Below are 576716 nucleotides of genomic sequence, written 5' to 3'. Positions count from 1 at the left end.
AGATTTATGTCATAGCATTCAGGGTTGCCAGATAATACCCAGGATACTCGGTTAAATTCAAACTCCAGATAAACAATGGATAATTTTTTTCATTGTATGTCTCCCCCTGCCTCGAACCCCCCACCCCTGAATTTTTTCCCTAAATCTGGCAGCCCTAACAGCAATGCTAACAACCTCGAATTGCACATTAAACATCCCTGGTCCTTGGCCTGCCCTCCACTGGGGATTTTTCATGGACCGTGGCCCCTCTGTCATCCCCAGTGCCCTGCATCTCATTGGCTCTCTGCTCCCGGTCTCCGGTTTCCCTTTGTTCCGCTTCCTCCTTTGTCCTAGTGCAGGTTAGCTTGCACATCTCGCATATCCAAAACCATCCTGGCTCTGAACACAACAAAAGGGACTTTCATTTACCCAGATCTACTCTCCTTCCAAGGTAGCTCCCTCTCTTACATACATATCATATGATAAGACTCTTAAAGCAGGCTGCCATGGTGACAGCAAGGCCTTGCCTTCTCCTCAGGATGGTCCTTGCAGGCTGCGATGTTCCCGGTAGAGGAGGTATGTGAGGCTGAACTATTCACACATTCAGTGCACAGTTATTGCCTCATATACTTAATAGACCCTGGGTATAAAATGATGAATACGATGAAGTGTGGGGCACCGAGTGGTGAGTGAGACCTCAGGGCAGAGAGCCACAAGATCCTGTAGTTGGTTCAGGGTGGAGGGATACTTAGTGAGCTACGAGATCCCAGAGGAGGGGTCAATCTCAGAGGACTTCTTGGAGGGGGTGTCATTTCAGCTAGTTCAGGATGGATAAAAGGTACTTTACAGGCCAAGAAAAGGGGACAGATATTCATTCTGAGCAGAGAAAATATAGGTACAGGGAATGATAGAGAAGTTGGCATGGGGAGAAATGTGCAGGAAAGGCCAGTAAGATGGGGGTGGTCCTGAGGGTTTGTGCTGAGGTTGGTGGGTTGGTGCACCTCTGTTTGTTGTATGCCCCTGCTTACAGCAGAAAGAGCTCACCTCCCTTTGTTCACACAGAAGTGACAGCAAGTGTATTTATTTCCTGTTGTCATGTAACAAATTAGCACAAACTCAGCACTTTAAAGCAACATGCATTTATTATCTCATATATTCTGAGAGTCGGAATCAGAACACAGCTTAGCTGGGTTCTCTGCTTCAGGGCTGCTTTCAAGGCTGCAGTCAAGATGTTGGTTAAGACTGGGCTCTCATCTGAGACTCGACTGTGGAAGAATCCACTTCCAAGCTCACTGATGTGGTTGCTAGTGGAATTCACTTCTTTGCAGGTTATTGGACAGAGGGCCAATGCTGTCTGTCAACTGGAGACCACTCTCAGTTCCTCGCACATGGAGCCCTCTGAAGTGGCACTTGCTTCATTGAAGGATGCAAGCCAAGAAGGCAATAGAGTCTTTTTGTAAGATTGAAATTATAATTCACGTAATCTAATTATGGAAATGACATCCTACCACCTTTGCAGTGTTCTTTTGGTTAAAAGCAAGTCATAGGTCCTGCCCACAGTCAAGAGAGAGACATACAAAGGGACCTACATGCCAGGAGGCAGGGGGCATTGAGAGCCATCTTAGAATCTGTCCACCACATTAAGCAGCCATGAGTTGTGTGAATATGTGATGGGGCATGGCTGGCAATGATCGGTCCCTTTGGGGAGGGAAGTACCATATTAGTGGGAGAGAGGGGCAGGGAGACCTACCCAGGACAGATTTGTACAAACTCACATGCTGGTCTCATTGGGTTAGGGAGAGCTGGCCTCCTTTTAGCCACCCCTGCACAGAGATGACATTCCCTCTCTGGAAGAAGGCCTGATGCCTCTGCGTTGGCTTCCTGTTACAACGGGCCATGATGAATGGGCATAGGCCCCCTTCATCCTAGTTTTACCCCTGGGGCCATGTACACCTTGCCAAGGAGGTTGACAGGACATGAATTAGGGTAGTGGCCATAGGGATGGGAAAGAAAGACTGAAAAAGGATTTAGAAAGTAATATTGGATGACTTATGACAGATTAGATGTGGAAGAAATGATGTGTAGGGAGAGGTGTGGGAATAAGTTTCCGCAGTGGGAAATTTGGTAGACAGTGATGTAATTAACCAACAGAAGAAAACATGGGTAGAAGGTCTGGTGTCTTTCATCATGCTGATTTCCAGAAGAAGATGCTGATAATTACCAGTATAGTTTCAGAGCTTAAGACCAGGAGACTGGCTAGGGATGGACAACTGGGAATCACAGTGAGGAGGTGATAACTGGAGCCTCCTCTGTGGGGTAAAGCACCCAAGCAAGCAAGAGTCAGCCAGGACAGATTCCTTGAGGAGCCTCCATCCAGAGAAAATTAGCAAAGCTGAAAAAGCTGGAGAAGGCTTAGAAGGAGTGGACAGAGAGGCGGGTGGCGAACCAGGACAGTGCAATGTCCTAGGAGCCAGGGGAGGAGCAGTTGGCAGCATCAAGTCTCGTACAGACAGGAGAATGGATGCCGCACATCACTGTGACTTTGTAGAGACACGTACAGGGAGCAGAGGGGACAAAGCCCTATTTCAGGGGGATGAAGAGTAAATGGGAGGCAATTTAAAGAAAGGGGACTAAGGCTTAGCAGGCAAAAAAATGAAATTGGAGCACTGGCTCCACAGGTTGCCAACTTAGCAGCCTCTAGGCAGGCCCCGGCCTCTTGGAAGAAGAGGGCACACAGCACCCCTCCTAGGGCTGTTGTGAGGTGTAATGAGGTTGTGCCTGTGACAGCACAGGAGCAGCAGCGCAGGAGGAGCAGCGCAGGAGCGGCAGCGCAGGAGGAGCAGCGCAGGAGTGGCAGCGCAGGAGTGGTAGCGCAGGAGGGGTAGCGCAGGAGCGGCAGGGCAGGAGGGGCAGCGCAGGAGAGGCAGCGCAGGAGAGGCAGCGCAGGAGGGGCAGCCCAGGAGGGGCAGCGCAGGAGGGGCAGCGCAGGAGGGGCAGCGCAGGAGGGGCAGCGCAGGAGGGGCAGCGCAGGAGGGGCAGCGCAGGAGAGGCAGCGCAGGAGGGGCAGCAGCGCAAGAGGAGCAGCGCAGGAGCGGCAGCGCAGGAGGAACAGCGCAGAGCTCATCTCTACTTCTACTCCTGCTTCCCGCCAGTGTCTTCTGCAAAAATGGTCTTTTAAAACTATTGCCCTCCCCAGCTTACACATACCCTTGTGTGGGATAACATTCACATTCCCTGCATGAGTTGGCCTCTACTCATCTCCCCATCCTCACACCCTCATTTCTGTCCTCCTTGAACATGTGAAGCTCTTTCAAACCTCAGAGCCCTTCCCTGTGGAGATTCCCCTGCCTGGGCCTGTCTTCTGACTTAGTTGTTGTCAGTTACCCTTCGGGGAAGTGATGGCTTAAATGTCATTTCCTAAATAATTTCTCTGACCCCTGACCTGGGTTAGGCTTCCTGGCATCTTCTCCAGCACCTGGCACAGTTCCAGGTGCATAGCAGGAATGCAAACAAATACTCATCCATGAATAAAGGAGAACTGACTGTGTGACCTTAGGCAAGTCACTTCACCTCTCTGTGTTTGAGTTTCCTCCTCTGTAGTAGAAAGGAGGACTATGTATCTCTAAGATCTGTTTTGGCTCTGGCAATCTTTGGCTTTTTAATGCTAGTGTCTGTGCAGGTTCCTCATAAGGCTTCACGGTATAATGCATGTGAGAGCCTTGTTGAATTGAAGGGGGAGGGGGAGGAGGCTAGGGAGCTTGGCAGAGGCAGCAGAGTACCCACAACGAGGCCCACTCACCCACTCATTTCCCCAGCCACCCATGGGGCCTGCAGTCCCCATGTGTAGCCTGATAGGAAGGGCCTAGGGGACAGTCAGAATCAACACCACAGCCTCCTGTTTCTAGTGTGTGGGGTTCAATTCAATGTGCTAGGGAGGAGGCTTCCGGAGAAAAAATATTCTGAAGGGTCACATACACCCAGACAGTGTGGACGCCTGCCACACACACATAATAATATGTGCATTTACAACTAATTACATACAAATAAAAGCACACACACAGAGGTGTACAAGCACATGGTCAATGTGCTGCAGAGCCCACCTGCAGCTCCCTGAGCCCAGGACAGCTGTGTTACCTTCTGAGTCTCTGGGTGTCTGGGTCTTTACCCTTGCCTTCTGGGTCTTCCCTGTCTCAACAGACCCTGAGGCTGGGCACCGAGGCCTAGGTGATTCAGTGCTTTCCCTGATAATGCTGAAAACAGGCAGGAAGGGAGGGTAACTTACAGCGCTCTCCAGATGTTACCGTATTTGCATTTCCATAGTCTATGTGTCTGAAAAAAACTGGGTTTAGTCTGGAAACTTGGTAGTACGCAGGTGTAGCTTTCAAGAGAACTGGGAAACAATGCTGTGTGGAGATGGCGACCACTTGTGAGCTGGGGCAGTTTCGCTATTTACTATTCAGGCTGGCCATGATCTCACTGAACTCTCAGAAGGGCCTTCTGCACAGGTGTTTATAGATGATGAAACTGAGACTTGGACATGTAAAGTAATTTGCCCAAGGCATGCAATTTGTAATTGGCAGATCTGGGACTCAGGGAGTGGGCTTCTGATTCCGAAGAGAAGGGCTCTTACCGCCCTACCAGCTCAGCCTCTTGCCTCCGGTGTGTGCCCCTGCCCTCTCCCGCCTCTGGGCTCCACATTCTGGCTGCTGACTCCCTCACACATGGCCTGGTGGAGCCCCTACCCATGCTGAGTGGGGCTGGGAAAATGGTGAATTTTCTAGAAACCTGTGAAAGCGCCGGCTAGGAGAATGGCTGCCTGGGACACTCCAGCTACAGCCCTGGGGCAGTGGCCTTTGGAAGGTGCAGAGTTTTCTGGAGATAAGCAAACATGAGTCAGGAGAAAGAGACAAACAGCTCACCCCTGCAGATTGGCTGCTGGGACATGAGATGATCATGCGATGTCAAACTAATAGCCTCAAATCTTTTTGAAATCGAGTGCCCAGTTGACAGTTAAATCAGTCTGGAGACAACTTCTCTCCCTCTCAAAACACATACACACACACACACACGTGCATGCGTGCGCACACACACACACGCTCTTGATGTGGATTGTAGGACCGGAGCATGCAGGACTTTACAGCTCTAAAGGACCTTCGAGCTCATTGAGTTCCTGACCACTTAGTGTCAAGAATCACCCATTTAAAAAACAAATTCCAACCTCAGCCCATTCCAGGTCTCCGGAATTCTAAGGGAATCTCTAAAAATCTTCTCAAGAAGCTGGATGTTTTACCAAGTTCCTGAAAGATTCTTATCACTTCAGAGTTGGCAGCAGGGCAAACGTGGATTCCCAGCACCGGGCCTCTCTGTCACACCACTCTTCTGACCGCATAGAGAAGGAAGGGTGGAAGGAAATCAGAGTTACTGAGCGCCTGCCATGGGTTGGGGTCTGCTGGACAATTCAGTAGTAAGAGCAAAAGGGAACTCCCTGGGTGCCAAGTGCTGTGCATGGTGCTTTTCCTGCTTTTGAAATTTAATACTTACAGTAGCTGTTGGCTGGGAATGGTTACCCTCCTCACGTGCAAGATGAGGAAATGGGCACATAGGGGCTGGGCACTTCTCAGGACCCAGAGGCCACAAGAGCTAGAAGCAGAATTTGAAGCTGGACCTCAGCTGGAACCTTGAGAGCCCAGGCTCTGCGGGCAAGGTGGTGGGTGCCTGTAGTCCCAGCTATGTGGGAGGCTGAGGCAGGAGAATGGCGTGAACCTGGAGGCACAGCTTGCAATGAGCCGAGATCGCACCACTGCAATCCAGCCTGGGCGACAGAGCGAGACTCCATCTCAAAAAAAAAAAAAAAAAAAAAAAAAAAGAGAGAGAGCCCAGGCGCTGAAGCACTGTGCTGCATCAGCTCTCAGAGAGGCACTTGATTCTGTGGCCGATTTCATCAAAAACTCACAGAAACCTTGTGACACAGGCGGCATTTCGTAGAGTTGAAGAAGCTAAAGCTCAGGGTATCAAGAAAACCTGCCTGAGATCATGCAGCCAGCAAACCATGAAGGCAGAATCTGCCCAGGTCTGTCTTGTGTCAAACCCACACACTCCTCACCACACGTGGTGGTTTCAGAGGCTTCTTTCCTGAGTCTCCAACTACAGACTACCTCTTCTGACAGTCTCACCCCCACTGTCCCAGCTCGAACCTTCACTCTCTTTGGACGGTCTGCATCTGGGGGCCCTCTCGCATCCAAGTGCTACTGTGTTTACACTTCTGTTTGTTCCTGAGTTCTCTTCTGACCCTCAACTGCTTTGAAGTTCTACAGCCATGCTCCACACAGTTTTTGAAAAGGGGAAGAGAGTAAATCTTGCAGGCTCTGGGGACCAGACCATCACTGTTGCAACCACTCAACTCTGCCCTTGCAGTGTGTTTAGTTCAGTCACAGACAATTCGTGAATGCGTGAGCATGGTTCAGTACAACTTTATTTCATGAGCTGTTGTTTACCCATTCCCCTGTTCTAGAAGAATGCTAAGGATTGCCTGTTTGAGCAGATTTTCATTTGATTCTGCTCTTTATGGGACAGAAGACACGTCTGTGTGGGAAGGCATGTGTTTGAAAAGAGCCTAAAGATGTCTGACCATTGAGACCCTAGTGCCTAAAAAGCTAGAAGAGACTGCTTAGATCTCAGGGAATGCTCCTTTCTTCCTTTATTCATTCATAGACTAGTTTGGAACACCTGCCATGTGACAGGCATCGTGTTGAGCCTTGGTGAGACAAACAGGCAAGTCCTTGCAGAGCTTATAGCTCAGTTACTGCTAGGGCTGCCACTGTGATGAGTGATAGGGAAGAGTGTAAAGAGGGACACCACTTCGTTGGGGGCCAGGGAAGACTTCCCAGAAGAAGCAATGGGTAAGCTGATTCCTTGACTGGGAATCCAAGTGAGGGCAGAGACAAGGCACAGTGTAATCAATGCAGGGAAAGAAACATCAGGTGACAGGCTTTTACATGCCATTTTCAGAGAATATGTGCACTGCTGTATTGACCCTTTGGGGAGGGTCTGATTCTTTTAGACAACAGGAACATACACTTTTCCCACTGGCAGATGAATCAGGCTGTTGATCCTGTTCTATGGTCCAAATAGCCCAGTCTCCATACCGGGAGATGGGGAAGGTATAGTTGATGTTTTGTGTGAGTTGGTGAATTGACAACACAGAAGTAATTGAAACAGATGCAAAATTTCCATCTGTTTCTTTGGATTTATCCCTGAGCTGAGTCTCTCAGATCATTAGGAAAAACAAAACAAAACAAAACAAAACAAAAACCAAAAAACACCCCAGATCACAGAGTCTAATAGATAGAATGTTGTGTTTAAGGCAATGCTTAAAACTCAGTGTTCGTAATGTAGTATTTATTTAAAACAAAATAGTTTTACTGGTTTTTTTTAAATGAAAAAAATCTTACCTAATTAGTTCCTTGTTCTTTTGACCCAAAAAACTCAATTTTACTTTGTTAAAGAAAATATAAGAAATACCAACTACATGAGAAAGTTAAACTGATATTTGATTCAAATACTACTTATTTTTATTTTTTAATTAAAAAATTTTTTTCACAAAATTATTCACTCATTTTAGAAACATTTTTGAGCTCATACCATGTGCCAGGCGTTGGGCTACAAAGATGAAAAAGACATCGATCTATTGTTATTTTTCAATATATTTCCCAGAACTTGTCATCTTAGGAGTGTCTGTGCCGCTGATTGGGCTCAGGGCACAGGTGCTGCTGGATGGTGTTTGGTGCTTTATGCGGTAACCTATTTCCCCAACAGGACATCATGGCTGCCTGGACGAAAGCGTATATCCATGGGCTGCATTGACCAGTGGCTTTGTGAATGTCTGGGGATGACTACAAGGATAATAGAGAGCGTTAGGGGGACATTAGTGATAGCACAGCACAAATGACGCCAGTGCGTGGCCTGTCTCCTCCTTGCACGGTGCTTCTGGCTCTCTGCTGGTAATACAAGATCCCCTGGATAGTGCTCTTGGCAAATGTCCCTCAGGCTGCTGGCTGTTCACATTGCCCTTGAACTCTGAAATATACCCCCTAGGGGTTGAAAACTGCTGGAGGCTTCATGTTCACTGGGGGAAGCTGAGCTGTACTGGTGAGAAGAATGGCTGAAAATAAGTCCCTGGAGTAGCTTGGTGTGGAGTTTCTAAACAATTTCACATCCAGCAGGTTCCAGGAAGGGCACGAGGCTACCCAACCAGGTCAATGAAAGGAGGCCATTTGTTGAGTGAGGACGGGAGGGGACGGGCACCAAGGAGGGGCCTGCTGTGTGTGTGTTTGAGGCGGTGGGGGATGCAGGGGGAGGAGGAGGTACACCAGCCTGCAGTCTTGCATGACAGGGACTTGGAGAAGGGCCTCAAGGTCCTGATGTGAAGAGGATTGAAACTGGCCTCAGCGGAAGCTAATCATGGCATGAACGAGACCCTGTGCTGGGGCCTCAGTGTGTATTGTGGTTCTGTGGGGGCAATTAGGGTTTCTGGGCTTCCTGAGCTGCAAAGTGTCCTGCTCTCAACACCAGTGCACCAGGTGTCCGACGTCAGTGAGGCAGGAAGGAAAGGGCCCTTCACCCTTCCAGGTGTCTGTTTTACCCCGTCATAGTTTCCAGAGCTCCAGGAGCTTTTTGCTTATACCTAGTTTGCTGAACTTAGTGCAGGAGGAGCCCATCCTGTGCATGCACCAACTACCAGGTTGGTAAATAGGTTTCATCCTGAGTGCCAGTTCTGGTCAATGCAGGAGCCTCCTGGAGGACTTTGCTGAGATGGAATTCTTAGGCCACCTCTGGCCCTGCAGGAAAGAGGCTGTGATCAATTATTGATGCCTGCCAGGGATATGCCACCAACTTACCATCTCTATAACTCAGTTGTATTTCCCTAGACCTACGTGTGTAGACCCACGTGCTACCTAGACCCACGTGTGTAGTCTTGTGGGCACTCCGTAAATACCTGTTGAATGACAAATTTAATCTACCTAAAATGCCTCTCCTCTTGAGTGTCCAGTAGATTGTGTACTTCCCCAGATGGCTTAGCAGGTGAAAAGGGGGAGTATCCTTTAGAGTTATCCTGGGAAACCTTACTGTTGGGTAGAGCAGGAAGGACGGGGTAGATGCCTTCATTCATTCTGCAGCTGTTTATTGAGTGTCCACTGTGGGCTGAGCCACGGGCTGGGTGCTGGGGATACACAGTGTGTGCTGGAGCTGGGGACAGACTTGAGCCCCCCTCTCTCTGCTGAGGTAGAGAGCAGCGAAGGCACCTCACTGCTCAAAGGAGTCAGAGAAGTCTATGCTTCTTGGTGGCTGAGGGGCTGGGGAGGAAGTCCTCTGCCAGAGCTCAGGAACCTCGGCCTCAGGCCTGACAGGTGGCCCTTTATACCACTGTGCTGCAGGCCTCCTGGGCTCCCTCTGGGGATGCTTGCAGCTTTCACTGAGCCAGTAAGCTCTTCTCTCACCTGTGCACACTGGCAGAGGACTTGAAGTGCTTCCCAAAAATAAGCTGGATGCCCCCAGTTCCAGAAGAAGCGGATAAAGAATGCAGAAGGTCCTTTGGCTTCCAGTCTACCAGGTTGTCTCCCCTCCCCTCAGCCAGCCCCTTCCAAAGCCCACTGGGCAGGTCTGGTTTCTCATCCTCAGTACATGCAATCCTTAGATAAGAATGTTCCAAGAACCTGACTAGCAAGCGTTTCATTACCACCCATTTGGGTAAGTCATGATGTGCCTGTCCTTGTGATCAGCTCCTAAAAGCTCAGAATTTGCCATTTCATGCACTTAAAATGGTTAAAGAAGTGTTTTTGAAAACGCAGATGTTAATACTACAAGTCACAAAATAACTTTACAACTATCTTGTAAATACAAGTAGGAGCATTTTTGGTTTCATTTTGTATTCCGTTTACTGAAAAATTAAATAAATTAAAATTTTACCTGTTACAACATGTATATGTGGATCTGTTCATGCACGTTTATACCCTCATGTGTATAAGAAGCCACCATCACATGTGCTTATGCAGATGTCCATGTGCAAGTGTGCAGTGTGGACACACACACACACGCACACATCTTCATGCCCACATGCTAACCTTTTGTTCTAGTTTCTGATCTTCTGCTGTGGTTAGTTTGTGAAGATGTGTATATCCCACAGCATGAGGCTTGAAGACATAAGTGTTAGCTGCTATATCTCCTTAACATATTTTTGTTTTCTCAATCTTCCTTTCATTACTCTAGATATTTGTCATACATTCAGTTACAAATTCATGGCCATCCAAAAGCTTCCCCATGTATGTGTCCTTCTTCCTGCTTCCGGAGGCAGAGTGGTGTGGCAGGATGAGCATGGCCGTTGAAGTCACTCACATCATTCACTGGACAGGAATGATAAGCTACATGACCTTGGGCAGAGACTTAATCACTGGAGTCTCAGTCTCCCAGTTAGTAAAACAGTGGTATGGCTGGGCGTGGTGGCTCATGCCTGTAATCCCAGCACTTTGGGAGGCTGAGGTGGGCGGATTATGAGGTCAAGAGATCAAGACCATCCTGGCCAACATGATGAAACCTCATCTCTACTAAAAATAAAAAAGTAAAAATAAAATTAGCTGGGTGTGGTGGCACACGCCTGTAGTCCCAGCTACTTGGGAGGCTGAGGCAGGGGAATCACTTGAACCTGGGAGGTGGAGGTTGCAGTGAGCTGAGATCATGCTACTGTACTCTAGGCTGGTAACAGAGCAAGACTCTGTCTCAAAAAAACAAAACAAAACAAAAAACAGTGGTATGATGATGCCTGTCCCATGAGGTTGTGGTTAGGATGAAAAGAAGTGACATACATGAAACCAATGCTTCCTACCTGCCACATGGGAGGGGCTAGCCTCTTTCCCTCTGTAACGAGTAGGGTAACTTCAATACTGTAAAGTAGAGGGGAGCCTTAAAGGTCATGGCCACCCCCACACCTGGCCTTCTCCAATCCTCTTAGTAACCCACACCTAGAATCAGCACCAAGTCCCAGCCAGTAGCAGGGTTGCAAAATCCTGTTAGACTGAACCTTCTGGATGTACAGCCCAGTCCTGACCAGTTCTAGGAATTAGGAAGGGAGTTACTTCTGCAGCAGGGAGCTCATTTCACTATCAGCTATGTTAGGTACTTGGAAAATACTTTCTGGAAACACTGGACAAGAAAAGCCCAGGAATGGGTCGGGAGGTGTAGGTGACTGTCTTTGGAGAGGGAGATGACCTGCAGAACCGCTGTTGGTGCCTATATTTGTTCCTGGGATCAAGAAGAGCACAAGATTCACCCACTGAGATTCTTTAGTTGCTGCTGCATGTTGCCAACAACTTTTTCGGCAATTACAAACTGAGAACATGTGGCATGGTCTGGACATTTGTCTTCTCCAAATCTCATGATGAAATGTGATTCCGAATGTTGGAGGTGGGGCCAGGTGGGAGGGGATTGGATCGTGGGGGTGGATCCATCATGAATGGTTTAGCACCATCCCTTTGGTGATGAGTAACTTCTCACTCAGGTAATTCACATCAAATCTGGTTGTTTAAAAATCTGGGACCTTCCCCTTCACTCTCTTGCTCCTGCTCTTGCCATGTGATGTGCCTGCTCCTGATTCACCTTCTGCCATGATTGTAAGCTTCTTGAGGCCTCACCAGAAGCTAAGCAGGTGTTGGTGACATGCTTCTACAGCCTGCAGAACCATGAGCTTTTGTTTATAAATTACCCAGTCTCAGGTATTTCTTTATAGCAATGCAAGAACAACCTAATACAGAAAATTGGTACAGAGGAGTGGAGTGCTATTATTAAGAGACCGGAAAATGCAGAAGCAGCTTTGGAACTGGGTAACAGGCAGAGGCCGGAAGAGTTTGGAAGGCTCAGAAGAAGACAGGAAAATGAAGGAAAGTGTAGAACTTCTCAGAGACTTGTTAAGTTGTGGTGGCCAAAATGCTGATAGAAAAATGGACAGTGAAAGTCAGACTGAGAAGGTCTCAGATGGAAATGAGGAATTGTTGGGAACGGAATTAAAGGTCACCCATGCTATGCCCTGGCAAAGAACTTGGCTGCATTGTATTCATGCCCCAGAGATCTGTGGAAATTTGGTATTAAGAGCTATAATATAAGGTGTCTTGCAGAAGAAATTTCTAAGCAGCAAAGCATTTGAGAGTAGCCTGGCTGCTTCTAACAACCTGTGATCAGATGCGGGAGCAACCAAATGCTTAAAGTTGAAACCTGTATTTAAAAAGGAAGCAGAGCATAAAAGTTTGGAAAATTTGCAGCTTAGTGGCAGAGAAATAAAAAGCCTTTTCAGAAGAGGAATCCAAGCAGGCTGTGGAACAACCACTTGCTAGAAATATTAGCATGACTAAAAGGAAGCAAAGTACTAATTTCCAAGACAATGGGAAAATGCCCTGAAGGCATTTCAGAAATCTCTGAGGCAGCCCTATGGTCAGTGGCTCAGAGGCCTAGGAGGGGAAGAATGGTTTTGTGGGCCAGACCCAGGGCCCTATTGCCCTGTGCAGCCTCAGGACACTGCTTCCTGCATCCTGGCTGCTCTGGCCCCAGCCTTGGCTCAAAGTGCCCCAGACACTCCTTGGGTGGCCACTTTGAGGAGTGCAAGCCACTGCTAGCCTTGGTGACTTTCACGTGGTGTTGAATCTGCAGGTGCCTGGAATGCAAGAGTGAAGGAGGCTTGGCAGCTTCCCCCTAGATTTCAGAGGATGTATGAGAAAGCCTAGATGTTGAGGCAGAAGCCTGCCACATGGGCAATGTGGAGGAGTAATGTGGGGTTAGAGCTCCCACAAAGACTCCCCACCCGGGCACTGCCTAATGGAGCTGTGGGAAGGGGGCCACTGCCCTCCAGATACAAGAATGGTGGATTCACCACCAGCTTGTAACTTCTTTCTGGAAGAGCTGCAAGTACTCAACTCCAACCTGTGATAGCAGCTACCATGGATTGTACCCTGCAAAACACAGTGGCAGGGCTGACAAACACCTTGGGAGCCCACCTCTCACACCAGGATGCAGGATATGGAATCAAGGATTATGTTAGAGCTTAAAGATTTAATGCCTTCTCTGCTGGGTTTCAGACTTTCATGGAGCCTATTACCCCTTTCTTTTGGCCAGCCTCTTCCTTTGGGAATGAGAATGTTTACCTAATACCTGTACCACTCCTGTATATTGAGAGTATAAATAATTTGTTTTTGATCCCACAGGCTCATAGGTGGAAGGAACTCATCTCATAGATGAGATAAGAACTCATCATCATAGGTAAGACTTTGTACTTTGGACTTGAGACTTTTGAGTTAATGCTGGAACAAGTTAAAACTTTGGGCGACTATTGCAAAGACATGATTGTATTTTGAAATGTGAGAAGGATATGAGATTTGCAGGGGGCTGGAGGTGGAATGATATGGTTTGAATGTTTGTGCCCTCTGAATCTCATGTTGAAATGTTATTTCCAGTGCTGGAGGTGAGGCCTAGTGAGAGGTGACTGGATCATGGGTAGATCCCTCATGAATGGTTTGGCATCATGCCCTTTGTAGTAAGTGATTTCTCCCCCAGTTAGTACACAAGAGATCTGGTTATTTAAAAGTCTGGGACCTCCCCACTCTTGTTCTCTTGTCCCCTTTCTTACCATGCGACATGCCTGCTCCTGCTTTACTTTCTGCTAATGATTATAAGCTCTCCTGAAGTTCTCACCAGAAGCTGAGCAGATGTTGGTGCCATTCTTGTACAGCCTGCAAAATCATGGGCCAATTAAACCTCTTTTCTTTATAAATTACTCAGTCTTGGGTATTCCTTTATGGCAATTCAAGAAAGGCCTAATACAACATGGAATGCATTTTCTTTTTCCTCTGATTATATTATCTGGGCACTACCATGGATCAAAGCCACAGTCATGACCTCATCATGTTGCTTCTGGGCGACAACTGAACAAATTTACATATGAATTGAAAGCACATACCTTTCTAGAAATCCAGTCAGAAGCCTTAAATATCAACTATTTATGTGAGTAGTCATCAAGTGTCTGGTTTGTGACGATTTTTGCACTATTTGTCACCATCTGATGGCTTACAGGAAACCTCCCCATTCTACGTGGTTGAAGAAAGAAGAAGTGACACCTTGATGTTTTTCTCAGAAACTGTGGTTGGGTACTTCCCCCTGAAAGCATGCAGATAATTAGTCATCTTGGAGACTCTATTTTAGCACAAGGTAGTCACAGGAAGGCCATGTGAGTATGGAAAGTTATGAGGCTTTGGTTGTAATCCCAGTGCACCTTCAAAATGTCTGTGGGATCTTAGGAAAATCACCCTCTCTGAGTCCTAGTTCTCTCAGATGTAATAAGAGAAGGTAGATAGAATGCTACCTAAGGGATTTTTTTTTTTTTGTCCTGACATTTTGTGATTTTTTTTCACACACAAATAGAGGATGATACTTTGCAATTTTAGTATAATTACAAAACTTACAGATCTGCAGAACTTTAGTCTATATCCTCATCACCTTCCTATAGAGCCATGAGGAGATTCTTCTAACAAGACTCAATGTCTCTTCCTAGGTCAGTCTTTTCCGGAGTGGGTCCTTGGGCCTTTCAATACCCGAGTGGTCCTTCTAAAAGATATAACTAATGCCTTTTTCGCTTTAAAAAAAAATCTTCATTGGGAATGATTTACCACTTTTCCTCTTAACTATGTGTGGCATTATTCTATTTCTTCACATGTCTAGTAATTTTTTTTTTTTTTTTTGAGACAGTCTTTCTCTGTCACTAGCTATGATCTTGGCTCACTGCAACCTCCACCTCCCAGGTTCAAGCGAATCTCCTACCTAGCCTCCTGAGTAGCTGGAACTACAGGCATGGGCTACCACGTCCATCTAATTTTTGTATTTTTAGTAGAGACAGGGTTTCACCATGTTGGCCAGGATGGTCTCGATCTCTTGACCTCGTGATCCGCCCACCTCAGCCTCCCAAAGTACTGAGATGACAGGTGTGGGCCACCATGCCTGGCCTGTCTAGTAATTTTTTATTGTGTGCTAGACTTTTGTGGATGATACTTTGTAGGAGCCTGGATTTACTTGTCTTCCTTTAAATGGTGGTGAGCTTTGTTCTAGCAGACAGTTAAAGTATTAGCACATCATTTTGGTCCTGTTAGGCTTGGTTTTATTCTCTGTTAGGGCAGGTCTATTTCTGTTTTAAGCTTAATCCTAGGGCATGCCTCTTACTCTAGAATGTGTTCCTTACTTTTAAACTATGGTCTTTCTAGTATCACCACTGAAAGACTGAGTTGCTCAGTGAGGTCTCTCCACTCTGCCTGGAACCCTAGAGTCTCCAATATTGCATCATCTGTAGAATTACTGTCCACTCTCAGCTCTGCAACAGGTAATCTTTGCTAAGCAATGGTCTTATCCAGTACATATATACTTTAACCCTGGATCAAGAATACTTATCCAGATTTCTGCCCCCATCCCCCAAAACACGTACACCATGTGCAGTTTCCTCTTCCTTCCGTCTTGTGGTAGAATAATCAAAATGAAATTTTAAAAAGTGAGAATGGCAAAAAGTATACTTGATAAAATTGTTTTTTAACCAAAAGATGTATAAAATAATAAAATATTCTAGACTATATTGATTTATATAAAATCTGACCCAGGAAAGTCAGTTGGTAGAATTAAAGGCCTATGTACATCTATCACCGTGAAAAAAGCTTTATTCAGTACAGTTTGGTGTGAACAAAACAGATCAACGAGTGAAACTGGTACTATACAATGCCAAAGGAAAGAAAAGAATAAATGGCAAAAATAATTCTGGTAACATAAAAGTGAAAGTCAAAAAAATAGGAAACTATTGAATTGCCTTGCATTAGAAAATTGATGAAGGAAATAAATGGGCTCAACAGAGTTTATGCTGGAAAATATTTTCTTAACAGGAAAATATCCCCAGGATGAAGTTGATGGGTTTGTAACACCCACTGTGTTCTTCCATTTCTCTGCATTTTTGTTTAAGGCCATCCTTTTGTCTAGAAGATGCTCTTCTGACTTGGCCTCCTCCCAACTTCTACTCACCCCTTGGTGAGTTCATGTCATCTCCTCTGTGAAGACTTGCAACCCAAGGCACTTCCTCTGCACCTTCTTTGCACTCCCACTGTCCCTTGTACATCTTTTATGTGACTTGACTGTGTTGTATTTTTTTTTTTTTTTTTTTTTTTTTTTTTTAGAGATACCATTTCACTCTGTAGCCGGGGCTGGAGTGCAGTGGTGCAATCATAGCTCACTGCAACCTCGAACCCCTGGGCTCAAGTGATCCTCCTGCCTCAGCCTCCAAAGTACTGGGATTACAGGTGTGAACCACTGTGCCTGGCTGATTATGTTGTATTAAACATGCATCTGTCTATGGGCTTGAACTCTTCCATGTATCTTGATGTATTTGGTTTTGGATCACCAGTATCCAGCAGATTTTTTGGTTCAATACGTATTTGTTCAATATAAGCATGTTTTGTATGAAGCCCTCACCTGAGCACTAGGAGGGAAGAAGAGGAGATGCACAAAGGTGACTAAGATGTAGCTCTTGTCCTCAAGAAGTATGTTATCTGGCAAGCAGATGGCCAAGGGAAGTTTTAAAAATGGCCACAGTAGGAGGCCATGAGAGGCCCTGTGCCCAGGGACAGTGAGCTCAGAGCTAGCTGAGGGAATCTAGGATTTCTTTCTTAAAAAATACAGTGAGAGGTTGGCCAGATGCAGTGACTTATGCCTATAATCCCAGCACTTTGGGAGACTGAGGTAGGAAGATCACTTGAGGCCAAGCATTTGAGACCAGTCTGGGCAACATAGTGACACCCCCCCCGCCCCCCGCATGTTTATGCTGAACATGGTAGTGTGTGTCTGAAGGCCCAACTATTTGGGGTCCTGGCAGATTGAGTCTGCAGTGAGCCATGATCACCACTGAACTCCAGTCTGGGCAACAGAGCAAGACCCTGTCTCAAAAAAAAAAAAAGAAAAAAGAAAGAAAAAGAAAAGAAAAAAAGTGGTATTTCCCTTGCATTATAACTTTTTAAAAATGAAAAATTGAGACAAAAGAGAAAATCACTCATATTTCTATTACATAATACAACTATTTTAATTTTTTAAACTTCTTTCTCTGTAAGTTTTGGGGATTGAAAAAAACTTTTTATTTTAAAATGATTATAAATTCACAGGAAGTTGCAAGAACAGTACAGAGATGTCCCGTGTACCCTTCACTCAATTTTCCCCAATGGTGACATCTGACACGTGTATAGTACAGCCTCAAAGCCAGGGAAATGACATTGGTCCAATCCCCAGATGTCATTCAGATTTCACCAGTTTTACATGATAGAGCTTTTTGCTAACAGAGTTACAATAGGCTTATATGTGTGGTCCATATCTTATTTCCTGAATTAACTTTATCTCATGCAGCTTTTTAAACATTATTGCATAAATCATTTATAAGGTCTACATAATGAACATTCACCCACGTCAAGTAACAGTTGGCTAAATTTTTCCCCCTTCTGAAATTTACATTACCTCCAGTTACACTGTTAGGAACAAGGCTTCTGTACTTTATATTCTTCTTATATACATACTTCTACATTTTATATTCTTTTTTCTTAGAATAAATTATCTAAAGAAGAAAGGAAGGAGATACAGGATGATAAATGCTTAAGGGGGATATGTAATACTTTTTTCTTAAGATAGGAAAGATTTAAACATATGCTGGTTTTGGGTCTGACCAAGTACAGAGGGAGCAGTGGAAGATACAGGGGAGAGGGCTTCTGACTGGAAAACACACAGGAGGGTTTGGGGACATGGGAGACTGAGAGCATTCACATCCTCAATTTTTTTACCCCTCCCTGTCTGCAAGCCCTTTGCCGTGTGACTTTGGAGTTCTTCCCATAAAAGCACAGTATTTATTTCCCTACTCTGTAGGGCTTGCTTTGGCATGTAGAATGAAGCAAAGGGTCAGTGTGCCAGTTCTGAGCCTAGGCCTCAAGGGGCATTGAGTGTTTCCAGGGCTGTCTCTTGAGCCTCTGTCATAGATATGAAAATGCACCCGAGCCAGCCTGCTGGAGGTGAGAGACCAGGGAGCAGTGCGGGATCTCCCCAGCTGCCTCTGCCAAGGGTGGCCTAGATCAGCCAACAGCCCTGAACCCCTCACACGTGATGTGTCCAGCCCAAATCAGCAAAGCTGCCTGACTAACTCGAAACACAGAAGCAGTAAAATTTATTATTTTATGTCATTGAGGTACTGATGACTTTTTACCTGGGAATTTTGCAGCAAAAGCTAAACTGCTTAAACACCTCCCGGGCTCAAGTAATTCTCCTGTCTCAGTCTCCCCAGTAGCTGGGACTTCAGGTGTGCACCACCACACCTGGCAATTTTTTGTATTTTTAGTAGAGATGGAGTTTCACCATATTGGTCAGGCTGGTCTCAAACTCCTGACCTCAGATGATCCACCTGCCTCAGCCTCCCAAAGTGCTGGGATTACAGGCATGAGCCACCACGCCTAGCTAGGAATTAAACTCTTAAAGGCGTTTAAGAGTTCCTGTGAGTCAGAGAGTCTCAGAAAGGGAAGGATCCGCGGAGTCATTCAGACCACCCTTTCATTTAACAAATGAGAAAAAAGAAGCCAGAGGGGGAAGGGACTGGCCCAGGGTCACGTAGCTCATAAACGCCGCAGCAGCAATGAGAACCAGAGATTTTTACTTCTCTTCCTTTGTTCTTTTTCTTCCATTCTCATCAAACCCAAAGAACAGGGATGCATGGTTGTTATAATACTGGACCAGGAGGAGAGGCTTTAAATCAGAGTCCAAGGCAAAGTCCCTTTCAGAAAGCTCTGCTGTCCTGAGTGCCTTCCTCAGTGCTTTGCCCACACGGCACTGTGCAACGCTGCCACAGCACTTCATGCCTCAGTGTGCTCTGGTTGTACCTCATGTCCCCCTGATCAAGAGAAATCTCCTGGAACAGTCAGAGGCTGGTCACACCCCAGGCTGAACGCCCTGGGCCCAGGGTTAGGATTCACAGAATTGCGTGCTGAAACCACCCGACAGTGAATGAACTCTGGGTTCTGACACATGAGTGGATCAGGACCAACTGAGTCCAGATTTCTAAAATGCCCTCTGAAATGCTGCTTTTCCAGCAGTGGCAGAGAGCAGGGTGAACAGTGGGGACAATATAGGGAGGGGAAGACTGTGCTCCCAGACACTAGCCCAAATATACACCAGAGCCTGGGCCTGGTGGGTTCTGGTCCTGCCCTGTGTAACTTGCTGTGCAGCTTTGGGAAGATCCCCTCCCCTATCTGGTCTATGGTCTCCCAATCTGTGACATGAAGGCGTGGACTGGATGGTCACTGAGGCCCCTCCTAGCTTGGCCATATGTCCAGCCTCGGACTATGTGTAGACTCAAAGCAATTAGCCAAGAAGAGGCGTCTCCAGACACTTCCTCTTGCTCCACCCTGCCTCTGTGTCTGGTTCCTCTCCTGGCATTTTCTATTTTCTGCTCTGTCTGGGCAGAAGGGCTTGCTTGGCTCTGTCTGTCTCCCAGCCTTCCCTAGGAAATTGTCTTTGCTTGGAGCACAATGACGCACAGGGGTGCCCCCTGCCGCTCAGCTCTGCGCCATGGGCTCCCAAGGGCCACAGAAAATGGGGTGGAAGGGGAGCCTTCGGGTCAAAGTCTTGGGCAGCTGCCAGGCAGAAGGGAATTGCAGAGGCTGGCTCTGGTGCAGGGTCCCAGGGCTTTCCCTTCTCTCTCTGCACTGTCTCCTTGGCCTGGGTGAGCAGAAGGTCCTGGATGCTGCAGCCACAGAGGCGGGAGGCAGAACAGCAGGGACCTGGGATGGGTAGGAGTAACTCTTAAAGGATGAGGTCTGGAGACCAGAGCAGGAAGCCCTCAGAATAGACAGAACATGGGCAAGGTGGTCAGCAGGCTGGTGGGCAGCGCCACTCAGATCCCTTCCCTAGAGGAGAATGGTCACAAAACCTGGGCACGGGGGCCTATTCTGGAGTGGCCTGGCCCAAACAGCAAATTGTTGTGAACCCCCATACTTTAACTTAAAAATCCAGTGCCTGTCACATGACGGACGCTCAGTAGATGTTTACTGAATTAATGTGAATCCTGCATTCTACCGCATCACCTGTGTAATTCCTGATTTTTGAGCTCTTGAGGGCTTCTCGTACCCCCAGCTTACTACCTTGTACCCTCTGAGAAGCAGGGCGTGGATGGAGAGAGCTCTGTGTGTGTTGTCAGGCACCCTGAGCCATCACTGGGCCAAGCCACTGCACCTGCCAGGGCCCTGGTTTTCCCATCTGTGAGACAGGTTAGAGAGGCAGGATCGCAGACCTCAGTCAGCTCAGGGATGGCAACTGCTGGCACTCCAGTGTCCAACAGTATGTCTGAGAGAGCTGGCGAACTGAGCACTGGGGCAAGGTTTGAAGGGAAACTGAACCTCACTAGGGTGAAGCTTGTGCCAAAGCAGCAGGAAAGAGTGTTCCATACTCTGTGCCACCTCTGATTGTGTCTTGAATATTCCATGCTTTTATGTTTCTGGGTATGACCAGAAGCTTGGAAAGTTTCCTTGCATTGTGACCCACATGTATATCTGTGTTAAAAAAATGCTGAAGTCTGCATTATACTTTTCAGATTTGTTAATTCATTTGATTATTCATTCGTTTATTCATTCATTCAAAAAACATTCATTGAACACCACAATGTGGCAGATGGTAGGGTCCCTCATTGGGAGGAGACACTCAGTGAAATAAACAGACAATTATCCTGCAATGTGTGAAGTGCTATAATGGTGGTATGAACAAAGCGTTTAGGATGGTTTGCAATGGCACTCACCTTTTCCTGTGGAGCAGAGTGTGTCCATATGCTCATCACCATCACTCTCTGAAGAGGGGACAGTGTCTATGGAGGAGGGCACTGAGGCTCAGAGAGGTTAAGTGATTCACACAAGATCACACAGTCCTTATCTTCTGATGCTAAATCCCATGCTCAAGGGATTACTTTGTATGTTCCCCCACAGCTATGGATATAATGTTATTACTCACCTCCCTTTGGGGTTCTTTTAGTGAATCACTATTGCTTTATTAAGTTTCTTTTGTCCTGTTAAAAAAAAACTAAACAAACAAACAAAAAACTAGTAGGCCAGGCGCGGTGGCTCACACCTGTAATCCCAGCATTTTGGGAGGCTGAGGTGGGCGGATCACGAGGTCAGGACTTTGAGACGATCCTGGCTAACACAGTGAAACCCCGTCTCTACTAAAAATACAAAAAATTAGCCGGACGTGATGGCGGGCACCTGTAGTCCCAGCTACTCGGGAGGCTGAGGCAGGAGAATGGTGTGAACCCGGGAGGCGGAGCTTGCAGTGAGCTGAGATCGTGCCACCGCACTCCAGCCTGGGCGACAGAGCGACACTCTGTCTCAAAACAAAACAAAACAAAACAAAAAACCCAAAAAACTAGTAAAACTATCTGCTTGACCACTTTTTTTTTTTTTTTTTTTTTAATAAAACTGGGCAGTCTGATGGGCTTGTGTTATCCTTTAAGAAAATGAAAATATTTTACGGTTTTCTTTTTTGGCCCTACCTTGGGCTGGACAGTCATTCTCATCCCTTCCCTCCACAGACAGCCATGGTCTTTAGACCATCCAGGAGAAACCTGTCCAGGTTTGTGAGCTGTTTGGATCATTGTTGCCACTGTGGGGTCCCTTCTCAGCCTCCCATGTATCAAACTGACTTTGCTTTCCTTTCAACCCTCCAGAAATTAGACCCACAAAGCACAGAGATGGGTCACATAAGTCAAAGCAGAGGGAGAGACTGGTCAAACCCTTTACCCTCTGACAACAGTGTTCTTCAGGATTCTTGAGAACAGGTGAACACATTTGAATTGAGCCCTGACTTTGCTCTGTGACTCTGTCCCTGTCCTTGAACCTCTCTCAGCTTCCATGACCTCTCTCATCTGTCATACAGATATATCAACAGTCACGCAGCTCACAAAAAGACGCCAGGGTTTACAGAGCAAGTTGTAAAAAGTGGCCTCCTTGACGAATGGAGGGTACCTAGCAGGCTTCTCTAGGGTGTGTGAGCAAGGCAGCAGGAATATTGGAAAGAAACTGGACTTTGGAGTTAGAAGATAAAGTTTCAGACTCTGAAGCTGCCTTTTACGAGCTGTGTGACTTCAAGCAAGTTTCCAACAGCCCTAAGAATCAGCAGCAAAACTAGGATGATGATGGCACCTTCCCCATCCACCTTACTGCCAAGTTGTTAAGAGAATGAAAGCAGCTGAAGCCCTGCTAACCAGGCAATCTGGGCTGCATGCTGGTCAGTGCCAGAAGCAGGGTTGAGTTTCTCCTTCAGCAACCGCAGTCCTCCCAGAGGATGGGAGTCTTGTGTGCTTCAGACAGTAAGATCCTGCCAAGACAAGAAAAGGAAGCTGACAATTTCTCACTTCTTTAAGCTATCTCCTGAGCTCCCTCCACAGGCCCACATCACCCCCACTAGACTTCTATACTCCCAAAACACTTTTCAAAAGGGCCTGGCATCACCAATACTCTCTCTAGTCCGGAGGTGGATTTGATGTTTCATACTCTAGAAAATGCGGGGCTGTTGAGTGGCAGTGGCACCCACCATGGGAGTCCCACTCTTTTACCCTACAAATCTCCTCTGGGCAGGTGCCAGGTTCCTAGGTTTGGGTTCGCTCCACTATGAGGGGCTCAGCCCAATTGGAGTCAAGAGGAAACAGCCCAGCTACCGACTTGTATAGGGGACCCTCTGGGAAGGTTTGCTGGTGGGAAGGCCGTCTCTGGCTGCTCCTCAAGTGTTGCTGGGGTGTACTCTGCTCTGCCTGCAGGCCTTCCCAGCCCAGGAGGACCCATTCCACCTGTTGGAGATTTGCCGGCTACCTCCAGGTGGCCAACGAGGGTGTGGCAACTTCACAAATAAGGAAAACCAGGATAAGAGGCAATGTTTGCCTCTGTGAAACAAGTTTGCGACAGTTTTGTGATAATTCTGATTAGGCTGTTCCAAAACCATTGTTTTGCCAACAGTAGCTCTCCTCCAGTTTTTTTTTTCTTCCTTTTTTTCTTTTTAGAAATCAAAGGCCAGGACTGTTCACCTTTCCTTTGAAGTGTTATGTCTATTTGCTTATTTGATTCAGATAGGTTGAGAACCATATGACGCTGCTTTTTAAGTAAAATTTTCCTTCTTTAAGCCACCGATCTGTAGGAAACAGACATCTGTAGAATAAGACAAAGTATACCATACAATGAATTTGACTAAATAGAAAATATGCATTCATATTTGAAGGCAAGACATGTAAGTTATATCAGTAATCATTGACCATATGCCGACTGTCAACATAACCTAAGGTGGTAAATGCTCTACCAGTGTTCAGGTTGTCTCTAGAAATTCCATCAGGTCTTCTAGGAGAATGACATTTTCTGTGTGGTATACCCATTCTTAAAAATATTTAACATAAGTACCCACATAATGTTTTTCTTACATATATTGCAAAAATAATTTTGGGAGAAAATCCATAAGCATGTCACATAATATTATACAGAATATAGTTGAGAAAAGTTGCCTAGAAGAGCAAAAGCAAAGGCAGATTTTGTGGGTTCCTGGTACCAGGGTACATACACATCTAGCCCAGCTTAAGACAGTGGAAGACAGTCAGGAATGTCCAGACCCCTCCCAGATTCTTGAAGACTTGAGCTCTGAGGTTCTGCCAACCTGTGGAAGATGTCCCCTTCCGCTGGAGGGCTTGACAAGGCCAAAGCAATCAGTTCAAGCAACTCCCCACACCCTCGGGTTTCTGCCTATAATTCAAACCATAGGAGAGGTACAGCTTAACTTTGTCTCCTCACTTTTGTTCTCATCTGAGAGGGCACTGAAACCCTTAGCCTTCCTTCAGTCAGTCCAGTACAGAGCTGGACCTGACCCAAAAGGCCATCAGTCTGTCTCGCACTCCAACACCAAGGACAGCCACTGACTGAATTCTTCAGTGACAAAGAACTCAGTGTTCTGGGCAACCATCTATTTTGTTTTCACATCACTCAAAATAGTTGGTCCTTATATTGAGCTAAAATTGGCCTCCCTGAAATTTTAGCCGTTGGTTCCAATTTCTTGCTGGGAAGCTGTGCAGAATACAGTGTATGCCTTCTTTCACATGACTGCCCTTACAAATAGATGAGGATAGGTCTCTGGCCAAAGCATCCAGTTCCTTCAACTTAGGGAAGAGTGTTTATTAGTGATTTGGGGGATTTGGGCCGCACTCCAGAATCCCATTAAAACTGTGGATCATCTCCCCAGAAAGATGCACACACATCTGCATACACCCCCGTTTGCAAACATCCTTCCCCTTCTGAGCCTACCCATGGATCTCTTCAAATGTCAATGGACCCTTGGTAGGCACCTTGCATTGGAACTCTAAAATCAGATGCCGGAGGTGGAAGGGTACTTAACGACCCAGTCTCCTCACTTCAGAGATAAGGAATCCATCTGTAGGCACTTTGCTCCTGGCTTGCTGGCCCCGGCATCAGGCCTTGGCTGCAATCGAATGGTAGTAGAGCCTTCAGTAGTGCAGGGTAACAAAAGAAGTTTGAGAGCTGTTTTCGTGTTTCCTCCCCGGGTGGGGAGGTCAATTAGTGCAACAACTCTGGCCTGTCTCCATCTCATCACCTGGGGCTTCCACAGGGAAGGGAGTGACTGAACTTGCTTGCTGAATTTGGGCAGAACAAATCCAGTTTGCTTAGTTGCTTTCCACCTGTCTCCTTGGGAGTGAGTTTCCCTCTAACCCCCATAGGCCACATGACTCCCCTCTTCCTCTTCATTTCTAAGTCTTAGCTAGGCGGGACCCTCTGACGGTGTTTTTGTCCATAAAAATGCTGATGCTCTAGCTCCCATCAGCTGCTCCTGGACTTTCCTTCTCAATGTTTTCTGAACTCGATCAGAAGAGAGGTGCCCTCCCCATCAGTCTCCTCTTAGAAATGTGGAATTGTTGCCAGGAGCGGTGGCTCATGCCTGTAATCCCAGCAATTTGGGAGACCAAGGCGGGTGGATCACCTGAGGTCAGGAGTTTGAGACCAGCCTGGCCAACATGGTGAAACCCCGTCTCTACTAAAAATACAAAAATTAGCCGGGCGTGGTGGCAGATGCCTGTCGTCCCAGCTACTCGGGAGGCTGAGGCAGGAGAATCACTTGAACCCAGGAGGCAGAGGTTGCTGTGAGCTGAGATCGTGCCACTGCACTTCAGCCTGAGCAACAGAGTGAGACTCTGTCTCAAAAAAGAAAAAAAAGAAAGAAACATGGAATTGTACAGGACAGACTGTTTTGTAAGCTGCCTCAGAAATATTTTTTGCTTAACAATATACTGTGATGCTTCTCCATGTCATTAAATATTCTGGATTTTGGAGGAGACTCTAGAGGCGGAGAGGGAGATAAAGAGACAGACACAGAGACACAGGAGACAGAGAGAAAAAGGAAGAATGTGAAGGAAGGAGGAGGAGGAGGAAGAACTGGAAAAGAAGAAAGATATAGAGACATAAGAGAGACAGACCGAAGTGAGGGAGGGAGAGAGGGAAGAATCTGGAGTCCGAGGGAAGCTGAATCATAAATAGGAGGGCTGGTGAGGCAAGGTCAGAACAGGATGGGGCTTTGGTCACTGGCTAACTCAGGGATCTTTTGCTGCCCCTTCAACACACTGACAATTACCACACTTGCTGCATTCCCCAAGGACCATCTTGAGGGGCCTCTCAGTCTCCGATAAGCCCAGAGGTGATGTGACTCCCTGGGGAGCAGTGTGCATGGAATGGCAAGTTGGCAGGGAAGTCAGATGCAGGCCAGCACTCCAGTGCCTCTCATGGGACACAGCTTCTTGACCCTCTAGTGTCCTGGTTGTCCTCCGGGGATGACAACTATTTTGGCAGTGACCTCATAGACTGTGATTTTTATCTTTAAGCGTGCATAGATTTTTCAACTTAAACTTTGTCATTTCTGCTTTACAAAAGTATTCTGCAAGTTATCCTGGCACCACTTCTTCTTGAGACGGCTCCCCTATCCTGGGCCTTGTAGCCCCAGCCTGGGGCAACTCTCTTCTTTGCCCTGTAGCACCCAGGCCCTTCTCTGTCACAGTTCTTATCACACTGCATTGAAATGATCTGAGAGCTCATTGCTGGCAGGGAGCAGGTGTTATTCATCTCTGTCTCCCTGGAGTCCAGCTGGCAAATTATCTGATCAGGTGATTCTCAAACTGGGCCCAGCAGAGTCCCTGCACTTCCACGGAGATGGTGGTATATAAGGCTCCCCAGCAAGGGGAGGTGGTTTAGGGCACTGTTGGGGGGACCCCAGGTCCCCGGTCCTCTATTTTTAACCAGAGCACCTGTGCTTTTTCTGGTTATGTATTGAATTTCCAAGTGAGGTTTCACTTTAAAAAGAGTTTTCTTTTCTTTAAAACAAAAGTTTCAAGAATCACCAATCTAGTCTGTTTCCATGGGTCATATGTATTTTACACATTCACAGGAATTGCAGAGGAAAATCTAATATCTGAGCACTAACCTGCCTTCTTCTTCCTTCTGTAGTCCCATTTTAGGGTTAACATTACTGCCTTCAACCCTCCCCTCTCAAGGGGAAAAGGATTGGAAGAGGATTGAATAACTGTTGTAGAATGAAAATGCTTGTCCTCTAAAGAATTACATCCGTGACAAGAGGGGGATGTTTCTAAGGAACAGGGAAACTTTATGGCCAAATTACTTTACCTTTATTCTTTCAAGTCAAAACCAAACTGATGAGTATGTGTAAATGCTTTAGGTGACACCAGGGTGCACACTGTATCGCCTGTCCTGGTACCTTTCAGTTAAGTTGGGAAGGTAAGACTTACTACCTGAACAACTGGGATTGTAAGTGTTTCTGAGGCAGGCTACAGCTGCAAAATTTCCCTGTACACTGTGCAAGTAAAAACAGAACTGTGTGGTGGAAAGAACAACTCTGGGTCCCAATGCCTGGATTCTGGTCTCTGGGTCCACTTTACAACTGTGTGTTCTCAGATACGTTGTTAACCCCTAGTCTCAGATTCATTCCCAAACAGTTCTTTATTCTGAGTATCAAATAAGATAGTGTATGTGAACTGAACATCTTTTATAAACTATAAAGAGTAGTTAGAAATGATTATTATTGGTGATAATGAACCTGAACCTGAAGGTGGGGGTGGGACGATGTTATCTTCCCAGCAGCAGAGGGCCCCTTATCCAGGAAAGAAGAGGCCTCAGGGATTTCAGAAATTTCCTTTGTCAGGTAGCTTTGGTCTTATTCTCCTCACTGAAAAGAAGTAGGTTCTCTTGTTTATAACTCCAGACCTGTGGAATCTCTGGTTTGATTAACCTATGTAGATTGCACATGCTGATAAGGAACGAAAATCCAAGTAAGCATGGACCAGCTTGGCCTCTTCCCAGTAAGGACCTGCCATGGATTGGTGCTTAGTTGCCCCTGGTGTCTATTATGGACTGGCTGGAGAGTGACCAATAGCTTAAATGGAGGAGTGTGCTGGGGGCTGGCACCAGCCAGGCACCTTGGGTGGAACTGTGAGGGCCAAAGCTATTTCCTGATTAGAACACCTTCTTGTCCCCCACCAGCCCCTGACCCTTCCAGCTCAGGGGAGCAGATAAACTGAGGTGCAAGGATGACAGGAAGGTTGCTAAGCAGTTTGCAGTTGAACTGTGGAAGCAGAAGCAGACGTGCAAAGGAAACCATGGCCCAGAGAAGTGAAGTGGCAGCTACAAAATGGCCAAACCAAAACTAGACCCCTTCCTTCTGGTTCTGCTTCCAGAATCCTTCCCATGGTGTCCTCTGCTTTCACCTCTCCAAAGGGGGACACGTATGTTTGCTCTTCACACCCCACCCTTCCTGCTCGTTCATTCCCTTCTCTAAATGCTGAGGAAGCTTTATCAAGGCTTCAGGGTGATCACATCTGTAATGTAAGTTACAAGAAAAAAATGCCCACAGGCCATCAGTGTTGACTTACGTTATTTTTATAATTAAATATATACATATATAAAACTAGATATAAATTCCTAAACCATATAGCTCTAAGACTAAAATAAATGTACAGATTAAATATCATCCAACGATCATAACAATAAAGTTAAAAGTGTCTCTAATCTAACTTAATGAAGGAGGTGGTTTTGCTGGAAGATGACTGCCTCTCATAAAATGGCGGCCATGGTTCAAGTTCTTCAGCATCCAGCTTGCCATGTACCATGTATTAGTCGGTTCCATTTTAATAACTGCAAAAGCGAGGTACAGTAATATCACGTGGCCTTCACGTGGAACAAACTCATTATTTCCATATTGCATCTGCCCCTGTGCTTTACTCAGTTGTTCATGCCAATGAAAGTACTGCTACTTATTGCCAAATGTGAAGGACAGGTTTGCAGTGCAGTCCTGAATTGTGAGAAGTCATCTGGATGATTCAGATAATGTTTATACTTTAACTTAGCACAGTAATGAGAACAATGAATATAAAGATTCTCCATGAAAAGCTCATGGATCCCTTAGCATATATTCACGGGTGGCTGTTTTGTCCTGGGACTTTGGAGGAGAAAAAGAAAAGCTCTTTGTGAGATGGCAGACGGGGATTTTGCTCCACACTGCTCCCTCATGGTGGCCTCCTCCTCAACCACACAGTCCCTAGTGTCTACCTACCCAGTGCAGTTCTAGAGGCCTGTCAGTCAGTGCCTAAGAGGGGAAGGGGAGAGAGCAACAGGGAATCTTCACATGTTGGCTGGGCTGAGCGTCTTGGGCAACAGGATGAGAATGTGGGTGGGGTAACCTAGGTCTTGGTTAAGTCTGAGTTCTTTATCTCACATGCTCCTCCTTCTTTGCCTCCCACAGCCACTTCTGCAGGTACCATGGCTATTGTTGAAAAGTGGCACAGTGTCTGTCCTTGAGGAAGAGTCTCAGACCCTGGGAGGGGGATGTAGTCCCTCTTAGAGTCAGTGGTTGGGACTCCCAAGGCAGAAGCAGCAAGTGGAGTAGGCCCACAGGAAATGGGCTGCCCCTGGGCTCCCGCCGAAGCTGGAGACAGGATGCCTGCCCCAGGAGCAGGGTTTGGACTGCAAGACCATCTGGAGAACTCAGGATTCTCCAGCCCCCATCTCTGCCCATGTTAAACTGTTGGCCTGGGCCCTGGTAACGTCACCAGCATTCACAGTGGTTTCAGGAGGCTTTTTTCAAACACTTAAGGGCTGGAATCACAGGCTCTTCACTACTATGTACCCTCTCAAGATATCAAAATCCTACCCTTTCATAAAGACCCTGCTAAAATGCTGTTTGGAATCACACAGACCAGCAATCAAATCCAAGTTCTACCACTTACTCACTGAGCCACGTTTCTTAATGCTTGTAGATCTCAGTGCTTTTACCTGTAAAGTGAGAGTAATAGTGCCTTCTGCTCAGACTTATGGTGAGAACTAAATAAGATAAGGTCTTTAAGATGCATAACCTGCTGGGTGTGGTGGCGGGCACCTGTAGTCCCAGCTCCTCTGGAGGCTGAGGCAGGAGAATGGCATGAACCCTGGAGGCGGAGCTTACTTGCAGTGAGCCGAGATTGCGCCACTGCACTCCAGCCTGGGCGACTGAGTGAGACTCTGTCTCAAAAAAAAAAGAAAAAAGAAAAAAGAAAAAAAAGATGCACAATCCAATGCCTGGCTCATGAGGCATTTGATGATTATAAGGCCCCGGTGTCCTCCTCAGGGCCATGGCAGGTCACATCCTTGTTGAGTCGAATACTTTTGAACCTCCTGGATGTTTACAGGCTTCCACTCTAGGGCTTTCCAGGGCTAACTGCAACTAGCTATGGCCACACTGCTGGCTCCATGACCTTGCCTACACCAGTCACCGTTTATTGGCCCTAGCACTAGATCCTCGGAAGATGCTGCCACTCTCCCCTGAACAAGAACAGTCCTAGGTTTTATTCTGTGATTTTCATTTTTTCATCCAGAGGACTTTCCCATGCCCCGAACTGCCTGTGTAAGCTGCGTATTTGGCCCCTCTCTGGTGTGTGTTATGTTCCAGTCTGGAGTTGTGGTGAAGCCAGGAGCTATTCTGAGATCTTTCCGCTATTTCAGGCTCTAGCTTAGACGTGGGGAGTGAATCCAGCACTCTCTGCCCATGTCTCAGCCACAACTTCCAAGACTGGTCCTTTTTATGTTTCTGACACCCTCAGATCCAAAATAGCCCTGACCTGGAGGTGGTCCCTGGGACCAGCTCAGATGTAGCAGGGATGTGCACGTGCCATCCAGCCTTCAGCTAGGCTAGAGAGAGTTCTGGAAGAGTTAGGTCTTGGGGAGGGGGGTGGGGAGAACTGAGCTCCAGAGAAGCAGCCCGGTTACACCCTCACCCCACAAACTGGCAGATATTTGGGGGCTGGGGGCCACTCCTTGTGGAACAGCAGCTGCTTCCAGTCCTGGCCAGATAAAGGAGGAGTGCATTTTCTGCCTGCCAACTTCTCAGGTTGTATACCTCTTCCTGGGCTAGCTAGCATTCATTCATTTATTCCATAGATATTACTGAGTGCAGACTATATGCCAGTCACTGTTTAGGCTCTGGGGTATAACTGTGGCCAAAACAGACAAAAATCCCTGCTCTTGTGGAGCTTACAAGTAACAAAAATCATAATAAATAAATTGCATTGGCCGATCTAGCTTGCAAAGCACTTTTCCATGCCATTTCTTGGTAGAACATCCAATTGAATACTCTGTGCTAAAACAATGCGTGTGGTTCTCCACTTGCCTGTCCTCAGTTCATCCTTCCAGCAATCCCCTGAGTTAGACACCACTCCATTTTACTGACAGGGGAACAAAGACTCCAGAAGAGGCAGTAAATTCTGTGAGGTCCACATAGCCAGGAAGTGAATCTTAACCCAAGTATGTCTGACTTGAGAGCCCAAGCAAGATCTCAACCACTGTGCACAGAGAAGCTGGTGGCACCCACTTGCAAATATAGAGGCTCAGTGAGATGCAGAGTTTGGAGAAGGCAAGTTGTTCTGTTGTTCTAAGGAATGATGAAACTTCACAGGTAGAAGGAAGTTAACTTGGAGGTTGCCAAAGACAGGCCTCCTTCTACCTTAGCCCGGGTGGATGAAGAACTGGACATTGCTGAAGCACTTTTGGGCTCTAGGGCACTTCCTGCATGTGGGGCAGTCCGTACCACGGCTGGACACTGTGATGACTTGATGGTCCTTCCTGTTTGGGGAGGAACTGTCTGCTCCAACCTGTCCACCTGGCAGGCTCCTTGGGGACTCCCGTCCTTCAAACAACCCTACGCAACTTGGCTCTGATTTGCTTCTTTCTCACCCCAGTAAACAGCATACCTCAGAGCGGGTGCGGCTGCCTCCTCTGCATTCTCACAGCTTGCAGCCGCACATCTGACGCAGTGCTTATCTCCCTGTGTGGGAACATCCCTGCCTCATGCCCGTCTGTGCCACTGCACAGCACTGTGCTGGCACATGCGAGGTGCTCAGCCCATGGTTTTATTGAGTGGCTGATGAAAGAATGGATAATATCTAGCCATTTTCAGTTGCCTGGAGAGACTGGGCCAGTTATTATTTGGCTGCAGCTACCTCACAAAAGAGAAATGGTCCTCTTTCATCGTTTCTACAGTCTGGGTCATGATATTAATGTGGCCTGTGGCTTTGAACAAATATTTGTGGCTTCAGAGTCTCCTTGTTTGAAGGCATTTCTGGAGGCTTTGGCTGGCACTATAATTCCTGAACTGACAGCTGATGTGAGATGACTGGGGGCTGAAGGAAGCTGGGATGTCGTGGTGTCTTAATCATAAACTGCCCAACCACCAAAGAAATGGATCGTTTCTCGGAGGTCTAGAAGGACACGCAATAAGATCCCTTAATGCCATGGAAGATGCCAGGACAATGCACATGTCCATGGCTCTGTGTGGGGTCCTTCTTCTCTGAAGCTGCTGCTGTCCCAGAAGATCAACCTGTGGCAGTCCACAGCCTGCCTGCCATTTGGATGGCCCTGCAATCAACTCTCCAGGAAGGTTCTCCCATGTTTTTCTAACTGCTTCTGTTGTTAAAAAATCTAGAGGGTCCCATAAGATTACTGTTCAAATGACTCTCCTGGGACCCTCCCTTAGCATGGACCTTCTTGCCACAAAGGGAAAATAACCCAGCAAAAAATACCTTTGGATTCCTCAACACCGGAGGTTGGTTGGGTAATCTTTCTTTAAATCGCTATTCCTTCCCAACCAAATAAAATCCTATATATATATATATATATATATATATATATATATATATATATTTTTTTTTTTTTTTTTTTTTTTTTTTTTTTTAGACGGAGTCTCACTCTGTTGCCCAGGCTGGAGTGCAGTGGCATGATCTCGGTTCACTGCAAGCTCCACCCCCCAGGTTCACACCATTCTCCTGCCTCAGTCTCCTGTGTACCTGGGACTACAGGTGCCCGCCACCATGCCCGGCTAATTTTTTTTTTTTTTTTTGTAGTTTTAGTAGAGACGGGGTTTCACCGTGTTAGCCAGGATGGTCTTGATCTCCTGACCTCGTGATCCCCCCGTCTCGACCTCCCAAAGTGCTGGGATTACAGGCGTGAGCCACTGTGCCCGGCCATAAAATCCTATTTTTATCTACAATGCCTGCTTTAGGTTAATCCCCATCTAACTTGTGGCCTGAGGGCTAAATAAGGCAAACAGATTTTTATTTTTATTTTTTTGGTTCAGAACAGGATTTTAAAAACACAATGTTTTAAGGCAGGGTATGTATTTTCCAATTGTCACAGTTGCTACCAGCCTCTGCCACATTGTACAGAGAGTATGAGAAGCACTGCAGTGATTGCTGGTGTGGTGTGAGGCCAGACTTCATGGGTCTGAGTTCAGGAAGCTCCCTCTTACTAGCTGTGCACCTTGACCTCTCTGTACTCCAGCTTCATCTATAAAATGGGCATCATCATTGTCATTATCATCATCATCGTCATGGTACCTGTCTCACGGGTTTGTTGGGAGGATTAATATGTCCAGGTATTTAGGGTATACAGTGAATATTTATTTGGACACCTGCTATAAGCCAGGCCATATTAGGGACAGCGGATACATGAGGGAACAAAACAGACAAATCTCTACCCTTATGGCACCTATAGCCTTGTGGAGGCATGGGAGAGACACATTATTTAGTAAGCACTGTGATAAATGCTACGGAAAAAGATGAAGTAGGAAAGCAAGGGGACAGTGCTTGGGTGCAGTTAAAATAGGGTGGTCAGGGAGACCTCACTGAAAAGATGACCCTCCAGAAAAGACTGGAGGGAGATGAAGAGTGAGCCACCTGGAGAACCCAGGGAGGAAGAGTGTTGAGCCAGATGGAACAGCAGCCATAGAAGTTTTGAGACAGCCCATCATGTTTGAGAAAATGTCATTATTGTGACCTGCCAGATCCCTAAGGGCATTTGAGTTTATGACAGTGCTATCAACTTTTGTTGAAAGTGGCTGTGGAAACTGATCCTGTGACTCTGGTCTTGATTGCCTAAAGGCTGAGGCGTAGAAAGAGGGAGCACAAGCAGTGCAAGAGAGACAGTTGAGAGTTGAGCATCTCCTCTTCTTGAAGGCAGAGACCTTGGCCCCCAGCCTGCGCTCGACTGATACCATCTATAACTGTTAGTGCGTGCATGTGTGTCTGCGTGAAAGCAGTCTTGTCCTGGCCTGTGGGGGCTGGAAGAGAGTAAAGAATAGTGATGGAGAGGGATGGGGTTGAAATAAATCAAAGCCATCAGGAGGCTTTGCTTTAGGGCCCCATGTTTCTAGTGGTGCTGATGATTCTAGGCCAGCAGTTGGTAGCTTTAAAGGGAGTTTTGTTTCCAGGTCACTAGAAACAGTCAGTCAGTTTAACTGCGAGGCCAGCTCCTAATTTGATGCACATCTAAGCAGATTGGAGACATTTTTGCCAGAGTTGCTATTTTAGCAGGCAACAATTTGTGTGCCCACCAGGAAACCAGGTTTGGTATGAAAATAGAGACTTCCCCTGGCATCTAACATTCAGGAATCAGCAGTAGCTGGCTTTCTAATCGTGCTGCTTCTTGTGTGGAAAACAAGGCTGAAAAATGGGTGGGGAGAGAATGGTGGCTGCCAAGGACATGTGCTATTTACAGACATGAGGAAGAATAACATTCTGGTTGAGCTCTCAAGTAAAATGAGGATAACAACACCTGCCTCACGTGGTTATGGTCAGGATTACATGGGATGGCCTACATAGAAGTGCCAGGCACATCACAGGTGCAGGGAAATATCAGTTCCTTTCTTTATCTGCTCTGGACCCCACAAGACAGCTTGCTGGAGACTGATCTCCTCCCTCCCACTAAATCAGGAGAGAGAAGAGGGTTTCCTCCTTGTGAGAGGTAAGCCCTGGGGGGTAAAGTATGGAGAGAAAAAATCCAGCAGGAGGCAACAGCAGGGTATGTGGGGTCCTTAGATAGGCAGGGCCAGGTAGCTGGATCCCATCCTGAGAATGAAACTGTCGTGGGAGCTGCAGGTGGACACAGCCGCCCCAGCCCTCCTAGGGGTGCTCTCTGCCCACTGCTTGTTGGCCCCGCCAAGTGTGGGCAGCACAGTGAAACCAGACACAGCACAGTCTCAAGTATGCAACTGCCAGGTACGACAATCACAAGTTACAGCTGGCAGGTGGATTGGTGTGACGGCTACTCATGTTTTCTGATCTCTCAATGTTGTTCTTGTTTTCAAAAAGTAACCCAGCACACTTAAGGTTCACACAACCTGTGTAACTTTGTAAATACCAAGACCTCACCTCAATAAGCAAAACAAGGAATTTATTCCTCTAAGAATCCTAAGACATGTAGAACAACCAAGTCTCGAGGATGTGGCTAGAACAAGAGACTCAAATGCCACCTATTGTTTTGTTCTGTTTATCTCTGCCTGTCACTTCGTCACTGCAATCCAGCTTTCTGGAAACATGACTGGCCATAGCTTCCCCTGTGAGAGGGAGTCTGACCTTGATTTCCTCAAGGCCCAGTTAAAAATTCCTGGGGAAGAAGTTCATTGGTTCAGCATGAGTCAGAGACCATCCCTGGGTCAGTTAGCTGAGGCCAGTGGGGTGGGGACATGCAAGAATCAGGACACTCTTGCCTTACTATGGGGCTGAGAGCAGACCAGGTAGACAGTTCTATGGATGTCCACAGCTTATATCTAACCTGGACATCAGATGTTTTGCAAGTGTTAGTAGCCACCTGGGGGCTGATGTCACTGTCACTTCTTCAGCAGGGGACAACCCACATCTTTAGATGGTTAGAAAAAGGTCCTGGGCTAGGAGGCTTGCCCGGTGAGAAGGGAGGTGTGGGACTCCCGGTGCACAGGCAGCCTCCCCTTCAGGTGTCTTTTTACTCCTGTCCCTCCCCGTGTCCCACTCACACACCCCACTCTGTTGTGCCAGGTGTCTCTGTGGGTCGTCCTTGCAGAGTGAGCAGCGGAGCATGGGTGTGTGCTCTCATTTCAGACGCTTTGGCTGGCAGAATTCTTTCCCTGCTATTCCATTCCCATGCCACCCTTCCTCCTCCACCGTAGGTCCTTCCTTGTGGAAAAGTAGCCCTTCGAGTAGTAGAAACTGATCCTGGCTCGAAGGGCAAAAGGGGCAGAAGGGAGTTTTACTGGAATGACTCTGGGGTATCTCACAACCCAAGGGGGCTGTGGGAAGGTCAGAGCAGGGCAGCTCTAGGACCTCTATGGTGGGAGTTCACGGACTCTGTGGTGCTGTTGATTACATGACTCAGCTCCCACTGAGTCAGGCCCATTGCTGCTCAGAGCCACCCTCCACCTTCCTGGGGAGGGAGTCAAGGGGCCCCAGTTTGGTCAGTTATGTGCCCTGGATCAGCCAGCTAGTGAGATGTCTGGCATATTAGATACCTGAAGTGAATAATTTTGTAACATCTCCCCAACAGTTATTTTCATCGGTAATCATGAAATATAGTTAACGTATGCATCAATATAACTGATGATGATGCCAGGAAAGAAATGCAGTGAAAAAACAATTTATTAAACTGTGTATATACAGTCATACTAATAAAATATAAATAAACAATATGATACAAAATAATTATTACAGTATAATAAAGGGCAAAGTAATGAAATAATACTTTTATTACATTAATTTTTTTGGAGAAAAGAAAAATTTAGACTTGCAGATTGGTCTGTCACAGCAATGAATGATAAAAATTTATCACAATTTTCATTTTCAGGTTGTAACTTTTGCAAACTTGTAAATAATTTTATCAAAATTAATCTTTGCATATTTATCCTCAATAGTCAGTATAATCAGGTATGTCACTCTATCTTTGTTCATACTTCTTATTAATTTTAATTTAAAAATTCATCTGAAGAAACATATAAATAAATAGAAAATATTTTAAGCAGAAAGATAAGTTTAGCAGAGACTCACAAAAATCTCATTTCACAAGAAGTTCTAGAAATTACAATGCCATCCATGTTTTCATGTCTTAGGGAATGAGTCTAGTAGCTTTCAAATGCTGACACAGTTGAAAAATTTCTAAAAAAATTAGAAAATTCATCATTTAAAAAATTGTAATATCTCTTTTATGTGTATCAAAACTCTTATTAAACAATGAGATCTGGGTTGCAAAAGAGGATTTATTTTTTGCACCTGTCTATAAGTGCTTGTTCACAAGTTAAACAGAAACGCAAGTGCAGTCATATTTTTTATTATTTTTAGTTAAAACTTCCAACATTTTTGTTCTACAAAAATTAGTTACAAACAACTTCACAGCAATCTCTCCCCCCACCAAATAATTCCATTAAAAATGGGCAAAAGACCCAAGTAGACATTTCTCAAAAGAAGACATACACATGGTCAACAGGTATTTGAAAAAATGTTCAACATCACTAATCATCAGGGAAATCCAAATCAAAACCACAATGAGACACCATCTCGCCTCAGAATGGCTGTTATAAAAAAAAGACAACAAACAACAAATACGGATGAGGATACAGAGAAAAGGGAATTCTTATACACTGGGTAGAAATGTAAATTAGTAAAGTCACTATGGAAAATGGTATGGAGTTTTCTCAAAAAACTAAAAATAGTACTACTATACAATCTAGCATTCCTACTGCTGGGTATTTATCCAAAAGAAAGTATATCAAAAGGATACCAGCACCCCACGTGTATTCTAGTACTATTTGCAAAAGCCAACATATGCAATCAACCTAGGTGTTTATTGATTAATGAAGGGGTAAAAGAAAATGTGGTATAGATACACCATGAAATGCTATTCAGCCATAAAAAGGAATGAAATCCTGTCATTTGCAGCTACATGGATGGAATGGGAGGTCAACATACTAAGTGAAATAAGTCAGGCACAGAAAGACAAATATTTCATGTTCTCACTCATCTGTGGAAGCTAAAAAAGTTGATCTCATGGAGGTAGAGAGTAGAATGATGGTCACCAGAAGTTGGGAAGGGATGTGCAGGGGGAATGAAGAAAGGTTGGTTGATGAGTACAAACATATAGTTAGATAGAAGGAATAAGTTCTAGTGTTCAATAGTTCTGTAGGGTAACTATAGTTAACACTAATTTATTGTATATTTTAAAGTAGCTAGAAGATGTGAAATAGTCCCAACCTAAAGAAATGATACATTTTTGAGGTAATGAATATCTTAAATACCCTAATTTGATCATTACATATTGTATGCATGTATCAAAATATCACATGTATGCAATAAATATGTATAGTTATGTTTCAATAAAAATATCAGCATTCATGTCTGAATATTAGCAAATACTAACATTATTCTGCCCATTGCTTTAGATCAGGTGCCCAGTTCTTGGTGATAATGACCAAGACATTTATACATTGCTCTTTTGATTTTTGCTGGCAGCATAAAACCAGCATCTTTTGTCATTTCTCCTGGCATTCACAGAATGATGGAATTAAAGTAACTCAAAATCTGTTTCTTCATTTCTGTAATCACTGTAATATTATTGCTTATTTTGAATCTACTGTTTAGATGCAAGAGTATGTGGCACCATGGGGTTGGGCATGTGAAGTAAGCTGGAATGATTTTCAAACTGTCAGGAACTTATTCAAAACAAACGTGTGTGGCTGAGTTTGTGTGTATTGGGGCATGACTGTATAACTGGGAGTTTGAATTAACTTCTAAGTAGAATGCAAGCTATAAAGGATAAGTAATAAAAAAGTGCTAATTTGAAGCTTACATGCATATTATTAAAACTCAGTAGTAACAAAACAATGGTTTAGAACTTAGACCCACAAAAGCTTTTTTTTAGGAAGCAGTACTGTATCACTGACATTGTTTGGAATTACCGGCACATGGCGATAATGAAAAGCAGACTGACTTCTAGTTGGCTTTATTATTGCTTTTAAACTCTCTACAGATATTTTTATTGCCTTCCCCCAGGCACACTGCTTCCCTTGCCCAACCTTTGGTACACCACTGCGTCCAGCTATTGTGGTGGTGGGAGCAGAGGGTGGGAGGTATCAGGATGCCACATAATACAGACAAAGGCTTCATGGGCTCATTCTGAGTTTCAGGGGCTGTACTCAGAGAAGAGGGCATCAGGCACCAGCTCCATGTGGTGACTATTACATTTTCCTTTTTAGCTGCTTAGCATTAAACACACACACACACACACACACACACACACACACACACACACACAAAATACACTTCATCCCATATGTCCCAAGATGCTCCTATTCAACATGACCTGATAACCACAAATGCAATGAGCTGCAATGCAAAGTAACACCAACTACTGAATCCAAGGTTACACCACAGAGCCATTTTTTTCTAAATCTAGATACCTAGATAATCTTCATTCCTTTTTTAGTTATATTGAAATCCCATCTGATATTCATCAGGAGATGGATTACTTAGTAAATGAAACCACTAATAACACACCCTATCCTCAAAATCTATGCCAACACAATATCCCCAGTCTTAATGATATTCCTTAGCTAGTCTCTGTGTATAACTTCTTTCTTCTCTGCATTGATTCTGTATAACCCCGTCCAGTCCATGAAGAGTTCAAATGTTGGTCATACAGTGGACATTGCTGAACAGTGGAGCCCAGTGGGCTGGATTGTTAGTTTCTTCTGGTTGGTAGGAATGGGGGTGCAATGTGGGAACATTTCAGAGAGGCTAGAAGGCTTAGTTTCCCCAGTTCCTCTGACTCCTCCCATATATCTCAGTTTCCATCACCAGGATTTTACTCTTTCCTGATCATGCTGTATCTACATATGAAACCTAGTTTATACATGCAAGTGGAGGTATAATTCAATACCTTAAAACATCAATTTCGAAATTTTTTTTTTTGTTATTTCAGGCTAGTAGCTAGTGGGATCATATGAAGACTTTGACTTTGATTTTACGCCTATAGGAGAGACTTATAGGACTAAGTGTGCTGTTCTCTTACATTAGGTTATCCTGATACACTCAAAACAACCATCTAACCTGTGGTATCAGCTTGTCTCATTTCTTTCAAATTCCTTATGGTGCCAGCTACTGGGTCCTCCAATACTTTCTTCCCAGTATCTAGTTGACCACAAGAAATTCATTTATTGCTGTTTTGCTACTTTTTAGCAAGCATTGCTAATTTCATATCTCCAAATACAGGGTAGAGCCTTACTGCCTTCCTTCACTCCCACTGCAATAAAATGAACCATTACATTTTTCTTGAAGGTCTAGAATTCACAGCATACTCTCTAGAAACAATTCATAAATTATTTATTTTTCTTCTTATTTGAAAACATTAGATACTGACTCTAATTGGTTTTGGCAAAAAAATCATGAGGGGAGGACATTTATTGGAAAAAAATAGGCTAGGCACAGTGGCTTACACCTGTAATCCCAGCACTTTGAGATGCCAAGGCAGGAGGATCAATTGAGGCCAGGAGTTTGGGACCAGCCTGGGTAACATAGAAAGACTCTGTCTCTACAAGAATAAAAATTAAAAAATTATCCAAGCGTGGCAGTGTGCACCTGTAGTTCCAGCTATGTGCTACTTGGGAGGCTGAGGCAGGAGTATCACTTGAGCCCAGGAGTTTGAGGTTATAGTGAGCTGTGATTACACCATTGCACTCCACCCTGTGTGACAGAGCAAGATGCTATCTCTAAAAAAAAGGAATACTAGGGCATCTATAGAGGGCAAATTATTGAATAAACAACCTGTAGGAAGGACAGAAACCAGGGCCATGCTAAAGGCCTTAGTAGGAATTTGTGACCCTTCTATCTGGAACCCTGCTAGAAATTTGAATCAGCCTCAATGAAAATCAGGTTTAGTATTTCTTAGGATAGAATTTGAAGTTGGCCCAGTTTAGAACTGTCGTCTGACTACGGACAGGACAGGATTATACAGTAGAGAAAGGGTCTGCTGGGGGATGGAGGTAGTGGTGCAGCCTGTGTATCAGAGGCTGTACCAAGAGAAGGGGCAGTTCTTGTGAGACAGGCAGATTCCCCAACAAGTATCCACTTCAGTTTGGGGGATGAAGGTTATTTTCTCTGCTTCTTTCATTACCTTTTGTCCTGCAATGTTTACCACTGTCTGTACTCACTAGGACTCACTAGATAGTGTTGACTGACTGATTAAAACATTCATTATCTAAAAATAGGAGATTATTAGACTAGGTTCAAGACCAACATGGCTTTTGGATAGGAAGATACTGGTGATTTGGTAAGGGAGAAAAGGGAACAAGGTGTTGATTCTAAAATCCAGAAGTGATAATTTAAAAAAATTATCAGTTTGTATGACTCTGAGGCTTTTCCTGGCATCCTTAGCTCCCAAAAAGCCCTCTGCTCTCTGAACTTCCATTCTTCTCACCCATATTGCTCATTTGACTCTGAGCATGGTTATCTGCTGTGCCCTGTACATCCCTGCATAGAAGTTCCATCTCCCAAACCACACTACAAGATCCCCAAGAACAGAATCCATGTCTTAAATTTTTTTTTTTTTTTGAGATTCTCAATATATTTTAGCATCAGTTAGAGCAAGTTTTGTATTCCCTGGCCTCTTGATTCTCCATTTGTACATGTTTATTTTCACAGGTGTGTCAGACTCTCTTTGTCATATTAGAATATTCTTACAGTTTTTGTATCTCCAGTACCAAGTTGTTATCCCCTCATACAATAAACAGGTAATTAATGTACTTTGCTGAGGACAATATGATAAGCCATACAGAGGGGTGTGTCATTGGCATAAATGGGAGAATTAAGTTTTTCTATTCACACATGTTAAATTTAAAAAATGTTAACTTGGCATAGCAATGACTGTGTAAAATTGGTATTCCATTTAGTACAAGATTTAAATCATTACACAGGTAGAATTTGTTCTGTTTTTTATTCACCATTAATAAAAACCAATTTCTGGTTTCCTTCCTCCCTCCCTCCTTCCCTTCCTTCCTTCCTTCCTCCCTCCCTCCCTCCCTCCCTCCCTTCCCTTCTCTTTTTCTCTTCTTTCTTCCTTCTTTCCTTCCTTGCTTTCTTGCTCTTTCTTGCTCTTTCTTTTCTTTCCTTCTTTCCTTCCTTCCTTCCTTTTTTCTTTCTTTCTTTCTTTCTTTCTTTCTTTCTTTCTTTCTTTCTTTCTTTCTTCTTCTTGCTTTCTTCTTTCTCTTTTCTCTTCTTTCTTCTTGCTTTCTTTCTTCTTTCTTTCTTTTCTTTCTTTCTTTTTCTTTCTTCTTTTTCTTTCTTTCTTTCCTTTCTTTTTCTTCCTTCCTTTTCTTTTTCCTTCTCCCTTCCCTTGTCCCTTCCCTTCTCCCTTCCCTTCCCTTTCCTTTCCTTTCTCAGAGTATTGCTCTGTTGCCCAGGCTGGAGTGGTGCAGTGATGCAATCTTAGCTCACTGCAACCTTCACCTCCTGGGTTCTAACAATTTTCTTGCCTCAGGCTCCCAAGTAGCTGGGACTATAGGCGTGTGCCACCACGCCTGGCTAATTTTTGTATTTTTAGAGACAGAGTTTCACCATGTTGGCCAGGCTAGTCTCAAACTCCTGGCCTCAAGTGATCAGACTGCCTTGTCCTCCCAATGTGTAGGGATTACAGGCATGAGCCACCATGCCCAGCCAATTTCTGGTTTTCTTTCAAGCTCATGCAGATAATACATTTCTAACTCTAAATGAGATAATGTCTATAAGAGATCTAGCAAGCTCCTTTGTACAGAGCAGGTACTCAGTAAATAGCAACTAAAATATAGTGATTATAAAAATAACTCACTTTGAATCATTTTTAGCCTTTCATTGAAGGCTCTTTGGAGCTCTTTAACACCTTGATTCCTGAAATCCTTTGTAAGAAACTTTTATTTAGCCTAGTGGGCTCAGAGGCTTGAGGCAGGGCTTGATCAGTAATCAGAACCCTCCTGGAGGTATTTTTTCTGATTCCTTTCCCCACCTCTTCCTTTCGCTCTTTTGAGAACCAACAGGAATTACGTTCTCTCTCAGGTGCTCCATGGTGGAAAAATATATTGAGATCACTTAGCCTTATCTTTTCTTTGTTTCTTTTTCTAAATGAGAAACACTTAAAACTATATGTTTGTGATTTACCTAAGGAAAGGCTGTCTTTTTTTTTTTTTTTTTTTTTTTTTTTTTTTTTTTTTTTTTGCCTCTTTCCTGCTGTCAGATAAAAGCAGAACTGGAGAGAAAAATTATGTTGCGGGCAACATAGTCAAAATAGTTCCAGAGTTGTATTGCTAACCCAGCTTAAAGTTTCTCTTTGCCCCAGACTTTTTTCTTGAGACTTGCTCTTCTTAGAATAGCACTGGCAGATGTAGAGCAGTGTACAGCCTGCCTTTTTATAAAGGCAGCCCATTTTCCAGAGAAGCAATAAGGAAGGAAGGGTCTGAAGGCAGTGTTTGGGCTCAGATTGTACATTCCTACTTCCTCCTAGCTGTATGATCTCTCTCGGCCTCAGTTTTCCATCTGTAAATGGAGATAATACTAACTCCTATTTTATAGCATTATTAAGAATTTAAAAGCACTTGGCACATAATAAATACTCAATATATATTAGTTTGCATTATTTTTACTTTTGTTTGAGTCAGGGTCCCGCTCTGTCACCTAGGCCAGCAGAGTGCAGTGGCACGATCATAGTTCACTGCAGCCTTGAACTCCTGGGCTCAAGCAATCCCCCTACCTCAGCCTTCCTAGTAGCTGGAATCACAGGCATGGGCCATCATGCTCAGCTAATTAAATTTTTTTTTTTTTTTTTTTTTTTTGGTAGAGACAGGGTCACACTATGTTGTCCAGGCTAGCTTCCAACTTCTGGGCTCAAGCAATCTTCCCATCTTTGCCTCCCAAAATGCTGGGATTACAGGCATAAGCCAACACACCCGGCTGCTCTCATTATTTGTAATGGACATCTAATTATTGAAAAATTGCTATGTGCCAGCCACTGTGTGTGTGTGTGTGTGTGCCCATAGTACATGTACAGATACCCACATACTATGTAATATTTATTTATTGTGAGTCTGCCCTAATCTTCATCAAGGAAGGTTCTTAGTCTGTTTTACTCACTACTGTATTCTTGTACCTGGAACAATGCCTGAGACATAGGAGGCATCCCAAAATATTATTTGAGTAAATGAATGTTTAGGGAAATCCCTAAACATATCATATACATATACGTGCATATACACACATTTATATTCACACACATACAATTATATATATACACACATATCTATATATACACCCATATGATTATACACATACACACACATAATTAAAAATACATGTTCTTGCCAGGAATCTTGATACTAGACTAAGAGTCCAATTAGCTAGCCAAGAGCAGATTATGAGAGATTTGGTTAGCACGATCCAATTTCAGGAAATATCTTAGTATATAAATCCTGAGGTTTCAAGAAGGTAGAGAAGAGGTTAACAGAGCAACTCTGACGGAATGGAAGAGGAGGGAGTGGGAAGTTGTTTCCAGTGAGGAGATGATGCTGAGGGAGGAAGAGAGACAGGGGAAGCTGCCAGGCCGGAACTGGGGAATCTGGGTTGTGAGAGCCTTGGTGCTGATTGGCTGGTGGTCACAACTACCCCGATTCCTCACCCCAGCGGGGTGGCTCTGGGCTTTCACAGGGTTTGTTCGGGAAGGGGGTGAAGGCAGGTTTGCACCCTTTGCTGGTCATTTCCAGGGCTTTCTATGGACGCTGCATCTAGTGAAGTAGTAGCTGCTTCTCTCTAGCCATCCAAAAGTTGCTTTTCTGTTTACGTCAGTTTGCTCTGTTTCCCAGAGCTCTGGGAATTGCTTTAAATGATAATTTCTGGACATTGTAAGTCCTTTGCTGAGTCACTGCTGAAGAACTTTCCGGCAAAGTAGTCTGAGACTCCACTGACTAAGGCGACAGGCTGCATCACTAGAGCCCTAGCAACAGGCCCAAACTAAACAGAAATGGATTTTGAGACTGCTAAGTGCTTAACATGGGGAAGAAAAATCCCAGGTATCCCTGACAGCTGAGCCACCCTCTCTCAATCTAGAACAACCTTCCTCCATGTCCTTTACTCCCAGGAGTCACAAGCTGCGGAGACCTCCAGCTGTAGGGCTCCCCTAATGCTCTCAGTTTCTCCTGGGACTTCCAGGAGAGCAGACCCCCCACTGGCCTGCCCATCCACTTCTCCCTCCTGGTGTCCCTGGAGACAGTCAAAGCGTAAGTGCTCAAACCAAAGAATGTGAGGGGCTGGCATGGATCACTTAATGTGCTATCTGCTCTTTGGAGAAACAGCAGAGATCCACATAAAATGTAGCTTAGCAATCACATACTAAGCCAGTAGATCTCTAATAATGTTAGTCCAGCTCATTTGGGAATTTCTGAGGCTTAGGAGTATTCAGCGTAATTCCATTCGTTTAGCAAATGGATGATGTAGAAAGAGAGCTCCGTATCCACTTAAACAGTAAACTACTCTGGCAGCAAGCTTTCATACAACAACACTTGTAAGTAAGTTACAAGTGATTTTATCTAGTTAGCAATGGTGGGCCTTCAAAATGAGCTCATTTATGTAAGCATTCATTCATTAAAAACACAGTGAGAGCTTGCTATGTGGAAAGCTGCTAGGCAAGTGGGGAAGACTGATCTCAATTAGGAGGAATGAATATTTACTTTGCTGCACATAATGTTGGGTGCTTTCCCAATCTTAGCATTTAATCTTTACAACAACTTTGTGAGGCAGGCATGGCAAAGACTGGTATTTGTTCCCCCATATTCATTCTTAGTTTTATTTTGGTAACAGAACCTTCCTACTCTGAGTTTTGGTAGTGTGTGTGGCTTCCCAGTGATTGCTGAATAGGATGACTGAAGAATCAGAGGCTCAGGATTGCTAAGGCTTTCTCAGCCTCCCTTGTAGCTAAGTGTGGTCATATCGTTCTAGTCAATAGGAATTGAACAAAAGTGACTGTGCAACTTTAGGGGTGAAGTCCTTATAAAAGGAGCTATTTTCTCTTTGCTTGCCTTCCTGGGAACTAGAAAGAGACATGGTTGTGGAGCTGATGAGTAAGCTTTAGTTTATCTGGACAATGGCAGAGCAATGAACAAAAAGAAGCTGGGGCCCTGGATGGCTTGGGAGAATAGAGTCTCCTACCTATCCTCATCTGTCTGTCCATTTCCTTGTCATTATGTGAAGGAACGAGGTATTTCTATCTTATCTGAGTCTTTCTCTTTAGGGGATCTCCTTGCTTTTTAAGCCTAATTTCTATAGTTCTAATATAGTAATAAGAAAGCTACCCTAATGATGAAAAATATAAAGAAGTTAGGCAAATATTCTGAAATTCTGAAATGTCTAAGGCACTACATGGCAGAGCCCAGACTCAGACTCAGGTCTGCTGTGTTCTGCTACATCATGTCACTTTCCTTAAAATAAGCAGACAGACACAACGTGAACCCCCTGGATTTCTCAAGAAAAGGAGTTCTGCTGTGGCTGCCATGAGATTTTAGTGGTTCATCTTTCAAAAAGTCTACCAGAAGGGGGAGACTCTCACCTTTATTGAATACCTGCTGTGTACCAGGAACTCCGTGGTACACTTTACGTGTGGCATTGCACTGAAGACACAAATGTACACAAATGCTGCTCTCAAACTATGCACAATGACATGTACTTAAATAGTTCCACATGAGAGACAGAGAGTGCTAAGTGAGTGCAGAAGAAGGAGAGGATGTACCTAGCTGTGTGGGATCGGGAACAGCTTCAAGAAGGAGGTGGCACTGGGTTTGAGTCTTGCAGAATAGGTAGTATCTGGGGGACAAGGCATTGCAAGTAGAGAAAACACCATGAGCAAAGGATGAGGAGCAGGAGAGCACTAGAAGCAGGCCCTTAGCATGTCCAGAATGTAAGCTCCCTGATGAGAGCAGGTAAGTGACAAGAACAGGTAGGCTGATATCAGATGAGGGAGGGCCTGGAGTGGCAGGCTGACAAGTTCAGACTTCATGTATGGGGTTGAGGGATGCCTGTAGAAGTCTGAATAAGATGTTGGAAAAATCAGAGCTTCAGAAATGATGAGCATTTCTAAGCCATGACTGTGTCCCAAGCGCCGGACAAAGATGAATCTACCAGTAATGGGGACAACAGAGTGGAGGAGGACAGACAGGAAACCAGAAGGCCAGCGAGGAGGCTAACTCAGGAAGCAGCAGCAGGAGAGAGGGGTGGGGTCGACAGAAGAGATGTCGCAAGGGCAGGACTGACAACACTTGGCAGCCTCCTGGGTGTGGGAGGTAAGGGAGCAAGAGGAACCCAAGATAACACAGAGGTTTGTTTTTGACTGGAAGCTTGATATTACTTAAAGATATTCTGGTTAGCTGTTTTCTTAATTAACACAGGGAATGGGAAGTTTTACAATAAGCTAAAAAGGCCTCCCTTTTCTAAGGAATAGTTTATAATTAGATATATAAAAGGTATGGTTAAAGCACATTCCCTTTCTCTTAAGATAAAAGCATTGGCAGAGATTTAGGATTAATGATCCTCTCTGGAGACTAAAGCAACTCCATCTTGGATGCTAACCTGCCAGGATGACTTTTGATTAACCCTAGTTCCAGAAATGCCTCTTAGATCTCCAGTTTATCTATTGTTCTTTGTGTAAGAGCACGTACTTACTGTAAAGCCTGCCCTTAGGACAAATCCCTACCCATTCCCTCTGAGGCAGGTGTGCCCCTCCCCTGTGGTATATAATCCCTGGGTCTGGTGGGTAATGGTATGGGGATCCACCATCTTGTCTTGTGACCAGACAAGACACAGACATGGCTTCTGTTCATAACGTCCCTACTAAATATTTCTTTCTAAGAAACTGGGTTTGTCAGACTCTTTCTTTGGCCTATCAACTAGAAGACCACAACAATGTTGTCAAGACCCTAGTGTGTGACTCTGGCTTATATATATAATTTTAACTGTCAGAAAACTTTTTAATTTGCAAATTTATTCAAAGTTTGAAAATACCTTGGAGAGCCTTAGAAATCTTAGAAATTAGTGATTGGGATATCTCTATATTCTTGGTATCTATAGGTTTCATATCCACTCAGGTTTCATATCCACTCAGAAGGCTTCTGAAAAAAGAGGTAATATGAGAAGTTCATAATTGTTACGTCTGGCTTCCTCTTTCTTTGCCTTTCTCTCTTATATCTTCAATCATCTTTTTTCACTGGACACGGATAACTCTTTGGGAAGTGCTAAACTCTCACAGTAAAGTCAAATCAGAGTTAAAGGCAAATGTTTAACCAATCATGTTCAAATACAAGCTAGCAGATGAAGAATTTTAGGCTCAAAGAGTCAAATACTCTGCATTCCTGAGAAATCTCAGTTTCTTATTCTGGGAAATGTTTTCACATTGCACTTTGCTGCCACAGCCAAATGGGTATACCTTTTTGAATTTTTATTACTAAAAGGTTTAAATTGGGATTTGAATTAGATTTAAATTAGGAAACTGAAAGAAAACATTTTGTATCCATGCATTAAAAAAAAAATCCAACCATAAAAAGGGAGCTAGGTGTCAGTTTCTGATGTAGGGGCAGTGTTCTCATGGAGGTAATGGAAGGCTAGGTCTGTCCACGTCATTTCTTGTTCTTTGACAGATTCTGTGGTGCCTCTGTTGCCTTGTTCAGGTTCAGAAAACTCACTCAGTGGTGTTGCAACATCCTCATAAAGCAGCTTGTCTTACAGCCAAGCATTGTCAATCAAACCCAAGATCGCCCATCTCTCTGTACCTAACTATCCATTCTCTGGAAGCCTTGATTTTTATCAGATGGGCACCTGGCTCATCACAGCACCCACTTCCACTGGGCCCATTTTGGTTGATTTTTGTCCCTTCTCATTCTTCCTCCACTGTCTTACATCTTGGCCCCTGTGTGAAAGCTATGGTGAGAGCAGAGCTGGGGCCCCATCTTTCCTTAGGAGGACCAGCAGAGCTATGAGCTCTCGTGTGGGTTGGGGTGCAGTGGGTGGCAGGAGTGGGAAGCAGTTGGCATCTTTTTGGGGTCTCATTATTCACCCAGCAGTAGTTATTTTATATCAACTGTTTAGTAAGCACTGCTCTTGGGGGCACGAAGATAAATTCAAAATAGACTTACCTTCAAAGATCTCATAGTCTGTGGAGGAGACAGAGAGAAACAGAAGATTACAATGCAGTGTGGAGGAACAGCAAGGGAGGCTGGCCCAGGTAATAAAGGGAACAGAGGCAAAGGGCAGCTGAGCCCTGACGGTAAATGGAAAAAGCCACCCTGACTCCTTCCAGATCACACCCAATGGTATTGTCAATATCTTCATTCTCCATGGTGTTTGACTCTTGATAAACCTCCATTTTTAATTAATTTTGTTTTCATTAAAATATTCAAATTGTAATGTATTTCAAGCATGCATCAAAATAGTGAAAATAATGTAAGAGATGGCACCTCAAGTGGTGGTTTTGTGTGACTGTTAAGAGCACAGACTCTAGAACTGAACTGCCTGGGTTCAAATTCCAACACTCCCTCCTACCACTGAGTGATGGTTGGACAGGTTATTGTCCCATCGTGCACCTCAGCTTCCTCCTCTGTCAAATAGGGATGGTAACACTCATCTGGGCGACGGAGCAGTGCTGGCACACAGTCAGCATGTAGAAGTGTTAGTTTTTATGCTTTCCAGCAGGCCGCATGTACAGTGTTGTAGTCAAGCTGCTGTCATGTAAGTCCTATTCAGTGCCACACCACCTGTGAACAGTATAATATTGAGTAAGTTATTTAAGCTTTCTGTGCTTTGATTCCCTTACCTATATGAGTCTAAATTATATTAGAATAACCTCATAGGATAGCTTTAAAGGATTGAGTGTGTTCATACCTGTAAAGCTTCCACAACAGTTCTGGCATACAGAAAGCTCCCAACAAATATTAGCTGTTATTATGAAATGGAAACTCTTTACCTTCACTGCGCTTTAACAGGTGAGAACATTTTGTCACATTTGCTTCAGATCTGTTTTTCAATGGAATAAAATTACAATTAACATGGAACTTCCATCTTCCCTCCCAATGCCCTCTGCTCATTGCCAGAGCTCTCTACTCTGACAGTGTGTTTCCTTCCTATCCACACTTTATTTCTTTCCCATTGTTTCTCTATATAATAAAGATGTATTGTATATTAATATGGATAGACGTACATCTGTAAACAATGCATAGACTATTTTTATGTTCTCAGCTTTTTGTAAGTGTTGTCATGCTGTATATATTCATCTGCAACTTGGCTTCTCCCTTTTATCCAACTTAGTTTCTGAGACTTATCTATGTTCATTCATCTTCACTACTGTGTTGCACTTCATTATATAAATAAACTAGAGTTAATTAATCCATTCTCACAAGATGGACAGTTACGTTGTTTCCGGTTGCTGCTGTCTGTATAGCAGACTATACTGCATCAAGCATCTTTGTGTGCGCATCCTCTTTGAAGCACTCTGATTCCAGGGCTCTCATGTTTTGTTTTGCTTTTAATTATTATGTTCATATTTGACTATTCTATGAGAGTCTGGTAAGTGTCTTTGGTCTTAGAATGTTGAGGATTGTGCCAGATAAATTATGTGCATTGTCTTAACTAATCCTCACTGTGATTCTCTAAAGTAGGTGGTAGAGTAGGATGATTAAAAGCAGGGATCCTGGGCCAAGTACCGGGATTCAAATTCTAGCTTCTCCATACACATAATGTAAGGTTTTGAGAAAATCCCTTAATATCTTGGGCCTCAGGTTTCCTTTCTATAAAATAGAGTGATAATTATATCTCTTCCTGGATTATGGGAAGAGTGAGTGAATTACTGCATATAAAACACTCAGAAAAATGAGTGGCACATAATGAATGCTATGTAGGTGTTATAATTAGTTTTAACTCTCTTTTCACAGAAGGGAAAACAGAAATGCAGAGAAGATAAGCCATGTTTCAAAAGAAATCCAGCTAAGTTAGCCCTACTGAGACATGGACTGGAAGGTAGGCACACCTGACATTGCAAGCTTCCAAACCCATGCCTTCCCACCACACAGTGGGAAGCTCCTCTCTCTATGGAACTTTGTGTTCATGAAATCTCTGTCTCCTCAGTACAAGACTCCGCCTAGGAGATTTGGAGGCAAGAGCCAGGTTTTCTTGTACACCACCCCTCTCTCTGAAGCTCCCGCTGGACCTCCAGTGGGATCAGGAACTTCTTGGTGGGCTATCACATGGGTGAGCTGACTGGCCCTGTCCTTCCACTCATGGCAGCCACAGTGATCTGGTAAAATGTAAGTCAGTTCCTATCACTTGTCTGTTTGAAACTCTCCACTGGTTTTCCATCACACTTATAAGGAAACCCAGATTCCAGACTCTGAGGTGCAAGGCCTTCAGGATGTGCTCCCCGGCTTTCCATTGACCTTATCTCTTCCCCTTACTTTAGCCACAAGGGCCTCTTTGTGTCCTTGAATTTGGCACTTGATTTTACTTGGGGTTCTTTTGCATCTGCTGTTCCTTCCGCCTAGATCTCTTTGCTTCAGATCTTCACATGTTACTCACTCCCTCATTTCACTCAGGTCTCTGCTCCAGTGTCACATTCTGCAAGAAATCTTCTCTGAACACCAAAAATGACCTCTTATTTTTGCTTCCCAACCAACCAGAGCTGACACTGCCCATAGCTCTAGAGCAGATCTTTTAGGTGCTGGATCTTTGGGAGGTTCTAGAGGCCTGGGAGAGAGTATAGTATGGCCACAGTGGGAGGCCGGGGGCAGGGGAAAGGGGAATGGAGGATGACTTGGGGTAGCAGCTATTTACCACCTGGTAGAGGTGACCTCAGTATTTTCATCAGTATGGCGACATCAGTACACACAACTGTATCACTAGGGCCTAGAGCTGTGCCAGACAAACAGCAGGCAGTCAACAAATATTTGTTTAATTAGTTAAGTAAAAGGGAAAAATGGACAGAGAAAGCAACATTTCAAGGTAAGGAAGTCCAAACAGGTAGTATGAGGCACAAGGAAGAAACGTAGAGAGGTGTTCCCGGCTATGGGGGTTGACGTTGGAAGCTGGGGGAGTGGAGAAGAACCAGTCTCCCTCTTCAGAGGTTGCTTCTTCTTATGCACCTCTGGGAAAAGAGGTTGCCCTTTGGAAGGTGCTCTTCTGGTCTGCTGTGGCTGCACTGACTCTGCTGAGATTGGTCTGCTCCTCCAGGAATCTGGTTCAGCTCCACGTAGGTGGTAAGCAGCAGATAGAAAATGTGAGGTGGGCTCCCTGCTCTGTTCCCCACTCCCCCCCAACAAGGCTGGCTTCACCAACATGCCACAGCAGTTATACAGGGCCCTGTGCTCAGAAGGGCCCCACATTTGGTTTAATGCTTTGCTGTTGCTGTCTTGAAATTCTTGATTTTTGCACAGGGGCCCCCTGCATTTCCCTTTTGCACTGGGCCCTGTGCATTATGTAGCTGTGCATTATGAGTGTGCCATTCCATAAGACAAGAAAACAGCCTGCCCAAGTTAACCCCCAGCCCACAGACAAACTAAGGTTTCTCATTATCAGGGAACCAGCCAAACCCTGGGCCTGCCTGTGTAGCAAAGTGAAGCCCATCACCCAGCCTTAGACCCTCTGGTGGCCACACAAAATTAGGCAGAAGTTTTGAAGAGCTGCTTTTCCATATCTCAGGTGGGCCTCCTCATTTTGTTCTCAGGGAGCATTGAAGCAGCAGGAGGATATAGAACTCTCCAGTATAACGAGCGACCCCGCAGAGGCCTAGGTGGGTGGAACGCATGTGGGGAGGGGACAGCCTGTGCGCAAGCACACACATGCATACACGCCTCAGGTTTTTGGTTTTGACTTCGTTTTTTTTAAAAATTTTTTGTTTGTCACTGATTGGCTAAAGATGTCCTGACAACTGAATTCTGGTCTCCCAGTTTGGGAAGCTCAAAGAGTTTCCTCATGGACATTGGACTTTGCCTCCCAAGACCTGGGGTAAGGTAGAAGAGAAAAGGATGACTGAGTTTAAGGCTGGGCTGAGCAGAGTTCCAATACCTGCAAGTTCTTGTGTTTTTCCTGGGACTATGAAGTCCCTGCAGACAAGGTCTATCTTGTAGTTGTCTCAATACACCTAATTACTTTTTAACCAGTTAATTAATCCACCAGCCCATTCAACAACTACTGCCAGAGTCCCGGCTATGTGATGGTCACGTTTTTAACCTGTGAGGATATATACCTGTGAGGAGCGCTTCTCTGGGTTTCAGCCTGTGCCTCCAGCTCTCTTCCTTGACCTCAAACGCAATACACTCAATGTGGGCTCATGTGCCGTGGCCCCTGCCTGGGTCCCACCCAGAGTTCCCCCAACTGAGTGAATAGCACCATTACGCAGAGAGGCCACTTAGAATGGTAGAGACCATGGGCGTCAAACTTGCTGTCTATGGTGAGGACTGGCCATGCCCCCCTACTCACTGTGCCTCAGTTTCCTCATAGGGTAGAATGATGCATACTATTATGACCAACTGTCCAGGTACTCGAGCCAGAAAATCGGGAGTCCTATTTGATTCCTCCTTCTGCTCCAACCCCGATCCCAAGTCTTGTTATATTACCTTCTAAATGGTCGAGGAATCCATTCAGTGCTCTCTTCTTTATTAAAGTCCTGGTCCAAGCCACCATCATCTGCCAACTGGACTATTACACTTGTCCACTATTTAGTCGTTCCGTTTCCACCCTTGTCTGTTCTGTTCTCCACGCTACAGCTAAACTGTCTTTCCAAAACATCGATCTCATCATGTCACCCTGCCAACAAGACCTTCAGGGTTTCCAGACTCTGCTCACACCATACTCTCCCCACTCCCTTCGCTCTCTGCTCTGCCAGCAGGGGCACCAGTGACATTTTGGGCCAGATAATTCTTCGTTGTGAGGGATTGTCCTCTGGGTTGTAGGATGTTTAGTAGCATCTCTAGCTTCTACCTACTAGATACCAATGGCAACCCTTCCCCTAAGTTGTGACAAAAATAAAATCTCCAAATGTGACTGAATGTCACCATTGTCAGATGTCCCCTGAGGTGAAATCACCCCTGTTAAGAACCTTTGCTGTAAATGCTGTCCTCCCTCCTGAAATAAGGAAACAGAGGCCTCCTTTTGACAAGAGCACTCTCCAGGCCCTGCCCCTCTTCCTAATTCACCCCTTCTTGGCCTCACTCCAATGTCCACTCCATCATCACTTCCTGAGGGAAGTTTCTCTAATACCTCTGCTTCTCTGCTCCCCCTATTATAAGCTCTCCTAGCATTGGGTACTTCTCCTGTGTTGTACTTATTAGCTGGCAATCAAAATAAATGATTACTAACATATTTGTAGTTTTGCTTGTACTTGTGTGATTATTTGATTAACATCTGCCTCAGCCAACAGCAGACTGTAAGCTCCATGAGGGCAGGGACTGCATCTGTTTTCCTCATAATTGGATCTCCAGGATACAATGTATCTAGCCTAGTACCTGACACACAGTAAGTCATCAATCAATATTTGTTGAACTAATAAATACATGAAGATACAGCCCCTGCCCTCATGTTGTTGCTTTCTAGGGGAAGAGATAGGTAAGGAAACAATCATAACACAAAATTTTGCGATGAAGTAATTATACACAGGGAGTCCATGGAGCACCTCACAGTTCTGGGGAGGTCTGAGATGCTCCTTGAGGAGATTGTATTCTAGTTTCTGGCAGGAGATCTGAAGAGTATTTAAGAATTAAGTGAATGGGGGTGGGAGTGAGAAGAGGAAACTGGAGAGAGTAGGGGGCTCCAGGTAGATGGATCAGCTTGCTCAGTGACTAAGAAGTGGGACTGCCTGGTCCTCAAATCCCTTCTTCTCTTACCCTTCTGCCTTCTTTCCAATTCCCGTTTGTCCCAGGCTAAGGCCTTGCTTAAGCGATCTCTGTCAGAAGGATGGAGTGAAAGCAGGGAGAGAGTCCCTTCTGGCTCACAAGCAGGGTGGCCAACTATCGCACTTTTTCTGGGACAGTCCTGGCTTTAGCATTGAAGGGTTCACGTCCTGGAAACCCCTTGGCCCCTGGATAAACACGAAAAGTTGGTCCCCCTGCTCAGAGGGTTTGTTCTGGCCACCCAAGCACCTGGAAGGAGCAACAGGGCATCTGAATGTCTTAGAAGGATCCCTGGACTGGGGCCAGGACACCTGGGTTTGAGTCCCAGCTCTGTCCTACACCAGCCTTGTAATTCTGAAGAAGCTGTGTCTCTAGCCTCCCTATATTGACAACATTTGCTTATTTTCTATATTCTGTATGTTCTGGAATTTGGGGTCTTGATCCTAGAGAGATTCCTAGGGCTAGCTAATCTCCAGAGTTAGCAAATGGCTCCCCGTGGAGCATGTCTTTGATATGTGAACCAGCCAATCCAGAGCCTGCACCCCCAACCCTCTCCTTTATCAAACTCTCATACACCAATGCAATATCTCCCCTGCCCTAAACCACCCCAGGGCCAGGTCCTGGACAACTAGGGATCAGCCCTATAGCCCAGAACCTACTGAAATTATCCAAACTACCCAAAGCTAAACTTACTCAGCATATTTGCAATACCTCGCCCATTCCTTCCCACAGGAAGCCCAGTAAAGGCTCTGAGTCATGCATGCTCTCCTCTCCCCACTTCTGCCTCCTGACTGACCCAGCGCTTCCTGGGGTGGCCTGCATGGCATGCCGTACCTCCTGTTCTAGGGTCCTGTGAGTATAAACTTTTTCCTCCCTGACAATCATTTCCATTTCTTACCATGCCTGATTAAAACAAACTCCAGGTCCATTTTATGACATGTCTCCCTGCCCTTATTGGCCCCGCTGCCTCACAGGGTTGTTGCAAGGGCCTAATAAGATAATGTTTATAAAAATGCTTTGTCATCTTTCAAGGGTGAGGTATTTTTATGATCATTCCTTTCTGGATTATTTAGGTTTGAAAATGCTGGAAATCCCCACAGGGCCCTGTTGAGGATGCAGGGAGACCGTGCTTAGGAGGATGGTCCAGGTCACCGCCCTGGGCCCCTCTCCACTGTGAACAATCCGTCTGCCAGGCAGCAGTGGCCAAGGCCCATTTGGACAGCAGCCTCCTGGACTCCTGGTCTGGCCACCTCTTCTCTAGCTTGCACCTCCTTTTCCTTTCACTGGGGGAACAAACACATTGAATGGAACCACTCCATGAAATGCTTGTCCTCGGGAGAAAAGCTTCCCATTCCTTTGGAGAGCATGCACGCCACAGAGCAGGGCTCCCCAAAGCGTTCCTCCAAGAAAAGCATATGGGAGCTGTTAAAGCCAAGAGGCCAGCACACTGGGTGGGACCTTCCTCATAAAAGCAGGAGCCTGCATCCTCTCTTCTAAATCTCTTCCTGGAAACAATCCTCTTCTCTTCCAGCTGAGGGCTGTTTACTCTGGTTTACCTCCCGGCTGCGTGGTTCACATCCACGCGGCCAACACAAAGGCAGTGTATGACCCGTGACTACCTCTCAGGCACCCAGGCTATGAAATAAAGTTTTGAGCAGGCTGTGGGCAGTTATGTGGTTCTGTGGCTTCAGTGAGTGCTAAGGGAGCACGACAGTAGCTCGAAGGGTCTTGGAATAGAGTTGCCAGAGAAAACACAGGATGCCTGAATATTGCACAGGACATACTTACACACAAAAGTATTTGCTATGTATCTGAAATTCAAATTTAACTGGGCTTCCTGCATTTTTATTTGCTGAATCTGGTAACCCTAATTTAGGAGCCCATTTCTGAATCTATTTTTTACTTCCCGTGTAGAACAGGCCCATGTCCTTCATTTCCTGTGGAGATTTCTGGGTCTAGTCTTTTGTTCCTGTCCCCTATTGCATGGGTCATAGACTCCCAGGCATCACCAGGTGGGCTCCAGAAGTAACTTGCTCTGAGGTCTATAACTAATTAGGTCTCTACTTAATGGGCAGGTGAGAGAGCTCAGTGTGGGATTGGAGGGTGATCAAATTGGCGAATCTTGCAAAGTCTTGAAGAGAACACTTGTACACACAGAAAACATGAGTGTGGGTGGGTTAAGTGATGTCCAGGGCCTTGGGCAGGCAGTGGTCTGCTGCTGTGATGCTGGAGGGGACAGGTTAGACACCAGCCCTTCTGCAACATCTCTTTGGCTTTGGGGTCTTGATGGCTGCTGTGTGAAGTCATCCTTAATTGTATCCAGGAATTTGCATGGACCCTGGAGAAAAGGTGTCGGGGTTACAATCTCTTTTTCTAGACTTTCACAGTCATAAAGGCTTATGTGAACTAGGTGGCCTTGGTGAAGGCCTGACAATAGAAAAGGCAGTGAGGGACCCCAAGAGGAAACACTGCACAAAGAGGGAGGTGGGAAGGAGCAAGGCTCATGAAGGAGAGTGCCTCTCCAAGGCGCAGTGTGCAGCTGATATGGGGGACCACATGGACCATGGCCCAGTTAGGGAATCCTGGGGGGTGAAGAGAAAAAGGTTACACGTGTGAACAAAAAGAGTCGTGCCATTATGACTTACACATGTAGGCCCCGAGGGGGTTTTCTGTTAGGCATCCTCCTTGCAGGCTGGCTTCTCTCCTTCCTTGAGGAGCACCAAGATCAGGTGGACAAATAAGCATAACTTATACAGGCAGTTGTGGGGACAGCAGGCTGGGCCCTGGGACCAGCTGGAGTGGCGGCTCAGTCAGTCCTTATCTCTGGAGATCGCCTAAGACCTTGGCACACGCTCAGCCATACCTGCAGGTTGGAAGCAGCTGAGATGGAGATGGGTAGTTCAGAGCGTGGTGGTCCTGAGGTCAACCCACTCTGTGAATCTGAGTCCCTTCTCTTCCAGTAGGTGGCAGCAGGAGAGCAAAAAGAAGGACTAAGGTTGGGAAAAGGGGCACAGATGGGGTGTAGGGTGAGGGGTGTTGCAGTGTGCATGTATGCATGCAATTTTTAGGGACATTTGAGGACAACCTGCACAAATGCTTGAGCTTCAATTTAGCAGATGGGGGCTCAGAGTTATTATAATTTGGTTATTAAAGGAAATGGGGCATTATTTTATAGTCAAAAGTTAGTGAGATCGAGACTTTTAGAAGACACGTATCTCCAAGGAGCTGTCCATTGGGATACAAGTTGACACCAGATTGGACTTCTTTTGATTAAACTTCTTTCAACACCACATTAAATTTTTTCCAAATGGAAAATCTCGCTCAATGTTGAAAGAGGAGTGGAGTCAGGAGCTACTTTTAAAAGGCACCCCTTTCCCTGCATGGGCACAGCTCTATCCCAGTTGTGAAGAGTGGAGTGCAAGCTAGATTCCAGCCCCTGTTGCCTTCCCAGCTGTGTGCCCCAGCACAACCCTACATTTTCAAAAAGAATGCTCTAGAGCATGGATGCCATCGTCCTATCATGGCATTGTTATAGTAACAGAATTGGTGAACACTTGCTATATACCAGGCACTAATCTAAGCACTTTACATATGTCTCATCTGGTCCTCAAAATAGCTCTTCAGAGATGAGGAGACAGTAACCAGTGAAGGTTAACACAGTAATGGTAGAGCTGAGTGTGTTGTCCTAACCACCTGCTGTCCTACTAGACATGGAAAGATTCGCAGCAGCAGAGCAGGGAAAACGGGTCAAATGGAGACCAAATATGAGAACTAAGAGATTTGTGAGAATATTCAAGCAAGACAAGGAGAAAATAAGAAGGAAAGTAAAGTACTGCAACAAGCAAAAGCGGTAACAAAATGCTTGATATGAAGTCCTATTTACCAGTGATAAGCCACATGGATAGTTAGTTATGAGCTTTTTTATAATCAACAGGAAGAAGAAAATCACAGTTTTCAAGATTCCCAGTGTCTCTAAGGTATAAAGCTCAAGTATCTGGAGAGAAGCAGTACTATTTGTGGAACTAAGATAAAAATGAATTGCCTCTAGTCAGTTTTTGAAGAGCCACTTGTCCAGGGTCTCACAGCTGCTCAGCCAGAATTTGAACCCCAACCACATAGTTCCAGAGCCCACATTCTCAGACATAGCCCCCATGCTGCCTCTGGGCTGCAGCTGGTGTTCTCGATAACTGTTTGTTGAGTGTATAAGTGAATCACCAGTGGAGTTGGAAAAGGAGTTTAGGAGTTTCTGGAGCAATGAGGCTGCTGCTAGATGCTATGACATTCACTCTTATCTAGGGGCTGTTTATAAATTACATATCAGGGACTACCCGTATTAACAATAACCTTACCACACTCCTAAACTCCAAAGAAAACTAATGTCTAAATGCATTCCCTTAAAGAAGCAGCACAAATGGCTATCATGTGTCACCCTTTTCTTCTGTAGAATCTGAAATTTGCTTGGAATCAACCTGATATGAATGGAATTTTTCACAGGAGTTCCACAAAGACTCAATCAGTCTCCCTCTCTCAACCTCTCTCTTTCCCTAAGACCTAGATGAAAACAAGGCTTGAAATCAGATATTGGGCTGCTCTTCCTGATGTAGAGAGGGAATATTATTATAAGTATAAAACTGCTTATAAAATTCTTACAGTAATTGGAAAGAAATTGGAAACATTAACAGCTAAATCCCAGTTCAACTCACACTTCATTAAATAAAACATCCTTCAAACGTGATAATCATTCGAAGAGGACCTGACTCAGCACAGTTGAGCAGAAGCAAACTGAAGGCCAGTGGGAAGGAAGCAGATGGCCTCAAATCCATCAAAGTCCCCAGAGCTCTATAATCGGGCTTCTATTTTCACCAAATGGTATCTAAAATCCGTGTAACACCTCTTAAACGGAGCGCCTGAAACAAATAGACATCGAGAGTCTGCTACAGTCTAGCAGCATTTTGTTTCTTTCACACACATTCTGTCCTTTGGGACCTACAACAACCCTGGGAGTCAGGTTGGCAGGTAGAATTATCCCTGTTTTATAGCTAAGAACACAGGCTTGGAGAGATAAAGGGACTTACTGGAGGTTATAAGTGAGTGGGGACCCTCTTGAGAACCAAAGGGATCCTGAACTCAAACCTGGACCTTCTGAGCTCTCATACTCCAACCTCCGATCTCCACTGAGATGTGCCCTCCAGCTGGTGAAGGCAAAAGGGATGTCAGGTACCACCTGAGCTCCTCTCCACAGCTTCCAGTAAACCTACTTTCCTGCTGCGAAGATAAGGAAAGTTAGAATATTACCATGTCAAGACTTGGCAACTTATGTCGCTTCCCAGGTCATGTGTTTTAGCACTTTTCTTCTCCTGCTGACATGGCATCGATGCACCCAGGAGGCCCCACTCTTATTCTGCAGACATGGAGGGGCTAAGAGGCAGCAGGCTGCTACCCAGGGGCATGTTCATGCTCTAAGAGGTTCTGCCTCCTGCTGCCTATGTGCTTGTGGAAGCTTCGCTAACTCTCCCGGGGTTAATATGTGGGTCTAAAAGAGAAAAAGTATAAAGAGTACCTAGTACCCTTTCTAGCATGAAAAGTTTTAGTGATTCTTTCCTTTTCATTCATTGATTCAGTCATCCATTCATTTAGCAATTTTTGTTGAGCATTCACTATGTGCTAAGCCTTGTTCCCAGTAGTAAAGATACAGCAGTGGCCGAAAAAGACAAAAATCCCTGCCTTTAAGGAGATTACATTCTGGGGCAGAAATAGATAATTTAAAATAAAAAATTAAATAAATCATGGCAGTGTGTAAGAATATAAGGAAGAAAAATTAGGTGGTATGATAGAGAATGGTTGATTCTGGACACCTCTCAGAAGAGGTGACATTTAAACTGAATCCTGGAGGACGACAGGGGACAACTATGCAACAAGCCTAGAAAAGAGCTGGCCAAGCATAGGGAAGTTCAAGTGCTGAGGCCTAAGGTGGTGAGGACCTTAGACTCTCTAGGAGCTGCCGAAAGGCCAGTGTGTCTGGAGTGGAGTGAGGAAGCGAGTGTCAGGAAACGAGGTTGGAGACCAAAGCAGAAGCCAGATGGTGCAAGCCTCAGAGGCCATGGTAAGGAGTTTGGGCAGCCTGAAGGAAGGGAGGGAGCCCCTATGTGGATAGCCCTGGAAAGGGTGGGCCAGAGGAGGGGCATCAAGTATGAGGTCCATGAGGGAGGGTGTGTGTGTGTGTGTGTGAGAGAGAGAGAAACACTGAAAAACGTACACTCAAAATGCAAAAATCAATAAGTACTCAAACTGCAGAGAGAGATAGATAAGCCAACAACTGTAAGTGAAGATTTTAACATATCCCTCTGAGAAAGTGATAGAATGAACAGATAAAAATTATAAAATATAGAGATATAGAAGATCTGATAAATATAATAAATAAGTATATATGCATTTTTTTAGTATACATACTGTTTTTGAGTACACATAAAACATTAAAAACTGTCCATGTACTAAGTAGTTAAGGAAGCCTCAACAAATAAAATGAATCAGTATTATTCAGACTATGTTCTCTAACATATGAAAGAAAATTAGAAATAGTAACAAAAGGATTTTATTTTTAAAAACCTACATGTCTGAAACTAAATATCATCACTTGGGTTAAAAAACTAACTCATGAAAGAAATGACAAAATAATTAGAACCAAATGTCAATGAAAACACAGTGGAATTTAGAGGAAAATGTGTACTTTAAAATACATTTATCAGGCTACAAGACAGATTGAAAACAAATAAGCTAAGCCACCAATTCAAAATTTAGAAAAGAAGCAATAGAGAAAAACTCAGAATAAGACAATAGGAAATAATAAAAACTAAGACAGAAATCAGTGAAATAGAGAGCTACAATTTTAATAACCAACAAGATTAATAAAACTAAAACCTGGTTCTTTCAAAAGATTAATAAGATAGGTCACTGTCAAGACAGTTCAAGAAATAAAGGCAATACACAAACACAATACAGAAAAGTAAATAAAGTTATCAAAGAAAATTCAAAGTGCATTATGAAGACATGGGTGAAATGGTGAGACATTGGATATCTCACCATCCAATGGAAGACAATGGATGAAAAATGGCAGCTAGGAGGCAGGACTAACTTGTAGCTCCCACTTGGACGAACAGACTAGTGTGTGGAGACTCACATCATCAACTTTTGCTCCAAGAACTACTGCAGGAATATACCAGGAAAGCTGAGAGAGTCCACAGACCCTTTGAAGAGAGTGGATTGCTGCTACAGCCCCCTGGAGACAGCCAAAAAACTGTGAATGCCCAAAGTGTGAAAGTGTGAAAGGGGGATCGTCCACCCCCAAATACACCCTCACTGGGGAACCTGAATGTCCAGCTCACAGGAGAAGGATTTGACCTTACCTGGAGCTGAGACAAATTTAGAGAGGTGAGCAAAACACTGGGCAAAAGAAGCAGTAGGAAGAGCCCTGTGGGAAATCTTGGTCCCCACGGCCGCCATTTCAGACTTTGTCTCACAAAGGTCCTTCAGGAGGGCTGCCAGAGGAACTGGGAAAAGACCACAGGGAGAAGGAAACTTCCAGCTGAGCTTTGTAACAATTTTGACCAAGCATGAAGTTTCCTGGCCAGAACCTGGGGGAGAGGGGCAAATTCGGGGTGCAGGCACAGTACAGAAGTTGCAGCAGGCAGTGAGGCACAGAACCTGACAGCCCTGCTTGCTTTCTCAGCTGGGAGGCTGGTAGCAACAGCTGGGGCAAGTTCGCAGTCATGCTCACTTACTGCTTGGAAATAAACTTGGTGCCGTTGTTGGGGTGGACACAGTGGAAGTGAGACCAGCGTTTTGGGCTGCATGGGAGCTGGGTGAGTGCTGCAACTGCTGGCTTCCCCTCACTTCCCTGGTGACCTGCATGATGCAGCAGAGGCTCCCATAATCCACCTGGGAACATAATTCCATTGGCCTGAGAACCACACCCCATTCCCCAGAGCAACCTTGGTAAGCCTTGCCCAAGGAGAATCTGAGCTCAGATACACCTAACCCTGCCCCCATGATATGGTTTGGCTGTGTCCCCATGCAAATCTCATCTCGAATTCCCACATGTTGTGGGAGGGACCCAGTGAAAGGTAATTGAATCATGGGACCAGGTCTTTCCTGTGCTGTTCTCATGTTAGTGAATACGTCTCATGAGATCTGATGGTTTTATAAGGGAGAGTTTCCCTGCACAAGCTCTCTCTTTGCCTGCTGCCATCCATCTAAGATATGACTTGCTCCTTCATGCCTCCTGCCATGATTGTGAGGGTTCCCCAGCCACAATGAACTGTGAATTCTCCACTAAACCTCTTTCCTTTGTAAATTGCCCAGTGCCAGGTATGTCTTTCTTAGCAGCATGAAAATGGACTAATACACCCCACCTGATGGTCTTTCTCTATCTTCTCTGTTAGCCAAAGACAAAGGACATAATCTCTTGGGAGCCCTATGGCCCCACCCAATGCCTGATTCTCCCTATACTATGGCAACTGATGCACTCTTTAAAGTGCCACCTCCTGGCTAGAGGCCAACCAACACAAAACTAACTCAATAAACAAAACTACAACCAAGGACCCTCACAGAGTCCACTTCATTCCACTGCCACGTCCACCACAGCAGGTGCTGGTATCCACAATTGAGAGACTGGAAGACAGTTCACATCACAGGACTCTTTGAAGGCACCCCTAGTACCAGCCTGGAGCCCAGTAGCTCCTCTAAGTGGCTAGATCCAGAAGAGAAATAACAACCACTGCAGCTTGGATCTCAGGAAGCCACTTCCCTAGGGGAAGGAAGCGAGCACCACATCAAAGGGGCACCTGGTGGGACAAAAGAATCTGAACAGCAGCCCTTGAGCCCCAGACTTTCCTCAGATATAGTCTATCCAAATACGAAGGAACCAGAAAAACAACTCTGGTAATATGACAAAACAATAATCTTTAACACCCCCAAAAGATTACACTAACAAGCTAACAAACAATGGATCCAAACCAAGAAGAATTCTCCGAATTGCCAGGAAAATAATTCAGAAGGCTGATTATTAAGTTAATCAAGGAGGCACCAGAGAAAGGTGAAGTCTAACGTAATGAAATAAAAAAAAATGATACGAGTTATATAGAAAAAAGTCTTCAGTGAAATAGGCAGTGTAAATAAAAAACAATCACAACTCCTGGAAAGGAAGGACACACTTAGAGGAATGAAAAATACACTGGAAAGTCTCAGCAATAGAACTGAACAAGTAGAAGAAAGAACTTCAGAGCTCACAGACAAGGCTTTTGAATTAACTCAGTCCAACGCAGACAAAGAGAAAAAGAATTTTAAAAAATAAAGCCTCCAGGAAGTTTGAGATTATGTTAAATGACCAAACCTAAAAACAATTGGTGTTCTCAAGGAAGAAATCTAAAAGCTTGGAAAACATATTTGAGGGAATAATTCAGGAAAACTGCCCCAGCCTTGCTAGAAATCTAGACATCCAAATACAAGAACTTCAAAAAATACCTGGAAAATTTATCTCAAAAAGATCATCACCTAGGCCCATAGTCATTAGGTTATCTACAGTCAGGAGGAAGGAAAGACTCTTAAGAGCTGTGAAGAAAAAGCATCAGGTAACCTATAAAGGAAAGCCTGTCAGATTAACAGTAGATATCTTAGCAGAAGCCCTACGAGTTGAAAGGGATTGGGGCCCTATATTTAGCCTCCTCAAGCAAAATAATTATCACCGAAGAATTTTGTATCCAGTAAAACTAAGCTTCCTAAATGAAGGAAAGATATAGTTTTTTTTTTCAGACAAATATGTGCTGACAGAATTCACCATTACCAAGTCAACACTACAAGAACTGCTAAAAGGAGCTCTAAATCGTGAAACAAATCCTGAAAACACATCAAAACAGAACCTCTTTAAAACATAAGTCTCACAGAACCGATAAAACAAAAATGCAATTTAACAAAACCAAGGTATACAGGTAACACATAGCATGATGAGTGGAATGGTACCTTACATCTCAATACTAATGTTGAATGTAAATGGCCTAAATGCTGCACTTAAAAGATACGGAATTGCAGAATGGAGAAGAATTCACCAACCAACTATCTGCTGCCTTCAAGAGACTCATCTAACACACATGGACTCACATAAACTTAAGGTAAAGGGGTAGAAAAAGACAGTCCATGCAGATGGACATCAAAAGTGAGCAGGAGTAGCTATTCTTATCTCAAACTAAATAAACTTTAAAGCAACAGCAGTTAAAAAAGACAAAAAGGGACATTATATAATGATAAAAGGCCTTGTGCAACAGGAAAATATCACAATGCTAAATATACATGCACCTAACACTGGAGCGCCCAAATTTATAAAACAATTACTACTAGACCTAAGAAATGAGATAGACAGCAACACAGTAACAGTGGAGGACTTCAATACTCCACTGATAGCACTAGACAGGTCATCATGACAGAAAGTCAACAAAGAAACTATGGATTTAAACTATACCCCAGAACAAATGGACTTAACAGATAATTACAGATCATTCTACCCAACAACCACAGAATATACATTCTATTAATGAGCACATGGAACTTTCTCCAAGATAGATCATATCATATGAGAGGCCACAAAACAAGTCTCAATAAATTTAAGAAAACTGAAATTATATCAAGTGCTTTCTCAGACAAGAGTGGAATAAAACTGAAAATCAACTTTAAAAGAAGCCTTTGACTGGGCGTGATGGCTCACACTTGTAATCCCAGCACTTTGGGAGGCTGAGGCAGGCGGATCACAAGGTCAGGATATCAAGACCATCCTGGCTAACACTGTGAAACCCCATCTTTATTAAAAATACAAAAAATTAGCTGGACACAATGGCGGGTGCCTGTGGTCCCAGCTACTTGGGAGGCTGAGGCAGGAGAATGGCGTGAACGCCGGAGGCGGAGCTTGCAGTGAGCCAAGATAGTGTCACTGCAGTCCAGCTTGGGCGAAAGAGTGAGACTCCATCTAAAAAAAGAAAAAAACCTTCAAAACCATGCAAATACCTAGAAATTAAATAACCTCCTCCTAAATGATCATTGTAAACCATGAAATCAAGATGGAAATGAAAAAATTATTTGAACTGAACAATTGTGATACAACCTATCAAAACCTCTGGGATACAGCAAAGGTGGTGCTAAGAAGAAAGTTCATAACCTTAAATGTCTACATCATTAAGTCTGAAAGAACACAAATAGACAATCTAAGGTCATACCTCAAGGAACTAGAGAAACAAGAACAAACCAAACCCAAGCCCAGCAGAAGAAAAGAAATAACAAATATCAGAGTAGAAATAAATGAAATTGAAACCAGAAAAAAACACAAAAGATAAATGAAACCAAAAGCTGGTTCTTTGAAAAGATAAAATTGATAGACCATTATTGAGATTAACCATGAAAAGAAGAGAGAAGATCCAAATAAGCTCAATTAGAAACAAAATGGGAGATACTACAACCAATACTACAGAAATACAAAATAGCATTCAAGGCTCTTATGAACACTTCTAGTTTATGTGCATAAACTAGAAAACCTAGAGGAGATGGATAAATTCCTAGAAATATTCAACCCTCCTAGATTAAACCAGGAAGAAATAGAAACTCTAAACAGACTAGTAACAAGCAGTTAGATGAATTAAAATCATAATGAAAAAATTGCCAACCAAAAAAAGTCCAGGACCAGACAGATTCATGGTTGAATTCTATCAGACATTCAAAGAAGAATTGCTACCAATCCTGTTGATGCTATTTCACAAGATTGAGAAAGAGGAAATCCTCCTTAAATTATTCAATGAAGCCAGTATCATCCTAATACCAAAACCAGGAAAGGACATAACCAAAAAGAACACTACAGATTGATATCCCTGATGAACATAGATGTAAAAATCCTTAACAAGATACTAACTAACCAAATGAAACAGCATACCAAAAAGACAATCCACCATGATCAAATGGGTTTCGTACCAGGGATTCAGGGATGGTTTAACATGTGCAAATCAATAAATGTGATACAAAAATCATACATTCATCTCAATAGATGCAGAAAGGCATTTGACAAAATCCAGCATCCCTTTATGATTAAAACCCTCAGTAAAATCAGCATAGAAAGGACATAGCTTAAAGTAATAAAAGCCATCTATGACAAACGCACAGCCAACATAATACTGAACTAGGAAAGCACTCCCCCTGAAAACTGGAACAAAACAAGGATGCCCATTCTCACCACATCTATTCAACATAGTACTGGAGGTCCTAGCCAGAGCAATGAGACAAGAGAAAGAAATAAAGGTCTTCCAAATCAGTAAAGGGGAAGTCAAACTGTTGCTGTTTGCTGATGATATGATCATATACCTAGAAAGTCCTACAGACTCCTCCAAAAAGCTCCTAGAACAGATAAATGAATTTAGCAAAGTTTCAATGTACATTCAAGATGAATGTACACAAATCAGTAGCTCTGCTATACACCAAAAGTGACTGAGCTGAGAAACAAATCAAGAACTCAGTCACTTTTACAAAAACTGCAAAACAAAAACAAAAAGAAAAACAAACAAACAAAAAAAACTTAGGAAAATATCTAATCAAAGAAGTGAAAGACTTCTACCAGGAAAACTACAAAACACTGCTGAAAGAAATCATAGATGACACAAACAAATGGCAACACGTCCCATGCTCATGGCTGGGTAGAATCAATATTGTGAAAATGACCATATTGCCAAAAGCAATCTACAAATTCAATGCAATTCCCATCAAAATACCACCATCATTCTTCACAGAACTAGAAAAAGCAATCCTAAAAGTCATATGGAACCGAAAAAGAGTCTGCATCACCAAAGCAAGACAAGGCAAAAAGAACAAATCTGGAGGCATGCCATTACCCAACTTCAAACTATACTATAGGGCCATAGTCACCAAAACAGCATGGTACTGGTATAAAAATAGGCACATAGACCAATGGAACAGAATAGAGAACTCAGAAATAAAGCCAAATACTTAGAGCCAACTGACCTTTAACAAAATAAACAAAAAAATAAGGTGGGGAAAAGACACCATATGCAACAAATGGTGCTGAGATCATTGGCAAACCACATGTAGAAGAATGAAACTAGATCATTATCTCTCACATTATACAAAAATCAACTCAAGATAGATCAAAGACTTAAGTCTAAGACCAGAAACCATAAAAATTCTGGAAGGTAACATTGGAAAACCTGTTCTAGACATTGGCTTAAGCAAAGACTTCATGACCAAGAACCCAAAAGCAAATGCAACAAAAACAAATGTGACTAAATTAAACTAAAAAGCTTCAGCACAGCAAAAGAAACAATCAGCAGAGGAAACAGACAACCCACAGAATGGGAGAAAATCTTCACAATCTGTATATACATCCAACAGAGGACTAATATCCATAATATACAAGGAACCCAAACAAATAAGCAAGGAAAAAACAAACAATCCCATCAAAAGGTGAGCTGAGGATAGACAATTCTCAAAAGAAGATATATAAATGGCCAACAAATGTATGAAAAAATGCTCAATATCGCTAATGATCGGAGAAATGCTAATCAAAACCATAATGTGATACCACCTTACTCCTGTAAGAATTGCCATAATCAAAAAATAAAAAATATATATGTTGGCATGGCTGTGGTGAACAGGGAACATTTCTACACTGCTGATGGGAATGTAAACTAGTACAACCACTACAGAAAACAGTGCAGAGACTCCTTAAAGAACTAAAAGTAGAACTACCATTTGATCCACCAATCCCACTAGTGGGTATCTACCCAGAGAAAAAGAAGTCATTATACAAAAAAGATACTTGCACACCCATATTTATAGCAGCACAATTTACAATTGCAAAAATATGGAACCAGCCCAAGTGACCATCAATCAACAAGTGGATAAAAACATTATGGTATATATATACCATAGAATACTACTCAGCCATAAAAAGGAACAAAATAATGGCATTCACAGCAATCTGGATGGAATCAGAGACCATTATTCTAAGTAAAATAACTCAAGAATGGAAAACCAAACATCCTATGTTCTCACTCATAAGTAGGAGCTAAGCTATGAGGATGCAAAGGCATAAGAATGATACAATGGACTTTGGGGACTCAGGGAGAGAGTGGGAGGGGGGTGAGGGACCAAAGACTACAAATTGGATACAGTGTACACTGCTTGGTTGATGGGTGCACCAAAATCTCAGAAATTACTGCTAAATAACTTATTCATGTAACCAAACACTACCTGTTCCCCAAAAATCTATTGAAATAAAAAAATTTTTTAAAAGTGCATTATGGAAACTTTATGATAATAAGCTTGAAAGCTTGCATGAAATGAAAACATTTCTAGAAAAATAAAAACACAAAAATTGATAGAAGGAGAAACCAAAATTTGAATAGACCAATAAACACTAAATAAAATGAAATGTAAACAAAGATCTCTCTTTCTAAAAATCCCTAGGCCTAGGTGATGGTTTTCTATATGAATTTTACTAAATTCCCAGAGGGCAGATAATTTCTCTCTTAGATGAGTTCCAGAATATAGAAAAAGAATAAAAAGTCTTCTACCATGAGGATTGTGTGTTCTTGTTTTCAAAACTGGATAAGAAAGTTCAGAAAAAAATATAGGGCTATTCCATTTTGAATATAGATGTATAAATCTAATTAAAATATTTTTGAAACAAATTCAATAATGTATTAGGAAAAAAAGTACATGATAATCATAAAATATGAGGAATGGAAGAATAGTTCAACGTTAGAAAACTCTTTCAATATAATTTTCCATATTATGAAAGGAGAAAATTACTTAATTATCTCAATGGTGTGGAAAAACACACTTGTTAAAACTCACCATTTTGTTGAAAACCCTTAAAGTATAATAGGAAGAGAATTTCCTCAACTTGACAGACATACCAAACCTTAATGTTATATATACCAAAATATATGATATAGTATATTTGTATAAAATGGTAACATTATACTTAATTGAGAAACTTCAACTGCATTTCCTCTGAGATCAGGAATAAGACAAGAGGCCAACTGTCAACCACTGTTTAAGATATAACTGGAGGCCCTTGCCAGCAATTCTAAGAAAGAAAAAGAAATAACGGATATAGAGTGGAAGGGAAGAAATGAAACTGCCACTCTGCAGATAATTCGATTTCCTACAGAGAAAAACTAACAAAATCAACAAATACTAAAACTTATATGACAGCAAGACTGTCAGATAAAAGATCACCTTGTAAAAATCAGTAGCATTTTTGATCATAAAAACAAAAAATAAATAACAAGGTAGCTTTGTGTTCCAGGAGCAGGGAAGTGTCTTGCTCAAACTGATAGTTATAGACTTAATGAGACATGAAAATTAGGATTAACTCTACCCTCTGATCCTGAGGTCAAACCATCCAACAGGCAAATAAATATGGCTGAAAAGGGGACAAGAAGAGAGTGCAAGCTGGAGGGAACTATTGGACCAAGGGAGAATTTTAAGATGGGAGAGATACAAGGGCATGTTATGCTGATAGGGATGATGTAGTAGAGAAGGAGAGATGAATGATGGGGAAGAAAGAGAAAGGATTAACTAAGGGCCAAGATGAGAAGGGATGGGATCCACAGCCCAAGTGGTAATGGTCTTTTGGCAGAAGAGACACATTTTCAATTCTAACAGAAAGGGGAGAAGGTGCTGGCACAAGAGTAGCAAAACCTTGATGGTGGAGACAGAAGGACAGAGCTCAGTTCTAGAGACTTCCATTTGTTCAATAAAATGTGAGGGGGAGTCGTCAGCTGAGAGTGGGTATGAGGAGACACTGGGAAGAAGGTGTGGGAGTTTTCAGGTCAGAAATTAAGGCATGAAATAGTCTTAGGTGATATGATACACAACTTAGACTGGCTTTGTGAACAGAGAGCCTCGTCCTAGCAAGTGCTCAGTAAGAGCTTGTTGAATGACTGACAGCCAAGGCTGGGCAGAGTGTTTATGGAGCTTGGGCTTGGAGGACAGAAGCAAAAGAGCACCAGATTTGGGGGCCAGAGACCTGGTTTATAGATCTGGTTCCACCATGTCTTTTCTGTGGGTTCCTGTGAACTTCTTGGCATGAAAGTTAACCATAAGAACTGGGTCATTTTTGTCATACCCAACTAAAACAGAGTTGAGATGCCAGTGGGGGTAAGCACTCAGGGTACAAAACATTGCTCCAACAAGGTAATTCTCCGCAAGCCTGACTGCAGAAACAGCTTTTTGTAACCTGAAACCAGCTTTATCTACAGCTTCTGAGACAGCCTGCTGCTATCTCAGATAGATAGGACTAATTTTGCCAATAGTTGTTGCTCACCAAGTGGAGCTAACCATCTCCCCAAACCCTTGCTCGTGCCAACGAACTTTCTCAAAGGGCAATACACAACATTTCTCCTTTCTATAAAACCTCTAACCTTCTCTTTGTTCTTTGGATATACCAAAGACAATCGAGGCTCGTGTATGCCCCAAATGGCAATTCTTTCTTCCCAAAAAAAAACCAGTATATTTAGAGATTCATCCCTACATTCTTATTTTGTAGACCCTGGGCTTCAGTTTTTCTCATCTGGAAAATGGGAATGATGGTGCCCACTGCCTTCACCTCACAGAGCTGATGTGAAGATTATGGGCTATTTTCTGCTTGTCACCCCCTCCAGATCCTTTCTCACCCTTTTCTGCGCTGCTCTGTGTCTCGCAGGGCTGATCTCCAAAGGCTGCAGTTTCTGGGTTACTTTGCCCTCTGGCTTCCCTTTGGGCTCTGCTGGTTGGAAGCCCCAGCAGCAGATGGGAGAGCAGACGAGGACACAGCAGGCAGAGCACTCAACACCGTCGTTCCTTCCGGCCTGGCTGCAGATCTGGCATTGCCATGTTCCTCTGCAGCCACGACTCTTGTTAGGCAGCCCCTTTTCCATGGCACTTGTTTTCATGGGCTCAGCTAACACTCTTGCTCATTCAAGCCTACGAGGTTAATAGCCTCTCCCACTGCTCTCGTCCCTGGGCATCTCCTTTGACCCTGCTCAGACTTCTGTGAATAGTCCCTTCATTAAACTCTCACCAGTCTCCTTTGAGGGTGCCATCTATTCCTGCCAGGCCTTGAATACAAGGACCAAGGACAGAAAGGTATTCCAGGTGCTGAGCAAGGTGAGATGCGTGGAGCCAGGGAGACAGAGAACACGCACAAGGGGAAGGGATCAGCTGTAAAATCTGGCATGCTCTGACTTGAGAAGGAAGATTCTGCTGCTTCCCCATGGCCTTGACCTCTCCTCACCATGAACTAGGGAGAATGTTCTGTTCTCTGGGGGCAGAGAAGGCCTGGATTCACTCTGAGGTATAAGGAGGTCGCAAAAACCAAGCCTCCATAGTTCCACTGTACAGAGAGCTTGGGGCACGGTAAATGGTAGGTCCTGCTCTTGGTCTCAAAGCGTTTTGAGAAGCCACTGACCTAGGCAAAGTTGCTCATTTTTCACAATAAAAAATGGGCTACATATTCTTGCCAAGGACAGAACAACAAACCAACCATTGATAAGCGTAAGAAAAATCATTGATGAGACTAACCACTCAATACATAAGTAGGTCTCCAGTTATAAGCCTCTCTATTTGATGCTCCCGGTTAGTAGCAATCCCTTCTGTTTATTCAGCATACCCTTTTAGGTTATGTCAATTTCAGGGTCCCAGCTCTGCCATGTGCCAGGCAAGTCCTCTTCACCTCTGCTCATCCCTGTTCCTTCCTTTACCAAGTGAGGAGCTTGAAGGCCATTTTGGTAACTCACCCTGCTTGCACTGGTTCTTTTCTCAGCATCCCCCAAATAAGCCCACTGGGCCGGTCACTGGGCCAGGCCTAACAGTGTCCGGGTTTATGGTCTCTTCTTTCTCACCCTTGTGTCTCCCACACTGATGCCCAGTGGGACCGGCAGACCCAGCACCCAGGGGCTCTGACATGAGCACTGCACCCCTTAGTCTTTCTGCCTCTCTTCCGTTGCAGCCAGCCAGACCCCCAAATTGGTCCCCCTAGAGCAAGGCTCATGTATTGGAATCAGGCAGACCTGACTTGTTCAAAGTTAACCCTTTGCCTCTGAGCCTCAGTTGCCTGAGCAGTCAAGTGTAGGGCATCATAGCCACCCCCAGGCTTGCTCTGGAGTGTCTAGCAAAATGTCTAGCATCCAGAAGGCAACTGATGAAGGAGAGGACCTCCTTCATGCTGGGGTCCTTCTGCTGCCTGGAAGCCTGAGTGCTAGGCCCCGCCCCCTGGATGAACATGCTGGTGAGCATAGCGATAGTGTCCTCACTGCATGATCTCTGGACCTCCCTGCCTCTCTCTCTCAGAGGATGACCACTGTACCTAGGTTAGGCTCATCCTCCACCCCAGCTCAAGCTTCCTTCCCCCTGTCCCTTCCTGTCTTCAGCCTAAGCATGTTGGAGTAACAATATCTTGGAGGCCCCAGATTCAACATTTCTTTCTTCACATGAGATAATGCAACTCTGCTTTGAGACCTACAAAATGAGTGCAAATATTTTGTAATCATTGATGGCACAGGGTGGGATGCCTGTAATTCTACAAAACTGTACATATGGCATGTAAAGATGCAGTTTAATTCTGCATACGTTTGACCTAGAGTTAATATACCAGTTATAATAATCTTCGAAGTCTAATAACAAATTATTTTATTAGACTCTTAGGAATATTAAAAGATGTTTGGACAGGATTTGGATGGCCCCGTTTTCTTTAAAGAGCTATCCAAGGATGTTTGACCTGTTTTCATTTGATAAAATTTCCTAGCAGTGAACAGAGACATTAGAAGTCATACCAGAGCATCGCATTAGAATTTGCTCCTGTGACTCCCTTTGAGGAGAGGATTTCAAACAGGGAGGGGCCAATGTGAGGAGCAGCGTTCCTATTTCACTTTCATTTTGTGCTGTTTACTTTATAAAAGGTAGTGTCTACAGAGTCTGGGAGTTTGTCCATGCTATTTTTGTTCTTTTCTTTGTTTCCTGTATTTTAAAACACTAGGAATGCTATGTATATTTAATAGTTGGTTGAGGTGTAATAATAAAACATACCTGTTTGATGAGTTTCAGCACATGAATACATCGCCAAAACCATCACCATAATCAAAATAATAAACGTATTCATCCCCCAGGTCCCCAATACCCCCAAATTTCCTTGTTTCCTTGGCAATACCTCCTTTTCAGCCACCCTGACCCTCACATTTCAAACAACCACTGATCTGCTTTCTGTCACTACGCGTTATTTTGCGTTTTCTAGAATTTTATGTGAATGGAAGCACACAGTATGTACCCTTTTCTGTCTGGCTTCTTTCAGTTAGCCTAATTATTTTAAAATTTTTCCCTGCTGTTGAATGTATCGCAATGGTTTGTTCCTTTTTATTGCCGAAGAGTATTTCATTTTAGGAATATACCAGATTTGTTTCCAATTTGGGGTTATTAAAGATTATTATAAATAAAGCTATGAACATCCACATATAAATCTTCATATAGACTTTCTCTAGGGTAAACACCTAGGAATGGAATGGGTAGATCATGTGGTCAGTGTATGTGTAACTCTCAAAAAGCCAAAATGTTTTCCAAAGTGACTGTACCATTTCACATTCCCACCAGCAATGTGTGAGAATTCCTGTTCCTCCATGTCTTCACCAACGCGTGGTATGGCCAGTCTTCTTAATTTTAAACATTTTGATAGGTACATAGTAGTGACTTATTGTGGTTTTAATTTGCTTTTCCCTCATGGTGTGCAATAAAGTATCTTTTTATGTGCTTATTTGCTATCCATTATCGTTTTTGATAAAAATACTTGTTCAAATCTTTTGCCTATTTTAAAAATTTTGTTTTCTTGTTATTGAGTTTTAGAGTTGCTTATATAACTGTGTACAAGTCCTTTCTTAGGTATGTGATTTTCAAATATTTTCTCCCAGTCTGTAGCTTTTTATTCTTTTAGTAGTGTCTTTTGAAGAGCAGAACTGACAGACTTTGACAAAGTCGTTTTACCAATTGGACTTCCTTTGTTGTTGTATCCAAGAAATCTGTGTCTAATCCAGTGTCACAAAGATTTTCTCCTAGATTTTCCTCTGGAAATTACATAGTTTTAGGTTTAGCTTTAGATATTTTGGATCATTTAAATTTAGATTGTTTGAATCTTTTTGTTATAGATTTATGTCCTTTAGACTTAGATCAACTGGATCTTGAGTTAATTTTTGAATTAATTCTGAATATAGTGTGAGGTGTGGATTGAAGTTATTTGTTGTTTTATGTAGATATCCAATTGCTTCAGCACCATTTGTTGAAGAGCTATTCTTTCTCCACTGAATTGTCTTTGCATTTTTTTGAAAATCAATTGACCATATGTATTTGGATGTATTTCTGGATTCTCCGTGGGATTCCTTTGATCTATTTGTATATCTTGATGTCCATACCACACTGTCTTGATGACTGTAGCTTTATAATAAATCTTGAATCAGGAATGTAACCCCTCCAACATTGTTCCCCTCTTCTCAAAATTGTTTTGGTTATCCTAGGTCATTTGTATTCTTATATAAAGTTTATAATAAGCTTGTTAATTTTTTACAAAAGAAAAGTCTAATGGGATTTTGATTGGGATTATGTTAAATCGATAGATCAATTTGCAGAGAATTGACATCTTAACAATATTGAATTTATTTAAAACACTTAAATAAATAGAGAGCTATACCAGGCTCTTTCAATCTAGGAGGCTGGTATATCTCTCCATTTATGTAGGTATTTTAAATGTCTCTTTTCAACATTTTGTAGTTTTCAGAGTACATATATTGTTAAATCAGTCCCTAAGTATTTCATATTTGTATGCTAGTGTTAATGGTATTGTTTTAAATTTCCCTTATCAATTGCTTATTTCTAAGACAAAGAAATGCCATTAATTTATGTATATTGGCATTATATTCTACAACCCTGCTAAGCTTATTTATTATTTACAGTAGCATTGTTGTAGATTACTTAAGATTTACAACATAGATGGTTATGTTGTCTGTTAATAAATCTAGCTTTACTTCTTTTTTTTTTTTTTCCTTTAAGACATGGTCTTGCTCTGTCACCCAGGCTGGAGCACAGCAGCACAATTACAGCTCACTGTAGCCTTGATCTCTTGAGCTCAAGGGATCCTCCTACCTCAGCCTCCCAGGTGACTGGGACCACCTGTGGATGCCACCATGCCTGGCTATTTTCTTTTGTAAATTTTTTGTAGAGAGAGTATCTCTGTATGTTGCTGGCTTTACTTATTCTTCTCCAATCTGTATGCCTTTTATTTCTTATCCTTGCCTCATTGCATTGGCTGGGACCTCCACTATCATGTTGAATAGAAGTGGTAGGAATGGACATCCCTGCGTTTTTCACTGTCTTAGGGAAAAAGTATTCAGTCTTTCTATAGTAAATATAAGCCATTGGGTTTTGGTTTTTCCATAGATACCCTTTATCAGGTTTAGTAAGTTCCTTTACATCTCTCAATTGCTGATAATATTTTTCCTGAATGGGTACTAATTTTTGTCTAATGTTTTTCCCATGTCTATCGAGATGATCACATGGTTTTCCTTTTACATTTAATTTAATAATACGGTTAGCTACCTTGATTGGTTTTTTAATGTTAAGCCAAGTTTGCATTCTTAGGATAAACTCCACTTGGTCACACTCCGTTATATTTTAACACAGTGTTAAATTTGATTTGCTTAAATTTTGTTTAGAAATTTTGCATTTATGAGGGATGTTGTTCTGCAGTTTTCTTGTTATATTCAGTTATTTTTAGGCAGGTTTAATAGAATCACTGTTTTCTCCATTCATTCTTTATGGATGAAGGCAAAGGGAAAGATTCTGAGTATCTGAGAGGTCTGAGTGTGTCCCTGATATCTGTAACATTTTAGAACCCCAGATGTTCATACCAATATTTTATATCATTTTTATACATAAAGTAGTAAAGAAAAACAGAAAGGACATTTCCCAAATTGTAATAGTAGTTTCTCCTGGGTAAATTAAGGATATCCAGACATTTGAGGACATCCTGCAATAGAAAAGAGAGTCATGAAAATAAACCAGGAAAATAGCTGGAGAAAAGAAAAACATTTATTTACTTATTGTTCTTTTTTTTAATCCTTTAAAATGGAATCCTTGTTGCAGAAAAAACTTTTTAAAACTTATCATTATTATTCTTCTAATGATTTGAGACATATCCCACAAACAAGGTCAGAATCAAATGAAAAAGAGACAATCATGGAACAGAAAAAGTTACGGAAAATAAAAATACAGTTATTATAATGCAAATAAATGATTCTAATCTTACAAAGGAGGTATATTAGTCTGCTAAGGCTACCATGACACAATACCACAAACAGGGTTGCTTAAAGAACAGAAATATATTTCCCACAGTTCTGGAGGCTGGAAGTCCAAGGTCAAGGTGTCTGCAGACTTGGTTTCTCCTGAGGCTGCTCTCCTTTTTTTGCACATGGCCCTCTTCATACTGTGTCCTTACATGACTTTTCTTTTGCACATGCACATTCTTGGTGTCTCTTCTTGTTCTTATAAGGACACCAGTCCTATTTTATTAGGTTCCCACCCTTATGACATTGTTTACCTCAATTACCTTTTTAAAGGCCCTATCTCCAAATACAGTCACATTGGGGATTAGGGTTTCAACATGTGTATTTTTGGAGGACACAATCTGTCTATAACAATGGAGAATTGAAAAATACTGTCATGGTGAATGGAAAAGAAATAAAGTCATGAATAGTTTATTTCATTCCTTTATTCAAGGAACTTAAAATACTGACAACTACATTGGTGGATCTAGATTGGCAAAGATGAAGCTAGAGACTTAAATCTCATCCAGGAGAGCAGAAAGTCAATGGTTATGATTCCAAATTGGTAAGTTAAGAAATAGTGGTAGAAGCAGATTATATAACCAGAATAAACAGTTAAAGAGTTAAACGTGGTTATCTCTAGGAAGCATCAATAAAGGTGGGCAGTGTGTTGCTTTTCATTATAAACCTCTCCTTACCATTCAGGCCATATTCATGTATTTGATTTAAAAATTAGCAAAAAGCACTATTACCAAAACAAAACAAAACAAAACTGTGGCTTCTCCATCTGTTCTGTTCTTTTTCTTCCAGTTAGGTCCTTCTTTGATATTTCCAACAGCAGAGGCCACTTTTGCAACCCAGGACCAGGAGTTACAAGCTCAACTCTCATTCAGGGTTTCTGCTTTCCTCTTTGTCTCTTTTTGGTTTTATTTTTGTGCAAATTTATTTCCACAACAGATTGTGGGTTCCTTCAAAGATTTATACATGGCTCACCTCCAATGTCTTGACAATAACCTGGCACATGTAGGGGCTCAGAGTATTTGCTTTTAAAACACAAGTCTTGTTAACCTTCTAGAGAGCAATTCTGCTCAGCATCACATCATCAGCTGTGTCCCAGCCCTTGGAACCAGTACAGAGAGAGCCTCATTAAAATCATTTTAAGGCAAAATGCTTAATTTTCTTTTATAAATTTAAGAATGTGATACCAGCAAATGCTATTGGGAATGACTGGGAGAACTCTTACCTACTTTACTAAAACATGAAGTTGTTAACCATAACTATATGTCTGTCTATATATCTTCTGCTTCACCACATTCATCCATTAGTTTGTCCTCAGTGGGCCCTGTCATCTGTAAAGCTTTGTGTCAGTGCATAATTTTGTAAACTGTGTTACTGTCCTCAAGATTACAAACTGTCCTCAAATGTGGAAGTCAATGTTGTTCCATAAATACAGAATTTAAACTAAAACAACTATAGAGAGTACACAGGTTCCTTTGCCTTGATAAAATTCATGGGTTTGCTTAGAACTAAATGAGAAGTTAATTTTTTTGTTAAATAAATCATATTGCCTCATTGCTTAAAACTGCTATCTCAAGAGATTTCTTTCCTGCATTTCTGATTTATGGTGACATGATGGCAGTACTTGGGATTCTAGTTCTAAGTTTCCTGCCAGCCCCTCCTCTCCTGCAATCTGTAAACAATGTCCTGATCATTCTTTTCAGAAAGGAATGCTCTGGGAGGCTGGAGAGCCTTTGGGAAGGAAAATGGTCATTCTCCGCACAGTCTGTTTGGTGTGAAAGGTACTGAAGCACCTGGCCTGGGACTTTGGAGCAGGCGATCCTCTGACTTCTCCCTCTGGGAGTGCTCCTACGCCTGGATTTTCAGCATCCACATGCTCAGATTCTCAGGCTATTTCCAGAGTGACACAGGAGCCAGATCAGGATGGTGGGAGAAAACAGTAGAGAGCAGATGATTTGCTCAGTATCGTGGGCTAAGTCTATGTACTTTATTATTCAAAAGATATTTACTGAGAACTTACACAGACCTTTTGGAGACTCCATAGCTGACCTTCTTTTCTGATTATTCCCCAGAACATGAGCTCGGCTGGTGAAAGTCTAGCTTCAGGCAGTCACATAAATATATACTTAGAATGCACTGTGTCCTGAGCAATAATCAGAGTAAGCATAAGATTCAGAAGCAGTGTATTAAAGAAATGAGAGATTCTATTTGTGGAGGCTGAGAAAAGCAGGGGAGATCAGTGTTGCCCAGGGTTTTAAAGGATAAATAGAAGCTCGTCAAATAGATAAGGTGGAAGAAAATTCTAGAAAGTGGGAACAGACTGTAAAAATGAATATGATTGTGACCACATGGAATTTTAAGAAATATCTATTATCTATTACCAGATCTATATACATTCCTGCATCTGCATTCATTTTATTTTATTTTTAATCTCCTTTTTTGATGTAAAGAAGACCTTTTATATAGATATTTGGAGTTATGAAGCATTTTTTTTGTAAAGATGAAAGAATTGCCCAGGGAACATTAAATTATGTATATAACTTTAAATGACTCCAGTATTTTCCTGTCCTTTAATCTTTGTATTTTTTATTTTTGTTTTTAAAATTTTTTATTTGCATAGTTTATTGGGGAACAGGTGGTATTTGCTTGCATCAGTAAGCTCTTTTGGGGTGATTTGTGAGATTTTGGTGCACCCATCACCTGAGCAGTATATGCTGAACACAATTAGTAGTCTATTATCCCTCACCTCCTTCCCACTTTTCCCCCCTAGTCTCCATAGTCCATTGTGTCATTCTTATGCCTTTGCATCCACATAGCTTAGCTCCCACTTATGGTGAGAATATACGATGTTTGGTTTTCTATTCCTGAGTGACTTCACTTAGAATAATTGTCTCCAATCTCATCCAGGTCGCTGCAAATGCCATTAATTCATTCCTTTTTATGGCTGAGTAGTATTCCATCATGTATATATAACCACAGTTTATCCACTCAATTGATGGGCATTTGGGTTGGTTCCATGTTTGTGCAATTGCCAATTGTGCTGCTATAAACATGCGAATTTGCTGCTATAAACATGCTATAAAAGAACATTGATTCGTTTTTGTATAATGACTTATTTTCCTCTGAGTAGATACCCACTATTGGGATTTCTGGATCAAATAGTAGTTCTACTTTTAGTTCTTTAAGGAATGCTCGCAATGTTTTCCATAGTGGTTGTACTAGTTTACATTCCCACCAGCAGTGTGAAAGTGTTTCCTGTTCACCACAGCCATGCCAACATCCATTAATTTTTGATTTTTTGATTATGGCCATTCTTGCAGGAGTAAGGTGGTATTACACTATGGTTTTGATTTGCATTTCCCTAATCATTAGTGTTGAGCATTTTTTCATGTTTGGCGGTCATTTGTATATCTTCTTTTGAGAATTGTCTACTTATGTCCTTAGCCTACTTTTTGATGGAATTGTTTTTCCTTGCTGATTTGTTTGAGTTCCTTGTAGATTCTGGATATTAGTCCTTTGTCAGATGTATAGATTGTGAAGAATTTCTGCCACTCTGTAGGCTGTGTGTCTGCTGACTGTTTTTTGCCATGCAAAAGCTCTTTAGTTTATTAAGTCCCAGCTATTTATCTTTGTTTTTGTTGCATTTGCTTTTGGGTTCTGGGTCATGAAATCCTTGCCTAAGCTGATGACTAGAAGAGTTTTTCCAATGTTATCTTCTAGAATGTTTATAGTTTCAGGTCTTAGATTTAAGTGTTTGGTCCATCTTGAGTTGATTTTTGTATAAAGTGAGAGATGAGGATTCAGTTTCATTCTCCTACATGTGGCTTGCCAATTGTCCCAACACTATTCGTTGAATAGGTTGTTTTTTCCCCACTTTATGTCTTGGCTTTCTTTGTCAAAGATCAGTTGGCTATATTTGGCTTCATTTCTGGGTTCTCTATTCTGTTCCATCAGTCTATGTGCCTATTTTATTCCAGGACCATGCTGTTTTGGTGACTATGGCGCTATAGTATAGTTTCAAATCAGGTATTGTGATGCCTCCAGATTTATTCTTTTTGCTTAGTCTTGCTTTGGCTATGCAGTCTCTTTTTTGGTTCCATATGAATTTTAGGATTTTTTTTTCTAATTCTGTGAAGAATGATGGTGGTATTTTGATGGGAATTGCATTGAATTTGTAGATTGCTTTGGACAGTATGGTCATTCTGACAATATTAATTCTACCATCCAAGAGCATGAGATGTATTTCTATTTGTTTGTGTAATCTATGATTTCTTTCAGCAGTGTTTTGTAGTTTTCCTAGTAGAGGTCTTTCACTTCTTTGGTTAGGTCTATTCCTAATTAGGTATGTATGTATATATGTATGTATGTATTGCAGCTATTGTAAAAGTGGTTGAATTCTTGATTTGATTTTCAGCTTGGTTGCCATTGCCAGAAGAGGTACTGATTTATGTACATTAATTTTGTATCCAGAAATTTTTCTGAATTCTTTTATCAGTTCTAGGAGCTTTCTGAAAGAGTCTTTAGGGTTTTCTAGGTAAACAATCATATCATCCGCAAACAGCAACAGTTTGACTTTCTCTTTACAGATTTGGATGCCCTTTATTTCTTTCTCTTGTCTGAATGCTCTGGCTAGGACTTTCAGTACTATGTAGATATGAAATACCATTCCATTCAGTACACATGCAGAATACAACTGGTGAGAGTGGGCATCTTTGTCTTGTTTCAGTTCTCAGAGGAACTGCTTTCAACATTTTCCCATTCAATATTATGTTGGCTGTGAGTCTGTCATAGATGGCTTTTGTTGCAGTGAGGTATACCCCATGTATCACAATTTTGCTGAGAATTTTAATTATTGACAAATGCTGGATTTTGTCAAATGCTTTTTCTGCATCTATTAAGATGATCATGTGATTTTTGCCTTTAATTCTGCTTATGTGGTGTATCATATTTATTGACTTGCGTGTGTTAAACCATCCCTGCATCCCTGGTATGAAACTCACTTGATCATGGTATATGATCTTTTTGATATGTTGTTGGATTTGGTCAGCTAATACTTTATTAAGGATTTCTGCATCTATGTTCACCAGGGATATTGGTTTGTAGTTTTCTTTTTTGGTTATGTCCTTTCCTAATTTTGGTATTAGGGTGATACTGGCTTCATAGAACAATTTAGGGAGGATTTCCTCCTTCTCTATCTTGTGGAATAGTGTCAATAAGATTGGTAACAATTCTTCTTTGAATGTCTGATAGAATTCTACGGTGAATTCCTCTGGTCCTGAAGTTTTTTTGTTGGTAATTTATTAGTTACCATTTCAATCTTGCTGCTTGTTATTAATCTGCTTGGGGTATCTAATTCTTCATGACTTAAGCTAGGAGGGCTATGTCTTCCCAGGAATTTATCGATTTTCTCTAGGTTTTCTAATTTAGGCACGTAGAGGTGTTCATAGTAGCTTTGAATGATCTTTTGTATTTCTCTGGTATCAGTTGTAATATCTCCCATTTTGTTTCTAATTGGGCTTATTTGGATTTTCTCTCTGCTTTTCTTGGTTAATTTTGCTAATGGTCTATCCATTTTATTTATATTTTCAAAGAACCAGCTTTCTGTTTCATTTAACTTTTGTATTTTTTTGGTTTCAATTTAACTTAGTTCTGCTCTGATCTTGGTTATTTCCTTTGGTCTTTTCTTGGTTATTTTCCTTCTTCTGGTTTTTGGGTTTGGCTTGTTCTTGTTTCTCTAGAACACCTTTAGGTATGACCTTAGATTGTCTGTTTGAGCTCTTTCAGACTTTTTCATGTAGGCATTTGGGGCTGTGAACTTTCCTCTTAGCACTGCCTTTGCTGTATCCCAGAGGTTTGATAGGTTCTGTCACTATTGTCATTTGATTTGAAGAATTTTTTTATTTCCATCTTGATTTCATTGTTGATCCATTGATCATTCAGCAGCAGGTTAATTTCCACGTATGTACATGATTTTGAAGGTTCCTTTTGAAGTTGATTTCCAGTTTTATTCCACTCTTGTCTGAGAGAGCACTTGATATAATCCAAATTTTCTTAAATTTATTGAGGCCCATTTTATGGCCTATTATGTGGTCTATCTTGGAGAAATTTCCATGTGCTGATGAATAGAATGCATATTCTGCAGTTATTGGGTAGAATGTTCTGTACATATCTGTTAAGTCCATTTGTTCTATGGTATAGTTTAAATCTATTGTTTCTTTGTTGACTTTCTGTCTTGATGACCTGTCTAGTGCTCTCAGTAGAGTATTGAAGTCCTCCACTGTCACTGTGTTGCTGTCTATCTCATTTCTTAGGTCTAGTAGAAATTGTTTTATAAATCTGGGGACTCCAACATTAGGTGCATATACATTTAGCATTGTGATATTTTCCTGTTGGACAAGGACTTTTATCATTATATAATGTCTGTCTTTGTCTTTTTTAAATGCTGTTGCTTTAAGATTTATTTTGTCTGATATAAGAACAGCTACTCCTGCTCGCTTTTGGTGTCCATTTGCATGGAATGTCTTTTTCCACCCCTTTACCTTAAGTTCATGTGAGTCCTTATGTGCTATACAGGTCTTGAGGCAGCAGATAGTTGGTTGGTGAATTCTTCTCCATTCTCCAATTCTGTATCTTTCAAGTGGAGCATTTAGGCCATTTACATTCAACATTAGTATTGAGATATGAAGTACCATTCCATTCATCGTGCTATGTGTTACCTGTTTACCTTGATTTTTTAAATTGTATTTTTGTTTTATAGGTCCTGAGAGATTTATGCTTTAAAGAGGTTCTGTTTTGATGTGTTTTCAGGATTTATTTCAAGATTTAGAGTTCCTTCTAGCAGTTCTTATAGTGCTGGCTTGGTAGTGGTGAATTCTCTCAGTATTTATTTGTGTGAAAAGACTGTAACCTTTTCTTCATTTATGAAGCTTAGTTTTACTGGATACAAAATTCTTGGCTGATAATTTTTTTATTTAAGGAGGCTGAAGATAGGGCCCTATTCCTTTCTAGACTGTAGGGTTTCTGCTGAGAAATCTCCTGTTAATCTGATAGGTATTCCTTTATAGGTTACCTGGTGCTTTTACCTCACAGCTCTTAAGATTCTTTCCTTTATCTTAACTTTAGGTAACCTGATGACAGTGTGCCTAGGCAGTGATCTTTTTCGTGATGAATTCCTCAGGTGTTCTTTGAGCTTCTTGTATTTGGATGTCTAGGTCTCTAGCAAGGCCAGTAAAATTTTCCTTGATTATTCCACAAAATATGTTTTCCAAACTTTTAGATTTCTCTTCTTTCTCAGAAATGCTGATTATTCTTAGATTTGTTCATGTAATATAACCCCAGACTTCTTGGCAGCTTTGTTCATATTTTCATGTTCTTTTTTCTTTGTCTTTGTTGAATTGGGCTAATTCAAAAACTTTGTCTTCACCCTCTGAAGTTCTGTCTTCTGCTGGTTTGATTCTATTGCTGAGACTTTTCAGAGTATTTTGCATTTCTGTAAGTACATCCATTGTTTCCTGAAGTTTTTATTGTTTTTTATTTTGCTATTTATTTCATTGAAAATTTCTCCCCTCATTTCTTGACTTCCTTAAATTGGGCTTTACCTCTCTCTGGTGCCTCCCTGATTAGCTTATTAACTAACTTTCTGAATTCTTTTTGAGGTATGTCAGGGATTTCTTCTTGGCATGAATTCATTGCTAGTGAGCTAGTGTGATTTTTTGAGGTTGTTAAAGAACTCTGTTTTGTCATATTATCAGGGTTGGTTTTCTAGTTCCTTCTCATTTGGGGCGCTATCAGAGGGAAGGTCTAGGGCTCAAGGCTATTGTTCAAATTCTTTTGTCCTACAGGGTGTTCCCTTGATGTAGTACTCTCCCACTTTTCCTATGGATGTGGTTTCCTGAGAACTGAGCTGTAGTGATCACTAACTCTCTTCTGGATCTAGCCACCCAGCAAGTCTACCAGGCTCCAGGCTGGTACTGGCAGTTGTCTGCACAGAGTCCTGTGATGTGAACTGTCTGTGGGTCTCTCAGTGGTGGATACCAGCACCTGCTCCAGTGGAAGTGGCAGGGGGGTGAAACAGACTCTGTGAGGGTCCTTAGTTTTGGTTTCTTAATGCACTATTTTTGTGCTGGTTGGCCTCCTGCTGGGAGATAGTGCTTTTAAGAGAGCATCAGCTGTGGTACTATGGGGAAGAACAGGTGGTGGGCAAGGCCCTAGAACTCCTAAGAGTATGTGTGCCCTTTGTCTTCAGCTACCAGGGTGGGTAGGGAAGGACCATTAGGTGGGGGCAGGGCTAGGCCTGTCTTAGCTCAGTCTCTCCTTGGGTGGGTCTTGCTGTGGCTGCTGTGGGGATGTGGGTGTAGTTCCCAGGTCAATGGAGTTCTGTTCCTAGGAGGATTATGGCTGCCTCTACTGTGTCATGCAGGTCGTCAGGTAAGTGGGGGAAAGCTGCAGTCACAGGACTTACTCAGCTCCCATGCAACTCAAAGGGCTGGCCTCTTCCCACGGTGCCCACCCCCAATAGCACCGAGTCTGTTTCCAGGCAGTGGGCAAGCAGGGCTGAGAACTTGCCCCAGGCTACCCACTTCCCAGCTGTGAAAGCAAGTAGGGCATTCGTGCTTCCCCTTCCTCTGGAGTCTGCACACCAGATTCACACCCTCTCCTGAGTTCTGGTCATGAGACTTCTTGATCAGTTCAAATTATTACAAAGTTCAGTTGGAGGTTTCCTTCTCTCTCACTGGCCTTTTCCCAATGCCTCTGCCAGCCCTCCCCAAGGACCCCCGTAAGGCAAGGCAGAAATAGCTTCCTAGGTGACCCAGCAAGTCCACAGGGCTTTTCTCACTGCTTCCTCTACTCCTGTATTTCACTCGGCTCTCTAAGTTCACTTAGCTCCAGGTAAGGTCAGAATCTTCTCCCGTGTTCTAGACCTTCAGGTTCCTGACTGAGGGTGTTTGTTTGGGGGTGGAAGATCCGTCCTTTCTCACCTCCACAGTTTGGGCACTCACAGTATTTGGGGGTGTTTCTTGGAGCCTGCAGGAGAAACCCACTTCCTTCAGAGGGTCTGTGCGTTCTCTTGGCTTTCCTGATTTATTCTTGAAGTTGTTCTGGAGCTAAAGTTCACAATGCAAGCCTCCACACACTACGCTGTCCATTTGAGTGGGAGCTGCAATCTCTTAATCTCCTTTTAAGGTGGAGCAAGTATGTCTTAAGGAAACTGATATATTTCAGGTATTGAGGTTTTCATCATTAACATAGTATTTCTATTCACTTATTTGGATCTTCTTTATTGCCTTTTAATAAATTTTTGTGGGATTTTTTTCCCACAAAAATCTTACACATGAACCTTCTGTTTTTTATTGTTGTTGTTGTTGCCATAATAGATATTAACTTTTAAAAATTATTATTTCTATTTGGATTGAGTAGACAAATACAATAGACTTTTGTATATCATTCTTATACCCAGCAAATTTGCTAAATTTTCTTATTCTGGTAATTAGCATATTACTCTCAATTTTACATGTAGACATTATGTCATCTGCAAATAATGACCAATTTGTTTCTTCTTTTAAAATTCTTATGCTTTTTATTTATTTTTCTTGTATTGTTTCACTGATTATGACCTCTAACATAATAGTGAACTAATGCAGCATTAGCAGGCATCTTTGTCTTATTCATTATTTTAAAGGCTCCCCATTTGATATGGTTTGGATCTGTATCCCTACCGAATCTCATGTTGAATTATAATCCCCAGTGTTGGAGGTGGGGCCTGGTGGGAGGTGATTGGATCATAGGGATGGATTTCTCATGAATGATTTGACACTCTCCCCCTTAGTACTGTTCTCACAATAGTCAGTGAGTTCTCATGAGATCTGGGTTTTTTTTTTTTTAAATATATATATATATATATATATTTTTTTTTGAGTTGGAGTCTTTCACTGTCACCCATGCTAGAGTACAGTGGCATGATCTCGGCTCACTGCAAGCTCCACCTCCCAGGTTCACACCATTCTTCTGCCTCAGCCTCCCAAGTAGCTGGGATTACAGGTGCCTGCCACCACGCCTGGCTAATTTTTTTGTATTTTTAGTAGAGATGGGGTTTCACCATATTAACCAGGATGGTCTTGATCCCCTGACCTCATGATCCACCTGCCTAGGCCTCCCAAAGTGCTGGGATTACAGGTGTGAGCACTGCGCTCAGTGAGATCTGGTTGTTTAAAAGTGTGTAGCATGTTCCCCCTACTTGCTCTTTCTCCCACCAGGTGAGATGCCTTGCTCTCCCTTTGCCTTTCACCACTATTTTAAGTTTCCTGAGGCCTCCCCAAAAACTGAGCAGATGCCAGCATCATGCTTCCTGTATAGCCTGCAGAACGTTGAGTCAAGTAAACCTCTTTTTTAAATTAATTACCCAGTCTCAGGTATTTCTGTGTAGCAGTGTGAGAATGGTCTAATACACCATTCATTTTCTCTCACCTCCACATCTTACTCCCCTGAAACTACTCTTGCAGACCAGATGTGGTGGCTCACACCTGTAATCACAGCACTTTGGGAGCCCAAGGAGAGTGGATCACGAGGTCAGGAGGTTGAGACCAGTCTGGCCAACATGGTGAAACCTCGTCTCTACTAGAAATACAAAAAATTAGCTGGACGTGGTGGCAGGCACCTGTAATCCCAGTTACTCAAGAGGCTGAGGCAGGAGAACCACTTGGACCCTGGAGGTGGAGGTTACAGTGAGCTGAGACTGTGCCATAGCACTCCAGCCTGGGCAACAGAGCAAGACTCCATCTCAAAAAGAAAAAAATAAAAACAAGAAAGAAAGAACTACTCTGTGGAGGTTGTCAATGACCTCTAGGTTGCTAAGTTCAACAGACACTTGAAAATGATAGTTTTGTTTGATCTCAGTTGCATTTGACATCATTGATCACCTCTATTCTTAAACATTCTCTTTTTGGCTTTCAGTACCAAACTCAGCTTCTATAGTCTCTGACTGCTTCTTCCCAGATTTTATTTGCTTAACATTTATCTGTCCCCTAAATGTTGAAGCTCCCTAGGGCTCCATCCTGGGTTTCTTCTTTTATACTACACCATTCTTAATTGAGATTATCCATTCCATGTCTCTATATGACATCAGTTTGATCATACACACACATATGCGTGTGCACACACACATACATACACATCTGCCAACTTCACATTTTGTTTACATATTTCATAGACATCTAAACTTAACATGGTCAAAATTTCTTCCTAAAATGGAATTCTTCTATTATCTTCCCATCTCAGTAAATGGAACCTTCAACCACTTAGTTACTTGTAAATCTGGGTATCATCTTATCTCCTTCCTCTCTTTCATCCCCCACATCCAATCTATTACCAAGTATTATTTATTAAAACATCAAGATGTATCTCATATGCACCTTCTTCTTCATGTCTGTTTAGTTTAAACCACCATTCTTTCTTGCCTACCCTACAGCCATAGCCTTCTAACCAGTGTCCTTTAACTTTTTATTTTCTCAAAATCCCTTTAACAAACCAGTTTAAAGGGATTGTTTAGGATTATAAACAAGATTATGTTGTTACTCGGTATAAGACTCTTCACTGATCTCTCACTGCCCTAGGAGTAAAATCCCAGACCTTAGCATGGCCTATGAGGACCTTCCTGCTATGACTTCTTCCTTCTCTGCCAGCTTTACCTGTGCCGCTCATCTCCTCACTCACTGTCCTCTAGTCACTTGGGCCTTCTTATAGTCCTCTGAGAGGTCCAGTTTTTCCTGACTAAAATCTTTGCACTTATAAACTGCAAGAGGGCAGGGACTGTATCTTCCTGTGCTCAGTTATATACCCATGTTCAAGCATGTGTAAGTGCTCAATAAATACATGCTACATAAATGAATGATGTTTTTTAAGTTTAGAATGTTCTTCCCCCACCTGGCTAAATCCTGTTTTTCTTTTAGGTCTCATGTTATTTAAAATGTCACGTCCTCAAAAAAGTCGTTTGCCTCCTCTCACCTCATCCTACCCTTCCTTCTTTAGGGAGCCACCATTCCCAGCTATGAGGATAGGAACTGATTTGGGGTGGGCCAACTTCAAGTATCCTATTCCTATGATTCATCTAATTTTTCTCTGATTTTCCTACCAGAAGATGAAAAGGAAGACGCTTTTGTTCTTGGACCAGAGAGCCATTCAGCTATGAAACATGTTCTCTGATGTGTGGAGAACATTTGCCTGGAGTAGGAGAGAATGAGGCCAACTCAGAGAGTCATGGAGGGGAGAAACAGGCAGAGAGAGAGAGTTCTGACAGTGTGCCTGCCTCTGAATCTTACCACCCATTTTCTCTCTCTCTTTTTTTTTTAATTTGAGACAGTCTGTCGCCTAGGCTGGAGTGCAGTGGTGCAATCTCTACTCACTGCAACCTCCGCCTTCCGGGTTCAAGCAATTTTCCTACCTCAGCCTCCCAAGTAGCTGGGATTACAGTAGTGCACCACCATACCTGGCTAATTTTTCTGTTTTTAGTGGAGACGAGATTTCACCACGTTGGCCAGACTGGTCTAGGCTCCTGACCTCAAGCTATCCACCCACCTTGACCTCCCAAAGTGTTGGGATTACAAGCGTGAGTCACTGCACCCGGCCTTATTATCCACTCTTGCGGCCTTGTCAAAGCTGAGATTGCCACCTCTTCCTTGCTTCTATGAACCACAGCAATATCTTTTCAATACGTTCTTTCTTTTTGCTTAAGCTTGTTCAGATTGAGTTTCTGTTATTTGTAATTGAAAGATTTCCCAACTAATATGCATTCCTTGACCTCCCAATATAAATCAGGTCCTCTTGTCATAGTTCTTAAAATGCTCTATGCTTTTCCTTCATAACACTTATCAGAACTTATGTTTGTGTATTTATTCATTTAGCACCTATCTTCTCATGGAGGGTAGACACCATGTGTATTTTGTTCACTACTCTTTATCTGGCTCACAGTGTTGCGCTTTACCCATGGCAAACACTCGATATATATTTGCTGAATTGATGAGTAAATAAATGACTCTGAGGGGGCAAAAAAGGGAGGAGGCTTAGGATGACTTCACATGTTTCTGGTTTTGCCAAGAAAAGCGGGGATGATATCATTGACCTGTATTGGGAACATATGCGGAGAAGCCAATGTTGGAGATAAAGCACATGAGTTAAGTTTTAGAGGTGAGTTTAGGGTGCTCATGTCATATAGAGTGTAGCTTTCCAGCAAATAGGGGGTCCATCTGTATCCAGCTTAGAAGAGAGGACTAGGATGGAGATCTGATTTGGGAGGCCTTAGATAATAGGAAGTGTTGGAAACCTTAGGGGCTTATGAGATCCTCCAGGGAGCATTAAATACGGGAAAGAACTGATGACTGAGGAGAGGGACCTGAGGGAAAAAAAAAAAAAACCCAGGCTGGTCTAGATGAAGAGCTGTCCAGTGGTCCTCAGAGTCTGCTTAATTCCTGTCTTCCAGTTGGGCCTGAAGAGCCACTGGCCAAAAAGGGTAGTCCTGATTTTGGAGGAGTCTGGAAGAAGTCAGTGTGAGGCTCAATCTAGCATCCTTGACTTTTGGGCAGACAAGTGCCCTCTTGGCCAGGGCAGAGGTTCCCACCTAGACACAGCCTCTGTCTATATTCTCAGAATCATGCATCCTCCACTTGGGGACTGTCTTAGGGTATCTAATATGTCAGGAACTTTAAAAACTTTTTCATATATGATCTCATTCTTTAACGTGGGTAAAAACTATTATGCCCATTTTACAGAAGAAGGATCAGAGACTTGGGAAGGTAAAAAACTTGCCCTGGATCCAACATCTGGGATGGGTCCTGGTTGGGACTCCAGCGCTGTGATCATTCCATTATAGGCTTTCTCTTTATCACAGGTTTGTGCCTTGTGGAGGGAGAATGGGTCCATCCCATGGGAGCTGTAAGAATAAAAGGCCCCAGAGGGCAAAGTCAGCAGCCTGAACACTAAACCATTGCTAAGTCTTGCCAAGCCCACTTCAAGGAGTGAAGTCTAGGTCTGCAAACCCACCTCATGCTGGATTCTCTCCTTAGCTGCTGCCAGCCAGAGCTACCATCATCTAGCTTGTTCAGGCTGGGGTCCTAATGAGGCCTACCTTCTCTGTGGCTTTCCAGGCTCCTTTTGTTTCCTGGATGAGCTGCTCCTCCATGGGTCTCCTTAGTTTCCCCTGGAAGATCATAGAAAACAGAGATCTAATACTCTGTACTGAACAGCACTTGGGTCCTAATTCTGGGAGTAGAATAATTCATTAGGAGAAGCAGTTTCTGGGAATTTAAAAGCAATAGAAAAAGAAAAAATCCTGTTAAAAGAAAAAAAAAAATTTTTGGAAAAATGAGCATGCCTTCAAGTACTTTTTGGATGCCATTGTTGATCTCAAGCCATTGTATTAGTTTAGAGCCACAGAACACATTATAACTCTGTTTGCTCCAAAAAGTTATCACATTTGGCATATTTGGAGACAAGCATGCCTGGGGAAGAAAAGGATAAAATACAGGAGAGAAAAGGGGATTCCTATATTTCCCCTTGAGTTTTCTAAGAAAACAGAAATTATTCTCAGAAAAAAAATCTTTCCAACTCCCAGATTCTTCCAATTCTTATTGTGACCAGAAAAGTATACTCACAAAAGCCACCACTCCTAGTCAATAGCTACCATATATTTCCACACTGGAGGGAATACTATATTATCCACATATGCCTCCACCCCAAGGCCAGGGCCCACCAGGCTGAGTGGGACCCCATTGTCTTGAGAAGCCACACCCAAACCAGTGCCCCTTCCAGAAGAGAAGAGGGTGTGAGTTCTGGGCAGGAGCCACAACCTAAGTTTCTAGCTAAGATACACAAACAGATAAGTGCCTAGGGGAAAATTCTTATTCCCATTTTATAGATTCACAATTCAACAAACATTTCTTGGGTTTCTTCTTTGCTAGGAGTAAAGCTAAGGAATGGAGTCACAAAAGTGAATATGCCACAGTGTTTTTCCTGAAGGATCTCAGAGAAACAAATAAGCAAGCAATCAGTTCTGGCACAGTGTGGTGAGTGCAATGATTGAGATATGTGCAGGAGGCTTCATGTGCGAGTGAACCTGGCTGGGGGTGGGGACAGAGACAGGGAAGAATTCCTGGAGAAAGGTCTGCCTGAGTTGTGTCCTGTTGGACCAGAAGGAATTAGTCAAGCACAGTGGGGAGGAAAACATTCCAGGTATAGGGAACAGCACGTGATAAAAGAAACATGTATGAGGAAGAGCATTTGGTACTTTTCTGGAACTATAAATAGATTAGTATGCCTCATACCATCAGAGTGAAGAAGGGAAGAGTAGAGATGAGGCTAGAGAGGAAGGCAGCCAACTTACGATGAAGGGATTAGATTGTTGGAGTCAACAAATGTTTTCGGTAAAGGAGCAAATAACACATATTTTAGGTTTCTTGAGTCATATCCTCTCTGTCGCAACTACCCAACTCTGCTACTATAGCACGAAAGTAACCATAGCCAGTATGTAAATCAGTGAGCATGTCTACATTCCAATACAACTTTATTTACAAAAACAGGTGTAGAGGTGGATTGGCCTGTGGGCTGTAGTCTGCAGACTCCTGCTGTAAATCACAATTATCCAGAAACAGGCTGACCAACTCATTCCATTTGGCCCAGGACTTCTTCAATTTTAGCACTGAAAGCCCCAAGTCCTGCAAAACACCTCAGTCCCAGGTAAACTGGGACAGTTGGTTGCCTAGGAAGGTTGTTAAAAATACGAATTCCTGAGCGGACTCCTGGCTCAATTAATCAAAATCCACTGGAGTTGGAAGAGCTACAGGTGATGGGGCGCCATCTATGGGCAAGAGAGTGATAAAATCAGATTTGTACCTCAAGTGGTTTGCTCTCAAGGCGAGAACACATTCCCCAATACCCCTACTCTTGATGGCAGGAGAAAATGGTCAATGTGGCTCTTTAAGAGGATAGAGTCAGCTGGCTAGCAGCAGCGGGGCTGAGACTGGGCATTAACTGGTTTGTGCAAATGGTTTTTCTCTAAGTAATCACTGCCCACTAAGGATAAAGGACAGTCCACAGAATCCAACGGTCAGGGCCCTTGGATAGACCATAGGAGGGGAGAAACCCGAAGAGCCTCTCCCTGTGTCCCCCTAGAGACCAGGGCTCATCATGCCAGTGGGAGCCTCACTGTTTGTCTAGAGCAGCTGCACCGAAACCAGTGCCCCTTCCAGAAGTGAAGAGGGGAATGAATCCTGGACGAGAGTTGCAAGCAACATTTCCAGCTAAGGCACATGGACAGATAAAGGAAAATAAACAGAGGGAAAGATAAACTTTTGGCCCTAGATGTCCATTTTTGGAAGGTTTTCATGGTCAACTCTTATCAGCAATAGCTCTAAAAAGCCAGGTCTGAAATTTTCCTTTCTGAAGCAACAGGTGTTTGACTTCTGTTCAGAAATGGCAACTGTTTGGCTTGGGCAAACAAAGAGTTTGCACTAAAAGGACTAATAGTACTCTCTTTACTTTCCTTAATCAGCCCCTTTTGAATTTAACTTCACAGCCATGGGGGAATTTTCCACTTTAATTACAAATAGTGCTTCCTATCTTCTGGACTGCTCATTTCTAAAACAGGTGGCTCTTATTTTAAGAACGTCGATATATGAAAGCCTATGCTCACATTGCAGATAATATGAATTACATACAAATTCTTAACATCTGAAATAGGTTCTCTCTTATACATTGCAGAGCTTGTTTGTGGACCATTAAGCCTATTAACAATTTGGCCAGCATTCTCTAGCTATTGCCAAATGAAGAACAATCAGAGATGAAGATAAAATATATTTTAAGTCAATGGAAAAACAAGGAGCTTTTTTGTGATACTAGGCAGCAGAGCTTGGTGGTTAAATGAAATGGCTCTTGAGTCAAACTGCCTCAGCTGGAATCCTTGATTTACTTCTCACTTGATGTGTGACTTTGGGCACGTTAATTCATCCTCCAATCTTAATTTTCCTCATCTGTGAAATAGGAATACTAATAATATTTCCCTATTGGGTTGTCAAGCAGATTAAATAAGGTAATATATGTAAAGTATGTAGCACAGAAAGCACATAATAAATGTTAGCTGTTAATATTACTCATATTAGGCAAATCATTTTAACTGTATGGGCTATGTTTCCTCATTAATGAAGTGACAGAGTTGACCTCTAAAACCTCTCTGTTAGTTACCAATTCTCCACTGCATGTAGTAAAATCAAAAAGAAGGTAGAGAAGAGCTATGTAGATACAGAAATATCACTCCCCAGGACAGCCCTATGAAAAGTGGCCTGGGGCAGGGGGTGGGGGTGGGGGGGCACCAACTGACACAGGGATAGAATATTTATTTGGTAATAAAGTGAGGCAAAAACAGAAGAGATGTTGTAGGGCTAGTCTATATGCTGCCTAGACAGAAGGAGGTCATAGATGATATTTTCCTGGTCTATACATGAAGCTAGCTCCGAAGCGAAGGCATTGGACATGATTGGGAAGTATGTGTTCTAAATTCTTTGCTGGGCATTTCATTCTGCTAAAAGGAGAGCATTTGATAAGTTTTCAACCTACTTCACTGGCATTTTTATTGTGTAGTATGTGAATGCATTAACAAAGTTGATAATACACTGGACTTCATTTTCACCGTCAAAGAGGAACAAGTTGGTGATGTAAAAATGGGAGGAGCATTGGGAGAAAATGACTATGTCATCTCCCAATTTATAAGCACAAGAGACAGAAATGATGTGCCTATCAGACAGTACTCTGAATAGTGGTGATTTTCAAAATGAAACTTTACAATCACAAATTATACCCATAAAGGAGAAAAAAGAAATAACTTTTTGGTGATACTAGTTTACTCCAGGTATTATTGTGCACTTACAACCTTCCAAGTTCTATGCTACAGGGGAAACACATTTCTTTTAAAAGGCCCTTGTCCTAAATAAGAGCTTACAGTGTATAATTTATGGGGATGACCATCAGGTATCCAATCTCAGTATAGTTTTATTACTGCTAAGAGAGAAGTGTGCACAGGCTGCCAATGAAACCTATGAGAGGCACCTAGTCAGATTAGGAAGAGTCACAGAAAGCTCCCCAGTGGAGGTGAGAGCTGAGTTGAGTTTTAAAGACTGCATAGAAATTACAAGGTAAGAAGGAGATTCCATTCCCAATAAATAGAATATCTAAAAGACATCATAGTGGAACCTTGAAACAAATTAACATTACTGTAAGACTGAGTTCAAATTAAGGAATAAAGGAAGATGAGCCTGGAGAGGTAGAGAGAGGGCCAGGTGATGGTGGGCCTTGTATAAAGAGAGCTTTGTCTGTAATCCCAGCACTTTGGGAGGCCAAGGTGAGTGGATCACGAGGTCAGGAGATCAAGACCATCCTGGCTAACACAGTGAAACCCTGTCTTTACAAAAAATGCAAAAAAATTAGCCAGGCGTGGTGGCGGGCACCTGTAGTCCCAGCCACTCGGGAGACTGAGGCAGTAGAATGGCATGAACCTGGGAGGCAGAGCTTGCAGTGAGCTGAGATGGTGTCATTGCACTCCAGCCCGGGCGACAGAGCAAGACTCCATCTCAAAAAAAAAAAAAAAAAAAAAAAAAAAAAAAAAAAAAAAGGAAGCTTTGTATAAAGGTCTTGCTACTAATGAGCTTGGATGTTATCCTGTACGCAGTGAACACCATGGAAAAGTTTAAACTGATGGAGTGCCATGGTCTGATTTATATCTTAGATCTGTGGCATCGTATGGGATGAATTTTATAGGGTCAAAACTGAAAGCAGAGAGACCAGTGCTGAAGGTGTGGCAGAAGTCTAAAAGAGGCCAGGCATAAATTAGGAAGTGGCAAGAGGATGAAGAAGAGGGATGGGTTGGGGTGATTTTAGGAGGTAGAATTGACATGATTTTGTTATGAATTGGATACAAGAGATAAGCAAAAAGGCCTGATGCTACTGCTGATGATAACACAAAAGATAATATTAATGACTGAAAGACATGGATGAGATGGCCCAGGGAGAGTGCTGGGATAAAATGAAAAGAAGATGGAGGGCTGGCTGGAGCTCAAACCAAGAAGAAAGTTGACAAGAAGCAGCCAAAGAAGGAGGAAAGAAACCAGCAGAGAGTTGGCATGAAAAATTAAGAAATGCAAGAGTTGTAAGTAAAAAGCCATCAGTGTTCAAGTATTGAACTTTGCAATACCAGGGCAGTTTCAATCCAGTCAAGAGCAGGTCAATGGAGTGGTGAGAACACAAGCCAGATTGCAGGGAGCTGAAGGGGAGCGGGAGAAGAGGAAGTGGAGACAGAACATGGTCTGGTCTCTCAAGACTCTTGGCTGTGAAGAAAGGACAGGTTTATAAAGAGGTTCCAATTGAGGGAGGAATTTTTTAAAGGACATTGAGAGACCTGAGCACATTTATGTGGAGAAGAGAAGAGCCATCAGAGGAGGAGGGGTTGAAGATAGAGGCCAACTGTAAGGGGGTCCACTCTGGCAATGGCCCATGCTGCCCCTCACAGGAATGAGCTCTCCATCACGAATGCTAGAGGAAGACTTCCTTGATCAGCCTAGCTCAATCCAGTAGCACCTTCTAACTCTAAGATTTTTCAACGTAACAGTGATTTATTGGAGCTTTCAGTATTTGCATTGCCTTACACTAACCCAGTGAAACACGCAGATAAATTGAAACCATAGCGCCGATGGAATCATCCAGTTCTGAAGCAAGAGCTGTTGACCACTTGGCCACCCCTAGGCCTCTCTGATGCAGAGATTACGACTACTGAACTCAGGAGTCCTTCAGAGGTGATGGTCAGGCCAGCCATCCCCTTAGTCACTTTCCCATGTCTCCTTTTGGGGGAAAGCCAGGAAAGGCCACTTCTTTCCAACTTCTAAAGCAATATTTGTCTTTGAACCCTATTATTATAATTCAATTCAACTTCATTAGCGAGTCAAACACTCTTTGAGTGCACTGTCCCCCTGGCTGCCTTGTGACAGGACACACAGCTCGTGCCTCCCAGAAACTCAGTCCTTCCCCAGGCATTTATCTCTTCTGGAAATGGAAGATAAATAGAAGAAGAACTGATACGACAACCAAGGTGGAGCTTAAAGAACATGTTTACAGAGCCCTCGGGTTCTAAGCGGGGCCTGCCCTAACCAACCAGGGGATGGAGGTAGGAGCAGTACAATCTCCAGGCTTTCCCACCCAGCTTCAAATCAAGTAGCTCTACTTTTATTCATTTTATATATTTGGGTTGTCATAAATTTTTGTTTGAACCAAGAAACCCTCAGCTAAGGGATGCTTAAAACCCCACCAAAGTAATATTTGCTGATCAAAATTAAGAAAAGCATAACTCAATACTGAGTTACCAAAAAAAGGAGCTCGAAAGTCATTGAATAAAGGGGTTAATTTGATCTTCTCAAGCTCTGTTCATGAACCTATTCATCTGGAAGACAAATACATAGCAGCAGGCCCTGTGCCAGTCCCATGTCGGGCACTGGGGAGACAGGCGTGAAGAAAACTTGGTGTCTGCTCTCCAGAACCTCGCAGGGAGACAGACAGGGGAATGATGGCTCTCTAGAGCGGTGTCCTGATCAAGGTGTGGATTAAAGACGGCGGGGAGACAGAGGTGACAAGGATTCACCCTGAGAAGCGGGGAGAGAGGCTTTGTCAGGGAGAGCTTCACCAGAGTCCTAAGGGACGCCTACGGTCAGCCGGAGAGGGAGGAGGAGGGGTGTACCCGATTCCCACGGCTGCAGAAGGGGGCGCGGAAAGGTAAATGCGTTTACTGGGCGAGGGAAGTCGCGGCTTACTCCTCAGGCCGAACCTGGGCATCTGTCTCAGAGGCTAAAGCGCTTCAGAGCCCTCGTGTCTGTCAGGGGCTGCCTCACCGTGTCTTTCTGAGTACTGCCACCTAGTGGCCACTCTCAATTCCCACATTTCCCTGGAGAGCCTGGAGTCATCTGTCTTCCCACTGATTTGAGGGTTGAGGAAACAGTGGGCACATACAGTGGAGAAGTGGCTTCTCCGGTAGCACACAGTTTGTGAGGCTGGGGCTAGAATAGAACCTAGCTCTTGTGATCCCAGGACTAGGTCTGGTATGGTCCAGTTTGCCACTGGCCACACTCTGGCTCTGGCAGGTTAAGGCTGAAGGTCAAGTCAATTGGTGACTACTCTGGAGTGCGCTTCAAATCCTCAACCCAGGCTTTAAAGGGGTAAGGACACTTTAAGAGAGAAGGAATGTGGGAATAAGTGGATGCGCTAGAGAGAAAAGAAGATATATATTGTTTTCCCCACCTCACTCTCACCGGTCCAGCCTTCAAACCTATCTCAGCAATGAGAAAATGGGGCTAATGATGTTCTGGAACTGGATAGAGACCATCATTTCAGGCATTAGGTAGCCACCATGTCGAGAAGAGAGGGGAGGGGGCTCTCAGCCATCTTTTTTTCTGAGGAATGGCTGGGGATGGGGGAGTCCCATGGCCACAGTCAAAGAATAATAGCAGGGTCCCAGGGACAGGGCTAGAAGTTTCTGAAACCACCTGTCGGTCGCTGACGGTAAAACAAACAAAAAACAAACCAAAAAAGGGACCATACCAGACCTAATCCTATTTGAATCATGTTTGAATATGATTCTCTGTTCAAGGTGACAATTTGCATGCAACATGTTTCAGACGCCCATCTGGGTGTTACAAAATCCACTGTGGTTTCAACCTGTCCTTTCAATCAACCATCCTGGTTGGATTATGAAGACTTTACATTAAAAATCATAGGGATAATAAGGATAATAGGATTGACACAGTAGAGAAAACAAAACGAGGAATTAGATAGTAAAGGAGGTGATAGACAAATCTATATATTGAACACCACAACTTTTGGCCAAGGAGGACTATAAAACTGAGCCTAATCTTTGGTCTTAGCATCCCATCAGCCTGAGAGAGAAAAGAATGCCCTGAATGAGCACTAGGCATCCTGTTCAGGTCCCATCAGGCAGTTATCTTCATCTTCATTTTGTAGAGGAGGAACCTAAACCTCATGGTGGTTATTTGGCTTTCCTGAGGTCATGCAGTTCTTACATGACAGAGGCACTCTGTGAAATGATAGATGCCTAACTTATTTCATTGGCAACCTGATCTGTTTACCTCCTGAACCCCAAGCTGTCTCTAATCCTACTTGCTTTTTTTTGTTGTTGTTGTTGTTTTTAAAGTATTCCCAGCATGAAGCCTTCTGTCACAAAGAAAAAAAGTTTCCTGGCTGGGTGTAGGGAGAGCTGGGATAGTTTGGTTCATGATGGGTGGGGGGCATGGCCAAGGTGAGCTTACATGGGAACTTCCCTTCTCTTCTCCCAAAAAAAAAAAAATCCCTGAGTTGTTTCTGAATGTCCCATGCTTGAGGCTGGGCAGTGTGGCTAGGGATCAAAGTGCTTGAGCCTTTCCTTGTATCCATCAAGCTGAATTCACAGAGGGAGAGAGAGAAGAAGGGAGGAGAGACTGGGGGCTGCTTCTGATTAGGCTGTCTTCTGCCAAAGTGAGATGTCCACTCTCTGTGGGCAATTAAATGGTTCTCACGAATCCACCATCTGGGCTCAGCAAAGTATGGTATAGCTGCTTTCTCTCTCCACCTGACCCCACCCCACCTCTGGCTCAGGAGCCAGGCCAATGAGATTCAGCAAATCTAGCCCTTCCCCCACCTCACTATCTCTCCCTTCCTGCAAGGGCTGCTGCAAACTGCTACAGAGGGCTACGCAGTTCTCCGGGGCTCCACCGTTCTCCGGGGCTCCACCTCTCAGCAGATAAAGCCAGCCCAGGGGCACGGAAAAGTTCTTGAAGAAAATTAAAAGTGCTATTCCAGTGAACACATAGATGATAAGAAAGTGGAACAGCCTTAATGCTGATGTAGAAAAAGTTTTAGTGTTCTGGATAGAAGATCAAACCAACCACAACATTTTCCTTAAGCCAAAGCTTAATCCAGAGCAAGAACCTAACTCTCTTCAATTCTGTGAAGGCTGAGAGAGGTAAGGAAGCTGCAGAAGAAAAGTCTGAAGCTAGCAGAGGTTGGTTAATGAGATTTAAGGAAAGAAGCCACCTCCATAACATAAAAGTGCAAGGCGAAGCAGTCAATGCTTATGTAGAAGCTACAGCAAGTGATCCAGAAGGTCTAGCTAGGATAATTAATGAAAGCAGCTATACCAAATAATAGATTTTCAATGTAGACAATACAGCCTTCCAACAGAATTGTAAGAAGATGCCATCTAGGATTTATATAACTAGAGAGGAGAAATCAATGCCTGGCTTCAAAGCTTTGAAGGACAGGCCAGCTCTCTTGTTAGGGCCTAATGCAGCTGGTGACTAAGTTGAAACCAATGCCCATTTGCCATTCTGAAAATCTGGTGATCATTGAGAATCATGCTAAATTTACCCTGCCTGTGCTGTATAAGTGGAACAACAAAGCCCAGATGATAGCACATCTGTTTATAGCATGGTTTATTTGATATTTTAAGCCCACTGTTGAGATCTACTACTCAGTAAAGAAGATTCACTTGTTATTGGTCTGTTCAGGTTTTTTAATTCTTCATGATTCAGTCTTGGTAGGTTGTATGTTTCCAGGAATTTATTCCTTTCTTTTGTGTTATCTAATTTGTTGATGTATAATTATTCATAGTAGTCTCTTATGATCTTTTGTATTACTTTAATGTTTCCTCTTTCATTTCTGATTTTATTTATTTTAGTTTCTTCATTTTTGTAGTCTGGTTAAAGGTTTACCAATTTTGTTTATCTTTTAAAACAACCAATTCTTAGTTTCATGATATTTTCTATATTTTCTCTTTATTTGATTTATTTCTGTCCTACTCTATTATTTCCTTTCTTCTGCTAACGTTGGGCTTAGTTTACTTTTCTTTTTCAAGTTCCTGGATGTATAAAGTTAGGTTGTTTATTTATGATCTTTAGTTTCTTCACATAGGCATTTATCACCACACACTTCCCTCTTAAAATTGCTTTTGCTGCATCCCATAAATTTTGGTATGTTGCGTTTTCATATTTGTTTGTCTTAATGTATTGTTTGATTTCCCTTTTGATTATTATTATTATTATTATTATACTTTAAGTTCTAGGGTACATGTGCATAACGTGCAGGTTTGTTACATATGTATACTTGTCCCATGTTGGTGTGCTGCACCCATCAACTCGTCAGCACCCATCAATTCGTCATTTATATCAGGTATAATTCCCAATGCAATCCCTCCCCCCTCCCCCCTCCCCATGATAGGCCCCAATGTGTGATGTTCCCTTTCCCGAGTCCAAGTGATGTCATCGTTCAGTTCCCACCTATGAGTGAGAACATGCGGTGTTTGGTTTTCTGTTCTTGTGATAATTTGCTAAGAATGATGGTTTCTAGCTGCATCCATGTCCCTACAAAGGACGCAAATTCATCCTTTTTTATGGCTGCATAATATTCCATGGTGTATATATGCCACATTTTCTTAATCCAGTCTGTCACAGATGGACATCTGGGTTGATTCCAAGTCTTTGCTATTGTGAATAGTGCCACAATAAACATACGTGTGCATGTGTCTTTATAGCAGCATGATTTATAATCCTTTGGGTATATACCCAGTAGTGGGATGGCTGGGTCATATGGTACATCTAGTTCTAGATCCTGGAGGAATTGCCATACTGTTTTCCATAATGGTTGAACTAGTTTACAATCCCACCAACAGTGGAAAAGTGTTCCTATTTCTCCACATCCTCTCCAGCACCTGTTGTTTCCTGACTTTTTAATGATTGCCATTCTAACTGGTGTGAGATGGTATCTCATTGTGGTTTTGATTTGCATCTCTCTGATGGCCAGTGATGATGAGCATTTTTTCATGTGTCTGTTGGCTGTATGAATGTCTTCTTTTGAGAAATGTCTATTCATATCCTTTGCCCACTTTTTGATGGGGTTGTTTGTTTTTTTCTTGTAAATTTGTTTGAGTTCTTTGTAGGTTCTGGATATTAGCCCTTTGTCAGATGAGTAGATTGCAAAAATTTTCTCCCATTCTGTAGGTTGCCTGTTCACTCTGATGGTAGTTTCTTTTGCTGTGCAGAAGCTCTTTACTTTAATTAGATCGCATTTGTCAATTTTTGATTTTGTTGCCCTTGCTTTTGGTGTTTTAGACATGAAGTCCTTGCCCATGCCTATGTCCTGAATGGTACTACCTAGGTTTTCTTCTAGGGTTTTTATGGTATTAGGTCTAACATTTAAGTCTCTAATCCATCTTGAATTAATCTTCGTATAAGGAGTAAGGAAAGGATCCAGTTTCAGCTTTCTACTTATGGCTAGCCAATTTTCCCAGCACCATTTATTAAATAGGGAATCCTTTCCCCATTTCTTGTTTCTCTCAGGTTTGTCAAAGATCAGATGGCTGTAGATGTGTGGTATTATTTCTGAGGACTCTGTTCTGTTCCATTGGTCTATATCTCTGTTTTGGTACCAGTACCATGCTGTTTTGGTTACTGTAGCCTTGTAGTATAGTTTGAAGTCAGGTAGCGTGATGCCTCCAGCTTTGTTCTTTTGACTTAGGATTGTCTTGGCAATGTGGGCTCTTTTTTAGTTCCATATGAACTTTAAAGCAGTTTTTTCCAATTCTGTGAAGAAACTCATTGGTAGCTTGATGGGGATGGCATTAAATCTATAAATAACCTTGGGCAGTACGGCCATTTTCACGATATTGATTCTTCCTATCCATGAGCATGGTATGTTCTTCCATTTGTTTGTGTCCTCTTTGATTTCACTGAGCAGTGGTTTGTAGTTCTCCTTGAAGAGGTCCTTTACGTCCCTTGTCAGTTGGATTCCTAGGTATTTTATTCTCTTTGAAGCAATTGTGAATGGAAGTTCATTCATGATTTGGCTCTCTGTTTGTCTGTTACTAGTGTCTAAGAATGCTTGTGATTTTTGCACATTAATTTTGTATCCTGAGACTTTGCTGAAGTTGCTTATCAGCTTAAGGAGATTTTGGGTTGAGACAATGGGGTTTTCTAAATATACAATCATGTCATCTGCAAACAGGGACAATTTGACTTCTTCTTTTCCTAACTGGATACCCTTGATTTCTTTCTCTTGCCTGATTGCCCTAGCCAGAACTTCCAACACTATGTTGAATAGGAGTGGTGAGAGAGGGCATCCCTGTCTTGTACCAGTTTTCAAAGGGAATGCTTCCAGTTTTTGCCCATTCAGTATGATATTAGCTGTGGGTTTGTCATAAATAGCTCTTATTATTTTGAGGTACGTTCCATCAATACCGAATTTATTGAGCGTTTTTAGCATGAAGGGCTGTTGAATTTTGTCAAAAGCCTTTTCTGCATCTATTGAGATAATCATGTGGTTCTTGTCTTTGGTTCTGTTTATATACTGGATTATGTTTATTGATTTGCGCATATTGAACCAGCCTTGCATCCCAGGGATGAAGCCCACTTGATCATGGTGGATAAGCTTTTTGATGTGCTGCTGAATCCGGTTTGCCAGTATTTTATTGAGGATTTTTGCATCAATGTTCATCAGGGATATTGGTCTAAAATTCTCTTTTTTTGTTGTGTCTCTGCCAGGCTTTGGTATCAGGATGATGTTGGCCTCATAAAATGAGTTAGGGAGGATTCCCTCTTTTTCTATTGATTGGAATAGTTTCAGAAGGAATGGTACCAGCTCCTCCTTGTACCTCTGGTAGAATTCAGCTGTGAATCCATCTGGTCCTGGACTTTTTTTGGTGGGTAGGCTATTAATTGTTGCCTCAATTTCAGAGCCTGCTATTGGTCTATTCAGGGATTCAACTTCTTCCTGGTTTAGTCTTGGGAGAGTGTACGTGGCCAGGAAATTATCCATTTCTTCTAGATTTTCTAGTTGATTTGCATAGAGGTGTTTATAGTATTCTCTGATGGTAGTTTGTATTTCTGTGGGGTCCGTGGTGATATCCCCTTTATCATTTTTTATTGCGTCTATTTGATTCCTCTCTCTTTTCTTCTTTATTAGTCTTGCTAGCGGTCTGTCAATTTTGTGGATCTTTTCAAAAAACCAACTCCTGGATTCATTGATTTTTTGGAGGGTTTTTTGTGTCTCTATCTCCTTCAGTTCTGCTCTGATCTTAGTTATTTCTTGCCTTCTGCTAGCTTTTGAATGTGTTTGCTCTTGCTTCTCTGGTTCTTTTAATTGTGATGTTAGAGTGTCAATTTTAGATCTTTCCTGCTTTCTCCTGTGGACATTTAGTGCTATAAATTTCCCTCTACACACTGCTTTAAATGTGTCCCAGAGATTCTGGTATGTTGTGACTTTGTTCCCATCGATTCTAAAGAACATGTTTATTTCTGCCTTCATTTTGTTATTTACCCAGTAGTCATTCAGGAGCAGGTTTTTCAGGAGCAGGTTGTTCAGTTTCCATGTAGTCGTATGGTTTTGAATGGGTTTCTTAATCCTGAGTTCTAATTTGATTGCACTGTGGTCTGAGAGACAGTTTGTTGTGATTTCTGTTCTTTTAAATTTGCTGAGGAGTGCTTTACTTCCAATTATGTGATCGGTTTTAGAATAAGGGCAATGTGGTGCTGAGAAGAATGTATATTCTGTTGATTTGGGGTGGAGAGTTCTGTAGATTTCTATTAGGTCTGTTTGGTGCAGAACTGAGTTCAAGTCCTGGATATCCTTGTTAACCTTCTGTCTCATTGATCTGTCTAATATTGACAGTGGGGTGTTAAAGTCCCCCATGGTTATTGTGTGGGAGTCTAAGTCTCTTTGTAGATCTCTAAGGACTTGGTTTATGAATCTGGGTGCTCTTGTGTTGGGTGCATATATATTTAGAATAGTTAGTTCTTCTTGTTGAATTGATCCCTTAACAATTATGTAATGGCCGTCTTTGTCTCTTTTGATCTCTGTTGGTTTAAAGTCTGTTTTATCAGAGACTAGGATTGCAACCCCCACTTTTATTTTTGCTTTCCATTTGGTTGGTAGATCTTCCTCCATCCTTTTATTTTGAGCCTATGTTTGTCTCTGCATGTGAGATGGGTCTCGTGAATACAGCACACTGATGGCTCTTGACTTTATCCAATTTGCCAGTCTGTGTCTTTTAATTGGGGCATTTAGCCCATTTACATTTAAGGTTAATGTTGTTATGTGTGAATTTGATCTTGTCATTATGATATTAGCTGGTTATTTTGCCCATTAATTGATGCAGTTTCTTCATAGTATCAATGGTCTTAACAATTTGGCGTGTTTTTGCAGTGACTGGTACCTATTGTTCCTCTCCATGTTTAGTGCTTCCTTCAGGAGCTCTTGTAAGGCAGGCCTGGTTGTGACAAAATCTCTCAGCATTCACTTGTCTGTAAAGGATTTTGTTTCTCCTTCACTTATGAAGCTTAGTTTGGCTGGATATGAAATTCTGGGTTGAAAATTCTTTTCTTTAAGAATGTTGAATATTGGCCCCCACTCTCTTCTGGCTTGTAGGTTTTCTACCAAGAGATCCGTTGTTAGTCTGAGGAGCTTCCCTTTGTGGGTAACACAACCTTTCTCTCTGGCTGCCCTTAACATTTTTTCCTTCATTTCAACTTTGGTGAATTTGACAATTACGTGTCTTGGAGTTGCCCTTCTCGTGGAGTATCTTTGTGGTGTTCTCTGTATTTCCTGATTTTGAATGTTGGCCTGCCTTGCTAAGCTGGGGAAGTTCTCCTGGATAATATCCTGAAGAATATTTTCCAACTTGGTTCCATTCTCCCTGTCACTTTCAGGTACACCAATCAATCGTAGATTTGGTCTTTTCACATAGTCCCATATTTCTTGGAGGCTTTGTTCATTTCTTTTTACTTTTTTTTCTCTAAACTTGCCTTCTCACTTTATTTCATTAATTTGATCTTCAGTCAATGATATCCTTTCTTCCACTTGATCGAATTGACTATTGAAGCTTGTTCATGTGTCCCGAAATTCTCATGCCATGGTTTTCAGCTCCATCAGGTCATCTAAGGTCTTCTCTACAGTGTTTATTCTAGTTAGCCATTCATCTAACCTTTTTTCAAGGTTTTTATCTTCCTTGTAGTGGGTTAGAACATGCTCCTTTAGCTCGGAGAAGTTTGTCATTACCAACCTTCTGAAGCCTACTTCTGTCAATTCATCAAAGTCATTCTGTGTCCAGCTTTGTTCCGTTGCTGGTGAGGAGCTGCAATTCTTTGGAGGAGAAGAGGTGTTCTGGTTTTTAGAATATTCATCTTTTCTGCTGTGGCTTCTCTTCATCTTTGTGGTTTTATCTACCTTTGGTCTTTGATGTTGGTGACCTACAGATGGGGTTTTGGTGTGGATGTCCTTTTTGTTGATGTTGATGCTATTCCTTTCTGTTTGTTAGTTTTCCTTCCAACAGTCAGGTCCCTCAGCTCCAGGTCTGTTGGAGTTTGCTGGAGGTCCACTCCAGACCCTGTTTGCCTGGGTATCACCAGCAGAGGCTGCAGAACAGCAAATATTGCAGAACAGCAAATATTGCTGCCTGACCCTTCCTCTGGAAGCTTCATCCCAAAGGGACACCCACCTGTATGAGGTGTCTGTTGGCCCCTACTGGGAGGTGTCTCCCAGTTATGCTACATGGGGTTAGGGACCCACTTGAGGAGGCAGCCTGTCTGTTCTCTGAGCTCAAATGCCATGCTGGGAGAACCACTGCTCTCTTCAGAGCTCTCAGACAGGGAAGTTTAAGTCTGCAGAAGTTTCTGCTGCCTTTTGTTCAGCTCTGCCCTGCGCACAGATGTGCAGTTTATAGAAGCAGTAGGCCTTGCTGAGCTGCAGTGGGCTCTGCCCAGTTCGAGCTTCCCAACCACTTTGTTTACTTACTCAAGCCTCAGCAATGGCAGATGCCCCTCCCTCCACCCGGTTGCAGCCTGGCAGGTTGATCTCAGGCTGCTGTACGAGCAGTGAGCCAGGCTCCATGGGCATGGGACCCACCTAGCCAGGCCCAGGAGAGAATCTCCTGGTCTGCTGGTTGTTAAGACTGTGGGAAAAGGGCAGTATTTGTGTGGGAGTGTCCCATTTTTCCAGGTACAGTCTGTCACAGCTTCCCTTGGCTAGGAAAGGAAAATCCCCTGACCCCTTGCACTTCCTGGGTGAGGCAACGCCCCACCCTGCTTTGTCTTGCCCTCCTTTGGCTGCACCCACTGTCCAATCAGTCCCAGTGAGGTGAACCAGGTACCTCAGTTGGAAATGCAGAAATCACCCGTCTTCTGTGTTGATCACACTGGGAGCGGCAGACTGGAGTGGTTTCTATTCAGCCATCTTGGAACGGAGTCCTACATCTTTTGAATGAAGAATTTAATCTACTCACTTTTAAAGTAATTATTATGCAAGGACTTACTATTGCCATTTTGTTAATTGTTTTCTGACTGTTTTGCAGTTCTTTTTTTCCTTTTTTTCATTATTGCTGTCTTCCTTTGAGATTTGATATGTACATGTAGTGGTGTGCTTTTTCTCTTGTTCCTTTGTGTATTGACTACAGATTTTTTTCCTTGTGATTACCATGAGACTCACATAAAACATCTCATAGTTACAATAGTATATTTTAACCTGATAACAACTTAATTTCAATTGAATACAAAAACTCTACATTTTTACTCCCCCCAAACATTTTATGTTATTGAAGTAACAGAGTCCATCTTATTATATTATGTGTTCATTAACAAATCATTTCAGATATAGTGATTTTGATACTTTTTTCATTTAACTTGTATACTGGAGGTAAAGGTGTACTACTATTACAATATTACAATATTCTGAATTTGACTGTATACTTCCCTTTACCAGTGAATTGTATACTTTCATGTTGATAGTATCCTTTCATTTAAACTTGAAGAACTCCCTTTAGGATTTCTTGTAAGACATGTCTGGTGGTGATTAATTTCCTCAGCTTTTGTTTGTCTGGGAAAGTCTTTATCTCTCATTTCTTAAGGATAACTTTGCTACATATGATATTCTTGACTGGCAGTATTTTTTCTTTCAACACTTATAATATATTATCCCAATATTTTCTGGCCTGCAAGGATTCTGCTGGGAAATATTCTGATAATTTTATGGTGATTCCCTTATGGTGGAGAAGTCATTTTCAGAATTAATTAGTCATTCCCTTCCTCCTTCCCTCCTTCCCTCTCTCCCTACCTCCCTCCCTCTCTCCCTCCCTTCCTTCCTTCCTTCCTTCCTTCCTTCCTTCCTTCCTTCCTTCCTTCCTTCCTTCCTTCCTTCCTTCCTTCCTTCTTCTTGTCTTTTGACAGTGTGATTACAATGTGGCTCAGTAAAGACCTCTTGATGTTCAATCTATTTGAGGCTCTCTAGGCATCATGCTCTGGATAATCATATCCCCAAACATGGATAGTTTTCTGTCATTATGTCTTTCTTCCACTTTCTCATTCTCTAATCCTTCTGGGACTCACATAATGTGTACATTGGTTTGCCTGATAGTGTACCATAGGTCATGTTGACATTCCTCACTCTTTTTCATTCTTTTTTCTTTTCATTCCTCTAACTGAATAATTCCAAATGACCTGTCTTTAAGGTGCTGATTCTTTTTTCTGCATGAGAGAGTCTACTGTTAAGCTTTCTAATGAATTTTTTAGTTCAGTCATTGTACTCTTCAGCTCCAGCATTTCTGTTGAGTTCTGTTTTATAGTTTCTATTTCTTTGTTAAGCTTCTAATTTTGCTCATGTTTTTCTTTTTTTATTTTTGTTTAGTCGTCTATCTGTGTTCTCTTGTAGTTCTTTCAGCTTCTTTAAGATTACTTTTAATTTTACTTTAAGATTAATTTTAATTTAAAAATTTTTTTAATATCATGGATCTCCATTTCTTTAGGGTTTATTACTGGCACTTTATTAGTTTCCTTTACTGCTCTCATGTTTGCCTAATTCATCACGATCTGTGTAGTATTGCATTGGTGTCTATGCATTTGGAGGAGAAGACACTTATTCCTGTCTTTATAAACTGATTTCAGTAGGTAAAGATTTTTTTCTTGCCATGTTCCTGGATGAACTACCTCCAGGATTGTGGTTAGGTGGGGCTAGAGCCAGGTCTCATGGCTGTTTCCAGATTCACTGTCAGATCTGTGGTTGGCAAGCCTGTTACCAGGAACATGTTGAGGTATGGCTTCTTTGAGTCTCTAAGTATGCTCCTTTTAGGTAGCTGGGCTGGTCTCTGGGTGATCAGGACTGCCTTTGAACTTCAGTAAAATAGAATTGAAGCCAGGTCATAGGACTGCTTCAGTAACCACAGTTGGATTCAATGTTGTCAGATCTGCTACTTGGTTGTTTTTTGGTGTGGCTTCCATTAGGTCCCTGGGCAGGTCCCTGGGTGGGCAAGACTGCCATGGACAATGATAGAATGGGGCTGAAGCCAGGTCATTTTATTGCTCCAGAGACCACAGTCAGGTCCAAGGTTGGTAGGCTTGTTATGGGGAGCATGAATGGATGTGACTTCTCCTAGGTCCCTTGGTGGAAGGGGCTGGTGTCAGGACCGTGAACAAGGGGTGCTGGAGCTGAGTTCATAGGGGAATGGAGCTCCTTCAGCCCACAGCTGGAACTCTGGCCAGTGAAACTGTCACCAATGTGTTGTCTTGCCTTCTCAAAGCAGCCCTCCCGAGTCTTGGGTGCCACCAGGGCTTTGCAACCTTCTACCCAGATCCCCAAACTCCTACAAAGACACTTTTCCATAAATAGCCGCCAAATATTTAAGAGGTTGTGTGTGTGTGTGTGTGTGTGTGTGTGTGTGTGTGTAGGGTATGTGTGTGGGTTGGGGACCTCTATTTTGTCATCTTGCTGGTATCATCTAGTATGTTTTTTAAGATTACTCTGACTACTATATGGAAAATAGATTGGGAGGCCAGTTTGGATGCTATTGTAAAATCAAGGCAAAAAGGACTTACCATCATGTTTATGAAGCTAATTTCCATGGCTCTTCACTAGCACAAAGCTTTTATATGGCCCTGAGAGAGAGCCCAACAATGAGTTCTTATGCTCAAATGTTTTTGCAGAATTTGTGAGAGTAAGGTAAAACTGCAGTTTCTTTCTACTCTAATTCAACCTCCGTCACACTTGCCCTCATGACAGATGGCAGTGGTATAACTGTGAGTATTTTGTGATCTAGCTAAGTGAAAGTTGAATTGGGGGAATCATTTAGTGTGCATTTGATGGGATATATTTTATGGTTCTATGAAGTCCTGCCAGCAAAGGTATAAGCAATAAGAGATCCCCTAAACATTCCTCTTTCCTGTTTTTACCTTCACTCTATACTTAATGAATACCCCACTGCCAATCAGTTTTGATCCAGGTTTCAGTCATACAAATATTCTCCCAGTCTTCCTTTTCCAGTCCTGGCCCCTTTCTACCCCTTCTCCACACTATCCCCAGAGAGGACTTTCTGAAAATATAGATTGGATATTATCATTTCCCTGATTAGAAACCTTGATGACAGCTGTTCATTACACACAGGATAAAGTTTAGCTTCTATAATCTATCTTTATTCTTTTTCCGTCTTTTCTTGGCTTATAGTGTTAAGAATTGCCCACTATTTCCTACTTAACAACTTGCAGTCTTACAAAATAATAGGTTACAAAAATTATAGCCAAAGGGCAATGCTGACTCCTCTTCAACTTATCCACTCCTGGGCCTGGCACTCTTGCTTCTCTGTGGCCACAACTCTGTTAAGTGTTTCTTCTACCCCTCACACCCCATTCACCTCTAGTTGTTTTGGTCAAGTAGTAGGGAGAAATGGTATTGACTTGTGAGGGCAGAAGTATAACAGATTGCTTTCAACTATCACTATGCTAGGTAGCAGTGCTGATTTATTGGTTTAACAGAGAATTATCACTGAAAGAGTCTGTGAAGGTTCTGCTAGCAAGGGTTTAAAACCTGTTTGAATTGCTATACCTGGATTTGGGCAAGGAGTAGAGGAATAGGTTGGGGCTGGCAGAGAAAGGGTAGGAAAGCATGGCCATAAAATAGTAGCCAACTTAGTCTGCTTGATACTTCAACATGTTCAAAGCTTTCTATTTGTCTGTTTAATATAATTGTTGATCCTCCCCATAGTACCAAAGTCTAAGAAACAAAACTACTCAACAAGAGTGATAAAATTCTGGCCAGACTCATCAGAATGTCTACTCACTGGAGCTGTTTCTGGGTACATATATCATTATTCTTTATTTATGATCTTCCCAGCCAGTTGTTGAGTCCATGTGACCACATTCTCATCCAAGGCAATTTGAGCTGGCCTTGGAGGAGAAATGGTGTGGCAGGGTGAGCAAAATTTTTTACCCAAGTTCCAAACCATTTACTAAAAATCTGGCCTCGCTCTGTTTTTCTCCTCTGCTGAGTTGCTTGAACTCACTTCTTTCCATAAATCTTCTGTGACGTTACCCTTTCCAGATGGTGATGGATTTTCACTGTTGACATCTGTTTTATTACTGTGACTATCTAATTTACTGGCCAGTAAATTCCACAATTAGCTTTCTTTTGCTTTCCTTTTCAAACATTAACACCATATTTATGGCATCTTCTTCCTCTCTAACCTTGATTTTCAACTTCCTTTTAAATTCTTCAGTAATTTTTCAAATGCTTTATACTTTCTCCCAGGGTGGTAATGCTCAAGGCCCCACCTTCTTGGTGGCAGATCCAAGCATCAACAAAGGTGCTGCTTAACCTAAAACTGGAGATGTTGTTGCTTAAATCCATGTCCCCAGTTACTTATCTAGCTTGCTTTTTTGTAATTTTTTAACCTCACTCAGATAAAAAGAAAAGGATAATTTTAATGATGATATTAATAGTAACTCTAGTTATCTAGAAGACATTTATGTAGTCACTCAGGTATCTAGAATATAGTAAAAAGCAAACAAAAAAACCCCAAATCCCTGCCACCACTCCCCAAAAATAGAAGTAAGCAGAAAAGCCATAGAGAGATCAGAAAAGACGCCATGTGTCATGAAGTCCACATATCACATGACATCAATCTTCCACATTGTCTGTGTTCCTGGTGTAATCTCAGTAGTTTCCTTGTGTCCTCCATGGAGAGTAAGATGAGGGTTATCTTTAGTTTTCTAAGCCATTGCCTCTAGTGGCACTCTGGTAACCAGGTAACTACTTTGGTGTTTATCAGGCCTGCCTAGCACAAGGACCATGTGATTATTAGCCAGAGGATAAATGTGGGGGCATATTCAGCCCAATCTACTCTAGCCCACATAGCTGGTAGCATTTAAAAACAAACAAACAAAAAACCAAACTCCTAGAATTCTCTTCTCGTCTCTACTTAATATATCTTATTTATCATCTGAAATCATTTGACTTTCAAATTACATCAGAACAAAAGAAGCAAATCAGAAGTAGGGTGGTGGTTGCTATTAGCAGTCACTCTGATAACCACAAAAAGTGATAGCTGCCAAGGAAAAGAGAGAAAACCTAAAAAGTAAACAAAACCCAAAGCCTCTGGAGGTTTAGCAGAACGGGAATTATTTAGTGTAGAAGCAAATAACTCTACATTATTGTAATATCCTTTGTTGGAATCACGCTATTTAGTAGCAAGACAATAATGTTTATAATGAAGACCTTGATTCAGAAAGAAAAGTTAGGTTTAGCAACTATATTTAAGGAAGGAAGGAAGTGTGTCATCAATTTTAAATTAATACATAATTGATGAGCATGATCCAAAATTCACAAATACATAGTGAGAAATCCATTTCCTCCCACCCTGATTCCCGAATCTCCCAGTTATCCTCCATGGATACAACTATAACCAATCTCTTTTGGAATTTTCCAGAGATATTTCAAGTGCTTTTAGAAAAGTGTGTTTCGTAAATCACTTACATATTTTTTTTAGATTCTAATAGGTAAGCCCCAGTGATCCGGAAAATTCAGTTAGGTAGAACTGCTTATTGCCCAGCAATTCAGGATGAATTAGGCATGACTTAGTGCTAGTTGAATTTCCTAATTTTTTAGATTTTTGGGACAGAGAGGCCCTCATAGACCTCAGAGAGACTGTAGAAGAGACCCTATCTTGTCATTTGCAGGAGTGGGAATGTTCTAATTGTTGCCCCTGATTGCTGTGAGGATTGTTTTCTCATCTCCATTCCCCAAGTTTTTCTTAATCCTACCATGTGCAAAGGCAGGGTGGTTGGAAGAAAACACAAGGGCTTTAGGGCTAAATGAGATATAAAGAAGAAGAAGATAGGATCCCTAGTACTTGGGGATCTAATTTTTTTTTTAAAGTTAAGGGGGAAAAAAGGGTAAGGTGTGTACGAATTGCTGTAATAAAAGGTATAATGTTTGCTCTAGGAGAATTTAGAAAGCTATGAGAAGAGATTATTTGGGACTGAAGGAATCCAGGAAAGTTTCATGAAAGAAGTAGCACTGGAGATAACTGCGGAACAAAAAGTAGGGATTCAACAGGAGAGAAGACAGAGAACATCCCAGGAAGAAGAAAAAGCATGAACAAAGATATGGAGCACTTTGGGCAAAACTGTTAATGGGATGATAATTTGCCATCCATTCAAGTCTTTTTCTGAAATACTTAAAGCTTGCTCCCAAGTCTGGTATTGGAGCTGGGACAGGACATTGGCCCACAGACCAAGGGGTGTCTTTGGGAAGGAGCCAAGGGGATCATGTCCAATAAGGCAGGGAGAATCAAACTGATTTGTTTGCAAGGAGAGCCAGCTGCCTCCTCCACCCTGACTCCAGCAAGTCTGCTCTTGGGGACAGATGCCTCTTTGCTGGCCCAGTGTGGCTAAGCCATGGGTCTAGGAACAATTCCTTGTTTTCCTGGAACTGTCTCTCATTTTTGTGGTAGTTCTTGGAGTAATATTCCTAGAATGTTTCCAGAATGCCAGGCCATCTGCTCACCCTAGTTTGGGTTGGCTCACAGCTGCCTCACTTTCCCGAAGCAGAGAGTCTCTAAAGCAGCATCTAGAGCCATGCTTCCCAAAATGCCAAAAGGTGAACTTTCCTGGAAATGGGTTTGCATTTTCTGACACAGTGTCTTCCACGCTTTCCTGAGAGTAAGCATGGCCTGAGAGAGAGCATGTGTTTGACATTTCCCTCTGGCAGAGGCCCACAAGAGCTCTCATGGGCAAGATGGATTTGATTAATGAGGGAGACAGGCAAATTCTTTCATTTTAAGCTGGAAGGGGGATTTTGTAGGTGTTGGGGTTCTTTTTCCTTCTGCACTCGGTCTACCAGTGTCAAGTTCCAGACAGGGAGGGCACAAAAGGAGTGTTTGTCTTATTAGAAGACAAAGGTGTTTTGTTTGTGTTTTTGTTTTTCTGGAATCATACATATATAGACCTTTAAAAGAGAACACTGGGGTCACCTAGTTCAAATCTCTACTCTGTGTGGAAATCCCCAGTATCCTGGACATGCTACTAATAATAGATCTCAAGACTCATGAGAATGGAGACCATATCTGATGTATTTATTGCTATATTCTCAGTGTCTAGTTGTCTGGTTCATGGTAGGTGTTTGGTGAATAAGGGTTGAATGAAGACAGTCCAGAGACTAAGGAATCAGTCCCTTTCAAGGCAGCCCATTCTATGTTTTCATACATTCTTTTTCATAGTGAACATATTTTGAAACTAATAAACTGTGTATTTGTCATTTTCAATCGTACCTAATCATGTTTCTTTGCAACAACCATTACGGCTCGAAGGAAAAAAACGAGGCCAAATGCTGTCTAGTGAAAGAGGATATTATGATGCAGTGTTCCTATTCTACAGAGGTAAAAATGAAAATGAAAGGAAAAACTAAAAACAACAACAAAACTTGTGATCCAAGTTAGGGGTGAGGTTGTGAAGGAGAAAATGTTGCATATCAATTTTTAATCAGTTTGTCAATTTCTACTAGTCCCTTTAGAATTTTGTTTGTGATGGTGTTGCATTTTATAAATCAGTCTGGGGAGAACTGACATCATAATATCGAGTCTTTCAATTCATGAGCATTGTATATCTCTTCATTTATTTATGTCTTTAATTTTGGTCAGCAATGATTCAAAGTTTTGAGTGTACAGATATGCACATCTTTTATCAAATTTATTTCTAAGTATTTCATATTTTGATGCTATTATAAATAGAATTTCATCTCAATTTCTGATCTTTGTCAATAGTATATGGAAATAAAACTATTTTTTGTAAAATAACCTTGTATCCTGAAAACTTGCTAACTCACTTATAGTTCCAGTAACTTTTTTTTTGTAGATTCTTTAGGATTTTAAACATGGATAATCATGTAATTTGTGAAGAAAGATAGCTTTACCTCTTTCTTTCCAACTCTATGCTTTTTAATTCTTTTTATTTTCTTATAAAACTAGCTAGCACTTCCACTATAATGTTGAAGAGAAGAGGTAAAAGTGGACTTTATTTTATTTTATTTTATTTGAGAAGGAGTATTGCTCTGTTACTCAGGCTGGAGTACAGTGGTGCAATCTGAGCTCACTGCAAACTCTGCCTCCCAGGTTCAAGTAATTCTTGTGCCTCAGCCTCCCAAGAAGCTGGGATTACAGGTGCATGCCACCACACCTGGCTAATTTTTGTATTTTTAGTAAAGACAGAGTTTTGCCATGTTGTCCAGGATGATCTCGAACACCTGGCCTCAAGTGATCTGCCCACCTCAGCCTCCCAAAGTGCTGGGATTACAGGTGTGAGCCACCACACCTGGCCAAGAATGGACATTTTAACCTTTTTCCTGAATTCAGGAGAGAAGCATTTAATCTTTCACCATTAAGTATGATGTTTTGTCGTATGATACTGTAGATACCCCTTATCAGGAGGAGAAAGTTCACTTTTATTTCTCGTTTGCTAGAGTTTTTATCATAGATGTATCTTAAATTTTCAAATCCATATTTCATATCTATTGAGATAAATGTATGAATTTTATTCTGTTAATGTAGTAAATTGTGTTGATTGACTTTTTAAATGCTACGCCAACCCTGCAATCCTGGGATAAATCCCACATGGTCATGTTATATTATCATTTCTCTATGCTGTTGCTAAAATTTTGTTAAGAATTTTCCATCTGTGTTTATGAGGGATTTCTGTATGTAGTTTCCTTATATTTTATTGGTTTTGTACCACGGTAATGCTGGCCTTATAACATGAGTTGGGACGTATGCCTTCCTTTTGTATTTTCTGGAAGAGTTTTCATAGAATTGTTATGATTTTTCCCTTCACTGTTTTATAGCATTCACCAATAGAGCCATCTGAGCCTGTAGTGTGTGTGTGTGTGTGTGTGTGTGTGTGTGTGTGTGTTTTCTAGCTATTTTTAATTTTTAATATTTTCTTTTTTGATTATACTTTAAGTTCTAGGGTACATGTGCACAACGTGTAGGTTTGTTACATGTGTATATACATGTGCCATGTTGGTGTGCTGCACCCATTAACTCATCATTTACAAATATTTTCTTTTTAACTTTTGATTACAGATGTTTGACTATGCAGTGTTTTAGGTATAGACTTATTTGTATTATGCTACTTAAAGTTCTACTAAGCTTTTTCATATCTGGGTGTTGATGAGTTTTATCAATTTTGGGAAATTCTCAGCTATTTTCTCTTCAAATATTTCTTCTGCCTTCTTATTGTTCTCTGTTTCTGTCTCTGAATCTGTCTTTTTCTTTCTCTTTTCTCTTACTATGACTTTATAGTTTTTTCTCTGTCCTTTTTAGTTTGGATGATTTACATTGACCTGTCTTTGGTTTCACTAAATCCCTTTCCTCCTTTTCCCAGCAAATGAATTCTTCATTTCAGACATTGTATATCTCAGTTTTACAATTTTCATTTGTTTCTTTTTGGGATTTCTATTTATCTCAATCAATCCGCCATTTTTTCATTCATTTTGTATATCTCTTGTTCTTTGTTTTAAATATACTTGTAAAAGTTATTTTAATGTCCATGCTTGATAATTCCAACATCTAGGTCATTTGTGCGTCTGGTTTATTTGACTTATTCTCTTGATTGTATGTCACATCTCATGATTCTTTGCTTGCCTGGTGACCTTTTTATTGCACGGCAGAAGTTATAAATATGAGAATGGTAGAGGCAGAATTAGATATTTACCCCCAGAAAAGCCTTGCCCTTTCCTCTTTCAGGTGGGTGGTATGTAAGGCTTACCTCTTCTATCTAGTCAAGAACTGATAGATTGGGTTGGGGTTAAACTTCACCCTTTAGTTCACCTCTTATTTTAAATGTCAGGGTTTGGAGGTATAAGTATCACAAAACTATGAAATCTTTCCTGTCTTTCATTTCTAGACCAGCCTCATCGCTGCTCACTCAACAGAAGTCTGGTGAGGAAAACTTGGTAACAAGACCTAGCTGTATGTTTGGGACTCCACCAGATTCCAAGCTACCATGCCAGCCCACGTGCACTGACAAGAGCTCAGCTAGCTTGTCCTTGACCTAACCAAGTATCTTCACCAATGGTAGTTCACTGCTTAGCCCACCTGTGCCCCCAGGTAGAGGTAATGCCCTCAGGGATGATAACAGCTGCCACCTCTGCTCATCTAGGAAAACTCCGTTTCTCTCTGGGATTTATTTGTACTTCTTTGTGTCCACAGCTCTTCAGTGGCTTTCAACAATGTACGGTTTTTTTTTCATGTAGCTGGTATTTTTCTCTAGTTACAGCAATAGTGATGCAACCATCTTCATTCCAACAATAAGTAAAACTCTGCTGTTGCATTTTTAATTTTCGTACATCTATTTTTTATTTTAACCAACTGTCTTCCAGTCTCCTCCTTCATTTAGCCTATTTTTCCTTTGGGTTTCTGGCTTTTAGTTCATAGAAGCCACATCCTCTTTTGTCTTTTGGAGGACTTTCAGGATTTTTTTTTTCTTGAGAAAAATTATCTTCCTCTGAGCTTTTGGCACTATGCTCTATTTTTCCTTATGATACAGTAATTTTTCGTAACACATATTTTGTTTTCCTCACTGTCTTCTTGGTAGCCTACAGCTTCCCTCTTTCCAATTTAAACCTGAAAGTGAGGTTGATGTTCTTCACGCCCAGTTTAGTTTGCACTGCTTAGCGATAATTCATCTAGTAAGGTCTGCAGAACTGAAGAGAGAGCTTCTCCAGCTCCCATTCTCTTAGTTTTGGGCTAGTGTCAGATGCAGTTTGCTGTTGGAAAGATTTTATAGAATGCATTGTTCAGTTCACAGCATATTTTTTCTAGTTACTAAGTGTGTCAAATGACGATTCAGTCTTTGCTTGTCTCTTTTCTTACGGCCAGGTTGTTTGCCAGGAGTAAGCGGAAGATAACACGGGTTGAAGGCTGAGTAGGAAAAAGAAGAATGCTTCCAACATGCTGACTATAATGTGAGGTGAACATGGGAATAGAGTTTACAGCCTGATGTGTCTCTTGTCAACTTCCTGTTGAAATACAACCATGAAGAAACATCCAAGGCAAAAACAATACATAAGCATTGTCAAAAATGACAATAAATGAACTACAGACTAAAGAAGACTGGATACAATGTCTGGGAAAGTTTCTTTTAGCCAAATTAACAATGGGAAAGAGATGAGAAGAATAAGGCCCAAAGAAGGTGGGGAAGATTCACCTTTGCCATATACAGCTAACTCATCTTCTATCTGGTTACTAGACTGAAACCACTCTTACAGACACTGACTACTTGCTCACCAACTTCAGAGGGCACTTTGAAATCCTTTTATTTGACATCCTAATGCTTTCAGATATTATTACCCACTCCCTCCTAGTTGAAATTCTCTTCTTTCTTGGCTTCTAGGACAAACACTCTGTGACCACTTCTTGCCAGTCTTACCATTGTGAGCTTTTCTCCCTCCAATAATCCTTACCAATATCTTTTCTTTCTTTTTACTGTTACTCTATACAGTCTCACTCTTACACATGCATAGATTATTTGTTATGTTCTGCTCCCCAAACTCATATCTCTAGACCCAACTGCTTTCTCAGATATCAGATGCAGATTTCCAGGTAACCATTGATTATGTCCATTGGGATTCTCACGGGTACTTCAAATTAGACATATCTCAAACTGAACTCATATTTTCTGCTCTTCCAAAGCAACGTCTCTATTTGCCCTCCTATTCTGGTGAATATCACCATCTACTTAGTTCAGCAAGCCATATCCTCCCTTGAATCTTCTTAAAACTCTCTCTCTTCATCGTCTCACAAATTCAACTGAGTCTGGTCAACATTTTCCAAATGTTTCTCAAATATATCCCTTCTCTTTATCCCCTTCTACTGATTTATTTTCAGTCCTGATAATCTCCTAATTGGCTTCTCTGTCTGAAAACTTTTCTCTCTCCATGCTATTCTCCCCACAACAATCAGAATACTTTTTAAAAAATACTACTTGGGGGCCGTGTGCGGTGGCTCACACCTGTAATCCTGGCACTTTGGGAGGCAGAGGTGGGTGGATCACGAAGTCAGGAGATTGAGACTATCCTGGCTAACACGGTGAAATCCCATCTCTACTAAAAATACAAAAAATTAGCTGGACGTGATGATGGGTGCCTGTAGTCCCAGCTACTCTGGAGGCTGAGTTGGGAAAATCACTTGAACCTGGGAGGCGGAGGTTGCAGTGAGCCAAGATCGCGCCACTGCACTCCAGCCTGGGCAACAGAGCAAGACTCCAAAAAAAAAAAAAAAAAAAGCTACTTGATCTCAGGGACCCATAGAAGAAAGTATACAGTCCTTGTACGATTTACAGAACCCCTTCATTACCTGACTTCTGCATTCCTTTCCAGCCTTTTCTTTTACTGCTTCCCCAATGATTCTGCTCCCAACCAGCACTGGAATCTGGCTATGCTGAATAGCTTGCAACTCTAAAATATGCCACACTGATTCTTTGCATACGATGAATAAAATTCTATTTGTTTCTTGTTTGGCTGGAGAATTCCTCCAAAATTTTTACATTGACCTAACTCACTGTACATGATCTTCACACCCCTTCCCACCAAATCCTTACCCCTCTGGTCTTATTTCCTATTAATCTTTCACTCACTCACTCTGTTTCAGCCACATTAGCTTTTTAAAAATATACCAGGCATGCTTCTGTCTCAGGGCCTTTGCACTTACTGTTCTCTTTGCCTAGAACATGTCCCTTCCTCAGATATTCAAGGGACTTGCTTCCTCACCTCCTTCAAGGCTTTGCTCTTTTTTTTTTTTTTTTTTTTTTTTTATTGCAGTGAAGCCTTCTCTGACCACCTTATCTAAAATTTGAACATACATATGTGCACACACATGCACATACAATATTCCCCATTGTACTTTCCCGTTTTCCTTTCCTCCTTATTACTCATCATCATCTAATATATTGTGTATTTTACTTATTTATCTTATTTATTGTCTATCTCTCACTACTGAAATGTAAGCTCCATGAGGGCAGATTGTAGAGTGAGGGACTGAAATATAGACATCACATAGTTATTTCAGTAACTGCTCAATAAAATTGTTTTCCATACATGGAAATGAATTGATTCCCTGCAGACTATTTTTATTGTGATAAAATACACATAACATAAAAGTTACCATTTGAACCATTTTTAAATGCACAGTTCAGTGGTGTTTGTCACATTGCTGTGAAACCATACCACCGTCCATCTCCAGAATTCCTTTTACTTTGCAAAACTGAAACGTACCCATTAATTAATAATTCTTTATTCTCCCCTCCAATCAGCCCCTGGAAACCACCAGTATACTTTCTGTCTCTGAATTCTACTACTTTAAGTACCTCATAGGTGGAGTTATACAGTATTTGTCCTTTTGTGTCTGGCTTATTTCACTTGGCATGCTGCCTTCAATGTTAATCCATGTTGTAGCATGTTTCAGAATTTCCATCATTTTAAAGGCTGAATAATATTGAATTGTATGTATATCTCACCTTTTATTAATCCATTCATTCATCAGTGAACACTTGGGTTTCTTCCATCTTTTGGCTATTGTGAATAATGGTGTTGTAAACATTAGTGTTTTTGTTTTTAAGTCCCTGCTTTCAATTCTTTTGGTTATATACCCACAAGTGGAATTGCCAGATTATATGGTAATTCTATGTTTAATTTTTTTTTGTTTTTTTGTTTTGTTTTTGTATTTTTTAGTAGAGACGGGGTTTCACCGTGTTAGCCAGGATGGGCTCGATCTCCTGATCTCGTGATCCACCCATCTCGGCCTCCCAAAGTGCTGGGATTACAGGCTTGAGCCACCGTGCCCGGTTTAATTTTTTGAGAAACCACCATACTATTTTCCACATAGCTGCACCATTTTTATATTCCATACATACCAGCAATGAACAAGGGCTTCAATTTCTCACATCCTCACCAACACTTGTTATTTTGTCTTTTTTACATAATAGCCATCCATCCTGATGAGTGCGAAGTGGTAGTTTATGGTGGTTTTGATTACCATTTCCTAAGTGACTAGAGATGTTGAGCATATTTTCATGTGTTATTTGGTCTACAGTATATCTTCTTTAGAGAAATATCTATTCGAGTCTGTGATGGTTAATTTTATACGCTGACTGAGCTAAAGGATGGCCCAGATATCTGGTAACACATCATTTCTGGGTGTGTCTGTGAGGGTGTTTCCAGGAGAGATTAGCATTTGAATTTGTAGACTGAGTACAGAAGATCACCCTCACCAATGTGGGTGAACATCATCCAATGTCTTGAGGGCCTTAATAGAACAAAAAGGTGAAGTAAGAGTGAATTTGCTCTCTCTTCTTGAGGTGGGACATCCGTCTTCTCCTGTCGTCAGACAACGGTGCTCCTGGTTGCTGGGCCTTTGGATTTCTACTGGGACTACATCAGTGGCTCCCCTGGGTCTCAGGCCTTCAAGTGTAGACTGGTACTACATCACTAGCTTTCCTGGGTCTCCAGCTTATAGATGGCAAAATATGGGATTTCTCAGCCTCCACAACTATATGAGCTTATAACAATAAATCTCTTTCTATACATCTATGTATATCCTACTGTTTCTGTTTCTCTGGAGAACCCCACTAATACAAAGTCCTTTGCCCATTTGTTAATTGGGTTTTTTGCTGTTGTACTGGTAGAGCAGTTCTTTATATATTTTGGATATTTATCCCTTATCAGATATATGATTTGCAAATATTTTCTTCTATTCTCTGAATTCCCTTCTCACTCTGTTGGTAGTTCTTTTAGTGTACAGAAGCTGTTAATTTTGATGAAGTTCAATTTATCTGTTTTTTTTTTTATTTTGTTGCCTGTGCTTTTGATGTTACATCCCATAAATCATTGCCAAATCCAATGTCACAAAAGTTTTTCCATATGTTTTCCTCTAAGAGTTTTATAATTTTAGTTCTTATATTTAGGTCTTCGAGGTATTTGGATGTAATTTTTGAATACGATGTAAGGTAAGGGTTCAACTTTATTATTTTGTATGTAGATATCCAGTTTTTTCAGCACCATTTGCTGAGACACTAAAATTTTATATTGCATTTTTTACTTCATTAGGAGCATAAGATACTTCATTAAGGGTACAATGTGTTTATATCATAGTTTGTGTCCTTTGTGTGTAAATTTGGCAAAACTACCAAATCTAAGAATTGTTCATTTCTGGGAATAGTAAATTTCATATTTTTCTACAAGATTAGCTTCATCTAGAAAAGACAAAGAACTATATAGGAATTCAAAATAATAAGGGATGAAGGCATTAGAAGAAAGATCTGATGGCGAAGATGTGGTCTGCTTGGTTTAAAGGTGCAGGGTCTGAATGGAAAGACAAGATATCATGAGCTTTAGGTGGACTTTGAATCAGGTCTGCAGGAACACTGGGTTAGAAGGGCCTGTCTGGAGGTGGGAAAATGCCAGTTCTGATTCACAGCTCTGGGACCCCTGGAGGTGGGAGGATGAGCCCCTCCCTAAAGGTTGTTGAGGAAGTTGGGAGTAGGACAGAGAACTATTAGAGGAGTGTCAAGAAGAGGTTTAAAATGATGGAAGAAAGTGTGAAAGAGTGTAATGGAAGGAATTCCTGCCATAGGAATGGAGGCCATAATGGCAGGAAGCCCAAAAAGAAGGAGTGAGAAGAATGAAGCTGAATGTAAATGGAGAATAGAGTTCCTGTATTAGTCCGTTTTCACACTAGTATAAAGAAATACCGGAAACTGGGTAATTCATGAAGAGAAGTGATTTAATTGGCTCACAATTCCACAGGCTGTACAGGAAGCACGACTGGGGAGGCCTCAGGAAACTTACAATCATGGCTGAAGGCAAAGGGGAAGAAGGCACATTTTACATGGATGGAGCAAGGGGAAGGAGGGGATGGTGCCACACACTTTTAAACAACCAAATCTCTTGAGTACTCGCTCACTATCACAAAAATAGGAAAGGGGAAATCTGCCCCCCATGATCCAATCACCTCCTACCAGACCCCTCTTCCAACATTGGGGATTACAATTCAACGTGAGATTTGGGCAGGGATGCAAAACCAAACCATATCAGGGCCCAAGGGAGATGTATTTGGTCAGCAACTAGAATGAGGAAAAGAGTAAAAGAGGGGACCAAAAGTATCAAGATGGAATTAACCATCTTTAGGATTCTGTAAATAACTTTAGTGTTTCTTAGGGTCCTGATGTCATAAAGGTGACAAGATGGGTACAGGAAAAAGTTACATAATAATAAAATAATTATTCATCCAATATAAGTTGATCCCTGCTCAAGTCAATGTGTTCTGTCGTTGTTCAACAAAAAAACTAAATGATAGGAAAACAACAGCAGAGTTCCATCTGCAGCTTGAGTGCTAACGAGGGCCTCTAGCACTTCAGGAATTGAGGGGTAAATGGAGCGCTCAAAAGTCCATCCATCTGGTGTTGTGTGCTTGCTGGCACATTCTTTATATCACTATGGGAAGCTGTAGTAGGGTGGCCACAGATGGCTCTAACAATCACACCCCTTTCTCCCTCTGGATGAGACAGATTTATGCACCTGGTCACTGACAGAGGCCTTGCTTTTAGGGACAAGACTTTTGCTACAGAGCTGAAGAGTGCATCACAGTGTTATCTTTTTGCCATGCTGCACATCTGAAGAGCGGTCTTAAAAGAGGCAGAATCATCCACACTCAAGATCATTTCTCAAATTCATCTACGACATAAGTCCATTCTCCTCCTTAGGGGAAAAGGCAGGAGTATGACCCTAATGGAAATCCCTCTGCATGAAAACTTGAGCAGTGGGAAACCAGTTTTCCTTCTCACAAGGACAAACCAGGAAAAGAAATGCCTTATAATGGAATAATAACTTTAGAAGTTCCCTAGGGACTAGTTATCTCCCAATTTAAACAGGTAAAGCAGAGCCTAGAAATCTAATAAAGGCATAGCAATGTGGAAGACAGTTGTTGCCCTGTAAGTGGCATTTACCAATCTGAGGTAAGAACGGTTACTGAAAGAGTCGAGAGAAAGCACAGAATTTAGAGAAAGAGGAGACAAAAACTGTCTGTTGTTGTGTCTCCAGCACTCAGTCTCCTGGGGCAATAGAGATGCATTAAGAGCTCAGCCCGCTTCTAGCTAAATTCCATGCTCATGAAGTAACTTTCTGATAATAATTTGGCTTTCCATGTAGACTTTCAAACAAAGGAGAGATGGTACTAACCAGCCAACATGGATATTCACATTTTCTCAGAGACTATATATATTGGGAGCTAGTTTCTTGTGAGTTGTTTGATATAATCAGTCCCCCTGAGCCCAGTCATTTCCGTGTAAGCTAAAACGCTTGAGTTGTGGGCCTTGCAAAGCTGAGGAGGAGACCTAGATTACGGTTCCCGAGGCAAGATGGTAGGTTTTCTTCGGGAAATTTTAGAGTCTTCGTTCTAAATTGAACTTCTCTATGTGTCCTTACCCAGAAAGGGACTCAATACTTGATGGGTTTGTGCCAAACTTTTGTATTAAATTGTGCTACGTCATAGTAAATTATAAAAGTTAATGACCTATAATTATATTTTCTATGGTGAGGCACCTGGAACCAAGTAATTGCCACATACAAGTGAAATAAAAGCCAGCAGCAGCTAGAATTTTCACCCAGTTCTTCTATATTTCTAGGCCTTTCTAAGCTCATAGCAGCAACTTCCCTCTCCCTTTCTCTAGTCTTCTTGCTTCTCTTCCATCTTCTTCTCGCTCAGCTACAGTGAACCCCTCCACAACATTAAATGCCTTTAAACTCTTCCACATGAGATTCGATTTGGCTCTGAAGCGTTAAACCAAAGTGCAAGTTATAAATGTCCTAAGTGTTCTTCCACAGGGAGTATCTTAGTTGATGTCTTCAAACATACCGCACTCAGAAAAGCAAATATTTCAAAGACAGAAGTGCAACTGCTGGCAATTGGCAATAATTGCCATGTGGCAAAAATTCTGCATGCAGTAGTAAGACAAATTTGTGAATAAAACTGCACATTTCTAATCATATAAACTTTTTAAAAAAATGTTTAATTGAGCATGTATTGAGAAACTTGCTTCAGAATCTGATTCCGGTTCAGGGGCTATCGCTTGTTCACATCAGTCTGTGAGAGGACTGCTTCACTCTCACCACCAGGCTGACTAGTGCTCTGTGGTCATGGTCCATTGTCCCAGCAGGGCTGGTGCATGGGAAAGCCTTTCTTGGCCTTATCAGAAGCTCAGCCTGGGAGGCTGGCCTGGGGGCTGACCAAGCACAAAATAGAAAACCACTAATAAGATCCAGCTGGAACAAATAACCTCTATTTATTTTAGGAAACTAATGATATGTCATCATGACACATATCTAACCTTAGTATCTCCGATTGGACAGGCCAGCTATGTGGGCTATAATTCAAGCTATGGTTACGGCTCTTCTGCTGGAAGACGGATTCATCTGGTTTTGTGGTCTTGCTCTTCAGGTATTCCTTGCAGTAAGTAATCATGTTATACAAAATTTTATGTCTCAAGTACTGAAAATTTAGGGGGGTGCTTATTTTACATTAAAAAAGATCGAATCAAGGAATTTTTAAGAAGTGACCAATGATTAGTTTAATGGCAACATTGTCTATTGACATTGTTCTGCTGTTATTTTAGAAACTGTAATCGTTATCAATCCTCAGGAGGGAGGAATCAGTGTTTCGGTAGAGAAGAATGAGGTACAACCTAGACAAGTGAGACATTTCTATGGCTTGGGTCTGAGAAAACATGACGGGAAAGAAAGAGAAGGGCTGCAAGGCCACGGGCTCCAAGTGGAGGCTGCTGAAGGACAAACGTGTTACAAAGTGTTATGAAATGAACTGACTTGCTAGGAAGGTACAATACCCAGCATTACAGAAGGACTGCTCCGCCCTAGCCACGTCCAGCTGAATAACTGGTCACTATGTGGCCCTCCACACCTCCAGGGTGGAGGCAGAGCTTGCAAGCTTGTGGCCTGCAGACCTAAAGTGGCCCAAAGATGTATTCTTTTTGAGCCCTGTCCCCACAAGTGATTTGAAAAATTAAGCCACACTAAAACAACAGGAGATTTCACACACACACACACACACACACACACACACACACACACAAATTGAGATTTCTAGCGTCTCTTAAAAGAAAACAAAGAAATAAGCACTTAAAACTGAACTCATATGCCACATGGCAGCACCAACTGGCTAAGATTCAGTGGCTGCTGCTCCTTTGTTTGTTTTCTGTTTTTTGTTGAGACGGAGTCTTGGTCTGTCGCCCAGGCTTGAGTGCAGTGGCATGGTCTTGGCTCACTGCAAGCTCTGCCTCCTGGTTTCATGCCATTCTCCCGCCTCAGCCTCCAGAGTAGCTAGAACTACAGGTGCCTGTCACTACGCCCAGCTAATTTTTTTGTATTTTTAGTAGAATGGGGTTTCACTGTGTTAGCCAGGATGGTCTTGATCTCCTGACCTCGTGATCCACCCGCCTTGGCCTCCCACAGTGCTGGGATTACAGGCGTGAGCCACTGCATCTGGCCTCTGCTGCTCCTTTACAGAGCAACAGCAATGCTTCTGTGCCAGTGTGTGACAGTGAAAGCAGGACCCTGGGGCCGGCCTGCCTAACTGCCCTCCAACTCCACCCCTTACTAGCTGTGGGAACTTGTTAACTGTTCTGTTCCTCCATTTACTCATAAGTAAAATGTGACTCATAATTGTGCTTATCTCATAGGTTGTTGTAAAGATTAAATAAATTAGCAAGTATACTGCGCTTCAACTAGTGCCATGTAAATATAGTAGTCAGTATTACAAAAGCCTTTGCTAGTATTATAATATAGTATTAATACCTTGTCTTCTCAATTATTTAGTTATGTTAATCCTCCTAACAATCCTATAAGGTAGGTGAAGAAACTGAGGCATGTAGAGGTTAGAAAACCTACCTAAACTTGTCACATGGTCACATTGCACATTACTAGTAAGCAGTGAAACCTCCTCAGGGGTCAGTGATCTAAACCACCAAGCTATAGAATGACATTCCTTTAGGTGGAACCTGCACTCTCCAGTTTTCCATAGTACTCACCATTTCCACAGCATATGCACATAAATGTGCACACTCCGTTTCTATCTTCCCACCCACTGCCCTGTCCTCCTTTGGGTTATCTCCCTGGCCTCTACATGCATTTGAGTTTGGAACCCCTAGTCTAGAAAAGTGGATATGCTGAATAGCTGACTGTGTCCTCCAGGTAGATTAGCTCTCCCAATAAAGCTTTTATGAAGAGCCAAAGAGAAGACAAATTGTGTCCAGTGAGGGTCTATTTTAGCATGGGTAGTCTGTGATAGCAGACAAGCAGCATCCCATCACCTGAAACATGTAAGCAATGAAAATTATCTGGCTCCCACTCCAGACCTACTGAATCTGAATATCAGGTATAGAGCCCAGAATTCTGCGGTTTACTAAGCCCTCCAGGTGATTCTGATGCAGGCTAAAATTTGGAAACCACTGCCTTAGAAGGTCAATTTTTTTTTTTTTTTTTTTTTTTTTTTTTTTTTTTTTTTTTTTTTGAGGCAAAGTTTCACTCTTGTTGCCCAGGCTGGAGTGCAATGGCACTATCTCAGATCACCAGAACCTCTGTCCTCAGGTTCAAGCGATTCTCCTGCCTCAGCCTCCCGAGTAGCTGGGATTACAAACATGCGCCACCACACCCAGCTAATTTTGTGTTTTTAGTAGAGACAGGGTTTCTCCATGTTGGTCAGGTTGGTCTTGAATTCCCAGCCTCAGGTGGCCCGCCTGCCTCAACCTCCCAAAGTGCTGGGCTTACAGGCATGAGCCACCTCGCCCGGCTAGAAGGTAATTTTTTTCAGGCAAATAATAATAAGACTTCCATGGGAAGGAATAGTTATCTGCTCCTACAGAGCTGGCCCAGTGGTATGCAGAATAAACCCAAAAACACTCTAATGGGAGGACTAGTTGGGAACAACCTAGCTTTACAGTGAAGCCATCAGGATAAAATAGCAAATTGTAATTTTTGCAATCTACTCATCTGACAAAGGGCTAATATCCAGAATCTACAAAGAACTCAAACAAATATACAAGAAAAAAACAAACAACCCCATCAAAAAGTGGGCAAAGGATATGAACAGACATTTCTCAAAAGAAGACATTCATACAGCCAACAGACACATGAAAAAATGCTCATCATCACTGGCCATCAGAGAGATGCAAATCAAAACCACAATGAGATACCATCTCACACCAGTTAGAATGGCAATCATTAAAAAGTCAGGAAACAACAGGTGTTGGAGAGGATGTGGAGAAATAGGAACACTTTTCCACTGTTGGTGGGATTGTAAACTAGTTCAACCATTATGGAAAACAGTATGGCAGTTCCTCCAGGATCTAGAACTAGATGTACCATATGACCCAGCCATCCCACTACTGGGTATATACCCAAAAGATTATAAATTATTCTACTACAAAGACACATGCACACGTATGTTTACTGCGGCACTATTCACAATAGCAAAGACTTGGAATCAACCCAAATGTCCATCTGTGACAGACTGGATTAAGAAAATGTGGCACATATACACCATGGAATACTATGCAGCCATAAAAAAGGATGAGTTTGCGTCCTTTGTAGGGACATGGATGCAGCTGGAAACCATCATTCTTAGGAAACTATCACAAGAAGAGAAAACCAAACACCGCATGTTCTCACTCATAGGTGGGAACTGAACAATGAGATCACTTGGACTCAGGAAAGGGAACATCACACACTGGGGCCTATCATGGGGAGTGGGGAGGGGAGAGGGATTGCATTGGGAGTTATACATGATATAAATGATGAATTGATGGGTGCTGACGAGTTGATGGGTGCAGCACACCAACATGGCACAAGTATACATATGTAACAAACCTGCACGTTATGCACATGTACCCTAGAACTTAAAGTATAATTTAAAAAAAAAATGTATTATCACACACAAAAAAAATAGCAAATTGTGTGCTTAGGTGATTGATTAAATTGCACTTCTCTTTGTTATCATGTAAATGACATGCTATTTATAGGATGACCAATTAACACTTGGAGACCAACTGCTCAAAATAATGATCTTAATTTTAAAATAGTTCTTATTTTTTGCAAAAGTTAGATAAATGGTTCAGTTGTCTGCAGAGGCCAGTATAAAAGAGAACACATTATCTATTAACTCTCTATGGCAGACAACCTACGTGGAGGTCATCCTACAGCTGCTTTGAATAACTACAGTTTGTCCGGACTGTGGTTGTAATTGACAGAAACACAACTCACTCTAGCCTAAGCAAAACAGGAAAAATGCTGGGTGTGGTGGCGCATGCTTGTAGTTCCAGCTACTCGGGATTTTGACCACATTTAGGTTCAGAAAATGAAGATGTTTTGGTATATGCAACAAGAAATAATTTTGTATGGGTTGAAACCTAGTCAGAAGAAAATTTGCAATTACTAAGTCTGACTTTCTCATGTTTGAGTTAATCCTAATTAGATCCCTACTGGCATGGCTGGATCTTAGAAGGAAATAAGCCAGTGAGAGATAAAATCTACTTGTGAGGTTACAGCCTTAGCAGAGAAGATCCAGGAAATACCTAGTTCGACTGAAGGACAGTAGAGACAGGAGGGGCTACATAATGCAAGTCTGTTATTAACCAGGCTCTCACTGTTTGGTGTAATAGACATGCTATTTGGATTATGCCCTGACTCAACTCCACTCCTCTTTCTCTCCTAACATGGACATTTGGGGATCTTGCTGTTGGTCCGTTGTCTAGGAGAAGCCATTAATACAGTATCTGCTGTTAGCCTAATTCATCTGGATGGAAGGAATGCCTAAACCTTGAAAGCATTCCATTAGGGAGTTTGGGTTTTATCCCAAGGACAGTAGAAAACATTGCATGGTCTTAAGAAGAAGAATGACACCATCAGACTTGAGTATCAGAAAAATGAACTCTGGCTGCCGTGTGGAGACTAGAATTATTGGAGTGTTCAAGGCAATAGTAGATAGTGGCTTGTAAACAGTCTTACATTCCAGGCATAACTTAGAGATATTGCAGGTTCCGTTCCAGACTACAGCTATAAAATGTATATTGCAATAACACAAGCAGTCAATTTTTTTGCTTCCCAGTGTATATAAAAGTTATACTGTTACTATACTGTATTCTATTAAGTGTACAATAGCCTTATGTTGAAAAAACTAAGGTACAATGTAATTTTAAAAATATTTTATTGCAAAAAAATGCTAACAATCATCAGAGCCTTCAGCTAGTTGTAATCTTGTAATCTTTTTGCTGGTGGAAGGTCTTGCACTGATGTTGATGGCTGTTCACTCACTGATCAGGGTGGTGGTTGCTGAAAGTTGGAGTGACTGAGGTAATTAAAAAAAAAAAAGATCATAATAAAGTTTGCCCCAACAGTTGACTTTCTTTCATGAAAGATTTCTCTGTAGCGTGCAATGCTGTTGGATAGCATTTTGCCCATGGTAGAACTTCTTTTACAATTAGAGTCCATCCTCTCAAACCCTGCTACTGCTTTACCAACTAAGTTTGTGTAATATTCTAAATCCTTGTCATTTCAACCACGTTCACAGCATCTTCACCCATCGATTCCACTCAAAAACCACTTTCTTTGCTCATCCATAAGAAGCAGCTCCTTATGCATTAAAGTTTTGTCACGAGGTTGCAGCAGTTCAGTCACATCTTCAGGCTCCACTTCTAAGTCAAGTTCTCTTGCTATTTCTATGACATCTGCAGTTAATTTCTCCACTGACGTCTTGAACCCCTCAAAGTCATCCATGAGGATTGGAATTCACATTCAAACTCCTGTTAATGTTGGCATTTTGACCTCTTCTCATGAATCACAAACATTCTTTTTGGCATCTAGAATGGTGAATTCTTTCCAGAAGGTTTTCAATGGACTTTGCCCAGTTTCATCAGAGGAATCACTATCTATGGAAGCTATAGCCTTACAAAATGCATTTCATAAATAGTAAGACTTGAAAGTCAAAATTACTCCTTGATCCATGGACTGTAGAATGGATGTTGTGTTAGCCAGCATGAAAACAACATTCATCCCCTTGTACATCTCCATCAGAGATCCTGGGTAACAGGTGCATTGCCAATAAGCAGTAATATTTTTAAGAGAATCTTTTCTTTCTGAGCAGCAGGTCTCAACAGTGGGCTTAAAATATTCAGTAAACCATGCTATAAACAGATGCACTGTCATCCAGTCTTTGTTCTTCCATTTATATAGCCAGTGGGTAGATTTAGCATAATTCTCAAGGGCCATAGGATTTTCAGAATGGTAAATGAGCATTGGCTTCAACTTAAAGCACCAGCTGCATTAGCCCCTAATAAGAGAGTCAGTCTGTCCTTTGAAAATTTAAGGCATTGACTTCTCTCTAGCTATGAAAGTCCTAAATGTCATCCTCTTCCAATAGAAGGCTGTATTATCTACACTGAAAATCTGTTGTTTAGTGTAGCCACCTTCATTATTTATCTTAACTAGATCTCCTGGATTACTTACTGCAGTTTCTACGTCAGCACTTAGTGCTTTACCTTGCACTTTTATGTTATGGAGGTGGCTTCTTTCCCTAAACCTCATGAACTAACCTCTACTGGCTTCAAATTTTTCTTCTGCAGCTTTCTCACTTCTCTCAGCCTTCACAATATTGAAGAGAGTTAGGGTCTTTCTCTGGATTAAGCTTTGGCTTAGGGAATGTTGACGTTGGTTTGATCTTCTATCCAGACCACCAAAACGTTTTCAATATCAGCAGTAAGGCTGTTTCACTTTCTTATCATTTGTGTGTTTCCTGGAGTAGCACATTTAATTTCCTTCAAGAACTCATGGGCATTTACAACTTGGTTAACTGTTTGCCTTTGGGTAAGAAGTCTAGCTTTTGGCCCATCTCAGCTTTTGACATGCTTTTCTCCCTAAACTTAATCATTTCTAGCTTTCGATTTAAAATAAGAGACATATGACTCTTCCTTTCACTTGAGCACTTAGAGGCCATTGTTGAGTTATTAACTGGCCTAATTTCAATATTGCTGTGTCTCAGGGATTAGGGAGGCCTGAAAAGAGGGAGAGAGATAGGGGAGCAGCTGGTTAGTGGAGCAGTCAGAACACACACAACATTTATCCATTAAGCTTGCCTTCTTATGTGGGTGCAGTTCGTGGCACCCTAAACACTGACAAAGCAACATCAAAGATCACTGATCACAGGTCACCGTAACACATATAATAATAATGAAAAAAGCTTAAGTATTGAAAGAATTACCAAAATGTGACACAGAGACACAAACTGAGCGCAATCTGTTGAAAAAATGATACCAGTAGACTTGCTCAACACAAGGTTGCTACAAACCTTCAATTTGTTTAAAAATTAAAAATAAAAGACCCAGCCGGGTGGGGTGACTCATGCCTGTAGTCTCAGCACTTTGGGAGGCCAAGGTGGGTGGATCACTAGAGGTCAGGAGTTCAGTACCAGCCTGGTCAACATACAGAAACCCCGTCTCTACCAAAAATACAAAAATTAGTTGGGTGTGGCAGTGCACCAGTAATCTCAGCTACTGGAAAGGCTGAGGTGGGAGAATCACTTGAACCTGGGAAGAGTTGGTTGCAGTGAGCTGATATTGTGCTACTGCACTCTAGCCTAGGCAACAGAATGGGACTCTGTCTTTAAAAAAAAACCAACAAACCATAATATCTGTAGGAACAATAAAGTGAAGTGCAGTAAAATGACATATGCCTGTATTCTTAGCAGATTCTGCTCCTCTTGTAAAATATCAGACTGATACACCAAGACCTATAATGTGTTAGAATAAATGTGCATGGAGCTTCACTGAAATACCCAAAAAGTTAATAATCTACAGTAGAAGATTGTCAATTTTTAAAAAGTGTGATAGATTATGGCCTTTGTTCCATAGAGGTGGATTCAAACTTGTGAGTTAACTAAATGAAATGATAAAAATCAGAGCTCATCAGTTAATACAAGCTTTGGATGGTGCTACTGGAAAAATACATTCTGATCATTTAATTTCATATTTTAATCAAGTAGCCTACATAAAGATATACTAATGGGTCAAGATAATGGCCTTAGAACTTTCGAGCTAAAAAAATCAGGCCTCTCGGGCATAGACTTATATCTGTATTTCAGGAACTCTTTCAACCAGAACTATGCCTTGGACTATGACCCTAAATGTATTCTCACTACTGCTTTACAAAACCAGGCCTGTGACCTTCTCCAAGTATCTATTATGCATAGGTATTTCAGAGGTAATAATTTTATGATAATATTTAAATTTCATCAGTCCTTGGGTCATGAAGGGGGAACATTCTACCTCATTCTCTTTTACTATTCAGCATGTCTTCTAGGTAGAGTTTTTTTTTTTTTTTTTTTTCCTTTGGCGTCCTAATGTTCTTGTCAAATCAGAGACTGAGGGATTAAGACACACACACCCAAGAATGGAACAGACAAGCTGGAACCAGTTTATCAATAGATCTTTTGTAAGAGGAAAAAGAAAATGACTCTCTTCTGAGGTCAGAGAAAGAAAATCAAATGATTAAGCAGTGAGGAAGACTATGGTTCACTCTACAAATATTGGAAATTATATTAAGATGGTATATGTATAGGCAACTTTTATGTCCTTAGAAATGTGAGTATTTTGCCTGTGACACCCAAGCCAGCTGCAGTGGTGGGCAAAGCAGCCTCACTACGTTCTTTGTATGTCAGATCCCTCTTGAGTTGAGGTCTTGGCCCCAATTAAATAAATTCCGAGCTTTTTATAAATCAAGTCCTTCATAAATCTTGCAGTAAAATTTCATTCTCTTTGCTCTCCTGCCTCTTAGTGAGGGTAGCTTCAGGCATTTCCAGATCTTCCTGTTCAGCTGAGCCCTCTTGAGGAGATGTGTACAATTCTTCCTTTTGTTTCCCTCTATTTATAAAAAAATCCTCGCTTCCTCCAGGACATCTGTGTACCATCTCTACCCGAGAGGAAACCCTTGTCCTCCACCCACACTCAGGGCTGCAAGGGAGAAGTTCACAGCAGGACAGCTGGTTGATTAGTCATGTAATTCAAAATTACTAGGTACTCAAATTAAACTTAGACCAGTGAAATACAAAATGTGCTCTCGTGTTTGGTGTTATATAAGCTTATATTATCATAGAATTTAGATTCTTGTAGAATGGCATAAGCCACAGAGAAGCAGGGGACTTAGAAATCAAAAGCCACTTGGCCTATTTGAAATGATCATGTGACACTAGTAAGGCCCACCAATGCGGAAAGGAGTAGCTGGCAGAGTTCTGCAGGGATGAGCTCGTGCAGAGTCTCACCTAGTGGCATCAAACGCTGCTCCTCACACAGATGCTAAACTAGATAGATGTTTATTTCAAAGCCAAGAGCCCTCAGATAGACCATCCACGTGGCAAGCCTGTGATTTCCTCTCCTGAAATATGAAGTGGCTTCTTTTCAAACGTTTATGAGCAACATAAAATTTTAGTTTGCTTTCTTAAGTGAATAATAATTACTCTGGATGGGACGGATTCATCCAGAGACAGAAAAACATCCCCAGTCACTATTAATTAAAAGAAATCTACTAAGACATATATCACTTTGGCTAGAAAGCAATAGCATTCCTTAGTCTAACTATATCACAGGACTTGCCAAGTCTCAGTGAAAAGGGGAATTAATTTGACCCAGAAAGGCTTAATCAGAGAGGCATCCACTAGTCCTGAGCTGTTGTCAGACTAACAAAAACAGTGTGAAGAACAAGAGTTAGGGTAAGAATGATCTAAGAGAGGTTTTCTGAAGCCAGCACTATCAGGTTGAAGACAGTGAGATTCATTCAACAAGAGAATTCAAGATTTTAGAAACTGGCACACTCAGAAGCCTAAGCAGTGACACAGTAATTAGGAAACAGGGGATGACCACAATATTTTGGTGCTAATTCATATAAAGGGTCCATTGGATGATATGTGCTATGTCTTATTGACAAAGATCAGGCTGGACTAAGGTCTAGAGCAAATATGTCCTTACTCAAACCTCTTCAGAAATAGAAACAAGGCTGGGTGCGGTGGCTCACGCCTGTAATCCCACCACTTTGGGAAGCTGAGGCGGTTGGATCGCCTGAGCTCAGGAGTTTGAGACCAGCCTGGGCAACATGGTGAAACACTGTGTCTACCCAAAATTAGCCAGGTGTGATGGCACAGACCTGTAGTCCCAGATGCTCAGGAGGCTGAGGTGGGAGGATTGCTTGAGCCTAGGAGGTCAAGGCTGAGGTCAAGTGAGCCATGTTTGCACCACTGCACTCCAACCTGGGCAACAGAGTGAGATCCTGTCTCAAAAAAAAAAAAAAAAAAAGAAAGAAAGTAGAAACACTCAAGTACCCAAGTGTCCATCAAGATAAATGAATAAACAAAATGTGGTGTGTACACACGATGGGACATTTTTCAGCTTTAATAAGGAAAAAAATTCTGGCATATGCTATGACATAGATGATCCTTGAAGACGTTACACTAAGTGAAATGAGCCAATCACAAAAAAAAAAATACTGCATAATTCTACTTATATGGGTTATATAGAGTAGTCAAATTCATAGAAACAGAGAGTAGAATGGAGGTCGCCAGAGTGTGGGGGAGAGGGAAATGAGGAGCTGCTCTATGGTGGATATAGAGTTTTAGTTTTGTAAGATGAAATTGTTCTGGAGATTGGTTGTACAGCAATGTAAATATACTTAACACTATTGAACTACACACTTAAAATTGTTAAGATGGTAAATTTTATGTTAGGTGCATTTTACCACACTTAAGAAATTTTTTAACTTATACAATTATACAATCTATATGTACAGTTTATTGTATGTCAGTTGTACCTCAATAAAACTATCTTTTTAAGATAAAACAAAACAAAACAAAAATCAACTCCAGGTGGCCCATATGAGGTCACAGGGATGAGCCTGTTTTTTCTGCATAGTCAGAAAAGGCTGCAGTGCCAATCCACCTGGGTTGCCTATGCTACCTGGGTGTAACTGGACTCATGGGGTTAACTCTGAAGTACTTAACACTAATCATTCTAATTTCCTGAGTTTAGTTCCTCATTTTTTCTTTACTATATGTTTTCAAGATCTTCCTAAATTGCTTCTGTAAGTACGCAAGCTAATGGATTTGGTGAATAGTGACCTCTGAATGAGTAGGTTCAGTAGGGGAGGTAAAATGTAGATTTTAAGACATAATCATCATCACTAAAATTTACTGAGCTGGTTTTACTTGTCTGTTTTCACTTAAACCTCACAAGAATCATATAAAATTATATACACGCACATTCTACAGGTTAAGTCAGAGGTCAGAGTAGTTAAGTAACTTATCAAATGTCCCTGACTATTGTGTCAGATAGAGTCTGTCTCAATCCATTTCACATTGCTATAAAATAATAACTGAGGCTGGGTAATTTTGAAAGAAAAGAGGTTTATTTGGCTGACATTTCTGGAGACTGTACAAGAAGCATAGTACCAGTATCTGCTTCCGGTGAGGGCCCCAGGAAGCTTCCACTCATGGAAGAAGGGGAAGGGGAGCTGGTATGTCTCATGGTAAGAGAGGGAGCAAGAGAGAGAAGGGGTAGACTCTTTTTGACAACCAAGTATCAAGGAAACGAATAGAGCAAGAACTCACTCATTACCACAGGAGGGCACCAAGCCATTCATGACGGATGAATGACCCAAAAACATCTCACCAGGTCCCACTTTCAATATTGGGGATCAAATTTCAACATGAGACTTGGAGGGACAAATATTCAAATTATATCAACATCTTAGCAGAAGGCAGATTTTTACTTAGATGTTCAAAGTAAATAAATATTAATGAATGGGCCACTTCCTGAGGTGTGTAAGTTGAAGGTGGGCAAGTTTAAGGAAACCAGGAAGGAATGTCAAAGCACCCAGAGTCTAATACAAATGAAAATCCATTACTAGCCCTCTATGTGAAGGGCAAATGGGAGGTCAAATTTGGATAGTTACAAAATTAACATACATGAGAATGTTTATAAACTGAGGAGAAGAAAATATTAGAAAGAGAGAAAATATTAGAAAGAGAGAAGTGGTGGCTCACGCCTGTAATCCCAGCAGTTTGGGTGGCTGAGGTGGGTGAATCACTCGAGGCCCAGAGTTAGAGACCAGCCTGGCCAACATGGCAAAACCCCATCTCTACTAAAAATACAAAAATTAGCTGGACGTGGTGGCACACATCTGTAATCTAGGCTACTCTGGAGACTGAGGTACAGGAATTGCTTGAGCCTAGGAGGCAGAGATTGCAGAGAGCCAAGATCAGTGCCACTGCACCACAGCCTGGGCAAAAAAAGTGAAACTCTGTTGAGAGAGAGAGAGAGAAAGAGAGAGAGAGAGGGTGGGGGGAAAAGAGAGAGAGGGGTTGGGGAGAAGAGAGAGAGAGATTAAAAAGGGAATAACTAAGAAGGCATAGGCTGGAGAAAACAAGAATGGGTGTTTGCATTGGAAAAGAGAAAGAATACATCCTCCCATGAGACAGGGAAGAAGATTGGGAAAAGAATGAAGGGAAAATTGTTACTTATAAAGCAGATGGTGAGACTTCGATCTGAGAGAAAGGAGCCTGGGGTGATGTAGGAAAGAGAAGAGCTGACCCAGAGCTGTTTTGGTAATTTGAGAGGAGCTCAACTGGGGGATAATTAGTGCGTAGTACTGTGGGCCACACAAATGTCCAAGTAACCCAAATTGGCAACATATTCAGTCAGCATTGTTACAAGCAAACACAACAGATCACCCATTTTTTAATCTCAATTTTTCTTTAAGAAAATAACAGAGTTGAAATGGTTAAGAAGCCATTTAAGTTATTTTTACTTCTGGAATTATGACTGCTAGTATTTCAAGATATCCTTTTATCTCAGAATAACTAGGTCCTGAATAGAATGCATATTTAGAGATATTGCTGATCTGTCAGGAAAGAATCTTCTATGGCCCTCTCCATTCATTGACAGAGAGAGAGAGAAAGAGAGAGACAGAAAGAATATGAACTATGGTACTTTGGCAGCCAGGTGGGGTGGGGTTGCCTTGAGGACAAATGACAGTAGCTGCACTTATCTCAAAATATTGAGCTTAGACTGATGCTAAAACAAAGGAAGCATATAAAACAATATATACAACAAACACTGATACAATTTAAAGACGGAATTGACAAATTTTTCATCAAATTAGGTTTTAACACATCTCTTTGAAACATTATAGGTTACACATGCCAAAAGAACATCATAGTAATATAGATGATTTAAGTAAATAAACTTGATCTAATATATAGATCACACATAGAACTCTGCTCCCTCAAACTGGAGAATTACCTTCTTCTCAACATTCACAAAAGTTGATCATAATCTTGTTAAGCAAGCTGCAACAAATTTAAAACTTGGTACGTAAAGACCACATTCTCTGACAAGAGTGCAATTTGGTGAAAGTCAATAACAAAATGATGAAAAATCCTCATACATTTGAAAATTTTAAAACACTCTTCTAAACAAATTGTGGGCCAAAGAACAAATTGTGTTGCATATTTAATTACTCAGATCAGCATAATAATGAAAATAATACGTATCAAAACATGACATGAAGCTAAAACAGAACTTGGAGAGTAATTTATAATCTTAAATGTTTATTTTGGAAAAGAAGAAGGCTTAAATGTAATGAGCTTAAGAAATTAGAAACAGAACAAGAGACTACACTGAAAGAAAAAAAAGAGATAATGAAGGTAAGTGTAGAAATCAATGAAATAGAAAACAAAGACACAACCAAGAGGATCAAGAAAGCCAGAACTTAAATCTTTGAAAAGGTTGATAAAATTGCTTAATGTCTGTCAATATTGGTAAGGAATAAAAAAGAAAATGCATAATTAAATAATATTAAACATAATTACATACAGCAGTGATTAGAAAGAAAAGCTATTATGAACAACTTTATGCCAATAAATTTGAAAACAGAGATATAAAATGGATAAATTCCTAGGACTTTAAAACTGACTCTAGAAAAAATAGAAAGCCTGAATTTTTCTATCCTTATACAATAAGTTGAAGCAGTATTTAAAACTTTTCTCATAAAGAAAGCAACATAGCCTATGGTTGTACAGGTGAAATTCTACCAAATTTTCAAGGGGCAGATCATTCCCGTTTTTATAGAAGCTCTTCTATAAAATATAAGGAAAAGGAATATTCCCCAATGTATTTTATGTGGCCAGAATAATGTCAATACCAAAATCAGAGAAATACAATACAAGAAGTAAAACTACAGAACAAAACCACTAATGAATGTACACACAAAAATTCTCAATAAAATATTAATGAAATAAATCTTTTATTAAAAAATAGAATACAAGGGGATTGACTGCAAAGAGGCATGAGGACATTTTTGGGGTGATGGAAATGATCCATGTGTTGATTGTAGTGGTGGTATATAACTGCATATATTTGTGAAAATTTATTGAACTGCACATCTAAAATGTGAATTTAATTTTTTGTAAATTATATCTCAGTAAACCTTTTTTTAAAAAAGAGATTTTTCTAGAATTCCACACCCATTCCATGATTCTTAGTAAATTATATGAATAAAAGAAAATATTATTATCCTAATAAGGACTATCTTGCAAAAATTTACATCAAATATTATTGTTAATGAGGGAAGCCAGAAGCATTAGAAAAAAAACAAGGATGTCCACCATTATGGCTTCTATTCAACATTGTACTAAAGATTCTAGCTGCATGACAAGACAACAAAAAGCAAATAGAAGCATAAGAATAGAAAAGAAACCAAAGTTGATAATTTCAGATAATAGATTTGTTTACACTGAAAATCCCAAACAGTAGAATTAGAAATAATAGAATTTAGCAAGGTGACCAACTTAAAAAGCAAAATAAAAGGTAAATGTATATATCTATGTGCCAGCAAGAAACAGAAGGATTTTTAGAAAGGAAATAATTTGTAAGAGCAATAAAAAATGAAGTACTTAAGAATAAATATAACAAAAGATGTACAAGAGTTGTAGTTAGAAATTTTAAAAATTAAACAGGAAGAAAGGAAACTTAAATGGAGATATTGTTTAGTTTTTAAATAGAAGGATTAATTGCCATAAATATGTTAAGTATCTCCAAACTGATTGATTCATGCAGCTTCAGTCGCACTTCTAACTGGTTTGGAACTCAACAGGCTGATTCTAAAACGTACACGTAAGAGGAAAGAGACAATGAAGAGGGAGTATATTGGAATCTTTGCCTTACCAGTTGTTAAGACTTATAAAGTTATGGATATAGACAAATAGATTACTAGATGAAAATAGAGAACCCAGAAAAAAGCCTACACATATATGGAACTTTGATAAATGATATAGATGATGCCACAAATTTGTTGGGGGAAGAAAGAACTGTTCAACGAATGGTGCGGGGACAATTGATTATTTATATAGAAAAATATTAAGTTGGTTCCCTAGAGTTCTTCACACATGAAATCAAATATAGATGTACTATAAAATAAAACATAAAAGATGAAACTTTAAAAATGCAAAGTGAAAAGTGGAGAATGTCTTTCTGACCTTGGGAAAAGAAACAATGTTTTAAGACAAAACACACTGGAAACAATTAACATTAAAAACTTCTCTTCATCCAAAAATACTACAAAGAAAGAGAAAATAAAAATCACACTGTAGGAGTGGAGAATGATACAAGCACTTTGAAAAGCAATTTGGTTATTCTTATTAGAGGAACATTTGTTTATCCTGTGATCTATCAATTCCACCTCTAGCTATGGATACTCTTGCTTTTGTGCACTAGGAGGCAAGGACAAGAACATTCAAGCAGCACTGTTGGTAAAAGCAAATAGCTGGCAACCTACTACCATAATAAGGATTAGACTTATTTAGAGTTGCTCCACAAAGCCTAACATGGTTTGGTAAAAGGAATCTTCAGGAAAGCAGATTTTCTTTCAGTGAAAAGAACTTTTTAACATTCAAAACCATCCAAAGGCTTAGTAGACTGCTTCCCACAGAAAGAGTTTCCCTAACCGGAAGTGATCAAGTAGTTCTGGGTGTTGCAGAGAGAATTCCACCAGTGGGTGGAAGGTTTTACTAAATCAATAGCAAGATTTTTACCAGCTGTTAAGGTTCAGGGATTCTACACATAATCCTTACAAAAACTCAGCCATGCTACTGAGCTGATATTAGAAATACATTATTTGTACATCAGTTGACTCCAGAAATTCATCTTAAAAGCTCAGTTGCTTCTGGGAGTGGTGGGCTTTAAGCAATTAATACATAACACTGACTAAATCTATCAAAGACTGGCAACATAGTGGACTTAAAAATCTGGAAAGAAAGAGAACAAAATAAAAACAATATTACTTTTATTAACAAAATATGACCATAATAACTGTAAAAGAATTTTTATGACAGGAAAAGTCACCCTCACCCCATTCTTAAAACTTTAACATAACCCTTTATTGCATTTTTTTCTCTGCCCACTGGGGCTTTTAAAAAGGAATGTAATGGTAATCAGAAATATTTTGACCAGGGAAGACTGGGGGAGTCAGTTTAGGGTCAGCAGTCTGGCTTAGAGTGTGGGTAGACTACTGATGAGGGATATTTGGGGAGAGTCCTAAAGCCTTGAAGTGAAAGGTGAGGAGGCTGTAGGAGGAGAGGGACTGGCTGGGTTAAAGCCCAGAACCTTGTAAAGCACCTGCTTTTGGGTGGTGGTTCTTTACCTCCTGGGTCCTGCCTTAATCAGATCAAATGGCTACTCTCTCCTTAGGCACCAACCGTATGCCTTCTGCCCACTCGCTGCCTCTGGTGGCCTTGTACCCTCTCTTCTGCTCTCCCTCCTGTTGTTCTTCCTGCAGGGAAATCCAGCCAAGTAAGCCTCTTTTTTTTTTTTGCAATATGACCAGTCATGCTTTCAGTTCCAGATGTTGCTGGCATCAGTTGAACAAACCTCCCAAAAGTCATAAAGCCAAGCACAAACCCCAGATTAACTGTTTTAGATGTTTTCTCTTTCTGAGAATTGGGGCAGGGCTCTCAATCTTCTTCGTGCCTCTCTCAGTTCAATCAATGTGGGGACAAGTAAAAGTCACAATTTTCAATCAGTTGTTAATCATAATTGTGTAAGAATAGTGTAGGGCCCAGTCGAATCTAGTGAACATTACCGAGGATCCAGACATAGTGTTGTAGGAACTGGATCATTGCCGTTCCATACAGTGAGATGGTGGTCTAATTTGCCAGGAGGCCACAGAGCCTCTAGAAAGGTGACAGATAGGAATTTTGAGGCTTGTTTTTTTTTACCTTAAGGACATAACCTTAAACATTAGCATGATATAGACAAATATCTCTCAGCTAATAGAAGGTCAAGTCAGGCCAGGGTTAGGAGGACCCACAGCCCAGGTCAGGAGCATTAGGAAGAGAAAAGAATGATTCCACAATGAAGGAACACCAGGAATGTACCTTCCCAGGCAGAGTCCGAGTTCTCATGGAAGGGCAGCTACCACTTGTGCTACTAGGTTTCTGGTAGGGCCTGAAGTCTTGGGCACCATAGGTACATCTGCATGTGCCACAAGTCAAGGAAGACAGAGACATACTTTTTTCCAACCCCATAACTCTCTCTTAAGCCTCTAGGCCAGTGTATATGTTGCTCCTCTGCCTACAACTCCTTCCCTGTCCTAGATCCTTTTTCCTGGCTCCTACTTGTCTTTTAAAATTCATCTTGATGTTACTTCTCCAGGAAGCTTTCCTAAACCATCACTTCCAAATCCAAGTTCCCACAGCACCCTGGGCTCTATGACTATGTTATGTGTTATTTTTGTCTCTCTCCTACCTAGCCTGAAGCCTCCTCTAAAGTCGAGACTATTTCTTGTTCACTCTGCCCACATAGGAGCTGCTCAACATGCTCTTTGAATAATTGAATAAATGAATGGCATTCTGGGATTACCTGAGGAGCATCAGCAATAGTAGCAGACACGTTCTAAAAATAGTATGTCATCAGAAAGGAGCAGTAAGCCTTCTCCCAGGGACTCCAAGACCAACAGTTTTCATCTAGGTCAAGGATGAGAAAGAGACTGGAGACGCACGATGGCTCAGAGACCATCATGATATTAAAATGAATATGCAGAGTGCTGTAGTAGTTCAGAGGCAACTTCCAGAGCAATGATGATGAAGAACATGTTTTAAGTTATGATCTGGCCTCCACACAGCACTGGGAGGGGACCCTTGAGACATCTGAGTACTACAGCGCCTCAGAGATGTTTCCAGAGCAAGACCAATAGGAGCCCCAGTTAATCTGTGTTCTGTTGCCAGATATGGGGCAGCATCCAACCAACCATGGGGATAGTCACGGTGGTGGTGGCAGTGGGGGGGGGGGGGGGGGGGGGGGGGCATGGGGCTGAAGTAAAGAAATGGGCAGAATCTGGCACTATTTTGAGCCTGTCAAGTTGCCATACATGAAGTAAAGCACATAATTCCTGGAAGTGTAAGTAATATATTATATCTCAATATATGACAGACTAGTCATAGTCATTATTATGTTATTAATATTATTATCAATTAATAATCCTCAAATTAATTAATTAATCCACAAATTAAAATGATCCTAACATTACATGGCCAATTATTTGTGGGTGGAGGGGTTGACTACTCATGACCCGAGTGGTTTTATTGTTAGATGAAAAGGATGCAGAGTGAGTGGAAGCCATGAACTCTATCCTGGGCGTGATCAGCAAAGGGCTGCAGGAACCTCTCATTTTACCAGTCAATATGTTCCCCTTTAGAGAAAAGCTACAGAGATTTGTATTAACGGATTCCTGATCAGCTTCCATTACATTTTTGTTTCTGTTCCTGTAACACCAAGAAGCTCTCGCTGAGCTGAGTGGTGAGAAAACTAAAGGGCTTTTGTCTAGGGAATTATTGCCCTGCTTCAACCAGCAGAAAAGAGCTCCACCCCTTGCTCTCTCTCCTGGAGCAGGAACACCCTCGTCACTATGGGGGGGGGGGGCACTGATCTGCTCTGTGGGTGCAAGAAAGGAATCATGTCTCCTTTTGTTACTGACCTCTCTGTTGTATGGCCCTCACAAATGTCTTTCAAAGGCTCAAGAAACTTCTGAAGTAAACACCCAAGAACCACTTCTGCATACCAGAACCATGGCAGCCTGGTCTGGGTCACAGCCAGAAAACTTCTTCTGGAAATAGCTGGAGAGTAAATATTTTATGCTTTTTGCAGACCATGAGGTTTCTATCATAGCTACTCAACTCTGGCTTGTAGCAGAAAAGCAGCCATAGACACTATGTGAATGAACGGATGTGACTGTGTTTCAATAAAAGTTTACTGGGCCATAGTTTGCTGATCCCTGAGTTAGATCAACAAAAGGCTATCTTTACTAGACGTTACTTCCATATTACAGCAGGTTACCAGAGTGTTCTGGGTTCCTATGTTGAGGATGGTTGACCTGGAAGGCAGTAGGTCAGCAGCAGGTCAACAGCCATACCCTGACTGCTGCTCTCAAGGCCACTCTGCTGCAGGGAGCAGAGAGAAGGGACTGATCAGGGTAGTGAGGGGGAGGGGGAAAGGAAAGTTAAAATGTATGGTAAGAAAAGGGACTCTGAGTTCCCTGGATCTGAGGGATTGGGACAGAGGAGGGAACTGGGGAGAAGTAGGGGAGGTAGGAGTAGGACAGGCTAGTGGGTGGGGACCTCTGCTTTAGCCAGCTCCCTTTCCCTGGGGCAGAAACTGTAAAAAACAAAATAAAAAAAAATTTATCTGTGACAGAGATGGTTACTCCCAGCAGCTCCTGGACAAAGCTTCTAGCAACTGCAACTGGACCAAACCTCAAATGATCCATGACCTTACAGATTAAAGACCTGGTCCATTATTTATGTTGCCTCATTTCTTGTATCACCCCAAAACTCACTACAGCAGATTTACTTTCAACCGCACTCAATCAAATAGATGGTGTGCTTAGAGGTATCATGGGGCAGATCCCCTTTGCAGCCTTGCCCTCACTTTCCACTTTTGTAGAGTTAATCTTTAGAAATACTGAGTCCCCAGGCTTGTCATGCTCTCCTGGTAGGGTGGGAGGAAATACTCAGTGATTGTTTCTCTCCTGTGCTTCTGCTTCTCTTTCTATGTGGAGAATTCTGTTCTGTTTGTTGCTGATAACTCCCAAATAATGAATGGTCAGGTCGTGGGATGACTTCAGAAATGGCAATCACTGAATGGCAAAGAAAGTCCTTCAAAGTGTGTTTGTATCATCCAGAGCCTACATCATGCCTATATAAGGACTTCAGGTAGAGGATGACACAGGGCATGCAGCTCCACAGTTAGGAATTCTGAGCAAATACTGCACCAGAAGGAAGCATATAGGTGGCTGAATTGTTTTCAGGAAGCTTTCTCTTCCCTTTTCTGGTTGCTATGGTCTAAATATTGGTGTCCCCCCAAAATTCATGTTGAAAACCTAATCACCAATGAGATGATATTAGGAGGTGGGGCCTTTGGAATGTGATTAGATCATGAGGGTACATTCCTTCTAAATGCAATTAGTGTCTTTAGAGACTTCAGAGAGCTGCCTTGCCCCTTTCACCATGTAAGGACACAATGAGAAGGAACCAAAAAAAATGGGCCCTCATCAGACACTGAATCTGCCAGCACCTTGATCTTGTACTTTCCAGCCCCCAGAACAGTGAGAACTAACTTTATGTTGTTTATAAGCTACTCAGTCTAAGGTATTTTGTTATTGTAGCCCAAATGGACTAAGACACTGGTCAAGGTGGTTTTTACACAGACATAGTGGAGAGTGGTAGTGTGTTTAAGAAGGTGTGCTCTAGAGTCTGATGACTTGGGTCCTAAATCACTGCCCTGACACATTCTAGCTGTCAATGACTTTGGGCAAATTACTGAACTCCTCTGATCTGTATCTGCCTCCTCTCTAAAGTGAGCAGACTAATAGTATCTAATTTAGAGGACTAATATGAGAATTAAATGGAAATCATCTGTGTGAATTGCTTAGGTTAGCTTCTTTTTCTTCTCCTTCCTATTATTATTACATGGACATGAATGAAAGGATGCAGAGAAAGTCCCATACAAACCCCAGACCTCCTCCTCTGAGCCTATTCTAGCTGTACAAATTCTGCCCTTGCAGATTTCTTTGGAATAAATGTAAATCTCTGGAGATAGAACAAGGTACATTATCAGCCATTTATATTTCAGGGAGCATACATATGCTTCTCTATATGCATTACTCTTCACTTTCACATGCGTTAACACATTCAGGACTTGGACAGGCCTGAAAAAGTAAGGCTCAAGAGGGATCTTCTCTTCATTTTACAAAGGGAAAAATATAAGTCACATAATCTAAGTCATTCTGTGGGAGCCTGGACAGAAACCAAGTGCTATTGCACTAGGGCAGTGTTTTTCAAAGTGTGGGCCAAGGTTGCCCTCTGCTCCAGAAGCCTTTGTTAGGGTTTGTGTCAGGATCAAGCCCCAGCTGAGGTCTGAGGGGAGTAGGTGGATTGGGGGCAGGGAGCTGGAAGAACTCTCACAAGACAGCAGGTAGATGAGACATGGCTTTATTCAGTAGCTCTTTCACAGTGTCAGTGTTACATTCATACACCTCACAAACAGTAGTGGCTGAGAGCCAGGTCATGAGCATCTCTATGTTATGTCTACATAGCTGTGATTATATAAGGCATGGGAATGGGCACCTGCACTCTAATCCTGCTGAGCCATGCAGGATGTTTACCTCGGCCTATGACTGCTTGGCTGCAGTGCAGCCGTGTTTCCTACGCTCCACCCACTAGGCCAAGGGGATCCTCTTAGTGGTCACCTGAGCACACAGGCAAGCCCCCTGGACTTATAGGCCGCAACAACAATACAGAGAGCAACAACCTACTACCGATATTCCTGCTATGCTATCTATGATTATGAGAGCCCAACTTAGACCGTAGCTCAGAGATGCCCACTGTCTCTGCCTGGGGTTGTCAGTAAGGTTCTCAATCACCTTAATCTCCTGTGACACCACTTGTAAAGCTGTCCTTATGTTCTGGTAGTTGTCAGGGATGAATGTACAACATTGTGTCCCTACAAGGGCACAGATGCTAGCTTAGGCAGCTGTAACTATGTCTAAGGCCATCTGGTTTTGCAGCACCACTTTCCTGATCTGATTAACTTCATCAGTTAGCAAAAGGAGGGCAATTCAGGTGTAATTTAGGGCCCAAGCTGCGTGCTCTACAAGGCTGTAACCTGCATTTCTACAGTGATGACACTTGCCCCAGGGATAGTTATTGCTAAGGGATAGAACCACCAAGGGGCCTACCACACTCGCAAAAAACGAAAATGCAGCACCTCCCAGTTATGCGGGTGACTAGGCAGTGTGGGAGCACAGTGGCAGGCATATTCGGTCACCCCCAGCTACAATGTCCAGTCCAGTTGGCTGGCAGATACGGCCATCCTGTGTCCCCATAGACTCATAAACTCCCAGGGGCTACAAAGTCCATGGGGGCCTAGTCTTGGCAAGGTGTGTGGCATGTGTTATGTTTGCACAGGCCTCAGCCAGCAGCATCCGCCTTGACTTTATCCCAGTGTTACTCGATCCATCATGGTACTTGCAATGGGGGCACCGTGCGTTCTCCCATTAGCCAGCCCTCATGGACGTTATGAGTCAGCCAGGGGGCAAGTTTGCCATGGGTTTTGTGATGTCCCCTATCCAAAGCCTACCATGTTGGATCCCACCCATTGTCCGTGGGACCCCAAGTCTTTAGTCATGTCCAGTTCTGCACAGAAGCTGGATGCACGTGCCAGGGCAAGCTGTCTGCAGCTGCTGTTGGAAGGGTGGTGCAGATCCAGCAGTTGGAGACATTGGTCACCTCGGTGTAGGTGTAGGCCCAGTCCATGATGCTGCTGGAGCATGCCAACCTACGGCCGAAATGACAAAGCCTACAGCGGTAAATAACATCACTCAGGCAAAATATAGGCCAACTTTTTATCTCTGGATAACAATGCAGCCACCAAGGGCTTCTGCCCTGGCTGATGATACCACACCTTCTTAGCTCCCACTGGTTCTTTTGGGTCTTATAGCCGTGCTAAAATCACAGGGGAGCTCATAATAGGCCACACAGACAGTACATATGTTTCCCAGAGGAGGGTCCCTTCCCTACTTTTCCCCTACCAATGGTCAATCACGAAGGCCACACATTAAATACCCAAGGAGTCACATGTAAGTCACTGCATGCCCTCCCTCAAGGGGGCTACAATAGCTAACCATCTGTAATGGGGGGCTTGGAGGGTCCATGGCCAACACCAGATTTTCTGTTCCCCTCCCTTCAGGGGCATCAGAGCAGGCAACAACAGATGACCATTTGTCCCCAAACCTGGTCAGAGGAGGTCATTCTTGGTGTGTATCTATAGCAGGATGGTGGGGCGGCGGGCTGCTGTAACAGTGCCTCTGCCAGGGCCGGGCTCCCTTTCTGTGGTCACTTATTCAAGATTTGAAGCACCAGGTCCAACCTGGAACTCTAGCCCCTAAAGACAGGGGAGTAACATGCAAACATAACCTGTTCTTTGGGAGTCCGTTATATTGCTCAATCATGCCGGTGGCTTGTGGGTTATAAGGAACGTGGAACTTCCATTGTATGTCCATCTGCTGTGCTCCCTGTTGTACTTGATGTCCAGTAAAATGTGTTCCCCTATCACTTTCAGTGGCCAGAGGAAGGCTGTATAACGCACATAAGTGTTGCAGGGCTCAAATGGTGTGCTGCTGGTTGTCCACCCTGCAATGGTAGGTGAACAACAAGCCTGTGGCTATGTCTACAGCCATCAGTGCATATGTGTAGCCCTGCAATTTTGGCAGTGGTTCAGTGTAATCTATTTGCCATCTGGTCAAAGGCATCTGCCCTACTCTCACTTGTTGTGTTACATTGGGCAGTTGTCTCTGTCTTGGGTATGCCTGAGCACATGCTGGGCACTTCTGGCAGGCCTCCAAAATGTCCTGTGAAGGCAAAGATAGGCGCCAGCACCTATTGACCTGTTGCATCAGTTAACCCCGCTTGTCCCAGTTTCCTGAGTAGTCACAAGGCTACATCTCATGTAGGTGCCAACTCTAACCACTGGACCTTGGCCAAGGCATCTGCCTCATCATTACGGGGGTGGCCAAAGACATATGGCCTGACACATGATAGTTACCTATTTCTGATGACCTGTTTCCCAGAGGTCTTGCCACATAGTTTGGCCCCAAATGGGCCGATGGCCTACAAGCCAATTCTGTGACTTCCAGGTAGTCAAACATAAGGTTAAACCTCGATAGACTGCCTAGCTATTGGTGCAAAGTACCATAGGTGACTCCTCTCTGAGAATCACCATCCACACCACTCTGAGTTCAGCCCATTGGCTGCTTTGTCCACACCCGGTATCAAACTATATGGTGTCAGTGCAGGCTGGGTTGCCACAGCAGTACAGGAAGCCATAATACCCTGGCTGGACCCATCTGTATATCATGCGCCATCAGGAATGGGAGGATACCCTTTCTTTAACAGTGATGGCTCAGGGTCTAGGGGTGTCTCAGGCCCCATGGCCTTATCTTCCATTAGGACTATAGATCCCAAGACTTCTTGTAACTCTGCTGCTAAGGGACTTGTACTCAGCATACTCTGCTGTTCCAAGTAGGCACACCACTTCGCTAAAGTGGATGTCTGTACTGTCCCAGTCTGAGGGTTCATTACTCAGGAATGTACTCACCCCACTATTGGGTAAGTCATCTGCATGATGATCGTAGCCCATCCTGTCACACTCTCATAAGCCTGAAGAACAGCATATGCAGCACCTAATTGCTTCTCTATTAATGAATATTGGAGCTCAGCTCTCTTCCACAGCTGGAACCAAAAACCTACTGGTGTTCTAAAGCACTCTATGTGCTGCCATAGGACCCAGCCAAAACCATTTCTGGTTACATGTACATCAAGTTCAAATGTGTGCCCCTGACCAATTACTTGTAAGACCTGTGTTTGCTGAATGGCCCACGTGGCAGCCAGAAAGGCTGTTTCAGCCTCATTATCCCAATCCCAGATAGCCCCTTTTTTGATAACCTGTACAATGGTTTTATCATTTGAGCCAGATGGGGCACAAATGGCCGTCAATTCAGGCTTACAAAAGTCTGCAGCTGCTTCACCATGGTGGATTGGGGGTATGCCTGGATTTTATCAATGATGGCCTCTGGTATGGCCTTTGTCTTACTCGACCAAATAACTCCCAAGAATTTGGCAGACAATCCAGGCCCTGGACCTTGGATTTGTTGATGGCCCAACCACATGCTGCTGCCAAATGTTGCCACAAGAGGGGTGCTGCCCCTTCTAAATCTGCAAGAGAATCAGAGGTTAACATAATATTATCAATGTAATGAAACAGGAGGACCCCTTTTGGACATTTCCAGGCAGCTAATTCCATAGCAACAAGACCATGACAAACGGTGGGGTTATGCACATAGCCCTGTGGCAGCATGGTAAAAGTCCATTGTCCATCCTTCCCATGTGAAGGCGAACTGTTCCTGGCTCTCTGGAGCAATGTCAATGAAGAAGAATGCATTAGCTAAGTTCACCACAAAGTGATACTGTCCTAGTTCCATTGTCAAGTGGTCCATCAAATCCATGATGGAGGGTACAGCTGCATGCAGAGGAGGTGTCACCTTATTCAGTTCCTGATCATCCACTGTCATCCACCAAGTTCCATCCAGCTTTCTGACTGGCCATACCAGGAAATTGTAGGGGCTATCAGTACTACACACTATTTACACCTCCTCTAACTTCTTAGTAGTCTCAGTTATCTCTGTATGTCCCCCTGGCAAATGGTATTGATGAGTGGAGGTAACCAGTCAGGGTTGTGGCAGAGCTCGGGACTGGTGATGTGTATGTCCATGCAGTACCAGCTTTACTATACAAACTTGGAGTCTGAATTCTGTGGCCGTGATGTGTAAATCAAGACGATGCAAAATGTCCACCCCCAGAAAATATTCACAGTATAGGAGAGACATAAACAGCATATAGGTGGGGATCCAAGTGGCCACTGCCAAGATGCAGAGACAGGTTTCACCTTCACTGATTGGTCCCCATAACTGTCAATGTATGCAGTTTTGCCCAGAAACTTACCTGGGTTCCCAAAAACTAGACTGCAGTCTGCACCATTATCTACCAGCGCCAAGACCCGCTATACATTAGTTGGGGAGCAGTGGATTGCCAGCTCCACATGTGCCCTCTGGTCATCCACCCCCCTCACCCCCACAAAGCCAGGCATCTTGGCCAGTTCCCTAGTCAAACAAGAAAGATTCCATATCTTCGCCTGTCTGCAAATAGCCCTTGAGCTGCAGCGTCTAGACAGGGTTAGGTTGAACAACAGTGTTTTGCCCCTTCTTGGGCATTTTCCAGAATTGTTGCTCTGGGGACAATTGCCTCCAGAGAGCCAACAGCATTTCACTGGGTTGCCTGTCAATTGTCTCTTGAGCAACCCTAGCTGAAAGTAAATCAGACCACATTTGCTTGTGGGTCACCCACTGGGCCCATTGTTATCTCCTGGGGTAGTTACTTGTGGAGGGGGCACCTTCCTCTTCTTTATGGCATGGACTCCCTGGTCCTGCCAATGGCCTTCTGCCTCCCCAAGGACTGCCATAGCAGTAGTCACTTCATGGATACAGTGCGCCACATATGGGGTGAGGACAGAGGCCAGAGAGCCAAGAGAGTTTGGGGGTGCTGAGATCAGCACAAGATCCCTTATGTGGGAGGTAAAGCATTCATCATCTGGTCCCCAGGTATTCAGATCAAACGCAGCCTGCTACATACCCATCTCCTAGAGTATCTGCACCAAATCAGTCTATGATTGCCATTTACTCACAGTTTCGGGTATTTCTCTGGCATCATTCCAAAGAGTCCATATGGCTGCCATTAGCCACTCAATTCAAGTGTGGTCATCTTGTCCCTATGCTGACCATTGGCACAGCTGCAGCCACTGATGAAGGGAGGGATGAGTTGTGACAGAAGCCAGCTTCTCTATCTCAGAGATGGAGCAGGGAATGTTGTCAGCTCCTTTGTCCCAAAGATGGAGTAACCAGGCAGGGAGGGGCTGCTGGCACTGTTTACCTAACTACCACAACTCAGTGGGGGTAGAAGCACTATAAGAGGTGTATTCCACCACTGTGGGGATTCCCTGGGCTCTCCCCTGGGGTTCCACTGGCTGCTCATGTTCTACCTTCTGATGGATCATGGGGCGAGCCAGCAGCAGAAGAGCCTCCTCCTCGGCATCAGACCAAATGAGAGTGTCCAGCTGGGAGGATGTGCTCACGCGCGCACTAACAGCTGTTGCTAACTCCTGTTCCAGGCTGCTTATTTGGGCCTCTAAGCACCCTGCTTGAGCCTGGAAGTCCTTCATCCCCAGGCTGTGCTCCAAGCTGTGGGTTTGGGCCCCCAGGCACTCAGTTTGTGCCTGAAGATCCCTTACCTGCACTGTGTCCTGCAAGGACTGAGTATGTACTTCACACAGTGCAGTCAGAAATGACCATCGACTCTGCCGGCAAAAGTGCATTCCTTCTTGGAGCTGTGTGCTTCCAGCTGCTCCAGTATCTTCTCCACACTCGTGGGAGATCCATCCACTGCCTTCTACATTTCCACTGGGGCCCATCCAAGCAGCACCTCTGCCACTGGGTACCACAACCCATGCTGTGGCCACAGAGCTGACCTGGGAGCCTCAGGGAATGAAGACCCACTCACCTCATCCTGCCGACTACGCCAGTTGTCAGGTTCAAGCCCCAGCTGAGGTCTGAGGGGAGTGGGTGGATTGGGGGTAGGGAGCTGGAAGAACACTTGAGAGACAGCAGGTGGATGAGACATGGCTTTATTTAGCAGCTCTTTCACAGTGTCAGTGTTACATTTATACACCTTACAAACAATAGTGGCTGAGAGCCAGGTCATGAGCTTCTCTACGTTATGTTTCAATATCTGTGATTATATAAGGCATAGGAATGTGCGCCTGTGCTCCAATCCTGCTGAGTCATGAAGGATGTTTATCTCAGTCTATGCCTGCTTGGCTGCAGTGCAGCCATCTTTCTTACAGCTTGCTAAAAATACGCATTCCTGGGTCACATCTATCTGAGACCTGCTGAATTAGACTCACTAGAGGTGGGGCTTGGTAATCTGTATTCTTAGCACCCTCTTCATGCAGTTTAGATATATGTAACAGTTTAAAAATCATTGCTCTTGGGTCAAGACCAGTGGCTCTCAATCCCTATTAAACATCTCAATTACCTGCAGAGGATTTACTTAACAAAAACACATTCAAGCATGCCTGGGTCCCGCTTCCCAGAATTCTGATATAGTAGGTTCAGAGTGAATCCCTGGCATCCTCAGTGATTCTGATTCCCAGCCAAAGTTGAAAGTTACTGATCTAAATCAGTGTTTTAAAATTTTGCTGCACATTAAAATGACCTGCACTGGCTGCACCATAAACCAATGAAATCAGAATCCCTGGGAACAGAACCCAGCCATCGATATTTTTAAAATGCCTCCCAGGAGTTCCTAAAGTGTAATCATGATTGAGAACAAGTGATCTAGATCAGATATCAGCAAACCTTTTGCTTAAAGGTCCAGAAAATAAATATTTCAGACTTTGTGGGCTATGTGGTCTCTGTCACAACTACTCAATGCTGCCATTATAGCATGGTAGCAATCATAGACCATATGTAAATAAGTGGCTGTGACTGTGTTTTAATAAGATTTTATTTGCAAAATTAAGTGGTGGGCCAGACTTGGCCTGTGTCTGCCATTTGTAGATAAGTGCTTCTCAAATTATTTGTGGTACAGAATCATTTTTTAAAAAGAATTTCCAATCTGTGGCAGACTGATTCTTATGTAAAATACAATAAAAATAAATTACTAGAAAAATGAAATGAAAAAGACAAAATGTGAGCCCACTGCTTATGCAGTTGGATGTTATAGCAATATTAAATTGCTATGATATTTCTAAATACTTACACTCAATTTCTTTACTTATCTTGCATGAACTGACAACAACCATCTCAGACTAGACTCATTCAAAAACTACACTTTGAGTAGCATGGGTATAATCAAATCAATCATCTTCCTATTTAAGGAAGAAATGTGAACAGTTGGGTAAAAGTAAAGTGGTATAAACTTCATAGAGAAAGAACCTTTGAATCCAACTTTGAAAAAGGAGATGGACCTCGACTAGTGAAGAAGCAATGACTAGCCATCGTAGCCCAATACTTACCACTCAATAAAGCGAGCTGAATTGAATCAGGCAGTGAAAAGCAAGGTTTATTTGTTAAGAAGATAGAGAGAAGTGTGTGTGCCACTGTAAATAGAGGAGTGCTGATGGACTCCCAAGAGAAAGCATGTTGAAGGGCTTTGAAATCAGAAAGGATTTGAAATCAGCTACTGGCATTGCCACTTAACAGCTAAGTTTGTGGCAATTATTGACTATTTCAAGCCTTGGTAACCTCATTTATAAAGTCAAGAATATTGTTAACTTCCCAGGATTGCTGAGGGAATTTGAGTTTTATAGTCAAAGTGCTCAGTATATGCTGCTCAATACAGACAATGATTATTGTTGGGGAGCCACAAGGGGCAGTGGAGAGAATGCCAGCCACTTCAGAGTCAGGCAGAGTTGGATGTGAATTCTGGCTCTACCACTTGTGTGACATTGGGCCATTTAACCTCAATGAATCTCAGTTTCTTCATCTATAAAACAGAGACATTCATACCTACCTTTCAAGTTAAACTAAGAATTTGAGATTATCAAAATGTGTAAAATACCTGGCACAAAAGAAGTGTCAAGAAATGGTAGCTATCATTTTCTCATATCATTTTTTTATTCATATATAATCCACACACCATAAAATTCATCCTTTAAAATGTATAATTTAGTAGTTTTTAGTATATTCACAAAGTTGTTCAACCACCACCACTATCTAATTTTAAAATAGCTATTGATTTTAAACTATTTAAATTCAATAACTCTAGGTTGGCATCTGTCCTTCCATATCCCAAAACCTTCACTGGAGCTTGATGGGGAGAAATCATATCATACAACACTGAGCAATAATTGTACGTAGTCTCTTTCTAAAGTCTCACATGTTATAGCAGCTGCTCAAACCTTTTCTCTTTCTTCCAGAACTCCAACTTGGGTGGCTCTCCTCATCCTTATCTCTTCTCTTGGAGCTTTTGTAAGTCTAGCTTCCCTATAGTTCCATGTCTTTTCTCACACCCAGTAATGTATCCTATTTCTTCAGTTTCTTTGGTTTTCCACTGCCAGACATCACTTCTCTGTGCTCTGAGGTCTGTGCTCCATTCTCATAATGAGAAGGTCTTGCAGAGGGCACTCTGGCCAGGAGCTACACTCTTTAACTCCCCTTTTGTCTGGGAAGAGCCACATGGACTAAGTAGAATAGTCCCCATCACAGGGAGGTGAGCAGAAATGATGAGTGTCACTTCCAGACCAAAGTGATTAAGAAGTGGGTATGTCTCCTCTACCTTCTCTCTTCTTGTCTTCCAGCTAAAAGCAAAGGACTCCAAGACTCAAGAAAATAGCTAACCCTCCAACCAGGAGGAGGTTGGGCCCATGGTCCACAACTTATCACATGAGAGGCCACCCATTGAGTACCTGATTGGGATTAACATGAGCAAGAAACAAATCTACTCTGTTTATGCTACTGAGAGTTGGAAGATTGTTATAGAAGCTAGTTTTGCCTTTACTGAGAGCAACAACTTGCGATGATGTCAGTGTCAAAATCAGTGGTAGCATTCCTCTGGCATTGTCCCAGGGAGGCCAAGGATTTGGTGAGACCTAAGAGCCAGAGGTCCTTGGATGCTATGGGGACTGTGGTTAAGAAAGACAAAGTCTTTGGCAGTGGCTGCTCTGTCTCCCAGCAGGACTAGGGTGGAGCCAATTGGCAAAGTATAAAAGCACAGTGAGAAGCAAATGCCAGAGTTCAGTTGGCTGCTCCAAGGCACTAGGGAGTGGGCTCTGACTGACTCCAGATAGGGACAACACCTCTCTCTCTGAAGGTGACTGAACAGTTCCAGTAGAATCCTTCCTTGGAGACAGGCACTGGGGCTAAATTTCAATATTTAGATCTGGCTCTCTCCCCTTTCCACTTCTTTTTCCCTCAGTTCAGTGGCCTTGGTCCAGCAGGGCAGGTAAAACATTGGTCAGACCTTCCCAGAGCTGCTCTGTCAGAGAAAACCCCATGGTATCACATGAGAGGAGGCCAGCACACCTTTCTCTAGTGTTACAGAATGAAACTGTTGTATGTGTGTTAGGTACATGGGTAATTCTCCTGCCACTAAGTGGGAACCTCTGGTAGAGATGCTAGGTATTCAGGCCGCTACTACTTCTCAGTTTTCTCCTCAGAAAGTAAATTGAGAGGACCATGTTTCCCATAGCCCCGTGGGAAGACAAAAACAGTTTGAAATACACCTAAGATCTAATCCTGGGGCAGCTCTGGGGCCAGGTAGCTCATGGGTTTGGGTCAAAGCTCACAACCACACAGGGAAGACATAGTGTTTCTTCCCTACAAAACGAAGAGAGATAGAATGGGAAGATGGGGTGGAGGAACAAAATCCCAACTCCATCCAGTCTCCCCAGATGGTCTTGCAAGCAGGCTTGAAGCACCTGGCTTGTTGCCCTGGCTGTTTCCAAACCCCTGAGGCAGGCTCTGTGGGAAGCAGCCTTTGTCCCCTACAACCTTAGGAAAGTTATTTTTCCCATCTCAACTGACCCTCTGAGTATGCTTTCAGCGTTTCCCTTAGTCTGTCCCCAGGACCAGTGATTGCAGAGCATGCTACCTAAGTGTTTGTGCCCCAGGGATTCAGCTATTCCCACAGGGAGCCAGCAAAAGCCTCACTGACCAGATGTCTGACACCAAACTCCTTTTTATCCTGCCTACACCTGGACAGATGGAGTTTTCAGGTGCCCAGTGGCAAAACAGTGGTCTCCCTGTGGCTAGTCCCTTCTGTGTGAGATGTTTCCTTTAGGGAACTCATTAAATGATGCTGCCGGGAAAGTAAATTGCCTAAGGTCACCATGATCCAGGAGTTGGCCCTCAGGTTTGCTGGGTTGGGAACTTAATTCCATAAGTTCCTCAGAGATAAGCAGGCTATGGGGAGCTGCTTCTCTAAATAAGAGCCTGATTGACAAATGAATACAAACTTATCAATGAGGGTACGAGGTAAGATCATAAGTGCCCAACCTTTTCTGAGAGTTCTTCTGAGGATAAATAATCTTACTTGGGATGCTGAAATATAAAGGAAATGTTCTTGATGTAGACAAAAGCAGAGCAAAGTTTCAAGAGTGTTCTTGTTTATAAGGCTATTTCATCATTCTAGAGTAGCTGAATTCACTGCCTCTCTGCACTCTGGAGACATTTCTGAATAAAAAGTACTGGTTCTCAGAATTTGAGGGCTCTCACCCTACACAGTGCTTGAGGACACCCACCAGTTTAGAGAGTATTCATGCAGACTATCTGCGATGCCAGATATAATAGGGCACAATTGGGTAGATGACAACTTTTATAAGCTAGGGCTTTCTAATTTTTTGTAAATAATGCACTCATGCAACTATATTCATATGAATTGACAGAAGGACTCTAGCCATCCCAGGTCCTGTTCTGCCACCCTGAGATCTACAGGAAGTAAAAATCCCCACACATCTCTGACTCATTGTTGCTCATCAGTTGGCCCTGACAGATCTGTTGGAAAACTCTGGCACATACCATGGTCTTCTTTACTAGATTTTGGAGCATTTAGCAGAGATGATAAATATTCTAGTCTTATCAGCAACACATTTTCTCTTAGGATCAGATTCTTTTGATATTGTGTCTTGGGGTTTTCTGTCTCTACTTTCAGCAGGTGAATTTTTCTGACCCTGCCCCCAACATCCCAAATCTGGAATGCCTTCTGTGGACAATACTCTCATATTATGTCCAGATCCCCACTTCAGGGCTGAGGCACCAGCCTCCAGTTGCTGATGGCTCACAGCTGTGTCCCTTCCTAGGCAATGACCTTGGCAGAGAACTATCTGGCTCCAGACTAAGGCCTCTCCCAGGGTTGGCTCAATAGCCAATTACTGTCTGATGCAGAGATACAACGGTTGGGCCCCTTGGCTTTAGTAGGAGACAATTTTGAAGGCTCATCTCAGCTCCAGCGCTCCCTGTAGCATTGGTAAGGCCTCAGTTACAACATATGAAGGGTCAATTTCTCCCTCTCACCAATCCTTGTAAATGTATCTCTGGAAACATACCCAATAAACCTTCTGCTTGCTAGTCTCTGTCACCAAGTCTGCTCTCAGGGAACCCAACCTAAGCCACACTCTCTTTGATGTCTCTTGAGCATTTTAGTGTCAATATACTTTCTACAATACAAAATGACCAGATTTACGTAAACACATGGAGTAAATTGTTAAAAGTTAATGGGCAAGTGAACAGCTAAAACATCTGGGAAAAATATAATTCAAGAGAAAAGTCTGAGTCTTCCTTTGGGAAGGGAGGGAGGATCCAGAGAGACCAAAAGGTGACCTGTTCTCCGTGTCTTCTAGGACAAGTCACCTTCTCTCTCTGGGCCTTTCTTTCTCCATCCATCATGTGATCAGGTGCATATCTAATTCCTCTATTTAGACTTTCTGTGGCTCCACATTTCTCTGTTTCTCTAACGCAGTGGTTCTCAAACTTGAGTGTATATCAAAACCACTTTAAAGGCATTTTAAAAAACAGATTTCTGGGCCCCACCTTCAGAGTTGATCATTCAGTAGATCAGGAATGCTGCCCTAGAATTTGTATTTCTAACAGGTGCCAGGAGACGCAGATGGCAGTGCTGTTAGTCTGGGGTCCACACTTCAAAAACCATAGTTTCAGTGGTATCTAAGAGCTGTTTGTTCTCTCTGATGGAAGAAGGACCATATCACAAGTTATAATAGCAGTGGTATTATTACTCAGGGACTTTAAAGAGTTAATTCAGCTTCTTTATTTGCTTAGTGAGAAACTCTCTGTTAAGAAAAATTTTTCCAGCCCAGTTGAAACCAAACTATCTAAAGCTAAATCTTATGTGAAAAAGAGGTCACTTTTTCCAGAGGAGGTAGCAAAGATTATAAACCACATAGATTTTGATTAATGACAAACTCTTCAAAGAAGAAAGGAGGGAGGGGGAAAAGTGTCTTTTGGAGAGTGTCTTTCTTGAAGACCCTTGCCACCCGAACATGATCTGGATGCTGACAGGGTCTGATATGAGCCTCGCTTGTGCAAAAGATCTCAGTCTCCAGCCCCTGGGGACTCTGGGAGCTATGCTATAGCCTTTAAGGCATGCTCATTGCCAGCAAAAGTCATCCACACAGGGCTGCACTGCTGGAAGCACTTTCCCTTCTCTGGCCCCAGGCCTCACCACCCAGTGTGTTTTTACTGGACATTGCTGAGGTCCTGAGAGCCCAGGCGTCAGGGCACTTCCCTCTTAGGAGTGTAGTGTCTGGGATGCTAAGCCCAGGCCTGCCAGTTCCCATGCTCGCCTCCAGGCATGACGTAGCCCTGCTGGCTAGAGGAAGGCAGGCTTTGCCTGTTCTCACCGAGTGTGTGGTTGGATAATGCCCTGGACTGTCCTTTGAAAGCACTTGGACACTGCATGGGATCAAGAAAATCTTTAAATAATTCTTCCCCTTTGTACCAAAAGCAGTTTACCCATCTTTAAAGCATCAGAGGATTTCAGGACTCAGAGGGATCTTGAGAGACCATCCAGTCCAGCTCTTTCTCTTTAATAATCATGAAGCCCTATTCTTCGTAATGATACTAACATTTCAAGTGTATGAAGTTTACAGAGTGCTTTCATATATATCACATTTTTCTTACGTGGTCCATTGAATCTGTTAGAAACTCCTGTTGACTTTTCCTAAAACATATGCCCTATAGATCTGTCCATTTCTCTTCATCCTTTCTGCTATATCCTAGCCACCATAATCTCTTGCCTGGACACAGCGCTGGCCTCCAGACATGTTTCTTCTCTTGTTCCCTGTCTCCCCCACTGTCTTAGTCCACTCAGGCTACTGTAACAAAACACCATCTACTGGGTGGCTTATAAACAGAAGAAATTTGTTTCTTGCAGTTCTGAAGGCTGGGAAGTCCAAGATCAAAATGCCAGCAGAAACAGTGCCCCATTTCCTGGTACACAGAGAGCACTTTCTGTCTATACCTTACATGGTGAAGGAGCAAGGCAAGCCGGACATGCTGGCCCACACCTGCGATCTCAGCACTTTGGGATGCTGATGTGGGAGGATCACTTGAATCCAGAAGGTCCAGACCAGTCTGGGTAATATGATGACACCTCATCTTTATTAAGAAAAGAAAGAAAGAAGAAATGAGAAAGGAAGGCAGTACTCTGGAGTTTCTTTTATAAGGGCACAAATTCCATTCATTAGGGTTCCTGACCTGATCACCTCCCAAAGGATCTCCATCCTAACACCATCACATTGGACATTAAGATTTTCATATGAACTTTGGGGGGACACAGACATTCAGACTATAGGACCACACCACTATCCCTTTTCCACATAGCAACCAGAAGGATGTTTTTAAAATATAAATCAGTGGCAGTTGCGCAACATTATGAATGCACTAAGTGTCACTGAAAATGTTTACTTCAAAATGGTTAATTTTATGTTATGTAAATTTCACTTCAATTTAAGATATCTATGTGTGATATGGTTTAGTTATTTGTCCTGCCTATAGCCTACATTACATGTTGAAATATAATCCCCAGTGTTGGAAGTGGGGCCTAGAGGGAGATAATTGGATCATGGGGGCAGATCCCTCCTGCCTTGGAGCTGTCCTCACAATAGTGAGTACTTGTGGGATTTGATTGTTTAAAAGTGTGTGTCACCTCCTCCCTGCCCCTTGCTCCTGCTTTTGCCATGTAATGTGTGGGTTTCCACTATGCCTTCTGCCATCAGTAAAAGCTCCCTGAAGCCTTCCCAGAAGCTGAGCAGAAACCAGCACCATGCTTCCTATAAAATGGAACTGTAAGCCAAACGAAACCTCTTTTCTTTATACATTACCCAATCTCAGGTTTGAGTGGTTGGTTGGTTGTTTTTGTTTTTTTAGTTAGAGTTCATTTTGACTTGCACCAATCTCAGGTATTTCTTTTCTTTTCTGTCTTGTTTTGTTTTGTTTTGTTTTGAGATGGAGTCTCACCCTGTCACCCAGGCTGGAGTGCAGGGGCGTGATCTCGACTCACTGCAATCTCCACCTTCTGGATTCAAGTGATTCTCCTGCCTCACCCTCCAGAGTAGCTGCGATTATGGGCATGTGCCACCACGCCCAGATACTTTCTGTATTTTTAGTAGAGATGAGGTTTCACTGCCAGGCTGGTCTCGAACTCCTGACCTCGGGTGACCGCCTGCCTTGGCCTCCCAAAGTGCTGGGATTTCAGGCATTAGCCATCCTGCCTAGCCACAGGTATTTCTTTATAGAAATGTAAGAACAGCCTAACACAGAACATTTGTACCAGGAGTGGAGTCTTGCTATAAAGAAAACTGATAACGTGGAAGCACCTTTGGAACTGGGTAATGGGCAGAGGTTTGGAAGAGTGAGGAGACTCAAAAGAAGACAGGAAGATGAGGGAAAGTTTGGAACATCTTTGAGACTGGTTAAATGGTTGTGACCAAATTGGTGATAGTGATATGGACAGTGAAGTTCAGGCTGACAAGGTCTCAGATGGAAATGAGGAACTTACTGAGAACTGGAGCAAAAGTCACCTTTGTTATGCCTTAGCAAATAACTCAGCTATACTGTGTTTATGCCCTGGGGATCTGTGGAAATTTGAACTTAAGATCAATGATTTAGGGTATCTGGTGAAAGAAATCTCTAAGCAGCAAAGCATTCAAGATGTCGTGTGGCTGCTTTTAACAGCCTAACTCAGATGCAGGAGCAAAGAAATGACCTAAAGTTGGAATTGATATTTAAAAGAGAAGCAGAGCATAAAAATTTGGAAAATTTGCAGCCTAGCCCATAGCAAAGAAAGAAAAGGCTTCTATAGGGGAAGAATCCAAGCAGATTGTGGAGTGACTACTTGTTAGAAAGATTTTCATGATTAAAAAGAGTCAGGACTGATAGTCAAGACAATGAGAAGAAGGCCTGGAAGACATTTCTGAGATCTTTGAAGCAGCCCTGCCCATCACAGGTCCAGAGGCCTAGGAGGAAAATATGGCTCCAGAAACCCACTGCCCTGTGCAGCCTCAGGACACTGCTCCCCACATCTTGGTCACTTTAGCTTCAGCCATGCCTCAAAAAGGCCCAAGCACAGCTTGGGACTCTGTGATGGAGGGCACAAGCCACAAGGCTTGGTGGTTTCTATGTGGTGGTAAGCCTGTAGGTGTGGAGAATGCAAGAGTAAAGAAGGCTTGCCAGCCTTTGCCTAGATTTTAGAGGATATATGAGTAAGCCTGGTTGTCCAGGTGGAAGCCTGCTGCATGGGTGGAGCCCTCACAGAGAACCTCAACTAGGGCAATGTGGAGGGGAAATTTGGGGTTGGAGATACCACACAATGTCCCCACTGGGGCACTGCCTAATGGAGCTGTGGGAAGGGGGCCATTATACCCCAGACTACAGAATTATAGGCTTATTAGCAGCTTGCACCTTGTACCTGGAGAAGCTACAGGCACTCAACTCCAACCCACAGAGGCTGTGGCTAAGGGAAACAGAGGGATGGAGCTGCCCAAGGTCTTGGAAGACCATCCCTCACACCAGTGTCCTGAATGTGGGGCATGGAGTCAGTGGAGATTATTTTGGAGCTTTATGATTTAATGACTGCCCCACTGGGTTCCAGACTTGCATGGAGTGTGCAGCTTCTTCCTTTTAGCCAATTACTACTATTTGAAATGAAAATGTTTACCCAAGGCCTATACCCCATTGTATCTTGGAAGTAAATAATTTGTTTTAATTTTACAGGTTTATAAGTGGAAGAAACTCATCTCCAAATGAGACTTTGGATTTGGACTTGGCACTTAGGACTTGTGAGTTGATGCTGAAATGAGTTAGGACTTAGGGGGACCATTAGGAAGCCATAATTGTATGACTCAATATGAGAAGGACATAAGATTTGGGGGACCAGGTGTGGAATGATATGATTTAGATATTCATCCCACCTAAATCTCATGTTAAAATGTAATCCTCGGTGTTGGAGGTGGGGCCTGGTGGGAGGTGATTGGATCATGGGGGCACATCCCTCATGGTTTGGTGCTGTCTTCACAATAGTGAGTGAGTACTCGCAAGACCTGGTTGTTTAAAAGTTTGTGGCACCTCCCCCTTCCTCTTGTTTTCACCATGTGATGTACAAGCTCCTGCTTTGCCTTCTGCCATGAGTAAAAGGTCCCTGAGGCCTCCACAGAAGCTGAGCAGATGCTGATCCCATACTTGTTCAGCCTGCAGAATCATGAGCCAATTAAACTTCTTTTCTGTACAAATTACCCAGTCTCAGGTAGTTCTTTATAATAATGCAGGAACAACTTAACACAATATCTGTCTATCTATCTCAGAGAGAGAAAAAGAGAGAAGACAGCATGGCACCAAATCCTTCAGTGGTTTCCAACTGCACTTAGAGTACAATGTAAATTCTTTACCACGAGAATACTAGGCCTACCTGATGTAGACCTTGCAACATTACCTCCCTCATCTCCTATCACACTTTCTCTCACCTGTGCTGTTCCCAGGCACACTGTCTTCCTCTCCGTTCAAGCACCTTGTACCTGGAGAAGCTGCAGGTACTCAAGCTGCAAGCTGTTGAACTTGTTCCTAAAAACCGTTACAATTTCCTGTCTTTAATATGCTTCATCCAGGCCCACTCAATCCAAAGAAGCTTCCCTACTCACTATTAGTACCTCATCTTATTTTATTCATGTCACTACCTGATATTGCCTTATTTGCTTATTTATTGTTTGACTCCCTCTCCACAAAAATATCTGTTCCCTGAGAGACCTTGTCTGATTCAGTGCATCCCTAGGGCCTAGAACAGTGCCTGACTCATAGTAAGTGTATTAGTCAAGGTTCTCCAGAGAAACAGAACCAATAGGAGTATAGCCTCCACTGTGTATGTGTGTGTGTGTATATAGGTATATGTATACATATAGGTATATGTATATATGTATATGTATATATGTGTATATAGTATGTATATGTGTATATATATGTATACACACACACATACACATACACAAACACACATACACACACACACACATATATATAGTCATCCCTCGGTATCCATGGGGGTTTGGCTCTAGAACCTCCCTTAGAAATGAAAATCTGCAGCTATTCAAATCCCTGACATCAAATGGCATAGTATTTGCATATAACCTATACATATTCTCCCATATACTTTGAATCACCTCTAGATATGGCATTACTTGTAATACCCAATACAATGGAAATACTATGTAAATAATTGTTATACTGTATTGTTTAGAAAATAATGACCAAGAAAGTCTCTACATGTTCAGTATAGATGCACTTTTTTTCAAATATTTTTGATCCATGGTTGAATTCACAGATGTGAAACCCATGAATATGGAGGGCTGAGCACATGGAAAGAAATGTGTGATAGGAATTGGTTCATGCAGTTATGGAGGATGGCAAGTCAAAAATCTGCCGCATGCTGGAGACCCAGGAGAGTGGCCAGGAGGCAGAGACCCAGAGAGCTGATGGCAGTCTGCTGATTGGATGAGACTCACCTACATCTGGAGGGCAATCTTCTTCCTCAGAGTTCACTGATTTAAACATTAATCTCATCCAAAAACACTCTCCAAGTTGACATAAAATGAACCATTACAGTGAGTATCCTATAAGTGTTTGTTCACTGAATTATCTAATTTGATCATTGGAAATCCCATGAGGTAGGAATTTCTAGCCCACTTTGCAGGTGTCTCTGGAGCAAGGCTGTGAGCTTATTTGTTTAAAAATACACACCTGAAAAGGCTATGTTGAGCCCACTCTCTCATCAAGTCCAGAACTTACTTTAACAACTGCAGTGCACTTTGTATGTACTTCATCTCATTTGCTATATCAAGTAGGACTGAATCCTGAGCAATCTGGCCTTTTGAGAGAAATAGTTTCTCAATTCTTCTCCGGAAGCTTTTCCTTACACCTATAAAACCTTCCTGCTAGGACAGTGGTGAAGAAGAGAAGTTAAGAGTCTGAGGAAATAATCATGGTGCTTTTCCCTAGTACTCTAAACTTTTTTGGGGTTTGTGTGACTTTTGTCCCGTACTCTCTTTGCAGCAACCAAGTCAATCAACAACACATGAAAGAAAAACAATTCTATTTCTCATTCTAGCCCACTATTTGTTAAGATAGCTACCATTTATCAGACATCTACTATATGTCAGATAACTCTAAAGAGCAGATATTATTAACTGTGTTTTGCATTTGAGAAAATTGAGGTTCAGACGATAAGTAACCTGCCAAGGTCAAAATTTGTAAGTAGCAAGACATATTCAAATCTAGTCTGGATCCAAAATTGTAGTCTTCTCACTTTACTACAGGTCTTCTTAATGGAAGTCAAATCTGCTGACTCTGTACTAATTCATTCCACCCAAAACCCGGCCCCATTTCTGTGTATTTCTTTGCCAAACTGAAGAAGCATGGCATAGTGGATAGACCAGACATCCTGGAGAGAGAAACCCTGGACCTTTCCAGGCTGTCTGAACAAGTCATTTAGTCTATTATTCTACAGTTTATTTATGTATAAAATGAGGAAAAGAAAAAAAGTATCAACATTCAGATTAAAAGAGATGATGTCTGTGATGCTGAGGACTTGATAGTACCGAATGTATTAGCTGATATTGTTATAATCCATATACATTGCTTCTTTCTAAATCTACAGTAAAAACTTGTAGGAATCCTTTTCTGATTAATACAAACCCATTTAATCACTTTTTTGTTTGCCTTGAGCATTAGCAAGTAATTATGAGCTTATTTTCAAATAAATTTGGTGTCTGCTTTGTTTTCTCAAATGGACTGTTCAGCAAGGCAGGGAATGAATTTTCTATTTCTTTTATATGCTTTTATCATGCCCAATGCAGGAATCTTCATTTAACAGGAGCTCAGTAAGTCCAGGTTGAAGAACTGACTCAAGAAGAAGAAATTGTAGGAAAAGTCAAGAAGTCGTTTTGTTCATGAGGTGTAAGACATTTGATGAAGACTGAGGTCTGGTGAATGCAGAAAGTATACGTTAAGTTGGAAAGGCAGCTGTATCCCTAAGTGGACTGGCAAGGATAAATGGGGACACTGAGAGGGGAAAAATCTTGAAATCTCAATGCTTACACGTTTTGAGAGGATGGGAATTGGTTCTTTCTGCTTTAGAGCTGGCATGGTGCATTGCAAAAAATTATTAAATTAGAAGTCAAAAATCCTGGGCTGTGTTCTAACATTTGTAAGTCATTTAACACCCTTAAGTCAATTTTAAAACTTGGAACATGATAGTGCTGAACTAGATTATTGTAAGGTTATTTCCAGCTAAAAAATGTTATAATACATCAGACAAGAGGCTAACTTTAATATATAAAGGACCTCCTACAAATCATCTATTAAAAAAGCCAGTAGTGCTTGCAATGAGCAGAGATCGTGCCACTGCACTCCAACCTGGGCAACAGAGTGAGACTCCATTACAAAAAAAAAAAAAAAAAAAAAAAAAGAGCCAGTAGTGCAACAGACAGGGTGAAGAATATAAGCAGACAGTTCACAGAAAAGAAAATATGACAACTCTTAAAAAGAGCAGTGTAAAAAATTAAGACTGCAAAGAAATTCAATGTTTTCAACTATCAGATTGGAAATGATCAAAGAGTTCTAGAATTCATTGTGTAGCTCAGAGTCTGAGGAAGCCAGCACTTAAAAAAATTATCCTCCAAGGCCGAGCGTGGTGTCTCAAGCCTATAATCCCAGCGCTTTGGGAGGCCAAGGTGGGCGGATCATTTGAGGCCAGGAGTTCAAGACCAGCCTGGCCAATATGGTGAAAATCCATTTTTACTAAAAATACAAAAATTAGCCTTGCTTGGTGGCAGGCGCCTGTAATCCTTACTACTTGGGAGACTGAGGCAGGAGAATTGCTTGAACCCGGGAAGCAGAGGCTTCAGTGAACTGAAATTGCACCACTGCACTCCAGCCTGGGCAACAGAGTGAGACACTGTCTCAAAAAAAAAAAAAAAAAAAAAAAAAAAAAAACCTTCCAGAGGCTGGTCCTTGCAAGGTGTGCTTCCTAGGCTTCTGTGTCAGCTGGCTTATAATATTCTCTAGAGAGGTTAATTTGGTGATTACTATTAAACTTAAAAGTTCACATACCCTTTCTTTCATGTGGCAGTTGAGCTTCTAGGTGTTGATCCTACAGATACACTCACACACATGAGAAATGACCTGTGTATGCAGGCATTCACTGCAGCACTGTCTGTAGTAGCCACAGATTTAAAACAATTTAAATGTCTGTTTTTAAAATAAGTTATGATATATCATATTCCCACACATGCAATGATATCAATCTTTAAAAAGAATGAGGCTATCTCTATATGTTCTAATGGACAGATCTTCAAGATAATATTGTTTAACGAGAAAAGCAAGGGCAGGACAGTGTGTACAGTTAGTACCATTTGAGTTACTAAACAAAAAAGTATATATATATATATATATTATTTAATGAACACATTACTGTTTACTTAGAAATACTTTAAAACTTACAAAAGTTGTACAAATAACACAATACAAAGAACACTTATATACCTGTTACCCAGAATCACTCATTATTGTCATTTTACCCCATTTGGCTTTATCATTTGAATATATAGTTTTGATATCCCTGGAAACTACCATAAGAAATTTGTAACAATGGTTGCCTCCAGAGAGAGAACTGAGTGGCTGGAGGTAGGGGGAAAATGATTACTTTTGACTCTATGCCCTTTTAAACATTTTGAATTTTGTATTGTTCACCAAAAAATTAAGTTAAAAATTACGTAAGCATCTCTGCAAAAATTCTGGGGTCTGTACCTTTAGAGAAAAGATTACTATTTTGGGAAAGGAAGTCAGGGTATAAAGGAAAAGCAAAAATAAAAGGGTAAAAATGCAAGTCAAGAGACAGTTAAGAGTGACCAAATAGTGATGAGGAATATCTTCTCTTTAAAGAATTGTTCCAGTTGATAAAGAAAGAATGATAAAATTAGTTTTTCAGCATTTGCAACTCCTAATGTATCTAGGCAAAAGTCAATACTAGCTATTAACATCAAAAAGGACGTTTATGTTTACATAGCCCCTGATGGAAGTACGTACTGCCTGTGAAGGACTTATGCCAAAATAACTGATCCTGAATTGGATCAGCTTCTAGACCTATTTATTTATGTATTTTTTTGAGACGGAGTCTCACTCTGTCACCCAGGCTGGAGTGCAGTGGCACCATCTCGGCTCACTGCAAGCTCCGCCTCCCAGGTTCACGCCATTCTCCTGCCTCAGCCTCCCCAGCAGCTGGGACCACAGGCGCCCACCACCATGCCCAGCTAATTTTCTTTTTTTTTTTGTATTTTCAGTAGAGGCGGGGTTTCACCATGTTAGCTAGGATGGTCTTGATCTCCTGACCTCGTGATCTGCCCACATCGGACTCCCAAAGTGCTCGGATTACAGGTGTGAGCCACCATGCCTGGCCTAGACCTATTTATTAATCAAAGAATGGACAAGGGTCAGAAGAATATGTAAAATAAAATTGTCTGGGGTGCGCCCAAGATGGCTGAATAGGAACAGCTCCAGCCTCCACCTCCCAGCGTGAGTGACACAGAAGATGGGTGATTTCTGCATTTTCAACTGAGGTATGCTTTCCCTTCCAATCAATTCTTGACAGAAATAATGTCAGAAAATATGTTCTGTGGATTCTGGAGCAAGATGGCCGAATAGGAACAGCTCCAGCCTCCAGCTCCCAGTGCAAGTGACACAGAAGATGGGTGATTTCTGCATTTTCAACTGAGGTACTGGGTTCATCTCACTGGGGAGTGCCAGACAATAGGTACTGGTCAGCTGGTGCAGCCCGACCAGCGAGAGCTGAAGCAGGGTGAGGCATTGCCTCATCTGGGAAGTACAAGGGGGAAGGGAATCCCTTTAGAAACTGAGACACACAACACCTGGAAAATCGGGTAACTCCCACCCTAATACTGTGCTTTACCAAGGGTCTTAGCAAACGACACACCAGGAGATTATATCCCATACCTGGCTGGGAGGGTACCACGCCCATGGAGCCCCCCTCATTGCTAGCACAGCAGTCTGAGATCTAACTGCAAGGCAGCAGTGAGGCTGGGGGAAGGGTGCCCATCATTGCTGGGCACACAAAGCCCCTGGGAAGCTCAAACTGGGTAGAGGCCACCGCAGCTCAAGGAGGCCTGCCTGTCTCTGTAGACTCCACCTCTGTGGACAGGGCATAGCTAAACAAAAAGCAGCAGAAACCTCTGCAGATGTTAATGACCCTGTCTGACAGCTTTGAAGAGAGCAGTGGATCTCCCAGCATGGAGGCTGAGATCTGAGAATGGACAGACTGCCTGCTCAAGTGGGTCCCTGACCCCTGAGTAGCCTAACTGGGGGACATGCCCCACTAGGTGCAGACCAACACCTCACACTTCACAGGGCCAGATACACCCCTGAGGCGAAGCTTCCAGAGCAAGAATTAGACAGCAGCACTCGTTTTTCAGCAATATTCTATCTTCTGCAGCCTCCGCGGCTGATACCCAGGCAAACAGGGTCTGGAGTGGACCTCAAGCAATCTCCAACAGACCTACAGCTGAGGGTCCTGACTGTTAGAAGGAAAACTAATAAACAGGAAGGACACCCACACCAAAACCCCATCAGTACGTCACCAGTATCAAAGACCAAAGGCAGATAAAGCCACAAAGATGGGGAAAAAGCAGGGCAGAAAAGCTGGAAATTCAAAAAATAAGAGCACATCTCCCCCTCCAAAGGAATGCAGCTCATCGCCAGCAACAGATCAAAGCTGGACGGAGAATGACTTTAACGAGTTGACAGAAGAAGGCTTCAGTCGATCAAACTTCTCAGAGCTAAAGGAGGAACTACGTACCCAGTGCAAATAAACTAAAAATCTTGAAAAAAGAATGGAAGAATGGATAACTAGAATAATCAATGCAGAGAAGGCCATAAACAAACTGACAGAGATAAAAACCATGACATGAGAAATACGTGACAAATGCACAAGCTTCAGTAACCGACTTGATCAACTGGAAGAAAGAGTATCAATGATTGAAGATTAAATGAATGAAATGAAGTGAGAAGAGAAGTCTAGAGAAAAAAAAGGAAAAAGAAATGAACAAAGCCTCCAAGAAATATGGGATTATGTGAAAAGACCAAATCTACATCTGATTGGTGTGCCTGAAAGTGAGAGGGAAAATGGAACCAAGTTGGAAAACACTCTTCAGGATATTATCCAGGAGAACTTCCCCAACCTAGTAAGGCAGGCCAACATTCAAATTCAAGAAATACAAAGAACGCCACAAAGATACTCCTCGAGAAGAGCAACTCCAAGACACATAATTGTTAGATTCACCAAAGTTGAAATGAAGGAAAAAATGTTAAGGGCAGCCAGAGAGAAAGGTCGGGTTACCCACAAAGGGAAGCCCATCAGACTAACAGCAGATCTCTTGGCAGAAACTCTCCAAGCCAGAAGAGAGTGGGGGCCAATATTCAACATTCTTAAAGAAAAGAATTTTCAACTCAGAATTTCATATCCAGCCAAACTAAGTTTCATAAGTAAAGGAGAAACAAAATCCTTTACAGACAAGCAAATGCTTAGAGATTTTGTCACCACCAGGCCTGCCCTACAAGAGCTCCTGAAGGAAGCACTAAACATGGAAAGGAACAACCGGTACCAGCCATTGCAAAAACATGCTAAAATGTAAAGACCATAGATGCTAGGAAGAAACTGCATCAACTAACGAGCAAAATAACCAGCTAATATCACAATGACAGGATCAAGTTCACACATAACAATATTAACCTTAAATGTAAATGGACTAAATGGCCCAATTAAAAGACACAGACTGGCAAATTGGATAAAGAGTCAAGACCCATCAGTTTGCTGTATTCAGGAGACCCATCTCACATGCAGAGACACACATAGGCTCAAAATAAAGGGATGGAGGAAGATCTACCAAGCAAATGGAGAACAAAAAAAAGCAGGGGTTGCAATCCTAGTCTCTGATAAAACAGACTTTAAATCATCAAAGATCAAAAGAGACAAAGAAGGTCATTACATAATGGTAAAGGGATCAATTCAACAGGAAGAGCTAACTATCCTAAATATATATGCGCCCAATACAGGAGCACCCAGATTCATAAAGCAAGTCCTTAGAGACTCACAAAGAGACTTAGACTCCCATACAATAATAATGGGAGACTTCAACACCCCACTGTCAACATTAGACAGATCAACAAGACAGAAAGTTAACAAGGATATCCAGGAATTGAACTCAACTCTGCAACAAGTGGACCTAATAGACATCTACAGAACTCTCCACCCCAAATCAACAGAATATACATTCTTCTCACGACCACGTCACACTTATTCGAAAATTGACTACATAGTTGGAAGTAAAGCACTCCTCAGCAAATGTAAAAGAACAGAAATTATAACAAACTGTCTCTCAGACCACAGTGCAATCAAACTAGAACTCAGGACTAAAAAACTCAATCAAAACTGCTCAACTACATGGAAACTGAACAACCTGCTCCTGAATGACTACTGGGTACATAACGAAATGAAGGCAGAAATAAAGATGTTCTTAAGAATCAATGAGAACAAAGTCATGACATACCAGAATCTCTAGGACACATTTAAAGCAGTGTGTAGAGGGAAATTTATAGCACTAAATGCCCACAAGAGAAAGCTGGAAAGATCTAAAATTGACACCCTAACATCACAATTAAAAGAACTAGAGAAGCAAGAGCAAACACATTTAAAAGCTAACAGAAGGCAAGAAATAACTAAGATCAGAGCAGAACTGAAGGAGATAGAGACACAAAAAACCCTCCAAAAAATCAATGAATCCAGGAGCTGGTTTTTTGAAAAGATCAACAAAATTGATAGACCTCTAGCAAGACTAATAAAGAAGAAAAGAGAGAAGAATCAAATAGATGCAATAAAAAATGATAAAGGGGATATCACCACCGACCCCACAGAATTACAAACTACCATCAGAGAATAATAGAAACACCTCTACGCAAATAAACTAGAAAATCTAAAAGAAATGGATAATTTCCTGGATACTTACACTCTCCCAAGACTAAACCAGGAAGTAGTCGAATCCCTGAATAGACCAATAGCAGGCTCTGAAATTGAGGCAATAATTAATAGCCTACCAGCCAGAAAACATCCAGGACCAAACGGATTCACAGCCGAATTCTACCACAGGTACATAAAGGAGCTGGTACCATTCCTTCTGAAACTATTCTAATCAATAGAAAAGGAGGGAATCCTCCCTGACTCATTTTATGAGGCCAACGTCATCCTGATACCAAAGCCTGGCAGAGACACAACAAAAAAAGAGAATTTTAGACCAATATCCCTGATGAACATAGATGCAAAAATCCTCAATAAAATACTGGCAAACCAAATCCAGCAGCACATCAAAAAGCTTATCCATCATGATCAAGTGGGCTTCATCCCTGGGTTGCAAGGCTAGTTCAACATATGCAAATCAATAAACATAATCCAGCATATAAACAGAACCAAAGACAAGAACCACATGATTATCTCAATAGATGCAGAAAAGGCCTTTGACAAAATTCAACAGACCTTCATGCTAAAAACGCTCAATAAATTCGGTATTGATGGAACGTATCTCAAAATAATAAGAGCTATTTATGACAAACCCACAGCCAATATCATACTGAATGGGCAAAAACTGGAAGCATTCCCTCTGAAAACTGGCACAAGACAGGGATGCCCTCTCTCACCACTCCTATTCAACATAGTGTTGGAAGTTCTGGCTAGGGCAATCAGGCAAGAGAAAGAAATAAAGGGTAATCAGTTAGGAAAAGAAGAAGTCAAATTGTGCCTGTTTGCAGATGACATGATTGTATATTTAGAAAACCCCATCATCTCAGCCCAAAATCTCCTTAAGCTGATAAGCAACTTCAGCAAAGTCTCAGGATACAAAATCAATGTGCAAAAATCACAAGCATTCTTATATACCAGTAACAGACAAACGGAGAGCCAAATCATGAATGAACTTCCATTCACAATTGCTTCAAAGAGAATAAAATACCTAGGAATCCAACTGACAAGGGATGTAAAGGACCTCTTCAAGGAGAACTACAAATCCACTGCTCAGTGAAATAAAAGAGGACACAAACAAATGGAAGAACATACCATGCTCATGGATAGGAAGAATCAATATCGTGAAAGTGGTCATACTGCCCAAGGTAATTTATAGATTCAATGCCATTCCCATCAAGCTACCCGTGACTTTCTTCACAGAATTGGAAAAAATTGCTTTAAAATTCATATGGAACCAAAAAAGACCCCGCATTGCCAAGACAATCCTAAGTCAAAAGAACAAAGCTGGAGGCATCATGCTACCTGACTTCAAACTGTACTACAAGGCTACAGTAACCAAAACAGCATGGTACTGGTACCAAAACAGAGATATAGACCAGTGGAGCAGAATGGAGCGCTCAGAAATGATACCACACATCTACAGCCATCTGATCTTTGACAAACCTGAGAAAAACAAGAAATGAGGAAAGGATTCCCTATTTAATAAATGGTGCTGGGAAAATTGGCTAGCCATAAGTAGAAAGCTGAAACTGGATCCTTTCCTTACTCCTTATACGAAAATTAATTCAAGATGGATTAGAGACTTAAATGTTAGACCTAATACCATAAAAACCCTAGAAGAAAACCTAGGTAATACCATTCAGGACATAGGCATAGGCAAGGACTTCATGTCTAAAACACCAAAAGCAACTAGCAACAAAAGCCAAAATTGACAAATGGGATCTAATTAAAGAGCTTCTGCACAGCAAAAGAAACTACCATCAGAGTGAACAGACAAGTACAGAATGGGAGAAAATGTTTGCAATCATCTGACAAAGGGCTAATATCCAGAACCTACAAAGAACTCAAACAAATTTACAAGAAAAAAACGAACAACCCCATCAAAAAGTGGGCAAAGGATATGAATAGACATTTCTCAAAAGAAGACGTGCATACAGCCAACAGGCACATGAAAAAATGCTCGTCATCACTGGCCATCAGAGAAATGCAAATCAAAACCACAATGAGATACCATTTCACACCAGTTAGAATGGCAATCATTAAAAAGTCAGGAAACAGCAGGTGCTGGAGAGGATGTGGAGAAATAGGAACACTTTTACACTGTTGGTGGGATTGTAAACTGGTTCAACCATTGTGGAAAACAGTATGGCGATTCCTCAAGGATCTAGAACTAGAAAATACCATATGACCCAGCCATCCCATTACTGGGTATATACCCAAAGGATTATAAATCATGCTGCTATAAAGACACATGGACACGTATGTTCATTGTGGCAGTATTCATAATAGCAAAGACTTGGAATCAACCCAAATGTCCATCAGTGACAGACTGGATTAAGAAAATGTGGCACGGCCGGGTGCGGTGGCTCAAGCCTGTAATCCCAGCACTTTGGGAGGCCGAGATGGGTGGATCATGAGGTCAGGAGATCAAGACCATCCTGGCTAACACGATGAAACCCCGTCTCTACTAAAAAATACAAAAATCTAGCCGGGCGAGGTGGCGGGCACCTGTAGTCCCAGCTACTCGGGAGACTGAGGCAGGAGAATGGCGTAAATCCGGGAGGCGGAGCTTGCAGTGAGCTGAGATCCAGCCACTGCGCTCCAGCCTGGGTGACAGAGCAAGACTCCGTCTCAAAAAAAAAGAAAAAGAAAATGATACATATACACCATGGAATACTATGCAGCCATAAAAAAGGATGAGTTTGTGTCCTTTGCAGCGACATGGATGCAGCTGGAAACCATTATTCTCAGCAAACTATTGCAAGAACAGAAAACCAAACACCTGCATGTTCTCACTTATAGGTGGGAACTGAACAATGAGATTACTTGGACTCTGGAAGGGGAATATCACACACCGGGGCCTATTATGGGGAGGGAGGAGGGATGGCATTGGGAGTTATACCTGATGTAAATGATGAGTTGATGGGTGCTGATGAGTTGATGGGTGCAGCACACCAACATGGCACAAGTATACATATGTAACAAACCTGCACGTTGTGCACATGTACCCTAGAACTTAGAGTATAATAAAAATAAATAAATAAATAAATAAATAAATAAATAAGAATAAAATTACCTTTCCCTAGGCAATTGTCACAAATGCAGAAAAATATTTAAGCTTATGCATATACAAAATTAGAATAAGAAAAATAAATTAACTATAGAGATTTTATATGATAAAATATAATTTTACACTAATAATTTAAAAACCTCAGTAAAATAGATGATTTTCTTGGAAAATAGAGATAACCAAAACTGACTGAAGAATTAGAAGAAAAACTGTTTACTAACCCCAGAGAAAGGGTCTGGGCTCAGATATGGTATTAGTCCTGGGCCTTCTGCCCCTAGATCACTCTGTAACCTTCTCCTTCTAGGCATTATCCTCCTGAGGCTGGCCCTTGCATGGCTTGCTTCCAAGGCTCCTGTGTCAGCTGGCTTCTGATATATTCAGGAATTGGGACATAACAGCAAGAGGCTGGAAACTAGGGGAGGGGATAAGCCAGGGTTTTGGGTTTTTGTTTGTTTGTTTGTTTGTTTTTGTCCCATTCTACTCTGCCTCTGGTGGAGACTCCCACACTGGTTACCTCCTTTCTTAGTTTCAGCTTCTTTTAGTCACATCAACATGGTTCCAGCTTCCACCTGATGACTTCAACCTTATATCACCTCCTCCTTTTGTTCCCTCCTGGTTAGAAATGGCAGGGCATCTGCTATTGCAAATTCCATTTGGTTGGCTTTTCAGCTCCTTCCATCAAGTGTATAATTAATTCCCTGCATTAAATTCCTTCTGTATTAGTCCATTTTCATACAGCTATAAAAAAACTGTTCAAGACTGGGTAGTTTATAAAAGAAAGAGGTTTAATTGACTCACAGTTCTGCATGGCTGGGGAGACCTCAGGAAACTTACAATCATGGCAGAAGATGAAGGGGAAGCAAGGCACCTTCTTCATAAGGCAGCAGGAAGGAGAAGTGTCAAGCGAAGGAGGAAAAGCCCCTTATTAAACCATCAGATCTCATGAGAACTCACTCACTGTCACAAGAACAGCATGGGGGACCTGTCCCCATGATTCAATTACCTCCACCTGGTCTCTCCCTTGACACACGGGGATTATGGGGATTACAATTCAAGATGAGATTTGGGTGGGGACACAAAGCCTAACCATATCACCTTTTTAAAAAATACTCCAGTGGTTTCTGTTTCCTTGATTGGACACTGACTAGATGAAGACAGCTTTAAGGTTAAGTATTTCATTTGTTTTTTACCTTATCCCCCATGTAGAACTAAGGGTTAAGGATTTTGAAATTTTAAAGAACATATAATTTCCAAAGTACAAATATTTCAGAGCATATAAAGGAGACCCTCTGGTCTCTACTTATTTTATGAGATCAGCACAATCTTTATATAAAACCTATAAACATGGCAAAGAAAAATTACAAATGAAGTATAAGAAATGGTTTTTATTTAGTCACTTGATTTGTGACAAGGATGCCACTGCAATTGAGTGCAAGAGAAGCCAGTCTTCTCACTGAACAGTATTGGGTCAATTGGAATCCATTAAAATAAAAAGAAGCATTAATCCTCTACTTCACATCATACCAAAATAAAAATTGTGATAGCTTACATATGAAAACTAAAGCTGTGAAACTTCTAGAAAAAAAATCTTCATGATTTTAGATAGGTTAAAACATTTTAAACAAGATATAAAAAGTGCTAAAGAGAAGAGCTTAATAAATTGGATTTCATTAAGAACTATTCAACAAAAGACAAGAGAATGAAATGGCAAGCCACAGACTGTGAGAAGATTTTTGGAAAATATGTAATACATATGACAAGGGATTTATAGTCAGAACTACAAATTTAAAGAATTCAATAAAAAGGGGGAAATACTGGAAACAGACACATAACAAAAGAGTGTTTTCAAATGACTGATAAGCATATGAAAAAGGAAGTTTATATCATTAGACATCAGAAAAATACAAATGAAAACCACATTGTGATACCACTACACTACCATCAAATGGTTAAAATTAAAGGCACTAATTAAGATCAATTTTTGGCAAAGATGTAGTAGACAACTAAAATTCTCACATATTGCTGATAGGAATTTAAAATAGTTCAACCACTTTGGAAAACTTCAGTCATTTTAAAAAAATTTTTAACAGCTTTCAGTATAATTCATATACAATCAATTGCACATTCTTTTTTTTTTTTGAAACAGAGTATTTCTCTGTCACCCAGGTTGGAGTGCAGTGGCGCGATCTCAGCTCACTGCAAGCTCCACCTCCTGGATTCATGCCATTCTCCTGCCTCAGCCTCCCGAGTAGCTGGGACTACAGGGGCCCACCACCACACCTGGCTATTTTTTTTTTTTTTTTTTTTTTTTTGTATTTTTAGTAGAGATGGGGTTTTACTGTGTTAGCCAGGATGGTCTTGATCTCCTGACCTTGTGATCTGCCCATCTCAGTCTCCCAAAGTGCTGGGATTACAGGCATGAGCCACCATGCCCGGCCCAACTACACATTCTTAACGTGTACAATTGGATACATTTTAATTGTAACATTATATATTTATATATGTATATATATACACACACACACACCCATGAATCCATTACCATGCCAAAAAAAAAAAAAAAAACATGAACATGTCCACATTCCCAGAAGTTTCCTCATGCCTTTTGCAATTCTTTTCTTTCTCTCTAATCAATCCTCACTATACCCAGGTAACCACTGATCTGCTTTCTAGCACTATGAATTAGCTTGTATTGTTTAGAATTTTATGTACATGAAATCACATAGTATGTACTCTTTGTGTCTAGCTTCTTTTACCCAAAACAATTATTTTGAGATTCACTCAATTGTGTATCAGTAGTTGTTTTGTTTGCTTGTTTTTTATTGAATGTTATTCTGTCGTATGGCTACACATCAATTTGTTTATCCATTCACCTGCTGGTGAACATTTGGGTTGTTTCTGGTTCTTTGCTGTTACAAATAAAGCTGCTATGAATATTAATTTGCAAGTCTTTGTGTGTGCGGATGTATGCTTTATTTTCTCTTGGGTAAATACCAGAAATGGAATGGCTGAGTCATAGTATGTGTATGTGTAAGTTTTAAGGAAATATACAGCAATTTTAAATAAAGCTAAAGATACATATTCTCTTTGATCAAGCAAATCCCAAGAGAACTCTATTTCTCTGTGTATATTCCTAAGAGAAACAAATGCATATGTCCACCCAAAGATATGTATAAAAATATTCATATAAGGTTTATTAATAATAGCTCAAAATTGGACATATGTCCAAATGTTCATCAATGGTAGCCAGGGATTCACTTCCCACTGTGGTGTCCTGAGTTGCCTCAGGCCAGCAGAGGTATTTTGCTGTTCATAAAATCTGTTATAATTACTGCATTACATACACTTTCAATTCCTTTGACTCTCTCTCTTTTCACTGTCCTTTTCTGTCTAACCCTAACACTCATAAACCCAGATTTTACATAGTCCCTGCCAACATCTGAATGTGACTGAAGAAAACTATGCAACTTTGTGATTAGTCTCTCTGTGATCCTCAACCAGGAAAGGTTCAGTTCCCTGGGAAGTGTTTGGAAGTGGGGAAGAGAACATTTTGATCAGCACAATGATTGAGGGGTACTACCAAGGGCCAGGGATGCTAAATGCCAAGGAACATGCCTGCCTGAAACACTGACAGCAACTCCACTGAAAAACATTGCTTGACCACAAACCTTAATGGTCATAGCTGTCCGAAATCATACTACGATTCTCTCATCAATTCCCTTTCCCACTCTCCTAGAAAAACTTGTATCTCTTCTCTCTTCAAACCTACAATGTCTTCTGCCTCCTCCTCATTTTTACCCGTAAACCATTTTTATCTGTAAACCATACTTCTTATTCAATAGAAAAATAGAAAAGTTCAGAAGAAAACTTCCACATACTCTTGATATCTGCCAGTCTACTTACATCTATACCCACACACTCAGTATCCCATCCTGTTACGATAGGTAAATTGTCTAGGCTAGTTTCTAAGTCCTCTATTTGTGTACTGGATTTTACCCCCTTTTACCTACTCGATAACTTCCCTCTTACAATCATTGCATCATTGATTTTCCCCTCTGCTCTATTATTTCCATCAGGACATAGGCAATCTATACTATTTCATGACCACCAAATACTCTCCCCTGACATCATATTTACCTCCACATTTTAGAAGGTGGTAATTTACAGAGAGTCAGGTGACCTAGCTCTGCCACCATCTCACCAATGACCTTGGGTGGCTGGCCTTTGCACATCTCAGTTTTCTCATGTTAAAATGAAGAGATGATGCTAGTTAATCTCTGAGGTCCCTTCCATGGTTAACATCTGACATCTATGACATATTGCTTCACAATGTGCATATGTGGCAAGAGACAGAGCCCATCTAGCCTGTGTTAGGAAGATGCCAGGCTAAGCACCATAGGGAGTGGAGGAACGGATAAGGCATGCTGTTCTCTGCCTGTGGAAACAAAGGGGGATCCAAGACAGGAACACAAGCAACTCTTCTACAAGGTTAAGGATAAGGGCCTAAAAATAGGGATCAAGTTCAGAGCAGAGCAGCAGAGGCAGATCAATGAGGTTAGAAGAACTGAGCAAAGCTTTATGGAGGGTAGTGCTTATGATGGGACTTAAAGGATATTCAAAGGAACAGTATGCATTCAAAGAGATGAAGAAGCTCTGGGTTAAATTCAGTCTAATTTGTTTTGAGGTAAAATTAAGCAAAGTAGAGGGGGAGGGCAAGATGGCGAACTAGACACAGCCAGGTGGAACCGTTCGCACCAAGGGACTGAGACGACTAGCGTGCTCCTAACAGACCTTCAGAGGGAAGACACTGGGAATGAAGGGAAGACATAGAAGCTGGACTGAAAGGGGAGAAAGCTGGAAACCTTACATGGGGATACAGCACACTTGGACTCATTCCTGATTCTCAGTGGCACTGGGGGAACGAATGAGTTGAACTGACAAGTAGCAACCCACTCTCACCATGGGCTTCTGGAACCCTGGCAGGAAGAGACCTCTCAACCACCATGGACACTCGAATTGGCAGAGAGAGCTGCTTAGAGAAGTGGTAGGGACAGCCAGCTGAAGTGGAGCCCAGAGGGTTTGGTGTGGGAGTGTCTGTAGCAGAGCACAGTCAGGGACAGCTATCCCCCTAGGCTTGACCTGTTCCTATAGGAGACTTTAGCCCTAGGGGAACTATCGGTCCCGAATTCTGCAGGGCAATCTTGCCCATCAGATGGGGCCAGTGTGACCTGAGCAACCCTTGGTCTGGTGGCCTCTCCTGGGGCCCCAGCCTGGCCACACCTGCTCACAGGACAGTCTCAGGTACCCTTAGGGCCCACACCATGGTTTTTGTGGTGGAAGACCATGCCTGACTGGCAGAGAGCTCCAACAGGGTGGCTCCTACTGCCACATACCAGTTCACATGCTTCCTCCCCATACTGCGGCTTCCCCCACAGGGCCCATGGCAATTCCGCAAATTGTATTGCTGGTGTGTGTTTGCATGAGTGGGTTTTGCTTTCATTGCCCTGCTAGCACATGAGAGTGCAGTCTGCCTCACCTCATTCTGCTGACTGCCATTGCAGATGGAGCCTTGGTGGGCACAAAGCCAGCCAGCCCCACCCCTTACAGTACCCCACCCTTGTGCTAACACTGTGCAGAGAACAGCAGATCCTCCCCCACCCTGAGCAACCACTCCTGCTTGCAGAGCACAGAGAAGGCACCTAGACCTGTGTCCACTAGTGTCCTGCTCCTGAGTCAACACCACCTCCAACATGACCATGCACACAGTTATCAGCAGGGGCCCCTCTGGCCGTCTTCCCCAACAGCTGCATTACCTCTACCACTATACAGGGAGGCAGGCACCCTGCTGCTGCTACCACTGCTGCTGACATGTGTGAATGAGGATGGACCCTGCTGTCACTGCAGTATAAAATGCTTTGGATGACACCACCCATTGAAGTGTAGTGACAAGCAGTCTGGGAGCACCTTGGCCACCCCCAGCACAGTTGATTTTTAACCTTAAGGAGCCAAACAAAGTCAAGGCCCCAATACAAGTTCCCCAGAGTTAGAGCACATAGGCCAGGAGGTGGGAGCTGAGCACTGACCCCCTAAAATCTTCCAGAATTGAAGTCAGTCAGCTGAATCCACCTTATATCACTATCACAATTTGATAACAATCAAGGTAATCAAATAGGATACCCATTCAAAGAAAATAAACCCATCCAAAGGTCAGCAACCTCAAAGACCGAAATAAGATACATCCACAAAAATAAGAAAGAATTAGTGCAAGAACGCTGACAACTCAAAAAACCAGAGTGCCTTATTTCTTTCAAATGATGATATCTCCTCTCCAGCAAGGGTGCTGAACCAAGCTGAGATAGCTGAAATGACAGAAATACAATTCAGAATATGGATAGGAACAAAGATCATTGAGTTACAGGAGTACATTAAAATCCAATCCAAGGAAGCTAAAAATCATAATAAAACAATGTAGTAACCAACAGACAAAATAGCCAGTATAGAAAAGAATGTAACCAACCTGATAGAGCTTAAAAACACTCTACAAGAATTTCATAATGGAATCACAAGTATTAATAGCAGAATAGACCAAGTGAGGAAAGAATCTCAAGAGCTTGAAGACTGGCTTCTCAAATAACACAGTCAGAAAAGAATGGAGAAAAAAGAATGAAAAGGAATAAACAAAACCTCTGAGAAATATGAAATTATATAAAGGGACCAAATCTATGACTCACTGGTGTTCCTGAAAGAGATGGGGAGAATTGAACCAACTTGGAAAACATTTTTCATGATATCTACCATGAGAACTTTCCTAATCTAGCTAGAGAGGCCAACATTCAAATTCAGGAAATGCAGAGAACCCCCAAAGTTACTTTGCAAGAAGATTATCCCCAAGACACATAATTAGCAGATTCTCCAAGGTCAAAATGAAAGAAAAAATATTAAAGGCAGGTAGAGAGAAAGGTCAGGTCACCTACAAAGGGATGCTCATCAGACTAACAGCAGACCTGTCAGTAGAAACCCTACAAGTCAGAACAGATTGGGGGCCAATATTCAACATTCTTATAGAAAAGAGATTCCGACCCAGAATTTCATATCCAGCCAAACTAAGCTTCATAAATAAAGGAGAAATAAGATACTTTTCAGACAAGCAAATACTTAGGAAATTTGTTACCACCTGATCTGTCTTACAAAAGCTTCTGAAAGAAGCACTAAATATGGAAAGGAAAGACCATTACCAGGCACTACAAAAACACACTGAAGTACACAGACCAGTGACACTACAAAGCAACCATATAAATAAGTCTGCAAAATAACCAGCTAACAGCATGATGACAGGATCAAATCCATACATATTAATACTAACCTTGAATGTAAATGATTTAAATGCATCAATTAAGAGACACAGAGTGTAGCAACCTGGATAAAGAAACAAGGTCCATTGGTATGCTGTCTTCAACAGTCCCACCTCACATGTAATGACATATATAGGCTCAAAACAAAGGGATGAAGAAAAATTTACCAAGCAAATGGAAAAGAGAAAAAATGCAGGTGTTGCAATTCTAGTTTCAAACAAAACAGTCTTTAAACCAACAAAGATTAAAAAAAGACAAGGAATCACATTAGTAATGGTAAGGGTTCAATTCATCAAGAAGATCTAACTATCCTAAATATAAATGTATGCAACACAAGAGCATCCAGATTCATAAAGCAAGTTCTTAGAGACCTTCAAAGAGACATAAAGTCTCCCACTATTATTGTGTGGGAGTCTAACACCCACTGACAATATTAGACAGATAATCAAGACAGAAAATTAACAAAGATATTCAGGACCCGAACTCAGGACTGGATCAAATGGACCTGATAGAAATCTACCGAATTCTCCATCCCCAAGAAACAGAATGTACATTCTTCTTATTGCCACATGGCATATATTTGAAAATTGATCACATAATCAGCAGTAAAACACTCCTCAGCATATGCAAAAGAAATGAAGTCATTACAAACAATCTCTTGGACGACAGCACAATCAAATTAGAAATCAACACAATGCAATTTCACTCAAAACCATACAAGTACATGGACATTGAATAATCTGCTTCTGAATGACTTTTGGGTAAATAATGAAATTAAGACAGAAATCAAAAAGTCCTGGCTGGGTGCGGTGGCTCACGCCTATAATCCCAACACTTCGGGAGGCTAAGGTGAGTGGATCACCTCAGCTCAGGAGTTTGAGACCAGCCTGGCCAACATGTTGAAACCCTGTCTCTACGAAAAATACAAAAATTAGCTGGATGTGGTGATGGGTGCCTGTAATCCCAGCTACTCAGGAGGCTGAGGCAAAAGAATCGCTTGAACCCTGGAGATGGAGGTTGCAGTGAGCCGAGATTGTGCCATTGCATTCCAGCCTGGGCCACAAGGGTGAAACTCCATCTCAAAAAGAAAGAAATCAAGAAGTCCTATGAAACTAGGGAGAACAATGATATAACATACCAGAATCTCTGGAACACAGCTAAGGCAGTGTTAAGAGGGAAATTTATGGCACTAAATGCCTACATCAAAAAAGTTAGAAAGATCTCAATTTAATAACCTAACATCACAACCAGAGAACCAAGAATAAACCAATCCCAAAACTAGCAAAAGACAATAAATAACCCAAATCAGAGCTGAACTGAAGGAGACTGAGGCACGAAAAACCATTCAAAAGATCAACAAATCCAGGAGCTGGTTTTCTGAAAAAAATTAATAAAACAGATAGACCACTAGCTAGATTAATAAAGAAGAAAAGAGAAAAGATTCAAATAAACACAATCAGAAACAAGGGGGATATTACCACTGACCCCACAGAAATACGAATAGCCATCACAGTATATTATGAACACTTTTACGCACATAAACTAGAAAATGTAGAAGAAATGGATAAATTCCTGGACACATACACCCTCCCAAGACTGAACCAGGGAGAAATTAAATCCTGAACATACCAATAACGAGCTCTGAAACTGCGTCAGTAATAAATAGCTTGTCAAACATAAAAAGCCCAGAACCAGATAGATTCACAGCTGAATTCTACAAAAGAAGAGCTAGTACCATTCCTGCTGAAACTATTCCAAAAAATTGAGTAGGAGGGACTCCTCCCTAACTCATTCTATGAGGCCAGCATTGTCCTGATATTAAAACCTGGCAGAGACACAACAAAAGAAGAAAACTTCAGGCTAATATCCTTTATGAACATCGATGTAAAAATCCTCAACAAAATACTGGCAGACTGAATCCAACAGCACATCAAAACAGTTTTTATCCTAAGAAATTGAAAAAGAGTCAGAGCCTATTGATTTACTCAGGAGAAAGTGCTTCGGGGACCATATAGTGGGAGCGCCTGAGGAAATTTTTATTAACAAAATTTTCTGTATAAAAGATGGAGAACAGTCATTTTCTAGTATGAAATACTTTCCTCACATCTGGAGCTAACATAGTAAAAATTCAATTCAGGAGTGACCACAGGAATACTTTTAGACATGTTAAAAATTCACTCAAGTTCAGCATCCTCCGGAAATACTCTGGAAAAATCTTTGCAAGGCCACGCCTCACTAGAATTTTGACCAAACAAAGGTATCCTATGTAGAATGATTACTACATAATCTCCCCGGAATAGCCTCAAATGCAATAAAGTTCTAGTCTCCTCAAATGCTCACTTGCAACTGTCATACCACACGTGCAAAATTTTAATTTGAAAACTTTTCTAACTATAAGACAAGAAAGTATAGTGCTATATTTCTGTCCATAGTTCACCCAGAATATTATGCACTTAGCAAAGGTCAGGACTAACAGTTCTCTGCAGGAATGTTTGTTTTCTTTTCTTTTTTTTTTTTTTTTTGAGACGGAGTCTCTCTCTGTTGCCCAGGCTGGAGTGCAGTGGCCGGATCTCAGCTCACTGCAAGCTCCGCCTCCCGGGTTCACGCCATTCTCCTGCCTCAGCCTCCCAAGTAGCTGGGACTACAGGCGCCCGCCACCTCGCCCGGCTAGTTTTTTTTGTATTTTTTAGTAGAGACGGGGTTTCACCGGGTTAGCCAGGATGGTCTCGATCTCCTGACCTCGTGATCCGCCCGTCTCGGCCTCCCAAAGTGCTGGGATTACAGGCTTGAGCCACCGCGCCCGGCCTGTTTTCAATACTTCATAGCAAAGTAAGATTCTTCAAATAAGACAGCAATAATCTGGTATGGAGATAGTCAAATCTTCTGGCTTTTATTCTGAACGCAGTATCTAAGTCTACTCCAAGTCATTTTATGACGTATCTACTTGAGGAATCTTGATGCTTTTGTCACTTCTTTCCTCCATCTCCCACCTCCGGATCAGTTGCCAAACCATGTTAACTCCAACAGGATATAATCATTGGCCAACACTCAGGACTTTCTGAACTGTTTCTGTGGCACTGTGTTCTTTTCAGGAATTTGCCTGGGCAAAGTCCTTGCATTTATTATATTAGATTTGGGCTGACAGAGGCCATTCCTCAAAGATATAATTCTGGCAATTTCTTAAAATATCTAGGGTGATGGGGTTGGTCTTGATTTGCAAAGGATGTGATGGTGATGATGACAATGAGACTTAGATAGTTGGATATAGTGCTTCATAGTTTACAATTTACCTGCAGCTGTATTTTGAGGGGATAAGAAGAGAACAAAGTCCACAGATAAAGGCTACATAAAAAACAAAAAACAAAAAACAAAACAAAACAAAAAAATGCTGAGAAGCTAGGGTCTTCTGATTTTAGAGCATGTATTCTTTCTGAAAGACTCAATCAAGGTAAATGCTATAAACAAGCAAACCAAGGAGTGGTAGCAGTAGAAGAAAAAATCTTCAAGCCCTGAAACACAGCACAATATGAAGGCATTCTTTCTAAAATGGGACAGACACTCTTTCATTCACCAAATAATAAATTTTTAGTGAAAATATATCCACCCTTTCAATCTTCTTCACAAATAACTCACTCAATACAAGAAATTATATTAACTCCTCCCCTTATATTTAAATATTTAGACAAGAGCAAGACATTGATTTTCTTGTCTTCTCTTCTTCCTACCTTCACCACATAATTGTAAGAGATGGCTTTATAATGCATGGCTTTTCATAAGAAAATTGATAACTTTCAATATTATATACCATATAAAGTCAAACAAAACATAAAAATGGGTGTGAAACAGTTAACCACCACTCGCATGTATACTGGCAATGAATAAGTCATTAAAAAAGTAATGTAGTAAAGGATTACATACTTATATACCATACAAGAAGTAACCATAAAAAGCAGGGCTTTCAATAAATGTGAGAATCCAAGGTGGTACTTAGTCCCATCAGCTAGTGAAAAAAAAAAAAAAAAAAAAAAAAGCCACATACTAAATGCCATATTCTGCTCAGCACTGGATAGTGTTTGAAACAGACACTGCATAGTTTGCCCTACTGAAGTTCACCATCTAGGTGGGAAGTTGCTGTCTTTCACCAAAACCCACGTAGAGGATTAATAAAACTCCTCTTATTACTGTAGCAATTCAAAGAAAATATTTTGTAGCATAACTCAATAACCTATTTGCAGATTTGGAGAAGACTGGCAAATCTAATGACTGCAAGGATTGCCTAAGTAGTAAATAGGTAGAGAAATAGCTGCAGTAATAGAAATACAGCTGCTAAGATTCTGTACTGTGAAGCCTGAAATTAGAGCGATTGTCAGAGTGACAACTGAAATTAGTTGCTACATTCACGAGAAGGTCACTGGTCTCCAGTGAACCAGAGGGATCCCACACCAGCTTGGATCACACAAGCAGCTGAATGATACAAACCAGCATGATGAAAGGGAGAGGATCTAAAAGAAAACGAGGCTTTCATAAATCATACATTAGCCTCTTGATTGTTGGAAGGGGGAGTGGTAAGCAGAGAAGGAATCATCATAAATACAAGTAGGAAGTTGGTGGCTCCTCTTCTGAGGATGAGAATCTGGTCGCAAAACAAGTTCAAAGGGCAGATGTTCATACAGGATTACAGAGTATAATATGGGAAGTTCTGTACAAGGATGATTTTCAGAATCATAGGAAAGGCTGTTTAAATGCACAGCAAGAGAGTCTAGAATCATGGTCGAGAGTTGATAAAGCAGAAAGTTTATATCACCATGCTGCATGTGGACCAATGACTCCATCTGCTTCCAAACATTGAAATATCAAACATAGGGAAGCCATACAGAATTAGACAAATACAAGGCATATAAGCTGTTACTATAAGATTTCAGTACCTTTTTCTGTTCAATACAGGATGTTGTGATGGTCATTTTCAACAGAGTGATGCAAGCAGCTGTGATCAGTTAGCGTTCAAAATAATCTTTCTGCAATACCTGGAGTAGGCTTTTTCTAGACCTCTCTTATGAGCGGGGAAAGATACATTAATATGTTGCCTATCAAGATTCTCACTGGATGGAGGACCAAATGAAGAGGAGCTCTCAGGTGGCTGATTATATTTTAGTGCAGATATGTGTAAGGTATTTAAAAAATTTAACATCACCATCAGGCTATAAGATACATAAAGCTAAGGACTAAGAAGTATTTTTGAGCAAACCTGCTATTTAGTTGGACACAGTAGCGTGGGTTCAGTTACTGACAGCTATAATTGATTCTCATTATTTGCAGTCATGTTTTATAAAGTCATCATAAACACTGAAGCAGTGAATACTGAAACACTGCTCCTAGGGGAAATACAGAGAGAAGTTCCTGTGAACCTCTGGTCACAACATTTTCATCAACTGGTTAATACATAATATTGTTTTATGTGTGTTTCTGTTTGAAGACATCTTATTTAACAAATATTGTTGATTCATTAACACTGAACTCAACAGCACTAAACTCATGCCTAAACAAAGCTTATCTAACATGTCTTTTCTCTGTAAAAGCACATCAAAGCACTTAGGAAGACCAGACAGCACTTCAGCACTATACTTGGGACCATTTTAAACAGCAAAATTACCAAAAAAGGAGCAAAAAACAAACAAACAAACAAACAAAAAACCCAAAAATCATGGCACTAAATAAACCATGCAAAGGAAACTTGATGATGAGAGCTGGAACAAGAGGGCAGAGCATCACCTTGTTCTTCCTGAGTTATTTTGCTATCCTGAGAAAGACAAAACAGAAACTTTGGTGCAATTAGGGGTAGAAATGGATCCAAAAAATAGTCTGTGGTGACTATCCACATGCTCAGCAGTTCCCCAAGAAAATGGGGCCTGATTAAGAGTTATTTTTATCTTTGTACGGCTACATAAAGAAGGACACATGAGGAAGATGATCATGGAACTAAATGAACACCGAAATGTAAAATGCCATGTTTAGCAGGTACTACTAGAACATTTACAAAGGCATATTTAGAACAAATAGATAAGTAAAAATAAAGAAGGGGTAGAACGGGCTAGAAATATGTTCAGAAGAAGTTCAGGGACAGTCACAGGTGGCTATTAAGAAAAGGCAGGAAGTATCAGATAACTTTTTAATAACATGCCACACTAAATTCTTTGAATTCTGCTAAGGTGAGGTGAAATGTATGTGTTTCTTCTTTGTTTCCTTGCCTAGGAAAGGAGACATGTTGATGATGGTGCCCAGGTTTGTGTAGGTGAGCTTTATCTATGGGTAGCTCCACAAGTAGATATTAAGCACCCATTGGTGCTCATTCTTTCTCTTGTGCGTGTGCAGAGGCCCAGCTGTCAGGAAGGACAGGAACAGCTCTGGCCAGTTAGGCTTAATGACTCATTTTAGCTATTTTGGGTGATTGACTCTCCACAATTACAGAAGGCGGCTCAAACTCCTTGGCAAGATTGCCTCATCATCGCCTCACAGCCTTACCATACGCCTCCATGCCTTGTAAGCTTAAAGTGTAAGCCAACTATCTCCCGGCCTAGTATCTGGTCATTAATGAGGCAATTAATGGGAAAAACAAAAGCTTTAAGGGTTCACACTGTGAAGCAAGGCTCCAAACTGAAGGAAAGACCATTTGATTGTCCCCAAAAAGATATCCTAACTTGTATGGCTTCCTTGCTCTTATGACTTACCCAGTGGTTTCCAAATCCTGATCGATCAAGTGGTTCTCTTGAGATATATATATATAGTGATAAATAGGTATGACATCTAAACTGGCATGGCACTGGCACTGGCACTGACCAATCAGAAGAGATGTTGGCCATAGTTTTGGAGTGGGGTCCTGGAAGGACATGAGGTATTAACTTTTTGATTGTTGGATTGTGGGGAGATCCATGGAATCTGGAGGAAGGGGGATGGGAAGCAAAGGGTACTTAGCTCAGGACAGCAGCTATTTATCAGCTTATATGTAAGGAAGTATTTCAGCATTTTTAACAATTGATGTGGCTGAATAGGAGCCTGGTGATAAGTGTCATGGAGAAAATGATGGCACAGAATGAACAAAATGTGAAGAGAATGACTTATCCCAGGGACAGTGAAAGAAAATACTTACGTTTTACAATGGAACTTTTTAGAGGAATGCAGTAAAATAAAGTTGGAAAGGGGGAGTAGGTGAGAGCAGTACTTCAATTTTTTCTAAGCAATATATTTTGGTTTTATACCATTCTGTGAAAACAAAACACCCTTAATCTTATTTACCTGGAGTGCATCATTATCTCAAGGTCCTGATGTAAATGATAAGGGTACGAAAACAACAGATGCTTTACAGGAGAACAAATATAAACCAATAACACCTGAACTTAGTAACATTTGAATATTGGTAACTTCCTCTCATTGATGTAACAGGACGCAATGGAGTAGAAAATAAAGCTGTAAGTCATGACAAGAAGCAGAAGCAGCAGGTCTATTCTGAGCAACATACTAGCTTCAGACTTGGTTGGCCTTTAGGCATCGAAGGGTGTATATTTCTCTAACAGCTCTATTTCTGAAGACAAAAAATTGCATGTTAGGCTTAACAGGCTTCTCGCTTTTCATTTTGAAGTAGTTTGGATCCAACAAAAGTCATTTTTAAGTATTAGTTTTTGAGAAAGTGACATTTAAGAGACTCAAGAGTTTTACTGTAATCCCAGCATTTTGGGAGGCCGAGGTGGCAGATCGTGAGGTCAGGAAATCGAGGCCATCCTGGCTAACACAGTGAAACCCCGTCTCTACTAAAAAAATACAAAAAATTAGCCGGGCATGGTGGCAGGCGCCTGTAGTCCCAGCTATTCAGAAGGCTGAGGCAGGAGAATGGCGTGAACCCGGAAGGCGGAGCTTGCAGTGAGCTGAGATCGCGCCACTGCACTCCAGCCTGGGCGACAGAGCGACTCTGTCTCAAAAAAAAAAAAAGAAAAAAAAAAAAAAAGAGACTCAAGAGTTTTAAAAGTAGGTCCAAGAGCTATGAGCAGACTATAGACAGAAAAAAAACATTTTAGGCCTTTTAGGCCTATGTAATGCCCTCAACATAAACACAGGAAAGAAACAAGACATCTAAAAATCCTGTTTCCATGCCTATGAAAAGAATTCTAATCAATGTTATTCAGAGTGTGGTGAATAGCATCTTCTTTCAATAGTCTGCCAAATCCTAAATGCAAAGTTTTTCAGTTTGAGATCTGATTTATCTGGAAGGATGATCCATAACTTTAAGATTTTTTCAAAGCCATCCCTAACCTAAGATTAAGAACCAATGGCATAAATTCATTCATTTATTCAACAAGTATTTATTCAGTGCCTACTATATGCCAGGTACTAGTCTGAGCATGGGGGTAATGCAGAGCAAGTCCAGTGAGGTCTCCATTCTCATGGAATTTCCATTCTATTAAGGAGGTTGGAAGAGTTTATGAGAGTTTGAGTCAAACGCATTTGGGCTTAGACACTGGTGTGGCAACCTGGAACAGGTTTTTTTTTTTGGCTCCCTGAACTTCCATTTCTTATTGTATAAAGTAGAAATAAAAAGACTAGAATTAAAATGATTCAAATATCTAGCATAGGGATAAAAATTCAGTAATTTAATTATTACTATTAAACTCCCTTCACCAGGAAAAAGTAGGTATGGGTTGGAGATATATCATTACTCCATTTTTATAGATGAAAAGGTTAAGCTCAAAGGGGTTGCATGAATTGTGTCAGGCAAGGGAGTGATTAATATAGCTGTGCTCTGGGCTAACTAGCTGATAGATTGGCTGGCTCTTGATTTCTCTCTTCCACAATGCTTTTCCCTAATTAGGGCTCTGCTGGATTCATAAGCTTTAAAGAACCATTGAATTATTTAAAACAGGGATTGGCAAACTATGACACCCTGCTTGTTTTTATATGGCCCTCAAGTTAAGTGTGGTTTCTACATTTTTAAGTGGTTGAACACAAAGAAAATAGTATTTTGTTTATACATGAAAATTATTAGAAATCTAAGTTCCAGTCTCCATAAATAAAGTCTTACTGGAACATTGCACAACCATTTGTTAATGTACTGTTCTATAATGGCTTTCATGCTACAACAGCATATTTGAGTAGTTGTGACAAGAGACCATATGGCCTGCAAAGCTTAAAATATTTACTATCTGTCCCTTTACTAAAAAAGTATGCCAACCCTGATTTAAAATGTCATTTTCTCTTGTAGGATAGACATACCAAATATACATCTTCTAAATGAGTAATGAATATACCTTAAAATTAAAAAATCAAGTGTATCTGATAAGTACGCAGTGTGAAACATTTTGATCACAGCAATTGGAATATTTAAATGAGACAATAAATATGTATGAGTATTTTAGAAGTATTAAGTCATCTGAGTTTCACAACAACTCTAAGAAGCAAGTACTTTTTACATCTGAGAGAAGCGAAACTCAACAAGGTTGGGAAATACATCAGAGGCCACAAAGCTATTAAATAGCTGGGCTGCAATTTGAATTGAAGCCTATACTTCTATCTACCAGACCAATATCACATAATGGATAGCCCAACAGTAAGAAGCTATGTATAGGCAGGTTTACCTAATCTCTGCCTTTTCAAAATCTATTCCCTGATGTTACCTTATAGCTAGTTTCATTACTTCTCTAAGATACTTTTTTCCTTCTGTAAAATGAGAAAAATACCTAACTTGAGAGATTTTTTCATTCATTTTTCGTTTTTCATTTTCATTTTTTTCATAATATTCAATATAATTGCCAGGTTACTGTAAAGACTTAATATATTTACAATGTCCTACATGTATCAATATATCACATGTACCCCCAAAATATGTGCAATTATTATGAATCAATCAAAAATGACCATATATTAGGTCACATAGAAACCTCAATAAACTAGTATGTGTGTGTATATATATATATATACACACATGCATATGTATATTACAATGCCTGGATACTATATTATATATATATATATTACAATGCAAAAAAATATATTTTACAATGCCTGGCATACTATAAATGATAGCTGCTACTATTTCATTACTATTGCATAGGAGATATTTTCTTAAGATACACATGCATAGCAAATCTGCTAAGCCAACTCTGGGGGCAGAGGGAGGTGGCATCTATAACAATTGCAAAGACAATTAAATATGTTCCTTAGTTCCTGAAAGAAGGCCTAGCAATCATTCCCAGGCTTTCAGTGCTTGTTAGACAGCTTCTCCTCCTGGAGGAGCAGTTTCTGCACCCACGGTAAAGTAAAGGAGTGACAAATACTGCTGAGGTTGGGATGAGGAGCTAGTAATTCATCCTAGGTCAGTTCTTCATAGTTGATGGATGGTGTTTGCCTATAAGAAAGTGTGTGCTCTACAGGAAGAATCAACATTAGCATGTGGAGAAGAAATAGCTATTATGTAGAAATAGGAGAGGCAGCAGTTGTGAGGAAAGGTAAGTACAGTAGTTGTAATTTTTACTTTAGAATTCTCTTCTTTGAAAAAGGAAACTAGAGAGACTGAGGCACTGAAACATGCTGTGACATTACTTTGAACCCCTAGTCGGGGAAATACCTGCTACAAGATTTCCTTAATCTCTAACTGGTAGCAGATACTTCCCCTGGTCACGAACCGAGGAGTTTATCTTCCATTGATGAACAAACAATAAATACCTTCCTAGTGTGGGCCAGGCACTGTTGCCAAGAACTGTGATCAGATCTCAACTGATTCTCACAACTACCCTGTGAAGTAGATGTTGATATCTACATTTTATAGACGTGAAAACAGACTTGGAAGGGGCAAGTGACGCTGAACCTGGCCCAACACTGCTTGTAAGAATCAGAGTTAGGACTGAATCAAGTCTTTTGACACCTATTCCACTGCGCTTTCAACTAATCCTTAGCTACCACTCATGGCTAGTGTTCTGTGTGGATATAATGCCCTATATGTATCAAAATATCACAGGTACCCCCATGTGTTAATTTGTTAGTTCACTCAACAAATACTTATGAGACACATCACGAAGCAAGTGTCTTAAAAGGGAGCACACACTGCAGTAAAATCCAGACATGGGAGGAAGCATGGAGGACAGTGGGAATAAGGAATGACTGCAAATGGGTATGGAGTTTTTTAGTATGTTGAAACTGTTCTAAAAGTAGATTGTGGTGATGGTTATACAACTCTTGGAGTTTACTACAAATGATTGGACTGTACACTTTAAATGGATATTTATAATATGTAAATTATATCTCAATAAATCTGCTAAAAAAGAAGAAAATAAAAATAAATATACCAAGAAAGGATATACGCCATAAGATTAGAATAGAAATAGGCATATGTCATATGAGTCTTTATATCAAAGAGGATACTGCACAGGATTATATTATAGTTTGATTTTGGTACATGCCACAATAAATGATTATAAACATAAGAACAAAACAAATAAATAAAAAATCCCAGGTACAGCCAGATGCAATGGCTCATGCCTGGAATCCCAATTGGGGAGGTAGGTGGGGGCAGGAGGATCACTTGAGCCCAGGAGTTTGAGGCCAGCCTGGGCGACACAGCGAGACTCTGTCTCTACAAAATAAAAAAATTAGCCAGGTGTGGTGAGGCATGCCTATAGTCCCAGCTACTCAGGAGGCTGGGGTGGGAGAATTGCTTCAGTTGCTTCAATCCGGGAGGTCGAAGCTGCAGCGAGCCATCATCACGCCACTGCACTCCAGCCTGGGTAACACAGTGAGACTCTGTCTCATAAAAAAAAAAAAAAAAAAAAGGAGGGATTCTTATTTCTTTCCTGTGTAACTCCCACAGGTGTTATGTTAGGCTCAAAATTAGGTTTGCTGCCCAGGTGTGGTGGCTCATGCTGTAATCCCAGCATTTTGGGAAGCTTAGGCAGAAGGATCGCTTGAGGCCTGGAGTTTGAGACTAGCCCAGGCAACATAGCGAGACCCAGACTCTACAAAATAAATAAATAGAAATTAAAAAAAAAATAGGTTTGCTAGGACACCTTTTTCCATTGCTAGGACACCTTATTTCCAATAAGATACATTTAATAAGAAAGCATTGAGCACCTCTTAGTTCCGGTCTTGTACTAAAAGCTTTACAAAGAAAACAACTTGAAGCATCTCATGCTTCCTTTCCAAACTTGAAGTTCATTTCTCTATGAATTGAGAAGCAGGGTCTGAATGCATAGGAATATATAACAATTTTGACATAGATGGGAACAGAAAGGAGTTCCCTATTAATATGAAAAGTTCCCACTGATTCATGATTCCAACCAATCAATGGTACAATTCACCAATTGAGGTTAAAGTTTGTACCTTATTCCTATTTGAACTCAAATGTAAATGGTGCTAGATTTGCTCCTTTCCTTGAGTAAAAGCTGTAAGAATTAAGGCCTTTCAATTTATTTTCTAGTTTTACAGAATTTGATGAGCCTAAAGTAAGCCATCCCATCACATCAGTAAACATACCATAATTAAACGGGAATTTTAACATTATAATTTACTTTTAGAAAAAGAGGCAAAAGCCAAGTAAGCTTATAGTAGGAACTTACTTTAAAGATGCTCTGGAAGTCCCAGACTGTGTTCTTAGGGCAGTACAGATTCTGCTCTATCTGATAACCTTCTACACTGACCACACAGGATGAAGTGAAACAGTATGAGAAGGATGAGCCCGAGACACTGAAAGACCTGGATGTGCTTTCCAAATCATTACATAAGACAAACATGAAACTTAATACATTATACTTACTAAACGACGCACAAAGATTACACTAAAACATATTTTCAAGAAAGTTGAAAACCAGGTTATCTTCTCTTTGCACAAAATTATTCTATATATAAATATCCATTTCACCCATTTCAGCTAATCTAGGGTTACAACATATTATGACTAAAGTCCATTAAGCACCCAGTGTCCTTCAAGGTTCGACAAATTAGTAGATTGTTTCTGTGTACATTTTTAAGTTTATAACTTGATAATTCATTGATTGAAGTTATGGCCATTTGTCTATATGAGGGCTTATTAGGACAAGCACTATTTGCTGACTTCGGAAACGTTTATTTTTCCTGTGCTTACTCATCTCTAAGGAACAAAGACTAAACCATATGAATAAAAATCCTCCCCAACATTTCAATAGACTAAAAACCCTTAATATGACATAAATAAGGGTAAGGGTTTAAAGAGGATGAGTTTGAATACTTAGAATTTGAAAGCTGTATCCCCTTACAGTTGTTTTTGAAAGTACTTAGCATGTGAAATAACCAGTGCTTACCAAGCAAGAGGTGTTATTTAACATTTGTGTACATCATCTCTAGAGAGATACCCCAGTATCCAATTACATGCACCCTGTCTGCCTGCACTCCACCCTCCGTTTTACAGTTGACAAAGTGGAGACAGAGATTATGCAATCTAACATCACACTGCTAGTAAATGTCAGAGCCAGGATTACAAGGACTCTTAAACCTTGATGTGAATGTAAATTGCCTGGGGCATCTTGATAAAATGGAACCTGATTCTGTAGTGCTGGGGTGGGGGCTGAGGGTCTATATTCCTAACATGTCAATGTTCCTGATCCACAGACCTTCCTTTGAGTAGTAAGATTATTACAAGATTCAGTAAAGAATGTCTAGATGCTCCTCCATCCCGTTTGTTTTAGAGTATTGGCATTTAGAGTATTGGCATACATCATCTTACTGTGCTTTGCTTTATTGTGCTTGGCAAAAATAATTTTTTTAATTGAAGGTTTGTGGCAACTCTGCACCAAGCACGTCTATCAGTGCCATTTTTTCTCAACAGCATGTGCTCAATTCATGTCTCTGTCACATTTTGCAAGACACGCAAGACATTGCAATACTGATGTGTCAATATTGCAAGACTATTTCAATTTTTTTCATTATTACTATACTAATATGGTGATCTTTGATGTTGCTATTGTAATCATTTCAGGGCCACAAACTGCACCCATATAAGATGGAAAACCTAATCAATGAATGTTTTGTGTTCTGACTGCTCCACTGACTGGCTGTTCCACTGTGTCTCGTCCTCTCTGGGCTTCCCTATTTCCTGAGACACAGCAATACTGAAATTAGGCCAACTAATAACCTTACAATACCTTCTAAGTATTCATCTGAAAGGAAGAGTCACATATTTGTCACTTCAAATCAAAAGCTAGAAATGATTAAGTTTAGGGAGAAAGGCATGTCAAAAGCCAAGACAGGCAGAAAGCTAGGTTTCTTGCTCCAAACAGCTAAGTTGTGAATGTGGAAAAAAAAAAAAAAAAAAGGTTCTTGAGGGAAATTAAAAGTGCACTCCAGTGAGCACAAAATGTGATGAAATTGAAACAGTCTTCTTACTGATAGGGACAAAGTTTTAGTGGTCTGAATATAAGATTAAACCAGCTATGACATTCCCTTAAGCCAAAGCTTAATCTACAGCAAGACCCTAACTCTCTTCAGTTCTATGAAGGCTGAGAGAAGTGAGAAAGCTGCAGTAGAAAAGTCTGACACTTGCAGAGGTTGGTTCATGAGGTTTAGGCAAAGAAGCCACCTCCATAACATAAAAATGCAAGGTAAAGCAGCAAGTATTGATATAGAAGCTGCAGCAAGTTATCCAGAAGATCTAGCTAACTGATGAAGGTAGTTACACTGAACAATAGATTTTCAAAGTAGACAATATAGACTTCTATTGGAAGAAGGTGCCTCTAGGACGTTCATAGCTAGAGATAAGTTAATACCTGGCTTCAAAGGTTCAAAGGAAAAGTCTGACTCTCTCATTAGGGGCTAATGCAGCTGGTGACTTCAAGCTGAAGCCAATGATCATTTGCCATTCCAGAAATTCTATGGCCCTTAAGAATTATGCTAAATATACTCTACCCGTGCTCTATAAATGGAACAACAAAGCCCAGATGACAGCCTGTTTACAGCATGGTTTACTAAATATTATTATTTTTTTGAGACATGGTCTCACTTTGTTGCCTAGGCTGAAGTACAGTGGTGCAATCTCGGCTCACTGCAACCTCTGCCCCCCAGGTTCAAGTAATTCTCCTGCCTCAGCCTCCAGAGTAGCTGCGACTACAGGTGTGTGCCACCACGCTTGGATAATTTTTGTATTTTTAGTAGAGACGGGGTTTCACCATGTTGGTTAGGCTGGTCTCGAACTCCTGACCTCATGATCCACCTGCCTCAGCCTCCCAAAAGTGCTGAGATTACAGGTGTGAACCACTGTGACCGGCCGGTTTACTGAATATTTTAAGCCATTGTTGAGATCTACCTCTTAGAAGAGTTCTTTTAAAATATTACTGCTCATTGCTAATTCACCTGGTCACCCAAAGTCTCTAATGGAGATTTACAAGATGAAATTTTCATGCTTGTTATACATCTATTCTGCAGCCCATGAATCAACGAGTGAATTCAACTTTCAAGTCTTATTACTTATGAAATACATTTTTTTCGTAAGGCAATAGCTGCAATAGATAGTAATTCCTCTGATGGATCTGGACAAAGTCAACTGAAAGCCTTCTGTGAAAGACTAACCATTCTAGATGCCATTGAGAACATTTGTGATTCATGGGAAGAGGTCAACATATCAATATTAATGGGAGTTTGGGAGTAGATCCCAACCCTTATGGATGACTTTGAGGAGTTCAATGCTTCCATGGAAAAACTAACTGCAGACGTGGTTGAAATAGCAAGAGAACTTGATTTAGAAGTGAAGCCTGAAGATGTGACTGAATTGCTGCAATCTCATGAGGAAACTTCAATGCATAAGGAGATGTTTCTTATGGATGAGCAAACAAAATGGGTTCTTGAGATGGAATATATTGAAGATGCTGTGAACATTGCTGGAATGACAACAAGGATTTAGAAAATTTCACAAACTTAGTTGGTAAAGCACTGGCAGAGTTTGAGAGGACTGATTCCAATTTTGAAAGAAGTTCTACTCTGAGTAAAATGCTATAGGACAGCATTGCAGCTTACAGAGAAATCGTTTGTGAAAGGAACAGTCAATGGATGTGGAAAACTTCATTGCTGTTTTATTTTAAGAAATTGCCACAGTCACTCCAACCTTTAGTAGCCACCACCTTGAGCAGTCAGCAGCCACCGACATCAAGTCAGGACCCTCCACCAGCAAAAAGATTACAACTCACTGAAGGCTCAGATGATCGTTAGCATTTTTTCACAATAAAGAATTTTTAAATTAAGGTATGTACATTGGCTTTTAAAAAACATGCTATTGCACACTTAATAAGCTAGAGTATAAACATAACTTTTATATGCACTGGGAAATTAAAAAATTCTGGTGACTTCCTTTATTGCAATATTCACTTTACTGCGGTTACCTGAAACGGAACACACGATACTTACAAGCTATTAGGCTGTATGTGAACATATGGTGATAGGAATTCATGAAACTAAGAGCTTCAGTTCAGTGTCCCAAGTTATGCCATGGGATTTTGTTTGAGGCAAAACTGTGATCATGAGTCATTTGACTTACTCTGTGAAATGACATTTGATACATTTCTAGTGAGGCATTTCTTTCACTATGTTGCAATTTATTTCCACTTAGCTGGAATATCTCTTTTATAATTTTGTTTCCAGCACCAACAGACAGCCCAAAAGTTTACTGCAGAAAGCTGAGCACCAAACTCTTATTCTCTTCCTCCTGGGCCCACAGACTGCATTTCCTAGCCTCCTAAACTTGCACTTAAGTGCAGCCAAGTGACTGAGTTCTACATAATGGCATTTGAACAGAAGTGGTATGTGCCACCTCCAGTTCTGACATATAAAAACTTTGTGGGCAGGTCCTCCATGCTGTTTTCCCATCTGCCAGCTTGAAGCAGAAAAGCACAAATCCTTTGGGAGCCACATGTTGAAGCTGGCAGGGCCCCAATATTGAAGATACTTAGGTCTCTGAATCGGGACTTGGAGAAGAGCTGCTTGCTCATCAGGAACATCTGTTTAGGCTACGTGAAAAATACATTTCTATTGTGGTAAGTCATTATGCATTTTCAGATTGTTATAGCAGCTAGCATTACTTCAACATATAGATCCTTAGTAATGATTTGCTGAATGAGTGGAGGAAGTATAGAGTTTCTCTGTATTGTGATCTTGCCCATTTCAGGCAGGAACAAGCTAGAATTTCCATGCTATCAAATTAATGTCAGAAAAATGTATTCCCAGGTAAGAATTCAGTTTCTCCTGTGACAGCCTCCATAATTTTATTATGAAGCTTATCTTGGCATTTGATAGGGTATCACTGCCAAAGTCTGCAGAGTTTTCTAGGTGGCGTAAGTTTATGATATTCAGATGAACATTTTCTTAGTGTTACTTGGTTGCCCAAGAGGTGGTTCTAAATGCTGCTTTTCTGTTTAACTTTGCTGAAAGGAGGAATTTCTATTTAAGGGATGAGACAGTAAATGAACATTTGTGTAAAAAAAAAAAAATCCCAAATGTTTAAATTTAACTTAACATTAAGCCCACCTCAAAATATTTTCACAGTCTCAGAATGATGATTGCTAACCTCTGCTGCTAGTTCCTGAACTCTGGTCCTCTCCTGGAACTTGGCTAAGCAAGTGTCATATAAACAAAAAATAAATAATGAATTTTTAACCCCCCCCTTCTTTAGAGGACATAAGAGGGAATGTTAAAATCTAACAGCCGTGCAAATGTAGTTATCAACCAAACAGCTCAAGCTATCAGTGGCAATGTCACCCTGACACTACCTATAATCTACATGATTTGGCTATTAGTCCAATCTGCTTTAACCAAAGCCAGAGCCTCCATTTCTTCATTTGTAAAATTAGAGGTTTCAGTGATTCTTAACTGTCTGAGAACCAGTATCCCCTTTCATAATACATTTTAACACCTAATTTACTATTAGAAATAAAATTGATAACCCACCTATTTAAAAAAATACATTTTATAATTTATATTATTTCAAAATGTAAATATCAGACACACTAGAACACATAAAGAAATAGTCAAATGCTTTACAAACCTACTAATAATAAGTTTGGATTTTAATGAAACAAAAGACTAGAGGCCATCCCATTCAATTAGTAAAGGAAGAGTTATATAAAAATGTCTTATTTGTGTTCAACAAGAGACAGAGGAACATAACTGAACTAGTTTACAATTCAAGTCAAATAACATTGTTGAAATGAAGAAAATTAGGAAGACTGGGCTGTATCTATAAATGTTATGCCAGAGCAATTTTTTCTTTTTTTGTTTGGAGACAGTCTCTCACTCTGTCATTCAGGCTGGAGTGCAGTGGCACGATCTTGGCTACTGCAACCTCTGCCTCCCAGGTTCAAGCGATTTTCCTGCCTCAGCCTCCTGAGTAGCTGGGACTACAGGTGTGTGCCACCATGCCCGGCTAATTTTTGTAGAGACAGGGTTTCACCATGTTGGCCAGGCTGGTCTCAAACTCCTGACCTCAGGTGATCCACCTGCCTCGGCCTTCAAAAATGCTGCGATTATTACAGGTGTGAGTCACCGTGCCCGGCCAAGCAATTTTCTTATGGTATTATATGTTGAGGCAGTGATGAAGTATTACAGAAAACATATGTTCTATCTTGATAACCCACACATATGGAGAGAAATTCATTCATTAAACTTGAAGACTCTGGAGATGTAGAAAAGCGGCTGCAATGGAAAATAATCAATAATTTCCACAACATAGATTATTATTATTGTGTTGTTATCTAGAATGGGATAAAGGGACACATTTTAAAAATAATCTTAATTAACAAAAATCAATAACAGCCTCATATTTCATGTTTCCACTATTTTAATAATTTGTGCAAATTTATGTTCTAGTAAGTAGAGAAAATTTTTAAATTTGGTACCTACCATCTTCATTAATAAATAATTACCAGAGTAGTTTCTTTTGCAACTCTCTCCTAGTACTTTCTCCCATTACCCAAACAGAGATAAAGCAAAACAAACAAAAATCCAGCCTACAGTATGTTTCTTCATTTTTACAGAACTGCAGACTTTACCTTAGAAAACTAAGAGAAGACTGACTAGAAACTAAAGTTTTGAAAGATGTTTTACATATGAACATTAAGATGTTTGCACACTATTTCACAAAACTGACATGGAATATCAGAATAATACTGATGGGGGGGAATGTTTCTTCTGCAAAAAAAGCTATATCGTAATTCAGGGAGAATCTCATGTTATTAGCTACTGATCATAAATATGCAAGAGAATAATAATGCTAAGTTGAGCCCAATGGTCCAAATATTCCTTTACTGTAGCACAATCTGGCATGACTGCCTTTAAATGAAATCTATGTTTCATGTCAATTTGAAATCAGCACATCATACAATTTTCACAAGGAAATTTAGTTATTTACCCCTCTACAGAATCACTAATGTGATAATAAATATTTTTGAGAAAATATAAGACAAAAACTTTCTAAATAAGCAATCTACATGGATATTCTATATTTAAATTATTTTTTATAAAAGCATGAGCTTTGGAGTCAGATCTGGATTTGAATCCTGCTTCTACCACTCAATATGTAATATATATAAAGAACTTAGCAACGTTCAAGGCACATAGTAAATCCTCAACAGTTAGCTGTTATTTCTAATCAAAGCAGTGGTGGCTATTTATAAACACGACTATGCAAGCTTTATGTACATTATTGCATTTGTTTCTCCTAATTATTCAATTAGTATTATCCCTGTTGAATACATGAAAACACTGGGGTTTGGAAAAAGTTGAGAAACAGGCCCAAGGTCTGAGTGTGTCAGAAGCCAAAGCGCCAATGCTACTGACTACTAAATTGTTGCTTCTTAAACGGGTCCATGAGAAATCCTTGTGGAGCATGTATGTGTTGGGTGTAGGAAAGTGCCCATGAACTTACTATGAGAATTAAGCATTATTCGTGTTGATGAAACATTTTAAAATAATATTCATGTTCTGAATTATTTGGATAATTGTATTAAAACCAAATACTGGCAGAACCATTTCAGTGCTTAGATTTGCATCTGTATTGACTTCCCTGTTAAGGCCCAGTTCTACATTAGTGGTGGAAGGTTTACGAAGAACAGAGGTTGTTTTAATAGGGGAATGATGCATTCAGGCTAGATGAGGACCAAATAACATCACTATGTGCTGAACAAATTAAAGTAACAGTCTGAATAGAAAAAAACAGGGTGAATTGGGTCATCACATAGCACACAGTACATGCCTGTTGAACTGAAAAGAGCCTGTACTGTAGCACTCAGTACCATAATCACATTACAAGTGATGATTTCGTTTTGTCAAAACATCACTATTTAATACTATTTTAAATTTTATTAGTTTTATAGTTTTGCTTGTATTAACCCATAAACTTGTTTTGGTTTTATACTTGTGCAAGACGTATGAACATAAAGCATTTATTCCTAGTTTTATGTTTATATATATTTAGATAACATTATAAGAAATATAAATTAAGCAAAAACTGAGCTAAGAGATTTTTTTCCTTATTAAAAAATGAAGTACATTATTCAAGTTTGAGAAAACTGGTCTACACAGTCGGTCCTGCTTGTGAGTGTCGTCTTCAGCAGGTAACTTCTATTATCACCAACCTCACAGGATTTGTAAAAGGATTAGAAGAGATGATGAGCTTTAGAGTGCCGGGACTACAGGAGGAATTACAATGATAGTTCTGTCTCCTTTCCTTGAAGGAGAAAATCTGCAAGCTAAATGCAATCTACGCTCCTTTACTCTAATTATGGTCTGGGGACCAGGAAAATTGATAACACCTAAGAGCTTGTTAGAAACTGATAATCCCAGAGGCCACTCCAGAACTACTGAATTGGAATCTCCATTTAATAATATAGTCAGCTGATTTGTTATACGCACATGAAAGTCTGGGAATCACTAGTCCAGGTCTCCACAGAGAATGCTGACTAACATTCACTGAGTTTTTAACTACTCTCCAGGTTAACTTTGGTAATTAGAGAAAGACCTGAGGTAAATGGTCAAAAAATAATGTCCCATCTTGGGGTTCAATATAAACACTATTATTTCACTATTGGTTCTTCATAAGCTATAACTGTATAAAGTGAGACCCTCTTTAAAAGGGATCTAACTTCTAATTCAGAATGAGCAAAAAAATTTTAAAACACAAAGTTTTCATAAAAGCTTTCTGAATTTTCAGTAAGCAAATTGTAAGATCTGCCAATTTAAGCATTTTTAGGTTTCCTTCGCCCAACAGCAATTAAACACATTTATATATATTAAGTTCTTAAATATTTAGCTCACAAGATCTGGTCTAACAAAGTCCTGTCTCAGTCTGTGATGACTGTGTGCTTACATTAACCAAACACATTACCAAAAAAAATGGTGACTGTATACAAAATGTATTAGCTTTACTGTCTCACAAAAGTATCAGGTGACATTCTGCAGTTGTGATTCTCTTAGTGTAATTCACCTAGAGAATACCTATGCTTTTCTTCCTGAACTCAGTGGTCCTATACCTTTAAGGCATACTGTACTTGAAAAGATTCAAAGATGCTCTTCTTGAAAGTGTAAAAAATAATAACTAATATACAAGAGAGTCACTAATATCTAAAATGATCTTGATACCATCTGTTTAAGGACTAGTTCAGTAAGACTCAAAGCTTGAACTAGGTTATTTATTGCTCTGTGTTCTTTACATATGGACCACAGAGTCAGGCTCAAACAATGTAAAGCAAGGCAGATTACGCATATATGTGTGTGTGCATGTATGTCTATGTATATATGGTTAGGCCTACCAGGCAATCCTTATCATCTCTGGGTTTATGATATGACCTAGATTATAGGTATGTTATGAACTGAATGCTTATGTTCTCCTTCTCGCCTGCAAATTCATATGTTGAAACTCTAACATACAAAATGATGGCATTTGGAGGTGGGGCCTCTGGGTGCTAATCATGTCATGAGGGTGGAGCCCTCACGAATGGGATTAGTAGCCTTACAAGAAGAGACAGGAAAGTAACGATGTCTCTCTCTCTCTCTGCCAAGTGAGAATATAGCAAGAAGCAGATCATCCACAAACCAGAAGAGGGCCTTCATCAGGAATTGCATTGGATGGCACCTTGATCTTGGGGTTTCTCAGCCTCCAACTGTGAGAAATGAATGTGTGTTGTTATGCCACCTAGTTTACAGTATTCACTCAAAATGACTAAGGTAAGGTAAAGCCCTCCTTCATTCTTCATGGTCTCAGGCAATTGCAAAACAAGAGTTAATTATATGCCGAGAAGTATTAGTGCCAGCACAGTGAAAACACTCTAGCACATGTTAATTATGATGATTACAACTTAAGAAAACTATAATCAGAAACCTGGCCAGGCATGGTGGCTTATGCCTGTAATCCGGCACTTTGGGAGGCCGAGGTGGGCAGATGAATTCGAGAGCAGCCTGGCCAACATGGTGAAACCCCGTCTCTATTAAAAATACAAAAATTAGCTGGGTGTGGTGGTACATGCCTGTAATCTCACTTACTGGGGAGGCTGAGACAGGAGAATTGCTTGAACCCAGGAGACAGAGATTACCGTGAACTGAGATCGTGCCATTGCACTACAGCCTGGGCGACAAAAAAAAAAAAAAAAAAAAAGGTATAGTAAGGCCCTTAAAAAAAAACAACAACAACCTAACTAACTCCAGTTTTCAAGGTGTTTTTATATTATCTTGTAGTTCTTTTGGTCCTTAATACAATCAATCCACTGCCACTAGAACCATATAACTCTCCTCTATCAAGTACTTCAAATTCTAATAATTTCTGTTCATATATTAAGCAATTTAAACTCTATATACATACATACAGTCAATGTAGCATAGGAAATACAAAGAGTGATCTTTAGTTTATGCTGAATACTTAATTTTATCACTTCTCCATTAACTGTTATAAAGACAAGACTAAACCTACAGTTTGAAACCATTAAACAACATCCAAGCAAACAGAAAAGAGGAAGAAAATAGGCAAGCCATATTTTTCTACTGGAGTGACCACACTTACCCCTCTTTAGAAAGAAGTGATATTTTCTTTTCAATTTCAGAAATTTGATAGAAACTCTACCTTTATTTTTCCTACCAAAAATACTCTAAAAATCCTCTGCTAATTACTCTCAAAATACTGCAGATGTATTCCTTTGGAAAAGGAAATATAGGATGGGGATGGTGGCTCATACTGGTAAACCCAACACTTTGGGAGGCCAAGGTGGGTGGATCACTTGAGGTCAGGAGTTTGAGACCAGTCTGGCCAACATGGTGAAACCCTGTCTCTACTGAAAAAAGAAATACAAAATTTAGCCAGGCATGGTGACACACACCTGTAGTCCCAGCTACTAGGGAGGCTGAGGCAGGAGAACTGCTTAAACCTGGGAGGTGGAGGCTGCAGTGAGCCAAGATCACACCATTGCACTCCAGCCTAGGTGACAGAGCCAGACTCTGTCTCCAAAAAAAAAAAAAAAAAAAAAAGAAAAAGAAAAAAGAAATATAAAGCATCCACCAATGATATATAATAAATATTAAAGGAAAAAAATCTTTAAAATATGTACCATTTGCCCTCACAGTTCTAATAAAGGCTGAACTTTTTTTAAGAGGTAATTTTCACTATCAAGAAACTTGGATATAGATGAATTAAGAACCCAAATACATATGGAAACAAGAAGTGTACTTGTTTTAAAAATCATATTAGGCCTTGCATGATTAATAAAAATTTTATAATTTGTGTCTTCAACAATTCAATTAGCATTTGGCATGACCAAAGTTTAATTAAATTAAAGACTTGGCGATGCTTTGAATTAACATCAGACGCTGGTGGTCATCTCCAGTCTCCCCTTTATCTTCCAATATGTCCTTGAAAATGGCATGTATTATTCAGGCTAAACCTTTTCACAAAGGCAGACTGGTATACCAAATGTTGCTTAATTATTTCAATGTCAAGGTCACTCTGTTTCTCCTCTAGGATTTGATACTTTGAAGCAACTTCATTCTATAACACTATAGACATTTGTAAAAGCATCAAATTTAGTTTCAGTGAGAAGAGTGGTCCTTATCTTTCTTTAGACATCATTGAATCATAAAACACAGTTGATATGTATATAGTTCTGTACCACCTTTAAACCCTAGGACATCAATTGTACTAAAATCTCAGAATATGTAGAATCCTGCTTGTGTTACTAAACATTAATATACTGGTATGAATACAGCAAAGGAACATCCTTTCAAAATTACTACTGCCTGTAAGAAATTGTTTATATAAATTTGCTTCCTTTCAAATTGGCAAAGTAGCTTATGGCCTCTATTATCTATACAGAAAATGGTTTGGGCCAGATTCTTGAGGTAGCCAAGTTCCCCTTTAATAAGGAAAAGTTGGCAGACTTTCATAGCTGCTCCTTGTGAAGAAGATACCTCAAATATGATCTCGCAATTGACTGTAGAAGATGAAGTTAAAGTTTCAGACTTTTAAGGTACAGGGCCAAAGGGGTTAAAAAAAAGTACTATTTGAGAGAAAGCTTAACATTTGACATCTGACTGGCTGCCTGGATGCGATGACCTAGGGGACATAAGAGAGGACCTTAACACAGATGTATATATAAGGATCGAGTAATTTTGAGGTCTGACACAAAGAAAATGTGTTCAATACATGTAAAAGATAAGAACCTTTATCTAAAAAATGTAAAGTCCCTTCTTGTTTATATGGGAAAATACAGGATGAATTTAATGCGACTATAGGGGGATTTCTCTATCATAAATGAAGAGAATATGTTTCTTTGATCTCCAATGAAGAATTAGTTTGGGCAGAAAAGAATGGGACCCCTGGAAGCACTGATCTGGAGCACATGATAGAACAGAAAGGTTGTTTCTTTTTTTTTCTCTGAACTGCCAATTTATGTGATAGGTTGAGGAAGATGGGGCCATTGGGAGGTGGCTGCAGGAATAAAAAAAAAGTAAAAAGCTACCCAGATGGTAATAATAATGGTTTGACCTTAATTCAAGAAGAAATGTTTAAAATGGTCAACAGATGCCTCTCATTGAAGTATAGCATCTGGGATGAGCAGGCCAGAAGAGATTCTGGACAAAAGAGGAAGGAGGTCATCAGGGTTGGAATTTTAGACTAACAGGTCTTGCCCCACAAAAAGAAAAATCACTCAAATGGTATCAAGGACAAGAGGAGTGCTGTGTAGCATTCCCTCATACATATTTATTCCCATTTAAAAACTAACTGAGGATACCCCACCACAACAAAGCCCTTTCTAAATGCTATCTTCATGATACCTCTGTGAGGTAGGCAGCATAATTATAATTCTTACTCATAAGCAAGCTAAGGCACAAATAGAGCCTGAGTGGTAAAAGTGGTCTTTTGCCAATTATCAGCTCCCTGGATTTGTTCACTGTGACACACTTCCTCCACACTGATGCAGGCAACTCAAAAGATGCTGCTATGAAATGTCCTTAGAGGTAGTAGACCTGATAGCTAAACAAAATCAATCATGACTCTGGAAGACAACACACTCTCTAAATGCTCACCGCTGGAGTCTTGGAAGATGTTCTTAGGAGTACAAATATGTGCAGTCCTTGTGAATAAGACCAAATCATCCATGATTATAGGAAAAAGGCTGAAGATACAGTCTTCTTGTTTCCCCACACTATTGAGATCAGAACTGTGGCAATCTTAACAAATCATGTAATCCAAGGAAACTTAGTCCTTAAACTTTAGTCTTAACTTGTGCATTAACATTCTAAGTCCTATATTTTGCTAATGATTTTGATGTTTTTTGTCAGATACATTTCTACATTCTTGGTCCCAGATAATTCTCTTTCAACATAGCCGAATTATCTTTATAAAATGTACATGGTATTAACACCATGGATCTGAAGCAAACAATGCATCTGGTTAGCATACATTGGTTCTGTGTATTTCGAGAATCACTTAAGTACACAAAGGAAGCGTGCAATGTTAGAGAGATGACGTGAACAGTCTTGGTGGTTTATCTAATGGAGAATTCAGTGTCCTTCAGGAAACTAAAGATACTCAAAAGTTGCTCCCCAATTTCTATTAACAATCTAAAAATGAACATTTCCATTTGATATAAATATACAAATTTAAAATGTGTGCAGTTCATAATGGCCTACCATTTTTAGATTGCTTATGTGCCAGAAAATATACAGTCAATAAAAAAATACCAGAGAGGTGGGGACAAAAGGCTCTCTGGATCTGTACAGCAAAAATGAGTATCACTTCAACAGGTAGCTATTCGTGGAGGAAGTGGCATCCTGGGAACCAAGAAGCACTGAAAGATGGCAGGTCACAAATCTGGTGATGGGGGATATGATGTATAGTAAGGCCCGTTTTCCTGTGGAAAGAAAAAGCACAAGAACATTTAAGTAACAGAACCAATTTAACTGGAAATGTGAAAAAAAGGGATGTACAGTCATTGAGGCAGTGATATAAAATGTCTAGCACATGTCTGGCACTAAGCAGGCCCTCACCCATTAGGTAGTTCAACTAGTATCACTCAGAGTATAAGGTAAGCAAAGGCAATAGGATCATAACGTTTTTTAAGAATAATACCACTTATTGAATATTTTATATGCCAGACAATTTATAGGTGCTTTTAGTCATCCCTTTATATCTTCACGTAATGCCATGAAGGAGGTAACATCCTCACTTTACAGAAGAGGAAAGTGAGGATCACATAAATTGCATAATTTACCTAAAGTTACCTAGTTGGTAACCAGCACAGCCTGAATTTAAATTCAAATCTATTCGAATCTAACATCCAGACTCTTTTTTGTTAGACTGTGTTGTCTTACTGCGTGCCAAATCTTAATTTAGAGTTATGAAAACAAAGAAGCTATCACAGAGGAATTTAATAGCTATAACTATTTTGGCAGAAGTGAGTCTTCATGACATGCCTGAGTGGCAAGGCTTGTAACCATTACAGTTCTCAGGAAATTTAGTTCAAGATCAAGATGGAGAATTAAATGCCAAACCTTTAATGTCAATGTAAAGGCAACAAATTAGTGTAAGGGGGGATTTTTTGGCCCTTATTTTGGCTAATCTCAATAAAAATCAAGACAGGTTTATGATAGAAGGATCTTCAACTAGATTTATGAGACTTAAGACTGGTTTCTCATTTTTAAGGAAAGTATTTCTTTGACAAATAATTTGTTTTTCAGCAAATCACAAACAGATAATGCTTAGTGCTAGTATAAGACAATAGTTTGAAATGAAGAGTAAGCAGAAGAAAATAGCATTTCTTCATGGTACATTTACATTATAGCTATTGTAGAGCATTAAACCTACCAGGTCTTGAACATAGTAGGCAGTGAAATTGTTTGAGACTAAATAAATCAGGTACTCTGCCATTCTTCAGCACAGATGCTTTGGAGCAAGACTTGATCTTGGGCCATAACCAGGATAACAAGACATCTAGGAAAACTTACCTTCCGATTATAAACCTAACCATGTATTAAACAAAATTAAAAAAAAATAGGTACAAATAAATCCTAGGATAGGCTACATTTCTAAAAACTTGAAAAACTTTAATAAAACCTTTTTTAAAATTGAAAAATCGGATCCAACTAAACTAAAGAGCTTCTGCACAGCAAATAAAATTATCATGAGTGAACAGACTACCTACAGAATGGGAGAAAATTTCTGCAATCTATCTATCTGACAAAGGGCTAATATCCAGAATCTACAAGGAACTTATGCAAATTTAGAAGAAAAAAAAAGTGGGCAAAAGATATGAACAGAAACTTCTCAAAAAAAGACATATATGTGGCCAACGAACATTTAAAAAAAAACAGCTCAACATCACTGATCATCAGAGAAATGCAAATCAAAACCACAATGAGATACCATCTTATGCCAGTCAGAATGGCGATTACTAAAAAGTCAAGAAACAACAAATGCTGGTGAGGCTGTGGAGAAATAGGAACACTTTTACACTGTTGGTGGGAATGTAAATTAGTTCAACCATTGTGGAGGACAGTGTGGTGATTCCTCAAAGATTTAGAACCAGAAATATCATTTCACCCAGCAATCCCATTACTGGGTATATACTCAAAGGAATATAAATCATCCTATTATAAAGATACATGCACGTGTATGTTTACTACAGTACTATTCCCAATAGCAAAGACATGGAATCAACCCAAATGCTCATCAATGATAGACTAGATAAAGAAAATGTGGTACATATACGCCATGGAATACTATGAAGCCATAAAAAGGAATGAGATCATGTCCTTTGCAGAGACATAGATGAAGCTGGAAGCCATTATTCTCAGCAAACTAACGTAGGAACAGAAACCCAAACACCACATGTTCTCACTTGTAAGTAGGAGCTGAACAATGAGAACACATGGACACAGGGAGCGGAACACTTACTGGGGCCTTTTGGGGGAGGGGGAGGGAGAGAGCATTAGGGAAACAAGCTAATGCATGCTGGGCTTAATACCCAGGTGACATGCCTGAGTGGTAAGGTTGATAGGCACAGCAAACCACCATGGCACATGCTTACCTATGTAACAAACCTGCACATCCTACACATGTACCTCAGAACTTAAAAAACTAAAAAAAAATAATTTTATACAAAAAAGAAATCCCTATAAAAATGTTTCATTAACCAAATCCTTTATCTTCAATTTGCATGGACGCTACACTTACAGAAACATGCCCTGAAGAGATGAATCTATTCTGAGTTTCATCTGAAAAGTTCACTGTCTTTAAGAGTTCTCTATTCCATTCTATTACCACTTTTTTTCTAAGTTTCTCACATCTACATTAAATTATGACAAACTAAGAAGAGCAAGTTCAATACTTAATGCCATGAAATAGAATTTCCATTATTAATTTCACACTGGGCAAGAGACTGCTGAGCAATCAAATATTTTTTCTATTTCTGGAAGCAATCATAGAAATGTAAAGAATTGTTGCCAGGAAAAACTGTATATTCTCTGCTGTGTGTTTTTTTTTAAGAATGCCAACTAACTCTCTTTCTGAAATGATCTCAGTATCACTGTTACCTAGATTAAACAATAGCTTCTGATTGCCTTCAAAGGTCCCTTTTAATCCTATAAAATTTATGTTGCTATTCCAAGTCACAGAAATCCCAGAAAAACAGAAGTCCACTGAAACGGGTTTCTATTTTTTTTTTTTTTTTTTAAACAGATACTAATCACTTCACTCCTTAACCAAATAAAGAACCTTCTATATGCAAGGCACAATTTGAACATGATAATGAAATTAACCAACTCCATACTCATTTCTTTTCTCTGATCATACTTTTAATTTTTCCTAACAAAGGAAAATGTTTCCTTACAAAGTAACATGCAGCTACCTACTGGTATCTCCATTTCAATGTCTGACGGGGCACCTCAAACCTATTATGTCACAAACTGAACACAGTACCTGTCCCGCCCCCCTAATCTTTCAATCCTTTTCCTCCAAATTGCTTCTCTGGTGGTAGCAACACTATCCACCAAGTCTCCCAAAGCAGAAACTTACTTTCTGCTTCACCCTTAGTGGCTACTCAGTCACCAAATGCTGTGAATTTTATTTCCTAAAATGTCTATTTCTAAATCTCTCTAAAATCTTCAAATCTCTGCCATTATCACTATCACTGCCCTAACAATATAGTCTCGTTTCTCCTCCAGGCTTTACTAATAGACCTCATCTTTTCCCCCATGGACTTACCCTTCCCCCTCTAGTCATTCTCTATACTGTTTCTATAGTCATTGTCTAAACAGCAATGCAATGGCAATTCTCCCTTACAGAACACTCTTCACGGACTACAAAGCCAAAGACCTGCAGCACTAATATGTAAAGTTACTGTATTCAGTGATGTGCTCTCTGCCTGCCCCTTCCACATCATCTCCTGATATCTTCTGCTATAGTTTGAATATCTGACCTTCCAAACCTCATGCTGAAATGTGATCTCCATGCGGGAGGTAGGGCCTAGTGGGAGGTGTTTGGGTCATGGGGCAGATCCCTCATAAATGTCTTGGTGTTGTCCTTGTGGTAGTAAGTTCTCACTCTATTAGTTCCTATGAAAGCTTGTTGTTAAAAAGGGACTGGCATGCCGCTTTCTTCTCTCTCTTGCTTTCTCTTTTGCCATGTGATCTCTACACCCACCGGCTCCCCTTACCCGTTGACCATGAGTGGGAGCAGCCTGAGTCCCTCACCTGAAGTAGATGCTGGTGTCATGCTTCTTGTACAGCCTGCAGAAATGTGAGCCAAATAAACCTCTTTTCTTTATAAATTACCCAGCCTCAGGTATTCCTTTATGGCAACATAAAAATGGATGAAAACAGAAAATTGGTACTGAGGGGTGGGGTGTTGCTATAAAGAGACCCGAAAATATGGAAGCAGCTTTGGAACCGGGTAATGGGCAGAGGCTGGAAGAGTTTGCAAGGATCAGAAGACAACAGAAAGACTGAGGTAAAGTTTGAAACTTCTTAGAGAGTGGTTAAGTTGTTGTGACCAAAATGCTGATAGAAATATAGTCAGTAAAGGCCATGCTGATAAGGTCTCAGATGGAAATGGGGAACTTAAGAATTAGAGCAAAGGTCATCCTTGTTACACCCTAGCAAAGAACTTGGCCGCACTGTGTCCATCCCCTAGACTTTTATGGAGGACAAACAATACTGGTACCCTATGGTATCTGATGGAAGAAATTTCTAAGCAGTAAAGCATTCAAGAAGTGGTGTGGCTGCTTTTAACAGCTTATAATCAGATATGAGAGCAAAGAAATGACATAAAGTTGGAATTTATAATTAAAAAGGATATAGAAGCCCAGGTGCGGTGGCTCAAGCCTGTAATCCTAGCACTTTGGGAGGCCGAGACGGGTGGATCACGAGGTCAGGAGATCGAGACCATCCTGGCTAACATGGTGAAACCCCGTCTCTACTAAAAAATACAAAAAAACTAGCCAGGCGAGGTGGTGGGCGCCTGTAGTCCCAGCTACTCGGGAGGCTGAGGCAGGAGAATGGCATAAACCTGGGAGGCGGAGCTTGCAGTGGGCTGAGATCCGGCCACTGGACTCCAGCCTGGGCAACATAGCGAGACTCCATTTCAAAAAAAAAAAAAAAAGATGCAGAACATAAAATTTTAAGGAAAGAATATTTTCAAGAGAGGAATGTAAGGATGCTGTGGAGCAAGCACTTCCTAGAGAGATTAGCAAGGATAAATCTTTGAGGTAGCTCCTCACATCACAGGCCCAGAGGACTAGGAAGACAGAATGGTTTGGGAGGGACAAGGCTTTAACACTTCAGGATGCTGCTCTCTGCATCCCAGCCCCTTCTGGTTCCAGCAATGGCTCAAAGGGTCCCACGTACTGCTTGGGCAACAGCTCTGGAGGGTGCAAGCTGTAAGCTTTGGTGGCTTCCATGTGGTGTTAAGTCTGCATGCAGCATGCAACAGTGGTGGAGGCTTGGCAGCTTGTAACTAGATTTCAGAGGATATATCAGAAAGCCTGGGTTCCCAGGCAGAAGTCTGCTTCAGTGGTGGAGCACCTCCAGGTAGTCCTCACTGGGGCACTGCCTAGTGGAGCAGAGGAGTTCTGTTGCTCCCATCTAGACCCCAGAATCATCCTGAAAAAACCTCTGGCATTCAGCTTTAACCTGTGAGAGAAGACATGTGGGTGCCAACTGGCAAAGCCATGGGGGTAGGGGTGCCCAAAGCCTTGGGAGCCCACCCTTTGTACCAGTGTGCCTGGTATGCAGAACATGAAGCCAAAAGAGATTATTTTGGAGATTTAAGATTTAATGTCTGCCCTGATAGGTTTTGGACTTACAAGGGGCCAGTTACCTGCTTCTTTTGGTCTGTTCCTCTTATTCCTCCCTTTTGGAATGGGAATGTTTACCCAATGCCTGTAGAATCATTATATCTTGGAAGCAAATAACTTGATTTTGATTTTACAGATTTACAGCTGTGAGGAACTTGCCTTGAGTCTCAGATGAGACTTCGGATTTCCGAGTTGGTGCTGGAACAAGTTAAGACTATTGGGGACTGCAGGGATGGAATGATTATATTTTGCATGTGTGAAGAACATGAGGTTTGGGTGGCTAGGGGCAAAATGCTACATTTTTGATATCTGAACCTCTAAACCTCATGTTAAAATTTGATCCCCAGTTTTGGAGGTGGGGTCTAATGCCAGGTGTTTGAGTCATGGTGTGGGGTGGATCTCTCATAAATGGCTTGGTGCTGACCTTGTGGTAATAAGTAAGTCCTTGCTCTATTAGTTCCTGTGAAAGCTGGTTGTTAAAAAGAGCCTAACACCTCCCTTCCCTCTCTCTTGTTTCCCTTCCCACCATGTGATCTCTGCGCACACTGGCTCCCCTTACACTTCTGCTATGAGTGGAAGCAGCCTGAGTCCCTCACCAGAAGCAGATGCTGGTGCCCTTCTTCTCATACAGCCTGCAGAACCATGAACCAAATACTTAGCCTCAGGTACTCCCTTATAGCAACAAAGAAATGGACTAAGAAACCCTCTTTTGTTTTTTCCCCATTTTTATGCCTCTCTTTGATCTAACATCTCAATTTTAGAAAGCTCTAGCATAGGGTACAGAGAGCAATCTAATGAGCCAAGTGTTAGATTGTAAGTTAGTCTACTTAATTTTGATTAATTATATTGTTATGCTTGTATTTATATAAAAATATAACAGCTAAAATACACAACCAAACAAAACAAAAAACAAAACCAAGCTTGAGTGAGGTGGAGCTATATTTAATATTTAATGAAAGTCTGCTTTATAGGCCCGTAAGTATATAGAAAATGCTTTGGCTTAAAATACAGTCCTTTAGGTTTTCTAATCAACACCCAACTTGTATGTTTCTATCCCAGAAAATAAATGATAAATCCAGATACTAGCTATGAATTGTCATTCAAAATTTTAAGTATAAAAATGTTTCTTAGTGTCTTTCACATTTTCTGCTATCCATTTTTTTAAGCATTAAGATGAGTGATGTAGAGTTCAAAGGAAAAACACTAAGATCATTTTCTACTCCAGCAATCTGCAGTAAATACAAACTAATGTACTCTTTTCTCTTCCCTATATTCAACAACTTTTGTATCTATGATCCAGCTGCTCCAATTACAAATCCTCTCTGTACAACAGTCAAACATGAAATTTTATTAGTCATTAGATCACATTATACACTTTACTCTGCACATAAGGGAAAAAAATTATAGCTAAAGTTAGAGAAATGTTAGAGAGAAATTGTGTTGCAGAATTTTTATTTTGCTGTATACACATTGCACAATAATTAGGGAAGAATAATTTATTTCAAACTGAATATAACTTTCAAATATATCCCCTGGTTCATGAATAAAGATATGCAATCAACAACAGTTAAACAATGAGCTTGATGAGCTTTTGGCCAAGTGTGTTACTTTTTTTTTTTTTCCCAAAAATTACTAAGGTGAAATCATGAATAAACACAATAGAATAAATGATGAAATTCACGAATAGTCCTTTGACTAGTGCTTATGTAACAGATTCATAAACGCATCTATAAATAATAACACTACCAGATGATGCTCTTAAAAACATTATACAAACTTTTAGAAAAATGAAACTTTTGGCAGGGCAAAGACTACTGAAATAGGCTACATGATTTACAATTAATTCTAAAAGTGATCACCAATAAATTCTTCTGGCTCTGTGTGGATGGAAAGCCATTCAATCTTAAGAAAATTAGGTAGAGGTATCTGTTTTAAATATGGTAGAAAACTTACAATACAAACGAAAATTGGTTCCGAATTCACAGCAGAGAGATCTCCCACTGAAACGTTTATATGGGGAAAATGTCTCTCTTGGGACAAACCCTTTTCCTAACGTTATCATAGGGAAAGGATGTTAAGTGATATTACCAAGTTTACTAAGATTTGCTAATTTACATTAATATCTGGTAATGATAGGATGTTGTGCTCATAAGTGCTGCTCTATAGAACAGTTAATATACCATACCAGGTGAGGGAGAACTTCTGGTACTTCTTACCCTGGCATCATATTCAAGGACAAAAGGAGGAAAGTCGATCTGTTCTGGTGATATGGCAGAAAACAGCTGGTGGAGGCTGTCCACATGGTGGATTTTGTCCTTCAGTCCTGAGACAGAAAAGGTGGTAAAAAACCATGTTGACACCTGATTAATAGAAGAGAAAAAATAATTTAAGCTAGTTGCCATAGTTAGAAACATAAACACAATTTGGAAAATTTATAGTAGATAAAAACTATATTTCAAAATCTTAAAATAACTAGTGTTTTTCAAAGTGCAATTTGAGTTGTGCAATCATCAGTTTAGTTGATTATTAATAACATTAAAAAGAAGAAACAAAGATAACACTGACTAGAGACTATAAGAAGAATGAGCTTTGTTTCATGAAGCTTTTGTTTCCATTACATGTATATAAGTTCCCATGTGTGCAGTGTATTAGTGCTGTACTACATGCTTTTTACTGTGGGTTGTAGTCAAAACCGTTGCATTATTTGGTAGAATAATTGGTGTTCCAGTCTTCTGAAAATGGTTAATATCTCCAAATCTCACACTGTGAATTTTTCAAATGAGACTGAAAAGAAAATCTGTGCCAATATTTGGGACTTATATATTTTCAGCTGATGCTTGGCATGAGTTTCTTTCTCGAAGTCCATCAAAGTGAATCACTTGTAGATGTGATGTCATCTTTGTTCATTTCACCTGACAACATGCAATCCCTCTCTAGAAGCTAGTCTACAAAATTTGTTGGTTCCCCAAAAAAGGATAAAAAATTCTTGATACCAAACAATACTGACATAAACTAGTAATGGCTTGAACTTAAAAATTACTGTTTATCTAAATTGGCAATCACAAATTAGTCCATGTTTATCAACATACTATACAATAGTCTTATGAGGCAGGTATGATATTGTTGCTATCCCCATTTTACTTACAGAAGAAGGTAATGTATGTAGGAAATAGTAAACTGTTTTGAAAAGGACCATTATAGTAAATAGTGGAGGCTTCTTATAATAACATTATCAGAAAATTGTTCACAAGGCATGCCTGAAGGCCCTTGGAGCAGTGCAATATTGGAGGCAGGACAACATGAAAATTAATTAGGAGGCTGCTGTGTCATTTCAAGTAAAAGCTGACAGTGGGATGAACTAATGTAGAGCCAGTGGGAATAAAGATACAGACATAAATTTGAGCAATTGTAAACACGCAGAACTGATGCAATGTGCTAGGAGATGAGGTAGAGAAAGTGCTCCAGAAAGGCTCTCTGGTTTCTGGCTTAGGCACTTGGGTAGGCAGTAGTCCCATTTACTAACACAGAGAACACAAACAGCAGTTCGGGAATAGGTGGAAGAGGAGTACATGAGGAGATCTGTTTAAAAATGTTGACCTTCAGGGTCCTATAAGACACCTAAGTAGAGATATCTAATCAGTAGTTCAATACCAAGGTCAAAGCCTAAGAAGGATAATGATGATGATGATGATGATGATAATAAAAATGATGATGATAGCTTACATTTACTGAGCACTTATTATACATCAGGTAATGTTTTAAGTATTTTACATGTATTAACTCATTTCATCTTTCAATAACCCTAAAAGATAGGCGCTATTATTAATCCCATTTTATAGGGGATAAAATTAAAGCATAGAGAAATTATACTACTTGCCTGAGATGACAAATTGGTAACTGGTAGAGCTGGGATTAGAACCCAGGTCATCTGAATCTTGAAACCATAGTTCTAAACATTAGGCTTTATTGCCTCCCCAGATATATGTTTGAAGATTGCATATATTTTGGAGGGTCACTGAAGAAATGGGAATAAAAAAGGTATAGAATTAAAGATGAGGGTGGAGAAACATGGAAACACTAACACTCAAAGGATGCAAGCAGGAAGCCAGGGGCAGTGGCTCATGCCAGTAATCCCAGCACTTTGGGAGGCCAAGGTGGGAGGATTACTTGAGGCCAAAAGTGTGAGCCCAGCCTTGGCAACACAGCAAGACCCCAACTCTACAAAACTACAAAATAAAAAAAAATTAGCCAGGCATGATGGTGCATGTCTGCAGTCCTAGCTACTCTGGAGGCCAATGTGGGAGGATCCCTTGACGCCAGGAGTGCTAGGTTACAGAGAGCTATAATCACACCACTGCACTCCAGTGTGGGTGACAGAGTGAGACCGTCTCTAAAAAGAGATGAGAAGAGAAAGAGAGGCCGACAAATGAGACTGAGAAGCAGCAGCTACAAGTAGCAGAGAAACCAGGCAAGGTAAATTTCAAAGAAGAAAAGACAAAGTGTGTCAAGGAAGAAGTGATCAACTGTGCTTAAGGCTGCAGGGAATGCAGGTAACATTGAGAGAGAAAAGTGTCTATTAGATTTAGTGACCCAGAAATTATGAATGATTTTGGTGTGAAAAGCTTCAGCTGGCACAGCAGGATAACCACACTGGAGTCATTTAAAAGGTACATGAGAAATGGAGATGGTGGGCATAGAACAAAGATTATACTAAACAATTTTGGTCGTAAAGTAGAGGAGAGAAAAATAGATCTTAGCATTTTTAAAAGTTGATAGATAATTTGGATCCAGCAAAGCGGGAGAGGAGAAAGACGCTAACCGTTGAAGAGAGTTTCCTAAGGAAATGGAAATACATTCTGTAGTTTACGGTCTGGGAAAAAATGCCTAGATTCAAATCTAGCCTTTGCTACTAACTGTTGGTTATCTTGGTTCCTTAATCTCTCTAAGCATCAACTTTCTTACCAGTATAGTGGGACAACTACTGCTAACTATTTCACAGGTATACTGCAAAGCTTAGGCAAGATAATTCACAGGAGGAACGGGCAGATAGCAAGTGCTCAGAAAACTTAAGCTAATGTCATTACTGCGGGATCCACAGCACAGGGAGAGGGACTGTCCTTCAGTAAGAAGGACATTAATGAAATGTGTTCATTAAGATGGAACACATTTTTCTGACAGAGAAAAAGGGGGCAATGATAAGAACAGTTAGCAAGTAGGTTTGGAGTGGGAAGGTAAAGATAAAGAGCTCCTTACTGATGACTTCTATGAGTGAAGAAAGCAGTACAATGGATTATTTCAAGTTTAGGTTTGATGGTCAGGTGTGATAAAAGGGTAAGAGGTCCTAGGTTAATTTAGGGTGATTGACAAGAGTGGATGAAGTGATGAAATGTCAGTTTTTAGCTTGATAGAGAAGAAAATAAAGGCAAGATGATATTTTCAGAAAGAGTAAAAAGACCGAGAGACTAGATGTCTTGATGAAGTCAAGATGTAGGCTTAGGTAGTGGGAATACAATTGTGAGCAAGACTGCTATATTCTAGCCCTCATGGATCTTGCTGGCTCATGTATAAGGAAGAAAATTAAACATGCAACTAAAATAAAAACATAACAATGATATAAGACTACAGAATCTAAAGGGGTTACAATGCAAGAACAGCTACTAGCTGCAGGATTGGTCAGGGAAGGATTTCTATAGAAAGTAGAGCTGAGACCTGAAGGTCAAGCAGGAGGTAGCCATGGGCAGGGGAGGTAAGTGTATTTTGTTAACAACAGCATAAACAAGGCCCAGATGAACAAAGAGCAAGAAAAGAGGCAGGGACTGATGGGCTAATGGCTTATAAGGGTTGCCCACAAAGGCGCTGGAGTCACATACAACCAAAACATCAGGACCACAACTCAAGATCACTTAGAAACCAGGAAATTAGCAGTCACAATGGTGACAGCAACAATTAAGTTGCTGAGCTATTATCTTAATACTCTGGGCATGTAGTACACATAAATTCTAGATTTAGCCAAAGAGAAAAATACTGTACCTTTGAACGAAATGTGGGATGAACAAAATAAACAGCCTTCAAATTCCTCTTGTACCTGATCCAAAAATAAAATGACAAAAAAAATTAGTATAAGTTCATGCCTATAACCAATTACTATCATAGACTATTAACTATTTGCCTAGCTATATAAACATAATCAGAGAAAAATAAAGGCAGCTATAATTTACAGATTGAATTTTAGGTGAGAGTCAAAAACAAACCAGAGAACATTTCATTTTTTAAAGTATCTGTTTTACAGGAGATATTAAGTGCTTGTCAGCTGAGCTAGAGCCACCTATAGGTAGGATAAAGTTAAGTAAATTTGCATTTAACAAATTTATTGTGTGTCATTTTTTAATATGATGCTAGAATCTCTGGGATCAGAGCTAAACAGCAGCGAAATCACTTAAAATTAGAGCAAAAATTTAAACTAAAAGTTTCAATGGTCATATTACAACAACTAGCAGAATCTGCTGTGTCCCAGAAATTGTAGAGGCCTTCTACTTAAATTCTCCTAACAATTCTACAAGCGCAGTACTATTACTGCAGATATTTTAGCCCTCCCAAAGTCACCCAGCCATCAAGTGGCAGAGCCAGGAACGGAACCCAGGCAATACCGCTCCAGAATCATACTCCTATCCACTATTCCATCTGGCCTCTCTACGTGTGCCTGAGACTTTTTTCAACAGTTCAATAATCAGCATCAGGTCATGTGAGGTTAATTGGAAAGGACTTCAGAGAAACAGTACAAACTATTTCACAGTTGAGGCCTGTTCCACGTTAAAGAACTGGTTAGTGGTAGAAGCAGAACTACAGTGGAGTGAAGCTTCCTTTCACATATACAACCCACATTCTGAGAAAGCTAAAAAGGTGTCTATTGGGTAATGAAAGCTTTAATATTCCTAAATAAGATGAGATTTAATGGGAGAAGTAGGATAGCTGGAAATTTACGGTAACTTGCCTTCTTTGTACCCTAACTGTAAAATGGGCTTCTCAATGTAATCCACACAGACATTGTGATGCTACAAATAACAAAACAGCTAACAGGAGGGTTGAGTGCCACTTTTTATTCAGAAAAAAATGTTAATAAGAAAAAATGTAAAACACTACATTTCATCTTTGCTACAGTGGGGTGTCATATATTTTCTGGTTAAAATTTCCATTATCGGCCAGGCATGGTGGCTCAAGCTTGTAATCCCAGCACTTTGGGAGGCCAAGACGGGTGGATCACGAGGTCAGGAGATCGAGACCATCCTGGCTAATGTGGTGAAATCCCGTCTCTACTAAAAAAATACAAAAAACTAGCCGGGCGTGGTGGCGGGCACCTGTAGTACTAGCTATTCGGGAGGCTGAGGCAGGAGAATGGCGTAAACCTGGGGGGCGGAGCTTGCAGTGACCTGAGATCCAGCCACTGCACTCCAGCCTGGGTGACAGAGTGACACTCCGTCTCCAAAAAAAAAAAAAAAAAAAAAAAAAAAAAAAAAAAAAATTTCCATTATCATTTCAAGGGAAATATGCTTTAATGAAAATAATTTTCTAGCTCCAAGTCAGTAACCTGGGTTCAAGTCCAAATTCTGCATTTACTGTTGTGAGACTTTGGGCACATATTTCACCTTGCAGAATGTCAATATCTTCCATTTTTCAAACACAGATAGTATCTCTCCTAACCAACTCCTGGGTTAAAGGATCAAAGTAAATAATGTTTATAAATGTATTTTGATAAGTATAATACATCATATAAATAGAAGGTAGTATTTTTGTTATTTTATACACAAAGATTGGTAATGTAAAAAGTTTACATATGAATTTACTTTAATGCAAAATAAGTTTCAGTTAGGGAAGGTCTCCTATGATTCAAATATCTAATCTATGTGTGATAAAAGTCTTTCTTACATGAAATATCCTTTCACAGAATACAAAGCAATGTTTGCCACTGCTTGATATCAGAAAAGAAAGAAACTATTTCCCATTCATAATTTGCAAAAATAACTAACTTGACATCAACAACATCATAGAGTTTCTTCAGGAAGTCAGAGTCCAGATGATTGTATTCGCTGGTCAGTGTGTGAAAATACACTAATACATACTCCTTCACAGCAATGTGATCCATCACATGAATGAAATATAAGAGAGCCTAAAAGAAAAAAGGGGGAATAAAGGTGAAGATCATTTTGAACAGTAGTCTATTTCACAGAGGCCAAGAAAAAAACAAAACAAAACAGAAGATTAACCTACTGTCTGCCCTAGTAATTACAGATGGATAAGTCAGAGTGATAAGTATCCATTCTCTTTAAAAAGATCTCCAGGAAAGTGAATTATACCAGTGTTTAATAATTCTCATAAGTGCTACAGTATAATTCCTTTCTGCCTTGTTTTAAGTGATAGAGGAGAACAATCAGTCTCTATCCTCTAAAACAACTCTTCATATACTGGAAAAAGTTCTTGGATCAACGGTCAGGTTTTCTCTTTCTAGGATAATGATATCAAAATCATTAGAAGTAGAATTTCTATACTTTTAATCATTTTTGAAGTTTCTGCTTAAATTCAATCAAAGTCTTTGCAGTCTGTACTCAGAAAGAGACTCATGGCCTGCACATAACCAAGAATTACTATAGAAAGATATAATGAGTGGTGCCTCACATGATTCATGTTGAGAGCTAGTATTTTTAGATCTTTAGTGTCAATCTGAAGGAGGACATTGAGAGCAGGTTGAATCAGTAGATGACAATAGGTTGGGAAGCATTTCTAGAGCTCTGAAAGATTCAAATTTAATGTGACCCAGATTGGTTATAGAAATATTCCATTACAAAAATGATGAATTTAAAAGAAACACTAAAAACAAAACAGAGATACAATATAGGCAGGGCCAGTATGACCCAGTGGTTTAGCTGTAAACACTCACATAGAAAAAGCTAAGAGGTAATAACTGAGGGATTACTATAAAACAAACTGTTTTCCAATTCTTCTTCAGGTGAGTCCTTGACATTAACATGGTTGGATTAACATGGACTAGGATCCAACTGCTACCAGCAGACAGAAGGGCATTAAGAAAACACAGTATCTTTCCATTCATTACCTGCTTTAGTAACAATTATTATTATCATCATCTATGTCAATATTTTACAGGAAATGATATATCATGAATATCCAGAACCCCAGGCAAGTGCACACCAAAATCAGATGCAAGGATTTATGGTTTTATTGGTATTAAACAAATTATTGACCATGAAAATGAATGTCACACTGATTATTAAGAACATAAATGATTACAGATAGAAACATACTAATGGTATAATTTTCATCAGTTTAGTTATTCCCTCCGCACGCGCACGTGTGTGTTGTTTGTTTGTTCGAGACAGGGTTGCTCTCTGTCACCTGGGCTGGAATGCAACGGCATGATCTTGGTTTTGGAGATCTTGCAACCTCTGCATCCTGGGCTCAAATGATCCTCCTGCCTCAGTCTCCCAAGTAGCTGGCACTACAGGCATTGCCCATCATGCCTAGCTAATTTTTGTATTTTTCGTACAGATAGGATTTCACCATGTGCCCAGGCTAGTCTCGAACTCCTGGACTCAAGCGATCTGCCTGCCTCAGCCTCCCAAAGTTTTGGGATTATAGGCATGAGCTACCACACCTGGCTGTGTGCATATTTTTATTATTCTTTATTATTCTTTTTTCTCCTCTTACCAGATTGCTGCTTAATCCTCTTTCTGTCCATTCTCCAACCCCCACCCCAGGACAATTAGGATACTCCTTTTTGGCTTTGAATTCAACTTCTTAAGTTTTTTTCACTATATAACCATATCACTGTATCACTATACATGATGAAAAAATGTGAAAGACAAATTCTCTCCCAAACCATGAAATCCCTTTCCTTGAGATATTTTCCTTGTTTTTGTGCTTAAAAACAAACAAATAAACAACCCAATGAAGGTCAATGTAGATACAAATTAATGTATCACTGTTTCTCCTATTAAATTATATTCTAAACACTTCTCTACAGTACTTGCCTCTATAACCATAATTTATAAGGGTCACAGAATATCCTATTTGAATGCACCGTAATTATCTGTGAGGAATTTAAGTTTTAACTTGTTGCTACAAATGACCCTGTGAATAATATGCCAGGTTCGGTGCTTTCACAGTTTTTTTACCCAAACAACAGTGACTGAGAGTCTGAGGACTTAGCCAGAAGTAATTATCAGCTTTTGTCCAACTGGTTTATCTGAAATTCTGTGTAATTCTGCATTTTTAAGTATACAATTTTTTTTTACTATGGTTAATAATTACTGATCAGTTCAAGTTATTATCCTTTGAAGTCAGTTCCTAACAAAACTGATATTCTAGGATTCTCTATATATTTATCTTGTGGGTTCAATTGTCCCTTGTATGAGTATTCTGATTTGAATAATGTCAGGGCCTATAGTTACTTCCATACTTTGGGCTATTTCCTTAGTATAAGTTTTCAGAAATGGAATTAATGGATCAATGGGTGTGATCACTTTTATAGTTTCATCTTTGATAACAATAATTAATTAAGAGTTAAGGTACCTCATTTTAGTTCACCTTTTTTTTTTTTCATTTTTTTATTATACTTTAAGTTCTAGGGTACATGTGCATAACGTGCAGGTTTGTTACATATGTATATTTGTGCCATGTTGGTGTGCTGCACCCATCAACTCGTCAGCACCCATCAATTCATCATTTATATCATGTATAACTCCCCAATGCAATCCCTCCCCCTCCCCCCTCCCCATGATAGGCCCCAGTGTGTGATGTTCCCCTTCCCAAGTCCAAGTGATCTCATTGTTCAGTTCCCACCTATGAGTGAGAACATGCGGTGTTTGGTTTTCTCTTCTTGTGATAGTTTGCTAAGAATGATGGTTTCCAGCTGCATCCATGTCCCTACAAAGGATGCAAACTCATCCTTTTTTATGGCTGCATAGTATTCCATGGTGTATATGTGCCACATTTTCTTAATCCAGTCTGTCACAGATGGACATTTGGGTTGATTCCAAGTCTTTGCTATTGTGAATAGTGCTGCAATAAACAAACGTGTGCATGTGTTTTTGTAGTAGAATAATTTATAATCCTTTGGGTATATACCCAGTAGTGGGATGGCTGGGTCATATGGTACATCCAGTTCTAGATCCTTGAGGAATTGCCATACTGTTTTCCATAATGGTTGAACTAGTTTACAATCCCACCAACAGTGTAAAAGTGTTCCTATTTCTCCACATCCTCTCCAACACCTGTTGCTTCCTGATTTTTTAATGATTGCCGTTCTAACTGGTGTGAGATGGTATCTCATTGTGGTTTTGATTTGCATTTCTCTGATGGCGAGTGATGATGAGCATTTTTTCATGTGTCTGTTGGCTGTATGAATGTCTTCTTTTGAGAAATGTCTGTTCATATCCTTTGCCCACTTTTTGATGGGGTTGTTTGTTTTTTTCTTGTATATTTGTTTGAGTTCTTTGTAGATTCTGGATATTAGCCCTTTGTCAGATGAGTAGATTGCAAAACTTTTCTCCCATTCTGTAGGTTGCCTGTTCACTCAGATGGTAGTTTCTTTTGCTGTGCAGAAGCTCTTTAGTTTAATTAGATCCCATTTGTCAATTTTGGCTTTTGCTGCCGTTGCTTTTGGTGTTTTAGACATGAAGTCCTTCCCCATGCCTATGTCCTGAATGGTACTACCTAGATTTTCTTCTAGGGTTTTTATGGTATTAGGTCTAACATTTAAGTCTCTAATCCATCTTGAATTAATCTTCGTATAAGGAGTAAGGAAAGGATCCAGTTTCAGCTTTCTACTTATGGCTAGCCAATTTTCCCAGCACCATTTATTAAATAGGGAATCCTTTCCCCATTTCTTGTTTCTCTCAGATTTGTCAAAGATCAGATGGCTGTAGATGTGTGGTATTATTTCTGAGGACTCTGTTCTGTTCCATTGGTCTATAGCTCTGTTTTGGTACCAGTACCATGCTGTTTTGGTTACTGTAGCCTTGTAGTATAGTTTGAAGTCAGGTAGCGTGACGCCTCCAGCTTTGTCCTTTTGACTTAGGATTGTCTTGGCAATGCGGGCTCTTTTTTGGTTCCATATGAACTTTAAAGCAGTTTTTTCCAATTCTGTGAAGAAACTCACTGGTAGCCTGATGGGGATGGCATTGAATGTATAAATAACCTTGGGCAGTATGGCCATTTTCACGATATTGATTCTTCCTATCCATGAGCATGGTATGTTCTTCCATTTGTTTGTGTCCTCTTTGATTTCACTGAGCAGTGGTTTGTGGTTCTCCTTGAAGAGGTCCTTGACATCCCTTGTAAGTTGGATTCCTAGGTATTTTATTCTCTTTGAAGCAATTGTGAATGGAAGTTCATTCCTGATTTGGCTCTCTGCTTGTCTGTTACTGGTGTATAAGAATGCTTGTGATTCTGGCACATTAATTTTGTATCCTGAGACTTTGCTGAAGTTGCTTATCAGCTTAAGGAGATTTTGGGCTGAGACGATGGGGTTTTCTAAATATACAATCATGTCATCTGCAAACAGGGACAATTTGACTTCTTCTTTTCCTAACTGAATATCCTTTATTTCTTTCTCTTGCCTGATTGCCCTAGCCAGAACTTCCAACACTATGTTGAATAGGAGTGGTGAGAGAGGGCATCCCTGTCTTGTACCAGTTTTCAAAGGGAATTTTTCCAGTTTTTGCCCATTCAGTATGATATTAGCTGTGGGTTTGTCACAAATAGCTCTTATTATTTTGAGGTACGTTCCATCAATACCGAATTTATTGAGCGTTTTTAGCATGAAGGGCTGTTGAATTTTGTCAAAAGCCTTTTCTGCATCTATTGAGATAATCATGTGGTTCTTGACTTTGGTTCTGTTTATATGCTGGATTATATTTATTGATTTGCGAATGTTGAACCAGCCTTGCATCCCAGGGATGAAGCCCACTTGATCATGCTGGATAAGCTTTTTGATGTGCTGCTGAATCTGGTTTGCCAGTATTTTATTGAGGATTTTTGCATCGATGTTCATCAGGGATATTGGTCTAAAATTCTCTTTTTTTGTTGTGTCTCTGCCAGGCTTTGGTATCAGGATGATGTTGGCCTCATAAAATGAGTTAGGGAGGATTCCCTCTTTTTCCATTGATTGGAATAGTTTCAGAAGGAATGGTACCAGCTCCTCCTTGTACCTGTGGTAGAATTCAGCTGTGAATCCATCTGGTCCTGGACTTTTTTTGGTGGGTAGGCTATTAATTGTTGCCTCAATTTCAGAGCCTGCTATTGGTCTATTCAGGGATTCAACTTCTTCCTGGTGTAGTCTTGGGAGAGTGTAAGTGTCCAGGAAATTATCCATTTCTTCTAGATTTTCTAGTTGATTTGCGTAGAGGTGTTTATAGTATTCTCTGATGGTAGTTCGTATTTCTGTGGGGTCGGTGGTGATATCCCCTTTATCATTTTTTATTGCATCTATTTGATTCCTCTCTCTTTTCTTCTTTATTAGTCTTGCTAGCGGTCTGTCAATTTTGTTGATCTTTTCAAAAAACCAACTCCTGGATTCATTGATTTTTTGGAGGGTTTTTTATGTCTCTATCTCCTTCAGTTCTGCTCTGATCTTAGTTATTTCTTGCCTTCTGCTAGCTTTTGAATGTGTTTGCTCTTGCCTCTCTAGTTCTTTTAATTGTGATGTTAGAGTGTCAATTTTAGATCTTTCCTGCTTTCTCTTGTGGGCATTTAGTGCTATAAATTTCCCTCTACACACTGCTTTAAATGTGTCCCAGAGATTCTGGTGTGTTGTATCTTTGTTCTCATTGGTTTCAAAGAACATCTTTATTTCTGCCTTCATTTCATTATGTACCCAGTAGTCATTCAGGAGCAGGTTGTTCAGTTTCCATGTAGTTGAGCGGTTTTGAGTGAGTTTCTTAGTCCTGAGTTCTAGTTTGATTGCACTGTGGTCTGAGAGACAGTTTGTTATAATTTCTGTTCTTTTACATTTGCTGAGGAGTGCTTTACTTCCAATTATGTGGTCAATTTTGGAATAAGTGCAATGTGGTGCTGAGAAGAATGTATATTCTGTTGATTTGGGGTGGAGAGTTCTATAGATGTCTATTAGGTCCGCTTGGTGCAGAGATGAGTTCAATTCCTGGATATCCTTATTAACTTTCTGTCTCGTTGATCTGTCTAATGTTGACAGTGGAGTGTTGAAGTCTCCCATTATTATTGTATGGGAGTCTAAGTCTCTTTGTAAGTCTCTAAGGACTTGCTTTATGAATCTGGGTGCTCCTGTATTGGGTGCATATATATTTAGGATAGTTAGCTCTTCCTGTTGAATTGATCCCTTTACCATTATGTAATGGCCTTCTTTGTCTCTTTTGATCTTTGATGGTTTAAAGTCTGTTTTATCAGAGACTAGGATTGCAACCCCTGCTTTTTTTTGTTCTCCATTTGCTTGGTAGATCTTCCTCCATCCCTTTATTTTGAGCCTATGTATGTCTCTGCATGTGAGATGGGTCTCCTGAATACAGCAGACTGATGGGTCTTGACTCTTTATCCAGTTTGCCAGTCTGTGTCTTTTAATTGGAGCATTTAGTTCATTAACATCTAAGGTTAATATTGTTATGTGTGAACTTGATCCTGCCATTATGATATTAACTGGTTATTTTGCTCATTAGTTGATGTAGTTTCTTCCTAGCCTCGATGCTCTTTACATTTTGGCATGTTTTTGCAATGGCTCGTACCGGTTGTTCCTTTCCATGTTTAGGGCTTCCTTCAGGGTCTCTTGTAAGGCAGGCCTTGTGGTGACAAAATCTCTAAGCATTTGCTTATCTGTAAAGGATTTTATTTCTCCCTCACTCATGAAACTTAGTTTGGCTGGATATGAAATTCTGGGTTGAAAATTCTTTTCTTTAAGAACGTTGAATATTGGCCCCCACTCTCTTTTGGCTTGTAGAGTTTCTGCTGAGAGATCTGCTGTTAGTCTGATGGGCTTCCCTTTGTGGGTAACCCGACCTTTCTCTCTGGCTGCCCTTAAGATTTTTTCCTTCATTTCAACTTTGGTGAATCTGGCAATTATGTGTCTTGGAGTTGCTCTTCTGGAGGAGTATCTTTGTGGTGTTCTCTGTATTTCCTGAATCTGAATGTTGGCCTGCCCTACTAGGTTGGGGAAGTTCTCCTGGATGATATCCTGAAGAGTGTTTTCCAACTTGGTTCCATTTTCCCCCTCACTTTCAGGCACCCCAATCAGACGTAGATTTGGTCTTTTTACATAATCCCATACTTCTTGTAGGCTTTGTGCATTTCTTTTTCTTCTTTTTTCTTTTGGTTTCTCTTCTCGCTTCATTTCATTCATTTGATCCTCAATCGCTGATACTCTTTCTTCCAGTTGATCGAGTCGGTTACTGAAACTTGTGCATTTGTCACGTATTTCTCGTGTCATGGTTTTCATCTCTGTCATTTCGTTTATGACCTTCTCTGCATTAATTAGTCTAGCTGTCAATTCTTCCACTCTTTTTTCAAGATTTTTAGTTTCTTTGCACTGGGTACGTAATTCCTCCTTTAGCTCTGAGAAGTTTGATGGACTGAAGCCTTCTTCTCTCATCTCGTCAAAGTCATTCTCTGACCAGCTTCGATCCGTTGCTGGCGATGGGCTGCGCTCCTTTGCAGGGGGAGATGTGCTCTTATTTTTTGAATTTCCAGCTTTTCTGCCCGCTTTTTCCCCATCTTTGTGGTTTTATCTGTCTCTGGTCTTTGATGATGGTGACGTACTGATGGGGATTTGGTATAGGTGTCCTTCCTGTTTGATAGTTTTCCTTCTGACAGTCAGGACCCTCAGCTATAGGTCTGTTGGAGATTGCTTGAGGTCCACTCCAGACCCTGTTTGCCTGGGTATCAGCAGCAGAGGTTGCAGAAGATAGAATATTGCTGAACAGCGAGTGTACCTGTCTGATTCTTACTTTGGAAGCTTCCTCTCAGGGGTGTACTCCACCCTGTGAGGTGTGGGGTGTCAGACTGCCCCTAGTGGGGGATGTCTCCCAGTTAGGCTACTCAGGGGTCAGGGACCCACTTGAGCAGGCAGTCTGTCCGTTCTCAGATCTCAACCTCCGTGTTGGGAGATCCACGGCTCTCTTCAAAGCTGTCAGACAGAGTCGTTCGCGTCTGCTCAGGCCTCTGCTGTTTCCCTTGTTGTTTTTTAGCTGACCCCTGCCCCCAGAGGTGGAGTCTATAAAGACAGGCAGGTTTCCTTGAGCTGCTGTGAGCTCCACCCAGTTCGAGCTTCCCAGCGGCTTTGTTTACCTACTTAAGCCTCAGCAATGGCGGGCGCCCCTCCCCCAGCCTCGCTGCTGCCTTGCGGTTAAATCGCCGCAGAGTGCTGTGTTAACAATGAGGGAGGCTCCGTGGGCGTGGGACCCTCCCGGCCAGGTGAGGGATATATTCTTCTGGTGTGCCCGTTGCTTAAAGCGCGGTATTGGGGTGGGAGTTACCCGATTTTCCAGGTGTTGTGTGTCTCAGTTCCCCTGGCTAGGAAAAGGGATTCCCTTCCCCCTTGCCTCGCCCTGCTTCAGCTCTCGCTGGTCAGGCTGCAGCAGCTGAGCAGCACCGATTGTCCAGCACTCCCTAGTGAGATGTCCCCAGTACTTCAGTTGAAAATGCAGAAATCACCGGTCTTCTGTGTCGCTCACGCTGGGAGTTGGAGACTGGAGCTGTTCCTATTCGGCCATCTTGCTCCGCGCCCCCCAATTCACCTTTTTTGGACTACTAATCACGCTGAATATTTTCTTATTTTTATCTACCAGTTCCATTTCTCTTTTATGAATCATCTATTTCTGTTCTTTGCCTCCAAATGAAGGGATTACAGAATGATGCTATCTTGGGTAAACTACATTTCTGTTTTTTTCTCTTCTAATAGATACTCAAAAATTAATTTTTCTTTTTTCAAAGAAGAATTTGATTACACAATTATAACACAGAATGATTCCAACCACTTACTAGTTACATCATACCCAAAACAAAGCAGCAGTGGTTTTGGAGATCATATTACGGTATTCCAGTATTTTTATTTCTTGGACAGAGAAAAATCAAACCCCTAATTGAACTGAAATGATGCAGGTCCACTCACAGAACCAGGTCTGCTCCTCTGTCAGTGATACACAATTCAGCCGTGATTCATATTGTAGGCCTTGATTCCAAATTCATATACAACTTATTTTTTCAATCAACATTATGTGTAAAACAGAGCCTTTTTATGGCTTACCTTGTCCATATCTATTAATGTTACAGGAATGTTTCTTCCAACTACCACCATCACTGTTCGACCACAGTTATCAACACCTATAAACAGGAAATGTAATCAGCACCCAGAAACTTCATTCCAAGAATATTATTTGTCTTAGGCTCTGACTTTATAAAATATTCTACGTGAATTTAAAAGATTGAAAACAAGGAAGTATAAGTTGCTCAAATTTCATCTTCCAATTTTTCTACTCTGCACATGACATCTTTTTTTTAAAGCTTCATGAGGGTTTTGACCACTGCCCTTTTAAGAGAAGACCTCTCAAAGATTTTAAATCAAGAACAGCCAAAGATCTTTTAAAATGTTTTATTATTTTCTAGAGATAGGATCTTGCTCTGTCCCTAGGCTGGAGTACAGTGGAGTGATCACAGTTTACTGCAGCCTCTATCTCCAACTCCTGGGCTCAAGCAATCCTCCCATCTCAGCCTCCAAAGCAGCTGGGACTACAGGCATGCACCACCATGCCTGGCTAATTTTTTCATTTTTTTGTAGAGATGGGGGTCTCCCTATGTTGCCCAGTCTGGTATTGAATTCCCAGTCTAAAATGATCCTCCTGTCTCCACCTCCCAAAGTGCTGCAATTACAGTCACCATGCCCAGCCTCCCAAAACCTTTTATCAACAGCTTTTTGCTTAAGCTCACCACAACTTTTAATAACATTAGTGATCCAGGAAAAACTAAATAGCACTCAAATCTGAAAATTACTAAAAAGTACTGTCTGTAAAAGAAATAGAATGGAGAAAGAGTGGGAATCTGGGAACTTTCACTCTCTCCATCACATATTTATGTAAGGTTTGAATTTTGTAGTAGCAAGTATATGGTACTTTTAAAAGCAGACACATTTTTTAAAAGAAAAGGGACACTGGCATGAAATAAAGTTGGCTAATGCAGAACTGTAAGTTGAAAATTTTATAGATTAGGATGTTATTGTTAAGATCTTGATGACAGGCAAAACTATCTTCATTAGTACAAAACCATTTTGTTCATAGATACAATAAATGAAATCACAGAAAAATGAATTTTCAAATAGCATGATTGGTAGGGCTCTAAATTAGTGAAAGAATAAGTTACCATATATTTCAGCTCACCTGTTTGGTATAAGGCTTTTAGAGAAGCAATATCAGACAGATCCTCAGATCTTGCTTGACATAACCAGCGATTATAACTAGGGAAATAAATGATATAATCATTATAATAAACCCTTGGAAATTAAATTTACAAATGGGACCAATTTTTGATACCTTTCCCTGACCCTAAAAATTTTCAAGTATATATTTCATTATAATAGGGAAGGAGTTAAAGAAGCATTAAACCATGTAGAATCTCTACTACATGTTATTGATAAACACAAATGAATTATTGAGAAAGGAAGGTGTTCATTATTTTTAAAATCCTTATGATTAAATGAAGATTGTACAGGTAAATAGCTAAGATACCAAGTATCCAAACTAACCTTGTTTTAAAATACTATTGTTTTCCTTTACTAAAAACATGCATAGAGAAAGTCTAAACCAATGGCAGAGCTCCAAAACAGATGCTCACTCACTCAACAAGGATTCGAGTGGTTACTCTATGATAGTTACTGAGAATGCTATCATGAAAGGACATGGTTGCCTCCCTCAAGAAGTTCACTTTTCAGGGGAAAAACAGGCAAATGCTGTACATGTTATGTGGGATCACAAAGGAGTTGGGTAAATTTATCTGGGAAGTTTATCTGCGAAGTTCTGGCATATTTAATCATCAGTTAAACAAACTAGTTGTAGTGATATCCCACAGACCAAATCATATGGACTGCAGTTTGGCTTTGGCTAAGAGGATGTTAAAGCTGGAAGAGACATTAAAGACCTTGCAGAGGGAAATGACATGCAAAAGATTAATGGTCAAGTTCATCTCAGACTTCCCAGCCTATTAAATGGTAGAGTTGAGTTTGAAGTTGCACTCAGGTCTCTAGATTTCCGGAAAGGTCAGTGCTTTTTTTACTGTATCATACTAATTTCTTGAAATTAAAAGTGCCACTTACTTGATTGTGAACAAGCTTTCAAGACACCTAAATGTATGAAAAAAAACTCTGAAGTGTCTAGATCACATATAGCAATATCCAGTAACAACAACATCAAAAAGCTTAACTAAGAGAGGGGAGATGTGGCTTCTAATCCTGCTGCTTTTGGTGAAAACTTACTGAAGTCATTTACCTTTATGGAATTCAGTTTCCTCACCTGCAAAATGGTGTTCATATGGGAGGGACACCTTTCAGCTATAAAGTACAATTGCATAACTAAAAATATTTAATGGGAAGTCTATCACATACAGACTGAAATCAACAAGTGACATGCCGAAAACACCTATGTTTATTGCAGTTCTCCCTAAATCATATGCATGATTCCCTATTTTCACACCATCATTTCCTATTTACACTAAATCAAAATTTTATTTCTTTACTTAAAAAATTTTCTTTGACAAATAATGCACATAATGTTTGATATATGGATACATTGTAAAATGGCTGAATTAAGCTAATTAACACATCCATTGCCTCACATATTTATCATTTTTTTCAGTGAGAATAGTTGAAATGTATTCTATTATCAATTTTTGGGTATATAACACATTCTTATTAACTACAGTCACCACACTGTATAATAAATCTCTTATTCCTCTTGTCTAACTGAAATTTTGTATTCTTTGACCAACATCTCCCCAATCCCACCCCAATACCACCAGCACACCTGATAACCACTGTATTCTCTGTTTTTCTGAGTTCAGTTTTTTTAGGTTCCACATATAAGTGAGATCACGCTGTATTTGTTTTCTGTGCTTGACTTATTTCACTTAACATACTGTCTTATATCATTAGTATGAAGGTTAAAAGACAAAACTATTAAAAATAATAGCAACAATAATTTGTTAAGAGACAAAAATAATATAAAAATGTAAATTATGACATCAAAAATGTGGGAGTGAAGAATAAAAGTATAGAGTTTATCATGTTTTTAAAAATCATTCTATTATATACTTTCCAATTGTTTATAATGAGACTAAACAGCAAAATATATATTACATCCTACGGGCACCACAGGTCCTAGCACAAAGCATAAAATAGGAATTCAATTAATACCTATTAACTTCTATACTCTGTTCATGTATCCACTGGCTCATTTTTCAAAGATTTATTGAATAAATGCAGGGGTTGCATCATAGTAGGTACTGAATTCTTTGCTAAATGAAACAATAAACATGAGTATCATGCAAGATATTTTGGGGCCTGAGATGAATAAAAAAAGGCTCTTGAGTTTAAAGTTGCATATGTGAGACAGACATATTACAGTACAAAGAAAACTAACTTTGTAATAAGAACAAAACACCGTAACCAGAAGTCTAAATACTCCATCAATCAAATATGTATGCTGAGAAGGGGACTGGTGGTGAGGTAGGAGGTGGGATGAGAAGGAGTAGAGTGGAGGCAAATTCTAGATATGTTGTAGAAACAAATGCTCCCTTCTTGGTATCCCCAAAGACTTCTACCATGTTCAGTGCAAGACTTTACACACTTATTGGAATGGCTATTTCTATTACATTAGACCACCAGATAGAGAATATGTCATATTTGTCTCTGTATTTCCAGCCAATCCCTAGGGTAGTTACTGATACTCAATCTCTGTCTCTCTATCTCTATTTATCTATATTCAATGAACTCTGAAAAAAAATTTTTTTAAACTAGAACTCAGGTGTACAAAATGGAATACATCATCCTTAATTGGTAACACTCACATAGCTGGTATATGCATGGTCCACTTAGAAGACTAGTTATATAATTATTCATCTTTAATGAAGTAATAAGCACCCTAAAATCTACCACCGTAACAAAAATTAGCACTTTCACAATAATCTTCAACTAATCATGTGCTACTTCCCACCGTTATCTGGAATTCCAGGTTAATCACTTATTGCTTTCCTTTTTATATCGTTTTAAATTCAATTACATGTAGTCAATGTAAGACATTTTTTGTTTGTTTTTATCTATTTAAAAAAGCTTATCATACTGTATATAATCTCTTGGGTCTTATGTTTTTGACTTATCATATTGCTAATATTCATCCATATCATTGGATTTCAATGTTGCTGACTGATTTGGACAATTACAAGTTGAACATCCCATATCCAAAAACACAAAATCTGAAATTCTCCAAAATCTAAAACTTTCTGACTGCCAACATGACAATTAAAAAAAAAAAATGCTCAATGGAACATTTCAGATTTTGGGGATTTGGGATGTTCAACTGCTAAGTATAATACAAATATTTCAAAATCCAAACAAATCAGAAATCTGAAATACTTCTGGTCCCAAGAATTTTGGATATGGCATACTTAATCTGTATGTATCATGTATTCATATTAGACAAAAACTATAGATGTTTTTCATTCACTCTCTCACTGATGGGCACTTGGGCCGTTTCCAGGGTTTTGCTATTGTGAAGACGGCTACGATCAACTTATTTTGCGTGTCTCCTGGTATACATGTGCATGATTTATCTTGAGTAGACACCAATGAGTGAAAGTGCTAGGTTACAGGGAATGTTTAATTTTAGGAGATAAGGACAAACCTCTTTTCCAAAGCATTGCACCAAATTATACTTCTATTAGCAGCATATGAGATTCTGTAAATCTCTGTCCTCGCCAATACTTGCTACTGTTAGATGTTTTAGTGTTTTCCAGTTGGACAGGTTAGAAATGGTAAAGCATTTCTCTAGTCAATAACGAGGCTGAGATTCTGGTCATGTTGACTTGATTCTTTCTATGAGATGCCTGTTCCTATCATTTTTCCATTTTTTATTGGGTTATTTGATTGTTTCTCACCAAGTTGTAGTTGTTTACACATTCTCGATGCTAATCATTTGTTGTGTGTTTTGTGAGTTTCTGCCCCCATTCTGTAACTTGCTTTTCACTTTGTTTAAGCTTGGCTCTACTTTCTAAAGTTCTTAATTTTAATATAGTCAAAATTATTTTTTCTTTGGTAGTCAATGCTTTTCATGTGCTTAAAAAAATCTTCCCTTTCTCTAAGGTTTGAAGGATACTAACTTCACTTCTTCCACAGGTTTCAAAAATTTTAAATATTTAAGTTCTTAATCATCTAAAGTTTGGGATTTGTCCATAGTGTGAACACAGAAATAGTATAAACTCTAAAATGTTTTAAACCTTGATTGATGATTAACAACTTGAGATCTAAAGATAGATTTTAGTTGACAAAATCTCTATGAACATATTTATGGGGAGAAGTTTATAGTTTACATCAGATTCTTTAAGGGTTCATGATTTCTAAAAGGTTAGAATCACTGCTGAGACACTGGTCGTGCTCTGGTTTCTAAGGACCATGCAACAACTCATGATTGCAATCTTCATCAGGTTTCTTCTTTATTCTAATTAAGTCTCTGCCATTCCCACTATAGGTTGTGTAAGTCTGATTATTTAGTCATAATTTTAAACAAATCAACAGTTGGGAAGAGTAAAAGCAAAAGATTGTTACTCTTCTCACTCAATGGACAGTACCCTCCTTTTTTTCTAAACTTCATTATTCAAAGAATATTTCATGTTTTCTATTACATTTCTTATAAACAGCACCTCACTTTTTGCTATAGTGTTTTGTTTTGTTTAAATAAAGACATGGAATCTTTTGTTCCAATCCAAAAATCAAAACAAAGCTAAAAGGAAAATATGAACTCAAAATAGTTTCTGCGTTTCCTACAGGATATTTCCCAAATATCCTATATAGAATATTTGCTTATTCCAAATAAACAAACTTCTATTATTTTATGGGTAAACATAATAATCATGGATAAATAAGAATACAGAATATGTCAAAATGGCAGAAAAAAGTAGCCACTAGAGTGCTCTAAAGGCAGAAATACTAATTAGTTTCTCAATGGGTTGCAACCAACTGAGGTTGGACACTGTTCTCACAAAGCTAATATAAGCCAATTATTTTCCAGTTAATAAATTACCATCCACCTGTACAGCCAACAGCTGAATGACAAAAAAATTTTAAACTATATCATTCTTAAAAGACTAATAACCAACCCATCTGTGTAAAATCATAGCCCAGGAAAAATTCTGTCTTTGGAATTAATACAGGCTTTCCCAGACCTTATACAACTGACCCATCCTAGATTTAGTTAAGATCCTTGTTGTATGCTCTTATTGACCCTGTACAGTAATTTAAACAATTATTCATATAACTAATTAGTTTAACATTTTTCTCCTCTGCAAGACCCTAAGCTCCATGCAGGAGGGTGCTATATCTATCTTGCTTGTCACTTTATTACTAGTAGTATCCAGCACAACATTTGGCACATTAGTAAAAGCCTATTAAGTATTTAATAATGAAGAAGATAATGATTTTGTTGAGAAAAATGACATAAGGGTCACAGGCAATTGAATCTTAAGCCAGTCAAGTAATACTAATAAAAAAGGAAATAAAATATTCCTGTAAAATAACGTGAAGAGTTTCAAAAGCAGTATTTTTGAAAAAGAAAATCTAGGTTGCTTCCTAATTTTGGTAAGTAAACAAATGTCTACCTTATGATACACCCAAATCAGAATCACAACTGGATGACAGACGTGGATTAGAAAACACGTCTAATTTTTCGCATGTTAAAAACAATTATTTTGAAGAGATACTGAGGTGGCAAGGCAGTGCTACGAAAGGAGTGACATAAAACTATTGCCAATCCATGTGACCTTTAGTTTCGTTACTGATGGAAGAACTGAAGGCTTTCGAAAAGATATTTACTAACTAAAAACCTACTTACTTTTACATTTGTTCAACCTAAGTAATTAACATAATCAACAGAAGCCAGACTCAATATGTGAAAATAAAAGCCTGATTCAGAAATATCAAGAGAAAGAAATTTTTAAAACTACAACCTACAACCTCAAATACGGCTGAGCATGCAAACAGATGACTTATAGCTTAGTTATATCATAAACTCCTCAACAAACAGCCATCAAAAACTTTTTGGTCTCAAGACCAAAATATATCTATACAAAACGCAGACATTTTTATGTTTTTATAAATTATTGAGGACCTTAAACATCTTTTGTTTGTGTCATTTATATCTACCAGTTTTCACATTAGAAATAAAAAGAGAAATTTTAAAAATAAACAATGAAAAACCTATTTTGTGAACATAACTTTTTTAAAAAGTTGTATTTAGAGAAAAGAGTTGTATTTTTTAACTTGCAAATCCCTTTAATTTCTGCTAGATTCTCATATGTGCGTTTGCATTTAAATTACTGCAATATCACATACTGAGTGGCCTCCAGAAAACTCCATTGAACACTGTGAGAGAATGTGAATGAAAAAGAAAAATAAGTCTCAGTAATGTTATGATTTTTTTCTTTCCTTTTCTTTTCTTCTTTTTTTTTTTTTTTGAGACAGGGTCTCTCTCTTTCACCCCGGCAGGAATACAGTGGTGTGATCACAGCTCACTGCAACCTCCACCACCTCCTAGGCTCCTCAGCCTTCTGCATAGTTGGGAACAGAGGCATGCGCCACCATGTCTGGCCATTCTTTTTTTTTCTTAAGAGACAGGGTTTCATGAACTAGACTCAAGCAATCTAACCCCCTTGGCCTCCCAATGTGCTGGAATTACAGGCATGAGCCACCATGCCTGGCCACATTATAAAAACAGTTTATCAGGTTCCCTGGATCACACTTCTGAGAAGAAAACAGAGTATCAGGTTCCTCCCTGGACCATACTTTTGAGAACTGGTTATCACTGTTAAAACAAAATAGCAAGAGGCCAATTAGCTTAGGGTAGTTTCTGTACCAGGAACCCTTACATAACTATATCACAACTTAACTTAGAAGAATCCCTTGTAACTGATTAATTTTAGAAACAAACAAACAAAAAGCAACTAAACTGAGTTTCAGCCAATCACAAATGGCAAACTAGCTGGATCATACCCAAATAAAGCAAATGCCTAGCTGTAGCCAATCAAGTAATTTCTTTACTTTGCTTCTGCAATCAGTCTATAAAAGTCTGCTGCTCATGCTGCTACAGTGAAGTTCTCTGAACTGCTTCTGGTTTTGAGTGCTGTCTGATTCATGAATACTACTTTGCTCAAATAAACTCCATTAAGTTTATTTTTTCTAAAGTTTTTAACATCACTCTGAAGTAGTCTGCTTTGTAGATACAAGAGAAGACTTCATTTTCAATCATCACAGACACTGAGCACATAAATGGGAAATCAGAAAAATCTTTTGGTCAGACATAGCTCCTTACTCAAGCAAATAGCTTTGGGAGCCATAGGTTATGCTCTTCTCCAAGCCTGCAACTATGTGTTGACTTCACACATACAACCTGACTACAGTTCTGAACTTCTGTCTCAATACCTCTGACATCTCAAGGTAGTGTGGCTCATTCATGGACTTCCAGAAGATGGGGAGTACTTTATCTCTGTGTACTTGCAACTAGAATATTTTCTTGTAGAATAGGTGTTCATTGTTTCCTAAACAAAATGGAAAAAGTCAACTGTGTTACAAATGTGACTCTCAAGATCAAGGTCCTCTACCAATACAAAGGATAATGCTTTACATGCTATAGGACTCCCTTCCAGAAAGTGTGGAATCAGTGAATATAAATTTATTTTAATACTGGCTTAAACTAAGTTACTAAGTAAAGCTAATCAACTCACTTAGAAAAACAACAACAACAACAACAACAACAAAACCAGCAACCAGTCCAAAGACAAACTTAAAAATTCCAGATATCTGTACCATTTCATGGAAAAATGAGTTAGGTATGTAGTAAGTTTGTGTGTATTTGTGTGTGTGTGTGAGCGAGAGAAAGAGGGAGGGAGAGAGAGAAAGAGAAAATGGACAGAAGAGAACAGGTTGACTGATTTCAGAAAGGTGATAATTATGTGGTTCTTTGTATGTGAATATAAAAAGTCTCTAGTCCTTTTCCAAATCCTCTGACATTGGCTTGTGGAAGTGGGTTGAAGGTGAGTAGAGAAGGGAGATACGCTACAGGGGCTACGTTGAAGGATCTTCCTTAAGTAGCTGTAACTGTGGGCAAGCCACTCCGTGGGATCAATTTACTTCATGTAACATAATGGAGTCACACTAGGTCAGTGATTTAGGGCCCAAAAGGATCATCTAAGAAACTTTAGAAAGAAGATTTCTGAGTCCTTTCCATGGAGGACAGGAAGTTTGATATAGGAAGTTTGGTGTGGGGCACAGATTTTTAACAAGCACTCTTAGTGATTCTAATGCTGATAGACTGTGGACCTCATTTTGGAAAACTATTACCAAATGATCACCAAAATTCCTTCTAACTATAAAGTACTGGTGAGAGATCACAGACCAGTGATTCTCAAAGTGTAGTCTGTAGACTCCTAAAGAGATCTTGACGTGCTTTTAGGAGGTTGTAAGATCAAAACTATTTTTGCAATAACATTGTTTGTGTTTTTCACTGCATGGACATTTACATTGATAGTGCAAAAGCAACTGATGGGTAAAAACAGCTGATAATAGCCTTACCACAAATCAAGGCAGTGGCACCAATAAACAAAAAAGTCCAGCTGCATTTAAGAATGTCTTCGATGGAGAAGTAAAGATTATTAATTTTATTAAATCAGTCCTTGAGACCTCATCTTTTTAAATTAATGCAAGACAAAATGGGAAGAACACATAAAGCACTTTTGCATATTGAAGTGTGAAGCTGCCTTGAAGAAAGTTGCTATGTGATTGAGTTGTGAGCTGGACTAGTTGCTTTTTTTCATGCAGCACCATTTTTACTTCAAAGAATGACTGGCAAACTATAGTTATTCAACATGAATATGTGGCAGGTGTTTTCCCAAAAATGAATAAAGTGACCCTGACATTTCAAGAAAAACAACCAACAGTATTTGTTGCCAACGATAAAACTTGAGCTTTAAATATATATATATTTGAAATATTTTTATTGTCATCAGAAGCTTGGCAGTTCCTAATATTAAATACTTTTCTGATGAGATTGGTGATACTGTACAATTGATACTAACAAATATAATTTTTTGATACTGTGTAATGAAATGTGTCAATATTTGGAGCTCTGAATAATTCAATGAATCGATACTTTCCAAAAAGCTAACGTACCATGTTATAAAGCCACGCTATACATTCCTATTATGAAATCTGTTCTAAGTACAGAACAACACATTTTAATATAATAGAATTCAAAAATTCATGGATACAGTTTGAGATTCTGCATTACAACTATATTTTAAAACACTACTATTTATCAAATTCCGGTACAGTATCAAAGAATATCCCACTTATTTTAAAAGGCTGTTAAAATACTCCTCTATTTTCCAATTATAATCTCAGTGAGGTCAGGGTTTTCTTCATATACATTAGTCAAAACAACTTACTGCAGCAGTTTGAATGCTGATATAAGAATCTGGCTGTCTTCGATTAAGTCAAACATTAAACAATTTGCAAGACTAAAAAAAAACACTATCTTTCTCATTAAATTAAAAAACAGTTATTTTAAAATACATAAATAATTTCTCATGTGATAAATATTGATAGATATAACCCATAAAAACAAAAGCTCTCTGGGGTCTTCAACAATTTTTGAGTGCAAAAGAGACTCGATACTAAAGAAGTCCCAGATCCCAGTAATGTGAGGAGACCAGGCACAGCATTTAATGAAAAATGTCCATCAGATGAATCTTAAACATACGGCCAAGTTTAGAAACCACTGAAAGTATCATTTGACTGTGACTACCTCACTTGGAAAAGCTGTTCCTTGGTGCCCCCTAGTGGCTCATATGCTTTTGTTTTTTAAATTAAAATCAGAATAAAGGAAGACCTGGGACTGAGGAGACACAAAATACTAATTCTGTAAGGGACTCGAGAGATCATGTAGTCCAACTCCCACTTTATCAGTGGAGACAGATAGCATGGAGACATCATTACAATACAGCGTGAAAAATGCTATGCTATGCTTTGGGTGAGAACAGGGTATGAAAAAAGCATACAGGACGTGGCCTCTATTCCAGACTTGGGAGGTAGGTCTCCAGAGGCAATTGCTTTTGAAATCTGGATAGAAATTGAAGGATGAGAGTAGCCCATTCAAAAGGAATGGCAAGTACCAAAGCTCAAAGATAAAACAAGCCATGATTTGCTCAGTACAACAGTGAACAATTTTAAGAGCTTGACAAGTACCAGGTTCTGTGCTAAAGCTCATTACATTACCTCATTTAATGCTCACAAAAACCCTATGAGGTGCTAACCCTCAATCAACCCTATAGTAATGGATAGTAGACATTTATAGTTTTTTTTTTTTTTAATTTTCTTTAGACTTGTTTTTTAAAAGCAGCTAGCTTTACAAAGACTGGATCTTTAGGAAAGCTTACCCAAAAGTACAAAGCTGCTTCTATGTTTTTAAAAGGATTTATTCAAAATTGCTTTAGAAGACATATGGAAGAAATGCAATGGTTTGGATGTCTTATAAGGTCCTTGGGATAAGTCAGGGAGAAATAAAGCTCTTTTAAATTTAATTAAACTGTAGATTATGCTTTAATTATAAACATAGTAGAGCTAAATAAAAGCTTTACAATTGCCTTTCCCTTTTCCTAATTTCTCCTTTTAGAATATAAACCTATATTATGATTATAGTAGACAGGGTAGGAGCTCTGAAATCAGACATATATCTGAACACTGGTTTCACCACATATTAACTGTGGCCACTGGTAACTTTCTTAACTTTGAGTTTTTGCACCTCCGAAGTGAGGACGATATCTTCCTCACTGATTGTCATGAAAAAGACATTGGAATGCATTATGTATACACGTAGCTCATGCATCAGATGTAAGGTCCCTTTCCTGCTTCTGATGTCCTTATGTATCTAACAGTCCTGAAGGGTTGTCTTACTTTCTTTGATGCTGCTTCTGCAGAGCTGCCTCTGATAATTGTCCCTGAAGGATCAGTTTTCTTTGCTTGTCAATATCTCCTTCCATTCGAGCAAAAGCATGAGAGCCAATGAAAGAGAGATCAACTCCCAAGCCTTCATCCTCCTCTTCTTGGTTATCTGTAACAAAAATGCTACTATCAATAGAGAGCTTATGCTAAAACTAGACAGTAAATGAAACAGATTGTGAATGCTGTAGTAAGGATGACAGTGAGGTAACTCAAAAAACTGAGGTCAAGGTTATTTTTGAGAATGAAACTGTGATCAGATTTAGGCATCTGTAAAACTGAAATAATGAAAGAAACTGCCTGTCCATGTGTGACAAAGGTTTAGCAATATGTGAAATCCAATCAGGGTGACCTGGGTGTAACCCGAGGAAGAAAAGAGTAGAATGTAATCACACACAAAAAGACAGAAGTAATTAGATTGTATCTGGGTTTAACGATGGCTCATTGCACAGCATCTGACAAAAAAGAAGTATAAAAAACAAGCATTTAGGAAGGTTTATACAGCACTGTTGAAAGAGGAAGCATTTGATTGCATAAACCTCAGCTGTTCTGTCAGGTAACATCCCAAGATGGATGTACCAGGATCACAGAGTATGATCCACATTCCTTAAGAAATATTTCAGTTATAATGTAGCATCCTGGTTTTCTACACTGTCACACAAACCTAGTTATTTTGATCCATAAGAGTTACAGTTCTCACTACAAATTAATAAATTAACTTTCTAATCTGTCCACACAACCACTGTGAGTTGGATGAGTAGAAATCAGTCTCTTGGGAACAGATTATCTCTTAGTGTGGTATTCACTGCCTTGGTAGATCTGTTACGCAAAAACAAAACAAAACAAAACAAACCTTGTACCATGGGGGAAATTCCCAAGGCAATGCCAGCACTTGAATTCCAAACTGGTGGACAATCAGCTGGAGTTTCCCCACGTCTACTTCACTGCTCCTCAAACTGACAGGCCAATAGATTGGAAGGGCCTGCTTTCATTAAAAACACCCCTCAAGTAAAGCTTGGTTATATATATTTTAACAGATTTAACATTCTACTTGAAATTATTTAAGAATGCTAAGGCGTACATCTATCACAAAAAGTATTTTCTGAGATATGAATGCAAAATCAAACACTCTGGGAATGGTGGATAGAAGAGAATCTTTTAGCAAATCAATGAGTCTTATCTACTGTCCAGCACTCAAAGTGGTTTTGCTGTTCACCACTCATTATCACACTAAATGCATTTTATGAAAGAAAAATTTTATGGTAGTCACAGGCATGAGGACTTCAAAACAACTCTTTGCATTATTTCAAGGATATACTATACTGGAGGCTCACCCAAAGTGCATGGGCACCCCTTCAGCAAAGCTTGGTTTCCAGACATTTCACGTTTTCTGATGCTAGACCACTTATAATTCCCTCCACTTGATGAAAGTCTATGTACTTGTGATAAAATCTTGAGTCGCTTCCTACCGATTTTGGCTTGGTGCTCATTTTTAAAAGAAATATTCACCCTACGAATTTCACAGTAATTCCCTAAACTGCTGGATTACAAGATTCAGTCCCAGCACTGAAGCATGTGAGGCATATCTCCACAGAAGGGACCTAAGACCTTAAACATGTACACATGAACATCACTACAAGATGTCACTCAGAGTAGATTCAGAAGGTCCCCATCCTAACACGTTCTACCTACTGCTCCAACCTACGACAGTACATAACCCGAAGAAACAAAATGAATGGTTATAATATTCTCGTCTTAGTATTTAATGTTAAGTATGATTTTTAGAGGATACTGAAAGCTGTTCAAAATGTTAGACAATAACGTACTTTACTATCTCAACAGTGTCCTGCATGAAACTATAACCTCCATCAGGGTGAGAATGTTGTTATAGCCAACTCTTAATCCCCACTGTCTAACACAGACTTGACATATATCTATCTATCTATAATTTTATTTGTAATTTCAAGAATAGAACTCGAAAACTTCTACACTGGTCTTGATAGTAGTGTCATGGTAACAGAGAGTTTTCCAAAGGTCAAGCTGAATTTCTTACTTCTTTGCTGATTGGTGCCTTATTTTTGCTCCTTAAGAGGGAGATTTAAAAAGACCTCTAGAGCTCACCTTCTGGAGCACCAGGTTTCTCGCTTATTCTAATCTGTCGTTCAGGTACCACAGGCTCCCCTTCTGCATTTCCAATATCTGCAGGTAGGTACGGCAATGATCGATTCTCCTCTTTTAACGACCTTGGGAAGTACAGAGGTAGCAGCTTTTGGTAAGTAGCCTGTGTCAGAAAAGCAAGACATTCTGTGAAAAATAGCACAAAACAAAGAAGACCTCAGCAGTACTTAGCTGAGCTGTTCATACACTGTGAAGACAACCTCCATCAAGAATAAAGACTTGACGACTTCTGAGCTCAGACTAGATACTGTCTGGAACCCTCAATCAGCTTTTGTGTTAAAGATAAGGATATTGTTATCTAGTCAAGTTAAATGTGATGCCTATCCTAACAATTCCAGGTCACTGAACCTGGAATGCATAAGTCCTGCCACTCCTGTCCCCATCTGTACCTTCACTTCCTAACGATACCAGTCTCTCAAGATTTGGCTCAGATGCTAGCTACTTCCTTAACCCTCAGTGTGCCATGAGGGTCTGTTCAACCAGGTTTAGCTTCTGAGTTGTTTGTGAAGGATTTCTCTTTCATGATGTTTATTATTTCTTAAAATTTTTTTCAAAGAACAAAGATGAACTTTACTTAAAAAAAGAAAAAACAGTAAAACTCATCTTATCTTGTAATTCCCATATTGATTGGTCCACTGGACTAATAAATCTGCAATACATTAAAGGCATGTATGCTCTTATTTGTCCTATATCTTGAAGCATTTTGCTTTTTCATCTTCCTAGGAATCGTTTTCTCATTACCTAGAATTACTCATCAATTATTACAATCTATACTAAAAAAGACAAAATAAAAAGAAAAAAATTATGGAATCACCTGGGACAATGAACTCATTCAAGAAATTATTATCTTTCAGTTTCATATTGTGTTGCCTGTAGTAAAAAACTGAGATAGAATTCACATACCATAAAATTCACCCTTTTAAAGTATACAAGTATACAATTCAGTGTTTGTTTTTGTTTTCTTTTTTGAGATGAGGTGTTGCTATGCTGCCCAGGTTGTTCTCAAACTTCTGGGCTCAAGCATTTTTCCCATCTCAACTTCCCAAGCAGCTGGGATTACAGGTGTACACCACCAAACCCAGTTTCAGCGGTTTTTTCATATACGGTATTCACAAAGGGGGTATAATCACCACCACTATTTAATTCCAGAACATTTTCATCACTCTAAAATCCATCAGCAATCATTCACCATTCCTTCCTCTCCCACCCCTGGCAATTACTAATCTTTCCGTCACTATGAATTTGCCTATTTTTGGACATTTCATAAAAATGGAATACAGGGCCAGGCACGGTGGCTCACACCTGTAATCCCAGCATCCTGGGAGGTCGAGGCAGGGGAATCACGAGGTCAGATCGATATCTACCTGACCAATATGGTGAAACCCCATCTCTACTAAAATACAAAAAATTAGCCGGGCATGGTGGCGCATGCCTGTAGTCTCAGCTACTTGAGAGGCTGAGGCAGGGGAATCACTGGAACTCAGGAGGCGGAGGTTGCAGTGAGCCGAGATTGCACCATTGCACTCCAGCCTGGTGACAGAGTGAGACTCTGTCTCAAAAAACAAAAGCCGGGCTCAGTGGCTCACGCCTGTAATCCCAGCACTTTGGGAGGCTGAGGTGGACAAGATCACGAAGTCAGGAGATGGAGACCATCCTGGCTAACACAGTGAAATCCCACCTCTACTAAAAAATACAAAAAATTAGCCAGGTGTGGTGGCATGCGCCTATAGTCCCAGCTACTTGGGAGGCTGAGGCAGGAGAATCACTTGAACCTGGGATTTGGAGGTTGTAGTGAGCTGAGATCGTGCCACTGCACTCCAGCCTGGGCGACAGGGCAAGACTCTGTCTCAAAAAATAATAATAATAATAATAAAAATAAAAATGGAATACAGTATGTGGCATTTTGTTCTGGCTTCTTTCACTTAGCATGATGTTTTCAAGGTTCACCCATGTTGTAGCATGTATCAATACTTCATTCCTTTTTTATGGCTGAATAATATTCCAACACACATGCATGCACACATACACACACCACATTTTTTTATATCAATTCATCAGTTGATGACATTTCAGTTGTTTCTACTTTTTGGCTATTAAAAAGAATGCTACTACAGATATTTGTATACAAGTTTTTGTGTGGACATAGATGTTTCCAACTCTCTTCTGTATACAACTAAGAGTCAAACTGCTGCATTATATGGTAACTCTATGTTTAACTTTTTCATGAACTGCCAGACTGTTTTCCAAAGTAGCTCTGCCATTTTTACATTCCAATTAACTATCTATGAGGGTTCCAATTTCTCCACATCCTCACCAACACTTGTTATTGTCTCCCTTCATAATTACAGCCATGTTAGTGGGTGTGAAGTGGTATCCACTTTGGTTTTGACTTGTATTTCTCTATTGGTTAATGGTGTGGAGCCCTTTGCAGTGTTTACTGGCTATCTCTATATCTTCTTTAAATAAATGTATGTTAATTATGTTTAATTTTTTTTTTTTCTATTTTATGATGTTTTTCACATCTTAAAAAGCTTTCTGGCCTGGGAAGACTGTCCGTGTAAGGGATAACTAATTCCTAAAGATAGTAAACAGCACATCTTGCATATGCCAACCAATCAATCCCAAATCTATAGTTCTAATCATTTCCTTATCTAACTCTTACACACCATGCAAATATTTCTCTTGGTCTAAATAATCAAGGGCCAGGTATCAGGAATCTAGAGATTACTCCTATAGTCCAGAGTCTGCTGGAATTATTCAAACTAGCCAGTCCTAAACTATACGTCCTGCCCTGCCTTGAACTCCTGACCTTAGGTGATCCACCTGCCTCAGCCTCCCAAAGTACTGGGATTACAGGCATGAGATACTGTGTATTTCTAAGGACAAAAGGAAATATGGTATTCTCATTCCATCATTCAACAGGAAGAACTTAATCACAAACTATTTTGTGATAGGAACCTGGACAATCTCATTTTACTAAAAGGATGTGTGACAGTATTCTTTCATTTTTTATGTTTGTGCAACAGTATTTACTTGATACAAAGAGGTTTGTTATGTTTAAATTCTTACTAAAATGTCTAATAAATTTGTTTTTCATTATCCCTTTATTCTTTTATAAATTATTCACAAATGACTTGAGAAAAAGATGGTAAATGTTGATTACTTTCCCAGGTATACTGAGGGCAAAGACTTTTATTCTCTGTTCCTCTAAATCTGAGTCAGGTGTCAAGTTGCCATGGCACTGTGGTGCATACCTTAGAGGAGCATTTGCCACACTGTAGGGTGATCTTTGTTTATCTGGTTGTCTCAGCATTAGCCTGCCAACTCCCTGAGAGCAAGAGCCATATCTCATTTGTATCCTATCCTATGAAAACGGACAAATCTCTAACCTAGACTTCACTCCTCAGCTTCAAACTGATAAGCACAATGGTTTGCTGAGCCTCTGCCCTGATGATCCACTGATCCTCTAAGACTCAATGTGTTCAGAAAATAATTTGTCTTCATCCCATCTCCATAACTTTTCCCACTTTCTATTTGCTATCTCAATGGTGGCATCATTACCTAGTCACTCAAGCCAAAAACCTAGAAGTCATGTTTAACTCCTTTTCCTGTATGTATTTAATCAACCACCAACTCCAGTTGAATTTATTTACTAAATGTTTGAAATTTTAACACTACCAGTACCCTTGTTCAGGCCTGATCATTTCTCATGTGGAATACTGCAAGCACCTGTTATCTCTTCTTGCCATTAGTCTTTCTCTTTCCAAATCATCCTCCACACAGCTAAAACAGAAATTAGATGACATCATTTGTTTGTGTAAAGTTCTTCTGTTTCCCATTGCATAATTAATAAAGCCTAAATTTCACAGGATGTGACACAAGGCCTTGAATGATCTTATCCCTATCTAACTTTCATTTTTGTCACTCTCAGCCTCACATTTTATGCAACAGCAATACTAAACACTCGATGCTATGTCTTATTTCCATGCCTTTGCTCAGGCTTGTAGGACTGTTGTCACTTGCCTCTCTCCCTTGGCAAATCTTATGTACCTTTTACAATTATTTCAACTTATGTATCACTTCCTATGGGAAGCATTTCCTAACCCCGTGCCACGCTAAAGTTATGTCCTATCCTTCTCATACCTCCATTAATGCACTTACCACAATTATCTGAAAGTATCTGAATTATCTATTTCCACAAAAGGATAAAGGCTCCTTGAGGAAACAACCATGCTTTTTTCACTGGTATATTCCCAAGACCTAATATAGTAAACCTGATATATGCAAACACTCAGTAAAAGATCACTGGAAGATTCTATGTATAAATAAACCAGATGAAATAAGAGATAAAGTAAATGTGCCTTTTTTCAGCAAATTCAAAGGTACATATATATTATGTATGTAGCTATATATGCCTTGAATAGATACTTCACTAATAGATAGCTAATATGAATATACTAGCTCATTTTATTATCAAGAAAAACCTGATAGAGGTACTATCAGTATTTCTATTTTACTGAAGCAGAGAGGTTAACTTGTTCAATAACACAAAACTGGGAAATATTAGAAGCTGAACTAGACAAAGCACTCTAAAATTGAAGTGTAATGAGATAAGAATAAACTGATTTTCTAAAATGGCTTGACATTAAATTGAAATATATTAAACCTAACTACATGTAACAAAACATATAAACCTCACAGTACCAGCCACTGGGCTAGGCTGTCACCTGGTCAGGCACACACCAAAGCTTTTCTGGCATAGTAGTTTTCAGTTATGCTCCCCAAACACTCAGTGCTTAGAAGGTGTTGCTTTGAGAGCTAACACAGGGGCCAAGCGAAACAACTCCACTTTGTAAGATTTCACTTACAGTGACAACAGTTTAGCCATAAAAAATATGAACAAAATGCTCCTTCTTGACTTGTTTTTAGTTTCCAACATAGTCTTTTTCAATGAATGATGGTAAGACCCACTCTCAAATACACACACAGATCATTAGGATTTGTCTGCTGGAAACTCAGTAAATATATAGCGATAAGCCAAAGGCAAATGCTTAAAGGTAGAAATAAGATTTAAATAATGTAACAATTAGCAAAATACCTCTTCAAGATCAGAGACAGCAAATACTACTTTTTCAATGGTTTCCCCATGAATCTCTAGGAATCTCCTTACAGTGCCTAAGGAAAAGAATAGAAAGATTACTCAATAAATAAAAAATTACTTATACATAAAGAAAAATCAAGCTCCTCAATGTTTTATTTTTGTAATGGATCACTTCTCACTTCATTCAGGACTCTGCTTAGTAATATCCTATCAGTAAAGCCTGCTTAGACTACTTGTATAAAAACTCTTCTCTGATTTGCTTTCCTCCAGAGCAACTGTGACAGACATTTTATGAAGTTACTTGTGTACTGTTATCCTCCCTGCCCTCTCCACCTCATTCACTAGAATGAAAGCTCCATAACAGAAGATGCTTTATTGTATTTCTCGCTCTATTTCCAATGCCAAGAACAGTGACTGGCTGTAGAAGATGCTGACTCCAGATAGTTCTCTCTTATCCAGTATATTCTTATTCCCTGGGGCCTCTCTCTTGGGCCAGAATGACCTAGCTTAAGTGTCTTTCCATTCATTCAGTTACAGTATTAGATATCCTACCCAGCCCTTCAGACCCTGACAAAACTCCACAAAACCAAAGCTCAATTATTTTTTTCTTAATTTCTATGTTATCCTAATTCTTCATCAGCTTCCTAATAACAAGACCTACTGGTCTTTTCTTCAGTTCTTAACTCATTGGATCTCTCCCTAACTTTAGTCCTTAACATACATGCCCTCACCTTTTAAAAATGTTGTCCTCCAGGGTTCTGCCTTCAATATTTTTTATTTTTTTGATATACTTATTCTCCTTGGCTCACGAATGTGCTGGATAGGTATTACCTTAAATGTTGATGGCTCCCAAATCTTTATATTCTTTTTTCTGAGGAAAAGATCCAAATTACCTGACGCCTATTGGGTATATCTGATCAGATAACTCAGAGACCTCAAATTCAGTGTAGCCAAACCTGACCCCAACAGGTCCAAATCCTGACCACCATCTTTTTCCCAACAAACCTGGTCCTTTTTACCTACATTCCTTATTTTGGTTACATATCAACATCCAACCAATCATCCGAGCTAGAATCCTGAATTGTCTTTGATGCTTCCTTTACCTCTTCCTTCACACTGCATTTTCAAATAGTTCCCATGGCTTTTAATTCTATTGCTAATATTTCTAACATTTATTCCTTTCTTTTGGCTGCTTTCAGGTTCTCAAGGCTCACACAGACTTTGGTAATAAGCTCTTAACTGCTCTCCTTGTGTCTTTCTTCCCCAAGTCTACATATTCACTGTTGCCTGATTTATCTTCTCATGTTACCCTCTTCACTAAACACTGGTGATGCTCTGCACTGCTTACAGGTTAAGATTCAAAAACCCTAGCATGACTCTCTATACTCCAACCCCAACTATCCACTTTTCCCTACTCAGCTCTTTAGTCCTATTTTCAATTATTCTTCTCACATCTTATGCTTTAGCCAAATCTACTTTGCTATATTCAAAACATACCACTTACTTTTATGATGCCCTGCCTCTGCTTGCATGCCTACCATTGACTAGAATACCACTCACCCACCATTCTCTTCTTTTGGTGAACTCCTACTCATTTTTCAAGACCCAGCCAAGAGCCATCTCCACCCTTCCTTGTGCCCCCCCTAGAATCTTTTGAACACCCTTCATTTTAAGAATTTCTCACATTTTATAGCTAGACTAAGCTTTTTGAAGACCAAGCATATTTTATATTAATATTACCTTAATTTAGGGCCTAGCACACCTTACGGATGTGATATGCAATCATTCAAAAGTAACTAGTAACTGAATTAACAATTTATGGCTCAGTTAGATATTGTCTGCTTTGTTCAACATTGTAGCTCAAGAACCTGACACAGCGAACCCATTTGTTAAAGGACTAAACAAACACTCATAACTCTCCTCCTGTTAGATAACAAATTTACTTTTCATTTTTCCCTCTGTTCTGCTTTAATGCTTCTTCAAAAATGAACTTTCAAAAAAAGATTTTCAGCAGGGTATGGGGGCTCATGGCTATAATCCCAGCACTTTGGAAGGTGAGGGCAAGACAATTACTTGAGCCTGAGTTCAAGACTAGTTTGGGCAACACAGTGAGACCCTGTGTTTACCACAATTTTTTTTTTTTTTTTTTAATTAGCTAGGTATGGTGGCACATGCGTGTAGTCCTAGCTACCTGGGAGGCTAACAAGGGAGGATCACTTGAGCCCAAGAGGTTGAGGCTGCATTGAGCTGTGTTTGCCCCACTGCACTGCAGCCTGGGTGACAGTGTATGACTCTATCTCAAAAAACAAAACAAAACAAAAACTTAAAGATTTTCTGTTTCCTACTTACTTTGACGTCAAGTTTTAATGTTCATGCATAATAATTTCCCAGAATATAATTATATTATTTTCTTTGGAAGATAAAATACAATACCAAATAGCAACCAAACTGAATTCTCTCAGTGGAACTCATGTAGAAAATTAACTCTGCACAAGCAGTGAAGAAGAATGACGTCATGACTTTACGGTTTTAGTACTAAAGGTCAGACCACGCTCTTCCTTTCAAAGTTTCATCTATCTCTGCAACCAATCATGATGTCCTGTGCTTAAACATCTAGTGAATACCCTATAAATTGTAAGAATGACATCTAGGACATTATAATTCTCCATCTGGAAACACCACAAGAACAAACACCTTCATCTTATTTCTCGCCACTGTATTATTTTGTATATAGTAAATAGTAGTCACTCAAATTTTTGTTGGATGAATAAATAATCTGATAAATTTATTTCAATGCAGATATTTCTTTAGGCTTTTTCTGGAGAAAAACAAACTGCACATGAACTAAGAAAAAAAAAAGCACAAGTCTTAATATATCTATCAAAAACATATTACTTAGGCTTCAAATGAAATCAACTCTGATAAGAGTTTAATAAGAAAGCTTTTGATACCAAGGACTTAGAGTTATATCATTAGATCTGTTCTTGGCCCATATATGTTACAAAAGTGTACAAGTCATTTGTTTTCCAAATGTCTGATAAAATAGTCAAGCAAAAGTCATCATCTTCTGTGTATTTGAATGAGGTGTTACAGTTTTGCCACTAGATTTAAGGCCTAATAAGTCAAATGTGCCCACTTTTCAAGAGTTGTACATTTCCTTTTTGCTAGTCATATTTCTAGAAATTGCTTCATCAAAGTCCCTTATACCCATTATCGATCTTTATCTGCTGCTACTCTCAAAGTTGACATCTCTTATAGTACTGTATCAAGTGATTTGTCTGGGGCCACAGAGCTAGAGTTGGACTGGTAGAATTAGAACTAAAAACCAGTCTTCTTAACTCCCTATTAAGAACCTTTTATACAAAATAATGCTGCCTCTTTAAAATACAATCCTTATGATTACCTTCATAAAAAATAGATATATAAAAGAAGCTATGAGATGACAGGACAAGGACTAAGTAAAATCAGAGAATGCAGAGACCAGTCAAAAGTCTTGCCAGGAGCAATGATATCAAGGCAGGGATTTTGCTTTGGTTAGGTACCATTTAGAAGAGAGGCATGTAATAACAGAGTAGTCTTCCACTGAAGAAGTTCTAACTCAAGCATAATGAATCATCTAGTATAGCAGACAGGTTACTAGACTTGGGAGTCAGAAGGTCTGGATATATGCTCCAAGTCTGCATAACCCTCACAACAGGAGAAATTTCTGAGCCTCTTTATTTGTACAACGGACACCATACTACCTAAAACACAGGGTTGTTAAGTAAAGTAAGTGGAATTTACTTATCCTTTTTAAAAATACTTATTTCTTGAGCAAGTACCATATGTCACGCATTCAAGATAAAAAGGTAAGATCCCTGCCCCCCAAGCTCAGTCTAATATAATGTATATAAGCTTAATTATAAAATATACAAATTTACTATAAAATCCTTGAGCAGTTAGAATATTGGTTTTTAAAATAGTTTATAATTAAATAAGACTAAGACTGAACAGATCCTCACCCTAAATTCCAGGCTACATAATAATAATTTATACATTCAAATATCTTTGTGGTATTTGTGGATATAAGGCTTTCAGCTCTTCAACTTTAGATTCTAGAGGTAACAGGGGGTCTTAAAGATCATTTAGCATCGTTTGTCTTTGAAATGAGAAGTGTTTTCTATAACAGCTGCAACAAATGGTCATGTAACCTCTGCATGAATGTTCCTAGTGACAAGAAGTTCGCTAAAACACTTTTCTGTTACAGTTAGTACTACTTCAAGTGGGACCAACATTTTCTTCCTTATAACTTGGTCTTAGACCTTGCCTTGTACAGTTGGAGTTCTTATCTACAATCCTGATGAGGAACTGTAAACTTCCTGAAATAACATGCAAATTCTGTATTTATGCACATTTTTCTTGACAGTGGGTCCACAGTGTTCTAATTGACAGTGGGTCCACAGATGCTCATTGTAGTTTATGACAATACCCCAAAAAACTGCTGCCTGAAAAATGCAGCACAGAATAAGTCCACAGTGAGACTCCCTCAGATATTTGAAGATGGACATCATATTTTCTTAAAGCATGCTCTTCTTTAGAAGAAACACCACTACTGTCTCAAACTGTTTGCCTTCCTGTTTGTCAGTGTCTCATGAAATATGACACACAGAAATAAATATAAAACTCGAGATGCGGTCTAAATCTGCATATATACAGTGAGATCATAGACTCTCTTTAGCTGAATGCCGTATTTTTATGTCACATACAGACATTTGGCTCGCATTGATTGAGCCCAGTCTTTTGAAAACCTAAATGTAGAGCTTTACATTCAAATAGTATGTGTGAATGTGGCTATTTAAACTGCCAAGTGTTATACAAATATGATATCATGAAATCTGACTACATTTGTTGCAGACTGTTAAGATTATTCTAAATTGTGATTTAACTACTCAATGCATTAGCCATACTTTCTAACTTAGCATCACTTTCAAATTCAAGAGGCTAGCTGCTCTGAACCTATACTGGTTTTGGGGGCTGCCCAATTCCAGACTCATTCTTTGCTCAATCAAATTCTGTTAAATTAAAAAGACTAATAGGCAAGTCTTCTAACCTTTTATTCAAATGGATAAAAATGTCAACCTGAAAAAGTAAATTGAGAGCTCTGCAGCTTGCCAATAAAAGCTTCCCTCCAGGGTGCTACAATCACTCAATCAATGAATATTCTTTGGCTATAACTATTTAATGATTTAAAAAAAAAACACTTTTTTTTTACACTTTTTTTTTTTTGAGATGAGGTCTCACTACATGTTGCTCGGACTAGAGTGCAGTGGCTATTCACAGATGCAATCACAGCTCACTGCAGCCTTAAACTTCTGGTCTCCAGTGATCCCCCTGCCTCAGCCTCCCAAGTTGCTGGAATTACAGGTGTGAGCCACCATGCCCAGAATTTAAAAAATTTTTAAGATTCAATTCATGTACAGCATCTCCAACATTACTTACGAAGTGCTATGTGTGTTGCATCCTCTAAAGGATAACCACGTTTTGCAGAATTGATGACACAGAAGCCAACAGAAGACACTGACTGCTCTCTGCAAAAAAAGGGAAAACACAAAAATTGCACTACAAACATCTGTAATACATACACAATACATAACTAATTTCAAAATCTAGCTCAACTTCTCCTTTCCTCCCTCTTCAACAAATCTATTATAAAAGCTAACCCAACTGTACTACTCAATAATTATATTAATATACAATTTAATTGCACTCTTTGGAGGACATATATTTCACATAAAAACTGAATAAAAAAATGGGAAAAGGTTAAATTCTCAAGTCACTCAAATCTATCCCATTTATCCTGCTAAGTCTGAAAAGATAATTCTATTGTCAGGGTCCTCCTAAATCACCTAAGTCCCTCAAAATTTGACTTCCACTGCTAGGTTTTTAATCTTTAAAAACTGGGGCCTTTGTCTTTAAAAAACTGGGGCCTTGGCCGGGCAAGGTGGCTCAAGTCTGTAATCCCAGCACTTTGGGAGGCCGAGACGGGTGGATCACGAGGTCAGGAGATCGAGACCATCCTGGCTAACACGGTGAAACCCCGTCTCTACTAAAAAATACAAAAAAAAAACTAGCCAGGTGAGGTGGCGGGCGCCTGTAGTCCCAGCTACACGGGAGGCTGAGCCGGGAGAATGGCCTAAACCTGGGAGGCGGAGCTTGCAGTGAGCTGAGATCCGGCCGCTGCACTCCAGCCCGGGCGACAGAACGAGACTCCATCTCAAAAAAAAAAAAAAACTGGGGCCTTTAACAATGTCTGATATGCTTGTCCAGAAAATGAGTAGACCATACTTTGCTAGTTGAAGTACGTTTCTGTAGCAGCTATAAAGGGAACTCTCAGCTGCTGTGCGATAGCGGCTCTTGTACTTAGGTCCCACTGTGTGAATGATGAACCGGGCAGCTAGATTGAATCCTTTTGTCAATTTTGCTTCACCTGTTCGGCAACCTGGAAACAATGGAAACATACCTAAGTTTGGATGTGTTAGGAAAACAAAAACAAAAACAAATGAAAGCATGAAACAGAGAAAGTACTGAGAACTTTGAGAAATTTCGGTTAAAAATACAGACTGAACATAAGCATTTATCTCTGTTCCTTCTGTTCCCAAAATGACAGTGAAGTAGTACAACAGGTATAAGCACAGCGACAGATAAAGAGAATGAGAAAGAACATGAAGCAGATAAGCATCATCAAAATTTTGGAAGGTAGAATGTCAACTGACTAGTAACTGACTCAACAGAGCAGAGAAACCTAATTGCGTGTAGAAATGAGATAACTAATATGAAGCAAGTTGATCTGTACTAAAGAGCAATGTTGGATACATGACAGACAGCTTTGATTCAAATCCTGAGTCTACCACATTCCTGTCAAGGCACTCTGGGCAGGGGCTTGGCCTCGTCACAACTCAATTTCCTATTTAAGAGGCATACTAGTAGTACTTACTTCACAGGATTAAATGAGTTACTATATGCAAAGTGTGTACATGCATTAGCAATTATTGTTATTATTACTACAGAAAGCTAAAAAGGCTCAGAAGTTGGAACCCTAAGTACTTGTAAAGGCTATGCTGTGAAGTGGGATGTGGTGCTAAAAAGAGGAAGCCCGGTTAAAAGTTTGTACAAAAACAGTCAAATCTGCAACAACCCCTCCCCCAGCCAGCACAGTAAGGTGATGATTTTTTTTTTTTTTTTTTAACCACCAGAGCAGCAGGGAAGAAGTTTATTCTCTGGAGATGCTCAACTAGAGTTTCTGGATTCCAGAACCCCAGGCACAGCTGAAAAGAGGGGATTTAGTTAAAGTGTTATACTTAACAGTGAAAGGTCTAGCCCTCAGCCCCCAAATGGCTTTCAAAACAGACATCTAGGCTTACGCTCGTGGAGGATTCCTTTCCAAGAAATTGAGAGGCCCAAACCTAAAGGACCTACAGATCATGATAAACGGGGATAGTTCCCCAATAAAATAACAGGCAGGAATGCCATTCTGTCATATGCTTCAAGACCCACCAGGCAATAACCTTTGCCCACTGTTGTGAACTGAATGCGTGGTTAAACCCTACCCCCTAATGTGATGGTGTTAGGAGGTAGGGTCTTTGGGAGGGAATTAGGATTAGATAAGCTCATGAGGGTAGAGCCCTCATGAATGAGATTTGAATCCCTGTAAGAGTCTCCAGAGAGTCTGCTCCCTCTCTCTGCCACATGAAAATACAATGAAAACTCAGCAGTCTGTAGCCAGGAAGACAGCCCTTAGCAGAACTTGACCATGCTGGCACCCTGATCTTAGATTTTAGTCTCCAGAAATTTCTGTTCTTCCTAAGCCACTCAGCCTATGATACTTTGTTATAGCAGCCTGAACTGACTTAGACACCCATGTGTACAAAGAAATAGACAACACAGGGAAAAAAACTTTAAACAAAATCAGAATGTCATAAAAACAGACTATTCAGAGAACAGGAAATGGCACTTACCTATAGCCAAGTGAAAAATATGACAGCAGAAATGAAAAGTTCAATAGAAGGGTTAAAACTAAACTTGAAGAAATCCAGAAAATAAAACAAAAATAAATTGAAAATAAGAGATAACAGATGAGAAAACTGAAGAATTAAACAAGAAAATACAACATCCAACAGGATTTCTTCAGAGAGAATGGAGAATACAGAAGGAAGGAAATTATTAATGAAATAAAACAAAAAAATTTACCAGGATGGAAAGACATGAGTTTCTAGATTCAAAGAGCCCATAAAACACACAAACCATATGAAGGCACATCCCTGTAAAATTTAAGAGCACTAAGAAACACAGATGAGATCATAAGCTTTCCAGAAAGAAACCAGTAGCATCCAATCAGGGATAAGAATAGCCTGAGACTTCTTAACAGCACTAATCAAAGTAGAAAATAAAGGAGTAGTGCCTTCAAATTTCTAGAAAATGATTTCCAAACTAGAATTCTATTTCTAAGCAAATTACCAATTAAGTACGAAGGTGGAAGTAAAATCTCAGTAGTTTTGCCCTATTGTATCCTTCTTTAAAATCTCCTGGTAGATTTACTCACAAAAATGAGAGATCCAGGCTGGATGCGGTGGCTCACGCATATAATCCCAGCACTTTGGGAGGCCGAGGCAGGCGGATCACAAGGTCAGGAGATCGAGACCATCCTGGCTAACACGGTGAAACCCCATCTCTACTAAAAACACAAAAAAATTAGCTGGGCGTGGTGGCGGGCGTCTGCAGTCCCAGCTACTCGGGAGGCTGAGGCAGGAGAATGGCGTGAACCCAGGAGGCGGAGCTTGCTGAGATCACGCCACTGCACTCCAGCCTGGGCAACACAGCGAGACTCCATCAAAAATAAAATAAAATAAAATAAGAGATCTAATCCATCAAACAGAAAAAAGGATTTCCCAGGATGATGTTAAAAAAAAGTTCCAGAACAGACACTGCGCAGCAGGCATAGAGAACAATCTAGAGAGGAAAGGGAGGATGGAGGGTTCCAGGAGGGACCTTGGCAAGAAAAAAATGGAATGGAAGGATCAAACTGTTGTCTTCACTGCAATTAAGAGAGCCATCTTAGTATGAGTAATGGCCCACTAACAGGTCTAACATGATACAACATTAAGTAGACAACACAACATCACCTATGTAATGTTTTAGGCAAAATTTGACTCCATTAGACATAATGTCAAGTTTATAGGAAATACAAACTAAATGGCACCTCAAGTAAATCAGACAAATCTAGAAGGAGGAATACTGTGAAAAATAATTGGCCTTGTTCAGTCAACAAGTCAGTGTCACAGACGGGAGACTGTGCTGGATTACAAAATACCACACACACAGAGACAAATTAATAAACATAACAAAATGATGAAATGTGTGGTCCTGGATTGGATGCTGGTTTGGATAAAATAGCTGCTGCAAAGGACATTTTTGGATGAGTTGGAAATTTTAAATACGGTTTGGGTAGTAGATGTAATTTCTGAAATTAAAAGGTGGAATTCATTTGCTGAAGAAGGCAAATTGCAGAATATGTACATGATTACCTTATTTTGAGAATAGCATACACATAATTATTTTATTTTGGTATGAAAAGATATAAGAATGTATGTATACATCCACACCCATATACAGGTTCAAACAATAAACAAACCTCACATAGGTTTAGTGTCATAAAATTTCTAAATTCGCAAAGTGAATATAAGACTGATTTGTTTTCAGGGGGGAAATTTGGGTACAATAAGCCAACTCTGCCTATTCTAATTTTAGTATCGATGCTTAGATACTAACTGAACTGACATACAGTTTTATGTATCTTCTTATCAAGGATTCTAGGAACACACCAGGATTATCATTCTCCCTCTTCAATATGATCCTTTTTCAAGTATTTGAGAATAAGTACTGTTTCCCCCAAATATTCTCTCCTCTATGCTAATCCTAGCCCTTTAAATAATGTGGTTTCCACAATGTTAGTAATTTTCTGTTAGGTGTATTCTAATTTATTACTACTAAAAAGTAGTAATAAAAGACATACAGTTCTTGTCCATATGGAGTTTATAGTTTAATGGGGATACAGTTATCACAAGACAATTTACAAGATTACAACTGTGATAAGCAAACAAGAGAGAAGTAGTGCAGGCTGGGAGCATATACTATGGGTGGTCTCATCTATTCTGAAGTAAAAAGAAATAGTGCTTTGAGGAAGAGATATAAGCCAAGACTTAAGAATAAAAGTTGACAACTGAGAGAAAGAACAGCAGCAAGTGCAAAACTGGAAAGGAGCTTGGATGGCAAGGTAGTGAGAAGAGATCAGTTTGGCTCAAGCATGGTAAGGAAGGGAAAAGGGGGCATGGGATAAGCCTGGAGAAAAGTGAGTGAAATCTTGCAAGGACATGGGGATCAGTTTAAGGAGTTTAGAATTTAAGTTTAATGAGAGGTCACTAAATAGTTTGAAGTAAAGGAACAATAAGAAGGGGTTTACACTTACTGGTTGTGTGTGGACAATGGATTTAAGAAACGAAGAATAGATGTAGCAAGACCAGTTGGGAGAGAGGATATGGCTGTAGTCTAGGCGGGGAATGATGGTTGCATATGCTAGCTGCTGAAGACAATGGTGACAGACAGAAATAGATTTAAGATTAATTTGGGGCCGGGCGCGGTGGCTCAAGCCTGTAATCCCAGCACTTTGGGAGGCCGAGACGGGCGGATCACGAGGTCGGGAGATCAAGACCATCCTGGCTAACATGGTGAAACCCCGTCTCTACTAAAAATACAAAAAACTAGCCGGGCGACCTGGCGGGCGCCTGTAGTCCCAGCTACTCGGGAGGCTGAGGCAGGAGAATGGCGTGAACCCGGGAGACGGAGCTTGCAGTGAGCTGAGATCCGGCCACTGCACTCCAGCCTGGGCGACAGAGCGAGACTCCGTCTCAAAAAAAAAAAAAAAAAAAAAAAAAAAAAAAAAAGATTAATTTGGGCCATAATGATAGACTTTATGTGAGGGATAAGAAAGAGGGAAGTGTTAACATTAGGGTTCCTTGAAAGAAAAATGGAATGGGAGGCTGGACATGGCGGCTTATGCCTGTAATCCCAGCACTTTGGGAGGCTGAAGCAGGCAGATCACTTGAGGTCAGGAGTTCAAGACCAGCCTGGCTAGCATGGTGAAACCCCATCTCCAATAAAAATACAAAAATCAGCCAGGTATGGTGGCACACACCTGTAGTCCCGGCTACTCGGGAGGGTGAGGCAGGAGAATCACTTGAACCTGGGAGGTGGAGGTTGCAGTGAGCCAAGATCATACCACTGCACTCTAGCCTGGGTGACAGAGTGAGACTCTGTCTCAGAAAAAAAAAAAAAAAAAGAAAGAAAGAAAAAGAAAAATGGAATGGAAAACAATGCCATTTTACTGAGACATAAAGTGTTAAACAAATGATGTTTCCCCATCATTTTAAACTTACTGCAAAACTTTAATATTCATCTCCGTTAATTTTTTCATTTTTTGGCTTATACTTCTAGTCACATGAAAATCTTTAGTCTATCATCCAGTATGTCCTGTTACTCTTTTAGCTTTCTATCATCTACAAATTTGGTAAGTCATGCTTGTTTTTATTAGGTCATTAATAAAAATGTAAAAAGGGGATAGGATTAAGTATGCAGCCCTTTAGTAATAACCTAAAGGTTGGCACTGATTCATTAAACACACAACTGGGGCCTAATAACTAACACCAGAAATAATATTTGTTGAACACTTAGGATGTGCTTAGCACCTAATATCCATTATTTAATTTAGTCTTCAAGATATTAGTTTTTTCCATCTCCAAATTTTAAGCCCTTGCTATATGTCAGGAACTGAGGTAGGAACTACCATTACTATCCCCATTTCAGAGATGAGGAAACTCAGACTCAGAGGTGAAGTAACCAGTCTTAAGTCACACAGTTAGTAAAGGGCAGAGTTATAATATGAATCTCAGCTTGGAGATGCTCAAACATGCAGTCTAATATGAAGGTTTTACTTGTATATTTGTGTCAAATTTTCTTATTTTCTTTATTATTCATAAGTCTAGCTCTAAGGTGTATGTAAGCATACACACACATGCCATTAGGAATTTTTCCAGATCAACTTCTCTGTTCCTTTTAGCAAAGAACTTCTCAGTATTATCTTTAATATCCTTTCTAGTTTCTACATGTTCTTCACAGTATCTTGTTTTGCAGTTTAGTTACGATCGTTTCCCCCACTCTGTCCTTACAGTCAAAATTCAGTTTCTGGATCAAAAAATGTATTTCTTCCCATTCTATCCCTTCCTTCATAAAGTCAGCACTTATCAGTATTCCTGATCAAGTTCTAACATTGTTATTAGGTTAGAAACCAGTTGTCAGTGTTAAATGATAGAAGGGAAGGGAAGCAAGATTTTATACAGGTTAACTTTGCTGTTTACATTTTAAGCAACACTGCTGTACTTCATAAATAGTTTTTATACAATGGGAAGATTGATTTTCACAGTATTTCATTTGGGCTCAAATAACAAACGGCTGCAAAGTTGGTAATTTAACAGCTTTTCAGTTCAGGAGGATAGTCATCTCATAAGGCTTTTCGCACATGTTTTGTGCAGGAAAATATGCAGCCAAGAAAATGCTACCAAAGATCTAATCAGCTACAGTGATTGTCATTTAAAATCCAGGACAGGACAAAGAAGTTTTACTGCTAGTAAATTCTCAGGACTCAGTGTTTAACACATTTCAAAACGTAATAAATTTTGTTAAAATGGAGCTTTCAAAAGCAGTTTTTATTTAGTTTCAACAAAAGAAAATCAGCTACATCTATATAATTTTCCCACAAAACATGCCTCTTCAAGGTAGAGGACATCAAAATGAATGTTTCCTAAACGATAATATACGAAAGAAAATTCACTCACCTTTAAGTTTCTGGAGATCTTCCTTCAAATCAGGTCCTGCAAGCATGAAGATACTTTCTGACACGGGATTCTTATCTGTGAGACTTTCATTGCTGGTATTCACAATGGCTGTACAGTTCAGTAATGCCACATCTCCTTTCCTGAAGAAACAGTAAAGAAGGAACAAGTGTGGGGAAGAAGAAGAAAAGAAACCTAGTTTCTAATTATTTCAAAACATTTTATCCTTGTCTTTTTCAAAATGTTGGTTTTGCTAGCTCACAAGCTAAGCAATAGTAGAAAAGAAATTTCTGACTTAAAAAACAATCTGGCATCTTAGATCTTTAATGCAATTGTTATAACCCTGAAATTCACAAAACCATCATGTTTAGAAATAGCAGCATTATTTATAATGGCCAGAGAGTAGAAACAATCCAAATATCCATCAACTAATGAACTAATAAATGTGGTATATCCATACAAGGGAATACTATTCAATCCTAATAAAGAATAAAGTACTGGCTGGGCACGGTGGCTCACGCCTGTAATCTCAGCACTTTGGGAGGCCGAGGCAGGTGGATTGTGAGGTCAGGAGATTGAGACCATCCTGACTAACATGGTGAAACGCTGTCTCTATTAAAAATACAAAAAATTAGCTGGGCGTGGTGGCGGGCACCTGTAGTCCCAGCTACTCGGGAGGCTGAGGCAGGAGAATGGCATGAACCTGGGAGGTGGGGCTTGCAGTGAGCTGAGATCACGCCACTACACTCCAGCCTGGGTGACAGAGGGAGACTCCATCTCAAAAAATAAATAAATAAATAAATAGAGTATTGATTTGTACTACAATATGGACGAACCTTGAAAACATTATGCTAAGTCACAAAAAACCACAAACTTTATTGTATTCATTCCATTTATATGAAATGTTCAGAATTGGCAAATCTATAGAGACAAGAAAGTAGATTAGTGGTTGCCTAGGAGGATTAAGGAAAAATGAGGAGTGACTGCTAATGGGGCTTTGGGCTGATGAAAATGTTCTAAAATTGACTGTAGTGAAGGTTATGCAACTCTATATTAAAAATCACTAGGTTGTGCAATTTGAATTGATGAATTATATTGTATATGAATTGCATCTCAATGAAGCAGTTTTTGAAAGCAATGAACTACTACTGATACACAAAACACAGATGAACTTAAATCATTCTGCTGAAAACAGACCAAAAAGCACACAGTTCAATTTAAATAAAACCCTAGAAAATGCAAACTAACCTATAGTGACAAGAAGATTAGTGGTTGCTTGGGGATGGGGAGGCAGGGAAGGGCAGGAAGGAGGAATTACAAAGGAACAGAAAAAAAAACTTCTGGAGGTGACAGGTATATTCACTATCTTGATTGTGGTGATGGCTTCATGGATGTGTTAACAGAAGTCAAAACTTATATCGTGTACTTTAAATATGTAGTTTATTAAATGTCAATTATACCTCAATAAAATCATATATGTATATGCAAAGCTGTATTTCAAAAATGCTAGAGCTTACAAAAAGAGGTCAGAATAAATTATGAGAAAGTGTTCTCTCCTCAGGATATGATGTAATCAAATAATTACCAAAGAACTACTTTTCCATTGACGTCCTTATTATAAAGAAAAGGTGATCGAACAGCGTCTTCCTGAAATATTTCAGCTGTAGTATCAGAGGAATTTAATTCATCTCGGCATGAGTCACCCCAGCTTGGTAGTGCATCCACATCCACAAACTGGGAAGGCGCACCTAAGGGATCCATGGAATGGGAACTTTGATTTGTCTTTTCCTAAATTCCTCAGCAATTCAATATTCACTGGAGACTTTGGCTTAAGAGAAAAGAAAGAATCATTTTAATAGAGAAGCACAGATATTACTTGAATTCTATTAAAGCAGTAAAGAAAATTCCACCGTGAAACAACCCAATAATATATTGTGTGATTATAGTCACTTTACAAGTCCATTAAAAACAATGGACAACAAAGAATTGCTACAGCATTTCTAAAACAGGATTAAAGAGTGATTATTTAAGCATAAATTCTTTTCAAAGAATTACAGCCATTAAAGTAATCACATGGCCCACCAATTCTACTTTCCGGAAACAGGACTATTCATTCAACATTCACTGAGTGCCTACTATTGAAAAAACAGAAAGTGATAGATGCTGCAAGGGATACAAAGATAAATCATATGTATAATTTAAAGTCTGATGATAATGTGGAGGATGTACTAAGACAAAATGAGAAGCTGGGAGGTTACTGCAATCAAGTAGTAAGAGATGATAAAGGTTTCAACTAGGAAAGGAGATACAGAAGGAGGCACCCATTTAAGAAGCAAAATACAAAGGAAGGATGAACAGGAGTTGACAATTTATAGGATATGGTGTATGAGACAGTGATATGGTAGGTGGCTGGTTGTACTGAAATACCAACATTAGAAGAGGAGGGTGTTGGAAGACACACAGTGTCAAGTACTAGAGAGAAGTAATGGGAAATTGTTGCTAGAGAAAAGGAGAATCAATTTGCCTATGAGTCAAGTATCTATTTCAGTAAAATGGTATATTCATTCATCGAATGAATCTTTGTATTGCGCCATTGCACTCCAGCCTGGGCAACGAGAGTAAAAATCCATTAAAAAAAAAAAAAATTTGCAAGCATCTACCACGTGTTAGATACTATTCTAGGCACTGGGTACACACTGGTGAATAAAAACAAGTCCCTGCCCTTCAGGAGCATATACTTCCATGGAGAAGACAGAAGATGATATATGATAAAGAAACAAGCAGGTATCTAACAGAATGACTAGAGGAAGTAAGTAATATGAGAGAATAGGTAACATCTCAGTAGAAAGATACAATGAGAGAGCAAGCCACATGAAGCTCTGGGAGATGTTTCAGGCAAAGGAAATGGCAAGTACAAAGGCCAAATAGGCAGGAAGGATCTTGGTATACTACAGGAGGAGCAAGGAGGTCAGTTTAGGAGAAGCAGAATAAGCTAGGTAATGAGTGGTAGGTGATGAGGTTGGTAAGAGAGGGAAAGGCCAGAGGATACAGTTTGTAAACTATCGTAAGAAGTTTAGATCTTACTCTAAATATGAGGTGATGCTATTAGAGGATCTTGATCATGGTAATGATTAAATATAAATATTTGAAAAGAATACTGTAGCTACAATGAAACTGAGAAGGGGCAAGAGTAGGTGCAGAGATCAATAGAAAATGACTGCAATAATTTAGGTGAGATGGTAGTGATGAGAAATGTAAGACTTGGCATGTATTTTGAAAGTGGTGTCAACAAGACTTACTTAAGAATATAGACAGTCGGGAGAAAGAGCAGAACCAAAGATAACTTCTGGATTACTTGCTTACACAATTGAGTAAATGTTATGCTATTTACAGAGAAGAGAAAAATTGGAGTAGGTTGTAGGGTAGAGAGATAACCAATGGATTTTCTTTTTCTTAGGTCTTTTTGGGTGTGCTAAGTTTGAGATGCTCATTCTATGACCAAGTGTTTATGTCAAACATGCAAATTGGTTATATGAGGCTAGAGCTCACAGAAGATGGGGTTAAAAATATAAATTTGGAATTCTCAGCATATGGATGGTATTTAAAGCTATGGGAACTGGACAAGATAGCCTAGACAGTAAATGCAAATAGAGAAAACAGATCCAAGGACTGAGTCCTACAACAAAACTTGAGGTGGGAAAGAGGACAAGTCAGAAAGTGAGATAGAGAAGGAATGCTACGAAAGGAAGGTAAACCAGGGAAGCGTGGTAGCCTAAAAGCCAAGTGAAGAAAACATTTCAAGCAATACTTGATTCCTATCAGTTAAATGCTACTGAGAGGTTGAGTAACAGGACTAAGAACTGATTAACAGGTTTGGTAAGTTGGAGGCCGTTGGTAACATGAAATAAATAAGGGCAGATAGATGATCAGGGAAAGAAAGTCAGCATGTGAACTTTTTTCTCCCCAAATAAATGTGCATTTTAATGAGCTATTATGAAGTAAACACCCCTGGAATCACCACCAAAGTCAGGAGATAGAACTGTGCAGGCACCCAAAAGTACCTCCATGGGATCTGTCATGATGTCAACCCCTTCCTGTCCCCCAAAGTAACTACTATCAGAACTTTTAATCACTTTCTTATATACTCATATGGCCTTTTCACCTAAGTGTGCATTCCTAGAAACCATAGTTTAATATTAGCCATTTAAAACATTTTAGTGTATATCTTAAATCTCTTTTAATCTACAAGTCCGCCATCCAACATTTCCTTTTCTGTAAAACTTATGTGCTGAAACTGTAGTGTTCCACAGTCTGGATTTTGTTGCTTGCATATTCATGTATGGTTCAATAAATTTCTCTGTTATTTGAAAACTTCTTGTTAGTAGTCAGTTCTGGCAAGATTATATGAGATGGTGTGTCTTTCATCAGGAGGCACGTAATTTCAGATTCTCTCTTCTTTTCTCTTAGTTCTTTCTCTTTTTTAACTTTTAGGTTCAGAGGTACGTGTGCAGGTTAGTTATGTAGGTAAACTGCATGTCACAGGGGTCTGGTGTACAGATTATTACATCTCCCTGGTAAAAAGCATAGTACCTGATGGGTGGTTTTTTGATCCTCTCCCTCCTTCCACCTTTCACCCTCAAGTAGGTCCCAGTGTCTGTCGTTCCCTTCTTTGTGTCCATGTGTTCTCACTGTGTAGCTCCCACTTATAAGTGAGACCATGCAGTAGGTGGTTTTCTGTTCCTGCATTAGTTTGCTTAGGATAATGGCCTCCAGCTCCACCTATGTTACTGCAAAGGACATGATCTCATGAAGTTTTTTGAGTTTTTCAGTACGGTTTTCATGTTTGTTGTTAAAAAACAAGCATGCCCTTCCACAATAAATTCTGTGATGTTTCCTGCTGAGATATATGGGATGCTAATTGGAACAAAACACGGATCTAGTGAATATGCTAATTCCTAAATCAACGCTGTGGAACAGGAAATGTGATCATTTATATAATAATTTCAGAAAGGCCTTGTAGGTTACACAATGATAAATTTGTATGAGAAGACTATTCTTATTGACACTAAATATACCTTTGAAATTACTTTGATATAAAGAAATTAATTTTACCTAAAAGTTGGTGTTTAGTCCATCAAATTGGCCTTTCCACAAGTTTTGTTATCTGTTCATAAGTATTCAGACTTGAAATAGACAAGCTGAACAGAGGACAAATGAAGACTATACTCATCTATCACGGTTAAACTGCCTCATGCTCAATGGAATGACACTTAGCAAAAGTTCATAATTTCAAAAAATTATCTGCAGATTTTTTTATGACAATGACTAATATTGAAAGTTCTTAACTACAATCTAAAAACAAATCCATTAACACAAACAGTTTTCAGTTTGTAAACTTGAATGCCAACTTTCAGGACAAAATTGCTTTTCTAAGATAACTTTTCTTTCTGACTCTAAGTAATACATGTTTACAGAACATTTGAAAAATATCAAATTGGTCAAACGTGGTGGCTCACACCTGTAATCCTGGCACTTTGGGAGGCTGAGGCAGGGAGATCACTTGAGCCCAGGAGTTCAAGACCAGCTCGGGCAACACAGTGAGACCCTATTTCTACAAGAATTCAAAAAATTAGCCAGGTGTGGTGGCATGCTTCTGTAGTCCGAGCTAGTCAGGTAGCTGAGGTAGAAGGATTGCTTGAGCCCAAGAGGTGGAGGATGCAGTGAGCCAAGATTGTGCCACCACACTCCAGCATAAGTGACAAAGCAAAACCTATCTCAAAAAAGAAAAGAAATGAAAAGAAGGAAAAGAAAAGAAACCAAAATTAAGGGGGAGGAAAAAAATTCCTCAACTTTTGATGTAGTTACTACTTTTTTCTGTGATAGGTAAAATCATAGTGATACAATTGTGAATCCAGCTTCTTTAGTATTTTAAGGTAAATATTTCCATGTGCAATTACACAGTGAGGCAGAGACAGTATGTTTCAATGTGAGAGCTTGGACTCTGTTATCACAGGGTCTGAGTTTGGATCCAGGACCATCATCCAAAAGTTGTGTTATCCTTGACTCTAAACCAGTTTTTTTTATTTCTAAAATAAGAGTAAGTCTCCTAAGATTATTGTGAGCATTAAATGAGATAATTGGTGTCAAAACTGCATAGGAGAACAATTACCTTAATTCCCTCCAATTCAAAATCATTCACTGTTTCCAACTTTCAAGTGATGATTTGAGGGTATATTCCACACTTTTAAGCCTGCTAAATCACCTTAATTTAAGCAATTTCCTTCATTTGACCATTTCTCCTCTTAAGTGAGTGTTACAACACAATTTCTCCTTTTACAACTGCATCTTGCTTTTTCCTTCCTCTCAATCCTCCTGTTCTCAAAAAGGTTTTCCTCCTTTATTTCTTCTACTTCATTTCTTCTTCAGAATATTAAACTCCTTTTTTTTTCCACTTGACTTTTTAAGAGTAATTTGTTTTGTAGCTCTATTTTCTCTTCATACATTTGCTCAATCTACTGCAGTTTTGCTTCCGCTGTATAGCTATGCTAAAGCTGCTCTATCAAGGTCAACAATAACTTCCCAAATGTCAAATCCAAGAACTAATCCAATTCTACCCACATTTATTACTGATCATTTCCTCCTCAAAACTCTATTATCGTCTTTGACAGTACACCCTGGTGGTTCTCCTATATCCCTGATCAGATCCGGTCAGTAGAGTTTGTTGGATCCTTTTCCCAGCTTTTAAGTAATTGTGACTCACAAGATTTGGATGTTAAATAAGTAAAAGTAATGCTCATAGCTCTTATTGTAGGACAAAATCTAATGGCATTTTATGAAGTGTCATAGTATTTAGCAAAGGTTAAATTCTTTTTCAACTCCATCTCTAAACAGACATTGATGTTTCTCACCAAAAAGAGGTTTGAATCTCTCCCTCCCCTAAACACACATACACCTTAGTAATACATACAGTAAATGGAGCCACAAACCCAAGCTAGGCAGGAAAACCTGATCCTGGAGAGAACAGTGGTTTTTAACATTCTCAAGGTCACAGGCCCCTTTGAGAATCACATGAAAGATACAGATCCTTTCACTCCCCAAAATGTTTGTGTATGAGCTCATACAAGCAGATTTGTAAACAAATTTGAATTAGAATCTCAGTGATAGAATGCAAACAGATTGCTCAAGTGAGGAAGGGAGAAGGCTTCTATTAATCTATAGCCACAGCCAGAATTTTTGATAACATTAAAGAAGAGCAAGACTGTCCACTGAAAATCAGTTGATCAGCTCTGTACTTTGAATAAATTCATAAACAAACACTAAACCCTAGTTTAAAAACAAAAAAAAGGTTATTGAAGCAAGACATTAATTTCCAAGGATCAAAAAGTCTACATGGGACAAACAGAAGATTCCATAATGAATCAGATCTATTTCCATAGCCATATGCTTTTCAGTACTTTAGTGAAGAGGACCTAAAGACAAAGATAACCCACTATGTATCCTTTATAATTCAAATGGTACAGAGTAAACAGCTCTCTGTTTTGTTTTGTTTTTCTCAAATCCTGTCATCTTTTAGTTTAAGAAGTCCTTTAAATACTGCTTAATAGGAATAATTGGATTGGCTAGAGAGATCAGATTTTATTGTTCAAAACTGGGCAAAATTGGGCATAATACCTTGGATCACCATCTCAAAAAAACCTTTTTGTCTGGATAAAAAGAAAATGACATCACTTAAGCCAGAAAAATGGTAACTTTTGACCTGTTTACCTGTCTTTCGAAATGCTTACATTGATCAGACCAGCCTGGACAACAACAGTACAAAGACAGCTGGTACATGCACTTGACCGCCATTAATTCCCAGGTTTACCATTCTTTATGACTTTGTATATCAACATTCAACAGTTCAGAGCACATTAGGATTTGTGTTCATACCATACTTAAGAATCATTCTATGCCACCATCCAACACCATACTTAAGAATCATTTCATGCCATCAGAGAGAATCACATTTTTTAAAAAAGATTCTCAGATTGGAAGACTAACTGAAGTAGTCAAGTATGTCAACAATAAATACAGTATAACAAGAACATTCCTAAGCTTGTCAATGGCTTGGGTCAAATTTAACATCATCACTCAAAAGCAGCCAAAGAACATATCCTCACAGTGAATTAGTAGTACCCCTTCATATTACATGAACTGCACTATGTTTTAATTGTAAGTATTGATATATTGAGCATTTTGAAACTTAAATAAGGAGGTAGAGTTATATCCTTGAAACACTGTATAAGGAATTTTATAAGATGCATTATCTTACCACTCACAGTTGCTCTAATACCAACTCTTATTAAAATCATTTTTTTCCATCTGTGGTTGTCCCATCCCATAATATTTAATAATATTAATATAATTTTTAAGAAAAGGTAAAATCATGACTCCTTCAAATATAAAACCAAACCCGTGTTCAAGATTTTATTTAACTCAAAAGGGAACCAGGCAGAAGATAGAGAAAATCCCAGAATTAGACACCTTAGAGCAGGAATATTGAAATAAACACGCAAAAGGAGGCAAAACTTCCACTGAACCTCTAAGAGAGCGAATTCACATGTCATGACAAAAATTATTTAGCATTGATGTCAGTTACCTAGTTTACATAACTGAAAAATGGCTTTTTTAGAATTAGTTAATCCAAGGGGTAAGATAGCCCATAGACTCTAAACTATGCAGTTTTCCATTGAAGCACACGCTTTCCCCCATAATAATACAATGCACAGCACCTGTCAGGGATATTAACCATACACACCCACTCAAATGCTCCCCTTCCCACCAAACTTATTAAAATAATAGTTTGTGGCCACAATTTCTTCCCTTGTCATTCATCCAATACACGGCAATCTTGTTTCAAAACTCCTATGCTGCTACAGCTGTCCACAGTCTCATCATACGCATTATTTGCTATTGCAATTTTCTTGAATACGAAAGATTAGCTGAACATGCCTTAAGCTCAAGAAATTCTGAAGAAAATCAGATCATGTAGACAAAGGTCTAATTTCTGGGCTGGCTTTAGATACCTTGTTCAAGAAGCGCTGGCAGGATCTTCTTTTGTACCGCTATGTTAGCTTTAATTTTGCACAGCTCTAGACATCAGAACTCATTTCTAAACACTTCTATGCAGCTCAAAAATAAAGTAGTAGAAATGCAAGAGAGAACAGCTAATTCCCACTTGGTGACAGAGCACTTAAATCTCAGTGAGCAAACAAGGAGGAGTCAGCCTTGGTCACTTCCCCCTCAAGCAGCCAGAGAGCGGAAACACAAAGCCAGGCCAGTGTCACTCCAGGGATTGCGGGGAACCTAGACAACGCACCATCCTGGGCTCAGCGTCTACCCACCCCTCACCCGAGGTGCTCTCGGTTCGTAGAATGTCCAGTCCACAGGAGCGGCAACAGACTTGTCTCTGGGGCTACAACCAGCAAGGGCTCCCGCCTGCCCTATACACTTGCACCCTAGGGCGCGCGCCTTCTTGGCTAGGGCACCACTGTCCCTAGTGCCCGCCGACTGCCTACCCCTTCACTCCTCGTCGACACGGCGTCCCCGACAACGCCTCGGGCGAGAACCTAACCGACAGGCGAGGAAGTGGTGTCAGCTTCATTCTTCCAGAGAAGTGACAGAACTAAAACCTCAGCCTGCAATCCCGACCAGGGCCGGGTCCCGTGCGCCTCGGGCCGCGCCCCCGGCCCTCTCCGCCCCGCCTTCCCTCCCGGTCTCCGCCCCGCCTCTCACAGCACTCCGGCGGTCCCATCCGGGCGGCGGGCGGGACGGATCAGGCTTCTGGTAGAAGGCGGCCGAGCGACATCTTCGGCGACCCTCAGCAGGAGCGCGCCGAGTGGGGCGAGTCAAAGTCCCAGGAGGCTGGAGTGACCAGCTGCAAACGCTCTGGGCTGCGAAACACCGGCTTCCGCTCCCGGCCAGAGCTCGCCAATCAGCGCCCGGCTCTCTCCGTCATTTCCTCCTGGAAGGCAAAGGGAACCTCTGGAGGAAGAGGCTTCCGGAACGGGCCCGGAAGGGGCAGGTCTTGTGGGCGGGCCCAATCGGCTGGGAGCCTCGTGGAGGCTGAGGTGAGTTCTGCAGGTTCGCGGTTGGTGCTGAGAGCCTTCTCGGCGACTCCGATTTTGCAGATTCTGTCTGAGGCGTTCGTGATGCCAGCTGCAGCCGAGGCGGGCGTATTTAGGGCCGGTTGCTAGGTCTGGGGGAACTCAGGTGACTACGGGCGTCCCCACAGCAGTACTTGGAAGCCCCTGAGCTACTCGGCGAGGCTGCGTATGCTGAGCAGAGCTGCCTGACCGTGCGTATGCACGGGCTTGCCTGAGGATGATCTGACCGTGTGTTCGATGTGTGGAACCCTCCGTCACCCTCTCCTGACCGAAGACTCGTTTAGGGATGTGTGGCAGGTCTGTTACCACGGTCCAGGCCCTCAGTGCATCATGGAAACATCGTTTTGGGGGCTGTGGGTTAGGAAGCGGAGATGATGGGGGTCTCGGAAGAAGCTTTGGTCATGAACTGTCCGAAAGGAGGCGAAAGCTGTGCACGTGGAACAAAGTGAACAGTGCAAGTCGTTTGGGAGGTAGTTTAAATATCGAGGGTATGAAAAAAGGCTGCGAGAATTGGGTTTACTCGAAAAGAAGTGGGCCTCAGAGGATAGCATTGATTAAAATAAGTAGAGGAGAAAATGCATGTTTTCTAAGTAAAACGAATACTATGAAGAATACAAGGTCGCAGGACGAGGAAGGAAACTAGCCAGCCTGACAGGAACGTTTATTCGAGAAATACGGAGGTTAGACAGAATGAGGTTTTGGAAACTGGCAAACGATTCAGCCTTTTCAAGGCTTTAGGATGGGAAAGCTCATTTGAAAAGATTAGTAGGTAGTATTATGACTTTTAAATGAAAAGAGTGAAAAACATGGAGGCGGAGGTGCTAGGTGGAAAATCAGTGCAGTAACCCAGTGATAAAGATCTGGAACTGAAAGTGCTGGAGGGAAAAGCATCCTGTTTCAGAGTAACAGTCAGGTGGAGTTGGCTAAAGAGAAAGAGGCAGAGAGAAGCAGTTTAGCATAGTGGTTAAAAGCAGAAATTTTGGAGTTAGACTAGCTGGATTGGGATCTGACTTTGGCACTTAGCTGCTAAATGACTTTGGGTTAGCAGTTTACCATCTCTGGGTCTGAGTTCCTTGTCTGTAAAATAGAGATAGGAAGAGTGACTTCCCTTGTAGTGTAATTGTGGAGAATTTGTTTATTTATTTTTAGAGATAGAGTCTCACTGTCACCCAGGCTGGAGTGCAGTGGCGTGATCATAGCTCACTGCAACCTCGAACTTCTGAACTCAAGTGGTCTTTCTGCCTCAGCCTCCCGAGTGCATCACCATGCCTGGTTAATTTTTTAAAAAATGTTTTGTAGAGATAGGGTCTTGCTGTGTTGCCCATGTTGGTCTGAAACTCTTGACTTCCAGGCCTTGGCCTCCTAAAGTGCTGGGATTATAGGCATGAGCCACCACACCAGGTCCTTATGGATAATTTATTTTTTTTTTTTTTTTGAGACGGAGTCTCGCTCTGTCGCCCAGGCTGGAGTGCAGTGGCGTGATCTCAGCTCACTGCAAGTTCCGCCTCCCGGATTCACGCCATTCTCCTGCCTCAGCCTCCCAAGTAGCTGGGACTACAGGCGCCCGCCACCTCGCCAGGCTAGTTTTTTGTATTTTTTTTAGTAGAGACGGGGTTTCACCGTGTTAGCCAGGATGGTCTCGATGTCCTGACCTCGTGATCCGCCCGTCTCGGCCTCCCAAAGTGCTGGGATTACAGGCTTGAGGATAATTTTTTTATACTTATATTTACAATGTGCTAGAGGCTTTTCTAAGTGCTTTGCATATGTTAACTCATTTCATTAATTGCTTAATTGCTGTATGTAAACAGTTGCATATGTTTACTAAGTTATATACATTTAATGTTATCAGTTACTGTAGCGTAAGCACTCGCTAAATCTTGGCTGCTATAATAATATTTTTTATTAATGATTCAAAGGTTATTAAATGGTTTTGAGCCTGAGTAACTGGGAAAATTGTGTCTTAGTGTCTGAAAAAAAGAGAGGGATACCGGAAGTAAGGTAGGCTTGGTTATAGACATGTTAAATGTGAAACCTTATAGTATTCAAGTGGAGATGTTCAGTAAATATTGGAAACTCTATAAGTAGTATTCATGTAGGTGGGCAGGGCTGGAAATAGACATATGGGAGTCTGTGGACCTAGGCATGCTATATGAATTCTCCAAGGAAGATACTATAGAAGGAGGTGGTAGATGGCCAAAGACAGGCAAACATAAGGAACAACTACAGAGTCTGGAGGAGTAAGAGGAATTGCGAAAGAATTAATCAAATGGCCTAGGCTAAGAGCATTATCATCCTGTTAATATTATCTTTCCTTGATTTTACATTGGCTTTATGTTGGTTCCTGTGAGAGAAACAATGAGGCCAGTAAGTGATTATTAACAGAAAATATTATCAGAGAGTTGAGATTGAACTTTTTTTTTTGTTGAAGTAGACTAAAACAGCATTTGATAATTAGAAAGACCCTGTAGAGTTAAATCAACCAACCAAAGAAACAAAAAACAATAGCAAAAAGAAACAACTCCTTATAAAAGACTGTAACTTCTTTATTTTTGTGTGTTTTAAGTTGCATGGGTGTTTTTTGGGGATACTTTTTACTCTTCCATGTAAAGAACAGATGGGACTGATTTGTTATCTCCTTCATTCACCTCTTGTCCCTTTTATACATAACCAGTGGATTATGGATTTTCAGTGAATTTAATAAAAGTGCAGAAATAATGGCATCTTTCCAAAAATAGTGTGCCAAGTTGCTCACCCATTTTCTATGCCAAGGGTAAGTGACTGCTCTGATTTTGAAATGAAGGACAGACTTTCATGGACTAATAGTTCTCAAAGTGTGGTCCAAGAACTGCAACAGCAGCATCACTTGGAAACTTGTTAGAAATGAAAAATTCTAGGCCCTACCCCAGACTTATGAAATCAGAAACAGGTGCTGGGAGAAGAGATGAGATGGTGTTTTCTAGCAGTGTTTTCATAAGCCCTCCAGGTAATTTGGATGTATACTAGAGTTAGAGAACCACTGTACAAGAAGGTTAAGTAACATGAGGTTAGGGATTTTGTCTTATTAATAGTGTATATCCAGTGTCTAGAACGGTGCCTGTCTAATTGGTAGGTTTTCAATAAATAGTCTCTGAAAAATATGTTCAGTCTCAGACTACCAATCTCTGTGTAAAAGCTTTGATGCTGGTTGAATGGGCAGAAGTAAATTAGTTTAGCTGCATTGAGCCTATAATGTCAGATACGCATGAGTTGGGCATGACAATATGACTAATCTGGAACTTGAGGAAGAGGGATTATATTGAGTCAACAGTGAATAAAAAATGAAGATGTCTAGGTATTTTAGGTCAATGATTTATTCAGAGTAAATAAAGATTAAGAAGTCACAAGTTACATGCTTTTAATGACATGATAAACAGTTGGTATTGTTTGGGCGCAGTGGCTCACACCTGTAATCCCAGCACTTCGAGGCGGGCGGATCAATTGAGGTCAGGGGTTCGAGACCAGCCTGGTCAACATGGTGAAACCCCACCTCTACTAAAAAAAAAAAAAAAATACAAAAATTAGCCGGGTGTGGTGGCACATGCCTGTAGTCCCAGCTACTCGGGAGGCTGAGACAGGGGAATTGCTTGAACCTAGGCGGCGGAGTCTGCTGTGAGCCCAGATCCCACCACTGCCCTCCACCCTGGGCAACAGAGTGAGACTCTGTCTCAAAAACAAAAAACAGTTGGTGTTTACTAACCTAGTAGAACCAAGGCACCCAAGGAGCTGAGTTTTCTTTGTTTCTGTGCACAGATTGCCTCACCTGTGGTATCAGACATCATAACATGGGGCTCACCAAGCAGTACCTACGCTATGTTGCTAGTGCCGTCTTTGGCGTCATTGGCAGCCAAAAAGGTAATATTGTCTTTGTGACACTTCGTGGTGAGAAAGGACGCTATGTGGCAGTACCAGCTTGTGAACACGTTTTCATCTGGGACTTAAGGAAAGGAGAGAAGGTGAGCCCAAAATGACCAGTTTGATACTGATTTATTGGTACTTGAGGATGGAGAGGTAGTAGTAGGAGTGGGGGAGCTCTGATTTATTTATCCTGAGTTTTGTGTGTGTGTGTGTGTGCCCTTAGAAGAGAAGAGAAATCTTTTTCCTTTAGGTCTAGCTAGCCAAGCATCAAATTCCTTTGTGTTCTTCTCCACTAAATTCTGAAAACCACAAAGAAACAGGAACTTATTTCTTAGATGTCTATTTGTTGGAATATTTACAGGTCATTATTTATAGTAATTATTTATTCGTAATGTATTTTTTCTCTACCAGTTCTAGTTTTCAAGTTCGACTTATGCTTATAGCTGGTTATAAAATATTAGGCATTTAAAAGGATGGTAACTGTATGTTGGCAGAATGTTTTTCTAATGTGGATAAGGCCCAAGTGTTGTTAAACTAGACTTCGATACTTTGTGTGACTGAATTCCCTAAGCCCACCACTTCTGCCAAACCAAATATAGGCATTTTGGTATTGTCCGCTCATTTTGTGATTCCCAAGAGATTACTACTTTGATTCTTGTTGCCACCCAGAGTCCTTTGTGGTGAAAACCACTGTAGTACTCGATTGCCATGCAGATTGTTTTCTTATAAAATAGGTCTCAGTTAAAGGAATTTGCAACCCTTTATTGAAAATCATGTAGTGTTGTTCTAGGATTAAGACTTACATTAAAGGGATTAAATTTATTTTATTGCCTAGGGAGTTTTTATATGTATTACACCAATGTAGGGCTATGGAGAAAATAATTAAGCCTTTTCTTAAATATTTCGTTGCCTAGTACAAATACTAATTTCTATATTAAAAAACTTGAAATGGATGGTAGAGTTTCATTTTTATTCGTAAGAGTAATTTGGAATTATTGGTGTTCTTAATTTTACTGTGCCTGAGTATTCCTGTGCTATTCCCTTGATTTCATGCTTAACTCTTTTACATTGTTTTTAATTTTTATGATTTCAGATTCTTATCCTTCAGGGGCTTAAACAAGAAGTTACTTGCTTGTGCCCCTCCCCAGATGGGCTACACTTAGCTGTTGGGTATGAGGATGGGTCGATCCGAATCTTCAGTCTCCTGAGTGGGGAAGGAAATGTGACCTTCAATGGTCACAAAGCAGCTATCACTACCTTGAAGTATGATCAGCTAGGAGGCAGACTGGCATCTGGGTCCAAGGTGAGCCTTTGAATCAGCCCAGACTTTGAGATATTAAAGGAATGTAACTCTTATTGTGGAAGTGCTACCCAAAACAGTAAAATAAGAAAAGAAAACAAAGACTGGAAAAGAAGAGACAAAATAATAATTATTTGCCATTGACTTCTGTAAAGTCAGTAGGATTTCCTATAACTTAAAAGTCATGAGTTAGAAAATATAAAAGATTCCATTCACAACAGATTAAGTAACAGACATAAAAATACCATGAAACTTTACTGAAGAATGGGATAGGAGACTTTTGTAGAGATATAATCCATGTTCTTGAGTGGGAAGACAAGGCATTGAAAAGATGGTAGTGTTTTCTAATTGATTTATATAGCTAAAGCTATGTTTAGACATATGTTTATATATAGATATAGATATATTTAAATAGATATTGTAAAGGTTTTAATTGTTACTTAGAACTTGACCTAATATGGAAAAGCAAAGGAATTGGAAACACCAACATTTGGGAAGAAAAGAATAATAAAACGGGAGTTTCAGATATTAAAATGTTGTATAAACCCAAATTTAAGAAGTATCATATTGATACTTCAATGCAAGTATCAATGCAAAATAGATTTTTGCAACCAAATGGAAATCTCAGAAACATGTCCACGTTTATATTCCTAATTAGTATATTTTAAAGATGACATTTTTAATAAGTAGAAAAATGATGGATTACTTATAAAACAGTCCTTAGACAATTGGCTATTTGGGGGAAAATTTTAAATTAAAGCTTTACCTTGTGCTATATACCAAAATAAAACAAAGATTAAAGACTTAACTATAAAAAAGTAGCATTTTAAAGTAAACTAGAAAATATGTAAGTAAATATCTGATAGCAAGGTAGAAAAGGACTTTAAATGTATTAGCAAAGAAATAAATTAAAAGGAAACTGTTGGTAGATTGGAATACTTGAAACATTTGTACATTAAAAACAAGTCAGAGGACACTGAAAAAGTTAAAATATTTAATATTTTCAATATAAAAAGAAAGGATTAGTATCATTCATCTATTAATAACTTACAAACAGTCAAATAAGAGATGACACCCAAAGAATGATAGACAAAAGAAAGACATGAATTGGTAATTCAAAAGAGATACTAATGGCCAGTAATCACCATAAAGCATGTAAAATATTTTTCATTTGTATTCATAAATGTAAATTAAATACTAAGACTGAACATTTTTTTCTTATGAGATTAGTAGTAGTTTTTAAGAAAACTAATAATAGAGTTAAGTGAATGGGGAACAGGCCTTGTCATACATATCCCACTGGTTCTATAGATTTACCCAACCTGGAGATAATTTTGATGGTATCAATCCGAAACTTTAAAAATAAACATATCATATAACTCAAGAACTTTTCATTTTAGTTTTTTCTAATCAGAGATACATACAAAAATTTGTGTATAATAATGTTTACTTCTGCATATTTATAACAGCAGAAAGTTGGAAACTACCTAAATGTCTAAAATAGAAAAATTTTTAAATAAGTTGTGCTATCACTTTAGAATTTATTATGTGAGCATTAAAAATGTGAACACCCTAGAATAACGTGGAAGAAATGGAAATAATATTTAATGAATAAAGAAAAGGTTTTAAAATGATAGGAATGGCATGATCTCAGTTTTCTAATAGGAAAATAACAACCTGGATTATACATAAAAACTAGAGCAATAACAATATCTGGGGATTATTTCTGCATGGTGGGAATAAGGCTGGTGTTTATTCCACTGTACTTTCCCCATGCTTTCCAAATTTTCTGCAAGGACTGTGTATTGCCTTTGTAATAATTAAGTCTCATTGTTTGTCAAGTTAGGCCATATGTGGTAAAGAAAATTATTTTTCATCTGTATTATTTGATCCCTTTAGGACACAGATATTATTGTATGGGATGTGATCAATGAAAGTGGTCTCTACCGTCTAAAGGGGCACAAGGACGCCATCACACAAGCCTTGTTTCTACAAGAAAAGAACCTGCTAGTTACTAGGTAAAGAAATAATGGTTTAATTTCCAGTTCTTTTTTAGGAAGAGAGAATTTGCTTTCTTCCTTACTCATTTCTCTCATGAGCAGTGTGCTCATGCTTATGCATTAGTGTTCCCTCCTGTTCTCCTGCTTTCCTTTTTTCCATTTCTTCTAAGTAGTATCGTAGAGCTATCCAAAGTTATATTATTTTTAAAATAATTTTTCTAATTTGTCATTCTTTTCTCTTGATATCAGTTTTTCCTTGTTTCTTAGCCTTTTGAAGCTCATTAAAGAATGAGCTTTGTCTACCTTCTAGATCTCTAGAAAGCCAGGAATCAGAATATGGAGCAGAGGGAAGATATGAATACCAGGTGTTAAATTCGGCTCGCCTTTTGAGGAGAGATATACTGTACTTCATAGGCCTTCTGAACACCTATTAGGATGAACCATTTGAAATTTTTATTTGTGTACATAAAAAATCATCAAATACCAACAGTTTTATATTGTTCAACCTAACATCATAATGAATATTGCTAAAGAATGGCCACCTAGGAAAAGCTGGGATACCAAGGTTTGCCAGGCATTAATTAGAGGAACCATAGTAATAACTCAGAAAAAGTTGTGAGCACTAAATGCTTTACCAATGGTGGATTTGTTTCTGTGGGATAGGATACAGGTAAATTAGTGTCTTGTTCAGATAACACAGGTTCTGTAAGAGAATGATTCTATGGTTCTAATAGAAAATATATATATTACAGCTTAGGGAATATAAAGGAAAGTAAATAACACTGTAAGGTGGGGTTATATGGGATGGAGTTTGTAAATCAGGTTTTTGAGGGTTTTTTTTTTTTTCCAGTTTGCTCATGAAGGAGGATTATATTAGATTTATGTAGTGAAGAGGTAGGGAAGAGGTGTTTGAGCAGGAGTAGTAGAGGCCATTGACTGGGAGGGCTTATATTTAGGGGGTTAAGAACAAATAAATGGGAAATTTTGAGAATGCTGCCAAAGAACCTGATTTTCATTCTACAGAGAACATTGAGTGAGTGCAAATATTAAAAATTAAGGTTATCCGACAGTTGCACATTGGATGGGATGAAAGAACAGCAATGGACAAAGAGACCAAATGAGAAGCTGTTAAAATAATCCAGGTAGTAGGACTTAAGTTCAGGTTAGTGTACAGAAATGGACTAGAAGGAGTCAATAGTTAGAAACTTCACAGAGGAGGCATTTTCAGGACAAGAGACTAACTGGACGGGAAGACAAGGGAGTGGGAGAGGTCTAAGATGTTTCCATGGTAGATTGTCTGAGGGAATGCCAATGCTGTGATGATTGAAATGATAAGAGGAAGGCATGATGGATCAAATTCTGTATTCTTTGGTACTCTGCATCTAAAGTCATTCTTGTGCTTATAGGTAGAACATTTTATTTTCTGCACAGGAATAACTACAAGGAAAGTTAGGATTCTTTGCTTTTCAAAAGAAAGATCAGAGAGAATTGGAGCTTTAGACATTATTGAAGCATATGTTCCTTTTAAAGCAAAGTGAGTTTTGGATCTGCCTATTGGTTGAATAAGTTTTCCTAAACAGGATATATATATTTTTCTCCTGTTTCTTCTTTTAGTGGGAAAGATACCATGGTGAAATGGTGGGACCTTGATACTCAGCACTGCTTTAAAACAATGGTTGGCCACCGGACTGAGGTACGTGGAGGGTCATGGGCCCAGGGAAATAATGGGAAGGCAAAAGGGAAAAGGTGGTGTTCTTCGCTTCCCTTTTCATGGCTCTTTGTTTTTACTGCACACAATAATTTTATGCCATCTTGAGGAATAGTGAGGCTGGTTTGATGGAAGCAATGCCAGCCATTGGAGCAGATACTGATGCTCTGACATGTAGTAAAAATTGGCCTTGGATGGTTTTTAATTCCTGAATTTCATCATTTCTAAATAATGTGTCCACTTTTATGAACATAGGGAAGTTTAATAATATTATGTGTGCAGCACCTAGCTTACTGATAGGTAAGCAGCACATGGTAGCTCTTACAGTAGTTACTTGAACACAGATCTATTCAGTTGAGTTCAGGGACTGTTTTTTATACATCTTTGCATCCTCAGTGCTTTATTCATATCAGGCATTCAGGAAGGTAATACCTAGAGTTAATGACAAGAAGATTAAATTATTTGTTGATCTGCAGCAATATTATTTTCATTATTTAATTCCTGGATACTTGAAGCTGAAAGTTATGCCATGGACATTAGTGGGGCACCTTTTATTTGCTAGACACTGCTAAAAGCAAAGAAATAGAAGACTTAAAATCATCATTTGAGTGGATTCCAGTTAAGATTTATGCTGAACAGCCATTATCTTAATTTGATTATAGGAGGTTAGAGACAAACTCGTAGTATCACAAAAGCAGCAGTTTCACCACAGGCCATTTTTTTCTCTGTAAAAGTGAGGTTTCTCTTAGTGTATTTTGAAAGGGTTGTTGATATGCCTTTTCTTTGCCTTTAAGGTGCCAAAGACATTTCACTATGGTAACTTAGACTTTTGGAACATCATATTATACTACCTGGAATCTCTTGAAAATTGTATTACTCAAATCTTTTTATATTCTATAGGTATGGGGGTTGGTTCTGGTGTCAGAAGAAAAGCGACTCATCACTGGAGCCTCAGACAGTGAACTGAGGGTATGGGACATAGCTTATCTGCAAGAGGTAATTACTTTTTAAAATCATGGGCAGGGTCATGTTTAGAAGTTTCATAAGCACCTTGGTTTTAGAATCAGATGTAATTATTGAGTACTTCACATAGTATTAGAAGGAACTCATCACACCAATAACCTGCAACACCTGAAAAAGCTTTTCTTCCTTGTATGCTCATTATCCTCATTTATTTGAGCTCAGGTTAGCTTTAGGCTTACAGCTTCTGGTAATACTAATGTTTTAGTTTGTGGCACTCTTAATCAGATATTCTTGGACCTTTGGGGGTCCATGGATGGCCTTCAGAATATCTGTGAACCTTTCCCCTCAAACATATATGTAGAATTTTATGTTTATAAATATGCATATTCTGAGAAGATGTATAACTTTTTCTTAAACATTTAAAGAATTTACATAGAAGAAAAGCTTGCAGACCTTAGGTTTAGCTGAATTTCGGTGTGTACAGTGTCCAGCAGCCATTTCGATGGGAGTTACATTAGTAGAGTAGGGGTTATCTTTATTTAAGAAGAAAATGTATCAACCTGTCTTGGAATGCCTTTGCAATTCCTAGTGCCAATTTGAATTTTTCTTTCTATAATATGGTTGACCTTTCACCTAAATACAGAGAAAATTTTGAAGTTAGTGAAGAGAAGGGTCATTATTTTTTCACTGTTGTCGCTAAACAGTAGTCCTTACACTATAGAAAGTTTTTGGAGATAGTATAATGAGTAATATTTTGTTTATATATTATGTAGTCAGTTTTTAATAAGTTCTGATACCTGCCCTGCTACTGAAGAGGTTTGATAAGGGAGATCATGGATTAGAAGCTATTATTGACCATAAGAAAGATTTCTAAGTCTTCAGGATTAAGAGTTACCTCTTGGGCCAGGCTTAGTGGTTCATGCCTATAATCCCAGTACTTTGGGAGGCTGAGACAGGAGGATCACTTGAGTCCACACACAAGTTTGAGAGCAGCCTGGGCAACATGACAAGAACCTGTCTCTACAAAAAAATTAAAAATTAGTCAAGCATGGTGGTGTGTGCCTGTGGTTTCAGCTATTTAGGAGGCTGAGGTGGGAGGATGGCTTGAGCCCACGAGATCAAGGCTGCAGTGAGATATGATCGTGCCATTGCACTCCAGCCTGGGAGATAGAGTAAGACTCTGTCCCCAACAACAACAACAAAATGCCTCCTGGAACATACTATTTCAGCTTTTATTTTCCCATTTTTATGAAACAGATTGAAGACTCGGAAGAACCAGACCCCAAGAAAATCAAAGGATCTTCTCCTGGAATACAAGATACTCTTGAGGCAGAGCATGGTACCTTTGAGATGGATGAAGCCCCTGAGGATGTAATTCATTTTCGTTTCTTAAGTTTAATTGTGTTGAATAGTGGGAAAGTCAGAATTGCAGATTTTTAGGGAATCATCACTTTAGGGAATATTTTTGTCACTTGCACTTACTAGAATTACATTTTTTTCAGAAGTTCAGTAGAACTTACATCTAACCTTCATCTGCTCTTGCTTCTTCTGTAGCGAATCCTTTCATGTAGAAAAGCTGGTTCCATAATGCGGGAAGGAAGAGACAGAGTTGTAAACCTTGCAGTCGAGAAGACAGGCAGGATTGTTGCTTGCCATGTGAGTACTATACTTAGGAGAAAATAACAAGGAATAGGCTGTTCCTTTCACACACTCATTCTTTCATATTCAATGTAAAGATGACTTTTTCTTGACTCATGTTAATAATTCATTATATGGTACTGTGTGGACCTAGAATCTCTAGCTTTATTAGCATAACAATAAAAATATTAATAATTACTATTAGGTTGGTGGAAAAGTAATTGCAGTTTTTGTCATTTAAAAAGTAATGGCAAAAACTGCAATTACTTTTGAACCAATATTATTTTTATTAGCAACCATTTATTAAATGCTTGCTCTTCTAAGCAATTTAAAAGCATTTAACTTCTTGTTTAGCCTTCAGAGCAATGCTACAAGTAGGAAGTGATATCCTCATTTTACAGATGAGATAGCAAACCCAGAGAGATTAACTAAGGGAAGAAAAATAAATATTGTTGTTTACTTTTAATTGAGAATTAGGTAAATTACAAATCACCTCTCCTTGACTCACATTAACCTTTTGCCTTTCTAGGGAACTGATTCTGTGCTAGAATTGTTTTGTATCCTTTCCAAAGAGGAAATTCAGAAGAAAATGGATAAGAAGATGAAGAAAGCTAGAAAGAAAGCAAAGTATGTTTTCTTAATACTTATATTAATAATGAAATATCCTGGATAGGCCCCATGTTACTGAAAAATACTGGCTTCTTTAATATTTACTCTCTTATCAATTACCGTTAAAAGTTAAAGAAGAACTTGTGAGGTACCGATAACCCAAATTTGTCAAGTCTCGGAGAGATAGAGAATCATCTGATTCGGCAAATCTTTTGAGACCTATTCTGATTTATTTAACATGGTTGGATTGTTAAGTGCAGGTTAGTGAGTTTTCTAAAAAGTCCTGAAATTAGAAAAATAACCAGAGACAGTTCAGTGGAATAGTTGGAATTATAAGGACCTTGTTACAAGAAATTTTATGGGCTATTACATTCAGAATCCATTTCTTAAGGGTACCTATTAAGTGAAATAATACTTTATGACATTGTAGTGTACAAAGCATTTCCACTTATACTACATTGTTTAATTCTCATGGTAATCCTGTGTGGTTAAGTGACTTTTCCAGAATCACACAGTTTGTTGGTCAAGGGGCCAGATTTTGAACTCAAGTAAGTGCAAAGCTGCTTCTAGAAAAATAAGAGCATGATAACACTTTTCTTCCCTCTAGATTACATTCTTGCAAAGGAGAGGAGGAAGATCCTGAAGTTAATGTTGAAATGAGTCTGCAAGATGAAATCCAGCGGGTGACTAATATCAAAACTTCTGCCAAAATCAAGTGAGTAAAAATAAATTATCTGAAGTTATCAAATAAATAGTAAGCTACCAAATATTATTGGCTTTTTCATGCTATTTGTAAGCTGTCTTATGAATTATATGTTTGAAGACAGTGGTCATGAGACATCTGTGTCACACCCTGCTTCTGTTGCCCTAACCGTGGGCCCAGTTTTTGTCTTGTATTTGGATTATTGTAGTACCCTTTTAGCTAGTCATTTACTGTCTTTTCCTGTGGCTAATTTAAAAAAAGAAAAAAGTGTACCCCACGTTCAGAAAGAGTATAAAGTCACTTATAAATACATACACAAAACCAAGGTATGTATCAGAACCAGGATCTGAGCCTAGTTTTATTTTATTTTATTTTTTTTGACTTAAAAGCCTACTCAATACTTGGAGCACTCTTTTTTTTTTTTTTCCAATTTTTTTGAGATGGAGTCTTGCTCTGTTGCCCAGGCTGGAGTGCAGTGGCATGATCTTGGCTCACTACAGCCTCAGTCTCCCAGGTTCAAGCAATTCTCCTGCCTCAGCCTCCCCAGTAGCTGGGATTACAGGCTTGTGCCACCACACTCAGCTAATTTTTGTATTTTTAGTGGAGACGGGGTTTTGCCATGTTGGCCAGACTGGTCTCAAACTCCTGACCTCAAGTCATCCACCCGCCTTGGCCTCCCAAAGTGCTGGGATTACAGGCGTGAACCACTGCACCCAGCCTTAGAGCACTCTTTATTTGAAAAATTATTTATAGTTATTCAGGCTTTATATAGCTAGAAGACATTGTAAAGCCTTTTCCTGGAAAAAGTTAACCTTGTGAGCTAAGATGGTAGCTAGAACATTTATGATTATTTTCTTATGCAGATCTTTTGACTTGATTCATTCACCTCAAGGAGAGTTAAAGGCTGTCTTCCTGCTGCAGAACAACCTGGTAGAACTGTACTCACTGAATCCATCCTTGCCTACTCCTCAGCCTGTCAGGACAAGCAGAATCACCATTGGGGGTCATCGCAGTGATGTGCGGACTTTGTCATTCAGCTCAGACAATATTGCTGTTCTTTCAGCTGCAGCTGATTCCGTTAAAATATGGAACAGGTTTGTGAAATGATGTTTTGTATAGCTGTATTTAGTAGTATTTCTTTACTTTTAATTTTTTTTGGGTACTCTTTAGGGTTAGTTATTTAACTTCTTAAGGCCCTCAATACAATTATCTTTAGTGTGTTTGGGCCATTAGCCTGTAGAGCTTAGAGAAGAAAAAGTTGCCTTTTAAAATGTGCCAAAAAAAAAAAAAAGAAAAAAAAAAGGCAAGCGTATTCCATGTCTAGCGCTTGTAACTGTACTTGGCTGGAGAAAAACACACAACCATACTACCTACTCTTTAAACTTAATAAAAAGCAGCCTGTTAGTGCTGCCCAGTAATTGTACCCTAACTTCTCACCCTTCTTTTACTTTCCCAGGTGACCGTTTTACACCTTGCTAAAAGCTTTTTTAGCTCACTTTAGCTCATTTTTTGCTCTCTCCTTGAATTGGTAACGTTCTCCCTTTGAAACACTTTCTTTGACTTTCATTATTTCCCCTTCCCTTGCTGTCTATTTATTCTCAGTCCTCGCTCCATCCTTCTTATCTTTATGATGTCTAAGTGTTAGAGTACTTTAGGGTAGAGTCTTTGGGCCTTTTGTGTATCTAAACTCACTTTGTGTAATCTGTCATGTAGCTTTGTGTGTGTGATGACACATACATTTATATCCAGCTTTAACCTCCTCCCTAAACATTAAACTCGTGTATACAAATACTTCATGTCACCACTTGGATGTCTAATTAAGCATTTCAAACTTTTATGTGTCCCAAACCAAACTTAGATGTTCATGTCTCCAAAAATCCTCCCACCTGCTATTCCTTCAGACTTCCCTATCTTAATAAATGATTACTGGCTACCAGTTGCTGTAGTCTAAACCTTGTAGCCATTCTTGATTTTCTTTTATTTATTTATTTTGAGACAGAGTCTTGCTCTATCACCCAGGCTGGAGTGCACTGATGTGATCTCGCCTCACTGCAACCTCCACCTCCTGGGTTCAAGTGGTTTTCCTGTGTCAGCCTCCTGAGTAGCGAGTAGCTGGGATTACAGGCGTGTGCCACCATGCCTGGCTAATTTTTGTATTTTTAGTAGAGACAGTTTTATCATGTTGGCCTCGAACTCCTGACCTCAAGTAATCCACCCATCTCAGTCTCCCAAAGTACTGGGATTATAGGCATGAGCCACCGCACCCAGCCCATTGTTGATTTTCATATCCCATATTGATCCAATCTATTAGCAAATCCTATCAGCTCTACCTTCATAATTGATCCCGAATCCAGCCTCATCTTACCACCTGCACTGCCACTGCCCCATTCAAACCACTGTCATCTCTCATCTGGGTTATTGTAATAGCCCCCTGACTGGTGTCCCTGCTTTCTTGCTTGCCCCTCTATAGTCTGTTCTCAACACAGTAGCCAGTGTAATCTTTTTATAGTGGAAGTTAGATCACTTCCAATAGTTCCATCACACTCTACCTACCTTACACACCTTATCTCTTACTCTCCTTTTCTCCTCCACTAGAGCCACACTGGCCTTCTTGCTATTCCTTCAACAGAACAAGAATGTGCCTTTCTTATGGCCCTCATGCTCCCTGTCCTTTCTGCCTGGATCCATCTTCCCCATTTATCCATAAGCTTTTTCTGTGTCTTATCAGATGACAGTCCTATCATTCTTACCCAACTCCTTGAACTCTTCATCCTCTTCTCCCAGCATTGTTTCTTTATAGCACCTATCATCTGATATACCAAGTATTTACATATTTATTATTCCCAAAGAATGTTAACCTTCGCGAGATTAGGAATCTCTGCTGTTTCATCCACTGTTGTATCTCCAGCACCTAGAACAGTACCTGGTATGTAGTGGGCATTCAGTAAATGTGTGTTAAGTGAACATTTGATATATAGTTATTTAATTAATGAATGTTTGTGGTCCTGTGAAAAATGTAGGGATATTTGTAATGATGTACTAATTTGACTTGTAACCCTTCAGACTCACTTACTTCTTGGTAATGGCAGATTGGGCTCTGTGGAGCCCAGCAGACACTTTTCTACCCTGCTTTTGTGTGATTTCTGTTCCTTAGGATTTGGAGGCCTTAAAAAGTAAACAAAGTTTGGTGCTTGATAGTATTTTCTCCCATGACTATAATTGTATGTGAGTCAAGGGTTTTTAAGACTTATCTTTTATGTTGATCTGTCTAAGTGCATTGAAACCTACACACTGACCTCTAAAATGGAGAAGCAGATTCTCTTAACATGAGTTCTTTATTTTTTCTTTCTTATAGGTCTACACTGCAGTGTATTCGCACAATGACCTGTGAATATGCACTTTGCTCATTCTTTGTACCTGGTGATAGACAGGTGGTCATAGGAACAAAGGTAAATGGAGACTTTTTCTGGGATATCTGGATCTTTTCTACTCAAAATTCATAAAGTTAAGAAATCTGGTTCTTTTTAGCATATTAGAGATGTACTGGAGCTAAGTAATCTAGGAGGATATTAGTTTATTACATATTTTGTTTACTGAAGTTTTACTTTGTTAAAAATTATGAAGAAGAAAATTGAAATCATGACCCTGAGATAACTACCATTAACATTTTGGTGATCATCCTTTCATGCATCTTTTTATGAGCACATATGTAATTGTGTTTTAATTAATGATAAAATATATTAAGGGTAATAATTAAATATATTAAGTACCTAATATCATGCTTGGCAGACAGAAGCATTCAGTAAAGACAAACTGATCAAGTCCTCATTCCTAGGTGCTAGTCAGATTGGGAGACAACCATGTGGAAATAAGCAGACATGGATTTGGATTTAGTTTCTGCCCTTCAGAAATGGGTAATTTGGGCCAGGTGTCATGGCTCATGCCTGTAATCCCAGCACTTTGGGAGGCCAAGGCGGGCAGATCACGAGGTCAGGAGATTGAGACCATCCTGGTTAACATGGTGAAACCCTGTCTCTGCTAAAAATACAAAAATTTAGCCGGGCGTGGTGGCGCACACCTGTAGTCCCAGCTACTTGGGAGGCTGAGGCAGGAGAATGGCGTGAACCCGGGAGGCGGAGCTTGCAGTGAGGTGAGATCGCACCACTGCACTCCAGCCTGGGCGACAGAGCAAGACTCTATCTCAAAAAAAAAAAAAAGAGGAATTTGGAGCAAGTCACATAACTGCTCATAGTGTGTTTCTTTATCTTATAGGACGACGACACTTGCTTTTTGACAGCAGCTTTTGTACCAGATGGACTGGTACCAGCCTCTGGCACTTACTAGCTATGTGACTTTAACCCTGTTAGCCTTTGTGTTCTCATGGAAAATGATGTTACTGACCCATTTCACAGAGATGAAGTATGCAAAACTCTTAGCAGAGAAACTAGCCTGCAGTGGATAACTAATAGATAATAGAGCTGGTAGCAGACATAGCAGTAGTGGTTGTACTGGTAGTGAGAATAAAATGGAACAAGGTCTATGGAGTGTTTTGAAAAGTGCTTTGCAAGTATTTGTCATTATTATTTCCATAAAACAAAGCCATATGTACTTGAGTTTTATTACAAAATGTATGGATCACAATGGATATTTCTTGCTCAACAAAAAGTTATAGGCTGGACAGATTTTAGGAACAATGCCAAGAAACAGTATTCACATCTCAAAACTTTCCTTCCTTTTTCACTCATTCTTTCAACAAACGTCCATCTCTGATTTGCTGATGGGAAAGTATTTTTGAATTGCTTAAGACTACTCATGTGACTAAAATGCAATCTCTGGCTTACTGGCTGTGCTGGGTAGTTAATATACATTATCTCATTTAATCCTGACAACATCTTTGAAACATTGGTGATATAAATTTCATTTTACAGATGAAAAACTCGGTTCATGGGGATGAATTTACCAATGGGCACAAAGCAGACCTGACACTCGAGTATTCTAGCTTGTGCTGTCTGTACCACATTGTGCAGAAGCTGATCGTAGAGCAGGCTTTGCCTCTGTGTGTGTGTTACATGCTGACACCATGACTATGGCATATACAGACCTCTAAATAGGAATTTTAAAGTAATTGCTTTCTATGCCATTATGATTTTTTAAAGAATTCATTGCCTTCTTCAGTGTTGTAGATAGATCCCATGTCTTATTGTCAATGTATTGCAGAGGAGGAAACCAAAAGCAGATGGAAAAGAGTTGGTTAAGCCAATAACTATAGAGGATCATCCACTTAAAGGATTGGCTAAACTTTAAAGGCTTTTAGGTTTGCATTTGCTATTTTGTTTATTCTGATTTGCCTATAGTCATGATATTTTCCTTTTGAAGTTGTGGAACCAATGAAAGTAATGCGTCCAGTACTGCCCAGTGGTATTATTCCATACTTATACACATGGCAGCCTTGCCAAGGTTAACTCAGCACATCAGTAGGGGATTTAATAGTATTTAATCAGATAGGAAATATAGAACATGGAACGTGGAATCCATTTCCTAAGCAATGGATCACATTTTTGCAGCTTGGTTGTGAAGTCTTTTCTAAATTGTGCAGGCATGAATCCTGGAGGTTGTAAGTATGTTCACTGGAGCTGTGCTCATTTTGTGTCTTCCCAGACGGGGAAGCTGCAGCTTTATGACTTGGCCTCAGGGAATCTGCTGGAGACAATAGATGCACATGATGGAGCTTTATGGTCCATGTCCCTCTCTCCAGATCAGGTAACTAAACCAGATTTTAAAGCCCTGGACTTCAGCCCTCTGGCCACAGTTCTCAATTCTTATATCAAGATTTACTGCTACTAAGAAAGATTTCTCTCAGGGTTTCTTTAAAGAAAGCCTGAGTTTTGTTTTTTTGTTTTTTTTTTTTTTGGTCTAATCTTTAGTGTTCATATATGATGCCTTCTTATATACCTGGTAAATGACTAGCTGTCATTATGAAATGAAATCTTGTTTGGCTACTTTCGCTTATCAGCAACATGACATCAAATCGCTCACCCTCATGATTTTTTTGCCAATGTTTTGTAATACTTCTTAAGGGGAAATATTCTCTTGGGCAACATGATGCAGAGAACTGAGCAGACTTTGCTGCTCCCTTTTTTTCCCAAACAAACGTCTATGACTGTACAAATTTAGTAATTTTAGCAAGTACGTTAGCCCTTACAAGTCAATAAATATGTGCTCACCTTCAGAGCAGTTCCTGGCAAAAGTATGCTTGTTCTAGTAATGGTACTGTTGCTTAGAAAATCTTGAGATTTTTATTTTTGACAACACCTTAAATTTTGGCCCATTTATTTAAATATTCTCAATGGTAGAAACTTTTCATCCATTGAAAGTAGATCTTAGTTTTGGAAAAAATCTCTGAAGTTTAGAGTGTTTAATACCACTTGGTGTCCAAATAAAACAGCTGTGAGTCTAAAATGGTAATAAATCTTGCATTTGTAGAGTGTTCTATCTTTTCCATAAATTGTGTGGTCTTTTTTTCAACAAAACTAGGGATTACGGAAAGGTTGTTCCCTGTGTTATAAATCTATGAGGTGGCAGAACAGACACTTGAGATCCAGTGTTCTATGTACTTTACACTAACACTACCATGTAATGAGACTAATTTTCTTGATAATGGAAAACAGCTTCAAAAATATTTTAAGCAGGGACATTGCAGGACTAAATTTATATCCTTCTGAGGCGAATACTTTAGACCTAGATTATCCATTCTATGTATATTTTTCAAACTAGTTTACTGAGAGTTTTTTTTCTTCTTGATGCTAGATAATAGTATAACTAGGAGCTAGGGAGAACCACATTTTTCTTAATTTTTATCCCATGACATTAAATGAAAATACTTTCTTAGACTTTTAAAATGTATCTTCATAGCAGAGTTTTTATGCTAAAGTAGTTTTTAATTGAAATTTCATTTGATTTTCAGCGTGGCTTTGTGTCAGGTGGTGCAGATAAATCTGTCAAATTCTGGGATTTTGAGCTAGTGAAAGATGAAAATAGTACCCAAAAGAGGTGAGTAGATATTATTTTGTATCCATTTTTTGGAGTGAAAATGGGGAGCTATTGAATGGCCTTTTGACATATTGTATCGTTTGTTGTGCTCTAAAGAGTTAGGATTTTTCTGAATTTGTATACTCATTTAATTTTTTCTTGATGTTTTTTGTGGTGCTAGACTTTCTGTGAAGCAAACCCGAACCTTGCAACTAGATGAAGATGTTCTGTGTGTCAGTTACTCTCCCAATCAAAAGCTATTGGCTGTGTCTTTGCTGGACTGTACTGTGAAAATTTTCTATGTTGACACTTTAAAGGTATAGTGGTTATGCCCGGGGATATTTTCCCTTTCTGACTGACTGACCTTAAGAATTTGGGTTGAAGCTATACAGAAGTGGCCTTGACTGTGCCCAGCAGTAGTACATTTCTAAAAATGTGTGTGTGAATCAAAGCAATGTAAGTATACTAGGGAAGCTAGCATTTTAAAATAATTCTATAGTTCATGAATTTTGTTTAAAGCAAGTTATATTTCATGTGTTCAAAAAATCTTGTGGACAGAAAATTCTGTCATACTAAGTAGTCATAGAGCACTGCTAGGTGTCCTGGGCAGTGATTTCACACTTGGCTATGTATTAGGATCATCTAGATTACTTTTAAAAATACAGATTACTGAGCCCTATACCCAGAGAATTGATGGGACCAGGTTGGGCCTGGGAATTTTTTTGTGAAACAAGTGCCCTGGAATCTTTTCAGTGAAGAGATCCAGAGATCTGACTGAGGCAGTAAGCTTCTGGGGGCCTCCTTGCCTCCACTGTACTGCAGTATTCTTGGCAAGCGCATGGAGGGTCTGTGTAGTGGACACAGGTACTCCTACAAAGCTGTCTTTTGTGGGTTGTCTTTGAAAATACAAATATAAAGCAATTTAAAAATGTGTCTAAAGTTATATTTTAGACCTACATGTTATAAATTATACCCATATTTTATAGACAGACATTAATTATTTTTTTTTTTAATGTTTAGTTTTTTCTCTCACTGTATGGACACAAACTACCTGTTATATGCATGGACATCTCTTACGTAAGTAAAGTTCAAATAGTGTCTCAGTAATAGTTGTCTTTTCTAAAGCAAATACTTTCTTAATTCTGGCTTGATATCTTCATTTTAGATTATTTGTTTTTATCATCATTCTTTCTCCAAAAATAGTCTCAAATTAACATATATTGTGTCTTATATATATTACTTTAATGTTTTCAGAATAATTTTGCAAATATTATCTCTATCCTTCTTGTAGCTCTCCCAAATAGTACTTTGTTGTTTAAAATACTATAATTGGTAGAGTACACTAAAATATGAAAGACTTTAAAAAGGCATTCCGTTTTGTTCTGAAGGATAATGCTGCTAAGGAGCTTGGATTTATATTTGGATAGTTACGGTATTTTACACTATGTAACCTTTTGGTCTCTTGACCAAAATCATTTATTTCCCAATATCTAGTTTTCATTAGAAGTGGCAGTGTATATTAAAAAACAATGTCTATTCTGCAGAGCGAGACTCTGTCTTAAAAAAAAAAAAGTCTATTCTGTGTGAAAGGAGTTGACCTCATAGCTGTCTGTGATCAGTGCACTAACAATGTTAAGTTACAGTGTTAAATATATTTCTTCCTTTTTTTTTTTTTTTATGTTGACAATCATTTGAACCAGGCATTGAAATAGGAGAGATAAGAGAAATAGTGATAGGGAACGTGGGATACATAAACATTCTAGTACAGGCTTTCTCAGCTTCTCTTCTGTTTCTCTCTCCCACTTTCTTTCCAAATCCCATGCCAGAGATTAGAGAATCTTTTTCCTATCCAAAAAAGTAAATAGATAACCCTACATCAAGGCATAGCACTGCCCTGTGGCAATATGAAAGTATGGAAGCCACAGAGTTCATGCTTTTACTTAACAAGCTTTTTAAGTATCTCTGTAGGTAAGAGCAAAGAATTCAGTGTTTTTAGTAGAGATGAAATCAGTTTTTTGGCTTCATTTTAATGTGTTTGAAAGAAATGGGTTAAATATTCTGGTTAGCTTTTTATTCATGTACAGAATTCAACAATCAAGGTAATATTTTACTTTTATTTCCCGTAGGATGGAGCACTTATAGCAACTGGCTCCGCTGATAGGAATGTGAAAATCTGGGGTTTGGACTTTGGGGACTGCCACAAGTCTCTCTTTGCGCATGATGACAGGTACATACAGTCTTTTCAAATGCCTCCCTTTGAGTCACCTGTATCACTTTCCTTGAGCATCTGCATCTATTTTTCAGTATTCTCAGGCAGTGATATAAGTTCTAAAATACAGTCAGACACTCTAGAACTAGCTAGTCAAAAGCTATTTATGTGTGTAAAACTCTTTTTACTAACCTGGAATTTGTTGACATTTTAATATTTCTGTCATTTTTCAGTGTGATGTACCTACAGTTTGTACCCAAGTCTCATCTCTTCTTCACTGCTGGAAAAGACCATAAGATTAAACAGTGGGATGCAGACAGATTTGAACACATACAGACTCTGGAGGTAACCACATGCCTGCTTTGCTTGCTCGGTACTTAAGAAATACTTTTAAGAATATTTACATTACCCACTAAATAGTGGTCTATGAATGAGATATTCTTGAGGTGTTTTTTTTTCCTCCAGGGGCATCACCAGGAAATATGGTGTTTGGCTGTAAGCCCCAGTGGAGACTATGTTGTATCATCGTCCCATGACAAATCTCTGAGACTTTGGGAGAGAACAAGGGAGCCTCTTATTCTTGAGGAAGAAAGGGAGATGGTAAGAACTTTAGGCTTGGTTACAAATATGCCAGTGGGTATCTGACAGGCTGTCGTAGTTGAAGTTTTCTGTGTAGTGCAGTTGTACCTCATTCATTACAAGTCCAAGAACCTTCAGGAGATCTGTTCCAGACCATTCTCACCCATTTCAGAAGGTAGGCAGGGATAAAGATGCCATTAGGGGGATTATGTTGTCAAAGAAGCACCTTCTTGCTGCCTCATTTCTCTTTATATAGAGACCATGTTTTTTTCTCTCAAATTAATGTATATCTATCTCATGGCAGGAAAGAGAAGCGGAATATGAGGAGAGTGTGGCCAAAGAAGACCAACCAGCAGTAAGTAAATTTGGGGGACCTTGAGATTATGCCCCATATATAGTTATCTTATTGAAATTGACTATAATGTCCAGAATTTCTAATAGGATTAAAATTGAGGCTAGAAGTTGAAGGTATCACCAGCTGATAAAGAATCTGTGTGATTCTTTCTCTTCAATTGTATATCCCAATTTTGTGGTTCAAGTGATTGACCAAATTTGCTATTGAATAATTATCATTCTGGCAATTGAGGCTTTAGGGAATTATTTTACTCACTGTAGAGCAAAAATAAACATTAGAAAATTTGGATATTCTCTTTTTAAACATGTGCAGGATATTCTTATGATAATACATATGCTAAGTACTGTTACCGGTAGCTGGTAACACTGTTAGTATTTTCATAAAATAATAATAGCTGTTCTTATATGGATGTAAGATTAATTTATCAGCTCTTTAACTCTGGTCAACAGTGTTGTTCAAGGATTTCTTTGTTTCTGGCAGGTTCCAGGAGAGACTCAAGGCGACAGTTACTTTACTGGAAAGAAAACTATTGAAACAGTGAAAGCAGTAAGTTGATATAGAATGCGGTATCTCGTTTTTTAATGAGATCTCAACTTTTTAGTGAAAGTTTTATTCTGTATCAACCAGAAAGCCATTTTTTGGCAAAAAGTTGATGAGATTTAAAGATGGGGATTATAACCTGCTTTCTTCTCTTGTAACCAAAGATGGGAGTAGTCCTGAATCTCTTTGATCAGTATGTGCTCCTTTCAGGTGTTCCTGGGACCTGCCCTATTCAGAGTGTCTAGATATCCCACCTGAGTCCACGACACTTAGTCTTCTCCCTGTACATTAAAAAATAAGAAAACCAAAAATGTCTTTAAATGCTTTTTGGCACTCTATTGGCACGTCTTTATTAAACGGATTGAAGCTATTTCATTTGGCAAATTTCTAGTCAGCTCTTCCAGTTTCAGTGTCCTGGGATGATGGAGTATATTGTGATGATTTCTTTCCTTTGTCATCATCTGTAGGCTGAGAGGATTATGGAGGCTATTGAGTTGTACCGAGAAGAAACTGCAAAAATGAAGGAACACAAAGCCATTTGTAAAGCTGCAGGGAAAGAGGTAATAAGAGAGTACAGTAAGTTACAGTATCAAGGGATTTCCCAAGGAGAAAAACCATTGTTTTGGGATTTATTAGCTAAGATCAGGATATGCAATAAGTGGAGTAGAATCTTTCCAACTCACTACATTAGAAGAAATTGAAGAACTGTGGGAAGAAGGGCACTTGGTCTTAGTGAAAGCAAAGGAAAGGAAATTACAGATTGAGGTGATTATTGTCTTGAGTAGAAACTCTCGTTCCTACTTTGGTTTGGGAGGCAGGGTAACCATTTCAGATTTCTAGATAAAGTACATTGTTCCAGCTCATTCATGAATACTATAGAAACTAACAGGCTTGATAATTCTTTTACACTCTGTCAGTTTTTTCGGGTCTCTTTTTTTCCCTTTTCAAAATTATAAAATACTGTTACCACTCTGTCTATAACAAGTGCTATACAAGTCTCAGTTTTTTTAATGACTTGATTTAATAATTTCTTCATAGGTTCCACTTCCCACCAACCCCATCCTAATGGCTTATGGCAGTATCTCAGTGAGTAAAATGTCTAATGGTTTCCCCTTGGTTATTGAAAGGTTACTTAGAAGGACAAGAAAGGAAGTAGAGGCATTATGATTTGGGGATGGATTATTGGGAATACTTTGTCTTTAAAAGTCTCTTTTGAATCTTGGCATTCTCTAAGATATTTTGTATTTCAAAAGCACCACTTTAGTGTAACTTCCCAAGCCAGCCTTTTTGGTTGGACTGGACTGGCATTCTTCTATTTTCTAGTGCTTGTTTATGTTTAGTGTCCAAAGCCCTGTGAAGATTCTGTTCATCTAAATTAACTTTCAAATCAGCCTTCAGAGGGAAAGTTGACAGAAACTAGTCTGATGAGATAAAGAAGAGAGAGGGGAAGAGTAATGGCAGAATTTATGTTTATCTAGTAATCTCTAATTAGTATTTTACTTGCATGTCTCATCACAGTAATTTTGTGAGTCAGGGTATCTTCACCTTATAGATAAGGAATCTGGCTTGACTTGTAGCATAGTTGGTAAGGGGCAGAGTTTGATTGTGAACCGAGATCTGGCTGACTCTAAACTCATGCAGATCTTGCTATTTTAGAATACTTTTTCTGAAGTAAGAAGGAGGGGTTCCTGTTTTATAGGAGATAGAAATTAGAGAACTTTAGTAGAAACCAACCAAGAGTATCACTAATGGTGTTAATCCTTCCTTTATAGCCTTCAGCTTATGTATTAGAGATTTTTAAAGGCATCAGGTCAAGGTAAGTGAGTCCTTGTGCACAATTTTTATAATCTGTCAACATTTATGAAGTGCTTATCTGAATGGGAAATAAATAGAAATTATAATTGATGGTTATCTTTCTTATAGGTTTAACTATAAAAGTTTTGATGGGAAATAATTTATAATGTTCTTTTTCAAGTGCTAGAACTAGGAAGTTCCTTCTAAAGTATGAAGAGAGATGCTTTTAAGGACAAATAAAAGGGAGTGATTGATGTTGTAGGCAATGAAATAATATATAATTCAATTAGAAGCACCAACTGTTAATTTTTTTTTTTATATTTTGGCGTCTTTTCTATGTACATACACAATTGGAATATTATATAAAGTTTTATATTCTGTTCTTTTTCACATATTTTCTGAACATTTGTTTGTTGTTCATATTGTCAAAAAAAAAATTCATTGGATTCAGAATTATTCCATTGTATGAATAATTACTGGATATTGCATTTGTTTCTCCTTTTTGGCTATTATCAGTGGCTTCACTGACTATTATCATTATTGATTATTTTTCTTAAGAGTCCTAGCAGCCTAATAACTGGCCAGTAGGCATGAGCTTTTAAAGTTTTATATTGCCAAATTACTTTCCAGGGTGATTATACTGATTTTTAGTAGGCTTTAAAAAATTTGTTGCCAGCATGAGAGGCAAAAGGTAATATTGTTTATTTTCATTTCTTTTGACTATTAATGAAGTTAAAATTTCAGCCTATTTGTTGACCATTTGTATTTTTTCTTGTGAATTTTGAGTTACCTCTTTTTGCTCTTAAGTATTCTTTTATTGGTTTTTTAAAGAATTCTTGCTGGGCACAGTGGCTCATGTCTGTAATCCCAACATTTTAGGATGCTTGAGACCAGAAGTTTGAGACCAGCCTGGGCACCATACTTTATTTTCTTTGTCATATATTTTTGCAATAATTGTTATATTATTGGTGATTTTCCTTTTTTCATTAATTCATGAGTTTGAACTACTGAAGGCTATCATTTTCATAATGAACCACAATATCTACATATATATTCTTTTTTTTTTTTTACATATATATTCTTTACAAGAAATAAACCTGTCTTAGGATAAAGATGAAACTTCACTACAGGAATGTAAAAGAAAATTGATTAATGTGGAGGTTATGATACATTTGAAGATAGGAAGATTCTATGTTTTAAAGATTTAATGTTTCCTAATTAATAGGTTTGTAATCCCATTTGATATCCTCTTAAGATTTTAAATTGGAATTGATGAAATAATACTTGAGCTAGTTCTAGAGGGAACTATTTTCCCAGATTAAAAGGCTACAAAATTAGCAAAATTAAAATAGTGTAGGATTGGTGTCAGGATCAATCATCATGTCAGGATAAGTCATCATAATAGACTCTAATGGACTCAATATATGGTAAAAGAATATCATGTAGAGATGGAATATTCAACAAAAGGCTTTGGAGAAATTGTTTATCTGGAGGGAAAAAGTTAGATTTTCCCATCATGCCATTGACCAAAATGCATTCCAAATAGATTAAGATATTAAATACAAAAAACAAAGAGAGTCTTCTAGCTTATAGATGAATATTTAACTCTACACAAGGTGTATTCAAGTATAAAATCAGTAGAAAAAGTAATAAAGGGAAAGATTTAAAAATTGACCATGTTAACAGTGTTAACAAATGCGGCATTTTTATATCTATTTTTTCTTTTTCAGTGAGCTGGAAGAATCTCTACTTGTGCTGCCTTTTTCTTATGTCCCAGACATTCTTAAACTCTTTAACGAATTCATTCAGCTGGGCTCTGATGTTGAACTTATATGCAGGTGCCTCTTCTTCCTCCTCAGGTAACATCCTTTTCCAAAGAATACCATGTCTTTTCAGCAGTACCTTAACTGAAGCTGTCAACACTTTGGGATTAAGAAATAGTATGCCAAACTCGGTGGCTCACCCTCGTAATCCCAGCACTTTGGGAGGCTGAGGTGGGTGGATTGCTTGAGCCTAGGAGTTTGCTACCAGCCCAAGCAATCAGTCTTGCCTTTAAAACAAGGATCATGATGACCCACCTCTTTAAGTAAGAAGTCATGGTAATACATTGCTCAGGAATCCTTACTCAGTCATAGGCCTCCGTGTTACAATCTAAGATAGCTTTGGTTCTAGTCAGTTTAGCAAAAGCCAATTACGATTGGCCAATTTGCCTCATTTGTTATTTGAAGCCAAGCTTGTCTAGCCTGTGGCCCGCAGGCCACATGTGGCCCAGTACGACTTTGAATGTGGCCCAACGCAAATTTGTAAACTTTATTAAAACATTATGATTTTTTTGTGATTTCTTTGTTGTTGTTGTTCATCAGCTATCATTAGTGTATTTTATGTGTGGCCCGAGACAATTCTTCCAATGTGGCCCAGGGGAGCCAAAAGGGTGGACATTCCTGTTTTAAAGTGTTTAGTGTAAGCTAACAGGTTTTGCTTTGTCCTTATACCAACATTTTAAGGAAGTCAGTTTATTTATCTTGGTCTCTACAGGTGCAAATGGAAATGTAGGGGCATATATAGAGGTAAACTAAGACATAAAGCAAATATGTTCATTAGGTTATATTCTTAAATATGAAGAATTCTGTTAATAGGTAGTTGAGAAGAATAGATGTACAAAGACTTGATATTCTCATCTCTCACCCTCATTCTCAAGCTGTTACAGCAGAGAACAGAGATGGAGACAAATTGAATATTCCTTCAAATACTGTTATGAAGACAAAAACTGGTCAGCCAATGCCAGATAGTTAAACAGGTATATTTAGTGAATTGACCAAATAGGTATTTGGTGAATTGGCCTGGTTTTATGATTTTTAACCCTCCATTTCTTATACTTTATCCAGGATAGTAGCAAGAGAAGAAGAAGGATATGTTTTGTTGCCATATTCATAATTTGGAGCAAGTTGTAAAGACATAACTTCATATTTAACCATATTACTAATAATTTCTTTTACTGCTATGGCATATGTACTATTGAATTAGGGTTGCTGGTTCTACAAGAAACACTAAATACTTATAGCGTATCAGAGGGTTATAGATGGGTACTACCTGACAGGTACAGCAGGGTCATCAAGGATATCTTGGTACTCTGGGTCAGAGTTTGAATCTCTCATGAATGTCTCTCTTTTTTGCTGTGGCTTTATTAGAAGTATTAATGCATCTTTTTTGTGTTAGCATTTCTTAGAAGGCTCATTCTGTCTTTGAGTTTTCCATAAAGTACCACTCAAAATCTGTAGCCACTGGCAAGTTGCTGGGCTGGGAAAAGAGGCTTTGCAAATGAGTTGAATGTGTCATGAGGTTTAGGACAGCACTTTTTAAGTTATCATCAAATTGAACTGAATAGTAGAGAAAGAAATTTCTTTGGCTTTTTTTTTTTTTTTTTTTTTTCTCGAAACATTTCTATAATGTATATTTTGTTGTTGCTTTGATATTTTATCTGTTTACTCAGTCTAGCCATGTCAGCTGCAACATGACTGTGTTTTGTTTTTCTATTAGGATTCACTTTGGACAGATCACTAGCAATCAAATGCTTGTGCCAGTGATAGAAAAATTAAGGGAAACAACTATTTCAAAAGTCAGCCAAGTCCGGGTAAGTGTCTTTGTATAGAGATAAAATAATGAGGCAAATTCCTAGTGTGATTTAGAAGTAGTGTAGTATTGCTGGCCGGGCGTGGTGGCTCAAGCCTGTAATCCCAGCACTTTGGGAGGCCGAGATAGGCGGATCATGAAGTCAGGAGATCGAGACCATCCTGGCTAACATGGTGAAACCCCGTCTCTACTAAAAAATACAAAAATCTAGCCGGGCGAGGTGGCGGGCGCCTGTAGTCCCAGCTACTCGGGAGGCTGAGGCAGGAGAATGGCGTAAACTCGGGAGGGAGAGCTTGCAGTGAGCTGAGATCCGGCCACTATACTCCAGCCTGGGCGACAGAGCGAGACTCCGTCTCAAAAAAAAAAAAAAAAAAAAAAAGTAGTAGTATTGCTGTGCTTTGTCTTTAGCAGTACCCACCACCGATAAATCCATATTTGAGATAGTTTTCACTGGAATTAGTAGGAATAGAAAAAACAAACAAGAAAAGTTCTTAATGAGGGAAAGATAAGTAACAACACCTGAAGCTTTGGTTCCCCTAACTCTCATACACTGCTGTGATGAACTGAAGTGGGAGAAAAATTTTTAATATTTCTTGTATTGCACTCCAGGATGTTATCGGCTTCAATATGGCTGGTCTTGATTATCTCAAGAGGGAATGCGAGGCAAAAAGTGAAGTTATGTTTTTTGCTGATGCTACTAGCCACTTGGAAGAGAAAAAGAGGAAGAGGAAAAAGAGGGAGAAGCTGATTCTGACATTGACTTAGAAGTGAAATGTGGTGTCTTTTTTTTTTTTTAAACTTTTTCCTTAAAAGGACTCGTAAACTAAGCACAGAAGAGTTGGCGTTATCTTAAAAATACCAAATAACAGAAGATCACATTGCAGATGATGTCAGGAGGTGGTTCCCAACTTTGCCTGGGGGAATTCCAACATGAGATTATGGGCTGGCTCCATTTCTTGGACTTAAAATGCATGATTAGTTTAAAAATCTTTCTGTGCTCTCAAAGCTTGAGCCTTGCAGCTCAAGCTTGTTGTTCCCTTTATATTCTAGCAGGGAATAAATAATTGTTTTAATTAGGTATATGTTTCATTGGAGTTGAAATTAACATTTCAAAAGTTTTTCTTATTTTTTTATGGCAGATAATTTGCCATTTATTTATATTAGGTTTTACTGCCTATTGAGACAACCAGGTGCATAATTGATTGCCCTCTGGCCATAAAAATGCAGTATCATGGACTCTTAGAACTAAAAAGGACTGTAAAAAGTACCCAGAACAGCCTCCTCAGACTTAACCTTCTGCAGGTTATATCTGTATATAAGAAGATTCTAATTGATAACTGTTTACACTTTTCTGAATAAAATAATTATTTCTAATTAAAAAATAGCCAAGCTAAGATGCTTGGCTGGGCTTTTGAGGAATTAATACACGTGTGTGTGTGTGTGTGTATGTGTGTGTGGGTACATATATAGTTGACACTTGAACAATGCAGGTGATAGGGGTGCTGACCCCCCCTCGCACAGTCAAAAATCTGCATATAACTTGTGATTCCCGAAAGTCTTAAGTACTAGTAGCCTGTTATTGACTGGGAGCCTTACTGATGTATTATATATATATTGTATACTGTATTCTTAAAGTAAGCTAGAAAAAAGAAAATGTTACTTAGAAAATCATAAGAGAAAATACATTTACTGTATTTATCCATACTGTAAGTGTATGTCATCTGTTTATAAAATGAATTGTCTGTCTAGAGTGGCAGGCAACCGTAGCTGCAGACCTCAACATGATACCTATCAAGCAATCAGCTTTTTCTTGTAATGTCATCACTTTTCTCTGCTTTTTGGGAGCATTGTGATATGCAGTTGACTGGGGCGATGAATTGTTCATGCACCGGTGATTAGTGTCACACAGCATTTGAAGTGCATACTCACAACACTTGAGCTCACTGCAATAGCAACAGGAGGTGGCTGTGAAATTATTTCACTAATATACTGTGCATTACAGTTCATTTTATGCAGCTGTGATTTAATGCTGCATCTTTACATTTTTTTACGTTTCTCTCAAAACTGTGAATTGCACCATGTATGATCTGTATTTGTGTGTGTTAATTTTGATAAAATAATAGATTTGCCTGTATTTTATGGCAGTAAATGATAAAATAGTATCTACATATATTTTATGCATTCATGATATAACTGCTTTTTTCCTAATTTTTTTCATCTGAAACTTTTCTCATTGTTTCAAATCTTCAAAAATTTTTCCAATATATTTATTGAAAAAAATCTGGGCTGGGTGCAGTGGCTCACACCTGTAATCCCAGCACTTTGGGAGGTGGACAGATCATGTGGTCAGGAGTTCAAGACCAGCCTGGCCAACGTGGTGAAACCCCATCTCTACTAAAAATACAAAAAACTAGCCGGGCGTGGTGGCAGGCACTTGTAATCCCAGCTACTCAGGAGGCTGAGGCAGGAGAATCACTTGAACCCAGCAGGCAGAGATTGCAGTTAGCCAAGACCGTGCTACCATTACTCCAGCCTGGGCAACACAGTGAGACTCCATCTCCAAAATAATAATAGTAAAACAAATCTGTACAAAAGTGGAGCCACGTGGTTCAAACCCATGTTTTCAATGAATTGTCTACTGTATATCTTCATGGTAAGGATTTGGGGAAGTAGGAATGTTCTAGGAAAAGATATTAACAGATACCTCTGGGTCTGGGCTTTTCTTTTATAAATGACTAAATCATACTCCTTGTTATAGGCCTGTTTAGATGTTCTGTATCTTCTTCAGACAGTTTTGCTTTCTATCCTTTTTGTTGTTGTTAATCCTAAAGACTTAAAACAATGGTTTCTATCTGTCTGTTAATTTGGTCATTTCAGCCAAGTTACTGTGTTGTGGGGCCACCATTTTCTTCCCAGGCTCAGAGCTGCAGTTCTTGTGGCTTGGCGGTTTGTGTCCCAAACCACAAGTCTTCATGTTCTTGAGCATAACACAGTCACTGAAGGGAAGTAAGGAATGCAGTGGTATTTGTCGGGCAGAATAAATACGTGAATTTTGGCATGGAGTTTCTGAAGGCGTAACTATGAAAGGCAAGAGAATAGGCAGGCAGGATAATGCATTCTAGGTGCTTTCCAAGGAGTCAATGTTGTTTAGGCAGCTATTCCTGCCACCAGGGAGAGGAGTTAATTCTTGAAAAATAATTTAATTTTTTATGAGAATAGAGGTTGAATCAATGTCCTTCTTAGAGTTGCTCATCAGAACATAAATGTCACTTTCTAGTAACATTTTTGATGGTTTCCAAACCAAAACAAGTTCCAGGAGGGCATTCTAGATGTATACATCATTAATAATTCCTCTTATGTTAAAAATTGCTGTTTTCCCATAGCTTTGCCACCATTTATAATTCAAAAGCCTGATAGTGCTAGGGAATGTAAAGATGTTTCTGTTTGCTAAAGTGTTATGCAAAGAGAAGGGGAACTTTTATGGTAAAGTGACATGTACAGAACCTAGCTAAGTTACAACTTTTGGTCAAAATACTTGAAACTCTTTAACCCTAAAAGTTTAAGGTCAACAGGTGCATTATAAAGTAAATTTTAAGCCAAGCACATTTCTAGTCATTAAGTCAGTATTCATTGCCTTAGCCCTTGGCTGTATATAATCCTTAATATAAAAACCATTTAATGACTAATATCTCTTGCATATTGTGAAGTAAGTTACCTATAGAAATTCTGTAGTACCATAAAGAAAAGCCTTTTGAGATTGCAGTGAGCTGAGATTGTGTCACGGCACTCCAGTCTGGGCAACAGAGTGAGACTCCATTAAAAAAAAAAAAAAAAAAGGCTCTTGAATTGTTTAATGGGAGTAAAACATTTAGGCTTAGTTTTTAAAATGTATATATCCATCCACTTAAGGAAAATATGCTTAACAATTTTGAAATTCACTGGCTGGAAGCTAGGTGCTTTGTGTATTTGGCATTAAATTGTTTCTCAATGGCAAATGTCATAAATCATATCTCATTCTAAAGAAATCTAGCAAATCTCTAGCACAGATCAAGGACAGTGCCCAGAAAAGCAATGGTATCTGTTGGTAGGTACCGGACTATATATAGGACTCTATTCACTTATCAACTATAAATGATGAGCCTGCTCAATGCAGCCTTTTCAGGCCAGGTTAGTCTTCAGAAAGAGAGGGAGGTTGTGAGCAGAAGTGTAACGAAGAAACCACATGGGCTTACAGGTACCATCTGCAGTCCACCCCCATTCCTCATAATTTAGGATCCTAAGTTTGAGATGGGGCTAAGGTTCTTAAAGGTAGTATCACCATATATTCAAGCCCTTTCTCTTTATTTCTGAGGTTTTTGGGATCCAAGCAGCCCTGGTTTGTTTTTAGAACATAGTACAGATTGTGTAACAGTCACTGAGCCCTGGCAGTGTTGCCCTTGTGTATCCCTTCCCCTTGAGTATGGGGTCGGACCTAGTGACTGGCTTCTAGTGAACAGAATACAGCAAATGTAATGGGCTCTCTCTTCCAAGATTAGGTTATAAAGCACTGAATTCTACCTTGTTCACATTCTGGCTCTTCATGCTTGCTTGCTTGTTCTGATGAACCAAGCTGCCATGTTGTGAGATTCCCTAAAGCGAGGCCTACATGGTGAGGAACTGAGTGGCAGTCTCTAGACAATAGCCAGTGAGGAGCCATGGCCCGCAGTCTAACAGCCTGCAAGAAACCGAATCCTGCTGACTGCTACTTGAGTGAGCTTGAAAGCAGATTCATCCCCAGTTGAGCCAGAGGACCCCACTGAGCTGTGCCTGATTCCTGACTCAAGCTATGAGATCATAAATGTTTATTGTTTTAAGCCACTGTTTTGGGGTAGTTTATGATATAGCAACACATAACTAATACAGCTTCTATAGAGCAAATTACCTAACCTTTTCCTTATTTATAAAATGGGTAGAATAGCACCTACCCACACAGTTATTGTGAAGTGCTTAAAGTTACTACTGTTACTGCATCTATTTAATCTCATTAAGTCTGCAATAATATGCACAAAGAGGCATAAAGACATTATTTAAGACATTTCATCTATTAGGTAGATTCATGAATTACTTTTGATAGATTGGTGCCAACAGGAATTATGAATCTTTGAGAGCTATTCCATAGTTTTCAGAATTGTAGAGAGAGAGAGAGAGAGAGAGAGAGAACAAAATGAAGAAAGGCTGTCAGATTTCTGGAATTCTGTAAGCAGGAAACAGGCTGCCCAGAGGGTAGGACTGTTGCAGAGGGCCAAAGCTCAGGGCTCAGAGGGTGGGGCTGGTGGAGTCTTTGAGGGCCTAGAGGCTGGGATTGGTGGAGCCTCCATGGGCATACAGGGCAGATGGTGCCACAGATTCTCAGTCCTTGGAATCTAATGGAATTTGCTCTTCTGGGTTGCAAAGTTGCTGTAGACCAGTGACTCCTTTATTTCTTCCGTCTTCTCCCTTTTGGCATGGGAATTTGTATCCTGTGTGGTCCCACCATTGTATTCTGGAAGCTGGTAACTTGTTTTTCAGTTTCATAGGTCTATAGATGGAAAGGAGGCCAGGACAGTTCATGCTCAGAGCCTCACCCATACCTGATTTAGATGATGAGCTTTGAGACTTTTTGAGTTGGTGATCTTTAGATGAGACTTTAGAGTTAATGCAGGAATGGATTAAGTCTTTGGGGAATATTGGGACGGAGGACTGCATTTTGTACCTGGGGTGAACATGAATTTTGAGGGACCAGAGGGCAGGCTGTACTGGGTTTGGCCCTCCAAAATTCATGTCTAGTAGAACCTGTGAGTCATCTTATTTGTAAATAGAGTCTTTACAGATGCAATCAAGTTAAGATTAGGTCATTCAGGATTAGGGTAGCCCCTAAATCCAATGAGAGAGGCACACAGAGAAATACACGAGGAAGACTGCCCTGTGAAGACAGAGGTAGATGTTGGAGTGATGCCACTACAAGCCAAGGAATGCCAAGGATTCCTGGCAACCACCAGAAATGAGGAGAGATGCATAGAACAGATTATTCCTCCAGAAGGAACCAACCCTGCTGACACCTTGATTTTGGACTTCTTTCCCTCTAAACTGTGAGAGAATAAATACCTGTTTCTTTAAGCCACCTGGTTTGTGGTACTTTGTTACGGCACCCCAAGGAAATTAATACAATATGTTATTTGCCTTTTTCTCTTATTCTCACTTAGGCATAGAGCTGAGTTTTCCAGAGGGTATATGATGTGTGAATGATAACAGTTTGAATACAGAGCAGATGTGAGAATCCAGCAATGTTCTACTAAGTCAGACATTAAAGAGATTTGCAAAAATAGAAAACAATACTACCTTTATTACATGTTTGTTTTTGAAAAGTTATTTTTCATTAAAAATGTCATTTATGTGAATAAACTGGGTGTATTATTTTTAAATTTTTAAAATTTTCCCAGTTTTCTTACTTGGTAAATATTGATATCACTCACATAAACAAAAGCTCTTTGGGATCATCAATCATTTTTAAGACAATAAAAGGAGTCTTGAGTCTAAAAAGTTTGAAAAACACTGGTTTAATTATAAATTCTCAAGTTCAAGGGCACCTTGGTGTTTGTGTCTGTGCTGCCGCTTTTTAGAGAGTAAGATCAACTTTATCTGAACAATGAAATCAGTGCTTAAAAGAATGGACTTTAGAATCACATTGAAGTAGTTTAGATTTTTACTTCTTCCACTTAAGGAGTAAGCAAACTATCTGAACCCCTGTTTTCTTATTTATAAAGTGGGAAAAACTGTCTTCTAGATAGCATGAGGATTAGATTTTATAATATATATAAAGGAGTAACTAGTATGGTTATTTAAACAAATATTTTCATTCATTCAGGCTAGGTGGCTTATGGGTTTCTGACTGTAAGGAGAGGGGAAGAAACCTGGGGTCTAATACCTCAAATTTGAATGCTTGACAATCAAATTCCTGTTTATTACTTACTGTACCTAATGTGGAGAAACTTTACGAGACATGAAGACTCCAAGTGTGGAGGAATAAATTGCAGAAGTTCTCTGGACCATTGGATTTTCTTTTCCCTGGGGAAAGTCTTTTGGTCGCTTATCATAATTGATGCTTGTTAAAACTGGTAAAATACTTGTTAAGGGCTGTACTTTTCATGACTAAGTGATTTGCATATATAAACCCAAATAACTCTAGCAACATTAGTTCAACTTTAGGTACCCGTCTATCCAATGCAAATTCTACATGCTCAGGCTTGGGGGTTAGAGGATGGATATGCCAATGTCTAGAATGTCTTCTGTTCTCTCTGATGTACATTTCTCTGCTAACTGTGACTGGCTTTCTATAAGGAGTCATCAGCATGGTCAAGCCCCAAACCATATCTACATCAGATTTTGTGGGGTTTTTTTGGTGGGGAAAATGACAGATCTTGGGAAATGGGCTATGAATTATCATTGTTGACATTGGAAGTAATATCCAATGTAGATAAAAGATCTGGTAAGATTTTTTGCCCTTTATCTGTGTCTGACAGGTTCTCTCTAATCTGTAAGCAGGGAAATAGAAAATTTATTATAAATACAAATGATTTCATTGCTATGATCAGCAGCAGTGATTCAGGTATTTGCATCTAATAACCTGTGTGGAGAGGGTAAGGGCACTTGATTTAGTTCCCAGGGGAAGAAACTAGTTCCTCGGCTAGTTTCCTTCTATCACAATGGAAAAACCCTGTCATCATTACTCAAAAAAAGGAAAGGAAAAAGGAAGGGAAGGAAGGTGAGAGGAAGGGAGAGAGACTTTCCCAGTGAGGACTTTCCTTTCCTACTTTATATTTTGCTCCATTGTACTTACTGCCATCATTGTTTATGGTTTACTTACTTTGTGTATTGTCTGTCCTCCCACTGGAATGTGAGCTACATAAAGGCAGGGGTTTCTGCATCTTTGAAAGCATAAATGAACAATGAACTACACTTCATTTATTGACATCAGTGCTATCTGACACAAGTTCCTTGAACTTTCTCCTTCACCTCGGAATGTCTGAATCCTTAGCTATCTTCAGCTTCTCCCTTGCCAAGACCAACCCTTCAGCTCTGTTTTTTTATTATTCTTTTGCCCTGTTTTGGATATTGCAGTTTCAATTACTTCTACTCATTCATCTTTTTAATATACCTCTTCTGCTCCACTCTCTTCAACCTACAAACACATAGGTCTACACTAAACTGAAAATCCTTCCTATATTCTGTTGCATCCTTGAGGTACCATGTTCTCTTGCTCTTTCCTTTAATACATTTTCTTGAAAGAATATCCATAACTAATGTTTCTGTTTTCTTAATACAGTCATTCTTTACCTTTTGTAATTTAGTTTTTGTTCCAACCAAATTTAACAGTTTAAATCTGAATTTTCTTTGACATTTCAGTAGCATCTGTCAATTGTGTCCATCTTTTCCTTGAAATTCTTCCTCAGGCTTCTGAAGTATTTCATTTTCTAATTGCTGCTTCTGTCTCCACTGGCTCCTCTTCCTCCTGCTCCCTATACTGACTCCAGATTTCTGCTCCTTGCCCATACGTTCAGCCATCACCTCTCTGTAAGCAATGCTTAAAATTATTATTTTTTTTTTTTATTTTTTTTTTATATATATATTTTTTTTTTTATTAAACTTAAAGTTCTAGGGTACATGTGCATAACGTGCAGGTTTGTTACATATGTATACTTATGCCATGTTGGTGTGCTGCACCCATCAACTCGTCAGCACCCATCAATTCATCATTTATATCTTGTATAACTCCCCAATGCAAGCCCTCCCTCCTCCCCCCTCCCCCCTCCCCATGATAGGCCCCTGTGCGTGATGTTCCCCTTCCCGAGTCCAAGTGATCTCATTGTTCAGTTCCCACCTATGAGTGAGAACATGCGGTGTTTGGTTTTCTGTTCTTGTGATAGTTTGCTAAGAATGATGGTTTCCAGCTGCATCCATGTCCCTACAAAGGACGCAAACTCATCCTTTTTTATGGCTGCATAGTATTCCATGGTGTATATGTGCCACATTTTCTTAATCCAGTCTGTCACAGATGGACATTTGGGTTGATTCCAAGTCTTTGCTATTGTGAATAGTGCCGCAATAAACATACGTGTACATGTGTCTTTGTAGTAGAATAATTTATAATCCTTTGGGTATATACCCAGTAGTGGGATGGCTGGGTCATATGGTACATCTAGTTCTAGATCCTTGAGGAATTGCCATACTGTTTTCCATAATGGTTGAACTAGTTTACAGTCCCACCAACAGTGTAAAAGTGTTCCTATTTCTCCACATCCTCTCCAACACCTGTTGTTTCCTGACTTCTTAATGATTGCCATTCTAACTGGTGTGAGATGGTATCTCATTGTGGTTTTGATTTGCATTTCTCTGATGGCGAGTGATGATGAGCATTTTTTCATGTGTCTGTTGGCTGTATGAATATCTTCTTTTGAGAAATGTCTGTTCATATCCTTTCCCCACTTTTTGATGGGGTTGTTTGTTTTTTTCTCGTATATTTGTTTGAGTTCTTTGTAGATTCTGGATATTAGCCCTTTGTCAGATGAGTAGGTTGCAAAATTTGCTTAAAATTATTATATCTCCAATTCTGACTTCTCAGTTGAGATCTAATATTACATATCCATGATTCATTATCTCAGCCCAAAACTTTGAAGTTGAACTCTATGTCCTCTTTCTTCCATCCATCAATGACTGCTACCTCAGATTTTGCAGTTTCTTTCCCCCACCGTGTCTTTCATGCATATCCCTCTTTTATGTTGACTGTTCCCCGATTCCCACAGTTCTTGTGCTTACACATGGCCCATTCAGGTAGACTTCTAATGGTTCTTTTACACATCCAGTTGTTCCCCTTCAACACGTCCTGCACAGTAACACTGGATTCATCTTAATAAAGATGTGCTGATCATACCACCCACAGAGTCAGGAATCTGCAGTGGTTCACTGCTGCTTAAATAATAAAATCCAAGCCAAGGATTTAAGATCTTTCATAACTTGACTCCAACCTATTTCCCACTATATTCCTAATACTCAAGCTCTTGGCAAGCTGAACTCCCTGCCAATCATCCCAAACACCTGGAGCTTTCCTGTTGCCATGGTTTGTTCATTCTTTGTACTTAAAGTTCCCGTCAATCAAGTTTTCACATTCTATAAGATCCAGCTCAAATATCAAATAAATATAGAACAGTAACACAAGCAGCACACAATTCATGCCACTGGAGAAAGTACAGAATAGAAATAAAATGTGAAGGCTTTATTTCTGCTACTAGATTATATAATGCCTTTTAAGACAGAGTCCAGTTATCCATTTTTATGTATGATAAACTATTTCATACAGTACCTTGGAGGTAATATCTGTGTGGCTGGAGACACTGATATGGAGGAATGCATGCATAATTCAGTGAATACCCAACCTTTGTAATAAGAAGGTATCTCCTATCCTTCTATAAAATTATAAATTTTTTGTGATAGAGACTTGCTGTTTTGTTATTTTATCTGATATTCCATAGATAGCCAATAACAGTTACACTTATTCAGCTTGAAGTTACTGCACATATACTGTGTGTCAGGTATTTTTTTAGATTTGGCTAGGTGCTTTCAAAGATGAATGAAGATACCCTTTGTCTTAATAAATTTAACTCTGATTTTGAAGATAGAATCAATAAAGTAGAGATGCATTTTGACTTCCATGTTTTCCTCACTTGTGTAATTTCTACACTATATATGATTACTCAAGTTGAACTTTAAAGGATATTTGCTTCCACAGGTAGGAACAGAACCTCATGCTCAGTCATAATCTCGATATTGTGAGAGATGTGTGCTGATCCCCTGGCCCCATCCTCTCCAACAGCCATGGCAAATAACTCTATATTCAGTTCTGTCTGCAAACCAGCTGCCACCTATAAGACACAAGGTAGCTTTAGGACCAGAGAACTCTCAGTTCAAACCTTGCTTTTAATATGAATTTGAGCAAGTTATTTAAACTCTCTTACCTTTGGTTTCTTCATCTATAAATTTTGCACTAATAAATGGTAGTTATTAAAAGCATTTAGCAGAATTACTTCATAATGAAGGTAGAATTCCATTAAGCAAAGGGGACCCGGGGTAAATTGTTGAAGGGGCAAACCAGGTGCTATTTAGGAAAAAGCATAAGGAAGCTAAATGCCAGGTTATTGGAAGTGGAACTGAAGGCAAAATTTTGCAATACTCCTAATTGTGCTAGTTTTTGAATATCAGTAGTGACTTTCAGTAGTGAAATCTGCAATAGGGGCTACTTCAGATAAAGATCAATTTAATCTAATATAAATATAAATCAGTAGGCTGAGGCAGGAGAATTGCTTGAACCCAGGAGGCGGAGGTTGCAGGGAGCCAAGATCGTGCCACTGCATTCCAGTCTGGCGACAGAGCAAAACTCCGTCTCAAAAAAAAAAAAAAAAAAAAAAAAAAAAAAAAGAAAGAAAAAGAAAAAATTCATCTAACGGACTTGGTGACTATCATAACTTTCCTACCTTGTTCCTTGCAGGGGTGCCCACTATTTTGGCCTCCCTGGGCCACATTAGCAGAAGAATTGTCTTGGGTCACACACAAAATATACTAACAGTAATGATCAGGTGATGAGCTTAAAAAAATCGCAAAATAATCTCATCATGTTTTAAGAAAGTCTAGGAATTTGTGTTGGGCTGCATTCAAAGCCGTCCCGGGCCATGGGTTGAGCAAACATGACTTTAGGGTATTCCTAATGTAGGCTGCATAAAATAATGAAACCAGTAGAGGGAGACAACATTAGTTGAAATGCCCAACTGCTTAGTTCTGAAAACCCATGGAAGAGGATTGTACCAACAAAGAAGAAACCTGATACAGAAGGAAGAAGGAACACAGCAAGGCACGGGCATCTTGCCTTGTTCCTTGAAAAGAACACTAGCCAGCAAAGAGAGAACTATTTATGTTTCTAAGTTGCCTCTCCAGGAGGTGGGTTAAAAAGCAGACTTGGGAACAGTTATCTGGAAAAATATAAATCTGAAACGACTACATGAAAAGCAATTAGATACAAATGGAATGTTTTCTTCAATATAATTTTATAAATAGTAGAATTGAAAATGTTTCAGTTTTTTCAACAATGTATTTGTGAGCGTATGCATACTGGAGGATATCCAGCAGCAGACCCTTCTCCTCCAAGTCCAGCAGTTGGAGCAGGGCTGGGTAATGATGAAATTCAGCATGAGGAGAGCTGGAACACAGCCATCATACAGGTTTGCCCAGGCTTTGAGCAGATTCATTTAGTGTTGGCCACTAACCAAGCTGAACAGTGGTTAGATTTACATATGGGGAAGTCTACAGATTATATTTTTTGCCAGAGCCAAAACCTACTATCAAAGCCTGTTGTCAAACTAAAAAAACCTTATAGTATAGAGTGAGCTTCAAAGACTACATGCTGGGTTTTTAGGACCTATAAAGGTTGATCCAACAGCTATTTTGGCTTTTGGCATAATCCCTACTTTAAATTAAAATGAGATTTGCTAACTTCCCAGAACAGTGGAAGAAGGGCTTGTTTTGATTTTTGTCTTTTGCCTTATGTTGTGAAGGTTCTGAAATCTTGACACAATACAGTGGTGAATTACTTCAGGCCAGTACTTGTGAATTAGTGGATATAATCCCAAAATGTTTCTGTTTGGAGTTTTAGCCTGTATAATACTGTTTTCTGTAGAGCATATTACAGCTAGAAGGGGGCTAAGAAATAATCTGGTCTGAACTTTACAGATGAGGAAAACAAGGCTCAGAGCATTAACTGAACTGCTTGATGGCACAGTCGTGACAAGAAGTCAACTGACTTTGCGCTGTACCAAACCAACCCTTTTGTGTGAGCCTATGACTGGGGCTGCTTTAAGAGCTTCAGACTCTGGGAGCATTGGGTGCTTGTTAACAGGACTGGATAATTCTGTGCACTGTTCCCATAGGCCTATGTGCTCTTCCCATCTGTGATGAGTGAGTCACGTGTCTGCCAGACCAACTCACTTCATTCTGTCACTCAATCACACCTCTCTCGAGTACCCACTATGTGCCTGGCTCTGTAAGCTTCTCGTGTGTCTTACTCATTTTTAACATCCTCTGTGCCCTGGCCACTTTCAATGGCATATGGGAGGAACTCAAAATTTGCTGAGTGAAGTATGAAGTAAAAGGCGTGTTAAAGCAGCCAGATGATGCACGGATAAAGACTTACAAATGTGACTATTATATTTTAGGATGAACTTATGTTTACATCATCCTATATTTCTGAAATTATAATTTAAAGTGAGACTAGGCTATTAATATGCATATTTTTTACTAAACATGCCATTTTGGAGGATGTATCAAAGTCAGAATAGGTTGACATTTTTTATTTTGTATTTTCAGAGATCTTTGGAGAAATGAGGCAACTTATGAGTTTAATAAATATGATTTCTTGGCTGGGTGTGGTGGTTCATGCATGGAATCCTGGCACTTTGAGAGGCCAAGGCAGGTGGATAATGAGGTCAAGAGTTCGAGACCAGCCTGACCAACATGGTGAAACCCTGTCTCTACTAAAAATACAAAAATTAGCCAGGCGTGGTGGCGTGCACCTGTAATCCCAGCTACTCGGGAGGCTGAGGGAGGAGAAGTGCCTGCACCCAGGAGGTGGAGGTTGCAGTGAGCTGAGATCCGGCCGTTACACTCTAGCCTGGGCAACAGAGCAAGACTCTGTCTCAAAATAAAAATAAATAAATAAATAAATAAGCAAACAAACAAACAAATATGATTTCTTAGTATAGCATTAAATAATATTCTCTGGCAAATACCAAGAGTGCAAACCAGATTTACATAAAATATAAAGAATGGAATAATTATTTTTCAGTTTGCATAAGGATTTACTTTTTAAAACGGTAGTTTTTATACAGCGGTACATAACTGTAATATTGGGACAAGTGAGGTGAGCTTCAGAATTGTTTTCATAGCTGGCAGTTTAACTCTGTTTATGCATAGGATCGGTCTCATGGTTACTATATGGAATGAATGCAATCAAGCCACATACTGTATCACTACCAAAAATCTTTTGCTTATGATATTAAAAACATTAGACTTATACATAGTTTAAAATGAATGGGCAGAATGATTTCAAAGCCCACTTCACTGGAAACCTATATATGTTCATTTGCATGCACGCAAGGACACACAATAGATGGCATATAGGACTTACGGGTCCAGGTTTGTAAGTCACTTTCAGTCCTGTGCTGGGTGGGGGCTGCTTTACTTTAAACCTACAAGGCAGCAAGATGAAAATAAATTTATGCCATAATGAAAAACAGGAGCAATGAATAAGCTGGGATGTTATAAAATAAGGAAGGTGTTAATATTTGCTACACAGGAGCCGGGGGTCCATACCATTAGAAAACCAACTTTAATATTCAATTGGGAGAAGAATCTGGGGCCCATTCCACAACTGCCTTTCCAACAGTTTTCATCAGCATAAAACGGGCTCCAACCTGAGTTTCAACCCTTCGTTACTGGTTGCTGATGAGCAGTCCAGGCTTGGGCAGTGGGACTGTTCGGCTGGTGTGTGCATTTCAGCATAGCTGCCAGCATGAATGCAAATGCTGGCAGCCGGGTCATTAAGTTGAAGAATAAAGGCTCTTTTGGAAGGCAGTGGAGCATGGGAGCCAGCTTTGCTCTGTCTTAGTATGGGGTTTGCATGTTTGAGGAGAGGAGAAACAGAAAGGCTCAGAAAACGTCGAAGAACTTGAAAAGCTCTGAGCTCACACATGGTGCTTATTGATCTCTCTCTCTTCCTGTGGTTTGTGGGTTCTGCTTGAAGGTTAAAGACCTGGAGTAAATTAAAATGCCAAGGAAAGCCTACCTCCACTCTGACCCCAACACTGCTTCTTCCTCCATCAACCTTGCTGTCTGCTCTATCGTGGCTGAATTAACAAGCTGAGGAGTGAAATCTCCAAAACTAAAATTTTATACTGGAGCAACAGGACCCGCACGAATGAGTTTTATTAGTTTGAGGTTGACTCTCTATTTCTCCCCACCCACTTTGTTGGCAACAACCTAAAAAATAATAATGTGTGATTTGGTGGCCTGAGTTCCACATCAGATTGTTTCTCAGGAAGCAAAGGTCATTCCTGAAGCTGGGATTTGCCTCAACTGAAATAACTGAAATGGGACAGGGATCTTTCAAACTGGATGCTTCTATCATTTTGTTTTATCTGATTTCCAATCATCAATCAGAATCACAAACATTCATGAAGGACTTACCACTGAACTCTGAAAATGACTGCAACTGAAATAAACATATATTCCATTTTAATGGAAGTAATACACATGCTTATGTTTAAGATATAACTTAACAGCTTAAATAAAATATAAAAAATATATTACATTTAAGATATAATAGTGGACATTTTGTACTTGGGAATGGTTTGGTAGAGGTATATGGTTTCTTGGTCCAATGGAAAGGTTTGAAATTTCACACAAAACGAAGTATTAGTAAAGCAAGTGGGGGGACTCAGGAGATCTGAAGTCTGGCCTCTGCTAACCTGCAAGATGTTAAAACAAGTTACACAGTTTCTCCTTTTATAGTAGTCTCATAAGGTTTTTCCCTCCATTATGCAGAAACAATGTAATTAAAAGTGCTTTTCAGATCATACTGTGAAAACAAACATCAGCTGGTATTATTATAGTTAGTGGATTTGTGAAAAAGACTTTCAATTATTGTGCATTAGTAGCTATAACACTTGTACAACCTCCTCCTTTTTTTTCCACTAGTGGAGATCAGGATGTGAGTTGCTTTTAGCAAAGTATGAATAATGATGAACAGGAGGGCAAGGAAGTATCTACCATATAATTGGAACCCGATAAACACTCACTGATTTGTTGATGAATGAATGAGTGTGTAAATGACTGAATGAATCATGTGAAGATTCAAGGAGTAATTATAGTTCAGTTCCATAAACATTTACTGATGGAGGTGACCAAAGACAAGTCACAGGGTAGGGAAAGGTAGGCAGACCTTTGGTCCCTTGGCCTCACCTGCAGAAGTCCACTCCAACATTCTTGAGCTTTACAACTGTGGCATAGGTATGTCCTTCCTTAAGCACTCCAAACTTCACTGATGACGGGAGAAGATGGAACCCAAAAGGGGATGACTGTGCATTATTAATGGCGGCAGATGCAATAGAGGATGTGTTCACTTTTCCTCCAACAGAATCTTGCACCTTTGCATTAACGAAAAATTAATAAAATGGTTCTATTTTGAGTTCCCAAGATTAGAAAAAAAAAAAAAAAAAAAGGCCCTTTCACCAGAGGAAAATAACTTTTTGGTTGCTGGAGGAAATGAATGTTTATAGTCTTATGTAATCCTTACAACAGCCGTGTAAGGAGGTATTTTAGGCTTTGTTTTAAGGATAAGGAAGTCAAGTTCAGAGAACTGAAAGATAATTGTTCAAGTGGTAAGTAGCATAGCAAAGATTCAGATTCAAGTTTGCCTGATTCTAGAGTCTGTGCTCTTTCATCTGTGCCAGTGGTCATCAAACATTAGCTTCCATCAGAATCTCCTGGAGGACTCATTAATAACAATACACAGATTGCTGACTTTACCCCCAGAGTTTTGCATTCTGTTCGTTGGGGGCAGGGCCCAAGAATTTGCATTTATAACAAGTTCTTAGTGTTGGCAATGCTGCTGGTCAGACAACCACACTTTGAGAACCATTGGTATATGCCCTTATTATTCCTCACATCAGCAGTGCTGACATCATCTCAGAGTTTGTTAGAATTGCAGAACCCCATGCCCTACACCAGACCTAGTGAGTCAGAATCTGTATTTTAATAACATCCTGAGGTAATCCATATGCACATTAAAGTTTGAGACATACTGTAATATTGTCAGTTATATATAACAATAAATTCTGTGATGGAGATGAACACAGTGTGCCATGGAAGAAAAAAAAGATAATTATCAAAACTGGTGGACTCCAGAAGGTTTCCCAATAGAACTGGGTGGAATCTTAATCTTAGAGGCTCTGAGGAAGAAAGGAGCTTGGTATTTTTAAAAATGAAATCTACAATGGCTGAATTATAGTGAGTTTGACTCAGGGTGAGGGCGAAGAAGCAAATGGGGCCTTGTCCTCATGTTAAGTCATTTGGATTTTATCCTAAGCGTCATGGCAACGGTGGCCAATGATTCCTTTAGCCAGTAGTAGTATGCTGGTAAACTGGCTGTCTGAAAACAATTCTGATTTCTAGTGTTCACTAATTTTATGGTGCAAGTACTCCCAGCATGGCTGATTTCAAGCTATCAGTGGTTTGATAACTGGCTCATAAAATTTCTCCCAGGAGCCTGTATGAGCCAGCTCCATCAAAGCACTGCCTGTGTTTACATGTGTGAGATGAAAGTTTAAAGAGCTTCATGGTGAGATCAATACAGTCAATAGCAGTACACAGTGGCTGGAAACTAATAACTTCAATGAATCAGAATTACATAAAATCTACAAAAGGAGCAGGATTGAAAAAAATAAAAAGTAAAGAATTACATCAAATGCTGATTGGCTGTGGGGAATTTGTTCTCATGTTTGTTTTACCTTTGCAAGAGGTTGAGACTTAGGCTTGGAACTCAGCAAATAATGAGGCAACTTCACTTTTTCTTTTCTTGCTTGTCCCGCAACATCCTGCAGCAAGGACTGGGTTGGAATTTTCACAGGCTCATAAGATTCTGGTTCTGTTAGAGAGAAAGCTTAAATTATGCCACATGGACATTTTATTCAAAGACATTGGAAGTAATATCAGAGTATATAAGAACATAAACCAACTTGGAAACTTTTCTTCTTTGCTTTTCAAAGAGCTTATTTATTTATATTTATTTTATTTAATTTCAATTTTTCTTTTAGATTTACTGCAGGTTTGTTACAAGGGTATAATGCATGATCACGCTGCCCAAATAGTGAATATAGTACGCAATAGGATGTTTTTCAGCCTGCCTCCTCCCTTCCTGTCTCCTTTCGGAGTCCCCGCTGTCTCGTTCCCCTCTTTATGCCCACGAGTATCCAAGATTTAGCTTCTACCCAAGTGAGAACATGTGATTTTGGATTTTCTGTTTCTGCATTAATTTGCTTAGAATAATGGCTTGTAGCTGCATCCATGTTGGTGCAAAGAACATGATTTCATTCTTTTTCGTGGCTGCATAGTATTCTATGGTGTACATGTACTACATTTTAAAAATTCAGTCCATCATTGATGGGCACCTAGGTTGGTTCCATGTCTTTGCTATCGTGAACATTACTGCAGTGAACATGTGAGTGTATGTGTCTTTTTGATAGAAATATTTCTTTTTCTTTGGCTGTGTATCTAGTAATGGGATTGCTGGGTCAAATTGTAGTTCTATTTTTAGTTTAAAGAGCTTATTTAAAAGGAGAAAAGTCTTCTGTTAATTCTTGCCTTTTCATTTAACAAAGTGATTTTACATACATGACCTAATACTGGTCCTCACACAACCCTATAAGGTGGGCAGTACAGATGTTATTAGCATCCATTTTTTTAATAAATGAGAAGAATAAGATTCTAAGAAGTCAAGTGGCTTGCCTAGGATGAACTGAATTATACCCAGGTCTTCAAGGTTCCTTCTATTAAATCAACAATACATAATACAATACAACATTAACTCTGAAAGATTTCTTGAAACTAATGAGTAAAAAAAAATCCCAATAATTTTGATTCTACTACTATGTTTATAGTTTTAAAAAGTGTTTAGTAAGTATAGATAAATTAAGCCATAAAATTAAATCTTCAAATCACTAAATTCGGTGATTTGTTCTTTTCCTCAGTTGCATGAGGGAATGAGCAAGTGTAGGAAATCCATGCAGCAGTAGCTGTGTGTCTTTGTTCCACAGATCCAGGAGGTGGAAATAAGAATGGTATTTTAGGCCGGGCGCGGTGGCTCAAGCCTGTAATCCCAGCACTTTGGGAGGCCGAGACGGGCGGATCACGAGGTCAGGAGATCGAGACCATCCCGGCTAACACAGTGAAACCCCGTCTCTACTAAAAACTACAAAAAAAAACTAGCCGGGCGACGTGGCGGCGCCTGTAGTCCCAGCTACCCAGGAGGCTGAGACAGGAGAATGGCGTGAACCCGGGAGGCAGAGCTTGCAGTGAGCTGAGATCCGGCCACAGCACTCCAGCCTGGGTGACAGAGCGAGACTCCGTCTCAAAAAAAAAAAAAAAAAAAAAAAAAAAAGAATGGTATTTTAGATCATGGTAGTTAAAAATCCTTTCCTGCATTCAAACCAGGAAGAGAGGAAAAGGAAGGGGACTAATATTTGAGTGTCCACGATCTGCAGGTGAGTGCCACACATGTTTTTACACCTGAATGAGGGGGCTCTGGCAGTTATAATCTTGGACTGCTCAGCATTCTTCCCGTCCTCCATCTCTATGCAAACTACTGCCACACACATCTGGTGCCAGGACATCCCTGGTCCCAACCATGAGGAGCAAAGGCCAGTCAATGAGGTCCCTTCCCTGGATATTTCCACTGAAGCGGACAGCGATAACCCCATCTTACATACTAGGTTATGGATCTGGAAGAATCAGAATCTTAGGCCTTTATGGTCATGATCTCTGCCACATGGAAATAACCTGTCCTTTGTAGGAGAGGATAAAACCAAACAAGAAAAAGTAGGGATGGGTCATGGTGGAGGCAGGGAGGATATGGAGAGAAACAGGCATTCAGACAACACGAATACTTTCCTGGAAAGCCAGAGTACCTGAAGCCAAATGCCCCTGAGCTAGCACCACAGCCACACAGCCACTTTTCTGTGGTTTGCTTCTGGTCACCAATAAATTTCCTTTTTCATTGTTGTCATTCAAGTGAATTTGAGTTTAAGTTCTCATGGCTGTAAACTGAAAAGTCCTAACTAATATAGTTGCAGTGTCTTTTTTTTTTTTTTCTTTACCAAAGGAAACAGAGGATCAGAGGATTAAATAACTTGTCCAAGAAACTACAATGAGGGTCAGGGCTGGAATGTGGACCTAAGTGTGTTGGAACCACAAGGAACATGCTCCTTTTACTACTCGGAGTGTCCCAAACCCATTCGTGTATCACAGTCCCTAGGCTGTTTTTGGAAGAATAGAGATTTCCAGTCCACATGCCAGTAAAGCCCTATTCCTGACCAAAACAGAATCAGAATCTCTGGGAATGGAACTCAGTGATCAGTGCTTTAATGTATTTATTCCCTTTGATCACCATTCTCTGCATAGACAACCATTGTAGTAGCTTGGTACAGTTTTTGTTCACATCCTTGCCATATGTGTATTACTGCTTTGTGTGCATGCATGTATCAGTCTAATAAGTACTAATTTGTTGCTCATACTATTATTATTAATAGTAAATATGGTATGGAATTTATCATGAGCTGGACACTGTGCTAAGTATTTTACATACATTAACTAATTTAATTTTCACAGCCTTGTGATATATAGAGCATTATTTCCCCTTTACAGAAGAGAAACAGGAAGAGATAAAGGGTTTAAATAATGTGCCCAGTGTTCATAGCTATTACACTAGGAGCCCAGATGTGAACCCAGATAGAGCCTGTACTCTTAGCTCTGCTCTATACTAGACTGTCTCTCATAAAACATGCAGATTATTATTCCACTGAGCCTGCCTAGGGCTTCTCCAGGGATCGGGATCATGGGGGAGGGAGTCCTTGAGGGTCTTGGAGCCTTGGTAATCAGTGGCTGATTACCAGCTGAGGTACTTTAATATTTGAACAAGTGGTACAATCCAACTAGTGCGTTCATCTCAATATTACTGCTGGACCTGAGCCGACTGAAGAACCAGTAGTGGTTCCTTGTTACCATGCTGAGGAAGGCTGGATTATTTATTCACAATTATTTACTTCCCCTTTGAGGATGGCTTCCCTGTAGGTGGAGTATATTTCTCTGCTCCATTGACTTTAAGCTTGGCCACGGGACTTGCTTTAACCAACAAATGTGTCTGTGGATGGCAGTGTGTGCCAGGCTGAGCAGAGGCTGTGAAGTGCAGCATGCGTTTCTGCTGGTCTCTCTTGAGCTTTGACCCTCTGCTGTGAGGACGGCTTGCCCAGCATGGTGGCTCCTTGGCTCCTACAGTGTGGCATTCTTGGAATACACCTGAACCTTACCTGCAGCCGGAGGTGTGCTGGTGAATGGTTAACAACTACCTTTCCCAGGATAAACTTACCTGGTTTGTGCCAGTCTGGGGCAGAGCTGCCATGGACATCCACAGGCCCACAGACTGGCTCTTTTAAGCCACTACAGGATTTGGCGGTGCTTCCATGCAGTGTTATCACAGTGAGCACTGAACCCACGTTTTATTTTGCAAGTCCAAACCTTCCCTAGCTGACTCTATTGTATTTTCTGGATATCACCTTGTATTAGTACCAGATAAAAACACTCTTATCTACTTACACTGATTTCCTGTTCATTTCTCCCTTTAAGCTTTTGAACACATTCATTTTATTTTGAATAAAATATTCAGGCCAGGTGTGGTGGCTCATGCCTGTAATCCCAGCACTTTGGGAGGCCGAGGTGGGCGGATCACCTGAGGTCAGGAGTTTGAGACCAGACTGGCCAACATAGTGAAACCCCATCTCTACTAAAAATACAAAAAAAAAAAAAAAAGAAAAAAAAATTAGCTGGCGTGATGGTGGGCGCCTGTAATACCAGCTACTCAGGAGGCTGAGGCAGGAGAATCGCTGGAACCCGGGAGGTGGAGGTTGCAGTGAGTCAAGATCGTGCCACTGCACTCTAGCCTGGGTGACAGAGCAAGACTCCCTCTCAAAAAAAGAATTAATTAATAAAATAAATATTCTTTTCTCTTCCCTACACCGGGAATGTAGTATAATATAATATAGAGAATAAGGAGTCTTGAAACTCATTCTAACCCTAGCTCAGTCACAAATTTGCTGTATGATTTTAGATGTCGCTTGAACAGGTTTCAGTTTCCTTAGGTAAAATGAGGGTTATTGCAGGTGATTCACCTTTTAAATCTTAAAATCTATGAAATTCTGTTTATTTTTCAAGACCATTCCTTACATAAAGCTTTCTCCATTGCTTTGTGTTAATTCCTTCCTACTCTTAATTTCTTTAAACTTTTTATATCAAAATTAAATTTTCCATTTACAGTGGAGTCATATTATTGTCCCTTATCTCAAGTACCTCGGTACCCAGGAGTGCAGCGGGTGTTTCAAACAATGTATTTCTCCTCCTTCAAAGCTTTGTTTCTTTGAAGCTTGTGCCATCAGACTGTATTAGTTACTACTTCTCCAAGTGATTTTCATTTACTGACCACTCTCGATCATTGCCTTTATTCACTGGTGATTTTAACACCTGAGAGGGTCTCCCACTTTCTTTCCTGTTGACATCACCTGGATGATCTATCCAACACCCTGTCTTATCTGATTCTTGATCACACCGTTTCTTCATCTTTTCCACCTCACAATCTCATGGCCACATTTTTTACCTTGCCAACCCCGATAATATTACCATTTCAAACTCTGTTTCCAGCACCCTTTCTGGATTACCACCTCCTATTCTTCTAGCTTATTATTCTGCCATATCCAGCAGGCAATTATTTGACCTCACTGAGGTCTCTCACCAACACTACCACCTTACACAAGCAGTCCCTCCCTTCTTGTTTTGCTTTCCTGCTTATCTGGAATAGATTTGATGTTCTATCATTATATCCACTCCTTTGCAATCAGACTGGAATTCCCTCATCCATCTTCCCCATACCAAACCTATCAACCTGCCTGCAAATGTATCCCTACTCTCTCTCTTCTCTCCTGTCACTATGGAGGAGGTGACCCTATTCATATCTAAGGTTAATTCTGTCACTCAAGGCTTTCCCCAGATGCCATGTTCTTCCATCTTCTTTAGGATCATGCGGTCTTGCACCTTAGGTGCCCCTTTCTCTGGCATCATCAGGCTCTCTCTGGTGTGGAATTATCATCATTTGCAAAACAAATAGGCTCTAGTATGCCTAATCTTTAGAAAAATATCTCTTCCTTGACTACATATTCCTCTTTTATCTGCAACCCCATTTCTTTAGTCTTTTAAGCAAAACTCTAGGGTAAAGCTGTGTAGTCTTGTGCTGCCACCATTCTATTACCCACTTCACTTAGGCTTCAATCCCCTCCATGCTCTGAAACTGCCCTTGTTAAGTTCACCAGTGATCTCCATCTTGTTCGAGCCCATCTTCCTTCCTCATCTTGCTTGACCTTTCAGGGGCATTTGATACACTCAAAACACTCAGTGATTTCACACTCCTGTTATTCTGCTACCTTACTGGCTGCTACCCCTTTCCCTTTCCCTCCCCCTCCCCCTCCCCCTCCCCCTCCCCTCCCCTCCCCTCCCCTCCCCTCCCCTCCCCTCCCCTCCCCTTCCCTTCCCTTTCCTTTCCTTTTCTAAGGAGTTTTGCTCTTGTTGCCCAGGCTGCAGTGCAATGGCGTTATCTCGGCTCACTGCAACCTCTACCTCCTGGGCTCGAGCGATTCTCCTGCCTCAGCCTCCCGAGTAGCTGGGATTACAGGTGTGTGCCACCATGCTTGGCTAATTTTTTGTATTTTTAGTAGAAACAGGATTTACCATGGTAGCCAGACTGTTCTCAAACTCCTGATCTCAGAGATCCACCTGCCTCAGCCTCCCTAAGTGCTGGGATTACAGGCGTGAGCCACTGTGCCTGGCCTACTGGCTTCTTTTTAATGGCCTTTACTGGCTCTTCCTCTGCCTGACCTTTACCTTCTAGAGTTTGCCTCAGGACAGCCATTCTCAAGGCATGAACCTATATCAGCAACATCAGTGCCACGTGCGAACTCATCAAAACTACAAATTCTCAGCCTCACAATCGGTTTAACCCAAGAATCATCTTTGATTCCTCTTTTTGTCTCACTCCTGCATCCTCTTGAGCAGCAAATTCTATTGGCTCCACCCTCATGATATAGTTCCTATTAATTTCCTTCTCACCATTCCCACTTCGCCCACCATAGCCCAGGTCTTTAGCAACTCTCACATGTGCCACTTCTCTTATTCCTTGCTTGCTCTTTATCTCACTCCTCCCTTTCCTTGCCACGAGTGGTTATCCTCACAGAGTGATCTTTTAAAAATAAAAGTTAGCCATGTAACTACACTGCTCAAAACCTTCCACTGATGTTAGAATAAAACTGCACTGAGAAGTACTACATGATCTCATCTCTGGCCCTCTGTCTGAGCTCATCTCCTTCTGCTTTTTCCTTCGCTCATTTTGTTCTAGCTACATGCCTCCTTAATGTTTCTTCCCCTCAGGACCTTCATACTTGCTATTCTCACTACATGAACTATTCCTCTCTCCCAATTTTTGCAGGGCTAACTCCTTCTTGTACTTGTCTCAACTCAACTATATTTTCACAGAGAGGCCTTCTAATCTCCTAATGGAATGTTGTCCCTCTCCCCAAGTCACTCTCCATACATTGTACTGTTTTATTATGTCATAATATTTATTACAACCTGAATTTATCTGAGTTATTTATTTGTTTACATATTGTCTACATTTGCCCATAATATGAGAGGAGTCTAGCTCCATCAGATATGGTCTCATCACTGTTGTATATCCATGTCTAGAACAATGTCTAGCACACAGTAGGCACTGAGTAATTATCCACTGAACGAATAAAACTTGTAGGAGAGAAGTTTAAGTTAGAAATGCAAAAGTCTTGTATGGGGTAAATCCTTTTTCTTTTTTCTTTTTCTTTTTTTTAAGACAGAGTCTCACTCTGTTGCCTAGGCTGGAGTGCAGTGGCACGATCTCAGCTCATTGGAACCTCTGCCTCCCAGATTCAAGCAATTCTCTGCCTCATCCTCCCCAGTAGCTAGCATTACAGGCACGTGCCACCATGCCCAGCTAATTTTTGTATTTTTAGTAGATACAGGGTTTCACCACATTGGCCAGTGGTCTTGCACTCCCGACCTCAAGTGATCTGCCTGCCTCGGCCTCCCAAAGTGCTGGGATTACAGGCATGAGCCACAGTGCCTGGCCAGGTAAATCTTTTAATTCACCCTTAAATGTGGCAAAATACTTGCTCTATAAGAGATAACTGAAACCCATCCGTAGATTCCCATCGCACATTCAGCATGGAACATGCCCACAGGAACCAAGTGGTGGCAAAATTATCTACACAATGCAAATTACTCTCTCTATCTCTCTTTTGTGACCAACTATATTTAGTTGAATTATCTTAGCGAAATCGGCATAATGTGACTCCATTGTAACTAGATATTATCCTGTATTATTCTGTATTTCAATTTCTGCTAGTCCAGTAAGATTATGTGCTATGTAAGATAGAGACTACATCTTATGTTTTTCTTCTAGCACCTGCAGGACCAAGAAAGTACTGAGACAACAGGTAAATCTAAGTACCAAATTTTTGACTACTCGAGAGAAGCTGTCAGGTGTTGTCTGATCTTCAATAAATCATACAAGTTCTTAGATAATTAAAAGGGAAAAATTAGTAAAAATGAAATAAAATAACATCAAAAAAGTATTACTTTATGTTTCTTTCCTTCAATCTGGAACTTTCAGTCATTCTCAAAAATGTTATTTAAGATACTTTGATGTACTAAGAAGCTTTGCAAAGCTGCGTAGCCCCAGGATCTGTGACCCTCTCAAATTTTTTCTGAAACTCTCAACCACGCTTCCTAGTGCCATCTCCCATATGCCAAAAAGGCATAATGTTCAGTTTCAAGAAACAATAAGATAAAAAAATGACTGCCATACCTTCAGAAGATTTTGTTAAATTTTCAGTTTGGTTCTGAGCAGTGAAATCCTTCTTAGCCGCAGAAATCTCTGGTTTTGGAAGGCTAGCCACACTTGAGGACTTCTGTTCTGAAACCTTACGTGGCTCAAAATCTAGAAAACCCGAAATGAACCTTACAAAGTGATATTTTGTACAATGATATAATGACTACTAATGTTTGTATGAACAAACATTGAACAAGGTGTTTTACAATGAACAAGGTACCTTTTCTCCCACTCTCTTTAGAAAGACTAAATATAAGAAAGCCATTAAGAGGCAGGGATTCTTATAATATGATATAATGTTTGCCATTAACAAACAGGAAGGTATATGCAAAGTTCACACTCCCTAGGAGCTAGCTGATTCTTTATGGGTATTATGACCAAATAGTAGTTGTCACCTTGTTGTTTTATGTAGAAGAGGCCAAGTAATTTGATTCTACTTTTACCTGGCAATGGCAACTGAGATGTGATTTTTTTTTAAAGTTTCCAAACTTAAATTCATTCATTACTGTGAAAACGTAGCTCTTTGTTAAATGTATCTCTTTAAGAAATAGGTACAATAGGAAACAAATTTTAAAGAAATCTATCTAGGATTGAGGAGGCAAATACATTTCAATCTGTGTCTGTGCCAACCCCGGTTGAATAGTCCTGGCTGCTTCAAGCACTGTGCGGAAAAGACTTCCGCAGTCTCACTCCATTTCAAGAGGAGAATAAGCAGTGCTTGGTTCATGTTGACTGCCCAGGCTGCAGGAGGTCTGAGAGGCAGCATAAGAGCCACCAATTTCTGATTCCTGATTTCTCACCATCACATTTATGCATCATTGTTTCAGCTTAATCTTTGGTTTACCAACTCTGTCGTAAATAGACGTTTCTATTGGCTGTGTTCATTATAGACAGCTGAACTTCAAGTATCGTATTGTACAGTAGAAAATTCCTCTATCTGGGTATTTTAACTACTCAGTTTACCAGAGAGAAACACTAAATTTTATTTCATCCCTAAATTCTTCAGCATGCAGCTCCTGAAAATGAAGACATTCTCCTACATATTCACAGCACCATCATCACACCCCAGAAATTAGCAGTAATTTAACAATGTCCTCTCTTACACAGTCTCCTAATCAAACTTGTGCAGTTTCTCCAAAATATCTTTTACAGCTGTTTTTTCCTCAATCAAGGATCTAATCAAAGCTTAGGTTTCACATTAGTTTTTATATCACTTTCATCTGTTTCAGTTTAGAACAATCATCCTATCTTTTTTGTTTTAATGACATTGATTTTTGAAGAGGCTAGGCTGATAGTCTTATAGAATGTCTACATTTTAGTAGATATTTGTCTCTGTTTCCTCTTGATTAGATTCTGGTTAAGCATTTTTGGCAAGAATTCTCTATAGGATTGTATTAGTCGGTTTTCACACTGCTTATAAAGACATATCCAAGACTGGGTATGTCTATAGGAAAAGGTTTAATGGACTCACAGTTCCACATAGCTGGGGAGGCCTCACAATCACGGTGGAAGGCAAGGAGGAGCAAGTCATGTCTTACATAAATGGCAGCAGGAAAATAGACAGCGAGCTTGTGCAGGGGAACTCCCCCTTATAAACCCATCAGATCTCATGAGACTTATTCACTATCACGAGAACAACACCGGAAAGACCTGCCCCCATGATTCAATTACCTCCCACCAGGTACCTCCCACAATACTCGGGAATTCAAGATGAGGTTTGGGTGGGGACAAAGCCAGACCATATCAAGAATCTATGCACTTTGTGTTGCATTACATGAGAACTTACTCACTGCTAGGTTGTCTCATTGTTGGTAGGAGTTTGATGACTTAGTTAAGGTAGAAAATGCTCAATGTCTCCATTGTAAAGATACATTTTCCTCCTTATAATTTGTAAGTAATATGTGGGTTGATATTTTGAGACCTTATGAATGTCTTGTTCCCCAATGAACTTTCATTACTCCCCTGCTTTTTAAATTAGTCGGGTCTCCTAAATGCATTTAGGCCAAGTTTAAGCATACAGGATGAAAACAAAATGTTATTTACATCTTAGTTTTCTCATATAACTCAGCCAGATCTGTAATATGCACGTCACTGTAGGCTATGTCATCAGCTATCACTGGTTATGTCCTAAGAGGCCGCTGTTAGGTATTATTCAGTTATGGACATTTAATCAGAGTATGTGCTATGCTAACATATTACCTAGATTAAGATCAGATGTATCTTGAACAGCCATTTCATTTGCATCTTCGTTTTTCTTTGTAAAAGGAGGCAGTTTTTTGGAAAGACTGTCCAGATGATTAAACTGAAAGGAAAAAAAGACTTATTTTATACTTATACATGGCTGAAATTCAACTGTTACAAATATGTTAAATTGATAAGCAATAATGAAAACATATTTTTAATGCCCTGAAAATAAAGTTTACAAACTAAAATTCTATAGGAGACTGATTAACCCAATTCTAGCTTTGTTAACTAGTCATAATTTCCCATAATTTCTTCTGAAATTTTCATAGAAATGCAGGGTGTTCTGAACACATGAAAATATTCGCTTTGCTTCAGGGTTTTAATGAACTTTTGGTCAGTGAGGGGAAGGTCAGGGTTGTGGTCCTACAGTTAGGCTGAAATAGAACAGGAGAAGAGCGTTCTCCCTCCCTGAGCTTCCAAGAACTCACAATCTCTTAGTGCTATCTTAGCAGCTGATGGGTGAGGACATTTTAACTGAATAAAAACTTCAAAATGGGTTATCAGAGGAGGGTCAATGATAGGAAAGATTCTGCCTAAAAAGGCTTAACATAGATGGGAGAGAGTAATTAATAGAGAGACTGAAAGGCAGGATCAGGGAGTGAGAGTAATACATTGCAGAGAACTTCTACTTAGGTGCAAGACCTGAAATTAGTCTTCCCTATCACATGCTTGTGAGAATATGGATTTGAAGGGTACAGGTTAGTCAGTCAGGTCGATGCAGGAAAGAATTAAACAGCATCAGGAAAGATAGATTACATAATAACATATGCAATATATCAACTTCTACAAAACTTTTATTAGATTATTGTTCATTATAGTCAATTACCTGAGACTGATATAACTGGTTCAATTCAGACTTAAAAAAGGGTGGTATTATGCGGTTCTTAATATCCATTAGATAATTTTGTGTTGTCTCAATTTCCTTCCTGGTTGATGTTTCCATAATGATGCAAAAGAAGACATAGAACATTTTAAAGTTATTTGTTTGTGCTTTAGCTCTAAATCCCACAACAATGAATGCAATCACTGACAATAAAACTGATAAGAATTAATTTGTTAGATACTTTTTGTCAACTTGTTTTGGTTCATTCTCTCTTCTTTTAGAATCAGTCACATTTCTTACTTCAAAAATCAGACTCTCATGTAAGATAGGAAATAATGATACCGGGTGTTAGTTTGATTTTGTAGTTGGTCTCAAAAGGCTAAAAACCACACAGCCCTGTAATGGTTAAACTTCTTGAGGTTTTTCAATTCTCTGAGGTTTAAATGACAGCTAGAGTCTACTGGTTTTCATAATTTCAGTAGCAGTAGTAACAAAAAAACTTAAACCAAAAACAAAATCTTGAGGCATGATTTGTGACTAATGTGGTCAGTGGTTATAGAGTTAAATGAAAGCAATCGTGATAGTCCTGTTTTCCAATACCAGAACCCCTATGTTGGGGAGACATTATGTAGGGAAAGCCAATGAGATGTAAACGGAAGTCATTGGGTAAGTCCAGGAGCTTTTAGAGAGGGCTGACTCAGCTGGGAGACTTTTCCTTGTCCCTGCCTCATGTCTTTCCCAACTTCCTGAAATATGAATGTAATGCCTGGGGCTGCAGCAATCCTTTTGCAACTATGAAGTAAGCTTGAGAATGAAAATGATGTACTAAGAATGATGGAACAGATAAAAAGAAGGAATCTGAATTCCTGATGATGTTGTGGTGCTTCCTACCATGAACTGCCCATCTCTGACTTCTTTCACATTAGGAAAATAAGCCCCTTTTTAATATGAGCACTGATTTGGAGGTTGTCTGTTAAATGTAGCTGAACTAAATCCTCCCTGAAATAGTTTTCATTTTTAAGTGCTTATTGCACTTAAAAAACTTAAGTTTTGCAAAATATTTTACATTTAATCTTACAATAACCCTGTGAGTTACTACTTTTGTCCTCATTTTATGAGTTGAAAAACCAAAGCATAGAGAAGTTAAGTAACCTATTCCAAATCACATTACCAATAAAGGGTGGAATCTAAATTAAAACCCAGGTTGCTTGCCTCCAAACCCATGATCTTGACAACTGCACGTGCTAGTCAGCTGTCAGTCCCCCAGTGTGAGAGCTAAAAGAGACCTGCTATGCGTCTGCTATGGACTGCTATTTGGCAGTCCAATTAGCCTCCATTTATTGATGAGCAAACTGAACTCCTGAAGTAAAAGTTACTGAAGTGAAACAAGCAGCCAGTATCAGACATTCTGTAAGTAATCAAATTGTAACTGATTGGATCTGTGACCAGTGCTCTTATACTAGTTGACCTGTCTGGAAATACCAGACAGGCATGATCAAAATACAACCTTACTTCAACTTTCACTTCCCGTTAAAAGTTTCTTATCTCTACTGAGTCACTGGATTCACTCACCGATCTATGGCAGTCTGGTTGCTGCCCACCACTCTCTTAAACTTATTCTCACAAAAGAAACTAATCAACCTTGTAACTGATAAACCCAAATTTCTTTTTTGGTTCCCATTTCTGACTCTTCTACATCATCTGACATTTGCTGACCAGCTTCTATTTCCTTGAAACTTGCTCTTTCCTCGACCCAGGTCATTTTCCACATTGCCAACACTTGTCTTTCTGTGACACTCATCTAATTATAAGCTTCACTCTTCTTCTTCAAAAAACTGTCACTGGCTTGCCATTATATACCTATAAGTTAAAACCTGGAATTGTTAATGTTTCAAAATTTAAACAATTTGTATAGGTAATACAAGCATATGTACACAGTTTAATGAACACTCAAGAGTACATAATAATGAAGTCTCTATCTCATCCTGTCCCCCATCTCTTAATCTCCTTCCTCTCAGGCAATCATGGTCTCTTGGAGAAGCTTTTAGGGATATTCTGATAATAATGGGCTTCAGGGCACACTACCTTAAAATATGGCAGCTTGACACACTGAATATTTTCAGCTGAAGGAATGTGAGACAATGGCAGAAGCAGGAAGGTTACTCTCACCTTCCCTCTGCCCTTTCTCCCTGAAGCAGGACATAAAATCTAGAAAGGATTTTCTGACCTTCCCCTGAAGCAGCTCATAAGACCCTCTTATGAGAGATACCCTTGCAATACCTGCAGGAAAGGAGCATCCTTATCTCTGAAGACACAGATGCACAGAGAGGAATATGAGCAACAGACCTTGCCTCAGTCCCCCAGCTTATTACCATTAGATTGTGCTTTTTTGCCCTATCATATTTCTCCATGAGTGTCCATTCTTCATCAAACCTAGCATAAAGACACTCAGGTATAGCCATTTATTTGAGTCTTCATTTCCTTATGAAGACTGTCATGTCATGCAAAACTTAAGCTATCCTCCCTGCAGACAGTATATCCCTTCTAGTTTGACCTTGAATAGGGGAGGTGACCCATGAGGCTTAAAGTCTTATCTCAGCACTCCCCTAACACATTTCACAAGACAACCCTGACATGTTTATGAAGAAACATATTAATCCTGAAGTCATCCTGAAGAGGAGCCATGCAAATGTGTACAATAGATAGTATCATATGTACTGCTACATGCTCAACAAATATATCCGGCTTCTTTTCTCTATGACAAAAGAGCTGGAGTTGAAATCCCCACCTAGGACTAAAAGGAAACCAAACCATATAATGCTTAGAGCACATTCCTCCTGTGAATTATAAGAACCTTGAAAGTTTATGATTGTGTTCTGCATTAAGTTCCAGAATATTTATTGGTATATTAGAATCGCCAAAAGCACAGAGAAGGCCTGGACAGCTTTCTTGCTTAGGAGAGGAAGAGGATCTATCCAATGGTCAAATGGGTTTCCTCAAGAGACAGTGGTGTCGTCACATAAACCTGAATGACCACTTGGTAGACATGTTGCAGAAGAGAGTCAAAGAACATCTGGGTGCCTGGTAGGACATTTTGGCCTATCCCATTCTCAGAGTCTATTACTCTGGGCTCTTTCAGGTGCTTATGTGCATTTTGGGGTAGAATTACCTCGTTTTGTCTATCTTTTCTTTCCAGCGTTTTGAGGATGCTGTGTGCCTATGTGAAAGGAAAGGAAAGTATGGTGAAAAGGGGCAATGATTTCAGCTTAAAAACAAAACCAAAAACCCTCACCACTATATGATGAATTGTTAATAGTATGGGAAATGAAGGGCTGTGAATTCATTGATGTAGCCACCAAAAGTTATAGCACCTGCATATTCCATTTCCTCACTCACTGCATGCCTAATACTAATTAGAACACATTATTGGATTAACTTACCTCCATTTCTTTTCAAAGAAATCTTTCTTAAATGTGTCTGGTGGACATTCTGGAGGCGTAGCCAAAGATTGCTTGAATAAATCAGTTAGGTGAGCTGCAACTTTAAACACAGACGTATTTAACTTTTATCCCCACTTCTTTATAGGACAACACACAATCAGTACACAATTACTCATTTGAGATACCTGTTAAGAGACTATATTTAATCTATCAAGAGTTTACTAGGATTTGCATGACCAAGTTGTAAAACAACAGTAAACTAGACTACTTTTATGAAATATCCTACCAGAAAACATGGAACTTATAGTCAAAATGTAAAATGCAGTGATATCTCCTTTATCCCGTATTATTAGGGGAAGTGGTGTTCTGCTTAACTGAATTTCCTCATATCTGAGGCAGCAAACCTTAAAACAAATTAACCATGATATTGAAATTGTTTTTCTGAATATTTTCCTGCTTCCTGAATCTAAGAACATGAATATAAGACAATGGTTGTTCAACAATGTAGACAGCAATTCTCAGTTTATTCACAAAACATGATATCGGTGGGATGTCAACGGGAGATTAAAAAAAGGAAAATATTTTCATGTTTCATGGTTATATGAGCTTGGGAAACACTGATTTATACAAGGTTAAATAGGTTTCACTACTTTTCTGCATCTTTAATTAATTAATGTACATGTGACTCTAAGAAAATAAGACCATATGAAGCATTATACAAACTTATTTTAACATGAAACTCATTTTTGGTGGGGCCTTCTCATAGATGAGTGTTTTAGGAAATACTATGGGGGAATGTTGATTTAGGATCATTTAAATTAATATGTCACAGACAGCTATAAGTATGCAACGACTGTTTATTTCCTGGAACTGTTTGTTTAAAAAAATATGTTAGTTTTTACTTTTGGAAAACCTATGTGTTTTCCTTGTTGTGCCTGTTCACTTGTCCCAGAGGTTAAAAATTCAAAAGCTACAAGGTAGCGTTGCCAGATAAAGTATAGGGACCCTGGTTAAATTTGAATTTCAAATAAACAACTTTTTAGTATAAGTATATCTCAGGCTTCCGGGGACACACTGTGTCTTAGCCTGCTTTGTGTTGCTCTAAAATAATACCTGAAGCTGTGTAATTCATAAAGGAATTTGGCTCACAATTCTTCAGGCTGTACAAGAAGCATGGTGCTGGCATCTGCTTCTGGTGAGGGGGTTAGGCTACTTCCACTCATGGCAGTGGGGGAAGGGGAGCTGGTATGTATAGATATCACATCATGAAAAAGGAAGCAACAGAGAGAGGCGAGATTCCAGCCTCATTTTACCAACCAGTTCTCATGGCAACTAATAGAGTAGAAATTCACTCACCTCACCAAGAGGCAGAAGGTACCAAGCCATTCATGAGGGATCCACCCTAACGACCCAAATGCCTCCCATTAGGCCCCACCTCCCTCTAACATTTGGGATCAAATTTCTTTTCTTTTCTTTTTTTTGGAGACAGGGTCTTGTGCTGTTGCCCAGGCTGGAGTGCAGTGGCATGATCACTGCTCATTGCAATCACCACATACCAGGCGAAAGATATCCTCCCGCCTCAGCCTCCAGAGTAGTTGGGACCGCAGGCATGCACCACCACACCCGACTAATTTTTTTTTGTATTTTCTGTAGAGATGGGGTTTCACCATGTTGCCCAGACTGGTCTCCAACTCCTGGTCTCAAGAGATCCACCCACTTTGGCCTCCCGAAGTGCTAGGATTACAGGCAAGAGCCACCAGTCCCGGCCTGGGGATCAAATTTCAGCATGTGATTTAAAGGGGTCAAATATCCAAACTATAGTGTACTTATACTAAAAAAAATTATTATTTGTCGTTCATCTAAAATTTAACTAGGCCTTCTCTATTTTTATTCACTAAATTTGGCCACCTAACTACAGGAGTTGTCCAGGGTAAAAAGTGACCACAGACTATAGGGACAGGGAGACATAAGGGGTTATGATGGACTCCTGTTATGCTCGTTCTAAAGAAGCAGCTAACAATTATCTTCAGCCAAATTTACTATGTAATAATGTGAGATTTCAAGAGGAAAAAGTCTGGATAAACAACAACAACAACAACAACAAAAACAACTGTACAAGCCCACATTGTGGAGGATACTCAGAACCTATCTGTGGGATGAATGAAGCTCATGGCTGCCAGTTTATGATTTTTGCCATATGGCCAACAAAACAAAACCCCATCAAATTCTCTACTGCTTGCTTGCTGTGAGCTATGAAACCATCTAGCCACATTTGTTAGGGCTGTGTACATATACCCCCCAAATGAATACTCTTTGAATGAGATCTAAGAGTAAACTACTTGCACTACATACAGTGTAAAACAGTACAAGGCTTTGTTGATAACAGTGTAGTTGCTCAAAAGTTCTGTGTGTGGGAGGGCGGGCTGTTGGTTGGTTGACTGTTTCCTTCCTATATCTTCATTATAGCTGAGGCTAACATAAAAGTCAAATGTCAACATTTTTCACTTAATGGGTGAAAGTTAAAGATGAATGAGAGAAAATCATGGTTTTCTAGGATCTCAAAGCTCAGGCAGAACAATACATGCAGGATGATTTACAAAAATAAACCACCACAACATAACATGGCTAATATAAGAATGGAGATATGTACATGGTGTCTTGTTATCAGATAAGAGAATGACTGATAAGTGTATTTAAGATGATTCCTTTGAAATTTGTAAATACACTGCAGAAGACTACTAAATGCAACTCACCTTCAGTAACATGACTTTTTGTAGTTTCCTCCATTTTAGGGAAAGACTGAAATGAAGATAGAATTACTTAATGGTGATGATTATATTACTTACAAGACTTACTTTGTTTAGAAACATTCTCTCAAGTTGATCTTTTGTAAAAATTACTATAACATGATTAGTTTAAAAATACTGATATAAAATTAATTTTTGTAGGTCATTCCTTCCAATTAACTAATGTCTAAAAATGCAAACGATTTTAAGTTGTAAAAATTCCTATTTCTTCTTCTTTTCTATTTCATTCATCATTCAGTATTTCAATAAATATCAATTTCTTCTGAAGACAACAAAAAGTTTTATTTAAGGGCCTTCAGAATTATTTATGAAGGAAGAGTCTAAAATGTATTTGGAAAATGCAATATATAGAGAAATGGATTGCCACAAAAACTGAAAATTATGAGGAGAGAGCAAATACTTCATGGGAGTGGCAGAAGCAGTTATTTCTTACGATATTTTGTCTTGAAATATTTAATATTGAAACAATAGTAAGAAGACGGGTATACAAGGCATTTTCTCACCATAACCAGCTTGAGGAGATCAGCAGCATTGCCTCTCTCCTCCTCAGTTCTGGAATCTTTAACCATCATTTCCTGCAGCTCATCTTCTTTCTTCAGAATATGGTTTATGTAATCCTAAATCAGCAGAATAAAATAAATAGACAAAAACTAGGAATTAGGTAGAGAGAGATACAAAAATGGTCATCAACTTGAAATATTACAAAAAATGAAGAATACATAGGTTTACAATGCTCAAGAACTGTTTACTAGTCAAACAATATGAAAAGATTTTTTCTTAATATGTTAACAGGAAAAACCTGAAGAGTGCAAAAGCACAGCTTTAAGGGCCACAGGATAGAACTGCATGGGGGCCTCAGAGAGGCCCTGTTTCTAACTCTGCACTTAAGTGTCCTCATCAATAAAATGGACAGAGTTGGGTTAGATAACGTCTAGGATCCTTTCAGGTATAGTTTTTAAATTTTATCTGTAAATGGAATTTGCCTAGTTCATCTTTGCTTCCAAGAGAAATGTACTTTATTTTTTTCATAAGTATTTGATCCATTTCCATAACTAATAATACCCTGCTCTGTGCCAGGTGCTGGGCATATAACCATAAACAAAACACATACAATCCCTGTACTGAGGGAGTAAACAAACTTGAGATGTTATAGACATGATCATACAATTAACTATATATTTACAAATTTTAGACCACTTCCAAAGCCTTTTCCTCCATGGACAAATATATTACTATGTGGTTCTATCTATCCAGTGGTCACTATATCAGTTTTCTATATAGTGACAAAGATGGAGGGCTCTATGTAGTAATCACTTACAAAAAAATCTTACTTTTTCAATGTCTTTGGGCTTCTTAATAATTTCTACACTTTATGGGAACGATTAAATATTTTCTACTTCTCAACCTTCTACTCTGAAAGACTGACATCCTTGTGTTGCACTAGATAAATATTGGTAGAATTACATAATTTCAGGTTTCTTAGGAAACCAAGAGCAACGATTGCTCTGTTTCTGATTCTTTTGGGTCAGGTTACTTAGATTCCATTACCTTGAGGGAAACCTGCAGCCTCAGTTTCACCTCATTCTTTATGACCTCATGCTGAATGAACTGGCGCATCTGTAGCACACTGGGGCTCTTGAGTATGGCACCCGGGGCACTCACTAGCTGTTTGGACTCAATGCAAAGGCCTTTCCAAATCTGAGTGCCAAACGGAGGTCCTGGAGTTTTTTTCTGTTAACAAAACAAAGCAATAAAACCACCAAAGAAATCACAATGTTCTCACATTCAGATTTTTTAACTGTTCATTTATTATGTAGATATCATAATAACTTTTTAGGGACACAGTCGTGAAAAAAATCCTTAACCTCAAAAAGTTCTGCAAATATAAGGAAAATCAATAACAGAACTGGGCATGCTTTCCTCTTTATTTATGTTACCAAGATACTGGATATTTAAAAATCCTGTTGCATAGTGTCCTGGGTAGGATGTAGAAGAATGCTAAGCAATGTAATAGCAGCCTAGCTTATGAGAAATGGATGTGGCTATTTCTTAGTACCCACAAGTAGATGAAGACATTTGGCACTGAGCAGTCTTTCACTTTCAGGTTCTGTGTTCATTTTGACCTAGAAAGATTCTTTGCAAGAGAAGTAATTCCATAGATCTGGGCCGTCTTTGAGCTTACTCTAGATTAAGCATGCCTCCAGAGTCTGAGGATCTCTGGGGCAGAAAAAGCTACCTGAGAGTAAACTCACACTATATGTTATACTTGTGATTGATTTTCAGGAATGGTGTGCTTTGCTGTCCTCCTATGTCCTCAAGTGTGCTGGATGTGCTTCATTTCAAAAGGCCTGGCCAGTGACAGCCACTTAGGGTCTTTGCAGGCCTGTGCTACTCCTACCAGATGTAGAAGGTCAGAGCATAAGAGTTTCAGGGGATGAGAATAAACTTCCTTCAATAATCTTAGACGTGGCATACCCTTTGTCATCATGTAGTACTTACAATTTGGATATAGCCTTAGTGTGCCATTTGGTGTGACCTCCTCATTTTCAGAGGAGGAAATGGAGACCCAGTGTGACTTGTCCAAGATCCCACATTAATAAGGGGTAGAATTGGGATCAGAATTCAAGTCACCTTCATCTTACCATGTTGACTACAGTCACCAAATTTAACCACAGGGCTAGGAGGTCACTGTAATCTTAAATGTTCATCATCTGTGTTTGCTATTATAAGATTTAGTGTAGGACAGCAAAAATGATCACCATCAAAAACATTATCTCAATTACCAATCTCTGATCATACTATCAATAGCTTCACTGATTTAATTATTTAACACCTGACCATATGTTGGACATGTGACATAAATTGCTTATAAAATGAAATGGCAAATTATGCAAGATGCAGAACTTCATTGATTCTTACCCAAGATATTTTATTCTTAAAAAAATTTAGGTGGAGCTTCTCTTAACTGACATAATTACAATGTTTACTTTCTAACATTGCAATTGCAAATACGCATATAATCCTTCATATTATTCTTAGATGGTCAGTTTGGGCATTTTTAATATATGAAGAAAAAGAGGGAGAGTAAAAGACCCAAAATTGTGTATTAAAATGAACAAATAACAAATAATAGAAGGAAAGATTTCTGTATGATATAATATCAGTAATTCCATGACAGAGGTGTAACCTGGCTTACTCAGAAAGAATGTTTTCATATTATAGGAAGATGTTCAAGCCTACAATACAGGATAAAAGAAATAAAACTGAAATTAGCTAGCCAGGAGTATTCCTCTAAAATGTTGGAATACTCAGAGTATTCCTCTAACATCTACAAATGTTAGAATCTTCAAATATAAAACTCCTTGAGCACATTAACAATTTACATAAGAATGAAAATACATGAATATATGGGAGGAGACCTAAGACTCTAGTCCACTGCCCTTGGATGGATGTATACACTAATAAAATGACTTTTTAGAAGAAATTATATACCTCAACTGAGGGAAATGTTTCCCATGACCTTGACCGGAGATTAGGAGGGACAATTGTATCTTCCTTTTTTATTAACCATGGTGACGCTTCATGGAAAGGGCGAAGGACTGTGATGGTCAGGGTGCCTGGTTCAAAGAAAGTTGTCAGAAGACCATTACCCATTGAAAGTACTCAGAGCAAATGAAAATGCATTCACTAAATTCAACAAGTTCTTTTTGAATAGCCTTAGACACGAAAGATTAATGAGACACAATGACTATACTTAGAAACCTTATAATCAAATAAGAAGGATGAAGCTTTCAGTCACTGTGACACCTACAGACTGGATTTAGATCACCTGGAAGCATTCATTGACACCTCACTGTTCCTCACCAACCACATACAAGTTCTGTCAGTTCTCCCAATAAAGTTGAGTCCATCTTTTTCTCTCTCTGTGAACCCTGCTTGATGTGCCTTAAAAAGATCCTGCTCTAGACTACAGCAACAACTGACTTTGCCACCTATATATACTCTGTGAGTGAACCTTCCCTTGCAGTCAGGGTGACTGATTATGTTAGTTCATGAGGAAAACTCTTCGTTGCCTTCACATTGCTTGTGAGATAAAAGATGGTCCTTAACATTCTTTTGCCCCTACCTCAACTTGTACTGTTCTTCCCCTCTGTGCTTCAGCTACTTTGCCCTTTTCCCCAACCCATGTTTTCCAATGCTTTATGCTTTCTCCTTTATGTTTTCTTTTCCAAGAAAGCTCTCTCTCTTACCTTAATTAACCACTACCTACTCACTAGCTTTTGGCTCAGGTGTCTTCAGGGAAGCTTTCTGGACTATGTCAGTTTCTTCTGTTAGATTCTCTCAGACCTATGTTCTTTTCCTTCATAGGCCTTATCCCAACTTATAATCATACAGTTGTGTGACTTTATAATTAACAGCTATCTCTCCCAGTAACCTACAAGCTCCATTGAGACAGGGTCCATGCCTGTTTTAGTTCACCATTGTATTCCTAACACCCAGGCAGTGTTTAGTACATGGTGGTTTGCCAAGTAGAGGCTAACTAAATGACTAACAAACCAATGTGAGATAAATTCTTATTCTCCCACAGTTCCATACATGCACCACACTGACTGGGGGTTAGTCAGAGTCCCCCATGTTCCCTATTCACAAAGAGCAAGGTGTATTAATGTCATGCACATGTGCATTGATACACTAAAAGTTGTAAGGGCCCAGAAATGCAGGTATATTTATAAATGTACACAAAATGTATCCCAAAACACAAAGATGAAAACATACACACACACACACATAAACCTAGGCACAGCACATAGGTTTTCTATGCAGATAATATATAGGCTTATATCTGTATTTAGATACACATATTACATATATTGGATGGTTCTTACTTAATGCGATATGTATCTTTAACCTCTGGCAACACACCAATTTCTCTGAAGTTGAGGAAAACAACATAAGTAACCAATGAATATAGCTTATATAACTTATCAGGTATTTCAGGTTGGCATTATAACTCATATATCAATTTCAACAAAGCAACATCTTCAAAATGACAAAAAATGAATTTACAAGAGATATCTCACTGTTCTTTGTTTTTTCTTACCAAGATGAACTCATAAATCAGAACTTTGGTACATACCTGAACACAGATACAAATCTGCTGATAGGAGAAGAGGGATACATACTCAGCTTACGCAGATTGGTGCTCAGATACATCTTGGTATACACCTAAATTCAAGTAGCTATATAAATAAGTTGATATGACTTATTCATATCAACTTATTTCTGCTCTACTTTCCAAAGCAGAGCAGTAAAGTGAGCAAAGTGGAAAAAGTAAGACGACATGAAGACATACTGGATAGTAAGGAGAATGAGAATTGGCGAAGAGACACAGTGCATTCCACACAGTATGGGTCCTCTACCTGGCTGTTCCTGCACTGGCTCTTGGAGAACAACAGTATTTGATTCTTTATATGCCAAAGATAGATATTCTTCTATGTCACTGTCTCGAAGAAGTTCCATTCCTGATCCATCAGCATAAACAACAAAAAACCTATTTGAAGAAATAAAAATATAATCACTTTAAGTATTCAGTTAAAATGCTCCTTGAGCTTAGAATTAAAAGTAAAATTATAGTATTATTATTTTACCTGGGAACATGTTCACCATAGATTTGCTGATGATTCTTTTCAAGGTGCATAGAGGATAGACTATCATAGCCCTCAGGTTTTTCATTCAAATCATCTTCCAATTTTTTTTCAGGTAATATAGTTGATATGTTACCATCAGCCATGACCTAAGGCATAAAGTATGTAAGCAACTAAAAGAAAAGAAAGTCATAATGCTTATATTTCCGCTGATCCAATTTGAGAAAACAGATGATTTGGTGGGTTTATTCAGAAAATTGGAGATGTTTATTTGCAAGGTATTGTTTACTAAGTAGAGACTGCATTAATAAAAGTAAAAACCTAGCAGGATAACTCTACTTATAAACGACACCTAAAACAGGAACACAGACTGAAACATATTCAGAATGAATAGGATGGGGAGGATACTCAACACCTCATACTATGAAGATAGGTTCAAAGAATTGGGAATTTAAACATGCAGCAATGGGTACTCACGCAATAGCTGTCTTGAATTATTTGGAAGGACCTTTGCATGGAAGGGGCTTATACTCTGGGATTTCAAACACAGAATTGCGGCTCATGGGTAGAAAACTTAGGGGAACAGATTTAGTATGAAAATGAGAAAAAATGTTCTAGTCCTTTATTACTGTCTAAATATGCCATGAGTCTCTCCAGAAAGGGGTGTGATTCATGCTGCAAGACCACTGAAGGGGATGCCCAAGAGGAGTATCAATGCCCAGAAAAATGCTTGGCCGAGAGGGTTTTGAGCTTTAAGTTTCTACTTCAATTTGTCATAAATTGAAATTTGTCGCTTTGAACTCATGCTGTGAAGAGTTTCAGTTACTTAGCAAAGAAAAAATAAGCTGGATCAGGGCTTATCTACATATCAAAACAAAGTTAGGAATTCTGTTGTATAACTCCAAATCTAAAAAATAACTTCATACCTACTAGCTGATAGACAAAATTTCACTGTTGAATTAGAAGTTAAAAAAAAAAAAAAGATAAATGCCTAGAGCAATGGTTGGCAAATCTTTTTTGTCACAGGCACGACAGTAAATATTTTAGAGTTTGAGTTTGCAGGCCATACATTCTCTGTTACAACTACTCAACTCTGCCATTATTATGCAAAGCAGCCATAGACACTATGTAAACAAATGAGCATGACTGTGTTCCCATAAAACTTTATAAAACGACATTGAAATTTGTATTTCCTATAATTTTGTTGTGTCTTCTTTTGTTTTTTCAAAAACCATTTAAGCATATATGAAACCATTTTTAGTTCATGGGCTATAGATAAACAAGTGGCCATTGTCTGCCAGTTCCTGACCTAGAGGTGAGGGGATAGTCGTGGTGTTGAAAGACAAAGAAGCAAACATTTTCTCACATTCTGTAGGTTGTCTGTTTAGTCTGTTGATAATTTCTTTTGCTGTACAGAAGCTTTTTAGTTTAATTAGGTCCCATTTGTCAATTTTTGCTTTTGTTGCAATTGCTTTTGGTGTCTTTGCCATGAAATCTTTGCCAGGGTCTGTGATCAGAAGGGTATTTTCTGGGTTTTCTTCAAGGGTTTTTGTAGTTTAGGTTTTACATGTAAGTCTTGAGACAATTACTGTATATGGAAGGGGTCTAGTTTCAACCTTCTGCATATAGCTAGCCATTTATCCCAGTACCATTTATTGACTAGGGAGTCCTTTCCTCATTGCTTGCTTTTGTTGGTTTTGTTGAAGATGATTGTAGGTATGCAACTTTATTTTTGGGCTCTCTATTCGGTTTCATTGGTCTGTGTGTCTGTTTTAGTACTGGTATCATGCTATTTTGGTTATTGTAGCCCTGTAGTATAGCTGAAGTTGGATAATGTGATGCCTCAACCTTTGTTCCTTTTGCTTAGGATTGCTTTGGCTATTTGGGCTCCTTTTTTGGTTCCATGTGAATTTTAGAATAGCTTTTTCTAATTCTGTGAAGAATGTCATTGGTACTTTGATAGGAATAGCCTTGAATCTGTAAATTGCTTCGGGCAGTATGGCCATTTTAATAATATCGATTTTTCCTATCCATGATCATGGAATGTTTTCCCATTTGGTTGTGTCATCTCTGATACCTCTTATCAATGTTTTGTACTTCTCAGTGTAGAGACCTTTCACCTCCCTGGTTAGCTGTATTCTGAGGCATTTTATTTTTTGGTGGCTATTATGAATAGGATTATTTTCTTTTTTATTATTATTATACTTTAAGTTCGAGGGTACATGTGCACAACATGCAGTTTGATACATAGGTATACATGTGCCATGTTGGTTTACTGCACCCATCAACTCGTCATTTACATTAGGTATTTCTCCTAATGCTCTCCATCCCCCAGCCGCCTACCCCCTGACAGGCCCTGGGGTGTGATGTTGCCCATCCTGTGTCCAAGTGTTCTCATTGTTCAATTCCCACCTATGAGGGAGAACATGTGGTGTTTGGTTTTCTGTCCTTGTGATAGTTTGCTGAGAATGATGGTTTCCAGTTTCATCCATGTCCCTGCAAAGGACATGAATGCATCCTTTTTTATGGCTGCATAGTATTCCACAATGTATATGTGCCACATTTTCTTAATCCAGTCTATCCTTGATGGACATTTGGGTTAGTTCCAAGGCTTTGCTATTGTGAATAGTGCAGCAGTAAACATATGTGTGCATGTGTCTTTATAGTAGCATGATTTATAATCCTTTGGGTATATACCCAGTACTGGTACGGCTGGGTCAAATGGTATTTCTAGTTCTAGATCCTTGAGGGATTGCCATACTACCTTCCACAATGGTTGAACTAATTTACACTCCCACCAACAGTGTAAAAGTGTTCCAATTTCTCCACATCCTCTCCAGCATCTGTTGTTTCCTGACTTTTTAATGACTGCCATTCTAACTGGCATGAGATTGTATCTCACTGTGGTTTTGATTTGCATTTCTCTGATGACCAGTGATGATGAGCATTTTTTCATGTGTCTGTTGGCTGCATAGATGTCTTCTTTTGAGAAGTGTCTGTTCATATCCTTTGCCCACTTTTTGATGGGGTTATTTTTTTCTTGTAAATTTGTTTAAGTTCCTTGTAGATTATGGATATTAGCCCTTTGTCAGATGGGCAGATTGCAAAAATTTTCTCCCATTCTGTAGGCTGCCTATTCACTCTGATGGTAGTTTCTTTTGCTGTGCAGAAGCTCTTTAGTTTAATTAGATCCCACTTGTCTATTTTGGCTTTTGTTGCCATTGCTTTTGGTGTTTTAGTCATGAAATCCTTGCCCATGCCTATGTCCTGAATGGTATTGGCTAGGTTTTCTTCTAGGGTTTTTATGGTTTTAGGTCTAACATTTAAGTCTATAATCCATCTTGAATTAATTTTTGTATAAGATGTAAGGAAGGGATCCAGTTTCAGCTTTCTACATATGGCTAGCCAGTTTTCTCAGCATCATTTATTAAATAGGGAATCCTTTCCCCATTTCTTGTTTTTGTCAGGTTTGTCAAAGATCAGATGGTTGTAGATATGTGGTGTTACTTCTGAGGCCTCCATTCTGTTCCATTGATCTGTATCTCTGTTTTGGTACCAGTACCATGCTGTTTTGGTGACTGTAGCCTTGTAGTATAGTTTGAAGTCAGGCAGCATGATGCCTCCAGCTTTGTTCTTTTTGCTTAGGATTGTCTTGGCAATGTGGGCTCTTGTTTTTGTTCCATATGAACTTTAAAGTAGTTTTTTCCAATTCTGTAAAGAAAGTCATTGATAGTTTGATGGGGATGGCACTGAATCTATAAATTTCTTTGGGCAGTTTACCCATTTTCATGATATTGATTCTTCCTATCCATGAGCAAGGAATGTTCTTCCATTTGTTTGTGTCCTCTTTTATTTCATTGAGCAGTGGTTTGTAGTTCTCCGTGAAGAGGTCCTTCACATCCCTTGCAAGTTGGATTCCTAGGTATTTTATTCTCTTTGTAGCAATTGTGAATGGGAGTTCACTCATGTTTGGCTCTCTGTCTGTTATTGGTGTATAGGAATACTTGTGATTTTTGCATATTGATTTTGTATCCTGAGACTTTGCTGGAGTTGCTTACCACCTTAAGGAGATTTTGGGCTGAGACAATGGGGTCTTCTAAATATACAATCATGTCATCTGCAAACAGGGACAATTTGACTTCCTCTTTCCCTAATTGAATACCCTTTATTTCTTTCTCTTGCCTGATTGCTCTGGTCAGAACTTCCAACACTATGTTGAATAGGAGTGGTGACAGAGGGCATCCTTGTCTTGTGCCAGTTTTCAAAGGGAACACTTACAGTTTTTGCCCATTCAATATGATATTGGCTATGAGTCTGTCATAAATAGCTCTTATTATTTTGAGATACGTTCCATCAATACCTAGTTTATAGAGAGTCTTTAGCATGAAGCGCTGTTGAATTTAGTTGAAGGCCTTTTCTGCATCTATTGTGTGTTTTTTTCTGCATCTATCATGTGGTTTTTGTTGTTGGTTCTGTTTATGTGATAGATTGTGTTTAACGATTTGCATATGTTGAACCAGCCTTGCATGCCAGGGATGAAGCTGACCTGAATATGGTGGATAAAGTTTTGATGTGCAGCTGGATTCGGTTTGCCAGTATTTTATTGAGCGTTTTTGCATCGATGTTCATCAGGGATAGTGATCTAAAATTCCCTTCTTTGGTTGTGTCTCTGCCAGGCTTTGGTATCAGGATAATGTTGGCCTCATAAAATGAGTTAGGGAGGATTCCCTCTTTTTCTATTGATTGGAATAGTTTCAGAAGGAATGGTACCAGCTCCTCTTTGTACCTGTGGTAGAATTTGGCTGTGAATTTGTCTGGTCCTGGACGTTTTCTGGCTGGTAGGCTATTAATTATTGCCTCAATTTCAGAGCCTGTTATTGGTCTATTTAGAGATTCAGCTTCTTCCTGGTTTAGTCTTGGGAGGGTGTATGTGTCCAGGAATTTATCCATTTCTTCTAGATTTTCTAGTTTATTTGCGTAGAGGTGTTCATAGTATTCTCTGATGGTAGTTTGTATTTCTGTGGGGTTGGTGGTGATATCCCCTTTATCATTTTTTATTGCATCTATTTGATTCCTCTCTCTTCTTTATTAGTCTCACTAGTGGTCTATCAATTTTGTTGGTCTTCAAAAAACCAGCTCCTGGATTCATTGATTTTTTTAAGGGTTTTTTGTGTCTCTATCTCCTCCAGTTCTGCTCTGATCTTAAGTTATTTCTTGTCTTCTGCTACCTTTTGAATTTGTTTGCTCTTGCTTCTCCAGTTCTTTTAATTATGATGTTAGGGTGCTGGTTTTAGATCTTTCCTGCTCTCTCTTATGAGCATTTAGTGCTACAAATTTCCCTCTACACACTGCTTTAAATGTGTCCTAGAGATTCTGGTACATTGTGTCTTTGTTCTCATTGATTTCAAATAACATCTTTATTTCTGTCTTAATTTCGTTATTTACCCAGTAGTCATCCAGGAACAAGTTGTTCAGTTTACATGTAGTTGTGTGGTTTTGAGGAGTTTCTTAATCCTGAGTTCTAATTTGATTGCACTGCGGTCTGAGAGACAGTTTGTTGTGATTTCTGTTCTTTTACATTTGCTGAGGAGTGCTTTACTTCCAAGTACGTGGTCAATTTTAGAATAAGTGCGATGTGGCGCTGAGAAGAATGTATATTCTATTGATTTGGGGTGGAGAGTTCTGTAGATGTCTATTAGTTCCGCTTGGTGCAGAGCTGAGTTCAAGTCCTGGATATCCTTGTTAACCTTCTGTCTCATTGATCTGTCTAATATTGACAGTGGGGTGTTAAAGTCCCCCATTGTTATTGTGTGGGAGTCTAAGTCTCTTTGTAGATCTCTAAGGACTTGGTTTATGAATCTGGGTGCTCTTGTATTGGGTGCATATATATTTAGAATAGTTAGTTCTTCTTGTTGAATTGATCCCTTCACAATTATGTAATGGCCTTCTTTGTCTCTTTTGATCTTTGTTGGTTTAAAGTCTGTTTTATCAGAGACTAGGATTGCAACCCCCGCTTTTATTTTTGCTTTCCATTTGGTTAGTAGATCTTCCTCCATCCCTTTATTTTGAGCCTATGTGTGTCTTTGCACATGAGGTGGGTCTCCTGAATACAGCACACTGATGGGTCTTGACTCTTTATCCAATTTACCAGTCTATGTCTTTTAATTGGGGCATTTAGCCCATTTACATTTAAGGTTAATATTGTTATGTGTGAATTTGATCCTGTCATTATGATGTTAGCTGGTTATTTTGTCCATTAATTGATGCAGTTGCTTCATAGCATCAATGGTCTTTACAATTTGGCATATTTTTGCAGTGGTTGGTACTGGTTGTGTCTTTCCATGTTTAGTGCTTCCTTTAGGAGCTCTTGTAAGGCAGGCCTGGTGGTGACAGAATCTCTCAGCATTTGCTTGTTTGTAAAGGGTTTTATTTCTCCCTCACTGATGAAGCTTAGTTTGGCTGGATATGAAATTCTGGATTGAAAATTCTGTTCTTTCAGAATGTTGAAAATTGGCCCCCATTCTCTTCTGGCTTGCAGGCTTTCTGCCAAGAGATCTGCTGTTATTCTGATGGGCTTCCCTTTGTGGGCAACTTGACTTTTCTCTCTGACTGCCATTAACATTTTTTCCTTCATTTCAACTTTGGTGAATTTGACACTTATGTGTCTTGGGGATGCTCTTCTCGAGGAGTATCTTTGTGGTGTTCTCTGTATTTCCTGAATTTGAATGTTGGCTTGTCTTGCTAGGTTGGGGAAGTTCCCCTGGATAATATCCTGAAGAGTGTTTTCCAACTTGGTTCCATTCTCCCCGTCACTTTCAGGTACACCAATCAAACATAGATTTCATCTTTTCACATAGTCCCATGTTTTGTGGAGGCTTTGCTTCTTTTTACTCTTTTTTCTCTAAACTTCTTTTCTTGCTTCATTTCATTAATTTGATGTTCAATCACTTATACCCTTTCTTCCACTTGATCAAATCGGCTATTGAAGCTTGTGCATGTGTCACGAAGTTCTCATGCCATAGTTTTCAGCTCCAGGAGGTCATTTAATGTCTTCTCTCCACCGTTTATTCTAGTTAGCCATTTGTCTAACCTTTTTTAAGGTATTCAGCTACCTTGCGATGGGTTCAAACATGTTCCTTTGGCTCAGAGAAGTTTGTTATTACTGACCTTCTGAAGTCTACTTCTGTCAACTCGTCAAAGTCATCCTCCATCCAGCTTTGTTCTGTTGCTGGCAAGGAGCTGCGATCCTTTGGAGGAGAAGAAGTACTCTGATTTTTAGAATTTTCAGCTTTTCTGCTCTGTTTTCTCCCCATCTTTGTGGTTTTATCTACCTTTGGTCTTTGATGTTGGTGAGCTACAGATGGGGTTTTGGTGTAGATGTCCTTTTTGTTGATGCTGATGCTATTCCTTTCTGTTTGTTAGTTTCCCTCCTAACAGTCAGGTCCCTCAGCTGCAGGTCTGGTGGAGTTTGCTGGAGGTCCACTCCAGACCCTGTTTGCCTGGGTATCACCAGTGGAGGCTGCAGAACACAAATATTGCTGCCTGATCCTTCCTCTGGAAGCTTCATCCTAGAGGGGCACCTGCCTATAGGAGGTGTCTCCTAGTTAGGCTACACAGGGTGAGGGACCCACTTGAGGAGGCAGTCTGTCCATCCTCAGAGCTCAAACGCAGTGTTGGGAGAACCACTGCTCTCTTCAGAGCTGTCAGACAGGGATGTTTAAGTCTGCAGAAGTTGTCTGCTGCCTTTCGTTCAGCTAAACCCTGCCCATAGAGGTGGAGTCTAGAGGCAGTAGGCCTTGCTGAGCTTCAGTGGGCTTTGCCCAGTTCAAGCTTCCTGGTTGCTTTGTTTACCTACTCAAGCCTCAGCAATGGCGGATGCCCCTTCCCCAGCCAGGCTGCTGCCTCACAGTTCGATCTCAGGCTGCTGTGCTAGCAGTGAGCAAGGCTCCATGGGCCATGGGACCCACCGAGCCAGGCATGGGAGACAATCTCCTTGTCTGCTAGTTGCTAAGACCATTGGAAAAGCATAATATTTGGGCGAAGGTGTCCCATTTTTATAGGTATAGTCTGTCACGGCTTCCCTTGGCTAGGAAAGGGAAATCCCTTGACCCCTTGTGCTTCCCGGGTGAGGTGATGCCCTGCACTGCTTCGTCTTGCCCTGTGTGGGCTGCACGCACTGTCCAACCAGTCCCAGTGAGACGAACCAGGTACTTCAGTTAGAAATGCAGAAATCACCCATCTTCTGCGTTGATCATGCTGGGAGCTGCAGACTGGAGCTGTTCCTATTCGGCCATCTTCAGGATTGTGTTCTTGATTTGGCACTCAGCTTGGATGTTGGTCCACTTCCCCACTTTCACCCATACTATATCCGTCTTACCATGGACTCTGTGACTACTCAAAGGAACTTGCTTGCTGTCTTGTGTTTGCTCTGACTTCAACTTGGATAACAACCATTGCCACATTCTTTATGTAGGCATTATTTTCAGACGTCTGCTACTGTTTCTTCCTTTCTGTTCTAATTATTAATTTAGCGTTAACATTTCTGTCCCACCAATTATTTGGCTTGCCATCCCCCATGAAAATACACTTAAGAATCAAAGGAAAAGTATTGACATTCATTACTGCTTGCCCAAAGTATTGGCAGTAAGTGGATAATTAATCCCAAGGCAACTAAGGTAAAAATCTACATGGAAGCTTTGTAGTGTGAAATATCTCAAAAGCAAAGCCACAGGCTCTATCTCCACACCAAAGGTGCACTTTACCTGAAAAGTGTTTCCCTCAGGATCCAGAACCTCACAGATAACCTCTGAAGTATGTCTCATGATGTACCTGCCAGCTCTCGGCTGTTCAGGCTTTTGAAAAGGATAGTACATATTACTGCTTGATTCATGGCAGTACATAGCTGAACAATCCTTGTCAATATAAAGAGAGCCTGAGTTTGGAGGTAACACCTGAAAGGGTAACAGAAGGACAGAAATTATTAAAATTTTCTAGTTTAATATGTGGGACTTGGAAAATCACTTTAGGAAAAAGAATACCCATAGATCCTAGTCACAAACTGTTTGCAGGAAGAAAACATTATCCAAGGGAGGACTTAAGGTTTGGGAAGGGCTACTTGATAAGGAGGCAAACTGAATAGTTATGATATCATTTCTCCTGTATCCTCACATCTTATCTGCTCACTTTAATATCTCTTCTAAGTAATTGTCCTATGCCCCCTTATTTCCAATATTTAATATATTTTAGCTGAGGTTAAATACATGTTTGGCCCTATTCATTCCTTTCTAAATGTTTGGAGTTGTTTGTGATCTTGGACAAGAAGCATCTTTGAAAGGGTAAAAAAATGTGGGATAAGTGCTCTTAGAAACTCATCTCTCCTCTCTCCTCTGGTGGCTGACACAGTCCTTAAGTAATAGACTTCATGTAATGAATTCTGCTTCAAACAGATCTTTTTCTGAAATAGAATTTACATATCATAGATTTACCCTTTTAAAGTGTATAATTCAGTGGTTTTTAGTATATTCAAAAGTGTGTGAAGCCATTATCGCTAATTCCACAACACTTTTATCATCCCCCAAAGAAACCCTGATCCTGTTAGAAATCATTCTGGATCACTAGGCCTTAGGCCCTGGCAACCACTAATCTGCTGTCTATGGATGGACCTATTCTAGATACTTCATTTAAATGGAAGCATGTACTCTGTGGCCTTTTGTGTCTGGCTTCTTTCAGTCAGCGTAATGTTTTAAGGTTCACTCATATTGTAGCACACAGTACTTTATTCCATTTTATGGATAAGTAATATTCCATTGTATGGCTATATCACATTTTCTTTATTCACTTATGAGTTGGTATGCATTTGGGTTGTTTTCAGTTTTGCCATTATTAAAATTGTTGCTGTAAATATTGTTTACAAGTTTTTGTGCAGATGTATGGTTTCTCTTGGATATATATCTAGGAGTGGGATTGCTGGGTCACATGACAACTAAGTTTACCTTTTGAGGAAGTGTCAAGTTGTTTTCCAAAGTGACTATACCATTTTCCAAGTGACTTACCACTTTCCAAAGTGACTTACACCATCAGCAATTTACAAGGGTTCCAATTTCTCCATACCCTTGCTATCACTTGCCATTATCTGTCTTTTTGATTACAGTTTTCTAGTGGGTGTGAAGTGCAATCTCATTGCAGTTTGCGCTGTAGCTCCCTCACAACTAGTGATGCTGAGCACCTTTCCTTGGCTTATTTGCCATTTGTGTATCTTCTTTGGGGAAATTCAAATCCTTTGCTCATTTTAAAGTTGGTTATTGTCTTTTTATTGTTGAGTTGTGAGAGTTCTAAGTTGTAGGGTACTCTGTACCTGAGACCATTATCAGTTATATGATTTTCAAATAACATCTTCTATTCTGTAGTTTATCTTTTCACGTTCTTGGTGGTGGTCTTTGAATCACAAACTTTTTTTTTTTTTTTTTTTTTTTTTTTTTTGGTAACGCTTGTATGTTTGGTATCATATCTAAGAAACTATTGCCTAATCAAAAACATGAAAATTTATATCTATGTTTTCTTTCATCTCTCACTTCCAGCACCTTCCTTGCCCCATAATAATCTACACAGGATAAAGAGGGGGAAGAGTAACATTGTCAGAAGAGATGAGAGGGACAAACTGACTTCAGCAACTTTCATAGCAACAAATATTTGTCAGTGGGATCGTTGTCCATCATCTTCTAGCTTTTAGCTCTAGTATCTAGTGACATTGTTTGCGACGTTTTTGCTGTAGTGTTCTTTCTCCAGCAAGTGAAAAGCTGAAGGCAAGTCCTTTGAAGGCTAAAGGAAGTGCAGGCTGACACTGGATGGCTGTGTTTAAAGGGGAAATGCAGAAAGGTAGGGAAAGGTGCTAACTGCTCCTCCTTGACCTTCCAAGCACAAAGCTTTGCTTCAGTTAGGAGAACTGCCCTCCCGGGACCACACACACCATGTGCTCCCTCCTGTCCTGCTAGGACTTTGCGTAGAGTAGGGAGGACTGACTGGAGGTGGGAAAGATGGAGAGTGAGAATGAGGGTCGAGGTGGCAGGAGGTGAAGCTGGTCTGTTAGGCACAAGCCAAATTATCTAAGGGTTTCTAACACCCACAGTGCCTAGCACATAATAAATCCTAAACAAACACATTTTGGTTTATAACCTTGGTCCAAAACTACCAAAGTTTTGCAAAACAAGCAGGGCAATGTTTTTCTGGCATGGGATGTAAAAAGGGATGAATAAATGAGTTTGAGAAGTATATTCTAAGATGTTAGCATTCTAAGAGAAAAGAAAGCAACAGTAGTGTACATTGCAGGCATTTTAGAAGTGGGTTTTCTCAGCTAAATAGACACTCATGTTTGGTACTTCTCATTTTCCTTCTAGACCTACCTGGTATGTTCCCTGTGGCTTTGCAATAATAGTTGTTCCATCTCCAAAGGTGGCACAGCAGCTACTGTCCTCACAGTTGGTGATAACAGTGGCATAGCGTGAGCTTTCTACCCGCATACACTTCACCTGCCTGGTGACAGTCAGAGGACCTTCGGCTACAAGCAAATGCAAGGTAAGCAGATCTGATAGGATGTAGATATTGCAAAACAGACCTCAGCCTATTGATTCTGCTGCTGTTTCCTGGCTGTCTGGATTCCCCACAGAAAAAAACATAATTGTAAAGTCTAGAGCAAGTACTGAGAACTCCACAGGGTTGGAGTGAGGCCTGCTGTTCTTGTCAATTCAGAATAATTCCTCCAGAAAAAATCTTCTTACTTAATTTAGTATGCTGTCTTATTCTCACTATTTATTTGTAGGAGCTGAGAACATCTGATTTTTCAACTTGAAAAATTGAAAAGCATAAAATATAATTTAAGCACTCAGATATTCATCAATTAAAATTTATACATTTTAATACATATGTAAAAGAAAAATCACAGATAAAATTAAAGTTTCTCCTTATATCTGGGCTTATTTCTATCTTGAAATTCATTTTTACACTTTTATGTACACATATATCATGAACAATACATATGTGTGTGCTTTAAATGTATGTAAGCTATATGTTACTCTATGTATTTATGTAATTACTGTACTATCATTCTACTCCTGCTTTTTTCATTTAACACAGTTTCAAGACCCCAACCATCTTAATCTATATGTATCTATCTATCTATACATATATGTGTGCATAGATATATTTGTGTGTGTATGACTCCCTTTAACAGTCTTATAGTATTATTTTGTAGGAATGTGCCACATTTTATTTTTCTATTCTGCCATTGATGGACATTTACATTTTCCCAATATTTCAATATTATACTCAATGCTGCAAGTCACTCCTCTGTACTTGTTTCCTTATGCAAATGTGTATGAGTGTCCCTCTCTCTATAAGCAGAAATAAAGTTATTGCATCATAATATGATATGTGGGTGGGGTGGGGAGATGTAGGTCAAAGTATATAAAGTTACAATTATGTAAGATGAATAAGTATAAGAATGTAATGTATAGCATAAAAACTATAGTCAATAACATTGTATTGTATAATGACAATTTTCCAAGAGTGTAGATTTTAGGTGCTCATAACACACACACACACACACACACACACACACACACACACACACACACACAAGAAAGCAGCTATATAAGGTAAGAGATATATTAATTTGCTTGACTTATTCCACTATGTATATGGATATCAAAATATCATGCTGTACATCTTAAATATACCCAATAAAAAACACTGGCATTAAGGAAAGGGAACTCAGGGAATAACTTCTCATTAAAAATATTTCTTAAATTCAGGTTAGGAAGAGTGGAAGACTTTGAGTCTTAGAGTAGGTTCCTGTTAATTAGCAACTACAGTTTCCTTTTTTCTGATACCACCTTTCTGACAAAAGACATGCTCTGACTGAAGACCTATCTAAGGTCACCTATTTATGCAAATTAGATGCCTTGAGGATCAAAGGAAACATCTAAAGCTAGTATCATGGTTATTAGGTTTTAGTTGCCACCAATCAAAGACTATTACTCTCCATCAGCTAACTAGAGCTGTTATCACTCCCATCTCTGTTGAGATAATGATCACAATAAAAAGTCCTAATGCATCCTCATATTCATTGCAGCATTATTCACAATAACCAAGATTTGGAATCAGTCCACATGTTCATCAATGGGTGAATAAATAAAGAAAATGTAGTAAATATAGACAAGAGAATACTATTCAGTGTTTAAAAAAAAAAAAAAGAAATCTGTCATTTGCAACAATATGGATAAACCTGGAGGACATTATTTTAAGTAAAACAATCCAGGTACAGAAAGACAAACAGCACACTTATATGTAGACTCTAAAATAGTTGAACTCATACAAGTAGAGAGTAGAATGGTAGTTACCAGCCATCAGGGTGAGGAGTTGGGGAGATGCTGGTCAAAGGATATAAAATTTCAGTTATATAAGAGGAATAAATTAAAGAGATATACTGTATAACATGGTGACTATAGTAAATAAAATATCGTATTTTGAAAATTTCTAGGAGAGTAAATTTTAAGTATTCTCACAACTAAAAATGATAAGTACAAAGAACAAAGCTGGAGGCAACCATGCTACTCAACTTCAAACTACACTACAGGACTACAGTAACCAAAGAGGCATGGTACTGGTACCAAAACAGCAAAATGGACACAGAGACCAATGGAACAGAATAGAGAGCCACACACCTACAATAAAGAAATAAAGCCACACACCTACAATCATCTGATCTTAGACAAATCAACAAAAACAAGCAATGAGGAAAGGACTCCCTATTCAATAAGTGGTACTGAAATAAATGACTGGCCATATGCAGAAGATTGAAACTGCACCCCTTCCTTACATCATATAGAATAATTATCTAAAGATGAATTAAAGAATAAAATATAAAACCCCAAATTATAAAAACTCTGAAAGACAACCTAGGCAATACCATTCTATACATACGAACAGGCAAATATTTCATGACAAAGATACCAAAAGCAATTGCAACAAAAGCAAAAATTGACAAGTGAGGTCTAATTAAAACAAAGAACTTCTGCACAGCAAAAGAAACTATCAACAGACTAAACTGACAACCTAGAGAATGGGAAAATATATATAAACTATGCATCTGACAAAGGTTTAACATCCAGCATCCATAAGGAACTTAAACAAATTAACAAGCAAAAAACCAAACAACCCCATTCAAAAGTGGGCAAAAGACATGAACAGTTTTCAAAAGAAGACATAAAGGTGGCTAAAAATCATATGAAGAAAAGCTCAACATCACTGAACATTAGAGAAATGCAAATCAAAACCACAATGAGATACACTCTCACATCAGTCAGAATGGCAATTATTAAAAGGCCAAAAAGTAACAGACGCTGGCCAAGTTGCAGCAAAAAAAGGAATGCTTATACACTACTGGTGGGAATTTAAATTAGTTCAGACACTGTGGAAGACAGTGTGGTGATTCTTCAAAGACCTGAATACAGAAGTACTATTCAACCCAGTAATCCCATTACTGGGTATATACCTAAAGGAACAAAAATCATTTAACCGTAGAGACATATACACAAGTATGTTCACTGTAGCACCATTCACAATAGCAAAGATATGGAATCAACCTAAATGCCCATCAATGGTGAGAGTGGAGTAAGAAAATGGCGTACATATAAACCATGGAATACTATGCAGCCATAAAAACGAACATGATCACATCCTTTGCTGGAAAATGCTTGGAGCTGGAGGCCATTACCCTTAGCAAACTAATACAGGAAGAGAAAACCAAATACTGCTTCATCTTACTTCTAAGTGGGAGCTAAATGATGAAAACACATGGACATATAGAGGGGAACAACAGATACTAGGGCCTACTGGAAGGTAGGAGGAGGGAGAGGATCAGAAAAAATAATTAATGGGTACTAGGTTTAATACCTGGGTGACAAAATAATCTGTACAGCAAACCCCATTACATGAATTTACCTATATTACAAACCTGCACATGTACCCCTTAACTCAAAAGTTTTAAATAAATGAATACATAAATAAAACACACACACACACACACACACACACACACACACACACACACACAGAGTGAGGTGTGTTGGAGAAACTTCTGGCTGCTGAGTGCTGCTGGTCAAAAAAAATTTCTAAGAAAGTAGATTTTAAGTTTTCTCACAACTAAAAATAAGTATCTGAGGATAATGAATATGTTAATTAGTTTGATTGAGTCATTTTGCAATGTATACATATTTCAACACATCATATTATTTACTTTATATGTCTACACACAATATTTGTCAATTGAAATAATAAAATTAAATTTTAAAAAGCAAACAGCAAAATAAATAATGATGATAGTAATAACACTAAATCCTTATAGACCCTGCTTTGGACTGCATGGGTTTTCTTTAGTTGACTAACTTTACCAAAAAATTATTTTTCTTATGTGTATGTTCAGCAGTCAGTGAGGATTCTATCTAACTTATGCTAAATAAAACGTACTTGTTTCTTGATCATCTGGCAGAATAATTTGATCTTCATAAACCTGATAAAAGGTTGTGATCCTGGTACCATCAGCATGATCCACTATCCGAGTTCCATCTTTCCTTTCAACTATGACAACTTTGTCTTCTCGAGTTGTCATAACCTGAACATGAAAAGGCAGCACATAATCATTTGGCCACATGGTTAATCCCAAGTGTACTTATTTTTATCCATTGAATACAAAGATGACACCATCAAAGTCCTAGTTATTTATTTATAAGCAAACGTTTTATCTCATCTACCTGATCTAACCTTCACAACAATCTTGGCAGGTACCCTCATTTTATAGATGAGGAAATTTAGGCTTAAAGAAGTTGAGAAGCTTGCTGAAAGTCATGCAACAAGTAAGTATCAGGGCATATTTGAGGAAACACTTAACATTTGGACTGGGTTAACCCAGGTCTGTCTGGGAAAATGCCCACAGGCTCTGTTTCCTTGGAAACTATAGAATAATGATAAATGTGGCATATTGTGGCTGCCTTGTGTGCTGTGAAACCCCTGCTCTGCAGAACTTCCCCAGATGGGATGAAATGCAAGATGGCCTGCAAGTGTCGTGCTAACGTCATCAGAGCAGTACTTGAAGATTGGTGGGGGACAGAGGTTGTAGCCTCTCTGTGTCAAGTTGACCTGCACATGTATCTGCTGCTCAGTGCCTGTGCACGCCTGTGAGCTTGAGGGGTATGAGAAGTGGTGTGCGTGTGTTGCTGCTCCTGAGCTCTGCATGGGTTGACCATGGCTCTGTTGTGTTTGCTTCACAGTTCAGCTTTTACTTCTGCCCATTACTGCTTTCTCCCTCCTCCTTTCACATACATGTCTCTATTAAAATCTTGCACTCTGGACTTCACCTCAGCATTTGCTTCTGGAGAGCTCAACCTGCAACTACAGTACTGTAAATTGCATAATGCATATTTCAATCATTGGGCATTTTCTAAACTTATACTGTTCTAACTCTAAGGAACTTAATGTTTCACTGAAGGTCTGGATGGATGTGAGAGTGAGTTTGCTAGTTATTTTCTGACTCCAGAGTCTATGGCTATTGGGAGCAGGTGATTATCACCTTCTTAGCTCTTAAAGGTAGGTGGCAATCACTAAGAGAGAAATGAATGCTGATCATTATTTTAGGTTCTTATCATTGGCACTTTATGCCAGGAGCATATACTGAGAAATACTGCTGTGTAATGTGATGGTTGAGAGCATGAGCTCTGGGATTAAGCTGCCTGAGTTTGAATCCTGACTCCACAAATGGCTGGGTATGGATGTTGTTTAACCTGTTTGTTGTCTGGTTTACTCATCCGCAAAATGGAGCCAACACTAGTATCTTCTTGGAAATCTTATGTGGGTTAAATGAGATGATGCTGGTAAAGCATGTCACACTTGGCCATGATGTTAGTAATTATTGATATCAGTTTTTAATCTAGTAGAGATATTTACATCCTATGATTTAGAATTATTCAAACATTTCATAATGCCACATAAACAGTGACATTTTCTGGTCACCATAGGATAGGATAATCATTCTTAGTGGTGGCAATAACACAGTTACAAGGATATTTCTGAATGCCTGATAGTGCCAGGTCTGGTACTAATCTTCTCAACAGGTAATGACTATTATCTCCAGTTTATGAATAAGAAACCAGATGAGAAACTTGCCAAAAGTTATCCATCTAGTAAGGACTATGGCTAGGGCTTGAAATACAGGTCTGCCTCACCCCAAGGGCAGTGCTCACTCCTTTAGAATGTAATACTTCATGTCAGGGGTAGTGAAAATACACACCCATTTTCAATTTTGTTTCATATGATCATGCCAGTTTCTTGAGATCTGGGACACAGTGTTGGGGTCTACATTCTGGCTCTACCACTTGCTGTGCGATCTTGGGCAAATTACTTAACCACTCTGTAGCTTAGTTGCCTCATCTATAAAATGGAAACAATAGTAGTTTGTTGTGAGAATTGATTGAGTTAGTATATGGAAAATGCAGAGAACAGGGCCTAGTACACAGTGAGTGCTCAGTAAATATCACCATTATTGCTCTTATTCTGTTGTGCATTTGGTGTTTAATTCATGCTTGAATCCAGGTTCTTGGATGTTGGTTCATGCTTCCAAAATGGTGATGGAGATGAATGAGGGAAATTAAAAGTTAACAAAGAAATATTAATCAAACTGGCATATTAAGCCACATAATCTAACTCAGGGGCCAAATTAAAGTGAGTTATTTGAAGGAACTAAAACAAACAAGAAAAAACCCCAGGAAACAAACAAACAAACAAAAATCCTTTCTGAGATTATATATACTTTGAGTCTTACAAAAAAAGGCAACTAGCAAACAAAGTCAGAGATTATAAAATTATTTCAGAAGTAGGCTGAAGAGGAAAAGATATTTGGTTAGATAATGTAATCCATCTCAATAGCATGCAGGCATTTTGCTTTTTACAGCAGCACATGGTTTTAAACAAGGGTAGGAAGTTCAGACACCAGAGTTAAGGCACTTAGGAAACTCTTCATTTTGTTTAGATTCAGAGGGTGCTGCAAATCTCCATATAAGATGTTAGAGGAATAGCTAAGGAATGGAAAGAGTTCAGTTTTTGGTCACAAACAACTGGCTCTAATCTTGGCTTCAGCACTTTCTGAATATGTACTCTTGACCACATTACTTAACTTGCTAAGGTTCAATTTCCTCATCTGTGTAATATACATTTGGTGTGAGGGCTGAATGAGATAACGTGTATAAAGGCCCCCAAAGAAATCCTGGTACATAGAGGGCCAGGCGTGGTGGCTCATGCTTGTCATTCCATCACTTTAGGAGGCTGAGATGGGCTGATCACCTGAAGTCAGGAGCTGGAGGCTAGCCTGGCCAACATGGCGAAACCCTGTCTCTACTAAAAATACAAAAATTAGCCGGGCGTGGTGGCAGGTGCCTGTAATCCCAGCTAGGCGGGAGGCTGAGGCAGGAGAATTGCTTGAACTGGGAGGTGGAGGTTGCAGTGAGCCAATATCACACCATTGCACTCCAGCCTGGGTGACAAGGGCAAAACTCCATCTCAAAAAAAAAAAAAAAAAGTCCTGGTACACAGAAACTGCTATTGTTCATTCCAGGAGTTTGGCTTTTTATATCATAAACAGAACCATTATGTTCTGTACCACTAATTTGTCATGTATTCTTATGCTATAAATAAAGTTTTTGTAAAGCTTCTCTACAATTTTGGATTCTTGAGTTATTTAATGTGTGTCTTATCTCTTTCAATATACCATAAGTTTTTCAAAATCAAAGGATCATGAACAAACTTCTCTCATCAACTGCAAGTGGACACAAATAAGTAGTAATGAGATACTCACTTCCAGAAGCCTCTCACTTCCAAAGGATAAGATATTTACACACATACATTTAGCATAAGGAAATACCCGACAACATCATTAATCACATATATCTTAAAAGTGGCATAGAGAACTCACGAACTGCCACTCACCTCAAAAATTAGCACTTTGTTCTGACGTGGTTGTGCCCACAACACACAAAACTAGTCACTAATGATACTCTCCATTTGGCAAATATACCACAAGATGTTTTAGATTTTGGAAAATGAATCCATTCATCCCATCCATCCGTCCATCCACCCACTCACCCACTACTTAACAGACATTTATTGAAAAAATATTATCAGCTAGGCAGTCTTTTGGGTGTTGTTTCAGAATTCTAAAGACTTAGAAAATTTTGCAATAAACAATAGTTTGTCATACCGTTCCATTGGCAGGATCTGTGGCCTGAAAGGATAACAACGGGGCCAAGTCTGCTATTCTTTCCAATCCTTTGGTGCCAATCCGATTTCCTTCAGGTGTGGTTGTGAACCAAGTGCCTATGTGAACATCCACAGGAGTTACAGTTTGAACTGTCTCTGGAGGAGGGTCATGGATTTCACCCTTATGGGCCATTGATGACTGATTTTTGTGACTTTTTCCTGTGAAGTTCAAGTAAAATCAAACAACAACAACGTAACTATAATATCAATTATATACATCATTCATTATGTTTTGATACAGTGCAAACTACCTCAGATACTGTGGTATAGACAATTCTAAGTGGTATTCATCAATCATATTATTTCTCAATAGGGAAAAGTATGAGGTTATGAGTAGCTTAGTTTTGGCACTCAAACCGTGACTAAATTCCCACCACGTTTCCCCAGACATACACATGCTTACACAACTCACTGTCTAGGGCACAAAATATATTCTGGCCAACTTCTGTACTCTTTTGGGTCTTGTGTACTTCTCCCTGAGTCCCAGATTTTGGGTTTTGTATTCTGATTTTTAAAGCCTACCTTTTCTCTCACTTATCTTCAAACTTTCAGCCTCTTTTTGACATATTGGACTATAACAGTTACTAAGTTTTTAACTCTTGATTCCCCTGATTTTGCCATTTTGTCAGTAATAACAGGAAACATCTTTCTTCAATCCTGGATCTGGGAAACCTCACCAGCCAGGCATATCCCTGGGGAGAGGAATTTGTGCAGTTTAATTAGTACATCAACAATTGTCTGATACATCCTCCTCTCCATCCTCTACCTCCCACTCATTGGGAACAGGAGGAGAGAACTGAAGACACCCTCATGGAACTCCTTGGCCAATATTTCAATGCTCTGTCAGGGTAGATATACTCTATTTCCATGAATAATAATGAGTAATCTGTAGATGAGACTTGACAGTGTTATCACATCTCAATGATGAGGTGAACTCAGGCCCAGAAACAAATTGCAAGTAATGATAGTAAAGGCATGATAACTCTTGGAAGAGTCTCTAGATTTAAACCATGAAATGTGCAGCAGAGCATGCATCTCGACCTAACTAACAGGGACTCAACTGATGGGAAGAACCAAAGACAGATAAATCAGGTTGAGCCTTTTCATTGCCCTAAAATTTATTTTGGACATATTTATACTTCTAGAATATTGGTAGAGAGTGAAAATAGTATCGCTTTCAGAATAAAGAGAAGATCCTCTAGAAATAGTAGGAAATACTTTAGGAATTATCTTTTTTCTATAGTCTCCATTTTTCTCCTATTTCCGTCCCCTCTACTTCTGTTCTTATTACTTTTTCTAATCAAAAAAGGTGAGCTATGGAAAGGGTATTCCAACATAAGGAACATAAGAAATACACTGGGGTAAAGAATAGCATAGTATACACAGACCAATGTGACCAGATGATACATTTCAAGCAGATTTTGGATGAGAGAAGGGACTGAAGAGGTAGGCACTGATTCAATTGAGTGGTCTTTAGCAGTATGTTAGAGACCTTGGAATTTTTCCTATACGTAAACTTTAACAACTAAGGTGTTATAAGAGAGAAAGTGAGATATTTGGAAGATTAGTTACATGCTTTTGGCAGAAAGATACAAAATTGATACTAATAAAAGCAGGAAGAACAGTTAGAAAGCTTTAAAGTATTACAAATTCAAGCTGGCAGAAGAGATAAATGAGTACAATTTTGATACAAATGTGTATTGGGGAACACATTTGGATATGAAAGGATGAGGATGGCAGTGAAAGGATAAGACAAAGACTCACATGCAGATCCTGAAATCTTAATCAACTATTGTTTTCCATTAAGTATTGGGTCAAAAAAGCAAAGTGGCCAAGCATCAGGTCAAAGGTGAGGAAGGAAACAAGCAGGGTTGGAGTTCCATTTTTAGCAACATCACAGACTAGATACCAATAATTCCACTGAAAAGAACCATAACTGCTAGAAAACATCTTTTAATCAATCTTCTTGAAAGTGACTCTGAGCTGGCAACTGTAAGTAAGACCAGCACAAGCCATGGACTACATAAAAGTAGGAAACCAAAGAGGTAAAAGGGCTCTGAAGTTGGATTTTGTCCAGTGAGTTTTTGTCAAACTGGGTGATTCTGAGTATTTGTTTTCTTAGCATTGTGGAACTCAGGCAGAAATGAATGCCAGAACCTGCACAATCTGGATGGAAGGCTTGATATGAGGCCCTCAAATGACTACACTCTCAGACTAAGTGTGAATTATTAACAGAAATCACTCATGTCTTTTCCCACCCCATTCCAGAACTGTCAGAAAGCTTGCCTGTGTTCAAACTTGGTGCTGAGCAGAGAAGACAAGAAAGTACTTAAGAGGCTGTATAACCACAAGTAGATCCTTACGTAGGTTTGAAGTGAAAATTCACACCACTTGAGTGGCACCCCCAGAAATTCCTTAAATTAATACTTTAAAGTGATTCAAGACTGTTGGTTCCCCTATCAACTGCTAAAGTCCTTTCTGAAACCAAAGCCCTTTATAAAGAAATGCACTATTGGCTAGGCACAGTGGTTCACACCTACAATCTCAGCATTTTGGGAGGCCAAGGCAAAAGCCCAAGTGTTTGAGACTAGCCTGGCCAACATAGTGACACTTCATTGCTACAAAAAAAAAAAAAAAAAAAATAGCTGGGCATGGTAGTGCATACCTGCTGCATGGTGGTGCAAACCAACTTTTTGAGAGCAACATTGGAAGCAAGAGAATATAAAGGATATTGTCAATGTACTGAGAGAAAATATCTGTAAGCTAGAATTCTATACCTAGTGAAATTATCTTTCAAGAATGAGGACAACATAAAGACATTTTTAGAAAATATTTGGTGTATAATAAATGGACTAAAACCTCTAAAGGCAAGTCCCAGCTACTCTAGAGACTGAGATGGGAGGATTGCTTGAGCCCTGGAGGTTGAGGCTGCAGTGAGCTGTGATCATGCCACTGCACTTCAGCCTGGGTGACAGAGTGAGACCATGTCTCAAAAAAAAAAAAAAAAATGCACTTTTATACCAGCCCAATAATTTAGAATTAAAGCAATAAGAAAAAATTATCATCTCATAATAAAAAGTACCAAGACACAATGAAACAAGGCAATTCAAGTGAGAGCCAGAAGAAGCAACAGAAAATGGAATTAGATCTGCAATACTTTAGATATTGAAATGATCAGATACAGCACCTAAAATGCATACTTTATGTGATTCCGGAAATAAAAAGGGGCCAAAAACATGACTAAAGAGAAGACTGATTATAAAACGAAACAAAGAGAAATGTTAGACGTTAAAAAATATAATAACTGAAATTTAAGAAAATTAACATGCAGGTTTAGCAGGAGACAAAACACAGCTTAAAAGAGAACTGAAAGACCTAAAGTAATTGTTTAGAATGAAACTCAGAGAACCAAAGCAATAGAAGTAAAAAATAAATAAATAAATAAAAGTTCAAGGCCTCTTAAATATGTTTAATTGGGATTCCAGAAGAAGAGAAGAAAAAGGAAATGGATCAGGAACAATATTTGAAGAGCTAATTATTGAGAAATCTCTAGAATCAATGAAAAATACGAATTTACAGATTCAAGAAGCTCAATGTATTCCCACTTTGATATATAAAAAGAAATCCATACCTAGTCAAATTATATTGAAATTGCAATTAAAAATCACAGGGAATATTTTAAAGGTAGATAGATTATCCTCAAAGCAACAACAGCTTAAATGATAGCCAACTTTTCAACAGCAACATAGGAAGTAAGAGAGTATAAAGGATATTTTCAATGTACTAAGAGAAAATATCTACAAGCTAGAATTCTATACCAACTGAAATTATCTTTCAAGAATGGAGGAGAACATAAAGACATTTTTGGAAACTATTTGATATACAGTAAATGGACTGAAACCCCTAGAGACAAACATTTTCAAATTGAATTATTAAAATACTCACCTATTTGCTGTTTACAAGAGACACATTTAAACATAAACCACAGAAGGTGAAATATAAGTGTGGAAAAAGTTATACCGGTAAGGTATTAAATAGTGGCTGGTGTAGCTATAATAAAACAAGCAAAATAGACATAAGGGTAAAAAGAATCCTAGAATAAACAGCCATTGCAGGCCAGGAGCAGTGGCTCCCAGCACTCTGGGGGGCCAAGGCAAGCGGATCACTTTAGGTCAGGAGTTGGAGACCAGCCTGGCCAACATAGGGAAACCCTGTCTCTACTAAAAATACAAAACAAAACAAAGCAAAACAAAAATTAGCCAGCTGTGATGGCACGTGCCTGTAATACCAGCCACTTGGGAGGCTGAATCATGAGAACTGCTTGAATGTGGGAGGTGGAGGTTGCAGTGAGCTGAGGTTGCACCACTGGCACTCCAGCCTGGGAAACAGAGTGACACTATGTCTCAAGGAAAAAAAAAAAAAAAAAGAAAGTCATTGCATAATGATGAAAGGTTAAATTAATGAAGATACAATAATTCTAAATGTATAAATATCTATCATATCCCTAAAATATATAAAGAAAAATGACAGAACTGTAAAAAAGACATATTTATTTCACAAATAAAGAAATAATGTTTAAATTATAAGGAACACGGCACCAAACAGACTATTCTATCTTTTCAGGAAGTTTAAACATCCTTTTGCTAAGTAAACGGATGTAACATTTAAAAAATCTGTGAAAATATAGAATAGGGGTTGGCAAATTGTGGACTATGGACAAATAAGGCCTGCTGTCTGTTTTGTACAGTCTGTGCAGTAGTAATTCTTTTTACATTTCTAAATAGCTAATAGAATCAAAAGAATAGTAATAATTTATAACATGAAAATTATATAAAATTCAAATTTAGTATATTTAGTGCACATAAAGTTTTATTAGACTACAACAGAGTCAGGCTTATTTAATAACGTATTGCCCATGGCTGTTTTTATGCTCCAATGGCAGAGTTGAGTAGTTGTGACAGTGACCATATGGCCCACAAAGTCTAAAATATTTACTCTATGGCCTTTTACAGCAATGTTTGCTGGACTCAGATATAGATCTGTACATTAAAACTAACACATTTCATCACATAAACATAAAGAGAACATTGTACCAAATAACAACAAGATACATGCTCTTTTCCAGGACAGACATTTTAAGTTTTTAAGACATTTTAAGACATTTTAAGTTTCAAGCACAGACATTCAAGTTTTTTAAAGAAACTTGACCATTTAAACAAATTTTTAAATTGTTCATCAAAAATCAGTTATAAGAACAAATAGAAACACCACATAGGCTTCAAATCCAGAAGTAAGTTTAAATAATTCAAGAGTCAAATAAAAAGCTATAGTGGAAATAAGTAGTTAGAATTGAAAAATAAGAAAAATACTACATATTTCTTGTGAGATGGGATACACTCCTGGAATGACAAGTAAAGACCAGGGAAAACCTACCTCTTCCTAAGAACTATGAGAATGTTTTTGTATGTTTGTTTTTTAAATTTACCATTTTATTCATTTTAATTGTACAGTTCAGTGGCATCAAGTACATTCACATTGCTGTATAGCCATGAGATTGATTTTTTTTTTTTTTTTTGAGATGGAGTCTTGCTCTATCGCCCAGGCTGGAGTCCGGTGGCCGGATCTCAGCTCACTGCAAGCTCCGCCTCCCAGGTTCATGCCATTCTCCTGCCTCAGCCTCCCGAGTAGCTGGGACTACAGGCGCCCACCACCTCGCCCGGCTAGTTTTTTGTATTTTTTAGTAGAGACGGGGTTTCACCGTGTTAGCCAGGATGGTCTCGATCTCCTGACCTCGTGATCCACCCATCTCGGCCTCCCAAAGTGCTGGGATTACAGGCTTGAGCCACCGCGCCCGGCCGTGATTGATTTTTAATATCAGCTTTACTGAGGTACAATTTATACAGGCTAAAGTTAACCAATTTTAGGTATACAGTCTGGTGAGTTTTGATCAATGTATGTAGCTATGCAATCACAACAACCAAGGTATAGGATATTTCCATCACTCCCCAAAGTTCATCTGTGCCCTTTATAGGTAACCCCTTCTTTCTTGGCTGTGAGAATCCACAGACCTGCTTTCTTTCACCATACTTACACCATTTCTAGAATTTCACATAAAAGAATTATACAGTATGTATCTTTTATGTCTGGCTTCTTTCACTTAACAGAGGTGAAATTCATCCATGTTGCTGTGTGTTCCAGTATTTTGTTCTTTTTTTTTGTTACTGAATAGTATTCCATTGTATGGATGTACCACAGTTTGTTTATCCATTTTTCATCTATAAGATGTTTGAGTTGTTTCCAGTTTGTGGCTAGAATGAAGCTTCTGGAACAAATTGTTGTACAAAAATATGCTTTCATTTATCTTGGATGAATACCTAGGAGATGGATGACTGGGGCATATTGTAAATATATGTGTGACTTTATAAAGAACTGCTAAACTGTATTCCAAAGTAACTGTTCCATTTTGTGTTTCCACCATCAGTGTGTGAGAATGACATATGGTCTACATCCTTCTCAACACTAACTAGTTTTTTTGATTTTTTAATTAATTTATGTTTTTTTGTATATTTCTTTTTTAATTTAAAATTTTAAATAATATGTAATAGAAGTACATATTTTTGGTGTACATGAGAATGTTTTTAAAAAGAACCAAAATAAACTTTTTCAGAACTTTGAAAATTAACCAAAGAATTGTAACAATCTGAGGATTTGATAAAATATTATCTATAATATTTCATTTAATTGATGCAATATCAATTAAATTAATATCAATTAAACTGTGATAAAAATGAGCTATCAAGCCATAAAAAGACAGGGAGGAATCTTAAATGCATATTACTAAGTGAAAGAACCTGGTCTAGAAAGCCTACCTAAGGTATGATTCTAATCATATGACATTCGGGAAAAGGCAAAACTATACAGACAATAAAAAGGGCAGTGGTTCCCAGGAGTTTGGTGGGGTACGGTATGCGTGGTTCAGGATGGGTGGACTAAGAAGGGTGAATAGGTGAAGAGGGATTTTTAGGGTGGCAAAATTATTCTGTATGATACATGAGACGTAGAATGTACAACACCAAGAGTGAACCCTAATGTAAACTATGGGCTTTAGTTAATAATAATGTAAGATTGGTTCATCAGTTGTAACAAATATACAACACTAAAGCAAGATGTTAATAACTGGGGAAACTGTGAGCAGAGTAAACAGGAACTCTGTGTACTTTCTACTCAATTTTTCTGTAAACCTAAAACTGCTCTAAAAATAGCCTATTAATTTAAAAAGTGATTGCATCATCTTGGATGGAAGGGCTGTGAAGAAAATCTGCGGCACACTGTGCTAGAAGCAGAAGTCCTCCAGAACCAGGGTAGGCTCTTAGAAAAGCGGCTACACAGACTACACTTATATCAAGTCCTCTGTATCAACAAAAGAGGAAACCCTTGAGCCGAGAAGTTTGGAAAGCTACCTGGATACTTCTCTAACCAGCAACCTTCTGCTACTACTGAAGGAAAATCTGTTTTACTAAATATTGAGTAATTAAAAAGTAATCCAGTTGCTTCCATACAATATTTCTGGGTACTGTGGTGAGATGTGTGAAACTGATAAAAAAGGATTAAATCTAGGTTTCTAGATTTAAATCTAGATCATTAAAGGCATATTGAGAAATCGAGAAGTTTGTAAGGCAGGAGAGGCAGTGTAATTTAGGGGTTAGGGACCCAGACTCAAATCCCAGCTCTACCACTTGCTAGCTAAGAGACCTCAAGGAAATTACTTAACCTCTCTCCCTCAATTTTCTGGTTTGTAAATTGGGGATTATTAAAATATGTGCCTCACAGAGGGTTAGTTGATTTAATATTTGAAACACCAGATTTTTTTTCTGTTACACAAATATACACTTCCTATATAAAAATATATCTTACAAATTCATATGAAAATGAAGACCATTACAATGGTAAACCAAGAAAAGATGTGAATAGGAAATTCACAAAATGAAAACAAACAAACAAACAAACAGTAAACATCTTCAGATGTTTAACCTCACCAGTAATTAAAGAAATGCAAACCAACATAATAAGATGCATTGATTATCATGCTGAATAAGATTAAAAGAATGATAATATCTGGCATTGGTGAGGGTATGAGGAAATAGACATTTTCCTGTGGTTGTGGTAGGGGTATAAATTGAAAACCCTTCTCAGGACAGCAGTCTTGCAATTTAGATTATGGCAGACCCTGTTCATTGCTTATCCAAGTATTGTTCACCTTCTTTTTTCCCTACTACTAGTGCTGTCTCCTGAGACAGAGGCAAAAAATGTCAGATACTTGTTTTCCTAACCTTGGTCCCCAGCCAGGTCTAATCAATAACATCAAGACAGGTCTGCTGGGGTGAGAGGTAGAGTTCTGGAACTCCTTTTCCTTCCTGATGAACAGAGACATTTGAAGAAAGCTCTTGCATTTGCCCTCTTTTCTTGGAAGTTGCTGAATGAGGACCTCATGCCTAGAGTTGATATACCTTCTTGCAATTATAAGGAAAAGTTCAAGAGAATCACAGAGATGCCCACTCATAATCTTGACATCATCAATCTGCCCAATCAACCCTAAAACTGCAGCTTAGGCATTATACCTGATGTGTAAGAATGTGTAACAACATATGAAACTGTTATTTATTACTAAGAGAAAAACGGTTCATGAAACAGTACATAATTCTGTGATAGCAAGAATTCATTTATATGTATATATGTATAAGAATATATATGAATATATTCATAGAAAAGGTTACAAGTATAATAATAATAATAATATTGAACACTTACTAAGCCCTTGAAGACTTTAGTAAATCCATTATAAACTGAGAGGCTGCAATTGTTACCTTTCTTTGTGTTGGTAATCTCAGACGGTATCGTTTCTGATTTCTGCTGAGAAATAGAGTCCATCAAATCTCCACTGTGAGGGGTTGCTGGCATTTCAGGAGGACAAATAAGACCTGAATTGGGACTACTGCTCACAGCACCATCTGCAAAGAGAATCTGAAGAAAGAACAAAAGTTTTCAGCATTCTCAGAAGCAAGGGAGACGTTGTTTAACAATAAACACTGTGTGTCAAATGGAAATAGGTTCAACATGATCCACAGAAGAAGTGCTGTTTGCAGACCTCCAGACCCAGCAGCACAAAGCAGATTATAGAAAGCTAGATCTGGAGTTCAGACACAATAGCCTAGTTACGACCATAATAATATTATTTTATATTTTCTATTTACCTTTTATTTTATTTCTTTTCTTTTCTTTTTATTTCCATCTTTTCTTGGATTGATTTGAGTTTTATTTTTTCCATTCTTCACCTTTCCCCTTTGCGATTGGGAAATTATAAACTCTATTTCAATTTTTCTAATGACTGTATTTGAAATTTTATCACATATTTAAATTTGTAGTTTCTAGTAATATCTATCTAGTATGTGCAGTGTCTCTAGGTACCATAGATTTGTCTACCTGATATTGGTACCTAGACACTCCCAACAAACGTGACAAGGACTAAGGTCAGTGTTGCTGATGAGAAGTCAAATGTCTATCTGGTTTTTATTCTTGTGTAGGTAACTTGTTTCCTTCAGGAAACTTTTGGGATTGTCTATCTGTACAGTCCTAAAATTGCATGACGGCGTATTTAGATAATCCTTTAAAGACAATTAATATCAGTTCTGATTGTCATTCGGTTGCCCTGTTTTATCTGAAGTATTCTTTTTAAGCTCTGTGAAAATTTCTTATGTCATGTCTTTGATTCTTTTCTCCCTTCATTCTTACTATTTTCTTCTTCCGGAAATTATATTATATGGACCCTTTTTCCACATCTCTCAGCTTTTCTCTCCCTCATAATCTACCCCCTCCCATTTTTGATCATTCACAATTATTTCTAATTTCTAAGAACTCTTGATATTTTTCCTTAGCTACTTTAAAAAAAGTTGTTGTGAACTGTTAACCTCTCAAGTCTGCCTATATTACTTTTACCCACTTTTAAACTTTTACAGTATTTAATTTCAGGTGCTATTTCTTTCCGTTACTGAATTATGTACTTTACTTTTACGGGATTGCTTTCTTTCCAAGATTTATGATTCTTGAGTGCACGGTCATCTTTCTCATTGAGAATCCCTTTGACTTCTTGGTGGTGTAGTGTCTGGTCACAGGAGCTCCTGTTTTGTGATCATTGGGGAAAGAAAGGGCAGGGATATGGCTTCTGATTGTTAAGGTTTCTCGTTCCCATCCTCCAGGTGACAGTGAGTTACCCGGGGAACTACCCTCATTTTCTGAGCCCAGAGCTCCATGTGCAAATGTTTGTGTTAGAACTCCCATTTTGACTTTTAGTTTTGCTGCATGTTCTCCTCTCGTGTATGTTTTAACTTTGTGTATGCATATTTCTCCATCAGTTTAATAGCATATGATCTGCATTTTAAAAGAAATTCTCCAAATCTTCCGATCTATTATTGATGACATGCTTTGTTGTTCTCCAGTACCATTATGAATTCATTATTCAAATGTTAAAAACTAGTTTAAGATACCTTGAGAGGGAGAAAAGGTAAAAACTGTGTTCAGTTTGCAATCTTAGATCATGCAGAGAAATGACAAGTTTATTTGTATCTTGCTCTGCGTAGTGATTTTTTAAATTCTAAACTACATTATTTATCATTTGTCATTTTAAGGTGTCATTCCTTTTTCAAGTGAGTTGTTCCTTTTCCCTGCTATAGAACTGTTCCTTACCCATAACCTGTCTTTTACTTTGGAACAGGGAAGAATAACTTCTCTAACACATTCTTTTACCTGTGTGGATCCATCCAACATATATTTGACAACAGTGCCTTGACTGGTGATAACCCTTGAAGCCTCCTGCTCTGCGGGTGGCATCACCGTTTTATAGAACTCATAGTGCTTCACCCTCTGGGGGTAGCTCTGACGGACCATGATGTCCCAGGTGGGTTCCTCATCTATAACACATTGACCTAAAAAAAGAATAAAGCTTTCTTGTGAACTGGGCAATGCTGCAGGGCTGGATTTTATCTTCTTGCTTAATTATTTTCTTTTTCTTTTCTTTTCTTTTCTTTGTTTTAAAAATAGAGACAAGGTCTCGTTTTGTCATCCAGGCTGGAGTGCAGTGGTGCAATCATAGCTCACTGCAGCCTCAAAATCCTGAATTCAAGCCTTCTGAGCAGCTGGGACTACAGGCTTGCACCGTAGCACCCTGTTAAGTTTTTCTATTTTTTGTAGACACAGGGTCTCATTATGTTGGCTAGGCTGGTCTCAAACTCTTGGCCTCAAGCGATCCTCCCACCTCAGCCTTTCAAAGTGCTGTGATTACAAGTGTGAGACACCATGCTTGGTGCTTATTTTCTTTTGTCTGCACGTGAGTAATAGGGCAGTTTCCATATTATGACAGATGGCCTAGAATAGTGGTTCTTTGCTGACCTTGTTACATTCAAAGGTAGTAAATTAGGTCATCTACAACACCTGGTAGGTACCTTCTCCATGTGTAAGCCACTCTCTCTAATAAAATCTAGGACAAATTCGGGCAAAATTATGAAGGAAGCAGAGTTTTGCTGAATTAGGTGTTTCCTCTTCCTGCCCACTGGTGCTTATCTCTCACCTTTGACTAAACTTTCCACCCTGGATGCACACACTGCCCTGGTGGTGCCTGGTTGCCCAGAGCCCCAGGGGAAGTCACCCCCTCAGGCTTGCCTTTCCTAAGTCATTGTCATCTGTGGGGAAAAGAGAGGTCAGCTTGTTACTGTGTTTATATAGAAAGAAGTAAATTTAAGAGACTCCATTTGGCTCTGTATTTGAGATGCTGTTAATCTGTGACTCTACCCCCAATCTTGTCCTTGCTAGAGACATCGCTGTGGTAATTAAAGTTGAAAAGATTTTGGGCTGTAAGGAATGTGCTTTGTTAGGCAAATGCTTAAAGCCTGCTTGTGGTTGAAGGTCAGTACCATTCTCTTAAATCTCAGTAAAAGAAAAACATCTGTCTCCTGCCCGTCCCTGGGTAAATGGAACATCTCCGTGTATCTGCATGTCTTACTGCTGATTTACTCCCTTATCTTTTGAGCAATAAATACTGAGGGAACTCAGGGACCGGTGCTGGTGTGGGTCCTCTGTAAGCACAGCACCGGTCCCCTAGGCCCCGCTTTTCTTTCTCTATACTTTGTCTCTGTGTATTATTCTTTTTCTCAAGTCTCTTGTTCCACCTAACGAGAAGCACCCACAGGTGTGGAGGGGCAGGCCACCCCTTCAGTTATCTTTCAAAGTTAATGTTAACATAATTCCCTCATCTCTAACCAAATCCAGATTTATCTTAGCATTCTGCTGTTAGCTGGCAATCAAGGAGAAAAACACTTAATAAGTTCCTTCAAAAGCAAGCACTACTATGGAGCAATTCTGGCATACTGTACCTAGTCAGGCTTTGCTAACTGAATAAATTCCTCTTAGTTTATAATGTGGTTTATTGGGGCCAAAAAGCCTTAACACAAAGGAATTAACAGACAATGATAGCATTTTAAGAACTATGTATCAGCCTGATGGGAAAATCATGGCACCCCTTAAATCACGGAAGTACTAATAATAATGATAAACCAATAAACATTTATTGGGATATTTCTTCTATATGTTAAATGCTTTATACATGTATCTTTTATTGAGTCTGCCTTCACAATCCTTTAAAATGGGCACTTTAATTTTCCAGAGTTTTCAGATGAAGAAATAGAGGCTTGGAGAGGTTATTAACTTAGAAAGCTATAACTTTGGAAGACACTTAGTAACCATCCAGCACTAAGGACACACAACCAGTAAGGAAGTGAAGTGAAATTTGAATCATTTTCTTATACTATAAAAGCAACCACCACTAACAACCAAAAATAAAAAGTCACTCAGGAAAGGATTCAAGTCTAGGCTCTTTCCTCTTATCCCATGATAACTGTCTTTCCCTAATGTCCAAGGCTGACCCTGATGAAGATATTGCTGCTTTGGTATTTATGTTGTTATGTTCAGACTTGAATTAGGATTTTCATAGTATGTGGATGGTTTTAAACAGATGAGTTATTATTAACTACATTGTCTACCCTAACATAAGGAGGAAAATATTAGACTGGATAATGAAACTAATAGAAGAGACAGTTGAAAGAGGTATTAAGCTGGGGTTTGATAACAGGATCAAACAAGCAAACAAATATATCCTTGAATTTGAAAGCAACATCTCTTTGGGTACACTCATAGCTCTTCGACTGGAAGACACTCAGTGACCATTCAACACAGTGGGAAAACCTGGGCCACTAGGGATTCTTGGGAATGGAGCAGGGTCCAGGGGCTATTTTTAATAATTCAGAATGCCTAAGGAGAAGCAAAATTTAACTTCAACATTTAGTTTCTGTTTTTTTGGGGGTGGGGAGGCGGCTGGCAAGTAAACAAAACATTAAATTATTTTTAAATAAGCATAGCGTTTTTCTTTGATTGATACACTTTTCAAATGTGATATACATAAGGGAATTATATGAAAAAGGATATTAAGTTGTGAAACTGTAAAGAATTGCTAATGTAATGTAGTATTATTCAGATGAGAAAACATGGCCCTGAGACCCTAAGTGACTTAAAAGGGCCGCATCATTCACTGGTGTCAGGGTCAGCTTTAGAACTCAAGTCCCTGTTCAGTGCCTGCTTTGTTGCATCTCCTACTTCTACTGCAACAGTGAGTTTCTATTTAAATGATATTCAGATTCAGTTACAAATGCAGATGCCTCATCAGGTTAATTAAAGAAATCTTACTTGTACTTATTTACGTAGCTGAAGAAGTTAGGAGTCATGTACAGAACCAACAGAGATAACACACTATAAAATTACATATGGACACATGAAAACGAAGACTTGGTTTTCTTAACCTATTTAATCCGCATCTGTCTCTATGTATTTTGTGTCCAGTGTCATTTGTTTTGGTCAGACCAGCAACATGCTGCACCCATGACCCTCTGTAGAGTGAAGAACGTAGGAATACACACAAGTTTTTAAGAGCACTGGCTTTGTCATCATTGGGCTGAGAATGGTATTTCAGCTCTGCCACTTGGGAGTTGAGTGACCTTAGGCAAGTAACTGAGCCTCCTGAAGCCTCAATTTTGTTATTTTGTAAAATGGAGTAGTTAGTATCTAGCTCATAATATTTGTATTTTTGACATGTATACTAAGTACTTAGTGCCTGGCCATAGAAATGCTAAAAATGTGAAAAATGTCTATTGCTCATTATCAACAAGATGTATGTTTAACTGGTAAGAAAATACACAATTTCCTGTTTTCTACATGACATTTTGCTCCCCGTTTCCCACCCTACCCCATATAGCACTCACCTGTAGATTCTTGCCCAATGAAAGTCAACAGGAGCCCACTGGGGCAAGACACATTTAGGCTTTGGAAGGTAGGAACATCAAAATTCTCTTGTAAAACAGGTTCTGGTTCTACTTCTTCCTGTAAATAATTCAGCATGTGAATAACTGGTTGTCATTTTCTAAATGAGTTATTATTTATTTTGACTAAGAAAGGATGTGCTGAGTGCTCAGGACCTGACTTGCATAGAGCTAGCTGGACCCTGCAAGGACACACGAGTCTCTGGTTTTGCAATTTATATTCTACTTGAAGACTGGCACACAGACAGGTGAGACAAATGGCAGTAACAATAGTTGGCACATCTTTTCACAGAAAATAGAGATATAGTGAAAGTTAATAAGAACAATTGGGAAAGGATTTGTGAAATAATTGGGGCTTGAAATAGGCCTTGAAAGATGCCTCTGTTTGGATATGTAGGCATAAGAGCAGTGCTGGCATCTGAATGTTGGTGGCCCCCACCCAAACTCATATGTTGGAACCTAACACCTAATGTGACAGTATTAAAAGGAGGGGCCATTTAGAAAGTGATTAAGTCATGAGGGCTCCACCCTCATGAATGGGATTAGTGCTTTTAAAGAGATTGATGGGAACACCTTTGCCTATTCCTCTTCTGCCATGGGAGGACACATTGAAGGCACCATCTGTATGAGGAATAGCTGGGCATGGTAGCTTGTGGTTGCAATTTCAGCTACTCGAAAGACTGAGTTGGGAAGATCACCTGAGGCAAGGAGTAACAACCAGGGTAACATAGTGAGACCCAGTCTCCTTAAAAATTAAAAGAATTGGCCAGGCATGGTGGTGCATGCCTGTGGTCCCAGCTACTTAAGATGCTGAGGTGGGATGACTGCTTGAGCCCAGGAGTTTGAGCCCACACTACCATACTCCAGTGTGAGTGACAGAACAAGAACCCCATCTAAAATAAAATAAAATAAAATAAAATAAAATAAAATAAAATAAAATAAAATAAAATAAAATAAAATAAAATAAGAGAAACAGGTCCTCACCAGACATCAAATCTGCTAATATCTTGATATTGGACTTCACAGCCTCTTTAACTGTGAGCAATAAATTTTGATTGTTTATAAATCACCCAGTCTATTTTTTTATAGCAGCCCAAAGTAATACAGAAAAAGTGTTTGAGAGACCAACATCTCCATCACTTTTTTTGGTGTGTTCTTACAATTTGGATGCTAGAGATATTATGCTATTAGGATATCTGTCCTTTGTTTTCTATTATGAGCACATATTGCTTTTGTAGCAAATGAAAGTAATAAAATAAAAATAAAAGACAATTATAAAGTTATTTATAAATTAATGAGGGTTTGGGTGTGTTTACTTTAAAATCCTAATTAATTTTATGTCAGCTCTGCCTAAATCCCTTGTTTGGTTATATGTACTCAAGAATGAAATTTACTTGGTAACTTTCAAACAAACCCTAATGATAATCATTTCAGTTTTTCCAGCTGGTTCTCTTTTGTTAACCACCAAAATCACTCCACTGGTACCCAATTGGTGGATATTTGTTTTTTTCTAACTAGTCTTCTATTGTTGAACATTTAAATTGTTCTGCCTTTTCTTTGTCACTAACAGAGGAAAAATATATAAATAATTAGCTAAAAATAAATTAAAAATACAAAGCAAAAATAAGAGAAAAATGCTTATGAAATTCTGTAAAATGAACAAAACTGCTCAAAGATGCAAACCTGCCACGGCAAATCTATCATCACACATAAAACCAGTTATCATCCTTCACCCTTCCATTATCATTTATTTAAAAAACATTGAGTGAACACATTAGTTTGCTAGCAAGATGCCTTTGGCCAAATTAATTTTAAAAGAATTACCTGGAGTTATTCTGCTTTAACACTTGAACATTTTTACTTAACAAGAGTCAAGTGGCCTGGCATGAGAAATTTTATCTAGTATAACTATGTAAATATGGTGCAGAGGCATGGTCGTATTTAAAACTCGTAACTTTTAAAAGGCCAGAGTCTGAAACCCAGGTTCTTGGACTTTTAAAAATATTTTTATCTTCCAGTAGTTGATTATTTTTTCACTGTACTTTTTTAGTAGTAAGTACCAATAGTCAAGACTTAACCAGTAGTTTTCTTGTTACCTGTCTTTTAAAACCCTCTTTTTAAATATTTTTTTTTGTTTTATTTTACTTTAAGTTCTGGGATACATGCGCAGAATGTACAGGTTTGTTGCATAGCTATACATGTACCATGGTGGTTTGCTGCACCTATCAATCCGACATCTAGGTTTTAAGCCCCACATGCATTAGGTATTTGTCCTAATGCTCTCCCTCCCCTTACCCCTGACCCCTGACAGGTCCTGGTGATGTTCCCCTCCCTGCGTCCATGTGTTCTCATTGTACAACTCCCAATTATGAGGGAGAACATGTGGTGGTTTTCTGTTCCTGTGTTAGTTTCCTGAGAATGATGGCTTCCAGCTTCATCCATGTCCCTGCAGAGGACATGAACTCATTCTTTTTTATGGCTGCATAGTATTCCATGGTGTATGTGTGCCACATTTTCTTTATTCAGTCTATCATTGATGGGCATTTGGGTTGGTTCCAAGTCTTTGCTATTGTAAACAGTGCTGCAGTAAACATACATGTGCGTGTCTTTATAGTAGAATGATTTATAATCCTTTGGGTATATACTCAGTAATGGGATTGCTGAGTCAAACAGTATTTCTGGTTCTAGATTCTTGAGGAATTGCAACACTATCTTCCACAATGGTTGAACTAATTTACACTTCCACCAACAGTGTAAAAGCAGAACCATCTTTTGATCTTTGTTCTGTTAGGAAAACGTTTAGAGTCAAAGTGTGTGTGTGTGTGTGTGTGTGTGTGTGTGTGTGTGTGTGTTTACTGTGATGAAGGGCTAGGGGTAATAGGTGGACTTCTCTTTAATCAGAGGTGGGCTGTTAGTCTTGTTAGATTCTTAGCACATCAATATCTAAGACCAACTTGACCAAATGAAACTGTTTCCATTGTTTGGTTGAATATATTTTTCTTCCAATTGTTATTCATCTCAATGGAGCTAAATAAATTATTAAAAATACGGGATGGCAGCAAACTGACCAATCAAAAGCAAAGAAAATCTAAGAAATAGAGTGGGAAAAGGTTGAACTAAGTTTTTCCAATCTTAGAATGAATGATCTGAGACAACTTATGTATGACAATATGTCTCCTGGAGTGGTAACCCAACTTTTGTGTACAAATCCTTCTTGTCTATTCAAAGTTGAGACTACAAAGGACGTTAATGTATCTGCACAATAAAACGTATGCACTGTAATAACACTATTGACGTAATTCATGGTTTTAAAAAAGTTAACACTGAAGCAGAAACAGAGTTTGGGAATCTACGGCAAGGTTCGTTTACCTTTTTCTCTTCTTCTTTTGGGTGCTCTTCTTCTTTAAGAGATTCTTTGGGTTTTTCTTTGCCTTTTATTTTCCCTTTAGCTTTGCTTTGAGGAGCGGTCACTATAACAGGAACCACTGTTGGAGTGAGTGCTGAAGGGATATTCAATATTGTTTCTAAATTAGGATCCTTAGCTTCTAAAAACAGAAAAAGTAAAAATGAAGTTGATTCAACATTCAAATTTGATATCCTTGTGAAATAATATTTACAACTCAAAAATTTACACAAGTTGACAACAATTTTTACCTTGCTAAATAATATGATTTATCAGTTGGATAGATTTCAGGAGTAATGAAGTTGCAAATCAGGATTGTAGTTAGAAAATCTGAGGTATTTAATACTTGGATATGTTTCATTGAGTCATTATGTCTCACGTTCTTGCCTTGCCATCTACATTGTAAACTCCTTAATGATAGGGCGTTAACTATACCTTCATTTATTTGAGAAATATTTGAGAGGTTTTTCTTATGTATAAAATGTTTGAAGCAGTAGAACATAATGAAAAAAAATGTGTAAAAGTCTTTATAGAATCAAAATAGTCTAAAGAAGATCTGTATAAATAACCAGACATAAAGACTACTAAATATAAATAGAATAGATGTTACAAACAAGAAAATCCAGAAAAGAAACTTGTATGTGATAAACTTGCTGGTTTTAAAGGATTACCAGAATTCTAAAAGGAGAACTGATGCTAGGAGTAATTATGTGGGGAGCTCTAAACATCCTGTGTGTCATTAATTTTATTTTCCTCTGGGTTTCAGAAAAACATTCTCTGAATCTCTTACCTCTATGGTCAAGTTTTTTTTTCTCAACCTTCTCTAATGACTCTTTTATTGGTCCCCTAAGTGTTTTTATTTATTTTTACTTATTTATTATTATTATTTTGAGACAGAGTCTCACTCTGTCACCCAGGCTGGAGTGCAGTGGTGCAATCTCGGCTCACTGCAACCTCCTCCCGGGTTCAAGCGATTCTTGTGCCTCAGCCTCCCGAATAGCTGGGATTACAGGGGCCTGCCACCATGCCTGGCTAATTTTTTTTGTATTTTTAATAGACACGGGGTTTCACCATATTGGCCAAGCTGGTCTCGAACTCCTGACCTCAAGTGATCCGCCCACCTCGCCTCCAAAGTGCTGGGATTACAGACATGAGCCACTATGCTCAGCCAATTTCCTAAATGTTTTTAGGTTGTAGGGTTTACTATGTTCTCAATCCTGCTTGCCTGTAATAATTACTCATGAAATTAGAAAAACAATGTGCTCAGGCCCCACGTTGACCTACTGAATAAGACTCACTGGAGATGAGACCCAGGCATTTATATTGGTGAAACACTACATGTGACTGTGATGCACAGCCAGGGCTGAGCAACTTTCTTATATATATTAGATCCGGATGATCTCACTCACCACTGGGGCTCCAATTGTCATCTACATGCTAATGACTCCAAAATTAACATCTGAAGGCATGACCTTCCTTCTCAGTTCCAGACCCATATTTCTAAGTTTTAAAAGGCATCTCCTGGTTGTGGTGCTAGAGACATTTCAAACTCAATTAAGTCTGTCTTCTCTCAAGCAGATTAAGCCTCCTACATTCTCAGTTTCAGTTAATGCCATGACCAATTATGCATTCTGTTCCCCAAGTTAGACATTGAGATCATTTGCATTTACTCTTTTTGACTCATCCTACACATCCAACCAGTCATCAAGGCCTAAGAACTTCCTCCCAAATTATGCCTCTTCTATCTATTCCCATTGTCTTATTCCAGGGTCCTATAATTGTTTGCTGGGTCTTCTGCAACAGTTTGCTAACTGATACCACAGCACTTCCAATACCACCACTTTAGTGTACTCTCCAAACTGCCACTAAAATTATGCTCCTAAAGTAAAATATGATCATGTCACCTCCCTTACTGAAAGTCCTCTGCCACTCACTGCCTATGTAGGGCATGTAACATTCTTCACAAACTGGTCTTCACCCACCTCCACTGCAGCCACACTGAACTTTTCACCTTCCTGTGAAGATGCCATGTTTTGACACAATTGTGTGTTTATACACAACACTCTTAAATTCATGAATTCCCTTTCCTTGTTTCTGTGCCTGAACAGTTATCAGTCAGCTCTAAAGTCCCATCTCAAATGCTACAATTTCTCTGAAGTATGTGCTGACTGTCCCCAGTACTCTGTTTATGTATAATTTCTAGCACGAAGACAGTTGCTATTGCTCTATTTATATGTTTTCCTTGTCCATTAGACAGTGAGTTCTTTGTGTAGATGTACCATGATTTAATTCACCTTAGTGGCTCAGTGCCAGCAAGTTGCTTGACGCATAGAAGGTACAGTACACAAACAAGTGAATGGCGTTCAGTTTCAGGCATCTGGAAATTCCCCATCTTATCCCCATCCATTTACTAATATTCAGTAAATATTTATTATGTACCTACTATATGTACCATGAAATTGATAGCCAATGATGGACGAGACAGATAAGGAGTGTATAATTTAGTGGGTAGTTCACATTAGAACCCCTCGGGTATAATGCTGTGTGTTCAGTCTGTGACAGAGGAAATACCGAGTGACTTAGGAACCCAGAAGAAGGGTATCTACTGCAAAATGTCTTTGTACAGTCTACTGTGGCTATACTGAGCACTTCACCTTTCCATAAATGGAAAAGCCTTTCTATGCTTTTATACTACTGGACTTTTACACACGCTATTCCTGGTATCTAGAATTCCCTTCCTTCAATTTTTTGCATAGGCAATTCTCACTCACCTCCAAAGACCTAGTTCGCATGCTACTGCCACTTGCTCTGGGAAGCATTTTCAGAGCAAGTAACACCTCTAGGCTGTGGCTTGCAGGATGGGAGGAAGTTTAATTGTTGAAAGTGGTGGTGCACATGACAATAGAAAGTATTCTGAGTAGTGGCACAGCATAAGAAAATGGGCAGTTGTAAGAGACAGCATAGCTTATTCAAGGAACTGAAAGTCATAGAAATAATAGGGTAGGAAGGTATACTTCTCCATGGGAAAATGGATCAGGTCGGTTGTCATTCAGGGTTTGGGTAAACAATCATGTAAAACTTAAGTTGGGGCCTGATTAAGATTCTTAATTTTAGGTGTATTCAGTAGGCACCCTGAAAGGCAGTAACAAGCAAGAATGATCTATTCCTCTTAGCAAGAGGAAGTAGTGTCCAAAGATTTGATTGGGTTTCTTTATATTTTTGCCTATTTCATAGCTGTATTGTCTACTTTTTATTTGTCCAAAAGGTTACTAAATTATGTTTAGCTGTGTATACCCAATTAAAGGTGGATAATTGGAATGGAAATCTGTTTAGCCATTAGCAGATAAGGTTCTTAAATATCAGTGATATATGAGCCCTTAGAAAATGTGTGTGTGTATATATGCATATATATGTATGTATTTTTTTTCAAAGACTTATACCTTCAACTTAAAAAAAAAACATATAGGATGTAAAATATTACTTATCTACACTATAAACATTTTCAAATGCCATATTTATATCTTGAAATTAGGAACATCTGTTTAAAATTTATTACATATTAATTTAAGGACTAAATCAGGATTAAGAAAATCACTCAGGAATAGGAGCAACAGAATTGATAGTAGGTATAAAGATCTTAATCTAAAATAGTGATAACCTATATTAAGAAGAGGTAAGAATTTTTAGTGACTGTGTAGTGATAATGGATTTTAATACAAAATTTGTTAGGCATCAAATGACTTCTCCAGTTGCTGATTTAACAACAAATCAAAGACAAAGGCAAAATTAAAACACAAAATCTCGAGTAAAGCCAAAATACTAAGAAATCTAATGGACTCTCAAACTCAGTAGAGTACTAGGATATCTGGCACAAGGTAAGAAATAAAATTATAATTATCCATGAAAAATTTATCCCTGCAAAAAAGAAACTATATAGAAAGACAGGTAATTGGATCACCATGATTGACACTAACATATAGTTTTAAGTTTATACAGCATTGAGTTTACCTTTGATTTTATAATACTTTAAAAAAATATGTTGTGGTTAGATCCGTCTAAAATGCATGGGAAGCCACAAATTTCCTAATTGGTTCTTGGTAAAGTGACATCCTATTTTGTGGTTTGTAAAGAAATAGTTCCAGTTGGATAATTTGTTTGTTGAAAATGGGGTAGAAGCCTGGGTGCAGTGGTTCACGTTTGTAATCCCAGCACTTTGGGAGGCCAAGGTGGGAGCATCACTTGAGCACAGGAGTTTAAGACCAGCTTGGGAAACATAGTAAGACTTCATCTCTACCAAAAATAATTAGCCAGGTGTGGTGGTGTGCGCTATAGTCCCAATTACTCAGGAGTCTGAGGTGGAAGGATTGCTTGAGCTCAGGAGTTTGAGGCTGCTGTGAGGCATGATTGTGCCACTGCACTCCAGCCAAGTAACAGAGCAAGATCCTGTCAGAAAGAAAGAAAGAAAGAAAGAAAGAAAGAAAGAAAGAAAGAAAGAAAGAAAGAAAGAAAGAAAGAAAGAAAGAAAGAAAGAAAGAAAGAAAGAAAGAAAGAAAGAAAGAAAGAAAGGAGAGGAAAGAAGGAAGGAAGGAAAGAAGGAAGGAAGGGGAAAGAAAGGGGGGTACAGAAAGCTTTCCGTATGTCCACTTAGCTCCTTTAAGGCTAATGTCCTGAAGCACACTGAATAGTTCTATAATTACAGGATTCACAAAGAAAACCCAGAAGATTCCTTGGCAATTTATGCTTTCTTTTACACCCAACTAAAAGGCTAATTTTTATGGGGTAGTTGACAAGGATAACTGGTATATATGTGTGCATATACATGTATACAAACATGTATATATATCACACACGTAATCTTATATGTATAAGTGATTATATAAAGGATTATATAAAATGTCAAAGCATTTCAAAGTATTTTTATTTTGTATGTATCTATGTATGAAAGATTATATATATATATACTTGTATACACACATATGTATGCACACATGTATAGACACACACACACACACACACACCCTTCTATTCCCATCCTGCAGGAAAAACTATGAGGAGCATTAAATCATAACATGTTATTGACAAGTGAGCAGACTGAGAATGGGCAGTGGCAGGGACCCTTGGCAGTGGGGCACACTTATCCTTTCTGTTGTGTTCATTTCACCTGGTGCCATTCCATTTGATCCATAGTAACTTATCGAGAGGCAGATTCCATTTTCTAAGGTGGCAGAAAAAGATCCAAACTTGCTGAAAGCTTTATTCTTTGCGTCTGATACTTCTAAAAGACAAAATCAAATCAAAAACGTTTTCACTTAATTCAAAATAAATATAACTAAGATTGTGGTCTACCACAATCAACTTAAAACCAATTGGTTTAGCTCGACCATGCACTCAGGGTTGTTAGAGGTAGGGTGGAATTACAAAGATAAGAACATGAAACGCTTGTTTTAAGGACTTTAGGTTAAAACGAAGCGAGGAAATCAATGGGTTGATGCCTAGCCATAAGCAGATTATTCATCTGGCAGACCGTCCACATGGCTTTTAAAATTAAAACCATCAGTTCAGTTTCAGTTTCCCCACATTTTAAAACATTTTCTTAAATTCCCACATTTAAACTTTTTTACATTTTAAAACATTTAAAAATTGTTTCAGTCAAACATAATTTTAAAACAAAATTGTTATGGCACATTTTTTTCTTTTCTCAATTTTTAGGTTTAGGGGGTACATGTGCAGGTTTGTTACATGGGTAAATTGCTTGTCACTGGGGTTTGGTGTACAAACAATTTCATCACCCAGTTAGTGAGCATAGTGCCTGATAGGTAGTTTTTCAATCCTTACCCTTCTCCCAACCTCCCCTCTTAAATAGGTCCCACTGTCTATCATTCCCATCTTTACGCCCATGCGTACTCAGTGTTTAGATCACACTTATTAGTGAGAAAATGCAGCATTTGGTTTTCTGTTCCTGCGTTAAATTGCTTGGGAAAATGGCCTCCACTGCATCCATGTGCTGCAAAGGGTATGTTTTAGTTTTTCGTATCTACATAATACTCCATAGTATGTATGTACCACATTTTCTTTATCCAGTCCACCACTAATGAGTATCTAGGTTGATTCCATTTCTTTTCTATCATGAATAGGAAACACACATCTGAAGGTGTATGTAAAGAATTTGTGAATTTTCTGACCTGTTGTTTTATTTTCAGTTCACCATTTCCTCCATTATCAGATAATAAAGATGGGGCAATATTGATTTAAAATAACGTAACTCATGCAAAGGTAATTTTTAGACTGGGAAATTCAAATGAACAAAAGGTAATGCTTTAAGAGAATGAAAAGAGAAGCCACAGAGTTGGAGAAAATATCTGCAAAAGACATATCTGTTAAAGGCCTATTACTCAAAATGTATGAAGAATTCTTAAAGCTCAATAACCAGAAAATAAAAACCTGATTAAAAAACTGGCAAGAAACTTTAACAGACACTTCACCAAAGAAGATATACAAATGGCAAATAAGCATATAAAAAGTTGCTCCATATTATTTGTTATCTGGAAAATGCAGATTAAAACAACAAGATACCACTAGACACTTTATAGAATGGAGAAAATCCAAAACAACAAATAATGGTGAGGATATAGAGCAACAAGAACTTTCATTCATTGCTGGTGGGAATGCATAATGGTACAGCCAATTTGGAAGACAGTTTGGTGGATTCTTCCAATATGAACATACTCTTACCCTATAATCCAAAAGTCACACTACTTGGTGTTTACCTAAGGGAGTTGAAAACTTATGTCCACACACAAACCTGTACATGAATGTTTGTAGCACCTTTATTCACAATTGCCAAAAGCTGGAGGCAACCAAGATGTCCTTCAGTAGGTGAGTGGGAAAATAAAATCGTGGTACATCTAGACAACGTAATATTATTAATTTTCAAAAGAAATAAACTATCAAGCCATGAAAAGACATGCAGGAAACTTAAATGCATATTACTAAATGAAAAAAAGTCAATCTGAAAAGGTTACATAGTGTATAATTCCAACTACATGGTATTATGGAGAAAGCAGAACTATGGACACAGTAAAAAGATCAGTGATTATCAGGGGTTAGGAAGAAGGGAGAGATGAATAGACAGAGCACAGATTTTTAGGGCAGTGAAACTTCTCTGTATGATACTAAAATGGTAGACACATGCCATTATACATTTCTTCAAACCCTTAGAATGCACAACACCAAGGGTAATGTAAACTATAGACTCTGGGTGATAATGTTATGTTAATGTAGGTTCATCGACTGTAACAAATGTACCACTCTGGATGAGGAATATTGATAGTAGGGGAGGCTGTGCATGTGTATGGGAAGAGGATGTTGAGAAATCTCTGTAACTTCTGTTCAATTTTGTCATGAACCTAAAACTGCTATAAAAAATAAAGTCTGGTAAAGTAAAAAGATAATGCTTAATATCCATTAGGGTTCAGTTCAGGAAAATAGGCATCTTCATTCACTATTAATAAGAGGGTGTATTGGTAGAAACTTGAGAAGAAGAACATGCAATAAGCCATTTAATGGAGTGGAGTGGACAGAGACAGGAGTATTAGTCAGAAGAAAGAAACCACTAAACAAACAGAACACATGCTCAGTGAAATATAAATTATAGAAGAGTTAGCTAAATGCTTGAATTTTTTGAAGTACATAAGGATACTTTATTTTTTTATTTTTTATTATTTTATTATTATTTTTATTTATTTATTTATTTATTTTTTGAGAAGGAGTCTTGCTCTGTCGCCCAGGCTGGAGTGCAATGGTGCGATCTTGGCTCACTGCAAGCTCCGCCTCCCAGGTTCATGCCATTCTCCTGGCTCAGCCTCCAGAGTAGCTGGGACTACAGGCACCCACCACTATGCCCAGCTAATTTTTTGTATTTTTTTAGTAGAGACAGGGTTTCACCGTGTTAGCCAGGATGGTCTCGATCTCCTGACCTCGTGATCCGCCCGTCTCGGCCTCCCAAAGTGCTGGGATTACAGGCTTGAGCCACAGTGCCCAGCCAAGGATATTTTAAAAAGCACTTTCTAGAATTTAAAAATATACTTTCCTAACCAAACCATTCATAATCAGTAGATGACTTGAAGGAGAGAATGGTCACTTTTGAGATTCAAATGAATTTCTTGGAAACTCAAGTGAAAAAATTATTTCAAAACAAAGCAGGCTAGGCACAGTGGCTCACACCTGTGATTCTGGCATTGTGGAAGGCTGAGGCAGGAGGATTGCTTGAACCCAGGAGTTTGAGACAGGCCCGAGCAACATGGTGAAACCCATCTCTACAAAAAATACAAAAGTTAGCCAGTCATGAGGTGCCTTTAGTCCCAGCTACTCGGGAGGCAGAGGTGGGAGGATCCCTAGAGTCCAGGAGTTCGAGGCTGCAATGAGCTACGATTGGGCCACTGCACTCTAGCCTCAGCAACAAAGTGAGACCCTGTCTTTAAAACAAACAAAAGGAAACTCAGAGCAAACATTCAAGGAGACAATATGTTTATATGAAAAATAATATGAAAAGGGCCTTTTTTTGAAAAGGGCCTGATAGTAAATGTTTTAGGTTTTATAGGCCAGGTATATGGTGTTTATGACATTTTCTTCTTTGCTTTTGTTTCTTGAACTATTCTTTACAAATGCAAAAACAATTCTTAGTTCATGGGCCATACAAAAGACGTAAAAGATTTGGAGGATAAACATAAGCAAAGTGTGGCTTTTACAGAAGGAAAAAAGGATTAACAACCAAATTAAAATTTCCTGACCTAAAACTGGAGCTTAAGTCTTAGATTACAAAGGCTTATCAACGTATCCCACACCTGGCCGGGAGGGTCCCATGCCCACGAAGCCTCCCTCATTGCAAACACAGCAGTCTGCGGCGATTTAACCGCAAGGCAGCAGCGAGGCTGGGGGAGGGGCGCCCGCCATTGCTGAGGCTTAAGTAGGTAAACAAAGCCGCTGGGAAGCTCGAACTGGGTGGAGCTCACAGCAGCTCAAGGAAACCTGCCTGTCTCTGTAGACTCCACCTCTGGGGACAGGGCACAGCTAAAAAACAACAGGAGAAGCAGCAGAGGCCTGTGCAGATGCGAACGACTCTGTCTGACAGCTTTGAAGAGAGCAGTGGATCTCCCAACACGGAGGTTGAGATCTGAGAACGGACAGACTGCCTGCTCAAGTGGGTCACTGACCCCTGAGTAGCCTAACTGGGAGACATCCCCCACTAGGGGCAGTCTGACACCCCACACCTCACAGGGTGGAGTACACCCCTGAGAGGAAGCTTCCAAAGTAAGAATCAGACAGGTACACTCGCTGTTCAGCAATATTCTATCTTCTGCAACCTCTGCTGCTGATACCCAGGCAAACAGGGTCTGGAGTGGACCTCAAGCAATCTCCAACAGACCTATAGCTGAGGGTCCTGACTGTCAGAAGGAAAACTATCAAACGGGAAGGACACCTATACCAAAACCCCATCAGTACGTCACCATCATCAAAGACCAGAGACAGATAAAACTACAAAGATGGGGAAAAAGCAGGGCAGAAAAGCTGGAAATTCAAAAAATAAGAGCGCATCCCCCCCTGCAAAGGAGCGCAGCCCATCGCCAGCAATGGATCGAAGCTGGTCAGAGATTGACTTTGACGAGATGAGAGAAGAAGGCTTCAGTCCATCACACTTCTCAGAGCTAAAGGAGGAATTACGTACCCAGTGCAAAGAAACTAAAAATCTTGAAAAAAGAGTGGAAGAATTGACAGCTAGACTAATTAATGCAGAGAAGGTCATAAACGAAATGACAGAGATGAAAACCATGACACGAGAAATACGTGACAAATGCACAAGCTTCAGTAACCGACTCGATCAACTGGAAGAAAGAGTATCAGCAATTGAGGATCAAATGAATGAAATGAAGCGAGAAGAGAAACCAAAAGAAAAAAGAAGAAAAAGAAATGAACAAAGCCTGCAAGAAGTATGGGATTATGTAAAAAGACCAAATCTACGTCTGATTGGGGTGCCTGAAAGTGAGGGGGAAAATGGAACCAAGTTGGAAAACACTCTTCAGGATATTATGCAGGAGAACTTCCCCAACCTAGTAGGGCAGGCCAACATTCAAATTCAGGAAATACAGAGAATGCCACAAAGACACTCCTCCAGAAGAGCAACTCCAAGACACATAATTGCCAGATTCACCAAAGTTGAAATGAAGGAAAAAATCTTAAGGGCAGCCAGAGAGAAAGGTCGGGTTACCCACAAAGGGAAGCCCATCAGACTAACAGCAGATCTCTCAGCAGAAACTCTACAAGCCAGAAGAGAGTGGGGGCCAATATTCAACGTTCTTAAAGAAAAGAATTTTAAACCCAGAATTTCATATCCAGCCAAACTAAGTTTCATAAGTGAGGGAGAAATAAAATCCTTTACAGATAAGCAAATGCTTAGAGATGTTATCACCACCAGGCCTGCCTTACAAGAGACTCTGAAGGAAGCTCTAAACATGGAAAGGAACAACCGGTACCAGCCATTGCAAAAACATGCCAAAATGTAAAGACCATTGAGGCTAGGAAGAAACTGCATCAACTAACGAGCAGAATAACCAGTTAATATCATAATGACAGGATCAAGTTCACACATAACCATATTAACCTTAAATGTTAATGGACTAAATGCTCCAATTAAAAGACACAGACTGGCAAACTGGATAAGGAGTCAAGACCCATCAGTCTGCTGTATTCAGGAGACCCATTTCACTTGCAGAGACATACATAGGCTCAAAATAAAGGGATGGAGGAAGATCTACCAACCAAATGGAGAACAAAAAAAAGCACGGGTTGCAATCCTAGTCTCTGATAAAACAGACTTTAAACCATCAAAGATCAAAAGAGACAAAGAAGGCCATTACATAATGGTAAAGGGATCAATTCAACAGGAAGAGCTAACTATCCTAAATATATATGCACCCAATACAGGAGCACCCAGATTCATAAAGCAAGTCCTTAGAGACTTACAAAGAGACTTAGACTCCCATACAATAATAATGGGAGACTTCAACACTCCACTGTCAACATTAGACAGATCAACGAGACAGAAAGTTAACAAGGATATCCAGGAATTGAACTCATCTCGGCACCAAGCGGACCTAATAGACATCTATAGAACTCTCCACCCCAAATCAACAGAACATACATTCTTCTCAGCACCACATCGCACTTCTTCCAAAATTGACCACATAATTGGAAGTAAAGCACTCCTCAGCAAATGTACAAGAACAGAAATTATAACAAACTGTCTCTCAGACCACAGTGCAATCAAACTAGAACTCAGGACTAAGAAACTCACTCAAAACCGCTCAACTACATGGAAACTGAACAACCTGCTCCTGAATGACTACTGGGTACATAACGAAATGAAAGCAGAAATAAAGATGTTCTTTGAAACCAGTGAGAACAAAGATACAACATACCAGAATCTCTGGGACACATTTAAAGCAGTGTGTAGAGGGAAATTTATAGCACTAAATGCCCACAAGAGAAAGCAGGAAAGATCTAAAATTGACACTCTAACATCACAATTAAAAGAACTAGAGAGGCAAGAGCAAACACATTCAAAAGCTAGCAGAAGGCAAGAAATAACTAAGATCAGAGCAGAACTGAAGGAGATAGAGACACAAAAAACCCTCCAAAAAATCAATGAATCCAGGAGTTGGTTTTTTGAAAAGATCAACAAAATTGACAGACCGCTAGCAAGACTAATAAAGAAGAAAAGAGAGAGGAATCAAATAGACGCAATAAAAAATGATAAAGGGGATATCACGACCGACCCCACAGAAATACAAACTTCCATCAGAGAATACTATAAACACCTCTACGCAAATCAACTAGAAAATCTAGAAGAAATGGATAATTTCCTGGACACTTACACTCTCCCAAGATTAAACCAGGAAGAAGTTGAATCCCTGAATAGACCAATAGCAGGCTCTGAAATTGAGGCAACAATTAATAGCCTACCCACCAAAAAAAGTCCAGGACCAGATGGATTCACAGCTGAATTCTACCAGAGGTACAAGGAGGAGCTGGTACCATTCCTTCTGAAACTATTCCAATCAATAGAAAAAGAGGGAATCCTCCCTAACTCATTTTATGAGGCCAACATCATCCTGATACCAAAGCCTGGCAGAGACACAACAAAAAAAGAGAATTTTAGACCAATATCACTGATGAACATCGACGCAAAAATCCTCAATAAAATACTGGCAAACAGGATTCAGCAGCACATCAAAAAGCTTATCCACCATGATCAAGTGGGCTTCATCCCTGGGGTGCAAGGCTGGTTCAACATTCGCAAATCAATAAACATAATCCAGCATATAAACAGAACTAAAGTCAAGAACCACATGATTATCTCAATAGATGCAGAAAAGCCTTTTGACAAAATTCAACAGCGCTTCATGCTAAAAACGCTCAAGAAATTCAGTATTGATGGAACATACCTCAAAATAATAAGAGCTATTTATGACAAACCCACAGCTAATATCATACTGAATGGGCAAAAACTGAAAAAATTCCCTTTGAAAACTGGCACAAGACAGGGATGCCCTCTCTCACCACTCCTATTCAATATAGTGTTGGAAGTTCTGGCTAGGGCAATCAGGCAAGAGAAAGAAATCAAGGGTATTCAGTTAGGAAAAGAAGAAGTTAAATTGTCCCTGTTTGCAGATGACATGATTGTATATTTAGAAAACCCCATCGTCTCAGCCCAAAATCTCCTTAAGCTGATAAGCAACTTCAGCAAAGTCTCAGGATACAAAATTAATGTGCAAAAATCACAAGCATTCTTATACACCAGTAACAGACAAGCAGAGAGCCAAATCAGGAATGAACTTCCATTCACAATTGCTTCAAAGAGAATAAAATACCTAGGAATCCAACTTACAAGGGATGTCAAGGACCTCTTCAAGGAGAACCACAAACCACTGCTCAGTGAAATCAAAGAAGACACAAACAAATGGAAGAACATACCATGCTCATGGATAGGAAGAATCAATATCGTGAAAATGGCCATACTGCCCAGGGTTATTTATAGATTCAATGCCATCCCCATCAAGCTACCAATGAGTTTCTTCACAGAATTCAAAAAACTGCTTTAAAGTTCATATGGAACCAAAAAAGAGCCCGCATTGCCAAGATAATCCTACGTCAAAAGGACAAAGCTGGAGGCGTCACGCTACCTGACTTCAAACTATACTACAAGGCTACAGTAACCAAAACAGCATGGTACTGGTACCAAAACAGAGATATAGACCAATGGAACAGAACAGAGTCCTCAGAAATAATACCACACATCTACAGCCATCTGATCTTTGACAAACCTGAGAGAAACAAGAAATGGGGAAAGGATTCCCTATTTAATAAATGGTGCTGGGAAAATTGGCTAGCCATAAGTAGAAAGCTGAAACTGGATCCTTTCCTTACTCCTTATACGAAGATTAATTCAAGATGGATTAGAGACTTAAATGTTAGACCTAATACCATAAAAACCCTAGAAGAAAATCTAGGTAGTACCATTCAGGACATAGGCATGGGCAAGGACTTCATGTCTAAAACACCAAAAGCAATGGCAGCAAAAGCCAAAATTGACAAATGGGATCTAATTAAACTAAAGACCTTCTGCACAGCAAAAGAAACTACCATCAGAGTGAACAGGCAACCTACAGAATGGGAGAAAATTTTTGCAATCTACTCATCTGACAAAGGGCTAATATCCAGAATCTGCAAAGAACTCAAACAAATTTACAAGAAAAAAACCAACAACCCCATCAAAAAGTGGGGAAAGGATATGAACAGACATTTCTCAAAAGAAGACATTCATACAGCCAACAGACACATGAAAAAATGCTCATCATCACTCGCCATCAGAGAAATGCAAATCAAAACCACAATGAGATACCATCTCACACCAGTTAGAATGGCAATCATTAAAAAATCAGGAAACAACAGGTGTTGGAGAGGATGTGGAGAAATAGGAACACTTTCACACTGTTGGTGGGATTGTAAACTAGTTCAACCATTATGGAAAACAGTATGGCAATTCCTCAAGGATCTAGAACTAGATGTACCATATGACCCAGCCATCCCACTACTGGGTATATACCCAAAGGATTATAAATTATTCTACTACAAAGACACATGCACATGTATGTTTATTGCGGCACTATTCACAATAGCAAAGACTTGGAATCAACCCAAATGTCCATCTGTGACAGACTGGATTAAGAAAATGTGGCACATATACACCATGGAATACTATGCAGCCATAAAAAAGGATGAGTTTGCGTCCTTCGTAGGGACATGGATGCAGCTGGAAACCATCATTCTTAGCAAACTATCACAAGAAGAGAAAACCAAACACCGCATGTTCTCACTCATAGGTGGGAACTGAACAATGAGATCACTTGGACTCGGGAAGGGGAACATCACACACTGGGGCCTATCATGGGGAGGGAGGAGGGGGGAGGGATTGCATTGGGGAGTTATACATGATATAAATGATGAATTGATGGGTGCTGACGAGTTGATGGGTGCAGCACACCAACATGGCACAAGTATACATATGTAACAAGCCTGCACGTTATGCACATGTACCCTAGAACTTAAAGTATAATAAAAAAAAAGGGACATTAGCCAATAATGTAAAAAATAAAATAATTAAATTATTATACATATGAATATATAAATGTTTATATATAAATAATATATACATACATGAATATATATATACATGAATAACTATACAATATAAACATATTGGTAAATTGTTTACCAATTTATAGAAGAGTTAGCTAAATGTTTGAATTTTTTAAACTACATAAGGATATTTTAAAAAGCACTTTCTAGAATTTAAAAATATGCTTTCCCAACAAACCATTCATAATCAGTAGATGACTTGAAGGAGAGAATGGTCACTTTTGAGATTTAAATGAGTTTCTTAGAAACTCAAGTGAAAAAATTATTTCAAAACAAACAGGCTAGGCACGGTGGTTCACACCTGTGATTCTGGCATTTTGGAAGGCTGAGGCGGGAGGATTGGTAAATTGTTTACCAATATGCTTATATTGGTAAATTTATATACATATCTTCATGTAAATAAACATACATATCTTCATGTATGTATGTTTATATTGTATACTTATTCAAGTATGTATATATATTCATGTATCCAGCCAAGATCTCCTATTTATATAATTCTATGTAAACATACATGAAACTATGTATGTTTACATATAATTTTATAAATATGACTAAATATATTGATTTATTTTGATGGAAATCACCTAAGTATGCAAAACATGGAAATAAGTAAACTATAATTACATACTGATAAAATATTAAATCATCAAAAAAATCTTGCTTTCAAATAATATTTAATGAATATGAAAATGTTCATGAGGATAAAGTAAGAAAGAAATACATTATTAGCACAGGTTATCAGTGCAGTGGCAGAATTATACGCAATGGTTATCTTCTTTAGGTATTTCCATATTTCTCAATTTTTAATAATAATCCATATATCTTTATATCAGGTAAAACAAAGAAGTCATTTAAAATTTTCTGTGCCAAGTTTTTGGGAACATTCACACCTGTCAAACATTGTGTTCTTTCTCTAGCAAGGGGCTCAGAGGAAAAAAAAGCATTGTGTTCTTACCTTGGGTTTAGAAAATGTCACTAAACTCATATGTGAAATTTAGTTATTGGTCATATCACTAATTTTCCCTCCCTCCCTCCCTCCCTCCCTCCCTCCCTCCCTCCCTCCCTCCCTTCCTTCCTTCCTTCCTTCCTTCCTTCCTTCCTTCCTTCCTTCCTTCCTTCCTTTTTTTTTTTCAGCATCTCTCTCCATTATCCAGGCTGGAGTGCAGTGGTGCGATCTTAGCTCTGCAACCTCTGCCTCCAGGGTTCAAGCGATTTTCATGCCTCAGCCTCCTGAGTAGCTCACCACCATGCCTGACTAATTTTTGTATTTTTTGTAGAGGCAGGGTTTCGTCATGTTGGTCAGGCTGGTCTCGAACTCCTGAGCTCAAGTGATAAGTCCGCCTCAGCCTCATTACAGGCATGAGCCACTGCGCCCTGCCCTCATATCACTAATTTGAGTTGAATACATTTAGTAACTCATTTTCTTTTGCAGGTATAATCAACACCATACTGGACAAGAAAGAAGCAATTAATTTATCTTAATGATGTTTCCTGGTACAATGGTGTTATGAGGTTTCATGGTGTTTTATCAATGGACATCCATTTGCAGCTCTCATTTCCAAGCAGGTAATGACTCTCATGGTCAAATGTATGGTTTTTCCTTGTCTTTACAACCTAACATATTTGGTGCTACAGAGGATTAAGTGATAGAGCGTAGGAAGAAACCTCATCATTGCAGTGCCTATTGGAAAGAAGCTAAAACTATGCAATCACTGCAAAAGAACCTGCGTCCTCGATAATTCAGTTGGTACAAGTGCATAAACCAAAATTAAGGGCAGAATAGACATGACAAACTCAATGATTGCTCCATAAAGATGACCAGTCTGGGTAGACTCTGTATCAAACAACTGGAATCAAAAGCTTGGTGCCCAGAGGAACAAAAGCCAAACAAGCAGCCCACTATGATGGACTATGCGTATAATAACATATTATAATACAGAATGTCAAAATACCTCAGTTACCATGTGGAAAAATTCCATGTGCTAAGGGCAAGAGGTCCATGTGTATTTGTGTCAGGTAGATGGGTTCAGCACATTGCTTAAGCATTAACCTCCACTGGCACAAAGATGCAACTGCTTACCTGTTTCAAGATTTTGTTCCTCATCTCCTTCTTCTTCCTCTTCTAAATAATAATCCCCTTTCTCTTCCTTTTTCACAATTTCCTTAGGGTCATTTAAATGAATTATAAAATTGTGCTTGTCCTTGATCACTCTCACTTTGATAAAAGTTGGGCCTGAGGAGGAACCATAGAATAGAAGATGGGCTGATTAGGATGCCACATTAAGCTCCTCCACAAGATAGTTACACAAAGCTGCACAGAAACCAACACAGGAACAGAAAACTAAACACTACATGTTCTCACTTAGGAATGGCAGCTAAACATTGAGAACACAGGAACACAAAGAAGGGAACAATAGACACCAGGGCTATTTGAGGGTGAGAGGAGGGTGAGGACAAAAAACTACCTGCCAAGTACTCTGTTTATTACCTAGGTGATGAAATAATATGCACACCAAACCTCTGCAATATGTAATTTACCTATAGAATCAACCTGAATATGCATCCCTGAAACAAAAATAAAAAGGCAGCACAGAATATAAACCAGGGAGGGGAAATGCCTAGAGATGTCAACACCTCTATAAGACAAAGCCTAAGGAAATAAGGTAATGGTGGAATTCCAGGCATGAATGGCAGGTAGACCAAGGAGGTATTTGCAGGCCTTTTAGTCACATGTCAAACCCAATTTCAGAAGAGGAAATGAACTGGCTGAGGCAATGTATGCCTATAATCAATGTTATGATTCATCAAATGATATAATTAACGTGAAATGGTTTTGCAACTTCTAAAAATTATGTGTTAGTTTTGGTAGCTATTATTATTATTGTGGTAGTTAATAAAAATTTTTACAACAACGCTTTCTCTTATTTAGTGTTCAGACCCATTTTTTTTGTTTGTTTAAAAAAAATTGGCTATCTCCTCTCAATTTGGATTGAGCTATCATCCGTCAAAATTGACAGGACTAGGAGAAAATACTGAATTCACTATCAATCACCTGAAACTTATATGCATTGTACGCTTATGCAAATCTTACTAAGAGCTACAATAGGTGGATGTTGGGAGCAGGTCCCAAGCTCTGTGCTCAAGAGCCACACCAGAAAAATGCAGTAAACTCACAGAATGTGCTTGGTTTCTGGGATAACAAGGTGCGATGTAATGAATATTATTAATTAATTGCTTATTGCAGTTACTATTACTATTTACCAATTGTATGGAAGTATTTTAATATTTTAACAACTAGAATGGTCATATTAGCATGTATCAGTTAACCTCTTGACTGACCTATGCCTTGTAGAGTCAATTGCAATAGAAGAAAGTGTGAAGTCTGAAAATGCTGACTGTGGCACCTAAATGTATTGTGGGGGACAGAATAACATACTCGCCTATCAAACTCAGGAGTAGAGGGTCCCTGGTTATCTGAAATGCATTATTATCTTTCCAGTCATTAACCAGTTGCTTTCAAAATGTACCTTTTTCAAACAGTGTCTTTTCCACTTCAATCTGCCCACCATCAGAAGGATACAGGTAGTAATTTGACCCCGAGATTTGAGTAGGTATATTTCCCATATTGTATCCGTGAAACTAGAAGAGAAAATATCATGCTTTGAATGTGAAGCTTCAATAGACAAAAATCAATTTATCAGTGTTAGCCAACTAAAGTTGCCAGAAGCTTAATTTCGCTAAGTATATATGTCACTTTGCAGACTCAGAGGCCAGTGTTCATATTATTTTTAGAAACATCTATGGTGTTATAACAGGCAGAATTAAAGATATTATGTTAAACTCTGTTCATCGGTACATTCTCATAACCTAGTGAAAATTGAATCATCATACTATTGTCAAGGCAGTTCAAGAAGAAATCAAGTTCTCATTCACTGGTTGTTAATTTTCTGTTTAAAGTGAACTGATGCTGGGGAGAGTGGACACTCCACTTAAGGAGGTCATATGTAGAAGATATTTTTTACTGAGTGTTGCTAACAGAGGTCCAGGGGATTTAATGCATGCTAAAACTTGAGAACAACTGGTTTAGAGGAGTAGCTACAAAGCACAGGGGCTGTTAGATTTCTTTCCATTTTTTTTTTTTTTCCCATTAGGTTTTCTTCATAACAGCTAGCTGAGAGAGAATTGGCAAAGGGAAGGTTTTACAAAAGCATACAAGCCAGAAACATGATTGCCCACAAAGAGACAACAAAATGTAGTCAACAAGTGTCATCATCTGAGACAGATAAAGCCAACTTTTGTGTTCACTTATTTACATATATCTGTAAGAGTACTTTTGTGTCAAATTTCTATCTTTACTGACCTTAGCTAGGTTCGTGGCACTCAAATGAAAACTGGCCTGAGGGTGTTTTCTTCATCTTGATGATTGACTAGAAACAAGGTTCTAGACATCAGGGGTGGAATACAGGTTTGAGCTCACTGATACCAGAAGAAACCCTAGGCCTACTGTGGTGGCAGTAAAAACAAAAGAATCTTACAATAGCCGTATTTTCCCAAAACAAATAGGAATAGCCCAAAGAGACTAAGTTTTACAGAATTGGAGCGTACCGAGTAAGTTATCTCAGGTTCTGGTTGGTGGGGGGACTCTTCTGTTACTTCTTGGACCTTGATTTGTTCTTCTTTAGATTTCTCCTTGTGAGATGTTTTTTTCTTCAAAGACCTACTATCTTCTTTCTCTACGTTATCCTTGCCTTTCTTTTTACCAGCTTCTTTGCTCTTCTTCTCTGCTTTCTTTTCTTCCCTTAAGCGCTCCTCTTCTGCTAATCGATCTTGCTCTTCTTTCCATGCCTGTAAACACATTTAAGAAATTTAAATTTAACAGGATTTTGAAATTCATTATACATAGGTCCCATTCAGGATCATTTTGGAGAATATTTAACATGATTTTTGTTAGTGTATCTCTGACAAATCAAAATACTGAACTAGAAACCTTGACGTCATCCTTGATTCTCTTTCTCACTCAACTTCTGTCTACTAAATCCTGCCAATTCTCCCTTAGAGATGTCTCCTCACTTCAGCGTCTTCTCTCATGGTTTATTTTGCAATTTCCTAGGTTCAGGTCTTCATTATCTTTAGCCTGGAACATTGTAGCAGCCTCTTAACTGGTCTCCCAGTCTCCTATCCTTCACATGAGTCCAATCTTTAATTTAGGTCCTAAAGATAGTTTATTAGCAATGTGGAAGACTAGATGTTCAGAGAAACATTCTTGGAACAAAATATTTCAAAAATGACGGATAAAATAGGTAAAATGATGGACGGTAAGTCTCCCATAAGCACTCCTAACCACAAGCCTGTCCTCACATAGACTTGTGGCCAAAATACAGATTACCTTAACATTTTATTTTAAAACAGTTATTGAGGCAGGAAAATAGGGTCTAGAGGCAGGGAACATAAGGCTGATTCACACTTCAGCAATGACAGGAAATATCCTCTACTAGGGTGTAGGCCAAGTAAATGACTTTGTAACTTTACTTCGTTCTCTCCATTTACATAGAGCGTACCCCAAGTAACCAATGGAATCCTCTAGCGGGTATTTAAATTCTCAATAATTCTGCAACGGGGTCTTTGTGCTCCTATGCCTGGAACCATTCCCACACTGTGGTGTGTACTTTCATTTTCAATAAATCCCTTCATTCCTTCCTTCCTTTGTTTGTGCATTTTGTTCAGCTCTTTGTTCAAGATGCCAAGAACCTGGACTCCTCCACCGTTAACATTATGATTTGATATAAGCTCACAAATGAAAATCACAAAACACGCAGAAATAAACCACTTTGAGTAAGAAACAAACTGTGAAATCATATCTACAAAAACCTCAGATATTGTAATTACCAAATAGAGAATATAAGGTAGGTTTTAAAACATGCTCAAATAAATAAAAAGAAGTATTAAAAGCATAAGTAAGAAAGAGAGGATTATCAAAAATGGCAAGGTGAGTTTGAAAGACTTCTTGAAAATGGAACTGAATTTTTGAAAAGGCAGTATTTGAACAGATAATGTCTGAGACATTTAGAGAGTTGAAGAAAGACGTTCATACTAACATTAAGGAAGACCAAGAAATCAAAAGCAGGAAATAACATTGGTGTATTGGACTTAGCTCATATTAACTTAAAAGAGTGTATTGTTAAATTTTTAGAAATTTTGTGAGCCAACTGTTAACCATGACCACCATCTAAAAACTATATAAATTTGCAATTAAGCAAAATATTAAAAATAAATGCACTAAAGACTCAAAACTTACCACAATGTAAGTATTTTGTGACATTTCATTATTGTCTATGCTCTGGAGTTTATGTCAATTGTAATGGTATCATGACAACATTATATGATGGTGTGCTACTGCATAGCACTGCCAACTTCAGTGTTGTCATATAGTAGCTTGAAATCAGCTATTGTAGGGGTACTTACACTACAAATACCAGCAAATGCGACAAGTCGGGGCTGATTGATTGTTTATTATCTAGATTTAAGGAAGTGATGGAGATCATGTTAATAATGCAGACTAGCTGTTATACGGTTACTAGCACAGAAAGTTGAGGAAATATTCTTCCATTATTAAAAAACGATTACTTGACTCAGCAAAAAAGTTGCTAATGTTATTGACAAATGAGTGAGACATATCTTTTCTTTGTTTCACTTTTGTCTTACTTGTTAACATAAATAAAAATATCAGCATTCATATTAGAACTAAATGTGTTTATCAATTGTAACCATAGCTTGGCTAAGGATACAACAGTTTAGCAAAAATCAATTTGTAGAAATCAAAATGCTATTTGGAATTTATGGGTCGCTATATGGAATTTACATAAATAATATTATATGCTTTATCATTACATGTGAATTTTGTACTATATATACTCTATATCAGAAATTTATAACTTATGTACATATATGTATAGTTTTGTTTTCCTAGAATGCTACTGCTTAAGCATTTACCAGCACACCACTGAATGTTTTCAAAGCAGCTAGAGAGAAAAGATAAACTGTTCACTTTGGGAGGCCAAGGCAGGCAGATCACAAGATCAGGAGTTTGAGACCAGCCTGGCCAACATGGTGAAACCCCATCTCTACTAACAATACAAAAATTAGCTGAGTGTGGTGGTGGGCATCTGTAATCCCAGCTACTCAGGAGGCTGAGGCAGGAGAATCGCTTGAACCCGGAGGCAGAGCTTGCAGTGAGCCGAGATGGTGCCACTGCACTCCAACCTGGGCAACAGAGCAAGACTCTGTCAAAAAAAAAAAAAAAAAAAAAAACCTGTCTATGAAAGAATGACAAATTAGATGGACAGTCAACTTGTTAACACCCACAATGTGTCAGCAAGGAAAATGTGGAAAAATATCTTCAGAGTTGTTATGGTTTGGATTTGTGTTCCTGCTCAAATCTCATGTCGAATTATAATCCCCAGTGTTGGAGGAGGAGCCTGGTGGGAGGTGATTGGATCATGGGGGCAGATTTCCTCCTTGCTGTTCTTGTGATAGTGAGTGAGCTCTCAGGAGATCTGGTTGTTTAAAAGTGTGTAGCACCTCCCCCTTCATTCTCTTCCTCCTGCTCCACTCATGTAGGATGTGCCTGCTTCCCCTTCCCCTTCAGCCAGGATTGTAAGTTTCCTGAGGCCTCTCCAGGCATGTTTCCTGTGGAGCCTGCAGAACCATGAGCCAATTATATCTCTTTTCTTAAAAAATTACCCAGTCTTAGCTAGTTCTTTATAAAAATGTGAGAACAGACTAATACAAGTGTGATAAGAGGAAATAAAAAAGCCAACCAAGAATTTTATAAATGAAAACTATGTTTAATGAGTAAGGGCAAAATAAAGTCATTTTTCAGATAAGTAAAAACTGAGTTTAATAGCAACTGTGATATTGGGGTATGATAAGAAACAGATATTTGGTCATCTTTCCTGGCTCCTGGCACAGAGCCCCTAAGTCCCTTGGAATTTCATAAGTGATAGGAGCATCTTTTGCTCTAATGAGGCAACTCTTGTCATGTTCTTCAGGATAGGACATGGGCTGTCCAGAAAGACCAAACCTTGATTAGAAGTTTGGGACTTTCAGCCTCATCCTCAAACCCCTCAGGAGGGAGGAGGAGCCAGAGATTGAGTTAATAATCTATCACGCCTACATGATGAAAACATAAAAACCTCTAAACGACAGGGTTTGGAGAGCTTCTGAACTAAGTTGGTGAATGCATCCATGCTCTGGGAGAATGACACACTCTACTTCGCATGGGGACAGAAGCTCTTGTGCTTGGGACTCTTCTGGATCTTGCTGTATGTACCACTTTATCTGGCTGTTCATTTGTATCCTTTATAATAAACCAGAATAGTAAGTACAGTGTTTTCCTGAGTCTTATGAGACATAAGCTTTCTAGCTAGTTATTGAACCCCAGGAGGTGATTGTGGAAACCTCCAAATGAGTAGCCAAGTCAGACAGAAGTATGTGTACCCTGGGCACCCAAAAATTGTTACTTGCGATTGGCATCTGAAGAGGAAGCAGTCTTGTGGGAGTGAGTTAATCTACGAGGTCTGTGCTAACTTTGGGTAGTTCGTATCAGAATGGAATTTAATTGTAGAACACCCAGCTGGTGTCTGGAAAGTTGCAGATTCAGTTGGTGTGGCGAAAAAACACCCAAAAATTTACTGTCAGAAGTATTGTGAGAAAAACAGTTCATAGCAACAAACCCCCAGTAAAAGAACTTCTAGAGCAAAGACTCCTGAAACATAAAGAAGAAATGCCCAAGGAAACAAATGGCAAGCATGGAGATAAAGCTAAAACAACATTGACTATGTAAAACAATTACAATGAGGTCAGGCACGGTGGTTCACACTTGTAATTCCAGCACTTTGAGAGGCCCTGGAGGAGGTTTGCTTGAGCCCAGGAGTTCGAGACCAGCCTGGGCAACATAGTGAGACTCCATCTCTACAAAAAATTAAAAACTTAGCTGGGCATGGTGGCACACTGCTATAGTCCTAGCTACTTGGCAGGCTGAGGCAAGAGGATCATTTGAGCCCAGGAATTTGAGGCTGCAGTGAGCTATGATCATGCCACTGCACTCCAGTCTGGGTGACAGAGCCAGACCCTGTTCCTAAAACAAAAAGTAATAATAATAAATAAATAAATAAATAAATAAATGAAACCATTACAATGATAATGTTTAATTTGTAGAAAGACAAAAAAAATCAAGATAAAACTTAAGCATCAGTTTAAATCATTTTAATAGTTCCTGGAATTGTTCTGAAAGAAAAAAATATTTTGTTAAGTTTAGATTTCATTAAACTATACTGAAATTAAGTTAAATTGAAATGATATAACAAGTTAAATTTCCAGAGCAATTACTAGTAGGAAGAAAAAGTGCATACACATTAAACTTTTCCTATAAAGGGCCAGAGAGTCAATATTTTAGGGCCAAGAGGCAAAATCAAGGACATCCATGTAGGTACTTATGCAATGAGAGAGAAAAGAAATTTATACAACTATTTTACTGACAAATAATTGAGTACAATTTTTAGTAAAAAGAAAAATAGAATTCTTTTTTTGTGTTGGAGGGGATAACATTTCACTTATTTAGAGTGAAAATCAAAGTTCCCTATTATCAAAGTGATTGCAAAATGAAAAGAGGAAAACAAACTTAATACAAAGAAAGCAAGAAAGGAGGAAAAGAAAGGATCATAGAGAATATATAAAATACAAAATAGGTTAGCTGAATAAATCCCAAACATGTCATTAATCAGAATAGATATAAATGGAGTCTACTTTCCTGCTAAACGTCAGTGTTCATCAGACAAGACTTTTAAACATCTGGTTTGTAGTCCTTGTTTACAAGAAACACACTTAAAATATAGTTTTTGTTGCTCTTGTGAATAAAATTTATTATTTGTTATGTTTTCTAATCGGTTATTGCTGGTGAATAGGAATGCCAGTGATTTTTTTCAACATTGATCTTGTCTACACCTGCACTTCCTCAATTCTTTTTAAAGTCAACACAGAGCGACATCAGCAAGATGGTGGAATAGGACTTTCCAGAACTCATCCCTCACAGAAACACGGATTTTAGCAACTACCCACACATGAAAATACCTTCACAAGAGCCAGGAAACCCAGGTGAGAGAGTATAGCATCTTAATGTAGCTTGGAATTAAGAAGACACAGGCTGGTATCTGGAGATCACCCCTCCACGCCTGCCCCAATGCCAGGCCAGCCCCTGCAGACTCAGGCTCTAGGCCCACCTCACTGTCAGGCCCACCTCAGTGGTCCCATAATCCAGGCTGCCTCTAGCACCAAGCTGGTTCCCCGTGGCTCCAGGCTTCAGGCCTGCTCCGGTAGACTCAGCCTCAAGGTCCTTCCCGATGCTAGGACAGTTCTCAGATCCCAGACTTCAGGCTGGCTCATGCACATCCAGCTTCCAGGCCCTCGTCATTGCCAGGCCAGCACCTATGCTCTCTAGTTCCAGACTGGCTACTGCTGACTCAGGACCCAGTCTGCCTTAAAACCAGGCAAAACTCTGCAGCCCCAGACTCCAGACTGGTGAGTGCAAAACCTATCCTCCAGGAACCCCCGGCACCTGTTAGTATCCAAAAACTCAGCCTCCAGGCCGACCCTGTGAACACAGACTCCAGACTTGCTTAGTGCCAGGTCATGCCCTGTGGCACCAGGTTTCAGACCAGCCCCTGAGGCCTCATGTTCCAGTAGACATGAGGTCCTGCTAGGCCTGCTCTAGCAGACTGAGGTTCCAGGTCCATCCCAACAGACCCAAGCACTGGGCTGGTTCCTGTGAACCTCGGTTCTAGGGTCACCCCTGCAGAGTCAGGTTGCAGGCTGGCCATATGGTTCTAGGACCCAGGCCTGTCCTCATGGCTTGGCACCAAGTCGGCCCCATGCTCCAGGCTGGTGCCCAAAGCCCCAGTCTCCAGTGGACCCAGGCTTGCCTCCATGGACTCAGGCTCCATGCCCATCCTTGTGGACCTGTTTGTAGGCCCATCCAAGTCTCTGGCCAGTTCCTGCAGACTCAGGCTCAAGGTCTGCTCCAGTGTCAGGTCAGCACTCAAGGACCCAGGCTCTAGGCCCACCTCAGCCTGGAGGTTGAACCCAGTCAACAGGTTTACCCCGGTGGACTCTGGTGACAGGCTGGCTGCTGTGCATTCAGGATCTGGGCTTGTCAGAACAGACCCAAGCTCCAGGCCCACCTCAGCAGACCCAGGCTTCAGGCTCAAGCCTTCAAACCCAGAAAAGATAAATAAAACAATTCAACTTTCTGTTAAAAAATTAATGAAACTAAATTTGTTTTTCAAAAAAATAAACATGAATAAACTTTTAGCTAAACTAAAAAAAAGAGAGAGGACTCAAATAAATACAATTAGGAATAAAAGAGGAGACATTACAAACGGTACCACAGAAATGCAAACGATCAGCCAGGCGCAGTGGCTCACGCCTATAATCCCAGCACTTTGGGAGGCTGAAGTAGGTGGATCACGAGGTCAGGAGTTCGAGACCAAACTAGGCAATATGGTAAAACCCCCTCTCTATTAAAAATACAAAAATTAGTCAGGCATGGTGGTGCATGCCTGTAGTCCCAGCTACTCAGGAGGCTGAGGCAGAAGAATCGCTTAAACCCGGGAGGCAGAGGTTGCAGTGAGCCGAGATCGCACCACTGCACTCCAGCCTGGGCGACAGAGCGAGACTCCATCTCAAAAAAATACATATATAAAAATAAAAAATAAAAAATAAAATATAAAAGGATCACAGAGAGTACTATGAATAATTACATACTAACAAATTGATAACCTAGATGGAATGAATAAATTCCTAGAAGCATACAACTTACCAAGATTGAGTCATGAAGAAATATAAAACTGAACAGACAAATAACAATGAAGAGACTGAATCCATAATAAAATGTCTCCCATCATGAAAAGCCCAGGACCTGATGGCTTTACTAATGAATTATCTCAAACATTTAAAGAACTAATACAAATTCTTCTCACCCTATGAAAAAAATTGAAGAGAAGAGAATACTTCCAAACTCATTTTATGAGGCCAACATTACCCTGATACCAAAGCTAGACAAGGACATTGCTAGAAAATAAAACGACAGGCCATTGTCCCTGGTGATGTTAGATGCAAAAATCCTCCAAAAAATTCTAGTAAACTGAATTCAACAGCACATTTGAAAGGCTCATTCCTCATGATTAAGTGTGATTTATTCCTGGGAGGCAAAGATGATTCAACATATTCAAGTCAATATATGTGACACGCCATATTACAGAATGAAGGATAAAAATCATATAGTCATCACAATAGATGTGGAAAAAACATATGACAAACTCAAACATCCTTTCATAATAAAAACTCCCAACAAAGTAGATAAAGAGGAAATGTGGTAGATAAAGAGGAAATGTATCTCAACACAATAAAAACGTCCATGCTACCCAAAGTGATCTACAGATTCAATACAATCCCTATCAAAATTCCAATGTCATCTTTTCATATAAATAGAAAAAAATCCTAAAACTTGTAGGGAATTACCAAAGACTCCTAATTGCCAACACAATCTTGAGCAAAATTAAAAATGCTGGAGATATTGTTATAGTAGGTAGCTAGTCAGGCATGATCAGGGCAGATGAGGGCTGCTGCCCATCACACACAGCAGGAATGCCAGATGACCATCAGGTGATGGCCAGGCAGTTGTTAACTGTCTCTCTAAAATAATAATTGGTCACAGCTGGTGCCAGGGAAGGGGCGTCACCCAATAGATGGAAAACACCTGAAACTGGTGATCAGTAGCTTCCCAGCGAGACCTCAGGAGTTGGGTGAGTGGGCTCAAAAATGTGCATTAAGAGGCAAAATAGTGGAGTTTAAGTGGTATATGAACTTCTTCTAGGAATGCTAGACTGGTAAGGGAAGAACGCCTCAAGTGAGCATGCATACAACTCCAGAAACCATACTATGTCTGCTCCCCTTCCAAATGCTAGCAGGCCACTGCACATGTGGACAGCCCACCCCAAGGGAAGAATCATGGGAGAAGTAATGCAAGACCCTGGAAGTATGCCAACATTTAAAACACCAAGTCAAAAGGTCAAACTATGCACTTGATCTCTCAAGTCACCTGCTCAGCCCTCTTCCAAGTGTACTTTATTTCGTTTCACTCCTGCTCTAAAGCTTTTTAATAATCTTTCACTTCTGCTCTAAAACTTGTCTCAGACTCTCCTTCTGCCTTATGCTCCTCAGTTGAATTTTTTCTTCTGAGGAGGCAAGAATTGAGGTTGCTGCAGACCCATATGGATTCACCACTGGTAACAGTATCATACTACCTGATTTCAAAATGGCTAGCTATAAAGCTATGGTAATCAAGACATCATGGTACTGGCATAAACACACAGACCAATGGAATACAATAGAGGGCCCATAAGTAAATGCACACATGTACAGTCAATTCATATTCAGCACAGATGCCAAGAACACAAAATTGAGGAAGACCAAGTTTTTCAATAAATGGTGTTGGGAAAACTAGGTATCCACATGCAAAAGAATGAAATTACACTCTTATCTAATGTACATGCACAAAAAACAACACAAAATGGATTAAAGATGTAAATGTATGTCCTGAAATTATGAAACTACTAGAAGAAAACACAAGAGAAATCTCCATCACATTGTTCTGGGCAATGATGTTTTGAATATGACCTCAAAAGCACAGGCAACAAAAGCAAAAATAGACAAATGGCATCACATTACACTAAAACCTTCGCACAACAAAGAAACAATCAACAAAGTGAAGAAACAACCTATGGAATATGACATAATACTTGAAAACCTGCAACCGATAAGAAGTTAATATCTAAAAATATACCTAAAGTACTCAACTCAGTAGCAAGAAAACAAATAACCCAATTAAAAAATGAGCAAAGGACCCAAGCAGACATTCTCAAAAGAAGGCTTACAAACGTCCCACAGGTTCAGGAAAAAAAAGCCCAGCATAACTAATCAGCAGGAAAATGCAAATTAAACAAATTAAACTCATGATGCGATATCATCTCACACCTGACAGAATGGCTATGAGAAAAAAGACAAGATAATAAATGTTGGGGAGGATGTGGAGAAAAGAGAACCATGGTACACTGATGATGGGAATATAAATTACTACAGCCACTATTGAAAGCAGTATGGCGGCTCCTCAAAAATTAGAATTAGAACTACCATATAATCCAGCAATCCCACTTCCGGATATATATCTAAAGGATTTGAAATCAATATCTTGAGAAGGTATCTGCATACTCATGTTTATTGCAGCATTATTTACAATAGCCTAGATATAGAATCAACCTAAGCATCCATCAACAAATAAATGAATAAAGAAAATGTGAGATACACACACACAATGGAGTACTATTTTATGTATATATTCTATAATACTATGTATACATATATTACATTATGTACATACTACATTATGTATTATGTATGCATATATACACAAAATACATAATACATAATATATGATATACAGTGTAATTAATATAGTGTTATAATATATATGTGGACTCTAAAAGAGTTGAACTCACAGAAACAGAGAGTAGAATGGTGGTTACCAGAGGCTGCAGGAAAGGGGATCGGAAAGACGTTGGTCAAAGGTTGTGAAATTTCAATTAGACAGAAGGAATAAATTCAAGAGATCTATTGTACAACATGATGACTATAGTTAATAACAATGAAATGTATACTTGAAAATTGCTAAGAAATTAGATTTTAAGTATTCTTGCCACATAAAAATAATAACTATGTGAGGTAATGCATATGTTAATTAGCTTGATTTAGCCATTATATAATATGTACGTAATTCAAAACATTATGTTGTACACCAGAAATATATACCATTTTTTCTCATTTAAAAAATAAGTAACAAAAATAAGTTTTTAAAAGCCAACATAACCTTAATACCAATGCTTGTTAATAACAACACAAAGGTCTATAGACCAATTTCATTCACCATGGATATAAAAATTCCAAATAAAATGCTATCAAATCAAACCCAGTTTTTTATGGAAATAACAATATACCATGAACATATAGTACTGTAATTTTTATCTATCATGTACATAAAGACGTTCCCAGGAGATTACTAAAATTAAAATTACTAGGTTCTACTCTCAAAGATGCAGTTAGGATGGAGTAAAGAAATGTGAATTTTACTAAGTCCCTCCTCCCACCAGACACCCTTAGGCAATTATGATATATGTAGTTATGTGGGATAAGAACTAAACTTAAGGAAACCATGAATGAGTTTTTTTTATAGAAATGCAAATGCAACTTGTGTTGTTAAATCAATCTCTATAATTCAATATATCAACAAAAGAGGAAAACTAACATATATTAGTCTCAAAACAGATAGAGAGTTTAAAAATTAATAAAATTTGGCAGTAATTAACAATAAAGTTGATGGTATGGCATGTAATTTTCTTTGCTATTAATATCCAGAAACCAGAGGCTCATCAAAATTAATCAACGTTGGGGGGGCGGAGCAAGATGGCCAAATAGGAACAGCTCCAGTCTCCAACTCCCAGCGCCAGCGACACAGAAGACTGGTGATTTCTGCATTTTCAACTGAGGTACTGGGGTCATCTCACTAGGGAGTGCCGGACAATCGGTGCTGGTCAGCTGCTGCAGCCTGACCAGCGAGAGCTGAAGCAGGGCGAGGCATCGCCTCACCTGGGAAGCACAAGGGGGAAGGGAATCCCTTTTCCTAGCCAGGGGAACTGAGACACACAACACCAGGAAAATCGGGTAACTCCCACCCCAATACCGTGCTTTAAGCAAACGGGCACACCAGAAGAATATATCCCTTACCTGGCCGGGAGGGTCCCACGCCCACAGAGCATCCCTCATTGTTAACACAGCAGTCTGCGGCGATCTAACCGCAAGGCAGCAGCGAGGCTGGGGGAGGGGTGCCCGCCATTGCTGAGGCTTAAGTAGGTAAACAAAGCCGCTGGGAAGCTCGAACTGGGTGGAGCTCACAGCAGCTCAAGGAAACCTGCCTGTCTCTATAGACTCCACCTCTGGGGGCAGGGCTCAGCTAAAAAAAACAACAGGGGAAGCAGCAGAGGCCTGAGCAGACGCGAACGACTCTGTCTGACAGCTTTGAAGAGAGCAGTGGATCTCCCAACATGGAGGTTGAGATCTGAGAACGGACAGACTGCCTGCTCAAGTGGGTCCCTGACCCCTGAGTAGCCTAACTGGGAGACATCCCCCACTAGGGGCAGTCTGACACCCCACACCTCACAGGGTGGAGTACACCCCTGAGAGGAAGCTTCCAAAGTAAGAATCAGACAGGTACACTCGCTGTTCAGCAATATTCTATCTTCTGCAACCTCTGCTGCTGATACCCAGGCAAACAGGGTCTGGAGTGGACCTCAAGCAATCTCCAACAGACCTATAGCTGAGGGTCCTGACTGTCAGAAGGAAAACTATCAAACAGGAAGGACACCTATACCAAAACCCCATCAGTACGTCACCATCATCAAAGACCAGAGACAGATAAAACCACAAAGATGGGGAAAAAACAGGGCAGAAAAGCTGGAAATTCAAAAAATAAGAGCGCATCTCCTCCTGCAAAAGAGCGCAGCCCATCGCCAGCAACGGATCGAAGCTGGTCAGAGATTGACTTTGACGAGATGAGAGAAGAAGGCTTCAGTCCATCACACTTCTCAGAGCTAAAGGAGGAATTACGTACCCAGGGCAAAGAAACTAAAAATCTTGAAAAAAGAGTGGAAGAATTGACAGCTAGAATAATTAATGCAGAGAAGGTCATAAACGAAATGACAGAGATGAAAACCATGACACGAGAAATACGTGACAAATGCACAAGCTTCAGTAACCGACTCGATCAACTGGAAGAAAGAGTATCAGCGATTGAGGATCAAATGAATGAAATGAAGCGAGAAGAGAAACCAAAAGAAAAAAGAAGAAAAAGAAATGAACAAAGCCTGCAAGAAGTATGGGATTATGTAAAAAGACCAAATCTACATCTGATTGGGGTGCCTGAAAGTGAGGGGGAGAATGGAACCAAGTTGGAAAACACTCTTCAGGATATCATCCAGGAGAACTTCCCCAACCTAGTAGGGCAGGCCAACATTCAGATTCAGGAAATACAGAGAACGCCACAAAGATACTCCTCCAGAAGAGCAACTCCAAGACACATAATTGCCAGATTCACCGAAGTTGAAATGAAGGAAAAAATCTTAGGGCAGCCAGAGAGAAAGGTCGGGTTACCCACAAAGGGAAGCCCATCAGACTAACAGCAGATCTCTCGGCAGAAACTCTACAAGCCAGAAGAGAGTGGGGACCAATATTCAACGTTCTTAAAGAAAAGAATTTTCTACCCAGAATTTCATATCCAGCCAAACTAAGTTTCATAAGTGAGGGAGAAATAAAATCCTTTACAGATAAGCAAATGCTTAGAGATGTTGTCACCACCAGGCCAGCCTTACAAGAGACCCTGAAGGAAGCCCTAAACATGGAAAGGAACAACCGGTACCAGCCATTGCAAAAACATGCCAAAATGTAAAGACCATCGAGGCTAGGAAGAAACTGCATCAACTAACGAGCAAAATAACCAGTTAATATCATAATGGCAGGATCAAGTTCACACATAACAATATTAACCTTAGATGTTAATGAACTAAATGCTCCAATTAAAAGACACAGATTGGCAAACTGGATAAAGAGTCAAGACCCATCAGTCTGCTGTATTCAGGAGACCCATCTCACATGCAGAGACATATATAGGCTCAAAATAAAGGGATGGAGGAAGATCTACCAAGCAAATGGAGAACAAAAAAAAGCAGGGGTTGCAATCCTAGTCTCTGACAAAACAGACTTTAAACCATCAAAGATCAAAAGAGACAAAGAAGGCCATTACATAATGGTAAAGGGATCAATTCAACAGGAAGAGCTAACTATCCTAAATATATATGCACCCAATACAGGAGCACCCAGATTCATAAAGCAAGTCCTTAGAGACTTACAAAGAGACTTAGACTCCCATACAATAATAATGGGAGACTTCAACACTCCACTGTCAGCATTAGACAGATCAACGAGACAGAAAGTTAACAAGGATATCCAGGAATTGAACTCATCTCGGCACCAAGCGGACCTAATAGACATCTATAGAACTCTCCACCCCAAATCAACAGAATATACATTCTTCTCAGCACCACATCGCACTTATTCCAAAATTGACCACATAATTGGAAGTAAAGCACTCCTCAGCAAATGTAAAAGAACAGAAATTATAACAAACTGTCTCTCAGACCACAGTGCAATCAAACTAGAACTCAGGACTAAGAAACTCAATCAAAACCGCTCAACTACATGGAAACTGAACAACCTGCTCCTGAATGACTACTGGGTACATAATGAAATGAAGGCAGAAATAAAGATGTTCTTTGAAACCAATGAGAACAAAGATACAACATACCAGAATCTCTGGGACACATTTAAAGCAGTGTGTAGAGGGAAATTTATAGCACTAAATGCCCACAAGAGAAAGCAGGAAAGATCTAAAATTGACACTCTAACATCACAATTAAAAGAACTAGAGAGGCAAGAGCAAACACATTCAAAAGCTAGCAGAAGGCAAGAAATAACTAAGATCAGAGCAGAATTGAAGGAGAAAGAGACACAAAAAACCCTCCAAAAAATCAATGAATCCAGGAGTTGGTTTTCTGAAAAGATCAACAAAATTGACAGACCGCTAGCAAGACTAATAAAGAAGAAAAGAGAGAGGAATCAAATAGATGCAATAAAAAATGATAAAGGGGATATCACCACCGACCCCACAGAAATACAAACTACCATCAGAGAATACTATAAACACCTCTACGCAAATCAACTAGAAAATCTAGAAGAAATGGATAATTTCCTGGACACGTACACTCTCCCAAGACTAAACCAGGAAGAAGTTGAATCCCTGAATAGACCAATAGCAGGCTCTGAAATTGAGGCAACAATTAATAGCCTACCCACCAAAAAAAGTCCAGGACCAGATGGATTCACAGCTGAATTCTACCAGAGGTACAAGGAGGAGCTGGTACCATTCCTTCTGAAACTATTCCAATCAATAGAAAAAGAGGGAATCCTCCCTAACTCATTTTATGAGGCCAACATCATCCTGATACCAAAGCCTGGCAGAGACACAACAAAAAAAGAGAATTTTAGACCAATATCCCTGATGAACATCGACGCAAAAATCCTCAATAAAATACTGGGAAACCGGATTCAGCAGCACATCAAAAAGCTTATCCACCATGATCAAGTGGGCTTCATCCCTGGGGTGCAAGGCTGGTTCAACATTCGCAAATCAATAAACATAATCCAGCATATAAACAGAACCAAAGTCAAGAACCACATGATTATCTCAATAGATGCAGAAAAGGCTTTTGACAAAATTCAACAGCCCTTCATGCTAAAAACGCTCAATAAATTCGGTATTGATGGAACGTACCTCAAAATAATAAGAGCTATTTATGACAAACCCACAGCTAATATCTGGGCAAATATTGGAAAAATACTGAATGGGCAAAAACTGGAAAAATTCCCTTTGAAAACTGGCACAAGACAGGGATGCCCTCTCTCACCACTCCTATTCAACGTAGTGTTGGAAGTTCTGGCTAGGGCAATCAGGCAAGAGAAAGAAATCAAGGGTATTCAGTCAGGAAAAGAAGAAGTCAAATTGTCCCTGTTTGCAGATGACATGATTGTATATTTAGAAAACCCCATCGTCTCAGCCCAAAATCTCCTTAAGCTGATAAGCAACTTCAGCAAAGTCTCAGGATACAAAATTAATGTGCAAAAATCACAAGCATTCTTATACACCAGTAACAGACAAGCAGAGAGCCAAATCAGGAGTGAACTTCCATTCACAATTGCTTCAAAGAGAATAAAATACCTAGGAATCCAACTTACAAGGGATGTAAAGGACCTCTTTAAGGAGAACTACAAATCACTGCTCAGTGAAATCAAAGAGGACACAAACAAATGGAAGAACATACCATGCTCATGGATAGGAAGAATCAATATCGTGAAAATGGCCATACTGCCCAAGGTTATTTATAGATTCAATGCCATCCCCATCAAGCTACCAATGAGTTTCTTCACAGAATTGGAAAAAACTGCTTTAAAGTTCATATGGAACCAAAAAAGAGCCCGCATTGCCAAGACAATCCTAAGTCAAAAGGACAAAGCTGGAGGCGTCACGCTACCTGACTTCAAACTATACTACAAGGCTACAGTAACCAAAACAGCATGGTACTGGTACCAAAACAGAGCTATAGTCCAATGGAACAGAACAGAGTCCTAAGAAATAATACCACACATCTACAGCCATCTGATCTTTGACAAACCTGAGAGAAACAAGAAATGGGGAACGGATTCCCTATTTAATAAATGGTGCTGGGAAAATTGGCTAGCCATAAGTAGAAAGCTGAAACTGGATCCTTTCCTTACTCCTTGTATGAAGATTAATTCAAGATGGATTAGAGACTTAAATGTTAGACCTAATACCATAAAAACCCTAGAAGAAAATCTAGGTAGTACCATTCAGGACATAGGCATGGGCAAGGACTTCATGTCTAAAACACCAAAAGCAATGGCAGCAAAAGCCAAAATTGCAAATGGGATATGATTAAACTAAAGACCTTCTGCACAGCAAAAGAAACTACCATCAGAGTGAACAGGCAACCTACAGAATGGGAGAAAATTTTTGCAATCTACTCATCTGACAAAGGGCTAATATCCAGAATCTGCAAAGAACTCAAACAAATATACAAGAAAAAAACAAACAACCCCATCAAAAAGTGGGGAAAGGATATGAACAGACATTTCTCAAAAGAAGACATTCATACAGCCAACAGACACATGAAAAAATGCTCATCATCACTCGCCATCAGAGAAATGCAAATCAAAACCACAATGAGATACCATCTCACACCAGTTAGAATGGCAATCATTAAAAAATCAGGAAACAACAGTTGTTGGAGAGGATGTGGAGAAATAGGAACACTTTTACACTGCTGGTGGGATTGTAAACTAGTTCAACCATTATGGAAAACAGTATGGCAATTCCTCAAGGATCTAGAACTAGATGTACCATATGACCCAGCCATCCCACTACTGGGTATATACCCAAAGGATTATAAATTATTCTACTACAAAGACACATGCACATGTATGTTTATTGCGGCACTATTCACAATAGCAAAGACTTGGAATCAACCCAAATGTCCATCTGTGACAGACTGGATTAAGAAAATGTGGCACATATACACCATGGAATACTATGCAGCCATAAAAAAGGATGAGTTTGCGTCCTTTGTAGGGACGTGGATGCAGCTGGAAACCATCATTCTTAGCAAACTATCACAAGAAGAGAAAACCAAACACTGCATGTTCTCACTCATAGGTGGGAACTGAACAATGAGATCACTTGGACTCGGGAAGGGGAAGATCACACACTGGGGCCTATCATGGGGAGGGGGGAGGGGGGAGGGATTGCATTGGGGAGTTATATATGATATAAATGATGAATTGATGGGTGCTGACGAGTTGATGGGTGCAGCACACCAACATGGCACAAGTATACATATGTAACAAACCTGCACGTTATGCACATGTACCCTAGAACTTAAAGTATAATAATAAAAAAAAAAAACAAAATTAATCAACTTTGTTTAAATGTTTATTGAATTCTCATAGGGGTGGGGAAGTTGGCTCTTGCTTACCCAGTATTAAAGCCTGCAACAAAGCTATCATAATTAAAATAGTATGGTACATGCATAGGAATAATTAAGTAGGTGACTGAAACAGAATACAACATTCAAAATTGAATTCAAAGAATAAATGGGTGCCTAATATGCGATCTAATCGACACCCAAATTCCGTGGGGAGAATTAATGTTATATTTAATTAAAAAGTATAGTAACATAGCCTATCTGGACAAAGAAAAAGTAAGACCTTTACATTATACTATATAAAAATACATTTTAGATAGATATCTAAATATAAAAAAACTATAAAAATATTCTAAGAGAAAGCAAAAAAATATATATGTATATCTCAAAGTGGAATCAACCCAGTAGAATCAATAACATAAAAGCCCTGAAACCATAATGGGAAAAAAATAACAGAGTTTTTCAAAAACTGTTTAAAAATAAGCTATAACATACACACAAAAACGCACAAATAGCAGAAATCAAACACTCCTGTAAGTACCAGCAGGTCAAAAAGGGATGGTCTCCAGCTTCCAGGAAGCCATCCTCATGCTTCTTGCCAATCACTACTGCCCCAGAGGCAGCCACTATCCTGTTCTGTAATACTTTAGTTCAGTTTTGCCTGTTTTTAAACTTTATGTAAGCTGGATTACCTTGAGAGAGCCTTCTAAAATGAAAGGAATCTCTTCCTTCTCTTTTTCTTTTTCTTGATCTGATATCTCTGTTTTGCTGATTCCTTTGTTACCTATAATTAGACAAAATTAAACTTCTTAGTAACTCTTAAATAAGATATCATAGAAGGACAAAATGTCTGGGTTAGATGAGATCTCAAAGGCTTTCAAGTTCAACTTCTCATTTATTTATCTTTGATTTTTTTCTTGCCATCTCTAGAATGAACATTTGAAATGGGACTGAGCCACATCAGTGATGGGGAGCTCAGTTTCTGGAGACAGTTCATTCCATTCTCAGTGTGTTGATACGTTGCAGCTTTTATTGAACTGCGGTCTCTCTCTCTCTAAAGCTTTCACCTAATAATCCTAGTTTACCACTTTAAGACTACACAGAACAAATCTAACGTTACCATCCATATTGAAGCCCTTCTCTTGCCATTGTAGTCATCCTATTTTGAAGACTTATATTTTTCTGTACTTGAGAGACCTGAAATTGAATGCAATATCTAACAGGTACATCCAATACCAAATTAACCATTATCTAGATTTTCACAGGCTTTTGGTCTTTTCAGTAGTGTTATAAAGAAAAGGCAGTAAACTCACATTTTTTTCTTACTAATATGCAGGTGTGGCCCTAGACGTGAGTATTAGAGGGCAGCCCTACCCATTTTATAAAAAAAGTAGTCCTATCTATTTCTTTTTCTTTTTCTTTTTTTTAGGTACTTAATGCTCTCCTTCTGGGTCCCCATTAGGACCCAGAACTGATAGATTATACAACCATTTTGGTCGATATGGTAAACGGTTCATCATTAACTTGGTTTTATATGGTTTACTTTAAAATCATGCCAGATACAAACTCCTTTGGTAATTGATAGAGGTTGCCAAAATTTTGGAAGTTATGTAGCATTGCTTCTTTATGAGAAATCCCTCTCACTTTGGCTATAATAAATGAATATTATTAACAAGGAGTCCATTTTCTTTGAACAAACAATGAAATATGATTATTTTCTAGATGAATTATCTCATTGTTTCACTTCTTTATCAAGTATCTTTCTAAAAGTCTATTTTACTCTATCACCGTCTTCCCCTTCTGCCCACAGCCTCAAGGCCACAATAACACAACATAACCACCACAACAACATCATCATCAACAAAAGTATATTTTGATCCACTATCCTGTCAAGTAACGGCCACAGGCCTCCAAAAATCTCTTTCCCCATTATCTTTAGATTTCTACTCCCAGTTAGTCTTGGGACCCTTCTGTGTCCTGTTCTAAGAAAGATCTTGTTTTAATCTCACTTTTGGATTCTATAATTATTCAAATATATATCTACTAACTCTGAATTTACCTTTTATGTTGTCAACAAATCTTAGATAGCTTAATTTACCAGTCCTACCAATAAAGGCATTTGGCATTTCTCTAACATGTAACATTTGATCTGCACAACAGATGGAATCTTCCAGATTTGACAAGAAGTGGGGTCAATATAAACAAATATTCTTTTTTTTTTTTTTTTTTTTTTTTTTGAGGCGGAGTCTCGCTCTGTCACCCGGACTGGAGTGCAGTGGCCAGATCTCAGCTCACTGCAAGCTCCGCCTCCCGGGTTTACGCCATTCTCCTGCCTCAGCCTCCCGAGTAGCTGGGACTACAGGCGCCCGCCACCTCGCCCAGCTAGTTTTTGTATTTTTAGTAGAGACGGGGTTTCACCGTGTTAGCCAGGATGGTCTCGATCTCCTGACCTCGTGATCCGCCCGTCTCGGCCTCCCAAAGTGCTGGGATTACAGGCTTGAGCCACCGCGCCCGGCCCTAAACAAATATTCTATTATTGCACTCAGGTACAATCCCATATTTGGAATGCAGCTACTCTATTTACTAGAGAAAGTGAAGAATCACAGGAACTTTTTTGAGTAATTCTTTTTAATGCTGAAATATTCACAGTCTTGATTAAATTAAGAGATAGAAGAATGTTCTTGAATTTTATTCTACGTGTAAGTTGAACTGGTTACTTACTTTTAGATTTTTTAAGGGAAAAGATTTTGCTAGCAGAAGTAAGTCTGGCATTAGCAGAAGATCTCAATTCCAGCTCAGCTCTGGTCCTGATGATTTCCTCATTCATTTTAGATTCCTGATATATAGCTTCTTCTTTTGTAATCCAATCTTGAATAGATTTTGCAACAAGTTCCAAATAATTCCTAAACAAAACAACAACAGATGTCTATTTACTATGAAAGTCAATAAATACTAAATATATTGACTGTGTAAATAAACTTTGTGCTCATGTTGCAAATATAATGAGTTTGAATATATCTTAGATGTATTTTGCACAAAATAGTCAAATACAAATATCCCGTGAGCATATGAAAAATGCCCTTCATCCACAGTTAAAGATATGTAAATTTAAAAATGAGATCTTACATCTGACTCACTAGGCTTTGGGTTTAAGAAATAAAAAAAGAAATGAAACCTTTCCACCGAAGTGAAGGATTAACAAGTTTAATAATACCAAGAGTTAATGACAGTTTGAAGAGATGATCACTTTCACCACTGTTAGTTGGAAAATAATATAATGCAATCTCTTTTTCAGGTAATCTTATAGCACATTAGGAACTTTTAAAATTGATGACCAGTTAATACTCACTGGATTAACTAAATCACTATAGCTTTGCTATGAAGCTTACTGACCTTATGAATATGCACATCTTAAATACTATTCTCTAACTGCTTGTGTGTTTATGCTTTCATTGGCAATTTGTTGCTTACCAACAGTCGTTTTTGTTCCCAAATTCATTCACATCATTTATACTGACTAGTGTAATTATTTAAATTAGATATTATATATACTTAAATGAATGTCCAAAGAGAGTTGTTTCTGAGGACATTAGTTGTAAGATTTAGATTTGACAATAAAAATTAGTTATTGTCAAATTATGTGAAAGTGAGGCTTAAAGGTTTGAAAAAATAAAGCTAGATGTACTATATACTCAGGTTGTTTAATAGTTTTAATTCTTCATCCTTTTTGGAGAAATAAACTATAAATGTAAAATATGAATTATGGGGGTACCCAACATCTTCATTTAGAAGGTAATGGATATCTCAAACTCAACATGTCCCCAGATGAACTCTGGATCTACTCCAACCTGCAGCATCCAAATTCTCTGGCATTTTTAGTTGATGGCAAGTCTACACTTCCAGTTAAACAGGTCAAATACCCTGATGTTCTACTTTATCACTCTTATTTTCTATTTTCTTTTTTTTTTTTTTTTGAGACTGAGTCTTGCTCTGTTGCCTAGGCCGGAGCGCAGTGGTGCAACCACTCAGTTCACTGCAACCTCCGCCTCCTGGGTTCAAGCAATTCTCCTGCTTCAGCTTCCCAAGTAGCTGGGATTACAGGTGTCTGCCACCATGCCCAGCTTCTTATTTTCTTATATTCTTCCAATCTGTTGGGAAATCTAAATTATTGTGTAAAATTATTTAAAAATAATAAAAAATGTATTTATAATATATTCAAAATCTGCCGACTTCTCACCACCTTTACTGCTATTGCCCTGGTCTAAGCCATTACCATCTCTTGCTAGGATTTCTGCAATAGCCTCCAACTGGTTTCCCTGCTCCTACCCCCAAAGTATATTCTCAACATAGCAACTAGGATGATCCTTGTAACTCTTAAGTCAGATCATGTCTTTCCTCTGCTCAGACCTTTTTAATGAGTCTGCGTGTCAAATAAAAATCAGAATACTTACAAGTAACCTACACCAAGGAAACACAGACTTATATATACAGCTCAAGCAGTCTTCAAATGAGAGAGCAAAATAAATATTAAGCATGCAATGATTCGGAAAGCTTACCACACATAGGTACTTTCTGAAATATTTACTCACAAACGTAATCCAGTTGCATTAAAAAAATAAATCAGAGAAATAAGACAACATTGGATAGAAGTTAAAAGGTCAAGAAAAAAAGCAGTATGATTTACAATTAAATGTAACTATGCATATTAATTTGTGATTAGAAACTATTACTTTACAATGCGAAACAATAGTCCTAGACAATTCCAAAATGAGAAGTAGGGATTTGTTGGGGGTAAATGGAATTATGTTAAATTAAAAATTTTGTTTGCAAAATAATATTAATACTCATCAACTCCAGATATGAGATAAAAATATATCAATGTTATTTAAAAGGGTAAGTATAACCTCTAGCAGAATATAAATAGAATGTATAACTTTTTAAAATTCATACTCAGAATACACTTAGAATATTCAGTCTAACAAAAGAAAATAGACTAATACTACATAAAAATTTATTTATAAAATTAAATGGTAAGAATAAAACCAAATGCATTACCAATAAAAGTAAAAGTGAATGGACTAAATTCTTTAGCATTTAAAATACTTAACTTTATTTTTAATTATTATTAAAATCCTTTAAAAGACATAAGCTATCAGAGTAACTAAAAAAATGCAAGCTACTATTTATTTATTTTTGACAAGGTCTTGCTCTGTCACCCAGACTGGAGTGCGGTGGTACGATCATGGCTCACAGGTGCCTCAAACTTCCGGGCTTGAGAAATCCTCCCAGCTCACACTCCCAAGTAGCTGGGACCACAGGTGCGCACCACCAGACTCAGCTAATTTTTGTATTTTTTTGTAGAGACGGGTTTTGCCATGTTGCCCAGGCTGGTTTCAAACTCCTGTCCTCAAGCGAGCTTCCTGCCTTGCTTTCCAAAATGCTGGGAATACAGGCATGAGCCACTGGGCTGGCCTCAAAGTGCTATTTAAAAGAGATATACATACAAACGAAATTATGCAGAAAGATAGAAGTGTGGCAGATGGCAGACTTAAGAAGCCAGAAGCCTAGGTCTTTGATGACTTTTACGAGCAGTTGTACTAGCTCTGAGGCACTGCCCAAGTCCAGATTTCTTGCTACAGGAGAAAAGTAATCCTCTTCTTAGTTTAACCCCGGTAGTCAACTTTACATTAACCTACTGAAGTACAATACCTACCTGAGGTATAAAATGACTGGGAAAGTTATACCAACAAATTCTTATATAAAGAAAGACTATCCAAAAATATTAATATCAAACATTATTAAATACAAGGTAGAAAGTATTAAAGGGAACACAGAGGGACATTTTATCAGATTGATAAAAGTCCTCAATTAAGAAGGATTCAAAAATAAATTTGCACACACGTTACACATGTCAAAATAATAGAAAGGGGAGTAGATAAATCCATAATCATAAAAAGATATGAAAACATCCTTCTCATAAACAGACATTAATCATGAGAATACTCTGTTTAATTTTATGCCAATAGACTGGAAAATCTAGATGTCATGCGTGATTCCCTAGAGAAATAGAAATTACTCAAATTGATTGAAGAATTAACAAATCTAAATAGAGGATTACTTTTAGAAGAATTGAAAAAGTTACAGACAATTGATCCTTGATCTCTTCATATTACCATTTCTCTCCTTGGGCCATTTGGGCCATGTCATCTAGCCCCTAGGAAGCCATAAGCTCAAAATGATTTTCCCTGTGAAGTAATGTGAAGAAATTGCATTTAAATCTTCAAGCAATTTTCAGTTGATTTTTGTGTATACTTTAAGATAGTAATTCATTTTTTGAATTTTAATTTATTTTTAAGTAAACAAAAATTGTAAATATTTATAATGTACAACATGTGGTTTTGAAATATATACACTGTGGAATGGCTACATTGAATTAATTAACATACATACTATCTTGCATACTTATTATTTTTCGTGGGGTAAGAACACTTAAAATTAGGAATCCAAGCCTAGTGCTATTATAGTACTGTCTACTTCTCCTTTAGTTCTGTTAATAGTCGCTTTATGTTACTTTGCTGTTCAATGCTGTGTACATACATACTTACAACTGGTCTATCTGCTTGGAGAATTGACCTTGTCATTATATAACGATGTAGTCATTATAAGTCTTTCTTTATCTTTTGTAGCAATTTTTGATTTAAAGCCTATTTCATATGATGTAAGTGTAGACAACCTTGATCTCTTTTGGTTATTATTTGCATGGAATATGTTTTTCTCTCTCCTCACTTTCACCTTATTTATTCCCTTAAATCTAAAGTGAGTCTCTTGCAGGCAGAGTATAGTTGGATATTGGTTTATTATCCATTCATCCACTCTGAACTGGGGAATTTAATCCATTTAAAGTAATTATTAATAAACTGTTGCCATTTAGTTCATTGTTTCCTCTTTTACTCTCATTCTGTAATATAATATATTACATTTATTGATTTATATATATTGAACCCTTCTTGCATTCCAGTTACAAATTCCACTTGATTGTGTTGAATAATTTTCAATTTTGTTTTACAGTTCTTTTGTTTATTTCTTACTCTTTTTCTGTCTTCCTTTTTGACTGGCTGATTTTTTTGCAGTGTAATTGTTTCATTCCTTTCTCTTTCTCTTTCATGTGTTTATTATAGATTTTTGCTTTGTGGTTACATAAAACACCTTACATGTATAACAGTTCATTTTAAGCTGATAAAACTTGACTTTGATTTTACACAGAAAGACACACTTGCAGACGTTTTTTTTTTTTTTTCTTTTTCCATTTTTTAGAGATGTGGTCTTGATATCTTATCCAGGCTGGAGTACAACTCCTAGGCTCAAATGATCCTCCAGCCTAAGACTCCCATGTAGCTGCGACTCTCCCCTCCCAACATTTTATGTTATTGACATCACTATTTACATATTTTTGTAATGTGTATCCATTAATGAATCATCACAACTAGTTATTTTAATAGATTTGTCTTTTAACTTTTATGTTAGTGTTAAATGTGATTTATGAACCACCATTACAATATTAAAGTATCCTGAATTTGACTATATACTTACCTTTACCTGTAAGTTTTATGCTTTTACAAGTTTTCACATTGCTATTTAGTGTTTTTCATTTCAACTTGACAGCTCCCTTTGAGTATTTATTGAAGGGCAGGTCTGGTGGTGATGAACCCCCTCAGCTTTTGTTTGGGAAAGACTATCTCTCCTTCATTTCTGAAGGCTACATTTGCTGAGTACAATATTCTCAGTTGTGTTATAAATGCATTCCTTTGGTCACATTTATATTTCCTGAATTCGTCATGTTCCTTGAAGTTTTCTGTTGCTGTCTTTGCAATTTAAGAAGCAGTTCTCAGGCTGGGCGCGGTGGCTCAAGCCTGTAATCCCAGCACTTTGGGAGGCCGAGACGGGCGGATCACGAGGTCAGGAGATCCAGACCATCCTGGCTAACACGGTGAAACGCCGTCTCTACGGAAAAAAAAAAAAAAAAAAAAAAAAAAAAAAAAAAGAAGCAGTTCTCTCCTCCAGTCTTTACTGGCTAGATTTGGTATATAAAAAGGTGTTCAACACTAATCATCAAGGACATGCAGATCAAAATGACAATTAGATATCATTTCACTTATACTGGGATGGTTATTATAAACAAAACAAAATAAAACAAAAGATATCAAGCATTGGAAAGGATGTGGAGAAACTGGAACCCTTATATATGGTTGGAGGGAATGTAGAAAGGTGCAGCCACTATGGAAAATAGCATAGAGGTTTCTCAAAAAGTAAAAATAGAACAACCATATAATCCATCAATCCCTCTTTTGAGTATGTATACAAAAAAATTGAAATCAGCATCTTGAAGAATTAGCTGGACTCCCATCTTCATTGCAATGTTTTCCACAGTAGCCAAGATAAAAAAACAACCTAAGTGTCTGATGATGGATTTAAATATGTGGTATATATGATGGAATAGCAGTCAGCCTTAAAAAAGAAGGAAATCCTGCCATTTGTAACATGTATAAACCTAGAGGATATTATGCTGAGTTAAATAAGCCAGTCACTGAATGACAAATACCGGCTGATTCCACTTATACAGGTTATCTAAAATAGTCAAATTCATAGAAGCAGAGAATAGAATGGTGGTTTACAGTGGCTGGTATGGGTGTGGGGAATTGTTTTTCAAATATCATTAATAATATGGTATTGTGCACTTGAAGATATGTTAAAAGAAGGGATCATGTGTTCAATGTTTTTAAAAAACAACAACACAAATGAACATGAGGACGCTTTTTAACATAATGAGTATGTTTAGTACCTTGGTTGTGGTAATGGTATCATGGGTATATGCATATGTTCAACCTCTCAAGATGTGTAAATTAAATGTGTACAATTTCATGTATATCAATTATACCTCAATAAAGCTAAAAAATACTTATCACAATTTCTAAAGAATGAATCAAACAACATAGCATGTAACTGTCACTAGTGAAAATAAACAAAATGGAACTCAAAGTAAAGAAACTGAAAAAGAGAACATAAAAGGACAAAATTAGGTGATTGAAATCAATCTAAAAATATGTACTAAATTCCCAACCAAGAGGCAAATATTGTCAGACTAAATTTTTTAAAAAATCCCAACTACACATATTTCACAAGTTACATATGGGCAGAAAGGATATACTAGATATAATATTAAAGAAAAAGGTTTGTATAACTTATCAATGTCAGATAAAATATATCTGATAAAATCTATACAGATATATTAATGTCAAACATATCAACATTGTTATCAGACAAAATAAACCTGAAATCAAATAGTAGTCCTAGAAATAAAGAGGAACATTGCATAAGGATAAAAGATTCATCAGGAAGATATAACAATTCTAATACTGTATTTGTTTAATAATATAACCTCAGTATGCATGAAACCAAAAACTGATATAATTATAACGAGAAACTGAAAAATTCATCATAATATTGTGGTTTTTTAAAAAAGGTTTTTTCCCATTAATTAATGGAATTTTCGACCAAGTCCTCAAAAATCCAAAAGATTGTGGAAGATTTAAAAAATACATCCCTACAGTCAGAAATTAGAGAATATTCCCTCCTGTCATACAAACTTTAAGCATTAAAAAACTGACTACATATTAAACAACAGAGCAAGTATCAGCAAATTTCATAGACTCAGTATTCCATAGAATATGTTACCTGAATACTATATCTTAAAACTATAAACTGTTAACAAAAATGTAACACACAGCCAAGTGCTTAAAACGAAAACTCACATTTCTGTGTAATTAATGGTTCAAGTAAGCAAGGATAATGGAAATTAGAAATGAAAGATAATAAAAATACTGTCAGATACTTTGAGATGTTGCTAAGGTGGTATTTAGGGAGAGATTTTGCCTTAAATGCTAATAAGCAAAAAGTCAACCAACACTAACAAAAACCAACTCGAAATCACAAGATAAGATTTTAATTTAAGAAGTTAAAGAACATCAGAATAATCCAAGGAAACTAAAGAGGAGAAATAAACAAGATGATGGCAAAATCAAATAAAATAAAAGGAGAAAGAATCAGAAAGCAAGAACAGATTTCTTCAAAATATTAGCAAGACTGGCAAACCTTTGGCAAGTTTGATCCAGAAAAATATAGAGAAATCGTACATGTAAAATGTTAAGGACAAAAAAGAATATAGACACATGTAACACAGGTTTAAAAGATAAGGGAATATTTTAATCAACTTTATGTCAATACTTTTGAAAACAGGTGTAATGGTCAAATAGCTGGAAAAATATAAATTATAAACCTAATTAAAATTAAATAGAAAACCTGAAGAGTCTGATAGTCATGATAGAAGTTGGGTCAGTAATCAAACATCTTCCCTGGGCCGTATGTTTTTATCTGCAAACTCTACCAAATGCCAAAGGAACATATATCTTAATTTTCCACAAACTATTTCAGAAAATTAAAAAATTGAAATAAAAAGGGAGAACACTTTCCAGTTAATTTATGAGGTTAATATAATCTCAATACCAAAACCAAATAGGTATATTTAAAGCAAGGAAAAATTATAGTTGAATCTTGCCCATGAATACACATGTAACTATTCTAAACAATATATTAGCAAACAAATGTGGCAATTATAAAGAAGGTAACATAATGGACAAATTTGGCTTACTACAGGAATGCAAGTTTGGTTCAACACTAGAATGTCTGTTAATGAAATCAGTACTTTCACAGATTAAAGAAAAAATATAAACACCTAAATTGATCCAGAAAAATCATTTTATTGATATGACTTAATGACCATCTATGATTGAGAACTCATAGCACACTAGAAATTGTTTTTTAACTTAATAAGGAATATTTACAAAAATCCTAGAGCAAAAAAAAACAAAAACAAAAAAAACCAAAACCATTTAATTGTTGAATATTCAAAACATTGCCTTTAAAATCTGGAATAAGACAAGGATTTCTCCTCAAAATTAAATTGGAGATCCTAGCCAGCAAATAAGGCAAAGGTATAAAATGTTTAATTATTGTTAATGAAAAACAAAACAATGACAAACACAGCTTAACTGTTCAAGGTGTTATATTAGTATACGTACCATATTCCTTTCATAAAATGACTTTAAAATGTGTGTGTGTGCCCACATACAGCATAGTCCCCCAATTATTATGTAAGTCCATTCTGTAAATCTTTCCATATTCTTTGAAACCAAAAAAGCTATACAAATAATACTGAAAATACATTAACCAGTATTGAAATAACAACGAAATATCATCATACTTAATGAGAAGAGAGAACAAAGTCTTAAGACAACGAGGAAATAACTAAGGAGCTGGAAAGAAAAAAAAAATCACTGACTCCTAGGCTCTCAGTTTGCTGGAAACCTGACTGCTCTGTTGGTATATTAATCAGCTGACCTATTTTTGAATCTTCCCCAGATAAAATAGAGTTAAAAAGACCAACATGCAGAATGTCATGTTTTATAGTTCCTACTTGAAATCTTTTGGAGACAGTTTTACTGTAATCTAAATGAATCAAATGTAATTTAACAACATCCTCACTGGATTCCATGAGGGCAAGAATGATACCTGTTTTCTTTAGTGATATAGCTCCAATGCCTATACAGTGCCCAGCACATGCTGACATTCAATTTAGTGAGCTGAACTGAGTCTATAGTACTACACAAACGTTTTCATTGAGCTGAACCCCCTAGCTTAGGCTAAGAAACTAACACCTAAGTAACTAAGTAACTGGCAAGCTAAGTAAACCCAACTAACTAACTAACGAAACTTTCTAAATTTGTTACCTGAATCCAACATTGGAGTGAAGAGCAATGTTCCAATATTCACAGTGCAAACGTTGTCTATTCATTGGATTGTGAAAGACTAAAAGTAAAGAGTTGTCTTGGGTATGGAAGTAAGAATCAACACACCTGTATTGCTTATGGGCTTCTTGAAGGACCTGAAAATAAAAATAATTGCATTGTAGAATCTTTTTTATTTTCCCAAAGAGAAAGTTCTCCTACTACGGCATTTCTCTACTCCCTTTTTCTTCCTACATTTACCTCCACATTGTTAGTCAAGTTGAAATTCCCAGAGGATTCTTTTCTAGCTACTAGAAGGTGAGAGCATGAATGCTAGATAGCTTGGGAAGCATTTCAGCAACACTTTAGAAAAACAAATACTAGGCATCAGGCAGAGAGGCATTTGCTACAAGTGTTCTTCATTAAGGTTGGTAGGTAATAATTAAGCACAGCAGTTATTTATTTAGCATTTTCCATGCCTTGATATAGATCATCTCATTTTATCGTCATTAAAAACTCCAGATAAATAGATGCTATGAATTGAATTGTGTTCACCATCCCTATGAAGCCTTAACTGCTAGTGTGATGGTATTTGGAGATGGGGCTGTGGGGAGGTAATGAGGTTTGGATGGGGTCATGAGACTAGGGCCCTGAAGATAAGATTAGTGCCCTTATAAGAGGAGGCAGCAGAGAACATGTTCTCCCTCCCTCTTTCCCTTCTGAGACATCCCCGCTCCTTCTTACTCTCTGCCATGTGAGGACATAATGCAAAGCCACAAGCCAGGAAGGGAGCCCTCAACATAACCCAACTATGCCAGCACCCAGACCTCAGATTTGCAGCCTCCAAAACTGTGAGAAAATTTCTGTTGTTCACGCCACTCGGGCATGGCATTTTGGCATGGCAGCCCAAGCGAACTAAAACAGTAGGTGTAATTATTTTTTCCATATCAAAATAAGAATTCTCATTTTTTCAGTATAAATTGGGGCTAAGAGAGAATAAGGGACTTGTCTAAGAACACTGTGTGTTATGGTGCCAAGGCTCATCCCTGTTTTCCAACTCTAAATTTTACCATTTTGCATTCTCTCTGCTATAACATGCTGTGTTAGATGAAGTGAAGTGAGTGGTCTTTCTGACACATACCGTTTCTACCTGCCTTCCAACTCTGGCCCTTTCTAAAAATACCATCCTCAGCATGCACTGCAGTGGCAGCCACCAATAGAGAGGCACAGTGGGCAGCTGCTTATCCTGTTTCCTTTGCCAATCAACAATAAGGAAACTGTCGATAGGGAAAACAAATTAGATAGCCGTGAGCTTTTGTTTTCGTTTTCAGTATCAATTTGCTGAGGCAGCTTTTGGTTTCCTATCGTTTGCATGATCTGAAGGCATGGAATAATATGTTAGAAAAGGGCTGCTTTAATTTTGCTTTCAGTTCTACATTGGTAGCATAATCAAAACATTACATTTGCTTCCCCAATTTAGTCCCCTGAATGAGTATCTTTATGGAGTGGCACTTTAACATCTGTTCTCTCAAGAGCCAACATAAGAAACATACACGTGGTGAATATCTTTGCACTTTAAAATATTGCTATGTAGGGTATCATAGCACTTATTGATGTGTTTTTGAAAAGCAAATTCTGCTCAGACTATAAACCCAAAAAACCATTGCATTTATGATGAATATATATCCTTCCTTCTTTTAGATAGTAAGAGCTTTGAAATCTTTGAGTTTTCATATTTGCTTTGGGGTGCTAAAAATATAGCACTAAGTTTCTCAGAACTATAGCTGCTCTCAATCAATATGTAAAGTTTTCATATCTTATTTTTTCCTTTTTTACTAATTTGTGGTTGTCTTTTATTCTGTATTAATATTATTGGTTACATTAGTTATTTAGTTAAGTTTTTCATTAAAAATGAGTACCTATTGTGTGGCAGGCACTGTGCAGGTACTAGGAAAACAAAAATAAACAAAATAGATAAGATTTTCCTCTAAAATATGATTAAGATCTTTTTTGTTGTTAATTAGAGAAGGGACCTTGCTATGTTGCCTAGGCTGGCCCCTAAAGCCTAGCCTCAAGTGATCCTCCTGTCTCAGCCTCCTGAACAGTTGGGACTACAGACCTGTGGCTTTATAAATTATTTTGGAAGAGGTGTGTCCAAAAAGATGAAATTAATGGAATATCTTATACATGGAGAATGGATTGGAGCAGGGCAAGAGTGGAAGCAGGTAATCAGGAGGATATTGTGCTGGAATGAGAGGGCGGCAGTCATATAAAAGTAGGCCGGGCGCGGTGGCTCATGCCTGTAATCCCAGCACTTTGAGAAGCCAAGGAGGGTGAATCACGGGATCAGGAGATTGAGACCATTCTCACCAACATGCTGAAATCCTGTCTCTACTAAAAATACAAAAATTAGCCGGACGTGGTGGCGCGTACCTGTAGTCCCAGCTACTCAGGAGGCTGAGGCAGGAGAATCGCTAGAACCCGGGAGGCGGAGGTTGCAGTGAGCTGAGATCACACCACTGCACTCCAGCCTGAGCAGCAGAGCGAGACTGTCTCAAAAAAAAAAAAAAAAAAAAAAAAAAAAGTAGTGGTAGCTGTGTTGCAGAAGAGCTTGAAGATATATTTGGAGGTGTACCCCTTAAACATTGATAATGGATTAGGTATCAGGGACAAAGGAAAGGTTGGAACAAAGGATGATTCTGGCTTTTTGTTTGAGCACTTGAAAGATGGTGACCTTTTCTGAGATGGACAAGGGAAGAAATGCTTAGGTGGGAAAAATATGAGTGTCATGTGGCATACTAAATTTGAGATGGATACTAAATTTGATCAGAAATTCAGGTAGAATTTTGAGTAAGGTATAATAATGTGAATCTCTAGAGGGAGGTAATTTAGAAGACAAAAACTTAGGCATCTGTCAGCATTAGATAGTATATAACAGATGAGATCATCAAAGGAAGGTGTTTACAGAGGCGAGAAGATGCTCTAGGGCTTCCTGGAGGCTCCAGAGCCTTGAGGCACTTCCATATTAGATGCTGGGTAAAGGAGGAGAAGTCAACAAAATTGCAAATACAAGGCTGAGGAAACCAAGAGTGCAGAGTGTTTCATGGGGGAAGTGATAAGCTCTGCAATGCTGTTAAAAGGTCAGGGAAGATGAAGAAAGATAAGTGTCTATTAGATTTAGCAAAACAAAGATTATTGATTACCTTCAAAAGTGCAGCTTCATCAAGCGGTAAGGACAGAGAAAAACTGAAATAGAATAAAGTCTGAAATAAACTTTCAGTTACAGAGAGAAGATAGAGCATTTGCACTCCCTAACACTCATTAAAAGAACAATAACATTTTCTTTGTTTTTTTAATGTCATAAAGTTGAAGGCCAACTTCAACTTGTTGAAGGAGAGGAGACAAAGGCACCAGAATTTTAGAATCTGGAAAGCAAAAGGATAAGGGCTAACTGACTTAGCAGAATGCAGAAAGCCAAGTCTTGAGATTAATTTTAGGAGAGACCAGAGGCAACCCCATTTGTGTGCAGAAATATAGAAAGTCTCAGGATATGGAAATACTAGTCAACTCTGCAAATGGGGTGAAAGTGGCACTGAAAATAGGAAGATTAGTTTAAAGTCTTTTTAAGAAGCCGTTAGGCCCCTGGATCGCATTAAAATTCTGAGCAACTGGGCTATTGCCTACCTCCCACTCCAGCAGAGGGGAAGAGGGTAACTACAGATGCTAGACCAGTGGGTTCTAAGAACAGTGGAACCAAGACACACTGACAGAGAAGTACATGCCAGAAAAAAAGGGAATTGTGAAAAAGCCTAAATCAGCACTGCTCAATAGAAATATAAAGTGAGCCACAAATGTGAGCCACATGTGCAATTCTAAATTTTATAGTAGCCACATTTTAAAAAGTAAAAAGAAACAAGTCAAATAAATGTTAATGATATATTTTATTTAATCTGACAGATACAATTATAATTTCAACATATAAGCAGTGCAAAAGTAATTAATGCCACCTTTTTAAAGTCTTGGAAATTGAGTGTGTATAGCACTTATATAGTGTACAGCACAATTATTGCACATCTCGTTTTGGACTAGATTCATTTCAAGTACTCAGATGTTACATGTGACTAGTGGCTACCACATCGGATAATGCAGATCTAGATAATAAATGTCAGAAGCTTAATACCCTTCCCCCATTACCTAGCTTTCAAAACACTGACAGGAAGGCTTATGTCTTTCAGACAGAAAATTAGACTTTTTTTTTTTCATGGAGAATTTAAATGGCCCAAGAAAACAGACCTAACATACCAACAATGGTGAGTCTCCTACGGAAATCTCCCAGCCAAATCACCCAACAATGAACTCAGTTATTGACAGCTTCCCACCCCACCTCATATAGCACTTCCTATCATATTTTTATTGTTTCATTATTAATATGAGCAAAGAGGACAATATTATATATTACCCTCTAACATGAAAAATGAAGACCAAACAAAAAAGACAAAAAAAAGAAAAGAAACTTGGAGGAAAAAGAGAGAATTCAGGGAGAAGACAACTTCAGAGGATTTTAATATCCTCATAGAGACAAGAGAATGTATTATATCAGAAATGCAATGGCTCACACCTGTAATGCCGTCACTTTGGGAGGCCAAGGTGGGTGGATCACTTGAGGTCAGGAGTTCAAGACCAGCCTGGCCAACATGGTGAAACCCCGTCTCTACTAAAAATACAAAAATCAGCCAGGTGTGGTGGCAAGTGCCTATAATCCCAGCTACTTGGAAGGTTGAGACAGGAGAAGCATTTGAACCCGGAAGGTGGAGGTTGCACTGAGCCAAGATTGTGCCACTCCAGGCTGGGCGACAGAGCAAGACATCATCTCAAAAAAAAAAAAAAAAAAAAAAAAGTGAAATGATCCTTTAAAAAGGTAATTTGGAATTATAACTTTAGGAATTTTAGAATGATAATAACTAATAACAGGAATAAAAGGCTCAATATAAGAACTGAATGGAAATTGAGCAAAGCCAAAAGATAAATTGATGGAAACTAAAAGAAAAAAGACAGGGAAATTGCGAGTTCAGTCTAGGAAGTCCAACACCAGAGTAATAAGATTTCCAGAAAAAAATGGACAGAGAAAATGGAGAGGAGAGATTATTGAAGAAATGATTATAGAAAATTTCCCAAAATATAAATACAGGAATTTCTGGATTGTACTGGCTTGCCAGAACAATACATAGAAACAGAACCACACTAAGGCATATCAATAGGAAATCAAGAGCATTGGAATAAAGAGAAGATCTTAAAATCTTCCAGAGAGAGGATCAAAACACACTCAAACAATTGATTAGGAATCAGAATTGTATTTATTTATTTATTTTTCTAAGGACAATCTGGGAAGTCAGAACACTGTCAAAGAATGTCTTTAAAGTCTTGAGAAAAAATGCTTTTTAATTTAGCATTTACTATAAAGCCTGTCAGTCAATATAAAGATAGAATTAAGCTGTTTTTAAATATTGAATGCCTCAAAAATTTACATCCCGTCTATCTTAATTAAGGAAGCTACTGGAAGAGATGATCCTCTACAAAAAAAAAAGTGTAACCGGAGAGGGAACACATGGGATGAAGGAAACAGGCATCTAACTGGAAAGGAAGGGAATGGGTGTGGCCCAGATGATGGTAAACGGAGGCCCAGGACCACAGCTATGCAGCAAGTTTAGGGAATATGGGAGAGATATCACTAATACAATAAAACTGTTAGAATATCTAGAGTTAGAATAACAGAATATCTGTTATGTTTGAATGTATTGAGAGACTTACTCAGTAGTAGAGAATTTGGGGATAAGTTAATAATAAATACATAGTAAACTAAACAAATAGAAAAAGAGGCAATTATTAACTGCAGAGAAAATAAAAATGGTACCGATAAAGGAAATATAATTACAGAATACTACACAGTTCAGCTGTGAATAGCACTTACATAACTGAAATAAAGTGAGTTTTGAATACTGATCTAACCAAAAATTATGATATTGTTAACAGTATCAGAGAAAGGATAAGTGCTAATATGAATGTGGGGGTGGGTGAGCCTGTACCTGTACATGCACATATGTGTTGGATGGGGGTGGGCAAAGCTGTGTTCTCAAGAAGGAATCAATTGATAACGATGTCACAAAACTAAAACTAAACAAAATATACTTGCTATTTAGAGATCACTGAGTAAAGTAACAAAAGCAAGGGGTAAATGTGCTGAAGATTTTTGCCTCTGAGAATTGAGACTTGGTAGAGTGGGGTGGGTATGGGGGAAGGAGGCTGTTTCTCATAATAAGACTTTGTAGAACTTTCTGGCTTAAAAAACATGTGGTAAAACTTTGACAAAAATAAAAATCAAATTAAAAAGACAAAACCAAAAGAGGAAAGGTTTTTGTGTAAAAGCTAAAAACAGCAAAAGGATTTAGGTTTGGGATTACTTGTTATTTTGCAGAGTGGTTAAGAATATAAGTTCCAGGTCCAGATTTCCTGGATTTATATCTTGCTTCTCACTTAGCTGCCATGTTACCTTGGACAAAAATCACTACTGGTCAAGGTGCCTCAGTTTCTTACTGCTTACATAGTTCCTACGTCATAGGGTTATTGTGAGGGTTAAATGTGCTAATAATACATATTAATCAGTGCCTGGCACATGGTAAGTGCTCAATGAATGTTAGCTATCACAGATTCCATTGAACTGTTAATCAAAACAGAAAATACTGTGAAATGTAGTGAAACTGAGTAGAATGGATAAACAATATGGAAAAAAACAGGGTTTTTCCCAATAAAACCTTACTTTTTTTTAAGAAAATATATTCAGCAGCAAAAAAAAGTGTATATATATGTGTGTGTGTGTATATATATTATAAATATATATGCAGCAGTCTTGTATATTTCTTTTCTTAAAATATTTTATAAAAGCATTCTTTCGTAAAGTGTATTTTAAACTATTTTAGAGAGTCCCTGGGAATGCATAGCTCAAGCTGGGGGTAAATTTATTTTATAGCTGAAGTAAAGGAGAATATTGATCTGAACTAGATCTGAGAGAATGACCTGGAGGTGAACTGTTCTAAATCACAGCAGACTCTCCAGACCTATCTGACCGTCTCCTAGAGAATCGCAGTCCATAAATACCTGAAGCAGTACTTTCGGTTTAAAATGTTCAGTAAAACTCCAGTCCATTAGACTGCGCTGCTGTGTTTTCTTTATGTCCTCTAAATCTGCTTCCACCATCATCTTCTTGGATTTCTAAAATATCATAGGAACACAATTTCAGCTTTAATTTGTTTAAGTCCAAATGGAGCCCTCTTGGGCTCCGTCAACTAACCAGCATGTACTCCATCTAATTGGGGAAATCTGCATATGTATAAATCCATATGGCAACATTTTAGGAGAGTTGCTGCCAAAAAGAGTATGACTTTGACTTTTTTTTTTTTATGGGCAACATAATCTAAATATTTTTATTGTTAGGTTATACTCTTCTGAGTCCTGTTAGCAATTACAGGCAGGTTTTCTGAACTCTCTTCAAGACAACATTAGCTCTACATGGCTGTATGGTGAGCAGGTGTTTGTGAGGTTGCCAAGCCACACTGTCTAGAGAGGAGCATGGAGCTGGGAAGTTATGTGCAAGCCGCCTAGCAAAATTAACTCCTTTCTCTCCAGTTGGAGCTGCTCTGCGGATGTCCGAATAATTCCTCTTTTCTAACCTCAGTATTCTCCTTCTAAGTATCTTCTTTTTCCTTTTTCAGTGTTTCTCACTTCAAATCATGGTTTTGCTCAGATCATCCTGTCATCTACATTTTTAGAAAAACAATTCCTTACCTTTTCACGAGAATCAGCCTTTGTGACTGCATCATCTTTGATCTCATTGTTTGTGGTCTGCTCTGCAAATCAAAGACACCAACATCCAGTTGTATTCTGGCTTTGTTCTTGCCCTGCTGGTTAATGCTATGCCTTTTTGTTGCCCATATGATCTATGTTTCTGTGCTGAAAAGGCAATGCCTGAAAGGCATGTTTTGTGCCTCCAGAAAGGTGTGTGTCCATAATTCTAAATCTGTGCCTACCTAGAAAAACTATACTAAGCTCTTTGAAAAGAACCTAGCTTCTTGTGTGATCTATCTTAACTCATACCAGATATTCTGCTTTCAGACTGCATAATTCACTTCTAACAATATATCTTTACCTTTAAAAGTTGTAAATATTTACTGATTAAATCAACTTCTTAGTACACATGATTTGTCTTCTTGTGCTGGTGACTATCACAAAGCCTTTTTAAATTTCCGTGGATCTTGTGGATGACAGACTAGGGTGGGGGCAGGCCATGCGTGCAAAGAGGCACTGTCAGATAAATGCACTTCCTATTGGAAAATGATACGCTTTCAACATTCTGCAGAGATTCCCTTCCATTCATTAATCATTTATTAATTTAAAAGTGATTTAATGAGCATCTGCTAATTTACACATGAAGCTTAACAAAAGTTAAATAAATAAATGAAGCGGTAGCTGGACTCCATGGACCAATACGAGTCATGCACACTACCGACCAATATGAGTCATGCACACTAACTTTCCTTGTGACCACAGAGTACGCTTATATGATGACTGGGATGGTGATATCATCCTTGGCTATGAAGCAAACAGCCATGTGCATGAACAAGGAAGGAACACATTCATATTGTTGATTTCTGCATCACCAGAAGAAAGAGTTCCATGATAAATAAGTTTAGCATAGATCCATGAACATCTCACTATGAATGTCTTAGAATGTGAAATTTGCTCTTGTTATTGTGAATCTCTAATCGAGAAATGGATAATGTATATAACATTTTTTGATCACAGAAAGAGTATGTGTGTGTAGGAGGTGGATTCTGTGGGAATATACTTTGATGCTGCTGAACAACTGAACAGCCCTGACTTCTTACCCCCTTGGAATAAATGAAGATTACGTCTGACAAAGTTGTACAGGAAATGGCCCTGGCCTAACTCTTCAAGCACAACTCTTTGACTCTCCCTTGCTTATTCTACTGCAGATACACTGGCCTGCTTGCTGTGTCTTCAGGGTCTTGCATTTGCTTTCCCTCTGGCATGCTTTGGCCTTAGATGTTCACCTTTTTCAGACCCTGACTTCATTCATATTGCTCGAGTATCACCTTCTCAAGAGCTTCTGCCTCATGCTCTGCTTTTTTTTTTTTTTTTTTTTTTTTTTTTTTTACCATAGTGTGTACCTATGCCTAATGCTACTTACTTGTTTATGGTCTGTCTCTCCACCTCATATGTAAATTCCTGGAGAATAGAAACTTCATCTTATTATTATTATTATTATTATTATCACTGTACCCTAAGCACCCAGCACCTGGCAGGAACTCAGTAAATATTTCCTTTTGATTGAATGAGAGGAATCTACATCATATATCAAAGGTGGAAATGCACCTAAAGCCATATAGAGAAATTAGAAGTGTGGAAAAAAACCTACAACAAAGTCTTATTCTGTGGCAAGCTTTTTATTATAAGCTTTAATAAAGCTTTAATAAGACAACGTTTATTTTATTATAAGCTTTAATAAAGCTTTAATAAGACAACGTTTTATTATGCGGCAAAGAGTACCATATTTGGGCTTCTAGAGGGAGAAGTTGATTGTGCCTATGAAGGACAGGTCAGTGTTGTTCTTTCTTTCAGGAGCACAGCTACTTACATTTTTGCTACTAGTTCCATCTTGCCTTTGCCTGGTGAAGGTGACAGTGTGAACGTTCCATTTTGATTGAGGGGAAAACCATATAGCCAATTCAGTTCAGCATTTATATAAACACATCCACTGAAGAGAAAACTCAAGCCAACTATAACTCTAAATAGACCATGATGTCCCATGTGTCCTTGAAGCAACTGATATGAAATCTGTGGATAAAAATTATTCTATTCTGTGGTCTGCCAGATTTCCAGGAGATTTGATATTCCCTCCTATTGGATCCAGCAGAAAAAGTCTCCAGTTTGGAAAATCTGTTCTAAAAATTATGCATCAGTTATTTTGTCAAAGGAAAGAACATTCTAAAAGTAATCTGAATTGTTTATTTAATAGTAGAGTAAAAATCTTTTTTTTTTCTTTTTCTGATTTTTGCTTTCAACCACATAATCCTTTGACAGTGTGATTCAGTAGTTTTTGACACATCTGGAAATGGATGCTTTCTCATCCCTTTGAAAAACAGCTTTCCTAATCTGTTTTACTTTAGAGATAACAAGATCCCTCTGCAAAGCAGTCACTTTATTAAAAAAACACCCAACAAGCATAAAGGGCACATCTAAACCTATAGACTCGCGGTTATCAACTCTCAGGTTTTTCATAAATATCCACTAGGCCCTGTCAAGTTCAAAAATAGTCTCAGATGGAAATCCAGTATTTGGTTAAGAAAAGCACAAATATTCAGCCCTTTATGTCCAGGAACAGGCTTTTATATGTATTTGATGCTAAAATGGTTGTGCAGGAAATACATGAATGATTTTTGCCTTGTTTAAAGGGAATTAAAGTTGGCGGCTTTGAAGTAAGTATGATTCAGAGTTAGGGAAAGAAATGTAAAATCAACAGCATCAACAACAACAAAGTCCCATAGTCACAACAGCTACAATGCGACACCAAGCCCAGATGCCCTCCCGCTTTCAAATGGAATGGCTCCTGGAAGTAGGTCAAAATGCACCACGGAGAAACACGTATGGCCCTGAGATCCACCCTCCAGATTGCATGGCCTCTAGGATACACTGTCCGCTATAGCATTTTCAACCCCTGAGAATTTAGGAAGTTACTATTAATATAATAATCTACTTTCTTCCAGAATCCAGCACACCAATTGATGTAGTTTGACCACCAGGTGGCAAAAGTTGCCTGAGGAAAACTATCCAGCTGCTTTAAAGAAAAAAAAGTGAAACAAAACAAAGAAAGCACCTTGGGCCTTACACCTCTCCTGGCTTATTCTGACTCCATATTAACCCAGAGTGACTTCGCTGTCAGTCATTTGTAGTCCCATAGGATACACTATTGCCATTAGAACTCAGGTTAACTTATTGGCTTACATTTTTTGAGAGGTAGGCTAATAGGTAATGGTACTTAGGACAAAGAAATAGGGAATCCACCCTGGTTAGAAGGAAGGAAAACCCAAAGGCAATAAAATCAGCATAAAAATCAGCATGAATGAGACTAGGAGCATGGCTAAATCATTAGCTGCATCACCAGAAATTTCTGGAACCCAGGAAGCTGCAAGACACAGTGGAGGAAGCACTGGTTTGAAGTTAGCACTCTGTTCAATCCTGACTTTCTACTTGTACGTAGTTGAACAAATTATTTAACCTTTCTAAGTCTTGGTTTCCTCATCTGTAGAACTGGGATAATAGCATCTTTGTCATAGGCTGATGTTTATGTAAGTATTAGTTAATGTACTTGAGATGTAGCAGAGCAATATTAAATAAACGTTATTTTCTTCCCTCTTCCATTCACCCCAATTGCCTCCTCTACCAATCCTATTCCATTGATTACTTCCTTTTCAACTCACCTCTAGATAAGTGAAAAGGGTAAGATGACCATTAGTCAATAATAACTTAACACTTACTCTCTCATGTTATCACTTTTTAAAATTTATTTTTTCTTTTTTTATCCAATTTTGGCCCATAACCACTTATTTTTTAAATGCTTTTAAAATTATGAAATATAACACAAAAAGAAAAGTGCATGAAACACAAATGTTTAATACAAGGAATAATTATAACAGTAAAGTCTCAGCACTCCAGACATTTTATGTGTATCATTTAACAAGCACAGCCTCCTTATTAAACTTTCATATTAATTCTAATTTTTTTGTGTATTGCTTTGAGTTTTCTACATACACAGTATTTACAAATAATGATGGTTTTATTTCTTCCTTTTCAAACCTTATGCTTTTATCTAAAAGAGAAAAAGTCTTGCTTGTTGGCATACACCTCTGATGCAATATTGAATACAAGTGTTTATAGTGGACATTCTCCTGATCTTAAAGGGAATTATTTCAACTTTTCACCTTGATATATAAGGTTTGTCATAGTAATATAAAAAATAATGTTTATATGATTGAGGAATGTTTCTTCTCTTGCTAGTTTAATAAGATTTGTTTCATAAATTGCTACAGAATTATACATGCTGTTTCTGCTCTTTTGAGATGATTATATGACTTTTCTCACTAATGTGTTAATTGATAAGTTATATTGATTCTACAATATATATATTTTCCTTCTGTCCATGTTATAAATGCAACCTGTTTGTGATATATTATTATCATTTAGTATATGTTAGATCAGTTTTCTCATGTTTCATTTAGAATTTTTGTATCTATATTTGTGAATCAGTTTAATTTAATGAGGTAGTTTAACTTTCAGTTGTACCACTATCCTTGTCAGTATTCTTATAAAGTTTATGTTAACTTCATAAAATGAAGAGAGGAGATTATGCTACTTTTCTATTTCCTGGAATAATTTTTGTTAAGATTAGAATTATTTCTTTTTTAGCGTTTGGTATCAGTTACCAATGAGATCATTCGGGCTAAGTGTGCCCTATTTGGGAAGATTTTTGATTACTGATATAATTAACTGGATATGAGACTACTCAGGCATTCTATTTCTTCCTGGGTCATTATTGGTAAGTTATTCTTTTCCAGTAATAGCCCATTTTATTTTCATATTTAGTCAAAGTTGTTTATATTATCTTGCAATCTTTTAAATTTCTGTAGAATCTGAGGGAAGTCTCTGTTTCTTTATTCCTTATATAATTCTTACTCCTGATATAGTTTTATTCCTGATAGAGTTATTCATGGGTTCTTTTTTATGATTAACTTTATATAAAAGATTTATCAATATTGCTAGTCTATTCAAAGAACCAAGTTTTGTATTTTTGTTCTTCCTATGTTTCTATGTTTTCCATTTCATTGACGTAATTTTCATGTTTTCTATTTCCCTGAATTAATATTTTTGTTGTTTTCCTTCTCTTTTACTTTGATTTATTTTGTTTGTCTTTATCTAACTTGAGGTAGCTGCTTTTAGAAAAAATTTAAAACTATAAACTTCTTTTGGAGTATCTCTTGCATCAGCTGCTGCATTCTATAGTTTTGATACTCAGTTTTTTCATTATCATTTGGTTTGAAATATTTCCCAACTTCTATTGTAATTTTTTCTTTGACCTAGGTGTTAAATTTGGTGTTCTTTAATATGTTTGACCTAGGTGTTAAATTTAGGTGTTGTTTAATATGTTAAAATAAACATATAATCATTAAGACACTACGGTATAATGGAGGCCTTAATATAGGCATATAGATAATTATAACACTGAAAAAAGGACAACTAATGCCATAAACAGAGTGTAGATTTTTTTTTTTTTTTTTTTTTCTTTATAGAGGTGAGGTCTTGCTATGTTACCCAGGCTGGTCTTGAACTCCTGGCCTCAAGCAGTCCTCCTGCCTTGGCCTCCCACAGCACTTCACCAGAAGTGTAGATTAATTATGACCATAGAAAGCTAAGAGAGGCATTTCCATATGGACACATCCAATAAGACTTCATGGAGGTGCCACTGAATCCTAATCATAGTCAAAAAGAGAACTCAAGGTGGAGGATATATTGTGAGGGAAAGGTACCACAGAGATTGAAAAGAGCAGGCTGTGCAGAGTAAATAGGCCTAATTCTGTTGGGCTAGAATACAGAATGTGTGAGCAACAGCAGAAAGATGGAAAAAGGTTTTAGGAAAAGTAATTTGATACTACTGGAGAAGTAGGCCAAGGAGTTGGGTTCTGTTTTGCAGATAGTAGGGAGCCTTTGAAAGTTGTAAGTAGAGAAACAAAATAGCTAGATTTTACACAGATTAATCTGACAGTGATGTGTAAGGTAGCTCAGTATAAATTTAGCCCAACATCCTTCTATACTTTCACACCTCCTAATACATAGCACTGTTTATAATGCTAGTCTACAATGAGAGTAATGGCCTGAGCCATACATGGGAGAGGAGGGGAAATGATGTTCATTGAGCATTGATTTTGTACCAAGCTCTGTACTGGACATTTCATTCTGTTTTGCAGATGAATGTTTATAATTTTAGCACACAATCACAATAACTATGTAACACTAATGATGAAAGTTGTAATGATGTTCACTGTGCTAAATTTACTAAGGTAAGTGTGGACTAAGAGGAATTAAGATATTTTTAAAAACAGGGTTGAAATAAAGAGAACTTATGGAATAACAATACTCAGTAAGAAAGTTTAATTAACCAAATAACTTAAATTCAAATAATGTATCTTGAACACTTTTTGATTTATGTGTACTATAATAGTGTCTTACACACACACACACACACACACACTTTAACTTACCCAGAGACTCACGTTGGGGTTGAGTCTTCATGATGCTCTCCTGCTCTAACAGCTGTCTATTATCAGGGACTGAGAGTCCGGGATTATTCAAGTCAGAATGCTTCATATTGTTAGCATCACACTGACTAGGATCTGAAGGTTCTTGGTTGCTCTCATTATCTTGCACAGACATTGACAAATTCTGATCCAAAAATATTGTTCTGTCTTTGATTTTAATATCTATTCAGTGTAAGGAACATCCATAAGACACAATATGAGAAAAACTGACAACAATAAAATACAAGAATGCTTTCCATTCCCTCCATGAAGTGTACCTGCTTTCTGCTTGGCCTCTTGAGTATTCATTTTCATGACATATTGCTGCCTTATCTGTTTAGCAAATCTGGCAGGGTTGTCCCATGGTATGTTAAACATTTCAGAATCTGACCCACACATCATCCCAGAAGGCTTTAGTTTCCCTTTTTCATCAACTTCAGAGAGCTTCAAGCTCTCAAAAGTAAACACCTTGAAGGCTCGTTCTACTTCATTCCAGTTCAAGACATCTGTAAGAAAGCAGAACCAGTGCTGCTGGAAATGTTCTAGCACATGGTACAGGGTTGACAGAGGGACAACCAGGGAGTTTGTCTACCAGAAAGACAAGGGAGTCACGCCACAATGGCTGGTGAGGTGATTTTAAACATTGGCTCCCCAGCCTGCAGCAAATAGCAAAGGTACCTGAGGATAAGCAAACAACACAGTAAAGATACAATTTAGCAAATTATAATGCTCCCAAACTGCTTCATAGTTTAATCAAGATTAGCTGTCCAGATTCATTTGCATAGACTTTCCAGAGTACCATATTGGTTGAATATGCTTACACAACTTATTATTTTTGAGTGAAAGCACCCTTTTCTCCTGTTGTAATTTAAAACAGAGAAATTATTTACTTTTGCCTAATACAGGCTGTTATATTGACTGAGTTTTTCTGTTCATTTGGGCTCAGGAAAGGCTTCCAAACGGCTGCAGTGTTTTCCATAATTGCACTTCAAGGTTTATCAGCTTTCAGCAGACTTTATAATTGTGTATTTACCTTTTTACAGCATTTATTCACTTGCTCACTCTTTCATTGGTTATTATTTTCTATGTATTAGGCTTTGTCATAGATGCCTGGGATTTGAAAGAATCAAGATTTGGTTCTTACACTTTAGAAGTTCCAAGGTAGAGGAAGGAGAAGTAGAATTAACAAATAAACATGGAATCCAATCAGAAAAAAATGAAATGATGTGGATCAATAATTCAGAAGTAACCTCCATTTTCTCTCCAGCAAAGATAAGAAAAGCAGCAGGTCCTTTGGGAAAAAACAGGGAGATTCAGAAGAGAGACAAGGAAGAGGTAAAATAGTTACAGAATGAAGGAGAGTTTGCTCATTTGCTCATTTCTCAAATTTTTTTGAGCCCCTATTAGGCATCATAACTATAATAAAAGCTGGGAACACAGTAGTGAACAAAATAGTGAGCCCCCTGCTCTCATGGAATATCTATTCTAGGGGTTGGGAAGAGATAAATGTAAAAGATAAAAGAGAGGACAAAAAGAATAAAGCCAGCTTAGGGGACAAAAAGTGATAATAGTCAAGGAGTGGCTTGTAGTTTATATAAAGCAGTCATGGAAAAATCCTCTGAACAATTAAGCAAAAACGTGAAGGAAGTAGGGGAGCAAGCTGTACGGATATCTGGGGGAAAGTGACTGAGGAAGGGCAAACAGCAAGAGCAACGATCCTGAGGCAGGGGTGTGAATGACATGTTCAAGGAATCACAGCGAGGCCAGAGTAGATGGAGGAAAATGGAACATGACAGCTTGACAAGTGATGGCTCAAAAAGTAGGTGGCAGAGAGTTTAGGTTCTTATTGTTGTTTTTGGTTTTGTTTTGTTTTTTGAGACAGGTTCACCCAGGCTGGAGTGCAGGTGATTCTCCCACCTCAGCTTCCCAAGTAGTTGGGCCTGCACACCCAGCTAATTTTTGTATTTTTTGTAGAGATGGGTTTTGCCAAGTCAGCCAGGCTGGTCTCAAACTCCTGGGCTCAAGCGATCCACCCGCCTTGGCCTCCCCTCCCTGAGTGCTGAAATTACAGTCATGAGCCAGGCACCTGGCCCAGTTTAGGATTTATTCTGAGCAAAGTGGGTGACTGCTGCAGAGTTTTCAGTTACAAAGGCACATCCAACCATCATTTTAGAGGGGCTATTCAGATGGTTGTGTGGAGAAAAGACTGTTGGTAAAACATTGAAAGCCTGTAGACCAGCTGGAAAAGCTACTGGAATAATCCAAGTGAGGGGTGGTGGGGGACTGGGCTGGTATGGTAGTGAGAAGTATGGTGGGATTGATCGCAGAGTGTGAGAAAACAGAGACAGTGACCGGGTGCCGTGGCTCACTCCTGTAATCCCAGCACTTTGGGAAGCCGACGTGGGTGGATCACGAGGTCAGGAGTTTGAGACCGGCCTGACCAACATGGTGAAAACCCATCTCTACTAAAAATACAAAAATTAGCTGGGCGTGGTGGTGTGCACCTGTAATCTCAGCTACTTAGGAGGCTGAGGCAGGAGAATCATTTGAATCCAGGAGGCGGAGGTTGTAGTGAACTGAGATCATGCCACTGCACTCCAGCCTGGCGACAGAGTGAGACTCTGTCTCAAAAACAAAAACAAAAACAGAGATAGCAGGAATGACTCCAAGGTTTTTGACAGAAAGTAGTTGCCATTCGTTGAAATAAGGGAGATGGTGAAGGGACAATTTTAGGGATGAGGAATCAAGAGCTTGGTTTTGGACCTGTTAAGTATGATGTGGCAAAAGGGAAAAGAGGAGGAGGGGAGGTACACCAAGGGTCTAGGATGGGGCATGTAAGCAGCATGTGTTTGAGGTTTCAATGGTGGCAGCAGGAACAAAAATCCTGTGCCGTATGGAGAGCTGAGCTCTCCATTCATTAAGAATGGAATCACATCTTAAGCCAGAAGGAGAAGGGGAGGGTGGCAGGACACAGAAAAAGGACAGAAGTTTCTGAGAACCCCCTACTCAAAAAGGAGGTAGTTATGTACACAACAGAAATGACAAACCAGGCCCTCGAGGCTGTACCCCGCATGTCCATGAGTCAATGGCAGGACTCAGAAGTTCCTGGCTTTTTCTATTACTAAGCCTACTTAAAAGTGAAAAAAGAAATCAAGATAAAAATACTTTTTAGTTTGGTTAGGCTTACAAGTGAAATGGTAAGGAAGAATATGCACATGCTCTTTTCTTTTCAAGGTTAAATGCTTCCTTGTCAAGTAAAGATGTCCGTGGAAGTCAATGTCCTTTCTTACAAGTAGTGGCTGCATATTCCCTCAAGCGGGAATGAGAATTTGAGAAATGATTGCCTATTTCACAAAATCCCAGTGAACTCAGATGAGATGTGATTCTAGATATTATATCTTAATGACCCCTCTTTCCACTGTCTTCAAAGAGCATAAAATGGCTCTTCTTGCTGTGAGAAGCTGTTAGCTTGAGTCAACTTCTGCTCAGCAACACGCTCTCTCTTGACAGTGGGCTCTCTATTCATCTCTGTATCCCTAGGTACAGAGCAGGTGCTTAAAATTGCAGACTGCACCATCAGACCTCTGCAGTGGCTTTCTTCCTGTCTCCTGCTCAGTAAGGTAAGGAAATTGTGTTCTACTGGGTATCCAGAGACCAGAATGTTTTCTTGTTTTTTTTCCACCATCGTCATAATCCTAAAACAAATAATTTATTCCTGCTAGGATCTCAGCTTTCTTATCTGAAAATAGATTTTGACTAGATTAATTCCAAGGTTTCTTTCAGTTAGGAAATTTTATGGTTCTATGATTCATCTTTCTAGATATAAATTTAATTTGTGGTTATAAATAGTGTGTTCAGAATTTTCTCTCAAGAAAGGATCAAATACGAGCTTTCAGTAGCACAGGTTACAAGATATCTACATCTGCCTCCCAGGTCCTCATGTGCAGAGATGGTCCACGGTAGTGCTCACATTAGTTTTGCCCCAGTGAACATTCCTGCCAAATTCAGATTATCTAGATCCTCTTCTTTTTCTTTTCTTCTCTAATTAAAAAAAGAAAGAACCGTGAAGGGACAAAATGGGAAGAGACAGAAGAAAAATTCTTCTAGAACCTGTGTTTTATTGATTGTGGGTGGCTGCAGCAACAGGATATAAGATGAAAATTCAAAGACAGGTATCTCCGAATTGGGGCAAAGTTGCATGGTCCAGGTTGCTCTTCTCTCTTTCCAGATAATGTCTCTGCAATGTTACTGTAATTTTTACATGATTTGCAATGATGATAAAAGAGTGCAGTGGTCAGGCAGAAGACAGAAGGGCAGCATTGTCCTGGAAATTATATGCGTGCATGCGCATTCGCGCACACACACCCCTTTACTTCTCTGTAAGTAGGATGGGATTACCACATCATCTCCAATGATGTCAGTGGGAGTATTTGGGACAGAGATGGGGGAAAACAAGGAAAAAAAGGAATTATTGTGACTAAGAAAACACAGTGGGAAAAAAAAAAACCAAGTGTATTAAATTGAAGAGTGTTATGCATTATAGCTATGATGACACTGCTAATGATATTATTCAAACAAGACAGTTGTAGTCAATCAAAATACCCACCTTAGCCTCTGAAAGGTCTTTCAATAATGAAAATACTTTTTGTAAATAAGGGTGTAAATTTAAGAGGCATATATGCCCATTAATTAAACTGAGTTGAAGCTAAGACAAAACAATGGACTTACCACTCGTACAAAAGTGCATAAGCTCATGAATCATAGCTAGACGTTTAGTGTTGTTCCATGGTGGGGGTAGAGGGAATTGAAGGAATTCCCACAGTGGCAACTTGGACTGCATCTCCTGCTCAATTTGAACTGGATCAAAATTCTTTTGGTCCTGATGAAAAAGAGCAACATGACAGAAGACATTAAAGTAAGCTGTCAAGTGCCTTATGCATATGGAAAAGGCTAAACATGATACCTTCACTCTCATTATTTGGGAACAGAGGAAATCAATGGTAATTGGGAAAGACAAACTTTTGGGATTTTGCTGAAGGTCAAAAAGCTAGTTCCTATGTTGCCAGGAGTTCCTGGTGCACAAAAAGGACTGATTCTTCATTCACAGTGACAAACTGCCAAAGTCTCATATATATTCATCTCTCTCTTTTGAGATCCTTTTCTGGCTTCTACTAGTTTTTCATAGCAGCAGATATTTAAAGCAAATAATCATAAGGTTTTAATGCACATTTAGTGGTGGTAACAATTAATTGAATTGTTAATTAAACCTCAATAATCAGACAAATTTCCTAGGCTGACATCATTTTCCCCTGTATCCAGGTTCATTTTCCAGGTCCTACTTTGTACACAAGTATCTATTTTGTACATTACATTTTAATTAGTGTTGATGAAGTTATCTAATTAGCTTCTGTCAATTGAATAGTTACACACACACTTTCCCACATCAGTTTTCTTTGGCTAACCCGATTATCATTACCTTCAGTGTGTACTTCTTGTGGGCGTGTGCATCATGATAGTTCAGTAGGAGGGGGCCTTTGGGCACTGCTTTGCTTCCACTTTCTTCTTCAGATAAAAATATTTCCTGAAGATTCTATGCAAATTGAAATAATATTGATTTAAAGAGAGAATCTACGCTTTTCCAAAGCATGAAGACTCTGCTATCTCAGACTATCTGACCTTTTTCTCCCTCTCTGAGAGACAGAGTGAGGGCAGAAGGGACACAATATGAGCTGCGATTCTGTGGTCTAGCCCGTCTGCTCTGGGGGATGGCTCCCGCAGACTGGGTGGGACAAGATCTTCTTCAGTTGCCACAACCTGTTGAAATCAACAATGAGAGGAATTGGTATAAGGGTCCGCTCTTTAGTGATACTTGCTGCTCATTGTTTCATTCCCATTGCTTAGTAAGAACCAGTCCATTTCTACAACCCAAGTACCACTGCTGACACAAAATGGCAGGAAACTATCAGTGACCACCAAATAAAAGGAAAAGTGTTTGCAATCCATGCATTAAGGTAGGTACAAATTTAACATTTGTATTAAAATAGATAACATAAAAATGGTAAACAATAAACTTTTGATGAAAATATTTCATGAAGATTCTATTCAAATAGAATAATATACTTTTTCTTAATATTTACTCTTTATGTTAAAGCAGTGGGAAGAGTGCTCATACAACTTTGGATTCATTCAATATTTACTGAATGTCTACCATAAGCCACGTACTACATAACACATCTTCGCATGTGATCATTTAAGCCTCATAGCAATCTTGTGGGGGCAGATATTATTTTCCATTGTATAGAGGAGAAAACTAGGGTGATTGGCCAAAGCTCAAGGATATTGAGTGGGAGAAACTGGGGTTCAGGCCAGATCCTCATTCTTTCTTCAAAAATAGAAAAGTTATTAGATTATGAGATCAGCAAATGGAATAGTGTCTCCTTTATGTGGGGAAAGTGAGGTCTAGAAAGATTAAGCACCTTGTTCAATTTTACATGGTAAACAAGTAAAAGAGGTTGAAACATTATCAAGTTAGGCACCTAATTTACAGCTTTTCCCTTTACCCTATATCCTATAATCATCCTCTATGATTTCATATCCCTCTACAAGTTTCCTCAGCCTTGGCATTAATGACATTTTGGCCTAGATAATTACTTGTTGTAGGGGGCTGTCCTGTGCACTATAGGATGTTTAGCAATGTCCCTGGTGTCTACCCATTTTATGCAAGTAGCACCCTTCCAGATGTGACAACCAAAAATATCTCCAGACATAGCCAAATGTCCTCTGGGAACAAAATCACCTCCTGTTGAGAACTACTGCTCTAGAATAACAAAATTGCATCCTATTCTTTACCTAGAAACACCCTGCTGTCAGAAGAGTCACTCACTGTTTCCACTTTCTATCCTCTGATCATTTCTTGGACCCACTTCAATCATAAAAGATGACTCAAAACTGTTTCTTCTCTGAAATGTTCAATTCTAACATCCCATCCTGTAAAATGTCATCCCATCATTCTATATTTCAGTTTTTTCATCCCTTTATTATTATTAAGCCTTAGTTCATTCAACATGGATCTACTGAGTGGCTTCTATTTGTGAGGTACTGAGCTCATTAACTGTCTCTTTTGGTACCTGGAACATAGTAGATGGTTAATAAATGTTGCTTTAAGTTTAGTAGAATAAAACAAGAAAGGCTAAGATAAATAAAATAATGATACTGCAAGCTCTATAGGGCTTTTGTACTTTTATGCATTTATTGATATAATAAAACTATTGGTATTCTAAAAACTTCATGGAGCAATTGTAGGTAAATATTAGTGTAGCTATCTAATTGGTTAGAAAACTAAGGCAGTCAAAAACCAGAAAAATGTATATGGGAGGTAATAGAGATGATAGAGTCTGAAAAGGACTTCAAATAAACCTTTTACGTATTAACAGAAAAAAATGTGTCACATCCATGAACTAAAACAATAGGCAATTGTAAAAAAAATTAGAGAATTTATAAATTAAAAACATTACTGCCAAAACAAAACTTCAATAGCAGATTGGACTCCCTGAAGAAAGCATTAGTAGGAAGGTATGCTGGAATTCCCAAAGGCATAAAATTGAAAGAAAACTTAAAAGACAAAGAGGAAAACCCTGAAGCTCCAACATCCATTCAGTAATAATTAAGGTAAATTGATAGTAAAAATGGTACTTGAAGATAGAAGACTTTCTCAGAATCTTCTAAATTTAACAAATATTGTATTTAGTGTCTACTATGGGTTAGGTATAGTTATTGTGTGCCGAGCACACAGCAATGAACAAGACTACATTGTTACTGCTTGCGTGGAGTTTATATTCTAGTAGGAGGATGGTGAAGGTAAGAAAAAATAGCTGATCAATATATTGCAAAAAGAAAAGCTGTTGATAAGAAAACAAGGCGATGTGGTAGAGAGTGCTGTGTGTTGTGTGGGGGAGAGGGTTCTTTAGATCAGGTGGTCAGAGAAGACCTCTCTAAGGAATGACACTTCCACTGGAGACTCTCCAGAAAGAGAGAAAGCTTTCTAGGTAGAGAAGTTAGAGTAAAAGGTTAAGGTGGAATTAAGTAACATATGTGAGGAAAAACCAGAGGCCTATGTAGATGATGGTGTGTGTGTGTGTGTGTGTGTGTGTGTGTGTGTGGTGGCGGGCAGGAGGTGAAATGACAGGTACATCTCAGAACTCTATTTTTAGGACCTTTATGGGACAGTGTAAGGAATTTTTATTTCACACACAATGTGACTGGAAATCAGATTATAATTCTCTTACACCATAATGACAAGTTTGATAAAATCATACCTCGACATAGTCTTGTGTTATCAATTATAAAGAGAAAACCCTAACAACTGCTAGAAAGAAAAATAAAGATTATCTGCAAAGAAAAAAGTATCAGATTGACATCGGACTTCTTAGCAGCAACATTAAAAGACAACAATGCAGAAATCCCATCCAAGTACTTTTCTGTGCAGATTCACTAGGTTTTAAGTCATTTCTGCTACTTAGTATTTGAACAAAAAACGTTTTGTGCCTCAGTTTCCTTATCTGTAAGATGGGTGATATGGTTTGGCTCCGTGTCTCCACCTAAACCTCATCTCGAATTGTAATCCCCACGTGTCGAGGGAGGCAGGTGACTGGAGCATGGGGGTGGTTTCCCCCATGCTGTTCTTGTGATAATGATGGAATTCTCAGGGGACCTGATGGTTTTACAAGTGGTAGTTTTTTCTGCTGCCTTGTGAAGAAGGTGCCTGCTTTGCCTTCCACTATGACTGTAAGGTTCCTGAGGTCTCTCCAGCCATGCAGAACTGTGAGTCAATTAAACCTCCTTTGTTTACACATTACCCAGTCTGGGGTAGTATCTTTATAGCAGCGTGAAAATGGACTAATACAATGGGGGATAAAAACAGTTCCTGCTTCATAGGATTGTTCTGAGGATTACATGAGTTAACATATTGAAAGTATTTAGAACAGTTCCTGGTGCCTATAAGTGCTACGTATGTGCTACTAGTATGAATAACAAAACTCTTTCAGATACACATAGAACATTCATGATGACCATGTTACATGAGGTCACACAGGAAGCCTCAGGAAATTTTAACTTGCTAACTTGCAGAACATGCCTACTGATCATAATGTAAAAAAAATTAGAAATCATCAGTAAATAATGAAAATCAAAATAATTCATGGGTTACACACGTAAATAAATTAAAAGATTTTAGAATTGAATACACTGAAAGCATCAGGATGCAGACAAAGAAACACTCGAAAAGAAATGTGTAGCCTTAAATAAAGCAAAAAGACTAAAAATAAATGAAGTAAGCTTTGAATTAAAACGAAATACAAAATAAATCCAAAGAAAGAAACATGGAAATGACAGAGATGAACCAGACATGGTGGTTCATGATTGTAATCCCAAGGCTTAGGTGGGAGGTTGGCTTGAGGCCACGAATTAAAGACCATATTGGGCAACATAGCAAAGCCTTGTCTCTACAAAAAAAATTATTTTAAATGTGCTGGGCATGGTGGTGCATGCCTGTTGTTCTAGATACTCAGGAGGCTGAAGTGGGAGGAACACTGAGCCCATGAGTTTGAGATTGTGAACTGTGATTGTGCTACTGCACTCCAGCCTAGGGGACAGAGAGAGACCTTGTCTTAAAATAATTAAGTAAATAAAAAATATATAAATAAATAGATGAAATTAATGAAGAGATTAATAAAATAAAAAGTAAAAAGGTGTTGATCAATGAAACAAAATACTGGTTCTTTGAAAAGACCAATACAATAGCTATGCCCTTAACAACCATGATCAAGAAAAGGTAGGCACAAATAAATAACATCAGTCATGAGGAAAGGTACACAACCCGATACAGAGGAAATTTTAGAACATATTTAAGTGAATTTAAATTTATTTAAGCACATTGTATCATATTTAAAACTCCAGTAAAATATTTATTAAGACATACTCATTAAGAAAAAAGCTAACGACAAAAATTGGCCTCAGAAATACAAAAATCTAGTTAAATCTACAAGCATGAAAGAAATTTTAAAGATAAAGACTATTAACCACCCCACCCACTTGTCCATGTCCTCTTCCTCTTCCTCTTCCATTAAAATGACACCAGACACAGAGTACTGAGGATATGTTCTACCAAAACTTCAGGGAATGTTACATAAATGGCTCCAGAGAATAGCAAAAGAAAAGAGAATTGAAGCTGAAGATCTAAGCAGACTTTAGTTTCATCTGAAATATTCTAATCTTTATAAAGGTGAATGCATTTAGGTATTATAATTTTAAAATAGTGTAAAAAAAAAAAAACAGAAGCCGGGAAAGATGAAATAATTTACTCAAGTATACAACCTGGGAAAATGCCTCAGAGTATCCCCACCTGTTCTAGCATGCAATGCAGTATCAGGGGCACAGAAATGAATTCCTCTGGAATCGGATTCAGCAAATCATTGTAGTATCTCATGTCTACTTCAGTTGTGATGACTGAAGTCACTGTAAAATATAGAAAAAACCATTGCCCAATTAAGATGTGTTCTCCATTATTTCCATCAACATTTCATTCATAATTTCAAACTATGACTATGCACTAATAAATGCAGGAGCTGTAGGTGAAGGGAGGCTGAAGGTAATATGGAGGGCAGTCATTATCTCTTAAAGTGCCAGCTCGTGGTGTTGATCCTTTAGCAGCCGATTTCATACATGCCTGGTGGTGGAGCTTGCGGTTCTTCATACTGTGTTTTCTTCTTTCCAGGAGCTGGTACAGCAGGTTGTGGAGCCTAGAAAAAGAATAATTAAAAAGAAACAACTGAGATACCCAGCTGAGAGATGCCCTCACCAAATGCTGGTATGATGAGATCCAACAGGATTCTGAGGTTGTATAATTATGTTCACACCACAAAATCATCTGCTAATATTAGAACCAAAGGAAAAGAGTTTTGCTTGATGAAGGAAAGAAGGTAATGGTATAGACATTATTCAGTTTTTCCCACCAGAACCCACTGAGCAATTGTGGAGAAAGTGATGGGGTGATGGGGCACTGAGCATCAAACAGGCTTTTTTTTTTTTTTTTTTTTTTTGCCCCTGGGTGACTCAGAGTCATCCCATTTTCCCTCTCCCAATTCTTCAGCAGTTCTCCATTGCCTACATGATATAAACCAGACTCTCAACTTAGCACCAAAGGAGATTCATAACCTGGCTCCTGCCTCTCCAGGTTTAGTTTCTGTTGTTCTTCACTTTGCACATGCAGCCTGGGATCACTGAACTACACTGTACTCCTGGTTTGTGCCATAGTACTGCTTTTCTTTGACCTCCATATCTTTGTACATCTTTGACCCTTTCTTGAGAATATCATTCTGTCCCTTTCCCCTATCACGCTTTCTGTTAGGCACTTCATACTCATCTTTCCCCACATCGAGAATCCTGGTTCAATTTTCCTGACTTCCCTCTCTTTGCTCTGCTCCTCTCCAGATCAGGTGACCAGGTTTATTTCTTCTACTGCAAGCTGAGATGACTGCTCTCAGCATTCATCATGCTATGTTGAACTCATTGTTGACCTGACTGCCAAAGTTAACCTCAATGAGGAGGACAGGGAATGAGTTTTCATTATTGTATTGTCAGCATCTTACAAAGCGCTAGCACACAGCCAGGTGCTAAATAAATATTGTAATTACTTTATCAATATCCTTTCTGTCACAGATGTTATTCATTGTACCGAGTGCTAATAAGAGGGTTCCATCCCTGCCTCTGTAAATGTCTGGTAGTTGAGGAGCTCCATAAAGCCTCCATCATGTAGCTATCTTTTATGCCAGTAGGCAGTATGACCTTAATGTATTTTATAACTTTTTCTTCATATGCTTTATAAATATGAAAATAAAGTTGTTCAGTGAGTTGTTCATCCCACTAAAGACATTGAGCCCATGCCTACCTCCAAAGTTGGCATGGCTTCTAATACAGGTTTCTCATTAACCACTTGTGGAACATTAATAAGCTGCATACTTTCCAAATAGTGCTGGTGCTGCCTTTTCCAATCCAGGATGTCATACATCAGACAGGCAATATTTTCAAAGATATCAGTGCCCAATTTCAGCTACAAGTGAGAGATTTAATGGCAATTGGTTACTACTTTTATACTGTTGGAATCAGATATATGGTTTATATCTCTCTTAACAGCTACACCCATCAACTTTATACAGGAAAGCAAACCCCTAAATCCCCAAACCACTGAATCCCAGCCATGGTGACCCCATTTATATTCCTGAACCTTTCTTGTCCTTTTTTGTTTACCACAATGTGGACTGTTTCCTTTGGAGGGTCATATGGCTGCCTAATGTTTTAAGAGCCTAATTAACGCTTCAACTAAAATAAATACAACTGAGTCATGAGTTTCAGCAGTGTGGCCTATATTCTTAGTGTCTTAATTCCTAAAACACATTAGGTAACTTTAATATCCTCAGCCACTGACAAGTTATAGATGATTTCTTACCTGGCTATGCAAGGAGCACAATGGAAACACTGACTCTGCTTTGTGGATCCTCTACCCAAGTACATTGCATCTACACAAGTATTTGGGCAATCAGTATTTCTTCTTTTCCTCCAAGCTCCACTTCTTTCCTTTCACCTGTTCTATCTCTATGGCAAAACACTAAGAAATCCTGATAGACTATTGTTTCTATAATACCCACAGGTTTTATGAGCTGGCAAGCAAACTGTAGCTCAGATACCTCTATTACTTGGGCTTTTGTTTCCAGAAGTAGGAAAGCAATGTGATGACTGGGTCTGTCTGCCTGGAAGCAAAGAAGAACGAAATAGGCTCATCCTATGTCTGAGTTCAAGAAGTAAGGTGGTATGAGATGGTTCCTTGTATGCAGAAGTCCAGTGACATGCACAGCTCTGCCAATCACTATGGTGCACCTGGTTGCTTGCTGACTTCCCATTCCCACTAAGGCCGAGGCTTCTTCAGTCAAGCTTCAATCTGGTGTTGCTTGCCCAAATTCTGGCATAGAAATATGTTTTTGTTTTTGTTTTTGTTTCTAGGAAATAGAGTAAAACTTTTGCCCAGTGATCCCTTAGCTTAATCTAGATAATTCATTTTAAAATCCAACAGCAAATCACATGCTAAGGACAACACATTATTTCAGCAACCAGGGTCTTAACTTGAAATGTTGCCGATGTCTTCCAGGGACAGTTACCATGTCTTGAAGAGCATTTATTTGATGTAAAGCTTTTGTTACCTTGGTTCAACAGAAATATAGCCTGCTTGTTTGCAGCCAAAGTTTGGAAAGGTTGCAAATGCTTTCCTCCAATAAAAGGGGAAGAGGGCTCCTTGGATGGATCCTATCCTGGATATGAAGACATTATCAGTTTACAGATATAGCTTAAAGTGTGACACTATGCATTTGATCTGCTTCTACTAGGGGTAGATTTATCATTTTTATTCTTATTAAATGATCTTGTTTAAAATGAACTTTGATCTTACCTATTAAATTCAATGACCTTTTCTTCTAGAATCCAACTTAATGACTGAACCATTTTCAAGACTTTCCCTCCCCATTATCCTCAATGCCAGGTGCTTCACTCACATGCTCTGGTTTCTCTTCATAACGAATAAATCTTTCACCTTTTACCAAGTGCTTCACTCACAAACCGTATCTTAGAGAGGCATGCATGGGCTTTAAAAGATTACTACAGTTGGACCCAGACCACAGCCCTGGTATAAGTCGATATTCAGTAAATACCTGCAAATTGACTAATAGATCAGTCTGGGAAGCTGGGCAACACAGCCCTAATTGGCTCTGTAGAGACCTGAATGTTTTCATTGTTGACAGTTACCTTCATGGCCCAACTAGAGACCCTTTACATTAATGTTCCACTTCTGAAGTCAGGAATGTTCCACCATAACTAGAATGGTAATATTTTTCCACATAAAATAATTTTTCTGAACTTTAGTTGCCATTTAAACTCTTCCATTCTGTAGTTTTAAAGTAAAATATAGCCACTACCTATTTCTTTAAAAGGAAGTGATTGAAATCTAATGAATAGGAAATTGTGGACACTGCAGTGGGAAGCAGAGTGCTAGAAATGGTGCTCGGTCCTTTGAAGTTGCCATTGAATACCATAGTGTTCATGTCTATGTTCTGATGACACAATGGAATGTACACAATTTTAGACTCAATGCATTTCAGCTTTATTCAGCCTGTGCCTGGAAAGTAAAGAAGACACACAGTAGGGAGCACTAGCTAGAGACGGAGCAAAAGGTACTCGGTTTGAGACTGACTTAGAAGCATTCTCCTCTGAATGAATTATGGTTCAGGAATTATAAGGCTGGGATCTCCCATACCCTGTTGAACAAAAAATATACACAAGTTCTTTATAGGGTATGTAGCCAGGACTTGGCCCAAATGAGAGGAGTGGTGTTTCTTCAAAATTTAAATTTGTGGATGTGGGTTTTATTAACCAGAGATTTTACATGCTTGGGAGAACAGCTGGTCTGTGGAAGACAGAGTAAGAAGCTGGATTTGAGGTGGGATTTCAGGATCCCAAAGAAATAGCCTCTTCCCCCAATATATATCACATTTTTAGTATAATCTAGAATTTCAAGAAAATAGGATGGAATGTTCATATGTTACTTGGAATGCCAGTATCTCTGGGATAGGGAAACATATCGACCCAAGGCAACATGAAATAGTAAAGGACAGGACAGTGGGTCCTTCTTTGAGCTCAGGTTTAGGAGGCAGGAGAGTGGAAGACAAAGCAGGAAAGCTGAATCTATCTAGATGAAGGGGTGGGGAGGGGCAAGGACAAAGGGAGTTTGGAGTCTCCAGTCTTTCCCAGAACCAGCTCTGCTTTTTATCACAGCTTTTCTACATTCAGCTTCATTTTCCATGCAGAGAACAAGGCTGAGATTCATCAGGATATCAGACTTAAGTGTGGTGTTTCTACATAGTGACATCTAATGCCTTGGGTTAAGAGTCTTTATAACTCAAATGGATCTCTACATTACTACTTATTCAAGTCCTGTCTATCCTTCAGGGTTCAAGTCTAGCCACCCTCCTCAGCGTTATCACTTACTTCTCTAAGTGCATATCCATCTCAAGGTAATAGAACCAGGGACTCTCAGAGACCAAAGTGTCCATGCCCCATAGCCTACCCTCGGCTGTAGAAACAGTTTCATGCTTTGATCTCACTCTTCTTTCAGACAGTTGGCTTTTGTGTTTTTTTTTCTTGTCAGCTACCCACAGTCACTGTGCAGATACCCATCCATCCTCCACACTCCACTTTGCCCAGCCTTTTTCAGAGCACTCACTTGATATGGTCTTTCCCTAGGACTTCGCTTTCATTTCAGCTCCCTTAATGCTGAAATATATCGTCCTGCAGAGTATTCAACACTCCCAGGTCCCTGTTAGTTGGGATAAGGGGTCAACTAGAAAGAGACCTGAGAGATTTTCTGTAACAGAGGGATGCCTGAATACTTTCCACAACATCTTCCATAAGTAGTCACTTGACCTTCTGTTTTGTTAAAAAGCCATCATGCATCTGTCATTCACTACATTTCCAAACATTCCATTTTTTCTTTGTCTGAATTAGTAGGAAACTTAAGAGTTTGTTTCACATAATCGAGCCCCTAGATATACGGGTCCTTGACCACTGCTTCTCTGTTTCACAGTTTTAGTCTTGCCTCTCTGCAAGCTCCTCAATAGCAGGGGCCAGGAAACCCCACTCTTGGGAAATGCCTGATAACTACAGGGCCAAGATCAAGTCATCTTATTAGGATAGACCTTCTAGGCCAAATACATTAAAAGTAAGATTTTGGGCCAGGCACGGTGGCTCACACCTGTAATCCTAGCACTTTGGGACGCCGAGGCAGGAGGATCACCTGAGGTCAGGAGTTTAAGACTTCTTGGCCAACATGGTGAAACCCCGTCTCTACTAAAAATACAAACATTAGCTGGGCATGGTGGCATATGCCTGTAGTCCCAGCTACATGGGAGGCTGAGGCAGGAGAATCACTTGAACCCAGGAAGCAGAGGTTGCAGTGATATCACACCACTGCACTCCAGCCTGGGTGACAGCGCAAGACTTGGTCTCAAAAAAAAAAAAAAAAAAAAAAAAAAAAAGCTTGGGGGGAATAAAAGCAAGGGTTTAGAAAAGCAATGTATGAACTGAAACACAAAAAGTCAGACACGTAATTCAACAAACTATAAAATTTACTATTTAAAATTAATATATATGAAGATTCTAATTACTGCCTAGAACATTGTTGTTATAAAACAAAGCCACGTGTCACCAAATAAAAGAATCACCATCTTTTTGATCCTCATCTACTACATCTTATTATTTGTTGTTAATTCACACACTAAAAGCTAATGAATCAGACTATAACCATCATTGAGCATTCAATATTATCATTATCCTGATGATAAAAGAGCCTAGCTCAATGCCTTGTAATCAGCACTCAGTAACTATCTATGTCATGAATAAATGGAGCAAATAGAACCATTGTGTCACATGTTAAAACCATGCATTCTCAGTAATGTGTGCACTAACCATTATCTCGCCATCTGACCAGTCAGAAGGAAAATCAGCTGCTTTGACCATGTATTCAAGTCTAGCAACATCAAAGAGATTTGTTTCAGGTTTCTCATTATTCAGGACTGGTTCCAAGTACTTCCAGAAAGTTTTAAGCTCTTTTATGGCATTTTCTTTCTTCAATTTTTCTGCTTCTAGATCTAATAATAGCAACATGTTTATATTACAAAATGAGAGTGTTAAATGTTTTCCCACTTTAAGTGGACATGGTGAGTCACATGCATTGCAAGATATCTGTACAGTACCAGAAAATGTAAATAAAGGAATGTAATTTTGATAAATTTTTGAAGTTGGAGTATACAATTATTAAATCAGAGAACTTTACTTCTGAGATTCATATTAAATATGAGCTTATCTCATGCCTTCATTTTATAGTTGGGGCCCAGAAAGATTATGACTAGGTCACACATTTTGGGAGCTAAATATGTTCAAGATTTCCACCACTCTTAGATGACAATCTACATAGGACCAGTTTTTCTGCCAAATCACTATTTTAATCAACTTAGTGTCTGCTACATAACTGATTACAAATGCAATTTATCTGGTTCTCCTTCTTATATTGATAAAAACAGACTGGATCAATGTTGTATGTTTCAGTTACCTTTTGGTCACATTAAATAGCAAGAGGCTTCTCTGGGTATTTGTACTTTTACTGTAAAATAATGACAGATTTCCATAAAATTATGCTTAAAAATTTGCCTGAAATATTTATGCTTATTACATCTATATTTAAATAGTAGTTTCTACTACTAAGATCTCATTATTCTATTATAAAGTCTATTTTTTATTATTTCATTTTTATATATTTAATATTTTTACAGAGAGACTGTGTTTAGAGCTTATGCAGCATTTTCTCACTTCAATAACAAGCCATTTAATGTTATAACTATCCTCTGAGATAATCAGGAATAGCCTAGGTTTGAACCTCAACTTTTTAACTGAATAGGTGCCTCTAGACTGAGAGTCCATTTTTGTAAAATGGAAACAATAAAACATACTTCCTAGGCTTGTTGTGAAAACCACATGAATCAATGTACTTAATGCCCTTAGCATTGAGCCTAGTCCCAAGACAAGAGCCCAATACGTGAGCGCTATTAGTATTATCAAGGGTAGCTATTTCTAACTTTGAGCAGCAATTTAAAAATGCAGTGTTACAAAAATTGGGATGCGGCTGTGTAAGATACAAAGCACTGTGCAAATGATATTATTAATAAATAACAATAAAAGCAACAGCATATGGCAGAAAAAACTTGGGCATCTGGTAACACAATCTTACACCCCTTCCACAGAAGTCCCCAGCAAAAAGGGGCTTTCTGTTCCCCTTCCACAGAAGTCATCTAGGATAATCTTCTTAGATGAAGACCTCAAGGCTCAAAATGGCTAAATGGCAGCATGATTGGAACTTCATCCCACAACTTGCTAGTCTAAGGCTAGGAACATATAGCATCCCCATGACTTCTCACAATAAGCCAATAGCAGAACAGGGCAAGAAGCCTGTGACCTCCCCTGGGCTACTTGGTGACGTGACTTCTGCAAGAACAGATTATTAACAGTGATTCATCCAGCCCATCCTTTAGGTAAAACTTATAGATCAAATGCTACAGAGAAAGGTAGTTGGATAACCAAGTCTTCTCACCTACAGCCTGTCTTCTGTGGCTACACAGGGATATAACACAGGGTATGATATAAACACAGGGTATGATTTTAATTTGCAAAATTTACAACACTTGGCTGGTGCAAGCAGAGTAAATAGCAAATCAAAGTCTTGAAAAGATTTAATAATGTACGAATTGTATGACTATGTTTTGGACAGAAAATTATACTTGTATTTTAAGGACAGTGGGTAATACTGAAGGACTCAGTAAGTTGTGTAGCAGACTGCATACCTTCTGGCTGAAGAAGAACTTCCTGCTGCTGGTTAACTGCTGCCAGGTGTGACTGCAGAGGTTCATAATTCTCTGAAGATATTTTAATCACGCTCGTTATAGGAATGCCAAGCTCAGCCATAATTGCTAATAGTTGAGGATTGTTGAAGCCCACGACTATAATGTAATGTTGGGCACCATCATCTGGCTCATCGTCTGTTCAAAATACCATAAAGCAGAGCAGCCATCATTGTAAAAGAGAGCAGGTTGCACTCAGCCAGTTCAATGGCTATATACATTATGCATGCATTTATAATCCCTCTGGCTTGCCAAAAATGATCCAGTTGGCTGGAATGCAGTCATGTTGACTGTTTTTCATTATTGCTCTTCCAGTAAGAAGGCTGTGACTATTTTACAAAATATTGAGTCACTTTTGCAAATGAGACATAGGCGTAATAGAAGGACAAATCTATATGGGGCTTGTGGTCATGGAAAATGTGTGCTTGGGTTTTTGTTAAAGAGTTTGGCCTGTAACTTTTCTGGGTTCTAATCTCTTTTGAGCAACATCTGGCTTTACTCCTGAATTACAAATAGCTACAGCTTTGTGGTATTTTATAACTAGAGGTGTTTACAGGAGAGGGAAATATTGAATATAGACATGCTCCCTTAAAAAGTGTTGTATGCACTTAGGTCAATGGGTGTGAATCCGAGGATGGATTATGTAGTAACTATGTATTTATTGCATTAAAAATTTAAAATACATAGTGTGCACTTTCCTAACATTATTCTCCTTTATTTGGCCCTCGTTATACTGTTTTATGAATATTAAAACATAAGTTTATTATAGAATGTGACATTCTGGAGGGTGAGAATAATTGTTACACGTTAATACTGATAGCACATGGTACACAAAAGCACTACATTCACAAAAGCCCATTAAGATCAATACATAAACAGTGCAACAGAGGCACAATTTTTCATTTTTAAGTAATGACTTTTCTTCTAGCACTAAACTAATCAATGTTAATGTTGCCCATGAACTTCATAGTATCACTTCTTCCAAGTCTATTAGATTTAGAGCAGAGATGCATGAGGGGAGTCAACTGGTAAAGGATGGGAAAGCCCTCTGCTATCTCATTTAAATATGCAGATAATAACAAGTAGATCATTTGTGTTCAAGGGAAGGCAGGAATGAATTACTTACAACTGCCTAGGATGAATCATTTTTATATTAATAAACTAAAATGTAAGAAAAATTCTAGTGTCTCTATCTAGGTAGGGCAAAATGATTGTAGGGGAGTTAGGGTCAGGAAACTACGTGCTCTATGTGAGTCACCAAATTAACTGGTCTGATTTTATTACCACTGTGTTTCACTCATGACCATAATCACTTTTTATTTTGCTTTATAATTATGTCTGACTTTCCTATATGTGCACAACAAGATAGTAAGCTCCTTGGTGGCAGTCAACTGGCTATCTCAGCATTTATTTGCACTGTGTAAATGTGGCCTAGCAAGACACATGCTTAATAAATATTTGTATAAGAGAGGCAGGTGTAGTGGCTCTTGCCTGTAATCCCAGCACTTTGGGAGGCTGAGGAGGGAGAGTCACTTGAGGCCAGGTGTTCAAGACCACTCTGGGCAACATAAAGAGATCCTGTCTGTACAAAATAAATTAATAAGTAAAAAAGTTGAGCATGGTCGTGTGCCTGTAGGCCCAACTACTGGGGAGGCTGAGATGGAAGGATGGCTTGAGCCTGGGAGTTTGGAGCTGTAGTAAGCCATGATTGTGCCACTGCACTCTAGCCTGGGTGACAGAGGAAGACCCTGTCTCAAGAAAAATTTGCTTACAGACACAAATGAATTGCAAATAGAAGTCTTTTTCTCTCAGGGTGTCATGGGAGTAAGTGATTTATATTTCTAACTAGTGGAAAGGCTGGGAAAGACTAAGCACGGTTATTGGGATGACTGCTCCAATTGCATCACAGGTCATGAGGCAGGAAAATTCTAGTGTCTCTATCTAGGGCAAAATGATTATGAGGGAATTGGGGTCAGGAAGCTATGCACTCTATGTGAGTCACCAAATTAACTGGTCTGATTTTATTACCACTGCGTTTCACTCATGGGAGTGAAACACGTGAAAGGCACCGCCAGCAACAGCGCCTTACTGACCTATGTAACGATTGGTGTCGTCGTCTTCTCCTCTCCGCTTTAACTGGGTGGTCTTTTTCACTGGTGCATTGGCCTCAGGCTGATCTTTTCCCTTTCCTTTGGCAGGCTTGGCACTTGGAGTCTTTTTCTCCTTGGGAGATTTTGCTTTCCCTTTATCCTTTTCTAACTTAAGTTTGTCTTCTATTACCTGGAATGAGAGAACACTTTTTTCTCCAAATCAAACAGTGAGCAAGCAATGGCTTTTCTACTGCCAGGTGAATTAATTCTTCATCTCATTCAATCACTTGTATACTCTTTATTTTTTATGTATTCATTCTATAAGTCAGCTTAGTGGAGATTCCAGCTTAAGTTGTGACAAGGCACATTTATGTATGAGGACTGGAGGGGTGGGTGTCAGAAAGCTGGTTACACAGACTTCTGGAAGAGAATCAGTCCTACAGGATAGCCAAGTGTGGCCTAAGAAGTCACCCCAGTGGTTTGAAGGTAGGGCAGGAAGATAATTCTTAGTACAAAATGGGGTCAGGAGTTTAGGTTTATCTTTTAGTCTAGCCCTGGAGAGCCTCTGTCTGAGTTTCAGAGAGAGTTGGGGTTGGTTATTAAAAACAAAACAAAACAAGAATTAAAAATAAAAAGGAAAAGAGATATTTTGCTAAAATCTCCTTGATAAAGCATTTCATAGTACAAGTAATGTATTGACCAATTTTTAAAAAAAGATTAAAAGATTCTTTGGGAAACTTAGCATTAACTAAGTATTTTTATTATAATCCTACCAGAGAATGTGCAGACATAACCAATGCTTGCTATTTGATGTCTTCAAAGATGGGGTCAGAATAAAACATCAGTTGGCAACACGAATTCCTTCCATGATGCTCTGGGGCATGCTTAGATTGGCATGTGCCATGTAAAGATTAATTCCGCCCCAACACCCCGCTTTTCTTTCTTTCCAAACAGTTGGCAAAAATGTTGTGTAGTACTTCATAATGTAATTACACTTTCAGTTCATACGTTTATTAATACGAATTAGTTGTACTCATTGAAATGTTGTGGCAGTGCTGGATCATAAGGTGGCCCTGCAGAAGACCTGGAATATGTTTATACTGATATTATTATCTCTACTTAACAAAATTAAAACAAAACTAATTACATTATTGCAATGTCTTGGACTCTGATATCTACCTGAGGCCACAAAATCCAAATTTGAAAAACTCTATGACATTAGATATGGGGAGAGATGATATGCTGCTTTGACACCCAGCTAACAGAATGTAACACAGAAGGGGAGAGGAGCACTTCCCCTACTCCATGTGGCTTCTGGATGTTAAGGGCTCCAGAGGGCCCAGTTTAGCTTTGGCATCCAGTGGTGCCCATGGGTTCTAGCACCCATGGCTCTAGTGGTGATGAAACTGCCACAATCTGTACTTGCTCCTAAGCAGAAGGGGACATCATCAGCAGGGGCTTCAAGTGTCACTCACAGCCTGGGGTGGAAGCAGGTACAGACTGTGAAATGGTCTTAACCATTTCTAGAAAGTGAAGAGAAATCCATCGTGGCTAGAACATATATAAGTGGTAAAATTAACTCCCTAGAAGAGCTAGGGTCAAAGAAGAAAAGATATCCGTGGAGTGGAAGTGGAGGTCCGGGGAAACCGCTCTATGCCAGACCAGAAAAGGGGATTGGAAGGAAAGGAGAGCATTACCAAAGTCAAGCTTGCCAGACTTTACACACATCTCCCTTAGTTGATTCCCAATGACACAAATGTGGTAATCTTAACAATAGAATTTCATTAAGAACAGAAGTTCTGAAAATGTATGGGATGTTGGTATTCATCTACCCATTCATTCATTCAGTGAATATTTTTATGAGCTTCAATTTCTGTCCCAGGCTTCCTCAGCAGCAGAGGGAAACATCAGTGGAGGCTGCAGGTATCATTCACAACACTGGGTAGAGGCAGCAATGAGAGCACAGGTAAGGTACAGAGGAGTGAAAGGGTCCTAGCATTTCTCTCTGCACCAGGTATAAATCGGTGCCTAAAATGGGGCTGGGCTCTGCCCCTTGAGCTCACAGCCCACGGGGAAAGATAGAGAAAAAGAAATACAAACAAACAGATAAAAATGTAACTACAAATTTTAATGACTGCTATGAAGAATAAAACCCACTGTAGTTATAGAAATACAATTGAGAACACTTTCATAAGTAGGTGATGAATGACTCTGTGGAAATGACATTTGAGTAAAGACCTCAAAGACAAGAGTCATACACATAAGAAGGAGGGAAAATGTAGTGTGTGTGTGTGCATGCATGCGTGTGTGTGTGTGTGTGTGTGAGAGAGAGAGAAGGCCCTAAGGCATAAGAAGTCAGTCATGTTCAAAGAACTGAAAGGAGATGAGCCCAGCAGGGAAATTAGCAGTGGAGGTGCAGAGTAGCCCAAGATGAGGTGTGTGAGGCAGGGCGTGGGCCAGGCCATCCAGGGCTTTCAAGGTAGAGATAACAAGTTTATGTCTTAACTAAAATGCAATGGGGATTTTAAAGGGTTTTAAGTAGATGAGCTCTATGATTTTGTAAGATTGGAAACCAGAAGACTCAGGAAACTCTCACAATAGTCCAGATAAAACCCAATAGTGACTCAGATTAAAGTGTTGGCAGAGTGAAGAAAAATAGATAGAGATGTATTTTGGGTATCAAAGCTTCATGGGTTGAAAGATTAGATATGAAGTCTGAATAAGGAGGTACATTAAGATAATGCTGTGGATTTTAGTTTGAGAAACTGGGTGGTTGATGGTGTCATTTACAGAGATACAGAAGACTGGGGTGTTAAATGGTTTTTACTTAAGGTGGACAGAATATTAATAGTGCTATGTCAACTTTGAGATGCCTCTTGAGAGGTCAAGAAGGTAATTCAATACACACATTCTCTCCCCAGAAGAGAAATTTGGCTACAGTTACAATTTCAGGTGTGCATAACATACAGATAGTAGTTAACTGCATGGGAAGAGATGAATCACCATGGGTGAGGGTTCTTGAGAAATATGAGAACTGAGTCTGAGGTCATGGTAGGGACTCCAATGCTTACCAATGGATATAGGGAGAGATGCCAGCAAAAAGAGATAGAGAAGTGGCTAAAAAGGTAGGAAAAAATATATGGTGTGAAGCTAGAGAACTAAGAAACCAAAAAGGGCAAAAAGACAAGAATTGGCAGTTGTAGGTAACATTAAGAGCAATTATGGTGGAGTGTGGAGGTGGAAAATAGGAGGGCAGTATCAATAGAGAAACCACTTTTATGGACAACTGTTTCTGGAAGTTTGGTTGTGAAGCAGAACCAGAGCTCTGAGTTGTTCAGTGGGTGAGTGGATGCAAGGGGGGTATAATAAGGTCAAGGTATGTCTATATGTAAAGTCAAGAGATGTTATGCTTGCAGGCTGATGGAATGATCCAGTAGAGAAGGAAACAGTGAAGATATAGGGCTGAGGAGATTAAAGTTCTCCAGGAGTCAACATGGGATAGGAACAAAAGAATGTGTCAATGACTGGACCTTGATAGAAAGAGAGGGAATTTCTTAGTTTCATAACTAAGAACAACAAGAAGAGGATGGGTGCAAGAAACAGAGACATCTTGATGGTGTTGAGAAAATGTTTCAATTTTTTCAAGTGAAGCATGAGGCAAAGTCATCAACTGAGAAAAGGCAGGAAAGAGGTAGGAGGTTTGAATAGGGAAGATGACATAAGAGTTATCTTATGTCAGAAAGTTGGGGAGCAAGCTTACTGAGGTAATATGGTAGGACTCTGCTAGTGGTGAGAACTTATTGAAAATGTTGAGATTGTTAATTTTAAATGAAATTAGTCTAATTGTGTGAATTTCTCCATTTATATTTAGCTGCTCAGGAATAGAAATGAAAATGATGGATCACTGAGTTCACCCTGGGAGGGGTTTTGCAAAATGATTGTGATAGAAGGAGAGAAGAGCCAGAGGAATCAAGAGTGAGCAGAGAAACAATAATATTGATTGGATCATGGAACCTAAGCCAAACAAATAGCAGGAGAAGACAATGAATATAAAGTGTTGGGATCTATGGACTGGGATTTATAATGTGGTTGAAGAAATTATGTAGGAGAATATTGGATTATGAGTAAGAGACAGGGACAGGAAATTTCCAAGGTTAGAGAACAGGAGATCTCAAGACTTTGGAGGTGATGAGGGCTTCAGCGATGACAAGGTTCAAGGGAGGCAATGGCTTAGGCGGAGAGGAGGAAATGATCATTAGAGAACTAAGAGGCCAGTAAGAAGAGCATTCCTCAGTAATAGAAAACATCAAAAAAAAAGAAGAAGAAGAGGAAGAAGAGGAAAAAGGAAGAAGAAGAAGAAGAAGAAGAAAGAAGAAGAAGAAGAAGGAGGAGGAGGAGGAGGAGAAGGGAGAAAGAAGAAAGAAGAAGAATCAGAGAGGCAAAGAATGCCAGTGTTCATTCAAAATTGTCCAGGGCAGAGATTTCCTGATAGACGGATAGGAAGGTCTGGGTAACCTGGGAGTTACAGCCATGTGGTCAGGCGGCTGCATCAGGCCATTAGGACTGTAAACCATTAAACTAACTCCCCTAGTTAAGACTTGAGGTACTACACAACTTTCTTTTTTTTTTTTTTTTTTTGAGACGGAGTCTCGCTCTGTCACCCAGGCTGGAGTGCTGTGGCCTGATCTCAGCTCACTGCAAGCTCCGCCTCCCGGGTTCAGGCCATTCTCCTGTCTCAGCCTCCCGAGTAGCTGGGACTACAGGCGCCCGCCACGTCGCCCGGCTAGTTTTTTGTAGTTTTTAGTAGAGACGGGGTTTCACCGTGTTAGCCAGGATGGTCTCGATCTCCTGACCTCGTGATCCGCCCGTCTCGGCCTCCCAAAGTGCTGGGATTACAGGCTTGAGCCACCGCGCCCGGCCTAGGTACTACACAACTTTCTGACAGTTTGTCTTCCTATGTACAATTTGTCTACAGGGAGAAAACTTTCAGTTAACGCTGAGGGGTCTGTCCCATAAAAGTGACAGTAATATTTACAGTAGTAAATTAGCAAGTGGCTATTCTAATCATGGCTGTCATTGTCACTATTGCTATCATCCTTATCATTATCACTAATACTACATTTCTATTTGTTACATTCTTACTATAGTCCAAATATTCTATCTTGTCAAGTACTCACGATAACTACAATAGGTAGAGCATCATTTTCATTTTACAGAGGAGAAAACTGAGTCTTAGTGAGGGCAATTAGCTATTCAAGCTCAAAGCCAGTCTGTGGCAAAGCCAGGCCAGTCTGGGTCTATCACCCATGCTCTTTTTTAATGGGTTTGTAAGGCACAAGTCAGTGCCCCTGAGTGCAGTTGGCCTGGAAGCACTGGTACAACTCACGCAGGGCTCTCTAACAGCCAAGCTTCGGGTTATGGCAAATTTACTAATTTGCAACACCCTGTGCAGCTTGTTGGTAGACAGCTGGTCTTGCCACAGAGAAGTTCCAACATGGCCATCAAAACACACCACAAACTTTTACAACTGCAATTTTAAATAAAATCTCAGAGTGATCTTTTGATCTAAAAAGATGAAACCATTTTAGGTTAAACTATTTTAAAGTTTACCTGGAAGAATAAACATCTATTCATTTATGTGTTCATTCATTCATTTCATCATTTCACAGTTACCCCACCCCATCATGGGTTACACAGTAAGAGGCCCTTTGGCCCTCCAGGTTCTCCTAGGCAGGGTGTGAGAGCCTGTGCAGCCACATAAGTCTCATCCCTTTGAAGCCACTTTAGCAAAGACTGGAGTTCTAGAAGCTCATGAACTCTCTGGCCCTTTCTTCTATTTGGTTCTTGGGATTCTGCAGAAAGGAGGGCTGACTACAACCAAATATTCAAAGGAAGTGGTAAATTCCAGTAGCAGAGTATGGTTTCCAGATATCATCATCTTTAATTTGATCTCACAAGGCAACCTGTAAGATGGGTAATTTTATTCCCATTGTATAAATTAATACAGAGTTTGTCCTAAGACACACAACTGTGGTAGAGAGTGCTGGTCTGACTTCAAACCCTAAACTCATTTTATTTCCATGATACTCTTGTCTCAGTCTTTGATGCTCTCCTAATTTCTCCAAACCTGTCTGCTTCCCTCTACTCTCTCTTCCCAGGGGCTGAAGCACACTTGCTCGATGCCCTTTCCTTTCTCCAGAGCACTCCACCCACCTCAGCCACTCCTCCTGCTCACTTCCCTTTCTCTCCCTGCTCACTTCTCCTTTCTCCCCTTTCTTTTTACCTTTGCATTCCTCTAGCGAGGCCAAACTTGGGAGACTGGAGAACAGTATATGTTAAACTAATTTCCATTAACATTAAAATTATCAATATTTACTTCCCTCACCTTTGCAAAAGTATTAAAAATGTTTAAAGTTTTTATAGATGAGTCTCACTCTGTTGCCCAGACTGGACTCAAACTCCTGGGCTCAAGAAATCCTTCTACCTCAGCCTCCTGAGTAGCTGGGAGTGCAGCTGCATGCCACCATGCCCAGCTAAAAGTATTTTTAAAGAGGACCCTCATAAATCCGGATTTACTTCTGTAAATAACTTTTTCTTATAAAGAATATTACTAAAAATTTGGAAAAAATATAAAGAGCTTAAAAAGCCACCAGAATTCTACCACTTGGGGAAGATGAGTGAAGAAGATGTGCAATGCATCCTTTCAAATTCATTTTCTGCATCATTTTTACATAACTGTTATTGTTCTCTCTGTATAACTTGGTGTCCTGCATTTTTCCATTTAACAGTGATATATCTTCAATTAGTAGAGTATGTATTACTATGTAAAGAATTTCCTGGTTAAAGAAAGGATTCTCTGGTGCAGAGAAAATATATGCAGACAATAAAAGCAAATGGAAGTACCCAGGTCTTCCAGGGTTCTGGATCCAGGTCGAAATGTCCTTGGTGGATTTTTGAACATGTTCTTTACCCTACCCAGTGCCTTCTGCTCTACCCCCATGGCTGACCATAACGGTGGTCTACCTGTTCCTCTCCTGGATTCAATCTATCCCTCACTCCTCCCACCCTCCATACTGAAGTTGAACCAGGACAGTCTCTTTGTCCCTCTAATTCTGGACAATGACTGGTTGGCCCCTAGAATTCTACCTTGGTTTCACAGTGAAACATCCTTTTTTATCAAGCCCCAATCATAGCAAAATCATTTTCTATCTTTCATTTCCTTTTTCTCATATTCTAAGTAAACCCTTCTCACCTATGGGTTTATGTATTGAAATCTGGGAGTGGGAATGGAGTTAACCAGATCAGGCACATACAGCAAAGCTGACCCCCTCAGTTATAAACTCAAGTTAGTTCATACAAACTCTTTCTCTGGCCTTTCTTGCTTCTGGATAACATGGCATGCATGTTCCCATACTATGGTCATTCACTCATAACTTTAAAAATTCAGAGGGAACTCTTGTCAATGCAGGGCAAAAATTTAGAAGGGGCATATTCAAAAAGTCCTTCTCTCCACCATGTTTGGGGAACACATGTTCCCCAGCATATGAAGGAAGAGTCAAGTTTGCCACAGATTACTTTTTTTTTTTTTTTTAAATGCAGTATGTACAGAAAGCATCTAGATGACTCCTACTGTGAGAAGGCTTTGGATAGGCACAGAGATTTCTTAACCAGTTAAGTTACATAGCAGATACGAGATTCTTGTCTCAGCAATAACCAAAAAAAGTGTTGGCATTTCACATATTCAATTGAATATCAAGTGACACCTACCTAGAACCCTTAATCTTAAGTTATTCTCACTTTCTAAAGGGAGAAATAAAAAAATAGGGCAATCTAGTTACTGGATGCTTGAACATATTTTAAATCATATTTTATTTCTAAATGACTTCTCAATGTCAAAATTCAATTATAACTAATAAGTATTCATTCTCCTAATTCCTTACAATGAAAGGAAGGTAAATGGTAAATGTCAGTGGAACTGATGATAAATAGCTATACTTCATCTTATTCTTTTTTTTTTTTTTGAGACAGAGTCTCGTTCTGTTGCCAGGCAGTGGCACGATGTCAGCTCACTGCAACCTCCACCTCCCGGGTTCAAGCGATTCTTCTGCCTAATGCAGGCTGGGCACACTAGCTCACACCTGCAATTCCAGAACTTTGGGAGGCTGAGGTGGGTGGATCACCTGAGGTCAGGAGTTTGAGACCAGCTTGGCCAACATGGTGAAATCCCATCTTTACTAAAAAATAAATAAATAAATAAATAAAAAATAAATTAGCCAGGTGTGGTAGTGCATGCCTGTAATCCCAACTACTTGGGAGTCTGAGGTAGGAGGATCACTTGAACCCGGGAGGCAGAGGTTGCAGTAAGCCGAGATCATGCCACTGTACTTCAGCCTGGGCAAGAGAGTGAAAGTCTGTCTCAAAAAAAAAAAATAATAATGCATATACATATTCGTGTATAACCATGTTTCTATAAAATTTATAATAAGATCCTCAGAACAGTATTGTTGAAGATATAGATAAGAAAACATGCTCACAGAGTTTGTAAATAATTCACTCTATTATGTAGTTTATGAAAAACTGGGTTTTCTGAGTGTTCCTCTAGTTCTCTTTCAATATATCACTCTATCTCATAAACAATCTATTCTAGGGGACAAGAGACAGGCTTAAAAAAAGTATAAGATCACATAAATTTGAGAGACAGTAAGTTAAACAATATTAAATAGAGTGGTTTTCACAAAACTCCTTCATCTTTAATTAGCTATTATGTTCTTAAATATCTTCAAGAGTTGTATCTAATACACAGTGATTTCCATGCTCATTTGATCAGGAGCCATTTTTTTCTTTTTTAAATGGAGAACTAGGTCTAAAAGGCCATAGGACTCACTTTGAATATACAAGGTTATGGGAACATTTTTAAACATTAATCCAATTCAATAAATCTATGCTAAGAAAATTATCCAAAATATGGAGAATTCTATACTGCAAAGTATATGGTTTATTATGAAAAGATATTGAAATAACTTAAATGCTCAATGATAGAGAAATGGTTAAGAAAATTATGGTAGTCTATAAAATATCACAAAACCAATAATAATGATAGAGTGGACACTGTGATAATGAGTAGAAATTATAATCTATCTTAACTGAAAAAGGGGTGGATTTTTACAATTATTACAGCTATGTAAAGAAGCAAATGCACAGAAGGAAACAGAAAGAAAAATGCCAAAATCTTAACATCAATTATAATCGGGTTACACATTGTGAATGTTTTGCTTTTCTTCCTCTGTATTTTCCATGTAGTCTATGAAAGACTTTAGTACTAGATCAACCAATGCTATCCTACCTTACCATGCAGAAGGACATTAGGAACAATCTCTGGATGTCCAGTTTTAAGAGATCCCCCCAGAGACTGAGCCATTTCTGGGTGGGGGGCAGGACTGGAAGTTAAGTCAGGATTCCCTTTGGAATCAGTGGTTGGTTAGCTAAGGGCATTCCTCCTTGATGAGTTTTGTTCCTTCCCTTGACCACTGTCCCCCTATTTAACCTGAGGATGTTGAATGCAGTGTAATTAGTGGAACCAGATGGTTGTGAGTAGATCACTGAGCACAGCCATTGGTCGTACAGGGAAATGTCTCTGGGCAGACACTCCACTGATTTGTGAGCCAAGAGTGCCATTTCATAATTACTGAGACACACTTAGGAAGGATATGTACTGGGGTTTAGAGCATGGTCTTTGGAGTCTGACAGTTCTGGATTTGAATCCCAGCTCTTCTACTGAGAGTAGCTGTTCGGCCTTGGGAAAATTCCTTAACTTTTCACACCCTCAGTTTCCCCATCTGCAACTTGGGAATAATACTCTGTACCTCATAAAGTCATTTAAAAGATTAAATGATATAATGTGTGCAGAGGGCTTGGTACTGTGCCAAATAGTCAATAATGACAGGCAACTATAATTATTAGCTGCTGTAATCATAGCTCTTCCATATTTTAAAGTACTACTGTATGTTAAAGATGTATGTTTCTTTGCATTTTTCCTGAAGTCTGTAAAAAGTTTTCATTAATTAAAAGCAAGCCAATTAGGAAAGGACTCCTCTATTTTATGGATAAACCAGCTGGGGGGTCATTTATTATTTCTCCTGAATTGTTAGCTTTTGAAGTTCCTTAGATTCAACATCCATTTTAGTGGGATCCTCATTTCGATAATCCACCCTCAAAGAATTCCATCCAGTTAGTGAGGCAAGTTATTCCTTTCCTGAAACCACATGGGTCCTTCTAAACTGAGTCCCTGCTCTTTCTCTGTTTGAGTTCTTAAAATAGTTTCTGAAGATTTTAACCACAACTGAATCAAAACTAACCAGCCTGTAATTTCCTGGTATGTCCCTATGGCTTTTCTTTTAAAACAACACACACACACACACACACACACACACACACACACACACACACACACACAAATGGCATTACATTGGCAGGTTTCCAGTGTTTCAGAGTTTGGACTGGAGGAAGCTGGAAAGTGTCTGTGAAAACTACTCTAATTTCTCTTTGTCTCTCTTTTGGAGGAGGCTCTGGGTTGCTTGGGGCTTCATCATGATGTATTATCAAACGTAGACACTTTTAATTTTGAATTGTTTTAAGAATAGTTTACCAGTGTTACAAAAAGTTTCCCTAGTTCTTTACCACCTATCTTCCTTCTCTTCAATGTTAGTACATCAGGAAATAAGGCAATTTGTACCATGCATATGAGCTAGCAAAAGAAAGAACTATTCTTTTACAAAAAAGATACGCTTTCTAAAAACATCTAAGGAAATATGGACGACTTATTTGAATTCATAAATTAAAAGCACAGTTGGAATATATTTGGATCTTCTCCCAAAACCTGTGCAAACATTCTGAACTCAACACAAAGGAACCTAAGACTAGATTTTATTTGGCCAATTATTTAAATAGTTAATGACTTTTTGTATTGTAGCTTTTTTTCATTTCTTTTTATTATCGAGTGTTTTCTTTTAGTTGAATTCTCAATATAATGAAAATATTTGGGTTCAAAATTGTCTTGATTTTAAATGTGCTCATAATTAATATATAATACAAAAGTTGAAGTTAAAAGTTGAAGTTAATATCTACTCACAAAAATGTGAGTAGATATATAATATTCAGATAATGACTAAATCAAAACGGATCAGAATGAAAACCAAACAATTTATTTTATAATTATAAGGAACATGATGAGAATATGTGTGTTTAGTACACTGCTTTTGTAAATGTTTCAGTAAGTGTTTGTTGAATTAATAAATTAACAACATAAAGAAATAAAAATGCAAAAGCAAATGTTGAGATAAGGATGTAAGAAAAATATATTTCTAAACAAAACACTTTTATTTAAGTTTTAAGATATAATAAAATCAAACTAATTTAGAATTATTGTGTGAGAAAGTCATATTCAGAAGTTCTAAAATGCTAAAATATGTTTATGGAAATACAGTACATTTTCTTCATGATATTTATATTTGAAGTTCATCAACAAGGTATTTCCAAATAAATAAATGTTTTCAGATAGATTTAAGTTATTTGCAATTAGAGGCTGGCATTTGTATACCAGAAATTTACATGCTGAAGGTTTTAAAACTGTTCATTTTAGAAGTATCTTTCCTCGTATTTCTTATAATATGAATTACCCAGCAAGCTTTCTTGCAAAGCAGAAAGCAAAAGCAATGTTAACCATAGCTCAGACTAAAGTGTTATTAAAAGCAGTGAAGTTGAAAAGAATGACATTTCTTCACTGTATTTGGCAATTAAAACGATATTTATCTTTTTTTCAAAAGTTTTGATTAAAACAGGATCAAATATATAGTGAAACATTAAAACATTAGAACAGGTACCTAGTTATATTACTTATTTTTGCCCTCACTTTCACCTAAGATTTTCTATAATTTCTATTACAGATATTTTTCAAGCACTGATTCTTAAAAATACAACTTCAACAATTAAACATAGAATATACAAAACACTCTTTGGGTTGCACAGATGTAAGCAATTAATTAACATTTGAAAGACAACATCTACATAGATATGTTGATGTTAAAAAGTTGGGGAGTCAGTCACTAACCTTGTAGAAATTTCGGAATCTCACTGTGGATTCAGGAAAGATGAAAAGATTAGGTAAAGTCCTCTTTTCTTTTTTTCATATTCTAATCCACAGCATGGTGTCAGCTTTGCATACTTTCTGCTTGTTTTGTTTATTGCCAAACTCCTTGGCTGACAAGCATTAGCCTTGATGGTTTCAACTGACCTCTTAGGCAGTGTTGTTGAAATGAACATCAATGATATCATCCCACAAACAATTGCCTTCATCTCCCCTTTACCAGGAGTATTTTCCTGATTATATTCCATTCCAATGTGTTTTCATCAATTTATTTAGCACTTACTCATACGGTTGTGACTCAGAGATTTGGGGTTGGTGCTTTGGGAACCCAAAATAATGGAGATATCATATTAGATTATGTAATCATTGGCTCTTAATTGCTCAAAAGTTCTCTTAGTGTATTAAATACTTAAAAGAAAATAAAAACTCTAAGGTTCATGCCCCAGTTACCCAGAACTCTCAAATTTTCAACAGATAAAGATTATTTCCATATCTTTAGAACCTCTTAATTGTATTATTAGAGCTCACATTTCAAAGAAATGCTGAGTAAAATAATGGTGCAAAAATATTTTTATATTGTTGCAAGCTTTAAAAACGTTTTCCAAACTACTAGGATATTTTATTTGTTTTTACTTAAAATTTGTTAACTGAAACCTACAATCTACTCCTATAATAAACAATTAATGATGCAATAAGTGGTAAACAAGTAAATTGCTGCTCTTTAGCACACTATTTCTAAGTGCTGTGGGAAAGGGAAAAGCAAACAGAAAGTGCAGAAATTTTTGCAAGAATTACAGTCTGCTTTTTATAATTCAGATTCCCATATGGCATTGGAATTTAAACAGGCAAGAGATGTTTCTATACTAGTTTCAAATTTTCCAATTTTTCTTCTGCCAAGTCTTAATTACCCTGAGTACTTCTTAAGGTACAACTCCCCCAACACGATGGAAAGAGTTTCACTAGATGGAAAACTATACTATCAATCGTAGTAATATGAGTAGAATTTTTCTGGGCACAATATGTACCACCCTAATAAGATGCTATATGGGAATTATCTCTAAAAAACATAAAGCCCTATATTGAAATAGAAGGTGACATTATTATTTTTTTCTACAATTATCTTGCTGAGAGGCCAATTCAAATAGGAAACCTAGGTTTTGGGGGTCCTGAAAAGGTGAAGAAGGCACTACTGGAACATTTTCACTTTTCTCTTTTTTCTTCTGTGAATTGATTTTGCCTTTTCCACTTAAGGCATAAAGAAATGACTTTATATGCAAATCCATTTCATATATACACATGCAGACACAAACATTACATATGTACATACTGAAGCATTGGGCTTTCCAAACATAATTCAGCATGATTTGGAAAATAAGAAAAACATCTTATTTTGGGCAATGTTGATAGCAAATGGATGTGAACCTGGTAGCAGTTTGCTAACAGCATTTTGAAATATTTTTCATATGCAAATATGAGTCTTTGGAAAACACACAGATTGATTTCTATAAGCAAATTAAATGAAAAATCCAGGTATGAAGAAATTATCAGATGTGTAATATAGGAGTAGAAGTGATGGATTGTTGCTGAAATATTCAGATTATTATGAAGGTACAGATATGCCTATTATTTTAAAAGGCACGTCTATAGAGTATCATATAAACTATCTTAAATAGTCAGACCTGAACTGTGAGGGTTCCCCCCAACTGTCCTTTTCATATTAGTTTCCCTGACTCCCTGTCTCTTCCCTGGGTCCCTTCTTGGGTACAACTTTATTATATAAATATACTGCCATAGAAACAATCTTGGGCACATGCTTTGAATATTGTAACCTTCATATTTTAGGGAACTCATTTTTTTTTTTTTTTTTTTTTTTTTGAGATGGAGTCTCGCTCTGTCGCCCAGGTTGGAGTGCAGTGGCCGGATCTCAGCTCACTGCAAGCTCCGCCTCCCGGGTTCACGCCATTCTCCTGCCTCAGCCTCCCGAGTAGCTGGGACTACAGGCGCCCGCCACCTCGCCCGACTAGTTTTTTGTATTTTTTAGGAGAGACGGGGTTTCACTGTGTTAGCCAGGATGGTCTCGATCTCCTGACCTCGTGATCCGCCCGCCTCGGCCTCCCAAAGTGCTGGGATTACAGGCTTGAGCCACCGCGCCCGGCCGGGAACTGATTTTTAATGGGTTTATCATAACCCCTCCAGATCTTTGGACAGCCTTTTCCCTAAGAAGTTGAGGTGACAGCCAAATTTGCCAGGTAACACTTAATGGTAGGCTCAAGAAGAGAGGAAGTGCCCCTGGAGAAACCTGGCTCCATTTCATTCACCATTTGCCCTCTTTAGAAAACCCACCAGATCGTACAGTACCTTCTTTTCATTTTCCCGTCGCTGTTGGTCCTTAAATTTAATCTGGAGAAGTTGAAATTTCAAGAGTTTCCCTATCAGTGGTAAGGTTAATTTCTCTCCGCTATCCATAATTGCTTTTGCTGCCGTTAACACCTATAGAGAAACACAATTATTAGAAAAAGTGATGTTTTATAACCTTTGGCACAGTCTGTCAGTGATGAAAAGATGAAAGGAAATTTTATATTTTATATTATTTGCCATACTGGAAAGATACCTCATTGCTGGCTGAAAAAAAAAAAGGGAAAAAATGCCTCAATGCTACAGAGAGTGGCATTTACCCTCTACTTTAAATAAATTGAATTGTCTGAATATCCACTTCTTTTTCCAATAAGGCAGAGTGCTTCCAATGATGGTGTTAAACTCAGACTCCAGGAAAAGGGTAGAGAAAAGACAGGCTGGCCTCCATTTTAGGATGACTGATAGGGTGATTCATGCTACAGAAAGTCTATTGTTGTTTGGCGTAGCCAGTAGTCCAACCTGTCAAACTTTGACTTATTAGGACATTATAAATTAAATAGGGTTTTATAATAGTGGAAATGACTATGTTAGCAGTCTTTTATTTCTTTGTAACTAAATTCAAATGAAAGATAAAAGCTGCTTGACACAAAGGCGCCATATGAATGTTGCTCCCCCCTGCAACTTAATGTTGATCATGTTGGTATGCAGCCTAATTGGGGTGAAATAAGGTTATTGAGTTTTCTTTGGGTGACGACAGCCACTAGGAACATACAGCTGTATTGTCCAGATGTGTGGCACTGACAGCCTGTTTTATGACTGTGTTTTTTACAGCTTGTTTCCCCTAAATTTCATCACAACGCTCTAACATCTGGGCCCTTTTCCTTGGAGCCCTATAACCACTTTATTTACTGCAAAAAAAATAAAATCACGTAAAATATACCATAAAAAGTTGTTATGTGTTTCTCTTTATTCATGTTGTCTCCCTAATAAAGTTCACCTCTGCCTGAAGCACTGTCACAGAAGTAATCTAGTTGAAGTATTTTTTGACTTTTGTTTTTAAGCAAGCATCATATTTATTTATAACCTTGGAATGAATTAGGTGTTACTAAAATGTTCTGACATGTTGCTTTTCTCCCCCCTCGGAGTAATCACTCCTGGGGCACATATGGTGTCAATTTCAGGCCCTTGGTCTCAGACAATGACTGCGCATGCTGCATCTCGCGGAGCTGTATCTTGTCTGAGCTCTTGGTCAGGGCTTTCCTGACCAGTCCAGTTCCTTTTGACTTGTTACTTCGCCAAGGGAAATAGCCGGAAGAAAGGGAGGTACCTATTTTCCTCTAACTACAGAAGGCTCTATGGATTACCATGTGCCAAAATGTAACTGGACCTCTTAGAGACCACATTGGGGTTTCCCGCATTGCATCACAGAAGGGGAAAGCCAGAGAAAGATTCCTTTAAAGCCGCCTTTTCTAAAAACCAAAGGAACTAACCAAGTATCAGAAATCTTTGCATTTGTCTAAGCGAAGACTCTAGGAAATACGGTGCTTTGCTTTTTATGGCAGCTCTGCTCCTGCTAACATGATTTAAGGAAAGGGACATGATGGCTGTGATTTCTGGGAGCAGAAAGATGTAGCAGTACACCTGCAGAACCTCACCATTTAATGATGACCAGATCCCACGTGGAAGGGGATCCTAAGGGGATGGCAGGTCAGGCGTTTACTGTAAAGTGAAAGCTGTCTGACTGGGTCCAACCCCAAGAGTAGATGTCAATATTTGGTTTGCATTTTTCAATGCCAGCTAAATACTGTGCTGACAATCAGGCTCTGTGACATCTGATTCAAAACATTCAAATGTGGGTTTTTAAAGGTCATGGCAGTCTAGCGTTTCCCTCTAATACAAAGATAATGACAGCGCTGAAGGGAAGTCAACACTGAAAAGGGTTACCCCAGAGAGGTTGTGGAGTCTCTTTTCCTGATGACTTGCGAAAACAGGATATTCACCTATGTCTGGGGGGTTTGGGTGAAGCCTGCCTGGCGTCATGGCGATGGACGGGATGTCTCTGGAGGTGATTTCTTTAGGAGTCTGTGAACGTTACCTCACTGTGTTAAAATGTATTCAAAGCACAACGAAACATCCTGAGAGAAAAGTATTTTGCAGGCCATGATAGTTATTACCGGTTTGTCTAAAACTATCTGTGGAGTGCTGGTTTCAAACAAAAATCCGGCACAGCATCAAAGTAATGGTGAGGTCCTGCCCTGACATGGGGAGACAGGTGATGAGGGGCTTCACTAGTTTGCCAGGCACCCATGTTCTCATGACATATGGACACACAGAGAGAGAGAGAGAGAGAGAGCAGTGGTGGACAGGCAGCCTTGAGGAGTGCCCTGGGCGGTGTCCTCCTCCCGAACTGCCCTCAGGCTGCCCACATGGAGGCAGACTCGATGTGCCACATCCTGCAGAAAGGCACAGCCTGCCCCTGGTACCACTAGGAATGGCAGAGGCCAGGCATACTTGGCCTCCCCCAGGGTTGCTCTGAAAAGGCTTGACTCTCTAAATGCCACTTTCTTTCTGTGCATCCCCCAAAGGGAATGATATTGTGAATTACTGGAATAATTAATGAAAATGAAAGTCTATGCTGAACTCAAAATCTGAGACAACATTTTCATGGTATGTGGGTCCTTCTTAAAAGAGGTGGAAAAAGAAAAATGTTTACAAATTAATTTCGTTTCAAAATTCTTTCTTCTCATGCCCCATAATTCACAATGCTACCCATTCAGTAGCCAGTAGTTTGGTCTCAGATGAAAAACACATCTTTCAGGAATCTTTGTTTGAAGGACAAGCTTTTGAGGGAAGAAAAATTAAAGAGACAGAATTTAAGAGGAAATGTACCTTTCCACATAACATCTCCAAAGGCTTCTCCTCCCTGGCCTTAGTTGTATTAATTAAAATAATCATCAAATCTTCAACATTCTAGCACTGCAAAGATTATTTGCCCATCATCTATGTCAAAATATGTGTGTGTACCTGTGCACATGTGTGTGCACTAGCTGGTAAGCTAGCCAGGGCTATAGTTATTGGGGAGATGAGAGACATAAGAGAACGTGGGAGCAGTCAGTGGCAGCGCTTGATGAGTAATTAGGCAAAAATCTAAGCTTCCAGAACTAGTCAGAAAAACAGTCCTAAATGGGTTAAAACCTTAGTGCTCTTTAAGCCAAAATGTCAAGTAAATGTGCTTGGCATGAATCAGGAACTCAGAAAAGCATGAGTCTTACGGGCAAATGAGACTTATTAAAACGGAGAAAACTGTTGCCAGGCAAAGCCTGTGTCTCCTGGACCTCTTCAGGTCAGCTCTCCAGGCAGAGAGGCCTGCCAGGACCAGACAGAGGCTCTACACTGAATGACCAAAGGTCACTCAGTTCCAGGAATGATTGGTGAAGGAAGAAATTAAGCTTCAAAGAGTGCAGCTGAGGCAGAAGCCATGTTTATGTTTTATTGCGTGAAGATATTTAAGGGGTGTAGATGCCTTTTCTCTGTTAGGGAGCTTTTAATTCCGTACACACTAAGAAGTAAAAATATTTCCTTTATCACTGACCTGGCTTAAAGACTTACATCATATTTACTATCTAATGATTTGACCCTACAAAAATATACCCAATGAGCCAAATTATTTCCTTGCCTGAGGATCAGGTCCACCTACAGACCTAGTGTCCTCTCTCCTTCTAAGCATTCCTCCCATCTCTAGAACCTCCCTACATTAGTAAGCACAAGCCCAATGCTTGGAACTGCCCTAGGCGCTTTCATGGAAACCAAATGTATGCATGCATGTATGTGTGTGTGCATACATATACACACAGGCACATTTACACATATATGCATATATGTGCATATATAAGATAGATAAATAGAGAGAGACAGAAAGAGAGAATGGACTCCCATGAAACCTGCTATATGATTTCCCTTTTATGTTTACAAGAAGTTACATGAAGCAGTTTGAATCATTGCTTAACCTGCTGCATATTCGAGGTTGCATAAAGATTTGGATCTGGATTTCTCTTGCATGGAACAGGTTATGGGAGTGAGGTGGCAGAGGAAAGGGCAAGCTGTGGCTGTGTGAAGCAGAGGGAAGAGTGGTAGTAGAAGACAGATGGTCTGGGAGAGCACTTTCCCTCCAGGAGCTCCAAATATCCACCAGTTTCCCTAAAAGAATCCTTTGGCTTCAGGGACTTTCTTGGAGGCCCATGGTGTTTATTGCAGTAACTGTAAAAATTCACAAAATATGACTTCATATTTAACCTATTTTGGGGAGGTGAATGACTTAGGATTGCTTTGGATATATAAAGGCCTCAGCAAACAGAAGCAGAATCCATAAGCTAGAGCTTGACTCAGTTCAGACTAGCATAGGGCTGGGCAAACAGGTTTTCAGCACACATTCTTTTGGGTAACTCATTTCTCTAATATATGATTGATTAAATAAAGTAAGAGTTTAATAGTTCTTATCACAGTAAAAAGTATATACACATATATGTATATTCAAAGACAAACGGGATTATGTTATTCACATTAAGTGCTTTGTGGTTTGTGTTTTTACATAAAAACACATCCAGGACAGCTTTCTGTGCTGCTATGTTTTGCTTATGTATATGGTTTTTAATAAATAGCATAGTCTTCTATTGTGTGGGTGTTTGCTCATTTATTTAACTAGTTCCCCATTGACAGACATTTAAACAATTTCAGCTTTCCTTTTTTTCTATGAAGTGCATGTGTGTTTTTGTTAGTGGCATTTTTGTTCCCACCAAAACTGTATGAAAGGGTCCATTCCCCCACTTCCCATATAAACAATGAGTATTCTCCAACTCTTATTTGTTGATATTAGTGCTAATAGTTTTTCTGTGATGATGAAAATATTCTTTATCTGTAATGTACAGTATGGTAGACACTATACCACATGTGACTATTGAGCACTGTAATATTGCTAATGAGATTAAAAAAACAAATTTTAAATTTTGTTTTTAATTGATTAAAATTAAAATTAAAGTGTAAATAGTCACAAGTGGCTAGTGGCTATTGTTTTGGTCAGAGAAGGTCTATATGATAGGGAAAAGTGAAATATGGTATTTCATTTAAAATAATATTCATTTAATCATCCCATGACTCTGTCCCTCTTATTTGATTCCCAAACTGAAAGGAATGATACCTTTTCAGCACCATCCTTGGCAAATTTTATTAATGCAGGAGATGCTTACATACACGTATTGAATAACAATGGCGTATTCAGATTTACACAGTGCTAAAAGTGAAGAGTAAGGAAAATCTATGGCTTCCAAGCTAACATATTGATTGCGGCCACACAAGAAACTTGTCTTTGTTTGGATTTAGATAAACAGGGCTGGTATGGGGCAAGAATAGGAAGAATACAGAATTTGCTTCTCATTCCTTTCTGTTACCTTTTTAAATCTCTCTGTTACACCCCCCCCCCACTTCTAGCTACCAGATATGCCTTTCTGCTTTCTAAATCCTTCTTGCCATGAAAATAGAAAACATTTAACTTGGTAGCTCACTTTGAATAAAGTTTATTTATACCAGTGGTTTAGCTATATTTTGAGATTTTTATTTATTATAGAATGAAAAGGACTAGTGACTGATGAAGTAATTTCGAGCAATAAGGAACAGGTGTGGCAGTTTAGAACCTAGGGGTAAGAGGTAATCTAGAAATTTGAAATGCCTAAGTCTGGCTCCGGGTAAACATAGTTTTGGCGTTTGTGGTTCTTGTAGGCCAATGGTGAGAGCAGCACCCCTGGGCTTCCCTGCCTGGAGTTGCTGTTATACTCCAGGACTAGGTTATTCAGGGGAAAGGCTCTGAAGGGAAAATGAAACTTCCCCTCCAGCCAGGGTCAGAGGAGGATAAGCGTCAGAGAGGGTGGGTGGATGGCTGGGGCCGAACAAAGGGGAGGCAGCAACTCTGTATTGTGGGAGAGGAGTAAAGCCAAAATAAACCTGCTCTGGCAAGTAAGATCTGGGACCTATCTGTGTGTGCCTGTGTACGACATGTGTGGGCATGTGGTGTGTGACTTTTGTGATATATCAGCGGGTCCCATCCCCTGGTTAGGACCAGTTCCTAAACTGTCCATGGCCTGTTAGGAACTGGGCCACATGGCAGGTGGTGAGTGGCGGGTGAGGGAGCATTATCGCCTGAGCTCTGCCTCCTGTCACATCAGTGGTGACATTAGATTCTCATAGGAGTGTGGACCCTGTTGTGAACTGTGTGTGAGGGATCTAGTTGTGTGCTCCTTATGAGAATCTAATGCCTAATGGTCTGAAGTGGAATAGTTTCATCATGAAATCTTCCTGCTCCCCACTCTGTGAAAAAATTGCCTTCCACAAAACTAGCCCCTGGTGCCAAAAAGTTTGGGGACCGCTAGTATACATGAGTGCATGCCCATGTGTGCACAAAATATGTGTGTTTGCACAGCTGCCTTTGGGGTTTATTCAGATTAAAATGCACTCAATATATTAAAAACACTGTCAAAACGGATTTGCACCTAATGAAGAATTGATAAAAACAGAAAAAGATTATGAATGTTTTTGATTGGCATTTTAAAAAGAATACTGATGACTATTTACCATTTCTATTCAATTATCCTGCAGAATACAAGGGGCTATGTTTATTATTAAATATGTCATATTAAATACATACAATTTATTCATCATAGTAAGCTATGTTGCCATATATTCTATCTTTAAAGTTTACTGCTTAGGTAGTATGATTGTTTGCTTATGCATTCTGCTTTTATCTTACATCTTGTTGTGTTTGCTTATATCATTAAGCAATCATTAGAAAGTCAGAGGAACTATTGCCCCAATGTGTGTCTTTGAGTGTGTGTGTGTGTGTGTTTACAGGTTTAGAGTGAAAGGCTGTTTAGATGGGCCCGATTCTGCATATTTGATGAAAATGATGGAAGAGCAGATGATTTGCAAATGATTGAAAAGGGCCACTTGTATTGAGATGTTCTCACATAAGATTCCAATGGGGAATTTTAGCTCCTTTGGTACAAGATATGATGAATCAGTTGCGGAAGCCATAACTATGTATGTGAAACTGAATGCAAAAGTGCAGGCTCCATTTGCATTCCAGTCTTCCCACATATCACCACAGAGCCTCAGGCAAGTTACTTAACCCTTCTAAACCTCATCCTTTTAAAATCTACAATGGTGGCACTATCGACATTTTGAGCCAGGTAATTACCATAGGAGGCTTTTCTGTGCATTGTAGGATGTTTAGCGAATCCCTGTATTCCACCGAGCTTTGACAACCAAAGGGATCTGCAGACATTGCCAAATGTTCCCTTGGGGGCAAAATTGTCCCAGTTGAGAACAGAAAGAACTACAGAAAGAGAATACGAGTAGTGTTGACTTCATAATTCTGTACCCAGAATTAAATGAGATAACCCATGTAAAAACTTTGCATGGTGAATGACATATGCATGATAAATGTTCACTAAAGTCAGTACTTAATGGTTATTCATATATCCAGGACAGAGTTGGGATTTTTGAAGATCCCACAGCCCAAGTTGTGAGAGCAGAGAACGGAATGGAATGAGGAGCAAACGGGCAGTGAGACAGTGACCTGAATTTATCATCAGCTGGCCATAACCTGGCTACCCCTTTTATTTACCCCTCTGTCCAATGTGAAAAGGACAAATTGAGATCTGTTTAGAGAGAAGCAGAGATAAAAAGAGAAGGTGTAAAAATGTATTTTGTTATGGTGCAGTGTATAATGAGGAGGATGTAGAGGAAAAAATATGCTATTAATTTCTTCTCAAATGTGAGATGGAGGAATTCCATGAATAGTGTTCTGTAATTTTATAGCCACCTTTCCTGTTCCCTCTGCTCCCTTCCCTCCTTCATTCTTTCTGCATTTATTTAGGGCCAGCTATATTGTAGTTATTGCATTTCTTGATCCTGTATGTGTCTAGTCTATCCAATTCACATTCTTTAAGTAATGAGTAATTTCCAATGAGGCATAATTGAAAAAACAGCTGAAAGGATAAGGGTAGCCGTGAGAGGGGCTATAGAGAGAAACAGAAAAAAAGAAAAGAAAAAGAGCAGGAATGACTGAAACATATTTTCTCACTTTGAGAAGAGGAAAAGAAAATAAGCAATATTAAACTGTCTATACATAAATTTAAAGGTTACTGAAGATATAGGTTCCATATAGATCATACTGTCTGTCTAACACAAATGGAACGTTGTGAAAGTGCTCAGACCACAGCTTGGTGAGAAATTCATAATGATGATAAATATCTGTAGCAGGTGACTCCTAGATCATTTTCAGCTGTCCATAATTAAACTGGTATCCATCTCTCGACAATGTCAGGGCTGTAAAATAATTCCAGTCATTGGACCCCTTACATCTGTGCTGAAATGAAATAATATTTGGCAGTAACAAGGAGTCACTGAAACTAAATAAACAACCCCTTTCAAGACTACATAAAAGTTGGTAACATAATAACATTTGACAGGGATTAAGACCTCTTTGGGGCTGTAAGGAAGTTTCAGAAGCAGCAATAACAAATACATGGAAGGTAGAACAGATCTATGCTTTAACAGACATGTATAATTTAAAATGTAATGCATTTCCCAAGGGAGATGTACATTTTGAACAACCAATATGTGCATGTCAAAAAGCACAGGACTATTTTAGAAATGTTTGTTGGGATTACTCTTCAAAGAAGGGAAAAGCAAAGCTTCCTTTTTACTAAGGAGAGTTTTTGTTTTTGTATACTTGCAAAATGTATAAAGGCACATGAAGCTGAATGTGATAACTACGGAAGAATGACATACAAAGTTAAGGGCTTTTCTTTAGGTGTGTATTAGCAACACAGGATTCTACCATCATGGCAATGTTTTGTTTTGGTTTTCAGATTAAGATCTTTTCCTTAGTCCAAGATGTTCCCGCCCCTCTGAAGTCATTCTTGGTTCTTCCAGTTGTAGTGACCTTCTCCTCTGAACAACCCTACCACATTTTTCTATATTTCCTAAGGGATTTAGCTGTCTTTTGTGTTGAAATAATTTGTGCACAGGGTTTGTCTCCTCTACTAGCTTGGAAGGTTAAATCCTTTCAGATTCATCTTTTTAAATCCCCTCACAGAATCTGATGCATATATAGACAAACAGTATATTCACTCCTTAAATAAACATAAGAATGGCATCTCTAGAGCTTTTTGTTGTTTGGCTTGAAGGTAAATGCTTTTGATTGTTTATAGTTGCAATTACAAAGCTTTAGGAGTACATTTCAAGTAGTAGTAGGTTCTCAGACCATGTAACACACAAATGGTTATGTAGCATACACCCTGTACTAGACAAGGACTGTTCCAGGCACTTCACATATTCCAATTCATTTAATCTTCACCTACACTTTTGAGGTGAGTATTCCTATCACCCATTTTATTAGACACTGAAATTGAGGCCTGGTGATCACACAGCCAGTAATTAGTAGAGATAGGATTTGAACCCAGGCTATCTGGTTCCAGAATCCTGTTTCTTTTTTTTTTTTTTTTTAATTATACTTTAAGTTCTAGGGTACATGTGCATAACGTGCAGGTTTGTTACATATGTATACTTGTGCCATGTTGGTGTGCTGCACCCATCAACTCGTCAGCACCCATCAATTCATCATTTATATCATGTATAACTCCCCAATGCAATCCCTCCCTCCTCCCCCCTCCCCCCTCCCCATGATAGGCCCCAGTGTGTGATGTTCCCCTTCCCGAGTCCAAGTGATCTCATTGTTCAGTTCCCACCTATGAGTGAGAATATACGGTGTTTGGTTTTCTGTTCTTGTGATAGTTTGCTAAGAATGATGGTTTCCAGCTGCATCCATGTCCCTACAAAGGACGCAAACTCATCCTTTTTTATGGCTGCGTAGTATTCCATGGTGTATATGTGCCACATTTTCTTAATCCATTCTGTCACAGATGGACATTTGGGTTGATTCCAAGTCTTTGCTATTGTGAATAGTGCCGCAATAAACATACGTGTACATGTGTCTTTGTAGTAGAATAATTTATAATCCTTTGGGTATATACCCAGTAGTGGGATGGCTGGGTCATATGGTACATCTAGTTCTAGATCCTTGAGGAATTGCCATACTGTTTTCCATAATGGTTGAACTAGTTTACAATCCCACCAACAGTGTAAAAGTGTTCCTATTTCTCCACATCCTCTCCAACACCTGTTGTTTCCTGACTTCTTAATGATTGCCATTCTAACTGGTGTGAGATGGTATCTCATTGTGGTTTTGATTTGCATTTCTCTGATGGCGAGTGATGATGAGCATTTTTTCATGTGTCTGTTGGCTGTATGAATATCTTCTTTTGAGAAATGTCTGTTCATATCCTTTCCCCACTTTTTGATGGGGTTGTTTGTTTTTTTCTCGTATATTTGTTTGAGTTCTTTGTAGATTCTGGATATTAGCCCTTTGTCAGATGAGTAGGTTGCAAAAATTTTCTCCCATTCTGTAGGTTGCCTGTTCACTCTGATGGTAGTTTCTTTTGCTGTGCAAAAGCTCTTTAGTTTAATTAGATCCCATTTGTCAATTTTGGCTTTTGCTGCCGTTGCTTTTGGTGTTTTAGACATGAAGTCCTTGCCCATGCCTATGTCCTGAATGGTACTACCTAGATTTTCTTCTAGGGTTTTTATGGTATTAGGTCTAACATTTAAGTCTCTAATCCATCTTGAATTAATCTTCGTATAAGGGGTAAGGAAAGGATCCAGTTTCAGCTTTCTACTAATGGCTAGCCAATTTTCCCAGCACCATTTATTAAATAGGGAATCCTTTCCCCATTTCTTGTTTCTCTCAGGTTTGTCAAAGATCAGATGGCTGTAGATGTGCGGTATTATTTCTGAGGACTCTGTTCTGTTCCATTGGTCTATATCTCTGTTTTGGTACCAGTACCATGCTGTTTTGGTTACTGTAGCCTTGTAGTATAGTTTGAAGTCAGGTAGCGTGACGCCTCCAGCTTTGTCCTTTTGACTTAGGATTGTCTTGGCAATGCGGGCTCTTTTTTGGTTCCATATGAACTTTAAAGCAGTTTTTTCCAATTCTGTGAAGAAACTCATTGGTAGCTTGATGGGGATGGCATTGAATCTATAAATAACCTTGGGGAGTATGGCCATTTTCACGATATTGATTCTTCCTATCCATGAGCATGGTATGTTCTTCCATTTGTTTGTGTCCTCTTTGATTTCACTGAGCAGTGGTTTGTAGTTCTCCTTGAAGAGGTCCTTTACATCCCTTGTAAGCTGGATTCCGAGGTATTTTATTCCCTTTGAAGCAATTCTGAATGGAAGTTCATTCCTGATTTGGCTCTCTGCTTGTCTGTTACTGGTGTATAAGAATGCTTGTGATTTTTGCACATTAATTTTGTATCCTGAGACTTTGCTGAAGTTGCTTATCAGCTTAAGGAGATTTTGGGCTGAGACGATGGGGTTTTCTAAATATACAATCATGTCATCTGCAAACAGGGACAATTTGACTTCTTCTTTTCCTAACTGGATACCCTTGATTTCTTTCTCTTGCCTGATTGCCCTAGCCAGAACTTCCAACACTATGTTGAATAGGAGTGGTGAGAGAGGGCATCCCTGTCTTGTGCCAGTTTTCAAAGGGAATTTTTCCAGTTTTTGCCCATTCAGTATGATATTAGCTGTGGGTTTGTCATAAATAGCTCTTTTTATTTTGAGGTACATTCCATCAATACCGAATTTATTGAGCGTTTTTAGCATGAAGGGCTGTTGAATTTTGTCAAAAGCCTTTTCTGCATCTATTGAGACAATCATGTGGTTCTTGTCTTTGGTTCTGTTTATATGCTGGATTACGTTTATTGATTTGCGAATGTTGAACCAGCCTTGCATCCCAGGGATGAAGCCCACTTGATCATGGTGGATAAGCTTTTTGATGTGCTGCTGAATCTGGTTTGCCAGTATTTTATTGAGAATTTTTGCATCAATGTTCATCAGGGATATTGGTCTAAAATTCTCTTTTTTTGTTGTGTCTCTGCCAGGCTTTGGTATCAGGATGATGTTGGCCTCATAAAATGAGTTAGGGAGGATTCCCTCTTTTTCTATTGATTGGAATAGTTTCAGAAGGAATGGTACCAGCTCCTCCTTGTACCTCTGGTAGAATTCAGCTGTGAATCCATCTGGTCCTGGACTTTTTTGGTGGGTAGGCTATTAATTGTTGCCTCAATTTCAGAGTCTGCTATTGGTCTATTCAGGGATTCAACTTCTTCCTGGTTTAGCCTTGGGAGAGTGTAAGTGTCCAGGAAATTATCCATTTCTTCTAGATTTTCTAGTTGATTTGTGTAGAGGCATTTACAGTATTCTTTGATGGTAGTTTGTATTTCTGTGTGGTCAGTGGTGATATCCCATTTATCATTTTTTATTGCATCTATTTGATTCCTCTCTCTTTTCTTCTTTATTAGCCTTGCTAGCGGTCTGTCAATTTTGTTGATCTTTTCAATAAACCAACTCCTGGATTCATTGATTTTTTGGAGGGTTTTTTGTGTCTCTATCTCCTTTAGTTCGGCTCTGATCTTAGTTATTTCTTGCCTTCGGATAGCTTTTGAATGTGTTTGCTCTTGCCTCTCTAGTTCTTTTAATTGTGATGTTAGGGTGTCAATTTTAGATCTTTCCTGCTTTCTCTTGTGGGCATTTAGTGCTATAAATTTCCCTCTACACACTGCTTTAAATGTGTCCCAGAGATTCTGGTATGTTGTATCTTTGTTCTCATTGGTTTCAAAGAACATCTTTATTTCCGCTTTCATTTCGTTATGTAGCCAGTAGTCATTCAGGAGCAGGTTGTTCAGTTTCCATGTAGTTGAGCGGTTTTGAGTGAGTTTCTTAGTCCTCAGTTCTAGTTTGATTGCACTGTGGTCTAAGAGACAGTTTGTTATAATTTCTGTTCTTTTACATTTGCTGAGGAGTGCTTTACTTCCAATTATGTGGTCAATTTTGGAAGAAGTGCGATGTGGTGCTGAGAAGAATGTATATTCTGTTGATTTGGGGTGGAGAGTTCTATAGATGTCTATTAGGTTCGCTTGGTGCAGAGATGAGTTCAATTCCTGGATATCCTTGTTAACTTTCTGTCTCGTTGATCTGTCTAATGTTGACAGCGGAGTGTTGAAGTCTCCCATTATTATTGTATGGGAGTCTAAGTCTCTTTGTAAGTCTCTAAGGACTTGTTTTATGAATCTGGGTGCTCCTGTATTGGGTGCATATATATTTAGGAGAGTTAGCTCTTCCTGTTGAATTGATCCCTTTACCATTATGTAATGGCCTTCTTTGTCTCTTTTGATCTTTGATGGTTTAAAGTCTGTTTTATCAGAGACAAGGATTGCAACCCCTGCTTTTTTGTGTTCTCCATTTGCTTGGTAGATCTTCCTCCATCCCTTTATTTTGAGCCTATGTATGTCTCTGCATGTGATATGGGTCTCCTGAATACAGCAGACTGATGGGTCTTGACTCTTTATCCAGTTTGCCAGTCTGTGTCTTTTAATTGGAGCATTTAGTCCATTTACATTTAAGGTTAATATTGTTATGTGTGAACTTGATCCTGCCATTATGATATTAACTGGTTATTTTGCTCGTTAGTTGATGCAGTTTCTTCCTAGCCTCGATGGTCTTTACATTTTGGCATGTTTTTGCGATGGCTGGTACCGGTTGTTCCTTTCCATGTTTAGGGCTTCCTTCAGGGTCTCTTGTAAGGCAGGCCTGGTGGTGACAACATCTCTAAGCATTTGCTTATCTGTAAAGGATTTTATTTCTCCTTCACTTATGAAACTTAGTTTGGCTGGATATGAAATTCTGGGTTGAAAATTCTTTTCTTTAAGAACGTTGAATATTGGCCCCCACTCTCTTCTGGCTTGTAGAGTTTCTGCCGAGAGATCTGCTGTTAGTCTGATGGGCTTCCCTTTGTGGGTAACCCGACCTTTCTCTCTGGCTGCCCTTAAGATTTTTTCCTTCATTTCAACTTTGGTGAATCTGGCAATTATGTGTCTTGGAGTTGCTCTTCTGGAGGAGTATCTTTGTGGCGTTCTCTGTATTTCCTGAATTTGAATGTTGGCCTGCCCTACTAGGTTGGGGAAGTTCTCCTGGATGATATCCTGAAGAGTGTTTTCCAACTTGGTTCCATTTTCCCCCTCACTTTCAGGCACCCCAATCAGACTGTAGATTTGGTCTTTTTACATAATCCCATACTTCTTGCAGGCTTTGTTCATTTCTTTTTCTTCTTTTTTCTTTTGGTTTCTCTTCTCGCTTCATTTCATTCATTTGATCTTCAATTGCTGATACTCTTTCTTCCAGTTGATCGAGTCGGTTACTGAAGCTTGTGCATTTGTCACGTATTTCTCGTGTCATGGTTTTCATCTCTGTCATTTCGTTTATGATCTTCTCTGCATTAATTAGTCTAGCTGTCAATTCTTCCACTCTTTTTTCAAGATTTTTAGTTTCTTTGCGCTGGGTACGTAATTCCTCCTTTAGCTCTGAGAAGTTTGATGGACTGAAGCCTTCTTCTCTCCTCTCGTCCAAGTCATTCTCTGACCAGCTTTGATCCGTTGCTGGCGATGGGCTGCGCTCCTTTGCAGGGGGAGATGCGCTCTTATTTTTTGAATTTCCAGCTTTTCTGCCCTGCTTCTTCCCCGTCTTTGTGGTTTTATCTGTCTCTGGTCTTTGATGGTGGTGACGTACTGATGGGGTTTTGGTATAGGTGTCCTTCCTGTTTGATAGTTTTCCTTCTGACAGTCAGAAGGACTCTCTGTTGGTCTGTTGGAGATTGCTCGAGGTCCACTCCAGACCCTGTTTGCCTGGGTATCAGCAGCAGAGGTTGCCGAAGATAGAATATTGCTGAACAGCGAGTGTACCTGTCTGATTCTTCCTTTGGAAGTTTCCTCTCAGGGGTGTACTCCACCCTGTGAGGTGTGGGGTGTCAGACTGCCCCTAGTGAGGGATTTCTCCCAGCTAGGCTACTCAGGGGTCAGGGACACACCTGAGCAGGCAGTCTGTCCGTTCTCAGATCTCAACCTCCGCGTTGGGAGATCCATGGCTCTCCCCAAAGCTGTCAGACAGAGTCGTTCGCGTCTGCACCGGCTCCCGCTACTTCCCCTGTTGGTCTTCAGCTGTGCGCTGTCCCCAGAGGTGGAGACTACTGAGACAGGCAGGCTTCCTTGAGCTGCTGTGAGCTCCACCCAGTTCGAGCTTCCCAGCGGCTTTGTTTACCTACTTAAGCCTCAGCAATGGCGGGCGCCCCTCCCCCAGCCTCGCTGCTGCCTTGCGGATAGATCACTGCAGACTGCTGTGTTAGCAGTGAGGGAGGCTTCGTGGGCGTGGGACCCTCCCGGCCAGGTGTGGGATATATTCTCCTGGTGTGCCTGTATGCTTACAGCGCAGTATTGGGGTGGGAGTTACCCGATTTTCCAGGTGTTGTGTGTCTCAGTTCTCCTGGCTAGGAAAACGGATCCCCTTCCCCCTTGCGCTTCCAGGTGAGGCGATGCCTCGCCCTGCTTCAGCTCTCGCTGGTCAGGCTGCGGCAGCTGACCAGCACCGATTGTCCGCCACTCCCTAGTGAGATGACCCCAGTACCTCAGTTGAAAATGCAGAAATCACCGGTCTTCTGTGTCACTTGCGCTGGGAGTTGGAGACTGGAGCTGTTCCTATTCGGCCATCTTGCTCCGCCCCCCCAGAATCCTGTTTCTAATCAACATACTGTGTGGCCTCACAGCAGGCCTTTTCACCCCTTAGCTGGAGCTACTGGACTCCCATCTTGGGTCACAGTCCCTCTTCTCCTGGGCATGGATGTGTCCCAGTCCCTCTCCAGTCTCCATGGCCAATCCCCATCTTAGCTGCAAGAGCCTGAGAGCATTTTAGCCCAGGTTTTTATGTTTAAATACTCTTGCTACCCTTACTAGTTTTGCTCCTACCTGATGCTTCAACTCTAAATAGTATAGCTGTTTCTTTTTTTCCTGAGACCTAGTGGGGACCTGTGACTCAGGACCCTCAGTCCTGATAGCTCCAGCTATTGCTCGTCTCCTGGCCTGAGCACATATCAATTTTTAAAAAAATTTGTATTATTTTTTTATTTTATTCATATATATATTTGACATATAATAATGGTAAATATTTATGGGATACAAAGTGATATTTTGACACATGTGTAGAGTGTGTAATGATCAAATCAGGGTAATTAGCATATCCATCATCTCAAACACTTATCATTTCTTTGTGTTAGGAACAATTCAAAATCTTCTCTTTTAGCTATTTGAACTACATGCAAGTTATTAAACTACATTCACCCTACAGTGCTATAGAACGCTAGAATTTATTCCTCCTATCTAGTGGTAATTTTGTATACATGAACCAAGCTCTTCCTTTCCTCCCCTTTTTCCTCCCCTTCCCTGACTGTAATAATTGCGATTCTACTGTTTATATCTATGAGCTCACTCTTAGCTCTACATATGAGTGAGAACATGTTGTATTTGTCGGTCTGTGTCTGATTTATTTCACTTAACATAAGATTGTTCAGGCTTATCCATGTTTTTGTAAATGACAGGATTTCATTCTTTATTATAGCAGAATACTATTCCATTTTGTATATACAACACATTTTCTTTATCCATTCATCTGTTGACAGAAACATAGATTGATTTCATATCTTGGCTACTGTGAATAGTGATGCAGTAAACATGAGGGTGCAGATATCTCTTTGATATACTGGTTTCTGTTCCTTTGGATAAATACCTAATAGGGCAATGGTGGATCATATAGTAGTTCTATTTTTACGTTTTTTTGAGAAATCTCCATACTGTTTTTCATAATGGCTGTACTAATAATCTTTCCCACCAACAGTGTATGAGTTCCTTTTTTCTTAGCATCCTCATCAGCATCTGTTATTTTTTGATAACAGACATTCTAACTGGGGTGAAATCATATCTCATTATGGTTTTAATTTGTATTTCCCTGATTAGTGATGTTGGAACATTTTCATCTAGCTGATGGCCATTTACATGTTCTCTTTAGAGAAATGTCTACTCAGATCCTTTATCCATTTTTTAATTAGATTTTCTTGCTGTTAAGTTTTTGAGTTCCTTGCATATTCTGAATATTAGTCCTTTGTCAGATGAATAATTTGCAAATATTGTCTCCCATTCTATAGGTTGTCTCTTCACTCTGTTGTTTCCTTTGTTGTGCAGAAGCTTCTTAGTTTGATATAATCCCATTGATCTATTTCTACTTTATTTTTGCCTGTGCTTTTGAAGTCTTATGCATAAAAATCTTTGCTTGTATCAATGTCCTAAAGTATTTCTCCAATGTTTTCTTCTACTAGTTTTATAGTTTTAGATCTTATTAAGTCTTTAATCCATTTTGAGTTGGGTTTTGTGTATGGTGAGAGATAGAGGTCTAGTTTCATTCTTCTGCATGTGGATATCCAGTTTCCCAGCACCATTTATTTGAAGAGGTTTTCCTTCCCCTATTGTATGTTCTTGGCACTTTTGTCAAAAATCAGTTGACTAACTATGTGGATTTATTTCTGGGTTCTCTATTCTGTTCCATTGGTCTGTGTACCTCTTTTAATACAAGTACCATGCTATTTTGATGACAGTAACTTTGGAATACAATTTGAAGTCAGGTAGTATGAAGCCTCCACTTTGTTCTTTTTGCTTAGTATTGCTTTAGAGCAATTTGGGGTCTTCTGTGATTCCATATTAATTTTAGGATTTTTTTTTTTCTATTTCTGTGTACCAGGCTTTTCTTGCATTGCTGTAAAGAAATACCTGAGGCTAGCTTATTTGTAAAGAGAAGAGGTTTAATTGACTTACAGTTCTGCAGGCTGTACAGGAAGTAGGGTGCTGGCATCTGCTCAGCTTCTAGGGAGGCCTCAGGAAACTCACAGTCAGGTGTGGGAGTAGACACTTCACATGGTGAAAGCAGGAGCAAGATGGGATTGGGGGAAGGTGCCACACACTTTTAAACCACCCGATCTCATGTGAACTCAGAACAAGAGCTCACTTATCTCTAAGGGGATAGTCCAAGCCATTCATGAGGAATCCCACCCTATGATCCATACACCTCCCACCAGGCCCTGCCTCCAACAGTGGGTGTTACATTTCAACATGAGATTTGGGCAGGGATAAATATCTAAACTATCTAATTCTGAAGAATATCATTGGTATTTTGGTACAGATTGCATTGAATCTGTAGACTGCTTTGGGTAGTATGGTCATTTTGACAAGATTAATTCTTCCAATCCACGAACAAAGGGTATCTTTTCTTTTGTGTGTGTGTCCTCTACAGTTCCTTTCACAGTGTTTTGTAGTATCCATTGTAATGACAGTTCATCTTCTTGGTTAAATTGGCCGGGCGCGGTGACTTATGCCTATAATCCTAGCACTTTGGGAGGCCAAGGTGGGCGGATCACAAAGTCAAGAGATTGCGACCATCCTGGCCAACATGGTGAAACCCTGTCTCTACTAAAAATACAAAAAGTAGCTGGGCATGGTAGCCTGTGTCTGTAGTCCCAGCTACTTGAGAGGCTGAGGCAGAATTGCTTGAACCCGGGAGGCAGAGGTTGCAGTGAGCCGAGACCGCACCACTGCACTTCAGCCTGGCGACACAGCAAGATTCCGTCTCCAAAAAAAAAGGTTCCTTGGCATTTTACTTTATTTTTGTGCAGCTGTTGCAAACGAGATTGCTTTTTTGATTTTTCAGCTAGTTTACTGGTGTATAGAAAAGCTGATTTTTGTATGTTGATTTTATATCCACCTTTACCAAATTTATTATTTCTAAAAGTTTTTTGTGAAGTCTTTAGGTTTTTCTATATATAAAATCATGTCGACTGCAAAGAGGGACAATTTGGCTTCCTGTTTTCCAATTTTGATACCCTTTATTTCTTTCTTTCACTTGATTGCTCTGGCTAGGACTTCCAGTACTATGTTGAATAGAAGTGGTGAGAGTGGGCATCCTTGTCTTGTTCCAGTTCTTAGAGGAAAGGCTTTCAGTATTTCCCTGCTTGGTAGAAATGACTCAGGCTGGCAGCCACCTCCATTTTCCACTTTCCTTCTCTTTAAATCTTAAATCATTTTCCTAAAATCCTGCTTTCGGTCTCAGACTAGTGATTGAGACCCTGCTAGTTACTGACTGACTCATGCTGCCTGCTTAGCTCTCTGAATATGGCTGGTCCCCGAACTTCCTGCACCCCAACACCAGAGCACTAGATGTGTTAATTTAACCTTTGGTTTGGATACCATGTTGCACTTCTCAGACTAGAGGTTGCTGATGGCTCACCCATCATGTCCCCTTACTTCATAGGAGAATCTGACTTTTTTCAGGCATTGCCCTCATTCAGCTCATGTGACTCAGGAGAAACTCAGCTCCACGAGAGGGCCCCTTCACACCAAAAATAATCCTAACCCCTCCTTGTCCGTGATTGGTTCAGGAGGTGCACGTGATTTTGTTCAGGCCAGCAGAATGAGGCATGGTTTTCTGGGGCTGCTTCATCTGGTTTCCTTGGTCATGACAAAGCTCTGGGAAGAGTCTTAAGGGATGAGATTGCTGCAGCCACTTTACCTCCTTCGTGAAGCTGAGGCTCCTACACAGATGAAGGAAGGGCTAAGAGCACTGCAGGGAAGTGGGCTGGAGTCCCTGAACTACGCTGACCCTGAGGCCTGCCTAGACTTATACGTCTGCATGCCAGTACATTTCCTAATTGTTTAAGCCAACTTTAATTTTTGTTGCTGTTAACTTAGAAGATGAACAAATTGATACTGATATGGAGAGATTTATGTCTTCTAATTAATAGAATTTTAAAAATTAGCCAGACAGTACTAAGATGTATTTCCCAGACTAGCAGCATCAGTATCACCTGACAATTTGTTAGAACTGTAACTCTTGGGCTCCAACACAGACCTGCTGAATCTGAAACTCTGGGGATAGGGCCAGCAGTATTTTCTTTTAACAAGACCTCAGGTGATTCTGATATACTCTAGATTTGCGAACCATTGTTTTGTACCTGGTTTCTTATGTGTCCTTTCATAATAATGTATTCAGCCCACATGTTGTCAGTTTCACCCTTGAGTCCCTTGCTAACTCTCAGTTATGCATGTATATTGCCTTAATTTCTTTCTCCTCCTCCTCCTTCCTCCTCCCTCTCCTCCTCCCTCTGCTCCTCCCCCTTCTCTTCCTTCTTCTTTCTCCTCCTCCTTCCACTTCCCCTTCCTTCCTTTCTTTTTCTTTTTCTTTCTCTTTCTTTTCTTCTTCCTCCTATTCCTCCTCCTCCTCCTCTTCTTCTTCCATTTAGACTTACTAAGCTGCCCATTTCAGAGGACAGCCTGGAGTCCTGGAGTGGGATTTCTGCTAATGTACTGCTAGACAAAGAATGCATTCAGTGTGTCAGCACTGTCTTCGTTTACCCTAAGTTCTTGGTTTCTCCACAATTATCAAAAAGTTGTAGTGTTTCTCCAGCTTGATTTGGATGATGTTCTAGGTTGTTGTTAACTTCTAAGTTTTAATCTGAATGAACTCTGCTTATAAAAGGGCTTATTCCTTGAATTTCCTCATCCTCCCCCTTAATCTCTTTGACTCATTAGCTAGCTACAGGAGCCATACAGGATATGTCTCCTAGCTGACTACTGGGAAAACCCTTAATGAGCAGATGGATGCTGCACAGTTTCCTGTAGAATAGTTTTCCTCCATGTGTCCTGTGTGCCACCTACCCCAGAACCCCTGGGAACCTAGTTAAAGATATGGGTTACCTGAGATCTACCCCACAACTATCAAATCAAACTCTGGAAGTAAGGGTCTAGCAGTATGAGACATTTTAATAAGCTTTCTAGGGATTCCTAAGTACTTTTAATAATTATGCAAAGGTCATTTACATACTGACACTGGGGTGACCAACTGTGGGGTTTTCCAGGGAATGAAATTTCACTGCTAAAATTTGGATAGTCCCTGGCACCCAGGACAGCTGGCCACCCTGAGACAGCAAGTTCAAGGGGAGCCATCTCGAGACTGTGGTAAAATGGCATTAGTTAACTCCATCCCCAACCCCACTTTCCCCAGTCCTTCCAGTTCATCCACTGATGGCCTTCCCAGAGCCTCATGTTCACCCCAGTTTCTCAGCCAATCTTATCATAAGCAACAAAGACATTAATTCCCTCACCAGTAGGCCATATCCAGCATGGTTATTCATCTATGATTCAGGATCCAGTAACCTAATGATAAATATTCTAGTATAATGTGGATTATTGAGTGCAAACTCTATGATAGACACCGTGCTACAAACATTATTTCATGGTACTTTCAGAGACCAAGGTACTTTCCCAAGAACACAGGGGTTAAATAGTGGTACTCATCTTTAAATACAGCACCATGTTTTTAGAATATGCTCTTCCAACCAATGTGATGTCTGCTGCTCTTTTGTGTACCTGTTTCTAACTTCTGGAACTGACTAGTCTTTCCTCTAGTGGACTCCTATCATAGACTGAAACCATACTGAGCTGTGAGCCAGATCACATTTTAGACACTTCCTTAGGATATCGATTCCTTAGGATTAGACTCTGAAACTAGCACTCATACTGCCTCATGGAGGTTCCTTTCAAAATTCTTTTTGTGGTTTCAGATCAGTTCCTACATGGTCTGGCCACATCTCTTGTTGTTTTCATTTTCTATCACCCCATTTCAGCTCCACTCCCTTCTTGATGTTCACCAAATGTGCCTCAGAGCCTTTGCTTTTGCAATTTCCCCTGCTCAGGAGGCTCTTCCCCAGATGGCCACAGAGCTCCATCCCCTCCTTCAGATTTTTATTCAAGTGTCACCATCCACTTTTGCCCCCACCCCCCAGTTACTCAGATTAGTAACTCTTCTACTTCTCACCCTTTCCCCCCTTTTCTCTGTAGTTCTTTTTACCATCTAACATAATATATGCTTTATTTATCTCTTCCATTGTTTCCTCTCCCCAGTTAAAAAGTAAGTCCTGCCAGGATATTGGTTTTTATCTACCATTTTTCGTTGATCTAAATTCAAAGCCTGGAGTGTAGTAGACGATTAGATAATTTTTGAATGAAATCAGATGGCCATTGTGTACCACGTTTTATGCTGTTTAACTGCAAATTTCACCACTACCTAGAGCTTTTCCTATTGTGAATCTCCCATGCTTGGATTTTCTGGTTGGCTTGGATCAAATCTGAGGTAACTGGAGTCCCCTGAAGGGTGCACTGTTGATGTTGTTCATCCTTACTCAGAGGTTTGTTCTATAGCTGGACTGTTCCTGTGGTGCAATCCTGGTGATGTCCTCTTTTCATTAACTGTTGAGATAGAGCCATTCTTGGTTATGGATTAACTTGGCCCACACTTTAAAGATTCACCTTGCCATTCATTCATCAAACTTTTACAGAGCACCCATTACATTCCTAACGCTGGATATTCAAAGACAAAAGAAGCAGCCCTGCCCATGGTGAGCTGTTGGTGGAATTGGGAAGATCATCTACAAGGCACATGGAGCATGCAGGACAGTAACCCCTGCTGTGCCCAGCAGTGGAGGTAAGCGAGGGTGCTGTGGTGGCCCCAGAGGGTGCCTTCACCACACTGGGAGAGTCAGCAAAGGCTCCCTGCAGGTGTCACTCCTGAGTTGAGGCGTGAAGGATCAGTGGGGGTGGCTATGACTGAGGTCAGGTGGTATGAGACTGGGGAAGAGTGGCGAGAGGAGGGCAGTGACCCAGGAAGGAGGACTGAGGCCAGAGAAAGTAGCATATTCAGGAAACTGGAAAGTGGTTGCAGGTGCCAGGTTGCGCTGGGGGATGATGTTGATACTGGAGGGAGGTAACCAAGGGTGACACGATCAGATATATAATCTCTTTATGAATTTAGGCATTTTATTTATCTTCAATGATTACCCATATAAGCAAAACCCCAGGCTTTATTAGATATTTTGGTAACCCATGGCAAACTTCAAAATCTTTGTGTATTTCAGAGCTTCCACGATGTACCTTCCCCCTCTAGCTTTGTGTAATGGTAAACTACACCTAGTATCGGAAGCATGAATGTTTAGCAGAAGTATTCTGATTTAGCAGAAGTGTTCTAACTTAGACAGAGGCTGTAAGACAAAGACATTAGGTACCTCTGGGCATGCAGGCAGTGCCATCCCTTCCTTGCAAAGCAGGGGAATAGGCAAAGCATGAATATTTTCTTCCTTCTTTTTCTTTTCTTTTCTTTTAGATGGAATCTTGCTTTGTTGCCAGGCTGGAGTGCAGTGGCACGATCTCAGCTCACTGCAACCTCTGCCTCCCGGGTTCAAGTGATTCTCCTGCCTCTGCCTCCTGAGTAGCTGGGACTACAGGTGCATGCCACCATACCCAGCTATTTTTTGTATTTTTAGTAGAGATAGGGTTTCACTGTGTTGACCAGGATGGTCTCGATCTTGACCTCGTGATCCGCCCACCTCAGCCTCCCAAAGTGCTGTGATTACAGGTGTGAGCCACCATGCCTAGCCAGCATGAACATTTTCTAACTCTTCGCAGACCACTGTGAGTTGGGCAGAGCTCAACAGAATGGAGAATGTGAATATCCTGAAGGCATCAACATCCTCCAGCATCTAGAACAGTGGCCAAGAAAAGTGCTCAAAAATGAAGGAAAGATTGAATGAATGCATGATGGGCAACAGAGATTGATAAGCAGTGCCATAGTCCAGTTCTGGGTGGGTCGCGAGGGAACCCAGAGTTCAGATGGAGAGAGAGTTCGTCATTGAAGAGGGCAATCCCCCTTCTGGCCTTGTGAGCAGCAAGTGGACATAAGTGTGGCTGCTTTGCTCCAAGGGCAGGCTCAGAAGTACCTAGCTGCTTTTTTAGAAGGTATGTTCTGAGTTCTCCTGAAGATACTCCCAATCCCCATCATGGTGGCTAAGATCTGGAATTGGCATTTTAAACAAACTCTTTAGGTGATTTTTGAGGCATACCACTAGTACAAGGAGGTAAGAAGAGGTTGGAAATTAGAGGGTCTCACGCCAAAGAGGTTCCTGCATCAACCCCCTCAGACTTCCTCATCTGGGATCACTCTCCCTGTTCCCATTGCCACAGCCCTTGTTCATATTTCCCTTAAGGCACCTCCTGCAGCTGAGCCTTTGTTAGAAGTTTTGCCTGCAAGTCGTTCTTCTAAGGGATGCCGTGAGCCTGTGCAGGGCCCGGACGATGGCTTATCCTTTTTGTTTTATTCACAGCACCTAAAATCTGTTATGAAATTACTTAAAGCAAATATTCCCTACCCTGAATTTTGACAATACAGAGTCCCTCCCATTATCTCAAGGAGTCTGAAAACAAAATTGCGTAATCATTTCACTTCAAAGAATACCATACTCACAAAACACAGCCAATCAAAATACAATTAAATGCTCAACCTTACAATTTTTGCTTACCAAGTTGACTAGAATAAAAATAAAATGTTGAAGAGGGCATGGTTAAATTGGAACTATCAGAAGGACTGTAAATTCATACAATATTGTCTTGAATGCACTTTGGCAAGATATGTCAAGAGCTTTAAAAAGAATTATATGCTTTGACCCAGTAATTCTACTTTATGAAATATTCATAAGGAAGCAATCAGGGTCATTGCTATCGGTAAACAGTCTAAATTTAGTAAATAAATTAGTGAATAGAAATATGCTTTTATTCTATATACACTGGATAAGGATTTAGAAAAATGCTAACGTCACAGCACGTGGAAATGATATGATATAGAGCATATATAATTCCTATTATATAACAAGAAGTATACATCTCTGAGTGGTGGAATATTTCCCTTACTTAAGTACCTACCTAATATATGAGCTATGCTTTCTTTATATTTTCCAAATTTTCTGCAGTTAACATGCATTGCTATAATAATAAAACAGCTAATAAAATATATCTGCAATTTAAATGCATCCAGCAATGAACTGCTTTTAACAGTGCCACCCCTCCAACTTCCCACGGAACTATTCCTGTACTGTGGTTCTAGTATCTTTGCCTACCATATTAGTCCCCTGCTCAGAATTCCTCAGTGGCTCCCCATACCTAAACGATAAACGATACACTTCTTAGCAAGGCATACTAGGGCCCTTTATGACTTGACCTTGAGCCACCTGTCCAGACTAACTCCTGGCTACTCCTTCCAATTTCCCTCCTTATACACATCAGAGATACCATCTAGAGTTCCTTGGTCATACCTTGCTGTCTGTCTGCCTGACTTTGCATGGCCTGATTCCTTTGCTTAGAATTCCTCTCCTCCTTCATGACTTCCTCATTCAGCTTTCAAGACATTTTCCTAAAATCTGACTCTCGAAACGTTAGAAAGATTTAAGCATTGCTCAGTGTACTCACTGCACTTTTTAAATTGTGAGACAACTGTTCATTTCCCTATCTGTTTTTCACAAGACTGGAAGCTGTTTGAAGGCTGGAATTAACTTTGTGATTGGCACATGGAAGGCAACCAATAAAATATGTGCTGAATAAAAGAATTAGCTCACAAATTACACAGATGTTTGCAAATGCTGTGTGGGTTGTGCTTTGTATTACAAAAGGGACCCCTGTGATCAGCAGGTGGTGGCGGACATCCAGCCAGCCCTCCTCTCACCAAACCAGGCTTGCTGAAAGGCCAGGAAAGCAAGCAGTGCTAGTTCACTAGTTCAGAAAGTGTCTGGTGTCATGGGAAGTGCTATGAACTTAATGTGCCAGAACCAAAGGAGGTATGAGCTGGAGATACTACAAAACTGTGGTTCATCAGCTCAAGGAATGTGTGTGTGTGTGTGTGTGTGTGTGTGTGTGTGTGTGTGTGTGTGTGCAATTATGGAGCAAAGCAGATCTGTTTTGATAAAGAAATGCTAGACTTCGCAGTCACTTCATAATGCCTGATCAGGTCCTACCCCCACTTTCAAAATTACCCCTAGGTTCTAAGTGTTTCTGGAGAATATCTTAAGTTAATTTCTGACCATTCATATTTTTATTTTCCCTGACTTGGTTTACTGTTGTAATTGACAAGTTTGTGAAAAGTGGTCAGTATTCTAAATGTGAGATATTTTCTGCATGGTGAATTATATGAGTAAACTAGTAAAACCTCACTCAAATTTCTGAGGCCAAATGTGTGTGAGCAGAGTCTTTGGCACAGTGCAATTGGAAATTTTAAGACAATGGGAAACACTTTCTTAATACTACTGCTACTAGAGAAAGCTTCCAGGCCTTGCTCTTTAGTTTAGACAGATAGCTTTAAGCAGACCAAAGTTAATTGTCAGTTCCTTGACTACAGGGATTGTGTCCTGAAGAGCTTGAAGGAAGAGAAGCAACCTTTGGATTTGGAGTCAGAATGACTGGGTTCCATTGCGAGGCACTGTCCTTATTAACTGCGGGCACTGGGCAGGTCACTTAACCTCTTTGAGGCTCTTTCCTCATTTTCTACATAAGCTTTAGTAAGACTTAAATCTGCCGAACAAGTTTGTTGGTGGGATCAAAATTTGACATACTGTGAAAGTATTCTGGACTATAAAAAACATCTTCCAAATGTGTGTTATTTATCATTCTTAAATTCTTTTTAGGGGTTCCAGGAAAAAGCATTGCCTGTTTGAGAAAATGTCATGTTCCAGAAAAGATGGATTCAAAAAAGACTGATGGACCATCTGAATGAATATGGAAGAAGTTTAATTTTAACAAATGCACTCATGGTATGCAGAAATTGCTTCCAGTGACTTGCATCATTACTCTAAGCCTTAGACCTTGCTAACCCCTTCCTCACTCTCCCCACACGCATGTACATCTCCTCAGGATCCAGCTTTTATCTCTGTTAAATAAATGCATACTGAAAGGATAACAGATACAATGGGTTAACATTCTAAAAATGCAGTTTCATTTCATTTAAACCATGGTTTTATGGACACTGTGCCTGAATTCAACAGGCGGGAGTGGGGGCTATTTTTGGACAGGCAGAACTTCCAGCACCTCTTAAATCACATCACACGGCAACTGCCTGCTCCACCTACACATAGGGCGGGCCTGCGTGCATAAAACAGGATGCTGGCCCAGGGCGAAACCGAGAAACTCTTTTCCCCATCTGATGACTAATACTTGTCTCTGCTTTCAGAAGAGGAAAGCACCACATACAAACCTCACCAATGCATTTTCTTTTGCTTGTTTTAAAGAAGGGCGTAAAATTGTGTGTGTGTGTGTGTGTGTGTCTGTGTGTGTATGTGTGTGTGTTTAATGATGGAGAAATCCTGAAATGAACATCCATAGGAAAGCCCTGACAATGTTCTGTGGATGCTTTTGCATGGGGAATTGAAACAAGTTGGCAGGAAGAAGAATTCTTTCTGCATAACTCAAAGCAGACATTTTACTGGGGGGAAAAAGCAAATCAGAAATTTGCTGTCAGTCCGCAAAATCTCATTAGTTACAAAAAGTAATATATTAGGCCTTTGCATTAAATCCAGATAGAGCCTGTATCTTTTTTTTCTCTCAGTGATATTCCTAAAATGGATCTTTGAGCATGCAACAGGAGTAGCTCTTCACAAAAGATGCAGGTCTTGGTAGTGGTGGCCTGTGACTATGTGACATGTTATTAGACTCTATTCTGGCTTCTCTGCAACTCCAAGGATAAATGAAAGAATAATAATTCAGAATAATTCAGTGATTCATTTGATAGTGAGGATAATCGTAACTAAGGATTGCCTGATAAATGGGTAAGCCCAGATAGAATCTGTCTTTCCACATGAATTCCTGATAAAGGCTCATGAGGACAATGATAAGCTTGTTAGTGTGAGAGTGTTTCATGGGTACCAGGTACTACGCAGGGCATCCTGCTGGCCTAGCTCACCATTAGAGTTCTATAGATTTCAAATGGTATAAGCACTGTGATCCAAATATTTATGAAGTTAAAATATAAACTTTTAAAGGAAGGTATTTACTGAACAATTTCAGTTTTTCTGGGTAAGAGTTTATGTAGGATTTGTTTCCTATGTTTCAAACTACTAAATCTGTAATTATTTTTAAAGTATTTATTGAAGCAATATAGAAATCATATTTTAATTAACTTGCAGGGTGATTTTTTTGGCCAATCATGTTTGTGAAATAGAAGAGTAAATTATTTTAATGTATAAATATATCGAAATTCATTCATTCAAATTTAATATTGAGTGCCTATAACATGCACAGTAGCTTTTCAATACATAAATGAATTTCTATCCAACAGTCAATCCTCCCAGCCTATATTCATGTTTACTTTGGTATTTCTTCTTCCTTTTCTTGCAGCCAAAGATTGAGGAAAAATAATTTCAGAAATAGAGGTCACATTAAAAACATGCAGAAGCATGAAAATTGTTACCATATTTCAATTGCAACTATACTTTCGCCCCCTGTAAGGAAACAAGGCCTTCTGTATTTTTGTTGCATCTTTGACTATTTGAGTAAGTGTTCTGTCCCTCCCTCCTCCTTCTTTCCAATATACTCTGTCTGGGGACCATTACTCTTTTGGCTGGAAGTTGTGAACAATAAGCGAGGTCAGCCACAGAGCTCAATGAAGAACAGACTCAATTATAACCAGGGCTTAAATATACAGCTTTTATATCTGGCTTCTTATTTTGTGACATTAAAATATGTGAAAACAAATACGTTGTTTGCAAAATTACTGACTATGCGCTCTTGAGGGCAGAGACCATGTCTAACTCAATCTTGTGCCCATTACCCAGCAGAAAATAGAAACCCAGCAATGTCTGCTGGGTGAGGAAAGAGCTGAGATGAGTGTCCACTGTATCATTTAGCCCAGGATTAAGTGACAGGCTGAGAGAGGAAATGTAATAGAGAATAGGTTTCAAGATTTCTGAGGCAGTGTTTTTTCAAAAATATTGACCTATATTTATAGTAAAAAAAATTATTTACATCAGAAACCACACACATACACACATACTAGTTGAAACCAACCAAATTTCTTTGTGAACCACTGGGATGCCAGCCACATATACAAACCATTGTAGAAAATATGGAACCAATAAAGGGAAAATGGAAAGGACCAAAATTGCTGGTACCCAGGAAAGCACCAGCAATTACTACTGAATTACTACTGTTAAAATGGCTCATTATTTACTTCTTATAGCCTTTAATGGTATTTTGTTATTAGTTCTTAGTAAGTTAATTCTTTCAGACAAGAAACCTTCTACAATACTTACTATGTATCAGCACTGAGTTAGGCACATAAAGATACAAAAAATGAAAAATACACTAGAAGTATCTTTCTTCTTGATATCTCTTCTTAGATACCTCTCAGACATATAAGATTTAAGCTATCTCAAATTATACTTTCAGACTTCCCCCAAATTTACACTTCTTTCATTTTTCTCTATAATATATTTTTAATATTTGTAAGCCATATATTTGATAGGGGTTAATATCCAAAATATATAAAAGGCCTAGACAACTCAATAACAAGAAAACAAAAAAGTTAATTAAAAAATGGACAAGAAAAAAAATTTTTAAAAATGGGCAAGAGACCCGGGGTGGATAGACATTTCTCAAAAGAAGACATGCAAATAGACAACAGATATATGCACAATGCTCAACGTTGCTAATTATTAGGGAAAAGCAAATTAAAACCATAATGTGATATCATCTCACACCTGTCAGATAAATTTTTCAAAAAGATGAAAGATAACAAGTGTCAGTTAGGATGTGGAGAAAAGGGAACCCTTGTACATTATTGACAAGAATATAAGTTACGACAGTCATTATGGAAAACACTATGGAGGGTCCTCAAAAAACTAAAAAAATAGAATTACCATATGATCCAGCAATCTCACTTCTGGGTATTTACCCAAAAGATTTGAAATCAACTTGTTAAAGAGATGTCTGCACCTCCATGTTCATTGTAGTACTATTCACAATAGCCAAAGTATGGAATCAATCTAAGTGTTCATCAACAGATAGATAAAGAAATATGGTATATACATTCAATGGAATACTATTCGGCCTTAAAAAAGGAAGGAAACTCTCATTTGTGATGGAATCAGAAAACATTATACTAAGTGAAATGAGTTGGGCATGTAAAGACAAATATTGCATGCACTCACTTATATGTGTAATCTAAAACAATCAAACTCATAGAAGCAGAAAGCAGAATGGTGGTTACAGAGACTGGGGGGTGGGAGGAATGGAAAGATGATGGTTGCTATTTTTTGAATGTCTCCTCCAAAACTCATGCTGAAACATGATCCCCAGTGTGGCAATATGATAGGTGAGACCTTTAAGAGGTGACCGGATAGGGCTTTGCATTCATGGATTAATGGATTAACAGATTAATTAGTCATCACAGGAGGGGAACTTGTAGCTTTATAAAAAGAGGAGGAGGGACCTGAGCTGGCATACTTGTCCCCTTGTCATGTGATTCCCTGTGCTACCTCAGGACTCTGCGTGGAGCCACACTAGGAAGAAGACTCCCACCAGATGGTCCCCTTGACCTGAGACTTCTCAGTCTCCTTAACTATAAAAAATAAATTCCTTTTTTTGGTAAATTATCCAATTTCAGGTATTCTAAGCAACAGAAAACAGACTAAGAAGGTAGTCAAAAGGTAGAAAATCTCAGTTTAAAAGGAAAAATACATTTTTTCTTTTTTTAAATTTGCACAGTATAGTGACTATAGTTAATAATAGAGAACTGTACATTTCAGAATTGTAAAGAGTAAATTTCAAATGTTCTCACCACAAAAAATGTTAAATGTTTGAGGTACTGGATATGTTAACTAGCTTGATTTAATTATTCCACATTGTATTCATAAATTATAACACCACTTTTTACCCCATACATGTATTCAATTATAAATGTCAATTTACAAAAAAAAGGAATGAAACTATAAAACATAAAAAAGGAAAAAAAAAGATATTTTTATTCAGTTTCTCAAGCCGGAACTATGAGATTCACTCCCGATAGCTTCTTCTTCATCCCTCACATCTCACAAGGGCACCGATCTGCCAAATTCTTCCTTCTAAATATTTCTTGAATCTATGTGCTCTCCCCATTGCCACCTGGATGCCCCCAGTGGCCACCTAACTGGTCTCATTTCCATGTTTGCCTGCCTTCATCCTCATTTATTCTTCACTTGGCAGCCAGGCAGCCAGACAGTATTTTTTAAAAGAACTTAAAATTGTGTCACTCTCCTCTTTAAAGCCTTAATGACTATTTCCTATGAAGCAAAACTGCAAACTCCTTCTTAACAAGGACTCCCCAGCCAGCAGATGTGGCCTCTTCAGGCTTCTCCTCTCTCCCACTCTCAGTGCTACAGGCACCCGGGCCTTCTTCATTACTGCCTTAGGGTTTTTGCACCCTCTGCCTGAATATTTTCCCTTGCTCTTTTCAGTTGGATCTTCTTTTTCTTTCATTCATCTCCAAACACTCAGCCTACAGTATTTTCCTCAGTAATTCTCTCTGATTTAAAGCAATTAACCTAACTCAAAATTGTGCACATATTTGTTTGCTTGTTTGAGTTTTACTTAATGCCTGTCTCCCCCATTCAAATGTAAATTATATGAGGCCAGGCAGTTATAACTATTTTGTTCACCAAGGTCAATCCAATCACTGATTTTGTACGTAATAGACCTCTGAATACTTATGGAATGCATGAAAATGAAACATTTCCTCAACTTTAGTCATTGAATATCATTTGATGATTTAGCCAAAGCTATGTACCACCTGTACTGTAAACCTCATCATTTTCTCTAAGCTGACTGTAAATCAAGTTTAAAAAAAATAATGTAGCTCTGTCCCAAGTACAGTGTTGGGGGAGTTACAAGTTAGTAGTCTAATTTTCTTTTTCAATGCACATTAAAATAAATGTATATGTAATAAAACAAATTTTTATTCATTATATACAATTTTCTTGTGGTAAATAAATGAGCAAGAACCTTTTAATGAATGAGACCTGCCTTCCGCTAGGTGTAGAGCAAGCCTTGGACTATTAGAACTGACACTGATTCCATTGGTGACTGTGAACAAATCATTTAAGCTTTTGGGCTTCCATTTCTTCATTTGCACTATGGAGATTAATTTTAGCTCTTCTGCGCAGTTCACATGAAGATTTAATAAGCAGAGTGAAAATCATCTTTTTACATAAATATGATATTTTATTTTTAAAATCATTTATTTTAGAAATGATTACTACTGCTGTTTGTTTCTTAGGGTGTTCAGTCATATTGACCCCTGACATGACATAACAAAGAAGAAAAATGTATATTAGCCTCCATCACGGTCATGAGGACTAGTATAATGGGACAGTGCAAATATCCTTTGACCACTGATTTACCTTCTTTTCTTCCCTTACTTAATTAAATTTACACTTAACTTTCAGTAATCATATTCCACTTAGAGAAAAACCTCCTCATATTGTGCATACCCATGTTCATAGCAGAGCTAAGAGGTGGAAGCAACTCACGTGTCCACTAATGGATAAATGGAGAAGATAAATGTGGTATGTCCATACAATGGAATATTATTCAGCTTTATTAAAGAAGGAAGTTCTGACACATGGTACGACATGAATGAACCTTGAAGACATTATGCTAAACCAGGCACGACAAGACAAATACTGTATGATTCCATTTATATGAAGTATCCAGAGTTGTCAAATTCATAGAAACAGAAAATAGAACAGTGGTCATCAGGGGCTGGGGTGCAAGAGAAATCGGGCGTTGTCATTTAATGGATATAGAGCTTCAGTTTTGCAAGATGAAAAAGTCGTGAACATTAGTTGCACCACAAAGTGAATATATTTAACACTACTGAATCATACACTTAGACATGGTTAAAATGGCAATTTTATGTTACATATTTTTACCATAATAAAAAATTTTAAAGCCTGCTCATAAATGTGTTTCTAGTATTTCCATGTTCTGATGTTGAATATTGCTGAGAACAGAAATTTTAAAAATAATAGTAATAATAATAGCTAAATTTTATGCACACTTCAGTCTGTGCCAGGTAATAAGTATTTTATATTTACTATCCCATGTAATCAGTACTACAGCCTTATAAGATAAATACTATCATTTACGAGAATTTTACAGAGAGAAAATAGAGGTAGAGCAGCGTTATGTAACTCGTGCAAGATTACACAGCTAGCAAGCAGTGGAACCAGGACGTGATCCCAGGCAGTCTGGTTTGGTTCCGTACATTTTTTAAATTTTTATTTATTTATTTATTTATTTTTATTTTTTATTTTATGTTTTTCATTATACTTTAAGTTCTAGGGTACATGTGCATAACGTGCAGGTTTGTTACATATGTATACTGGTGCCATGTTGGTGTGCTGCACCCATCAACTCGTCAGCACCCATCAACTCATCATTTACATCAGGTATAACTCCCAATGCAATCCCTCCCCCCTCCCCCCTCCCCATGATAGGCCCCGGTGTGTGATGTTCCCCTTCCCGAGTCCACCACTAGATATGTCGCTCAGCAAACTAGCGGTAGGTTCTCTGGAGAGGAATTGAGCTTTCACTAATTAGTTTTAATTAGTGAGATTTTAGAAAAGTCTCTCCACACTTTGATCTCTGTTGAATATGTATTAACTTCCCTCTTATTTTCCATGTTTCCTTCTTTCATCCTCCAAAGAAAAGACATGGTCACTTAACCATATACATCTTTTCTTTTCTTTTTTCTTTTTTTTTTTGAGATGGAGTCTTGCTCTGTTGCCCAGGCTGGAGTGCTGTGGAGCAATCTCGGCTCACTGCAAGCTCTGGTTCCCGGGTTCACACCATTCTCCTGCCTCAGCCTCCCAAGAAGCTGGGCCTACAGGTGCCCGCCACGACGCCCGGCTAATTTTTTTGTATTTTTTAGTAGAGACGGGGTTTCACCATGTTAGCCAGGATGGTCTCGATCTCCTGACCTCATGATCCACCAGCCTCGGCCTCCCAAAGTGCTGGGATAACAGGCGTGAGCCACCGTACCTGGCCTAACCATATATGTCTTAACCATAAGAATTAAAAAACCCTGTTGACCCAAATATGTGGGCAAAAGCCACTCATCGAAGTGGCTTAAAGACTCCAACTGAAATTATTTGGTCTCTTCATCATCTGCAAATATACCTTCATCGTTTTTGCCTGAGTAGAAGGAAAAGTAATAAACATATCATAGAACTACTGAGAGATTTAAGGCTTAATTCTAATTAACTAGCAGTAGCTTATACTGAAGACATGTTAAACCACAACAGTCAGTTCCAGAATTTAAACTTTTATTCTCAGCTTTTATGTGATGCAAGTAGAAAAAACAGGCTTCTGAGTCAACAAGTTACCTAACCAGTCTGATTCCAATTTCATCATTCATATCTGAAAGGTTAAGATGGTTAGGTTAGCCAGGTGTAGTGGTTTACACCTGTAATCCCAGTACTTAGGCTGCCAGGGGCGGGAGGATAGCTTGAGCCCCAGGAGTTCGAGACTTATCTGGGCAACATAGCAAGACCCTGTTCCCCACAAAAAGAAAAAAGTAAGCCAAAAAAGAGAGAAGATTAGGTTAGTTGATATATATGAACTACCCAGCACACAAGACTTGGAATACATGTGTTCAATAAGTGGTAACTTTTATTATCACCATATGTAATTACTGAGTTTTCATAGTTTTAAATACAGAAATAGAATGATACAGTCTTCCTGATTCCTTTCCCAGCACCCCTCCAATCCTGGTGTCTGTATACGGTGTTAAGAGGTTTCAGAAACCACCCCAGCCCAGACCTGGAGGAGAAGCTGTGATGACTTCTCCTCATGAGCTGAACTTCACTTTATTCTTGTGGCTGGCCCTCCACTGAGGTCTGTGTCCTGGAATTCCTGATGAGATTCCTGCCTTGTCCACTGCCTGCAGGTCCTAGCCAGCAACCCAATCCTTGTGTGGCATGGGCTTCCTGCTGCTGGATCCCAGGCTCCACTGTATCACCACCACACCTCCCCAGTGTCTACCTCCTCTCTCCTGGACTGCTAACTATTTGCCACATGGGCTTGGCCAGCTGCCTGTCTCCCAGGGTGGAAGAGAGCTGGGGCATGATTTGGATTGTTTTTGAATGCCTTTACTTGAGTTCTGCTTTTCTTGAAAATAGAACTCCAGGTTTCTGATCTGGGAGGCAAACATATTCACACCCTGGGAGCCCATTCCTAAAGCAATGGAGCCCTGACCTTCTGCCCCTCAGTGACTAGCTTGAACTTGACTTTCTCTGCTGGGCTGCTCTGGAGCCCTCCAGAAATGTCGGGGCCCACGGCTGTTAACACATCTGACTGCTCTTTTCCCCATCTTGACAAAAGTCATTCATTTGCAACTCTTCATAGCCCTTTGTAACTGTTTCTAGCATTACTATTTCTCCTCCTTTCCTTCTTCGGGTAAGAAATGCCTCCAAAACCCAGATTTTGGCACAACAACTCCTAGATTGTTTTTATAGTCCCAACGTAGCACTTCTTTGGTACAGCTTGATATTCCTAAATTTTGTTCCAAGTCTCATTATTTTACATTTATAAATATCAGGTTGTATTAATTGGTTCCAGCTTTAAAAAATGTTCCATCAGGGGTTATTTCTGCTATTTTGATAGTAGTTTCTAAACGTGAAGTACCGAGGCCCTAATGTGGGCCACGTTCTGCAGGCATCCCTGAAGGACTGATGTGGAACGGAAAGATCCACAGATTCTGAGCCTTGCTATATTCTTTGAAGACTGTACTGGCCATAATAGCTTCAAAGAATTTCAACAAGTTCCTAAGACATGACCTTGCCTTTCCGAAAATCACGTTGGCCAGGCTTGCCTTAATCAAGCTGTGCTTTTCTAAGCATCCTTTTACTTGATCTCCTGCAGCAGTTTTTAATACTTTCCCTACAAGTGAAGTTAAACTAACTGGCCTGTAATTTCCTGGTGTGTCCCTAAGCTCTATGAAATAACGGCATTAGGTTGGCTAGTTTCCAGTTCTTCCAGAATTTTTTTGTTTTGTTTTAAAACGCAGGATTGAAAAGGCCAGAGAATGCTTCCTGTCTCCCTTTTCCTTCGTTTCTTCCATGACATACTGCTCTCTCTGTTCCCAGTAGAGCTGCCATTTTAATAACTTCAAACCTCTTAAATGTTTTCACATATTATTTGTACTTATCTCTGAAGCATGAGTTTTCCATTTTTCATTTTGACAAGGGCCACCCCCAATATAACAGCTTACAATTCTATTGAATTGACTATTACTTCAAGGCACTGTTTAAAAAATGACTTTCATATCAGGAATCTGAAAAAGAGTGGCAAACTAGATTGTAATTAAGCCTGTGTTCTCACTTGTGAATTACTAATAAATACATGTTGGAAAAGACCTGAGAAAAATGTCTATACATCCAGGAAACAGAAGTCAAAAAATGGAACTACTATATCTGGGCATACTTATCTGATGCACTAGCATAGTGTCTTAAAAGTATGGTGAAATGCATTAGATCTGAAGATCTAATTTGCATCCTACATTTTATTAAACTGCATTTGGTCCATTATTTTCAAATCTAATATCAGAAAAATCTTTCCACATTTGATGGTCTCCTAGTTACAACAGAAAGGCCCATAGAAATATTTCAAGATATATTTGTTAAAAAGTTATTTTAAACATTATTTTCTTAAAATATGAGAATTTTTTTAATGATAGGAGTAAAAAAGAAAATAATTATTTGCATTCATAAAATTGCACCATATCACATAATGTTTAGGATAGTTCAAGTTCTTTATTGTATAGAAACTTGGAAAATTGTTTTGAAATAAGCAAGTCATCAACTAGAGCATAAGAACTTTTATTCTTTATAGACAATTTTTGTTTCAGTAAGCTTTTCATTTTTTTATTTTGTGATGACCTAATGCGTCTTTTATAAATAAGTCACAGGCACATAAATCACGGCCCATTTGTGTGGATGAAAGCTCATTTCCTGGTAGGCAGGCATGGTGATCACCATCATGAAATGAAAAGAAACATGAAGTGGAATTTAAAAACTTTTAGGATGGTTGGTTCTGATTTCAGATAAATTGGATAAGTAAACCCCTATCAACTAGTAGCTTTTTCTTTCTGATTTATCAAAGTGATAATGTCAAACCTAAAACTTACACATTTATCCCGTAAAGTTCACTTACTGTGTATCAGATTTAGTCACAAGTGGGAGAACCTTTTGCATTTATGGTACACACAGAACTCTCTCATTGAGAACATTTCAGTTGGTTTTGAATGACTACTGATATTTTCCTTTTTTTTTTTTTTTTCTTTTGAGACGGAGTCTCGCGCTGTCGCCCAGGCTGGAGTGCAGTGGCCGGATCTCAGCTCACTGCAAGCTCCGCCTCTCGGGTTTACACCATTCTCCTGCCTCAGCCTCCCAAGTAGCTGGGACTACAGGCGCCCGCCAACTCGCCCGGCTAGTTTTTTGTATTTTTTAGTAGAGACGGGGTTTCGCCGTGTTAGCTAGGTTGGTCTCGATCTCCTGACCTCACGATCCACCCGTCTTGGCCTCCCAAAGTGCTGGGATTACAGGCTTGAGCCACCGCGCCCGGCCGATATTTTCATTTTTAATTTTGGTCAGGACTGATTATACCTGTAAATAAACAGGTCAGATTTTCTATGTGGGCCATAAAGCATACGTACACAGAAAATTATCTGTGCATAGCTAGCAAGTTTACTTAAGTTCAGGCATGAATCTGAAGCATGTACTTTCTCCAGTGTTTGAAATTTTTCCTCATAGATTTCCATCTTTAGGATTTTAAAGTTGCAATTAAAATAAGTATGGAATTCATCTTTTCTATTTAGCATATATTATACCATATAACTACAAATTTAGTACACATTAATTCAGTCTTCTCCCATTCCTATGGCTTTGCTTGAGCTATTTCCTTTTCTTAGAATGCCCTCTTCCACATTTGAAAGTCAAGATCTACCCATCCAAGGGTAGACAGCTTTGAGACCAGTGAAAGATTACTTGGTTGGTGATAAAGTAGAAAAACTTGGTGCTATAGGTTTACCTTTGGTTAAATCCAAATTCTTCATTTTGCTACTAAGCAGACTTCCTACCTTCTCTATGCCTTCATTTCCCCATGCGTACAATGGGGATTTTATATTTCCTTTTAGAATTGTGATGTGGGCTAATTGAGGTAATATATGTAAAAGATCAAAATTATCAGGTCCTTTCCTTTCAAACGCCAATGTTTCCACAAAAATGTCTCTGGGTCTCACTCCTCCCTGCCAACTACCCCAACTACTGATAATCTCATCTTCCTTTGAATTCTTATACACTTTACCTGTCCCTCAAGAACTTCACTATTTTCTGCATTGTGTTATTCACTCATTCAGCAACTATTTATTGAATGCCTACCATGTGCCAGGCTTATATCCACATACATTTTGTTCTTTTTTTCCTCTAGCTTATTCTTAAGCTTCTTGAGGTTAGGTCTTTGTAATATTAATATTCCTTCCTCTCGCTTCATTGTCTGATAGTGCCTGGCACTAGTGCTTGAACAAGTATGTATTTGTTAATATTTGGTAAAACCGGCTACTATATAATGCATGCAATAAGTGTATAATTTCAAATGTGTCCACTTCCTCAAATAGGATTCACATGTGGGAAATGGTGCTCATATGCCAGTACATGGGGTCATCCTCATCCTCTTTATTAAATAATAATAATGATGACAATGATAATAAAGCAATAGCCAACATTCCTGAGAATATACACAAAAAAGAATATTCTGTTCTCATTCCTACATGAGTTCTTGAAGTAGTTCCTACTAGAGCAAAACACGGTTTCCAAAAAGAGAATGTGAATGAACAAATGAGCAGCAGCTAAGTCTCTATGTAATTACATTAGCACAAATATAAGGAGTTTTTCAAATAACTATGGTTTATAAATAAGGACTTTCATATATACAATGCCATGGCTAGATGAAATTCTAAGGTTTCAGGGGAAATTACACAATCTCATAATGAGGCTGTGTGTACACAACACCAAGCCATCCAAATGAAAACTTGAGCAAATCACTTAGGAATGTGGTCTTTGCTAGCCCAGACATTTCGAGTCATTATTGGAAATATGTAATGTGGCTCTGACACTATTTTACTACTCGTGGATGAAGTACACTATAGAGAAGTCTCACTTTAATTTGCTGCTTCTAATCAACCACAGGCTAGGAAACCAGAAAGCCAAATTGGTTAAAACTGTGTTTAAAATAAGAATAGGCTCTGATTTAAGGCTGAGAGTACCCTACAAACAGAAGTAAATATAGGTGTTTAAGTGCACTGGCTATTATATTTTTAGTTCCTTATCTCCAAAATGGAGGTTTCTAAAAAGTTACCATGTAACCTAAGGAATCTGTCAGATTACCTCTTCTCCCACAGTGCAGTTTCCTTTGAGAAATGGGATGTAGTGACTTTCGCTCCTCAGGAGTTTACCTCTCTCAAGTGTCCTAGTGTCTCCAGAGTTGGTTCCTTCCAGTGGGTTCTTGGTCTTGCTGACTTCAAAGAATGAAGTTGCAGACCTCCGCATGAGTGTTACACCTCTTAAAAATGGTGCAGACCCAAACAGTGAGCATCAGCAAGTTTTATTATGAAGAGCAAAACAACACAGCCTCCGCAGCACGTAAGAGTACACCTGCGGACTGAGAGTTGCTGCCTCTGGTCGCCGGCTAGCTTTTATTCCCTTATTCGGCCCCACCCACATCCTGCTGATTGGTCCATTTTGCAGAGCACTGATTGGTCTATTTTACAGAGTGCTGATTGGTCCATTTTTACAGAATGCTGATTGGTACATTTACAATCCTCTAGCTACACACAGAGCACTGATTGATGCCTTTACAATCCTCTAGCTGGACAGAAAAGTTCTCCAAGACCCCACTCCACCCAGAAGCCCAGCCAGCTTCACCTCTCACTAGTTGCTACAGACCATGCAAGATTCTACACAAAAATAGATTCATGAGCACACTGTCCACATGTCTCAAAGGTCCAGAAGTCCCAAGAGACTTTCTGGGCCTATTCCATGGCCACCACTCACAACTCCATGCAGCTCTGCAGGCGTTGCCAGTGACTTTTCAATTCACTTGGGATGAAGTACCAGGTAGCAGAGTGCTTGAGCAGGTCCTAAGTGTGAAGGGACTGAGCTGGGAAATATGCCCCTCTTCTCCAGATGTGCAACCTGTCCTTGGCTGATGCTGACAACGAGCCTGAATTTGTTTTATGGTCTTTATAATTTTTGCTTCAGTGACTGGCATTAATGAATGAATGGTGCACCTCAGGTTCAGTCTCCATGGCACTCCACCCACCTTCTCTTTTCTTCTGGAACCATTCAGAAGAGGGCATGTGAGCGAGTGTAGGAGGCTTATTGCCCAAATACTCCACTGGAAGAATGTGATAGAGCCAGATGTGAAATGGACCTCCCCTGAGTGAAGAATATGCAACCAAGAATCGCAGCACATATTGGAGAGGAATGGCTTTCTAACTTAACTCTGGGTTTGTAATCTTGTGCTATCCCACATCCAAGTCAGAATGCCTGTCCAGCCTAGACATCAAAACTGGCCTGCTATCATTTCTGATTTTTACTGAGTATCTGTGAAGAAGAAAGAATCTTTTGGGGGGTTAATTGATCCCAGGCCTGAGAATTGGATATGGATTTCTATAGCCACTCGGAAGAAAAATTCCAATATTTTAAATCCACGTATCACATAATGTTTCAAGTGGAGCACACACATTTGGAACATTATAAAAAAGAGACAAAGTATATTATTTGACTGCAACAGCACAGACAACTTTGCTGTGATGGTGAGCGCAGTGTAGCAAGAGTTAATGCTATAAAATTCACAGCACTGTCTATTGTGAATAAATGCAATGAAACTTGTTCAGATAGTACTCAAGCAATACTAAATAGACCATATGTAATCACCCAAGACCTGAGACACATAAAAACTTTATTAGTCATCACTGAAATAAAGTGCAAATAAGTTCATCTTAGAAAGATCCAAAACTCTTTATGTTTTAGGTCAGCTGCGCCATAAAACAGTGCCTGACAAATTTTAAGTGATAGTCTAATTAATCACTGGATTTTTATAGTTTCTTGAAAGTTGTAAGTTAGATATTAACAAGGCAGGGTGAGAGGAAATCCCCTCATACGGAGAATGAGTCCTACGTCCTTTGCACAAGCCCACTGGGTCAGCCAAGCCAGACTTTATACTAAGCAGCTGTTGGAAATGGAACGGACCATTAATCCGAAGAGTATCATTATTTTCATATCGATTAAAGTGGGATGTAAACCGTGCACCAAGTTCACAAACTGATGGAAAATCATTCCAGCTGTGCCTCTGTCTGATACAAGAAACACTTTCTGGTGCATTTTTACATTGTGTTTTTCGAGAAACTAACGCTTTGTAATATACTGATCATATGACTCTCCTTAATGCTATCACATACTCAGCGATAATCGTGACCCAACATTTTGGGTGTATTGATGTTTCTGATTTATATTTTTCAATTATGTCAATTAGATGCAATGATGGTATCAACAATCTAGGAAATTGTATTTGTAAAGGGAAATTTTGAAATTTCAAAATTTTAAAAGGAGGCAGACTTTTTTTGTATTCACTGTCAGGAACAAATATCTCCAATGAGGAGCAGGCATTTATTTTCAAGGAATGAAATTTAAAAATGGCTATCACATTACTTCAATACTTTTTTCTAAAAACACAAAAATCTCTTCTATAAACACTTTCACTTACCTCATAATATAAAGGAACATTACCTCCTACAGGTTTTTTTGCCTTTTTAGATGAAGCAGATCCAACAAGTGTATTTATTTCATTAATCTGTAAGAAAATTAAATTTACTTATGATGAAAAAAAGCTTTATTTGAAGAATATTTAGATATATGTAACTTTCAAATATCTAGGTGATCTGAAGGGTTGGGGAAACCAGCAAGAAAGAGGTACCCATGAATTAGGTAAAATATTTATAGTCACTTTGTAAGCTGTCAGTAATTGTATGGGTATGTGCCATCTGACAGATCTTTTCTATATTATTGCTCTCCTCTGACCTCTGACAGTTATGATTCTCTGTAGCCTTCATTTTACAATTAGTCATGTACCTCCCTGGAATCTTACATAGTCCAGTCTTTTATAATTATTTAACTTGAATTAAATATTTTGCCTGGTATGACCTCAGAAATCTTTGACAAATAAATTAATATTGAATTAACAAAATTAATACACAAAAATAAATTCTTCCAGATTGAACAACTCAAATTTATTCTGGCTAAATCATGTCACTGCACTCCAGCCTGGGTGACAGAGCGAGACTCTGTCTCAAAAAAAAAAAAAAAAAGATTAGGGATTAAATCTTTAAAACATGATATGATTACTTTTTTAAAAATTATAATTAAAATAATCCATCAAAATTTACAAAGCAGTCCAAGAATAAGATAGTTTATTTTATAATTCTATTCTCTTATTTTAAGTAAAAAAGTCTTCAGGGGGTTTTGAGGTAGGAAGGGACAGGTACCTGCTGGAAAATGTCTTGCCATGATACCATACTGAAGAGTTTACGCTGAGGGACCTGGACAGCCAGGGTAAGGGCTTGGATGAGAAGATCATCTTCAATCTGGTTCCCAACCACAAAAGCAATGGAGGCCTTCCAATCGTTCTATTAAAAATCAGACGGAATTAGATTTTAAAGATTCCTGAATAGGTCATTTCGTGTCAAATATTTCCACTGAGAAACAGAATAACTTTCCTGTAAATCTTACTTGAAAGACAGAGGTGACCTTGTAATGTATGTGGTTTCCTGATTGAAGTAGCCGCAAGGCGGCAGTATTGTGCCAAATTTCATGCAACTTGACCAAGACACAATTTTCTTGAGAAACTAGTCCTTTTATTTTGAGGAAGACGATTTTTAAAAACGACACTTTCACTAGACTGTTGTCCAAGAATAATCCAGTGTTGGAAAGCAATCGTTCATTCCTATGTCACAAATATACATTAAGATGTAGTCTCAAAAAACAAGAACCTTTATTTTGTTCCCTAGTATATCCCAAGACTCTAAATAGTGGTAGGAATATAGAAGCAGCTGAAAAAAACTGTTAAATGTTGGGTCATATTGGATGAGCTGCCAAATGAGAACTGAACCACATCTTTTTCTCTTAATGTAACACAAGAATCTCATTGCTAATTCACAAGTGAGTCCTTTCCACTCCCAAGAAATGAGCAAAAATATTACACTTGGACAGGAAATTTCGCATCAAATAATTAAAAAAAAATAAGTTACTAAATAATTACATTCAGTACCTTTTTCTCTTTGTTGATTGTCATTATAATTTCTGTTGGGAGATTAAGAGTGGCGCTCACTGGATTACCTCATGTTACCCACTGTGAGGTGCTGAGGAATGAGCTACTCACGCAAATCAGTGTTCCTGCTTTCGAACACTAACAATTTTAGGGGGAGATGAAACCAACAAACACAATAAAGACATCAGAAAAGAGAGGGAACAGTAAGGGAGGGCACTCTAGTCATGTGACCTGTCTGGGCCTTAGTTTCCCCATTCATAAAATAAAGGGATTGGACAGGGCAATACCTAAGCATCTCTCTAGCTCCTCTCTAGAGGTCTGATTCAAATATAGTAAAACCATCTCCTGGTGGATACCAAAACAATGTCTAAGATTTGAAAAAGTCACACAAATTTAATAAAATGCATCATTTTATGTGGTTCCTCTGGTTTCTGCCCAGTTTATAATCAGGTTGATGACAAAACTATGGTACAGGTGGGAGAAAATACTTTAGTGTAAATTCTTTCTTACCATCAAAAAGCAATTGTCCTTAAATCCTTCTTTTAGTTCCATGGAAGTATACTAACTACCTAACAAGACTCATCCAATTCTTAAGGCTATCACCAAAGCAAAAAACACATATAAAAGCATAAAAATATATATTTTACTTGCAAAGTGTGTGTGTGCATGCATGCATGCAGGTAGGTGTGACTTTGTGTGGTTTCCTCTCTTACAATGAGTTGAAAACATTCTTTGTGTCTCTAAATTCACCAGGGGAAGACTGACCATTTATTTTTTAAACATTCTGACTTTTAAAAGTAGATATGATATATATAATGCATTCTTTAGAAAAAAAATCCTTGATCTCAAAATGACCTTTCCTGAATTAGAAGCCTTTTTTTCTCTTGTCTGCTTTCTCAGTCAAAGCTGCAACAGTAGTCATCATTAAAGTGGAAAAATCTCTTTCATTTCACAATAAAGTACACACAGTTACGGGATAGGCAATACCTTGAAGTTCCTGGTGGCTACACCTTCCAAGACTGAAGATTTTGATAACCACCTTTACCCCCTTATCCCGCTCTCCATTGCAAGTTTCCTTGCCAATATTTGCAAGTGAATGGTGACAAGAAAAGACTGTCTTTCTGCTCTTTGGGGGACAATTGAGAAAGAGTGTATTGTAGTCCATTATCCATCTATCCATTAGGATTTTGTGTCAAGGCAGGCCAGAAAAAAGAGAAGAGGGGCAAGAGGGAACTACCAATTATTGTGAATCTGCCATATGTCAGGCATATGTTATCTCATAGAATCCCTAAGTTACCCTATAAAATAGGTTCACCATAATCCTTAAATTGCACCTAATAGACTATTTGACCATAATAAAACTATCAGGCAAAGATTTATCTCAAATGTATACATGTATATAGAGCCTTCAAAAATAGATTAGGTAGGCTGGGTGTGGTGGCTCATGCCTGTAATCCTAGCACTGTGGGAGGCCGAGGTGGGCAGATCATGAGGTCAGGAGATCGAGACCATTCTGGCTAACATAGTGGAACCCCATCTCTACTAAAAAGTACAAAAAGTTAGTCCAGCATGGTGGCAGGTGCCTGTAGTCCCAGCTACTTGGGATGCTGAGGCAGGAGAATGGCATAAATGTGGGAGGCAGAGCTTGCAGTGAGCTGAGATCATGTCACTGCACTCCAGCCTGGGTGACAGAGCGAGACTCTGTCTCAAAAAAAAAAAAAAAAAGATTAGGGATTAAATCTTTAAAACATGATATGATTACTTTTTTAAAAATTATAATTTTACAAAAGATCAAAGAGGTTAAAGAAATTTCCCAAGGTTCTTTCTCTCAAGCGCAATGCTCTTGTTCCTTCCTTTGCTCCAGGAGACATCTTGACATAAAATTGTTCCTCCAAGTCATGGCACTGTACCAAAACTTGTGGCTCCCTGAAGTCACTCTGAGACAGTGTGCCCAGGTGAGAGCAGGTTCAGATTTGTTTAGAGCTCTCTAGGAGAGCTGGGGGTCCAGGCCATGTCTCCCCATTTCAAGGGGTCTTAAGAGTCCAGCTCTGTCCCAGTTTCCCATCTATGCTCTCTTGCCCACCAAATGCATGCTTTAAAATTGGATCTATGTGGCAAAACAGGACTCATAACTTTGTCAGAGTTATGGTTTAGTGTCTAATCACATGGCCAGAGCCTGAGTAAGCATAACAGGGACCAGTCAGACAGTAATAACACAAATTGAGAATGCCTACAGAGAAGGATGCACTCATTGTGAGCTGCAGCAGGGGGCAGTGAGATGCTAGCAAATGTGCATTATTCAACAAATGAAGAACAAGTCATTTCCTCATGTCTAATTGGACAGAATAATTAAATAAGCAATTCTCTGCAAATGCAATTTCTGAGTGTTTCTCTTAGTATTTCAGGGTAACCAGAGATTCCAAACTTCCACCAACTGGCGGCATTTTTAGAAATAAAAAACTAGAAAAAAAATCAGACACAGATTAGATTTGGCAAAATACAATCAAAAACAACCTTCCACCTGTATCCTATCCCAATATGCAGTTAAATGAAGTCCTTAAATTTAAGTTCACAGGACAGAAAAAGAAATTTAGTATGGAGAAAACAGTTGACCATTGTGGGCCAATGAAAGTATAATGTGTGCAACCCAGTTCACTACAGACTACTAATTACACTCAAACTTCTTAAACTATCTTAAGAAGTTTAAGTTTAAGATAGTTTAAGAAGTTTGGGTGTAATTAGTAGCATGAGCTGAGATAAAGAAAAGATTAATAATTTCAGAAAAGCTACACTGGATATATCCAATGGTGAAGGAAGAGGGTCTGGGTCTGTCACACCGAAAGCACCTCAGAAAATCAAGTCAGTTGTCTGTGACCTGAAGGCACATATTGTACGTGATCATTGCTGAGTCTCGCCCCTTGTAGTGATTGATAAAGCAATTCAAAGGATGGAATGAAGTCATGTATGGACACAATCCATTTCCCTTTATTTACTTTACCAGTCTCACCTAATTTGAGGCCTAGCAGGAGGGCTTCTTAACCCAGACACTTACATAGTAGTCTCCTAAGGCAAGAAAGTATTCATGAAAATGCAGAGAAACTGGCTGTCTTACATAAGCCCACTGTCCCAGAGACACACGGTAAATTTACAACTGTTTTTCTTTTATATATTGCAAATTCTCCAAATTTTACTTAGGCATTTCATATTCTTAAACAGTTGCAAAAGCCTTTTCAAAAGCAAGTGAAAAGTAGCTTTTGGACAATCGGATTGTAATTGCTTCCCTCTATTAGTGCAAGTAATCAGCTGATTTAGGGAAAGACAAGGGCAGGACTTGCAAGCCCTCTTCTGCTGCCTCTGCTAGTACGATAGGGTGCGACTCGAGATGACAGTCTCACAGTCCTCTACCCAGAACTAAACAAGGCCTGTTGAGCTCTATGAACCAGTAGTGGTCAGTGCCCTTATTAGGAGAAGACGTACAAATGCCCCAGGTAAAATCAATGCAACATTCAAAAAGTCAGGTTTTATTAAGAGCTAGTTAACATTGTACAGATATGCAAATCTGTACTTTATGTCAATACTCTGCTGAGACGATAACCTTTTTGTTAAGTAGATTTACTGTCAAATGGACAGGGATTTGTGAATGTCTTTCTCATACCAGGTTTTTCCTTCAAAAAGAGTCTTCGATCTCCATCAGCAAGGAGTGTTGGTATGGGCTTTTGGCCAGCAGAAGAAATATTTTTATTACATAGAACTGGCTGCTACAATCATATTTGTGTGACTCTAACTGTAAAATAGGTTGAAAATATATGTTAAAAATGGGCATACGTTGTTACATAATAAGAATACTATTAATGGCCATGCTATGCACTAATCTCTTTACTGTCTTTACTAAACAAGTACTTATTATGATAGACTCTAAATATATATCTCTCACAATTTATTATAAGTGCTGTAGTTTCACTTAATTAGATTATACTGTTACAGTAATCCTTATTTAGGAATTGGACCATGTATGTGGCTGTCACGTTTTCTATGCTTTTGCACTTTGTGGTGCCTGGTAGTGAATGGGAAATGCAGCAGGGCTCTATACATAAATATCTGTTGACTGATATTTTAAAGCAACAGGGATTACATTTGGATCCTGAGAGGGTTTTGACCCCCAAATCATAAACTGCTAGAAGGTAGCATGTCTGGAAACTGCAGGGTATTCAGCCCATAGCCCTGGAGTCCTTTAGGAAGAGAACACACTATATCTGATCGAACATGGTCCATACCGGGGGTCAGTAACAATGGTTTGGGAATTGGGCCTTGAGGCCATTCCTCTGCTTAGACACATTTCCCAGGAGTGACTTAGACATGCAACTAGATGCTAGGGGAAGGAGGATGCTCCTGCAGATAGGAGAAAAAAGCCAAAGACTCACATCCAAACCTGCATTGCCTATAAAACCATTCCTCCCCTCTCTCTCCTTCCTACTTTCTCATCTCCTATCAGAAGGCATCCTGATGGCCTGCTCCCTCTTGCCTTCCCAACCTACTACCTATAGGCTACAAGTTCTGTGGTTTCTTTCTTTCTTTCTTTCTTTTTTCAGGGTGCCTTAGAAATTCTTATGAGTTTAATTTATGGTGGAAGAATATCAGAGTGGGGTGGTGAGAGAAGGGAGGTGACTGAAGTAGCACACAGTGTGTGCTGTCATGGTCCATAATCTGGGAGAGGACTGTAAACTGACATCTGCCTCCTGCAGCAACTACTGCTTGATTCACCCTAATCTTTTGACCTCTGTCTAGGAATGTGCTGAAGCCGATTGCTCATGGCTTTTCCCAACTCTCTTCGGTGAGATTGCCTTAATAATTTGAAATATGCTACAGTAGGAGTATTCAAACTAAGGCGATGGAAAACACTGCAAATCAGAGATGTCCACTTGGAGAACAGGTTACTAAACATTTACCAGCATATCACAGCTTCCATCCCAGGAACAGCTGCATGTCTAAGACTGACTTAGTTATGATTTTCATTGGGAAGACCAAAGCTGTCTCTGAGAAAATATTAAGGAGGGCAAAGCAGATGTACTCCCGCTATTGCACACAAATCCCACCCCCATCCCAGAGACACACTCTGCAGCAATGTGCTACATGCATCTATAATTAAGAGTCTGCTGATGTTGCTGCAGGTGTAACCTAGCTTTAAGTACTATCCTTCAAAATAGGCTCTATGAAAAGCAGGTGACAAGACAAATATAGAGACCACTGAGAGGAGCAGGGGCACACCACTCCAGGGCTCTCCTTTCCTCTTGATCATTTCCCTACTTCCCCACTCAGGTGTCTGCACACTGGGGCCAATGACCTGTGAGATCCCTAAGCACCCCCTGCCAACAAGTGACTAGATTCCTTCACGCTGTGGTGGCCCCTTGAAGAAGCATGGATCTTTGTGGCACAGTAATTACAAGCCTGGGCTCAATTCACTGAGCCCAGATTAGAATCTCAATTAACCAGCTGTGTGCCCCTGGGCAAGTTACTTAACTTCTCTGTGCCTCATGCATAAATGAAGATAATGACAGTACCTGTCTATTGGGATTGTTGTGAAGATTGAATGAGAAAATCTATAAAAGTCCTTCTCAGCATAGCACCTAGCAATAATCCTAGCCATCCTTAAGGATATTATTTTAGGGGGCTTCTGCTCTTGTTAGTCATTAGAAAAAACATGGTTAGTCCATGCAAGCTGCTTCTGTGGAGAACTTATGGGAGACCCAAGGAAAACAAATTAATCAGAATATCAACGATTGCATCACAAAAAGGCAAATATAAGTTTGAACAAGAGTTTGTACAATACTTTTCTCTTTGATAATAATAAACATGCTAACTGACTTGTTTCTAAAGTATTTTGGGTCCTTGGAAGAGAGGGCCAGAATCATGAACATATTACGTTTAAAATTCTAAAGGTATGTATAACAATTTTTCAGAGCCATGAAAGAGAACGTGAGTGTGGCATGAGAAATCTTCAAGTCATTTTGTGCCCTGTGCAAGTCTGCCAGAGACATGAACCCATCACCAACCATAGAAACAAACCAAATATCAATTAGAGTCACATGAGAAGACAGTGAGCTTTAGAATTTGTACACTGGCTGACTATGAAGATGATGACCTCTGAGATGGTCATACAGAGGACTAGGGGAAGAGAGCAGCCTCAGGCTACTTTTCATTAGAGATGTGGATCTGCTTACTTGGCTCAAAAAATATGAAAATGAATCAGTTGTTTGCTGGTTGAACTGCAAATATTAATCTGATCAATTTTGGGCATCCAGGCCTAAAACATGGATGTCATGCAGGGCTAGTTCTTAAAATAAAAACAAAAGAAATAATTGAAGTTTATTTTTGATAGGGAGCCTTAGTGCACTCTTCTCCCCAGATAAGACAGGTTTCCTGGCCTGCCACTATATTCTGGCTTCACAGGGCTCATTACAGACCTTACTAGAATCTACTACCTCCTAGGTATTACCTGCTATTCAGCTCAGAGTCTTAAGAGTTGATTTATATATATAAATCTTAAGAGTATATATACACACACACACACACACACACATATATATACACACACACACAAACACACACCCAGAGGCTTTAGTGCTAGGACCATTTTAAAGTATTTCTTCTAATATCTGCATTTTCAAAAAGGAATCTCAGTGACTCCTAGACTAACTCAAAGGGATGCCCTGCTAATGGTGGTATTTTAGGCTGTGGACTGGTCCAGTGGAAAAGGCTCCCCTAGAATTATACCACAACAGACCCCTAGACAACTTCCTGCTTCACCCATGTGCCTGGCACATAGAAGCATTCAATAAATGTTTCTTGAACTTAGCAGCCAAAACCACACACTAAAGAGAATTTTTACACATGCTTAGCATGGGAGGGCTGACTGAGTATGTGGCATTTTATCAGCCACACTCAGCACTTTGGAAGGAGTCATGCCTCTGAATCACCAGAATTTGTATTAGAGAAAGAGCTCATTCCTTTGATGTTTAGACAACACTGTACATGGCTTATATTCACTGATGAAAACACAGTAGTCTAGAAACAGCTTTACTACGCATGTATACACAGTCTGGCTGGTTTTCCTTGTCTTCACAAATATTAAATGTGATCGCTAATTAAAAATATTGAAGTTCTGATGTAGATATGCAGAGAGGTTTGGGTAGTGTCAAATTCTGCCTCTGTGATTTCTTAGCCAGATGACCTTGCGCTTATCTTTGTGACTCAGTTTTCTCATTTAAAATGATGAATCTATTAATACAACTTTCAAAAGACTATTGCAGGACTCAAGAACGAATATACCTAGGGTCATTTTGTAAATTTGTGGAACACCATGTAGATGTAAAATATTAATATATGCAAGGGAAATATTCTAATTTTCTGTATAAAGTTCTGCAAAAATGGGTTAAAAGAGGTAACTGCTGCAATAATTTTCAATTTTGAATTTAGATATGTCCTGGGGATCTTCTTTGTATCGCGCAGCCTCTGGTTTAGGCTGTTTGATTGTTTTTCTTTCGTTTTTCACAGAGTCCTTGGCCCAGCCCACCAGTCTAGCACATGAGCTTAATTCGGTTTTGCTCCATGCATCAGAGAGTTTTAAGACAGCTATGAAAACACCACATGGAAAAGCTTTGCAGGGAATTCTACTCCACAGAGAAACCACAGAGCCACTACACACCTTAGCTATCTCCCCACCCCCAACAGTGGGCTAAAATTACGGCTCCATTATGTTAGTACAATCCAACCAGTTTTATGGCTTGGAGCAAAATCTGAGGTTCAAAATGAACTTCAGAACATAAAAAGGAAGGCAAACCTCAAAAGGAAACGAGCTTCTTTGGGTTTTCAAACAAATATTACATATCAGAGACATTCTTCTAAAAGAGGAGACCAAGAAAAGCCAAGAGGAGTCCTGCTAATTGCTCCAGAAATGTAAAACTGGAATCAGAGACTCACCCCCCTAAAAGGAGATCTCTTTTCATCATCATATATTAAAAGCTACAACCTTTCATCAACTACTTCCTCATGCGACCTTGCTTCAGTTCCTTCAATGTTGCATCACTATCTTCCACGTTAAAAAATAAGATATATTTTCAAGACTGAATGTTAGCTCATTACTTACTCTACTATAGCCCTTTTTCCATCTTCCTTCCTGTACTGTAAATGTCATTTATACATTAAGCTTTGTGTGTGTTTCATGAATTTGTTGTGCCTTGGCACTACGGCTACCCAGAAGAAACAAAATAACTGACCAATACTCATTCTCATGAGCCATCCATGCTATTGCTTGGTTAATTCAATCTCATGGACAACTTATTTTCTTACAGTGAATGCGAGCATCTTCATTTATCCCTTGTTTACTACAAAGCCATGGATATAATATAATTTCTACATCCATCTTGAGTGGAGCATATCTAGGTCTACTTCTACAAACACAAGATTGTCCTGGTTACTAACTCTATCTTATTCTTCCCCAAATTCAATAAAGTGTCCAAGCAACAGGATTATTTTGGCAGCCAAATTACATATCTCATAATATTCCTAATATCTCAAAGCAGGACAGGTCTGATCATGTGTTCTGATTTTTAGGTCTACAAATATAGTCTTCAAATGATAGAGTGAGAAAGAAGGGTTAAAGAAAGAGGATACAGGGAGCAGTGCCAGATCTTCTAGGGAGCTGAGTTTGTATTATGCTAGCAGGGAATGATGGGAGTCTCTCCAATAACTCCCCGGGGGTATGTCAGAAAAACTATGAGACTGTAATTTGAGCAAGAAGAGTGTCAGGGAATCTGTGCCCTACCTCAATTCAACAAAAACGAGTAGTAGTTCAGCTCAACGAGCATTTATTACATTAGTATGACTAAATGTATATGATGTAACAAACTAAGGGATATACAAAATGACTAAGAGTGTGAAAATGAGCAAACAATGCTTCTATCATGAAGTAAATTTCTAGAGACTATTTCTTGTAAAGGTTATTTAACATTGGTGGCCCTGACTAGCTTTTATTGAGGGACTTAGGGTCCAGAGCTGATGCTGTGCAGCAATCCTGACTTCTCCAGCTGCTCAGGATACAGCAATTGTGGTAGGAAAGTAAAAGGCAGTGGAGACCTGCCACAGAGTAAGGAAAATGAGGTCAGACCCCAAACAGACAAGTGGAGGGCAAAAGTATTAATCAAGATCAATCAATCCTAGTGGGAGGGCAGATAAAATTGTGGAGGGTGGAGGTGTCTGAAGTAGTTCCTGAGATCTTTCTTCTGAGAATGCTTGTAACTTTCTTTAGAGTTCCATGCAATTATAATTTTTTAAGGGAAGTGTTTCTTAGGAGGCAAACAAGAAGGACAGGTGAAGGAGAACTGGGAGGGAAGATGGCCCTGAAGTCAGGGTAGGAATGGTACATGTAGTCAAAGGCAATTAGAAGGTCAACACTGACCTTAGCAAGAGCAGTTCTACTTGAGTGAAACTGCTTCCCACTCATTCCCTCACTTGTGTAATCCTACACACCCTCATAATTCACATATCTCCTTCATAATATAAAGCCCCTTTAAGGACCACGTGACAAAGTATCCCCAGTCAATGATTAGAATAAATTTCAAGCCCTAGATCTGGTTATGGTTCTTAATTTTCTCCAATTACACAGGTACATGGAGTCTATTTATTGGATATGTTAGGGCAGTAATTCATTATAATTATTCCTCTCATATTGATTCCCTAATAGAGTCCTTACAATAGCTCTTTCAATGGTGTAATAAAAAGAGCACTGGATTTAGTATCAGAAAACCTGATTGTTAGTCCTGATTCCAACCACATGGCCTTGGAAAAACATTTAAGTACTCACAACCTGGACCTTAGCAAAATAATAATAATACTTAGAGCGGAAAGTCATTCATTCATTCAGCTAATATTTACCGAGGAGTTACAAAAATTGAAATGGGCATGGCTTTGGGAATAGGCATAAGGCATAATCACTTCCCTTAAACAGCATCAGCCTGGGGAGAGAAATACACAAAAAAGGTGAAAAGAGATTACATGTAAAGTATCTCACAGCAATAAAGCACTGTACAAAGTGTCCATTTCTATTATCATATTATTCACCCAAATATATCTACTAATAATTAATATTTACTACATGGGTACCTACATTGCATGTGCTGCCCTAGAAATGAAGGGTGCAAAGTTGAATAAAATGAAGCCCAAATTGTTTCATATTGTATTAACCAATTCTGCAATTTGTTTTTTTTTTCCTTCAACATTATGTTTTGATGTCTATCCATGTTGAGATATACAGATTTAGTTTATTTCTTTTAATTGCTCTTATCTTATTTACGTTTGTATCCTTTATTTCTACGCCATCACATGCAACATAAGTACACACATAGTAAAAATTAACTATTAGTGAAATAATACAGTAAACAATACTATATGTTATTCATGAATATAGATAAATAGATACACAGGCTAAGAAGATATGTGTTCCATTCATATTGGTGTTTGCTTCTGAGAAGAAAGAGAAAGAAATGGAACATAGAATGGGGGTGAGGACAAGTGTTCTTCAGCTTTATTTTTACAGTGTTTATTTCAAAAAAGAAAAAAATTTTTTGTGAGGGTACAAATGTGCTTGTCACATTATCTTTTAATGTTTTTCTGCATTTAAAAAAGTACTGAAAAAAAGCGTCTGCTCTCAAAACACCAACAGTTTAGTAGCGGAAACAGATATAGAAACACTTATGATACAAGGTGATATGCATTGACCTAGAACCCACGTCTCCCTGTGTCTTAGGAAAAGCCTCATGAGCAGAGGTCACTTGAAGAATTAGTAGAAGGAATTCTTTGTCCATGGCCTGCTTTTCCACTGTCTGTCTACACAGTGACCTCATTCCCACTGCCTGAGAAGAGCAAGGTTTTCTTGCCGAGGTTTCCTCTCCTTTTTACATTTTCCATCTGGAAACATCCTTCACTGGCCCCAAGAACTTACTCCTTTTTCTTGGGCTGAAGAAAACATTCTGATTCCTTTTTGTTTGTTTGTTTTTTACTAGAGCAAAAGACCTCTTCTCTAACTGTGTTCCTTCAATTTTCCCATCTCTCCCTCACTGTTTTCAATCCACTCATCTTTCCTCTCTATCCCTACTTCACACATACATAGCCATCTTCATCTAAGCCCAGACTCTCCAGTAACCATTTTCCCTTAGGACCTTTTTACTTCATAGTCAAACTCCCCCAAACATGTGACCTACACCGAAAGCTCCCACATCCTGAAAGGCCATAACATCCTTCATCTCCACAGTCCCACTTACACCTCTTCCCTCACCACCAGCACCACCAGCACCACACCATACACCCTATTGAAACTGCATTCTGGAAGATCACTGATGATGTCCTCATTACCAGGTATGGTTGCCTTCCCTATTCTCCCAAGGTGTTTGTAGGTGGGAGACGTGAACTGCCATTTTGTGACCTTCTCTCTTATCTGACTCTCATGACACCACCCTATTCTCATTCTGTCATTACTCCTTTGGCTTTTCCTTCTCTGACCATCAGGCTGTTTCTCTTCTTCTGTCTCATAAACAAGGACCTTTTAGGTATCCCACAGAATTCTGTTCTCTTGGCACACACTACCTATGGATATTTTAATTACTCCCATGCTATTGCCTCTGCTCTGACAATTCCCAAGTCTACATCTCCAACCTTGCAGTTTGAGCTATATAGTCCATATTTTTGACTTCTGATGAATATTTCTACTTTAATGTTCTGCCATAATCTCAGAGTCAGCATGTCTAAAACTGAACTCTTCATGTCTCTCCAAACCCTAACAACATAACAAAACAATCAAACGAAAAGCCTCCCTATCACAAACAATAAAAACTAATTTCATTCTACTAAATTCGTCAGTCTGAAGTTGGCCATTTCTCCCAGTCATCATAACTTAAAATCCTCTCCCATTATTCTCTCAGATATGTAATCACAGTTGCCTTCTTCCAAGAGTTTTTTGAATCTGTCTCTCTCTTTTTATCCTCATCACTAATTCTCCTAGTTCTACCTACAATCACTTTGAATCTGAACTATTGAAAACACCATCTATAGGGTCTGTTTAAGCTTCCAGCTACTCTCATCTCCAATCTATTAACTTTTCTAAGACATAAATTTTATCATTCTGGTCTTCCTTCATAGAAAGCCCTAAACTCTGAAGTGTGGAATTCAAAGCCCTTTACGTTCTCTTCCTAGCATATTTCTAACACCATATTTTCATTACTTTTCTAAACTCTTACTGCTCTCAGGCAAATTGCTCTGTGTAAATTCTTGAGTCTGAATTTCCTCACATAAATGGAAATACTATTTTTTGGTTGTTTTGAGGAATAACCATGAGTGTGTGTGTAAAGCACACTTTATTGTTAGTGGTTAACTGTGGTATTTCAAACATGTCCTGTGTTTTCTCAGCTCTCTACCTTGCTCCGCCTGGTCCTTTTATTCAGAATGCCCTCCTTCCAGGTGAAAGTCCTGCCTCACCTGTGACTATTTCCCTAAGCGTCTCAGCCCAACAGTGTCTTCTGACTGCCTATGAACACTTAGTGTTTGTATTACATAAGTAATGCAATACTTGCACTGTGATCACAGCCTTAGAGCATGTCTTGAATGCTAATGTGGATCAGTTTCACACTTGTTAAAGCACAAGTCATCAGGGTCCTCCTGGGGTTTCTGATTCAGTAAATCTAGGGTGGGGACTAAGGATTTTCATCTCTTACAAGTTCCCAAGTGATGCTGAAACTTCTGGTGCAAGGCGGCCAGAAGTCCCACTTGGGTGTCCCTTTCTCTTGCAGGAGAGAGCTGTTCCCCTTTCTCTTTCTTTTGCCAATTAAACCTCCACTCTTAACCTCCACGTGTGTCTGTGTCCTTGATTTCCTTGGCATGAGGCAAAGAACCTTGGGTATTTACCACAGACAACAACACCACTTCATCAAGAGTTGAAATATGGCTGTAATAAAGCATTTTTCACATATTTTCTTAGGTTGGTGCCAAATTCATAAGATATGCGTGGCAAGTTAAACAATAGGCTTTTAAGGGGGTGCTTGACTTTCCAGTTACAGTAACAAGGGTAAATTTAAAAAGAAATCTTTCTTTTTACTCAACATCCTAAATATTTGATGTGAAGATAGAGGTGGTTGAACTTAATATTCCTAACCTTAAACTAGTTTAACAAAAACTCAAATATTATATACATACATGAAGTCATATACATTTTTAGGATCAAATGCTTTTTCATTGATGTTTATATAATTGTGGAGGTTTTCTTTCTATTTCCATTCAATATATGCTGCTGGAGAAACCGTTACGGTGTCTGTGCCACCCAGAATGGCACATTACAATCATATTTAACCGAAAACACACTAAGAACAACACGAAGAATAATGATGGTGAAGGGTGAGGACAAGGGAAAGCCAGGAAACAGAATTCATCCAAACATTTAGAAAGCATTTCACAAGTTTCTGTACAAAAAATATTGAGTTACCATGGAAGTATAGGAAATGTTTTGTCATGGCTAGAAAACTGGCTTAAAGACAAATGTAATTGGGCACTTCTCTGGACAGAGAAATATTTACGGTGGGGATCCCTAGAAATCATCCATAGATGGATCTTATTTAACTATTTGTATACAAAATATTAAATAAATTACAGAGTGAAACTTAAAAGCACAGGGTTCAGTGCTGGGAGATTTATTTCCTTGTCATTTTGTCTAATTTTTTTCTAAAATTGCAGGCTGAAACTCCAAACTTTCTGCATGTCACCACCTTGGCACCATTTTTGTGTAAATACTTACCATTGAAATCATTTTTCTTGGTAATCAATGATATCGTTTGAGCTATTGCAGGTTCTATTTTGTCTAACCCCACCAGATCAACAAAAAACTTTTACCATCTTCAGCATCTTAAAATTTTGCATGTTAAGTATTATTAAAATACGTTCACATAAAATATTTAAAGCTTTATTAATAGTGATTAAAATTTCACTGTATTGATTTACACATTTTTCCAAAAAGTTCGCTTTCTCATTTCAATAGACGAATGCTTTGACAAAGTCAGGACCATAAACCTACATTGTTATGGTACATCTGTGTAGATATTATTTTTTGAGACTCAACTAAGTATTTTATGTCTGACACTGCTCACTTATGTTTAACTACATAACACATTATGTTAAAAGTTCTGATGATATGTTCAAAAATGTCTTTTAATTACTTTATTGATATACTTTGATAAAATGTTTATTTCAAATACTTTAATGCATAAAGCTGATATATGATGTTCTTTAAGTTTTCTTTCACTAATGATTGCAAAATTTCTTTATTAGAAACATGAGCTTTAACAAATTCTCTGATTTTTAAAAAAGTGTTTTGCTGTTCTGCTCTTAACAACATAAACTTTGAACTTCATTTCCATCCAACATTTATGTCATTAGCAATATAGGTTAACCAATTTTTTAAGTTGACTCAAGTTGTTTTTCATTTTAGAAATACAAATTGTTGACTTATGTTATAATGATTGTTGTACAGTATCAGAACATGCCTCCAGTTGTGACTGATTTTTTTCTTTTAATCTCCTGAAATTTTAGAATATTTACCTATTTATGATAGTTAAAGAAACATTAAGAAAAATAACCAAATTTTGAAGTCTCTTTACTGTGGGTTTTCATTTTAAATATTTAATCTTAAATTTATATACTATGTGTATTAAAAACTATTTACACAACAAATTGAATTGCATTATAATTAAAAGTAAAACTAAACATCAGAAGTAATAATTTATGGATGATGACTACCTGGAATAGATTTTAGATACAGGAGTAGAGATTTTAGGTACATTTCAAAGGCAAAGCCAATAGGATTTACTGATTAATATGGCTTGGTTTTATGTCCCCACCCAAATCTCCTGCTCAGTTGTAATCTCCAGTGTTAGGAGGTGGGCCTGGTGACAGGTGACTGGATCATGGCGGTGGATATTTCATGAATGGTTTTGTACCATCCTCTGGGTACTATTCTCACAATAGTGAGTGGGTTCTCGTGACTTGTGGTCATTTAAAAGTGTGTGGCATGGCATTTCTCCCCTCACTCTCTTGCCCCTGCTCCTGCCATGTAAGACGTCTGCTCCTCCTTTGCCTTCTGTTATGATTGGAAGCTTCCTGAGGCCTCCCCAGATGCAGAAGCTGCTATGCTACCTTTATAGCCTGCAGAACTGTGAGCCAATTCAGCTTCTTTTCTTTATAAGTTATCCAGTCTCTGGCATTTCTTTATAGCAATACAAGAACGGGCTTATACTGATGAATTAAGGAATTGATTATGGGTACAGAAAAAGAGAAAAAAAAAAAGAATGAATATCCTAGTGTCTGTCCAGGTGAGTGGTAACATCATTCAATGAGAAGGGGACTGCTCTGCAAAGAATAGACTTCAAGGGAAAAGTTGGAGTTTGGGTCTTTGATACTATGATCTAGATGCTTTAATTCTTTTCAGCAATGTTTTCAATATCTGTGAGAGGTATGACTACCACTCCTGATTTATAGATGCGGTAACTAAGATTTGGAGATATTCAATTTAAGTTACCGTGACCAATGAGTTGTGACTGATTCTGGAGCTCAAAAAAGAAAACAGGCCATGAGGCTAAGGCAGTAACAAATAATCAGTGAATTTAATCCAGTAGATATTTTTCAAAGACCACTATGTGCTTATCACTATCAGGTGTAATAGCCAGCAAGGAGAGAATTCAAAATTCTAAACTTGTGCTATGTCGCAGGCATTAACAGTGCTGGAACCTATATTCTGTAAGAGACTATAGACAGAGTAGATGACACTTAAATTGTTGAGCAACCACTAAAGGAGATAATAAAGGTAACAATCACTGAAGTAGTTTAGTGAAAGAAGGGATGTCAGTGAGGGCCATAACGGTGTAAACTGAGTTTCCTTCTCGAAGATACAGGGGAGGATTTTAATGAGAAAGAGTGAGATGGAGGCAGGAAAATCTTCAGACCAGGAAACTGCATGGGTATAGTCAGCATGTACCTGGGGACCATTTGACTGGAGTAGAGGAAGATAATGGTAGATAGGCAGAGAAAGGCCACATTAGGCAGGGCTGTGAAAGCTGGGAAGAACACCTTGGATTTTATCCTGTGGGAACTGGGAGCTACTGATGGTTTCTATGGCTAGAGGTGAAACATGATCAATAGCCACCATTTCTTAACTAACATTTTCCTAGGACATTGCCAAACTCATATTGGCAACATTTATGTTTTACTTATATTTAATATTTTTCACTTGCAATAAAAATGATCACATATAACATCTAGGTGGATATTTTGACATACTAATTCCCTTCAGTTCCAAACTCATTCAAATAATACAGTTTTGTCCAAAAAGAGAAATTATAATGTGAGGTTATGAAAAGTCCATTTCTCTCTTAACATTCTTCCTAGCAACTCAGTTGTTTTCATTGGCTTTTATTAAAACAACCTTTGTGTGAACTGGCAATTTGTTTTGTAAACATCAATGAAAGCATATTTCAGAAAATATAGTAATAAAAACCAACTCAATTCCAGAAATCTGCTTGCTGCCAGACATCAGTCTTCAGCTCATATTATGAGTATTTCCAGTAAGTCTTAAATACACATTAACATAAGAAATAGCTTGCTGTTTAAGATCAAAAAGTTGAAAAATCCTTTGCTGCCTCTCAAAAATTGCTGAAGGGTTATGTCCAATAAAATGCATTTTCCTTTTTGATAAACTACATTTATAAGGGTTTTATGCATTTCATTTCAACTGAACTCTTCCTTCCCAAATCCTACTTAGACCCAGTTTATTATCATCCTAGTATTTATATATTTTACAACTTTCTTTAAGAGGACTGTGATATTAACATTTCAACAATACCTATCTTGAACTCATATCCACTTTCCAACCCTTTATAAGAATTAGACGCTTTATTCTAATTCTTTTAATTAGAAGAATTAGGAACTTCCATTACTATTTTCTAGGAACTTCCATTACTATTTTCTAAGTTAGGCACAACTCAGCTATTGTCACTAAGCTATGTTTAATGACAGAAAAAAATTAAAAATGATTCCTCAACTAGAAGTATAATAAGGAAAGGCTGCAAACTAAATGTTCTAAAGAACTTTAACTTAAATGCCTTCTGGTTGGCAGATGAAATATCTCTGAAAAGTGAAATGGGTCATTGCATAGTTCTTCTCAGGATACAATCACAATCATCCTATATATCTGTTGTGATGCCTTTTGAATACAAATGTTTTCTGTAAAACATCTAATTCAACTAACTCTCCTAGTTCCCATAACATACATTTCTTCATATTTCAAAGTAAATCAGTGAATTAACTCAGTATAGAGTTTGGGTGTATACCACATGCCTAAAACCATGCTAATTATTTTGGGGGACATATAAGAAGAGTAAGATGTGATTTTTAGCAGCTCATGTTCTATTAATACTTGTGTTCTAAAAAACATGAAATACATAGCAACTACTTCAAGACATTCTGTAACTAAGTATTAAGTTATAAGAGAGACCCTAGAACCAAGGTGAAGGAAGAGAAACCGTGGGTTAGGGTTGCTAGGAAAGCTTGCTGCAAGACATGCTTTAAGAGAGCCTCAAAGATTTGATGGATGAGCAAGGAGTGGAAAGGTAGAAGTTCATGTCAAGCAAGGAGACTGAGTGAGAGAGCAGAAAAGAGGGAGATAACTCATCTATTGAAGGTATATTAGATGCCATGTTTTATGGAAATATTTATGAAATGAAATAAACATCATTTAATATTCACAGCAAGCTTTTGATGTGGATATTATTGTCTCTATCTGACAAAAGGAGAATAAATCTCAGAGTGGGTAAGAAAGATGCTCGAGGTTAACTGTTACATGGCTGACAATCAGGATTCAATATCAATGTCTGTCTTACCCAGAGTGGAGCTTTCTCCAACAGCTCACTGCCTCCTTTATATGTCTATACAGAAGTGAGGGAACTATCTTGCCTGTAACAACTCAATTTGGTTATCTGTGGGATATCATGTGGCTTTAGTCTGGAGCCAGACTAGAAAGAGTGGAAGAAGGCAGGCTAATTAGACTTTGATCAAAGGGATTACAGATGGTCACCGGCAATTTTTAAAATGGGAATTAACATGGTGTATGCAGTGTCTAGGAAAGATAAATAGTTTGACAAACAAATAGGTAATTCCAAGATGAGTAGAAGTAAAGGGCTCTTTTAAAAACCTAGGGATCAAATGAAGTGAGCCTAGGCTATAATGAAGGCATGAGAATGAAGAGGAAGAGATAGAAATGAGCTGTTATAGAAAAAAATCAAGAGGACTTAGAGGCAGACCGAATATGGGGAAAAAACATGGTCAATGAGTTGTATAAGAGCTTTAGTGACTGTAAGAACTGTAGTGCCATGGACAGAAACGGGAAGGTTGAAATAAGGAGGTGATGTGAGACTTTGATGAGATAAGTTTTGGCTGGCACAACCAGAGAATGTGGCATGCTTCCAGGTATCAGAAGGGGCCATTTTCTGTACTTTTGTGGAGCTAGAAAAATAACTATTTCCTAATCAAGAATTTATGTGTCTCACAGTAGAGTATGGTGTTATAAACTCAAATATTTCTATCTGTTCTATTTAGATGCTCTCAGTAAGAAGCCTAAGAGTTGAACATAAAAAAGAAAATGCTATGGTCTTTCTGTCCTCTAAATGTGAAAGTCAGAGGATAAAAGATTTATTAAGGATGAAGTCTGAGATTTCAGGTAATTATAATAAGTACTCTTTTCATGCTTATTTATTGGTTTTAAGTGACACTTTAATATCAAGTTTAAGTACTAATCGAAAAATTTTCAATAGACACTTATTAAATAACTTCTACTCTAATAATATCTACCTCATGGCACTGCTGTAGAGAGTGACATAAGAGACCAAATATATAACATTTTGTGTTGAATTGCAAGGTTCACATAAGATGTTATGATTGTCACAACTTAGTGTTAAGGAGGAAGAATGGAATAGTGAGAAAATATAAGATTTGGTTCCCGATGTGACAAATCACTACATGTCTTTGGACCCGATCTTGAAACTCCTAGATTGTCAGTTTTGTAAAAGGAGCAAATTAGCCTAGATACCCTGGGAGTCTCCATCTCTGAATGAGTAAAGGACAGCACTATAATGTATAGAATCACTTAGTGCTTTTCAGCCTGTAAAAGTAATTATTATGCAAATATTATCTCTTATTTGAAAAAGGGCAGCCCTACGCTGAGAATGAAAATATAGAAATTGGAAGCAAGACCTAGCAGTCTCAGTTAGGACCTCAATATATTATAGCAGATGTTTCCAAATATTTTAAAATATGTAGATATTTATACTAAAGAAGAATGAAAAGCTTTATCATAAAGTGAACTCTTGATAAAAATTAGGCAAATAATCATAGGAGTTTTCAGTCCCTTGAGTATTAGGAAACTGAAATCTTCACTGCAGAATGAAATCAATGAATACTGGAATAGTGGGTCTGGCTGGGTTAAGAGGTGTGTGGGTTGCCATAAACCTTTTTCTGTGCATTTAATGTTTCCTGTGGTGTTACAGTAAGGGAATGGAATAACTGTCATGCCAATAGTTGGTCTCACAAGTATAGATGCCTTTTTGCTACATGTAAAAATGTGACTTTAAATGTTAGGAAGAAATAAAAAAAAAAAAACCAGCTTCAGATAATCTGCAAATATAAAAGTATTTAATGATTAAAATTGACAAAACTCCAATCCAAACCCTACCTGTAAGATGTCTAAAGAACCTAAACAAGCTTCCAGGCAACCCTGGTATTCTGAAGAACACATCTGGGGACAAAAAGCCCATAATATTTTAGTGAAAAAAATTTATGTCTGGTCTATGGATATTCTCTTTACTGGTACCATGCTTCACTTAACATTAATAACACTGTGCGATTTTTGTGTGTGTGTGTGTGTTGGCACAGAAATTCTGACCATGACACTGTAGGGAGACCTCCTGAAACTATTGCTACCGAATAAAAGATGAAACGCTCCTGATTATTGTAAATACAAAATTGCATGCAGGATTGTGTAAAGACAATGCCTGGTTGGACTGTCAGAATGAGCCAACAGCACGTGATGTGCTTCCCCCTGCAGAGAGCCTATGAATGTGAATGGACGTGCAGTCAGGGAGGTTTCACATCACCAAGATTTCTATCCCAGAAAAGCAGATGTTCATAGCTCTAGGAATGGAATAAGACCCTTGTGGAGAGTCTATAAACAGACGCATGGGCGGCGCCTGTCCATACGGATAAGATAGGGCTATAAATGCCCTTATCTTGCCACGGCTCTTCTAGGCCTCTTTCGCGTTAAGGCACAGTTTCTTCTTCTTCTTCTTCTTCTTCTTCTCCTTCTTCTTTCTTCTTTCTTCTTTCTTCTTTCTTCTTTCTTCTTTCTTCTTTCTTCTTCTCCTTCTCCTTCTCCTTCTTCTTCTTTCTTCTTCTTCTTGTACTAGGGTACATATGCATAACGTGCAGGTTTGTTACATATGTATACTTGTGCCATGTTGGTGTGCTGCACCCATCAACTCGTCAGCATCCATCAACTCGTCATTTACATCAGGTATAACTCCCAATGCCATCCCTCTCCCCTCCCACCTCCCCATGATAGGCCCCGGTGTGAGATGTTCCCCTTCTTGAGTCCAAGTGATCTCATTGTTCAGTTCCCACCTATGAGTGAGAACATGCGGTGTTTGGTTTTCTGTTCTTGCGATAGTTTGCTGACAATGATGGTTTCCAGCTGCATCCATATCCCTACAAAGGAAACAAACTCATCCTTTTTTTATGGCTGCATAGTATTCCATGGTGTATATGTGCCACATTTTCTTAATCCAGTCTGTCACTGATGGACATTTGGGCTGATTCCAAGTCTTTGCTGTTGTGAATAGTGCCACAATAAAATACGTGTGCATGTGTCTTTATAGCAGCATGATTTATAATCCTTTGGGTATATACCCAGTAATGGGATGGCTGGGTCATATGGTACTTCTAGTTCTAGATCCTTGTAACCAAAACAGCATGGTACTGGTACCAAAACAGAGATATAGACCAATGGAACAGAACAGAGTCCTCAGAAACAATACCACACATCTACAGCCATCTGATCTTTGATAAACCTGAGAAAAACAAGAAATGGGGAAAGGATTCCCTATTTAATAAATGGTGCTGGGAAAATTGGCTAGCCATAAGTAGAAAGTTGAAACTGGATACTTTCCTTACTCCTTATATGAAAATTAATTCAAGATGGATTAGAGACTTAAATGTTAGACCTAATACCATAAAAACCCTAGAAGAAAACCTAGGTAATTCTATTCAGGACATAGGCATGGGCAAGGACTTCATGTCTAAAACACCAAAAGCAACAGCAACAAAAGCCAAAATTGACAAATGGGATCTAATTAAACTAAAGAGCTTCTGCACAGCAAAAGATACTACCATCAGAGTGAAAAGGCAACCTACAGAATGGGAGAAAATTTTTGCAATCTACTCATCTGACAAAGGGTTAATATCCAGAACCTACAAAGAACTCAAACAAATTTACAAGAAAAAAACAAACAACCCCATCAAAAAGTGAGCAAAGGATAGGCATACTCTCTTCTGAGAATTTCTAGTCTAACCGGTTGTCTAGCTTCACATCCTGTTTCTATGGATTGCTTGTAACCAGCTTTTGCTGCAACTGTTACTGCTGATTAATATCTTGCTAATCATATGTTATGGAACGACTGTGCTTCTGTTTTAAGGCTCTGTTAGAAATAACTGATGCACACACTATATTGTCAATTCTTACCTCTGTATACTGTACTTCTGCATACAGACGTTATGTTAAAGAATTACGTCATCCCATGTGATCATCTCACCTCATAATCAAATGACCCCAAATCCCTCACTAACCTACCCCCGCCCTCACTAAACTTAATAATAAATGCTGGGTATATCCAGTGCATTGGCGGCATCATGGAACCAGAAGGCAGTGACACCCCTGGACCCAGCTTTCACTATCTTGTGTGTGTCTATTATTTCTCAACCTGCCGATCCACCTGGGAACAAAGAGAGAGCCCCGCTGCATTGCGGGCTGCTGGCCAGATCCCGCAATATAACACAGAATTCTAATTGAAATATATAGCTCAGCCATCTCTGAACATGTGCATTATTCAGAGATAGGCTTTGTGTGCAATCCATAAGCTCTTAGAGGGAATGGCTATACTATTTAAAGAAGTCTGGAAATTTTTGTAAATTGCCATGAACAAAGCTTTTATTCATCTCTCTTTTCCCAGCATCACCTCCTATATGATGGGATTGGAAAAAATGAAAAAAAAATCAGAATTTATTAAAAAATATCTTAGACCAGAGTGACATCAGCAAGATGGCAGGCTAGAAAGCTCCAGTCCCTCTTTGCTCACCATTTAAAAAAAATTAAAAACCCTAGAGACTAATGTACCAGTATAGGAGTTATGAAATCAGTCGAATATCTAACAAATGAATGACAATCAAGAAAACTCGACATGTAATACAGTAGAAAATGTTGTGGCACTTTTACTCTCCCTTGCTTCATGTCCTCGCTGTGGTGGTGTGGTGGTGTCATTGATGGGAGAAAGCAGCCCAATTCCTGATTCCCTTCTGTGAGCCAGAGGAGTAGAGTAAATCTTATTTGCAATGTTCCAAGCTTTCAGTGGGCAACCTAAGGGACTGTTTTGTGTCTGATCTGACTCAGAGCTCAGACAGAGAACAGCAGGACACCTCAAATCTCAGGCTGGCAGAACCTGTGGTCAGTGGCAGGCTTTTCGGTATGTGAAAGCTTCAGGGCAATGGCACACTCATGCATGCCTGGGGAAAGAGCTTATGAGCAGAGGAATACAACGACACATCCAAGGCCCTGAGAGGAAACTGTTGTGAGACTCTAGGAAATTAAGATATATTTAAAAGCAGTCATATATGGGGGAACTTTTTTTAATTAAAAGAAACCCCATTTCTACAAAGCAATACAAAAATTAACTGGGTGTGGTGGCATATACCTGTGGTCCCAGCTACCTGGGAGATTGACTTGGGAACATTGCTTGAGCCTGGGAGGTCAAGGCTGCAGTGAGCCAACACTGCAATTGCACGATAGCCTGGGTGATAGAGCGAGACCCTGTCTTCAAAAAAAAAAAAAAAAAAAAAAGTACACACACAGAGCCAGGAAGAATGCATGCATGCCCAGAAAAGACCTGGGAAGATTTAAAGCCTTTATCCTGGGCTATTGCTAAGGCTCTGGACATATCCTGTAATTAGTGAAAATTTTTATACCGATCTTCAAAACCTGGAAGTGGCTGTTTTTTCCAATGCCCAATTTTCAACGAGGCATACAGATAAATTGGAACATATGGCCCAATTGAAATGTCCACAAAATAAATCTTCAGAAACTCTCCTTGAAGAAATACACACATTGGATTTACAAGGCAAAATTAAAAAAAAAAAACAAAAAAACTGTTTTAGATATGTTCAAACACTTACAGGAAAATGCAATTAAAGAATTAAAGGAATTCAGAAACTGACATACGAACAAAATGAGAATATCAACAAAAATAAATTATTAAAAATAACCAAACAGAAATTCATGAGCTGAGAAATACAATAACTAAACTGGAAATTTCACTAGAGGGATTCAGCAGAAGACTTGATGAGACAAAGGAAACAGTGAACTTGAAGACAGGCCATTTGAAATTATAGAGTCTCATACACAAAAAGAAAAAAATATAAAGAAAATATATAGAGCAAAAGAGACTTAAGGGTACCACCAGGCAGACCAGTAGATGCATACAGAAATCCAGAAAGATAAGAGAGAGTGAAAGAGGGTGGAGAGATTACTTTTATTGGTAATGGTTAAAAGCATCTCTAATTTGAGGAATGACATGAATATGAAAATCCAAGAAGCTCAACAAACTCCAAGTATGAGAAACCCAAAGTACACATATTGAGACACATAATCAAACTATCCAAAGCTAAAGACAGAATTTTAAAGACAGCAAGGGAAAAGTGACTCATTACGTATAAGAGATTCTCAAGAAGGTTATCAGCAAATTTTTCAGGAGAAACCTTGCAGGCCAGAAGGCACTGGGAGGCTATATTAAAAGTGCTGAAAGAAAAAGACTGTCAACTAAGAGTTCTATATTCAGCAAAACTGTGCTTCAAAAATGAAGGAGAAATGAATACATTCCCAGAAAACCAAAAGCTGAGGAAGATCATTGCATTAGGCAACACAAACAAGACTACCCCAAGTCATAGAATAATAAAACTCTCAAAGTTCAAGGATAAAGAGAGAATCCTAAAAGCAGCAAGAAAAAAAAAGTAGCAAATAACATATAAGAGTTCTAATTCATCTGGTAACAAACTTCTCAATGGAAACTGTATAGGCCAGAAGGGATTCAGGTGACATTTTCAAAGTACAAAAAAAAAAAAAAAAAAAAAAACCTGCCATCAAAGAATATTTTATCCAGCAAAGCTGCACTTCAAATACAAAGGAGAAATAAAGTATTTCCGAGATAAACAAAAGCTAAGAGAAGGCACCATCACCAGACCCATCTTAAAGAAAAGCTAAAGGGAGGTCTTTAATGTGAAAGAAAAAACACTAAGGTGTGAAAAGAAAATATTGGAAGGTATAAAACCCACTAGTAAAATTAAGTACAAAAACAAACCCAGGATACTCTAATGCTGTAATTTTGGTGTGCAATCAGCTAATAATTCTAGTATGAAGCCCAAAAGACAAATCTATCAAAAACTGTAATAGCTATAGCAACCTGTTAAGAGATAGACAATATTAAAAATATGCAAATTGAGACAACATAAAGTCAAAATGGGAGGTGAGTTAAAGTGTGAAGGTTTTTAAAATTGTTTGTTTCTATACTTTTCTAAGCTAAGTGGTCATCTCTTTAAAATAATTTGTAAGCCTCATGGTAGCCACAATGCAAAAACCTATAATAGATTCATAAAAATAAAAAGAAACAAATTAAAATATACTGCCAGAGAAAAATCACTTAATCACAAAGGAAGACAGAAAGGAAGAGGAATTATGAAACAAGAACACAAGCAACAAATGGCAATAGTAAGTCCTTAATAACATTGACTGTAAATTGACTCAATTCTCTAATTAAAAAGCATAGAATAGCTCAATGAATAAAGAAAAAAGACCCAACTCTATGCTGCCTATAAGAAACCCACCTCACCTATAAAGACACAGATACCCTGAAAGTGAACAGGTATTTCATGCAACCTGAAACCAAAAACAGAACAAGAATAGCTATACTTATATCAGGTAAAATAAATTACCAATCATGACTGCACAAAGAGACAAAGAAGGTCACTAAATAATGATAAAGTTGTCAATTCAGGAAGAAAATATAGCAATTATAAATATGCATCCAACATCAGAGCTCCCAAGTATATAAAGCAAGCATTAGTAGTTGTAAAGGGAGAGTGTGATACAATGATTGCAGAGGACCCACTGTCAGTAATGGCCAGATAATCAGACAAAAAATCACCAAAAAAAATTGGAGTTACAATACACACTACACCAAATAGGCCTAACTGATATTTACACAACATTTCACTCAAACACTGCAGAATAAACATTCTTTTCAGCAGCACACAGAACACTTTCCAGTATAGACCATATCTTAGGCCACAAAACAAATTTCAACCAATTAAAAAGAGGAGAAATCATATCAAACATCTTTTCTGACCACAAAGGATTAAAACTAGAAATCAATAACAAGAGAAACCTCAAAAACTACACAAACACATGGAAATTAAACAACTTGCTTCTGAATGATAAATTGGTCAATGAAAAAATTAAGAACGTTAAAAAATTTCTTGAAACAAATGAAAATGGAAAACAACAAACTAAAATCCATGGAATACAGCAAAATAAATATTAAGATGAAAGTTTATTGGAATACACTTGTATTCATAAAGTAGAAAGACTTCAAATAAAACAACTTAATCATTATATTAGTCAATCCTCATATCTCTATGAAGAAATACTCAAGACTGGGTAATTTATAAAGAAAAGAGGTTTAACAGACTCACAACTTTCTATTGCCGAGGAGGCCTCAGGAAACTTGCAATCATGGCAGAAGACAAAGGAGAAGCAAAGGCACATCTTACATGGCAGCAGGTAGGAAAGCATATGAGCCAGTGCAAGGGAACAGCCTTTTATAAAACCATAAGATCTTGTGAGAGTCCCTCACTATCACAAGAACACCATGGGAAAAACTGCCCCCACGATTCAATTATCTCCATTTGGTCTCTCTTGACACATGGGGATTATGGGGATTACAGTTCAAGGTGAGATTTGGTTAGGGACTCAGATCCAAACCATGTCAGTCATGCACCTCAAAGAACTAGAAAAGCAAGAACAAATCAAACCTTAAATTAGTGGAGGGAAAACAATAAAGATCAGAGAAGAAATAAATGAAATTGAAGCTAAAAAATACAGATCAATGGAATAAAACAAGTTGGGTTTTTTTGAAAAGATAAACAAATTGTGAAATCTTTAGCTAGACTAAGAAAAAAGAAGGAAGACCCGGGTAAATAAACTTGGAAACAAAATAGGAGATATAACAACTAAGACCATAGAAACATAAAGAATCATGAGAGACTATTATGAACAACTGAACACCAACAACTGGAAAACCTAGAAGAAATGGATAAATTCCTAACACACACAACTTACTTAGATTGAACCATGAATAAATAGATAATTTTAACAAACCAATAATGAATAATAAGATCGAAGTTGTAATAAAAATTTTTCCATCAAATAAAACCCCAACACATGATGGCTTCATTGCTGAATTCTATTGAACATTTAAAGTAAAACTATTACCAATTCTACTCTAATTCTTCAAAAAAATTGAGAAAAAGAGAATACTTCCAAACTCACCCTGTGATGCCAGCATTACCTTGATACCAAAACCACACAAAGAAACAACAATGTAAAAGCCCATAGGTCAGTATCACTGATAAAGTGATAAATATCATTAAAATGGCCATAACTACAATTACTTTTGCACCAACCTAATACTAGCAAACCAAATTCAACAACACATTAAAAAGATAATTCACCATTATCAAGTGGAATTTATTTAAGGAATGCAAGGATGGCTTAACATAGGCAAATCAAGAAATGTGATACATGGTATGAGTAGAACCAAGAACAAAACATATATGATCGTTTCAATAGATGATGAAAAAACATTTGATAAAATTTAACATCCCTTTAGGATGAAAACCATAAAAAACTGGGTATAGAAGAAACATACCTCAAATGATAAAGGCCAAACCCTCAGCTAAAATCATACTGACCAGGAAGAAATGGAAAGCCTTTCCTCTGAGATCTGGAATAGGATGAAAAGGATGTTGAATTATACCACTTTTATTCAATATAATGCTGGAAATCTTGGCCAGAACAATTAGGCAAGAGATAGAGATGAAAGACATCCAAATCGAAAAGAAATATGTCAGGTTAGCATTGTTCACAGACATGATTTCATACTTAGAAATATCTAATGACTTCACCAAAGAAACTGTTAGAACTGATAAATTCAGCAAAGTTGCAGGATACAAAATCAACATACAGAAATCAGTGGCACTTATATTCACCAGCAGCATACAATCTGAAAAAAAATCAATAAAGCAAGCCCATTTGCAGTAGTAATAAAATGCCTAGGAATCAATTTTATCAAAGAAATGAAAGATCTATACAAGTAAAACTAGAAAACACTGATGTAAGAGATTGAAGAGGATATACACCAAAAAGAAAAGATATCCCATGCTCATGGATTGGAAGAATTAATACTGTAAAAATATCCATACTATCCAAAAGAATTTATAGTTATGCAATCCCTATTAAAATACTAATGACAGTCTTCACAGAAATAGAAAAAAATCCTAAAATTTATATGGAACCACACAAGAACCAGGAGAACCAAAGGATTCTTAAGCAAAAAGAGCAAAGCTAGAGGCACCAAACTACCTGATTTCAAAATATAGTAAACAAATCACCATGGGACTGGCATAAAAGCGGACACATAGATCAATGGAACAGAGCAGAGAACTCATATATAAATCCACAAATTTGTGGTAAACGCATTTTCAACAAAAGTGCCAAGAGCTTACAATAGAAAAGGACAGTCTCTTCAATAAATGGGAAATAAATGCTGGGAAAACTGGATATCTACATGCAGAAGAATGAAGACCCTGTCTCTCTCCACATACAAAAGTCAAACCGAAATTGATTGCAGACTTAAATCTAATGCCTGAAACTATGAAATTATTAGAAGAAAGCATTGGAGAAATGCTTCAGAACATTGGTCTAGGCAAATTTTTGTGTGTGTATAAGACCTCAAAAGCATATGCAACCAAAGCAAAAATAGAGAAGTGGGATCATATCAAGCTAAAAAGCTCTGCACAGCAAAGAAAATAATCAATGAAGTGAAAAAACAATTCATGAAGTGGGAGAAAATATTTGCAAATTATCCATCTGACAAGGGATTAATAACCAGGTATTTAAGGAGCTCAAACAACTAAATAGGTAAAAACCCCAAATAATCTGATTTAAAAATAGGCAAAGGATTCAAATAGACATTTCTCAAAAAAGATGTACAAATGACCAAAAGGTATATGAAAAGATGCTCAACATCACTAATCATCAGATAAATGCAAATTAAAGCTCCAATGATACATCATCCCACCCTAGTTAAAATGGCTTTTAACAAAAACACAGGGAATAATGAGTGTTGGCAAGGATGTGGAGAAAGGGGAACTTTTGTATACCGCTGATGAGAATGTAAATTAGTATAGACATTATAGAAAACTGCATGGGGATTCCTCAAAAAACTAATGATAGAACCACCATATAATCCAGCAGTTCTGCTACTTTGTATATAGCCAAAATAAAGGATATCAATGTATCAAAGAAAGATTTGCACTTCCATGTTTATTGCAGCAGTATTCACAATAGCCAATGTATAGAATCAATCTAAGCACCATCAACAGATGAATCAATAAAGAAAACTGTATATATGCGGTACATACACACAGTGAAATACTATTCAGCCATACAACATGAAATCTTGTCCTTCATAGCAACAAGGATGGAACTGGAGTTCATTATGCTAAGTGAAATAAGGGAAAGATGAATATCTTATGTTCTCACTCTTTTGTGGGAAATAAAAAAGTAGATCTCATGAAGATAAAGATTAGAATAACAATTATCAGAGACTGGGAAAAGTAGCGAAGAGGGGGCATAGAGTTTGCTTAATGGGTACAAATACAGAGTTTGATAGAAGAAATAAGTCCTAGTGTTTAATAGATCAGTAGAGTGACTATAATTTACAATTATCTATCGTATATTTCAAAAAAGCTAGAAGAGAATAATTGGAATGTTTCTAGTATAAAGAAAAGACAAATATTTAAAGTGATGAATATCCTACTTATAGTCATTTGATCTTTTCAAACTATACGATTGTATTAAATTAACACATGTACCTCTAAAATGTGTACCTCTATTATGTATGAATACAAAAATAAAATTGATTAAAAAAGTTTAAAGGGAGTTATTCAAGTTGAAATGAAGGATGCTACATAGTAACTGAAAGCTATATAAAAATATAAATTTCTTTGGTAAAAAAAATGCATGCACACCTTTATTTTAAAAAGTATTATTATTATTGGATTTGCAAATCTACTTTATTTTCTACAGGAGTTAAAGAAAAATGTATAAAATTAATTATAAATCTAAGCTAATGGGTACATAGTATATAAAGGTACAATTTGTGACATTATAAGTCATGCAGAAGGTGACGCTGTAAAGTGAATTTATATAAGCAATTGATATTAAGCTGGCATCAACTTAAGACAGATTATTATAATTTTCTGATATATGTAATCCCCATGGTAACCACACAGAAAATATCTATAGAATATACACAGAAGAAAATGAGAAGGCATTCTAAACACGTCACAAAAAAAAAATCCACCAAATAAAGGCACTAATGGAGGTAACAAAGGACACAAAAAATCTGTAAGGCACATAGAAAACAAATAATAAAATGGCAAAAGTAAGTCTTTTCATACCAGAAATTACTTTAAATGTGAATGTATTAAACCCTACAATAGTAAAACAGACTGGCAGAATGGATTAAAAAACAACAAACGAAACTTCTCAGAATCCAAGTATATGCTATCTGCAGAGATTCACTTTAGCTCTAAGGATATGCATAGGTTGAAAGTGAAGGGACAGACAAAGATATTCCATGCAAATATTAATAGTAACCAAGAGAGAGCAGGGGAGGTTAAGCAACTATAACACAAAAAAGACTTCAAGTCAAAAGTTGTTACAAGAGACAAAGAATGAAGATGCTCAACATCACTTATCATTAGAGAAATGAACATCTAAACCACAGTAAGATAGCACCTCATATCTGTTAGGACAGCTATTATTAAAAAATCAAAAACAAAACCAATAAACAAACAAAAACAAACTTCACCAAAAATAAATAAATAAATAAAACAAAAAATAAAAAGTGCTGGCAAAGATGTAGTGAAACGGAAACACTTGTACATTGTTGGTGGGAATGCAAAATGATGTAGCCACTGTGTAAAATATGGTAGTTCCTCAAAAAATTAAATCCGGGCACAGTGGCTTAATCCTGTAATTCCAGCACTTTGAGAGCCCTGAGGTGAGAGGATTGCTTGAGTCCAGGAGTTTGAGACCAGCCTGGGCCACACAGACCCCACAGCCAAGAGGTGAAAGCAACCCAAGGGCCCATCAATGAATGAATGAATAAATAAAATGTAAAAAGTAAGGAAATTCTGATACATGCTACAATATGAATGAACCCTGGGGACATTATGTTAAGTAAAATAAGAGTCACAAAAAGACAAATACTATATGATTCCACTTACATGAAGTACCTCAAGTAGTCAAATTTGGAGAGACAGAAAGTACTGTGACAGCTTCCAGGGGGTGAGGAGAGGGAAGGATGGGGAATTAATATTGTTTAAATAGCACTGACTGCTAAAGTTAACAGTTCTTCCTCTCACTGTGGCCAACAGAGCCTGCCTTGACCATTGCATGGAAAGATTTTAATCTCTATGACACCAAGGCATCTTTGACTCTCTAATGCTGCTAGGGATCAGTAAATACAATGTCTGTGTCACATACATACTAACACAAAAGGGTATTTTTATAATCGTATTGCCAATGTATCTATTTTCTTTTTATATAATTTGAGATGTGATATTTCACTCATATCAATAAGTTAAATATTTTGGTATACGGATGGCAAAGATAGTGAATGACCATTTCCTTGATGGAATTAATTTAGGAGCAATGTATACCCAGAAGTGGTCTAACGTACATTTTTCTCCCAAACTAAATGTGTCAGATTTACTTTGTGCACATATTAGTCTTCCTACTTAAAATAATCATGCTCCTTCATTCTACCTGTTCAAATTCTACCCATAATTTAGAGCCCAGGGGAAGGCAAATATTTTACAAATCATTTCCTGACTATCCCAGCCCATATTCATCTGCCTAACCTCTAGCCTCTATTTAATCATTTAGTGCTCAGTGATAGAATGCTTTGTATTATTTGCTATCATTTTATATTTTAAAACCAACTAAAATGTATAAAACAGTTGATAATTATTCCAGCCTGAAAGGACAACCTGAGACAGTGATACAAGGTAAATTCAATAAAACCAAATTGTGAACTTGTTTATTCTCTTTAAAGCCTACCCAACATGAACATGAGTTCAAAAATACTATTGATTTGGATTTTCCAACGAGTTAATTCTAAAAACTGGTTTATGGAAGACTGGAGGAATTCCTTCCTTCTCCCTCACCCCCAACACACACACATAATACAACACACACACTAGCACACACACTCAACCACACATACTTGGACATGAGTAACAAGTGTACAGAAAGAAACTCTCTGATACTAAAATAATAGAGCACACTATGCATGCTCAAAATTCACACACACTCAGTCATCTATAACCTAAATTCAGAGTCCGTTTCATTGGTGGTTAGGGCATGCCTCTGGGCATTGAACTGCTGGGTTAATCTGGGAATTATTCTTTTAGATCAGACATGAAATCAAGCAGGGAAAAATGTGAGAGGAGGTGGAGGGTAGTTGTCTTTTTCCTGCAATAAGAAAATGTGTATTCCAACAAACTGAAGAAAATTGAGTTCACCCTTTATAGTTAAAACTACATATTACTTTGAGTTCAAATTCTTTCTATTAATACATAAGATTTATTGAAGTTATATTGTTTGAGTAGGATCAAGAAAGCTGAATATTATTTCAGGTTTTCAAGCCATAAGGACAAATAGTGCCTTTAGGTTTTCCATTCAACTAGGAAAATTATAGCTTCATATTTGCAACACTAAAGCTAATGCAGTGTCAGCACCTCCATCAAACTCCGTTGTTCAGCAGTTTATAATTCAAGCAGAAATGTTCACTCCAAGACCAAACTTGGCCTACACAATCTCAAAGAAAATGGAGAAAAAATTATTTTGGCTAGCGCTGACTTATAAAAGCAAAAGAGAGGGTGCTTTTACAAAGTGCTTTGAAAAACATTTTTGAGAATCTGAGAAAGTAACTGGGGATTACTGAGTTGACATCCGGCATTACTAAAGTTATAGAAAGGACCCCAGAATTCCATGACATCACATCAGCATCAGGAGTATCATAAGTACTTTCATGAAATTCTTCATCAGGACTAATTTCCTTATCAAACAGAATTACTGTTAATAGGAAAATAAACAGTTATAGTGGAAAAATAAAGACAAATAGGTAAAAATTTCTCATAAGGGCAACACAAGACTTTAGATCAATTTTCCCTGTAAGTACTAACTCTCTTGTGCACCATATAGACATATATAAAATGAAAAAAAAAATTTTCCCCAGTTTTAAAAGTAGTTCACAATGGCGGGCTGGAATTTCCAGAAATAACCTTTCTCTTCCCAAATGCTAACTTGTACTTAGAAACAGCTTAATGTAGAAGGGGATTTCCAGCCACAGGTGACAAGAGCTACTGGGCTCCTCATTCACTAAAGCTGGGTGGGGATCCAGTGAGTTCTGGGGTCTCATGCACTTTGAAGTCCTGGGGCAGGTGGTTTGTAGATTGCCTGGTGCCTTTGTGGCATCCTGTGGTAAGCTGGCCGCCAACCCCTCATTGCTCTGATCTCTTACACCTTCAAAATATGTCAAAACTTTAATATAGTGCGATCGGGGCATTACATTAAAAAAACATCTTTTCCTATCTATACAAGGCTCCCTTGTACTAAATACAGTGTAATTCTAGGCACTCCGTGTCTGTTTTCACTCGGCATTTATTAAAGCCCTATTACGGGCCAGGCCACAGATGATTTGATACGATTCTCATCCTTTAGAAGGTGTCAGGAGAAAACGAAAAGTCCACAAAAGGAACTCCAGTACAATTGTGGAGTGCCATCTGGACGACTTCACTGAAAAGGGTCTGAAGGTGTCAGAGCGACACCTCCTCTCTTCCCCACCACGCAGCTCTCACCAGCTTTTGTAATCACACTGACTCACCTGGTGGGTGTTCCCTTCCTTCTTCCCTTAAGTTCCGCTCGTTTATCAAGCACTCCCTGTCCCTGGGACCCTGGGTCCTGGAACCATCAGGCCATGGAGAGATACGGATGAGAGGGCGAGCCTGAACGCGTTGTCTAGGAGGGTCTGGCCGGGCCTCTGGCATTGCCAGGGGCAGGGAGGGCTTAAAGGGCTCAAGGCTCACCTGATTGAACTGTGCAGCTATGAGCGAGGGTTCCCATATCTTAGAACTGGTGTTCACAGTCCCGCCTTTCTCTTTCTTGGGTGCCATGCAAAGGACGGGAGGAGCATTGGCCTCTAAACTGGGCTCAGGCCCTGCCTAAGCGTCCCCGCTGCCACAGTAACCGAAGCTACGCCCAGTTCCTGAACTGCGTCGGCTCCCCTCCCCCAACCCCGTTCAGAATCCTTGGGTCAACCGCTTCCGTCTCCACAGCAACAGAGTTTCAGGGCGCGCGGCAGCTGGAAGCCGGGTTCGCAGTCCCCTGGTCAAATTTTAGGACATTTCAGAAGGAAAGCTGCACAAGTGGAGGAGAGCAGGACGAGGCTGGCCTCGGCAGGTCGGGCTAAGTTCTGCTACGGTCTGAGGCGTTGTCTAGAAACTCAAAATCTCTGGAATCCCATCCAGGACTCCTCCACCAAGATTTCTTCCGATCCTGAGTAACCTAGATTGGAACACTGACCCCTTCAGGGGGCAGCCCATGCCGTTTTTGTTCCAACCGCTCTAATCTGCCCCAAATGCTTCCTTATATGAAGCCAAATTTGTCTCTCCTTAACCTCTACCCTCTGCTCTGGTCTTAGTTCAGCCTCCGCCTCTGGGGGCTTAGTAAACAAGTCCAATCACCTTTCCACAAGACCCCTTATCTAATTGTAGATGGGATTAATGTACTTCTCTGCCAAGAGAGCTCCAGTCCTTTAAACTGCCTTTTATCGATTGGTAAATAGACTATTTCTTTTTTTCCCCTTTTTTCCCACCCTGCACTCATCAATATCTAAAATATCCTGGTTGGACAAATTTCCCAAAATAATGATAGTAATAAAAACCATTGTTTCTTGAGCACTGGTTACATGCTATATACAAGATTATTTCATTTAATTCTCACAACCACCTTATCCCAATTCCCACAGTGATTGATGGTGCCAGGATTAGATCCCAGGATTATCTGAGTCACAGATCTAGTGTGCATAACTGCTACACTGCTGTCTACTACTGTTTTAGGTCTGCCAAAATGACGGCTACCCCCCTCTGGAGCTAGATTTCCTTTTGTTTTTTATTGCAGTGAGACAAATTTGAGGACACCCTGGGTCAGAGCGCAACCAAAGGTGCCTTGCTGTCTCCTTAGTCATATAAAATTCAGAACTGACCAGGGCTTAACTAGCCATTAAGACCCTGCACTTTGCCTACAGGTAAGATGCTTCAGTTATCCCACTGGCCCAGATGAGTCAGGTGATGCAAGCCAGAAACTTAATTTCACTGGGCACAACCTGATGAATGGGTAACCTTCCACAGGGGGATGTTCTAAACCTTTTAATTGCTAACCATTTTCTTTGAGGACTAAATTGAGGGAAGGGGGATAGTGATACCCAGCCACTAGCATCCTTTTTCATTTGGGGGGCAGTTTTAATGATGACACTTCAACTTTTGTTCACAATTTGGACCATGAAAGGAAGTTTATGTTTACACCCTAATTCCTTAATACAAATACAGTCAGCCCTCGCATCATCACAGTTCTTCATCCCTGGATTTAACCAACTTTGGATCCAAAATATTAAAACATAAATAAATATACAAATAAAAATACAGCATAACAACTATTTTACAGCATTTACATAATATTAGATATTATAAATAATCTAGATATGATTTAAAGTGTAGGAGAGGATGTGCATAGGTTATATGCAAATACCAGGCCATGTTATTGAGAGGTGAAGCCAGCTGGACTTCCTGGGTGGAGTGGGTACTTGGAGAACTTTTCTGTCTTACAAGAGGATTGTAAAATGCACCAGTCAGCACTCTGTAGCTAGGATTGTAAAATGCACCAATCAGTGCTCTGTAAAACGCACCAATCAGCACTCTGTAAAATGCACCAATCAGCAGGATCCTAAAAGTAGCCAATCACAGGGAGGCTTGAAAAAAGGGCACTCTGATAGGACAAAAATGGAACATGGGAGGGGACAATAAGGGAATAAAAACTGTCCACCACCAACCAACAGTAGCAACCTGCTGGGTCCCCTTCAATGCTGTGGAAGCTTTGTTCTTTCCTCTTCACAACAAACCTTGCTGCCGCTCACTCTTTGGGTACCTGCCATCATTTTCTTTTTTTTTTTCTTTTTTTGAGATGGAGTCTCACTCTGTCACCCAGGCTGGAGTGCAATGGTGGATCTCGGCTCACTGCAAGCTCTGCCTCCCAGCAGAGGCAGACTGGGTTCAGGCCAGTGTCCTTCTTCAGCCTCTGGAGTAGCTGGGACTACAGGCGCCAGCCACCACACTAGTCTAATTTTTGTATTTTTAGTAGAGGCGAAATTTCACTATGTTAGCCAGGATGGGCTGGATCTCTTCACCTGGTGATTCGCCTGCTTCGGCTTCCCAAAGTACTGGGATTACAGGCGTGAGCCACCGTGCCCCGCCAGGGTCTCTGCCATCTTTAAGAGCTGTAACACCGCGAAGGTCCGCGGCTTCATGCAAACTTCGAACACATCATCAAGGGCCCTGAATATCAGACATTTTTCTATCGGAAAATGTGAGGGGTCCTGGAACCAATTCCCTGTGGATACCAAGGGACCATTAAAGGAAAACAATTTCTAGAAACAGTCTTTCACGGAAACTTTACCGAAAATTACAAGTTTTTATTTCTTGCTGGAATAAATGCAGTTCATCTTCTTGGGAGGGAATAGATAGATCCTATGGCAGCCTAACATAGGCTAGATAATTTACATCTGGAAGCCCTCCTTTGTCATGAGAATAAAATAACTGACGCATGGTGATGCCAGAGAGAGATCTGCAAGAAAAGGATTTTCCTGAGAGTCTCTATAACAACACCTAGGCTGCTATTGATTACTTTTCATAGCATTTTCTCGAAAATTTTGTTCTTCACCAAAATTGTTTTAGCATTTGTAAGATGAAAATTTTCTTTGTATTATGGCTGGAAAATAGAGTCTCTTTCAGACCAAAAAAAAAAAAAAAAAAAAAAAAAACCTACTGAATCATTAATTAGATCATTCTAAATTTTGATCAAGTTCTTCTCATAGTTTTAAACTGGGGAAAAAAAGTCCTGCCTTTTTATTAAAAGGTAGTAAAAAGTTTGTTGGTATTCCAGGATATTTTACAAAAAATTTAACTAGCTGTTTGTGCATGTCACACTACATTACTAATATTCTTTCTTCTTGAATGTGAACGCACACTTCAAAATAAACCATTACTTGCAATCAGTTTTGACAAATCACTAGCAGATGATTAATAAAATAGGTTGCAGATAAGAAAGGGAAAAAATGGAATAAGCAGAAAAAAAAGTAAAATTAAGTGTTATTTAAAAATTGCAGAGATAGTGTCACTAGCCATTTTTTTTACAAGTGATAGCTGTCCAACCACAATATTGGCAGCAATAAGATGTTTGCAATATTTATTGTGACAAAAACTATCCAGTTGTTCATCAAACATTTTCTTTTCTCCTAATATGGGAGTCAGACATTTTTTTGGCCTTTCTTACTCTTAGATATGAACATGTGATTCAGTTCTAGTCAAGCCTGGCCTTGAAAAATGTCTCCCAGCATTGTTCATACCCTTTTTTCTTGATACTGGGGTGGCATTGAAAACCTTGAATCTCTGAATGATTGCTATGACACAGAGGTCTCCCCTTCCCCTGAGGATCATCCTGCTTCTCCCACCAAAAGCATTTGCTTGGGACTATTATGTAGCTGAGAATTAAACGCTTTTCTTGAAGCTGCTGAAGTACTGGGGTTTGCTGTATCAGCCAGGGTTACCGTAACGACCCTAACATTTTTTACCATTTTCATCTGAGAGTCACCTGTTAATAAATCTAACACCAGCCAGCCTTTCTGAAACTGCCTGAGAGAACAACCTTGTTACTTTCAAGGAGGCAATACACAATGCTGGCCACTGTGAGAGGCAGGAAGATCTAACCCCTGCCTCCCCACTACTCCTGCATCAAGTGAGATCTCGATCTTCCTATTTTTCAGAAGATAAACCCACTAGATCCATCGCCTAGCTATCCATATACAGCTTTAAATCTTTAAAGCCCCTCATTGTTTAGAAGCCAGTTACTCCAGATATCACATCTCTCCCTATGCATCACTGTGGCAATTAAAATCAGCTGCAGTGCTTGCAGTTTGTAATTCCGTGTGAATTCTGGGGAGCCTGGGAGTAGACCACTTTCCAGAGAAGAACTTCCCTAAGAACCCTCAGTTTCTGTCAATGATAAAAGCAGTATTTGGAGTTTATAGTTTTGGCCTTGAATGTCTTGTCATATATCTGTAAGTGTCTGGAACCATAATTAAGTGCTGTTGATTTAATTTTTATGTTATTTGTAGTGAGAGAGTTTAGAATACCGAATCTACATTTAATGAATCAGAAAAATACCAGCGGTACATAGTAAAATATACATAATTTATAATTTTGAAAATGATTTAAAGGGATTGAACATTTTAAAAGCTAAAAATAAATATTTCAGAATGGAAGAGTGTATTTCTAATATAATCTTTTATAGTTTTCTTGGTAAAGTCCTACCAGAATACATTTAAATATGGAAGGTTTTCCAAAATGAATTTAAGGAGTTTAAAATAAAGGTTTTATTACAGAATGCTTTTTGCCCAGTTTTGGCCTTTTCCATTATTCTAGGGAAAGTGGTATTCTAGATAATTTATGATACAAAATGGGAAGATATTATATAGTAACCAAATTTATAAGGGGTTTCATCATAGAATTGGTCTGTTTAATTTCAGAAAATAGGTGTGAATGACAATGTTCATAGTTTTAAGTAGCAAAAGTCAGCCAGCCAAAAAAGGACCCTGCCAAGAACAGAAAAAAAGCATTACCATCTGTCATACATTTATGCTTTTTTGGTATAATAAATTGTTTCCCCCACTAAATATAAGTTGAAACTTTATAAGCATATACTTTACTACATAAATTTTCCCATATGTCAGTGGCTAAAACAAAACTATACTATTTGGAGAATTTTCTTTCACATTGGCAGGGTTACTCCTGGTTTGTTTGATTTAGTTTTTCCAGTATGAGTTTGCATTTGATATGTTTAGTTTACCAAAGACTGTCCACTTTTAGAGATGCATGATTTCTTTAGGCTATGATTACTGAATAAGTTATTTCTTCAAGTATTATGCTTTGATCTTATAATTCACTCTTACTCAGGTGTGAAGTCAGTCATATTACTTTTCATACTTGAAAAGTTTAGCCAACTATTGATGCATCCAGTGTTTCCATTGTTGTCAGGTAACATCAGGAACTATGGACCAATTCACTTCTAGGCCAGGATTCCAGGTATTCGAAATCCATTTAGCTACAGCAACCAACTTGCCTTGGGTTAAGAAGGTCTCACAGATGTCTACTGATTTCTCCGGTTGGTATCTTACATTCAAGAACACCTCTCGGTATACATATGTCTTGTTCACATCATGATCTTTGCATTTCTGACCTTCAAAATAGAGTGCTATAATGCCCTGTCTTTGAGTTTTTATTGTATGTGATACAGAGGGCTAGGTATCTTTCAGCTACAGGGTCCAAAACATATGGAGAATATTATACCTGCATTCTATGGTCAGCATTAGCTTCCTATTTATTTTTGAGTGCTATTTAAAGTGTTGACTTTAATCTTTAAAGCCCCTCATTGTTTAGAAGCCAGTTGCTCCAGATATCACATCTCTCCCTATGCATCACTGTGGCAATTAAAATCAGCTGCAGTGCTTGCAGTTTGTAATCCCGTGTGAATTCTGGGGAGCCTGGGAGTAGATCACTTTCCAGAGAAGAACTTCCCTAAGAACCCTCAGTTTCTGTCAATGATAAAAGCAGTATTTGGAGTTTATAGTTTTGGCCTTGAATGTCTTGTCATATATCTGTAAGTGTCTGGAACCATAATTAAGTGCTGTTGATTTAATTTTTATGTTATTTGTAGTGAGAGAGTTTAGAATACCGAATCTACATTTAATGAATCAGAAAAATACCATCTGTACATAGTAAAAATAGACAAAGCTAAAATTCATCTGTTTCATATTTATTAGTGTGGGAGTTTTCACTCTAGTGTTCTCTCAAGTCCTTCTTTGAATCTAATTTTAATATCTTCAGTGAAGGGATTTGCCCTGAATCCTTAGGGAACCATTTCAAAATCCATAACTCATGTAATTCTTTTCTCTAAATGCTTACCTAAATGTTTGATTTCTTAATGTTTTATCAGATGTCTGTTACTTATAAATGTGTTCTATGTTAAATAATAACTTTCTTTTTGTCGTATACAAGGTAAAAGCTATAGTTGAGGTAAACCTACTCCAATCTAACAGACAACACCAAGTAATATTATGCCAGATCATGGAGCAATCTTTTGGAGAGAACAGATGATTGGTACTTGGGCTTTGAGGACCTGGTAGCATTGTATATGAGGCTTAGGTGAAGAGTGGTATCCACCACTTTTCTTATCCATCCCTCTTCAACTTCTCATCCCTTTTTCCAGCCTAACCCTCAGCCTTCTTCAAAACAAAAATGCAGGATACCACTAGGAAGATTTCCAAATGACTTCCTAGGAAGTTTCTGTCTGGCTATGATCTTGTAAATGTTAAATGCAACTGTGTTACTCACCTTTTTCTATCTTACCATGTATGCCAATCCATAGTTCCAGGAATTAATTTTGCTTTGCTAGATTCCAATTTTTTTGTAATATCCTGTTATGTAGGGAACCCCAGCCAAAGGCTGTAGGATACCATAGTGCCCCACTTATTGAGAAGGGGTTATCATTCAGTAGGACCCAATTTTCAAGCTCATAGATCATTTGCTTACCTAATAGCTATAAAATGTTCTTTCTTAGTATTTTATACTATGTTCGTCTCATGGTAAGATAATGTTTATCTGATTAAATAAAATTGTATTTCTCAGTTGACTGGTGTTGCCATTTAGAGGGATGGGAATGCTAGAGAAAGAAGGTTCTGGAGGGGTTGAGTGGCAGGTGAGGAAATTATGATTTTGGTTTTAGACACGTTCAGTGTGTGTACCATTGAGACATCCAGATGTCTCAGGCAATTGGATATGTGGGCCTGGTGCTCACAGCAGGCATAGACAGGGGTGAATCATCAGCATATGAGGTTGAGTTTGCCCGGAGAGACCACCAAGTAAACAGGGGAGCAGAACCTAGATCTGAACCTTTAGGAGACTGTGGTTGTGAGGAAGAAAATAGATATGCGACCAAAGAGGTGTGTCACTGAAGCCAAAGGATGGGATGAGAGCATTTTTAAAATGAGGGGGTGTCCAGCAGTGTTAAATGCTACTGAGAGGTCAAGTTAGAAAGACTGAAAAATGCTTGCTGGATTTAGGGAAAAAAAGGTCAGCAGTAGTTAGCTACTCTACTTTAGTTACATTCACTGGAATGCATTTCGTATGCAGGTAATTTTCCTACTGTTCTTGGGTCAAATTGATCTTTAAGAGTGAATTTTAAAAAAAATTACATTTCCAATAGTTTGATATGTGGTGGATTTATGTGGCTGAAAGAATTAATATTGTTAAAACGTCCATACTACCCAAAGCAACCTAAATATTCAGTGCAATCCCTATCAAAATACCAGTGGCATTTTTCATAGAAATAGAAACAAAATTCCTAAAATTTATATGAAACTACAAAAGACTCTGAATTGCTGTAAAGCAACCCCAAGCAAAAAAGAACAGAGACAGAGGTATTAATATTACATTACCTGACTTCAAACTAAACTACAAAGTTATAGTAATTAAAACAACATGGTACTGGCATAGAAACACACAGACCAATGAAACAGAATAGAGAACCCAGATATAAATCCATGCATTTACAGTTAACTTATTTTCAACAAAGGCTGCAAAAACATACCCTGGAGAAAGGACAGTCTCTTCAATAAATGGCACTGGGAAAACCGGACAACCACTAGAATAAAACATTGGAGAAATGCTTTGGAACATTGGCCTAGGCAAAGATTTCTTTAGTAGGACCTCAAAAGCACAGGCAACAGAAGCAAAAATGGATAAACGGGATCTTATCAAGTTAAAAAGCTTCTGCGCAGCAAATGAAACAGTCAATAGTGAAGAGACAACCCACAGAATGACAGAAAATATACGCAAACTAAATGACAAGAGATTGATAGCTAGACTATATAAGGAACACAAACTACTCAATAGCAAAAAAAATAAAAAATAAAAAAAAAAATAAAAAACACCAAATAATTGGATTAAAACATGAGCAAAAGATCCGAATAGACATTTCTCAGAAGAAGGCATACAAATGATCAACAGGTAAATGAAAAATTGTTCCACATCACTAACCATCAGAGAAATGCAAATCAAAGCCACAGTGAAACATCATCTCACCCCAGTTAAAACAGCTTTATCAAAATGACAAAAAATAGCAGATGCCAGTGAGGACCTAAAGAAAGATGAACTCTCATACACTGTTTGGTGAGAATGTAAATTAGTACAAACATTATGGAGATTGGTATGGAGGTTCCTCAAAAATCTAAAAATAGAACTATTGTATGATCTAGCAATCCCACTGCTGGGTATATATCCAAAAGAAAGGAAATCAGTATATTAAAGAGATGTCTTCATGCCCATGTTTATTGCAGCACTATTCACAATAGTCAGCATATGGAATCAACCTGTGTCCATCAATGGATGGGTGGATAAAGAAAATGGGGTACATTTACACAATTAAATATTATTTGGCTATAAAGAAGAATTAACTCTTGTTTGCAACAACGTGGGTGGAATTGGAAGACGTTATATTAAGCAAAATAAGCTAGGCACAGAAAGATAAATATTATATATTCTCACGTATATGTGGGAGCTAAGAGATTGATCTCATGGAGATAAAGAGTAGAATTATGGTTACCAGACACTGATTAGGGTAATAGGGATGGGTGGGGAATAAAGAGGCATTGGTCAATGGGTACAAAAATACAGTTAGATGGAATAAAATCTAGTGTTTGGTAGCACAATAGGGCAATTATAGTTAATTTATTTTATATTTCAAAATTACTAGAAGACTGGAATTGGAATGTTTGTAACACAAATAAATGACAAGTATTTGAGGTAATAGATATCCCAATTACCCTGATTTGATCATTACACATTGTATGCTTGTATCAAAATATCATATTCTCTAGAAATATGTACAAATATTTTACATCCCTAAAATGTAAAAATAAAAATTTAGTTTAAATTGTGTAAGCCAGCAAAATCATATCTATTACAATACACAGTTTTTATTATATACATCTTAATATCTGTAATATTTTTTCTTATTTTTGAGATGGAGGCTCGCACTGTTGCCCAGGCGGGAGTGGTGCGATCTCGGCTCACTGTAAGCTCCTTCTCCCGGGTTCACGCCATTCTTCTGCCTCAGCCTCCCAAGTAACTGGGATTACAGGTGACTGTCACCATGCCTGGCTAATGTTTTGTATTTTTAGTGGAGACGGGGTTTCACCGTGTTAGCCAGGATGGTCTCGATCTCCTGACCTCATGATCCACCCGCCTCAGCCTCCCAAGGTGCCGGGATTACAGGCATGAGCCACCGCGCCCGGCCTGCAATTTTTTTTTTTTTTTTTTTTTTTTTTTTTTTTTTTTTTTTTTGTTTGAGATAGAGTCTCACTCTGTTCCCCAGGCTGGAGTGGTGTGATCTCGGCTCACTGCAAGCTCTGCCTCGCGGGTTCACGCCATTCTCTTGCCGCAGCCTCTGGAGTGACTGGGACTACAGGCACCCACCACGACGCCCGGCTAATTTTTTGTATTTGTAGTAGAGACAGGATTTCACCGTGTTAGCCAGGGTGGTCTAGATCTCCTGACCTCGTGATCCGCCCGCCTGGGCCTCCCAAAGTGCTGGGATTACAGGCGTGAGCCACCGTGCCCATCTAGGCCTTAAATTTTTTAAAGATATCAGTGAGCACTGGCCTCTATGCACAGTATAAAGAAATTTTCACAACACTGGCATCTTTTAAGTTTTAAAATGTAATAGTAAGGAAATCATCCTATTAAAATCTACTTTAAGCACATTTTGTGAATGTGTCAGTCTGAAAAGGGAGGAAGGATAATGTCATACTGAGGAAAAGGCCCTATACTGCATTTCTGTCCGCTTTCAAATACACATTCTCAGAAAACTTCCAACAAAGGTTTTACCGTTTGGTTGACAAAAATGAATATAAGTAAAGAATATGAGAAAAAAGAAAGCACTTGAAGTCAGACACTAGGAAGCAAAGGAAAACAATAAGAAAAGACTCATTCAAAAACAAAATTTCAGCCAGTGCACAAATCTATCAGCAGAACAAATAATGCTTCTAAAGGTGGTGGTGTAGGCTGGTCTCTCTGTCTCGTTCCACTTCTGAATGAATCTATTCAGGTCTTCTGCCATTTCCTTTATGGGAGCCAACTGTTTCTAACTCTGCCCACCCAAATAACAGCTTTATTGGCTCTTTCTTATATTTCAACTCTGTACTATATTAAGCAAAACAAAACTTTATTCTTTGTGTGTTATGCTTTGATTTTGGTGCTTTACTTTCTGTTTTGTAAATAGCAGTGGCTTCTTTATGCTCCCATGGTTCGTTCTTTTTTCTTTTCTTTTCTTTTCTTTCTTTCTTTCTTTCTTTTTTTTTTTTTAAGCTGGTTATAATCTTTAGGCTTCCATTTTTTTTTTCAAAATCAAGTCACACAATTTGCCAATCATCCACATTTTAAAACTTTTACGATTATTTTTGCATGACTGTATGCACTTCACCTGAGCCAGCTGTCTTAATCCTTTAGAGTGTGGCCATTTTCCGCTACTATACTTTTGGGTAATAACCATTGCCAATTTTATCCCACTAAGTAAATTCTTCATTTTATTGAAATTGTTTTTATAAAGCTTAAGTTACTCACATTTATACGTATAATCTCTTCTCCCTCCCCGTTCAGTCTGGTAGTCGTTTGAAACCCTATTAAGCTATTTGTTATCACAGTTTCTAAAACTGCTCCTGGTATTAGCTGTTCAACTTGTCATATAGTCCCTCTTCAACACAAGAGGCTAATTAAAATTGGAGAATCCAATCAGAGACCTGAGAGGCACTTTCAGAGGGCATCTTGTGCCCTTGAGAAAAAACAACATTCTTACTCCTGGGTTCAATTCCCTGCCCCACTCCTTGCTGGCTGTTTGATGAGCTTGAGCAAGTTATTTAATCCCTCTTTGCTTCACTTTTTTGTTTTGTTTTTAAAAATGAAATGAGAATAATTATGTTTGTGTTATAGGACTGTCATGAAGGTGAAAGTAGTAGCTATCAGTGATTAGAACAGTTCATAACACATACTAGACCTTGATAAATGTTAGCTAATATTTTTAAAATAAATGTTTTATTTTAGAATAGTTGTAGATTTACAGTAAAGTTTCAAAGATAGTGCAGAGGGTTTGCATGTATCCACATCCAGTTTCCCCTATTGGTAACATCTTAAATTAGTATGGTATATTTGTTGCAACAAATGAACGAATACTGATATGCTAACTAATAGTTTTAACCCAATGTCCTTTTTCTGTTCCAGGATCCCACCCAGAATGCCACATGACATTCAGAATTCTTGTCTCCTTAGACTCCTCCAGACTGACAATTTCTCAAACTTTGTTTTTGATGACCTTGACAATTTTGAGGTGGTATGATAATTTGTGAAGTGTTTCTCATGCTTAACCTGGAGTTACAAGGTAGGAGAAAAAGACCAAAGATGTGAAGGGCCATTCTCATAACATCATGTCAAGGGTAATGCTATTTCCATGAATTATCATCGATGATGTTAACCTTGATGTCCTGGCTGAGGTCGTTTATTAGGTTTTTTCTCTACAAAGTTACTCCCCACCCCGTACCTTTCCTGACTGTGTTTTTGGGAAGGAAGTCACTATGTGCAGCTCACACGTAAGGTATGGGAAGTTACACTCCAACATCCTTTGGCAGGGTAGTATCTATTCATACATAAATAACTTGAAATTTTTCTGTATGGGAAATTTTCTACCTCATTAATTTATTTATTTAGTCATTTGCTTTCCTCAGTAATGACTTATGAATGTTTATCCTTTGGGTTGTATTCCAAATGTAGTATAATATTTATTTATTTTATTGTTCAGTCAGTTGCCCTAGCTTTGATATTTGAGAAGTCTTTTAATTGGCTCTGTGTCTCCTCAATATACCCCCTTATTGGATTTTTCTTTTTTATTTTCTGACACTACAGATGCTTCAGGCTCATTCATCTTGCATATTACCTGACCCTGCCCTAGAAGCAGCCAATTTTCCAAGGAGCCCTGATTCCCTTTCCTGGAGAATGGTTGAACATGCTCTTTGCTACTGGAGTATCTTTTGTTTCTAGGCCCTCTCAGTGGACAGATTTAAGAAATAACCCATGTATACGCACATATATATACACAAAATTACTTCTTTATCTATTTGTGTCTACATTAAGGTAAACATGAGTTCACACTAATATTTCCCACTCTAATCCAGTACCACATGGTTCCTTCTAGTCTGCTAATATTTTATTAGCCATTCATTCATTCACTTATTGATTCATTCAACAAATTTTGTTGAGTGTCTGTTATATGCCAGGCCCTGTGCTCAGCACTAAGGATTAGAGATCCTGGCGGATACTATCCCTACTCTCATGTAGCTTAGAATCCATTTACACGTTACATTTTTACTTTAGCTCTTTGGTACTACCAAGGAATGACATCAATCACAACAGCCTATTTCCATATCCCTCTGCATTTTCCCACCATAGTCCATTCTCCCACTTCCAAGACTGCACTACCTTCTATTGATCATCTGTTTTCCTCTCTACCCTCGTTTCTCCTCTGTCAGCTCTTTTCCCTGTGGGGTTTTCACCTTTCATTAAAACACTACAGCAGAAGAGTGGCTTAGATGCTAAATAAGAGTATTATACCCCCTATTTGTGTTGCACATTTGAAAGCTCTTTCACATCTCATTTTTGAGTATAGAATTATGTAAAGAATGATAGGGTATTACCAAGGTGCTTTGTTTAGGGTGGCATCTTATGATTGCCGCTCACATATAAATTCGTATGGGATTTGTCGTCACCTACTGCTATCTGGAATTAGAGGCCCTGTGTTAGTGTCTTAGGAAGACAATCGCTACTGATGCAAAACTGTACAGTACCTCTGATTTTAATGCTTTTCTTTTCTGTTTACTGAAAATATTTTCATGTTTTTAATGCTTTAATGATTTTAATGCTTTTCTTTGCTGTTCATTGAAAATCTATCGTTATATCTCCTTCACTCTGAAGATCATTATAGTTGCCTGTCGTCTTTTTTCTTGAGTAAACGTTCTAGAAATTTATCAATTTTAGTAGTCTTTCTTATTTTTTTTTTCATTTTTTTATTATACTTTAAGTTCTAGGGTACATGTGCATAATGTGCAGGTTTGTTATATATGTATATTTGTGCCATGTTGGTGTGCTGTACCCATCAACTCGTCAGCACCCATCAATTCATCATTTATATCATGTATAACTCCCCAATGCAATCCCTCTCCCCTCCCCCCTCCCCATGGTAGGCCCCAGTGTGTGATGTCCCCTTCCCGAGTCCAAGTGATCTCATTGTTCAGTTCCCACCTATGAGTGAGAACATGCGGTGTTTGGTTTTCTGTTCTTGCTATAGTTTGCTAAGAATGATGGTTTCCAGCTCCATCATGTCCCTACAAAGGACACAAACACATCCTTTTTTATGGCTGCGTAGTATTCCATGGTGTATATGTGCCACATTTTCTTAATCCAGTCTGTCACAGATGGACATTTGGGTTGATTCCAAGTCTTTGCTATTGTGAATAGTGCCACAATAAACATATGTGTGCATGTGTCTTTGTAGTAGAATAGTTTATAATCCTTTGGGTATATACCCAGTAGTGGGATGGCTGGGTCATATGGTACATCTAGTTCTAGATCCTTGAGGAATTGCCATACTGTTTTCCATAATGGTTGAACTAGTTTACAATCCCACCAACAGTGTAAAAGTGTTCCTATTTCTCCACATCCTCTCCAGCACCTCTTGTTTCCTGACTTTTTAATGATTGCCATTCTAACTGGTGTGAGATGGTATCTCATTGTGGTTTTGATTTGCATTTCTCTGATGGCGAGTGATGATGAGCATTTTTTCATGTGTCTGTTGGCTGTATGAATGTCTTCTTTTGAGAAATGTCTGTTCATATCCTTTGCCCACTTTTTGATGGGGTTGTTTGTTTTTTTCTTGTATATTTGTTTGAGTTCTTTGTAGATTCTGGATATTAGCCCTTTGTCAGATGAGTAGATTGCAAAAATTTTCTCCCATTCTGTAGGTTGCCTGTTCACTCGGATGGTAGTTTCTTTTGCTGTGCAGAAGCTCTTTAGTTTAATGAGATCCCCTTTGTCAATTTTGGCTTTTGCTGCCGTTGCTTTTGGTGTTTTAGACATGAAGTCCTTGCCCATGCCCATGTCCTGAATGGTACTACCTAGATTTTCTTCTAGGGTTTTTATGGTATTAGGTCTAACATTTAAGCTCTAATCCATCTTGAATTAATCTTCGTATAATGAGTAAGGAAAGGATCCAGTTTCAGCTTTCTACTTATGGCTAGCCAATTTTCCCAGCACCATTTATTAAATAGGGAATCCTTTCCCCATTTCTTGTTTCTCTCAGGTTTGTCAAAGATCAGATGGCTGTAGATGTGTGGTATTATTTCTGAGGACTCTGTTCTGTTCCATTGGTCTATAGCTCTGTTTTGGTACCAGTACCATGCTGTTTTGGTTACTGTAGCCTTGTAGTATAGTTTGAAGTCAGGTAGCGTGACGCCTCCAGCTTTGTCCTTTTGACTTAGGATTGTCTTGGCAATGTGGGCTCTTTTTTGGTTCCATATGAACTTTAAAGTAGTTTTTTCCAATTCTGTGAAGAAACTCATTGTAGCTTGATGGGGATGGCATTGAATCTATAAATAACCTTGGACAGTATGGCCATTTTCACGATATTGATTCTTCCTATCCATGAGCATGGTATGTTCTTCCATTTGTTTGTGTCGTCTTTGATTTCACTGAGCAGTGGTTTGTAGTTCTCCTTGAAGAGGTCCTTTACATCCCTTGTAAGTTGGATTCCTAGGTATTTTATTCTCTTTGAAGCAATTGTGAATGGAAGTTCATTCCTGAATGGGCTCTCTGCTTGTCTGTTACTGGTGTATAAGAATGCTTGTGATTTTTGCACATTAATTTTGTATCCTGAGACTTTGCTGAAGTTGCTTATCAGCTTAAGGAGATTTTGGGCTGAGACGATGGAGTTTTCTAAATATACAATGATGTCATCTGCAAACAGGGACAATTTGACTTCTTCTTTTCCTAACTGAATACCCTTGATTTCTTTCTCTTGCCTGATTGCTCTAGCCAGAACTTCCAACACTATGTTGAATAGGAGTGGTGAGAGAGGGCATCCCTGTCTTGTACCAGTTTTCAAAGGGAATTTTTCCAGTTTTTGCCCATTCAGTATGATATTAGCTGTGGGTTTGTCATAAATAGCTCTTATTATTTTGAGGTATGTTCCATCAATACCGAATTTATTGAGCGTTTTTAGCATGAAGGGCTGTTGAATTTTGTCAAAAGCCTTTTCTGCATCTATTGAGATAATCATGTGGTTCTTGACTTTGGTTCTGTTTATATGCTGGATTATGTTTATTGATTTGCGAATGTTGAACCAGCCTTGCATCCCAGGGATGAAGCCCACTTGATCATGGTGGATAAGCTTTTTGATGTGCTGCTGAATCCGGTTTGCCAGTATTTTATTGAGGATTTTTGCATCGATGTTCATCAGGGATATTGGTCTAAAATTCTCTTTTGTTGTTGTGTCTCTGCCAGGCTTTGGTATCAGGATGATGTTGGCCTCATAAAATGAGTTAGGGAGGATTCCCTCTTTTTCTATTGATTGGAATAGTTTCAGAAGGAATGGTACCAGCTCCTCCTTGTACCTCTGGTAGAATTCAGCTGTGAACCCATCTGGTCCTGGACTTTTTTTGGTGGGTAGGCTATTAATAGTTGCCTCAATTTCAGAACCTGTAATTGGTCTATTCAGGGATTCAACTTCTTCCTGGTTTAGTCTTGGGAGAGTGTACGTGGCCAGGAAATTATCCATTTCTTCTAGATTTTCTAGTTGATTTGCATAGAGGTGTTTATAGTATTCTCTGATGGTAGTTTGTATTTCTGTGGGGTCGGTGGTGATATCCCCTTTATCATTTTTTATTGCATCTATTTGATTCCTCTCTCTTTTCTTCTTTATTAGTCTTGCTAGCGGTCTGTCAATTTTGTTGATCTTTTCAAAAAACCAACTCCTGGATTCATTGATTTTTTGGAGGGTTTTTGTGTCTCTATCTCCTTCAGTTCTGCTCTGATCTTAGTTATTTCTTGCCTTCTGCTAGCTTTTGAATGTGTTTGCTCTTGCCTCTCTAGTTCTTTTAATTGTGATGTTAGAGTGTCAATTTTAGATCCTTCCTGCTTTCTCTTGTGGGCATTTAGTGCTATAAATTTCCCTCTACACACTGCTTTAAATGTGTCCCAGAGATTCTGGTATGTTGTATCTTTGTTCTCATTGGTTTCAAAGAACATCTTTATTTCTGCCTTCATTTCGTTATGTACCCAGTAGTCATTCAGGAGCAGGTTGTTCAGTTTCCATGTAGTTGAGCGGTTTTGAGTGAGTTTCTTAGCCCTGAGTTCTAGTTTGATTGCACTGTGGTCTGAGAGACAGTTTGTTATAATTTCTGTTCTTTTACATTTGCTGAGGAGTGCTTTACTTCCAATTATGTGGTCAATTTTGGAAGAAGTGCGATGTGGTGCTGAGAAGAATGTATATTCTGTTGATTTGGGGTGGAGAGTTCTATAGATGTCTATTAGGTCTGCTTGGTGCAGAGATGAGTTCAATTCCTGGATATCCTTGTTAACTTTCTGTCTCGTTGATCTGTCTAATGTTGACAGTGGAATGTTGAAGTCTCCCATTTTTATCGTATGGGAGTCTAAGTCTCTTTGTAAGTCTCTAAGGACTTGCATTATGAATCTGGGTGCTCCTGTATTGGGTGCATATATATTTAGGATAGTTAGCTCTTCCTGTTGAATTGATCCCTTTACCATTATGTAATGGCCTTCTTTGTCTCTTTTGATCTTTGATGGTTTAAAGTCTGTTTTATCAGAGACTAGGATTGCAACCCCTGCTTTTTTTTGTTCTCCATTTGGTTGGTAGATCTTCCTCCATCCCTTTATTTTGAGCCTATGTATGTCTCTACATGTGAGATGGGTCTCCTGAATACAGCAGACTGATGGGTCTTGACTCTTTATCCAGTTTGCCAGTCTGTGTCTTTTAATTGGAGCATTTAGTCCTTTAACATTTAAGGTTAATATTGTTTTTTTTTTTTTTTTTTTTTTTTTGAGACGGAGTCTCGCTCTGTCACCCAGGCTGGAGTGCAGTGGCCGGATCTCAGCTCACTGCAAGCTCCGCCTCCCAGGTTCCCGCCATTCTCCTGCCTCAGCCTCCCGAGTAGCTGGGACTACAGGCGCCCGCCACCTCGCCCGGCTAGTTTTTTTTTATTTTTTAGTAGAGACGGGGTTTCACCGTGTTAGCCAGGATGGTCTCGATCTCCTGACCTCGTGATCCGCCCGTCTCGGCCTCCCAAAGTGCTGGGATTACAGGCTTGAGCCACCGCGCCCGGCAAGGTTAATATTGTTATGTGTGAACTTGATCCTGCCATTATGATATTAACTGGTTATTTTGCTCGTTAGTTGATGCAGTTTCTTCCTAGCCTCGATGGTCTTTACATTTTGGCATGTTTTTGCAATGGCTGGTACCAGTTGTTCCTTTCCATGTTTAGGGCTTCCTTCAGGGTCTCTTGTATGGCAGGCCTGGTGGTGACAAAATCTCTAAGCATTTGCTTATCTGTAAAGGATTTTATTTCTCCTTCACTTATGAAACTTAGTTTGGCTGGATATGAAATTCTGGGTTGAAAATTCTTTTCTTTAAGAACGTTGAATATTGGCCCCCACTCTCTTCTGGCTTGTAGAGTTTCTGCCGAGAGATCTGCTGTTAGTCTGATGGGCTTCCCTTTGTGGGTAACCCGACCTTTCTCTCTGGCTGCCCTTAAGATTTTTTCCTTCATTTCAACTTTGGTGAATCTGGCAATTATGTGTCTTGGAGTTTCTCTTCTGGAGGAGTATCTTTGTGGCGTTCTCTGTATTTCCTGAATTTGAATGTTGGCCTGCCCTACTAGGTTGGGGAAGTTCTCCTGGATAATATCCTGAAGAGTGTTTTCCAACTTGGTTCCATTCTCCCCCTCACTTTCAGGCACCCCAATCAGATGTAGATTTGGTCTTTTTACATAATCCCATACTTCTTGCAGGCTTTGTTCATTTCTTTTTCTTCTTTTTTCTTCTGGTTTCTCTTCTCACTTCATTTCATTCATTTGATCCTCAATCGCTGATACTCTTTCTTCCAGTTGATCGAGTCGGTTACTGAAGCTTGTGCATTTGTCACGTATTTCTCGTGTCATGATTTTCATCTCTGTCATTTCGTTTATGACCTTCTCTGCATTAATTAGTCTAGCTGTCAATTCTTCCACTCTTTTTTCAAGATTTTTAGTTCCTTTGCGCTGGGTACGTAATTCCTCCTTTAGCTCTGAGAAGTTTGATGGACTGAAGCCTTCTTCTCTCCTCTCGTCCAAGTCATTCTCTGACCAGCTTTGATCCGTTGCTGGTGATGGGCTGCGCTCCTTTGCAGGGGGAGATGCACTCTTATTTTTTGAATTTCCAGCTTTTCTGCCCTGCTTTTTCCCCATCTTTGTGGTTTTATCTGTCTCTGGTCTTTGATGATGGTGACGTACTGATGGGGATTTGGTATAGGTGTCCTTCCTGTTTGATAGTTTTCCTTCTGACAGTCAGGACCCTCAGCTATAGGTCTGTTGGAGATTGCTTGAGGTCCACTCCAGACCCTGTTTGCCTGGGTATCAGCAGCAGAGTTTGCAGAAGATAGAATATTGCTGAACAGCGAGTGTACCTGTCTGATTCTTACTTTGGAAGCTTCCTCTCAGGGGTGTACTCCACCCTGTGAGGTGTGGGGTGTCAGACTGCCCCTAGTGGGGGATGTCTCCCAGTTAGGCTACTCAGTGGTCAGTGACCCACTTGAGCAGGCAGTCTGTCCGTTCTCAGATCTCAACCTCCGTGTTGGGAGATCCACTGCTCTCTTCAAAGCTGTCAGACAGAGTCCTTTGCATCTGCTCAGGCCTCTGCTGTTTCCCCTATTGTTTTTTAGCTGAGCCCTGCCCCCAGAGGTGGAGTCTATAGAGACAGGCAGGTTTCCTTGAGCTGCTGTGAGCTCCACCCAGTTAGAGCTTCCCAGCAGCTTTGTTTACCCACTTAAGCCTCAGCAATGGCGGGCGCCCTCCCCCAGCCTGGCTGCTGCCTGGTGGTTAGATCGCAGCAGACTGCTGTGTTAACAATGAGGGAGGCTCCGTGGGCGTGGGACCCTCCCGGCCAGGTGAGGGATATATTCTTCTCGTGTGCCCGTTGCTTAAAGCGCGGTATTGGGGTGGGAGTTACCCGATTTTCCAGGTGTTGTGTGTCTCAGTTCCCCTGACTAGGAAAAGGGATTCCGTTCCCCCTTGCACTTCCCAGGTGAGGCGATGCCTCGCCCTGCTTCAGCTCTCGCTGGTCAGGCTGCAGCAGCTGAGCAGCACCGATTGTCCAGCACTCCCTAGTGAGATGTCCCCAGTACCTCAGTTGAAAATGCAGAAATCACCGGTCTTCTGTGTCGCTCGCGCTGGGAGTTGGAGACTGGAGCTGTTCCTATTCGGCCATCTTGCTCTGCCCCAGTAGTCTTTCTAATAACAGCTTTGGGCTTGTTTGATCCTCTCTATTGTGTGTTTGTTTTCTGTTTCATTATGTTTTGCCCTTTTTTATTTCCTTACTTTCATTTTCTATATTCTGTTCTCAAATTTATAAAGTTGAATGCTTAGCACATTAATTTTAGCCTTTTTAAATTTGGTAATATAATCATTTAAGCCCTCATATTTCCCTCTAATTGCTACTTCGGCTTCACATTACAAGCATTAATATACAGAGCATTTATTATTGTTTAGTGCTTTACAATTTCTAATTTTCATTGTAATTTATTTTTTGACCCATGAATTATTAGCATGTTGATTTTGTTT

The 576716-nt window shown here is 39.3% G+C and overlaps 3 protein-coding genes and 1 non-coding gene across 7 annotated transcripts; 1 reads left to right on the top strand and 3 right to left on the bottom strand.

Annotated features, from left to right (window-relative positions):
• Positions 1-36623: 36623 nt before the first annotated feature.
• On the bottom strand, positions 36624-36746 carry LOC115899454. The gene has a single exon (XR_004059157.1). It is a non-coding gene; the product is annotated as a small nucleolar RNA SNORA40 (small nucleolar RNA).
• Positions 36747-206680: 169934 nt separating this feature from the next.
• Positions 206681-274257, bottom strand: GDAP2 (ganglioside induced differentiation associated protein 2). Of its 3 annotated transcripts, none has more exons than XM_010374049.2 (14): positions 274027-274257; positions 265838-266080; positions 264256-264395; positions 257657-257810; positions 256811-256899; positions 251330-251406; positions 246175-246334; positions 244009-244165; positions 233180-233256; positions 232054-232130; positions 222800-222939; positions 220806-220860; positions 216992-217135; positions 206681-209336 (listed from the first exon to the last, which is right to left on the bottom strand). In XM_010374049.2, exons 2-14 carry the CDS (start codon positions 266011-266013, stop codon positions 209289-209291), a joined length of 1494 nt encoding a protein of 497 aa, XP_010372351.2. In that variant the 5' UTR covers positions 266014-266080; positions 274027-274257; the 3' UTR covers positions 206681-209288. The 3 variants fall into 3 exon arrangements, with proteins under 3 accessions (XP_010372351.2, XP_030791744.1, XP_010372369.2); XM_030935884.1 differs by lacking the exon at positions 274027-274257 and adding an exon at positions 273810-273963; XM_010374067.2 differs by lacking the exon at positions 206681-209336 and having other exon boundaries at positions 216964-217098.
• On the top strand, positions 274250-304730 carry WDR3 (WD repeat domain 3). Of its 2 annotated transcripts, none has more exons than XM_010374075.2 (27): positions 274250-274361; positions 278187-278389; positions 279385-279594; positions 281491-281609; positions 283206-283284; positions 284200-284295; positions 285520-285633; positions 285817-285918; positions 286430-286527; positions 287117-287224; positions 288076-288306; positions 290568-290661; positions 292871-292972; positions 294177-294262; positions 294423-294558; positions 295262-295318; positions 296368-296468; positions 296684-296795; positions 296916-297050; positions 297334-297384; positions 297865-297930; positions 298392-298484; positions 298963-299010; positions 299697-299740; positions 301449-301577; positions 303256-303349; positions 303958-304730. In XM_010374075.2, the coding sequence occupies exons 2-27, from the start codon at positions 278219-278221 to the stop codon at positions 304111-304113; spliced, it is 2832 nt and encodes a 943-aa protein (XP_010372377.1). In that variant the 5' UTR covers positions 274250-274361; positions 278187-278218; the 3' UTR covers positions 304114-304730. The 2 variants fall into 2 exon arrangements, with proteins under 2 accessions (XP_010372377.1, XP_030791743.1); XM_030935883.1 differs by lacking the exon at positions 274250-274361 and adding an exon at positions 274397-274694.
• SPAG17 (sperm associated antigen 17) lies at positions 298246-556572 on the bottom strand. Its single transcript, XM_030935882.1, has 49 exons — positions 556486-556572; positions 521810-521950; positions 521032-521118; positions 479267-479398; positions 464770-464956; positions 462620-462814; positions 460692-460873; positions 456073-456234; positions 454852-454924; positions 454528-454640; positions 449805-449942; positions 449605-449718; positions 448857-449007; positions 444407-444634; positions 444093-444311; positions 437545-437606; positions 436858-436971; positions 429709-429863; positions 420587-420768; positions 418558-418649; positions 400698-400937; positions 399620-399731; positions 398173-398325; positions 386497-386610; positions 381302-381477; positions 377876-377993; positions 374316-374494; positions 372380-372536; positions 363457-363674; positions 359679-359823; positions 355556-355710; positions 352919-353107; positions 344160-344305; positions 343932-344062; positions 342004-342128; positions 340060-340242; positions 339015-339128; positions 338458-338503; positions 335705-335804; positions 335434-335481; positions 332268-332367; positions 331397-331499; positions 329174-329305; positions 320973-321109; positions 319426-319610; positions 317594-317654; positions 314138-314282; positions 310342-310481; positions 298246-298434 (listed from the first exon to the last, which is right to left on the bottom strand). The coding sequence occupies exons 1-48, from the start codon at positions 556570-556572 to the stop codon at positions 310342-310344; spliced, it is 6666 nt and encodes a 2221-aa protein (XP_030791742.1). The 3' UTR covers positions 298246-298434.
• Positions 556573-576716: the final 20144 nt, after the last annotated feature.

Source organism: Rhinopithecus roxellana, chromosome 8 (assembly GCF_007565055.1).
Source record: "Rhinopithecus roxellana isolate Shanxi Qingling chromosome 8, ASM756505v1, whole genome shotgun sequence".
Classification (NCBI taxonomy): Eukaryota; Metazoa; Chordata; class Mammalia; order Primates; family Cercopithecidae; genus Rhinopithecus; species Rhinopithecus roxellana.
Note: the sequence above shows the minus strand (reverse complement) of the source record. Positions and strands in the feature narration are given on the sequence as shown.

Coding starts and splice junctions, on each gene's coding strand:
- GDAP2 (XM_010374049.2), bottom strand. CDS start 266,013: ATGGATCCCTTAGGTGCGCCTTCCCAGTTTGTGGATGTGGATGCACTA. Junction 251,407..256,810: donor TGCAACACACATAGCACTTC/GTAAGTAATGTT, acceptor TCTTTTCCTTAG/GCACTGTAAGGAGATTCCTA. Junction 233,257..244,008: donor CAGAAGCAGCATCAAAGAAA/GTAAGACAACCC, acceptor TTATTTCCCTAG/TTATAATCGCTGGTTATGTC.
- WDR3 (XM_010374075.2), top strand. CDS start 278,219: ATGGGGCTCACCAAGCAGTACCTACGCTATGTTGCTAGTGCCGTCTTT. Junction 279,595..281,490: donor GACTGGCATCTGGGTCCAAG/GTGAGCCTTTGA, acceptor TGATCCCTTTAG/GACACAGATATTATTGTATG. Junction 298,485..298,962: donor GTAAAGCTGCAGGGAAAGAG/GTAATAAGAGAG, acceptor ATTTCTTCATAG/GTTCCACTTCCCACCAACCC.
- SPAG17 (XM_030935882.1), bottom strand. CDS start 556,572: ATGGCACCCAAGAAAGAGAAAGGCGGGACTGTGAACACCAGTTCTAAG. Junction 340,243..342,003: donor AAACATTTCCCTCAGTTGAG/GTATATAATTTC, acceptor TTTTGTTAACAG/AAAAAAACTCCAGGACCTCC. Junction 310,482..314,137: donor GTTCCTACCTGTGGAAGCAA/ATATCCTTTAAA, acceptor CAAGTATTTTAC/CAGTTTTAACAAGCATCAAT.